At 38.5% G+C, this 576,716-nt stretch overlaps 14 protein-coding genes and 2 long non-coding RNA genes across 38 annotated transcripts; 8 read left to right on the top strand and 8 right to left on the bottom strand.

Moving 5' to 3' along the window:
* Positions 1 to 4,549: 4,549 nt before the first annotated feature.
* Positions 4,550 to 5,251, bottom strand: LOC131687216 (uncharacterized). The gene has a single exon (XM_058971271.1). It carries the CDS (start codon positions 5,249 to 5,251, stop codon positions 4,550 to 4,552), a length of 702 nt encoding a protein of 233 aa, XP_058827254.1.
* A 22,153-nt stretch (positions 5,252 to 27,404) lies between these two features.
* On the top strand, positions 27,405 to 29,375 carry LOC131692691 (zinc finger protein ZFP2-like). Its single transcript, XM_058979874.1, has 5 exons — positions 27,405 to 27,699; positions 27,781 to 28,435; positions 28,491 to 28,717; positions 28,769 to 28,985; positions 29,045 to 29,375. The coding sequence occupies exons 1-5, from the start codon at positions 27,678 to 27,680 to the stop codon at positions 29,262 to 29,264; spliced, it is 1,341 nt and encodes a 446-aa protein (XP_058835857.1). The 5' UTR covers positions 27,405 to 27,677; the 3' UTR covers positions 29,265 to 29,375.
* Positions 29,376 to 34,631: 5,256 nt separating this feature from the next.
* On the top strand, positions 34,632 to 37,927 carry LOC131692792 (uncharacterized). Its single transcript, XR_009306060.1, has 3 exons — positions 34,632 to 35,123; positions 35,179 to 35,578; positions 35,634 to 37,927. It is a non-coding gene; the product is annotated as an uncharacterized LOC131692792 (long non-coding RNA).
* An 18,189-nt stretch (positions 37,928 to 56,116) lies between these two features.
* Positions 56,117 to 59,569, top strand: LOC131693835 (zinc finger protein 578-like). The gene is made up of 6 exons (XM_058982032.1): positions 56,117 to 56,154; positions 56,233 to 56,469; positions 57,302 to 57,980; positions 58,560 to 58,813; positions 58,866 to 59,082; positions 59,136 to 59,569. Exons 2-6 carry the CDS (start codon positions 56,319 to 56,321, stop codon positions 59,338 to 59,340), a joined length of 1,506 nt encoding a protein of 501 aa, XP_058838015.1. The 5' UTR covers positions 56,117 to 56,154; positions 56,233 to 56,318; the 3' UTR covers positions 59,341 to 59,569.
* A 10,971-nt stretch (positions 59,570 to 70,540) lies between these two features.
* On the bottom strand, positions 70,541 to 74,283 carry LOC131693836 (zinc finger protein 699-like). Of its 4 annotated transcripts, none has more exons than XM_058982035.1 (6): positions 74,130 to 74,283; positions 72,977 to 73,079; positions 72,225 to 72,861; positions 71,927 to 72,153; positions 71,433 to 71,649; positions 70,541 to 71,371 (listed from the first exon to the last, which is right to left on the bottom strand). In XM_058982035.1, the coding sequence occupies exons 2-6, from the start codon at positions 73,068 to 73,070 to the stop codon at positions 71,155 to 71,157; spliced, it is 1,392 nt and encodes a 463-aa protein (XP_058838018.1). In that variant the 5' UTR covers positions 73,071 to 73,079; positions 74,130 to 74,283; the 3' UTR covers positions 70,541 to 71,154. The 4 variants fall into 4 exon arrangements, with proteins under 4 accessions (XP_058838018.1, XP_058838016.1, XP_058838017.1 ...); XM_058982033.1 differs by having other exon boundaries at positions 70,543 to 71,371; positions 71,927 to 72,159; XM_058982034.1 differs by having other exon boundaries at positions 70,543 to 71,371; positions 71,927 to 72,159; positions 74,087 to 74,261.
* Positions 74,284 to 79,401: 5,118 nt separating this feature from the next.
* On the top strand, positions 79,402 to 83,141 carry LOC131693831 (calpain-D). 4 transcript variants are annotated; one of them, XM_058982027.1, is made up of 2 exons: positions 79,402 to 79,621; positions 80,249 to 83,141. In XM_058982027.1, the coding sequence occupies exon 2, from the start codon at positions 80,294 to 80,296 to the stop codon at positions 83,075 to 83,077; it is 2,784 nt and encodes a 927-aa protein (XP_058838010.1). In that variant the 5' UTR covers positions 79,402 to 79,621; positions 80,249 to 80,293; the 3' UTR covers positions 83,078 to 83,141. The 4 variants fall into 4 exon arrangements, with proteins under 4 accessions (XP_058838010.1, XP_058838009.1, XP_058838008.1 ...); XM_058982026.1 differs by having other exon boundaries at positions 79,402 to 79,688; XM_058982025.1 differs by having other exon boundaries at positions 79,402 to 80,191.
* An 8,994-nt stretch (positions 83,142 to 92,135) lies between these two features.
* On the top strand, positions 92,136 to 105,808 carry LOC131693833 (dynein regulatory complex protein 11). The gene is made up of 4 exons (XM_058982029.1): positions 92,136 to 93,669; positions 93,729 to 94,821; positions 105,499 to 105,583; positions 105,642 to 105,808. The coding sequence occupies exons 1-4, from the start codon at positions 92,136 to 92,138 to the stop codon at positions 105,771 to 105,773; spliced, it is 2,844 nt and encodes a 947-aa protein (XP_058838012.1). The 3' UTR covers positions 105,774 to 105,808.
* Positions 105,800 to 108,925, bottom strand: LOC131693834 (N-acetyltransferase eco). Its single transcript, XM_058982030.1, has 5 exons — positions 108,664 to 108,925; positions 107,424 to 108,608; positions 106,994 to 107,368; positions 106,300 to 106,939; positions 105,800 to 106,229 (listed from the first exon to the last, which is right to left on the bottom strand). Exons 1-5 carry the CDS (start codon positions 108,923 to 108,925, stop codon positions 106,028 to 106,030), a joined length of 2,664 nt encoding a protein of 887 aa, XP_058838013.1. The 3' UTR covers positions 105,800 to 106,027.
* Positions 108,926 to 109,251: 326 nt separating this feature from the next.
* On the bottom strand, positions 109,252 to 109,742 carry LOC131693838 (BLOC-1-related complex subunit 7). Its single transcript, XM_058982039.1, has 2 exons — positions 109,635 to 109,742; positions 109,252 to 109,570 (listed from the first exon to the last, which is right to left on the bottom strand). The coding sequence occupies exon 2, from the start codon at positions 109,567 to 109,569 to the stop codon at positions 109,252 to 109,254; it is 318 nt and encodes a 105-aa protein (XP_058838022.1). The 5' UTR covers position 109,570; positions 109,635 to 109,742.
* Positions 109,444 to 113,446, top strand: LOC131693837 (tryptophan--tRNA ligase, mitochondrial). Of its 2 annotated transcripts, none has more exons than XM_058982037.1 (4): positions 109,444 to 109,583; positions 112,071 to 112,243; positions 112,308 to 112,857; positions 112,913 to 113,446. In XM_058982037.1, the coding sequence occupies exons 2-4, from the start codon at positions 112,172 to 112,174 to the stop codon at positions 113,440 to 113,442; spliced, it is 1,152 nt and encodes a 383-aa protein (XP_058838020.1). In that variant the 5' UTR covers positions 109,444 to 109,583; positions 112,071 to 112,171; the 3' UTR covers positions 113,443 to 113,446. The 2 variants fall into 2 exon arrangements, with proteins under 2 accessions (XP_058838020.1, XP_058838021.1); XM_058982038.1 differs by lacking the exon at positions 109,444 to 109,583 and adding an exon at positions 109,607 to 109,800.
* A 9,787-nt stretch (positions 113,447 to 123,233) lies between these two features.
* On the top strand, positions 123,234 to 393,955 carry LOC131692579 (rab11 family-interacting protein 4B). Of its 16 annotated transcripts, none has more exons than XM_058979710.1 (13): positions 123,234 to 123,526; positions 125,472 to 126,046; positions 209,381 to 209,503; positions 228,771 to 228,906; positions 229,123 to 229,221; positions 229,560 to 229,607; positions 261,294 to 261,332; positions 262,289 to 262,403; positions 373,422 to 373,556; positions 383,344 to 383,630; positions 383,695 to 383,989; positions 384,280 to 384,318; positions 392,521 to 393,955. In XM_058979710.1, exons 3-13 carry the CDS (start codon positions 209,395 to 209,397, stop codon positions 392,638 to 392,640), a joined length of 1,422 nt encoding a protein of 473 aa, XP_058835693.1. In that variant the 5' UTR covers positions 123,234 to 123,526; positions 125,472 to 126,046; positions 209,381 to 209,394; the 3' UTR covers positions 392,641 to 393,955. The 16 variants fall into 16 exon arrangements, with proteins under 16 accessions (XP_058835693.1, XP_058835692.1, XP_058835691.1 ...); XM_058979709.1 differs by having other exon boundaries at positions 125,271 to 126,046; XM_058979708.1 differs by lacking the exon at positions 123,234 to 123,526 and having other exon boundaries at positions 125,217 to 126,046.
* LOC131692581 (uncharacterized) lies at positions 295,582 to 296,910 on the bottom strand. The gene is made up of 3 exons (XR_009306021.1): positions 296,780 to 296,910; positions 296,304 to 296,714; positions 295,582 to 296,213 (listed from the first exon to the last, which is right to left on the bottom strand). It is a non-coding gene; the product is annotated as an uncharacterized LOC131692581 (long non-coding RNA).
* A 1,818-nt stretch (positions 393,956 to 395,773) lies between the features above and the next one.
* LOC131690617 (fas-binding factor 1) lies at positions 395,774 to 404,853 on the bottom strand. The gene is made up of 2 exons (XM_058976534.1): positions 402,825 to 404,853; positions 395,774 to 396,814 (listed from the first exon to the last, which is right to left on the bottom strand). The coding sequence occupies exons 1-2, from the start codon at positions 404,832 to 404,834 to the stop codon at positions 395,828 to 395,830; spliced, it is 2,997 nt and encodes a 998-aa protein (XP_058832517.1). The 5' UTR covers positions 404,835 to 404,853; the 3' UTR covers positions 395,774 to 395,827.
* A 2,366-nt stretch (positions 404,854 to 407,219) lies between these two features.
* On the top strand, positions 407,220 to 408,216 carry LOC131692382 (cytochrome c oxidase assembly protein COX11, mitochondrial). Its single transcript, XM_058979390.1, has 3 exons — positions 407,220 to 407,747; positions 407,805 to 407,972; positions 408,033 to 408,216. The coding sequence occupies exons 1-3, from the start codon at positions 407,364 to 407,366 to the stop codon at positions 408,189 to 408,191; spliced, it is 711 nt and encodes a 236-aa protein (XP_058835373.1). The 5' UTR covers positions 407,220 to 407,363; the 3' UTR covers positions 408,192 to 408,216.
* A 3,161-nt stretch (positions 408,217 to 411,377) lies between these two features.
* Positions 411,378 to 415,443, bottom strand: LOC131687215 (uncharacterized). The gene is made up of 3 exons (XM_058971270.1): positions 413,357 to 415,443; positions 412,287 to 413,232; positions 411,378 to 411,788 (listed from the first exon to the last, which is right to left on the bottom strand). Exons 1-3 carry the CDS (start codon positions 415,441 to 415,443, stop codon positions 411,378 to 411,380), a joined length of 3,444 nt encoding a protein of 1,147 aa, XP_058827253.1.
* Positions 415,444 to 456,077: 40,634 nt separating this feature from the next.
* Positions 456,078 to 556,147, bottom strand: LOC131693209 (frizzled-2). The gene is made up of 3 exons (XM_058980857.1): positions 554,992 to 556,147; positions 535,922 to 536,025; positions 456,078 to 462,219 (listed from the first exon to the last, which is right to left on the bottom strand). The coding sequence occupies exon 3, from the start codon at positions 461,730 to 461,732 to the stop codon at positions 459,786 to 459,788; it is 1,947 nt and encodes a 648-aa protein (XP_058836840.1). The 5' UTR covers positions 461,733 to 462,219; positions 535,922 to 536,025; positions 554,992 to 556,147; the 3' UTR covers positions 456,078 to 459,785.
* Between the last annotated feature and the right edge of the window lie 20,569 nt (positions 556,148 to 576,716).

Here is a 576,716-nt window from a genome sequence, read left to right as displayed (position 1 = left end):
ACTGCTAGTAGATACAGAACACTAGATTAGGATTGTCGCTGGCATCAGTGGTACGAACATCATTGTTTTGATTCCGGGATATACCTGTCAAATGGGCCAAATAAAAAAACAAAAAAATAATCCTCTATCGTCGTTTAATAGCGACTAATCATTTTTGTTTCTTTTAGCCAGCAAAACAATGGCCATTCTTGGCTAATGTGTTTTCACTAATTAGAATGCACAAATTGTCTAAACTTCTGCTGAATTTTGATAAATTTTCATTTCCTTGTGCGGTATATACAAACTCTTTCATTTCATAACAATAACAGTCGAAAATTTACACCGAGAAAATTCGTTATATTGATTTCACATATATTTTTTTCAATTTGTAGTAGCAGATAAAAATTACCTGTTACGCATAGATATCATGTGAAAATTAGTGAAATTTAATAGTATGCCACATAGAAATTTGTTACATAGCAGATATCACATCATTTTTCTGTTTGCCTCTCGTTTATTCTGTTGCAAATTTTATGCATTAGACGTTTTCGGTCTTGAATGCATAAAAATCACAGCAGAAAAAACGAGACTGAAATGAAAAATAGGCAAACTCAATTTGAAGTTCAACTAAACGGTTTGTGGTTAAAAGCGGCTATATTTTCTGTGTGTACCAAAAGCGCGGACCAAAGACTTTTACTAGAGAGACTTTCGATACTTTGACAGATATATACTACCCGTGATCGCATAGTTGTCCCGTTTTCTATGGGATTTCCTATCTTTATGGGACTGTTATGCGATCATGGGCAGTATGCCGGAAGCAAAACAAACATGTTCCGAGGCGAAAACAATGGGAACACCAGCGACAATCCTAATCTAGTGTTCTGTATCTACTTTACTGCTTTCGAAAGAATCCAAACTAAGATTAAATAAAAGATTGTAAATAAAGCCATGCCATACAACCTAAGTAACACTATGACGGCAAACAATCTGCTACAAATAATCTCATTTTGATTGTTATTTAAATAATATCGAAGCTTGCTTATATTGTTTCACTATTTATAATTTTCCATCAGATCTTGGACGATTAGCATTTCCACTGTAGAACAAATTGTCGTTTAATTCTTAGTGATCGAACAGAAATGCACAGGGTTTGAAAGAAGTTGTGAAAGTTGAGACTGGACAAATGACTTGGAAAAATGGCACAAAAAGTTGAATGCGGAAGAATCGCCTAAATCATGTCGGAACTTAAGGGGGTTGTGTTAAGTAAGGGAGCCCGGGGCTAGTTGGCGGTTGGGGTAAGTTGGCGGAAGCCCCTTTTCTCCGTTTCTATTTGACATAAAGCGTTGTCTCTCGTTGTGTGAAACACATCATCCGATGTGTTTTTGTTGCAAAACATTTTGTTTTGTAGAAATTGTGGGCGATATTGTGTTTTCGAGCATACCAGGTAAATTTTCTAAATTTTAAATACTTTGCGGTATTTAGGGTGATTTTCAATCTATTTCCCGAATGGTTATATTTTTCGATAGCGCGTGAAAAGAGCTTTCAGTATCCGTCTAGATATTACATCTATCCACAAACAAAAGTTATTTTTTAAATAGTTTTTAATAAAAAATGCGGTTGGGGTAAGTTGGCGGTGTTGCATGCAGGGCAAGTTGGCGGTACTATTTACAGTGCAAAAAAGTCATCAAAAAATTTTATTTTTGGAATTCACTCCAAAGTAAGAAAATCTTTGTATTGTGTATCTCGCCAATGTAGGAGACATTTATTCCAGCCAATTGCACGGAAAATTTCGAAAATTTGCCTTTGAATAGGGAGTAAGCGTCAAAGTCAAAATGCCGGGGTATTGAAACTGAAATATAATAGCAAATATCGGTTAATATACAGTTTTCTCGAAAAGATATTCAGCACCTTCCAAAAGGACCGTTGAGGTAATTGAATCTCCATTTGATTGCTTAGTTTTTGGCATATTCCCACATACCGCGTTTTCCGCGTCACATATTTTTGTCTCTAAAAAAGGAGAAAATGCATCAAACACTTTTAAAAAAATCAAAGATGTTGGCAAAAGTCTGCTCTTTCATGCCGCGTGTTCTATTTTGCAAGATCTGGTGAACTTTCACGATGAGACCAAATGACTTGAATTTTTTTTTTCAAATTTTTCTAACAAACTCTAGATTTCGAAATGTTCACCAGAAAATACTTTCATTTTGTAGCGTATGACAATGGAAAGACAAAATCGATAAAAGGTGACATGAGCGTTGAGACAGATATGATTGAAACGGCAGTATATTTTGTGTAATTCTTAGCTTTAACCTTATTACACTTTGTAGAATTATTTCCGTGTATTTCGAAAGATGACAATTTTTGCGATTTTAGCTATCGTGTTGAACGAAGAGGTTCAGAAGCAAACGTTAAAGCGGCAAGGAAGAGCAAGTAACCAAGGAGAAAATGTAGACATAATCTAACGAAAAAACTTGAAAGTAAACAAATGTAGATTTTTTATTGCGGCAATTTCTAAAAAATCATCCGACGGCTCTGTCCAATATTCGAGTTGTGTAAATATCACGCTAATCCGCACAAAAATTATCGGACTAGGTCAAACCTGATACAACCTGATTTCCATTACGACTTCAGTCACGATTAGCTCGCAAAATGACACCGATTGTGAATGTTTCGAACGCACTGATTTATTCGGTCACATGACTTAAAGATGGCTCTCCACAAGGCTCTCCATCAGATCTTAGGCTCCTGCGATTGTTTACACCTAACCCGACACCTATAACCTGTGTTCATGAATCGACACTTTCAATATTGATTTTAATATTGATTGACAACAGAGTCGTAGTCGCAGTAAGAGGGTCAAAGATTAGCTCAGCCTAAAATACATCAAATTAGGAACGAGAGATCAACCGACGCTCTCTAGGTTGCGATTAATGCGTTACGTCACTTACTACGACTAGTAGACTCATGCCATTTTTAGACCAAACTGCCACCTTGAGCCTTGCTTTCCATCAGGAAAAGAAGAATGTAGGAATAACGTTTTGGGTAGCTATCCTACTGTTCAACCCCATTTGGAAGAGATACACCTTCACTTTGTTAGAAATGAGCCCATGGAAACACTAACCACAGCATTGACTTGACAACCGTACGACTCTGTAATCAATCATTTCTGTGTGGAGTCAAATAGTGTGCATTCAGAAGAAACGTAGAGTCCAAAATTAGGAGATTTATCATTCGCCTAGAAGAACATGGGCAAACCTACTATAAGAGAATTGACTGATTTGTCTTACACCCGCACGCTATGGCGCATTTAGTCCGCGGCTCTGGTAAATGAACTGGAAGAGAGCAAATGGCAAAATACTTATCTAATCGATTATTACCCTTGAGAGAAATATTTAATTAGCGGTTTTGAGTGATTCGGAAATTGCTCAGAAGGAAGTTATATGAAAATTTTGCTGGAGTCATCAAGCTCTATATCGACATAATTGCGTGCTTTTTAAGTAAACTTTCACTTTGTCAACGGAAAAGGTTTTCAGCGTTAAGGCCAAAACAGCCTTCAACACGGAAATGGAAGCTAGACCATATGCATAATGACATATTGTACCTAAAAGTATCAAGGTATTCTCGTCATGCTGTGTCATGCCTTTTACAAACATTTTGGTCAAATGCTATGAAGGCGTAACTCGTGAAATGAAAGCCTCTCTTCGTTTACTTTCGATTATTACGACTTTGTCATTAAACTTTCAAAGAATTTTCCAGTACATATCGAAAGAGTATGATATCGACTAGCATACTATGCAAAGACTTAAACGCAAATGTGATTAGTGGAAGAGAAAGTAAACTAAGAGAGGATCTCATTTATACATAGGAATTTTTTTTTAGATTTATGGTGTTTGTCTTGATTGTTTTAAGTATGCAACAAAGATATGTTACAGAGACGCTGTATCCTAACAAAAAAATGTTACGGCAATATCTTTGTCATTTACTTGGTCCGAATTTTGGACTCACTTAGTATTTGAGTCAAACGCTACGAAGCTGTAACTCGTGACAGAGAGATTAAGAGGTTCAAACGGATTGCCTTCGGATTTTTTAAAAAAGTTTAAAAATTCATATTAACTTTTCAATAGGGCTAATAAGATTTGTAAACAAACTTTTGTTTTACTAATTTCTCTTAATTTGGTATAATTTCAACGCAAAAAACATTTGAAATTTATTCTACAAGGGCTAGAGATGTGGATTAATGGGGATTTTTCATGAAATTCAACTCGGCAGCGGAATAATGAGCGAAATGACGGGAATGTCACAGTTCACAGCGGAAATACAGCGTAATAAATCAGATGCTCGAAGTAAATAAAAACACACGCGAGAACTTTTACGGTTACTTTTATTTAGTCTGAGAAAAAAACAAAAAAAAAATGAACTGCACTCTTGCATGGTCGCGCTCGAGAATGAGAATTCGCCTGATAGGCGTTTGCTTTATGCACTGAACGAGGGATTGACTTAGTGGATAAGGGTCACATATGGGTGCGGTTAACAAAGTGTACATAGATAGTAGTATGTTGATATAAGGTGGTCACTGTTTTTCTCCACACTCCTCCTCAGTGATCGCCTGATTCACTGACAACCCTATCATTTCACAAAACTTCCTATGTTTCAAAGGTCCGAGGGGTTTTGTCATTCCATCGGCAACCATTAGATCTGTTGGACAGTACAACACAACTATTTCCTTCTTATCGCACAAATCTTTAACGAAATTCTCCCTTGTATCGATGTGCTTCGATCGTCGACTCAAACGCTCTGACTTTACAAACGCAAGACATCCCTGATTGTCCTCGTTCATGACGGTTGGATCCTTCTGTTCTTCACCAAAATCACGAAAAAGCTTCCTCAACCAAACGATCTCTTGGCAAGCTTCGCTGAGCGCTACGTACTCTGCCTCCATTGACGAGAGCGTGACGGACGTCTGGCGGCGACTAGCCCAGGAAATCACTCCACCTCCGAACAAAAACACAAACCCGGATGTTGATTTTCGGCTAACGACATCTCCTGCCCAGTCAGAGTCTGAGTAACCAATTAGCGTCTTATCCGGTTCTCCTCCTAGTTGCAGACTGTAGTCAGCTGTTGCCTTCAGGTAGCGTAGAACTCGTTTCGCAGCGGTCCAATCTGCTTCACCCGGAGCGCTGAATTTGCGTCCGAGAATTGCAGTACATGCAGCTATATCAGGTCTAGCGGTAACGGCAAGATATAATAGCCCTCCAACAAGGCTCCGATACATTGTAGGGTCTTCGAAGGGGGCACTTGAATCTGTTATACTCAGGTATCCTGGGTCCATGGGTGACTTCGCCGTCTTAGCTTGTTCCATCCCATTCTTCGCGATTAACTTTTCGATGTAACTCTTCAATAACTGTGTAGGTCCCATTTTTTCGCTGCACGTCCATTCCGAGGAAGTGCCGCACTTCTCCAAGGCAAGTGAGTTCAAACTCCTCCTGCAGAGAATCGAAAACCCTTTTCACTTCCCGTTCATCAGTTGACCCAATCAACATGTCGTCCACGTACACAAGCAGAAACACTTCAGTGGTCCCAACTAGTTTACTGTACAGGCACGGGTCGGCTTTCGATGACTTGAATCCCAACTGGATAAGGACTTCATCAAGCTTTTTGTACCAGCAGCGAGCAGACTGTCGCAAACCATAAATACTGCGCTTGAGCAGGCAAACATACTCCTCCTTACCGGCTACTGCAAACCCAGGAGGCTGACGCATTAAAATTTCTTCGTCCAGCATCCCGTAAAGATACGCGGTTTTGACATCCAGATGTCGAACGACCATATTCCGCTTTGAAGCTATGGCTAAAAACGATCTGAACGTAGCCTGGCGAGTTACAGGTGCAAACACTTCGTAATCGACTCCAAACTTCTCAGTATATCCCTGAGCGACAATCCTAGCCTTGAACTTCACTTCATCTTTCTCGTTGCGTTTGACTTTATAAACCCATTTCGAGCCAACTACCTTACGTCCTTTGGGTCGTTGTACAAGTTCCCAGGTTCCATTTCGCTGATGAGACGCCAATTCCTCCTGCATTGCGTTTTTCCATTCCGGTTCCTTGACAGCTTCACGAAAGTCCGATGGTTCTTCCACCGCACATGCAGCAATTCCTACGGCGTAATCCAGAACGTAGTTATCAAAATGCTTCGGCACTACACCACGAGTCAAGCGATCCGATCTTCGACTGTTAAATGGAACGTGGTCATCTCGTCCCGATGCTTCGAGGTATTCATCACTTTCTGAATCGATGTTGGTTTGGTCTGTGTCGCTATCAGGCTCTTCCTTGAAAGGTATCAATTCGATATCATCCTCAGCGTTTCCCCTTGGAACACTGGAATCCGACCCCGTTGCTGGAAACTCCACCGAATTCGTTCCGTTGTCCAGCTCAATGAATCTGGCATCACGACTCACAGTGATCTGATTTGTCACACGATCTACAAAGCGGTACCCCTTATGCTCCATCGAATACCCTACGAAAGTGAGCTTTCGAGCTTTGCCATCTAGCTTTCCTCGTTTCGATTCAGGAATGTGCACATACGCTTCACTCCCAAAGACCTTCAAGTGACCTAACTCCGGCTTACGACCCCACCATAGTTCATACGGCGTTTTCTGAACCGATCTTGACGGTAAACGGTTTTGTAAATAGGTCGCAGTAAGAGTGGCTTCCCCCCAAAAACGATTCTCGATGCCTTTATCGATTAACATACAGGTTGCCATCTCTGTGAGTGACCCGTTTTTACGCTCGGCCACTCCGTTCTGTTGTGGCGAGTAAGGAGTGGTAAACTGTGGTTTAATGCGCTCTGTTCGGTAAAACTTCCGCAATTCTTTATTGTCGAATTCCCCTCCACCGTCCGAGCGGATTATTTTCGGCTTCTTACCATGGTGATTCTCCACCCACCGAACATACTCTTTAATGTTCTCCGTTGCTTCCCATTTATGCTGCAATAGGTACGTTACCGTAAAACGACTATAGTCATCGATTATGTTCATAACATATCGGTTACCGCTCGGCGTGGCGGTTTTCATCGGGCCACACAGATCTGTGTGCACTAGAGTGACAGAAAAAAAATGACCCCCATCGGCCCACCCCTGAGTCGATTCCTAGTCTCACCAGGAGTGTCTGCTCCAAATTTGAGCCAAATCGAACAAGTCTAGCTACCGGACCAACGTGCTTGAAATTTGTATGGGATTTTTCGACAATTTACATGGAGAAAACCCACTTTCGCACATTTTCCCCGCTAGGTGGCACTGTATACATCAGATTATCACCAAAAGTGAAACTAAAGAAGATAGTTCTATTATCTACAACTTTGTTGAAGACTGCAAAGCGATCCGACTCGAACAAGAAAAGTTATTAAACTTTTGACGAAGTGATGTCTGAGTCAGTTTTGCATGGGGCCTAGCAGTGCATGGTTGTGTATCAGTACTAGGTTCTAACAAACTATACATTTTTGTGGAATAATGGTTAGATTTAGCTGAACAGTATGTTCGGAAGAATTGCAGTACATAATACGAATTATGTTTTGGTTAGAAAATTTTAGTTCCACCTGTGACCGCATAGATGGCGCCAACACTAACTTTTCAACGGAGAGAGATAGAAACTAGGTATCTTCTACAAAGTTGTAGAACAAGCCTTTTGCAGTAATTCTTCCAAACATTTCGATATTGTATCTCTCTTCTTTGAAAAGTTAGTGTTGGCGCCATCTATGCGGTCACAGGTGGAACTAAAATTTTCTAACCAAAACATAATTCGTATTATGTACTGCAATTCTTCCGAACATACTATTCAGCTAAATCTAACCATTATTCCACAAAAATGTATAGTTTGTTAGAACCTAGTACTGATACACAACCATGCACTGCTAGGCCCCATGCAAAACTGACTCAGACATCACTTCGTTAAAAGTTAAATAACTTTTCTTGTTCGAGTCGGATCGCTTTGCAGTCTTCAACAAAGTTGTAGATAATAGAATTATCTTCTTAAGTTTCACTTTTGGTGATAATCTGATGTATACAGTGCCACCAAGCGGGGAAAATGTGCGAAAGTGGGTTTTCTCCATGTAAATTGTCGAAAAATCCCATACAAACTTCAAGCACGTTGGTCCGGTAGCTAGACTTGTTCGATTTGGCTCAAATTTGGAGCAGACACTCCTGGTGGGACTAGGAATTGACTCAGGGGTGGGCCGAGTGAGTTTTCAAAAATTCTTTATTTTTCTGGGCACTCTAGTGTGCACGATATCGAGAATTCCAGTCGATTTCCGCTCGGTAATTGCAGGAAATGGAGGGCGAGCTAATTTCCCTTCAATGCAACATTCACAGATTAATTTTAAACCGCAATCGCTTACCTTCATACCAGTTGCAAGATTTTCCTTGACAATGCGTTCAGCTGCAGCCCAATCACGGTGGCCGACGCGCCGATGCCACTGATGCTGACAGTTCTCCTTGTGCTGTCCGACTGTTACTTTCAACGAAGTTTCCGCGAGCAGCAAACTATATAGGCCGCCGTAACGACATCCAGTCGCCACAACGACACCCTTCGGATCGACAATCCGGCATTCTTGCTCACTGAAACACACATCAAACTTTTTCTGTGCCAGCTTGCTAACAGAAATTAAGCTAGTCGACAGACCAGGAACAAACTTCACTTCACTAATTGTTATCTTCATCACTTCTTCGTTAGCGATCCCGTAAAGCACTCCACTGCCTTCACCCTTAATCTGCGTTTTGTTGCCATCCGCCAAAGTGATCCATCCACCTGAGAACTCCTTTAGCTCCGTAAAAACGCTCTATCGTTCGTCATGTGGGCGCTGGCTCCACTGTCAATAATCCAGCGCGCTTTTTCGTTACCGGCAGTGAACGCAACCCCTTTGTTGTCACCGTGGGCTGCCTTCGCTTTGGCGGTTTCCTCCTTTTTCGGTTTGGGTGCAGTATCCGATTCCTTTTTCAATGCTAACAACTTTCGACAGTTGCGTTTGATGTGACCGGACTTTTTACAAAAGTGACACACACGCCTTTCACATTGGTTGCCTTCTGCGGTACGCATTGCTTTCTCCACTTTTGGAGATCCACCTCCCCTTTCCAGCTGCCGCTGGTAGTCGTCCATCAGCCTGGACTTCACAAAATCCAACGAAATATCATCATCAGACCGAGTGTCTAGCGCCGTAACGAGACCATCGAAAGAAGGAGGCAGGCTTCGCAAAAGCATACAAACTTTTGTGTCCTTGTCCAGCTCTGTGCCGGCAGCATCCAGACGATCAAAAAGTTCATCCACTTCTAGCAAATGCTGCTCTAAATCACCACGAACTGGCAGATTAATCGCACACAATTTTTTCAACAACGCTACGCGAATCGATCTTGTTGTCTTCTGGTGGTACGCTTTCAGTGCATTAAACACGTCACGGGCATGCACACTTTTCTTCACCAGTGGCAACTGGTTATCTTCCAGTAAAAGCACTAAAGTTGCTTTCGCTTTACGGTCGGCATTTTTCCACCTGTCGTTTTTCACATCCGGAATCTCTTCGGCAATAACATGCCACAAATCTTCCCGGGAAAGCAGATTCTCAACGCGCACTTGCCATGTCTGCCAATTTGTACCGTTCAGTTTCGGAATCACAAACTTCGGGTCGTTCATTTTCACCAGCAAACAATTCACTTTTTACGAGTCAAAAAGGAGCGTTTCTTTATACTCGCGCACACGGGCTTTTGCAACTGTTCTTATTCTTCACAACGCGGCGTCACTCCCGGACAGGCAAATCGAACAATGCAAAAATCTTTCCGAGCAATGTCTTTACTTTTTCATCGATTCTGCTGGGCCCATAACCTGACGGGAATGTCACAGTTCACAGCGGAAATCCAGCGTAATAAATCAGATGCTCGAAGTAAATAAAAACACACGCGAGAACTTTTACGGTTACTTTTATTTAGTCTGAGAAAAAAACAAAAAAAAACGAACTGCACTCTTGCATGGTCGCGCTCGAGAATGAGAATTCGCCTGATAGGCGTTTGCTTTATGCACTGAACGAGGGATTGACTTAGTGGATAAGGGTCACATATGGGTGCGGTTAACAAAGTGTACATAGATAGTAGTATGTTGATATAAGGTGGTCACTGTTTTTCTCCACACGAAACAAGTTTGTTTACAAAAATCTTATTAGCCCTTTTGAAGAATTAAAATTGAAATCATGTTTGACAAAAAAGCTCAAATTTCGGATTTCCTCAAAAAAAAAAAATTCCGTCATGCTTTTTTCCTATCTTTTGATAGTATGCTCAAACTCTACCAAGTTTCACAATTTTTCGAGCACTTTGAAACAAATTATTAATTTTCATATAAAACTGCATTTGGCATACGTTTTATAAGAAAATTTCGCTCAAATTTTTCCCAAAGTCAATTTTTGACCAGTGATGGATACAATTCCAACGTCGCAAAAATAACTGCCACCCTAATAAACACACAAGCACATTGTCCCGATAAAAGGACCTCTGAAAAAGTTTTCAAAATTTAAGCAAATCCCATACATTTTTAGAGTAAATGTTAAACGCCGAAAGTGCCATCAAATCGTCACAAAATTGTTTACTAAAATAAACTGAAGTAATAAATAAAATTCGTAAATAGAATTTTATTTACTACTTCGCTACGTTGCTGGAAAAGCAATTCTTACTCTTTTGTGAAAATTTCAAAATGATCAAAACAGACCGAGTTATATATACGGCTTAGATCTGTCATTTTTATCATGCTTTTCAACAATTCAAATAGTGCACAGAGCTACCGATTACACTGCACGCAATAACCCCCCTTGCAAAGGGTCAAGTGAGAAACGTTTAGGATCTTCTCCTGCTTAGCCAAACAAAATCGTAGATGCTAACTCGATATTCACTGACACTGGCGGGCACATTTTACCTAGGTCACGAATGAGGAAGTATTTGAGCATTGCATCTGAACATGAACATCGAATAGCGCCACAGACGAGTTGTCGATGATGAATATGACGCCGATGAACGACAAATGATGTGTACATAGTATATAATTGAGGGTCATCTAATAATTCGATTACTCAGTGCGAAAGTGCGACCTTGTTACAACCGGTAGGGTAACAGAGGTATACAACCGGTAGGGTAACAGAGGTATTTTGGCCACCTCACATATTTTGGCCCACCCAATCACTTTTTTATGTTTATTAAACGAATTCACATAAAATTTTGAAAATCTAGTCGCAGTTTTCTTGAAAAACTCTTATTACAGTTATTTTATACCAACATTATTGTTGCAGATACATATTACCATTATAAATCGCAAAATTGTGGAAACTCATCAACCTCTATACAGGAATGATGGAAAAACTGGAGGAAGTAGCAATGTTGCGAACTACTTTCAAAACATATTGTTATTAAAATACGTCATTTTTTGTTGAACAAATTATGTTACTGTAATCATAACTAATTGACGAAAGTAAAATTGCGTAAATTATACGAAAAATTACATCGCAGATCATACAATAAGCTATGACCACAATATATTGTACGATTTAGGGATAAAACACATTTCTGCCATATCTTCTGCAATTTACCTTTTCATCCGTTTCTTGACGTTATTGCTACTCAATGAAGAATGTAGGCGGCAAAGCTTGTTGTTTCGCATATTTTTCCTTCTTGTTTATTTGACAGGGCTCGATGTGTTAGCATAAATGAGTCGTGGGACTTTTTCGATTTTTATACCATGTAAAAATTAAAATTAACTTTCTAAATGCCTGCCTATCGGGTCTTGTTGCCACAGCTCGACGCTGCGTGTTGAGATTCTCTTCCTTGGCTGTGAAACATTCTGTGTTGTCGCCCGGACTATGGAGATCATTCGTTCCGTCTTGTCACGCGTTTTTGCTCACGTCCATGTCGTCGTCAGTACTGCATTCATGATGCTAACAGTCGCATGTTTTTATTTGCTTCTTGAACATATAACTCGCTTTTGTAAATCCGTTTCCATCGGCATTTGATTCTTTATTGATGGTGTTTTTTTTTAATTCGTTTATTTGGCACGGGTCAAGGCGTTAGCTTCACGGAGCCGTGGGTCTTTTATATATTTACATGATGTAAACAATAAAAATAACAAACAATTAATGCTAAGATCGATGCCGTACGCGCGACTTGCCATTGCGCGCGGAGATCCGTTTTCGTGTCGGGGAAATCCTTGCATTCACGTCAACTATATCAAGGGGGTCAATTGTATCTTTGTCGTCTTCGTACTTGTCCGGGTCATCATCGGGGTTACTGCCTTGATGTTCGCGATCAGGTGTTGTTCCTAACTTCTTTCCCTTTCGGGTCACGACCGTGAACCCTCCGCCATTGCTAGTAGCTTCCTCGTTGCTGGAATTAACTGTTGAGTTTGTGGTACTTGAAGCGGCTTTCGCAGTTGTCATTATTGCTTGAACAGCAGCCACAAATTTGGCAACCGTTTGTGGCTCATGGAATGATATTGGAGACTGAGTGTTGGTATTTCTTTCTGTAGATGAGCTTTTCTTAGCGGTTTCTGAGTAGGGTTGTCCGTAATGTGCCGTTTGTCCACAGAATTGGCACGTGTTAGTTTGTCCTTGATATGTACATAGAGTTTGCTGTATAATGGTATCACCCCTTCTGTTGTGTACTGCAGGGTAAGGTAAGAGGGAATGGGTTGGTCTACCCGCATTCTCACCACAAAAACACCATTTGAAATACCTGGAAAGTAGTTCCTCCACATATCCTCCGTGATTGATTCCACTTCTCCGAAATAAGACATGAATCTTTCAATGGCCACTTTGCAAGTACGTGGTGCCAAATCATGTAATTTAACTTCCACGTTTCCGTTATCCATATACACAGGGATCTTGATTTTTGCGGTGTCACAATCCAGAACGTGTTTCAAGTTGTTTTGCGAAATGATTTTTTTTTTGCCTGGGCGAATTTGTTGAACGTTATCAGCACCGCGTGTCTGACGTGCTCCAACTGAATGAAACTGACGTCTGAAAACCGAAGCTGCATTTTCTCCTTCAGCAAATGTTCCACATCACCAATACTCGGTCTTATGCGGAAAGACCGGAAGTCAATGGCCACCGTGTTGGCCCGAAGAATCACATTTTGTTGTCGAGACTCAGTCATCTTGATTGAATAATAGTAACGGTTCCCTTTGTCCTTCAGACAAAGCACACAAGAAAAAAGCATCTGCTTGCGCTGGCTTGGGTAGCAGCAGAGAGCACACTGGTATTGTGACTGATGCCTTTGGTGGTTGAGAATAGACTGAAGCTTATTGATGGTGTTGGTTGTTAGTTTGGAGGCATTTGGTGTTATCATTGTTTCTTCACTCTTGGTAATGGCTGTTTGTTTAGTGGTACTGGGCCCGATCGTTGTTGATCTCGTGTTTCCTGCTGCTCGCGGCATTATTCAGATCATTTGAATAAATACTGTTTTTGCATATAATAGACTTCCATATTCGAGAAAATATGTATAAAATACTTCCGTAAACAATTGAATGAAATTCCGTTGAAACACTTTCGCTGCCGTACCAGTATATTCCACACTAGCGGTATAAGCTGTCAATAAAGTCAAAAGGCAGTACTTTTGAATAATCCATTCGATCTTACTCAAATCAATAGCTCGAGATGGATGTTCACCCTGACATTTTCTATAGTAGACCAGTAGTTGAAACTGACGTAAGATTTAGAAATCAACTAAATTTGTGCAAATAGCCTTCTGCGAGAAAAATAACGATATGTACATATTAGACACGAGTATTTTTATTCAGTTGACGTCATCTTGCAATGGTCCATAGAAATAAAGACGTTGAATCTCTAGTATGACGACTTGTCATTTCAATTGTTTGTTTACCATTTACCTAACAGTGTCATTCCAATCGAGAACGAGACGTGCCAATGGCCCCATGGTATGTTATGCGATTGGAATGACTTGACAGATACATGGTAAATGATTGAGATGGCGAGTCATTATTCAGAGATTCAGTCACATTAATAGGAATAACATGGATGAATCAAAAGAGAAAGCTGGAATAAAAATAGAATTTTATAATTCTCTATTCTTTATTTCTGTGACGGTAGTTTACTACACCAATATTAAATTACTGCGAGTATACACGAAGTGGGCGACAATATGTTTGCAAAATTGTTCCCATGGCCAAAATATATTTCCGCCACGGGCCAAAATGAAATTTGGGTGGCGGAAATAGAAAAAAAAGTATTTTATGAAAAATACAACTTTTATTGATTTCTTAGTAAATTATACGTTTTTAAGGGATCTATATTGATGGTCAGATGTAAGCCGATGTTGTGTATGAGTATATTTACCAACCTTTGCAGTCTTTATGTCTTATTCGCAAAATTTTAAAAACTATGTCCTAAAGTGGGCCAAAATACCTTTTTTACCCTAAATGCTATATAATTTTGCCTCCACACCAAATAATGAATACCAGTCGTGGCTGCCAAGGTAGGATAAGTAGGTTGGTAGTATTTGTAAGTAGCAGGAATAATGAGGACAACGAAGTTTTCCATGAACAGGAAAGAAGAAGCTTTATCCAATGCATTCAGTAAATTCAAACTTAAATGAAAAACTCCACACGAAAATGTTTCATTTCCCTAGTACTATTGCCACATGCTTTCCATGTCAAAAACATTTATTTTCATTTGTGATGACCGAAATATAAAAAAAATTGCTTAACCCATTCATGACCATGTTGTTTGGGGACAACAACGTTTTTAAACAGCTATAACTTTTGATTGAGAAAAGATTTGCTCACAAAAACAAGTAATCCTTATTAATGTGATTATTGCCTTTAATTTCAGTATTAACAGTTACAAGGATCAGCTCTGAAGTTATTGCAATTAGTCTGATTGGATTCCGATGGAGCAGTGCTGCCAAGGACAGTTTACGTTGACGACGGAAAATGATTGTTTCGTGTATCTTCGTTATGATGCAATGTTATTGAAAACTGATAAAACTTATCAATTTAGACTGTCGTTGGCTACGTTTTTCACGTAATTGGACTATTGTAATTATTCTTGGTTGAATTGTATTGAGAATTAGAAAGTAAAAATTAAGCAGCTTCTAGCACTGCCATGGAAGCACCTATCTCTATGAAAATAGGCTGTTCGTGTTTCTTGACCCCACCGTTTTCAATGAAAAATAGTTTTGAAACCCTACATGCACTAGAAAAAAGTTGGGCATGAAAGGGTTAAAAATTATATAAATAAAATCTGTGTGAAAATTTTGATATGTAGGTTTAATAATTAAAATGTATAAAAAGTATATGATATTTTAAAAAAGAGTCTAACAACTTAATATTACATAGCAGACGTGGATCTGCTTGGGAATCTGTGATGTAACAAGAAAATCGGCGAATATGTCAACCATGTTCCATAGTTGTATAGACTACTCCCAAGTAAGCTTAATATAGGGGTAGGCAATATCGCCATGTGGGGCGAGTTGAGCACCCCTCGTTTCTAAAAATCTGTGAAAAATTTTAGATTCTTCATTTGTTTACATGGTCTGCATATCATCATTAGATGATATATGTATTACTTAAATTGTCAAATAAAACTAATCTTAAAGAGTCTCCTCATCAGTGGCTTATAGAAAAGGTGTTGTTTAGGATTTTTTAATATGAAACCAACCAGAGAAACAAAATGTTTTGCGTATTCTTAAACATATTTTTTTGAATGTCAAAATAAATAAAATATGAGAAAGACAAAAGGTGGATTTACAATCTCACGCAGTAGCTCGCGGCGGATAATTCAAACTCCGTGCAAGATTCAGCCCGCAATTTTAACCTGAAATAAAAATTTAAATACTTCCTTATTCGAAACTTTTTGTAAAAGTTTAACAATATGCACAACCTTATTATGAAAAGCTTAAGTAATGAAATGTATTTAGCGTTGATAGAAAAAAGTAATAAAATTATTCAATTTCTCAAACAGAAACATTTATGACCCCCATAACATGCACAGGAAAAACGTTCTCCCTGTGTTCTCCGGAGTACTTGCAGTTTCATCAGGTACTGGAACAAAGTGTTTGGTACCCCAAATACAACAGCAGTAGATCGTGACAATAGATGACATAACTATCAGAAAGCTTTTGCGTTAATAGATAAACTACATGTTCATTGCACTACTCAAACTTCCTCCGATCAGCGTAAGCGTGTTCGTAACCTAGTAACCAAGCACGCGAAGGTTGTCGCCAAACCAAAATAAAAGCGCGCATGCTACACTGGTATCTTGAGGTTTTGTTCTGTAGTGGCATAGTAATTAACGTTATGTTGTTGGTCATAATTAAAGTATTAAAAGGGGGAGAATCAAATTTTCCATTTGGTTGAGTTTGTAGGTACATAAGTAGTGTCGTAATGATACAATCTTCGTAGATACATGTATCATGACAATACCCAAGTTTTATTTAATAAAACTCTCAGCAAAAAACCATATTATAGAAACAAGGTCATTCATTTTTTTGTTTCGATTATAGAGGTTTTAACCTTAAGGTCATTCGCCTCTTATAATTCATTCAATTGCTTTATTTATAAACGAGAAACCCACATAAACCCAAAAACCTGCTTTAATCCACCTAACGGTGTAATTTTACCGTTACCATTTATTAACGTCAGGATTCCAAAATTTGCTATAACCCTTATAAATATTATAAATTAAATTTTTATTATATTGGTGACATAATTCGATCGTAGCACTAACCGCTAAATGTGAATCAAAGATTTGTCTAATTGTTTCCCCACACTTTGTCATACTGTTATTCGACAATAAACACATCATGTTGGAAATTGCTTCCATTATTTGGCTTATTATTTTCAGTCTGTTAACCATTTGGGGATATGGTATTGGTTATGTTACAATGCAAAAATGACGATTTTCCCGAACATTTATTTTTATGATTTACTGTGCCATAATGTATCTTAGCACCTCTATTTCTTCCACCTATTTTAACACATCAGTTAAATCTCTATTCAACGCATCAGCTCAAATGGCAGGATGAATAAGGGCACGTTGTATTCGACTTTTCACTGCTCTCAAACGCCAGTATTTAACCTTTTCCTGGCTCGATTTTTCATAGTATTTCTTCGTAGGAACGAAACTAAGTTTTTGGTACCCACGAAATAGTGTGACATCCACACTAATAAGATGGATGAAGGCTCGTCTATCTTATATTACCACAAATATCCCCTTCTGCCATATTTCGTATAGTTCAGAACTAGTCGCGAGCGCATAAAGAACGATATCGTAGAAGACGATATGCATATCATTGCAAGCCGGGATGATTCCCATCTGCATCAGTCTGGCTGAGGACGTGGAATGCTACCAGCGGATGAATACACGAAATGCAAGGAAATGCTCAGACCGGACTCATTGGTTAAGTGGCAGCAAGAGTGAGCAGAGGAACTCTCCGTCTGAGGAGACTAGATCCACCGTCGAGTACGGGTTAAGTAGTACGCAACGCAGCACCAGGTTCCATCGAAATTGCCGGACTGTCCTCGATACCCTGCCAGGTAGCTCTAGAATAGACTAAATCCACCTCCGGGGACTAGTTAGAGTAGATAACGTCGAGCAGCCAGAAGCAGGTCGTTAGGGCGTCAGTCAACCGGATGGTACGCTCCACAAAGAATCGCTAGACAGACCTCGGCACCTACTGGCTGGACTAAGTCCACCGCCGGGAACTATATCGTGTAGATCGGGACGAAGCGGAGAGCTAAATGGCTCACGAAAACAAGCATCGCTATCAGGATAAATCCACCGCCGAGGAATTCACCATAGGATAGATTCTAATTGCCTAGGAGTCGATTGGCTCACGAAACAGACATTGGTACCGAGAGAAATTTCGTCGCCGGAAAACTCTCCGTCGTAGTATGGTAGTTGCACCGCCGAATAATATCCGAGTAGATCTCGATAAAGCTGAGAGTTAAAACAGGTATCGGTGTCGGGAGAAATTCCTCCGTCAGGGACTCTCAGTCGGAGTAGGGTGAGCTCATCGCCGGGAACTATACGAGTAGATAGTGAGAAAGATGGGAGATGAATGACTCACGGAAACAAGAGCTAAATGTCTCAATATATCAGCAGCTAAACGGCTCGCCAAGACGAGAGCTAAATGGCAACGTAATAGGTAGACAAAAAGCAAGAGAAAAGTCTAGAGTTGATTGGCTCGAAGGTCGAGCAATTTCATGGATCCGAGATGGCTGCGGAAGACTCGTGAGCAAAAGAAAGAGGCGCAAAGAAAGCACAGTGAGCTTTCCACGAAGTAATACATTGACATAGTTCCGTGGAGAAGAAGAGGGTAAGTTTGCGATTGAATATCTTGAAACTTATGAATGGTAGAAACAATTCAGAGAAGACAATTGAAGCTTCTATCTATTCAGTACTAAGCTCTCAACTATTACGAAGATCGGTTACCTATATTGAAAGTTTTTGCCAAAAATATAAACTAAATATGTATGACGTGCCATAGTCGTGCATTTTTATTCATATCTTTGGCTTAATTTGGTCTATAAACAATCGGTACGATGCATTTTGAAGTAAATTAGTCAAGGAAACTAGAAAAGGGTAATTTTGATTACAGTGTTGCCCAATATACTATATATCCAGTTTAAAACTGTATTTTATCTTGAAAATTATTATGCCATTGTGTTTCTCAAACATTTTTACACAACAAAACATCTTAAACATCAATATTTCTTTAGCCAATCCCAAGACACCGTGATTTGAAGCAAAAACTCGCAATTTCTTAGCACGTTTCCCGCTATATATTAGTATCCAAGCAGAATTTCAAAATTATGAAAACGCCACTTTTTTTAGACTAGAATTGTGGCATATCTAACTCAATTTACCCCAAAACGACATTTGTCATAAGACGACTGGGTGCTATCAGCCTTCTGCCGATAGTAGCAGAATGGGAGGGTGCGAGCAGACTAGTCGAGAAAACATTACCGTAAAAATGAATAGTTGATCGAAAATCAGCCTCAATAAGACTTTAATCTGACTACTATCGATGATCACGAGTCAATACGTACTGAAAATTTGCCGCGGCTGTTTTTATGAATCTAATTTCAAGTTCCGTTAGTGCTAACAAGCCCGTGAGTAAGGTTAACAATCCTTTAAACTGCGCTCACACTACAGAGTTAAAACATGTTATAATAATTAGTAACGAGAAAAATGTCATCAAGATAGCGTTAAAACACGTTATAACTCGTAGTGTGAAAGTAGTATTATATTTCCCTTCAATGTTAGTTTTTTTTATTTAGATTATAGAGGTTTTAACCTTATGAAAAATTTCTAACTCTATGTGCGGGGTCGGGACTCGAACCCAGGTGCGCTGCTTACAAGGCAATCGATTTACCAATACGCTACGCCCACCCCCGCCTCAATGTTCGTTATTTTCCCTTGTATACGTGTATTTCACCAAAAATCCGATACGGAAAATAAGAAAACTTTCCTTGATTTATAACATCTCGCACTAACACAATTGGGTCATTAAGCAATATTCTGTTTTTTTATTTTTCCCGATGTAGTTGACGCTAAAGATACGTAATCTAAGTTTTTTTTACTTTTGTGTACACGAAATAAATAAAAATTAAATCTGTGAAATTGAATCATCACGACCACACTTTCCATTGAACTATGTACTTTAATCCCTATACTTTTTCTGGGATAACGATAACGATAGTTTTAAACGAGGAGGTTCTCACATTTTTTTATAAAATCAATTAAAAATCATTCTGAAGTTTTAAAGGTTAAACAAATATATTGTTATATTTAGAAAGATGAGCTGTATCGGTTTATAAAATAAAAGGAAAATTGTATTCTTCATTTAACGAACCAATTATATTTCATTATAACGTGTTATCACTCGGTAATTATCAAGATGGCTAACTATATCGTAGAGAGGAAATAGCGAAATTTTACTAAATACTACTGCAATGAATAGTACACAGAAAATATATGCACTATGACAGAACAGAATCAGCAACACATTGCTTCCAGCACTATCTGTGAGCGGATTCAACGTAGAATCGCCAATATCTTTGCTATCTTGCAATTAGGCAATCTATGCGACGTTTCTGATCAGCTAATTATTTCTTGTTTACTTATTCTGACGTTACTCCGAGGGGTGCGACGTCCGACAATATCTTTGATTCGATCCAACATCAAACGCATTGGACTAACGAAAGTTGTTTGTCGGACGAGTTTTTCTGTTCGCAGGAGTAGACTTGCTGACAGAACCCACCGCTGAATTGTCAAACAAACTTCAAATGGATTACCTATAGTATTACCGAAATTTAATGATATAGCGCATCAACTTTGACTGCCTTCAACTATATTTACCATGCAATCGGACTATAGTAAATGTTTTAGGTGATCTGTATTGAGCATCGAAGGATAAAAATCGAGCGGCTTCAGCAATGTTAACCGCGAGGGAAACAGATTGTTCGTGTTTATCGGCCTTAGCAGACATAAGGCAAAAAGTTTGGGAATCCTATCCAGCTTTTTACGTGCCATAATGGCGGTCTAAATTGTTCAGTTCGTAATACGTTTAATTGCCCTTTTTTGACAATAATGGTTTCCCGGTCAAAAAAATGCGGACGAATATGGTCAGGCGATTTAAACAGTTTGACGTTTGGCTCAACTCGCTTGTGCTAAGTGATCCTAGGAACAAATGCAATTTGCGAATGCGATTTAAAGGCGATTTCAATACTTAGACAAATTTCCTGGCGGCTGAAATGGACTTGGTTGTTTTTCGCGTTTTTCTAACATGGCGGTTCATGTTTGGCTTAAGCTTAAAATTGTTTTTTGAACAATTAGGCAATCCATGAGACGTTTCTGATCAGCTGATTATTTCTTTTTTACTTCTTCTGACGTTACTCCGAGGGGTGCGACGTCTGACAATATCGTTGATTCGATCCAACATCAAACGAATCGGATTAACGAAAGATGTTTGTTGGACGAGTTTTTCTGTTCGCTGGAGTAGACTTGTTGACAAAACCCACCGCTGGATTGTCAAACAAACGTCTAATGGATTGCCTAATTGGCGTGTTCTCACTTGTACTTTGTTTGTCTAGCGCACTTCATTTAGCCAACGAATGTGGTAATTATGGAATCGTGTGTAAGTATAGTTGGACAAGATCTCAGAGCTAAAAACTTAATGAACGTCAGATTGTGATAAGTTTTGGTTTGCAATACCAATTTCACCATTAATTCTTTTCTCTAGTTTGGTGGTGATTACCTAGGACACTGGTAAGTAAATGTAAGTAGATAATGAAAATAAGTAGTATTAGTAATTTTCATATTACTAGCGCGTTCCGTGGGCGATTTAAGGGCGGGTTGGGCGGCAAAAAAATGACGGCGGCAAATCGCCCAAATGTTGCATTTGAAATAGCCCTCTAATTGCCGCCAATTTGCGGGCAAATTGTAGGGCAATTAGTGCATCCGAGTTGGCAAATAGCCCCCCGTTAGCCAGCAACTTGCCGTTTTTGACTGGGTTACGCCAGCTTGACAACAACGCCCAGTTGAAGATGTCGGGCGGTCATTGAATAAACATCCAACGCATTGGACTAACGTAGGATGACTTAATGTCACTGGGCAGTTGACGTAAACGATTATTGTCAAAAAGAGTCATTAAACGTATTACGAACTGAACAATTTAGACCGCCATTATGGCACGTAAAAAGCTGGCTACCACCCATGATCGTGTATTTGTCCTATTTTCTATGAGATTTATCTTTATGGGACTGACTTGCGATCATAGGCAGTATATGCGCTAGAAAAATATTGAGCAGGACAGGGTTCAACATGCATCGGATCGTTGCACGAGCTTCGAGGCTTTGTTAAAACAAATCTATTTATTTTTATTAAAGTCCATTTGCCCATACGAAATCCCACGGTAAAAATATATCACAATATATAGCAACAATAAAGTTTTACCGATCTTAGAATTTACACTGTTGTCGTGTGACCCAAATGGAACCCAAAAAGATAATTGGAGAGAGGTTTCATTATTTCATATAATTGTGTACCACTCTAGTATACATTTATTTATTTTTTTTTATTATGTCCATCGGACTTTAGAGTCTACATGGACAGTCAAGATTGGAAAAAGCCCATCTGAATTGTACACCTTTCATGCCATTCTCAGACGGGCGTAAAAACCACCACCTTTTAAAAACACAAACACAGACAATAATAATATCTACAATTCATCTTGAGTCCTAGTATACACAAATCTTCACATTAAAAAATAATATCAAAACACCGCAGATCGTCTAATTTTGTCGGCAAAGCGAAAATCGACTTTTACAAAATAATTCATCCAAGAGTCGCCCATGAGCACTGCAGTGCCTACTAAAAATAAACCGATGTGTAAGTTTTATAGAAAATTTATCAAGGAAACAAAGTCTCGAAGAACAATTTGAGGATTGTGGAAAAAGAAAAAATCGACTGATGCTGATGAAGATTGATAAAAATTTCAATTTTTATAGCATCACTGCTGCTGACTATCGAATTATATACAGAATTTTTAACTTTCCCCAATTGTGTAAAAAAGAAGCCTCAATTTATCCCTCAAAACTCTTGGGAAGTGACCAAATAGTTCAGATCCTTGATTTAGACACAATTAGAGAAAGTCAAAAAAATTATATATAATTGAACAGCCAAATGCAGTGGTGCTAGAAAAAATAAACATTTTATTAATAGGGATCTTTAGGGGTGTGCGGGTTAAGGCATTTTCTGATGCAGATTGGTACCGTGAGTTAATATCTCAATCCTTTTTTCTATTTTTAAGCCCGAAACTATCGAAAAAACATTTTTTTTAGTTTGTTTCCTTTTAGGACAATAACACATCCAAACCCATGCGACTTGCACGAATCCATAGGTTGCCTCATCAGATCTACCATAGTTTGCAGATGAAATTTGGGATGGCAAGCTGCTAGCGGATTGCAAAAGTACCGGCTCATGGTGTGTGGGGTGCTGTCCCGGTTAACAATGAGGCGAACGAGATATTTGCAGATACGTCATTTAGTAGGACAACTGTCAGTTTATTGGCTGCATTAAATTTGGTTTTTTAAATTTAAAAATCAGAAGAAAAAGAATAATTAAGGTTTAAAAATGATATGAATGTAGTCGTAAGGACACCCGCTATCAATTCATATGAAAAACTGACAAAATTTTTCCAAATTAAAGATCCCAACCGTCATAGCATCAATCGATTTCGTAGTCTTCGAAACTTTGTTTCTTTGTTAAATTTTCTATGAAAACAACTCTACGATTTATTTTTAGGAGGACATCGGCGACTCTTGGAGACATAATTTTGTGAGTCACTTTTCCCATGCGAAATCCCATGTAAAATTTTAACAGGGGGCGCTAAAATATAGTTTCACTGATCGAGCTGAGAATTGACACAGTTGCTCTAGGACCCAAACGGTACCCAAAAAGTTACACTGAGCAGAAATCTAATTTTCGTCCCACCCTTCTATACATAGATTGAGAATCGCAGACTCTATAAATAGTTCGCACGTTTCCGTTCCATCAATGGCCTTGCTTATTCATTATATTTCATGTGAATAATTTTCGAACGAGCAAAATCTTAGCCTATGATTGGCGAATAACTTTCAGTTTGACAGTGGAATAAGACTAGTTTTCTGGTTTGGCTTTGAAGTAGAACATTTTATGCCAATCAAAGAAAGAATCTGAAGAAAAAAAGTGAAATGTCCCCATATACTCTCGACATTATTAGCGTGATCGCGTTGAGACCTATACTAATTTGAAATCGACGTTTGAACGCTGTTCTTACGTTTAGACGAATCGCTCAGACATCATGTATCATTTGCATGTCGGCAAGTGCATTCCTAGCCGGCTTTACATATTTCTCCGTCGCTACTCAACTTACTAAACTGAACACCGTTGCTACCGGTTGAACAGTAATAAAGAAAAGGCTTCTTATTGAGGTTTCAAGATAAATTATTAAATTTATGTACGTTATCTGATCGTGAGGAAAATTAAGCGGGAAATCACGGTATCAGTTAAAATCGGCTTTGTCCCCGAGTGTTTTGCACCTCAACCTAAGTATTTCACTTGCAACAAGTTCATTGTAATATTCATTTCTTAATGGATTAAATTTTGCATTACCGGATCGACATAAAATATGTCTCATAATAGTTTATGCATACTACAGTATTGTATCAAACATATGGCGATGAGCCCATTTGAACCCTTTTGGGGGAGTAGTGTATGCCATCGTTGTTCAACATATTGCCGCAAATGGAAGAGTGAAAATTGGAGTTTCCGTTTCGCTCATACACAAGCATAGTTCACTATTCCTAGCACGGTGCTACAGTCATAAGTTGTAGTTCTCAACAAATGTAACATGGGGCTGTGACATAGCCGCATCCGGGTTTGACCCGAAGACTCCGGTTTTCGGAAGCGATCTCCGGGCCTCCGGGTTTTACATCAATTTCTCCGGGTTTGGTGAGAAGAAGCGCAATTTCAATTTTTGTGGAATTATTTTATTCTTTACAAAATATTTTAAAAGTCTAAGTTAACTATTACTCTGGTTCAGATTTATTTTGTCTGACTAACTCTTCGTTTCGAGGTGGCGAGGATGAGTTCACCAAATATTGCTGATTTCTTTCACAAAGCAATGAATGAAAAATAAATCAAATTTACTCCAAATTAAGGAAAGTAATATTTCGCTATATGCTACAATTGAGATATTGCATCCCACTAAGTCGCTCCAAATGGCGTAAAAAAGTTATTTTGCTGCAATTTTACCAAATCACTTCACCGTTAGTGGTGCTGCACCAAGGTATGGCAGATTTGTTCCAATCCAACTGGCTAGAGCAACATCGAGTTCTTCCGGTGTTGTTGCTACTCCTGCAGCGACCCTTAACTGTTGGCTTGAAAGGTGAGTTTTACCCCTTTGTTGCGACCTCCGGTGATGAATAACCGACACCACAAAGTGCTTCCCATACGATACCGCTGCCTACCTCTTTTGCTCGCCTTTTCCTGTTAGTTGTGGAGAAGAGCAATGCTCATTCCACTTATCCTCCACAGCAAGAGTAGCTGGTGCTTTTATATTCTATACACTTAGTCGGGAAAGTGAAATACTACACCTGATTAAACCGAAAAAATCGTTCTCAAACGTGAACAATTTACAGCTTTACTCTAACGTAGTAATAAAAAGCAATTATACACGCAGCGAAATTTCAATCGGTTAAACCAACAAAATGGATTTTTGATTTGAAGTTTTTAAATTTACATTATTTTATTGTTGAACTAAAAATATTATTTTTATTTCAATCAAATTTGATTTTATGTTGGTCTTGCATAGTACCAAATCAGCGTGTATTGTGCATTTTTGTGTGTATGCATGCATAGAGCATGGTACATTTTTTCCTGATACATGTAAGTAAGAAAAGCAAATCAAGAGCATCACAATTCTTTTACTAAATGTAAAATTTCTATTTCCACAGACTTACAACGGTCACAACATACAGGCCAGTTGGGGTGCTAGTGCTACAATTGTACTGACGTAAAGGATGATCTCTGCGTAAGTGTAAATATTAAAATAATTTATATTGACAGTAACATTATCTTTTTAACTTACAGAACAACCCTGAAATGTTGAAAGTTGTATGGCAACTGATTCTGTAAGTTTTAGAACGGTTTTATTATAAATAAAAATTAAGCCCTTGCAAAAATTGTTTTATTTTTACTGGAAGAAAACCTAGAAAGAAACAAACATTTCAATAGTAATTGTTTACTATAATAATCGTTGTTTCAACAACAGAATATTGTTGAACTAATCGTGTTCACATCATTCGATCAATAACACAGTGCCGATCGTTTCAACAATTTTATTGTTGATTCAACCGATAATGCGATTAAAATCTAGAAACGTCAAAACCAGAATTTGTTGTAGAAATAGCAATATTATGGATTGAATCAACAAAAGAATATTATTAGCCCTGTGACAATAATAATTATTATTGAATTTGAACCAGAATATTGTTATATCTACAATACATTTTTCTGCGTTTACTGCTCTAAAATGCCGAGCAATCGCTTTAATCCAAATTTCTGTCTAGTTCCACCCACCCCCCCTTCGCCGGTCTGTGAAAATCTCTGGATCAAAGCCTCTCCAGCGGTGGCAACCCTAGATAAAAGCATGATTTTTTCTGAGCTTTTTTATGATTACGATATGATAGTTGAACGAATTGTAATGTATCAAGTCAAAAAGCAGCTTAATCTATGCTCTATTCATCATGTACAAGCACCAGTTCGAATTGCAGACACTTTATATAACAGACTAGCGGAGAGAAAAACAGTAAAACTAGCAACCATGAATGTAAACTGGCATCATAGCTCCCATCAAAGAGAATAGGAAAAGAGACGAATAGTGTGAAGCCAAAAATACCTTATTGAGCAGACCAATCGTGCAATGTAAATAAACATTACTCATGTCTGAGTTGGAGGAGATAAGTATTGTAAATCTATCAAAAAAAATTGAATTTTCGTCAGAATTTAGTGCAATCGTGATTGTAAGGTGCATTCTAGAGTCTATGTATGAGTAAAAACAAGTTTTAGAATTATTTCATCTCTTTGTTTCGAAATGCGCATCGTTTGATAAACAAATCCAACGATCGACAAAAGGTTTGTTTTCAAAATATAATAGGAGTCATTTAAAGTGCTGCCTTTGGAAACGGTTGCCAAATTCTAGTGTTGAAATCATCGTAAAGGGAGTGTTGCCGTTTTGACTGATTTGCACTCTGCGTCTCTTTCACTATTCTCTTTGGCTCCCATAAGCTTTGCATGGTCTTCCTCTTGTACTTCCCCTCTCAAAACCATCATGCTCGTTTGGTTGCACTCAGCGATGCCAGATTTACAGACATGTCTGTATTTTACAGACTTTTGATAGTCTCCTGCAGACGTAGCCAGCAATCTACAGACTTTTAAAAGAGTAAAAGTGTTTAGCAAAATTGCACTATAACAACTGTATTCGAATACAAGTGATTCCTTCACAATAGTATTCGAATTTCAATCTAATTTTGAAGTAATATTCTAGTGTAAATGGAATTTACAAACCATCTACAGATTTTTACAGACATTTTTATTATTCTTCTACAGACATTTCACAAAAACATGCGGCATCCCTGGATCAATTTTTGACAGTCCGTTTGGCTGCAATTTTTGACACTTCGCTAGTCTGTGTATAAAGTGTCTGTAGTTCGAATATATTCAAGCAAGCTGATACTGATGATGATGGTGTATTGAAGCCACCACCAGTGCAAGGGCTACGCCAATGGCTGGAGTTGCTTTTAACAGTAAGGACAAAACTATGCTAGCGAACGACATTCAATTTATCGCTGTTTGAAGACCCATAAGCAGAAGTTTGTCCGGAATCTTCTCTCAAAGTGAATTTTGACAGCATGCTTATTGGCCCTTCCCAAAAAAACACGCGAGAAATGTCTGCAAAATGAAGATCTCTTCACATCTGGCATCGCTGATTTTGACAGCAGGGTTAGAACCTGACCTGATTCCGTTTTGCTTCAAACAAAAACGACATTAGTAAACCGGAGTAAACAGTGTACACTTACTAGCTTGTTTACAAATCGTGCAATTTCTTCATAAATTTTGTGAAGCTATGGCTTTCACAAGAAAAAAAGGTAAGTTTATTAATAATTGAAACGTTCTGATAGTCAAATTAAGCACTTTCCTGAATTTACCAATTGTCTGCGGTTTTGTAGTAGAAGGAGACATAGCTCTGGAATATCCTGTACAATCGGTCACGGATTTTCTACCTGCAGAGGAGCACATATTCAGCAGCACTTCAGACAAATCTGCACTTTTCTCGTCAGAACACGGTCAGAATCTAGAAACGTTCGATTCGTTCTGTACTCTCTGTCAGCGCGAGTGCACTTCAGATGTTAGCGTGCGATTCTCGACCAATAAGAAAGATGATTGTTGCGATGCATTCGAGTATCGGCTGAAGTTGGAAAGTGTTCTCAATCTCCAGTTAGATTTAAAACATTTTGTCGTCTGTCTAACCTGCTGGAAGCTGGTAGAAATGTTTATCGAATATAAACAATGTTGTCTAAAAGCCGAACGATGGGCCCAGAAATTTGCTTGTGGATTAGAACAGTGCGGACAGGAAAATGATACCTGGTTATGCAACGAAACCGTGGAGATGATTGATCGAACTCACCAGATAATTAGAGATCACATTGATCGATTGAATGCAGGGGAGATAACTACTGAAATTGAACCTACTTTTGTTGCTCTAGAGAATGTCAGTGTTAAGATGGATTTGGATGGAGGGGAAGAATCCACTTCAGTTACAACTGAAGATATACAGAGCGCAAAACGTGCAAAGAAAAAAATAAAGGCCACAGGCCCTCGACGGTAACTATACTAGTCTAACAAACTATGTCTATTGATTTTATTCATATATTTGCAGTACTAATGAACTTGATGTGTTGATAGTAGAAAAAACTTGCATAGAAGTCAAAGCGTGTGATAAATGCGATAGGAAATTCGATAGTGATATCGGACAAAAACAGCATTCTCTCCGCTGTAAGGGATCGACAGGAGACCATGACGAAAAACCCTACGTGGTCTGTTCTATTTGTTCAGCGTCGTTCAGCGAGACTACAATGCTAAACCATCATATGAACAAGCACAAAGGTTTGAACGAGTAGATTAATAAAAAGTTGTGAATAACATTTTATTTTATAGGTATCAAACCGTACAAATGCCGACAAAGATGCGACAGTTACTTTTACAGTACATCTGGGCGTAAGCATCATGAGACAAAATGTGGTTCGGAAACACACATCTGCCCCCACTGCGGGGCTCTATTGAAAACCGCTGAAACATACAGCAATCATATAATAAACGTCCACGGAGAGGCAAACGTTAGCTGCGAAACGTGTGGAAAGATGTTCAATTCAAAGTTAGTTTTGTTCAGTTTTTTCATATACAGATATTGTTAAATATTGCTATATGTTTCAGGAAAAAGCTTGGACGCCATATGCTGGTGCACACGAATGTGCGAAATTATCCTTGCAAAGTGTGCGGGAAAGCATTCAAATCATCCTACGCAGCAAATGTTCACCGAAGAATACACACTCAGGAAAAACCGTTCGTGTGCGAAATTTGTGGCCAAAGTTTTACGTACAAATGTTCGCTCAAGACCCATGTAACCCGCGATCATGGGTGGCAGACAGGATAAAGCCTTGCCGAAAAAATTTAGCTTCAGACGTATTGTTTTTAACAACGGATCCGCTATTTATTTAACTCAGCTTAAAAAGTAAACTTTCTTTTAATATACGTCTTCGTTTAACATAGCGTTTCTATTTTGTTATCTGTCATTTGACTTGAGACTGCGTCTTTACAATTCTGACTAGATGACGTTTGGAATTTTTATAAAATGAAAGTATGACACCCTATCATATTATTTGCATTTGTCAAGTTTCACACCTAACTCGAAATAACTTGAATAAGAAAATGGTGCAAAATCCGAAAACGAAAAAAAACGATGTTCCACACGGTGTATTAGATCTTCAGAGGAACCAATCAGCAGTACTGTAACAATATTTTACATAGGCTGATTGATTTTCATAAAGATCTAACACACGGTGTTGAAAAAACTGCTTTTTTTCGTTTTCGATTTTCGTACAATTCTCCGTTCCTACTTAATATATCCTGCCCGTAGACTTAATAATTTGTCAGAGACATAATTGAAGTGAAGAAAAATACACTAGGCTGTTAATATAAATGCTTACATTTTTATTACCTTCTGAAAGGTTTTATTGAAACCAGTTATTTCGGTATTTCGAGTGGAAATAAATTTTTAATTGAACTTTTCGAAAGTTATAAGTTTTTCTGTAATCGAATTTTGAAAAATCAGTACAAGAAATAATAGCATAAAACATGCTGAAATCATTTTTTCATATTATCAAGCTATGTTCACACGTCACGAAATCAGATATATGACTGCCAACTTTGTTTACTAGTACTATCTAATATCGTTTTGACAGAAACTAATGTTGTTTTCGGTTGAGAACCTAAACACTAACCGAAGACTACATATTAAGAAGACTGATATCTTTTTCCTTCCCCCATACAAACAAGAAGCGACAGAGGTTACAGCGCCTCTATTGGAGGAAGGTAGGAAGCTTTATGTAAAAGTGTATATGTGTGTGTATTAGACTGCCCAGAAAAATGATGAATTTTTGAAAACCCAATCGGCCCAACCCTGAGTCGATTCCTAGTCCCACCAGGAGTACTTGCACCAAATTTGAAGCAAATCGGACAAGTCTTACTACCGGACCAACGTGGCTGAAGCTTGTATGGAATTTTTCAACAATTTACATGGAGAAAACTCCCTAGTTCGTATTTTTGCCACTAGGTGGCACTGTATGCATCGTATTATCACTGTAAGTGAAAATAAGAAAGATAATTTAATTGTCTACAACTTTGTCGAAGACTGCTAGTAAATCCGGCTTTGTTAAAAGAAGTTATTAAACTTTTAACGAAGTGATGTCTGAGTCAGTTTTACATGGGGCCTAGCAGTGAATGGTTGTATATCAGTACTCGAGTCCCGCGGACTATACATTTTTGTGAAATAATGGTTAGATTTAGCTAAATAAAATGTTTACAATAATTGTATTAAATAATACGAGCTATGTTTTGGTTAGAAAATTTTAGTTCTGCCTGTGACCGCATAGAGGGCGCCACCACTAACTTTTCATAGAAGAGAGATAGAGTATCAAGATGTTCGGATGAAATACTGAAAAATACCTGCTCTATAACTTTGTAGAAAACACCAAATTTCTATCTCTCTCCGTTGAATAGTTAGTGTTGGCGCCCTCTATGCGGTAACAGGAGGAACTAAATTTTTTTAACCAAAGCATGACTCGTATTATTTACTATAATTCTTGTAAACATACCATTGAGCTAAACCTAACGATTATTTCACAAAAATGTATAGTTCGTGTAACTCGAGTACTGATACACAACCATGCACTGTTAGGCCCCATGCAAAACTGACTCAGACATCACTTCGTTAAAAGTTTAATAACTTCTTTTAACAAAGCCAGATTGACTAGCAGCCTTCGACAAAGTTGTAGACAATTAAATTATCTTTCTTATTTTCACTTGCTGTGATAATACGATGCATACAGTGCCACCTAGCGGCGACAATGCGAGCTGGTGGGTTTTCTCCACGTAAATTGTTGAAAATTCCCATAGTTTGTATTCAGCCACGTTGGTCCGGTAGTTAGACTTGTCCGATTTGCTTCAAATTTGGTGCAAGTACTACCGGTGGGACTAGGAATCGACTCAGAGGTGGGCCGATATGGGTCATTTTTTTCCTGTCACTCTAGTGTGTATCACTATGGGAAGTACCACCTTTACCCGCAAGTGGCGTTGCTGTTACTGTCTCCAGATTCTGGACAGAGTTGCCAGTCTTCTTGATATGCAGTCTTCGCACTAACCCAGGTTAGTTGCTTCAAACAACCGTTTTCAATGGAACTGAGTTGGGTTCTCGCAAAACAGCGGTAGTGTGAGCGAACCCGAAATATAGTTCAGGTTGGAACCCAACTCTGTTTTAAGTTCAGTAGCGCATAGCCTCTAGGTTCAAAACTGGCTTCAAACAAACGGTTTGACAGCAGTTAGGTCCGAAACTGAGTTATGCCGCTTACAGAGTGGCGGCGAGAAGCTGAGCCGGGGCTGAAACTAATATTAATGTGGTTTTCGTTTGAGGCGAAACTGAGTCAGTTCCCAACCCCAACTGCTGTCAAAATGTATGAACTGACAGCGGTTGGGGTTAGAACCTGACTCAGTTTCAGGTTCAAGCGAAATTGCCATAAGATACGAGAAACCTGCTTGCTGCAAAACAAAGATATGATGTCAGAGCTGAGCAAATCGGCGCCGACTGCCTGTGTTTACTCTGACATGCTCCATTTGATATGTTGCAAGCAGGTTTCTCGCACCTCGCACTCTAATGTCAGTACCAGCCCCAGCTCAGCTTCTCGCGGCCACTCTGTAAGAGGCCTAACTCAGTTTCGGACCTAACTGCTGTCAGACCGTTTGTTTGAAGCCAGTTTTGAACCTAGGTTATGCGCCACTGAACTGAAAACAGAGTTGGGTTCCAACCTGAAATATATTTCGGGTTCGCTCACACCACCGCTGTTTTGCGAGAACTAAACTCAGTTCTATATAATATCACTGAGAACTGACATACAAGTTTTCAACTTGTGTAAGAAATAAAACTGTCGCTTTGAAATGACAACAGCAAGTAGCAACTTGCCACTTGGCGGCGCTTCGATCGGCCAGCAATCGCTATACGGGACTTGTGTGCAAACTTGGATACAATGGTGACTCATGCATGCGAGCCTGTATGCGATGGTGATTTTCAACGTATTTTCATTTAAATGTTTACACAGGTTTTTCGGGAAAGTTTGTTCCAGCTTATATGTCTGTTCTCTGTGATAATATATCAAATAATTGAAGAAGTTTGCTGTAAATAGGGATGTCCGATTTTTCCAATTAATCGATTAGTAGCTAATCGATTATTTTTTACATTTCTATTAATCGTAATCGATTAAAACCAAGAAATAATCGATTAATCGAAGTAATCGATTAGTTTAAAAGTTTTTCTGAGAGCAGTAACAGAAAATACAAAACGTCCATCTCAATCTGATTATGATGATCGTTCACTTCGGTATACAGTAGAATTTCGGCGAATGGCTAATACTGGCTTCACAATCTTCTACACAGGGCCGTCTTTAGACTACTCGGGGCACCTTGGCACTATTGAGCTAAGGGCCCCTTTAATTGAATTGGTATAAACAGCTGTCGAGAATGAGCATGATCCAAAACTGATTCCCAGCATCAAAGAATCACTTCTACCTCATGCCATGCTGAGACACTCTTTCATATTTGAGCCAAATCAGTCAACCGTGTCGAACATATTCAACAAAATATAAAGTGGGATTCAAAGTTTATGGAGAACAAAGACTATTCCAGATTTTCACAACCTGATGTCCAAATATTGTCGAAAAAGAAAGATAATCTGAGTGCATCTTAAAAAGTTATTTGTTTTCCTGACCGATCTGACCTGTAGTAGCAAACGGCCTAACACACTATTTGCGGCGGTGGGAGTTCGAACTCAGGTGAGCTGCGTACAGTGTAGCTGACCTACCAACTACGCTATAGTCTTCCCAGATGGTGTAATCTGACCACCCAACCAGTATTCCACTTTGCTTACAGATGGCCGAATTTAATATAATAATAACAGAATCCCTATTGAACAAACTGTTGTGTCGAAGACAGCCATAACACGATCTTTATATACGTGGTGTACCAAACGTTGCACTGTTATTAAAAATAAATTAAAACATGAATGGAAATGTTGGATTGACGTTTGAATTGGTTCAATAGTGATGAAATGCTTCGTTTCCTGCCGCTCTGATGCTTTTTAAAAATTTTGATCACACGGGATACGGTGCAATGCGTGATTTCGAGCTGCTACTGATCTGAGTGAAGCAATTTTTTAAAATATAGTCTTTAGAATTATTTTATATTCATGCTAAATGTGGGCCCCCAAAATCTCGGGGCCCCTGGCCTTGGCCCAGTCTTCCCATGCATAAAGACGGAATTGCTTCTACCAAGTTTAATTTAAAGGATCCTTTATCAGAATTCATAGAACTTCTCATGGATCTAGTATCTGTTGGAGAGACGCATATAGTGTACCTAAACCTCTCCTTCTCTTCAGACAGTTTGTGGCCGGTACTGTTTTAAGCCTTTTCTTGCTTGAACTCAAGACAATCTAAAAATATTTATAGAGCGAATCCGGCACGAATGACAACGTTCAATTCGTAATCCCGCGGTTGATCTAATCTTTCCAACTGATCTGTTCAAATTATTCAAAGATATGATCGTGAATGTAAGACTTCCAAAAACGTAAGTTAATGGTGTTTCAACACCCCCTAGAAGTGAATTTCAAAGTTACAATTGGCAGCACAATATATTGTTGCTCTTTGACCCATGAATTTCAATGCTAATTAGTATTTTTGGTTAAGTTGTAGTTTGAAGCCGCTTGTCGCCAAAATGGAATAAATAAATTAAAATTAAAATTTTACGCGCATTAAAAAAATTAATCGACCAATAATCGACGCTATCTAATCGATTATCCGATAATCGTTAAATTCGTTAATCGATTAAAAATTAATCGATTAGTTTCCATAATAATCGATTAGTTCGATTAATCGAGAACTAATCGGACATCCCTAGCTGTAAACGTTACTATACACAGCAAAAAGAATTGTAATAATGGCCGATGCGATGTCTATTGATGCATGTGGAACTTAGACGTAATGATAAATAATGCACAATATTGTTATGTTTTATATGTAATTGTACATTAATCACCTGATATCACATAAAAAAACGTAGTGAGATTTTTACACCATTTTTACTGGATATTGCATTCGAATTGATACGATATTGCTATGAAAATGACGTACGAAAAGCTGCCTTCGAAATCGTGTAATATTAATCTACTGAAAGATTGTTCCGTTTTTCAGTGCGAATTTGCTCATTAATATATTTGTATTATCACACGAGTTGGTGTAATATTATATACAAAAATACGCACATCACTCTTTCCAACAATTTTATTGTTATATCACACGCCTTGACGCTATATTATTATCTCTGCACGATATTACACTTTTACCAAGACTTTTACACAATGATGATGGTCTTCGGTTTTGCGTGTCTCTGTCGCTGTTCTTTATTGCGATATTTCACCATGTTGTCATATTTATTTTCGCAAGAGGTCAGCTCAGATTTCTTGTCCGTCTTTTACTACAATTTCGCGAAAATGTTTACATAAAATTTGCTAATTTCTCAGCTAATAAATATTTTACTTAATAGTGTGTGAGTTACAGTACTGAAGTATAATCGGACATAAACAGTAGCACAAAGTATTCTCCATCAGTAAGCAGACCTAGTTTTCAAGCAAGTTTCAATTTTTGTCAACTGATCCCAGATACTGATCCAATCGTCAGGAATAAATTTTCCAGTGAGTATTTTGTGTATTAATAGTTTGTTCATTCACTGCTAGTAACCTCTTACAGCTATTCGTCCCCCCACTATGAAGCAGGTATTTATGGCCCCGTGTACGCTATTCGCTAACAAAATGCACATGCAATCAATATCGATACCTGGTTCGTATCGGATGCCTTGTTGATCAACCCCCGGTCGTACTATCTGGATATCTTTAACTGGAAAATACTCCGGATATCTTTGGCACAGACACCGATGGTGCCGTGGTTTAGAAAGTATAATAAAATCGATGTGCAGGATGCAAAACATGAAAAAGCATGCGAAGCAACTGATCCGCAATACTCTGATTCTTGCTTCGTATCTTAGTGAGTTGAAGTCTAAAGGGAGCATCAACAATGTGGACGATATTCAGTTCCTGTACACTATGTACTATGTAGTTGACGTTGTGAATGAACGGAGAAAACTTGCTGGGTATGATATGCTTATGTGAAGGATGAGTTTAAACTAACTGTATTGCTATTTACAGCCGTATAGCAGTTTGACCGGACATCTGCACGATGGTTGATCTGTCGCCGAATATTGAACTAAGTACATTCAGTCATTCGAAGGGTGAGCAGTTTACAGTTAGATTGCTTACAAGCGAGTATTAGTTTATTGATTTACCTCAATCAGAGCGTTCTGCTTTAAGCGAATAGCCTTAACAGTATTGTGAGGAACCTCTCCCAACATAAGCATTGATTTCAGCACCACAAATACGCTTTTCATGGCCAACGATTCATCAGGGGTACGTGAAGATGAAAATGGTGGTGATTAGGTATTCTCCAGCTGGCCGTAAATGTGCGCCTACTCTCTGCGAAAATTATTTCTAGCCATACACGTGCATGCTGGAGAATTTCTGTACAGGGGGTCCTTTTTTGAGCATGGACCAATTGTAGTGCCATCTCGTTATTCAGATCTGTTTTTCAATAGAATCTTCTATTGCACTAATTCTTTCTTGAATGTATTTTTTTATTATTAGTTTTTTAATTAATCGACCATTAATTATTTTCTAAAATGTATTCCTAGTTACCAGATTTTATGAATAATCTCTTAGGCCGATTTCAACAGCTTCAACAGGGTGTTGCACTAGTGGCAGATCACTTGTGATGCATTTTTAAAAATCAGCTAAATTAAGGTTCAAGTAACCTTTTTGAGCATGTGTTAGATTTGAACGCTGGGTAGTATGGGTAGGAAAAAATGTGTTCAGCTTTGCCACCGGATTATCCGTTTAAACCTTTTCAAAACTCTAAACTCTAAAAGAAGAATATCAGCTGATTTATTAGGTCACAACGATTCAAATCATACAAAATAGCTGCTGGAAAAACTATCGGTTACGCTAAATGGTGCTTTTGAAAAAGTGGCTGTGATTTTTTGTCGCTACCACTCCTGAACATGCCCTAAAGTAATTGCCAAAGGGGCCGTTCATAAATTATGTCGCGTATTTACAGTTAAGGAAGAGCGTGACGTAACATGAATTATCGAGATATAAAATAAAAATTTTGACGGACATGTGATTGGGGTTCGGAAGTCGAATGTCGGAGTTCACTTGGGGGGTGTTCTGGAGAAGCCTTTGTTATCCAGGCATGGTTCTGTGGTTATTCCGTGTAGTGCGTAAGTTTTGCTGAATTGACAGTGGACCACATAATTGATGTCCAAGTGCCCGACCTGATTATATTGGGATATGCTAGTATGGCCGTAGTGCCCTAGCGGATATATGCTCAAATGACTACATACAAATATTTTAAACTTATTTGTTCGAAGGATGTCTGTTCTCTGTGACTTAGCTATATTTTAAAATTTTAATATCGAACAAAATGATCATTAATACATACTAGAATAGGATAATTAGTAGAAAAGTTGCGGGGAAATTAATATTCGTGGATATTATGGTTAACAGCACTCTTTTATTTACTTAATAGTCGATTGATCCGTTTCAGACCTAGGGGACCCACTTAAGAGGAGATCAGGAAGAATACAAGAACGGAATTAATACGAAGTTTTAATTGCATCACTGACGACTTAGCACGCGTTGTTAGAAGCAGGATACATTGGACTAGACAAAATAGAGGACTTGAAGATACCCACTTCGCGACAAACAGGCGCAAAATGTAGTCCTCCTCCCGAGGACCGGTGTTTCCTTGGCAGACAGTTGCTAATTCGTCCGATTTTGCAAATTTTGTCTCGCGGGACGGACCGAGATCCGCTAAGCTATGAGCTACAGTCCTATCAGCCCGCTAACAAAAAGTAGTGTCTCAGGACAATTTAGTCAGGAAATCAAGAGTTGTCCAATTAGATCGATTAGCTTGGGATACTTTCACTATGCGGCACAAGCCCAGCCGGAAATGATCCAGAAAGCTGGCTGGATCTAGTTAGTAAACCGGCTCCAGTGACACAACCGACTCTAGCTAGAATTGGTTGTGTCACTGGAGCCGGAATGCGAACTGCAACCAGTCAGTATTCTGGCTCATTTTCTGGCTGAATTTAACTGGGAACTTTCAAAGAACTTGAGGATGTAAAGTACTACACGCTGATGAAAGGTCTATTTAGGATTTACTTGCTAGGCGGCGCTAGTGAGTATACAATTTTTCAGCAAAAAGTGATGATTTTTGCAGTTCTTCTAGTGTGAAAAATCTCAGGAATCAAACGAATTTATTGCGATCTTATTTAGAATAAGTTAAGGTTCTATAGCATTTTGTCATTCATATAAAATTTGATGATTTTGCCATGCATATATTTTTCAATCATTTTTTATAAAATGTACCTTATTGAACGTGGAACATCCTCAGGAACAAGTTGGAAGTAGATTTGTTATTCGTGAAATTCAGAAACATAATTTTTTGACATTTAGGGCTGATTTCTTCACTCTCGCTTAGTGCTTAAGCCAGGTTTAAACGTACTGGTGAACCTGGTTTAAAAGTTAAGCGAGAGTGAAGAAATCGGCCATTAGTGTCAGAACTCCTTATTTTTTTAACAAATTGCATATCAATTCCATTTAATAATAAATTATTTAATTTCCTGTTTCTTGCGTAAAAACGCTTAGGCATCATTTGATAGAAGTTTAATATCAGGAAAAATTAGGGATGTTCGAGAATTAGGGAAAAATTTGGTTTTCAGACTAAATGTAAAAAAAACTAATGTTTGTCAATTTTACCGATAATCTACCTCCATTTTGTTTCTAAAGATCTCAAACTTTCAGCAAGGTACATTTGATAAAAATGTTTGAATAATAATACAGTAGCATTGATATGAACATATAGACGAATTAAATGACACGCCAAATAAATTACGAGCTATTTAAAAAAATAATTGAAATCTGTCGAAAGCTTTTTCGGCATTTAGTCACCGTAAATTTTTTTGGAAAACATGATTTCGAGATAATCGTGTTTAATGTTTCATGTCACGTACCACGCCTCCGTAAGGGAGCAAGATGAAAAACGTTTTTACTTCGCTTCTACTGCTTGCTTCTCTATACAAATTTGGTATATCATTCTCAAGAACCAATACTTTAAGATAAAAGTAAAAAAAAATCAATTTTTGATCGACCTCAACATATATCTGATCACTTAACTAAGTTTTATATTTGCTTGTTTCTATTCACTTTAGAAATAATAACTCTTCAATGTAGGTTACAACCACAAAGAACAATTGATCGAACAAAAATATTTAAAAAACGTGTGTAAACATTTGAATTAATATACGATAAACGCTAGCGCCGCCACACCAACCTATCCCAACTATCCGTCAAATCCATTCCGGAACCGGTTCGAAATCCTGAATGGATTCAGTATGGAATCTTGCTCAAAGAAAACAACCGATTCCGTCTCAATCGGTTGATACATTTGAGCTGGAATTCATGCTGGAAGTCCGAACCGGTTCCGGACTAGTTTAACTGGGTAGAGGAATAACCGCTGTCAATCCTGTCGGACTCAGCCACAAAAAAAACATGACGACAGTAGCACACCTGGTTTGGATATCCCAACTACCTTCGAAACCGTTAGAGATTTTACACAAGTTGAATGCAGGAGATGGACGTCTGTTCTCTGTGTTACAACCATGCCAGCTCACCTCCTAGTGGTTGTAGGTCAGCTGAGCTGAAGTGTAAAAAGCTTTTAAAAAATTTCAATTCACTGCTTCCTATCATATCAAACTTGCACACTCAGAATAGAACAGAAGATGCATATGATAATTTTAGTACATGGGGCGAGCAAAGCTTGATGGGTAAGTCGATTGCCTTGTACGCTGCTCTCCTGGGCTCGATTCTCAACCCCGCGCATAGGGTTAGGAATTTTTCTAACTCAACAAAGAGGCAAATGACTGAATGTTTCAAATAAATAATTGAAACAAAAAATTAGAATTACATTCGAAATATTTTAATTTGGTATAATCTTTAGATGGTATAATAGACCGTTGTTATAATATATAAAGCTGTTTGACTAACTGATCAGGTTTTTATATCACATCCCTTTCGCACTGCATCAGATCTATTTCGCTTTAAGGCAAAATAAACGTTGGGCAAAAAACCGCTCCCAGAAACGCTTGAATCAGCGTTCTGTAAATTTTGCAAGCCTTTGTTTTGATGAAAATTTGACAGCTTCCCGCTTAAAATGTAGAAATACAATGATTTTATTTTTGAATTCATAAGCTCCAACTTTCACAAAATGTTTCTATGCATCATTATTTCCATGTTGTACATTTCATGACTATTAAGTATTTCCCAGATTTTGCGATTACTTAGACACTGGTTTTCCCGAAAGTATGACATGGAACCCTTCAAACTTTGGTCACGGAATTTTAATAGTTTTTCACTTAGTTCTTTGGAAAATATTCAACGGAATGCAACTTTTTAACAAAATAATTAACTTGTAATTTGAATGTTCAAAAGATGGTTTTTTGTAATATTGAATTGAAGCTTATAATGTCCATACATACATATCAACACGTCTTTGCTATTACATCATTGTGCATACATCGTTTCAGTGTTGCGATCAGTCGTGTAATATTACAATAATGAATCGAGCGCTTATTCGTGTAATATCACTGCTCTCAATCTAAAGAGTGATGTGCAGCGATTATGATGTGATATCACAAGATATTTTTTGCTGCACAGCAAAAAATATCTTGTGATATCACATCATAATCGCTGCACATCACTCTTTAGATTGAGAGCAGTGATATTACACGAATAAGCGCTCGATTCATTATTGTAATATTACACGACTGATCGCAACACTGAAACGATGTATGCACCCCAGTTAAGCTCAGCCGGAAATGAACCGGAATTCTGGCTGGTTCCAGTTCGTATTCCGGCTCCAGTGACACAACCGATTCTAGTTAGAATCGGTTGTTGCACTGGAGCCGGAATACGAACTGGAACCAGCCAGAATTCCATTTCATTTCTGGCTGAACTTTACTGGGACAATGATGTAATAGCAAAGACGTGTTGATATATGATGTGCTGAACTCGACGTCATGACGAACGATGTAATAGCGAACGACGTAAGACAAACAACGTGAGGCGAGCGACGTATCAGTGAACGATGTAATGGCGAACGATGTAGTGATCAATAACGTAAAATGGTGCAAAATAAATGTCGTGCAGATTTTGCTCCCCAAAACGCTTGATTCAAGCTTCTGCAATTTTGTCAAATCTCATTTTTGTTGGAAGTAAATTAACAACTTCAACCTTCGATGTATGGACATTATAAGCTTCAATTCAATATTACAAAAAACCATCTTTTGAACATTCAAATTACAAGTTAATTATTTTGTTAAAAAGTTGCATTCCGTTGAATATTTTCCAAAGAACTAAGTGAAAAACTATTAAAATTCCGTGACCAAAGTTTGAAGGGTTCCATGTCATACTTTCGGGAAAACCAGTGTCTAAGTAATCGCAAAATCTGGGAAATACTTAATAGTCATGAAATGTACAACATGGAAATAATGATGCATAGAAACATTTTGTGAAAGTTGGAGCTTATGAATTCAAAAATAAAATCATTGTATTTCTACATTTTAAGCGGGAAGCTGTCAAATTTTCATCAAAACAAAGGCTTGCAAAATTTACAGAACGCTGATTCAAGCGTTTCTGGGAGCGGTTTTTTGCCCAACGTTTATTTTGCCTTAAAGCGAAATAGATCTGATGCAGTGCGAAAGGGATGTGATATAAAAACCTGATCAGTTAGTCAAACAGCTTTATATATTATAACAACGGTCTATTATACCATCTAAAGATTATACCAAATTAAAATATTTCGAATGTAATTCTAATTTTTTGTTTCAATTATTTATTTGAAACATTCAGTCATTTGCCTCTTTATTGAGTTAGAAAAATTCCTAACCCTATGCGCGGGGTTGAGAATCGAGCCCAGGAGAGCAGCGTACAAGGCAATCGACTTACCAATCAAGCTTTGCTCGCCCCATGTACTAAAATTATCATATGCATCTTCTGTTCTATTCTGAGTGTGCAAGTTTGATATGATAGGAAGCAGTGAATTGAAATTTTTTAAAAGCTTTTTACACTTCAGCTCAGCTGACCTACAACCACTAGGAGGTGAGCTGGCATGGTTGTAACACAGAGAACAGACGTCCATCTCCTGCATTCAACTTGTGTAAAATCTCTAACGGTTTCGAAGGTAGTTGGGATATCCAAACCAGGTGTGCTACTGTCGTCATGTTTTTTTTGTGGCTGAGTCCGACAGGATTGACAGCGGTTATTCCTCTACCCAGTTAAACTAGTCCGGAACCGGTTCGGACTTCCAGCATGAATTCCAGCTCAAATGTATCAACCGATTGAGACGGAATCGGTTGTTTTCTTTGAGCAAGATTCCATACTGAATCCATTCAGGATTTCGAACCGGTTCCAGAATGGATTTGACGGATAGTTGGGATAGGTTGATGTGGCGGCGCTAGCGTTTATCGTATATTAATTCAAATGTTTACACACGTTTTTTAAATATTTTTGTTCGATCAATTGTTCTTTGTGGTTGTAACCTACATTGAAGAGTTATTATTTCTAAAGTGAATAGAAACAAGCAAATATAAAACTTAGTTAAGTGATCAGATATATGTTGAGGTCGATCAAAAATTGATTTTTTTTTTTACTTTTATCTTAAAGTATTGGTTCTTGAGAATGATATACCAAATTTGTATAGAGAAGCAAGCAGTAGAAGCGAAGTAAAAACGTTTTTCATCTTGCTCCCTTACGGAGGCGTGGTACGTGACATGAAACATTAAACACGATTATCTCGAAATCATGTTTTCCAAAAACATTTACGGTGACTAAATGCCGAAAAAGCTTTCGACAGATTTCAATTATTTTTTTAAATAGCTCGTAATTTATTTGGCGTGTCATTTAATTCGTCTATATGTTCATATCAATGCTACTGTATTATTATTCAAACATTTTTATCAAATGTACCTTGCTGAAAGTTTGAGATCTTTAGAAACAAAATGGAGGTAGATTATCGGTAAAATTGACAAACATTAGTTTTTTTTACATTTAGTCTGAAACCCAAATTTTTCCCTAATTCTCGAACATCCCTAATTTTTCCTGATATTAAACTTCTATCAAATGATGCCTAAGCGTTTTTACGCAAGAAACAGGAAATTAAATAATTTATTATTAAATGGAATTGATATGCAATTTGTTAAAAAAATAAGGAGTTCTGACACTAATGGCCGATTTCTTCACTCTCGCTTAACTTTTAAACCAGGTTCACCAGTACGTTTAAACCTGGCTTAAGCACTAAGCGAGAGTGAAGAAATCAGCCCTAAATGTCAAAAAATTATGTTTCTGAATTTCACGAATAACAAATCTACTTCCAACTTGTTCCTGAGGATGTTCCACGTTCAATAAGGTACATTTTATAAAAAATGATTGAAAAATATATGCATGGCAAAATCATCAAATTTTATATGAATGACAAAATGCTATAGAACCTTAACTTATTCTAAATAAGATCGCAATAAATTCGTTTGATTCCTGAGATTTTTCACACTAGAAGAACTGCAAAAATCATCACTTTTTGCTGAAAAATTGTATACTCACTAGCGCCGCCTAGCAAGTAAATCCTAAATAGACCTTTCATCAGCGTGTAGTACTTTACATCCTCAAGTTCTTTGAAAGTTCCCAGTTAAATTCAGCCGGAAAATGAGCCAGAATACTGACTGGTTGCAGTTCGCATTCCGGCTCCAGTGACACAACCAATTCTAGCTAGAGTCGGTTGTGTCACTGGAGCCGGTTTACTAACTAGATCCAGCCAGCTTTCTGGATCATTTCCGGCTGGGCTTGTGCCGCATAGTGAAAGTATCCCAAGCTAATCGATCTAATTGGACAACTCTTGATTTCCTGACTAAATTGTCCTGAGACACTACTTTTTGTTAGCGGGCTGATAGGACTGTAGCTCATAGCTTAGCGGATCTCGGTCCGTCCCGCGAGACAAAATTTGCAAAATCGGACGAATTAGCAACTGTCTGCCAAGGAAACACCGGTCCTCGGGAGGAGGACTACATTTTGCGCCTGTTTGTCGCGAAGTGGGTATCTTCAAGTCCTCTATTTTGTCTAGTCCAATGTATCCTGCTTCTAACAACGCGTGCTAAGTCGTCAGTGATGCAATTAAAACTTCGTATTAATTCCGTTCTTGTATTCTTCCTGATCTCCTCTTAAGTGGGTCCCCTAGGTCTGAAACGGATCAATCGACTATTAAGTAAATAAAAGAGTGCTGTTAACCATAATATCCACGAATATTAATTTCCCCGCAACTTTTCTACTAATTATCCTATTCTAGTATGTATTAATGATCATTTTGTTCGATATTAAAATTTTAAAATATAGCTAAGTCACAGAGAACAGACATCCTTCGAACAAATAAGTTTAAAATATTTGTATGTAGTCATTTGAGCATATATCCGCTAGGGCACTACGGCCATACTAGCATATCCCAATATAATCAGGTCGGGCACTTGGACATCAATTATGTGGTCCACTGTCAATTCAGCAAAACTTACGCACTACACGGAATAACCACAGAACCATGCCTGGATAACAAAGGCTTCTCCAGAACACCCCCCAAGTGAACTCCGACATTCGACTTCCGAACCCCAATCACATGTCCGTCAAAATTTTTATTTTATATCTCGATAATTCATGTTAAGTCACGCTCTTCCTTAACTGTAAATACGCGACATAATTTATGAACGGCCCCTTTGGCAATTACTTTAGGGCATGTTCAGGAGTGGTAGCGACAAAAAATCACAGCCACTTTTTCAAAAGCACCATTTAGCGTAACCGATAGTTTTTCCAGCAGCTATTTTGTATGATTTGAATCGTTGTGACCTAATAAATCAGCTGATATTCTTCTTTTAGAGTTTAGAGTTTTGAAAAGGTTTAAACGGATAATCCGGTGGCAAAGCTGAACACATTTTTTCCTACCCATACTACCCAGCGTTCAAATCTAACACATGCTCAAAAAGGTTACTTGAACCTTAATTTAGCTGATTTTTAAAAATGCATCACAAGTGATCTGCCACTAGTGCAACACCCTGTTGAAGCTGTTGAAATCGGCCTAAGAGATTATTCATAAAATCTGGTAACTAGGAATACATTTTAGAAAATAATTAATGGTCGATTAATTAAAAAACTAATAATAAAAAATACATTCAAGAAAGAATTAGTGCAATAGAAGATTCTATTGAAAAACAGATCTTAATAACGAGATGGCACTACAATTTTTCCATGCTCAAAAAAGGACCCCCTGTACAGAAATTCTCCAGCATGCACGTGTATGGCTAGAAATAATTTTCGCAGAGAGTAGGCGCACATTTACGGCCAGCTGGAGAATACCTAATCACCACCATTTTCATCTTCACGTACCCCTGATGAATCGTTGGCCATGAAAAGCGTATTTGTGGTGCTGAAATCAATGCTTATGTTGGGAGAGGTTCCTCACAATACTGTTAAGGCTATTCGCTTAAAGCAGAACGCTCTGATTGAGGTAAATCAATAAACTAATACTCGCTTGTAAGCAATCTAACTGTAAACTGCTCACCCTTCGAATGACTGAATGTACTTAGTTCAATATTCGGCGACAGATCAACCATCGTGCAGATGTCCGGTCAAACTGCTATACGGCTGTAAATAGCAATACAGTTAGTTTAAACTCATCCTTCACATAAGCATATCATACCCAGCAAGTTTTCTCCGTTCATTCACAACGTCAACTACATAGTACATAGTGTACAGGAACTGAATATCGTCCACATTGTTGATGCTCCCTTTAGACTTCAACTCACTAAGATACGAAGCAAGAATCAGAGTATTGCGGATCAGTTGCTTCGCATGCTTTTTCATCTTTTTTTTTTTTTATCTTAAATACGTTTATTTAGGCCCAAATGCTTTAGCTTAACGAGGCCGATAATTCATTTTTTTTTTTTTAATTACATGTCACATGTTAGTGGGGGAAAGGAAAGCCGTATTTAGGGGCGGCTTGCTCCCCTCTTATGTAAGTAAAGGAAAAAGGTAGGAAGTGGGATACATATTGTGTAATTGACATCGTCGTTTGCTGATTGATCATTGTGGCGGATATGCACACTTTGTTGTAGTGTTGTAGTTTCCAGCCTGTAATCGCAGGGGCGAGGGGAGGGTCGATATTTTGGATAATTATTGGCACTCTGATACTGTCATGATGTTCTCTATATCATCTGCATGTGAGGTATGTCATGATGTTCTGGGTAGACGGTTATCAAGAAGGGTATGCACCGAAGACTCGTGAAGCAATGCCATATTGTAGATACAGGGATAGGTTGGTGAGATTCTACTGTGAATGAGAGAGGGGAAAATGTATTAAACTTGGACATGAATGGTTTTCAAAAAGATATAGATAAGAAAAATATAGGGGTGGTCACGGCTTGCCAGGACGTCCCGGACTGGCACATAGGGTGATCTACCTCGGGCCCGAAGGGAATCTATTAGTTGGGACCTGGCAACACAGTACTCTGCGCACAGCCAAACAACATGCTCGATGTCGTGGTAGCCGTTCTCACAAACACAATGATTACATTCAGCAAGCCCTATACGACGGAGATGCGCGTCAAACGAGTAATGGTTGGACATGATCCTTGACATCGTACGAATAAAGTCCCGGTTCACATCCAACCCCTTAAACCAAGCATTCGTTGATACCTTCGGGATAATGGAATGTAGCCACCGTCCCAGATGCCCATTGCTCCATGAGGTTTGCCAACTATCGAGCGTCCTCTGACGAGAGATACTGAAAAATTCGTTGAAGCAAATTGGTCTTTCGTAAGTGTCGCCTTCTAATGCGCCCACCTTGGCTAAAGAGTCCGCCTTCTCATTGCCCGCAATAGAACAATGTGACGGGACCCAAACCAAGGTAATCTGGTAAGATTTTTCAGATAAAGCACTCAGATATTCCCGTATTTTCCCCAGGAAATACGGTGAGTGCTTTCCAGGCTTCGCCGCACGGATGGCCTCAATGGAGCTGAGACTATCCGAAACGATGAAGTAATGGTCTGAGGGCAGGGTGTCAATGATCCCGAGAGTATACTGAATGGCAGCTAATTCTGCGACGTAAATTGAAGCAGGATCATTGAGTTTGAATGAGGCAGCAAGATTTTCGTTGAAGATACCGAAGCCTGTGGACCCGTTGAGAATTGATCCGTCAGTGTAGAACATTTTGGCGCAGTCGACTTGATGGTATTTGTTATAGAAAATATTTGGGACCACTTGTGGGCGAATATGATCCGGAATTCCACAAATCTCTTCCTTCATGGATGTATCGAAAAATACAGTGTGATCAGAAGTATCTAAGAGATGAGCACGGTTGACGTTATACGTAGATGAATTGATGTTCTGTGCCATGTAATCGAAGTACAAGGACATGAATCGGGTCTGAGAATTAAGCTCGACAAGCCTTTCGCAATTTGCAATCACCAATGGGTTCAGAATATCGCATCGAATGAGTAATCGATATGAGAGGTCCCAAAATCGATTTTTCAGAGGAAGAACGCCCGCCAGCACTTCGAGACTCATCGTATGGGTCGAGTGCATGCAACCCAAGGCAATACGCAAGCAACGATACTGGATTCGCTCCAGTTTGATGAAATGTATGTTCGCAGCGGAGCGAAAGCAGAAACATCCGTACTCCAACACTGATAATATCGTTGTTTGGTACAGCCTGATTAGGTCTCCTGGATGGGCACCCCACCATGTTCCAGTTATTGTACGGAAAAAGTTGATCCTTTGTTGGCACTTCTGTTTCAGATACCTAATGTGACATCCCCAGGTACCTTTAGAGTCGAACCATACCCCGAGATATTTGAATGTTGAAGCCTGAGCAATAGTTTGATCCATTAATTGAAGCTGTAGTTGCGCTGGTTCACGCTTTCTAGAAAATACGACTAGCTCAGTTTTCTCCGTGGAGAACTCGATACCCAGCTGGAGAGCCCAAGCAGACAAATTGTCCAAGGTATCTTGCAGTGGTCCTTGCAAGTCGACGGCTTTAGGACCTGTAATAGAGACCACACCGTCATCTGCAAGCTGCCTTAGCGTGCAGGAATTGACAAGACATTCGTCAATGTCATTCACGTAAAAATTGTAGAGGAGAGGGCTTAGACATGAGCCCTGGGGAAGGCCCATGTAGCTAAATCGTGATGTCGATAAATCGCCATGCGAGAAATGCATTTGTTTTTCAGACAACAGGTTTAGCAAAAAGTTATTTAAAATTGGCGAAAGACCATGCTGGTGCAACTTCTCATAAAGAATGTTGATCGAAACTGAATCGAAAGCCCCCTTAATATCCAAGAATACTGATGCCATCTGCTCTTTGTTAGCATATGCCATTTGAATTTCTGTTGAGAGCAACGCAAGGCAATCGTTCGTCCCTTTGCCTTTGCGGAAGCCAAATTGTGTATCTGACAGTAAGCCATTTGTTTCGACCCAATTGTCGAGCCGAAACAGGATCATTTTCTCGAACAACTTCCGGATACAGGACAGCATTGCAATCGGACGATACGAATTGTGGTCAGAGGCTGGTTTTCCTGGTTTTTGGATGGCGATGACCCTCACCTGTTTCCAGTCATGTGGGACAATGTTACCCTCAAGAAACCTATTAAATAAATTCAACAAGCGTCTTTTGGCAGAGTCTGGCAGATTCTTCAATAAGTTGAATTTGATTCTATCTGGCCCCGGGGCTTTATTGTTACATGATAAGAGAGCAAGTGAGAACTCCACCATCGTAAACGGTGTTTCGTTCTCGGTATTGTAAGGCGACGCGGCGCGGTAGATTTTCTGTGCCGGGGCGGAATCCGGACAAACTTTCTTGGCGAAATCGAATATCCAACGGTTTGAATATTCCACGCTCTCGTTAGTACTGTTTCGGTTTCGCATACGTCGGGCCGTGCCCCAAAGAGTGCTCATCGATGTTTCTCTTGTTAACCCGTCGACAAACCGGCGCCAGTAACTGCGTTTCTTAGCTTTCATTAAATTTTTCATTCGCTTTTCTAATATCGCGTACACTCGATAACTAGCAACTAACCCGTCGTTCCGGAAGGTTTTATACGCGGCAGCTTTCTCCGCGTACACGTTTGAGCACTCTTTGTCCCACCACGGGTTGGGAGAACGTTTTTGGGTGTTCACGTCGGGTACTCGTTTCGTCTGAGTTTGAATCGCGCTATCGAGAATCGAGTTGGACAAAAACTTATATTCTTCCTCCGGGGGAAGTACCTGTGTTGAATCGATAGTTTTGGATATCGCAGCAGCGTAGCTCTTCCAATCAATGTTTCGTGTGAGGTCATAGGGAACATTGATTGGTGCCGATGGTCTTGAACCAGTGGTGATTGTAATTACAATTGGTAAGTGGTCACTACCGTGGGGATCAGATATTACCTTCCACTTGCAATCTAACCGTAGTGATGTCGAGCATAAAGATATGTCCAGTGCACTTGCTTGCGCAGGTGGTCTAGGGATCCGTGTCATTTCCCCTGTGTTCAGAATTGTCATATTGAAGTTGTCACAAAGGTCTTGAATTGTCGAAGATCGATTATCGTCGTATAGACAGCCCCACCCCGTACCGTGAGAGTTAAAGTCTCCAAGAAGCAGGAGGGGCGAGGGAAGGTGTTCAATCACGTTGGAGAATCTTCGATATCCCATCATGGCCCTAGGAGGAATGTAAATAGAAGCAATGCAAAGATCTTTGCCTTTGATTGTTGTTTGACAAGCGACAACTTCAATGCCTGGCGTCGAAGGGAGGTTGATTCGATTGAAGGAGTAGCACTTTTTGATCCCTAAAAGTACCCCCCCATATGAGTCTTCTCGATCCAAGCGGATAATGTTAAAATCGTGGAAGTTGAGGTTTATATTAGAAGTTAGCCATGTTTCACATAGGGAAAATGCATCACAATGATTGTAATTTAGCAAGTGTTTTAATGAATCGATTTTGGGGATAATACTTCTGCAGTTCCACTGTAAAACAGTGATCAGATCCCTGATTCCGTCTAATAAGTTAGCCATCGAAGGATACGATCGCTGTAAGGAGGGGCCATTGCCCAAATAACCACATGCATTATATTGAAGCATTATTTTAACATCGATAATGTTCATTTGCTCTAAAACTACTTTCTTACAGCAGTGCTACCATAACACAACATCCCAAATGTTTCAAGACATTGCCTCTTATGAGCAATGTAACAGGCATTATACACACCTTTAGAGCAACGGTTTAGTGTTTGATCGCATTGCATTTACAAATGCTTTGACACTCTACTGTGCTACACTTGAAAAGCATATAATGCACGAACTAAAAGTTATGAAACATTAAAATAATTTGACGTTTATGAAGAAAATGTTCTAATCAAAAAAAATATCAACCTGAAACAACATGGAGAGTAGTGTGGCAAACGGACAATTTTCTACGAATGGGGCAAACGATCGGAGCACTGTACCGCCTATAGCTTTTGACCAATCCTATTTCCGTTTAGGAATACATGAAATTAAACAACACGAGTGTGCATTCCTATAATTTCCAACTCAGATGAAGCATATCATAGAGAAACCACTAAATGCTCATTATTTCATCTGCACAATTTGTTGTAAAATACGATTAGCAGACGATGCGCTCTCGTTAAAAGATGTCAATACTAACCATGTTTCGGTATCTACTAAAAACTGATCTCTGCTTCGTTTGTTGATTTTTATATTTCGCGATCCGAGAGCCACACGATAAATACTAACCTACTCACCTCTCCTTCTATACCGACGTGTCATTGCATTAACAAAGGCTATATAATGTAAAACGTTATTCATATATTGCAAATATCATTCCGTCGGGAACTATCCTCCACAGATAAGAGTGCTAACGGCCTACCTCGTATGAAGCTGATGTCAGATGATCATGGTTCGGATCCAATAAAAATAATTTAAAAATCTGAAGGAATTGAAATTTTGTGGTGATGTTAATGTTGTATCTGACAAATAAGAATTTGAAAATGAGAAAACGTTCATTTTTCCATTTTTTAACCATTTTAATTTTGACATTATATCAGCTTTATGTTGTGTTATATAACATCGAGCTGTCAAAACGAAACAAACATTATTGCAGCATCTAGTAATGCTTTTAGCAGACTAAAGCTTTATAAGAGCGTTACTAATGTAAAATAAATGCTTTCTTTGACAGCTCTTATATCAGTCGCTTAATCGCCCTTTTCCACTTTATAAAAGCATTAGTGTTGCATTTACAGCAATGAAGCATTTTATCGCATTCTACGAACGACTCATTTAAGACTGTTAACTTTACATCATTTGAAGCGTCGTGGTTACTTGGGTGTTCAGTCAATTGTTTTAAAAATGTTCTTACTGTTGGTAGAATAGCAACCAGCAAGCTTTTCATAGGATCGGTAATGTTGAAAGCTGTGAATATCCAGTCCACAATGTCAGAAAATTTAAGGAATCCCGTTTTAGGGTGAGTTTCTGACTGTAAAATTGAAGCACTTGGGATTTTTGGTGCCCCGGGGAGTGCTGGGAACTCCTGGTTGTATCTCAATTTCCCAAAACCAGGAGGTATTATCTTCGGATTTGTACCAGCACTTCCAGTTGATGAATTATTTTTATTTTGTACCCTTGTTTGGGACAACCTAGGACCCTTACGAGGAAGTTCAGGTGAGTTTTGATTAGGTCTTTTCCTAGAGTTTCCAAGCGGAGCCAAAGAATGCCCCTCGCAAGGGTCGTTAGAGGCGTTATCGTCAGTTGGCAAGAGAGCGAATGGGTTTTCGGAGATAAGTGGAACAGCTCTTTTAAGCATTTCTGCGTAAGAGCGTCTGGAGCGATCTTTGGCGGATCGCTTCAGTTTATCCGCGCGAAGTTTGTACGTTGGGCATGTCAAAAGTGCATGCGGATTCTCCCCACAGTAAACACACTTCTCAGCGGGCCTACTGCAAGTATCATCCGCATGGCGTTCCCCACATTTACCGCACCGTTGCTTGTTGCTACAGTAGGTGGCCGTGTGACCTAGCTGCTTGCAATTGGAACAATTCATGACCCGCGGTACAAACAGGCGTACAGGTAGACGAGCTCCTCCCACTTCAACGTAGCTCGGAAGTGCAGATCCGGCGAAGGTTACGCGAAACGAGTCTGATGGATAGTAATTACCATCTTCGATGGACTTTGAGTGCAATTGCTTGCACTCCAAAATCTTAACTGATTGAAGGTTAGGGTCCTTAAAGCGGCCAGCCCCATCATTCATCAGATCATCGACAGTTAGACCCGCATCACTTACCACACCGTCGATCTCCACATCACGAGAAGGGATGTAGACGCGATACTCCAGCGTAAAGAGGCTATTGCTAACGATATCATTGGCCTGTTTCAAGTCAGTAACGACTACGCGCAGTTTATCTGACTGAACCTTTTTAATCTCGGTTACGGCCGAGTAACGTTTTGTCAGCTCCCGTGCAACAGTTATGCTGTTTAACGGTTTATTTTTGGGCCGAAAGTATACCACCCAAGGACCAGCGGATCCATCCTGGTAAACCTTGACTCGGGGGGGCTGTGAGACATTGGGGGGAAGTGGATCGATCATAACATTATCTGTCTCAGTATCAGATATATGTTCTTCTTCCCCATAATATTCGTCTTCGGAGGGTGATCCTTCTGTTTGTTCCATTTTGTTGCGGGAGCAACACGCTCGACCGCACTGTTTAACTTAAATCAAAATAAAAAATCAAAAGCAATAAAAAGAAAAAAAATCGATAAGAAAAGTAAAAAACAAAACACTTCACCAGTTGGTTCCTGACGAGCTGGTAGGTGAATTGATCCTTCGTTTGTTTTATCCGTCACCCGCGTGACCTTCACACAATAGAGCTGATATAGCTCGTCTAAACAAAGCCGTCTTTCAGGCAAGAAAACTGTTTAGTAACTTCACTGCACCGATATCGTAGGTAATAACTATCACTCGCGGGACTGTTTATTACTAATGCTTTACTGCAGCCTCTGCCACAGCAAGCACCTTCGTACCACCGAAAAAACTAAACCACACCGGAGAGAACAAAAAGCACTTGTTTCCCGGTACAAAGTTGGGTTACGAATGAAAAAAGAATTAGTTGTAAGCCTGTTCTTATTTGAAGAATTTTTTAACTTTTGATGCTTTTTCATGTTTTGCATCCTGCACATCGATTTTATTATACTTTCTAAACCACGGCACCATCGGTGTCTGTGCCAAAGATATCCGGAGTATTTTCCAGTTAAAGATATCCAGATAGTACGACCGGGGGTTGATCAACAAGGCATCCGATACGAACCAGGTATCGATATTGATTGCATGTGCATTTTGTTAGCGAATAGCGTACACGGGGCCATAAATACCTGCTTCATAGTGGGGGGACGAATAGCTGTAAGAGGTTACTAGCAGTGAATGAACAAACTATTAATACACAAAATACTCACTGGAAAATTTATTCCTGACGATTGGATCAGTATCTGGGATCAGTTGACAAAAATTGAAACTTGCTTGAAAACTAGGTCTGCTTACTGATGGAGAATACTTTGTGCTACTGTTTATGTCCGATTATACTTCAGTACTGTAACTCACACACTATTAAGTAAAATATTTATTAGCTGAGAAATTAGCAAATTTTATGTAAACATTTTCGCGAAATTGTAGTAAAAGACGGACAAGAAATCTGAGCTGACCTCTTGCGAAAATAAATATGACAACATGGTGAAATATCGCAATAAAGAACAGCGACAGAGACACGCAAAACCGAAGACCATCATCATTGTGTAAAAGTCTTGGTAAAAGTGTAATATCGTGCAGAGATAATAATATAGCGTCAAGGCGTGTGATATAACAATAAAATTGTTGGAAAGAGTGATGTGCGTATTTTTGTATATAATATTACACCAACTCGTGTGATAATACAAATATATTAATGAGCAAATTCTCACTGAAAAACGGAACAATCTTTCAGTAGATTAATATTACACGATTTCGAAGGCAGCTTTTCGTACGTCATTTTCATAGCAATATCGTATCAATTCGAATGCAATATCCAGTAAAAATGGTGTAAAAATCTCACTACGTTTTTTTATGTGATATCAGGTGATTAATGTACAATTGCATATAAAACATAACAATATTGTGCATTATTTATCATTACGTCTAAGTTCCACATGCATCAATAGACATCGCATCGGCCATTATTACAATTCTTTTTGCTGTGTGTGTATAATACTATTAGGACCAAACACTCTTTTGCAACTTTCTCAATGTTTAACGCAGAGAAAATGATCATATTAGAAATGATAATAATAGGACTTTGCTTCAAAGTATAAAAAATTATTGAATCGAAAAAATATATCTTTGCTTCGAATAACAAGGAGTACTAGTTTTAAAATATTGGCTTTAGAAACAAAAATAAAGCTATTGAATTTGAAAATATAATTGTTGAATATAATTTTGTTCTTTATGCATGTTTCAATTTACACCATCTTGATGCATTGTGGCAACTGAAACAATCAGCAATTAATTTTAGCGGTAAAGAGGAAATCTATTATATCAAATGTATCCATTGCATAAATAGAAAGAGAAATTTCTGGTAAGTAAACTGCACAACGGAAAATGATAAAATTAGTAATTCCTTATCTTTTATTCAGAACCTCCTGGTGTTTGCTAAATCAATGTCGCCAACTATACGTGTTGCGATCTCTCTGCACTTCATCTAATTTGCTATCTAGTTTTAAGTAATGAAGAGCGAAATTAGGAACTGGCGCGATGACAGAAAACAACACAACAATCATGTTATAATTGATAACATTTTCAGCATTTTTTTCAATGCGAAATAAAAGAATTTGTGGCAAATAGATTACTGTATTATTTTAAAAAAGTAGCTTATTTGAAGTAATAAAAAAATCTTTGTTTCAAAAAAACATATGATTGATTCAAATAAAAAATTTATTGAATCTACACAAAGTCGTTGCAGAGCTTGATTGTAGAAACAAAAAACATTTTCTTTGAAGCTAACAACAAATATTTTGGATTCAAAGAAAATTGCTATTAGGCCCTGAGTCAAAAATATATTTTGTTGAATTCAAAGTGGTTTATTTTTGAATTTAATAAATTTTTTTTCTGCGTGTTACGTTTTGCAGATAGGCCATTTTCAAACGCTTGGCTACACTCAACCAAAATATCACTTATAAATCACATGCAAAAACATATAAATATTTTCCATAATACTTTTCATATGAATGTCATATTTTTCACACATAATTTCTTTTCTCTTCCGTCTAATTGAAACTAGGGTTGATTACAGATACATGTTACGTGAAGTTCAGTTACTTTCTATCGGGATGTCACATACTTTCAATTTGAAATACATATACTTTTTATCTGATATTCAGGTGATTGTTAGCTGAATTTACAATAGTATTTAAATGCTTTGTAGCTGAATTGAATAAATGTAGGGATAATGTGTTGCACATTTAATTGGACTTAAATTAAGAACATCTTCTACTTGGACTAATTAGAAATGGCTTTCTACATGTAGTATTTAGTTTATTATTATATGCCCAGTATATTCTTAAATATCTATATCTTCATGTTCTTTGTACGCAACTTCTATCCAGGATTGGACAACCGCGTTTAAAATATTGTCGTAAATGATTTCCAATAATTAAAAAAAAATCAATAGCTTTGCAATAAAATAAACGTTTCTAAATCTATTTCCTATATACTTTTGCACCAGAAAACATGATATTATTTCCAGTTCCAGAAACCATTTCAGTTGTTCTACGATTATAGTGAATAACTCAAATAATCCAGTTCTGCATTCTGAAAAGAAACTCTAATTAGTTGTATTATTTTTATAAATATTAATATGATTTTACGCCAAAAAACCTCCAATAAATTGTACGGGAATCTCTAGTATGAGAGCAATGTTTTCATCGCCGGATTGTTCCATGACGCGAAATTGAATGTGTTTAGTTTTTTTCATATCGTACATTCACGTAACACTTATGTGTTTCACACATAACACTAAGTATTTGATATTCACTTAGAACATATGTGCGACGCGCTTGAAAGTTATATATTTTGTATTTGAATAGTGTTACATGCTGCATATGATTCTAATGTGCATAATCATTTTTAATATTTAGGTGATTTTTCACATGAAACCTATGTGATTTTTTGGCTCAGTGATAGAATTATGGAAAATCGTATACGCATACCCAGTAAAGTTCAGCCGGAAATGAACTGAAATTCTGGCTGGTTCCAGTTCGTATTCCGGCTCCAGTGCAACAACCGATTCTAACTAGAATCGGTTGTGTCACTGGAGCCGGAATACGAACTGAAACCAGCCAGATTTCCGGTTCATTTCCGGCTGAGCTTAACTGGGTATATGCGTATACGATTTTCCATAATTACATATTATAATATCTTAGAAAATTTTCATCAGTGTGTAAATAGCAAATTCGACGCTGACAGATAAATCGTAAACAGAAGGTTAATGTCGAGATGGACCGAACACGGTCTTAGACGTCAAATGACAGCACAAACAAAAAAAAACAAAAAAAACAGAAGGTTAATATTTAGATTGGTGTCTTTGTTAGGGAATTCAGCGTCGTAAAAATTCTGGACAGTCCGGCAGAAAAATACGTAAATACGCGATGGCCAGATCAAGACATCTTCAGGCCAAATACGAAGCTTCATATCGGCAGCGACAGCGGGAGAAAAAATTACTCCAGAAAGCTGCCATGACCGGTAGTGTATATTCGCAACATTCTAGACAACGAAAAAAGCTACCACAAAAGACTCAAGGTAAGTCGTTGGATTCCAATTTATATTCGCAATATTCTGGTTGCAGTTGAAAATCGAAATAGAGTACATGCGCCTTCTGCATGACAAGAAAATTATTTACTGAAGTCACGATGTTGCGTTAGAAATATTTCAAAGAGGGATTCGTCCCAATATTGATTAAATTGATTTCTTTAATCGCATATTTCGCGAACCGTTAAGTCGCGCGAATGGTGGAAATGTTAGTTACAGAAGTTTTGTAGAATGTATGCAACTTCGTAGATGTCAGAGCGTTTCGTTTATGTCAAATAGTCATATATTATGATTGATCGAAGCTACTATCTCCTGGACAAAATTTCTTAGAAGATTAAAAATCATTACAGATGTCATTGCGTTAAGTATTACAGTGATTCGTTGGTTGGGCCACAGCCTTGTCCAACTAACGAATTTGATTCGCTAGTTAGACCGACTGACATCAAAAACTCTCCAACAGAGATGTTGGCAGTGTAAATGCATCTGTACACATTTCTAAATATTGTCAGATTGATTGTCAAAGTAAATTTGGCGTAGTTTTTGCATGGCAGGTAACACCGCAAATCTTGTTTTTTCCAGAGACGTTCAATAAAAAGCTTCGTCCCCAAATCGCTTGTCTACATTTTTGCATAAAAAATTATAAATTGTAATGAAATGATACATTATAATGCGCAAAAGTTTTGGTCAATTCGCTTCACCCAAAGTTCTAAAAAAAATCACAAGAAAGTGTTTTGTTTTACATTGAAATCCTAATTTCTCTTCATCTTGATGGTTATTGTAACAATTGATAGAAAATGATTGTTATTTTTTTCTTTACTTTTAGCACTTAATGAATCAGTAACGAATTACTGCTTTAACGATATCAATAAGAGCCCTTCAAAATTATCTCTGCACAGAGATCCTCTATTGGAAGTCTTCACAATACGAGATGCTCCATTTGCCGAAGTTCTTACAGAAGATCGTATGGTTGAAACCGCTCCCATAAAAATCGAACTTGCTGATCCCACTGAAATGAAATCCTGTGCTCTCTGTTTGCGAGCCTGTGGAACACAGCTAATGATCGATTTCTCTTCCGAACAAGGAAAAGGCGATTTTCAGTCATTTGATTATCAGCAAAAACTTGATGTGACTCTTGGTCATGATCTAAATCTTGAGCGGTGTTCAATCTGTCGAACATGTTGGCGGCTAATTGAAACATTTGCCGACTTCAAGGACTGTTGTTTGAAAGCGCAACTTCGAGCCGGTCAATCTTTGCAAGGAATGATTGACGAAGAATCCGATCCTTGGTTGAGTAGTGTTACGCTAGAAGCAGTTGACCAAATTCACAATATGGTTCAAACACATACGCTACGTATGAATTCAGAAGAAATTGTAACGAAAGTTGATCCTCGTACTCCATGTCATGCTTCCGGTTCGAATAGTAAATTAGACGAGGTTGCAAGTGCAGCCGAGCCGATCTCGTTTGAAGTATCAATGGTGGACTCGACAGATACGAAAGAGAAGTAGGTTCAACAGGGATGGGGCTCGTGGATACGAAAAAACTTAATGTCAAATGCAATCAGCGAAAACTGTTATGCGAGAGAAAAGATAACGCTCCTAACGTAAACCCTAATCAAAGCAACTCTTGCTTGAAAGGACAAGTGAGTTCTACAAGATGACGACACGAATGAACTCACGATGAATGAAGTTCATGTTTGACAATTCTCGGTGGTTTGTTTACTTTGTCAGTTGCGTGAGTGCGAGTGCAACGGGTGCTCATCTGTTACATTCGAGCTCACGCAACTCGTATGTAAACAAGCCACCGAGAATTGTCAAACGGCTCATTTTGCGGGGTTATGTCGGTTGGTGTAAAACCTAAGTGACCAAATGATTAAAACCCCAATAAACAACAATAACAATCTTCCTTGACCTATTATATTATATGATATACAATGTAAACTAACAGATTTTCGTACTCAATGAAATTATAAATTGCACAACTAACAGAATAAAAGAAAAAGAAAGCATCTATCCACGAGTCCGGTCCCAGGGTTTATACATAATATTCAAGCAACGTGTTTATCTTTTATTTACCATTCTAGTATCGTAGTTTTTGAACCTGAGAATGTCCAACAGGACGAACCCATGCGCGTGACCAAGGTTGACAAAATTAAAATTCAAATTTGTGAGAAATGTCAAAGGCGATTTGATACGAAAGCAGGACTGGCCGTGCATGTGTTGCGATGTACAGCTACTGAAGAGCAAGGGGCTGCGAAATCAACACATACATGCAATTTATGCTCTGTCACGTTCACCGCCCGGTCGGCATTAGTTGGTCACCTTAACAAGCACAAAGGTAGTTGTAAATGTGAATTAATTTAATCCTCACTAACCTACTACTGTTACAGGTATAAAACCATACAAATGTCGTAAAAATTGTGAAACATATTTCTACGGAACTCAAAACAGACGACAACACGAACACATCTGTAGTGTACAACAAGTGGTTTGTTACATATGTGGTTTACTACTCAATTCAAAGAGATACCTTAGATGTCACATGAACTCCATACATGGGGATATAAAATATGCTTGTGGAATTTGTGGACGGACGTTCCCAACCAGGTTTATTTTTTGTTTCCATCATATCATTCAATACATACGTACTATATTTGCAGGACACGTCTTGAGATACACGAACTGACGCATTCGAATGAACGCAAACATGGATGTGATGTGTGCAGCAAAACTTACAAATCAGCCGTTGCCCTTAAAGTTCATAAACGTATACATACCCAAGAAAAGCCATTCAAGTGCCCCAAATGTGGGGAGGCTTTCATGTACACCCATGTCCTGAAGAAACACGTTAAGCGCGTTCATTGAATCGGTTGCTAGCAATTATCTGGTACATCCATATTTGAGTTACTTTGGTAGCATCTCAGCATCAAAACCATTCCCCAGAAAATAAAATGCCAAAGCTCAGAAGAGTTTTCTCCAGGTATGTATGTATGATAATGTGTAACTATCACCTATTGTAGCAAAAGAACGTTTTACTGCTATGACTTGCAATTACATTACGATTTGTTTAATCTTTTCAAATGGAACACAATCATCTTTATGTTGTATGAAAGGCCACAGAGGGTGTCTGCAAGGCATTTCGTTTACTCAGAGGTAATCTCTTCACTCATACGGTGTACGAGCGTGTTTCAGAAACTCTCCAGTGACTAGATCTCCTGCGTCAATCGTAGACAAAGCTGGCGTATTGTAGAGAGTCCTCTCAATACTATAGCGAATGACCCACAGAGGTTAAAGCCACAAATCAACAACAACAACCTCTCAATATGTGAAGAGCCCTTCATGAAATCTTAACAGCAGAAAGTTGGCATTACCACTCTTCCTGTCCTGATCGTTTCGTTTGGGTGCTCTGAGGGTCCCTCTCAGTTCCCCTACATTATTAGGCTGTTAATGGTAAATTCAGTGCTCTGCAATCTCCCGACGGTCTTTGAACTGTGACGGTAAGTATGAAACGACTGTATCCACAAAAATGCTCGCCATTTCATTTGCATTTTCATTACCTATCTGCTTTTCGATTGATGCGCACCGGTGTACACTGAAGTCTTTTTTTATGCGGTTTTTTTTATGCGGATTTTTTTATGCGACTTTTTTTATGCGGATTTTCAAAGTTATGCGGTTTTTTTTATGCGGATTTTCAAAGTTATGCGGTTTTTTTATGCGGATTTTCAAAGTTATGCGGTTTTTTTAATGCGGATTTTCAAAGTTATGCGGTTTTTTATGCGAATTTTCAAAGTTATGCGATTCTTTTTGTGCAGCTTCCTTTTAATTTCTAGGGCATCACCTGAAGCGACTTTTATCGAAAGATAGATGCTCATGAATGCACATGCTTAAACAAAAGACATAAAATGTTCATATTTTTATTTTAGGTTATAAATAACTAGTCTTTGGGTAAGGATATGAGAAGCATTCTTGATGCAGTGAAAACTTTTTAACCGAGGCCCGCAGAGCCGAATCTCATATACCATTCGACTCAGTTCGACGAGATCAGAAAAAAAAGTCTCTGAGCGTGTATTTTTTTTACTTGGTGATAAAGCTTTTACGCCGACCCGGCACACGTTCAGTAGTTAGACCATACTACCGATTTCGTCCATCATGTGCCAGAGTGAGGGACTCTGAACAGAGAAGATAACTCTCTATTCCTCTAAACTCCACCAAGAAGTCCGACATTTGCCTGATCCCCCGGATTCCATTTGAAATGACTACTTTGGGGGGAGGCGTGTTAATGCACTTCACTTGATTCCAGGTCTAGCTGGTCGTGCTAGATTTCGCTTGTCTCGTAACCGCCATATCAGTCCTGCACGGCATGATATTCTACATGCCTTCCTCTCTACGTTGACCAGTTGGATGCCGTGGTCGATCTGGCGATTCCGGTTGGAGGGTGGCTTCCGGTTTACTGGTGCCCCAACGACCAGGGTTTGTCGCGTTCGGTGCTACTCGGCGTAGCTCCCGACGGTGGAGCTAGCCGACCTCGACGGAGAGTTACCCGACGAGAGAATGTCTCCTGCAACCGTTGACGGACACGTTATTCTTCCTTAGATGCAGTCCGGCAGAATGCCGAGGTTAGTCCAGCGATTCCCGGTGGAGGATTGCGTCCGGTTCACTGGCGCCCCGATGATTCAAGCCGGCGATTCGCTACGGACTACTCGGAATAGTCCCCGACGGTGGATCTTTCCTACTCCGACGAAAAGTTCCCCGGCAGTGGAAGATCTTCCGAAACCGATACTACCCGGGCAGATGCAGAGGTCGGTCCTGCGATTCGGGGTGGAGTGACTTCCAGTTGTCAGGCGCCCCGACGAGCATCTGCCGGCGCTACTTCCCGATCTATTCGAATCAGTCCCCGGCGGGGGCCTAGTCTACTCCGACGGAGAAATTTCCCGACGTTGAAATTTCTCTCGAAATCGTTATCTCGATGCTGGTCGGTTAGGTGCCGAGGTCAGTATTGCGATTCCAAGGAGTCACGGTTCCGACAGCATAAGTCATTAAGTGACTTTACGCTTGTCTGGACATGCCGCAGACTCAGGTGATTCGCATTTAATGCCAAAAGATCCTGACTCCTGCGTTGCAGAAGAAAAAGAGCTAAGTAGCCGGGAAACTCTAAGCTTGCTCATATGACCCTACTCCACGCTTTTTTCTAAACTTTCTTACTTCAAATCCTTGCTTTTCCTTGAGTACTATGGCTCTTAATATTGAAAAATATTTCACACCTTATGTGTTTTTTTATGCGGATTTTCAAAATTATGCAGTTTTTTTATGCGGATTTTCAAAGTTATGCGGTTTTATTTTATGCGGTTTTTTCAAAGTTACGCGGTTTTTTTTATGCGGATTTTCAAAGTTATGCGGTTTTTTTTATGCGGATTTTTTTATGCGGTACGTATCCCCCGCATAAAAAAAAACTTCAGTGTAGTGGAGTGCACTGGTTTTGCACTTTCGAGCAGAAGTGTGCAAAACCAGTGCACTCCACTACACCGGTGCGCATCAATCGAAAATCCCAATAGTGTTTCAGTTACCCATCTTATGGAGTTTTCGATTGATGTGCACGGATGTACTGGTTTTGCACTTTCTTGCGGAAGTGCAGAAAACTGGATATGTTCCATTGCCACTTCACTTCTGCTAGAAAGTGCAAAACTAGTGCACTCCACTACACCGGTGCACTGCCATTGAAAACGGTATTGCAGAAGCAGTAAGAGAGAGAGAGAGAGAGAGAGAGAGAGAGAGAGAGAGAGAGAGAGCGCATTGAAATGACAGATACACCATCCGCCAAAAGTTTGGAATCGCTTCAATAAGTATTGCAACACCCATACTGAATATTGCAACACCTCAAAAAGTTTAGCATCACTTTAAAAGTGTAAACTCAGGATGTTATATCCCGAGATCCTGCAACTCTCTTCAGCAAAGTTGTTCTAATGACCAAGTGGGTTCGACAAGTGAACATTTTGAGTCAGAATTTTGTCACTACGTGGCGCTAGTGTCCATGTGAAGTTAAGTATTTTAACTTGATTCATCTCGTTTCCCGAACGCCCCACATTGTTCGTTTCTTCAATAAAGTTGTTGAAATAGAATGTCCGTGTAGATGATAATACTTTTAGTTCGGTATGCTGTTACTACGTGGCGCTAGTGTACATGTGTAATAAGACATTTCTATCGAGTAATTCTGACTACCTATAGGTTAGTTTCTTAGAAAGTTAGTTTCTTCAGATAAATCCAGTGTTTTTCTCCTATCAGGGGTTATGGAAATGATCACGAGCAGCAGGTTATGCTGGTCGAGATCATCTGTCTAGCTCAATCATACTATTTGGATATCAGCTAGATTCTTTAAGATGCATTGGATCGTAAAATTATAAAAAGGCGACACCCCAATCATAACCAATAATTAAAAGAATGCCCCAACGATATAAATGAAGAAACTCTTAAAAAGCTTGGATCAATACTGATGCAGTATATTTTGAGGAAGTCAACAAAAAAATACTTAGAAAACAAGATTTTATCACTTTCCAATCAACTTGAGAAATAAAAATAATATCAGATCTTTCCACTATATTTAAGATATTCCTATTTACCGGATATTAATTGCAGGTCCTAGTGAGTGCAGAATTCCAGATTTGGTTCATTTGATTCTCAGGGAAATAAACCTTTGACGTTTGATACATTTCAAAAAAAAATCCAAGCACGGCGTTGTAATAGCGTCAGTCTTAATACTAGTTTATAAAGACGTAAATCTGAATTTAAAGAATCATATTATATTTAACATTATTGTAGCTTTCCGCAGTGACCGATAACAGAATAACAGAAAGTTGCGAGGAGAATGAGCGCGTTGGGCCAGTTTGGTCGAGGCACATTTCGATTGTGAGCCAGTGAATGCCTGACGCACATGAGTGGCTGAGCTGATGGTGGTCACTGTCAATGATCAAGCGAAGACTATGAAATGGAAACGTGTACGGTATAAAAAAGAGAAAGACTGCTGCTCTAATCAATGACTGTTCGAACTCACTAAACAAAACATACTAAAAGTTTTAAATACTATCCAAGTTAGCGAACACATAACAAAAGTTGACTATTCATACGTCTCCCAACCTTTGAACGGAACGGATCGTTATATTTCACAGTGGTGTTCGGTGTGTAAATTTTAGTGAGTGAAGGTCATCCTTTGTTCGTTCGTTAGCTGCCATTCTGCTGGTGCCGGCAGTAAATCCAGTACATTGTTTTCGCTGGAGCGGAACAATCGACGTTGTTTGCAGATAAGTTTTGCTTTATTTTTTTTCCTCGTTTGCTTTCTTTCCTTTTCCCTACTTTTACTCTACCTTGTAATCAAATAATAAGACACATTCCCGTTTATATAACGTTCTGCCCTCGTGCTTAAATGGCCGAGGGCGAAATACCATCTGATGTAATCATGGAAGTCCCTGATCCCCCTAATACTCGCATTGCTCCCCGTATAAAGCAGTACCCAGAAGGTTCCTCTGGGCCATGGGTGGTATATTTTCGGACCGGAGAGAAATCGGTTAATATATTAAAACTTTCTCGAGATCTGACTGCTAATTACCCGGCCGTAACTCAGATAACACGTGTTCGGGCAAACAAGATACGTGTTCTAGTGAATGATCTCGGCCAGGCAAACGCGATTGCTTGCTGTGAGGGCTTTACGCGGGAATTTAAAGCGTACGTGCCTTGTGTGGCCTGTGAAATCGATGGGGTAGTGTCCGAACCGGGCCTGAAATGCGAAGAACTGTTGGAGCACGAGGTTGCTGGTTTAAGGACCCCTCTCTTGAACAGATTAAGATCTTAGAATGCAAACAATTGTATACCGCAAACACCGAGGGAGGTAAGACTACCTACTCTCTATCAGGCTCGCTTCGGGTGACATTCGCCGGGTCCTCTCTTCCTAACTACATCCTCCTTGACAAGGTTCGCCTACCAGTTCGTCTGTTTGTACCGCGGGTCATGAGCTGCAGCAATTGCAAGCAGTTGGGCCACACAGCCACATATTGTGGAAATAAGAAACGATGCGGCAAATGCGAAGGAGAGCATGAGGATGACTCTTGCGACAAAGAAACTGAAAAGTGTATTTGCTGCGGGGGCCCTTCACATGCTCTTAAATCATGTCCTGCGTACAAGCAGCGCGGGGATAAAATTAAGCGCTCCCTTCAGGAACGCTAAAGGCGTTCTTATGCAGAAATGCTAAAGAATGCTTCGCCATCTGTCCTGTCCGAAAATCCCTATGCCCCTCCTACATTGCCTCGTAAGGGTGCCAAGGTGTCGTCCACTCAGAGTGCGCCAACTACAATCAATAAATCCAACGGAAGTGATGCACAAAAGCCGAAGCAATTTGCTCCAGGACTTGGAAATATTAATTCTAACAAGGAGTACCCACCACTTCCAGGGACATCAAAAACCCCAAATGTCCCCTTTTTTCAAACAGATACTAATTCCAGTAGCGGACTAATGAAATTTTCTGACATAGTGGACTTAATTTTCACAGCTTTCAATGTTACTGATCCTATTAAAAGCCTTCTGATACGTTTTTTCCCTATAGTGCAAACATTTTTGAAGCAGTTGACTACTAAATGGCCCCTCCTAGCAGCGATCGTATCCTTCGATGGCTAAGTCATCGAACGAGGTCACTGATTCGATCACTGTCCTACAGTGGAATTGCAGAAGTATCCTCCCGAAAATCAATTCCTTCAAATTCTTACTAAACAGTTTAAAATGTGATGCTTTCGCATTATGTGAAACCTGGTTAACTTCCGATATAAATCTCAACTTCCACGACTTTAATATAATCCGTCTGGATCGAGAAAACCCTTATGGAGGAGTACTTTTGGGGATCAAAAAGTGCTATTCTTTCAACCGAATTAACCTCCCTTCGACACCAGGCATTGAAATTGTCGCTTGTCAAGTTCTAATCAAAGTCAAAGACCTCTGCATTGCTTCCATCTACATTCCTCCTAGAGCCTCGGTAGGGGACCGAACGCTTTGTAATATCACGGAATCCTTACCGGCACCGCGGCTAGTTCTGGGAGACTTTAACTCGCACGGTACGGTATGGGGCTGTATTCATGATGATAATAGATCAACATTAATCCAAGATCTTTGCGATAATTTCAACATGACCATCTTGAAAACGGGAGAAATGACGCGGATTCCTACACCACCAGCACGCGCAAGCGCGTTGGATTTGTCGCTTTGCTCGACATCGCTACAGTTAGATTGCATGTGGAAGGTGATCCCTGATCCCCACGGTAGCGATCATTTGCCTATCGTGATTTCAATTGCTAACGCTTCAAGACCATCGGAAACAATCAATGTATCGTATGACCTCACACGGAACATTGATTGGAAGAGTTACGCGACCGCGATATCCGTTAAAATCGAATCCACTCAAGAACTTCCTCCGGAGGAAGAGTACAGGTTTTTGGCTGGCTTGATTCTCGACAGTGCGAATCAAGCTCAGACTAAACCAGTACCCAGCGCGAATACCCATGGACGGTCTCCCACCCTGTGGTGGGATAAAGAGTGCTCAGAGCTGTACGCGGAAAAGTCCACTGCATATAAGGCCTTCCGGGAAGACGGGTTACCCGCTAGCTATCAACAGTACGCGTCGTTAGAAAGGCGAATGAAGAGTCTAATGAAAGCCAAAAAACGCAGTTATTGGCGCCGGTTCGTCGACGGGTTAACGAGAGAAACAGCGATGAGCACTCTTTGGGGTACGGCTCGACGTATGCGTAACCGTAATAGTACCAACGAGAACGTGGAATATTCAAACCGTTGGATATTCGCTTTCGCCAAGAAGATCTGTCCGGACTCTGTCCCGGTACAGAAAACGTGCCTCGCCGCGTCTCCTCACGATACCGCGAACGAAACACCGTTTTCGATGGTGGAGTTCTCACTTGCTCTCTTATCGTGCAACAATAACGCCCCAGGGTTAGACAGAATCAAATTCAACTTGCTGAAGAATCTGCCTGACACTGCAAAAAGGCGCTTGTTGAATTTATTTAACAAGTTTCTTGAGGGTAACATTGTCCCTTATGAATGGAGGCAAGTGAAGGTCATCGCCATCCAAAAACCAGGAAAACCAGCCTCCGACCACAACTCGTATCGGCCGATTGCAATGCTGTCCTGTATTCGGAAGTTGTTCGAGAAAATGATCTTGTTTCGCCTCGACAATTGGGTTGAAGCAAATGGCTTACTGTCAGATACACAATTTGGCTTCCGCAAAGGCAAAGGGACGAACGATTGCCTTCCGTTGCTTTCTACAGAAATCCAAATGGCCTATGCTAACAAAGAGCAGATGGCATCAGTCTTCTTGGATATTAAGGGGGCTTTTGACTCAGTTTCTATCAACATTCTGTCAGAGAAGCTGCACCAGCATGGTCTTTCACCAATTTTAAATAACTTTTTGCTAAACCTGTTGTCTGAAAAGCACATGCACTTTTCGCATGGCGATTTAACAACATCGCGATTTAGCTACATGGGTCTTCCCCAGGGCTCATGTCTAAGTCCCCTGCTCTACAATTTTTACGTGAATGACATTGACGATTGTCTTGCCAATTCATGCACGCTAAGGCAACTTGCAGACGACGGGGTGGTCTCTGTTACAGGGCCCAAAGCTGCCGACTTGCAAGGACCATTACAAAATACCTTGGACAATTTGTCTGCTTGGGCTCTTCAGCTGGGTATTGAGTTCTCCACGGAGAAAACTGAGTTGGTTGTTTTTTCTAGGAAGCGTGAGCCGGCGCAACTCCAGCTTTTATTAATGGGTGCAACGATCAACCAGGTCTGGTTCGACTCTAAAGGTACCTGGGGATGTCACATTAGGTATCTGAAACAGAAATGCCAACAAAGGATCAATTTTCTCCGAACAATAACTGGAACATGGTGGGGTGCTCACCCAGGAGACCTGATCAGGTTGTACCAAACAACGATATTGTCGGTGATGGAGTACGGGTGTTTCTGTTTCCGCTCCGCTGCGAACATACACTTCATCAAACTGGAGAGAATCCAGTATCGTTGCCTTGGGTTACATGCACTCGACCCATACGATGAGTCTCGAAGTGCTGGCGGGCGTTCTTCCGCTAAAAAATCAATTTTGGGAACTCTCATATCGATTGCTCATCCGATGCGACATTCTGAACCCGTTGGTGATTCAAAATTTCGAGAGGCTCGTCGAGCTTAATTCTCAAACCCGTTTTATGTCCTTGTACTTCGACTACATGGCACAGAGCATCAATCCTTCTTCGTACAATCCCAACCGTGTCCGTTTCCTAGATACTTCTGATTCTACTGTATTCTTCGACACATCCATGAAAGAAGAGATTCGTGGAATCCCGGACCATATACGCCCGCAGGTGATCCCCATTATATTTTATAATAAATTCCGAGAAGTCGACTGCGACAAAATGCTTTACACTGACGGATCAAATCTCGATGGGTCCACTGGCTTCGGTATCTTCAACAATACTATCACCGCTTCATTCAAGCTCAATGATCCCGCTTCAGTTTACGTCGCAGAGTTAGCTGCAATTCGGTACACCCTTGGGATCATCGACACTCTGCCCACAGATCACTACTTCATCGTTTCGGACAGCCTCAGCTCTATCGAGGCTCTTCGTGCGGTGAAGCCAAAAAAGCAACTCCCGTATTTTCTGGGGATGATACAGGAGTCCTTGTGTACGTTATCTGAAAAATCTTATCAGATTACCTTTGTTTGGGTCCCCTCACATTGTTCTATCCCGGGCAATGAAAAGGCCGACTCATTAGCAAAGGTGGGCGCATTAAATGGTGACATATACGAAAGACCAATCTGCTTCAACGAATTTTTTAGTATTTGTCGTCAGAGGACGCTCAACAGTTGGCAAACCTCGTGGAGCAATGGGGAACTTGGACGATGGCTACATTCGATTATCCCAAAGGTATCAACGAAGCCTTGGTTCGGGGGGGATGGATGTGGGTCGGGATTTTATTCGCGTAATGTCCCGACTTATGTCCAATCACTACACCATCGATGCGCATTTGCGGCGTATTGGGCTTGCGGAGAGTAGTCTGTGCGCTTGTGACGAGGGCTATCACGACATCGAACACGTTGTCTGGGTATGCGCCGGGTATTGTGACGCCAGGTCTCAGTTAAAGGAATCCCTTCGGGCCCGAGGTAGACCACCCAATGTACCAGTCCGAGATATGCTGGCAACTCGTGATTTCCCCTATATGTCCCTTATTTATACCTTCATAAAAACGATAAATATCCCAATTTAGTCCCTCTCTTTTATTTCTCGTTTTTAGAGTTTCCTCCTGCCTTGTGGAACCGATCAGCTCCAGAGTGCCACTATGTAACCGCCTTCGCCCTTACCACTACGCCTGCATAGAAGGAAACTGAAGCGAGAGCGACTCGAGGTCCGATGACTTTTGAAGGATTCCCCGCGGGTCCGAAGAATACCATCCGCCAATCCGGTACTCGACGACTTACTAGACTGAGGCGCAAATTTGTTTCGCTGATCCCCCTTCCCCCCGTTCGAGCGAAAGTTGCAAGTTTTGCTCTTCTTTCCCTGTCTCTCCCCTGTCCTTGATACAACTGCTGCTACACTGATGCGGAAATAAGCCACCCTCTGAATATCTTGACCAAGCATAAGTTTTAGTTAAAAAATTCAAATTAGTATTCTGTATTTCTAGTTTTAAGATAGCTATAATTTTTACTCATTTTTGAAACTCTTGTCCTCCATCTTGTAAATAGAATTGAATCCCTAGTTTTAAGATTTCTGTAAAGTTTCTCATAAATATTTGTTCCCCCTTTTGTGTACTAAACTATATTGTTAGTTTCAAGATAACCGTAAAATATTTCGTAAAATACTATTACTCCCAATTACTATCAAAGTGAATCCCTTGTTTTGAATTTTTTCATAAAAAAATCTTTTGGCCCTCTCTTGTATATTGAATCTTATTTCTAGTCTTAAGATAGCTGTAAACTTTTTTTTTCCTTTGTAAAAAAAATATTTCAACATTGTAACCTCCTAGTTTTAAGATATCCAAAATGTAAAAACATAAGCATTTGGCACCGCCAAGCTAACGCATTTGTGCCTATCAAATAAACGAAATGAATAAAAAAAAATTGACTATGTTCCCGTTTCATGTCCGGTGAACCATGTTGAGTGGCCAATACATGTCATTTCACTGATATATCTTTCTTTGTATCATTTTAGTATTTTTCTTTTATCCTCGGAAAAACGAAAACTAAGTAAAGCTAAGAAATATTTAAGCATGTATACAAATAAAGATAAAAGAATATATAAGTACACGAAATCCGGAGACTCCCTAACGCGCTGAAACATACAGAAAGTAACACAAGAAGGAACTTACTAACAGAACGAAAAAAGGAATAACCAAGGAATGAAAAAATACAATATGAAACATGAAACCTACAACTTCTCAGAAGAAGTAATCTAAAAAGGAGATTGCATAATTTACAATGTCATAGATACTCGCAAAGAAATAAGGAATTGATTAATAGGCGGTAAATACCAGCGTCAAGGTAAATTATAAAAAAGGAAAGGTAAGATTGCATAATAACCAATAATATTAACATTGATACCGAATGGTTTTTTCACATTGAAAAACATGTTTAAATGGCGCCCATGCGCTAATTCGTCCTAGTTTAAATTCGGGTTGAGGGGGCATGCATTTTTGGCCTAGGCAGGAATGCCGATCAGACCGGATCTAAACCAAAAATGTACTATAAGGAAAACCATTGGTGTATACCGTAAATAAAATGATGGTCACAATTGAAATTCCTCCCAATCATGATTGCAATGAGATTCACGGTAGAAACGTCTTACTGGGTCCAAATGAGAACCGTAACTCAATAAGCATCGCTTACTGTTTTGATTGCAACCATTTGTCTAGTAGATTCGCATCAGTACCGTGATGAAACTTAGCACTGGGGAAATGCTATATGATACGGTTTGAAAATTATTAATTAATACCTCGGCATCCTTGGACAGTGCCCTGAAGTGTTGATATAGTTGCAATTGAAGTCGTTATCATAGTGTCATGGAATTTTTGTACCTGGTGATTTTAATTTCCAATTCGGGTATGTTGTGTATAGGATTAACATCATGCATCAAGTACTGAAAATACAACTTCACATCTACTAAAGTTCCTTTGCGGTGTGACGATAACTCAGGCGAATTGCTTATTAAAAGGTAAGTAAGAGTTCATACTAGATCCATATTAGTACCTCTGCAACATAATAACCACCATTGCCGATCGCACTCATATCCATCGTTCACGGGGAAAGATCAAGAACAGGGTAGACGGTGTTATATCAATAAAAATATTTCTTATTCTTCATATCGAATTGGTAATGATCATCGAAGGGCATTACAAAGTATTAATAACCGAATGCATGGCCTTATTGCATTGTTCGCTTGCAATCATATGTTGTTCATTTTAGCACAAGGTGCTATATCTCAAGTTATTAAAGATTATTGAATATTATTCATGATTTTCAAAAAAACATTTTTCATAACTTCCGAACCAGATATGATATGGATAACTACTTAGACAAGAATACATAAAACCTTTGAGTCTATCGAAGAAATTCTGGAAAATTATTGGGTTGCCTCTAAGTAATTTTGTTTACTTTGATATTCCATGGGCTCGCTGAATGTGCGTCTTTAGAGAACAATTGTAGGTAAACTTTTGATCACAAATGGTGCACGCGAAAGGTTTTTCTTGCGTGTGAATCCTAAGATGCACCCACCGTGCGTAGGAAGTTTTGAATGCCTTCGTGCATACCTCGCATTGATAGTTTCGCTCATCAGAATGTACTAGCATGTGTTTGTTGCGAGATTTCCTAGAATAAAGAAGATAATTGTATTGTCTTTCAAAACACTTTTTCTATGCATCAAACGAACATTGATTTAAACATACGTCCACATGTTTTACAGCCAAATTTTGCCTCACCATGCACAGATAATATATGTTGTTGGAAGGTCCCTTTGGAGCTTAGCTGGATACCGCAAATGGAGCAAATCAATTTATCGATGCCGCAATATTTTTCATGCGATTTTCTTGCTTGGAAACTGTAGAAGGAAATGCCGCATTTTTGTTGACAGCTATAGGGTTTAATGCCTGTGATAAATTTAAATAAAATATACTATAGTATAATATTCTCGACTAATTAATGAGAAAGGGCGGATAACCAACTGTTTACTTTGATTGAGCTAAATTCTGAACGTCTCGTTACTCGCAGAGTAGAGAGCAAATCAGTAGACGAAAGAGGAACATATTTTTGCTGTTGTCTACAAATATGTCCAACAAGTAACGGCTCGTCTGATATTTCCGTTCAAAGCCTTTCACACCCCAACCACCACTCAGTCGAGAATTATTTCATTATTCGTGTTACTACCGTTGTGTTTGTTAATGTGATCTTCCAAGGAGCGGCGATCGGTAAATGTTGCAGAACAAATGGAACAGCTGTGGATCGCCTTGTTGGGTTTTTGTGCGTTACAATATTTATCGTGGATTTTGTATCCACTTTTTGTGTCGAACCGTCTCTTACATTTTTCGCAAGTTATAACATTTATTTCAATTTTATCTACCAGTGCTGGTTCGTGATCTTCAGGATAAAATTCACTGTTGCTAATAGAAATAAAATGATTATTCTATACTGTTAAAATTTTAATGTACCCTCCGATATAGTATACCTCTCACTTTTCAAGACAACCATTTCAGTTTCGATATTTTCATCGCTCTCCACAAATTCCGTATTGTTCACTACGTCATTTTCACCCCCAACTGCACTGTATTCCACCTCTATCTTAATAAGTGATTCAGGTGTTACAACCGCAACTTGATTACCTTCTTCGATTTCAATGAGTTCTTTTTGTTTTTGAATGGCGCGATGAATATGACCGATTTTATCTGTAGTATACCTGGACAACCAAGAATCTGTGTCCCTCTGAAACCGTAGTCCATCAAAGGTCAACTTTGCACAGCTTTCAGCTCGAGAACAACATTGTCTAAAATCAAAAAACATGTCTACTAACATCCAGCAGGTTCGACAAATGGAATAAATTGTGGCTAGTTCCTGTTCCAACGAGAGGACGTTGGTCAATTTTTCATAGCGTTGAAGCTCATCCAAACTGTTTAGATGTTGTGACTCGTTTGAGAACATGATGTCGTCTTTTGGAACAGCACGCAAACATAGAGTGCAACTCATCTTGAAATCGGAGCTGTGATCCACGTGCTTCGTTGGAGATATGGAGTTCTTGGTTTCAACGCGTTCGTAAGCTACGTTAGTGTTCTCGCATTTCGCCACAATTCGAGTGAAACCGTTTTTGACTATAATTTAAAAAAGAAACTAAAATGTGAGAAAATTCTCGATAAACGGAGACTGACGTTCTTGAAGTTTTCCAATCAACGCCTTCAATCTCCGAAAGTCTGTGTTTGTATTTACCAAGATTTTCTCCATTCATCGACATTTCCTTTTTTGTAGCCCTGAGTTTCTGGTTTAATTTTCCAGCAATCTGACGCCTTGTTCTAGGGGACATGAGAGCTGCCTGTGTAACAGAAAAAATATAAGATTCGTTTAAGTGAAGGGGTTTTATAATTTTGAGTATTCGCCACAAGACGTTTGACAACTCAACGGAGGGTTTTGTCAACATTTTTGCTTGCTCTAAATTTTTATAAACAAACTAAAAATCTTATTGTATACTACTGTGTAATGTTGGGTTACACGGCGTAATCAGTCTGATGCCAGTGTTGATCGGATAACCGAGATAAAGTGAGAAGAGCGGCGCTAAACCGCCCAAGCTAAGTCGGATGAGGTGGCTTAGTGGTGGCCGCTGCCGAAAGCGAGAGCCGACCGCCAACAAACCTCTCGTTTGTCCACTTTACTCAAATATATTGCTTGCGCTAGTTTGAGCCGGTGTGCTCGAAAAAAAAGTGACTAGGTTAATTCCAGTATACGTGTCTTGCTCCAGTTACTTCGGAACAGGCAGGAGCAAAACAAATCAGATTGTATTTTTCGTTTTCAATTTTTGCACCATTCTCTGCTCAACCTGAATACTGGCTAGTCATTCCGCTTACACAACCATCCGCGTTGGCTGTAATAAAAGCGGTTTATCCCAGGTCCGCCAGTGCAAAATTTTAAATTTCTCCCGCGGGATTATATGGTCGGTGTTAAGTCAGATCGTACTAAGTCGCAAAACCCTAAAAAATGAAATAAGCATAGTGCTGAATAAAGGTTTCTTAAGCTACATTCGACTCTTACCAAACTTTTGAAGTATGCTCCAATAAGCAAAAATTATAGCAAAAAGGCTATCGTACGATTAATAATAAACAATAAACGATTCTGCGGTTAAAATTTTAAACTCGTTTTTATTGAAATCAATACAATGTCACTTAGGGCCGATTTCTTCACCCTTGTTTAGAGCTTAAGCCAGGTTTAAACGTACTGCGGTGAACCTGGTTTAAAAGTCAGGCGAGTGTGAAGAAATCGGCCCTTCTGACTTAATAATACCGACCATATGTAGTACAAAATTGTCACCAAACTAGACAATATTACCAATAAGAATATGAAAACACCAAGATAAATAATAGATTTTAACCTTTTCCTGTTCTCAATGAATCACTTAATCACACTTTGCAGACTATGTTGAGAAACTGATGAGGATATTTTCATATATTTCACAAGTAGCTATAAAAAGTAAATTGATTCAAGCAAGGACTTTTTTTGATTGTTTACATGCACGCAGAGTTGCCTGCAACACGATTTTTTTGAAAACCTTTTGTACACACTCAATGAACCCTAACCAGCTCTGAACTCTCGGCGAGGTTACTCAAAATTGAGTAGGGCCACAGATAACAGACGTTTAAGCTCGATTTGAATCATGTGTAAATACCCGCTACTGAAATTCCGAATAAATTAGACGACTGAAACACGTTTGGCAAACGTTTGCAGATGGCGCAGTGATCGATACAATGCAGTTAGAGTGCAGCTGTCAAACACGTGTAGCAAACAGTTGCGCAGATGGCAATAGTGAAACACGGATTTCCATCGTTTATCAATTTGAAAGTTTACACAGGTTTTTGAAGAAATTTTGTTCTAGCCCAAACGTCTGTTATCTGTGGTAGGGCTTACGCGATGCATATTACAACAGGTATAATAAAAAAATTGGTAAGCATTGGAAAATTGAAAGGCATTGGTACGAAAATTATGCTTTAAAAATATTATTTTTAAAGCATAATTTTCGTACCAATGCCTTTCAATTTTCCAATGCTTACCAATTTTCAAATCAATTTCTGTGCTGTTTTCTTCGTAACTCGACATTTCCTACCTGTAGTATTGTCCATTGTCCGTATTTTTCCAAAGGAGACGCGACGATTATTTTTCGTCGCAGCAAGATTCGTAGCGTTATTGGGCTCACGATTCGTCGCAATGTGTTTCTTATGGGATGAATAACACTTCAATAAAAGGTGGTGCAATTTTGTGTAAAAACCTTATTGTAAATAAAAACCTGAAACTTTAGAAGCACAGTTTTCAATCAGTTTTAGTGATAAATGCAGCTAAAGTAAATAATTAGCACACATTAAACTTGGGTAATACATATTTTTCGACGTTCTTGAGCATTTATTTTCAAATGCGCCAATTCAATTCGCCGCATCAAAATGATTGAATGGCTCGTTTCTAATGAAACGTACAATAATGCCCACTAAACTAAAAGGCGGCTAGGTGGGTTAAACTAGATGCTGGCGATCGGCAGGCAATTGAAACTTTGTTCTAGCCTATCCGCCGTAACTTGCCGTTTACTGTAAAAGTAGTGTGGGTGCTTGTTTGTGGAAGCATCTTTACCTAGGGCTAAGAGAAGAGAAAACAATCGCGTAGCCAATTTGATCCTGTCCTAACCTCCAATATTGAACCAGCTTCTGATTGGTCGTTTTTCCAGCCAAGAGCGATCATAATATTTTAAAACGGGATGAAAAACAGTGCTGTTGAATTTATTTTGGCTACTTTTCATACACATGAACATTTCATGCAAATTGAATAAATATCCTGAATGACGATATAACTACTTGTATTGTTAAGAGTGACACGAATAAACATATAATTCAATTTTTAAATGCAGCTAGTATTGTGAATTCTTGACAGCGGGTCGATATTTGAGGTACGATTATTTTCAGCAATTGTGAAAAACATGCAAATGGAATCTGGCAACGATGGATGTTTGTTGTCTTTGGAATTACGACAGGGCCTGGTAGATAACATTAAGAAGAGCAAAAAGCCTGTTGTTTAAAATGATGTGAGTTTACTCGTAAGGTCATCTGCTATCAATACATATGAAAAACTGACACAATTCTTCCAAAATAAAGATACCTATTTAGGTACACGCAACCATAAAATAACCTACAGAATAAGTTCTTTTAACGTAAATTTAGGTACTTTTGAGCTGTGCGTCGCTTTCGCACTTATTAGTGTTATCAAAAACAAAACGAGAGATTCGACTCAGTCGAGGTCTTCCGTGCAGCAAGGTACTTTTGAGTTGTTTGGGGTATACTCAAAATTAGGTAAATTAAACTTAAATTTAAGTAAATTAAACTCAAAGTTGAGTTATGATTTTTGCCGTAGGTTAATGGAAACTACCTTTAACATGGTTTACCTAATTTTACCTTCCTGCACGATACCACGAGATTGAGTCAAAACTACTCAATTTTAGGTAGTTTTTCAGTGGCGTGTAGTTGTGAGTTTTGCGTCGCTTACGCACTTATTATGGCGTTTTCGTTTTTTCTTGGTGCTACACCGGTGTAGTGCAAAGAAAGAGATAGACTGATTACAACCAAGTTTGAATGAGTGTAGCACCGACTACACCGGTGGAGTGCACTGTCAATAACGAATATGCCATTAGTGTTGTCAAAAACAAAGAGAGAGATTCGACTCAGTCCGGGTCTTCCATGGAATAAGGTACTTTTCAGTTGTTTGAAGTTTACTCAAAATTAGGTAGATTCAACTTAAATTTAAGTATATTTCCCACTAAACGAAATGGCGGACAGGCAGGTTAAGCTAGATGCTGGCCACAGTCTATAGAGAACAGTTGCGCAAAGAGTGAAGTCAAAAAAAGCCTACCTATCGAGCACAATTGGAATACATCTCTGATACCTCTGCAGCAAAGTTGGATTCTAATTTTGCTCGATAGGTAGACTTTTTTCGGCTTCACTTTCTGCACACTCTTTGCGTACCTTTATACTAGGGCCTTTAATGCTGGCGATCGGTGGGCTATTGAAACGTTGTTCTAGGCTATCCGCCGTAACTTGCCGTTTACTGTAAAAGTAGTGTGGATTAACTCAAGGTTGAGTATAAAAAACCTTTCAATGAGTTGTGATTTTTGCCGTGTTTAAAGGGAACCCTAATAAACATCTTATTATTCAAGAGCCTAACGACCTGCTCAGAGTATCATCCAAACAATATGTGGAATCGTTGGACTATATGGATTAAAGTTCGTGTATAATATTTTTTATTAGGGAAACTACCTTCAACAACGTTTACTTAATTTTACCTTATTCCACGATACCCCGAGATTGAGTCAAAAGAGCTCAACTTTTGGTAGTTTTTCGGAACCGGGAAGACCTCTATTTCACATTTTCTTATTCGTTTAAAAAACTACAAGGGGCAGCCCTATGGGGTTGCACGAACTGTAGACGTAGGACTATACTACTTAATGTAAAATATTTATTTTCTTAGTACTTAGTGTGTGGGAAAAACACCCGGACCGGTGAAGAAAAATCAAATTTTAGACAATATAATCACATCTCATGTATAGACCAAGCTTTCTAGTTGCTCTCAAACAGATCCTAAAAGTTCAAACACCCTTGGATAACCCCAAGTTTGTAGATGTGTTTCGATGCCACAGGATTGTAAATGGTTAATATTACGTCATGAAAATTCAATTCTTCCGTGACATTTTTTTTGCCTGCAAAATTCCCTGTGTGTATGCAAAGCTCATGATTTGTTGGGATATTAGAATTGATCGGAAAAATGCTTTCCAACGCTGCGCATTGCATACATACAGGACATTTTGCAAGTCACCAGAAGCTGTTCATTTTACCACCGCCACATGTTCAATTTACCCACTCGCTATAAACATGCCTCATTTTTGGACAGGGTTAGAAATCAAGAATCATGTTTGAAAAAAATGTGTTTATGACGAAGTATTTCTACCAGATATGCACAAAATATGTCTAACAAGAAACATATAAGGTGATTGTAATATCTCATTCACTTATTAGTTAGAAAATAATGACTTTGCTTAACGTGTTCATTTTACCGCCAGTTCCCCTACCTACCCCACATTCGCACCAAACATTGAACCCAAGCGCACAATGCAAAATCAGTCAACGCTGATGATGATGGGTAGAGCGAAAGAGACAACTAGTACCACCACGACACTATTAGCGCCACGTATATGGCACCCCTATCCCCTTTGTAATGAACTGACATAAGTCAACATCTCAGCGGGCACACAAATTATGGGCCCCACTGACAGTTTAAATTGTTCTGCTTGTTTTGCTCGAAGCTTGATTTTCACTAGTCAGATACCGTACGGCATGACCTAATTTTTAGACATTTGTTAAAAAGCGAAAATATTGGAAAGCTAATTGAAGAAATTTGTTGTTTTGGACATAGGTGAACAACAGAACCTTTACACCATGCTTCATCAGTAAATTAACCGAACTCTCGACTATCACAAAATTGTGTCGATTGAAATTGATTCTGTTTATTGTGGATCGACCCTAACGCGACGTTTTAGATGTTGGCTTTCAAATCATGGCGGCGTAGCAGATTTTTGATTAGCACATTTCACCAAAATTCAACGCGGCCATTCCCGATTGAAAGGAACGGCCGCGCTTAGCCCATCTGTCATAATATCGTGATTTTGCATAGTGAAGGGCTGAATGATAACACATTTTGTTCCAAAAACAGCCTTGCGTTATGCAACACTTTGTGCAGGTTGATTATACCAGTTGCAAGTGGGGCCAAATTCACCAAGTTCCGCAAAATTCCTTTTAAATTACAGAATTGATAAAATTGCTGGGATGAGCTAAACTAATTAATCAAATCCTGTTTCTAAAACTGTCCTTGCGTTTAAACCAAAAAGCTTATTACTACCACTACATTACTTAATTTCAAGCACAAATAGCAAATACATGTGCTAGTTAAACCAAAAATTTATTGGCAACATTACAGCGGCATTTAGGAAGCAGTTGGAGCGGTTGCCTGTTGGACGACACAGTGTAGCGTCCCTCCACAGCCAGTGTAACGGACTTCTAACTCAGCTACACTGGCTGTAAAAAACACAGCGCAGTGATCTGCTTCGTTAGCCGTTCAACAGGGAACTGAGCGTGTCTGGCCAAGTCCGTTCTTTAAATAGTCGATGATGACGTCATTCATAGAAGCGTAGCGCGCTAGGTATACCAATCCGTCGTACAGGGCTTGGGAAGCGCTATCTTCTGTGTGTTAATGCTCGATATTTTGACAAGGTTGTATATTATTTAATTTTTTAATGCTATGATATCAAAAATCATTGGGTTTATCTGTTGGAATCAACTCTTAGAAGTATTTCGGGGCGATTTGTGCAAAAAACTTGAAAATTTATCGTGAGATGGCTGAATTATATGCGTTTAAAATTGGACCACTTTTCGTTACATACCATTTTTGTAGAATTTGCAGAGTGCACCCCCATATCGAAAACAAAGACGTAGTCCTACGTCAAAAGTGATAACCGCACGCACATATTGAATAAATGTGGACGATGTGGACACCTGCGCACCATCTTGGATGTAAATAATTTTTAACTCCCATCACAACTCGCCACCCCTGACCAAGCTTTGAGCAGCAGACATCACGCAGTCAGAACAGCCAGCAAGAGAAAAGGACGAAAATATGACAGATAGAAGCAAGGATAGATTTGTTTAGATGAAAAATAGTTGATTGAGTTTGCAATTTTTTCTCAAATTGCCATTTGATTTGATTTCTGAATTAGGACGGTGAAGTATATTCTTATTAGCTAGTTGTACGGTGCAGTGTAAAATATAGGAATAGCTAACAGTATGGTTCAGTGAACAGCATAGTTGTAGAACAAGTTTGATTCAGTTTATTGAGGAATCTGATTAAGGTACCGTACGAGGCCGTTTTCTGGAAACAACGGAACTATATAGGACTATTTTCAATAATATTTTTCCGGACACACTAACAGTAACCTTCCATAGTAAATATATCGATAGATAGAGTTTTGTTTAAAAACACATGCGGACTAACTGGTCTCAGCCGTGTGTGTCTAAATTTTATTTATCAGAAATCTTGTTTAGCTTTCTCAGCTTGAAAGGTGTAATCACCTAAACACGATTTGCTATAAGCAAGGGCATGTATCATAATTGAACGGTTTGTCGAGTTCGTGCGTGTGCATATTATCAATAGGTTCCCAATGTATTTATTTTCGAAGATGACAACTGATTTTCAAAATCATATTCTAATGAACAGTCCTAAACTTGCGCAAACTTGAGCACAATATTCTTCATGGTGTGTCAATTTCTACGATTTTTTGTTTCAAGCGCAAATTTGCTTTTCTGCTTAGTATCTTCTTATATTTTCATTACTTCCGGGAAATGGTCTTATACGGTAGCTTTATCAAATTCCTCAATGAACTCAAATGATGATATTCTCCACCTTCTTTAGTGTCGTGTAAATGCAAACGCCGATATTAATCAAATATGTTGGAAAATGGGAACAATAGCTTCAGTGTTACAGTGGACGTGTTCCAGATGCAATTTAATTAATCCAATCGAAAGTACACTTTGTTTCAATTGCAAAAAACTACGATATCTTCACAGTGCTAACGAAAAGAAGTCAAATTGTGAAGATTTAGAAAACAAAACAAGCGCCGTGTTCAGATCGCTACCTCTAACCAAACGAATGTGGACCTGTACAAAGTGTACATACGCGTACAACTCGATGTTTTCCGAGCTATGCAACATTTGCCAGTCACCGAAAGGTAATCCAATCATGGTCACAAAGTGTGAAAAAACTAGCTTTGATGACTGCAATGAGAACAAGTTACTTATTCCCGAAAATGATGAATTCAATCACTCGTTGCTCGAATCTATCTCCTCCCATGCGAGCGTCCCTTCTGGAGAACTGAACTTAGATGAACAATATGGAGATACCACATCAAGAAACCACGAAAATGATGAACAGTGGACATGTAGGAAATGTACTTTGGTGAATACATCAACAACAGTGGCATGTGCTGCTTGTGGCGGATCGAAACTGCGTAGCGTTGCTGAAAAGGAAAAAGCAACACTTAGGAAGGGTCAATTTTGGATATGTAGAGAATGCACTTTGAGGAATTTATTGTCTGACAATTCATGCGCTGCCTGTAAATCATCGAATAAGGACAAAAGTATAGGTCTAAGTTCTTCACCCACGACAAAAAGAGGTACAGATTTGGGAGCTATACCGAAAAGACACAGTACTGGAAGTTTAACAAATAAAATTAGTCAGCAAGTGAAAACGGATCTCACAAGCACACAAACTGAAAAGATTTGGTATTGTCCCACTTGTACATTCGAAAATTTATCTGCTAGTGTAGTATGCGACATGTGCTCCAGTCAACGATTAATAAACAAAGGCACAACTACTCCTAACAATTTTAAAAATAATAGATGCGAGAGCAAGCTAATGGAAAATCTAAAACAAATTGAAGATTCTGATTCGTTGACCACATGGGTTAATATCATACAATACTGTAAAGAAAATGGTGAATTATTCGTAGATGATTCATTCCCACCTGCTACCAAGAGCCTATATTATAATCTGTCATCAAATACGGAGACGAATCCAGTTGTGCAGTGGCGTCGACCTCACGAAATAAGTTGTGAGCGAGGTAATGCTCTACCTTGGACAGTTTTTAGAACACCACTTCCGTCGGACATTTGTCAAGGAGTATTAGGAAACTGCTGGCTACTAAGTGCATTGGCTGTTCTTGCAGAAAGAGAGGACCTTGTACGAGAGGTGGTCGTAACTAAAAACATATGCCCGCAAGGTGCTTACCAAGTTCGGCTTTGTAAGGACGGAAAATGGACCACTGTTTTAGTCGATGATCTATTACCATGTGATAAAAAAGACCAGTTAGTGTATTCACAAGCAAAAAGAAAGCAATTGTGGGTACCTATTATAGAAAAGGCAGTAGCAAAACTTCACGGTTGCTACGAAGCATTAGTGTCGGGAAGAGCAATAGAGGGTTTGGCCACCCTCACAGGAGCGCCATGTGAAAGTATTCCCCTTCAACCAAGTTCAATGCCATTGCCAAGTGAAGATGACGTCGACAGAGATCTTATATGGGCACAATTACTTAGCTCTAGACTGGTGAAGTTCTTAATGGGTGCTAGTTGTGGTGGGGGGAATATGAAAGTGGACGATGAGGAATACCAAAGAAAAGGCCTTCGCCCTAGACATGCTTATTCTGTTTTAGATGTGAGAGACATCCAAGGACATCGTTTGCTCAAGCTGCGTAATCCATGGGGACATTACTCTTGGAAAGGAAATTGGTCTGACAATTCACTTTTATGGACTGATGATTTGAGGGACATCTTAATGCCACACGGTGGTTCCGAAGGAGTTTTTTGGATATCGTTTGAAGATGTTCTCAAATATTTTGACTGCATTGATATCTGCAAAATTCGAACTGGTTGGAACGAAGTTAGATTGCTGGGTAGCTCGCAACCACTATGTGCTCTATCGTGTGTAATTTTAACAGTAATTGAACCAACTGAAGCAGAATTCACTTTGTTTCAAGAAGGTCAACGAAATTCCGAAAAATCGCAGCGGTCCCAGTTAGATCTCTGCGTAGTCGTGTTCAAGACGCAAAATTCAGCGGAGCCGGAAGTAGGCAGACTAGTCGAACATAGCAAACGTCAAGTGCGAGGATTCGTTGGATGTCATAAAATGCTAGAAAAAGACGTATACTTGTTAGTATGCTTAGCATTTAATCATTGGCACACGGGTATCGACGATCCTTCAATGTATCCAACATGTGTTTTAGCAATTCACAGTTCTAAAAAAATGATTGTTCAACAGCTCATTCCACCTGCGTACCTTCTAGCCGATGCTATAATCAGCCTTACATTAACGAAAGGCCAAAGGCATGAAGGGCGGGAAGGCATGACCGCATATTATCTAACAAAAGGATGGGCAGGTTTGGTTGTGATGGTAGAAAATAGACACGAGAATAAATGGATTCATGTTAAGTGTGATTGCAAAGAAAGCTACAATGTAGTTTCTACAAGAGGCGAATTAAAAACAATAGACTCAGTGCCACCGCTACAGCGACAGGTAATAATTGTATTGACTCAACTAGAAGGCAGTGGAGGATTCAGCATTGCTCATAGACTCACGCACAGACTAGCTAATTCAAGTGGATTGCATGACTGGGGTCCACCGTCGGCTACAAATTGTCCACCTATTGATAGTGTATATGATCTTCATTCACCACGTCTGATCAAGTAAATTACATAATATGTAGTCAATCAGTATTTAATTGCATATTAATAAATTTATGATATTGTGTATAAAACCCAAAAAAGTACGTTTATTTTTGAGAAGTCCATCGAAAGTATAGCATGTGCGGGCAAGTTGAAGGACGGAACGACCCGCAGATTTACAAAACCGGAGTTAAAATACGGACAGCAATGGCTTTCGATCGGTAGAAGAAAAACAACGCGACCGTGTCCTAGCAAATCGTATTTATTTTGTGTTCGTTTATTGCAGGATTGTATACCATTCCCTAGAAAGCCAATCCCCAGAATTCCACCCCCTCAGAATGTACCATTCCCTAGAATGCCATTATCCAGAATGTCCCATTCAGCAACACAGCTTCTTCACGCAAAGTCTATCACACAACTGACGAGCCTTTGTTCTCCCGTTAAATTTCATCTCTCTTATATTTTATTTTTAAAATTAGTCTCTCAATCCCTACATATCCTTCTTTCAAACATGAGCAGTTCTTTGAATTTGTATGCCAAATAGCTCTTGCACGAAACTTGATATTTTCGTCTATCCTGCTCATTCCAGCATACACGCAGAAAAATTAAGCATATTTAAAATAAAAATATGTGTATTGTTACAATTATTGGCCTGAAAATATTTCTAGAGAAAATTTTCAATAGGACGTAAGTAACAATGAGAGATTCTCTTTGGGGTCTTTCTGTTCTGTTCATTACTCGGCCATTTCAACATTTACTACTAAACTCTTTGCATAATATTCTAGTAAAAACCATCGCCTTTCGATATGTACTGGAAAATTAGTGCAAAGTGTTGTAATGACGTCGTAATAAACGAAAGAGAAAGTAAACAAAGAGAGGCTCTCAATGTTACTTACGTCCTATTGAAAATTTTCTCTAGATTTCTTTTTTGCAATAACAATAAATTGTTGCTTTAAATAAAAATATTTTTAATTTCGGTAATTTTGTTTTAATTTTAATAAAAAATTTATAAAAAAATGGAACAATAACATTTTGTTTTTGGAACAATAAATAAATTTTATTGAGTTCGATAAATAAATTTATTGTCTCCCGACTAATAATTTTATTTACTGAATTTAATCCATATTTTTATTGAACCTACAAATCTTTTTTTTTTTCTGTTGTTAGGTGGTGATTCATTCTTTCGAGCTTTCCTTCAATCTATACTGTATTAAAATCGAAATGAATGCACATTTTGATAAATGGTTTGGAGGGTTTTTAGAACATTTATCCTTCTTTTGCATTGGAAATGTTTCGTACGCAAATATGCGATTCACTCGATTGCTCGGTTTACTCAAACATGCTGCACTAAATACATTCGGAAGTATTTGCATACCTTCACAGCTTTAATGTGGTATTCTGACGCGTTTGGCGGAGTCTCAGTTTTGCCCCCCTTTGGAGTTTATTTTAGCTTTCTTTTTCAGTTCGACGTTCAAATAATAATTTGTGTACATGGAACTGGCCCACCTACTCCCTACTGAATTCATGTTTGACTGTCGTTCATGTCATGTAAATTCCAGCTACAAATTTTTTACTGTATATTTAGGAAATCAGTTGACGCTAGGTGTTTGTAGGCGACGGAGAGAGCATCCATTCAGAAGACTGTATATTAGAGTGCTAATGGTATGTATGGAAAATGGGTAATCATCGAATTTAATAACCGGAAGCACCTCAACAAAAAAAAAGTTTAGCTCTATTGAACATGATTAAGAGGTTGCGCAAAACGGCCATAGTGCAAATAAATTTTACCCCTGAAAAAACACAAAAGGACCCTTAAAATATTCTAAAATTGAATTCGATTTTTTATGCTAAATGGCTTAGGATGTAATGAAACGTCGAGATCTATGGCCACCCTGAATTTTGTTTTAAGATAGCCTTTGTGAAACTTGGAAAATTCTAGATTTTAGTTGATACTGGGGTTTGAAAAGGCTGATTTTAATTTATTTTCTATGCCAAAAGTCATAGAACTGCATGAAACAACAGATCTTGCCTTTTCTCGTTAAAAATTGATATGACAAAAATTTTAAAACTGAGATTTTCAAATAAAAATCAAAAAACTTGTTTCTTTTCGAATTGACACCAGATATCGACATCTCATTGATTTCTAAAACATTTTGCATGCAAAAAAAATAAAAACTCCATTTTCAAACTAAAGTCCCATCTCAATTCAAAAATATTCCTTGTACATCAAAGACATTTTTTCAACCCTACACCAGATGTCGACGCTTTTTTTATTGCGCTCAAATTGGGCATGGGGACTTTTTCGAGGTGTCTCCGATTTGAAATTTCAGGAATACGATAAATGAAGCGTTAGTAGCAATTGAGGTTTTATGTTAGTTTTATAGTCACTCATAAAACTTGGGCTGCACTTGTAGCATGCTATAAAATTTCAATTGTTACTTGGGAGGGCACAGTGCAAGAACGGCCTAAGTCAAAAAATGTCAAAAGTGGGTTAATCACAAATGATATTTTTATTCAAATAAATACCTTCAAATTAATTTTTTTTTTCGAAGTCGGTGTTATTGCCTTCATTACATAATAACATACAATAATTTGCTTGATATTTTGTGATTAATTCACTTTTGATATTTTTTGACTTGGGCCGTTCTTGCACTGAACTCTTAGAATATTGGCACCCTACCGTATATTAAGTGTACTCTTCAATTGACCCAAATGATCCTAAAATGGATGCCGAACAAGATTCGTTGCCAAAGATCCGAGCTTCCATGTAAAATCAAACATATTGAACTGGGTTCGACCGTATTCGATCTTCTTTCGGATCAAAGATAGTCCGCGCATTATTCTCATATTCCGCAAGACGCCGAAAAATTCAGCTGTGCCAGATACCGTAAAAGTTTCAAAAGTTTTTCGAATAACTATCTTCCATTCAAGTAGATATAAGTGAATCCATTTTTAAAACAAGTACTGATACCCATAGATTGTAAATGTTCAAATTATTGGGTGTTTTGTTTTACTTTAAATATAATATTACTTTGTTGTGAATTTTCATTCGTTGTTTTCAGGGTAGCTTTGAACAGAACAATATGTGTATCAAAATGAGAGATAGCGCTCGAAATGTGTAAATTGCATATCTGCAGGCATGTTCATGGTCCGATATTGTGTCGTCTCGTAAGAAAACAAATTTGCCTAGAAGGACATAGCCGAATTTTATCGAACTTTTTCGAGAAAATAGTCAAAATTAAATAGTTCACATAAAATCTTGGATTTTTAGACTGAATTATTGGACAAAAGTATTTACGGATTCTAAGTAAGCGATCAATTCAGTTGAAATTGATTGATTTCATTAATATACAAGGAATTGTATGAACAGATGGAAAAGACACAGAAGAGTTGTAACGTTTTCAATTTGCATTTACGTTCATAAAAGGTACATTACGTGACAAAATATTCATTGCCGAGAGATGCTGAACATGTTTACAATATGGCTTGTATTTTGTTTCGATGATTTTGTTAGAGGGTATCATTTTATCATACATTACTGAAAAAAGTGTCATTTGATCTAATTAACCCGGGTGATCAAAGATACACCGTTTTACGGTATCTCGAAAGTTCGCCTAGATAAGCTCAGGATTGTGATATTTTCTCCAAAGCAAACAAATGATGTTACTGGTGACAAAAACTTTCATGAAGTACTAACGCGTTTACATGCCCGCTCACAAAGTTGAGATCGATGGTGTAGTTATCGATTCTAACTTGGCATGCGTGTATCTACGGATGGACGGGATTGTCTGTTTCCATGATCATGGTAGCCTTTTGCCGGGACTGCTTTGCGACGTCTATTACGAGACCCATCCCGGCATCGAGAAGACTTAATTTTGTGTGTACCTGGGAATGATACTCCTAACCTGACTAATTTCGTGGCTTTTTTTGTTGGAGACGAACCACTGCAACCAGTATTTAGATCTACTATGGTATGCCCCTTCCTTAATCTATGACATCACTATTGATGAGTGATTGTCGTTTTTGAGATACACACTCTTCTCAGTTAGGCACTCCACTTCGTATGAAGTTTATTACCTGCTTGGGATTTGCAGTCCAAATATTAAAAGGCTCCAATGTTCCTTTACCGAGGACTCTTAGTCAGCGTTGTATCAATGCGCTGCACTCGCAGAGCAGATGCTCTGATGTTTCACTTTCAGATCTACAGACGCGGCAAGTATCGTTTGTAAGCTTACCAATTTTCTTAAGATGATATTTACTCGGACAGTGTCCGGTAAGTAGTCCTGTCATGATGCATAGCTCTTTTTTATTTACTGTAAGCAACTCCAGGATTATTTTTCTCGTCGGGTGAGATAAATTTCTTTGATTGTCGTAGTTCAGGTGTGGTACTCCAATAATTATTGTTCTTTATAGCTGTGATTTCCCTTTTTCTGTTCCAATTTGAGACAACTCGATGATGCTCCACTCAATGGTTCTGGGCCGAGAAAATTAGTGGAAAACCCTCTTCTTGCAAGCTCATCGGCTTTTTCATGGCTTAACCTCACTTATTTTAAAAAGCAGATCAAAATTTTAGCGTCCCCTAAGGTTGGCGCTAAAATTTTGATCTGGTGGCGGGGTACTTAGAGGACAGACTAATACTACGTTCACACTACGAGTTAAAACGTGTTTTAACACTATCTTGATGACATTTTTCTTGTTGCTAATTATTATACCCAGTGTGCAGTGTGAACATAGTATAATACTATGGTGGTGTGAGGGCATCGTGAATATATTGATATCATAGAATTAAAATGGAATTGACGTATTGAAACAGTTTTATCAATATTTTTATTGAGCTTGAGCATGTGCGACCACTCCTGGCTGCTACTACGTTATCGATCTGGACTAGCTAAAGTTGCTCAGGGAATCGCTAGATGATTATGCTTGGGAGTAGCGAAACATCTTACAATGTGCAACTTCTGGTAGGTGCTTATTAATCAATACCGGCGCCGACCAGGCCCATACGTAGATCGTGGAAGAAAAGGGAAAGAATGTTAATCGGATACTTTGCTAGAAGTCGTATATAGTATTGCGCACTCCACAGGTATCACAGGAGGAGGATATTTGTTACTGAGTATAGAATTTGTATTCTGCTTCCGACGCCAGAGAGTTGACTCCACTATCTGGACATAGATATCGATCCATCAACCCATGGACCGGGGACCAATGGCTTTACTTCCCTTCCGAAGGAAGACGTGACCACAGATTTTTTCACCTCAGAAAAATCTCAACGACCTCTGTTGGGTCCCCAACTGGAATGAGTGTCGGTCACACTTACCACTTAACTATACCGGCGCCGTCTGTCTTAACTATATTTTTATTGAAAATATTTTCTCGTGTAGGATTCGCATGATTGTTAACTAATTTGTAAATGAGTGGTTGGAACCGTGTATAAAAAATGGAGCCAGTATTTAGCGGATCGATATTTTTAAGGAATTTATCATAGTGTTACGTCTGTTAGGCAGTACTTATACTACACGACTGTTATGTCAAATGGCCAACTACCATATAATGTCTTATGTCAGGCGACGTTAAGCCAAAAGACTTTATACCGAACAGGATAGTTCTGCTCAAAAGAACAATTATTTTAGTGTGTTGTATTGCTCTGTTGGTACTGATTGTTTGTAAGATGAATACAAACGACCTTGGTGGAACGCAGCTACGAAATTTTCGAAATCGTCTCAAGAAGGCTCGAAAACGATATTTTAGAACAAGAGGAGAAACCGACAAAACGTCCGTGCGGGAATTAGAACGCCAATTCGAACTCATGAATGCATCATACTTTCGCTCATATGTTTCCCAAATTGAATGCAGCATGAAGGACAGCCCAAAGCAGTTTTGATCTTACCTGCGGAATAAAACGTCCTCCGGTGGAATCCCGGAAAGCGTCAACTATCGAGACAGGATATCAACGTCACCAGCGGAGTCAGCAAATTTATTCTCGTCATTCTTTCAAAACGTGCTAAGTAATAACTAACCATCTTTGTCTGTATCGTAATTAAGTAGTTTGCCAATGTCGACTCTGAATTTTACTGCAACGTCATTCACCGAACATCAGGTACATATTAATCATCAGGGAATTGATAGTTCTAAAAGGTCCGGGGTCGGATGAGCTCCAACCATCGTTCATCAAGAATCGCTCTTCATCTTTGGCGCTACCAGCATCTCTATTATTCTGGTTGCAGTTGACAACTGGAAAATCCAACCAGCGACAATCGTATTTTCTCTGGTTCTAAACAATGGAATCACGTTGGAAGTAGTGCGCTGTTTTCGTACAATGATGCGCTATCCAGCGCACTACTTCCGACATAATGGATTAGCACTAAACAGAAGAAAAACCGATTGTCGCTGGATGGATTTTCCAGTTTTCAACTGCAACCAGACTATTCAATCGCTCTCTTTCCGAGATTGTTTTCCCTACGAAGTGGAGGGAATCTTTGATAACTCGAATTTCAATCTTGAGCTGCCTCCCTAAAATCTTCGAGAGTATGTTGTTAGATGTTATCTACCCCGCATTAAAACACATCATCACTTCGGACCAGTATGGCTTTTTAAGAGAGCGCTCGACAACTACTAATCTGATGAGCTATGTGTAGTCGTTGATTGATAAATTGGGATCGATGTGGTGTACATCGACTTCTCGAAAGCTTTCGATCGTGTTCCTCATCAGCTTGCTGTGAAAAAGCTAAGGCGGACTGGACTGCCGGACTGGCTGAATAATTGGATCTCCTCGTAGCTTGCGAACCGTAGCACCTCGGTGCGATATGGAATTACACGGACGCTTTCCACATTACATCGGGCGTTCCTCAAGGGAGTCATCTCGGACCTCTTCTATTTGTGCTCTTTATGAACGACCTTGATACACGAAGATGGATTCTAAGAATCGCCTTCTCTCTCGGTGTTGACATGCAGTCTTCGGACATCTGGCAAGACTTGCTGAAATCGACTGAAATCAATTCGTTTTTTGCATGTGTGTATGCTGTCTTCCATCCATCGGTAATGAAAATGATATCCTCTGCAAGTAGCACGTAACGAACAAAACTGATACATCCACCAGCCATGTACAGTTCACAAATATTTCCGTCTCGGTATTGTACAGCTCTCTGTTCGCTCCAAACAGCCAAATACGAATGATAATAGAAACAAATCTGTAGCGGATCTAAGTTTAATTTTTTTCATCATTTAAGTGTTCGGTTGGTGCACCATATTGATGGCTCTGATCGAGTTGCGCTGAAAATTTTCATCATTTCCGAGTAGTTTTCGAAAGATTTTTCAAAACACTAATTTTTCGTTATTAATGCATGTTACATACTCAAAAGTCTAATACAACATTGCTAAATATATTTTCGACAAAATGGCCCGAATATCAAATCATTCTGTTATAATGGAAGTTATGACCGTTTAAAATTCGACGTGCCTTCCACAGCCCATATATTGTAACGGGGACCCCTATATTGCAAGCTAAAATGTATTCTACATGAAAAAATAGCCACGTCAATAGAAAGATGCGTCATTATAATAAAAAATAATAAAATTCAGTCGTGATGCGCTGGTTGGGCCATAGCCTTGTCCAATTAACGAATTTGATTCGCTAGTTGGACCGACTAACAAATGTCAAAAACTCTCCAAAGGAGATGTTGGCAGTGTAACTGCACCTCTTCACATCTCTAAATATTGTCAGATTTATTGTCAAAGTAAATTTTACATGAGATTTTGGCAATCAGATGCTTTCTGGTTGGGCAATGGTCCAACTAGCGGAGATCCAACTAAAAAGCGGTCCTATTAAAAAGTGTCCAACCAGCGAATCACGACTGTATTTCACTATGCTATATTAAGAACAATTTGGGTAAAAACTATTTTTCTCCATTGAGTTCTTGTTGGCCGGTCTCACGAATACTAATGCAGGTTCTTGTTTGAAAACAATCCCATTTGCTTTTGCCGTCTTTTTTTATTATTCCAGCTAGTGATGTAGTATTTGTGTCATGTCACGTGTACGTACGTTTTCGAGTCATCGTGCACACGAAGACTAACTAAACAACTACCTAATAAAATATGCTTTACAGGTCGCATCGCTTGCTTGGAGCGAATCCTAGACCTGATACCCTTCCAAACTACCAACTCAACGACACCTATGGAAGAGTCTGATGAATCGTCGTCCTTCCGTGAAGTCGGTGGAGCATCAACACTTCCTGTATACCTTATCCTTTATCCTTCCCCGTGAACGATGAAGATGGGGGCGGCTGGCAATGATGGCTATCATGCTATTGAGGTTTTAATGTGGGTCGGATTGGTATGAATTCCTACATACCATTTCCCAAGCAACTCTTATTATATAATCAGCAGTCAAACATGATGAAGTCAGTGTGCAATCCGCCAAAATCATCGTCACAACGGAACCCAACGCAACGCATGCCACGAGTACGTACATGAGCCGTAGAAATGTCTATTAAGGAGATGCTTGTTTAAAACCATCTTTGCGCGTAAAGAGCACAAAACCTACAACTAAATTATTATGGAATTTGCATTTAGACTTCGTCTCATCAGAATCTGATGTCCTGTAATGTGAAATAATTAACCTCTCCCTGTCTGAAAAACAAATTAAATTTCAACCTAACCGTAATAATGTATAGTATATATAAGTATTGTATTTGGTATTGTATCACTAAGAACTGACATACAAGTAAAGTTTTCAACTTGTGTAAGAAATAAAAGTGTCGCTTTGAAATGACAACAGCAAGTAGCAACTTGCCACTTGGCGGCGCTTCGATCGGCCAGCAATCGCTATTCGGGACTTGTGTGCAAACTTGGATACAATGGTGACTCATGCATGCGAACCTGTATGCGATGGTGATTATCAACGTATTTTCATTTAAATGTTTACACAGGATTTTCGGAAAAGTTTGTTCCAGCTTATATGTCTGTTCTCTGCTTCTCTGTGATTGTATTACCGTTCAATATAGTCTACATATGCTTGACGAAAATAAAATAAGATCAAAGTTAGCTATGTGCAGCAAATTGCCATTATCAATGGTGACAGTTGCACTATGGGCGAAGAAACGATCGCCAAGTTTTGGCTTGCTACCAAAGCAGAACTACAGGATGTTCTACTCCATGAACGGCTTATCCAACACTTCAAACCAACGCAAAACACACAACTCGTGCACGAAACTTTATCCGAGTTATACTGCCGCTATGTTCATCTATGTCGGATGTTGGACCGGTGCTACGATCAAACGCTGCAAGTTCAAAAACGGGAGGTTATCAAAATTCTCACTGAATCTTCCAATCGACGTCTTTTGGAGTTACAGCAAAAGATCAAACAGATGGAATTGAGTGAGTTTACCTACATAGATGGAGCCCTTCGAGAGTTGCACTTGATTCCAGAAGATGTACAAATCTTGCGTCCTTGTTACTTTCCGCTGGACCGAACAGCGGAGTTACAAACATTAATATCGAATCGAAATCTGGAACCAGTAACTAGTAGTTCTAGTGGTGATGAATGGTCGAGTTCGGAAAGTGAAGTAGAAGAACCGCAACCAGACCCAAGACGTCCATTCATACGGAGAGATCGTGCCAAGGAAAAGCGAATTGCAGCCTTGAATTTAATTCTTGCTCACGAAAAAGCACGTCGAGCTAGAATACTGCTATTGAATTTCAGAATTCATCCAAAACTATTTTATCCGAAACCAAGAGAGGATTCAATTCTAGATTTTCACTACGAATTCTACCATCATCCGGACCAGATCATGCTGATTCCTGTTAAAAGAACCGTGTTCACTTGGGATTATCGACTGAAGAAGAAAAATGTTGTGGATTTTCCATATTACGGACCACCAGGTTGGATCGAAGAGATTACAGAGGAAGTTAAACCAAAGATAGAACTGCAGAAAAACGTAGAAGAAATAAAAATCGAAGAGATAATAGAGGAAGACAACACTGAGGAATTAGTGGAGAATATGCTACACACACGAGCCGCTAGAAAAATCCAACGATATTGGACGCGTTACAAGGAAAGAAAACAACTATTAAGAGAACGTTACCGAAAGTCGCTCTTTCTAGGAATGATTGACGAAATGGAACGCGGCCCGGATCTCGACTCAAGAATCGAGCAAGCAAAAATGGACCGACGAAAGCGTAAGCTAGAGTTTGATGAATCTTTTATTCGAGCGATCGAAGACGAGAAAACTAGGATTTTGCAACAGCGTGGACCATGGATTATGGAGGACATATCCGATCACATTCGAGCATGGTTCAAAGACTTTTACGATTTCGCGCATGCTTTCGATCGGTATCCAGAGGCATGGGAAGGTGGAACACTTCTAGTTGTAAGAGGCGAAACGTTAACACCTGATGAGTATATGGAGGCTGAACGAAAAAAAGCTATAGAAAAAAAGAAGTCTAAAGACCAAAAAATCAAGGAGGCCGAAGCTAGAAAAAAGGCAAAAGAACGAGAAAAGGCAAAACTAAAGGAGGCAAAAGAACGATTGAAGGAGAAAAAACGCGAAGAGAAAAGAAAAGAAAAAGAACAGGGAAAGACTTACGATTTTAGTAAACCGGATTTTGCTACTAATGCTTTGCGTAAGTATTAGGTAACGTTTTTATTGGAATATGTTCTAACACCACGCTTCCATATTCAGTAACAATGGATGAAACGATAGTTCGCTATGAAAAAGACTGGTACTTTGTGGATGAATTGGAGAACAAAGACGAATTACCAATCATGGAGTGGATTACCCTTGATAAGTTTGCAGAAGTTCATCAGGAGTTACGCCCATTGGTTGACGAAGTGCTTCGTGGTGAACGAGAACTGCTTCAGAAAGCACTTTGCAAGGATACAAAGAAAAAATACAAAGCACCTAAACCTAAAAAACAGAAGAAGAAGAGAGGTAAAGGGAAAGGAAAAGGCAAAAAGAAGAAGCAACTTCTCGATCTGACGGCTGACAGGACGATCGATTCACTGTACGAAGAGCTGGTAGATATGAACATCGTTCGAACGTACAAAAAAAGAAAAATTGATGATTATATAGGAGACTACAATTACGCAGCTTTCGAAAGACGAAATTTTTTAGAAGAAGATCCTCCTGCAGCTATGGACGAAGTTCGGGATATAATCCGATCATGGTTGTTTGGGTTGGGACCCCTCATGCTACCGAGGCCGAAGTCATTTTGTTTAATTGGACCGCCCGGCTATGGGAAGACAATGCTTGTAGAAGCTATTTCCAGTGAAATAGATGCGGTTCTCTTTGATTTGAGTGCTTCTAATATCGCATCGGTAGATAAGGCACAGTTACCAATGGTCATACAAATGGTATTGAAATTGGCACGCATTTTACAACCAACCGTTATCCACATCGATCAAGCACACAAATTATTTTACAAAAAGATCCCTCCAGATGAAAGCTCTATGGAACCAACGAAGCTTGGAAAGCTCTTATTCAAAAAACTAGTAAAACAGATAAAAAACGATGAGAAGATTTTACTAGTTGGAACATCTAGTCAACCGTGGACAGCCAAAGTTGGAAAGTTCAAAAAGTGTTTCGAAAAATTTCTCATAATCCCCAAAACGGATTATGGTACAACGCAACAACTTTGGAAGTACGCTTTGAGCAAGAAGCCCGGCGTTAGCAAAGATTTTGATTTATCTCCATTGTCTTTGGTTACGAAAGGCTATTCTCCAAAGCAAATATTTGATTGTGTTAACCAATCTCTGGGGATCAGAAGACGGATGAGGTGAGTTTTTGCGCTAGGTCACATACTAATTTTTTTTAAAGTCCTTAATTCAATCCACTTTCGGGTGTCACGTGATGTTTAATAACGCTTTTAGAGGTATGCGGCACCGAGCTGAGTAGTCGCACCTCGATTGTGTCATCGTTTGCATATACGGGGTTGCGGAATCCATGCGGGGTTGCGGAATCCAACAATGTCTCATCGTCCACTTCAACGATCATTTTAAATATATTTGTAGTTGAGACTGTGGCCATATTTGCAATTATGAAGCTACTGACATGAACAAGCATATGGGGGATAGACCACTAGTGAAAAATTGTTCCCAAGCCTAAGGGGTAAACCACCAACAACTGGGTGTTTGGGACCGTGAATAAAAGGTGGAGCTAGTTTTCTTTGAAAATGCCGGATCAATATTTGAGGGAATTCTATCATAGTGTTAGGTCTGTTAATCTGTGGTTTAATGTCGTTCTACGGACGAATGATTCTACTTGGGCATTAATTGTGGTGAACATAACAAACAAATTATGTCTAACAAGATGGGATTGTGGGTGTAAATTTCGGGCATCTTAAGTTTCATTTAGACTTTTCTTTTTTTATACTTCCCGTATAACTGGTTTTACAGGTTATTTCGAAAAATCAATAGAAACAAAGTTTGTCCGTCATTTTCTACTTCCGATCGTTTTTCGTTTCCATTCACACAGTATGCAGTTTTCCACACATTATATAGGAGCCAGAGCTGCAAATCTGCTGCAGGTTTATTTGAACTTGAAGGTGGAACAAAATGAATGGAAAATGATTGAGCGGCTGGGCGGCTGTTTGAACAAATGATACAACTAACAACTGCGGATTAAACATAATTGGATATGATTTGATATTTAATATCAAATCATGCCCGACTATGTTCAATCCGCAGTAGCTAGTTGCATCATTTGTTAAAACAGCCCAGCCGCTCAATCATTTTCTATTCATTTTCAATTTCACTAAGATTGTCAACCAAAACTACCCTGAATATACTTTACATTATTCATGTACGCTTCAAAATGCTAAACATATCAACATTTAATCCTCCGCAGACTAGGAGGGGTCGGATACGACCCCATGTTCCATGTTGTAGGCTAGCTTTAGGTAACTCCGAAGGAGGTAAATTTTAAGTATTGAACGTAAATTGATAAAGAAGTGTTTTCTTTCTAATTTACTAAACATTTGTTCAACATTAATAATGGGGTTATTGTGCATTCGATCAGACCAGATGGCGACTTAGTCGATGAATCAAAAAGCATAAATTTGAAATGGAGGCGTTCGGTTTTGGCGACCCAAATTAGATGATATCGCAATTTCGATGGAAGATCCAATTTTTTAGTAGTATTTGGCATTGCAAAACCAAACCTAGATGGGTTTCGCGAGAAATAAATTTTTGATCATAATATTGACATATGAAGTTTTTAACCCGTTTAACCCGTGCGGCGACCTAATCGATCGATTTTAACGAACTAACTAGCAATGGAATTGTCGTAAGACACAGATTGTTCGCGATTTTGTCCGATCTGAAAAGTTACAATTTTGTATATTTTTGAAACATTTATGTCTAGTCTAGTCTAGTCTACACATACACAGCCAATACATGTAGGGATCCTGGAAAATTGCGGACGTTCGTCCACAATTTTTCTTGTCATTATTAATGTTTGTGGCACATATTGAATATGACACAAGCATTAAAGCGGCCAGGCCAACTGTGCAGCGTACAAAATAAAGATGATTCAAAATTATACGGCAATCAAATTATTCGTTCAATGAATAATTTAATCAACGTATTATTTTGAACCTTGAATAAGGAAGAAACGTGGACAACCGTACACAACCGTTTCAATTTGATGGGGGTTTGAAAAATCGTTGGGAGTGACTATGCTAAGAGGGTTAATGTCACTCCTTTGGTCCTAGGCTCCTGGGATGGGACAGAAGCATTAAGCCCTGCCCTGGCTAATGAGCCAGGGTTATAGCGCCCTTACTCGCTCTCTGAAACAATAGAGAAAATTGGCGAATCTGGTTAATTAGTAGTAATATAAACAAAAAACGCATAAAAATACAAACCAACAGACAACTCACGTTTGACAAAAATCCATATAGGACTTCTACGTCCTAATAGACAATACAGGATCATGAAAACAGAAACCTTCCGGAACGTTCCGGAACGCATTTCCTCCACATTTTGTGAAAAAAAATAAAATTTTCGTAACGCCGGAATGTACTAAAAGTCGCATCCACACGTTTATAACACTTGTTCGCCAAAATTTAGAATTTATCGTTTGTTATCTCAGTTTGCAGAAAGCAAGTAGGAAACATAAAATACATCTTATTTCAAAGGAGATGAAAATATCGACCAGTACCCACTACAAATAATACAGAAGAAATATTATTTATGGAATGGATCATTCACAAATAAACTAGAAAAAATAGATGTAGCATTTCTGGAAATAAATATAATCCATAGACTACATGTATATTTTCACTAATTAAAGGAACAAGTATTTATTTAAAAAAATGAATGTACAAGTTTTCTATATAGTTAAAATTTCAGGTAATTCATAAAATGGTGAACCAAATCAATCATACATGAATATATACATGTTATGTGTTGAATATAATATATACTGTATCCAGCAACTATAACTAGCAACTATAGTCCAGGTCAAAAGTTTGAATATATTTCAGGAATAATTTCTCCCTACGGAACCATCTGTAATATGAATTCTAATCAATTGTGTTGATTCTGCATGGAGCGATTTGTCCTTTTTCTACTTTTTCGTGTTGTAATGTTCAGAATACAGAACATTCAAGAAAATGGAAAATAAGATACTATGACCTCATGATGGTGTGCACATCACGGAACATCATGCCAACGATATCCAATTTATTTTTTTGAGATTTCTATGAGGCAGCTGACATTAGCATATGATTGCAGTAAACTTATTACTGTTACTTGGCACTCGCTCCGTACATGGCTGGGAGAAAATAAGTAAAGAAAAAATAAAACGGTCTCACCAGCAATACTGAGTGTCCAGAGTAGCCGCAAGTATTGCAACTTGCCAACAGCTGTACACTAGTGTAGCTCTTGCAGTTTTGTTAGCGGATCCGTTTTCAAACATACTTCCTCGTCGATCAGACTTTTTAGTTCCTAAAACCTTGCTCAAAATAGCTTCAACTGCTGTTCCGTGTGCGCTTCCAGATGACTTGAATTTTCAAGAGCATCTTCCGGTACGATTCTGGTACAAGGGAGAGATCTTCACCCAGGAGCAGTTTCCACAATTTGTTCTTAATAACCACAAAACATCAGTTACAAAACACAACACTGCACTATAAAAACCTTTTCGAGTATTAAATCGCGAAAAAAGATCTATTCACCGTTTCTAACACAATTGTGTCGGAAAAATATGGAAACAGCGAACCTGTGCAGCATAAATAATGTAAATAACCACAAACTGTTAAAACAATTATTAACAAATTATCACTAGTTTCAAAATGAAACGAGGATGTAAATAAATAATACCATCAATTTTATTTTTGAAAAAAAATCCTTTTTTAATTGCTTCTAACGGATTTTTAAATTCTGTGACTTTTCCGCGATTGGAGAAACTAGATATAGATATTTTCATCCATCATGGAAAATCATAATTCGTCTCCCATTTGAAATACTTTGTTTGAGCATGAACATGGGCATGGTGACCGTACAATACGCAGTTGCTACTCCATGATTGGCCAGACCAAGCGAAATTGCACAGAAAATCAACGAATGGAGCTTGAGAGTAGCTATCCATTCTCAATGCGCACGTTTCGAGAGATCTTTACTTTGAAATGCCAATAACAGCGTCGGTTTGTATATTTTTTAAAACATTTATTTATAAAAAAAGAAATAACCAAGTGTTCTGCGCCTCCTTATTGTTCTAAAAAATACCTCTTAGTACCAAACAACATGACGTCAAGAAAAAATGGACCGCCATTTTTTTATACATAGGTCTATTTAGGTCCAAATGCGGTAGCTTGACGATGCCGATTTTTCATTTTTTTCATCTTGTAATCGCAGGGGCGATAGGAAGTTTGCTATTTCGGATAATAAGTGGCACTCTGATGCCGTTATGATGTTCCTATACCATCTGCTTGGGAGGTATGCCATGATGTTCTGGTTGGACGATTATCAAGGAAGTATATGCATCGTAGACTCGTGAAGCTGTGCCATATTTTAGATACAGGGAAGATAGAGGTGGTTCTACTGTGAATTAAAGAAGGGAAAGTGTACCAAACTTGGGCATTAATAGTTTTCAAAAGCATGTAGATAAGAAAAATGTAGGGGTGGTCACGGTTTGCCAGGACGTCCCGGACTGGCACATAGGGTGATCCACCTCGGGCCCGAAGGAAATCTATTAGTTGAGACCTAGCCACACAGTACTCTGCGCACAGCCAAACAACATGCTCGATATCGTGATAGCCACTCTCACAAATGCAATGACTACTCTCAGCAAATCTTATATGACGGAGATGCGCATAAAATGTGTAATTGTTGGGCATGAGCCTTGACATCGTACGAATAAATTCCCTAAATTTACATCCAGACCATTAAACCAAGCATTCGTCGATACCTTCGGGATAATGGGATGTATCCACTGTCACAGGTTCCCATTGCTCCAACTACCGAGCGTCCTCTGACGAAAGAGACTGAACAGTTCATTGAAGCAAATTGGTCTTTCGTAAGTGAACAGTTGGCGTCCAAAAGGGGCTAACCCACATTTTGCATTTTTTACAGGAAATGGAGAAAACATTTCCGCATTTTCAAATTCCCTCTCGCAGGTTGATGGGATTGACGGTATTGTAAACATCATCAACCCACAACAGATTCAGTAGAGCTCAGAGCGAGGAGCAAGCATTAGCAGGTTTGAGTGCGTCGTATTGAAAATACCATCGGATTTTAAATATAAAGTAAATAATGAAAGTATTTTAAAATACTTCTGTTGTACTTAAGGGGTTCTTCTACTCTCATTGTTTCAAAAAATCGATTTTTTTCTTTGTTTGGTTTCAACCTAGATGCATTTGAGAATACGCCACAGAAAGGGTTTGGTTAAAATCAAATTCCTTGGCATGTTTCTAGGAACCGAAAGGTACCCATCTTCGGCCGTTTCTGAGATACTAAGCGCGGCGTTTGTCTATGAATAAATCATTGTTGAAAGAATTCACCGGTTCATTTTTGACGGTTTATGTATATATGAGCGTCTGTGAATGGTTTCTTGTCTTTTGAGGACGAGATAATTGTACGGAAGAAAGAATGCGTCGGACATGTTGAGAAGTGTATGAGAACTAGATTACGAAAACTGAAGAAAGAATACAAAGCTACCGGTGGGAAAGGAAAGGGAAAGTTGACAGACTTGGTCTCACTTGAGTACTATGGCTCTAATTTTCATAAATTTCTCTACCCAGTAATCTCTAGCTAATTGAATGTCGTTAAAATGTAAAAAAGAAAATGTGACTAACATAGTCGAAATAAAAAAAGGAAAAAAGGAATTAGTGTAGAATTCGCTCACTATAATGGGAAGAATTTTTTTTATTCAGTTTTTCGTAGTTCATCGGTTGGCTACACATATTTAGCAGTCTTTGAGTTATCGTGTCCGACAATTTGAGAAATGCGGTTTCGAGAAAACGCGATTAATGTTGCCAATAGATGTAAATCTGCATGTGTTACAGTAAATACGCGTGAGTAACGCATGGTTGTTTTAAACAAAAGGTCAGCTTGGCAACAGAGATTGCGGAATACTATTCCAGAGGTTCAATACTAACAATTAAGCGAATAAAAAAGAAGTCATTTTTTACCCACTACACCAGACGCCTCCCTTAATTTTGAAAGATGGTACCTTTTCCCGAGCACGTCTATGGTGGTCAATATGCTCAACACGACTTCGATGGGGCGTAACCTAGAACTACAAATGTAAAATGTTTGGCTCTCATTTTAGCAAAAAAATGCTTTTTGTATTCATCGCGGTATCAGTTTGAATAGGAGTTTTCTATGTGACCCCACTCCACAACCCGTAACTCCGCAACCGGAAGTCGGATCGAAATAGTTTTTAATAACAGTTTTTGGGAACGCAACACCGTTCATTTGAGACTGACTGGTCAAATCGGTCCAGTCATCAAAGAGAAGTCGATGTAACTGTCATTCTGAATTTGGATACTTCCGTCGGGGCTTCTGGAACATCGATGGTGGCCAATTAGGCCAAAAAGACTTTGAATGACTATTAGTGACCTACAACTACAAATCCAAGCAATTGTGGTCACATTTTCGAAAAAAAAATCTTTTGCATTCATCACAGTATAGGTTGAAATCGGGATTTGCTGTGTGGTCGTATTCATCACCCATGTACTTCCGGAACGGATCAATTAGAAATTAAATAGCAGCTGATGGGAACGTTGGACCTTTCATTTGAGACCAAGTTTGTAAAATCGGTAAATAATTCGCTGAGAAATAGGTATGACATTAACTAAAGGAGTTAGCAAGTTTCCAGGGGGCATCAAGAACCGTCATAGGTGGCCAATGTGGTCAAGGTGACTTTGATGGGTCATTAATGATTTAGACACGCAAATCCAAGTAATGTGCACATTTTAATATGTATTACATCATTTGGACCTCATGGTGATACCAGTTTATATGGGAATTAGTTGTGTAATCGTACTCTTCAACCTGTAACTCTGGAACTAGAAGTCCGATTAATAATTAAATGAAATTAAATTCAATAGCGACCTATGGGAAGGTTGTACCTTTCATCTGAGACTAAGTTTGTGCAAATCGGTTCAGCCATCGCTGAGAAAAATCGGTGAGATTGATTGACACATACATACATACAGACTTTTTCCGATCTCGATGAACTGAGTCGAATGGTATATGAGATTCGGCCCTGCGGGCCTCGGTTATAAACTCGAAATTCCGACCGATTGCGTAACCTTTCTATATGAGAAAGGCAAAAATTATGTATCAGATTCACGGACTGCGCGCGATCATTCTAGAACACACGCGAATATGCGAAAGACAAATTTGCCTCAAATTAGAAAAAAAAATGCATTTAATTTCCATTTTTGCATCAACTTTGCACTCCCTCGCACAAAAGTTTGTTTAACAATCGTCCTACGCTGATCCACTTTGTTCGACGTTGTGTTGAATATAGGGCTAGTTTTTTGTAGGGTTTTGACGTATTACACGCATCGCAAAATACATTGCACGCAACGCAAAATACATTTTGAATTTCTATTTTGATGGAAAGAAATGCATTTAATTTCGCTGATTTTTCAAAATGCATCACAAGTGATCTGCCCCTAGGGGTATACTCAAAATTGGATAAATTCTTCTTAAATTTTAGTATACTGAACTCAAGGTTGAGTATAAAAAACGCACCAATGAGTTGTGATTTTTGCCGTGGTTAAATGGAAAATAGCTTCAACATGGTTTACCTAATTTTGCCTTACTCCACGACACCCCGAGATTGAGTCAAAAGAACTCAATTTTAGGTAGTTTTTCGTTTGTGCGCACAGTTTAATGCACTAACATTAATTTACAACGTGACTTCCAGAATGAACGAGAATTCGGCACGCATTCCAAATATATACGCGTTTTATCTATTGAACCTATTGTCGCGCGAAAACTGAACAGTCCCTCAGATCGCAGGACACCTTCGGCTATTTAGTGCCGCCACTTCAGTTCTAAGAGTCAGACTGCTTTGAAATTTCGAAGAAACATTTTTGAGGAAAGGTTCATTGAGAAAAGACAAAAAAAATTCGACTCATTTGAGTGGATATAACACCTTAAATGTATCAATTTTCACTTTTGAATGTTATAGGGTTATGAGCCCATTTGCACCATGTTTCTATTATCACCGTATCCATTTGAAGCCGTTGGTTAGAGCAGTGTCTGTCATCTTTGTTCAACGCATTGCGTCAAATGGTAGCGCAACAATAGGGGCACTCGATTCGAGTCTTCGTTGCGCTGAAGCACGAGCATTTTACTGTTTTCAGCGCATTTGTGTTATTATATTGGTTCTTAACAACGAAACAAAGCTGTTGATATCAATTTTTACACATTCCATTGGTTGTAGGGGGAGAAATTAAAGAATTAGTGAGGCACCTTGCTTAGTATGGTGAAAATAGGCACTTCACCCTACTTACTTTAATTCCTAAGGGAATGCCAAGGGAAAACCTAAAACTCACGGAGTTTCTTTGTGGAGCGCGCAATGAATAAACGAACTGTACGGTTTGGGAATTCAATCTCAAATGGCGGTCCAGCCGTTTATCTATTTGGCGGTAAGCTCGGAGCGTTACTTACTGTTACGCTTTCCTATTCCAGCATAGGAAAATGGCTTATGCTACAAACACGAGAAGAAATCGTTAGATGTTTCCCAGGCCGGTTGAATTAGACCAAGCGCCATCCTATCAAGCAGCAGCTGCATATAAGCATCAGCAACTGTGAGGTGATTTGGTGAAATTGAAGAAATTTGACTTTTTAAACCATTTTGAGCGGCTTTATGGGATACAAAATAATAAATTTTAGCAAGTGCGGAATTTTTTTCTACAATGATGGACAAAATGATTTGTTTCTCATACGAGTTCTTGACATCTTGGCCACCCTGAAACAAATGGTTAGTCGAGCAAATAACTCTTAACCCAAGAGGTGATAATAGCACTACTTACTTTTCAAACATTTTGAAAAAAAAATGGTTACTAAAACAGTTTAAATTATGGGGGGAAGGGGAGAAGTTGCTTCTCTAATCTTCCGGTCATCACATCGCATGCTTTGGTATTCTTAGTATGTATAACAAATATGAAGATGTGACACAAGGCGCCAAGAGCGCGCTAAAATCCTGTCAATCCTATTTTTCATTGGATTGTCTGCTCTAAATATATCACCAGGGGACCATTCATAAATGATGTTGGATATTGACAATAGGGGAAGAGCGTCACGTAACGAGATAAAAACTAAAAATGAATTTTAGACGTATCAGCGGATCAGGGATAAAAAAACGTACAACATTGTTTATGAATGCCCAAACAAAGAATATTCCATAACGAATATCACGTAACATCGGTGACAGAGCATTGGGATCAAGGCCAAGTCCCCCCTGGGTCGTGCAAAACAGAGAAGCAACATCAATTTAGGCACAGATAGCAGACGTCCATTTATTTTCATTTTGTTTTGTTTTGTCTTTTCATTTGTTTGTTTGAGTATGAGGCTAGTTCAGGAAAGGAGTGCAGGACTGGCACCTAAGAGATAGGTAGTTAATTATTCAGGACTTGTTCTTATGATTACTAAACTCGACCAAGCACACCGGCTCTCAGAAATGATAAGCAACCCTTACGGATCGGTGTGGTCTATTCGAGTCGAACCAGGCGGACATTCGGTTCGAGCAAACTTTATGGTTAATAGTGGATAAATATTTCTTACGCCTTTATTGGCAGAGATTCTTTTTGCGAAATCCTAAAATACCTTCACTGGTATAGCTACTCAGGATAATAATAATAGAAAAATTAAGGGTTTGCCTGGTCCATAATGTAATGAATATGTATATTGACTAGAACAGGGATAATCGAATTATGTTATAAGATAGAGAAGAAACAGCACAGTTGAAGGAAAAGTATTCGCGAGTAAGGACTAATACTGCTAAACGGTAAACATACCCGTTTCAATTGATAGTCGATTGATCTGCTTCGGACCTAGGAGACAAAAAGGAGATTAGGAAGAGACAGAAGCGGATTCAATGCGAAATTTGCCAATATGACGTTGACCCCAAGGCGATGGTAGGATGATTTTCCATAGGATGACAGACTAGATGACACGACGTTACACGCTCTGAACTTGCGCCAAATAATTTGTATCTATGTATGAAATTCGCGGACATCACGGCTGATTGCGATCTCTAATTTACCTAACAGTCGATTGATCCGCTTCTGACCTAGGGGACCCATGAGGAGATTAGGAAGAAAATAGAAGCGGAATCAATGCGAAGTTTTAATTGTATCACTGACGACTTAGCACGCGTTGTTAGGAGCAGGATACATTGGACCAGACAAAATAGAAAACTTGACGTTACACACTTCGAGACAAACAGGCGCAAAATTTAGTCCTCCTCCCGAGGACCGGTGTTTATTTGGCGGACAGTCGCTAATCCTTCCGATTTTGCAAATTTTGTCACGCGGGACGGACCGAGATCCCTCAAGCTATAAGCTGCAGTCCCATCAGCCCGTTAAAAAAACAGTTTAAATTATCTGTTGTTTCACCGGGCCGGAGAAATTAGTGTGAAACACGGAGGATCGGAGATCGCCCTAAAACCAGAGTCTCCGGGTCAAACCCGAAGGTGTGGTAACCCTAGTCGAAGGAAATTATCATTTTAGCACTATAGAATCAAAAACCTTTTCAGAGCTATTATGCAAAATCTGTAGAAAATGTTTGAATATTTGTCGTTGTCGCAAACTGTATTAAAGTCCGATGTTTGTGGACTTGCATAAATACCGGTATAGCCAATATAATGTAATCATTCGTATAAGATAGCTGGCTGCATTCGTTCATCAAATCAATCTAATGCATCGTGATGCAGAATAAGACTGCATTTCAGTTTTTTGTGCAAAACAGTTGACTAAACGTTATTATACATTTTTCAGACTCGAAAGAGAACCGTTGACAGCGAGTGAACTACTAGATTATTTTCTTCAGAAGCAACCTGCCGAGTACCCTATTACAGACAAGGTAAACTAAACGCACCCCTGTTTGTACGATCAACCTTATACGCAAATAAAATTTTCAGGAATATGGCAAATACCTCAATTTCCAGCGGAAAGTGGATAAAATGGCCAAGAAGCGTGCCAAAATGGTTAAAATTCGCGAGGAAGAACGTGCTAAGCAGAAGGCAATGGCTGAAAAGAAGAAGAAAAAGTAAATCAATCATGTGAAACTACCTAAACATATGGGAAATATATAACCACAACGGCTTACTTTATTTAAACATTCATTCATCAATCGAATGGCCTTTAGCGTTAAAATGGCATAAAATGTGTTCTGCGATTTTTTGTTTTTGGGAGAATTAAGAAATTGTCGTGATCAAATTAAGTAAAGCTGATAGTTTTCAGTAAGAAAACGGTACTAACAGAGTAAAACATATAACCTATACATAAGTGGGTAAAATAATGCAAATTACATGTAGATTAAAAAATCCTTTCGTCCTGTTACACTTTCCGCTAAGCGTTTGCCAGCCTCGGTCGGAGCACTAAAAGCAATTTCGTCGTAGCTTAAGGGATAACCGAAGATAAAGTGAGACTTCATAACCGTGAGCAGCGTTCGAGCAATTTTGTAACCTCGAAAGTTTGGTGATACCCATATCCGTGAGATTCCACATCTACAAGCGTTCAAACGGACGAATTTGTTAGATTATTGGTTTTACATGATTATTGCAGAGAAAATCTTACTTTGCCGGGTAGGTTTCCATCGTGCAGCAATCAATAGATCCCTCAATACCTTCGATCGTGAGCAACCGATTTGCTTGTTGAAGCGGTTGAGCTACACAAACTCCCAGCACCAACGAGCGGGCCACGGCAAGATATACTACCGAACCCATCAGCAGTTGACACGGTTCGATGTAGCCTAGCTCGCGATCCACAACGGAAAGAACATCATTCACTTTCTGCAACTTTTGTTTGCCTTCGGCTATCGTAACGGCTAAGATTCTGCCCGAAACATCCCACTCCGGAACGCGAGCGATCACAGGTTCATTGCTCCAACCCGCAAACCTAAGCTTGTGCAATGAATTATGATAGTTTTCGTGAATAAGTTCTTCCTCCGGTTCGTGGACGCTATAAACCAAACCGCACTCGCGACAATGCTGCGCTCCATATTCTTTCTGACCGGCATCAATCTGATACTGATTGGAACCGATCGGTCGCCAATGATGTAGCTTGTTATAATGCCTTCGACGCGAATCAAACAAACTATAATTAGGCTCCCGAGAAGAATCAATATCTGCCACTTGACGCTGGTGATTTTTGTTGAAAATGGGAAATAATTTTTCCTCCTGACCTCGCTCTGATTGTGGACACTCATGCAGTCGGACTGAAATTAAAGTAACAATTAAATATGCTGCTGAGCCAGTTTAACATTTATTACCGTTGGTAGATTGTATGGCCCCTTCGGAGACCAGCGATTGTGTCCGAGTCATGGGAGACTCGTTATAGGGAATCTGATTACAGCTTGCCCCTTCGGCCGAGGTGCTTTCTTGCGAGGGCGTAATGAGTGGAGAAAGTCTATCAACGAGAATAATATTAGACTGCATCGGGATAGGTTCGTCGTTGCTGATATCGATGTGCAGAGAGTCGGTGATATTTTGTTCCGTTTCATTTCCTGAGGGTTTACTAGGCTCCAGCTGGTCCATTTCAGGTGATCGTTGTTGGTCGCAAATAGTGTGACTATACTCCATCTGCGATTGGTTGAGCTTGTTGATGATGTCGTCTACCTCAAGCTGTTCGGATTCGAAATTAAATTCTAAAAGAGCATCGTAGCAAGATTAGACCAAAAAACGGAATCGAAGCACACTTACCTTCGTCAAACATCGACTGGTACTTCCGCTTCTTCTCCTTACTCCGATTGAGTGTAATTTTTCCTCCCTTCCGCACCGTCGCCGAAACATTGTTGATAATTTTGTACTCTCGCTTGATTCGTCGATTGGAGTTAGCTTTGAAAAATTTACGATTACCGCCCTCCGATTTGGCATCGTCACTATCGTACTGCTTCACCTCGTCTTCGTCGCTTCGATCGGATTCCACTTCATTGCTGTACGGAGACAAACCAGCCAGATCGGTCATCGATTTGGACAATGATAATGGACGAGCCCGCTTGATGGGGTTTTTACTGCTGTGTAATAGTTGTTTAATGCAAGTCAATTGCTGCAGCAGTTTCGGCTCCTGGGGCGTTGAAGAGGCAGATTTGCTTTTTTCTGCCTTTTCCAGCGATATATTCAAGAAAGAGGAAGTAGATTCCAAAACCTGACTTGTGGAAAGCTTTTTCATAACATTGTTTTTCTTTGCCGTTGGTTTTTTGATTTTATGAAAAACTCCTCGATTGAAGTTTCCCAATCGTATAGAACTATCGCGGATTTTTGTGCTTGGACGCTTTCGTTGATTTGATAATGATCGTTTTGTAGATGTTTTAACGGGGAAAATTGATGACATTTGTTTAGTTCTGAGAACTGGTTTGTGGACGGCTTCCTGGCTAGTGGCGGAAGAGTAGAATGATTTTGTGGAAATAGGACGTAAGTCGCTGAATGAGAGGGAAGTTCGTGCTTTGCTTTCGTTGGTTAGATCGCTAAGAGTACGTGGTTCGTTTTCAACGCTTGGCGTCAATGGATTCTCGTTAAAGCTTAACTTTCGGAAGGTTAACTTCGGTTCCTTTTTTTGACCATTCGCTTCAGATAGACCAGGTGTTTTTAATACATGGGACCGCTTTTCAACAATGTTCAGATCGGAGCTCATCAACAAGGATAAGCTGTTGGAGTTTGTTTCGTCTAATAGCGCACTTTGAGCAGGCGTTCGCACACGAGGCGTTTCGCTTGGAAACGACAGTCGTGTCTCTTCGTCTAACATGTGGTTTTCTTTATCGTACGAAGCAGGCAGTATCTCATAAAGCTCTGAATGGCTGAAACGACGTTCAAAGTCCGGCGAAAGTGATCGATCACTTTCCGGAGAAGCATTTCCAAGGATGTTACGGAAGGAAGTGATGCTTAGTGCTAGAATTCAAGTAAGAGACGTTATATATACATACACAGTAGGTGCAGTAACTACCTTTCACTGGAGGCCTTTTCGGACTATTGCTGAATTTAAGAGGACTCATGGGTCCTAAATCCGACTCTTCTTCCATTGATTCAGGTGTCTGCCGCGATATTTGGTCTACGTTGTTGAAAAGAGCTTTCTTCCGACCAGACATCTTTGGTGTTGGCACATGATGAGGCCGTGTGATTCTATTGCTTTCATCTCGTGGTGTAACAGCACTAGTTCCTTCAAAAAGATTTTCTTCATACCGATCAAAAGCTACTTGCTTTCTCATCTTCTGTCAAACACTTTTCACTCAGAACTAAGTGTTCACAGTAAAACACAATTATATTAACCAGCGCCAAACATCAGTTTATTTTATCAGATTTTTAAAAATGTTATTAATCATGCAAAGGATCACCACTAAATGAAAAGTAAACAGAGTAGGTTGTTTTGGCGGAATTTTTGACAGCTGATTTTGCTACGCGCTGACAGCTGATTACAACAAAATTGGTATCCGAGCTTGTCGCAAGACGGCGCACAGTGCTGCTTTGTTTGTAATCTGCTAAGCAATCAGTAGTAATTTTGGGGCTGCTCACCGGTCGAGGACATTCTTCCGTATCATCTTTCCATAGCGTTCACCTGTTCCTCCACATATTCTAACTTTTCCGCTGCCTGTTGGATCGCATCATACTGGTAATTCATATGCTGGAAAATTATATCCATCTTCTTCAAATTCTGGATGCTGTTGTCCACAGAGCTTTCGTGATAAGCAAAATTTTTTGCTGCTTGCATGAGGATTTCATTGGATTTGGAACCGCGAACAATCTGTCGAGCGACGGAGGAGGCGTTGTTTACATTCACGGCTACTCGCTCTGCTAGCCTCCGCTTGGAATCGTTGAACAAATTTTTGGCACTGCTGCTTGAAGCGGATGCCATTCTTTACATGGAAGGTAAAGATAGATGTTTCTGAAAAAATGATCGTATTAATAGCAGGTACATACCTATATCGCACTCCGAAATTAGTTCCAGTGGGTAATCCACAGAATGTTGTTGAGCGCTAATCAATATTTTCATCAAACTGAATAAATAACACAAACAAGGGGTCTCTGCATTATGCGTAATTACAGTCTTTTTTGACAGATGTAGACTTTTCTATGGCTCAAGACGGTACAGGCGGAAACATTTTTTAAAATTAAATCAGGTGTTAAGATTTATTTCAAGCTTTTTAAACAATGAAAGACAAAAACAAACATCGTTCAAAAATACGCTTTTCGCATTGGTTTTTGTCTACGATTGCTCAAATCTATTAGTACCAACTCAAGGGGAGTTAAAATCAAAATATTTTCTCCGACATACAAAACTAGTATTTCGAGTATTATAAATAACTTACAACTTTGAAAAAGGCTTATTATATCATCAGATGGACTTATACGAACACCCTGTAATATAACTTTTAGGCCCGCCACTGAAATTCCCAATAAATCAGACGTCTGAAACACGTTTGGCAAACGTTTGTAGACGGCGCAGTGATCGATACAATGCAGTTAGAGTGGAGCTGTCAAACACGTGTAGCAAACAGTTGCGCAGATAGCAATAGTGAAACACGGATTTCCAACGTTTATCAATTTGAAAGTTTACACAGGTTTTTGAAGAAACTTTGTTCTAGCCTAAACATCTGTTATCTGTGGTAATATAATACAAGAGTAAATTTTAAATGGCTTTCAAACTGTTGTTTTGCGGAGAATTTTCTTTCAAAGTTAACCACTCGAGTATATTTAACTCTTAAATGCAGGAAACTCATTTTTCTTTGGTACTCATTTTAACTTTTAGGTATGGATACGATTTTTACCTCTTGTTGACGCTTTATGTCACTGAATTCGGTGAGGATCATTCCCCAGAAAGCCATTCCCCAGGATTTCACTCTCTAGAATATCATCCCTCAGAATATACTATTCCCCAGAAAGTCACTTCCCAGAATGTACCATTCCCCAGAATTCCATACCTCAGAATGCACCATCTCCAAGAAAGTCATTCCCCAGAAAAGTTAACCTTTTTTTAATTGATTTGATCTTTTCAAACGTAAGGCATTCTTCGATTCGGTCACATTTGAAATGATTTGCATTGTGTTGAAACCGGAAGTTAGAATGACATTATTTATTCCGAATTAAAATAAAGAATGCCTGACTTTCCCCAAAAACCATTCCACAGAAACTAAAATATCGAAGTGTTTTCCCCAGAAAGAACTATTCTCCAGAAAACCATATCCAGAATGAGCGTTGGCTCATAAGTTCATTCCATAGTTATAACCATTTCCCACACATTTTTTTTTGAAGTGGGAAATTTTTTTGATGAAAATCAAAACATTTTTTCAGTATGTTGGCCTTGGCCATATTGCTCCCCTCGAAGAGTGCACTGGTAGCAGCATTAGACAATAGCAATATTTTTACTTTTCTTTTAATAATATAAACATACATATACGACAAATCGCAAAATTCAGCACAAGTGTGTTTTTCAGTGCCATTTGGCAACAATCATAGAAAGCGGTAGCCCCCTTCTTAGGATCCAAAAGAATGAAACAGTGTTATGTAAGTAAGGTTATGGGACGAAACTAAAACTTTGTACATTACCTAAGTCAAGGAACTTATGCATGATGTTAAGCTGGTAAGGATAAGCCGTCGAAAGCGGAGGCTCCTTGCAAAAATATCGTTGTACCAGTTCGGCCGGTTCCAACCACTCATTTACAAATTATTGTAGTTACAGTTGAAAATCGAAATAGGAAACTTGCACCTTTCGATTTTTCTCCTATTTTCAGCATGCGGAACTAAAGCGCAACTGGTGTATATGATGCGCAAGTTGATTCTCTAACATGTAGTAATGGTTTTCTAGGGATTGGTACATTCTGGGAAACGTCTTTCTGGGGAATGGTACATTCTGGGGAAGGGAATTCTGGGGAATGGCTTTCTGGGAAATGGCTTTCGGGGGAATGGTATACAACCTTCGGCGAGTTGCCAAATGGCAAAAGTATACCTTTAAGGGTTAAATTGATAAACAAGAAATAATTTGACATTATGCTGTCGATGTTTGGAATTATATATAGACTGAAATATTAATCCAAACATGCACGCAAATTTCACATATCGTGAATAATTTTCAATTTTGCTAAATAACCTTTTTCGATTGATGGCACGACACCATCCAAGTTTTAAAAAAATCCATATTTTTCTTTTGTAATTAATATGACCTGAGAGTATTATATTATTTCTCCAATTGAAATGCCCACTCGTTTCTTATTTTATTTACGATTGTAGTTCTCTTTGTCGCGAAATTAACACATTTTTTGTCAATTTTGAGCAATGATCACTATTGTCCGTATATTATTGAAAACCTTTTAATATTTTTCTTATCACGATATGCCCGTGCGCCAAACATATGAACAGTATGAACGTAGCTTAATAATCTGTTGACAACAACGCCACCACCACAACAAACGGAGGTTTCAGAAAACTATCACCGTGCCATTACCTTCACTTTTCCAAAGATGTACATTGCTATTCGAAAAATTGCACAATGTATTCCAACAGTAACTCGTGGCTATGCTTCGGATTTAAAGGTAAATTCCAGTATATTCTTGTCTGACTAACAAAATTACTACTAAGTTGATCGTCATGGTTTAGACAATCGTTAAGTGGCCCCGCAAAGTGTTTTCCGGAGTGCAGCCAACCGGTACTCTCCATATCGGCAACTATCTCGGTGCCATTAAACGATGGGTGGATCTACAGAATGCCGGTGAAGATGTCACCTACTGCATAGTGGATCTTCATTCGATTACTCTGCCTCAGGATCCGGAAGTGCTTCGCCATAATAGCCTTCAGATGGCGGCCACTCTTCTAGCATGCGGGATAGATCCTGTCAAAGCCACTCTCTTTCTGCAATCTGGTGTTCCTCAGCATACAGAGCTGTCGTGGATTCTTGGATGTATGACCACGATGGCTAGATTGACACATTTACCGCAGTACAAGGAAAAGTCGGCTAAGCTGAAAGAAATTCCGTTAGGATTGTATGTTTATCCCGTACTGCAGGCAGCTGATATAATGCTCTACAAAGCCACACATGTTCCGGTTGGGGAGGATCAGGTTCAACATTTACAAATGGCCCAGTCGCTAGCAAGGGCCTTCAACAATCGATTTGGCACGACATTTCCATCGTGCGAGGCAATCCTTTCCGGTGATAGATTCTATTTTCAGAACTGCACAGAAAATAATAAAAAATCTCATTTTAGATGATGAAAGTAGCCGTCTAAAATCGTTAAGAGATCCAAGCAAAAAGATGTCCAAATCCGATTCGGATCCAAAAAGCTGTATTATGCTAACAGACGAACCTAAAACTATAGTGGAAAAAATAAAGAAATCTGTTACTGATTTTACTTCGGAGGTAACATACGACCCGGAAGCTCGCCCGGGAGTTTCTAATTTAGTCATAATCCACTCACTAGTTTGCGGTAAATCTCCAAAAGAAATATGTGAGGAGGCAAAAGGTTTGAATACCGGTCAATACAAGCTACTAGTGGCTGATGCACTCGTGGCTAAGCTTACCCCGATTCGGGACAATATCGAGAGATATATGGCCGATCCTGATTACTTGGCCGCAGTTATTGAGGACGGCTGCGACAGGGCACGGTCTGTAGCCGAAAGAACATTGCTGGAAGTGAAAGATAAAGTTGGAATGAATGCATTCAATGTTGCACGAAGGCAGACGTTGAAAGAAGGACGAAGAGATGAAAAGCTGTTAAATTCTGGGATTAAACGGTAATAGAATGAACATCGTGTATGCTTTTAGCATATTAATTGTTGAGAAAACTCCATGTTCCTCTTAACATATCATAACATCATAAAATCAATCGGTGGCGCAAAGCGATCAATAAATATGAAAATGTCCTTTCGAAAATATTTTGGCTCCAAATAAACAGTGTTTTGGTGTCATCTAGGGAATTTATATTATTTGTGCATAATAGTTTATAGACTAGGAATACATTTTGGAATAATTTTTAATCAGATTTCGAGTAGAATGAACTAGGGATATACATTAAGTTTACTTTTTGTAATATATGCGTTATTATACTTAGGAAAGATATTTAACGGGTTCATAATTCAGAGAAGCAACAGTATCAGGACAGGAAAGAGAGGGCGCAAAGGGCAAACAAACGATATTTTACTAAAAGCCTGTGACTGGCAAGATATGAATTGGGCTGCCGGATTGTCCTCGTTGGACCAGCAGGGGATCCCTCAAAAGGGGTCAGACCTTTAGATTGGTTTCAGCTTTAATTTTCTAACTTTGCAGCTTCAGATGTCTAGTGTCAGTTAATGCAGAAAGACGATCATGTAGTAGGGCTCTGCGGTGGGTCGGCCTCACAACAAGTTGGTGAGATGATGATTTTAGGTTTTGTAGATGTTGCAGGATGATTGGCTTATAAATATAACGGGGATGTATTATGATGTCACCCAACCATTTTTTTAAATAATAGAGTTCGTGAGAATCGACTACTGATTTACAAGCATGCTCTGTTACAATCGTTGCCGAATTTTGAAACGTTTGGTCCAGTAGATTTTAAGTTATTATGTTATTCAAATGTATTATTGTATGACAGTTGAGTGAATAGACTTGACACTCCCAGTATCGTTATTTATTGTTTAGAAACATTTTTTCAGCGCGAAAACATTTTTATTTCTGAACAATTACACGACTACTACGGCATCAGTTTCAAAATGAATATATTCAGTCTACCTTCTCATTTCGATGAAAGCAATGGCTAAAAATCGTTCCGCTGTAGATACCAGTAAAGTAGTCAATTTTACTCATTTTACTGCGTGAAATAGTCATGGGCGTCACCTCACAGCAAAAAGAAGCACCATTGCAGGTGAATTGTGTTATTGTTTTTTTAATGTCATGAAGGACCAGCTATTTGGCAAGTGTTACAATTGATAAAAGTGCAGAAGGATCTCAATCTAGCAGAAGTAAACTCTCTATAAACATTAACCAAGCAGTCGTTCGTTTCGCTGAATAACGTGCAGCACACGGACGAACGCCACAACGGTAAAATCAACACCCCCACAAGAACACAACAACTCTATAGGGCCCCTTACACGTACAATAAAAGTGTCATTACTAAGTAATGACATTACTAAAATTGTATGAAAAATCCATCATTACTCACCTTACACGATCATTAAAAGTGACATTACTGCTCAGTAATGACATTACTAGCGCCTCGTGTAAGGGGCCCTTATAGAGGTACGCTGTCATTATACGCCAAAGATACTTCGCGGGTGTTTCTAACGGTGTTCCTGTGATGAGTATGACCCAACCAATACCTTCATACTTAACTACTTTATGCAGATCTAACGACAATGGGACGTGTAATTAGACAACGCTGGTCACACAACCAGTGCAGATTCCTACGTGTCAATTCTGCCAAGGAAAATAGTCACACTGAAGTGACTTGTAAGAACGAGAAACAAACAAGAACATCCAACAATGAACATCTAGAAAACAGTCCTGTGGTTAGAATGCAGGTGGACCAACCCATTCCCTACTACCTTACAGTGCAGTACAAAACTCAAGGTGGTAGTACCACTACATAGAAAACATTTTGTACAAATCAAGGACAAACTAATATATGCCGGTTCTGACAGATGGCACATTGCGGACCACTCTGTCCAGAATCCGCAGCGGAAAACTCATCTACGGAAGCAAATGTGAACACACAGTCTCCAATCCTGAACCGGAAACGGTTGCTAAATTTGTGGCTGCTGTCCAAGCAATAACGACAACAGCAAAAGCCACCCGGACGGAGAGTTAACTACGGGTCACCGTCGCACAGAGGCTTAACTAACTTCAAATGCTGGCCAAAATAGAAGAAATATTGTTTTTGTTTATTTATCCATATTTTCGGCTTAAATTGTTCTTCGAAACATACTCTAACGTTTTGCTTAAAAAGAAAGGAAAGGTTTTTTCGTTTGTATGCAATTATTTGAAATCAGTGATTTTTTACACATTTAATTACCCAAAGTCAATATATAAATCAGAATCGTGCTTTTCATAGCAAACTCCAGAAACTACAATCAATTGGAGGCAATTTTAGTTTTTGTTTGTCATTTTTGGGTAGGTTTTATAAAAGCGCTCACTTTTTTCAATTTTCGACATATTCGTTAGTAAAAAAGTACCTTGTCGGGCAATGTCGGGTAAATCTGTTAAAAGGAGAAGATTATTTGGAGTGTCCTCTCACTGTTCCATGAAGAAAACATTCCCAATTAATCCCATTCGGTTTTTACAGCTGTTTGAAAATGTCGTGTTTAATGCTCAAATTTTAAGGGAATACGCATTCCATTTGGCCTGGGTTCAATTCCAGCCAAGGTCATTGAAATTTTTCTGAGGTAATAAAATCTGTGATGACGTCTTCCTTTGGAAGGGAAGTAAAGCGGTTGGTCCCCGGTCTATGAGTTGATGGATCGATATCTAGTCCAGAAGTGAAGTCACCTCTCTGGAGTCGGTAAAGAAGAAGTAGTATCCAGCTTCTATACTTACTAACAAATATCCTCCTCCCGTGATACTTGTGTAGTGCGCAGTAGTATATACGGCCTCTAACAAAAGCAAGTATCGGACTAACCATTCCTTCACTTTCCTCCCGCGATCTACGTTCGGGCCTGGCCAGCGCCGGTATTGACCAATAAACAATTTAGGATTATCAGGAGTTGCACATTGAAAGATGTTTCGCTACTTCCAAGCATAATTATCTACTTATTCCCTGTGTAACTTCAGCTAGTCCAGATCGATAACGGAGTAGCGGCCAGGGGTGGTCGCACAAGCTCAAGCTTATATGACAAGAATGATTGATTGAGTCCCCCATATTATTTTTTTTGTTAGATTGCATCCAATAACCAAATTAAGCAATTATGACCACGATAGCCATATAAAAGTGTGTGAAGTATAACTTCCACTAACCTTGCTATATGAAACGTAACGTACAGAAGTTGCCTTGGAAACATAAGCGAAGCATCAAACAAATTGTGCAATCTTCTTATTCCAGTTCCTTGTCTCCGGATTGCAAGTGTTAACGTAAATAATCGAGATTGAATAAGATAATCACTTGGATAGATGTCTATTACCGAATTTACAAAAACTTGAAATTCTTTTTCAACTATAAGAAAATCAGAAAAGCAAAACAAAGATATGAACTTGAAACAAAATGTTTTAATTGATGAAAACAGTTGAAACTGACTAGAAGTCAATGCGAGGTTTCCTCAAACTGATAGATTACTCTAAAAACACGTTTACATTGAAAAATAATAACGCTCGTGGAATTCGTTTATTTTCGGCTTTGCATCACACTGCAAGGAGGTTTAATATTTTCATATTTGGGTCAAGTATTGTCGAAAACCATGAAAAACCATTTTGCATCACTTGTTATCGTATAAAAAAACTTAAAAACATGTGAAATAATTTTAGCCATGGATTTGATATAGTTACGCCACTGTGCGTCGTGCGTACGAGGTCGAGCAGACTCTCACTTTCAATTGTTTTTTTAATTTTTTTTATATATTGTAAATATATTAAATACTCACAGCTCCTAACGCCTTGACACGTGTGAAATGAGCGAATTAAATTTTAAAAATCCGTTTTTATCGACCTAGTGGTGAAATTGTGCCTTTCTCATGCCTCCAAACTATGATTCCATGGTTGGTTATATCCAATAAAATTGGAAATGTCTACTACATTCTTAGTACACCTGGCACCTATATACAATGGCTCACCAGCCACTTGATAAGCTACGTTTCGAAACACTTGAAACAAAAAATATTATACCTAATTAGCAATTAGCATTCGTTCAATGTTGTTTTCCTGCTAACATATTAACGGGGGTGGGTGTATGAGTAGGATGAAAAATACTATAACCTTTAATTAAGACTAAGATTAAGGCTACTATGACTATTACCCTTTAAGGCTAAGGGCCGATTTCTTTACCCTCGCTTAGCGCTTAAGTTGAGCGAGGGTGAAGAAATCGGTCCTAAGACTACTATAGTGCCGTGATCCGCAAAACAGTCCCATTTGATATGGGTTTCCTATACAGATGGGACAGTTATGTGTATCACGGCAGTATACCCTTCATTTAAAACTAAGATTGTGAGAGTTGAATCAGCAATATATGAGAAATAGGTGTGAATCTAATCTTGGAACTAGGCCATTTCTTCGAATCGTCCGAAATCCTCCTACACGATTATCAATATGATCCAAAAGACTTTGATTTGCAATTAGTGATCTGGACCAACAATTTCAAGCAATTTAAAACTGATCTCAGTTAGTTTTGCATCATTAAGATATAATGGTTACACCGATTTATATGGGAATTTCGCATGTGACCGCATACTGCAACCCGTATCACAGAAACCAGAACTCTTTCATTTGAGAACATCGAGTCAGATATTTTCAAGAAGCAGAGGTGGATCAATTCAGAAACCTTGCCAATTTCCCAAAGCTTCCACCCGATTTAACCTCAATTTCGCACTAACACAACTGCACATGGACTAGTCAATTGTCCGGATCAACATGTGCTATTTATAGAACTACCCCATAGAAAATTTGACAGTTGATAAATTTGACTAAGTTGGGTTTCGTCGGTGAATAATTGTTGTAACTATATTAATAGCCAGACTTAATCTGTGTGAATCTGGTTGTTCGATAATGGATGTCTGTTCTCTGTGCTTGTAGAAACTCCTTGAAAATCCCTTATGCTCCGTAAATAAAATGTTAAGTTGATCAATAAACATTGAAGGTTGAACAGAAAAAGCCATGAATATCCGATATATTTGAAAACGAAAAAATTAGTTGTTTTCCACTCGTTTGCTAAAACTTATTGAAAATAATTAGTAGTACTACAGGAACATTTTGAATACGCCGATTGATTTTCATACTAATTTAGCCAATGGTGTCCAATTAACCCTCCCCTAGGTTGATGGTCGATAGTGGTGCATCGAGGAACCCGAACTTTGCTACTCAAACTAACGCCCATCTATTACATAAATGTAAAAACAGAAGCCTATTAGTGCTAGAGTCGTAATCATTGTTGTTTTTAGTACAATGTACTACCGAACGAGCCAGCCCCATTTTTTATGAAGCAGCCTCTGCACGACCGGAATGATATTCGCTGCACTCTTTATTATGATTGCTGGTCAGCTGTACACAGATTTTTCTAAACAAAGAGCGCAGCAAATATCAATCCGGTAGAACTAGGGCTCGGACAGCACCGCTGTGTAACACAACGTATATTGTTTTATACGGGAGTTTATGCAGACAGTCGCAAACTGTTATATAATAATAAAGGCGACTTCCCATTGAGTAGAATATCTTTGGAATTGGTACTTTTAACACAGACTAACAGACATAATACTATGAGGGAATTCCCACAAAAAACATCGATCTGAGATTTCCCAGAACACTAGCTCCACCTTTCATTCACAGTCCCAAACACTCATTTGCTGATGGGTTACCCCTCAGGTTTGGGAACAATTTTTCACTAGTGGTCTATCCCCCATGTGCTTGTTCATATGTCAGTGGCGCCATAATTTGAAATGTGGCCACAGTCCCAACTACAAATATATTTAAAATGATCGTTAAAGCGGGCGAAGCATTGTTTTCGAGTGTTATGTCTGTTAGTCTGTGCTTTTAATACGGGTTTAACTCGGATTTAACGAGTTGTCTCAGTTATTTTGCATGAGTATCTCTTGAGAAAAATTCTCTATGTCCCCATTATATTTTTGAGAAGGCTTTATGAGTTGATGCCGGAAATTGCTAATTGCAATACTTATGCATTGATTTTTTATTAATAATATCTCAACCCAGAGTCAACTTGACAGATAGTGCTTGTATCATATATGTACCGCCGATTTGATGTTGGCGCTAGTATGCCTTCTCTGTACGAGTACCACGAACAACGAAACGAAAAGGTTTTAAGAGAAAAGCGTGTAATATAAGTAGATGTGGCTTGATTTTGAAAGTCATCTTGTACTTCCGAAAAAAATTATTTCATTTTGGATTCTTTAAATTCAAAACGGAATCCACGTTTCTGTTTAGGTATGGCGGAATGAAAATTGCCTCTAATTTGAACAGCGAAATAAATTTGATGATAGAAATGCTTAAATTGTTTATTTTTTACAGATATGGAAAATATTAAATAGGATGCACCTTTTCCAAAATTTGCTTCATTCGAGCCGCCATGACATCACCAAATCACCACAAAATTTTCTTATGAGTGCAATATATGTGAGCTGTCAAGTTGTCCCCGGTAATATCTATCTGGAACGGTTTTTTTACCTAATAAGTCAAAAAGTTTGCAATTCGATTTTTTTCGATTTCTTGCTATATTGTTAAAGAGATCATAGTTCCGTAGAAAAATATATCGCTTTATTCAGAATTTTCAATTGTGAAATGAAAGGTTTTTCTTCTATTTTTTAAACGTTATAGTAAATAAATTTATCTAACAGAACCTCAACATGATAATGCATTTGCTTTTATTAATTGTTTCCAACTACAAAAATCTAGCTATTCAGCAGATTTAGCATTTCCGATTAAGTGCAACAACTAAACGTCAAACTTCTGACGGCCATGAAAATGCGCTTTTCGTACACTCAGGCAAAAAATACAGCGAATTTCATAGGAATATCGCATAATTTTTAGCCACAAGTAGCACGTATGTAAATCATAAGATTATCTTATGAAACGGCATTTATTTGGTCAAATCGGTTCGCTATGATTTCATGTTCCATAAGGCATAAGATGAATCTTATGAATTTTGCTATGCGTTTTGTCTTATGTGGTTTTCGTTTGAGGCGAAACTGAGTCAGTTCCTAACCCCAACTGCTGTCAAAATGTATGAACTGACAGCGGTTGGGGTTAGAACCTGACTCAGTTTCAGGTTCATTCGAAATCGCCATTAGTGTACTATTGCTATGACTGAGAAACGATTCATTTCTGATTCGGCCAGCGGTCCTCCCCGGTCGAACCATTCAGAATTTGATTCGGAATCCTGAATGGAGTCAGTATGGATTCCAAATCAAATGCAACAACCTCTGAGTCGGAATCGGTTGTTGCATTTGATTTGGAATCCATAATGACTCCATTCAGAAATCCGAACCGGTTCCGGAATGAGTTTAACTGGGTCATTGTACTGTGTCTATCTGAATCTGTCCAGCACATGAAAGCTTTGGGAAAAAATACTACTCGGTTGTCGCTATATTGTAGCTCAAAACGACGTTAAATATCCCATTTCAAAACCCACTGGTCAAACTCATTCCAAAAACAAAGATAATTAAAAGGGCTTTACAAAATGATGTCCTGCATCGTCCTGGCGAGCTCGTTTTGCTACTACGAAGGGTAAGGGTGAGGATTATGAGTTTACGCTCTGTAGCGGTATAATGAATTTGTTTATAAACATCTATTTAGCCTTTTTAAAGAATTAATTTCAAATGTAACAATTTGTATCACTTTTCGGACGCGACGCTACTATCTCAAATCATTCCCAAAAGTGAGGTCAAGTCCTCGCCTATGTCGTATGTAACAGAAGCAGTATTCAAACTATTTATATTTCCATGTAATTCACCGGCTTATAATTACGAAAAAGTTTCCGAGCCGAACAAGAAGATTATTGAAAAATCTAATTCCTACAGCTCTATATAAACGATATATACAGCGTCTCATGCTTATTATTGGAATTACATATACGGAATCTACTGAACGAGTCAACGAATGCATTCGATGAGTGAGCGAATTTTGATTCATTCAGAATTGGATTCCTGCATGTTCGCTAACGTTCGGTTAATTTCTAGTATATTTTTAACCACATACTCACATAGTGCCTTCGCTGGTCGTTCGGATTACACAAACCTGGCGATTAAGAGAGGATTCACCGCATTCTCTCGTGTTTTGTTGCTTCATGCTCACTACGCTGATTGTATGCGGTTGAACAAAGGACGAATGGCCATCAGATGCAATCAAACGAATGAGTGAATTTTCCCATGCCTGACAAGAACACACACAAAAATGCGAATGGATACATGGTTATAAAATCAGATTCATACATGCGAAGTCACATACACGCGACATGCAAACGCCCACGAGATCGAACACGTTAATGCCCGAGCCCTTCGCGATGATACATGGAGACGAACATACAATCGCGATCGTCCGCGCACAACTATGCTCAAGATTTCGTAAACACAAAAACTCCGTGATAATTTAGTGAACGCTATAGCATTTATAATCTGATTAAGGACATGCTGAAAAGAGTCACAAGGTGGTAGCTAAAATGGCTGCCGTCGTTTCTGCTTCTTCTTTTTATTTTAACGTAAAAATCAAAACATTGCATTGGCGCGCAAGACAAAATCTTTTGTAACTTGAATGTCTTATCTCAGATTGCTTAGAACTTGTATCACTGTACGTAGGCATGTTAGCACAAGCAGATGAATAGATTCTCTTCACGGAATTTTGATTCGTTTAGCAAATTTGTACCCTTTTATTTTTCAAAACAAATGAAACACGCGGTGCAAAAATCAGTCAGCTGATTGCTGAACGATACGCTTGTGTGCGTACCATCTCCTATCGGTATAGAACGTACTAGCCGCACACAGATGCTGGACGTAACCCGAACATAACCGAACCTTTGTTCTGATTTTGGCATCGCTTCACCTTAACGCAGTCTCAAGCGCGCACAAATAAACGCTCATTCCCAAGCGATCCTGAAGTCCCTATACTCGCACATCGGAACCGTACACTTCATATCACAATCAGAAGCAGTGGTTTAGTGGGTGACATTCCCCGTCTCGTCTGCTATTATAGTAAGTGATTCGAGTGACAGTTCCTGTAGCAATGTGCAATGAAACGGTTTTCTCCGTTTTCATACATGTCCGATTTTATTGCTTTCTCCGTTGCCCTCATACACGTAATGTAGGTTCCTTAATATTCATTACACCTAAGAAGCTGTTTGATTTGGTACTAATTAGTCGTCTTTGGCCCATTTCCTTGTATGGAAACCGTTTTACAGGTTCAATAAATAGCCGCTTTGATTAAACATATTGTTCATATTCATCATTTAGGATTTATACAAATTTGAAGGTCATATTTATTGATATCGCTTGCAGCAGGTTCGATAATATTTCTACAATTTCCAAATAAAAATAAAAACTTAAACACCGTCTGTGCATTGCATGATGTTTTTCTTGGACGAAAATTTGCTACGCAACACACAATACAACGCATTCAACAGGTTCGACTGGTGGATCTCCTTGATGTGCGCATGAGCTTTTATGCGTTCCATCAGAGCGAAAAAAGCGCATGCTGTTTTATGCTTATGCGCTCTCAATCTCACAACGCAAGTGCATACTGCAGTGAGCAGGGCAAAACAAGTGCAACGGTGAGAGGCAATGAGCGTGCGATCACTTGTATGCTCATATAGAGCGAAAGCTCTGGTTTGGCCGTTGCCCGTTGCAATTCAACGTCAGTCGGTCCGATGGTGATCGTCATCGTTTCCCTCGCTCAGTATTAATTCGTACTTCGGTAAGCGTACTACTTATCGCGTGTTTGATTTCGTGTCGAGTTCGCTCTATTGTAGTAGCATCGCGGTATTTTTATCTTTTCTGTTTCGTATTTTTCCGTCGTTTATTGGATACCTAGCGACTTGATCGTATTGTGTAGTATACGACATCCAAGTGACATTTTGTTGTTTGACTATAAAATTGCCGGGCACCGTTCTGTCCTCGAGCTATACTTTTGCACTCAGTGGTGGTGTGGTGCATATTGCTCAAGAAACGAGCGGCGTTTATTGTGTTGGAACGGTACGTTTCAAAGTGTAAGTGTATGCATTCAGGAAAAACCGCCCACTATTGGGGATACACAAATGAAAACAACAGCAGTGTGATAGCATTCTTGGTTAACAAAAGCACGCAAAGTGACTTGTTTCTTTTTGTTTAATTATGTACACTCTGTACGTTCAAAGGAAGAGAAAAACAGTGTTGATGTTAAAGATAAAGACGTGGAAATGAGTGAATAACGGAGCGGTACGATCATTCTCCGTCTGCTGTGGAGAACTGCACAACTGCTCCTATGCTCACCTACCGCTAATCTTCGTAAATGAAACCCTATATACGCGCAAAGTGCCAACGGTGGTGTGAATTGGGAAACACGAAACCTACTTTTGCACGTACGGAACCGGAGCCTGATGCTGCTTCCGGAATGATTCTGTGTGCGGTTTTGGAAGAGATGATTGTTTTTATAGATAAAAGATAAATGGTTTTCTACATTGCGGTTGTTATCCCGATCCGCAAAAGCCACATAAAGATGTACAATAGAAACTAACATTTGAGGAAAAAATTAATAGTGTCGACAAAGCTAGAGATTTTATTCAAATCGTCATATCTAACAATGAGAGACTCTCTTTGTTTACTTTCTCTTTCGATTTTGCGGCGTCGCTATACCACTTTTCACTAATTTTTTAGTACAGAGTGAAAAACGGCAGTTTTGACTAATATATTATTTAAAGAGTTCATGGGTGAATGCTAAAGCGACCGAATTATTAATATAAGATAAAGTAGTCAGTGTGAGTCTCTCACTGTTAAATATGACTGCCCTTAAGGTCTAATAAAATAATCTTGCTCAAAGTTGATACATGTTCTATTAAATACAGGTCACATATTTTTAATGCAAGTAACGCTATTTTTACACGAATCGTCCAACAGGCTGTCACTGATCCGCGAAGATCCGTCACACAGTCGACTGTGTGGCGCTTACATTACAGGTGTGCCGACAGAGTTGTGTGCATTCCGTTGTCTCGGAGGTCGCGTATGTACCTGTGAAGCTCGCTTTAGTAGAGGTTCTAATTGTTTATACGCCAACACGACACTTTGTATGTGTGGATTGAACGCATTTGGATATATTCTAAGATCTGTACGGATGCGAAGCTTGCGACGGCCTTTATTTATTTTCACGCGATGATGTTTTTAAAAGCAAAGCAAAGTGATGCCTTGGTACTGCATTCCAGTGCGGAACATAACCTTCTGTTCAGATGTTTGGCGTACAAAAGATGTGCAAGGCTATTGGATTTTACTGATACTAAGCATCGCTGCTGGTCCGGGCTCAAACATATGATGGTCATCTTAGGAAGCCTGCGATTTATCCCCTATACCACTTAACTTGGAATTGAAAAGTTCCATGAATAAAATTTCTTATACTAATATCAATTAGATACGCATACATATTTTTATTTTATTGAATGCTGATAAGTATCGAATGTTAGACAGATTAAATTTATCTGGTTTTAGTTAATAACTTATCCAGTTCATACAGTTTTCATTGAATCTGTGACCTTTTCTTCGTCAAATAGAACACGCAGTAAGTCTTATTTGAGGTGTTAGGTTCAATAATTCTAAGGATTTCAATATGATGATAATTTGAATATTCTACATTCAAGAACAACTTAATCGTTGGTTTCTTTTTTGGTTCTGATGTTGAGCAAGCTAATTAACTATAATATGCATCATCGAAGTGACCTTTGCAAATCCATGTCAAATTTAAATCTCTGACTCGAATGTTCATAGTTTTTGGAAGAAAATATTCTCCTACGAAGGCTGACGCAAACGCGCATGGTTACGAAGTGTATTTGTGATGTTAGAATACCGTCACGATTTGTGTAATAATTTCACGTGAAGCAGAACCAATTAGCTAATGAATGATCATTTGATGGATTCGTGTTGATGTGATGTGTTTTAATTCATTTGCCTCTATGTACTTCCTCGAAGATTCAATATAGTTCTGCTAGCAAAGGCAAAAATATCTTAGAAAAAAGTGCAGTGATTCATGAAGTTTAAAAAACCCGTTCATATCTAGCTGTAGTAAACAGCTTGCTCAAAAGGCTTCTGGAGCCAACATTGCATAAAAAGTGCTCGCGAAGAAGCATACCTGTATAGAATTGCCTGTTTACTGCGTGTGCAGTTGTGGTTTTCGTATGAAGAAGAAGTTCAACCACTCACACCAACTTGAAAGTTCGATTCCGCCGCCTAACTAGCAGCTTTGCAAAAGTTGAAGAGAAGCCCATAATTAGAGGAGTACGATCGTCGACGAGGGCTAACCAGTGAAAGATACCCAACCGTGCCCAGTAAGTACGATCACAGCCGAAACGTACAACACAAATACACGCAGCCGTTTCGGTGTGATTGACTTGGAAGCAGCAGCAAGCGAGCGGAAAAGTTGAAAATCAACTTTTGCAGACCCCAAAGACCCGAGTCAAGCAATTGAAAGCAGCAGAAACAGAGAGACTTGGCCTGGCCATTTCTTATTTGAAATTCTTCTTCATACACCGTTAGCATAGATCAAGGTGAGTGTTGTAGTTTGAGGGGAATGATTCTCCATGGTTTGATGGTATGCATGATGTACTAGATTTTGCTTCTTATGTCAGCGTTTTCGAAATGACCCTCATTCGAACCTACGGAAAGGGTACTCTTCACGTTTGGTGATAAAATGCGCTGTTTTGTATGTTAGAGTATAAGAGTATCATAATGGGCTGTGCCAAAAAATATTAGGCAACAGACGGTGGTCTGAGAATTGGAAAATTACATGACTGTGATTCCTCGATGTTCACCGATTTTTATAGAGTTAGATGTAAAGCGTATATTATTTTTTGTATTGTAAATTAATTCTTTTCCTTTACGGGGGCTCCTTTCTTTGGAGATCTTGCTATTTAAATAAGATACAACTGTTACAAATCAGAATATTCGGTTCATCGGTTGTGGAAATATCACGAGCACCACTAACGCTACTGTGAAGAAATTCTTCAGACAATAGTCGGCAAAAAATTCTTTAGTACTGTCTTGAGTAAGGTTTGGACTATATACCTGAAAAATCACGACAAATATCTCCAATTTACCGAGTTCAAAGATATGTAGCCCATTGATCTGCGAACCAGTTGAAACAGTATAATTTACAATTATTACAGAACTTCTTTTGCAGAACGTAAGTCTTTTGGAATAAATTAACAAAAGTTTTCCGAATCCCGGGAATGAAGAAACATAATTTCCCGGGATTCAGGGAAAAACATACAAACGATCCTGTGTGAGCGTTTTACCACATAATTTATACACGCGTACGATCAAGTACGATTATACAAACGTGCGTTTCCTGAACCTGAATCAATCACTTCCGGGAAAAAAGCGGAACGGCCTCTTCCTTGGGTCCTTGGAGCTTAGTTCCATGTCTACAGTTGGAGCATTCTTGAAAAATTCCGCTGATGTACACTAGATAACACTAGATTTCAGAGTGACATTTGCTGGGAACTCTAAAGATATGGGAAAAGAGTTTCGTTTAGCATCTGAGTCGTACACACAAAATTAAATATAACACTCGCTGTCCACGCGAACGTTCAAGAGCCTACTTGAATATGCAAATAGCCACTGTTATATAATTTCATTTATACACACCAAAAACTATGAATTTTATTGTTGACGTTACTTCAAACATGACACAATTCAACAAACCGTATTTTACAAAATGACGAAATATAATAGTGTTTCATTTAATTTTACATGAAAAATGTTCTTTCCATGCGCAGTGACACAAAATTACACTTATTAACATTCAGAACATTTCATGTAAATATGTGGAGAAAAATTACATGATTTACGAAATTCAACGTAATGTAAAATTAAAATGAAAGGTAAAAATAAGGTATATGTCAGGGTTTAGAGACGTAAATTTCCACTATTTTCTCTAGGTGTACACATTTCATATAAGCTAGGACATGCGACATACATTCACGCGTTCAAACACAGTAACATGCAAACGCTTGAACCTTTCGCGATCGCCCATGCACCCCTCCGCCCGCAATCATCGACGCAAACCTACGCCTGCGATTTTGCGAACATGAAAACGTCTCGGTGCTTAAGTAAATATTGTAGTACTTATAAATTTATGATTTCGGTCTTAAGCGCGAACATATAAACGCTCGTTCCCATGCGATTTTGAAATCTGAACAGTGCACTCAATATCACAAGCAAAATCACGGCTTGTCCTAAAGCAGTGTTTTAGTGGGGCCACTATAAAAAATAGCTCCTCCAAGACAAAGTTCTAGGCAATAAAATTATTTGTCTTATTTTTACTTGCAGTGATAATCTATGATCACATCTGGTATTGACTTAGGTATGGGCTCAATTAAAAAAAAAGTCTTTCTGTTCAGTCTAATGGTCATACTAACCAACATCTTGCATATAATGATTTTTTGCGAAATTTCATTCATATCAAAAAGAGTCATGTCAGCTGACCAACCGTGCGCCTGAGCGCGGTGCACGATCATGCTTCGTTGCTGAATGGTGTACATATTTTTTCATCAGAATTGATCAGATTAGTTATATCTAACTTTGGCTAATTTTTTTCGATTTGCCCGGGAATTGCTCACTCGGTTTAATTAATTTTATTTCCCACCCGAGTGCCACCAAGTGATTGGTGAAGTGCAATGGCAAAAGTGGCGCGGTAGGACATGTTCTCGTTATCAATGCAGCGGGTTGTTTTTGCAGAAACTCTTCTTGCACCTCTTGAGCACAATTCAGCGCAGTTTACTGCACAGTGGTCTGCCAACTCTACCGTAAATCCATAGTGCCTTCATCTTCAGGAATCAGTAGCGTCTGGCTCAAATGGCACGTTCCCCACATTGATCGGAGATTTGTGCCTTGCCAAGAATCGTCTTTTCATCATTTTCCTGATGAGAAGGATTAGGGAAGTGGTAAGGTTAGGGGTAAGGAAAACAACGACACAGAACAATTAAAACAGAGCATTCTGCACCCCCGGAGTGATGCTGAACGATCTGCAGGTGTTACAACAGCAGGAATAAAACTTCCAACCCCCGGAGGGATTTAGAACCTCTACCCAAACAGTGAGCGGATATATCAACACCCCCGAGGGGATATTGAGATAACAGAACGACAACACCCCCGAAGAGATATTGTCATTCAAATACGGCTAAAAAAACTATAGCCCTTTACCACACTGGGTTAGGAACAAAAGCATATCCTTAAATTTCAGCTCTCTGTACATAGGTTCATCTATGTATGGAGAACCAAAAAACCGGATGCGCAATTGCATTAATACAGGGCAATTGCATATCAAATGATATGATGTTCCGTAATCGGATTCACAAAAATCACATGAATAATACTCAGCGCGATGAATAGTAGCCATGTGATAATTGAGTTTGCAATGTCCAGTCAGTGCCCTGACCAAAATACTGCAGTTGTGCTTGGAAAAATGCAACAAATTTCTTGACATTTTCGGACTCACATCCGGCAGAAAAGCCTTTGTTTGAACGCAAGTCTGCAAGCTACGCCAATGTTTGGCATGTTCGAATGCAGCCCAAGAGCGAATCTTGTGCTTTATCTAACTTATTGACGATGGTAGAACTGGTACTGGACCAACGAAATCAGTCGCAGCGCTAGCTCTAGCCAATTAGTCCGCCCATTCATTTCCAGTAAAAACCGGAATGACCGGGTACCCATAGAAGGTAGATAGCATTTGAAATGCTAAGTTCTTTGATTTGAGTTCGACATGCGATTACTAATTTCGATCTCGAATCTGCCGAACTAAGTGCTTTCAGGGCAGCCTGACTGTCAGAGCAAAAATAGATTCTTTTACCGCAAATTCCCTGTTGAAGTGCGGATTGTACGCCACACAGAATCGCAAAGATTTCTGCTTGGAATACGGTACAGTATCTACCAAGCGAATAAGATTGGTTTAATCTCATCCCATGACAATAGACACCAGCACCGGCTCGGCTCCCCAACAAAGAACCGTCCGTATAACAAACTACGTATTATTCAAGTTGTCGCTCCATCCAGCCAGACCGCCATTCCTCACGAAGAGGAATTCTCACATTGAAAGTTTTAAAAGGAAAACTACATGTGAGTGTAAGGTCACTGGGAGCAAGTGTATATTCATCCCAAGTAACCATTTGGGGCCACAGTCTTGTGTGGCTAGTTACACCACCTTGAGGACATCCGCAGACACTCAGTTTCCTCATCTCTACTTGTCTTAACGATGAGCACAGATGTCGGTTGCTAAGCGTTGCGTGTATCCAGTTCGTGATATATGAAGGTACTCCATGATCTCGTGCTGTTTCCAAAATGGATTCGAAAGACACGTTGTCAAAAGCACCTTCAATATCGAGAAAAACTCCCAAACTTGATTGCTTTTGTGAAAAAGCTTTATCAACGTTGTAGACAACATTGGGTAACAGGGTGGTAATAGACTTCCCCCGCTGATATGCATGTTGCATTGCATGCAGCGGGTGCTCGCCCAAGCTACCATCCCGAATGTAGTGGTCGATTAAATGTTCCACTGATTTGAGAAGGAAGGAGGTCAGACTGATCGGTCTTAAGCTCTTTGCCTCTTCATAAGTGACGCGGCCACCTTTGCGAATGAATTTGACTGTTATTTCCATAACTGACATACTTCAAACCCACCGGATGCCACGCGGCCTCTAGGCTGGTTTTGTCCGGAGAAAGATAATAGAGTTATCAACCTCCTGGTGGACCACAGCCAGTTACTGGGGAGTTCGCCCGGCTCTTCCCAGGCTCCGTTCGCCATTGAGAATATTTTAAACCCCCTCAACAATTTTACCCATAGCACGGGTCGCATGACACTATGGAATTGGGGTTCCCTGTTTGGTGTTACCACCGGAACAGGTAGTCCGTACTGTAATTCTTAGCCGGTTGAAACAACCACTACCGACACTACACGGCTTATCTAGGCTGTTCGGAGAAAGAAGCTGACATTTATGGACAGCTCCCATAGATGGCCGAACAGCCACAATTTAACGGTTTAATTAATTTTATTTCCCACCCGAGTGCCACCAAGTGATTGGTGAAGTGCAATGGCAAAAGTGGCGCGGTAGGACATGTTCTCGTTATCAATGCAGCGGGTTGTTTTTGCAGAAACTCTTCTTGCACCTCTTGAGCACAATTCAGCGCAGTTTACTGCACAGTGGTCTGCCAACTCTACCGTAAATCCATAGTGCCTTCATCTTACTGCAGCGTCTGAATGTTACAGCCCACATGTTGCTCGTTCGATCCCCAAGCAACGAGTGGCACTAAACAGACTAGTGGGGTTTTTATATCCATAAACTCTCAATATTTGATGGGGTCTTTTTGGTCTCGATGTTGACGGTTCTACTTGAAATAGCTCTATAGTGGAACGAAATTTTACTTGTTGTTTCGTAAATTTTTCCATTGTACTGATTTCTAAAAAGAATACTTTTAGTAGTACAGAAAATAAATTGTTTCGAGTCAAGCATTTCTGAATCAGCTAGTGTATAAATGATTAAAAACCTGATTGCGAAGTTATAACGCTTCGAACATAGTTTCTTGGTTACATCATCCATTATTCTTCCTATGCACGAAATAGTACTAATAATCACAATACGATTTTTTCGTAAATGTGACACCAGGTATGTTCTTTCGGATAGGAGTAGAAGAATTCGTATTCACTTGCTCCAATTTTAGATATCAACTTTTGAAAAGGGCATGTGCTTAGATGAAATTTTTTTATAACTTCTAAACTAAATCAAAATATTATTCGTTGATGAAGAAACGCGAATAACCAGATTTGAAAAAAAATGTTATGAGCGTTTTGATTTGAAATGACGTTTAGAAGCATATTCAAAAAGAAAATTGTATTTTTGACTGCAAATAGTATGAATTAAAAAAATATATTAAAAGTATTTGTTAGGAAAACTTTTTTATTTTAAAAGCGCGTAGTTATACGAAATAATTGTTTTTGTTGAAGCAAAACGTCAAACATCTCGACAACTATCGCATTTTGGAAGATTTTTGTTAAATGTTAAAGTGCATATTTTTAGTACAGAAGTATTCATTCCATGTAACTCCCTCTCCTAGGTTGACGGGTTTGACGGTATCGCAAACATCTTCAAGCATCAATTGCTTTATGTTGGGTACTGCATTACGCCTCGATAGTGGTGCATCGAGGAGACCGAGAGGGCTTATGCGCCTTTTTTATGTTATATGTCTTTTCATACTCCGCACCAGCGCATACCAACGCTAAACCACTGGTCTATGGGCGGTTGCGTGGCCGACTGGCGGATCGACGTAGATTGACTTTTGCTGTGTGCCATGTTTGCAAATATTGTTCTATTGGTGGTATTCGTGGACGGGGCTCACGGAGGGAGTCATTGTGTGTCCATTTATCGGTCGACTTCGTCATCGTGCATATACCAATTAAATTAATTTAATAATTGAATTAATTTAATAAAGTAGAATAAGTAGAAACCTATTAGTTGTAGCTTTGTGATAATCGTTGTTTTTCGTACTAGTGTACAACTGTTATGTGCTAGTCGTATGTGTATCTATGTATGTATTCGTCTGAGTATTTGTGACAGTTGGGTCAGGGAATGGATGCAGAACTGACGTATATGATAGAATAGTGGCTAATTCTTCTGGTGATCAATCTGAGCATTTAGTTCTATTCATTGGGGAAAGTCGGGCTGGATAAATTAGGGTAAAATAAATTTACCGACGCACGTGAGTCATCCATTCCCGGCCAGCATAGCATGGTGAAAGTCTAACAGCATGCAATTGTCGGTAATGATAAATATACAACATTTGCTGCATTTAGACGAGTTTGATTGCATGTTACATGTGTTTTTCTATTCTACTTCATTGGTCTGTTTCTTCTGTGGCTAATAGATTGCTTTTTCATTATTTATGTATACCAAAATAGTATTGTTCAATTTATACACTTCTAGTCAAGCTCTTTGTATCTTTTTTCTTTATTCAGCATGTTATGATTCCTTTTATTAGTATATCTCTGCTATACGCTATCTATACTCATATAGGTACAAACGCTCGTAGCCTTCGCGATAACACAAAACTGGCCACAAACGCGACCATGCAATTGCAATAATCCACATATACTTACGCCCGCGATTTCGCCTTCATGAAAACACCCCGGTAATTAAGTAAACGTGGCATCTTTAAACTTCCATACGCGGTCTCAAACATTAACCCACCACTCGCGCGATCATGAAACGGTCACGTCCGAAAGTTTTACCAGCCTGGACTAATACCTTCAGTTGAACCAATCAAAAATGTGACACTCATATTCACTAAACAACACGTTCCATGGTGACATGACCTAGAACTCAAGTGATATGAGGAAACGGAGTACTATCTGTATCATACTCTAAAAATTAAGCGCGATCAAACAAAAATACACAATCCGTCATTATAAAATCGAAGTTATACACGCGAAGTCACATACACGTGACAAACACGTTAATATACAAATGCTTGAGCCCTTCGCTATCATCCCAGGCATCTACATCGGCGATCTAGTAAACATGATCGCATCCCAGTGATAAAGTGAATGTTTCAGCTCCTATAAATTTTCAAACGCTGTCTCAAGCGTGAACCTAAAAACTCCCGCACTCGCACGATCATGAATCGGTCACTTCCGGATGTTTCTATCCTTGATATCAGCAGACTATGTCCATGCCTTCAATTGGATCAATTAAAAAAAGAAAGCTCTCATATCCACTGGACACCACGTTACATGGCGACATGACCGAGGACTCTAGTGATATACTCCCTGTCAGAATGTGAATTGTACACCAAAAACTAACTATCAGAATGAAGGTCCGCGTGACCATCCAAGAACGCACGCGTATATAGAAAATGCCACACGGTTACAAAATCCAGTCTTGTACACGCGAAGTCACATGAACGCGAGCACACGTGACAGACACGTTAACGTACGAACGCTTAAGCCCTTCGCGATTAACAACGCACACCTACGTTTGCGATCGTGCAAACTTAATAACACCCTGGTAATAAGGAGAACGTTTTAGCGCTCGCGAAGTTTCAAACGCTGTCTCAAACACGAACCTACAAACGTCCGTTTTCGCGCGCTCATGAATCGGTCACGTACGGAAACCATTACTCTCTCTCCTAATAACTTAGGTCCATACATTCAGTGGGACCAAAAAAAAAATAAAGCACATATCCACTAGACAACACGTTCCATGGCGACATCAGCGGGCACTCTAGTGATATAGAAGATCTCACACTATTTTAGCATCTTAGAAGTACACCAAAAAATAAAGTATTAGACTCATGGTCCGTGCGCGATTATCCAAGAACACATGCGAATATGCGAAAGGCATACGGTTATAAAATAGAATTTATACACGCGAAGTTACATACACGTTAGCACACGAGACATACAAACGCACACGCGATCGAAGACGTTAACTACAAATGCTCGAGCTCTTCGCGATGATACACGTGATCGCGAGTCCCTACGCCCGCACATACCTAAACCGTACAATGAATATCACATTCAGAATCACGGCCCGCTACAATTGGGCTAATGCAGTGTTTTATTGGGCGACATTGCCTGTCTCGTCTGCAAATTGTAGTATGTGATTCTGACGGGGAGCCCTTCCGAGAATCTAGTTCTACAGCTCCAGTAGGACAACTCTCGAAAAAAAGAAGTATTCATTCCATGTAACTCGTTCTCAGATAGTTTTGCTGTTTAAAATAAAGTAATCGAGCAAAAAATTCTTGCTACATTTTTCTGCTCGATTTTTTCTTATTTCCAAATAAAGTATGAAACAAAAAAAAATTATGATCCATATTTTTAGCCAGATTTCTTATATGTACCTAGCTGATACAGTTTCAGGTTTTGGAGAATGCGAAGATTTCTTTAGGCGTCTTTGAATAAATATATTATCGTTTTGCATGCAAAAGTGTCCTGCATTATTTTTTTTAAAATTGTGCCATATGAATCACACCTTACCGAACAGTAGACTGTGTTACGGGAGTTCAATGATATAAGACATGTCTTTCACTATCATAATTCACGAATTATCGATTAAGCATTAAAACGGGAAGATTATCTCAAGATACGTAACCATTGCATAGTTACGAGTAGGATAGTTCAACAACCTCTGCACAGGCAAGAAAGATGTAAACTCTCAAGAAAAACCTTTTTACAGTGCGGTTTTATCCGCACTTCACTATGTATAAGCATGCACGATGAACATCTAAGACAAGCTCCAACATTAGTCTAAACAAAGTTTTTTTCAAATGCAACGTTGGATGCGGTGCGATGCTTTTTCGGCGTAAAAAAGAAGAGAGATTGCACTTGTGATAGAAATAAACAATAGGATTTTCCTTCCTCTGCGGGCGATGTTGTAATAAGTCAAGGTTTAGTAGTAATAATAACAGCCCTCAACGGCTTAGAAAATCCATATTTCATAACATTTTCCAGCTCATGAGCATCGAAAGAAACATGAAACATTTTCGGTACACCAACGGAACATGGTATGGTAATAGAGCATTCAGTTCATACTCGATACTCGTTCCGGGAAATTCGACTCTGGGCAGCACTTGCAATAATTAACATCCGACATTCAAATTGAGGGAGAAGAGGCAATCATAATTATAAATTTATTGTTTCCCGTTCTTTCGACTTTATGTATATCTTTAGTTTGGATTTGTATCCGTACGATTCATATGAGAATAGAAAGGTGTTATAGTGTGGTTTCACTCACCCACGGAACTGTAGAAAATTGCTCGGTGAAAAGCTATTCCAACTTGCGTTATGGCCTTCTCATTTCAGCACCTACATTTGTGTGGAATGTATTTTCGGCATGCTTTCGACGTGGAGTAACTACTTCTTTTATAAGCGGAGTTTTTTTGTATTCTACTCTATGTCTCCAATTAACGAATTCACTCGCCAAGGTGAACTGCATGAAAGGGGCTGCCGGTTTTCGGATGGTGAATTAGGCTGTTCTTGCAGCACCTTGTTCTGGTGTTGCATTGTTCAACATCGTTCGTTCAGCAAGACACACTCTCGAATAAATTGGTGTGAATTGTTGCAGCCAACGTGCAATAGAAAAAACCCCAATGGCATTTTGTTGCAGTGCTCTTAATTGCAGCTACGCCGGGGTAGCATGGGTGACTTAAAAGTTGTCCAGTACAAATTTCCATGAGATTTCGCATGCTATTGTCTACAGCTTGAACCTCCATCCCATGTTCGTATTAATGACAAACCAAAAAAACTAAATTCATGAATAATCCCACGCTATGTGACGCTTTATGAACATATTTTTAGGCTGATGAGATCAAGTTTTGAAATGTTAACTTACAAACTGTTGTAATTTCACCAACCTGACTGTTCGGTGTACCCACAGTGACTAAGTTCCTAATGATCAGTTGTCGCACTGATGGTAAGGAAAAAGCAAACCTATATCAAGCTTGTATGTTGGCCACTTAAATTTTTATTCGTGGATCAATGCCTTCGACTGTACAAAGACTATAATATAAAGGAGTGTGAATTATAGTTTTCGGTGAAAATTGTATCTCAGTAGAAATTGAAACAAAAACTTTCACTCTCGACTCGACGTTTGTTATCATTCGTCAGTGCCGGTTGTTGACGCGAAAATGTATACGATTGGAAAGTATCAATAACATGCCATTTCCTTCCTCCTCGGTATACTGTTCGTTCGAGGGTGGTGTTCGTTGATGTATCTCCGATGTAAATTGTAATTGAACAGAGGAACGGCGAATTCAACAACGATTGTTAGTAGTTATCATTCGCCAATTGTTCCAAGTGAGTGATGAGTAGGACCGTTTGTCTATTATTTCCATATTCTTATAGGTTATTCGGATTCACCTAGCTAGTAAGTGGAATACTAACTGAATCTATGTTGTTATTGAATTTGCATGTAAACTACACTATATGAAAGTCGGTAGAAAATTTTACTTCCTCATATTGCCTGACTAATTTACGCATAACAAGCGAACTTAATCAAGTGTTTTGTATCTGTTTTCAATACCAGCCTTCTAAGCCGGCGGATTCGCTTGGTTTGGCGAGAAAGTAAAATTTATGCACACCTTTGTACAGGGTTATAGGGCGTAAAATAGATCTACATTTGCGAAACAATGCCAATCAGATGGCTACAAGAAACTATAGCAGCGAATGGACGCCGGGTTCATGGGTTGTGTTGAGGTTTGAGATTGATTCCATTCCATAGAAGTCTAACGTATGGAGCTAGAGATTTTCTTTTTTACTACTGCCTGGCAAAACATATTGTAGGCTAAGTCATAAATCCCATTTCCGATTCACAGAAAACATTTCTGCGGCTACCAAAGATCTAGGAGTACCCGAACGCATATCAAAACGTCATTTCATCTACAACGTAGACAAATTATTGGGAAAGGCTTATTACCAACGAAAAAACAATATCTTGCTATTATATGATTTTTTTTATTGTAATCTTGAGTACTATAGCTATGTCCGGATTTCATATGATTTTCGATTTCTGAAACCCCAATTTCTATGTTCACTTCAATTCAATGTTGCTGTTTTGATTTTGGTCGGATTTTAGCACAACTAGTTTCATTTTGTAAGAAAACGAAAGAACTTGGTTTCCCCTTCCCTAGTTAGACGGATTTGACGGTATTGCAAATATTTTCAAGCATATTTGTGCATGTTTTAAGGAAACTCTCACAGACAACTGCTTTATGATGGTTATTGCATTACGCCTCGATAGTGGTGTATTGAGGAGACCGAGAGGGTTTATGGACCTTTTTGTGTTTTTTTCATACTCTGCACCAGGACAAAAACTAACGGTCATCCAACAGCCTGTGCACACTGGCATGGCCGATTGGCGGATCACCGTAGAATAACTTTTCCTGAGGGCTGTGTTTGCAAACATGGTTCAACAGCTTAATGGCAGTGTTTGTGAGCACGGCTCGCAGTGGGAGTCATTGTGTGTCGATTTATTGGTCGACTTCGTCAACGTGCGCATGCGAATTACAAAAATGTTGTTGTGTTGTAATAATTGTAGTATTTAGTACTAGTGTACAATTATTATGTGCTAATCGTATGTCTATCTGTGTATGTGTTCGTCGGAGTATTTGTGACAGATGGGCCAGGGGTTGGATGCAGAACTGGCGTATATGATAGAATAGTGGGTGTTTCTTCTTGGCATTCGTTGGTCACTTTTTATCGGTTTTTAATTTGTGCACTCGATTAGATTCATTCGGGAAAATCGGATTTGGTAAATTAAGGTAGGATTGATTTTCCGACGCACGTAAATCATGCATTCCCGGTCAGCATGGCATAGAACAATTCTAACAGAATGCTGCCTTTAACGACAGGAAATAAATAAGTTTGATTGCATGTTACACGTGTTCTCTTCTGGTTTTTTGTACTTCTAGCAGTTTGTTTTTCCACTACTAATGGGTACCAAAAATAGTTTCGATTAATTTATATGCTTCAAATGAAATTCTTTCTATGGTATTGTTTCTTTTATTACTATTTATCTCGAGTTAGTAAGGATTTATTAACACTCACTAACAAAATAAATTTCTTATTCTCAAATATACACTCACAATCTCTCCCATTCCAAACGTACAAACGTGGCCTTCATGATAACACAAACCTGGTCACAAACGCGAGCGGCTCGCGATCTCGCTAACATTAAAACAGCCTGGTAAGGGGCCGTACGCTAATTACGTAAAGTTTTACATTTCTTACAAAAGAAATGTATAGGATTCGCTCAAACTTTGAAAACTTTTTCCGAGGCCCGGAGGGCCGAGTCTCATATACCAATCGACTCAGCTCGACAAATTGAGACAATGTCTGTATGTGTGTGTGTGTATGTATGTATGTACAAAATGTCATGTAATTATCTCAGCAATGGCTGAACCGATCTTAATGAAATTAGTTTCAAATAAAAGGCCTAACGTTGCCATTTGACACTATTATTTTTGATTTTCGATATGTTGTTTACTTTCTGAGATATGGGCAATTTTGTCAAAACACGGCAGGTTTTTTGCAAAGAACTTTCTAAAAATACAATATTGTCCCACAAACTGCACATAATTAGAAAGCTTGTAAAAATACCTTTCTAACAAGCTATAGATTGTCTAAATCCGTGCACGAGCGGCGGAGATATTAGACATTTTGTCTTTTTAGTCCTCGCTTACCAATTTCCACTAATTAAAAATGAGATTGTTTCATACAGAGCATTGCTTTACTGGTGTTTTAGGGGCAAAACTAAACCGATTTGGAATATCGGGGTATGAAAACACATCTACGTGATTCGAGGAATTCGATGTTGATAACATTTTGTGAATTACCTTTATAATAAATGAACTATTTCTCAAAAATCAATATATAAGTTCACTTCAAAGACAAAATAATGTGTTGATAAAGAAACAGTGAGTTCTAGTATTTATTCCTTGGATTAGGCATTGCGTTCAATCATGAGGTAAATGTTGGATGGTATATCAATACACAGATCAACAAGTAATTCACCTAGTAGTGAGATAAAAGATTTCTAATTTAATTATACTTGTGGCGTCACCGAAAGCAACTGTATGTTTGAAGCTCAAAAATCTAGCGAAAATTTAGCTCTTTTGCAAGATTTAGGTTATACTGGTTATGGCGCAAAAATTACTACTTACATTATTTATGATAAGAATGTAAGAATCAATATATCATAATAATATACCTATAAAAATAATGTCACTGCATTAACCATCATTTGCCATTCCTCACACGCCCCCCCCCCATCTCTCTCACTCTCTCTCTCTCTCTCTCTCTCTCTCTCTCTCTCTCTCTCTCTCGCTTTCGCTCTCTGTCTCTCTTCTATCGCATCTATCTAGCTATTTCTGTATGCATTTCTAAGTTGTGTGATAAGATCTTCTGCCAATCTGAAATATTTATTAATTGTAATTGCGAATGTTTGAGAAAACAAAACTATTTTTTGTCTGCTGCTACATCAACTCAACTTTAATTCAATTGCATTCAAAGCCTGTATCTACACTATAATTAAGGAAATTCATGGCTATATCAGAAAAATATTTGACTTAACTGGGTAATATGAAAGTTTGACGATGGAAATTTTCAAAAGAGACATTCCACGTGCGATATTTAAACTATTCGTATCTATATTGAATTTTGAATAAAATATATGCTCAAAGACTGAAAGCTGAAGCCAGCAGGATTGGAATCGCCATCAACGTTTCGAAGACAAAATACATGAGAGGAAGAGGTTCTAGAGACGACAATGTGAACCTCCCACCCGAGTTCGGATTGACGGTAACGAAATCGAGATGGTCGACGAATTCATGTATTTGGGTTCACTGGCAACCGACGACAATGATAACAGCAGAGAAATTCAGAGACGGATCTTAGTGGGAAATCGTGCCTACTTTGGACTCTAGAGGACACTCCGGTCGAACAAAATTCGCCGCCGCACGAAGTTGATTATCTTCAAGACGGTGGTCCTCTACGCTCACGAGACCTGGACTATGCTCGTGGAGGACCAACGCGCCCTTGGAGTTTTCGAACGAAAGGTGTTGCGTACCATCTATGGTGGCGTGCAGATGGAAGACGAAACGTTGCGCAGGCGAATGAACCATGAGTTGTATCAGCTGCACATTCGTTGTATTGGTACGAACTTTCATGAAAAATAACGGATCAAAGACCAAAAATATCCACAAATTAGATCCAGGAAAAGAAGTCTCCCAAAGTACCCACTCTCGATGGGGGATGCAACTACAATGTTACAACTTATCGTCGTCCATATTTGGATATACTGAGTAGTTTGATTCATTTGATTCATTTGATTCATTTGATTCATTTGATTCATTTGATTCATTTGATTCATTTGATTCATTTGATTCATTTGATCCATTTGATTCATTTGATTCATTTGATTCATTTGATTCATTTGATTCATTTGATTCATTTGATTCATTTGATTCATTTGATTTATCTGATTCATTTTATTCCTATCTTTAATTTTATGCATTTCATGTTCAGTCATTCGTTTTATTTCATTCAATTTGTTAGTATGAGTCAATTTATTCTATTAATCTTATAACTATTTCTAAATATAATCTTAATTTTTATGTGCCTACTTCTCGTGAGTTCTGCAAACTAATCCAATAGTGAAATGTGTAAGAAATGTCTCATCTCACTGCTAGGTGGATTAAATCGGTTTTTTTATAACTTTTCAATCTCCCTCTCCCCTAGATAAGAATTCTTAAGATTTTGATGAACTCCCCCTCCCACTACATAAGATCTTATCACGATTTTCGTCATTAAAAGATAATAATAGTAATTCATCAAATAATAAGATAGCGAAAGCGATACTCATAGAATTATTACAAGAAAATTCAGGACAAAATTTAACTGCAATCATCTACAGTAATTTCATTTGCATCCTAATTTCGCTCAGTAGAAATTTCAGAATAACCTTTGGGAGATATTCAGAGACACAGATTTGGTTCACGTAATCTGCTTCGCTATATTCCACTTCCTTTGAATCTATTTCCTTGTGATGTAGAACTCAAAAGAATTTGTAGCCTCTTCTGGTGTCAATTTATTTATTAAGTTTCAACTATAACGCTTTTCGTACGAATAGCTCCGACATGGCAATTTTCGAATTTTCTTGAAGTAAAATACAGTTCGCACTCTGGATATATTCGGTCTACAAGATCTTTGACAGTCACATGACAGAGAATTTTCCGGAAACCTTGCAGATTTGAAGCGAAAGTTTGAATAGAAGGATGTTGGCCTAACAACACGAAGGGTATCAACACTTCTTAACTTGTAAGGCAGATTGTGACCCCCAGTTCGCGATCAGATCAATATATCACCAAAAGTAAAAAATGCTGTAATGCTCCAAAACCATCTTATCGGTGGTTGCCATGTTGCTGCTCATGTTGGCAACAATCAACAACACTCCATAATTAATTTAACAATCATATTTTGCCGCTACAAACACACTGCAATTCGAGGTCCGCACTTCCTTGACCATGATGTACAATATGTTCTCATATTGTTTGATATACAAAATGTTCATGGCACAAATTAAAAATAGTTTCTTTTTTTATGAAAAGAATATTTTTCCTAATGATTTCATTTTTCATACTTGTTTCATGATATCACGTAAGAAGGAACGAATCCTCTTTCCCCCCAGATAAGAATTTGTAAAATATTTTGAAACTGTCCTTCTCCCAATATGCCCTTACGTAATTAGTTTATGGTCCCTAATTAGTGAACGTTTTAGCGCATATAAATTTACAAATGCGGTCTCAAGCATCAACCCTCTGCTCACGCAATCATGAATCGGTCACGTCCGGCAGTCTCTTCCCTCGATCCTAGCAGCCCAAACTCATGCCTTCAGTTGTACCAATAAAAAATGACGCTAATACTCACTAGACAACACGGACATGACCGGGAACTCTAGTGAAATGGGAGAAATCATTCTCTTCTAGTATCTGAACTATACACTAAAAATTAAATATATTCACGGTCCGCGCGCGATCATTTAAGAACACGCGAACATGCAAATGGCCATACGTTTATAGAAAATAATTTATACACTTGTATGTAACACACAAGCTAGCACATGTGACAAAAACGTTAACATACAAAAGCTCGAGTCCTTCACGATCATCCGCTTACACACATGCTCGCGATCTCGCAAACAGGGTAACAACCCAGTGACTAAGTGAACGTTTTAGTACTTATAAATTCACAAACGCGGTCTCAGGAGTAAACCTCCAAATGCCGATGTTCGCACGATCATGAATCGATTACGTCCGTAAGTCCCTATCCTCGACCCTAGTAGCATAGGTCTAATGCCTTCAAAAAGACCAAACAAAAAGATGACGCTCATATCTACTAAACAATACGTTCCATAGCGACATAAACATCGAATTTATACACGCGAAGTCACATACTTGGGACAAACACGCTAACGTATTAATGCTTCGTGATCATCCACGCAACCCTCGTTCTTGCACCCTCGTTCTTGCAGACATGATAACATCATGGTGATAATATGATCGTCTCAGTGCTTATATAAAATTTAAACGCGGTATTAAGCGTGAACCTACAATCGCCCACGCTCGCGCTATCATGGATCGGTCACTTCCGGAAGTCTCTGTGCTCGATACCCGAAGTCTAGGTCCATGCGTTCAATTGGACCAATTAAAAAAAAGAAAGCTCTCATATCCACTGGACAACACGTTCCATGGGGACATGACCGGGCACTCTAGTGATATGGGGTAACATCCTCCCGTACACCGAAAACTAAATATCAGAATGACTTTCCGCGTGGCCATCCAAGAACATACGCAAATATGTAAATGGTTACAGGTTTACAAAATCGAATCAATACACACGAAGTCACATAAACGCGAGCACACGCGACAAACACGTCAACATACGAAGGCTTAAGCCCTTCGCGATCATCTACGCACACATGCTCCCACAATCGCGCAAAATTGATAACGGTAATAAGGTGAGCGTTTTAGTACTTACGAAGTTGCAAACGCTGCCTCAAACGCAAATCCTCAAACGCCTATGTTCGTGCGATTATGTATCGGTCACGTTCGGAAATATTTACCTTCCATCCTAGCAGCTTAGGTCCATAAAATCAGTTGGACTATTAAAAAATAACGTTCATATCCACTAGAAAACATATTCTATGGCGACATGACCGGGACCTCTCGTGATATGGAAGAACTCACTTTCTTCTAGCATCTGAACCGCAAACCGAAAATTAAGTATCAGATTCACGGTTCGCATGCGATCATCCAAGAACGGTCATAAAATAGAATTTATATACACGAAATTCTAAAACTCGTGAGCACACGCGATCGAACACGTTAACGTACAAACGCTCGATCCATTCGCGATGAAACACGCGATCGCGAAGTCCCTACGTCCGCACATATCTGAACCGTACAATGAATATCACATTCAGAATCACGGCCCGCTGCAAGCACTGCCGTAAGCAGTACTTTAGTGGGTGACATTTCCCATCACGTCTGCAATTGTATTGAGTGATTCTGATGGGGAGCCTTGCCGAGACCCTAGCTCTACAGCTTCAGTAGGATAACTCTCGAAAAAAAAGTTTTTTTGTTTTGTAAACATATTCAAAAACCGCGTAAACTTAAAGAAGATACAGTTGGATGAGGTGAAATGTATACAGAAACCATTCAATACTATAGCCACGAGGAAAGAAAAGTATATTTCTCTTATTTTAATTTATTTTATTAGAGAAGTTTTATTAAAAATAGGGGTTATTTATTTAATTGGTGGTATAGACTACACTTGTCATTTATTATTACCAGCATATAAAAGCATCAGCATACAAAAAATGTAAGACAGCAATAATAAAGTCAAGCCTTTAATCCTGTCCAGCAGAGCTCTGGAATATTGACATCCCCGTGTGAGTTTGTAAGAGGAAGGAAATAAAAATCACGCCCGCCGGTTGCTTGCCTCGGCATTCAATCGTTTGGTGCAGCGCTCTCATTCAGTTATTTTCGGTTCAAATTTGACTTAAGCTGCAAACTGAATTTTGTTTCTTTGCTGGTTATGGGTGGAATTATCGACCAAAAATTCATCAGCCATAGATTAAACAGTGCTTCGTCTCCGATTTATCACCATATAACGGTCTCCGATTTGTCACCATATAACGAATGAATACATTGGTTGCTGAATGAATTCAATTTTTTTCAAAACTGAAGACATTGGATTCTGTGTGAAACTTCAGTCAGCTTGGAAGTGAATTAGTGAGGCAAGCGTTGCAACTGAATGCTGGTTTCGGTAAGTTCGCACAAAAATATATAACTGAATTTGAGATTTTGCACCGCTGTGTACTAGTGAACGATAATTGGTGCTAAAACAAAACAAAAAATTAAATGGCACTGTGCAATGTCGCTGGTCAAAACCTCAATTTTTTTTGGCTTTTCATAATTATTTTTTTTATAATTGCTAATGGGTTGAATAGAGTTTTCTCAAGATGTTAAGTCTTGGAGTAGAGAATTTTTTTACAGCAGTTCAAAGGTGAAATAGATGATAAATAAACTACGTAAAACCGCTGTTATTGAAATAAATATAGCCATTTAGATAAAAATCCGATTTAGCTCAAACGGATTTCATTTGAAAAATTGTTCATTGATTTCTATGTACCGTCCGATTTGGTCAATATAGGCCTTTCTTCTCCTTCATAAATGTACACTAAATGACAAAACGTGCATTAAATTACTCGTCACAATGTTTAAAGGGGTTGTACTTATGTTTTAAGCATTCCGGAAGGATCACTTGTAGTACATGATACTTGAAAATTATTGTACTTACCAAAAATGAATGTCTTGTTTTGCCTCTTTTTGGCTCGAGGTATGAAAAATGTGAATTTTCATGATAAGTATGAAGCAGGCTTGTGGCGGTGTTTGACTACCTAGGGTCCATCATGTAAATTATGAATATCTCTCAGAATTATCAACATTTCAGAAAACAGGCATACTGTGGAAAATTCACTTCAATTCTTTCTTAAATTTGATTTTTTTCATATTCGTGAATGTTTAATTTTTGAGCCACCTTACGTGTTAAAATAGTGGGTTAAAAATATTTAATAATATTTTATAAAATATGAATTTAGCATCATAAAATTACTCAAAGGTGAAGTATTCATCAATATCTGGTATCTTTTGAGGCTTTGTTTGACCTTCGTATGAAGGGTGATCAGTGTGCAGTGGTACCAATTCCCCGATCTCAAATGACATTTTAAGCACAAGTCACTTTTAAGACAGCAACGTATTTCATCTTATAATTATGCTTTCAATTTCTGACGAAAGTTTTAAATAAATCGACTAAAATAATTAAACTCACTGGGAAAATGATGCAAGTTTATCTACTGATCACCAAAGACAAAGACCAAACACCAGGGAGCTACGATTCATCATGGTAAATCCCAGCACAATGTTCGCTCATTAACGCCAGTGTGAAATAATATTGTCACTAGTTGCTGCGCAACTCTGAGGGAACTGGCGATTCGAAGTTATTATCTTTGCCGGCTTATAAACGTATTTCGAGAATCGTGCAGTTTCCAGCAGTTTCAGTATCAGAGATGTTCGAGGAATAGTAGAAACAACAAACAGCGCATCCAAAATTCCATGGTGCCCGTTTACTGCCCTTTTGAATATAGTTTTATTAGCTTGCAACAGAGAGCTAAGCCTCATGCAAATGTAAATGCAATGAAGTTTGGAATAGATGCAATAAAAACGAGTTTATTTGGAGAGGTATGGTTTCATCATCCTCATCGTGGAGCGCAGGTTAATTTTTGTTCAAATTCCCTTACTGGTTTTCTATTCCCTTTTTGAAACAAGTTCGCATGCTGCATTAACCCAGTGCATAGTACAGATGCTAATACTTGTCATAAATCATGATTCTTGGCTACTGTGCGTCCGTAGTTTCAGATTATGAAACTCGCGTCGAAGGCTGTAAATTCTCTGGAACTGATGAGAAAGGTCTATTTTCGTGTTCTCGCCTACCCGAGCTGGTCGAAAAAATAAATCACTGCTTTGTTTCAAGCTTAAACTCTACTTAGCGTACCATTTTATATTTCTTTCGTATATGTATTCTGCCGTATGGTTTTCTTCAGATAATTTGCGTAACCGCCATTGAGACATGCACAGCAACAACACATTATATGCAGAATACGAAGTTATACTCCGATTGGGAAATGTCACTAATTTAAAAATTATTGTGTTGGAAGATCGGATATTTTCTGGTTTTAAAGCACGGCCGGTTACTCCACAGTCTGCGATTGGTTGATGTAACTCTACGTAGAGAGTAGTTTCTTTCCATTGAATTAGCATAAGAAAATCAAACGCTCATAAACAAAACGACTACCGGCCGGGCTACAGATACAGCAGCTGCCAAAAATACCGGATACGGCGAACAAACGATTTGTCGGCGAATTAATTGAAAAGAGCTGTCCGGTGCTGCGGCCTTTCGGATGGTGAACAATTTATGATTTTCTATATGGTGGCACGAGTAAACTTCACCTTCTCGGGGCCCTCTTCGAAGCCGGAGGCGAAATATATGTGTGAAAAACTTCAAGAAAACATCATAAAGGAAGTGTTTATACGTTGTACATGCACTAGCTTGGAGGTATCGAGCCACAATACACAGGCGGCGCCCGTATGTACTTACCTATCTGTAGCTATGTATGGTATGTTATTGCACTGAAAGCATGTGCTTCAAGTCTTTTACTTGGTGGCTTTATGTTTTGGTACTATTTTGTATTTTATAATAAGTTTATTACTGATTCGTTGCCGGTTTTCTCCTATTGTTAAGTAGGTAGGTGAGAAAGGTGACTTTCAATCGGTATGTTCGTTGGAAATCTTTTCGTTGCATAATCAATTCCACAAGATGAGCAAGTGTGTAAGTTGCAACACTTTTATCCCTCAGTCGATTTATAGCTGCTAGTTTTTATGGTGTAATATTAGTTTTGTTAGAAATGAATGCATTTTGCGAAATAAGATCATCACATATGATAAAACCAAATGAAAATTGATTGCTGGTCCCTCCAGGATATATTTTAGCAGGTTAAAAAAATTTAAATTACAAACTTGTCGTGTGTGTGACATAGTGAAACAAAAATTGTCCTATTGCCCAATCATCTATCCGGCACGGTAATTTTTTTTGCCTTTCACGTGCAATATGTGACTGGGCCACGGGGCTGTAAATTCGCTTTCTATCTTTCGATTTACACATCTAACGTCTTACACAGGTGAAAAGTAATTACATTGTCTGTTCAACAGATTGCGCTCTCCTCAGGTTCGAATTATTTTTCATTTGCAATCTAACGCAATAAATACGTACCGTTTCAAGATTGCCTTCTATATCGCCCCACTTGGCTGCTACTGTAGGTCTCACCACAGTTGGCTTCTACTGGGGGTAACACAATATGTATACATGGATTGCAGTGGTATTGCTCGACCGACTGATGCTGGAAGTGTAGGCATATGACCTAATTTCAAATAAAACTGGGTGCGAAAGCCTGCAGACCGTACAGTGGCTTGACTGCTTGTGGAATATTTGCATCAGAAACTGCACACTTGAACTTTGAAGTTGGGTTGGTAGTTCCTCTTTGAGAGAGAGATATCTGGTTTATTCGATTTTATTGCTACGATATAACTGTATCGTTGAATTAAACATACATCACGATATATTTTATAGAGGGAGAGAGGACTTCGTTAACATAGTTTTTTTTTATCGAGAATTGTTTGTTTGGGAAACCGAACAGTTCAAGTACACCACCATATATTTTTCTTCTATATTTTTTTTACTTCTTAATTTCATTCTAGCGCAACGTTACGAGTTATACCGATTTATCGGTATTTATACCGATTTTTAAACTCTATACCGATATACCGATGAAGTCTATTGAACTGATTTTTTAATTTTTATGTCGACAAATAACGATTTTTGAAATAATCAACCTTTTTGATATTGCAAATGAAGCATATGTCATTACAGTATATCTTTTTGAAAAGTTTATCCATCTTTCACAATGAAATCATTCGGAAATTGACTCCGAAATCTGTCACTCTTAGAATTGCGTATTAAGGGCAACAGCCAACTTCGTAACCTTTTTAGTTCAGCTATTATTAAATAACTATAATTCACAACCGACAACTTGCATGTAATCTCTGATAAACGTACTCGTATAATAATCGTACCATAAAAACCAATATTTTAATCAAAGCACCTATATACTAAAACCATCTCGGTTCATCTTGAAGAGTGTTAGACTGCCCAGAAAAATAATAAATTTTTGAAAGCTCTATCGGCCCACCCCTGAGTCGATTCCTAGTCCCACCAGGAGTGCTTGCACCAAATTTGAATCAAATCGGACAAGTCTAGCTACCGGACTAACGTGCCTGAAGTTTGTATGGGATTTTTTGACAATTTACATGCAGAAAACCCACTAGCTCGCATTTTCGTCGCTAGGTGGTACCGTATGCATAATATTATCACTGTAAGTGAAAATAAGAAAGATAATTTAATTGTATACAACTTTGTTGAAGACTGCTAGTCAATCCGGCTGTGTTAAAAGAAGTTATTGAACTTTTAACGAAGTAATGTCTGATTCAGTTTTGCATGGGGACTAACACCGCATGGTTGTGTACCAGTACTCGATTCTCATGAACTATACATTTTTGTGAAATAATCGTTAGGTTTAGCTCAATAGTATGCTTAGAAGAATTACAGTACATAATACGAGTTATGCTTCGGTTGGAAAATTTTAGTTCCACCTATGACCGCATAGAGGGCGCCAACATTAACTTTTCGTAGAAGAAAGATAGAATATCGAGATGTTCGGATGAATTATTGCAAAATGCCTGTTCTACAACTTTGTGGAAGACACCGAATTTCTATCTCTTTCCGTTGCAAATTTAGTGTTAGCGCGGTCACAGGTGGAACTAAAATTTTCTAACCAAAAATTACCTCATATTATTTACTTAATTTATTTTAATTCTTCTGAACATACTATTGAGCTAAACCTAACGATTATGTCACATAAATGTCTAGTTCGTGCGAATCGAGTACTAATACATAACCATGCGGTCTTAGGCCACATGCAAAACTGACTCAGACATCACTTCGTTAAAAGTTTAATAACTTCTTTCAACACAGCCGGATTGACTAGCAGTCTTGGACAAAGTAGTAGACAATTAAATTATCTTTCTTATTTTCACTTACAGCGATAATACGATGCATGCAGTACCACCTAGCGGCGAAAATGTGAACTAGTGGGTTTTCTCCATGTAAATTGTCGAAAAATCCCATACAAACTTCAAGCATGTTGGTCCGGTAGTTAGACTTGTCCGATTTACTTCAAATTTGGTGCAAATACTCCTGGTTGAACTAGGAATCGACTCAGGGGTGGGCCGATAGTGGTCATTTTTTTCCTGTCACCGTAAGCCCCTGTGAAAAAAATGCGCTGTGGAGGAGTGGCCATTACTCCGACAATTTTCAATATTTGTTTAATTCTAACTTGTTTTGATGTTCTTCGATAGTACACCAACAAATTATCATTCGCTTTTTCAAACAAAATTTGCATACAACTCTTAAAAAAATCACGAACTTAGCTCACTTTTCCCCACAATGCTGTGTATAAACCCTTAACCGTTCACTCGAAAAATCGTAAAACCTGCTTTTTGTAGCTTTGTAGGCACGGAATATTCTATTGATTTTGTTTCTGCAATTATCTATTTTAGATTTCAGCGTTTAAACTATTGTTTTTGAAAATTCAAATTATAATCATATGCTTTAGAAGATAGGATTGGCAGAAACCAGAATAGGTAAAGTTAATAACATAGTGGAACAATGTACAAGCGTTCAAATACAGTCCAAAATTTTCTTGAAAGAAATAATGTTTACAAAAGTCCAAAGAGCTAAACGTATGCCCGGATTATCAACATACAATGTCGTAGTGACACCCGAACTAGAAGACTCACGAAATAAAAGGAGTTTGTTTTTATAATATTTTTCAAACTAAAATAAAATACTCAAAAAATCGTTAACATTGGTTTATTTTGGTACCAAATGATTTACAATTTTATTTTAAGAAATAATTTCTGATGAATGTTCATGGGAGTAAGGAAAGAGGTTGCTTCTCTAATTTTTCGGCAATTACATCACATGATTTGGTATTCTTAGTATGTATAACAAACATAAAGATGTGACACGAGGTGCTAAAGCGTACTAAAATCCTGAAAATCCTATTTTTCATTGGATTGGCTATTCCATAACGAATATCACGTAACATCGATATTAGAGCAGTGGGATTAAGGCCAAGTTCCCTCTGGGTCGCGCAAAACTGAAAAGCAACATCAATTTAGGCACAGTGAAAGTTGAGAAAAAAATTACGGCGCATCCAAAGGTAATTGTGATGTTACCAGCAGAGGTGGTTCTGCAGTTATGCCGTTTAGTGCTTGAGTTTTACTAAATTGGCAATGGACCAGACAATTAATGTCCAAGTGATCGTCATAATTATATTGGGATATGTCAGTATGGTAACCGTAGCAAATACCAGTTCAAATGGCAAAACCAAGTACTTTAAACTTGTTTGTTCAATCCTGGATATCTATACTCTGTGACTTAGTTGTAAAATAATAAAATTTTAATTTATTTCTGATTATCAAACAAAATATTCATTAATACACACTAGAACATGACTAATAACTGACAGAATAGCTGCATGGAAATTAGCATTCATGGACATTACCATTACCAGCGCTCTCTGAGTTACTTAATACTATGACACTAGCGTTCCAAGATATATCAGCTCGTTGACAACCATTTATACCTCGGAACCAACACCGTTAGGATCGCCTCGTTCTCTACCGGTAACCATGTACTTTGTCTTGTCATAGTTTATAGTCAGTCCGTTTTTCGCACCTTGTAAAAGGCACGAACGCCTCTTCCACTGCTCTGCGATCGACTCTAATGATGTTGATGTCGTCCGTGGCCACCAAGAAACATGTGAGATCTCGTGATGATAAATTTATTAAATTTAAGCTTAAACTTACATTTTACTTCGGGGGTGTGGGTGTTTCCTGGAATGTGGGTCTTCGAGAGCGGAAAGTAACTTCAGTCGTCCAGCACGAGCGACGTCCCGCGGTAGTTCTTCGTCATCCACCGGCACTGCGATTTCACGATCGCTATCTGCTCGTCCGTGTACTCGGAGGACCAAGTCTTCCGAAAGATGATGTTCTCCATCCTGAGGGTTCGGTGAATCAAGGTATGGGAGCAGTGATATCTTCGGCCGGCGTTACACAAACTCGTTCCGTCCTTGTTGTCGAACAGTTTTTTCAACGCTTCCTTCTTCTTCGTCATTATCTTCGCCGGACGGCTACTGGCCTTCCGCTCCACGCTCAGGGATGCCAGGATCCGGTAAACTGTACTCACGGTCACGTTTTCGTCTCGAAAGTTATCTACCGTAAACTTTTTTCCACGATGCCATGCGTTTCGTAAAACCGTACAACACGCTCGCGGAGTGGTTGCTGTTTCGACGCCATCTTCGATTGAACTGACAGCACCCGAGCGAAAAGAAACATGCCACCCCATTCTAGGGAGTCCAGAGAGCAATTCTTTTGGAAAAAAAGAATTACGCTCTTTACTTTAATTACAGAAAGGTATTGAAATCATTTTCATTTTTTATTGAACACCCGTTAAAAGAGATATCAATATTTTTGTAAATGTTTATTTTACACCTAGAGACAGCAAAGACAAGATCAGTCAATCCTCTAAACACTCTTATTAACCAGTATGTAATCAAAGTTTCGTGGCTCAAAATCGGTAAAACTGAGTGAAATATACGTTGAATATTTCATTCCTGTTTTAAAATTTATCGAGACGGACAGATTCGTCCAATCCGCTGGACTGTTCTGCTTTCTTAAATGATAGGAAGATTTGCGAGGGTGTTCAATTGGGAATAGTTGAGTAAATAGTAAAAAGTGGCTAAATCACGTAATTTATTTGTAGCGTGTTGATGTGATAGCGCCAATGAAAATCGTACTGATTTAATTATCATATTCCGAAAACGAAACAGTATCCGGCCAACTCTCCTTAGCTAGTGAGAGCTGATTTTTGATCACCCCGATGCTTTTGATGTCGCTTGCCACGGAAAACTTCGATTCGCTCGAGTGAGATGATAAAAAATGAAAAGTGTGCGATATCTAATTCGTTACCCGGCCGGCTCAGCTGCTGATTGCCGGTTGCAGTTGAGGTAGTTGAAACTTATGGATTTTACAATACATATTTATTTTTTGGTCTAGTGACTGGCTGCAGACGTTTCGATGTTGTATGTACATATATGAAAATAAGCTCTAATGAGTGTGGAAAACTGCGGTGGCTTGCTTTAGTAAGTGATAAATTACCATGACCATCCACTAATTCCAAATTGGCAATCGTTTTATAATACGTTTGCAAATAATATGATCTAATGTAAGTGTGAAATTTGAGATTTTGTGTATATTGCATCAGGTTCCGGCTCACTCAATTCAGGCTTAGAGATCTAAAAACAACCATTTGCCAGTTAACATTCTCCCAGCTGAGCGAACTTATTTCTAGCAGAAACGAATCATGTTTCAAAATGACATTCCTTGCCACTTTCGTATAATGTTTACAACCGGTTTTAAATAGGTATTTCTTCTGCTGTTCCATCTTTCGTCATTTCTACATTCAAATTGCTTCACTGCTTGCATGTCTCGGCATACATTGTAAACAGTACAGTTCGGTCTATGTTTATGATGATTTGTTTTATGCCTTTATCCTATTCTTGTTGTCGCTTCGTTGTCGTTCTAGGTGACCAAAACTTAGAGAGGCAAGCATTCTTTTAAGGTACATAACAGCAAAAGATTAAATTTGGCATAATAATAAAATTTTCAAGAAGAATGCTTATGAAAACAACTTACCGTACAACAAGTTGTTCGACTGCATGATTTGCATTTCCTTTTCGCCTACGGTTTTCGTTGCTCCAAAGGGGTCATTTCAATGCAAAAACATCGAGTAGAAGTGAAAAGCATGTTTTCTGGCTTTCTGCGCTTTTGTATCTATACATATATAAAAATAAATCATCATTTCGCACTGGCGCCATGTGCGTCTACTAGCGAAATAGAACGTAGGTAATTGCACATGTATACCTATACCCTGTGGATGAATGGCCAATGACCATGGTTACTGCAGTGTTCATGGCCGTCAAATATTAATAGAAACTGGTTTGTTTCGCACAGTATATTGTGTGGGCGCCTTCAAATTGGATTTATGTCATGCTTCAATCTAGATTGTGAGCTCCAAAGTTTGACTAATTGATGATAAAGATACGTAACCATCGTCATGCAAAACCGATAGTATTGAATAAGGTCTTGTTAACATTTTTTAGTATATCAATTAAAATCGTTCTGAAGTTCCAAAGGTCAAATATATAAATTATTTTATTTAGGCGGAACAGTCCATGATTTGAAGGATCGTTGTCACGTATTGCTAGACGTCCCGGAAAGTTTTCCGTATTTTCCAATATACTGATTTTTATTCCAAATTATCATAGAACCATAAATATTGAGCACTCAAAATAGGTTTGAGTTGTGGTACCTAATCTCCTAATAACGCCGAAAACGCGGTAATTTAGAAAAGTTATTTTGATTCAAACGGTACCTTTGTCAACTACTAGTATGAGCTAGCTCATAAATCTTGCGAAGCGAGTATTATTCATGTAAAAAAGACAAATTCCACAGTACATCGGCGGCATGTGAATTTTTTTCTCTTGCTGGGCAAAATCTCTTTAACTTTTGACGAGGTAATATTCAATTGTGTAAAATATTTTTCGGTAGAAGTGCGATTTTTTTGCAGACTGATACGAATACTTATGAAGATTGTAAGCTATAATCGAAATACGTATCTGTGATATTTCGCAGTTTAAGTGTATCTGTCTAGTCAGATATTATCTAGATCGTAATTATGAAGAATGAAGGGTTGTTTTTTGATCCCTTCATGCCAATGTTGTTTATGAACAACATCTAAAGCTTTCGATTTACGTAAGATTTGTTCACAAAAACAAGTAAGACTAATAACTGTGACTATTACCTTTCATTTGAGCAACAACAGTTGTAAGTATAAGCCGTAGAACTAAGGTTTTACAAATAGTGTGATTGGATTTCTGTTGAGTGCTGCCAGGGATAGTTTAAGTTTACGGTTGAAAATGGGACTTATATCTACGTTGTCTTCAAATATTATTAAAAACTTATGAATCATATCAACTTCGATTTTTTCGACTACACTCTTAGAAAAAATCGTGTAAATTTAAATCTACTAGGATGCACATAAAGGGAGCGACTCGATTGACATAAATTTACGTCTGTCTAAAAATTTACATGAGAATGAAACCTGAAAATGATACTCTACATGAGACGATGTAAAAGTAAGAAAATGACACAAATTTATGCTTCGAGATATTGTCATTGTAGATGTAATTTTAAATGCTTTCCGTTGGATTCATTTGTACGGACTACACAACCCAGCAAATTCAAACAAGCGCAATGAACTAGAGGATTTCGGAAACATTATGACAAAACATCGACGATTAATTTTGTATTTTTAATTAATTTATTTGAGAATACTGCTGGTTATTAATAACCAATAATACTTGACTTCACTTGTATCCTGACCAGTTATCACACAAATTCGGTTGATTTGTTTGTTTTTATTATCTGTTGTTGGATTATTTCGACCCGATGAAACTACATATTGTTGATCCTCAAACTGTTAGCGGTAGCGAAAGGTTTTCCGATTCTACATAGAAGGGGCACAAAATTCCGGCAGATATGGGTCTTGTAATTATTTTAAACTCCGTTGTTTTTAAAGCACAACCGATTATTGTGCATTGATAACGTTGTTCATTTCCTTTTTCACAATGGCGGTGCCTGAGATGCTTACGAGCAACGAAGAATTTGAACGTCACTTCACATTCAAACGCGCGCTTGAATAGTTTAAAACCGCGATGAATCCGAATGCATTTTTGGTAGGCAATTGAATTTTTGCACACAAGTTTTCAGAACGGGCACTGAATACCCACATTATACCGTTTTCAAGAAATTATTTCCGGGACGAACAGCTCCAGAGAAGTTTGAAATGAGACTAAATGCTTGATACAGCCACCTAAGTCAAAGAGCATGTAAATTTACGCTTTACAAATCACAGAATTCAGTTTCGTGCAGTATGTTTTACAAGTTTACTCACCTAAATTTAGAATCACGAAGTATACTCTAGACTTTGGTGTAAAAGTGGGTCATGAAACATAATTTTCTAAGTAGTATTATGTATTTTTAAATACTGTTTCATGGGGATTCAAGATACACGAAAAGAAACATAAAATTAAGTCATATTTCCATTTCAGTCCTAAAATATTTATGTTACATAAGATTTACGTCACATGTAAAATTCCTTATTTTTAAGAGTGTACCCTTTGCAGGCAATTGGAATATTTTAAAATTTTTAGTAGAATTGTATTGAGCATTGGAATGAAAAAATTGAGCAGCTTCTAGCACTGCAAAAATAGTCGCTGTCTTGACCAAAACAAGTTTCTCGTGTTTCTTGACCCTAGCAGTATTAAGGAAAAATAGTTTTGGAAGCCAATCTGCGGCAGGAAAAAATAGCTATAACTCTTGTTTCATGCAAGATTTGGTCACAAAAGAGAAAGGCATTTATGAGACTATTGAATTTAATTTGTTATAAGTTATAAGTCTGACCATATCATTGAAGTTAGCATTATTGTATTCCTTTAGAGCAGTGCTCTCAGGGAAGGTTTTAGTTAATGGTGAAAATCTTGTATATTTTCGTCATCTTGCAGTATTATTGAAAACTTATCAATTTAAACCGCATTCGTTGATCTTTTCCATGCAATTGGCCTTTTGTAAATATTCTAGAAGAGTTTTATTGAGCTTCGGAGGTTAAAAATTGAGCGGCTTCTCGCCCTACGAGAGAAGCACCTATCTTGAGCAAAATAGGCTTTTCGTATTTCTTGTCTCCAACAGGGTCGAGAATGACCGCATCAGGATTAAGATTGACCGCGATGGGGTTAAAATTGAAGCAATGAAACTATTTTTTTTCATGTACCATTGCTATTAGCACATTTTCCAGACAACCATTTTTTCGATCGATCTGAAACGTTGTTGTTTGTAATCCATTATAATTACTAAAGTTGAAACTGAATTGGGGAACCAAGCTTCTGAAACCATTTTTTTGAGTTAATTTCAACAGTACATAAGTGACAAGTAGAGACGCTCTATTACGCAAATAAACTTTTATTTCTATTGTAGGATTTTATTTGTCAGCTGCTGTCCGGTGTCATTCATACCATTGTCCTTGAATATAGTATAAGCTGCATTGCAAACCTACTATCTAAATTCTCTAATCTATTTCAATTTTCTTTTTTCTTTTTTCAGGTGAGTTAAAATAACAACATTAATCATTTTATGTCATAGAAGAATTGCAACTGATCTGACCGGACCTATAGTGAATTTTAAAAGACTGTGGGTATTTTCGATAATGGTGTCATGCATACGTCGACACTTGTTGTGGGCAGGCGCAGTAAGTAAGATCATTGTGACTATAAAAGATAATTAATGCTAGTAATACTTGCGCACATTGGAATCTGTATACCTGGAATCGGACTGAGAATCGAATCTATTTTCGCATTATTTTTATCCTAAAAATATGTTGGAGGATAACAGACTTTATTTAGTCTACTTTTAAAGTGTCACATGAGGATTTTTTTTATTCCTCTCGGATTAATTTTGGGAATGTCATTTTTAATGCCATTTTTCGTCAGTTTCAGCTGCCATATTCTTCCGTTATCTGGACATTAAGGGTGCGTCATATTCACTTTTCCTTATCCTTCAGTTTTATTTTAACTAATCCTCCAATATACAATTGAATGAAACATAGGCAGTTGGGGGAGTCTTTCTTGATGAAATTGACTCCATTATCACTGTACCACTGCAGTATCTCTTTGCTATAGTCTGATCGAAAATTCATAGCAGTATTGTGAAAGCACATTCTCTGGGAGAGTTATTCATTCACGTTCTTGATTGTTATGAAAAACGGAGGTTTTCGATCTCAACTGAAGATTCCTTGCCAGATCAGCAAATTTCCCAGTAAAAGCAAACATGCGACATAAAATGTTTGGTGTGGTAGCTGACCCAAATCCATCTCAACGTATAGTTCTCGGTTCATTAGGAGACATCCGTCAGCATTCGGTCATAAATTTTCCGGGCTCGCGTTTAGACCGTAATGTTTTGCTTTACAGCCCTATCAGGTTGTTTATTAGCATGATATGTGGTAGCCTTTCCGGTTGCGTATCTTCCTAACTGTCTAGTGAGCAGATCCGGGTTTTTGTTGAAAAAATCCATGGTTGACTTTGGATGTGCTCATGCTCATGCTAATAATATTCTGCTGCAGATGTTAGTCCACTTTCACGATTTGGTTGAACTTTTCTGGCTACGGACTTCGGATCCTTGAAACGATTACCAGGAATCAGGAATCAGAATGTATTGGCTGGATTGACATGTTCCATATGTTATTCGAAGATATGTGCCTTACTATGTCGTCTCATCATTTTCCTGATGAGAAGGAAAAGGGGAGCCTTAAGAAAAAGGTTAGAAACTGGAAAATGACAACAAAATACAATTCCGGAATTCCTTTTTTGTGACATTTCTCCATGACATATCAAATTACATACATTCGTTGATCTGTGAATAATGTATTGTGATCTCTTTATGATCTATTCCGGTAGATCCGCAATCAGTTTTTTGTAATAATTCCTGTCCAGTGGAGGATCTTATTTTAGAATTCGGTTCTACTGTGTCAATGCAAATCGGGACAGTATAACTTTTTACTTCGATTAAAACAGTGATATAAGAGCCGGTTCTTTGGACCTCAAATTTTTAATTAATGTTCCTCTTCTAAGTGTCCACATCGGAATCTTTTTAAATATGAGGAATATTTACCAAATATTCTTATTGCCGACGAATCGTGTTCCGGTATCACCAGATGCAGTCGAAACGTTACCACCTGTGTCCGGATGACTTGATTGCGAATGGATTGATCATATATCGCCGAGTTGATGCATTTGGATGTACTCCAATATAAGGTTATTAACCAGAAAGTTTTGTTTCGGAGAACTGAACTCCGGAATATACAAAGGCGGTAATGAAGTGTAACCAGGTCTACAGATGACTTCAAATGGGATTGCATAGCTCGCTGATAACCGAGTTGAACTGATGGAAAACAGGAATAAGCACCAGGTTTTTTTTCATCATAATCGCCGGATCCAGAGGTTTGGAATCCGGATGATTTTACTTGTGCTTGGCTTCATCACGAATTAATTGATGTACCGCAAGTCATGTATAGTTACTAAAAATTGCTGGTCAGAGAAAACGGATTCAGGAATTCCAGAAACCGATCATGAAGTATTCACAATGTTCATAGATTTCTTGGTAGGTGGTAGTTTAATGTGCCGTATGACACGAAAACTAACCAAAACAGCGTTTCTTTGGTTACGCACAGCGTACTTCGTGAACTAGCACAGTGTGACGAAAAAAAGCTATTTTTTTAAAAGCAGTTTTCAGATTGGCATCCCGTAACGTTGTTGTACATGAATTCAGTGATTTACTGTTGTATAGCTCATTAAAGATTCTCTATGATGGAAAGCGAAGCAATCTCGTGCACATTTTTAATGCGCACAAGGTTTCTAAAGTAATCATGCGCAATATCGGTGCCCTCTTTGCGATGCAACTATTAAACAAACAGAATTAAAAGATACCCGGAAAAAATCCGTTCGTAAATACATGAAAACAAGATCACGATTTCGTGAACTGAAAGATTTACGAAAATTGTGACCAATTTTCTGAACTTATGAATAATAAACCTCGTATTTATGAAACTATTAGTGTTTCCAAAAAAAACTAGTTCGCGTCGATTATATAACATTACATTCGAATGTTTGACAGGGTTACTGTGGTTGTTCCCGGGACATGTTTAGTTTTTGTTGTGATCCTTGTTCACAATTTGGGAATACACAGGTGTCAGTTAAACGATGCTCATGATTCATGATTTCTCATCAAGTTACCGTGATATTTTATTCATGAGTTTGCAATCGGATTTTTCTGTCAGAGTAGCGTGATTTATGTACATGATTACAGGATCTTAGCCACGATTTTCGTGATTCTATTTCGTGGTATTTTGGTCAGGATTTCAGGATACTAGTCACGATTTCGTGTGAGTAATGTGATTTTTATCATGATTTCAGGATCTTTGCCACGATTTTTGTAATTTATTTGCATGTTATCATGATATTTTATTCTAAAACTCGTCGCCTTTAAGCGATCTATTTTTTTTGGTTATTATCGGTTTTTGTACTCAGAGTAAATGTGAACAGGAACATAATTGTGTGATTAATAAGCGGGATTTTGTCTATGAACTATAGCACGACCACGATTTGTGACTATATAATGTATTTTTGGTGCTCAGCACAGTTTTCTTTTTCTGTCGAGACATCACACTGAACCTTATCAAATAAATAACGATGTTCTAGGTCCTAATAGTTTTCTTATATCTACTGCTCGTACCTCTAGCTGATCGCTAGCAGCTGGACATATATGTCACTTCATGGAATAGTGTATGGAACAAAAATGATTCTACTAATAATGCTTTAGATTTTGTGAAATAGTTCCCGTGAAAATTGCATGACCATGTTGCTTGAAATTGAAAATGATTAAGGATATTTTCTAAATATCACAAGCACGCAAGGTAGATCCCAGGTCAAGTACTAGGAATCCTGAAGTAGTTCAGGCACCCATGAATTATAATATTTTGTGAAATATTTTACGTGCACGAATGGTCAGTCGTGACTATTGTACTAGGAATCATGAACTAGCTCATGAATACAAGAAAAATATTTTGTGATTTCGGGAACTATTTCCCGAGCACGAATGGTAAATTGTGGCTATTAAACTAGGACTCATGAACGAATACTTAAATAATGTATGATTTCGTGAAATATTTCTCGAACGAGAATGGTAAATCGAGACTATCATATTAAGAATCATGAACCAGTTAATGAATTCATGAATAATATTTAATGATTTTGTGAACTATTTCTCGAGTACGGATATTGGATCGTGACAAATATATTAAGAATCATGAATTAGTTCACGAGGATTGTATGGATTCGCTTAGTTCAGACGGCACTTTGTTCATGCTGTTATTGTCTGGTTCGCCGGCAAGGTCGACCGTAGAATTATTTTTCTTTTGCGATTGTGAACCCATATTGCACTTAAATTTTATTTAGAGAATATGATAAATGTGTGTTCCTTTCTATTGCCAGGGCGTCAGAGATTTTTAAAGAGCAGTCAGTTGACATGCTTTAATTTTTTACATTATTAACGTTGTTTGAGCATAGCATGTATGTGTCCTGTGTTATGTGTTTTATCTACTATTAGTTACCCGATCTGTGTCACACAGCATGATGACCAATTTCATCCTACGTTCAATATGCACTAGAGTAATATAAATTCCTGATTTGTCATGTGTGTTAAACACTGCTTCCTGAAATTACCCGTTAGAACAACCACAAGATCAGCTATCTCAAGTTGACTGTTGACATGTTTTGTTTGAAATGGATATTATGTGGTTTTTTTGCTGCTGACTGGTTTATTCCCGATACATATTGTGGACGAACGTCTGTCTCCTATTCGAATATAGAAGCGTGAAAAAAGGCAATAGTTCTACACAGCATGATGTTTGCTTTAAAAATCACGTATAAACAGTTTATCGTACTGCGTTATGCCTTCACTTACGGCTGGTGGCACATCAATGAAGCATAATATATGCATCACAAGCATGTAGCATTTCAATTTTCTTAGCTGTTAATACTTTTAGTGCCCCAATGAATTTCGACGCCAATAGGTCATATATGGTCTGTAACTCTCAGAATGTCTGTCTGAATGAAACCCCTTCCTATTTTTTGAACCGTCAGAAAATGGATGCAAGACCACCTAGTAATTCCAGGCCGGCTGCCATTAACAAAACGAGGTGCTCACCGCGACGCTGGATCAGGGGAAAACCCATCACAGTTTAGGTTTCCGTTGAATCTGATGCCAATGATGCACCCGTATCCATTATCGGATCGGAAATTTTAAACCCCTTTAAAGTTGGGATAATTACTAATATCCGGTGCTCAGCGCTTGAGGAACAAGCGTGCAAGGGTGCTCTGATAATAAGTGGCAAATTGCGCTTGTAGAAGATGAGTTTCACGTGGTGTAAAACATCCCATCCGATGTAGTACCATCTTCGCTTTACTCTAATTGCGATTTGTACGTTTCGACGTCGTTGCAATATGCGAACCATAAACTAGAACACAGGATGTGTATCCACTTGGGTCCTTTTCTAAGCTGTAATCCTGTTCAAGCAGAGCACGTAAATTGAACCTGACACGTCCTGGCACCGCTGTAGCCGCACAATTTTTCCACATCCCACTTGACAAAGCACTACTTCAGTAGGGCAAAGAATAGTATGAAAAATGCGCTCCGACCATCATTCAGTGATGATTCGGTTTTGTTTTCATTTTTTCACAGATGCCGGAAATAAACATACCGTGCGGCGCTTTCATCGACGGTCTTTATCCGTTTGGTTTATTGAAGACGAAAGGTGGTTTCGGAAATGTCGCTCTGATCGACTAGGGATGAGAGCGAGAAAAATGACAGATAAAACGAAACGATCAAAATGAATGGGAGTGAAAGGGTTCGGCGTTTAATCCCCCAAAACACCTGAACTGAATCTTAAGTGACGAAAATAAGCTTATAGTTTATAAAACTTTGGATAAAATAGATATTTATCTTTCTGAGGATCTGTTTAAATAGCGTGTTTTGCAGATAAAGGAGTTGGTCATTAGCTAGACACTATAGGTTTGTAGTCCGACAAGGAAGGTGTCTTGAGTGTCAGTAAGATTGTTGTATGTACTAATTCAGTGATTCTCAACCTGGACTCCCAGGGAGGCTTGAAGTAGTGATCAGGGGTCCGAGAAGAAGATTATTTATCTATTTCTCTGGGAAGGAGCTTTTTTGTAGCAGACTGAAAATAATATTTGGATAGTACACAAAATGGATGTTAAGCATTGGGGGCCCGCAGCAACCCTGGGTGATTACGAAGGAGTTCACGGGACGAAAAGGGTTGTGAACCGCAGTACTGACTAATAATAATAATTTCCATTACGCTTAATGGGGTAAGGTTAATTTGGAAAAAGCGCATTTAAAAGAATGTGACGATATAGAGAGGTTTAGTATATTCATTCAATTTCCATATAATAATGCCTTGCCCGCAAGATTATAACAGAATGCAATTTTCGTATTAAGCTGTGTTATAAACCTGAGCTAGTTAGTAATTAAAATATGTAACTGTAACTTTTACCACTTTAACAACGTATAAAGCCTACTGCGGAACTCGCTAGGTGCCACTTGATATGCCATTTTTTATGTCTCATCTCAAATCAATGACCGAAAATAAAAATCGAAAACGTAGACCGTGCTTGGTAAAATGTTAATGGTAGAATGTTAGATTATGTTGGACAATTTAAGCGAACATCTCGATTGTCTGATTTACACTACATTATTATTTTCCCAATTTTACGAAAAAGTCCGAAAATATTTTTTAACTGGTTTTTATATAGAAAAGATCTAACCGCGTTAAAACCTTCCCCTGGGGTGATTGGATTGACAGTATTGCAAAAGTTTTCAAGCATTATTACATGTATCAGTTTGAACAAACCTGGTGCATCAACTATTGACAATTACTAGTTTATACCTAAATCTCCATTAAAAGTGTCAACTAGGAAAATAACAATTCATATTCTATTGAACATAATTGAACTCTAACAGAAAGTAGCCTTAAGATGCTGGTTGCAATTCGTCTCGATAGTAGTGCATCGAGGTGGCCGGGAAGGTTTATTTAGCATTTTTATGTTGCATGCCTTTTCCTACTCTCATATGTCCAAACCAAAGTTCAGCCGTTAGTTAGTGTTTCTACTATATATGAGCTGTTCGGATTACTAGTATGTTTTTAATGTGATATATATTTCGCTTACTCACCATTCGTTTCAATTATTTGTTGCTGCTTTGCGCATGATTGTCATAATATCTAATGTCTTTCTCTAATATATTGAAGTATGCGAGTCATACGGTCCTCTATCCTTTACTGATTCATTGTCTGATAAATGTGTTGATTCTTTTTTTGTAATTTCTTTCTCGGCGACACTCAAAAGAACACAGGAATATGCAAAAGAAATACATTATAAATGCCCACGCGATTCAAAGAGAATCCGCACAATAACATACAAATGCTCGAGACATTCGCGATAATATAAACCCGATCGCCAACACGATCATTCACACATAAATGCACCCATGATCTCGCAGTTATATAAGCTTCCTGGCGATTAAGCCAACGTGGTAGCAGTTAGGAGTTTATGAACGCGGTCCCCATGTGCCAACATATAAACACCATACAACATACTCGTCCGGGCGCTTAAATTCTAAAATATGAAACTTATATACAATAGGCAACAATTTTTAGAGCGTTATAGTTGTAGATCGCAGTAAGAGCGAGGGTTCACTTTCTTCAACAAAATGGTGTAATTTTATTACTTATACATTAGCCAGGAACATTGCTTACATGGCACAGTGTTTTAAAACGTCGTTTTCGTGCTCAAAATTAATATCGTCTAAACCGTTGACTTTAGAGGTATAGTTTGTTCGAAGAAGTTGTTGTTCTTATGATTGCGCATTCACAGGAGTATACCGTTCAGTGATTAATTCACCTATAAGTGATATACGAAATTTATTTTCCGAACTAATTGAGATAGAGACTTTGTGTCTTCGACAAAGTTGTATAAAATGTTACTACAAAAGAAATTGCTGAAGACACTATATATCTAGCTTCAATAGTTTACGAGTTACGGAACATATTATATGGAAGACCCCTTCAAATTAGTTTTTTCATGATAACTTTTTTAGACATTCTTGTATCTTCTTGGAATATTCCACAAAGTTGTTTGCGGTATTGAAACACATATTTTTGCTTAACATAGTTACTTCCTATCTGTTGAATTTATAAAGATATTTCAAATTTTACGATATTTTGGGGGTAACTTCTACCTTAAATGATTCGTTTAGGAGCAAAAAGGAGCAAACAACATCATAACATACTGAAAGTACTAGCTTTTTACTTTCATATAATGGCTCGATTGTTAGTCGACGCGATTCTCCCCGAGTGTTATGTTCAATACAATATGCCATCGCAGTGGTATAAAATGAAATATTCAAGCGCACTGCGACAAACACCTTCATGTTTTATGTTAAATTGCATAGAACACGGTCGTCTATAACATGCAATGTATATGGTTTGTCTTTCAAAAATCAAATTGCAGTCTTGGATGTGTTTAATAATGTCGATATTTGCATTATAAATTAGATAAATAAATTTATTTTTAATAATCGTTTTCTACGTCATCTTCAAAGTTTCTTCTTCAGATAAAAGGGCTTTGGCGTCTTCTACAAATCGTTTTATACTTTATAGCCATCCCCGAGCCTCAATCACGACAGAATCCACATTGTGAACAGGTGACGTTAATCAAGCTCCATTATAATTGTCACGAAAGACATTAATAAACCTTCTGGTAGGATTTTCATAATTTTTCCAAGCTTACCAGTATCCACTGATTGCTTAAATTTCACGTGACACACTTCTCGAACGCACGATATGCTACGTTTCATACTTTGATCATGATTGTGGTCAAAGTTCTCTTTTCCTTTTCTGGACATTAATGAATATGTTTCATGTAATTTACCATGAAAAGATGAAGCTGCTTATTGCAGTGCGCTTGAATATTTAATTTTAAACCACTGTGATGGGATATTGTATTGAACATAACACTCGGGGAGAATCGCGTCGACTAACAATCGGGCTTTTTTATGAAAGTAAAAAGCTAGTACTTTCAGTATGTTATGATGTCGTTTGCTCCTTTTTGCTCCTTAACGAATGGTTTAAGATGGAAGTTACCCCAAAAATATCGTAAAATTTGGAATATCTTTTTAAATTCAACAGATAGGAAGTAACTATGTTCAGAAAAAATATGTGTTTCGATTCCGCAAACAACTTTGTGGAATATTCCAAGAAGATACAAGAATGTCTAAAAAGTTATCATGAAAAAACTAATTTTAAGGGGTCTTCCATATAATATGTTCCATAACTGATAAACTATTGAAGCTAGGTATATAGTGTCTTCAGCAATTTCTTTTGTAGTAACATTTTCTACAACTTTGTCGAAGACACAAAGTCTATCTCAATTAGTTCGGAAAATAAATTTCGTATATCACTAATAGGTGAATTAATAACAGAACGGTAACCTCCTGTGGATGCGCAATCATAAAAACAATAACTTCTCCGAACAAACTATACCTCTAAAGTCAACGGTTTAGACGCTATTAATTTTGAGCACGAAAACGACGTTTAAAAACACTGTGCATGGTAGTTCACAACTAGAAAAAGTTTTGCTTGATTAAACAAATTGTATGGGGTTTGTCATGGAGAATCTTTCATATTTCCTAGGCGATTAGCCCCAGGAATTCAGTTTCCTCAGCAAAGTTTCGTATTTCGAATAGCTACTCTAGTATTACATTTTAAATTTATAGCAAATCCACTCTAGATAATCTATCCGTCTAGTAGCTTCATATTTCTCATTTCTTTGGTTGAAGTTGTCATTTGCCGAAAATAATCAATAAAATGGGTAGAGTAGAATTCAATAGCAATTGAATCAGAATAAGATGGGAACATTTTAATTCCATTAGACGTAGATTAGATGGTGACATTTTAATCCCATTAGACTAACAATTCAATTACTTTTGTGGAATATTTAGTAGTTTAATTGATTTTTACGGGACTGGGACAACTTCTTTTTCCAAGAATAAAACAAAGCTGTTTTATTGCACGACGTTAATACTAAACGCCCCTATTTTGTTTGCAGTTTTTGTACATTGATGGTTAAACGCATATTTTAACCTCTTCATAACCATGTTGTTTATAAACAACGTTTTTAAAAAGCTATAGTTTTTGGTTTAGGCAAGATTTACTCACAAAAATAAGTAAGGGTAATAATGTGACTATTACCATTCATTTGAGCATAAATAGTTACAAGTATTAGCTCTAGAACTGAAGTTATTGCAATTAGTCTTATTGGATTACGATGGAGCAGTGTTACCTGGGACAGACGTTGGCGACGAAAAAAGAAATATTGACATATCGTCGTTGCTTTGTAATATTATTTAATATTGATATAACCAATTTAGACTGTCTTCGATTACGTTTTACATGCAATTGGACTATTGTAAGTAATCTAGAAGAATTGCATTGAGCCTTTGAAGGTACCAATTGAGCAGCTTCTAACACTGCGAGGGACGCATCTATCTTTATGAAAAAAGATTTCTCGTGCTTCTTAACCCCACCATTTTCATAGAAAAACAGTTTTGGAACCCACTAGAAAAAAGTTGGGCATGAAAGGGTTAAACAGCAAAATACAATGCAAATCAGCTAAAAAAATGATTTTTCTTTTTAATTTTTCGTGAAACATCTCTATCATAAACCTTAACCTTTTGTCTTTAGAAAACAAAATCGATGTGTCCCAATCACCCTAATCGGTTGGATCGAGTAGAAATACCACCAGATGGTATCGCCGTGCGATCCATAACGAACAGATCTCACGACAAGCCGTGAAACTCTTCGTATAATTAGAAACCAAAGATCATTTTTCATTCCGATGTAGATAGCAATCTGCTTCGTAATTCTAATGAACTAGGTATACCATCCATGTGCCCCAGCTGTCATTCTGTAACGCTATGCCAAGTTCTTTTTTTCCTCGCCGTGATAAACTAATTTATTTTTTCGTCCAGCTATTCTCGGTTGCCGTTCGACGATTCTCATCTCTAGAAAACAAGACAAAACTGCATTTCCTTTTTGCGCTCTTCGCGATGCGGAAAGACGGTGCATCTGTTCCAATATTTTCCCATTTTGCTGCATCTTCTCTACACCCCCTTATATATGCACCGAAGACTCTGGACCAGTGTCCTTTTTGTTTCCGTGATAAATTTTGAACTATGAACATGTGTGATGGAGCGTGTGCTTCTGACCCGGCTCAGCATAGCAAGCTGCGAAGGAAAAGATTACCAAAAACCGTCTGCAGGGTGCACGTTCGCTTCGTTACTACAGAGTTGAAATTGGAGATGTTCGGGCCCGGAAGTTCGGCTTGTGCATACATGGGCGCACCTTGTAAAATGTCCGGGATATTTGATTACAGAGGCGTTTACTATTACAGTATATCTGCATCAAATGCAGAGGACAATTTATTATCCCACATTAGGTAGTTATCCAGATTGCGGATTGAGTCCGTTGTTTGTGATGTAACAAATATCTTACAAACTATAAAAATCGTTTTCTATGTGAGACTGGCTCACGATTATGGGCATCATGGTATATCACGTGTTTTCCTCTGCCTCAAAGACCAGGTTGCTTTTGGCTCAAGAAATTAGGTCGCATTTACCGATGTATCGTTGGCTCTAGTAAAGGGAATACTTTTTTTTTGCTGGTAGACAACTCTGCGTGCTTCGAGCTCTTTCGTGTGGTGCATCTGTTGCATAATTATGGCACTAAGCCGTTACGGTGATGGATTACCTCAATGAAGCACCCGGTACCGCGACCGAAAACATTGCATTTCTGCATGTATATAGGTAAAAGTGGCATCTTTATTGGATGGCTGCTGAGAATTAGTGCACTTGATTGGTTTGCTATTGTTTTCTATCAGCGGAAAATTGTGGAAGCGTTACATGTTGTTTGTATGGGAGTTACAGTAATTCGAAATGATCTAGTAGGTACTCGGAGAAACTGCCAAACATTATAATAACACAAGATTGTTTTTCATTTTTGCTTAGTGGTAGAAACTTCATTTGTATACAAAACCTTAAATGTCTTGTAATACTGCAAGGGGGTTCTGGTGAGGTATTTTCAGAGAGAAAATCGTTCTTTATTATTGTTTTTTTGCGATGCTGAGAATTTTAGTCTATTCAGTCGATTTTCACCTAATGATATTTGGACAACATTTTTCGAAATACTATTGAAAATTGGGTGAGTGACAGTGAATCAAATGAAACTTCGAAAAAATGCGGTGTACATCATAACTCAAAATATACTCGACCAATCGTTTTGAAATTTTGCAACGATTCTTCCCATCATAATTTTCCAAGTAACTATGAGTATATTTAAAAAATTATAATCGGTGAGGTCAATTTTTATCAAAATTACCACTCATCATTAAATCAAACCTTCCATAGTAATCCATTTTCGATATGCAAACGAATCTGAATCGATAGAAAGCGTAGCCAAGTTCGACTGTTTGCATTCGTTCAGTTAGGTTATTACGCGTGACAAGTTTTTAATCTGAGCATTTGAGGAGGTGAAAAACGAGTTTTTCGTGCGACAATGCTCCTACCGGATTTTGAAAATATAAGCAAAAACAAGAAATTTAGGCAGTATCTTTCAATGAAATTCCTACCGGAATGTTTCGCATAAGTCACTTGAAACTATTGCGGTTCTCAGAGTTTCATCGAATTAACAATGATTTATTGCGGAAAAAATACATCGAAAAAGCTTGTAATTGTTGTATTATTTATTTAAATTTTTGTCATTCTAACATAGTTTGTAATTATCAGCACAACGGTCAAAAAGTGAACACTTTTTTTATAAAATAAGACAAAAATTCTGAACACCCGTTCTTTTGCAATATTCACTTCAATATGCTTTGATATGCATCATAAATGTTCGTATTGGATGTCAAAATTCCTCAATGATGGATTTTTAATATATCAAAAAATAGACATTTTCAGCAAAAAAAAAAAATTAAATGCAATAAACAACTTTACCGATATAATTACATTGTTAATTTGGTGGAATTGTGGAAATCGAAATATTTTCAAGTAACTTGTGGAAGTGGTTCCAGTCCGAATTTTAATGAAAGAACAAGCTTTAGGGGTTACACCGCTGTAGAGCACGAAACAACAGACATGATTCGGGAATTTTTCTTGCCGTGATAACGAGATGCATCGGGATTTTGTTAAATCGAAATTATAATACTAGTTGTGAAGTACAAAAGAAATTTTTCAAGTGAATTTGTAACAAGCTGGCGACTCCGCAGCATTTTTCTGCCTTTTTAAATGGTCCACGATCGGAGATCTAGTTCCCGTCATTTTTGATCTAGAATAAACAACTATAGTTTTTTCGATTCCTTAAAAGGATGGTCAGTAGGACATTGCATTTTTTTATTTTAAAAGGCCCCCCTTTAATATTGTGACAAATCTCAAAGTATGTTCTGATGCCACATTTCACATCATTTGAACAATTCTAGACCCCCGCTCACTTCGCTTGAAATTTTTGAAATTGGTACTATGAGAAAATAAAGAGGAAAAATATATTAGCAAATAGTTATAGCATAACTTTTGAAGTGTCACTCAGAAAATTACAACTAATACCTCATTTTCAAGGTATTAGTATTTGAATTTATGTTCCTCAAAAAATACGGGAAAGTTGGGTACTGAGTCAGTTTTTCTCCAAAATCCCCTATTTTTAGCAATTTTTCTGCTTCGTGATGCAAATCATACATATTTTGCAGTTTTTCTAATGTGAATAAAAAACTCAGAAATCGAACGGAACATTTTAGACCTTTTTCCGAATACGAGAAGTTGGGGTCATAGGGCCTTTTGTCATTCATATTATATTTTATCACTTTCTCGTGCATATATCTCAATCATTCTTCAATCAATTTTCATAAAAAGTAACTTGTTGAACGTGGAATGGATTCGTTACCGGCAAAATTCAGAAACACCAATTTTTTTGTCATTTGCTATATAAATCACATTGTTCCAATACCTCAACTTCCCCTATTTTTCCAGGAATGAAACTTTTCTCATGTGATCCCCAAGAGTGCTTCACACCAAAGTAGTAAATTAAATAGGAATTTATTGTTAAATAGAGTTATTATGTGCTATTTAGTTATAAAAATGTGAAATGTTAATTTTTCCGGCAACGAATCTATTTTTATTGTGTTTCTGAGGATTTTCCACGTTCAACAAGGTACAGTTTATAAAAATTGACTAAAGAATAATAGAGAAATATGCACTAGAAAACGATAAAATTTAATGTGAATAACAAAAAGCCGTAGAACCCCAACTTCTCGTATTCGGAGAAGGTCAAAGAGGTTCCATTCGATTTCTGAGATTTTTTGACATTAGAAAAACTGCAAAATATGTATGATTTGCATCACAGAGCAGAAAAAAATATTCAATATAGGGGATTTTGGGGACAAACTTACCCAGTACCCCACTTTCCCGTTTTTTTTGAGGAACAGAAATATATCCATTCAAATACTAAGATTATTTCCTTTAAAATAAGGTTTGAATTTTCTGAGTGCCACTTCAAAAGTTATAGCATTAATTATATTTTTCCTCCATATTTTTCCATAGTCCAATTTCAAAAATTTCAAGTGAAGTGGGAGGGGGTCTAGAGTTGTCCAAATGATGTGAAATTTTGCATCTGAGCTTACTTTGACATTTGTCACAATTTAAGAGGGGGGGGGGGGACTTCGAAAATTAAAAAAATATTTTGCGATGCCCTAATGGTTAGCGATGTACGTAGAGTATTTTCCATACTTTATTTTTCCACAAAACGGTACACTTTGTAATGAAAAAGAACGTTAAGATGTCATAAAATAGGGGACAAAATTGTTAAGTAAAAACACTAAAGATTACAAAATAAAATTGAACGTACGTCGCTGGAGAAAGAAATTTAGAGTATGCTGTAAAAATTTCAGAACAACAAAAATGATTTGGTCGCGTTACATTTCTGGCTTCTGTAGTTAGCTGGGCTATCATATGAGCAAATATGGTACAAATTTTAATAATGATCCAGTAGATTTTGAGTCATGATGTACATCACAAAACATTTTTTTTCTTGGATCATCCGGAAATTTATTGTCGAAAGATCTTTAGGACTTGGTTTACGAGAAAGGCACCGAGTTCTTCGTTCCACCAGTTAGCCGAGTACCGTCTGCTCGAGAATTTACATACACACTAGCACATGGAATGTTCAAACGCCCATGTAATTTAACACGTCAACATACAAACACTTGAGCCCTTCGCGATGATACTCAAAGGCATACATGCAATCGCGATCATCCACACACAACTACGCCCAAGATTTCACACAAACACCAATGATTATCAAGAATCAGTAGCGGCTGGCTCTAATGGCACGTTCTCCATGTTGATAGAAGATTTGCGCTTTGTCATAATTTGTCTTTTTCAACTTTATTTTCTGATGGGAAGGATTGGGGAAGTTGTAAGATTAGGGGTATGGAGAAGAACGACACAGATAACATAGACAATTTGGAAATATTCGTCACTACCAAGGGAATACAAGACATTTCTCGATGAGCGAATATATCAACACAGGGAGCCCCCCGAGAGAATATTAAGATAGCGGAATGAGGACACCCCCAAGGGGATATTGAGATAATAGAAAAGATATTGCCTTTCAAGTTCGGCTTCAACCTATTTTGGTTTATAAACTTACGCCGTGAGTTTTTGGAAGCCGAAGATTTTTTTTTTTACTTTTTTCCAAGGATCGCCCGTCGAACATGCAAAAATACTGCTGTATTTTCTCTGTGATCGACTTCGTTTTCCGAACTTTCCAGAAAACTGCCCACGAGCAAGGATTACGAAAATCTAGCCTCATAAAAACAAGGATTATGGAAATCTAGACTCGTGAAAACATCAGATCTCTTCAAACATTCCTTGAGATTCCACGGAATATAAAGGAATACTTTATTCTGGTGGCTCGACAATAAAACGGAAATACCCTATCTTCCCATTTATCTCCTTCAATTTCTGCGTCCGTCCAACTTTGTTCGTAATCAGGAGTGAACCAAACAATACCATACATTAAGCCAAACCCACTGAAACTGGGGATGAAAGAGTAGGAGGGATTAAGAAGATCATCTTTCAGCGCAATCGAAAAGTGACCGTTCTCCAATCTTTTTTGCTTGCAGAGTATTGAGATTTAAAAACTCTATACAATGAGCCGATGCATTGTTCGAGAGATCACCTATGCGATTATGCTTTTTTCGTAAATTTTGTACAAAATGTTTACTCATTTTTAAGGGATTATAAGGAGCACGCTTCTCTGCAACTGTTTATATTCACACCTGATGTTGTTGGAAGTGACCTAATTTTCGAATCACCGAAAATCCGAAAGAGAGTGAAAATATTTTGCACGCCTCAACGGTTTGATCTTAAAAAATTCACTTTCTAGGAAAGTCCACATAATTAAACCCAATTTTTTACTATGCCTTATTCAAAATTGCATTATTACAAAGTAGAATCGCAAGAGGGTATTATATGTAGAGGATTAAATGATCAAAGGCGATGTATTTATGATCAGATAACGACGGCTCGAGCTCGTAGGATACGGCCAGTTTGCCAACTCACACGTGATACCGTCAGAGCAAAGAGTTACATCTAACACCTCTTCTGTCAGCTCATGCAAATTTTGGATGACTTCCAACATTAAGTATTGGCAGATTTGTGCTTTATTCCATCAATTCGATTCCCTTTAAAATTATATCTGAGCAGTCCCAAATTATTAGGTGGGCATTTGCATCACTGCTATTGATGAATGGAAACCTATTTCAGTCACAGCATGATACAACCCTTTTGAAGTCATCAGAAGGTGAAGATTCAATATGAGGCAAATATGCCGAACAATAGTCGTATGTCATGTTTATGTTATCAACAGTCATATTAACTGTGACAGCACAAATAGTGCGAGTTGTGAGGTCGGATATAAGACATGCGTCAATAGTACTGTTCACAAGAGTACACGCCCGAGGCATTTCATATGGATTTTTTATGATGTTGCAAGCTACGAAGATGGGGTTAAGTAGCTTTACAACATTGAAGTTTCTTTTATTGAAATATGGTTCTTGAAACAAAGTTATTGAAGTTTTTCCTTCCTGCACAATACGGGATAGATTCATAGTTACTGTAAGTTCATGCTGAAGATTAATGTATACACATTTCAAAGTAATCAAGTAATCAAAAATACCAAACATGTTAGCTTAAAATCGCCTATAGCAAACCCAGAAATGAGTATTATCAGTTGAATCTCACCATTTGCGCAGAAGCAAACGTTCACTGTGTCAGAGATTTGCTTAACACAACGACAGCGAGACCACGACACTCCATGCGCATCTGGCGTATATTATTCTTGCCAGTCATTCAGTCCGCGCACGAAGAAACACTTTGGCCTGAGGATTCCTGTGCTCAGTTACCTCTTACGATATGGGGCAAGAGCCATGTGGATCAATTCTTGCCTGAGATACTTCAACCCATCGCATGCCACACAGCTATATACGTGTTATAAAATCGAATTTTTTCACGCGAAGTTGCATACGCACTGACCCATGAGATATGCAAACAGCCACGCGATTGAACGCGTCAGCATACAAACGCTTGTGTCCTTCGTGCTGATACACAAAGACGAATATGCAATCGCGATGATCTATACACAACTACGCCCAAGTTTTCTCATAAACAACAACGATGATTGAGTGAACGCACTTATAATCTGATCAACGCGGTCTCAACCGCGATAAAATAAACGCTTATTCCCACACGATCATGATGTCGCTACACCCGCACTTCTGAACCGTACACTCAATACCACAGTCAGAATCACAGCCCGATGCAATGGGCCTTAAGCGGTGTTTTAGTGGGTGACATTCCCTATTTCGTTTGCAATTGTAGTGAGTGACTCTAACAGGGAGTCCTTCCGAAAACCAAGCTCTACAGTTTCAGTTGGACCACTCTACAAAAACGAACATTAGGAAATTGTTTGAATTTTTTTAGCGTTTACAATTACTAGATGTTACTCAGAAAGGGTTAAGGATCTTGGAGTGCTGTTAGATTCGAAACTTACATTTAAGAATCACATTTCGTATGTTGTTGGTAAAGCATCGCGAAGCCTGGGCTTCATCTTCCGTACGGCTAAATCCTTCACAGACATTTATTGTCTCAAAAGCCTCTACTGCTCTTTAGTGCGCTCCACGCTGGAGTATTGTTCGGCAGTCTGGAACCCGAATTACATGAACAGCAGCGATCGAATTGAAGGCGTTCAACGAAAATTTATACGGTATGCTCTTCGACGCCTGCCTTGGCGCGATCCTTTTCGTCTACCAAGCTACGAGAGTCGGTGTCAACTCATCCAGCTCGATACCCTTCAGCGCCGTAGAGAAACTGCAAGAGCCTTATTCATCTCTGATCTTCTGTCAGGACGCATCGATTCTCCAGATTTACTAGAGCGAGTCAACATCCAAGCAAGGTCCAGAACGTTACGCGGAAACGTTCTTCTGAGAGTGCCGTTTTGACGAACTATTCAAACAGCTAATGCCGCTATCACGGGACTACAACGCCCTGCATTCGTGTGTCGCACCTGTTCGACTTTCATTTGTCTCGGATATCTTTAAGAAAGCGATTCCTGCAGTTTTTTAAATGTAATTAGTTTAAGTTTCCATCATTGGGGCCGAGTGCGGCCTGTTGATGCGTGCGATAAATAAATAAATAAATAAATGTTAGTTAATGACCCAAATGCAAATGCAAAATTATGAGTTTTTAATTTTAACCTTTGGAACTAATTCATGAATCACCCCCCTAAAAACGTTCACACTATTTCTTCGGAATTGAATGGATTCAACTTAGTTGCATGTCATTTCAACTACACATGTTTCAACTAAGTTGCATGTCATATTAGTATCCTACCACGTATTTTCCATTCGAAATACCATATCATTCTTTTCCATTTACTGTATTCATGCTGTATTTACCCATTAACATCACTCGAAAATTTCTTTTGTGCTTCACAAGTAGTATTATAATTTCGATGTAACAAAATCCCGATGCATCTCGTTATCACGCCAAGAAAAATTTCCGAATCATGTCTGTTGTTTCGTGCTCTACAATCAATTTTCATAAAAAGTAACTTGTTGAACGTGGAAAATTATTAGAAATAAAACAAAAATGGATTCGTTACCGGCAAAATTAAGAAACACCAAATTTTTTGTCAATTACTATATAAATCATATTGTCCCAATACCTCAACTTTCCCTATTTTTCCAAGAATGGAACTTTTTTCATGTGATCCCCAAGAGTGCTTCACACTAAAGTAGTAAATTAAATAGGAATTTATTGTTAAATAGAGTTATTATGTGCTATTTAATGATAAAAATGTGAAATCGAGTCTAAATGTCCGAAAATTTCATGTTTGCTAATTTTTCCGGCAACGAATCTATTTTTATTTATAGTGTTTCTGAGGATTTTCCACGTTCAACAAGGTACAGTTTATTAAAATTGAATAAAGAATAATAGAGAAATATGCATGAGAAAATGATAAAATTTAATGTGAATAACAAAAAGTCCTAGATCCCCAACTTCTCGTATTCGGAAAAGGTCAAAGAGGTTCCATTCGATTTCAGAGATTTTTTCACATTAGAAAAACTGCAAAATATGTATGATTTGCGTCACAGAGCAGAAAAATTATTGAAAATAGGGGATTTTGGGGACAAACTTACCCAGTACCCCACTTTCCCGTTTTTTGAGAAACAGAAATATATCCATTCAAATACTAAGGTTATTTCCTTTAAAATGAGGTTTGAATTGTAATTTTCTGAGTGCCACTTCAAAAGTTATAGCATTTAATATATTTTTCCTCCATATTCTCCATAGTCCAATTTCAAAACTTTCAAGTGAAGTGGGAGGGGGTCTAGAGTTGTCCAAATGATGTGAAATTTTGCATCCGAGCTTACTTTGACATTTGTCACAATTTAAGAGGGGGCCTTCGAAAATTAAAAAAAAAATTGCGATGCCCTAATGGTTAGCGACGTACGTAGAGTATTTTCCATTCTTTATTTTTGCACAAAACGGTACACTTTGTAATGAAAAAAAAAGTTAAGATGTCGTAAAATAGGGGACAAAATTGTTAAGTAAAAACACTAAAGATTACAAAATAAAATTGAACGTACGTCGCTGGAGAAAGAAATTTAGAGTATGCTGTAAACATTTCAGAACGGCAAAAATGATTTGGTCGCGTTACATTTCCGGCTTCTGTACTTAGCAGGGCAATCATATGAGCAAATATGGTACAAATTTTAATAATGATCCAGTAGATTTTGAGTCATGATGTACATCACAAAACATTTTTTTTTCTTGGATCATCCGGAAATTTATTGTCGAAAGATCTTTAGGACTTGGTTTACGAGAAAGGCACCGAGTTCTTCGTTCTACCAGTTAGCCGAGTACCGTCTGCTCGAGAAGTTACATACACACTAGCGCATGGAATGTACAAACGCCCATGTAATTTAACACGTCAACATACAAACACTTGAGCCTTTCGCGATGATACTCAAAGGCATACATGCAATCGCGATCATCCACACATAACTATGCTTCACACAAATACCAATGATTATCAAGAATCAGTAGCGGCTGGTTCTAATGGCACGTTCTCCATGTTGATAGATGATTTGTGCTTTTCCGTAATTTGTCTTTTTCTTCATTTTCTGATGGGAAGGATTGGAGAAGTTGTAAGATTAGGGATATGGACAATAACGACACAGATAACATAGACAATTTGGAAATATTCGTCACTACCAAGGGAATACAAGACATTTCTCGATGAGCGAATATATCAACACAGGGAGCCCCCCGAGAGAATATTAAGATAGCGGAATGATGACACCCCCAAGGGGATATTGAGATAATAGAAAAGATATTGCCTTTCAAGTTCGGCTTAAACCTATTTTGGGTTATAAACTTACGTCGTGAGTTTTTGGAAGCCGAAGCTTATTTTTTTTACATTTTTCCTCAGAAATTCCAAGGATCGCCCTTCGAACATGCATAAATACTACTGTATTTTCTCTGTGATCGACTTCGTTCTCCGAACTTTCCAAAAAACTGCCCACGAGCAAAGATTATGAAAATCTAGCCTCATCAAAACAAGGATTATGAAAATCTAGCCTCATGAAAACATCAGAACTCTTCAAACATTCCTAGGGATTCCACGGAATATAAAGAAATACCTTATTCTGGTGGTTCGACAATAAAACGGAAGTCCCCTATCCTCCCACTTATCTCCTCCAATTTCTGCTTCCGTCAATTACAACTTTGTTCGTAATCAGGAGAGCAGCAAATAGTACCATACCTTAAGCCAAATCCACTGAAACTGGGGATGAAAGAGTTAGGAGAGATTGAAAAGATCATCTTTCAGCGCAATCGAAAAATGACCGTTCTCCAATCTTGCTTGCTAGAGATTGAAAAACTCTATACAATGAGCCGATGCATTGTTCGAGAGATCACCTCTGCGATTATGCTTTTTTTTCATAAATTTTGTACAAAATTTTTACGAGCACGCTTCTCGCAACTGTTAATTTTCACACCTGATATTGTGGGAAGTGACCTAATTTTAATTCGAATCACCGAAAATCCGAAAGAGAGTGAAATTAATCTGCACGCCTCAACGGTTTGATCTTAAAAAATTGGGATTCACTTTCTAGCACAGGCCACACAATTAAAACTAATTTTGTGCTACGACTTATTCATAATTGCATTATTACAAAGTAGAATCGCAAGAGGGTACTATATGTAAAGGATTAAATGATCAAAGGCGATGTATTTATGATCAGATAACAACGGCTCGAGCTCGTAGGATACGGCCAGTTTGCCAACTCATACGTGATACCGTCAGCTTATGCAAGTATTGGTAGATTTGTGCTTTATTCCATCAATTCGATTCCTTTCAAATTAATATCTGAGCAGTCCCAAATTATTAGGTGGGCCTTTGCATTACTGCCGTTTATGAATGGAAACCCATTTCAGCAACAGAATGATACAACCCTTTTGAAGTCATCAGAAGATGATGATTCAATATGAGGCAAATATGCCGAACAATCGTCGTATGTCATGTTTATGTTAACAACAGTCATATTAACTGTGACAGCACAAATATTGCGGGTTGTGAGGTCGGATATAAGACATGCGTTAATAGTACTATTCACAAGAGTAACGCACGAGGCATTTCATGTGGATTTTTCATGCCATTTTTGTTGAAAGCCACGAAGATGGGGCACTGTGTCAGAGATTCGCTTAACATAGCGACAGTGAGACCACGACACTCCGTGCGCATCTGGCATATATTATTCTTGCCAGTCATTCAGTCTGCGCACGAAGAAACACCTTGGCCTGAGGATTCCTGTGCTCAGTTACCTCTTACGATATAGGGCAAGAGCCATGTGGATCAATTCTTGCCTGAGATACTTCAACCCATCGGATGCCACACAGCCATATACGTGTTATAAAATCGATTTTTTTCACGCGAAGTTGCATACGCACTGACCCATGAGATATGCAAACAGCCACGCGATTGAACGCGTCAACATACAAACGCGTGTGTCCTTCGCGCTGATACACAAAGACGAACATGCAATCGCGATGATCTATACACAACTACGCCCAAGTTTTCTCATAAACAACAACGATGATTGAGTGAACGCACTTATAATCTGATCAACGCGGTCTCAATCGCGAAGAAATAAACGCTTATTCCCACGCGATCATGATGTCGTTACACCCGCACTTCTGAACCGTACACTCAATACCACAGTCAGAATCACAGCCCGATGCAATGGGCCTTAAGCGGTGTTTTAGTGGGTGCCATCCCCTTTTTCGTTTGCAATTGTAGTGAGTGACTCTAACAGGGAGTCCTTCCGAAAACCAAGCTCTACAGTTTCAGTTGGACCACTCTAAAAAAAACGAACATTAGGAAATTGTTTGAAATTTTTTAGCGTTTACAATTACTAGATGTTACTCAGAAAGGGATTATGTTAGTTAATGAACCAAATGCAAATGCAAAATTGCGAGTTTTTAATTTTAACCTTTGAGACTAATTCATGAATCACCCCCCTAAAAACGTTCACACTATTTCTTCGGAATTGAATCGATTCAACTTGGTTGCATGTCATTTCAACTACACATATTTTTACTAAGTTGCATGTCATATTAGTATCCTACCACGTATTTTCCATTCGAAATACCATATCATTCTTTTCCATTTACTGTATTCATGCTGTATTTACCCATTAACATCTAACGTCGTCCTAGAAATCTCCGTCGACAACAATCCTGCTGACATTTGCATGTCAGTCTTTACACATAACGTCTAGCCTAAGTCTTAACCAAACTATCGTTGTGGTTCAACTATAATGGAGCACGACGGTTTCCCGCTAGTTTGTTGTGGTTCCCCCTCTACAACGAGAAGGGTCATTAGACCCAATCGTCTGGGACCGACTGCCACCCCGACCTACGCCATGTTCGCTCTATAAAAGTCCCCTTCCGCCAAGCCCACTGTCTGCAGGTGAAAATCACTTGGAGGTCGTCGGAAAAGTTGCTTCGAAATTATTCGTTATGGTCCCGCATATCGATTACCCCCATTTTTTCCACCATTCAACTCGAACCTGATGCTAGTCATGCTCCTTCGGATGGAACTATCGATTTTTTGTGCTCCCCCGTTGCAAGTTCGTTTCCGTGCCAATTATTCAAAACAAGTGCAAACAGGACGGGACGGATTGCTTCCTGGCTGGACTCGTGTGCTCTTGAGCATGCAAATAGCGCAATACTTTTCTTCGGTGAAACCTGTTTCGGTGGCACTTGAGAGAACGGCTCATTTAAAATCCAAATGGCGTTCCAAGTTTGTGTTGATTACCGGTTAGCGTGCAAACTATCAAACCATTTGAGTTTGGGAGAAAAAGCGGCGCCTAGCCGGGGAAGAGCTCGATTTGGAGAGAACGTGCCGCCGGGAGGAATTGTTTGTGGCGCTCCACAACCAATTAAAACAGTGGAATTTCCCTTCCACACCCACAATGTTCGCCTGCAGGCGAAACAATGTAGTGCAAACAATGTGATGCTAAACGCGCTGTTTTATTGTCACAATAAAACAATTGTGCTGTGGTGTCTAGTGCCATGAAAAAGTGCGTGAATTGTGGGATGATGGTTAAAATTAAACACTACATTGTTTTGTAAGGCGCATGTGGATTTGTTTCATACTAAACAACCCCACTTTTACTAAACGGTTTTAGAAATTGGTTTTAATTTTGAATGAGGGTATCATAATATTTTGTGTTTGAATTTTCGAATAATGTACAAGAATAATCTTGTACAAATCGAGCTGGTTGGTTACAATAATTCTTGTTATGAAATACGTTGGCCTAAAATTACTTATAGCGATCCCATAATGAGGCCATAACCGTGATTTGAATCCCACGATGTGTGAAGATGCAAACATCTATTGTGTCACATCTTCCCGTAACATACGAAAGGCAACGCTCATTTATACTCCGTTTACGGCTGACATATTTCGCCCTTCCAGCCACTTTGTCGTTGTACGGAGTTACACTCGATATAGGCCAGGGCCTCAGTCGTATGTTGTGTAGGTTCATGTCCAATCGTTATACAATAGTTTCGCACCTCCGCAGAGATTAATCATCATACTTTTTCGATTGTGCAAATACCTCTAAGCTTGATAACTTTTATGTTGTATTTGTAAAAAGAAAAGAAAAAAAATACAAGGTAATGGTTACAATTCATCGCTTTTTTTCTACCAATTTTACTTTGACTTGATACGTTTTGAAATTGGCGAAGCCAAACGTAAATTTGTGAATAATTCTAAATCCCTACGACGACTTATCTGGATTGCTGCGGAGAAGAATTCGTCTGGTGGTGGAATGTAGCGCAACACTGGTCCGGCAAAACTCGTCTTTCAAATTTCATATTCCTCGGCGATCTACTTCAGAATACCTGACGTATCAGAGTTTTCTTCTGTGTTAGGTAAAGCCGAGAAATGTATGTGTCCTTCTGAAACAATCCACACGATACTGCACAACACCGTCAAAGTAAATTTAAATAACAAGTGGAACTCGTTTGGTTCTACCGTTATTGTGGACCTGCCCGGCAATCAACTTCAACGTGAAATTTCGATCGCATCGCCTGTCCTTCCGAGAACATGTCAGAACATACGTACTGTGGAACTTACTTGAAGTACTTTGCATCTTCATGTATGCTTCTCATTACAGTATGCCGCTGGATACAACAGTTTCGACGAAGCCATCGATGATTATCTGTTTATTGTTTGCAGAGGTGGCTTCCAGGTGGAATGACCACTTTGAGTTGCTATTGAACGGATAAACGGTTCATACAAAATGAAAATTATGGTTAGACGAAGTGTGAAAGGTTTCGAGAGCTGAAAAACTGTAAGGCCACTGGTAAGGATGGAATTCCGGCCGAACTTCTAATGTTGGGAGTAATCGACCTTACGAAGCAATTCACTGTGTGATCGTGATAGTTTGGCTAGAAGAAAAAATAGCTTCGGATTGGTTGGATGGCGGCATATGCTCTATCTTCAAGAAGAGATACAATCTCGGGTGTAATAATTATTTTATTATACTTTTGACATTTGTGGCGCCATATCTTTTAACCATGTCGCATATGCCTGTTGTCACTGTTTACCAAAGCAAACAAAACACTTCAAGGGTTGATAAAAGTGATTAGAGGCTCGTAAAATGAGACTGCTCGACAAAACAGAAAATTTTGAGTGTTCTGTGACCACATATTGTTTTTCGGAAAGAAGTAAAGTGATGAAAAATAACATTATCCGTTTGTTTGTAGTTTGTCAAGATCGGTTTTTATAAACATTTGAAGATTTGTGTGTCTTCAAAAAAGTTGTTTCTAATATCGTTACCAACAACTTTACCCAAGATACCAAGCCTCTAAATAATGTTTTGAGTTTTTTCATTATAATTATTTCCAGAAGGATTATTCTCCAAAATTATTTTAAAGAGATATTGTTGGGTGCCATATCAGGTTGTCGATGAATTCATATATCTTGGAACACTGGTGAAATGTGATAGCGATATTAGTCGTGAGGTAAAAAGGCGTGCTGCGGCTGCGAACAGGACTTCCTATGGTTTACGTAGTCTATAGGACTGTAGCCTACAGACACTCCAAAAACTTGCTCTATATAAATCACAGATACTCCCTGTTGCTCTATATGGTCATGAGGCATGAGGGTTGAAAGAAGCAGACTGTGTTCAACACTAAGCTGCACGGCAGAAAATATAGAATGGGGTATACAAACGAATTGCGAGCTATATACCAAGCATACAACCATGCTGGCATTGGAAGGCTGATAAAACACGGTAGACCACAGTGGGCTGGACATGTGGCGCGAATGTCGAAAGAGAGACCAGTGAAAGTTATGCTCAGCAGGTACCCCGGAAGAGGACTTCGGGGCAGACTCCGTACTCAACCCTGGGGACGATGCTTGCTGCGAGCGTCCAAAGAGACCGATATCGAGTAACCTGAAAATGTAAAATAATCCAGTCATGATTCGAAGTACCTGAATCGTTCAACCACGATGATGGTGATGATGACCGTATACAAAAAAAACCGAAAGCTTCTGGTACACTGAATTCTAAATACAGGTCTTTCGTTGAGCTACAGTCATCTGTTTCGGTACAGTCCACTTTATTCACCTCCTTCCCATCCTTAGTGCGTAACCAAAAAACATTTCTATTTTTTCTTCAGTAAAAACATGTTACGTCACGTTCTAGCTTACTCCCCCTCGTCCGTTTGTCGCAAAATGTAACATATTTTCATTCCTCGTCCTCCTTCTAAATGCGTTATGTAATTTATGATGTTCCTTATTCTGTTTTCAACAGTTTTGAGTCTTCCTAAAGTTTCGCTCGACGATGGTCTAATATTTTTGGTTTTGGAATATTGAGAAAATTCTTGTACCTGGGAATCACCTGTCCGTTGTTGGCGGGATACCACTACATGTTTTTCCGTAAGGGCAGGTAGCAGAATCTGGCCAAAACAGTACCGAATAATAACATACCACAAAAACTGGTTTTCAGTTTTACGCCCTGCTCATAGGTTCGTTTACGGATGGTGAACAAAAAACCGGATACGCAATTGCATTACTACATAGCAGTTACATATCAAATAATATGAAGTTCCGCAATCGGATTCACAAAGATCACACGAATAATACTCAGCACGCTGAATAGTAGCCATGTGATAATTGAGTTTATAATATCCAATCAGTGCCCTGACTACAATACTGCAATTGTGCTTGGAAAAATGCAACAAATTCTTTGACATTTTCGGACTTATATCCTACAGAAAAGTTTTTGTTTAAACGTCAGTTTACTAACAATGGTTGGCTTGTTCGGATGCAGCCTAAGAGCGAATCTTGTGCTTCATCCTACCAATCGGCAGTGGTAAAATTAGTTCTGAACCAACAGAGTCAGTCGCAGGGCATGCTAATTCATTTATAGTAATATCGGAATGACGGGGTACATATAGAAGATAAATAGCATTTAAAATGCTAAGTTATTTGATTTGAGTTCGACATGCGATTATTAATTTCTTTTTCGAATCAGCCGAACTAAGTCTTTTGAGGGAGCTTGAATATCTGCATGTAGAGTTAATGTCTGACAAGTTTTTAGTTAAATTATTAATTTTCTGTACAGTTAGATAGAATTTAATATAAATTCCGACGTTTGCACAGAAGAGTATTCGTATCAAAAAGCTGCCCAAAAGCATTAATATAATTTGTTCTACGAAAAAGATCCGGTAATGAATGGAAACCAGTGTAATAAGATGTGCTAAGTCGTTTTCATATGAAATTATATTGTAATTATGTATCTATGTATCTTAAAGTGCGGTTCTAATTTTTGTAACAATGCCCAATGATTCGAAAGCGTCGTTCCGAGCAAATGAGACCGTTTTGCTGCGCGTGATTTGAGTTCCATCTAATTCGTTCAAATCGTTGTATCTTTTAAAATATTGGGAATAAACCGCTCAAATTTTGCACAGATATTCTCTGAAAGTAGACTAATTGTTTAAAAATATCGAAAAAGCAGTCAATTCTGAAATCGCATAAATAAATTATATGAAACCTGACAATACATCGTTTTGTAAAATGCCTATTAAACATAAAATGGTAGTGGCAGCAATTCTACTCTTGATTCACTTACTGGGACACTGATTTATCTAATGATATTGAAATTTGAGGTGAGAAATGGTGAGAACATAAATAAATATCACTTTAAAATACCAATACATTTGGGACATATTGTACAATGTATTCAGCTCGATTATAACTGCCATGTTCATTGAAATATGTGGTTAATTTTGATTTTCGAATATACATACCAATGGATTTAGCAAATACTTTAGGACTAGCGGATAGATAATATCTTGACTTTTTTGACGAGAATTCATCGCTTTTATTTTATTCTAATTCTGACGGCTCATGCTGGTTGTAAATGAAATAAATAAATAAAACAAGGCTTTCAAATTGCGCAACATCCAGGAATCCAGTTATGCTGGATTAGAAGCTATTTCACGAGTTTGAAGTTTTCGCTTTTGGCCAGCTTTGTGGGTCAAATATTCCTCTGTGGGTTGCAAGACAAGGGTGTTCAATCCAGCGTTGTCCTGCTCGATCCGGAAGGACTTGTCTCTTTAATCTAGGTAAACTATATATCAGACGAATGTCTTACCAACTAGATTTTGCCGCTCCTCAACGTGTAACTCATCTTCATATGAACCACTTTGCTAGCTATGTCGGTTAAATGCAAACTTCCTATTGAATACAGTTTCAGCACAGTTTGTGCTATTTATTAAACGTTACATTCCTATTACGCTCCGCCGGTCGGTGGGTGTTTTCATTGCAGAAGCCAACCGATCTTTTATACTCAGTTTACAACGGATTCAAATACACTCATTCGACACTATGAATCACGTCAGCGCATTTGCCCATCTCATAATGAGCAGACCATTACCATTACTAGTCAGCTCGCGGTAATGGCAGATTTCGAAAAAAAATATGCACACGTTTGTTTCAGCCCGTTTCTGTTGGTTGGTGCAGCAGTGGAGACTCCGTGCCAATCGATCGGTTGGCTTTGGACTATCCCAACTTCAAGCCGAACCGCTAGCTGTATACAATTTCTGGAGTAAAGAAGCGGTTCTTCGCTGGCACTGTGAATAGCAACATGTAGAACAACTAACGAGCATGGAAATTTATGCTACGTTATTTATTGCGCTTGTAGTTTTGCTACCCTGCCGGCCCCGCAACACCTTACTGGTCCTAGTTCGGTACCAGGGATGTTCATATCCTAGCCGAATTGGCTTAAATCCGATAGGTAAAACTTTGTTCACTCGTTGTTTACCCGTTGCGAGCTTGCTGTACAAGTTTGCCCGTAAAGTTCGACAATGCCTTGAGACTGTTATTCGCGGTATGTTGTTTCGTCTTTACCGCCGGGGCAAAAATGTTCATGCGAAGCAGCTGGTGTATTTGCAGCATTCTTGTAAGATGCAATTGTTCCGTGCGGGTTATGTTGTATATTACGCAAGTACTGAAATGCATTGCTTAAATTTATGGAGTTCCAGGAAAGTTGAGCGTGAATGTTTCTCTAGCATTTTTGTGGGCCATAATCGTCTTACAGTTTTTTTTATTTATGACGATGGCATCGATTACGATTGTTAATGCTTCCGTTGATTGACGCGAAGTTGTTGTTGATATGTTCGCTGTCGATTGGTTCTGAATTTTGAGACATTAAAATTTCCAATGAGGACAATTATCGTTTGGGGAAGCATTATTTTTATAGACAGATAAAAGGAAAAAAATGGTATTAATTTAGGTTTTAAATAGTGAAAAAATTTGGTAGGAAATGGGTCTGTAAAAGTGGAAATCGCACAATCAGTATTGAGCAAAAATGTATTGCAGCATTGACCCATTATTGGTACCGAAATATCGGTACTGATTAAAAGCAAGTACCGATATTTTCGGTACCATATACATATATTTCATGAAGAACATGAGGACCCTTAAATATAGGAACGCGTTTCCAAATATCGTCCAACAAGGTGGCGGTTAATTATGATACTTATTTTTTAGCTAGACAAATCGTTCAGCGCACGCCTTTGTGGGGGTATTAGGTCACCATCACCTCTTGTAGAAGAGATCCACTCGTGAAAACATGTTTAATATTACATCCTACTTGGCAAATAAAATATTTATAGCTCTGAGAAAATTTGCAAAATGTTAGTATTATGAGAAAACTACAACTATTTTCAAATGTACACACACTTAATATGAAAGGTAACCGTTCGAAACGTTGCACTATGGGTTTCCGATTTTGGTCACCTGCCTAAAAATCGTAAACTTCATCCTACATCCTACATCCAACTCCAATTTGATTCAGTTCTATTCAGAGTTTTTATATACAATATAATTAAGGAAACTTAGAACTATTTCTGAAAAAAATATTTGACTTAACTGGGTAATATGGATGTTTGAAGAAGAAAATTTTAAAAAGAGACATTACACCCCAAGTAACAATTTTGGTTATATTGAAGTTTTATAGCGTTTAATAAAACTAATATTTAAAACCTCCCATGCTAACTTTATGGTCTTATGTACTTCCTGGAGGCTGCTATAAACCCATGTTATGACAAATTGGCCCAGTTTTATTGTAATCAGTAGAACTTGTTATGCAAACTATCATAGGAGTAATAGTTTTATTACAGTTCTATTCTACTCTTTAGATGTGATATTAAACCAACAGGATAAAACCTTCTCCTGACCTAGCTTTGTGGAAAACCACTATATGAGCGCTATTTAACCATCATAAAACTGTAAAGTCTTCCTGAAGAAGTCCATAAAACTTCGTATGCTATCCATGTTAGAACATTCAGTTTTAAACTGAATTTTTACACTGATTAGATGTATTCAATAAAATTTTATCGTGGTTTTATCCCTTAACATCGCATGATGCCAATCATCGAACAAAATGCCATATTATAAGGTATACATTTTTTTCAGAATAGTGATTAAAAGAATTTTATTATTGTTCATAACACACCCATGCGTGTTTGAAGGCATGCCGTTAAGGATTTATGGTGAAACATCATGAAAGGTCAACGCAAAATAAATGCGCCCCATGAATTCTACTAAAAAGAGCATTCGGTAATATTTTTCTGCAAATATTGAAACAACACTTAACCAAGTTTTAGTAAAAAATGTTAAATGTTTTGTTAAAAAGTGCACATTCTTTCAAAAAAATGTCTCAAAACGTTTGATTCCACCCTTCATACGAACAAGAAGGCGTATATTTGAGAAATTTTACTTCGCAATTTGCTATTTTTGCTTCAAGGCGACATTTTTACATTTCTTATAAAAGAAATGTATAGAATTCGCTCAAACTTTCAAGATTTTATCCGAGGCCCGGAGGGCCGAGTCTTATATACCAATCGACTCAGCTCGACGATTTGGGACAATGTCTGTGTGTGTGTGTGTCTGTGTGTGTGTGTATGTAACGGACAAATTCTCATTCGTATTTCTCAGCAATGGCTGAACCGATCTTATCCAAACCAATTTTGAATGAAAGAACTAAAAAACAGTATGAACGCTATGTTTTTGATTCTGATGTTTAGTTTCCAAGATATAAATGTTTGAATGCGTAAAAAAGGCGTTTTTTGCAGTTTTTCTAAATTATCTGCCGAAATTGACAATATAGATTAACAATTTATATGTTTTTAGACAGCTTTAACGAATACCTTTCGAACAAGCTATAGATTTTTGAAATCGGACTATTATCAAAAGAGATATTTAATATTAAATGCGGACGAAAGATTTTTATCATTTCCCATTGCCAGAAATATGACCAAAAACATGTAATCTATTATTAACGCCAAAACGGCTTATTTTAGGTCAATAGTATCTTCGGAGAATTTAATGGAGGCAATATGCCCTTTCTTTTGGTATTGTGCTTTTGCTGATTAATCCCCCTATGAGTGAGATATTTTCACAAATTTTCGTGAAAGTGATTATATCGAAATGATGCCTTCAGCAAATTTGTAGCTCTTACTTTTGCGAATAACTTTACTGAAGACTTCAAATATCTATTTTGAATACTTTAAAAGTTATGGCTTATTGTTTGGGGATTACTCTTTGTCGCCTATTTATTGTTCAATATAGTAATAATCCATTGAAATAAGCCAAACATTATTTCGATAAAACGAATTTCGTGTTTCATTTTTCTATCTACAACCGCTAGAAATAATCACCGAATACTTCCAAGTTGTCTGGAAGGAACTTGATAACTTATCAGTGCAAAAATGTTCATTTGTGCTAACCTTCTGACTGCAATTTTTCTAACTTATGACCATCGGATCGATCTGAAACATATCGGAAAATGAAAAGCGAAGTAAATAACTCCAAGCAACGGCGTAGCCAAGAGAAGGTTTTGGGGTTTTACACCATACAACCCCAACCCCCCCCCCCCACCCAAAAAAAAATTGGATTGAAGTTGAAAATTTATTGATGCAGACTGATTTAATTCAATATTACAATAACAATTAGCTGATCCGTAGATTGATAACCTGTTGTTGTAAACATCATGAGGGCTTTTGATAAATTGTCGGAATGGGGTCCTGATATGTAACTGATATATTGTTCTTGATTTCACAGTTGTCTAATAATCCTGCCTGAAAACATTCTAATAGAAAATTCCAGAGTTCTGTAATCAATCATAATTATCAGATTTATTTTCAAATTGAGCTCGTTTTTGTAGAGATGTACTGTAATAAGGGTCTTTATTTAATAGGATGCGAAGTTAAAATTGATTTAATGTCTATGAAACATAGAACTGCTCACCAAAAAAATGCATAACTTTCAACATTTGCTAAAAATGTTTTTGCCTTTCTCATTCACTCTAAAATTCGTCAATCTAATCCCGAACCGGAGGGCCGAGTGTCATATGCCAATCGACTGAGATCGTCGAGATCGGAAAATGTCTGTGTGTGTATGTATGTGTGTGTATGTGTGTATGTGGAAAAAATGTGACCTCTGTTTCTCAGAGATGGCTGGACCGATTTGCACAAACTTAGTCTCAAATGAAAGGTACAACCTTCCCATGCTATTGAATTTTTTATTGATTGGACTTCCGGTTCCGGAGTTACGAGTTGAAGAGTGCAATCACACAGCAAATTCCCATATAAACTGAAATGAAAAAAATTCAAAATCAAATTTGTATTTTTGATGCCAAATGACTTTAAAATGCATGAAACATTGAGATGTTTGACAAAAATTGACTTTTTTGGACTTTGGTACATTTTTGCCTTTCTCATATAGAAAGGTTATGCAATCACTCTAAAAATCGTCAATCATACCGGCCCGGAGGGAGTATGCAGTGAGGGGTTGCTACTTTAAAATTACAACTAGTTTAAAATTTCTTAACAAGTTGAAAATTTTCGGCAGGACCTGGACCTCCCGGATCTTTCTCCATGATCCGCCGCTGGTTTCAAGCGATGTTTCAGTATCACATGGTATCTCAAGATCGTGGCTGTCGATCCATTGTATGTATGTGCAAATCGTACTGAACATGAAATATTCATTTCCACCATTGTATTGAACATAACCAGCCATGTAATCGTAGTCTGGACAAATGAGACAAGCACAATTGCACCACTAGGTGGATTAAAACAGGTTTTTATTTTGGGAATGCGTCGAGTTGAGACGAAAACGTAATATGATTAATAACGAGGATAACACTTTCCGAATGTAGAGAGAAATTTATGAAAAATGACGATTTCCATTCGACTCTAGCAGGTCCTGATCGATTTTGATGGGAATTTGATTTTTGTTGTATGACCAATTATATGTATAGGTCAAAAACAGTAATTTAAGGTCAAGATAACATCATTTTGAAACCGCCAATTTCGGAGGTTTAGTATCTTCGATGAGTTTTACAAACGTTAAACAGCGCATCATTTGATAAAATTATTTTGACGGTATATCGTCCAAGAAGTATTTATGGTGAATTTTCTCAGGTCTCAACAAATTCGCTAAAGACACGAACTCTGTTACTATTTTCTGAAAAATTAATTCTGCATAATTTTAAAACTTTAAAAATTACGGTTTCGGAATTATGCCGTTTGGACAGAATGATCGATTATCACCAAACTCCAACTAAACCGAATTTCTGGCTACGCCGCTGACTTCAAGTAAGTAGAAACAAAGTCGTTCTACACTCGTTCACAAGAAACTTCTTCGAATGCTGAATATCTATTATAATACATTGAAACCCCGATTTTATCATCCAAATATGAACATATGTTTGATGGGCTCTAGCAGACGAATAAGACTGAATTCGAGTAAATTCTTTCTTGAGCATGTTTTCCTTATCATGAAGATAGAAATATGCAAAAATAAAAAGTTCATCATAATCAGAAATAATTATCAGACTACATCAAGGGACGGGAAGAATATTTTAACAGTTTCAGTTTATTATAAAGAAAAAAATTGCCCGATTTAGTCAATGTCCCCATTTTGTCAGCCTAAAATACACCATGAGGTTGATAAAAATGGGTCTTTATTGCATTTCATTTTCGGGGATTTTTTTATTGCATCGAACTACAACAATTTTTAGGTAGCTTTCAAGGGGTTATTTTATAGATTTCTTCCAAAATTTGGCGAACCTATTCCAATTCGTATACCAATTAATTGGTATACTTAAGGGTTTATATGTTGCAGATAGAGAACATACTGAAATTTTCAGCTTTTTTCATACACAATATTACGAAAGCTTATTAAACAATTTTTCCTAATATGTTTGTGAAAATTATAAACTATTTGAAATTTTTTAATAGTTTTATTTTTTATTTAACCGTGATTTTTTAATAAATAGTGACCATCGCTTCACAACGTAGTCTATTTTTCATGGCTTGCGGTGAGCAAGATCTCTCGAATTGCTGAACTGAAAATTATGGAATAGAAATTGATTTTTAGTATTCTTTACAGATTTAACTCGCCGCGCAGATGGCTCTGAATTAGATCCGCTGGTGCCCTAAGACGATTTCGCTAGATTTTCAGAGAACTGTGCACCCAGTGCATTAACGCAAGTGACGGAAGGTTATCGAAAAGATTCGTGAAAATGAAAATTCCAGTAATGATGATGATTTTCCCAAACGATTAGTTTTCGAGAGGTTTTTATTTGTTCTTTGGCATTAGGATTAGCGATAATAATTCAAATCAAGGATACTGGGAGACTGGGAAGTCACCTTTAGAAAAAGTCGATGTCGAAGTAAAATTTGAAACTATGCACGCATGCACTTCAGAGATAGCGTGATATCAGGAGCTGCGATTTCATTTCAACGCTTTTTTGTGAAAAGGGCGATAATTACAAATGTAAACATAAGGCTTTTTTCATACATGCGAATAAGGGATTTGAAACGCAACAAATTAACCTAAAAATTTTGATTCTACGATATTGCTTTCTTAAACTACAGCAAAAAATACAACGGGCGAAACTGTATTTTTGTTTGTTTATTTAAAGTTTCGCCCTCCACGCTCCATGCAAACAAACAGGGCGATACTTTTTTTGCTAGCAGTTTAGAGGCGAAACTGTTATTTTCCTTTTTTTTGGATTATCAAGCTGATACCAGCTGTAAATAGTAACAATGATCGCTATTGAAAAAACCCGGACGAAATCGGCGGTGTAAAACGGTAGTTATTGTAAAAAAACGTGAGGGCGATACTTCAATGCTGATAGGTGGGACCGAAAAAGTAAACAATCGCCAAAGGGGCGATACTATCATTTTGTCAATTTCAATAGCAAAAACAAATTTTAATTTAATAATTTTAAATACTTTATGAAGTTTTGGGTTTCGATCACTGAATCATGCAATCTAGGATGTAAAAAACACAATAGTTCTTAAATAGGAAATAAAACCAAGTCTGGAAATATTCACTGTTGATTTTCTTTGAATGGTATCACTGCTAGTATCGCCCTTTTCAAGAAAAAGCGTTGATTTCTTAGTTCGCAGTCGCATTGGAAATTTGAGTAAAATATAAACTTCAAATCGATTCAAAAAAAAATTCGATTTTTTTGGCTCAGTAGGAAAATTCAGTTTTCCCACCACAATTTAGATATTTTATTAACAGAGCATTAACAAAAATTCGTTGGTATGTCTATTTTATGGGCCATTTTTTCGCTTTCCCATTGATTTGGTTTGAGATTTCTAGCACTGATGTTGTCCTATGCTGATTTGAGCGATTCTCTGAGTCTTGCCACAATCCCATGTAGTATGTGTTATCAAAAACATCGCGAAGCATCAAGTTATAAATGTTCTCAAAAGATATAATATCCGAAGAGTGATAAGAGTTATAAGAAATGTCTCATCACACTGTTAGGTGGATTAAAAGCGTTTTTTTAATAAAACTTGGTATACTTGAATAATTCGTTCATAAGGCAATTCCTCCTAAAACGGTCATAACTGAGCAATTCATATAGCGAGCGTGTTTATCATGGCACTTCTGCATCTATGTTGAGAGTGACAAGTTTTATGCTGGACTAAATCACAGCTTGCTGGTTTTGATTATTTTGACAGTGACTTTGTCCAAGATGGTAAATGAAAGGTGCGGGTTTTTACTATGTAACGGTGCGGTTGTCAAGTTTGAGTAGCGCAATAGATTAAAATACATACACTGAATACTCGCCATCTCTATAGTGTGTTCACCATTTACTGTCAGTGTCATTCCAATCGAGCACGAGATTTGTCAATAGTCCTCGTTCGATAAAGATTCCCAGATATTTACTTTAAATTATGTTCCGAAATCTAGGGACAGATCTTGAGATGCATTTTTAAAAATCAACGAAATTAAACATTTACTTTCCATCGAAATAGGAATTTGAAATGCATTTTATGTTGCGTGTAAGACGTCAAAGCCCTGCCACAAACTAATTCTACTCCAACAAAGTTTCGAACGAAGTAGATCAGCGTAAGACGCTTGTTGAACAAATGTTTCGGCAAAAGAGTGACAGTTGATGCAATAATGGAAATGAAATGCGTTTTTTCAAATTGGATTCAAATTTGTTATGCATTTCTAGTGTGATCTGACCCTAGACCGAAATGCATTTGTATGAGCTTATTGTTTATAGTACTAAAACGCAGATGGGCTTCCTTTTTTGTAATATAATGTGAGAAGTAGTTCTTAGAATTGTTGCAACGGCTGTTTTTGTCGGCAAAGTCAATTTTTGTAAACAGCCAAAAAAACAAATCATTGCAACCCTCTCGTGATTGACAACTGCAACAGCACGCACAAAAAAGCTCTCACCTTTATTTACCATCTTGATAATCATCCTGGAAAAACGAGAAAAACAAACCAATCCTCCTGTCAGCGGTTGTTCAGAAATTCTTATTAACCTGCAAAGACGAAATAATCCTGACTTGGTTCGTATTCTGCTTTGGGTCAAAAGAAATTGAGGAAGAATTCTATTTCCAAATGGAATTTTCGAAGTAACTTAGTTGCACTACAGTTACTATATTACATGCAAGTAAACAATATGATTCGAGCTTCTGATGACAATTTTATAACTCCTTAGTATAGCTCATGCCTTTCATAAGAGTAATTATTTTAAAGAGGTTTTAATATAGACATTCCAAAACCTGAATACGTGCAATAATCTCCGATAAAACTGTCTTATAACTTAATTTCCTGTTGTATGTTAGTTTTATTCCAGTTTTAACAAAGTATATAGAACCGTTTCACAACCAGTATATAAACTTGTAACCTAAAGCTTTATCGTGGGAGCCATAACATAGTTTTATAGTGAAATTTAGGAACAAATGAAATGACAGCTGTATAAAACCATAATAAAATCACCGGTTTCAAGGATTCCTTCATAAAACCAGGATAAAACAATGATAAATCCCCGAGGCATTTTAATTGTTACTTGGGACGTGCGTTATTGAAACTGTTCGTATTTCAATTGCATTTTGAATGGAACATATGCATAAATATGTAATGTGAAAAGTAAGAACCTTTTTTGTGATGATATAATTGAAAATAATTGTATTCGTATGCACTACTATGAAGAATAACGGATCGAAGTCCAAAAATATCCATGAATTAGATACCGGAAAAGAAGTCTCCCAATGACCCCACTTTCCATGGGGGATGCAAATACAATGTTTCTTCTAATTTATGGCTGTCTATTTTTGCTCTACGCTGAGTACACTTCAATTGATGTTTCAATGGCAGTCACAATTAGTAGAGAGGCATTAGATAAATCAGTACACGTTTCATTTGAGTTCTCCGTATTATGCAAGTAAATTAGCGAGGATTACAATCAGAGTTTATCTACTGGACAGATGGTTGATCTGACTACACTTTTGCTATACACATTACTGTGTAGAAACAAGTGAACCATTTTCACGACCAATGTGACTGGAAGCATATTTATTTGCAGAAAATTACGACTTGTAATCTCAAGCATGTCCATCCAATAAAAGCAGTGACACTTTCCATGACCACTGAATACTTATCCTGATAGTTTGAACCATTTCTCTTTTATAATATTGGTTTGTATAAAACTCATTTATCCATATATCCGGAACGAAAATTCTGTACAAAACAATTCGCAAGCAATAAGGATGTGTATTAGGAGCCTGCAGTATAATCTACTGAATGCGCTTTTGTGCTATCGACATAGCTTAGGTACATTACACTATTAACTTCAATGCAAATGAAAACTTTGAAATATCTATCTGTCTCATTTACGAATCGCATTCTACCTCTGTTGCTCTCTGTTTACTATTTCCAATTCCACGTATTCACGTATTTTGCACAAAAATCTTTTTCTCGGGAATATGCGACAAAAAAACAATTTTTAATCCCCAAACAAATTGAACGTTCCATGTTTCTGATAACTAATTAGGGCCCATCAATAAAGTAGTAACACCAGATAATCTTAAAAGACGTCGTCAAGAAAAGAAGAACGAAAAGGTGAAAACAAAAGAGATTGAAAGCCCTGTCAGATGATGGGATTTTCAGAAACAATTCATAACTTTCTGATACAATGGTTCTCAAATTCGTACCATCCAGTTTATTAATACCCTTTATTCAAAAATGGATTTTAATTTCATTTTAAATAGCAATTTTTTTTCAGTTTCTTCATTTCATGGATTTTAAGTATATGATCATTGCATTTTAGTAATTGAATTACATTATTCGGACTCATAGTATTTATTAAATATTTTGTTCAATTTTTATTACATTAAATTAGTTCAACGTGTTAATTTATTTATCTATATTGAGATCTATGATTGTTTATTATGATTTATTGAACTTTAAATCACATGCACTAAATACACTAGATACACTTTAAAGAACTGGGAGGGGCTGGGAGCACCAGGGTATCATACGAATTGAGGACTGGACGAGGGAACGTGGATAGCCAGCCCAAGTCATTTGAAGGAAACTTGTTTTCTTCAGAAGGTCTAATATGAGTTTGACGCACCCTTCTCCAAACAAACCATCAGGTGGGTAAAGCATGTATAGCGAAATTTTTTACCTTTTGGCTGGAATATTATTGTTGGAAGGGATTCTTTTTTCCCGCGAGGTACGCGTAAGTGTCTCTGATGACGGGCCCGGCCAACCCTTTTTGATTTCCCTTTAGTAACAGCGATAATGTGAAGGTCTCACGATAAACTATTTCGGGGCTACTGTAAGTCTACCCGCATTCACTGGAAAAACCTTGAGCTGATGGTGGCTTAATATCACATCACATCATATGATCATTGCATTTTAATTATTTATTTCATTCAGCATACTTTTTATTCAATTTGTTCATTTTGGCTTATTTTATCTATTTTGTTCGTTTCATTCTTTGGATTCACTCTGATTAGTTTATTTTTTCGTGTATTTTATTGATAGCATTCATTTAAGGGTTTACACTACTGTAGAATTGTAAAAAATCGTTTTTTTTATTTATTCGTCTCAAATGTGCTTTAGGATGTTCAAAATGATATCCCAACAAATGGAAGCCGAAAACAATATTAAATGCTCAAATTTTCAATTCTGTCGTAACGCCTCTTATGTAAACCTCGAGTGTACTGAAATCTTTAACCGCGTTTTTTTCTCGAACCACTTTTTTTAGCTGGCCGGAAATGTAACTTGAACAAATGATTTTTGTCCGTTTTGACATTTTTGCAATTAGTCGAAATTGATTTCTCCAGCGACGTACGGAGGGTTTGAATTTTTTATTGCTTAATATTTTTCAAATTATCAATTTTGTGTCGATTTTTATAACATTTTCGATGTTTTTTTAACTCAAAAGTGCGCCATCACGCGAAAAATAAAAATCCTACGTACGTCGCTTGCTATTGTTATAAGGAACTCGAGATGAAAAATTACGAGAAATAGTTTTCCAGCCGTGGACCTCTTCAAAAAAACGCGCATGCGGAAAAATGCTGCACAGCCGCCTTCTTGTGATGGTACTACCTGAAAAAACATATTTTTTTTGGTTCATTACTTATGTGATAAAATCCATTTAACAAGATTTCGGTTCATCTCTTTATTGCGCAAAGAAAAAATCACGAAATATGCCTATTTTTTCGAGCTCTACAGTGGTGTAACGCGTTAAGGGGTTATATGCAAAGTTGGAACTCAAAAAATCTCTGAAAGTACATACTTTTGAAAATATCTGTGCGAAATTTTGTCCAGATCGGAGCACTAGATTTTAAATTACAGCCGTTTGCAGCGCGCTGGTTCTGCCACCAATGAAGTTAACACAAATCTGTAAACGCAATTATTTCGGAATAAAGTTTTTTTTTGGAAAAGTACCGTTGCAGTGAACGTGATATCTTAAAAACTATTCATCCGATTTTCATATTTTTTTGAATTGTTTGTATTTACATTCTCGTGTACTTGAATGGTTCCTTTTTCATTAAAAAATCGATTCCTTGCAAAAAAGTTTTGTTCAAAATTTTGAGCACCACAAAACTCATTTTTTGGTCAAAATGTTCTTTTGCAAGAAAAAAATTTCTATTGTAAAACCGATTCATTCAAGTACACCACAAAACATTTTGCTTCAATAATCTTTTTAGTTTTTGGATTTTAGTTGAGCGGTTCGGCTTGGAGAGCGTGCACCGCAAACCTCTGCCAAAAACATGCTTCGAAAGATGGGCCATAACTCCGACAACCTTGAATATATTTTTTTATTTCAATTTGTTTTTTCTCTGGTGCTACCAACGACCAATCTTTTGCTTTCTCAAATAAAATTTGCAAACAATACTTTATAAAAATGGCGAACTTAGCTCACTTTTTTCCAAAATTTTGTATATAACCCCTTAATTTATTTTATTCACTGTTTTTATTCAATGCATTCTATTCATTTTTTCCATGAACTGGAATTGATCAAAATGAAATGCATCTGTGATTTTTCCGTTTGAAGTCACAGATGCATTTCATTTTGATCATTTTTTTTTGTTCTGCTTATTTTCTTCTGCTTTTTATTCATTTTGTTTATTTGATTTGTTTTTTATTCATTTCATTCATTCGAATCGTTTTATCCATTTCAATTATTTGACGAATTATATTCACTGGATTCATTAAATTCATTTTATTCATTCGATTCATTTGATTCATTTTTTAATTTTATTCATTTTATGTTCAGTCATTCCTCTTATTTATTTCATTATATTTGTTAGTTTGTGTCAATTTAATTTATTCTGTTAATTTTTAACTTTTTTAAATGTTGCCTATTTTTCCATTCAATGAGCTCATCTAATTTGATTGATGAATTTTATTGATTTGATTTATAAAAAATCATTCTACTCGCTTTATAATTTTATAATTTGAAATCCTTTTGTTTTTCATTTTTTCCTTTATTTCTTTATTTCGTTCGTTTTATTGATTTTCTATAATTTATTCAGTTTATTCGAGGTTTTATTCGTGCAGGATTAGAAACTGTTGGGTGCCTACTTTGCACGAGTTCTGCAAACTAATGAATGATCCAACAGTAATACATGTAATAAATGTTTCATCTCACTGCTATGTGGATTAAGTTGGTTTTTAAATGTCAACATGCTGGCGTTTTAAGTAGTCCAATCCTACCAATTCGATTATGGTACAAATCGTTTATTTTTGCACTGTGTATCTCGTCAGTAGATTGCTCATATATATATATTTTTAGTTGGACGGTCTGTTCTAAATCAACAATTTGTTGTTTATTTTATTCAATTTTATCTGTCGCTCACATACCTAGTTGGTACAAAATTGAAATCAGAATAAATAACTCGCAACGTGATGCAAAAAACAACAAACAAATAACTCTGCCTGATTCTAATTGGTTGAAAAATTCCAGTGCTTTGCTATTTGATTCGTTTCTGCACTCGCACGTATCTAGTTGAATTCCCCAACAGTTGTCGTTTGTAAATTCACGAATCGTTACCATGAATGTTGGTCTTTTTCCGATCATCTGTAGTGCAACTGGTTCTATTTTTCGATTTACATTTCGCTTCGCAGTAATGTTTTTGTTTTCGATCAGTACTTGACTATGACGTTTCGAGGTACACATGGTTTTTCGTAGCTTAGGTTATTGACCGGTGCGGAAATGTTTTCCCTTTTGTGTTGAAATGTCGTTACTGCGCTACAATGACTTCTGCTATTGAATTGCGCATATTGAGCAGTGTTAGGCGTTGAGAAGCGTTCAACGGTATTCTAGTTTGCTTGAGACGGTGGATTCAGCATAAAAACCAATCAATGCTTTGTCGGTTCTCGCCAGTCGAGTGGTTTCTTTCTACTAACTGTTAGATGGTAGGTATGCATCAATCACGGTACGGTAGAATTTTCTTCCGTTTGAAATCACCGATGCATTAAATTTTCCTGTACATACTGCATTTCATCATTTTGAATCTAAGGGGGCTTTCTTATCTGACTGCAATGAGTATCTTGGAATCATTTGCCTGTTGTGCATCAACACTGTTCCTAATAGTTTCAACAAGGAATAGAGTAATCTTATTTTGTCATCTGAAAATCAACATGTTAATTAATTAGTTTAGCATCGCTTTGTATTGAAAGTTATGCAATTTAAATGTGTATGTATTAAATGTATGCGACGAGGTATCCAACTTTCGATGCTGACCATTGTAAATAACGACGCGATGAGTGAGTGGCATGCTGTTCATGCTCGAGTGCTCGAACGGCCCAAAATTACCTTGCCTCTGTCTGTCTACTCGCCGCGCCGGTAAACAAGCTGCAGCAGCGGGAGTAGGTGACCGTGATTTGTTCGTGGCTGATATGGTGTGAAAAATAAGACTGTTTATACTTATCCTCGATTGACAGAAACTCTCACTGCCAGTCCGAATGATTGGTATGTTATTTTGTATGACCTAGTACGAATTCTGTTATCGCTAAAATTACGCCCCTGAAATTGGAACCGTGCTAGTTCAACAGATAGATTTACGGAAAACCACCCATTTTATCATCTCATGTTTGAAATTTAAACCTAGTAATTAAATCGTTGGCACTTTCTCCTACCACAAGCGTATGTTTGTATTCATTTAATTATATTTAATTGTGTTAATGTTATCCGCGTTTACTGAGCTAATCGGAGAACTACATCCATTAATTATTAATACCTCTTCTCGCCACAGATGCAGATTTTTTGCAGTTGGCTTATATTTTCTCCTGTGCATCAATCCATAACTCGACTGAATCGGATGAGTGGTGCAATCTGCGATATGACGAAGTTATATATATATATATATTGAATTGGCTGTGGATGTATATCAGAGATTGAAATTTATAGCGTCATTAACGTTCGCTAAATGAAGCGGTAAGCTAGAATGACTTACTTCTTGGCGTTCTTCTGGAAATGTGGAATGATGCTTCACGGTGCTAATTGATTGAGCTGTTGGAAGTAACTGGTAATTATGATCGTAGAGAAAAGCCCGCTGAAGCAGAGATTCTTCATTTAAAGTCGCTCGTCACTAGGGATAAAACCTCTTCATAAACTTCAGAAAGAAAGCATAATATTGATAACTGAGAATTAGCACTAGACTACAGCTAGCAAAATAACGAGCTCAAAAAAGATTTCTTGACAACATTACAGGACAAATGAAAAACTAAGGAATTGGACACATATTGACTAAAGGTCCATTGTAATCTTATTTTAGTGTTTGATATCGCCTTAACTGTCGCTTATCCGATAATCATGTGTTCTTCCTAAGAAGTCATTATAGCCTAGGGATAACATAAGGCTTAGTGCATTGGGTCGGAGACTCCAAAGTTGCAGATTCTACTCTTGCCTCTGGGGCGATTTTTTCGCATACTTACTTCCTTTTAACTCAATATTTCGGTTTGTTTACCGATTTTTAGTAGTATCCGATTGAATACTACCAACATTTTAAGCCGTAGTTTATTTTAACAACATGAAGCCCAAAAATGCATAGTTTCACAGACTACGACGATGAACGTCGAAGTCCAAACGTTGTCCATAGAAATTCGGAGCGGTCGATTTGAGATTGTGGCAGACCGGCAATAAAAACTGAATTTCTAGGACAAACAAGAGATAGAGGTCTATAAGTTTACAGTGATTTGGGTAGTTCGGAAAATTTAGTTGATCTTCATGATCACGAGCCGACGAAATGCTAAATTTGGACAGAATTTACTTCAATGCTCTTCATATCGTTTTGGTAATAAGGTGCCCAAACTACATTGGCGCATTCGAGTGTACAATAAAATAGGGGACAGTGGGTAGTTGTGGACCATGAGTTGAGAACACGGTCAATACTCGCTAAGCTATAAACTATAAAAATGTGGTAACTAGTGTTAAATGTTTCTACTGTCATGGCGTCACTTTCTCATTGGCAAATGTTGCATTAACTTATGTTCCAAATCGCCTTGTGCCGCAACCGCTAATTCAGGTGGTTTGGCGCGAATCATGTTGTCACCTGTTCATTGCGAATCAGATTACTTTTCTATCTCACAATTAGCTTAGAAATATCTTAAGGACAGCGTCTGGTGTAAAGTGCTCAAAACGAAAGTTATTTTGTTTTACGATTTTTAAGAGTAGACCTCCAATCATTTCCAAGTCGAGGAGCGCCGTGGCACGATAACTTTTGATACAATTGTCTGCATTTTACGGGAAATTCAATAAGTTTTGTAAAGCTTAAAGGACGAACACGAAATTATTGCGACACCGAAAATGTCATGCCAATTTTCTTATAATGTTTAAAATCAAACCAAAATTTTAGGGTAGTTTTATACATATATGTACTTCAAAAATCAAAAGAAAAGTTAATCGATGGAGCCTTGAATGTAAAATTGAACGCATTTTCGCTTGACGCCCTCCATCAAAGTCTTTACAGTGTCATCCGGTACCAGTTTCTCAGTTTTTTCCATGTTCTTAACATGTCCTTCTCGTCTTTGACTGTCTTCTTGCTCTTCCGAAGTTCCCGCTTCATCACTGCCCAGTACTACTCCACCGGGCGCAGCTCCGGACAGTTTGGCGGATTCATGTCCTTTGGAACAAAATGGACAAAATTGGCCTCATACCACTCCAGGACACTTAGAATAGTGGCATGATGCCAAATCTGGCCAAAATGGCGGAGCTTCGTCGTGCTGCTGCAAGAACGGCAAAAGGCGCTTCTCGAGGCACTCAGATTTGTAGATCTCACCATTTACTGTGCCCTTTGTCACGAAAGGCTCACTCCTCAGTCCGCAAGAGCAGATGGCCTGCCAAATGAGATATTTGGAGGCGAACTTCGACATTTTCTTCTTCTTAAATTTGTCGTCCACATAGAACTTGCTCTTGCCGGTGAAAAACTCCAACCCCGGAATTTGCTTAAAATCGTATATACGTTTCGTCGTCCATCACACAGCAGCCATATTTTGTCAGCATCTTCTCGTAGAGCTACCGTGCCCGAGTTTTAGCCGTCGATTGTTGCCGCTGATCGCGGTTTGGGAAGTTCTGTAACTTGTATGTATGTAGTCCAGCTCTCTTCTTTGCATTCTGGATGTAGCTCTGCGACATGCCGATCTTTTTAGCCAAATCACGGCTTGAGATGTTGAGATTTGCTTTAATCATCCGCTTCACCTTTCCCTCCGTCTATTTGTTCTCCGGTCCCGATTTTCTTCCGGCTCCTTTGGCGTGGTCCAACGTCAACCGCTCCTGGAACCGCTTCAACACTCTGGAGACGGTTGAATGGTGAATGTCCAACATTTTTCCCAACTGCCGGTGCGACAGGTCAGGAAATTCCAGGTGTTTGGAATGAATTTGTTCTCTCGACTCGCGTTGGTTCACCTCCATTTTCGTTGAATCGAAAATCACGACTTCGAGTTTGACAGCATGTAAACAATACACATAAATGAGAAAGTGTGCAAAATTTGGTTGATTTTTCCCCAATGGTAAAAAAGTTATGCCCTGTTGAATGTGTCGCAATAATTTCGTGTTCGTCCTTTAGACCTGTAGTCAGTCGATAGACCAAAAAAAAAATAGAAAAACGTTCGCATTTCGGAAAATGGCCTAATGAAAACCGAAAAATCTCATATTTTACTTACGAATTTTATCGCTCATTTTTCTTCAAAATTATAGGGAGAAAAAAATCTTTTTTCAGTTTTCTGTGGTTCATCGACAGACCACACATATTGGGCATCCTCAATTAAAATCAAGTTAATTCCGTCGATTAGTTTTTGATTTATCGTGATCGCCAATTTGAAAAAAACGCGGTTTCGAGAAAAAAGCTATTAAAGGGTGTCCCACATCGAATTTCGTCACCGATAAAACACTGTATAAAATGACCCACTGGGTATTTTTTCTTGAAAATTTGGGTAGAAGTAGTTTAGAGTGCACTGTTTTTAATGTATTTTTATCGCTGTCAGTTTTTTGAAAAATTTTGCCGATAGATTGAAATCTGCGTGTGTTACAGCAAATATGCGTGTAGAATGCATGCTTGTTTAAAACAAAGAAGTTCAGCGTGGCCATCGAGATTGCGGGAGACCTGTTCAGAGGTTCAATACTAACAATTAGGCGGATAGAAAAGGAGTCGATTATTTTTGCCCTCTACACCAGACCCCCCCCCTTAAATCTATCTTCTATAGCCCTAATAAAAATAAACCACAAAAATATTCCATTTCTTCTACTTTTTGCGATGGTTTACAACTAAAAATGCCGATTCCACGTTTTTCACTCAATCTGGCGTATTTCAAACAAGATTACGATTATTTTCAATTGCTTGTGCATGTGGATTATTAGGGTATCCTTCACAAATACAAGTTCGGATATTGAAAATCGATCAATGTTTATGGTAGTTATGGCCCCGAAAACAAAACTATTCAAGAATTCCGCGTCTTTGATATCCTTGATAAGATAGAATAGTTTGAAGCCATCAACAAACGAAAGTTTCACGTATGTACTTCAACAAATTGTTATTTAGAAAGAGCCCAAATATAAATGGACCAAGATGACTACCCTGAGGAAATCCAAAGCTAGCAGCGAATAGAGATGTTCATGTTAGGTTAGGTAGAAAACATATTGCAACTATTCCATGATAGATCGATATAACGCTTTTGTTCTCTTTTCTGAACACTGGGTAGATCTATGATTTTTTCTCTAAGTCTGCGAAACTTTTTTTTAATGCATAGGTATTTGCAAATATTTTCGGAGGCATTTTAGAATTATCAATCCATTAAAGTAATTAAATACAAATTTTAATAAGACGTCGTTGTACTGTTTTGTATTGCTATAATATGTTGTTGTCATTTTTCTACCTTTCCTTTCTCCTTTATTTTCAATCCTATCAGGAAAATGATGAGATGACATGACATGACATAAAGCTACGAATAATCAATTCACACAATTTGATTTTGATTCTTGAAACCCGAGCTTAAAAAATGATGGGTGGGTTTTTCCACACCCACCCACCTGGATTGGCAACTCAAATTTAATGTCTCCTCCGAATAGTGGTCTTGATATACGGTCTACTGGATAGATTTTCCGTCCTTCGCTTTCAAACACTTAGCGTCAACTTATTTCATAAATCTAGCAGACCTATTCAAATGGGATCCTCTCTTTGTTATTTTTCTCATCCGTAATAATTTGCCTCTACAGTTACTACTTAATTTTTGACATTTGCTAATCGAAATTATAGACTTTCGATATGTATTGGAAAATTCGTTGGATGTTTTATGATAGTGCAGTAAACAATCGAAACAAAGGCGCTCATTTGCACATAGGGGCATTTCAATAAGCATGAATGAAATATAGAGTTAATGAACTGCGGCTGGATTTTGAGAGAAATGAGCGAGTCAGCCACGAACGAGTTTTGGTCAGATCTTTTGGGTATGATTTTTTCGGCCGGGTACGTGTTTCCAAGTAATTCTGAAAATAATCTTCAAAGCTTTCACTGATTAATAAATGCCTTCAAAATATCTTCAAAATGTAAAATCATCACTTCAATTCAAATGTCTTTAAGATGACAACAAGTCGTCACATCTGACATGATTTCACAAATATTCAGTGTAAGATGATTTCACAAAGATTCAGTTTAAGATTTGCTGCTGAAGTCTGCATATAATCAGCGAAAGTCAAACACGAACGAGCTTCGGTCAGATGTTTTGGAAATTGTTTTCTTCGGTGTTCAACCATCGGAAATAACGGTTGGTGAAAAAACAAATGATCAAAAAGTCCTCTTATAGTTATATGACTGCTTTAATAAGGGCTAGAGTCCACAAAAGAAGAAAATTTTTCGATAAGGGGGTAGTACAACCCCCAGATGTATGGACTAGAGTGACATGAAAAAAATGACCCCTATCGGCCCACCCCTGAGTCGATTTCTTGTCCCACCAGGAGTACTTGTTCCAAATTTGAAGTAAATCGGACAAGTTTAGCTACCGGACCAACGAGCATGAAGTTTGCATGAGATTTTTCGACAATTTACATGGAGAAAAGCCACTAGCTCACATTTTTGCCGCTAGGTGGCACAGTTCGCATCGTATTATTACTGTAAGTGAAAATAAGATATATAATTTAATTGTCTACAACTTTGCCGAAGACTGCTAGTGAATCCGGCTTTGCTAAAAGAAGTTATTAAAATTTTAGCGAAGTGATGTCTGAGTCAGTTTTCCATAGGGCCTAGCAGTGCATGTTTGTGCATCAGTACTCGATTCGCATGAACTAAAACTTTTTTGTGAAATAACCGTTAGATTTAGCTCAATAGTATGTTCAGAAGAATTGTAGTAGATAATAGGAGTCATGCTTTGGTTAGAAAATTTTAGTTCCACAATGTACCGCATAGAGGGCGCCAACACTAACTTTTCAACGAAGAGAGATAGAAATTAGGTGTCTTCCACAAAGTTGTAGAACAGGCATTTTGCAATAATTCTGCCGAACATCTCAATATTCTATCTCTCTTCTTTGAAAAGTTAGTGTTCGCGCCCTCTATGCGGTCACAGTTGGAACTAAAATTTTCCAACCAAAACATAAATCGTATTATGTGGTTTAATTCTTCTAAACATACTATTGAGCTAAACCTAACGGTAATTTCACAAAAATGTATAGTTCGTGGGAATCGAGTACTGATATACAACCATGCACTACTAGGCCCCATGTAAAACTGACTCAGACATCACTTCGTTAAAATTTTAATAACTTCTTTTAACAAAGCCGGATTCACTAGCAGTCTTCGACAAATTTGTAGACAATTAAATTATCTTTCTTATTTTCACTTACAGTGATAATACGATGCATACAGTGCCACCTAGCGGCAAAAATGCGAATTAGTGGGTTTTCTCCATGTAAATTGTCGAAAAATCTCATACAAACTTCAGGCACGTTGGTCCGGTAGCTAGATTTGTCCGATTTGCTTCAAATTTGGTGCAAGAACTCCTGGTGGGACTAGGAATCGAATCAGGTGTGGGCCGATTGAGTTTTCAAAAATTCATTATTTTTCTGGGCAGTCTAGTATGGACGTACCCGGTAAGGCAACAAACTTTATACGTTCTATAATACCTTACTGGGATCGTGCCTATAGTCAGCAAGTCGGAATCACTCAAATTAATACAACACCCTGATGTGGCATACAATAAAAAGGGCCCTGTCACAATAGATCAAAACGCTGGTCGCAGTGGTATATGTACCCAGCAAAGGGAAAAAGGGCTACAGTCAGGAAAAGATTGAAGTTTCCAAGTAATCGTACTTTCTGTAAATTGATCCGCTCATAAAGTCATCCGAAAATCTCGTCCGTCCGTCGCCTTCAAATACCTAGCATTAAACGCTTTCACAAAGTCTCCTGGAAAAATTTCCGTCTGTCGCTGTCTGTTTAAAACATTTAGTTTGGTGCAGAATTTCACTTCCCCGGCCAATCGAAAGTAATACAAAAGCACCAGCAACTCTCGCTGTGGAGGACAAGCCGAACGAGATCTTCCGGTAATGCTAGCTGGAGAAGGTCACTTTCCAGGCAGAGTAACGAAACTCACTGCGATGTCTTCTGGGGGTGGAATATGTTTCTCATCACGCAGCAATACTGTGCGATAAAGATGACTTCCAGTGCATAACTGGAAAGCTTGTCGCAATACGCTACAAAGTATCATGTATGAAGAGTCGGACCGCTTTGATAATTCTTGGAACAGTTCTTTTTCCACACTAATTCTCACAGTTTTCTTAAGGCGAAGCAGTCATAACATAGGCTGTTTATGAATTTGATTTCTAATGTGTCCTCCAGTGCCAAAATTTACCATACAATCTGCATGTCACTCCTGAAACCCCTTTCTACACGCACTTCTGAGTGTCCAGAGTGGATTAGGGAATGGAAGACAAATAACTTTAGCTCCATTGTCATGAGTTATGTTTACTCATACTGCGTAGAACGGATGAATTTGTCTTCCGTTATTGCCGTATAGATTTCTCTATACAATAACATTTTGATTTTCGTCAAGGTCTTGTGACGTGACTAACAAATTTCAGCTCTGCTGTGGGGATTCGGTGCCAGTAGCAAATAATTCGGTTATTTGTCGTCACAGTTGCTGAAGAGGTTCCAATAAAGGAGTAAAGCTCCCTAAGCAACCACCAGTTCGTATAAGGAAGCTGCTTATGTTTCTCATTTTAAGTAATTTTACGATAAATTATGTAACGCAAAAATTGCCTAAAATTGACTGAATTGTAACAAATTGTCACAAATTTCTCTATCCCCCCCTCCTCTATTATGGAAAAAAACACCTTGAAATTTTGTTTTTGTTCAGTGAAAATATGTTACGTAACTATCTAGCTTACTCCCCCTCTCCCATATGTCACAACTTGTCACAACTTCTCGTACCTCAAGCCCCCCCCCTAAACGCGTTACGTAATTTATGGATGGTCCCTAAGATTTATGTTACAAGGGGTTTTCAAGTTCCAAGTTTAAGCAGCTTGAAAGAGCACTAAGATATTCTAACTTTAAAGTGTGCTTTTTAGGACAACCCACCTTCCCACCAAACAACAGTGAAGTTGTTTTAGAAAATTTTTATATCATATGGAGCGACATAGTAGGATGCAAAATTTAAATTTTATGAAATGTGGAATATTGTTTTCCCTTCGGTTTATTTGTTTTTCATTTTTCTTGCTTTGTGTACGAAATCCGAAATAATTGTGGGAGGCATCTTGACCACCTTGATACGAAGAGTCCTTCGAAAAAATGAATTTGAACGCAAGAGGTGGTAAAAGCGCTACTGCTTACACATTTGAAATATATTGTAAAGACACAGATACATTAAGGGGGGTAAGGGTTTCAGCGTGAAAAAAACACTTCCTTTGCAATTTTTTTTAGAACTTTGCGTGAAGCGAATTGATCAAAACTTTTGTACATTATAGTGTACCATGTCAATAACATGCTATAATTTTTCTATGCAGAAATTTCGACAAGTGACTCGGTGACGAAGCTTTTTGTAGAACGTCTGTGGAAAAAACATGATTTGCGGTGTTAATTGCCATTTAAAAACTACTGAACCGATTTCTTTCAAACTTTGCATATACATTCTATGTTAACAATACTACGTACTTAATGCTAATAAATGTACTAAATACTAACCCATATGTTGAGTTTTTGAGATAATTTTTCGATTAAGGGGGTGTTTACTCACAAAAAGGTGAAACTTTTCGTGAAAAATAGAAATTTTTATTTAAAATGAGTAAAAAAAAACCCCTAGTTGAAAATTAGAGGGTCTCCGGGTCAAACCCTGAGGGATAGTAACCCTATCAGTAGGGTCCATTATTCCTTCGAGAGTGAAGAATCCAAGCTGTTTATTATTTCCAACTGAACTGAAAGAACAAATAATGGGACAAATAACATGGGGAACGTGTCAATCAATTTTAGTCTTTTTTTCTGATCTTTGAAGTGAAAGTAGTAAGCTTCGAAATTGTACGTTTGAAACACGCTAGGGTGGTTCCACCATTTGTATTTAAGCCTAACAGTATTACTACGATCAAATATAGGCCAGTCAGTAGGTAGTGTCGAGAGGCAAAAGTCTTCAATTAGTGCACCATACATTTTATTCTACTTACCTGTAATGGTGCAGTTCAGTTCCCAAGGTTGCAACAATGAAACTAACCAGTGTTTAGTATTACGGAGACCTAATTTCCTTCGTTAAGCTTTTCATTTCTATTTCCAATCGTCCTTCTATTCCTCAGTAATTTGCTAGCCTTCTTTGAAACAGCACATGCAAGGTTGTTCCGGCTCCTCGGAAAACCCCGATAGTATAACCGTTTCATTCTAATGCTGCCAATGTGATTGGACGCATATTTTCGTTACAATCAATTAGTTCCTAGTGCACAAACATAACCTATGGATTCGTACATAGATCTGGAGAAGTTTTCCGGTTGTGATTTAATCGTAATGTTCACTCTTGTAGTGGAACAATTTGTATCGCTGGTAGCATTAATTGTTTGCCGGACGATCGCAAGCAAAAGTGTTTCAGTAGCCGTCCGTAGTGTCACCGGTGCGTGTAACGTAACACTTATTCATTTTATTTCTCTTTTTCAACTTTCTGAGGCTAATCGGATCACGATAATCTGAAGGTGGTTGCAACTGGAGGAAGAAAGTGAAAACATACAAAGGATTATCCAGTGCAGAAAAAAGAAAGGAGAAAGTGCAACACTTTACTTATTTTTTTTTCTTTTTCTATTTTTCAGATTCCACTACCGGGATGATGGCCCCATCCCCTTCCAAGAGTACGAAAACACAACATCCGTCGTTTATAATAACAGCGGACTCGGTTGATTCGAGTCCTGTGCCGTCCAGTCCGCCCAGCACGGGTAAGTGGTAAACATAGTACATTGACCTTCAGGGAATCAATCACGCTATGTTTGAATGATAGTTGCGACAAATTAATACACTTGTTCAAAAGGTTTTACCGATGTCGTTCCGAGATTTCGTATCGGTATATAGAAAAAACCGCACAAATACGACGGCATCCAGACGGAAAGGTATTCCATAGTTGTAATTGCATATCACGTCACGCGGTAATTGAGGTTCATCCGTTCACTCTCACTGACCGCAAAGTTTAGTTTTACACGGTTCGGAAAATTTTCCCAATCGTACCATTTTGCATGTAGGTATGTATTGCAGACTGGGCGGAAAGTGAAAATCAAAACAAAGTGGTAGTCTTTCAAGCGTAAAGCTCCATCAACATCGAATTGTTGGCTTTTGACAAAAAGTGGTACATACTTCAGCACTTTACATACATGTGTATCGTACGTTCCATTGTTCCGTTCGACAAGCTCACGTGTGCAATAACACGATAAATGCGTATACATTTTATGCCTATGAATTAGGATCTACTGAATGAAAGCGACTTCCGTTATTGAACGGTGCAATTTATTTTTTCCCAAGCATATTTCCCAATCGATATTCAACCAATTACTGCATGTTTCAGTACAGAAGAATCTATTATCACATCAATAAATTAGCAAAAACAAATCGTTTTGAACGTAGGTTGTTGTTGGACGTACATTCGTTTGCCCGGCTCTGCAGAAGGAAGCCGATGGAAAATGACATGATGATATGCAAATATCAATGAAAATAATAATAGAATTGCATTGACTTCAGTCACTGAAAATGTAGGTCATAATTCAAGGAATACCTGTCCTTTTTGTTTTCGCATCCCGTTGAGCAGAATATAACAATGTGTTATCAATTTTTTTTTATTTTAACTGGTAACGAGACCTGATTTTCCATTTATTCTCATATAGAATATATGCAATCACATTGGAAATTGTCTTCTTAACCGAGGACTGAGACTATTCGACTCAGTGTCGATACCTTGAATTGTCTGTATGTGCGTGTGTGTGTTGTTTTAAAAGAATAGAAAAAATCTTCAAAAATACCCTCAGCAGAAAAAATGTTCAAAATCTACTTAGGGAACGGATTTGGACAACCACCCGTTCCGGTAAAGCAACTATTCGTGATGCTGAGCCTGATTCCTCCCCTGCACTACCTTATGACATAGTTTCGGGGAAGGGTTTTTTTTTTATTTGCGTACTACCATTTATTCTAACTACTTAGTAGTAAGCTTCTTCGGTATGGTTAGAGCACCACTCCTCGACACACCACCAAGTTCCACACAAAGTGCACGGAAACGCTCCCGATCGCATAGCAACTAATATATTAGTCGAATTTCTGAAATCGATTGGTTAAAATTTGGTACAGCTAAACGATTGTTGATTTTTCTAAACTTTCATTTTTGTTTTTGAATGAACAAAACAGTTGCTGAAACAACTAAATCATCTAGTTGAAAATGTGATGCTGTCAGTTAGCAAAGACACACACCATCCGAATCAGCTCATCAAATAGCTGTAACAACTAATATAATTGTTGATTTCAAGATTGGTGCGAGTTGAAACTGAAAACCGAGATGGTTGTTTCAGTCAATTGTAATATTGGAATAATGCCCAACCAGTTGTAACAACTAATATAATTGTTGATTTCAAGATTGGTGCGTGTTGAAACTAAAAACCAAGATGGTTGTTTCAATCAATTGTATTATTGAAAAATATCCCAACCAGTTGTAATAGCTAACGATTTTGTTAATTTTAAGGATGATTTGTTACCCAGTAATAAAAAGCCAAATTATCTTCAAAGAAGTTTATTGCTATCATATCAATGGCTTGATTTATCCATCAAACGCGTTGTATCACTATATAGGAAATATAAATATTAACACTGTTCAGCGCCAATACGTTTACATTAATTCTATTTTATAACAAAAATATATAGCATTGACTTTCTATAGTAATGGTGATAGCCAGATCGACCGAATAATGCTTAAGATTTGTTCTAGTCGGATTACTCATTTTACATTGCCATATTGGATCTCCATTATTTTCGAACTTCTTTCTAACCATTTTCAAAAAAACATTACATATCTTGTTTGGATGGATGATTTGTAAAAAACACATGAAACATACACACCTGGTTCCAGAAGATTTGCTCACGTTCGAACATCAGTCGAATCATGCAATTTGTTGTCTACCTGATGTATTATATAAAAATACTTCCATAAATTCACATATATATCGCTAAATTATTTAGGCACTTCTAAGTATTATAACTGGTTTATTAATCTAAACTTCAAAATCAAGCTCTTTTATGTTAGCCTCAAAAATTTTACAAAATGAACATAGCGAGAAAACTGACGTATCCTTTTCAACTAAAGAAATGGTTAAATAAAATTTGCAAATTTTTGTTTCCTTTTTGCTGTCTTTATTTTCTGAAAACTGACAGCTTTCAAAAACAACTAATTTATTCAGCCAAGTGGTGGTGCGAAAATCAACAGGACAGTTAGTTGAATCAACAATTTTTAGTTGAAACAGTCAAGACAAAAATCAAGAATTGCAATATTCATTTTTTGTGATTGCGGGGTTTTCCGTGTGGTCATTTCTGTATGCCAGTATGAAAGCTAACTGTGGGTCGAAAATTAGTGCTCTTGCCCTACGACGACAATCTGGGCGGCAAACTCCAGATTGTCAAATTTACTAAGCTCTTCGTCTCCTTTGTGCCATTCACCATCATAACTCGGCTTTCTTGTGCCACTCAGCACCACCTTCTTGAGCCCTTTGGCTCCTTACCCAGTGTCGTTCAGCACCACTCCTTTAAGCTCTTTGGCTTTCATCTCGGATCATTTAGCCCTGGCGAGAGAGCAGTTCTGCCCAAACCGATCGAACCAGTCAGGTGCCGAAGTCAGTTCGGCGATTCTGGTGGAGTATGACGTCCGGTTCGCTGGCCCTCCGACGACCCGTACTGCCGCGGTAAACTCGGCTAGTACCCGACGTTTGATCCAACCTACTTCGGCCTAGAGTTTTCCGGGGGCGATTGCTCTCCCGAAATAGTTGCTCGTTGTTTATCACGCCATTTCTGCTGTAAGGCGGTCATGGTCTGCGTTAACACTCTGTTGACCGCGTTCCACGTGTTTACGTCGTTTGTCATTCTGTACACGATATTATCCGGGTTGATGTCCGACCCTCCCGTTTCAAACACCTCTCTGCAAGTCGCTTCGAACATCGGACATTCGAAGACCTCGTGCTCCGGCGTCTCCTCGATTGTTTTGCATGCGTTCGTGACTCGTATGGTCGCCATTTTCAACGTCCTGTTACGCTTTCTTTTCAGCGCCGTACCCCAGGCAGGAGCCCCGTAACACAGTATCGATGGCAATACACTAACTAGCATACATCTCGTGCTGTTTCTCGCACCGTCGACGTATGACACGTGTCGTCCGACGTCGATCTGCATTCGCTGAACCGCTTTACAGTTACTGACCAACACTCTTCCGTCTTGTGGAGAGCTATTTACAGCCTGATCCCTCGAACGAGTCTATCGTATCAGTCCGCGCTCACCCTTTGTGCATTTCGTCAGCCTGTTAATAATGATTCTTTTCAGGAGTTTTCCAAGTGTATCCAGCTGACATATAGTCCTATACGAAGCCGGATCGCCGTGTGACTTCCTTGGCTTTGGTAGCAACATTCCGCATTTCAGGGAAGTTGTCTTCATCTAAACATTTCTGCAACACCATCCTGAACATGCCCGGATATGCCAGAAACGCAGCTTTTAGCACCATTCTATTCCACCCGGATCTAGGGCTTTCTTTGATTTCAGTCGCATCGATTAATCTGTGAACACGCCTATTGTGACATGCCGATCGTCCGCGTTTGCTCCTTCGTCTTTGCCGTACCGTGTCGGTACGCGTCCCCTAGGGCTTGGCGTCTACTTCTCGGCACAGCTCCTTGTGGCAATCCGACTTGCTATGGTTGATCTCTCGTTTTAAAGCGGCCCTAGCTTCCCCAATCGTTGCCTTGCGTTCCTCTCTACTTGGCTCCGATACTGCTCTCTGAGCCGGCTTTTTGACTCTGAGGTAGGCAGCACGTAGTATACTGAGCGTCTCGTTCCACCAGTAAACTGGACGTCGTCTACTGCGTAAGTCGAAGCGATAGTGAATCACCTGGTGGCCTGTGGGTATACTTATCGCATGCATTCCAGTCCATATTCGCCGTCAGTGAAGGACTGCAGGTTAGTTTACCACCTCACTCCACGGTGTGCCTGTTTATTTTATGTTACTTATTTATGACCGATTTAACAAACATTATTTCAAATTAAAGATGCAATACCTCCATTGACTGCTACAGAATTTCATTCAGATCTCACTTTTGGTTGCAGAATTACAAGTTAATTACTGCGGTCACATAGTAATGACTCCTATAAACCGGTACTATCATAAAACCTGAGGTTAAAACTCTATTGAAAAGGACATCAAATTACTTCGATTTGGAGGTCTAGATGACTGATGACCAATCAAAGAATGAATGTTTTGATCACTGTCACTGATTCCGGAAGTCCCGGATGCCAGGCATATTCCAGATTTTTTTTAGGTTCTACTTAACTATTGCCCAATATTTTTTAATTTATTGCACGTTGTTGGAGCTTTACTATTCCTGAGACATTTTCTTGTATTGACAGCAAGGTAGGTCTTCTCAGAACAGCACTGAAAAATTGTGTTTGACAAAAACAACAACAAGGGTGTTTCAAGCATTCCTCGACATACATATCAAGAATATCAAACATATCAATATTGTGACAGTGCCATTTGTCTTAATTTTATTAGCCTACATGTGAAAATGGTGTTGCAGACGCATTTTTTCGGGAATTTGTATAACTTTTCCTGCTTAAACTTATCTTGAACTTTTTCTTTTCCGGAAGCCGTGTAAAATTCCTAACTTGAAAACCTCTTGACGTATGTTTCTTCGTCCGTTTTGACGCAAATAACTTGGTTGAGAATGTTGTGTACAACTAACGCGCTCTTGCTTTAGCCGTGGTATTTTTCTTATCATCTCGATGAGGGGTCCCTGTAATTTTGTACTTTGATTGCCCGGTTGGTTGGCTCTTTGCACTACTTTGTGTGACAAGAAAAAAATGACCCTGTGGGGCCACCCCTGAGTCGACTCCTAGGCCCAGCAGGAACTTTTGCTACAAATTTGATCCAAATCGGACAAGTAACCAGAGCAACGTTTTTTTGAAGTTTTTATGCTAGTTGACGACAATTTACATGGCGAAAATTCTCAACTACCTACAACTTCGTCGAAGACTGTAAATCAATCCAACTTTCTTAGAAGGAGTTGTTAGTTTTGTATGAGGCCCGATTCCCATGAACTTATTTTTTGTTTTGCGAAATAATGGTTCGGCTTGGCTGAATAGTTTATTTGAAAGAATTTTAGTAGTTTCTGTTGACTAAAACATTTTAGTTCTACATTTCATCACATTGAGTTGCAATGTATAAAGCACATGCACTTTTATCCTAATAGTTAATGGAAAATTATGTCTGACCGGTCGATTCCGAAATGGTCTATATTTGTACTCTTCTTGTCGAACATTCTCTTCTGTTATGCTATTTGTGTATATTTTGAGCGCCGTTCACGACGATATCCGATCGATAGCGATTGACAAACAAATCCGTGACGATAATAGACATAATTTGATTCACCTACAAAGCGCTCACTGCCGTTCGACCAAAACTTGTATGTGTGCTTTTATTTTGCTCAATTTTGCATTTTTGAATTCCGTCTGCTTTGGGGAGATTGATGCCAATGAAACTGTAATTGGATTAGAAATTGATCACGTTGGACTCGTAGCCTCAGATAGAGGAGAGACGGTAAAGTCAGCCAACGGTAGACGGGTAATGAGCGCCTAGGTCTGATTATGTGCAGTTTTATGGGTTTATTTTTGCTAGTTGGTGTGGATGTGTCTTTTATTTTGGGATGTATCAATGAATTATATTTCGCCGGTGCACAGAGGAGTAACTGGGGTTGAATCCTGGCCAAAATTATTTACAGCCGCTATTGCTGTTATTATGCCTTAATATGAACTAAAAATAGACAACAACTAGTTTTTGGAACAATTTGGTATATATCCACTTACCAGTGCAGAGGTAAATTTTTTATATCCTTTCGAATACTAGTAATCACGAGGAGATCTTTGTGAATGCATTTGTTTATCTAGTTGTATAAGCAGATGATCAGTGGCAAAAGGACCAACTCGCTTGGAATTTGTGGATCGGATAAGATAGGAAGAGTTCGAATGTTTTTCGGATAGCTGGAATCTTGTTTTGTAATATTGCTTAAGCAAGTTTGCCGGATATCGGCGTTTAATCTAATTGTTTTATCATTCAAGTTTGGAATAAAATGTTTAAAAATGTATTTTTTTAAAGTTGGTGCAATGCACAGCAACACCACTATATCCAGTAGTTTTAGGCTGAAGTTATAGAAGTGGTTGTCTTCAACTATGTTAATATTGTCTTATTTAATACAGTCATCATCACTAGGATGCGATATTGCTGGATATATGAAGAAAATGATTATAACCATCACCATTTTGCATCCATGCAAAAATTATTTAACAATTTTTTGACACACTCCTAATTTTTCCATGTTATACAGTAGGCTTCCAGGTGTGTAATAAAATATATCGAAAAAAAAAAATTGAAAAAAATATTTTGGAATTTGTTCCAGTTACTCCTCTGTGCGGTGGTGGTCATTGGCATGAACAAACCATTTTGTTTTTGCAACCTGATTTACGTTGTATATTTCACGTTTTAAAAAGAAATGAAACAGTAAAGGCGGTGAACGGAATTACGTACACCTCTGCGGAATATTATCCTTTCACGGTATAGTATACGGCATTGTTTATAATCCTATTACTTTTACGTGAACAATTTCACTGAGCTAAAAAAATTATTATCAGGTCCTTTTTTGAATCGTGAGCAGATTCTTAATTTATTGTATGTTGATCACGATCTATTTCACCTGCTCCTTAATAAGTTCATGAATTTAGAAACTAGTCTATTTTATGAAATTTAGAATATTCTTAAAAAAAACCTATTTTAATCCACCTAGCGGTGCAATTGTGCCTTTATCAATCATGAATCACGAGAATGTGTGCGTTGTTTATATTATTAAAAGCTTTTAAATGCATATATTACATTTTATTATTGTACATCACATGACAACTATATACAGGAAAATAAATCATTATTCGAGTTCTAAAATTTTGAAGAAGAAAAAACAGCCACGGTAATATTGAACTGAAAAAAGGTGCGAAATCGGCAAAGTCCCAAAAAGTCGATTTTTACAAAAAAAAATTTTTTCGAGATAACATAAAATCTCGACGTTTCATGCATTTTAAAGATGTTTGGCATCAAAAATACGAATTCGATTTCTGAAATTTCATGGGGTCCCCCGTTTGAAAAAAATTTTGAGTTCCGGCTTATATGGGAATTTCATATGTGACCGGATGGATTAGTCTATATTTCCGGACGCATCCAAGCGATCCGTACGAAATTTTATAGACATCTGTGGGGATACTATAGCTATCATTTGGGACAGTGTTTGTGAAAATCGGCCCAACCATTTCCGGGAAACTGATGTGAGTTCGTAAATTTTGAAAGATGGCCGCTTTTCCCGGACACTTCCGGAACCGTCTATGGTGGTCAATGTAGTGAACGAAAGTTTGGTTGGCCGTCGGTGACCTAGAACAGCAAATTTAAGTTGTTTGAGAGACATTTTAGCGAAATTTTTACTTTTTTTACTTTCATCGGAGTATCGGTTTGAATCACAATTTGCTATGTGATCGCACGCCACAACCTATAACTCCGGAACCGGAAGTCGGATCGGGATGAAATTAAATAGCCATTTACGGGGACGCAATACTTTTCATTTGAGGCCAAGTTTAGTCGAATCGGTCAAGCCATCTCCGAGAAACCGATGTGACTGTTATTCTGAATTTAGATACTTCCGCCGGGGCTTCCTGAACCGATGATGGTGGCCAATGTGGCCAAATAGACTTTGAATGGATGTTAGTGACCTAATACTACAAATCGAAGCAGTTGTGGTCATATTTTCGAAAAAATTTCACCTTTATGCATTCATTGCAGAATTTATTAAAATCGACATTTTCTGCGTGTTCGTACTCATCACCCTGTAATTCCGGAACCGGAAGTCGGATCCATTAGAAATTCAATAACAGCCTATGGGAACGTTGCACCTTTCATTTGAGACTACGTTTGTCAAAATCGGTTCAGCCATCTCTGAGAAAAATGAGTGACATTTTTGGTAACATACACACACACACATATACACATACACACACATACATACATACACACATACATACACACACAGACATTTGCCGAACTCGACGAACTGAATCGAATGGTATATGTCACTCGGCCCTCCGGGCCTCCGTTAAAAAGTCGGTTTTCAGAGCAATTGCAATACCTTTCTATTGAGAAAGGCAACAATTTCACCTTTTTACATTCATCGCAGAATTCGTTAGAATCGAGATTTGCTGCGTGATCGTACGTATCACCCTGTAATTCAGGAACCAGAACTCGGATCCACACAAAATTCAACAGCAGCTGATGGACCTTCCATTTAAAATCAAGTTTGTCAAAATCGGTTCAGAAAATTCCGAGAAACCGATGTGGACAAATCAACAAATTTTGTTTTGTAACCATACTCTTCAACTCGTAATCCGGGACAAGATGTCGGTTGAAAATCAAATTCAATAGCAACCTATGGGAATAGTATACATTTCATTTGAATCTTAGTTTGTAAAAATCGGTTCGGCCATCTCCAAAAAACCGATTTGGACATTTTGTTAACAAATCCGCACATACACACACATACATACATAATACATACACACATACATACATACATACATACCTACATACATACATACATACATACACACATACATACATACATACACACAGATATTTTGCGATCACGGCGAACTGAGTCGAATGTTATATGAGACTCGGCCCTCCGGGCCTCGGTTAGGAAGTCGGTTTTTGGAGCAATTGCGTAACCTTTCTATATGAGAAAGGCAAAAGAATAGTATTTAATTAGCTTAATCGGCATGAGTTCAATGTTATCTTCATGTGATTATATTTTGAAATGTTGGTGGAATGGGTTTAAAAGTGGAGGGAATGAGGAGTTAGTAGAGTGGGAGTGGAGGATGCGTCAGAAATCCTTCATCTTATTTTGGTATACGGGGTGGATGAAGGAAATGCGGGCGTGAGGGTGGTCCAAGGGGACGGTAGTGATGAAGGAGGGAGATGTAAGGGCAAGTCGGGGGGGGGGGGGGGTGGTTCGGAGGGGCTCTGCTGCAATACTCAGCTGCATATTTTGCCTTCCATTTGAGACTTGGTTTGAGAAAATCGGTTCAGTCATCACCGAAGAACCGATGTGACTTTATTTGTGGAATATGCCCGGAATTCCGGACTTTCGGAATCGTCGATAGTGGACAATATATTCAAAGAATGTTTGATTGGCAATCAGTGATCTAGATCTGCGATCAGAAGTAATTTGGTGACCATTTCAATAGTAGCCTCTGAGGTATTACGATTGTACCGATTTATATAAGAAATTCCAGTGTATCCTTACTAACACCCCTGTAACTCCGGAAGCAAGAGTCAGAACAGAATGAAATTTAGCAGTAGTCAATGGTATTACTGTATCTTTCATTTGAAATCAAGTTTGTAAAAAACGGTAGCGAATTCGTTGGGGAATGGGTGTGATATTAGCTTAGGAACTTGGCGGGTTCCCCGGGGGCGTCATGAACTGTCATAGGTGGCCAATGTGGTCAAAGCTGCTTTGATTGATCATTAGTGATTCAGACCCGCAAACTAGAGTAATGTTACATCAATTTTAATATGTTTTACATCATTTGAACATCATGGTGGTACCAGTTTATATGGGAATTTGCTGTGTGACCGCACTCTTCAACCCGTAACTCCGGAACCGGAAGTCGGATCAACTAAAAATTCAATAGCAGCTTATGGGAGCGTTATACCTTTCATATGAAACTAAGTTTGCGAAAATCGATTCAGCCATCTCTGAGAAAGTTGTGTGAGTTTAAATGACACACACACATACATACACACAGACATTTGCCGATCTCGACGAACTGAATCGAATGGTGTATGACACTCGGCCCTCCGGGCCTCCGTTAAAAAGTCGATTTTTACAGTGATTGCATAGCCTTTCTTTATATGAGAAAGGCAAAACCATTTTTGTTCCGTGACCTCTTCTATTAATCATAGTACATTCAGGTTTTTGTTCGTTTTTTTTTGGGAAAATATACTTTTGCATATAAAATATTTAAAATAATCCATAAAGAATTGTAAAACGATCCATAAAAAAGTTGTCCATGTTCCATAAAACAGAACTGAAAATCCATAAAACAGTGTGAATGATCCATAAAAAAGGGTGATTTGACCCATAGATTATGTAAAATTGAACCATAAAATGGTCGCAAAGGAGCACCAAAATAGTAATAAAAGAGCAATTAAAATCAACCAATGCCCCAAAAAAATATTGGAAATGTTCCATAAAATGATACATTTTGCGCCATAAATTAACTGACATTGATCCATAGAATATTAACAATGTACATTAAAACATGTCGATATGTTCCATAATATCGACAAAAATGTTCCACGATATTACACAATGGAGCAATAAAATGTTAGAAAAAGTTCCATAAATTTGATGAAAATGTTTGCTAAACAATTTTTCTTGGTCCATAGAAGATGTAAAAATGAACATTAGAAATGATTCATATATCGAACGGTAAATTATCGTTAATGGATATTTACAAAACGATCCATAAGATAAGAAAATGTAAAAATCCATTAATATGTGCTTATGCACTAGAAAAATTAAATTTAATGAATTCATGTGAAATTTTATGGTAAACTGAAAAAATAAGTTGTGCTTAATAATACTCATAACAGTGACAGTGTTTTAACAAGGGAGCTTATACTGGGAGCTAGTGTTATGCGGCTTGGCCGCATATCCGAGGCCAAGGATCCGAAGCGGCGCAAAGCCGCTGAGGATCCGTTGGACGAGGCATTGATTAACCCGTAGCTTGAATTGCAAGCGAACCTGTGGTCCTCTCGCTTGCCCGGTTTACTTAAACATAGGGGCTATAGCTAGTTAAAAGCCGACTGAGCGGCAGCGAAGTCGGACAGTGCACTAGAAAGCGATGTGGCGTAGCCACATTAGTCAGTGTTCGTGTATAAAGTGTCCGTTTTCGCTTCAGATAGTTGGTATTTGCGACTCATACCAACCTGTGTCAGTGGTCTAATAACTCTCAGCACGCTAACATCATAGATACCCTGCCGTTTAAAGAGTGGCCATAATGATTTCAGGTTAGCTAAGGTCAGTTACCTGACTAGTGGGATACGGGAGCTGAAATTTAACTATAATGTATGCATTGTTTGTTGTAGTTTGACATTAAAACCAAATGTAATAAACTTTATTATTAGTTCGAATAGCAATGAATTCATTAAATTTAATTTTTCTAGTGCATAAGCACATATTAATAGATTTTAACATTTTCTTTTCTTATGGATCGTTTTGTAAATATCCATGAACCATAATTTAACGTTCGATATATGAATCATTTCTAATGTTCATTTTTACATCTTCTATGGACCAAGAAAATTTATTTAGCAAACATTTTCATCAAATTTATGGAACTTTTTCTAACATTTTATTGCTCCATTTTCTAATATCGTGGAACATTTTTGTCGATATTATGGAACATATCGACGTGTTTTAATGTACATTGTTAATATTCTATGGATCAATGTCAGTTAATTTATGGCGCAAAATGTATCATTTTATGGAACATTTCCAATATTTTTATGGGTCATTGGTTGATTTTAATTGCTCTTTTATTACTATTTTAGTGCTCCTTTGCGACCATTTTATGGTTCAATTTTACATAATCTATGGATCAAATCACCCTTTTTTATGGATCATTCACACTGTTTTATGGATTTTCAGTTTTGTTTTATGGAACATGGACAACTTTTTTATGGATCGTTTTACAATTTTTTATGGATCATTTTTGTTGTTTTAGCGGCGCAAACTTAGGGCTGCCTTTTTACATTTCTTATAAAAGAAATGTATAGAATTCGCTCAAACTTTCAAGATTTTTTCCGAGGCCCGGAGGGCCGAGTCTTATATACCAATCGACTCAGCTCGACGATTTGGAACAATGTCTGTGTGTGTGTGTGTGTGTGTCTGTGTGTGTGTGTGTGTGTGTGTGTATGTAACGGACAAATTCTCATTCGTGTTTCTCAGCAATGGCTGTACCGATCTTATCCAAACCAATTTTAAATGAAAGAACTAAAAAACAGTATGAACGCTATTAATTTGTTTTTGATTATGATGTTTAGTTTCCAAGATATGAATGTTTGAATGCGCAAAAATGGCGTTTTTTGCAGTTTTTTTAAATTTTCTGCCGAAATTGACAATATAGATTAACAATTTATTTGTTTTTAGACAGCTTTAACGAATACCTTTCGTACAAGCTATAGATTGTTGAAATCGGACTATTATCAAAAGAGATATTTAATATTAAATGCGGACGAAATTTTTTTATCATTTCCTATTGCCAGGAATATGACCAAAAACATGTAATCTATTATTAACGCCAAAACGGCTCATTTTAGGTCAATAGTATCTTCGGAGAATTTAATTGAGGTAATATGCCCTTTCTTTTGGTATTGTGCTTTTGCTGATTAATCCCCCTATGAGTGAGATATTTTCACAAATTTTCTTGGAAGTGATTATATCGAAATGATGTCTTCAGCAAATTTGTAGCTCTTACTTTTGCGAATAACTTTACTAAAGACTTTAAATATCTATTTTGAATACTTTAAAAGTTATGGCTCGTTGTTTGTGGACTACTCTTTGTCGCCTATTTATTTTTCAATATAGTAATAATGCATTGAAATAAGCTAAACATTATTTCGATAAAACGAATTTTGTATTTCATTTTACTATCTACAACCGCTAGAAATAATCACCGAACACTTCCAAGTTGTCTGGAAGGAACTTGATAACTTATCAGTACAAAAATGTTCATTTGTGCGAACCTTCTGACTGCAATTTTTCTAACTTATAACCATCGGATCGATCTGAAACATATCGGAAAATGAAAAGCGAAATAAATAACTCCAAGCAACGGCGTAGCCAAGAGAAGGAATCCCCCCACCACACCCAAAAAAAAATGGATTGAAGTTGAAAATTTATTGATGCAGACTGATTTAATTCAATATTACAATAACAATTATCTGATCCGTAGATTGATAACCTGTTTTGCAAACATCATGAGGACTTTTGATAAATTGTCGGAATGGGGTCCTGATATGTAACTGATCTCTTGGTCTTGATTTCACAGCTGTCTAATAGCATAAATATCAAATTCCTGCCTGAAAACATTCCAATAGAAAATTCCAGAGTTCTGTAATCAATCATAATCCTCAGATTTATTTTCAAACTGAGCTCGCTAATTGTTGAGATGTACTGTAATAAGGGTCTTTATTTAATAGGAAACGAAGTTAAAATTGATTTAATGTCTACGAAACATAGAACTGCTCACCAAAAAAATGCATAACTTTCAACATTTGCTAAAAATGTTTTTGCCTTTCTCATTCACTCTAAAATTCGTCAATCTAATCCCGACCCGGAGGGTCGAGTGTCATTGCCAATCGACTCAGTTCGTCGAGATCGGAAAATGTCTGTGTGTGTATGTGTGTATGTGGAAAAAAATGTGACCTCTGTTTCTCAGAGATGGCTGGATTGATTTGCACAAAGTTAGTCTCAAATGAAAGGTACAATCTTCTCATCGGCTGCTATTGAATTTTTTATTGATTGGACTTCCGGTTCCGGAGTTACGAGTTGAAGAGTGCAATTACACAGCAAATTCCCATATAAAGGGAAATGAAAAATTTTCAAAATCAAATTTGTATTTTTGATGCCAAATAACATTATAATGCATGAAACATTGAGATTTGATGTAAACTCAAAAAAATAACGTGTGACAAAAATTGATTTTTTTGGACTTTGGTACTTTTTTGCTCTGTTACTATTTTCTGAAAAATTAATTCTGCATAATTTTAAAACTTCAAAAATTACGGTTTCGGAATTATGCCGTTTAGACATTAAGATCGATTTTCACCAAACCCCCACCAATTGTAAAATTGGTATTATAAAAAAAACGTAAGGGCGATACTTCAATGCTGATAGGTGGGACCGAAAAAGTAAACAATCGCCAAAGGGACTATATACTATATATACAATCATTTTGTCAATTTCAATAGCAAACACAAATTTTAATTTAATAATTTCAAATACTTCATGAAGTTTTGGGTTTCGATCACTGAATCATGCAATCTAGGATGTAAAAAACACAATATAAATAAAACCAAGTCTGGAAATATGCACTGTTGATATTCAAAGATGGGTTTTTCCAAGAAAAAGCGTTGATTTTTTAATTCTCAGTCGCGTTGGAAATTTGAGTAAAGTATAAACTTCAAATCGATTAAAAAAAAATTCGATTTTTTTGGCTCAGTACAATATACATAACCCCTTTAGAAAAATCAGTTTTCCCACCACAATGCATTGATTGAAGAATTTAGATATTTTATTAACAGAGCATTAGCAATAATTCGTTTGTATGTCTATTTTATGGGCCATTTTTTCGCCTTCCCATTGATTTGGTTTGAGATTTCTAGCACTGATGTTGTCCTATGCTGATTTGAGTGATTCTCTGAGTCCTGCCACTATCCCATGTAGTATGTGTTATCAAAAACATCGCGAAGCATCAAGTTCTAAATGTTCTCAAACGATATAATATCCGAAGAGAGTGATAAGAGTTATAAGAAATGTCTCATCACACTGTTAGGTGGATTAAAAGCGTTTTTTCAATTTTTTTTACTCGGACTTTCCAATCAGGCGATTTTTCATGCGGATTTTGATGCATGATCCTAATACTTGCATGTGGGTTATTTATCGAAATTCGGAAACTGCTTCTTGTTTCGTAGTATATTGGTTACGTTTGGCAACTCGCGCTCGTGAAAAAATTCACCAGTCAGTCATTTGACTTTTGCCATAAAATAGTTATCATGAAAGTGGATAATTATGTTTTGGTTTTGTGAGCTATTTCGTTTCATCCCATGAAATAGAATATAATTTCGCCAGAGCAACAGTTATACGAAAAAAATTGGATTGGTCTCGTTATTCATTTGATAATGTTCAGTGTGCTCTCCGAAAAGAAAACGAAAACAGCGCAGTGTGCCAAAATATATTGCAGATCGTGTTCTTGAAATATTCCACAATATCATAAGACACCTCTAGTCGATTACACTTTCATGATTCAATTCCTATTGTTACGTTATTCCATGAGAAAATCTAATAGAATACAATCTCACGATAATGCAATGGAAAATTACTAAAATCGTTACTAAACTCTTGATATCATGAACATCGTGATCAAGCATTTAAAATCAAGCTAAACTCAGTATTGGAGTAAAAATACATTGAAGTGCATTGGTTTTCCGTATAAAGAAACTGTAATTTTCAATCCTCGTGTAAAATTATAGTAAAATTTGTTGAAGAAAGCACGACAAGTCGTGTGTATTTGTGGTGGAACTTAATTTTACATTTTTATTCAAGCTCCCAATATGTGCATGAAAATAAACTTAAAATCACAAAATATTTTTTTCTGTGAACTTATTTTAAGTTTCGGTTCTTTGAATCAATATAGCTAATATAAATCAGTCATTTGACTTTTGCTCGTTAAAGTTGCAATAAATTACTGTATTCCTTTAGGCAGCCCTAAGTTTGCGCTGCTAAAACAACAAAAATGATCCATAAAAAATTGAAAAACGATCCATAAAAAAGTTGTCCATGTTCCATAAAACAAAACTGAAAATCCATAAAACAGTGTGAAAGATCCATAAAAAGGGGTGATTTGATCCATAGATTATGTAAAATTGAACCATAAAATGGTCGTAAAAGAGCACTAAAATAGTAATAAAAGAGCAATTAAAATCAACTAATGCCCCATAAAAATATTGGATATGTTCCATAAAATGATACATTTTGCGCCATAAATTTACTGACATTGATCCATAGAATATTAACAATGTACATTAAAACACGTCGATATGTTCCATAATATCGACCAAAATGTTTCACGATATTACAAAATGGAGCAATAAAATGTCAGAAACAGTTCCATAAATTTGATAAAAATGTTTGCTAAATAATTTTTCGTGCTCCATAGAAGATGTAGAAATGAACATTAGAAATGATTCATATATCGAACGTTAAATTATGGTTCATGGATATTAGGGCATTGCAAAAAAAATTATTTTTGGATTCTCGAAGGCCCCCCCTCTCATATTGTGACAAATGTCAAAGTAAGCTCAGATGCCCAATTTCACATCATTTGGACAATTTTAGACCCCCGCCCACTTCACTTGAAATTTTTTGAAATTGGTGCAATGGGAAAATATGGAGGAAAAATACATTAAATCCTATAACTTTTGAAGTAGCAATCAGAAAATTACAATTTATACCTCTTTTGGAAGGAAATAATCTTAGTATTTGAATGAAGATATTTTTGGTTTTAGGAAAATACGGGAAAGTGGGGTACTTGGTCATTTTGGCCCCAAAATCCCCTATTTTTAATAATTTTTTTGCTCCGTGATGCAAATCATACATATTTTGTAGTTTTTTCTAATGTGAAAAAATCTCAAAAATCGATCAAGGCCTTTTTAACCTTCGTCCGAATACAAGAAGTTGGGGTTATATGGCCTGTTGTCATTCATATTAAACTTCATCATTTTCTCGTGAATATATCTCTATTATTCTTCACTCAATTTTTATAAACTATACCTTGTTGAACGTGGAAAATCCTTAGGATTATAACAAAAATAGATTCGTTACCGGTAAAATTCAGGAACATCAAATTATCTGACATATAGTGTCGATTTCACATTTTTATCATAAAATCGCTCATATTAACTCCATTTAACAACAAAATTCTTATCTAATTTACTACTTTTAGTGTAAAATATGCTTAGGGATCACATGAGAAAAGTTTCATTCCTGGAAAAATAGGGGAAGTTGAGGTATTAGGACAAATAATGAAAAAAATGAGATTTGTAGAGTAAATATCAAAAAGTTTGATGTTTCTGAATTTTACCATTAACGTTTTTATTTTTGTTTTATTCCTCAGAATTTTATACGTTCAACAAGTTACATTTTATGAAAATTGATTGAAGAATAATAGAGATATATGCATGAGAAAATGATAAAATTTAATATGAATGACAAAAAGCCCTACAATCCCAACTTCTCGTATTCGGAATAAAATCAAAAGGGTTGCGATCGATTTCTGAGATTTTTTCACATTAGAAAAAACTACAAAATATGTATGATTTGCATCGCGGAGCAGAAAAATCATTAAAAATATGGGATTTTGGGTCCAAAATGGCCTAGTACCCCACTTTCCCGCATTTTTCCAGAAACAAATCTCTCCATTCAAAAACAAATACCTCCATTCAAATACTTAGATTATTTCCTTTCAAAAGAGGTATAAATTGTAATTTTCTGATTGCTACTTCAAAAGTTATAGGATTTAATGTATTTTTCCTCCATATTTTCCCATAGTACCAATTTCAAAAAAAATCAAGCGAAGTGGGCGGGGGTCTAAAATTGTCCAAATGATGTGCAATTTGGCATCTGAGCATACTTTGACATTTGTCACAATATGAGAGGGGGGGCCTTTGAGAATTCAAAAAAAAAATTTTTTTGCAATGCCCTAATGGATATTTACAAAACGATCCATAGGAAAAGAAAATGTAAAACGATCCATTAATATGTGCTTATGCACCAGAAAAATTAAATTTAATGAATTCATGCGAAATTGTTGCTATTCGAACTAATAATAAAGTTTATTACATTTGGTTGTAATGTCAAAGTACAACAAACAATGCATACATTATAGTTAAACTTCAGCTTCCGTATCCCACTAGTCAGCTAACTGACCTTAGCTAACCTGAAATCAATATGGCAACTCTTTAAACGTCAGGGTATTTATGATATTGGAGCGCTGAGAGTTATTAGACCACTGATTCAGGCTGGCATGAGTCGCAAATACTATCTGAATAACTATCTGAAGCGAAAACGGACACTTTATACACGAACACTGACTAATGTGGCTACGCCACATCGCTTTCTAGTGCACTGTCCGACTTCGCTGCCGCTCAGTCGGCTTTTAACTAGCTATAGCCCCTATGTTTAAGTAAACCGGGCAAACGAGAGGACCACAGGTTTGCTTGCAATTCCAGCTACGGGTTAATCAATGCCTCGTCCAACGGATCCTCAGCGGCTTTGCGCCGCTTCGGATCCTTGGCCTCGGATATGCGGCCAAGCCGCATCACACTAGCTCCCAGTATAAGCTCACTTGTTAAAACACTGTCACTGTTATGAGAATTGTTAAGTACAACTTATTTTTTCAGTTTACCATAAAATTTCGCATGAATTCATTAAATTTATTTTTTCTAGTTCATAAGCACAAATTAATGGATCGTTTTACATTTTCTTTTCTTATGGATCGTTTTGTAAATATCCATGAACCATAATTTAACGTTCGATATATGAATCATTTCTAATGTTCATTTGTACATCTTCTATGGACCAAGAAAAATTATTTAGCAAACATTTTCATCAAATTTATGGAACTTTTTCTGATATTTTATTGCTCCATTTTGTAATACCGTGGAACATTTTTGTCGATATTATGGAACATATCGACGTGTTTTAATGTACATTGTTAATATTCTATGGATCAATGTCAGTAAATTTATGGCGCAGAATGTATCATTTTATGGAACATTTCCAATATTTTTATGGGGCATTGGTTGATTTTAATTGCTCTTTTATTACTATTTTAGTGCTCTTTTGCGACCATTTTATGTTTCAATTTTACATAATCTATGGATCAAATCACCCCTTTTTATGGATCATTCACACTGTTTTATGGATTTTCAGTTGTGTTTTATGGAACATGGACAACTTTTTTATGGATCGTTTTACAATTCTTTATGGATTATTTTAAATATTTTATATGCAAAAGTACATTTTCCCATTCCTTTATTTGCTCTTTCAGACGCCCCCAAATCGCAATGCTCCTCGTTGTCAGACGGCGAATCTTTCGAGTGCTACGGAGAAAACGACATTTCGATCTCTGGAAATGGAGGAGTCGACCTAGAACTGGCCCCGACGCTGAACTCCACCGCTATTGGGTAGGTATTACGCAGACCCGTAAACCACACACAGCGGGCTACGGATGTGTGCACAGTTCACACATGTTTTGTATTTGTATTTTAGTTTCATTCGCGCAAAATTTACGGCAAATTTGTTTATTTTGTTAGCTAAACAATTCTGTACCCATTATTAACAATTTTTTGTTTGCTATGTTTTGCGCAAATCTATTTCCGTTCCTTTTCTGATCAACGTAGAGAAAACAACAACACCACCACCAACAACAACAACAACAACACAACTGGCATTACCAGACACACATGGAGCCGCATGAGCTTACGCGGTGCGCCTAAAAGGTATGCATTTTTCATAGCCTACACCACCCACCGGCGAAAGCTTCATCCATCCACCCGGCTGTGTATTGTTCATTCAACATAGCTCATACGTTTTTTCATTCATTCATTCACATCCACTTCACGCACACATTTCTACGACACCGTTCCAATTTTCACAGCTTTACCTGTGGTCGCATTTTTCGTGGCTCGTTTCCAATGCGAGCTGCTTGTCATATTGTACAGTTCATTCGACGAAACGGCTATGATCAGTGGAACATTTTCAAGGCACCTTTTGTTCTCATTCGACCATTCATTTCATTCATGCGACTCACGTGTTTATAATTTTTCTTCATTTTCAGCAACAATAACGATAACCTGCCAAACAGACGCTGGGGATCGATGAGACAGTAAGCGAAACTAATTTTGTTCAATGCGCTATCCTAGATTTTCTTTATAAATTTTATTATAATTTTCGGTTTGCTTTGAGTTGCAGCTTGGTTTATGTTTTTGTGTGCTTATGATAGTCTACGTAGGGCCCATGGAAAGCAATGGAGTTATTTTCGTAGCAAAACACACTATTCTTAGCGTTGTCAATGCGTAACATACTTTGTATGTCATCCACCTGGTGGCTAAACGTGGAAATATGGCGACATGTTGTGATGATTTTTTGCATAACTATTAAAGATTACTATATCAATACTCTTATCTCATAACATGTTAAGGAAGTTTAGCTTTAGCATTTCAGTGCAACGAATTTCAACAACTTCAAAGTTTAAATATTGACCCAATTAATTATGCATTTTTCCCTGCAACCAATTGTTAGCCCTTGGCATGGTAATTTATTACGTGAAAAATAGGTCTCTTTTTCAATTGTGCAGCGTTGTGAAATTTCAAGTGGTATTTCCATAATAGTAGGTACTACTGTAAAAATTCAGCAATAAAAGCAAGTTGCACCAAATGTATGCACAAACACCTGAATGGAACGTAGTATGTACCGTCAACCATCCGCCACGCTGAAGTATGAACGGTACTGCATTCTTCATGAAATTAGCATTAAAAGAAAGAAAAGAACGCGAAAGGAGCCTGAGTTGGCATTGGCAGTCCTCCATTCGGGGGAATGGCAAATACCTATGTATACAAAGCAAGTGGAAGACATGTTACATCCAACACCTCTTCTTGGCGACTCAGACTGGTTCAGCTATTTAAAAAGTACGGCCCATAGAATATTACGTTCTGGTTGCACCTAAATGTATACCCTACATAGCAATATTGTGAGAGAAGCAATTTTGTTTGGGGATGGAATCTCCAATCGCGATCTGAATGAAAAATTTAGGCATCGTGGCGTCTGCCATCAAGCGACGAAGACAACTCTATCAGGGTCAATGCAAACTTCCTAAAATTATTTCTCCATTATTTCACCATTCGTGTGTTGTCTCGTTCCAAATTTTTAATGTTAGAGTCGTAGCTTTGAAATGGCATAGAGATAAATATAGACAGGACCGGGAAAGTTTTCCGAAGACACCGAACTCCAAAACGGTTAAATGGCCTCAGATAGTACACGAACGACGATGGATATTGACGGCTGACTGGAGCCGTTCGTTGGGACAAAGGAAGGTCACGCATTAGTGGAAGCACATTCATTCGTTCACTGAATTTCTTTGACCGCCATCGCGCCAATGTCGGCCACCTAGAGGCTAGGCAATGTCTTTGACCGCTAATTTTTCTCACGCGATAAAAAAATAATGGGAAGGAAATGTGGCCTTAGCCGACTGCAGAGTCATTGGAGAAATGACCGAAAACGACCCAACCTGCCGTAGGTGTGTGTATGTATGAGGTAAAGATGGAAACTTTTTGTGACATCGAAGTCAAGGTTGGTCATTTGATTAACGGGCACTTTTTGGGTAGTATTTGTTTGTAGTAATTATATTGTAGTACTTTTAACTCTTTTATGCTCAACTTTTTCTGTTTTGATCAAGATGTACTTCTCTCGCAGTGCTGCAAACTGTTCAACTTTTACCTTTCGATGCTTTATACAGTTCTCCTAGTATATTTGCATTAGAATAATGGCATGGGAAAGATAGCCGAGGATTAAGATTGCTTTAGAAATGTTTCTGGTATTTTGAAGGAAACCAGTTTGTCTTAAAACACCGAACTTCTAGCTTCTTTCATTTGGAAGTTATAGGTTCTTTTTGATTTTCAAGACCCTTTTTTGAATAAATATTGCAATATATGAAAAAGGCCTAATTGTCATTTTTTGGTGATGTATACTAAACATATGATTTTTCACATGACAATTTAATGTTATTTACCCTAATCGAAGATAATGATATTTGCGAAAGTTATTTTTCATGTTAATATTCTCATGTATTTGAAACGAAAATAGCTTAGTGTATTGGAACTAGTTATGCACCCCAAGATAACTTTGAAGTTGCCCAAAAGATTACTTTAGTGTAGGTATATGAACAAAACCGTGTTTCTGAATCCTAAAGATTACTTTTGTGAAATGGAAAGTGTGAAAGATAGAGCTTGCATGTCTTCAGCAAATTTGTCAAAAATGTGTTACTTTACAAATTCATCGAAGTCAGTCAAACTCTATTTCGAACCTTTAAAAAGTTCAATTTTAGATCTTGGTAAGATTAGATTAGCTGATATTTGAACGAAAAAGGGGACTTGGAAGATACTTTCTTGTTTGTGGTCCACTAGGAGGTTGATAATAGTCTATTATGCTATCGTTTTTTGATTGATGTTTTTCGGTGATTATATTAAAAAACTCTTACTGTTGACGTTTCAGCTTACTTGATTATAATTTCAGCCATCTTTAGAAATTTAACCCCATTCGCCTCTTGCTATCGCTGGGAAAAACAAATTTAGTATAAATTTAGTTTAAATTTGTTTACCCCAGCGATAGCAAGAGGCGAATGGGGTTAAATTTCTGAAGATGGCTGAAATTATAATCGAGCACGGAGTGTTGTGACACGGTGCACAGTGATCACCTTCCATACAAAAGTCGGACAAAACCTCTAAAGAGGCCCGAAATCGATAAAAACTAGCGTAAAATGTTAGCACTTAGGGTGGTTCGGAATTTCAATATTTACGACTATAAAGTGCACTATATCCGAAAATTCATTTCCAAAAATTAAGGTGTGAATGTTTAGCAGAATACACATTTTTTTCCAATTGTTGATAATACTAAGAGCCAATTCCAAATTATATTACGAAAACCCTGCGTAATCAAATACTACCACGCGTCTCCTATAGACATATATTATTTTTATATTATTTTTGGAAAGTACATTAACTTTTCAAGTGGCGTGAACTACAAGTGATCTTTCTGAACTGTTTCAAAAAATTACAGCCACTTTGAACATTCTAACTTAAATTTACTGCACGATTCTAATTCAAAATCAAATTTTGAGGTTTTGTCCAGCTAAGCGACACTGTGCGGTGATCAAATGCCGATCATGTTCATTAAACCTATTTTTGGGTTTGCTATAGGCGATTATGTACCAACGTGTTTAATATTATTTAGTTGATGTACGATAAGTGCTGATGATGAAATGCGTAGTGCTCTGGTCGACAAGCACAAATTGAAGGCTTCCACAGCCTTGGTTTAAGAACCGTATTTCGGAACATAACTTCGTAGCTTTCAACAAAAATGGCATGACAAATCCACGGGTTTATCATGTAATGATCACCGGTATTTGCATTATCACACTTTTTGATTTGATGCACCCTTATGTGTTATGTTGAACTATCGGATAATCCAAATAAAACATCTATAGTGTTTTTCAAGCAACGAAGTATCACAACTGGACGTCTTTCGTTGCAGTTCTTTCATTCTGAAATTAGTGTCGCGGATTAAGTAAAGTACGTTGGGGTAATTCTTGACTCAAAACTTAATTGGTCTGATCATACCTTCGGCCAATGGAGACGCCCTTACGGCAAATCTTGGGGACTCAAACTCAAGTATATAATGTGGAACTACACAACAATTGTTAGATCAATACGGCAGCAGAAGGGAGTAGTCACGACAACCTAGTCAAAGTTCAACCATCTTCAGAGGATGGACGTGATGGCGATGACAGGTGCGTTCACGACATCAGCTTCTGGTGCTCTAAAGGTACTCTTGAACATAAAACTACTTGGGATGAGTTTCTACTACCACCCAAGGACCTTGCCTCACATGTACACACCTAGAAAAAAAATCGTGTAAATTTTCGTCTACTGAACCTGATATATACGAGCGTCAAAATGACTCAGTTTTACGTTTGATTTTTATTTTACCTGACATTGAATTTCGTTAATCATGTAATTTTACTCCGCATATGGCGCTTGTTCTGAATGGCATTAAGTATAATTTTATGTCATTGCGTATGTAAAGTATATGTTTCATGTAAAATTAAAGGGAACAGGGTAATGTTTCGTCATTTCGTGAATTATGGTTTGTTAAATTGTATCATGTTTGCAATGATAAAATTTATATTTTTGGTGTATAGTTTTCCTTTTAAAATCAATGTGAGGATTCCTTCTAGCGGGGAATGGCTATCTGGCTGTATGGAGCGACAACTTGAAGAATACGTAGTATGTTACACTGATGGTTCTTCGTTGAAGGGCCGAGCCGGTGTTGGTGTTTATTGTGATGAAATGAGATTAAATAGACCAATCTCATTCGTTTGGTAGATACTGTACCGCGTTCTAAGCAGAAATCTTCCCGATTCTGTGTGGCGTACAATTAGAGCTTCAACAGGGAATTTGCGGTAAAAGAATTTATTTTTGCTCTGTCAGGCTACGCCAGTGGCGTAGCCGGGGGGGGGGGGGGGGGTTGGTGGTTAACCCCCCCCCCCAAACCAAAATTAATTGGATTGAAAAAAAATAGATGCTGACAAATTTAATTTAATATTCCACAAAATATTTTTGGAAAAATATTCTCTGATCACTACATTGAGAACTGTGTTTAAAGCGTCATGAGAACTTTTGGAAAATTGTGGGAAGGGGATCTTGTAACTTATCTCTTAGCCAAAATCCCATAGTTGTCAATTTACTTCAATGTAAAATAAAATAACTGTCTGAATTATTATGAGCTCATTTTTGGAAAGATGCTTCAAAATATGGATTAGAGACAATTTTTCGAATGGGAATCTAAATTTGAATAGGTTGATTGCATATAAAACATAAGCTTGTTTACCGAAAACTTACATACATTTCAACATTTGCTGAAAATGTATTTTTTTAGATTGTGTAGAGTTACAGTTGTGTAGACAACAATTCAATATGGTTAACAACAAGAATAACATTTCAGAAACTAGTTGAAAGCTGATGTAATTTTGTCTCTAGCAGGTCAGGATCGGTTTTATGAGCATTGGATTTCTGTTGTATTATCAACTATATGAATAGCCTCTTAGCAGGATGCAATGAATGGCGTACTAAAATTTTGTGTGCTACGTACTAGTACTGCAAGTTGTGTTGACTAATGAAGAAAAGTAAAATTAATGCTCGATAAATTTTTAACAGTCACGATCACATTCATTCGAAACTGCCAAATTTCGATGTTAAGTAACATTGAAGAATTTCAAATCGTAAAACTGTTCATCTGCTGATAGAATAATTTTGATGGTTAATCCTCCTAGAAGTAATTATAAACAAGAATTACTCTTCAACCAAATTTGGGTCGAGACTTAATGTCTCCAGCAAAGTTTTCGAAAGTGCTATTTCAAACAACTTTGTCAAAGACATAAATATCCCACATATTCAGAGTATCGAAATATAGTAGTAGAAAACCTTTACAACAAGCTATTCTGAAATTACTGTATTTGATAAATCTCTTCAGCAGTAATTAAATAATAAATTCACATTGCGTTCAAGGTGCCTTTGAAGCTCACAAAAAATAAGGAAACTGGATTTAAAACAAATAATTCCCAGATATTAAAAGGACTCAAAGACACAAAGTGTGATTCCATTTTCAGGAGCTAGCACCAATTCGGCGCAAGCTTAGTCCGCCCACCAGGTTAGTGTCGGATTCTGATGAGATGAAGTCGAAACGCAAGTTTCAGTTCCATCCATCCATAATTTAGTTATAGGTTTTGTGTTCTCAACTCGCAATGATTGTTTCAAACCATTTTATCCGTAGCGCAGAAAAAAATAGTTTTAACCTAAATTTTTCTTCACTAAGAAGAAATAGAGCAGGCCCAGTCCATTTAAATCCCTATATGTTGAATTCATGTAGCCTTCATATTTTCAACAAAATTGTTTGAAATGACATTATCAAAAACTTTGCCGAAGGCACCATGTCTCCTAATATTTTTGAAAAATTAATTCACCATAATTACCTCTATGAGAGTTAATCACTAAAATTTCTATATCAAAGCAGGCGCTGTTTTATGTTGATAACTTCCCGAAGTTGTCAAACCTTCAAAGTCAAGGATTATTATATTAGGTGATCTTGAACGTTGAAAATTTTTTAGATAATTTATCCCACTTTAAAAGATCGCAATTTTTGACTTCATTGACATATTATACAAGAAAATAATCTATAGAGGTTTGAAAACTGTTCCATGTTGATCCTTCTTGTTTGTAGACTGGAATGACATCTGTTAGACTACTTATGTTTTTGAGTTTTCAATAATCTATCAAACTCATATTAAATTTTAAGATTTTTTCAAAAAATTTGCGATTTTCATCAAAACCCCCTCCAAACCAAATTTCTGGCTACGCCACTGGGCTACGCTAAACGCACTTAGTTTCGTAGATTCGAGATCAAAATACGTATTCGCATGTCGATCTCAAATCGACATTATTCATTTTAAATACTATCTACCTTTTATGGGTATTAAATACTATCTACCTTTTATGGGTATTACTGAGGGATCCTAAAATGTCAAATATTTGCACAATTACAATATTCTATTTAGGGCACTCTGATTGGGCATTACAAAGTCAATTATCACATGGCTACCACTCAGCGTGCTGAAGATAATTCGTGTGATCTTTGTGAATCTGGTTACGAGACTTCATATCATTTGGTATACTGCCCATAAAAGCATAAGAGTCCCATGTGGATTTTTGTAGAAATTGAGTTATCTGTTGGATTGTATTCTGTATCACCACAATGCACAAATAAGATTACCAAGTTTGTTTAGAAAATATCGAAAAAATACCAAAACATGTTTGCTCCATCCAAAAGGCTCAATGAAAATGTAATCTTGAACAGCGTTTTTCTCGGCTTGCTGTTTTTCCATATGGGACTCTTATGCTTTTATGGGTAGTGTATACGTGCTCTGCAGTGATGCAATTGCGCATCCGGATATTTGTTTCTGTATACATATACGAATCTTAAACTCATGGATATGTTATTGATCATAGACAAGTACGGACAAGAGTTTTTATTCAGTATATTTATTTGAGAAGTCACGGTACCATTACAATTTGAAGGTGTCAATTTTTGCATTTTACATTTTAACTTTCTTAAAACTAAGCTATTACAATAAGGGATCTTTAAAACTGTTTTGAGAAATTTTAATTCAAAGAGAGGTAAACAAATTCAAATTTGTTTGTAGTTTAAAGAAAAGGAACATTCAAGTTCAGTTTTTTGTATGACAAAGGCCAATTTGCTACAGAAAGACATTTTCAGGGGGAGGTTGATTTCAGCGTCGGAATAACAGTAATGTTAGGAAAGGATGACGGTGACAGCGAAGAGAAGAATTCAATCTTGCAGTTTTTGGCAAATGGTCCACGGTAATGACAGCCATGGATCACCAAGTTAGCACGCAGCGAATCGTCGGGTGGTCCTCGTCGGACCCGTAGGGAATCGTCGAGATAGGTCAGAACTGTGGGTTGTTTTCGGCTCCATTTTCATTTATGTAAGCATATTGATGAGTAAAGACGATCACGTAGCGCTCTGGTGCGAGTTGGTGCCACAAAAGCAGTACAGGGGACTTCTGAGATTGAGAAAAAGAGAAAAAGAGGGGCTAAATTCTTATATTGATTGATTTTAGAAAGAGATCGTGGCTGGCCATAACATCTCGAACTGGGACGTTGGGTAGTATTCCTCGTCCCGAAGGGTATCCATTCTCTGGTGGAACTATACTCAGCGCACGCCCAGATAATGTGTTCGATGTCGTAATAGCCGCCACCACAACCGCAGATACCACCATCCACGAACCCAATACGCCGAAGATGTGCATCAAGCGTGTAATGGTTTGCCATGAGTCGGGACATCAAACGAATAAAGTCACGACCCATATTCATCCCCTTGAACCAAGGTTTCGTCGGCACCTTCGGGACTATCGAATGTAGCCACCTTCCTAGTTTACCTTTGTTCCACCAAGTTTGCCAACTTTCGAGGGTTCTCTAATGAGTAATACTGAATAATTCGTTCAAGAAAATTGGTCTTTCATAAACCTTCTAGAGCACCCACCTTAGCTAAGGAGTCCGCATTCTCATTGCCCGGAATGGAGCAATCAGAAGGGGCCCAAACAAAGGTTGTCTGGAAAGATTTGCCAGTTAAAGCACTCCGTAGCTCTCGTATTTCCCACAAAAAATACGTTTTCATTCATGTTTCATCGAGCGAATAGCGTCAATGCAACTGAGGCTATTCGAAACGATGAAGTAATGATCTGCGGGTAATTTGCCAATGACTCCAAGGGTATACTGAATCGCAGCTAGTTCTGCAGCGTAAACTGGAGCAGGGTCACTGAGTTTGTAGAACGCGGTGAACTTTTGGTTGAAAATACCGAAACCAGTGGACCCTTCGAGGTTCGATCCGTCAGTATAAAATGTCTTAAGCGGCCCTTATACGTTCAATATTTTTGTCAATACTAGAGAGTATTGACAAAAGTATTGTACGTGTAATGGAAAAAAGTTGTATTGACGATGTGGATTTCAAACGGGACTGAAATATTGTAACAATATCGTCAATACTGGTATTGACAAAAACATTGAACGTGTAAGGGCCGCTTTACAGCTGTGGACCTTTCGGAATTTTTTGTAAAAAATATTAGGGACCACTTGCGGGCGTATGTTGTCCGGTATTCCACGAATCTCATCCATCATGGATGTGAGGAAGAAAATAGCATATTCAGAAGTATCTAAGAAATGAGGACGGTTGAGATTATAAGAAGAGGGTTTAATGTTCTGCGCCATGTAGTCAAAGTCTGAATGGACAACCACAGATTCTTCTGAAGCAAACGGAATTGACTACTTCACTGTTATCTGTTGTGAAACGTGTTAAGATTCTGTTCTAGGCGCAACGAGATGGTAGATTAAAGAAGGCCAATCTAATGACATGCTTAAGTTGTCGATACAAATTGAGAAAAGGTACCGGACACAACAGTAGTCGTTATCTAGTAATTACACAATATGTGATAGTTTTGCTGTTTTGCAATAATTTTGTGTCCACCCTGTAAATAACTAAACTTTGGTCGAAAATGAATTAGAATCACAGACTAGAAAGCAGCTATGAAAATAGCAAATTAAACGATACAGAAACTAACCAAACATTTTGTTCTGGTATAAAGATTAGTCTTGTTTATCACTAGCTCCTCGGAGGTTACTGCGAAACGAGCTCTTCCCAAAAATCAAGAGTTCAATCAGTCAGTAAAAACGTGAGTTCTCGATTAGCTCGGTGAAATTAAATCATAAATTCAATAAAATATTGACCTTTACTTAGAGTGGAAATTGTTTTTCAAAATGAGTCATGCTAAAAGAAATGATTATTTCATTCTACCGTAAAACGGGGGAACATTGATCACTTTTTCAAAAGTTTTTTGAATAACTATCTTCACTTCAAGTAGCTGTAAGATGTAACTGTTTGTATTTTAAAAACAAGTACTGGTATTCGTAGATTGAAATAGTTCAAATAGTTGGGTAATTTATTTTGTTTTACTATAAAAATAAAATTACTTTTTTGGGGGACGGGTATAGCGTAGTTGATAAATTGATTGCCTTGTACGCAGCTCCCCTGGGTTCGATTCCCAACCCCGCACATAGGGTTAGAAATTTTTCCTTAAGAGATTTTTCTAACCCGAAGAGGCGAATGACCTTAAGGTTAAAACCTCTATAATCGAAATTAAAAAAAATACTTTGTTGTAAATTTTCATTCGTTGCTTTTGGGTAACTTCGATGAACAAAATTTGTTCATTGAAATGCGAGATAACGCTTGAAACGTTGTGTAAATTACATACCTGCAGGCAATTTCATGGCCCGATATTGTGACGTCTCGAACGAGAACAAAATTGCCTAGAAGGATACAGCTGGTTTTTATCAAACTTTTTCAGGAAAATTTCGAAATGAGACAGTTAACAACAAAAATCTTAGATTTTTCAAATGAATTTTTGGACAAAAAAGATTACGGTTTCTAAAAAAAATATCAGTTTAGTTGAAGTTGACTGATTTCATTAATATACAAGGTGTTGTATATTAATGAAATGTGTTTGTGTTTGTGTTTGTGAATTTGTGCTCATAAATAGTACATGAAAGTACGAAATAATCGTTACTGATAGATGCTGAGCATGTTTAGAATATGGAATATGGTTTTTTTTGTTTCCATGATTTTGTTAGAGGGAACCCTCTTATCGTATATTACTGAAAAAAGTCTCATTTGATCAAACTTACCCCGGTGATCAAAGATACCCCGTTTTACGGTACTTATAATTCGTTTATATTCGGCATATTTCCAAAACAAAACTGGAAAGATGTACATCGATCATAAGGTTTTTTTTCCATTTTCGAAGCATTCAAAACAATATACACTCAGGTTTTTTTTACGCGGGGGATACGAGCCGCGTAAATGAAAACCGCGTAAATTTCAAAATCCGCGTAAATTTCAAAATCCGCGTAAATGAAAACCGCGTAAATTTCAAAATCCGCGTAAATGAAAACCGCGTAAATTTCAAAATCCGCGTAAATGAAGACCACTTAAATTTAAGAATCCGCGATAAAGGGAACCTCATTGATGGATACCGCGTAAATTCCAAAATCCGCGTAAATGAAAACCGCGTAAATTTCAAAAACCGCGTAAATGAAAACCGCGTAAATTTCAAAAACCGCGTAAATTTCAAAATCCGCGTAAATGAAAACCGCGTAAATTTCAAAATCCGCGTAAAAAAAAACCGCGTAAAAAAATACCGCGCAAAAAAAACCGCGTAAAAAAAAACTTGAGTGTACATATAAAAACTCGCCGTATGTATTGATTTGCTTTCAAAGCTTTCCCAAACATAAACCTATTTTATTTTCCGCACTTTTCGCTACTGGCACTGGTCCTGTCCGTTTCCATCCACAAAGTACTGCAGCAGCCGAAGACCAGCAGCGTTATTCTACATACCTGTCCGTCACGACCACGACAGGAATGACCATGGCCGGTCATGGGAATTCCATGAGGCGAGAGTCATAAAAGCAGAGAAAAATGAAGCGAGGTACTCGCGAACCTTTCGCCACTGACTGACTGGCTGGCTGGCTGGCTGACAGAGCGCACACATGTTACCGACTAACGCGGTTCGGCTTAGTGTCGGGCGTGTGAATGAATAAATGAATGCATACATACTACACGCGGACCGACCCTACGCGGGCAATCTGTTCCAATCATGCCTGTCTGTGCCTAAGGTGTAGGTGCACGTTAGTTGTCGTAGCGCCGTAGTTAGCACCAGTCGTGCTTTCGATATTTGTGACCGGGTGACACTTTATGCAAGCGGATTGACGGGAAGTTTTCAGTTTATCGCAATCTGTTCTGAAAGTTTTGGGCGTGTGCGTGTCTTGCGGTCCAGACAAATTTCGCCCGTCCTTCCTAATTGTTGTGTACAGGCTGAACTGTGGAATGATATCATAAACTCAGTTCATGTGGCTGACGGGCGTGAAAGTCGAAGGAGGCGAACGAATCTGATCTTTTAAGTGTAACGAAGAAAACGAAAGTTTTGCGCGAATGATTCACCTGGAGCCGAGATCTCTGAATGTGTACTCAGCCAAGTGAAGTGACAACTTAAGTGTAGTTGGATCCGTTTGCCGTTTTGCTGCTCATAATTTGTGAATATTGCTACGGTTGCTGATTCGCACATCGATGCTAGATTGCACCCGGTAGATTCAGTGTTCAGAGTGTTGGTGGATCAGCTGCTCGTTGATAAGAGTTTGTCCCAGGAAAAAGTTAGTGCTTGAAGATAATTTATTTGAGTTGATAATCGCATTCCGATGTGCAACCACAGTGCACGGTAGCCTAACATTTGCACTAACCCTAACTGTTTGTCCAGCTACCCGTCGCGTCCAGTGAAGCTGAAGCGATCACTAATAAAACCCTAACCTGCCGCAACCGATATAACAATGGATAATCTGTACAAGCTGATGGTGTACAATAATGCTCGAAAGTTTGTATAAGCTAGAATTTTCATGTTACTAATCTAATGCATCCAAAGGCACATTGAGTCAACATTCACCTCTGCTATAAAGTGCTTTGGCATCATTCCTTTTTTGTTGATATAAGAAGAACCCGTTTATTTCGTCCGATGTCTACCAGTGCCGTTTTGTCCCTTTGGGTATGGCAGTCGAGATTTGTTTCGTCACAACATACGGCTTACTAAAAGTAGAAACGCGAGCTTTGCAGCTAGGCTTGTACAAAAATGGTTCTTTTCGTTAATGCTTCGGTTGAGGGTGTGTTGGTGGAGCTGGTTGACCTAATACTTGGTACTTGAAATGTTACGATTTACATAGGTTTGAAAATTCTTCCGGCAACAATTGGTTTCCAAATTGTACTAAATATTTATATGACGAAATATTATTTGTTACTGTATGCTTCATGTGTAATACGTCTGACTTCCACCTGCTAATCAGCTGAAGAGCCGGATTTGAAACAAATTCAAGCTAGGTTTATCGATTTCTGTTGCACTGGGGTTTCGCAATTGACTCGACATGACATGAGTTTGGCTAGACCGAAAGCTATATGGATAGTGTACGGCAGGATAACGAAACAGTAAAACTACCGTAGTTGCCCTATAAAATGTGTGATGTATTATTTCAAGTTACTAATTCGATTATGAAGCTACTACAATATGTAGTTGTTGTTAGTTGGTTACGTGTTGGTACAGCTGTACCTTCTCGATTCGTTATGCGGTGTTTAGTGGGAAGAGCTGAGCAGCATACCCATAGCTTACATTGCACACTTGCATTCAAAGCGGCAGCTGCTGTTTGTTGTTTTGTTTACAATAACATTCGTACTGCAGAGGAAACACGTGCTTGGAAGTGGCTAATTACAATTGTTATTTTCGGATGCAGAAGAACGATTTTTACGCAAGATGCTGTAATTGCACGTGGTTCGGAAACGAATAGAATGAATTAAAGAAATGAACAAAATCGAATTGAGGAGGTCTTAGGTTGTACAGACAGCTATAGTGCATGTGGGTCAATAGTCTAATCCTATTTATTACGAATATTGGATAATCTAGACGTTTGAATCCAACCAAATGCTACTGACAGGAAAAGCTGCAAAAATCCGATTTTCGCTAAAAAAGCGGCTAAAATGTTATTGCAGTTTTTTAAATGATATTTTTTAAAAAGCTCCCTTGTTAATAGTAATGTGAAGAAGAACTGCAAAATTTCAAAACAGTTTGCACAGTAGATTTGAGTTATGATGTGTACACCGCATTTTCTCGTTGTGCCACGGTAGATTCACAACCATTTTCTTAGTTTTGTTCATTTTGCAATGAAAATTTAGGAAAATATTGTTGAAATGTTGAAAGTATAAATTAATAGCATTTTCTTTTTTACCTGCTGCTACACGGTGTAGTGCAAAAAGAGATAGACTGATTACACCCAGGTTTGAATGACTGTAGCATCGACTTCACCACTGTAGTGCACTGTCAAAAAAGAAAATTCCATAACACTCTTTGTATCGAGAAAAAAAATTAAAAAGATGATTTTTTCTTCTTAAATACATTTAAATAACATCTTGATGAAAAAGTGATCTTTGATTAGTGACAAATTTCAATTTTTTGGAAGAGTAAATGGCGCGATATGTCGTCAGCCAAATATTTAATAGGACTGTTCTGTTTGTTTTGTTTGGTTTAACCCTCAAAAAGGCAAGCTAAAAATGTGACTTCAAGAACCGTCGCTCCTAAGATCCAATGAAATCAGAAGCCTCTTTTTGTTATTTTATCAGTGAGAGAATCGAAATCCCGAAAACGCTTGATCATTTGTACTTCAAACTACAAGTTTATTGAATAGAGAACAGTAACTAACCAGGCCACTGAGACCCCTGGCCTTTTCGGGTGTTAACTGAGATTTTGTCTGTTTAAGGGGTTATATAAAAAGTTGGAACTCAGAAAATCGAAAAAAAAAAATTATCACATCTTCGGAAAGTACATACTTTTGAAAATATCTGTGCGAAATTTCATCCAGATCCATTGTATTTTCTTCAATGTTCGATATTATCATTCGTATACGTGTATTTACCAAACAAGCCGACATGGAAAATTGGGAATACTTTCCTTGATTTATAACATCTCGAGCTATCATAACTCTTTGTCTGTATAACGTGTTAGAACGCGGTAGTTTTCAGCCCATTAAATATATCGTAGAGATGGAATAGCGATTTGTCTAAATACTGTCGCAATAAATAGTGATTCGGCTCCTTATGCTGATAAGATTAGCTTTCCTAGGCAATACTCTCACGGTCGGCTATGTGGAGTTCAAATTGCTTTTGTTTAAAAAACATAGGATACTTTCGGTAGTCGGTTACCCAGATTTTAAAAAGAAACAAGATCTTTTCTTTTTCGAGTGGTCGTGTACTCGAAACCTAACTAAACTACTACCTATATGCTTTACAGGTCGTATAGCTTGCTTGGAGCGAATCCTAGATCTTATACTTTTCTAAACTACCAACTCCGCGACACGTATGGAAGAGTCTGATTAAGAAGGTGGAGTCCGTTAAGAAGGTGGAGCATCAACACTTCCCGTCTATCTTATCCTTTATCCTTCCCCGTGAACGATGGAGATGGGGGCGGCAGGCAACGATGGCTATCATGCTGTTGAGGCTTCAATATGGGTCGGATTGGTATGAATTCCTACTCACCACTTCCTAAGCAACTTATTAGATAATCAGCAGTCAAACATGATGTAGTCGCAAAATTTTGAACACCACAAAACTCAATTTTTTGTTCAACACCTTTTTGATTTTAGTTGAGCGATTCGGCTTGGAGAGCGTTCACCGCAAGGCTCTATCAAAAACGCGCTTTGGGTCCATAACTCTGACAACCTTGAATATATTTTTTAATTCAACTTGTTTGTTCGAACTTCGATAGCACTACAAACGAGCTGTTTTTCGCTATTTCAAATAAAATTTGCATAAAGCACTTTAAAAAAATCACGAACTTAGTTCACTTTTTCGCCACAATTTGTCCAATAGTGTTTTAAAAGTCGCTTCAATCAGCATTCCAATGATTTAGAAATTGAATTGAAAGAGTAGCATAGTGAAAATCGGCGTGCTGCCCGCCTGTCAAAACATTTGCATTACAGTGATATCATATTACGCTACCAATGAGGGAATATAAATTGTATACAATAAGTTTACTTTTTAATTCAGAGCGCATCATGGACTAATATTATCGAATCTTAGACAAATTTCAAGATTGTGAATTCTTATCATCAGAGTCGAATTTGAATGCACGAATCCCAAAAACGAAAACGAGCAGCTAAGATGTAGGAGTGAAAACCTAGGAGTCAAACCGCGGCAATGTCACTTTTTATAAAAACTACCAAAAACTTTGTTAAACTAAAATACCTTACTTGCAATTTTTTCGCTAATTTTCATCAAAAAGATGTAGAAATTCTCTATATTCAAAATGTGGGACTTCAAATATCCATAATGTATTTAAATATGTCATTTGTGTAATGTAACGATCATTCTGTTATCGTTATCGTAAGTTTGTTGTTAAGCAGTCCACAGATGAAACAACATGACGCACTACCCATAAAATAATCATAAAGCTCAAGTTTTTCTTTATTTGTTGTGCACATATATATTTCAACAATTCTGCTAATTCTTCTCATTCACATATGAACGGAAGAAGGACGTAACGGCACTCAACAAAACTTTGTGCTATGAAGCCACCTCATATTTCGTTATTCATTATGTTAAACATTACAGTGACGCATACCATTATTTTAGCAGAAGAAGCCATTCCTGATTAATTCACTACAAAAGCACTCGTTAAACGCTTGTGTTATAATACGTGATTCAGAAAAACGCGGGTACCGTCAAACGGGATTACTTGCAATACTTTTCAAGTTCAATGTGGTGTAACTAGAAATTCTGAAACTTTAGAATAATATTCAACATGTACAAGCGCTAATGGGAGTATGAAAATGCTGAATGGTACTTATCAAGTCAAAATATCAAAATTGCCAAAAATGGGATAACTTTTGCAGCACATTATCTTCGTTGAAGTCAAATGATATTTTCATTTACCTCTAGTACTTAAACCAAATGTACTATAGTTAGGAGGTTTAATTTAATTTACTTGATTTTTTTTTTAATTTTATTTTATTTAAGATTCTTGCCAAGGGTGAATGACCCATCGAGGTTAAAGCCCTAATAAACAATACAATACAATAAGATTCATGGACATGTTGTTTACAAACAAAAACGTTTTTGACCAGCTGTAACTTTCGAATTATTCAAGACGTGCTCACAGATGTAAGAAAGACTAATTATTACGACTCTAGCGATTTCAGAACTAATAGTTGCAAGTATTATTTGTAGAACTGAGAATATCGCATTTAACGTGTATACGTGTATACTAGAAAAATTGAGTTTTCAGTATAGGAAGATAGAAATTGAATAGTTTCTAGTATTGCTAAAGAAGCAAGTTCGATTAAAGATGACCTCTTAGTACTGCTTTGTATTTAAGGAGCATTTTTATATTGTAGTTGTAGGTTAAAGCTTTAGAATATGATTTAAAATACTATAAAGGCTATTATTTTAAAAACTCTATCAGCCAACTGGCTCAAGGCATAGTAGTAAAAAGACAAAATACTGTTGCATGTTATCCCACACGGGTAGTTAGTATTATCAAATCGTTATATTGCGTATAAATAAGACAAACATGTATCAAACAGTTACGTTTGCTATTATTTACTCGATCTGTACGTAAGAGATACTAATGATACTAATAATACTCTTACCTTTGAAATGTAGCAAAAATTGAAATTTGAAATAATGTCTGGTAGTACATGATTATCTGTTTTAATATGCTAACATTTGACAACTATAAAGTTACATTGTAAACATTATTATCAGCGTTGTTAAATTCACGCAGGAAATTTTAGTATATTCAAATCAAAAATATGTGTTATTGAATTCAATCATTTATCGTTTATCACTTTAACCTACAAAATTATTGGCTTGAAAATATTTTTTTATTAGAACAACAATAATTTTTTTCTTTCAATAAAAACATTTGTAATATCAATAATTTTCTTTCAATTGCAATAAAAAAATTAAGAAAGGGAACGATACATTGTTTTACTGAAACAATAAATAAATTTTATTGAATTTAATAAATTTATTGTCGCCCGTCCAATAATATTATTTATTGAATTTAATCCATATTTTTTGAACCGACAAATCTGTTTATGCGTGTTCACTTGAACAGAAACAAGTTGAAGTGTTGTAAGTTAAGAGAAATCAACGCAAAATTTTTCGATGACGTTACCGTTACATTCGTCGAAGAGCGTTGACGATGAACGATGAAGTTAACGCCAAAATCAAAGTCGTTAAATTCGATTCAACGATATCGCGCTGAAACGATTATGTTGAATTCATCCCTGATGCAGGGCATAAAAAAAATGCAACATCATCAGCTTTAGAGTGAGAGCGCTTAAATACGGTAATACAACTGAAACCATGCATATCAATAGTAGAACAATTGTTCAACCAGGTTTCACTGAGGGCTTACAAGCTTTGTACATTGAAACCTTTTGCTATCGGTAATAGAACATATTCAAACATAGTCTTTATTTTACGCTAGGGCTCTAAAAGGGCAGATATAAATGAACTAATAATTCGATCCACCACCACCGCAATTTCACGAGAAATAAATTTGTTTACTAGCACGGCACAAGCAAGTGATTCGGCAGCAGCTTCTCTGCTAATCCATCAACAAAGAACAAGTTGATTATGCTACCGAAAATCGATAGAGGTTTCTACTTGCTGTCCGTATTGATGTGCAATCTGCAGCCACATACTTGGGCGAATAACAAATGGTAGCACAGGCAGGGCTGTCGTGATTTATATGTATAACTTTTCGGCTGTCTTGTAAATTAGTTTTATCGAATCGGAGAGCGTTGCGGAATGATTTTAATAATAACCAATTTTTCGTTATTTTAGTCGGTAATTGTACATTCTACGGAATCAGCTTTACACTAAAGGTGCCATCAATATTTACAATTTATTCGGTACAACAGAGGTCATTAGAGTTCGAAAACTGACGCGCTTGTCTCTGATGATATTTTGAATCGGCCCCCAACATTGGAAGCTTAAATGTATTCTACATTTAAAAAATCGATTTCCTTGCTATTAAAAAAAGACATCGCAAAAATTTAGATTTTTATTCATTTCACTACCAAAAATCAAAACCTGGCTCACTTCTGTCTACATTGCTCATCGATGTTTCTCTCGTTATCCCGTCAACGAACCGGCGCTAGTAGCTACTTTTCGTGGCTTTCACCAAACTCTTATTCGTGTTTCTAACGTCGCGTACTGTCGATAGCTAGCGGGTAGCCCATCGTCCCGGAAGATATTATACACGGCGGCCTTCTCCGTTTCGATCCGCAAAAGCACTCCTCCGTAATAGTCTTCTCGATATAGGTGCATGATATTAAAATCGTGGAAGTTGAGGTCTATTGCTGTAGTAAGCTATGTCTCGCATAATGCGAATGCGTCGCATTTCAAATTATTTGTTAACATTTTTAAAGAATCGATTTCCGGAATATTGTTTCTGCAATTCCATGTAGAACAGTGATCAGATTCGTGCCCTCCTTTGTTTCTCTGGCTGAGATATAGGAACACGTGGGGTTTTTGATATTCCTGGAGGTGCTATGAACTTCTTTTCTGATCTCAGGTTTCTAAGACCGGGAGCGACTTGCTTCGATTTTGTACCAGTACTTCCTCGAGTACTCATTTTTAGGGAACCTTAAAGATAAATCTTCTGGCCTTCACCTCGACGCTTGTGGGAGGAAATGTTCCTCCTTTTTCTATTACTTCTTGGCACAGCAGAAGATGTTCCCTCCTGGGGTTCATCACAGTCGCCTTCGTCAGTAGACAAGTTAGTATAGATGTTCGTAGAGGCGGGTGGCATAGCAGTCTTTAGCATTTCTGCAGAGCGTCCCTGAAGGGAACGCTTAAATTCATTCTCGCGCAGTTTGTACGCGGGCATGTCGAGTGATCAAGTGAGTTTCCCCAGAGTAGAGACACTTTTCGACATCCCTTCCACAGGAATCATCGAAAGAAGATCACGTAAGGCCCGGTGGCCGAGGATGGATATATCTTGAGCCTGGGAGTCGATTTTGTTTCGACTTCCATCTCTCCTAGAGGCGAACCCTTGTCAGGGGAAGTCCTTTTTGCACGGGCATATTGTCCGGTGTAAGCATCACAGACAAGAAAGGGAAGTGTGTTATTTTACGATATTTAACTTGTGTATAACTTGTGTATATAACGTATATCCACTAAAACTAAAAAAAGCACTGCTTCACTGCTCACTGACCGGATAACGGTAAACTCGCAGTAATACAAAGGAATGGAAAAAATTCTGAAGCCTCAGCGAGACGGAGAATGCGCAAGATAACCTTGGCAGCGGATTAGCACTATTCGTTTTAACGTTACACTGCATGGACTGGAAAGATAGACCGATCGGTCCGAGAGTCACAAAACGAGTAACTAATTCATTATGTGTTGTGATTTGTTGTATAAGGCGATGTCGTTTCGGAGCAGTTCATATATATGAAGTTTTATTTGTTTCAATCTAAAATCAATACCTCGTCAGTTTGCAGGCTCGCTTCTATAAATGAAGGTTGTGATGTTGTCCCGCGGAATGTGCGTAAATGTTTCTGTCTGTACTTGTCAGGTGACGAACATTTGCATTGTTTCTTTTCTATATCCTAGTCCTGAATTCTTTGAACAGCGCTTCGGGATTCTTTTTTCCCGCGGGGTGCATCTAAGTGTCTCTGCTCATGGTCCTGCCCAACAATGTGAAGGTTTCACGATAAATTATTTTGGGGCCACTATAAATTAACCCGCATCTATTCGAAAACCTTAAACTGATGGTGGGCTCAAATCACACCATATCACATCACATGTATTCTTGGGGATAAAGTTTCGGCATGTTGCTTTCTGGGGAATGGTTTTCAAAGGAATAATATAGAATCATCTAAACAGTGGCCAAATTAGTTGATATCAAATACTCTTGTGAATAATTTTGCTGAAGTAACCTATGTTACTAGTGCAATTATTTTTTGACAAATTAAAAATGCGGATTTTTTTTGTGTTCTGTACTTCAGAATCGTGCCCCAAATTGATTGTTCTTTCAAATAGTCCAAACATTTGAGGAAATACCGCTGAGACACCAACCAATTCGAAAAAAGATACCAACAAACATTTTGTGAATTCTTCAGATTTGAACATCGGTCGGGATTCGACACATTGTGCAACGTGTTGAAGTTTGTGTGGATTTTTTTGACAATTGACATGCACAAAATCCACCTGCTTGAATTTGCGTGGCTAGCTGGCACTTAGTTTTTCTATGTCTATGTCTATGGCTAAGACTGCAAATGGATCCAACTTCATTAAGAGACGTTATGAAACGTTTAACGAAGCGAGACCTGAATTAGTTTTACGCGGGGTTTAATCACGCACGGTGCGGGCTCAGTAGACAATTTCCTTGAAATTATTTTATTGGCGTTAAAATGGTTGAAATTAGCTGGACAGTATGTTTGGAAGGATTTTTGTGCATGAAATCAGTCGTTTATGGGGTGGATAATTTGAGTTCCACATTTCACAGAATAAATTACGCCAACGTTTACCTTACAATTACTGGTAGAACGTTAATATGTTCAGAAGAACTACTGCAACATGTTCTACAATGTCTATTCTACAACATTGTAGAAGACATTAGCCCTCTATTTTTCTTTGTAAAAATATGAGTGTTGGCGTCCTTTATCCGGTGAAATATGGAACCAAAATGGGCATGGCGCATCCTATGCATTAAAATTCTTCCGAACTTATAATTCTTCCACAACCAATTTTTTTTTCGCCATGCAATTTTTTCGTGGGATTCAACTACTAATTTACCACATGCACTTTTAGGGCATTTGTAAAACTAACTCAGACATCACTTCTTTAGAAGTTAAAGTAACTGTATATTTACTATGTAAATTATTGAAAAATTCAATACAATGTACAATCACGTCCGGTAGCAGACACTCCTAGTGTTAGTAGGAATTGATTGAGGGATGAGCGGATTGAGTTTTTAATGATCCATCGATGGAGGTTTTTCCAGTTAGCCGGGAAGACTATTTCGAGTAGTGCTTGTTGGGGAGCTTTGATGGGCATCGTCGTAGAATGACCTGGCTGAACTAAACACCTTCAGCCCTACGTTAATTCCCAGGATGAACAAGCTCTAAGGGGTAATTAAAAACGGCACAAGGGCTAGTTTCCATTACTCTTCTAATTATTTAGTTTCTTAATCCATTCTACCTCATTCAAGTTGTGACTATCATTCAGAATCAGGGAGTTAGAATGTAAAAAGGCCTTTGTGTAAGAATAGAGATAACAAAAGCCAGACTAATTTGCATATGCGTCTGTACCATTATGCTATGCTTGCATAATAATCAGCTATCATTCCCGTTTTCTATCGCTCTGACAGTGCAAGTGTGTACGTATGTTACCAGCACATACCGACAAGCTACAAATCTGCCGGTGAGCGTCCAGGTGCGATCAAACTTGCGATAGACAACCACGCTCACCGCGCGCACTGCAACGCACCGGCATCAGCTTCAAATGCCGACTGCTGGCAGCAACGATAGCATCAAGTTTTACATTACACGGTAGCTCAGTTTTTAAACTCACAAAAACCGCGTTGCGTTGCCTACGTCGACGGAATGCCACTTGAATGTTGATGATGGCGAAGTGCCGGATTGTCAAGCTTTCACCTATTCAGATGGCGGTTTATCCGGTGGCAATTTGTTAAGGGTTTCGTTAACTAGTTTTCTCAGTGATACTATTTTTATTGTGAAATCGATTATATTCATCGAAATGAGCCTTTTGTGCAAAGTGCTGTAGTACGTTAATGACGATGAACCGGTTTTTATTCATTTACATTCACTGTGAAAATGCGTTATCGCTCTGAATTTTTCGCATCGCTGATAAAATGGTAATTGATAACATCAAGCTTACTATTTTTTGTGCACAAGAGTTTTATTGTATCTATAAAGCGTTCATACGCTGGGAGTTATGTCAACACTGATGATTACATTACAGCTACGTTTATCCGACTTCATTTGGGAGTAATTTCAAAATGTAGTTTCTGAAATTTCAAAATTTACAGAATTTTTTAAAAACTGCACCCTTTGTGAAATTTTGTCTAATGTTTTTGTGTTAGTAGAATCGGCAAATCCATCACGCAATATAGCAAGTTTTTTTCTAGAATGCTAAATGTACTCGCTATTGTAGTTCTGAAGAAAATTTAGATATTGACTATAATTTAAACTTTACATAAAGACGTTGTGTAATGCCACAGTGATGCGTGCTATCACATATCATTGTCTAAATCAAATTGGTACCATCGTACAATGACATTCACGATAACAAAGACAATTCTTGTATTTTGTAGGTATTTACATATACAAGCAAGCTGCATTTCAGTCGGCATATTTTTTATCTGTCTACTCTTATCAGAATTAGTATCACATGCACCTGATGCCGTGTTTTTGTCCGTAGCACATGTTGACAATTATAGACTCAGAAGATGTTCAGCGATAATGCTCTTTCAATGCGACCGTCGCGACACCCGGTAATTATGTGTAGTTGTTGCTTGTGTTGATTTTGATGTTGTTTTCCTTGATGTAGAATGTTGTTCCAGGAAGGTACGGGGGAAACAGAAGACTAATTGAGGTATGCAATTCAAGGATAGCGCAAAGGTTTATTTTTGAATCGATAAAGGTGAAGAATATTAGTGTTTTGTCATTGCCGACGGCCTTTGGGTGATACATTTTGTTATTCAAATAGTTAGTTTGGTGTGGAATGGGTTAGTTGTATGATATTCTGGGACACAAAAGATTTGCTGTAATGTTTTCTAGTTAGTAAGAAACGATTCAAATTGTCCCGGAAAACAGTGATAAACTGTTCAATTTGATACCTGCGAAATGGTTGACGATGGGAAATTTATCTGATAATGTGATGCATTAATTTTTATCTTATTTCTGTCCTTTATACTTTTAAATACTTCATAACTCTAAGATTATATTTATTTTGCTCTTCTCATATTGCAACCGCTCAAAACATTGGCTTCCCAGTCGAGACCCGAGAAGCCGAGTTTCATATACCATTCGAATCAGTTCGTCGAAATCGGAAAGTTTGTATGTGTATTAGAGTGGTGTATAAACATTTTTTTCGTACGATTATGCCCCAACCAAATTTTGAAAATATAAGCTGTTTCATTCATTAAAATTCGACGGCACAAGTCACTTAAAATTATTGCCATTTTCACAGTTTCATTAAATAAAAAAAAAATATATATTTCAAAAAAAGTTTTTATATAGAGTTTTATTTATTGAAACTTTTTATAGTATGTCTTATTTTGTAATAATCAGTAGGGGGTGGGCGTAGCGTAGTTGTAAATCGATTGCCTTGTACGCAGCCTACCTGGATTTGAGTCCCGACTCCGCACATAGGGTTAGAAATTTTTCATAAGAGATTTTTCTAACCCGTGTACATATTATGATCTGGTCGTTGTCGAATTTGTCACGTTTTTTAACCGATTGAAAAATAGTTCTTTGTACTGCAGTTTTCCATTGTTGTAGCAACCCAACTAAGCAGAATGCGCGGAGAAAGTAGCTTGTCGTTGGTGCTATCACCCAAATAAATTTGGTGAGATCAACACGATTTATAATAATTTTTATTATCCATTTTGTTGGATATATAAAATCATTCCAAACCTACATTACATTTACTTTCCCTACTAACAAAATCTAACATCCGTCGTAATACCTATGGAGATTGCGTGGGTTCCCCGTATCCTCTTAAGTGGGTATTCACCTAACATTCTCTTCCCTTTAGCGATCGTAAGGGCATGGTCAGGTGTGCAGTGAACTATACGGTCGTATAAAAATATTTCACTGTACTGCTATGCTGAAACAATAATTTCATATCAATATGCATCATTATTGTTCATATCGAAGGTTAAACTTCTTCAATAATGGAGCCTTAATACACCTAAAAAATAACCAGTTTTAGGCAAAAAAGGCAAAAAAGAACCGATTGTTTCCAGGTCAAAAAATTACTTACGTCAACGCTGACTTCCAACAAATACCAGGACAGAAGTTCTACGCTGAAAATGATAAGTTCAAAGTGAGTGAAGGTTTCATAAAGAGGAAAATGGTGAAATTGGGATTTTTTTTATTCATTTCGTTTATTTGATAGACACAAATGCGTTAGCTTGGCGGTGCCAAATTCTTTTGTTTTTAATTTTGGATATCTTAAAACTAGGAGGTTACAATGTTGAAATATTTTTTTTTAAAGAGAACAAAATTTACAGCTATCTTATGACTAGAAATAAGATTCTATATGCAAGAGAGGGGGTAAAAGATTTTTTTTTTTTAATTTTAAAACAAGGGGTTCAGTTTGATATACAAGAGGGGGAGTAATAGTTTTTTACGAAATATTTTACAGTTATCTTAAAACTACCAATATACTTTGGTACACAAAAGGGGGAACAATTTTTTATGGGAAATCTCACAGATATCTTTAAACTAGGAATACAATTCTATTTACAAGATGGAGGACAATAGTTTTAATAAAGAGTAAAAATTACAGCTATCTTAAAATTAGGAATACAGAATACATATTTTTACCATTTTTTGTTAACCATTTTTTATTAACGACCTATTGAGTCGATTTGTCAACAGTTGTTACGGCATTTAATTAGCAAGGGACTGAAAGGTGAATAATATTTTTCAATATTAAGAGCCATAGTACTCAAGGGAAAGCAAGGAGTTTAAGGGAGAAAGTTTAGAAAAGCGTGGAAGTTGCTAATAGTAGCATGCTAATTCGCGCTTTCCTGGTCTCCTACATCGATTGAGCCCATCTTTATAAATGTATTATTATTTTTGTCCAACCTTCAAATTTAAAGAACAATTTTTCATTTGTTTTCTACGAAAATGTTAACACGTACTTGTACCAATATTACTTGACAAAGGTCACAATCTTTGACATTTACCAGAGCAAAAGTTTAGGTATTAATGCATGGCTATTTTATTCCAGTTTAATAATAACTAATTAAATAATTTTAATATTATTAGTCATTTTACGTACAAAACCTGTTTTAATCCACCTAGTGGTGCAATTGCGCCTTTCTCATTTATCCAAACTATGATTCACTCCACAATTCTATTGAACTGGTTTTGTTCAATAGAATTGTGTAAATGTCTATTACATTCTTATTTCACTTAGCATGTATCCCACGACTACCACGAAAGTAGACGCAGACTCACTTTAAACAACAATAATAATAGAAACAAAGACAAAGGGATTCTGCCAACTTACCCCAGCCACCAACTAGCCCCATGCTCCCCTAATATTTAATTAGCTTAATGAACATGAGTTCAACGTTATCTTCATGTGATTATATAGTAGAGTGGGAGTGGATGATGCGTCAGAAATCCTTTATCTTATTTCGGTGTGGATGAAGGATGTGAGGGTGGTCCAAAGGAAGAGGAGCGATGAAGAAGCGTGGTGTTAGGGCAAGGGGTGGGGGGGGGGGGGTGGTGCTGAGTGGCAACACAATACTCAACCGCAAATGTTGCCTTTCATTTGAGACTTGGTTTGAGAACATCGGTTCAGTCATCACCGAAGAACCGATGTGATTTAAATTGTGGAATATGCCCGGAATCCGGTACTTCCGGAATCGTCGATAGTGGACAATATATCCAAAAAATGTTTGATTGGCAATCAGTGATCTGGACGTGTGAATCGAAGTAATTTGGTGGCCATTTCAATAGTTTTTAGCCTCTGTGGTGTTACGATTGTACCGATTTATATGGAAAATTCCAGTGTAACCTTACTAGCCTGTATCTCCGGAACCAAGTGTCAAAACCGAATGAAATTCAGCAGTAGTCAATTGCATTACTGTATCTTTCATTTGAAATCAAGTTTGTAAAAATCGGTAGAGAATTCGCTGGGTAATAGGTGTGATATTAGCTTAGGAACTTGGCGAGTTCCCCGGAGGCATCATGAACCAATGTGGCCAATGTGGTCAAAGCTGCTTTGATTGATCATTAGTGATCCAGATCCGCAAACTAGAGTAATGTTGAACCCATTTTAATATGTTTTACGTCATATGGACATCATGGTTGTACCAGTTTATATGGGAATTTGCTGTGTGACCGCACTCTTCAATCCGTAACTCCGGAATCGGAAGTCGGATCAACTAAAAATTCAATAGCAGCTTATCGGAGCGTTATACCTTTCATTTGAAATTAAATTTGTGAAAATCGGTTCGGCCATCTCTGAGAAAATTGTGTGAGTTTAAATGACACACACATACATACACACACAGACATTTGCCGATCTCGACGAACTGAATCGAATGGTATATGACACTCGGCCCTACGGGCCTCAGTTAAAAAGTCGATTTTTACAGTGATTGCATAGCCTTTCTTTATATGAGAAAGGCAAAAACATATATCACTATTGGATCGTTCATTAGTTTGCAGAACTCATGCAAAGTAGGCACTCAACTAAGGCTTAGATGAACAATACCGTGACAACGTATCTATCTTTACCGGTTGTCACGGTAAAGATCGACACGTCTACCTTTATCCAGGACACATGTTAGTGAACTTGGGTGATTCGTAGTTATTCTGCCTAAGCTCGACCCTCATTAACAGAAGACAAAGATTAAGCCCGTACGATATTAAGCCTGTTCTAATGACCCTGCCACTTCTAGTTTTCCGATCTGTTTACTTCACATCCTTGCTCTCACTTGAGTACTATGGCTCTAAGTTTCATAACTTTCCCTACCCAGTAATCTCTAGCTAATTAAATGTCGTTAAAATGTAAAAAAGAAAATGTAGCTAACATAGTCGAAATAAAAAAGGAAAAAGTAAAATTGAGTCAAATAAACAAAATCTACAAAAAGGATACTGAACTGATAATGATTTCATTAAACTAAATTAAGAAAAAAAAACCTGTTTTAATCAACCAAGTGGTGCAATTGTATCTTTTTCATTTGTCCAAACTACGATTCCATGGCTGGCTGGCATCATATTAAACGATGGAGAAAATATCTATTAGATATTCAGTACGTTTTACACATACATACAATGGATCGACAGCCACGAACTTGAGATCCTATGTGTCGACACTGAAACACGTGAAACCAGCGGCGGATCCAGGAGGAGGACCCCGCCAAAACATTTCAACTTGTTATGAAATTTTAAATTGGTTTCTATTTTGAAGTTGCCTCAAACACAAAATCATTTCAAACCAATTTTATACTGGTTTTATTAAATGCGATTATTGCGTATTACGTAATATGTTAATTTTAAACTCGAAATTTCAGACCCTGTAGGAAAGTTTATTGAGGGCTTTGTAGGGGAAGAGGGGTTTAGGGAAGGCTGGTTTGTGATGTGTGAGGGGAGGTGGGGGAGGGGGAGCGAGTTCTAACCACTTACCGCTAGCTACGCCCTTGTTAAAATATGGAAAACCTATATTGGTCAAAAAATTAGGTTAAAGATGTTCAGAGTGATTGCATAACCTTTCTATATGAGAAAAGCAAAAAAGTGAATTTGTTGTGTGGCTGCACCGGAACCGGAAGACGGAATTTTAATGAAGTTCAATAGCAGTCTATGGGAACGTTGTATCTTTCTTTTACGACTAAGTTTAAGAAAATCGGTTCGAGCATTTTCGAGTAACTGATATGCATTTTTGGTCACATACATAGATACATACGCACACACACAGACATGTGCCCAATTCGACGAACTGAGTCGAACGGTATATAGCACACGGACCTCCGGGCCGGGATTAGGTTGACAATGTTCAGAGTGATTGCATAACCTTTCTATATAAGAAAGGCAAGACGTATTAGACGAATTTGAGAACCAATGTTTTAAAAAATTCTTAAGAGTTTGTGATAATCTCATTATTTGAAGAATGACTATTTAATAGACAATGCACTTTCCAGTGTTCCATATTTTGTTTTTGGATTTTCGTTTTAGTTCTCCTTTTCTTGACTGCGTCGTTTAAGGTTATCTGGTGTTTTTACTTTATTGAAGGACCTTAACTACAGGTAATCTTCGATACAACGTACCCTCGATATAGCGTCATTCGATATAACGTACATTTTTCCTCGATATAACGTACCTATTTTTAAATTTATTTTTCATGTCTAAATTTCTCCTCAATTACGCATGTATGCCTTCTTTTAATAATTCAATATGTTACACACAATCTTGAAACGTACTAATATGTTACACACAATCTTGAAACGTACGGCTTCTAATGAGCATGTTAGCAATTGTTTACTTCATTGAAGTCTTCGAGAGCGATTTTTCCACTTTCGTTTGCGTATGATCGTAATTTATTAAAACCAACCAGGCATTGTAATTCTCTCTCACCTCACGCGAGAAGAAGTTTATCCGAGGTCCAACTTTTCCGAGATAAGATGAGTCGCAAAATTCTCCGTCCCCACAAATCGCGTGAGAATGATTTTCCGGATAAAATTTATTTGACTTTTTCCTTCTCACCGGAGAAGGTGATAAAATTTTAATTTCGTGGAAATCAATAAAAACTTTAAAAAATACACTTAATTACAAAGAAAAGCGGCAAAGAAATATGATAGACTTGTTTTTTTCGTGTTTTGGAATAACGACAGGAAAGCAGCGAGCGAAAAAAGGATGCCGTGATAAACTCATTCTCTCATTCTCCGGATGTTTTATTTATCCGGAGAAATAACACGTTCTATTTACCCGGAGAAGTTGTGTGAGTGCCAATAACTTTTCGTGTGAAAATGTGAGTTTTTATTGTCACAGTAGCAAACTATCCGGACGCAATTACTCATATGAGCGATAAATGCAATGCCTGAAACCAACCGTTTAGCTCAATAAATAATACAAAATCAGTAAGTTGTTGGTTTCGGGATTGCGGAATCTGATTTTCTGGGCCGAATGACAATGTTTAAGTTCCATGGTATGCTGTGCCACAAAAATAGCATGTCAAATGCAATCATATTTGATGACAATCGGATACAATCGCTTCCTGAAACTCCCGAATTCTGTTCTTCGGACTACAAATTCTTTTTATCATCCATTACATTTGGATAATCAAATTACATCAACCATATGATCTACGAATCGTGTTGAATGTAATGCGGATACATTTAACTCCGATTTCGGATATTCCTGAATTCAGTTCCCTGGATTCATGATTGTTTCGTCTGTTTTTCATTGATGTTGCTATCATGTGATGCATGAAATGCAGTCCCCTTGACGATCTACGAGGAATCCAGTGCTATTTACCAAAATTTTACTGCTGGTTTCTGAGACTCCTGAATCCGGTTATTAGAATCGAAAATTGTTTTCGAGTCCTATTATGTGTCACATCAAATAAATAAGAGTGAGAGATCATATTTGTAGTTACACGGACAACTGTGTACTAGAGTGGGACATGGTTATATGAAAAAAATTAAATTTCGCTCCGAGTAACTCTTTGGGTCCCATTTAGCTCCCAGAATAACTCCGCAAATTTTTAGCTCGATCGGTGAAACTATATTTTTGCGCCCACGGTTTAAAGTTTACATGGGGAAATCGTCTTTTACAAAATAATTCTTCCCGTTACCTTCTAAAAATAAATAGATGTCTGATTTTATAGCAAATTTGTCAAGGAAACAAAGTCTAGAAGACCGCAAAACGATCTGAGGCTTGTGGAAAAAGTTATTAAGCAACAACCGATTGATGCCCTAAAAATTGATAAAAAATAGCATCACTGCTTCTGACGGTCGAACTATATACAAAATATTTAACTTTCTCTTATATGTACAAAAGAAGCCTCAATTTATCGCTCAAAACTCTTGCGAAGTGGCCAAACAGTATAGATAAATGATTAAGACACATTAAGAGAAGATTAAAACAAAATTGCGTATAATTGGGCAACCAACAGCAGTGGTGCTAGAAAACAAGAATATTTTATCAATCGTCAGAGCATCAATCGGTTTCTGTTTAATAAGTTTTTTATCAAGCGTCAAATCGTTTCGTGGTTTTCAAGACATTGTTTCTTTGTTAAATTTCCTATAAAAGTCACATATCGATTTATTTTTAGGAAGCAATGGGCGACTCCTGGTGGAATTATTTTGTAAAAGTCAATTTTCCCATACAAAATCCCATGTAAACTTTGAACAGTGGGCGTAAAAATATAGTTTCAAGAATCGAGCTAAGAATTTGTTCTAGGACCCTAATAGTACCTAAAAAGTTTCTCGGAGCTGGAATCTAATTTTTGTCCCACCCTACTGTGCACGTTTTACGACCGGTTTGGAGTATTTAGGAAACCGGTTAGCGGGCTGAAATATATTTTCAGAAATTCTTGTATCGTGAATCTTGATCTTTATAGCCTATGCTAACGATTAAAGTCCATAAATTGCTTTTATTCGGTGAGGCGCAGACGGAGGCAATATTAAAAAAAACATTTTTCAAGCCCAGACAGAATAATTATGACGATAGACTTAATAAGATTTTTTTCAATAAATTTTAATTAATTGTGGCATCTTTTTTATGAAACCTCTATAATTTTCTTACGTGAAAAGTTGCTTCACACTACTAGGCGGGTTAGATTTTTATAATTAATTACGCGCCATCAAAATTCCACAAAATAAAGTACCTTGAACAACAATTCTTTGAGAATTGTGCATGCTTCGATATAAGACTTTTGCATAGAATAGAATTTATAGATTCAGCATTTAATGCGCAATAGAAAATAGTAAACTGAGATAACGTAGGTGACATGTGATTTCAAGCACCTTAAACAGAAAACGACAGAGAGAATGTGATTCGTGAATGAAACAGGTAGATATTTCAAAGTATTCATTTACATTAATGTAAATAGAAGGAAGTGTGAAGTGTCTGGGTTATGTTAACGACATTTTTATTGTCGATAGCACAAAATCATGCATTTATTCGAATACAATCCAGTTTCTTTTTAGTTCGGAATTCTAGTTTCGGAGATATGGATTACTGAGTTCTATACACACCAGTACCTTGAAAAAGAAATGGTTCAAGCTATGAGAATAATCCAACAAAATCGATACAGCATGAGAATAAGCATTTAAATTTTTGGAAAAGCAAGTGATCATGGAAAATACCCCTGGGCAGGCTTTTGAAGCATGACCATTCTTGAAATTATAAATCTTAATTTTTTGCCTATCAATATGTTTTTAGTCTTACTGATTATGCCAAAAATGTAGTTAACTCAACTGTCTGTACAATGCAAAAACTCCGATTGTAATCGCTAACTTACTTCTACAATATGGAACATTTAAACAAAACATGTTCTGAATTATCCACCGCCTTTCTGCTGATTGTGTTCAATACAGAATTGAATTAAATTAGAATTGATGAAGTTGTTGACATGCGTTGTAAATGTGTTGGTGTTGGTAATACTTTAAGCTATGTTGGTTACAGAAACGTACTTCCTATGCTCTAAGAGCCGATTTCTTCACCCTCGCTTAGTGCTTAAGCCTGGTTTAAACGTACTGGTGAACCAGGTTTAAAAGTTAAGCGAGGGTGAAGAAATCTACCCTAAGTCTAACATATATTCCATAATCTCAAATTAATTATTTTACTCTCTTTCATTTCAGTTCTGGAAAAAGACAGCTAGGATCCAATGCCTTAGCTAAGTAAGTATAGTACATATTGAAAACTAAACATGCGTCATTTTAGCAAATTATTTTGATTGTGCGATTCTTCCCACCAGAACGAAACCAACCTAATGTTTACATTCCATTCGAAATAATACAAACGGAAATTGTAGCACAGATATATGAAAGATAGCGGTTCGCCGAAATAGTCACATAGCTACTCGCACCTCAGCCTGTGTGCGATGCACAACGACGAAATAACTGATTTGAATGTGTAATGCTTCTTGTGGAACTAGCTGTGTGCCAGTTGGTAGAACGACCCACTCAGCCGCAGGCTAACAAAGGGGCTTCAATAGTTGTTCCAAATTGGTGGCAGGCACTCCGTCATACGACAATCATACTGACTGCGGTGTTCCCTTGAAACCGCACAGTACTTTGACGACAAGTTGTCGACCTTCGTACCGTGGGGCGCCTGAAAGGCTAAAATGCTTTGTGAAGTGGGAGGATTGAGGCTGAAAGAGAAGTTTTTTTTTACTTGGTGCGACGCTTGTTAGCTATTACGTCGACGGCTTAAATAGAAAGTCATATGCTGAACAAATATGCCAATTAGTAGATTTTTATTTGCAAGGAGCTAACAAATCTCACAAGCGTCCATTCGTTTTTCTTAAACTGGTTCATAAAATCGCTGAATCAGGAAAGCCTTACTTGCATATCTTCCATCGATCAATAATGTTGTCTTCCTGTCGTTAATTGCATAACCTGCGTTGGTCACTTTTTATACGAAGTTAACTTATCTCCTTTGAAGTCATTTTCCGACATTTTGCTATAAAATTGTAATAGCGAATCGGTTTGAGAATAGGCTATTATTACAGTAGTATATACACGAACCGTTATAGTTGATGCTTTCACCATCGAAATAGTTTGCTATAATCGACTAACTTTTGAAATCGCCTGAGGTTATACATTTGCTATAATATAATTTTTTTTTCATTCAGTCACCTCTACAGATCGTCGAGTTTTAACTCGTCCGGCCGGAGCTCAAACTGTGATACAGCGGAAGATATGTATAGCGATGTAAGTTTGGAGGACGTGCAAGACTTAAACCATAAGGTGAGTGGGTAAGTTTTGTTTTGGTTTTCGTTCTCGGTCTAATTAACCCTCCCGATTTTCGTTTTGTTTTTTTTTGCGATATTTATCGATAAGTATGCATTTCTCATCAAAAATATATTTGTAGCTATGAGCAAATGAATCACATTCAGGAGAATTGGTGGCTTTTTTACAGTGAAAATGTTTGAAATGGCTTGAACGAATTAGATCATCAGATCGTGTTTGTCGCTGTTTAACACGTGTGCTTTTGTTGGGTGCGTTTTTAATTATGAACATATGTTGCAGAGAAGCGTATTCATCGACCAAGTTCATATTTCGCATTCATCGGGTTTTATTTTTCTTTACTTGTGCATAATTGTGCCAACACATATGCTTTTGTTTTCGATACATTCTGCCATTCGAAGCTTTGCCATAAGTAGAGCGTTGTTTTGAAACCACAACGAACGGTTGGAATTGCTGGAATGCGAGACGCGCATACAAATGGTTGCAAATTGGTAATAGATCCCCACGGCACGATAAAGATATTTGATTACACAGTTAGGTTCAATCACTCGGAGCCGCTGGTTGTCATCAACACAAGCTCCGCGTTTAGAAACCAAAACTTTTGCTCGGTCTCAGCCACCGGTGTACATCCAGAAGTTCGGCTTCAGCCACCAGGGTAATATAGTACCCTTCTTTCGTTCGGCCCGTTTCCGCGAGTGTTAGATCCAGTGTGTCGTCGTCAGTGCAAAGACTACTTGATTTTTTTTAGCATAAACAAAATCGTTTCTTTTCGTCACTACCGATACCAGGAGCTCAGACGCCGAAGGAGTTGGGCGCCAACGCGCCTCCACCAAAACAACAATTTTCAAACTCTGAACAACCGTCCGTCTCCTCTACGCGCATCGGAGAGTAAAAACAACCGTCCGTCTCCACTACGCGCATCGGTGACGGGGTAGTGTAGTATTTTGCGTTGTTTTCCCAAAGTGTCCACCCTACGAGGCACAGACACCCTCCAACCCAATGGGGGATCCCCCCCTTCCCCCTGAACAGGGGAACAACGCCCCTCCTTTAAGCCGCACGTTGCCTGAGTACCTAAATTCAGGTGACATAATCAATAAACAGACTCTGCTTTTGAGAGCTATATCATCGGACGGTGAGTCCGACGCCCGACTGACTACAAACCCGTTCACGATTTTGAAATCGGTACAGGGCGTACTAGGATGCGATCCGACAAAAGTAGTTTCGGCCACGAAGGAGGGCAGAGGAGCTCGGTATGTCCTAAGAACGACCTCGAAAAAGGCATATTACGCCCTGCTGAGCATGAAAAAGTTAATCGACGGTCAAGAGGTTGAGGTGGTCTCTCACCCCACGCTCAACATCACTCATGGTGTGATCTACGACATCGACACCAAAGACATGGCCAATGACGACCTTCTAACGGAGCTAAAAGGTCAAGGAGTTGTATCGGTTCGTAGGATCACCAAGTTATACGACGGGGTTTTAAGCAGTACCCCCCTAGCGGTGATATCATTCAACGGTTCTTTTCTTCCCGAGTACATATATCTCGGCCTAGTACGCACTAGTGTCCGGCCCTACTACCCTTCCCCCATGTTATGCTACCGTTGTGGTAAATACGGGCACGGTACTAGGGTGTGCCCCAACGAGGAAACTTGTTTAAACTGCAGTCAGAAACACTCATCCGACCGAAACAACCCATGTAAGAACGTCTCGAAGTGCATAAATTGTGACGGCGAGCACACAACTAAATCAAAAACGTGCCCCAAATATATGGAGGAAGAGGCCATCGTTAAATTAAAAGTCTCCAAGAATATTTCGTTCCCTGAAGCAAAAGCGCTAATCGCCCAAACTCGCAGAGGACCCAGCTACGCCGAACAGGCTCGAAGCAGCACGGACCCGAAAGGAGACGAGAAGGACCGCACCATCGCCAAACTAAAGCAGGAAATAACAAAACTGAAGGCAGAAAACGACCGGGACGTCGAGATTCTACGTCTGAAAAACCACCTGACGGACGCTTTCCGCCAACTCAAAATTGCCAAACAACAGCTACTTGAGGTAACGAGCAAAACCAACCAACACACTGGAGCAAAGGGAGAGCAGGAAAACGCCAACAGAGCCAGTACGAGCACCGTGATTCAGCGAGACTCCAGACTACGTGAGGTAACGAACGGAACGAGCAGACCTAACCAACACACTGGAGCAAAGGGAGATCAGGAAAACGCCAACAAAGCCAGTACGAGCAGCGCGACCCAGCGAGACCCCAGACTACGTGACGAACGCAAGCAGCAAAAAAATCGCAATCGAGCAGGTGATGGGGAAAAATCTAGAAGCCCGATAAAAAGCACCACAGACCCAACTCCACCCAAAACACAAAGGATAACCCGATCGAGCTCCCGCAACAACAGCCCTTCATCAGTCGGAACTTGGAACATCTCGGACACCGAAGCACCACCAAACCCCGTGCCCCAAGTGTCCCTCGATATTTCCATATAACTGAACTAACAACAGGATGTTAATTGGGATGACAACAAATAACACAACATTCAACCGTAATATAAAACAAAGCCTACCTGTGTCGACCCCGACCGGGGAAGTTCCGGATACGTCCGACGCACCCCCGGCGGCTGTTGACACAGGACCATTGGAGCACCAACAGGGAAGTACCTTTAACATCCCCATTAGCATTCAACTTACGCATTCACCATCCATCTCAGGCCAACCAGACAGAAATCTAGAAAATCCACCAACACAGCAATCCCAAACGACGGGAACCACGACCGCCTCCAGCGCCCCGCATCTTGCCGGGCCCCAGAGTAGGCGATCTTCCCGCCTGATCTCAAAAATGACACCAGTATCAGGAAAATTAAGCGAACAACTCCTCTGCAACGAGAACCGGTTCAGGTCTCCCGATATCCCCGCACCTGGCGGACCACCGGGAAGAACACTCAGCCGGGAAACTCCTACTCACCAACAGCAACGAGTACGACGAGACCTCAGCCCGGTTCCCGGTTGCTCTTGGCATCCGGTACGTTTTAGACCATCCAGGAATCCAGTAGTCACCAATCGTGACGCCCACTTCCCCGTGCCGGCCCTGACCGGGGACGTTCCGCCTTGCAGCGATGCTCCCCCGGCGGCTGCTGGTGCGGGAGGCCCGGGCTCATCCCGGGTAAGTACCTGTAAACCCAAGCCTGATCGAAATCCATCCGCCGGCAAATTTTCGCCCCCAGGTACCACTGCCAGAAAAGGTTACAGCCCAGAAGCACTCAGCGAACAGTCTACCACCCAACAGCAGTGGCAAACTAATCCTTGCCAATACGGGAGCAACGGTACCCTGGCCGAAGACACTACTAGCTCGACTAAAAACGTAAATGGCCTAAACACGAGCGCCCGCTTCCCCGTGCCGGCCCTGTCCGGGGAAGTTCCGCCTATCCGCGACGCGCCCCCGGCGGCTGCTGGTGCGGGAGACCCGGCCTCTCCCCGGGTAAGCTCGTACGATACACTCAGTCCGGAACTGTCTGCTGTTTGTATATCCCTCGCAGGTACCTCCAACAATGCCACCGAAGGTTACGGAAACACCTCGCCGATCCACCAAGAAGCATTCGGCGGAATCGAAATAAGAAGAGAAGATGGTGAAGCGTATTTGGACCAGCCCTCGTCTAGCCCCCAGTCTACCGCCTCTAACATCAATTCAACGACACTGGCCATCCAGTGGAACACAAATGGACTGCGAGGATGCCTTGGCGACCTGCAAATGATTATTGCCAAGACTCAGCCCATCTGCCTGGCATTGCAGGAGACACACATCCGGGATCAGACGAACCCAGCATCGTGGTTCGGACACCGGTATTCGTGGGACGCCGCCAGCGGGGACAACATCTACCGGACGGTGGGGCTCGCCATTCGGGTCGATATACCGTCCCGTCCGATAACTTTGGATACCGAACTAATAGCCGCTGCCCGAAGGATCGAATATCCAGTTCAGTGCACCGTTATATCCCTATATATTCCTGGCGGAACTCGGAACGTGGGTTGCAAACTCCAGCGTCTCATCGACCAAGTAGAGACACCATTCATCATCATGGGAGATGTAAACGGGCATCATACGATGTGGGGCTCACGTCTGTGTAATAGGACAGGAAACGACATCGCCGGAGTAGTCGAAAACAACGACGCGGTCGTTCTCAACGACGGCAGTTCAACATTTATCCGCGGACAGACGGAATCCGCCATCGACGTCACTATCTGCTCGGGAGTGCTGGCAGGATGTTGCGGGTGGACTGTTCTTGCCGACCCATGCAACAGTGACCACTTCCCTATCCAAGTTACGTACGCCCAGACGCCACCTGCTACAACCCGTCGAAGGCGGTGGTTTTACGATCAGGCGGACTGGTCGCGCTATGAAGAGATCGTCGACGACCTTATGAATCGGGACGAGTCATACACTCCGGATGAACTCACCAAAATATTCAGTAAGGCCGCTGTTTCCTGTATTCCCAGGTCAAGTGGTAACCCTCCCCGACAGGCAGTGCACTGGTGGTGCCCAGAAGTCAAGAGAGCCATCAAAGCACGCCGAACTGCGCTGCGGACACTAAAGAAGACTTCTATGGACGATCCACACCGAAGCCAGCGAGCTGATGACTTCAGAAAGGCCAGAAACGAGGCCAGGAAAGCGATAGAGGAGGCAAAAAACACCAGCTGGACTAGATTTTTGGAAGGCATATCTCCTGACTCATCGACTACAGAACTCTGGCGGAGAGTTAACGCTCTAAGCGGAAAGCGGCGGCATAGTGGCTACGCCATCGCCGTTAACGGGTGCACGACGATCGATCCCACGACCATCGGTAACGAACTAGGTAAACACTTCGCCTCCCTATCCGCAGACACCGCCCTACCAGCCGCGTTCCTGCGAATCAAGCGAAGGGCTGAGAGCAGGCCCGTTCGTTTCGAACCTGATTCAGGTCAAGTATACAACCTACCTTTCACCGGAAGCGAACTATGTACGGCACTAGAATCGGTACACGGCAAGTCTGCCGGATTGGATGACGTTGGTTACCCTCTACTTCGACATTCCCCACCAGTAGCCAAGCGGGCGATTTTGGACAGTATTAACCGCATCTGGAGCGGGGAACCGATGCCCGCTTCATGGAAACAAGCCCTAGTAATCCCCATCCCAAAGCGATGTCAGGGGAGCAGAACGCCAGATGATTTCCGCCCAATCAGTTTACTCCCCTGCTTTGCCAAGACAATGGAGCGAATGGTCAACAGACGGCTGGTGGACCTACTGGAGGAGCGAAAACTTCTGGATCATCGCCAGTTCGCGTTCCGACGTGGAGCAGGAACCGGTCTCCACCTCGCCAGCTTCGGAGAGGTGGTACGCCAATCCGTAAACGACGGCCTGCACGCCGACATCGCGATACTCGACGTTGCGAAGGCATATAATACCGTGTGGCGTCATGGAGTACTGCAACAGCTGGCCAACTGGGGGATCACCGGACAAATGGGCCGCTTCCTAAGCGACTACCTATCCGACCGTACCTTCCGCGTAGGAATAGGGGGTGCCCAATCCAACGCCTTTCCGGAAGCCAACGGCGTCCCCCAGGGATCCGTTCTCGCTGTAACATTGTTCCTGGTGCCCATGAATACTTTGTTCGCCAACCTGCCGGCTGGAATATACGTTTTTGTCTACGCCGATGACATCGTGTTGGTCTCCATAGGAAGGACAATCGGGCGAACCCGTCGAAAACTTCAAGCTGCCATAAGCGCGGTGAGCCGATGGGCAGTATCAGTCGGTTTTAACATGGCACCCGCAAAAAGCGTAATTACACACTGCTGCAACAAAAACCACATTGCAACAGGGAGACCGATCCTTCTGGACGGGGCGGTCGTTCCTTACCGTAAGGAACCGAAGATCTTGGGGATAACCGTGGACCGTCGGCTCACTTTCGCGCCACACTTCCAACGTATCAAAGCCGACTGCCGGAGCCGGTTGCGACTAATTAAAACAATCTGCTCCCGGCACAAGCGCTGCAATCGATACACCGCATTGAATATTAGCCAGGCCCTAGTTCACAGCAAGATATTCTACGGGGTTGAGCTGACATGTTGCAATATGGAAGGACTTACCAACATTTTAGGCCCGCTATACCACGGAACAATTCGTGTCGCCTCTGGTCTGCTACCCAGCACGCCTGCTGAGGCGGCCTGCATGGAAGCCGGGATTCTCCCCCTTCGTTGGGCGGCTGCACTCACCATAGCTAGAAGAGCATTGGCATTTTTAGAACGAACCTCCGGAGAGGACTGCTTCCTGCTACAGACAGCTAACGAGATCCACCAGGAATACACAGACGTGGATCTGCCACCGATCGCCCGCTTACACCGAGTTCGTGACCGGACCTGGCACGTCCGCGGACCCAACCTAGACACAAGTCTGTCTGCAGAACTGAGGGCCGGCGCAGCTGGCAGTGAAGCCAGAGCCAAATACAATCGTCTAATGGCTACCAGGTATAGCAATCACGTGCGGATTTTCACCGACGGCTCCAAGATTGGCGATGAGGTCGGTATAGGAGTAAGCGGAATAGGGGAAGGACTCTCCTTTCGCCTACCAGCACAATGCTCGGTTTTCTCAGCGGAGGCGTCAGCTATCGCCCTCGCTATGGTCCAGAAACCGGAAGATACACCCGTCGTCTTGTTGTCGGATTCTCTATCAGTCATCTCCGCCCTCGAGTCGGGAAAATCCCGCCACCCCTTCATCCAGGCTATCGAGGCCGAGTACGACCCACTCACAACAATCTGCTGGGTCCCCGGTCACTGCAGCATCGACGGTAACGAAAGGGCTGACCGATTGGCGGCCAGAGGGAGACACGCCCGCCGACACCTCACCAGACTCGTCCCAGCCGCAGATATATTAGGCAAGTTGAAGCTAAAGATAGCCGAAAGTTTCGTGCGTCATTGGCGCAGCAATAGCGGACACCTCCAGCGCATCAAAGGCTCGCTCGACCGCTGGACGGATCGGATCGACAGAAGAGAACAACGAGTACTGTCGCGACTCAGAGTTGGGCATACAAAAGTCTCCCATGCCCACACCGTATCGCGTGTCCCTCCACCAACATGTGTCACATGCGGAGTCCGAACCACGGTGGAACATATCTTAGTGAACTGTCCGGAGTACAGTGACCTCCGACAGCACCATAATCTACCGAACTCCATTAGAGAGATTCTTGCCAACGACCACGCCCGAGAGGAAGTGCTACTATCTTTTCTCAAAAATGCGGGACTTTTCGACCTTCTCTGAGGAATCAACCACACCAAGCAACAAAACCTATATAACAAACTTGTAAATGTATATAATGCGATGTTAATTAACATATTTTTTCTTTCTCGCAAGGCGAATGACCTATGAGGTTAAAGCCTTTAAATAAATAAATAAATAAATAAATAAATATTTGATTAGGTGCTCCATTCATAATAGTTCAGCTGCAACACTAGGATGATTGCCGTCAACTTCGCGTACGTCACATGATTTCGAAACAGGGCATTTATCAAGTTTCACTAAGAGTTTGTAACGGCCGGTGATTATCTTTTTGTTTGAGATTTTTACATATACATTGAAAGCACAATTTCCGATGCATAACAAAAAGCGGCGTGAGGCATAAGCATCTTCAACGACCTGGTGTCATTGTTTCCGCATCAGTTAAGTTACAGGAACTGGAAATTTTTTACTTAATGTGGCCACAGAGAACAGACATTTATGTTTGAACGAATAAGTCTATCATGCTTATGTAATTACGAGAACGAATAGTGGTAAAAACACCCAGTTATCCCAGCTAGACTATGTTGGCCAGCTATTAATTCAGTCAAACGTTTTAGTGCACTTTGTAGTGATATCTATATTTCGTTTGTTCATTAATTCATGAACAAAAAATGATTCCATGAGCTGAATGATTTGCGAAGTTCCTGAAATTATGTAGGGGGTCCTATTGAGACCGTGAGGGTAATTAAGATAACCTCGATGTTTCTCAAAAAATCGTGAGACTTTCTGACTGTCGTACACATTCGTGGAAGCGCCATTCTGAAACATTAATTTTGACAGATGAACCTCATTCTGCAATTTTTCTAGAAAGAAGATATGTGTTTGATTTTTTGCCATCCTCAAAAGAAATCGTTTTGATGGCAAAACCGTGAATAAAGTGACGATAAAAATGAAAAAACCAGGTAAGTGCTTTGGAAAGCTTGAGGCTCTTATTCTATGGAATGATTTTGGTGGTGGTTTTGGTGAAAATACAGATATGAAATAAGCGTACGGGGCTATTCGGGCTCCCTATTCCATCAACCACCGTTCAGCGGCTTGCGGATGCGCACACGATTGCACAAGCAAAGAAAATACTTGATGCACCAATCGACAGCTGTGGGTACCCAGATAATTTTTTTGTAACACAATTTATTTATTTGTTGCATTTTTGGGATTTTCTCCAATAAAGATTCTATAAGCAAAAACTATTCCATTTTAACAAATTCAGAAAAAAATGATGGTCTGAATTGCCCTGCAGGGAAGTCCGAATTACCCAACCCTCTCCAACTTGACGCTTAGCCTAAGTTGTTTGAAACCACAGTGTTTGGGATGATGTCGCTACCATAGAATGCCGTCCACTAATTGTGATACTTTAAATAATTGTGAGAAAATAATTCCGTGACGTTTTTTTACATTCGGAAGAGATAATATAGATAAACATTTCAAAACAGCGTAATAATTTCATCATTACAAATAAGATATTTCGTCTCCGTGGTTCCTTCGTAAAATGCTTATAAATAGTGCCGAATGTAAAATGCCAAATGCATGATTTGATTTGAGTGCACTTCTGGTGTTTTTTATTCTCCCATCGCCGAAGAAAACTTAGTGTGAAATCTTTTGCCTTTGGCAATTCGCGAAAGTTTATTGTGAAGCACATGATAAAAGAGTCGGGTTAGTCCTTAAATATATTTAACTTTGTGACTGTCATTTTTAAATTCGCATTTAACAAGGCGCGAATAATGTCCAGTAGCATTATGTGTTGTGTTTACATTGCAATGCATATATTTCTACCATAATATTTTAAAACTAAATGAAAGTATTCACTAACTACTATGGGCGCCACTTGCTTGTCTGCCGATGATTCCAAAAAGTTGATAGGAGAACATGTGCATTATGTTTATAACAAAATAACATTAAACTCCCAAAAAGTATTTAACCCTCAAAAAGGCAAGGGGTCTCAGAGTCCCGGTGTTACAGTACTCTAGTTTCAATGAACTTGTAATTTGAAACACAAATGATCAAACGCTTTCGACTTTCTCACTGATAAAACGACAAAAAAGGCTTTTGATTTCATTGGGTCTTAGAAGCGATACTTCTTGATGCCACAGTTTAAGCTTGCCTTTTTGAGGTTTAAAAACGAATTATCAAAAGTTAAACAAATCTTAACAAAAAAAAATCATACTAATCATACTAGCAATCATGAACTAGTTCACGAACACATGATCGATATTTTTTGATTTTGTGAACTAGCTCACGGCCACACATGGTCAGGTGTGACTATTATATTAGGAATCGCAAATCAGTACATGTTTCTATGAATAAGATTTCATGATTTTGTGAACTACTTCAAGAGCACCAATGGTCAGTCGCTATGAATCATAAATCAATTCACGTACACATGAATAATATTTTTCGATTTTGTGAATTTTTGCACGTGCTGGAATGGTAAGTCGTGACTATCATGAACTCGTTATTGAATCGGGGGACCCGGGGCTATTAAGACAGTGGGGGTAATTCGGACCCCCTCGATTTCTCAGAAAATAGCAAGACTTTCTGACTGTCGTACATATTCGTGGAACCGCAATTCTGAACATTAATTTTGAGATCTGAGTTTGATTCTTTGTTCTTTGTAGAATGGAGATACAACGCGTTTCGTTTTCTGCCATTCTCAAAACAAAAATCATTTTAATGGGAAAACCGTGATTAAATCAACAAATAAAAGTGAAAAAATAAATGGTATGTGTTGTGCAAGGCTCGAAGCTCCTATTTTATGGAATGATTTTTGATTGGATGAAAACACAGACATTTTCGAGACGCTCACCCCTTTTTTCGCGAAATGCGCGTACGGGGCTATTCGGACCCCCTATTCTGTCAACCACCGTTCAGCGGCGTGCGGTTGCGCACACCATTGAACACGCCACAGCAAAGAAAATATATGGGCCGCCAATCGACAGCTGTGACTTACCAGATTAAGTTTTTGTAAAACAATTTATTTTTTTGTTTGCTTCTTAAGGAGTGTCTCTTATAGTTATTTCGTAGGTAAACAAAATGCCATTGTAAAAAAATTTAAGAAAAATGACGGTCTGAATTGCCCCGTAGGTAGGTCCGAATTACCCCTACATTGTAAAAGGATGGAAAAAACGGCGAGGTTTGTAAATCGTCGCCTAGCACTGCCATTGAGTGGTGCAAATGAACCTTTTATGGTACCAAAATGTAGCTGGGGTTTCAAACTAACAATTAAGACCTTTGACCGGTAAATTTGTTCACATCTATACATCTAAAAGGGCGATTTTCTATAAGTGGGTCCGAAAAGCCCCGGGTTCCCCTATATAAAAATTATTTCATGGTTTCGTGAACTAGCTCATGATCATGAATGGTGAGTTGTGACTAATTTGCTAGAAATCGGGAATCAGTTCACATATACATGAATATAATTATGATTTTGTGAACTATTTTTCGAGCACGGATATTAAAGCGATACTATTATATTTGGAATCATGAACTAGTTCACGATGATTGAAAGGATTCATGAATAATATTCCGAGTTTCATGAATTTGTTCACAAGAAAAATCAATCATTAATCAATTCAGTCGTAGAGACCTTTGGCTTATGAATAATGTTCCTAAACTTGTGAACTAGCTCACGCCCAAAAAATTGATTTGATAATGACATGGCGGAAGCCGTGACAGAAGTTTCCAAAACAAAAACAAATATCTCCACTAATAAAGGCCTTATATGGGCGTTACTGAAGGAAAATTGAGCATAGAGCACATGATTTTTGTTCATGCTCCTGTTTTCGTATCGTAAAAACGTGCTATGCTATATTTCACCCTAAGGAGGAAAATTTGGTAAAAACCAAAATTTCTCACTAGGGTGAAGCCGGCGCTAATCTATTCCGACAATAAGTTAGTGTCGGTTTCTGATGAGGCGTAGCCGAAACGCAACATAGTAAAAACGTGATTGTTCCAGATTTCTTGGCACTTTATTCACGATTTTCCCTCAAAATTAATCGAATCGGAAAAGATTTGTAGCCGCTATTGGTTCACTTGATTTGTGATTAGAGCAAACTGTTTTAATCGATCGGTTCGAGATTGTTTTCGACCACGAGATCTGTTGCCTGTCTAATTTAGAATGGTTTCTTTTCTTTTTCTGGAGAGTTTGAGAAAGTAATACTGATTCTGATAAAAATTTGATTTAAGAATTGCATGGCGACCCTGACGACATACGAGCGCTACTGTAAACAAATAAATACCTCTAACAAAACGTCATTCGTTTTAGAGCGCGGAATCAATTCGTTACCATTCACGTGCGTGGGAGAGCACTGCCAGCTAAAGCAAGCTTCCATTTGCACCATTCTACTGCTTTGACGATCTTATACCCCTTATTGTTGCTCTAGTTTGTATTTTTTGCGTACGATATGCCCACGCATCGATTTAGAAGAAAGAGAAAAGTTTAATAGAAGTAATATTTGCAACTGTGTTTCTTTTTCTCCGAATGCTATTATTGTATATCACCATCATACCTTGGACAATCCGTTTATGTGTACTAAGAAGCCAGTTGAATCATACGCACACAGCGGTGACTGTTCCCATAAGTAATTGGATCTCTTTCGCTGCGTTCGCGTCCTACATGTGTTCCGAAACAACAAAGTTCGTTCGTCTGAACTTGGCTTTGCCTATAGAGGAATGAGCGCCTAATTAGTATTCATTAGTTTATGACCCCGCCCGCATCAGTACACAATGTTGTTGCAGGCCGTAGAAAATGCGAACATTCATATCACTCATTTCTAAAAACCCTCGCAACGACACTACAATCTGAAAAATTCATAAAAAACAAGCAGTCTAATAAATCCATGTGAATGGTGATTAATTTAAGATACAACGCTGAAAAATCACACCCTCTGTGCTATTGTTTTGTTAAGGGTACTCCCAAACACGTTTTCTCCCTATTTTTTATGGTGATTTTCTCTCTTTACTTCTCATTCATGTAATTTGATGAATTAATTTTTGATACCATTCGCGTTCAGTCGTCGTTTGCCATTTCATTGTTTATGTTCAGTGCAGTCGCATCAAATTTTAGGTTAGATTGCGATCTATGTACAGTTGCATGCAACATAAGCAGTGCGTCATTTACCTACTCATACCTCAATCCAACTGCATTTCACTTGGCACTAACAGCAATGAAAAGTAAAAATTAACCCTTCCGCGGCCAATCTTTTTGTGGTATGTAAAGTAACACAACCATTTTTTCCTGGGTCAATGAAAATGATTGTTAAGGACATTCTGTATTGAAATATTTAATTAGCTTAAAATCAATAAATTATTTTGACAGCCATTGTCCATCGGAATTAAATGAGTCTAAACACAATAACAACAGTTGCACGAATTACAGAGATGACTGGCCCTAAAACTTTTAGTAAAAAATATGGGAATCACGGGGTTAATAGTTTCTGTAAGGTTTAATTATTAGACCCTTGGAGATGTAAGCTACTTTCAATCATTTTATGGAAGCCTTCGAAAACCGATTTGAAATCGGTACAAGGCGTTTGCCTTCTTTGCATTTCAATTTGGATTGACCCTACAGAATGATGGGTGCTCGTAAAAAAAACCATTACTCCTACGACCTCTACTGAAACTGCAGTTACGATCAACGAGGGTCGATGCAGATAATTTGATTTCAGCTCGTGGGACGACTGTGAATAACCTTGAACGTGGGTATTGAAGCTGCTGCTTAATATTTCAAGACCAGTAGAGCGGTGGACTTGTGTTGGTGTAACAGATGATCATTTGGAGTTGATGCAAATGAAGCTGATGTTTGAGTTGAACACTGACTGAGTTATTTATAGAATCTAATATACTGGGATCTTTTATTTGATCATGGTTATACTCTTAGTTGATTGCATATTTATGTTATCTTATTGTTGGTTGAGAATATTTGCTTAGAAAGCAATCCTAAATCTCAAATCTGTCAAAAATAATTGCAACTTTCAGGTTCCGAAACATTTGAATTTTATTTTACTTTTATTTTCCTCAAAAGCGTGCCATCCATCTTGATTAGAATTCATAACTGCATCATTTTATTGTGCGGTTTACTTCCCACTCAGCGATGTTTACCTTCCAAGTGATTTATATTTCTCATTTGATAAGCAACTACATTTTTCTTACTTCAGCAAGTAGTGTACTATTCTAATAAACTGACACACTTTACTTTCTTTCTTGTCGACAGCGGTGAAAAATTGCTAATCAAGGCAGCCGGAATTTAATTAAATTTCATCAATTAAAGTTATTACTGCTCATTTAACCTCAATTATCGTTTAGGCTGAGATGAGAAATAGTTTGCCGTTTTGCTACATGTTGTGGCTAATCTGTCGAATAGCACCGCAGTTGAATTTAATCAGAGCGCATAGCTGGGAATGCTTGAAATGACAGTAAAAACAAAACATTTGCTCAAAAATTTGCAGAAAACGTTCGAGATTAGCATTTTTTATTTACCGCCATTTCCCGGAACGGCTATTTTCACTTAGCGCTGATTTATACTTTGCAGCTAAATGTTAGTTTTCAACGTTTCGTCTTAGATGGCCGTTTAACTTTAAATAATGTATTCATGTCTATATATTTGTGCACAATTTTCTACTGAACCGCTGTTTTCAAATCTTGGCAATGATCCAAAAAATAAGTCTGCTATTTCACCATCAGGCCCTGACATTGCACTCTAACAGCTGCTCCATTAGACGCAGACCATTAGTAGAACCGAATGACGACACGTTTCTATAATTATAACGATCGCATGCTGTGGTTCATCGTTTTACCCGAAACTACAGGACGTGGTGTTTTCGATTAAAAGAAGTGTCAGCGATAGGAAAATAGTACACGAAACTATCGGAACTAACGACATATTTTTTTTACCATTTTATCTGTGCACCTTTTGAATAAAAACCAATTATTCAACAAAACTATTCCGTCAAATCGATGCAAGTCAATACGATCTATCATTCTTGACTTATGAGTGGTTTTTTAACATTTTATTGGGTTATATTGGGTTGATTTTATTACGGTTTTAAAGGGCTAGTTCAAGTTTTTTCATGAAGTTTTACCCATTACTATAGAATAACAAAACAAATGAATAGGCATGCATCGTTTTAATGGAACATCAGGGCAGGAAAATTTCGAAAAATGAATTGATTGCTGTTCGAAGCTTCACTAAGCACCTTCTCAAGCATACCACATGCAATCGATGAGTTTGACACAATCGCTGCGAACATTTAGGGGTAAAACTTATCTCTGCTCGGACGAAGCGAGCTTCGCATCTAGTTCGCTCTTTACAATGTTCGAAAAAGTTCACATTAACCTTAGAAGCACACATCGTCGAACACGAGGTAAGCTCTTGGCTCGTGGTTTTTGCGTTTTTGGAACATTTCCACAGAGTTTCGAAGCGATATTCGGTGAACACATATAAAGCGAATGCCTCGTTTATTTGAGAATCGCGAACATCGAAGTTTTATATCGCTTCAAGCATCAGCATCATAAGGCCACCGCGAACATGTTCGTTACGTGACTATCTGTCTTAAAATCATAAACTGTAAATCTTATTTTGAGTATAAATAAAATGGATTATTTTAAGATTATAATTTAGGATTTAGGGATTAGGTGCGTCGCATACCTTACCAATTTATGAGCCACGAGTTTGAATGAGCGTAGTGGTAGTGAAATTCAAATTCTTTTTTTCGGAATACAATTATGTTTACTAGCTACTTTGATTGCAAACTCGTCTTTTCTTCTTCAATCGGAGTATATTTTCCCTGCCAAGGAGTTTAGGTGAAGATGTATAAAGTATGTTTAAGGGGGTAAGGGTTTCAGCGTGAAAAAATGTTTTTTGGTGAAATGACTCTTTTGGATGAAATGATACATTATAATGTACAAAAGTTTTGAATAATTCGCTTCGCCCAAATTTCTAAAAAAAAATCGCAGATAGTGTTTTTTAACGCTAAAACCATTACCCCTCTCTTAATAATCTCCCTATCTAAAACAAATTCTTCCTAAAAAGAACAATTTTCGGATGGAATCTCACTGCTGACGTCCGAGTTCAGTTAGACGGCGAACTTCAGTTATTTGCATCCACTGAGGGGTAGTTAGGCGTAGTCCGTTGGCCTTTGTTTTCAACTTGTTGCGGTTTCTAACGTTCTTGCGCAACATTCCTAAATCGGCTAGTCATATTCACTCAATAATATGCGATGATTTGTGTGTTAAACGTTATTTTTAATTTTACCAAATGAATTTATTAACAAATACCTACATACTTGAATCCATTATTATTGTCATTAATTGAATTATAATTTCTTGGCATCTGTACCAAACCAAGAGGAAAGCTTCCAAATGATTTTTATAATATTGTTTTATAAGTTTATTGGTTGATTACCTAATCACAAGAGACAAAATATTTATTTTCAAACATTTTCGACGGAATCTGTTCACTTAATAAATGAAGTGTCAAACTTATTACATGTTCCACTTTTATGAAATTTATTTCCTGATTCCTGTACATGTGTTTTGTGATAAATAATGAGAAGGATATTCCAACTTGTTTGTATTGTATTTGTTAACTAATTACTGATGGAGAAACGCAAAGAACTTACAAACAATGTTCTAGTGATTTTTTTTTGTTGGAAATCCAAAAACAATTCTGAAAAGGACAAAATTTGGTTTATCTTCTCCATGATGTAATCTTCCCTTATTTGACTTTTACTAATAAAAAATAAAAGAAAGAAATCTTTAGGGCCCCCTGTATTTTTTTTTGAATCAGTTATAGCCGAAATGCTTTATGTAAGGGAAATCTCGGAAAATGAGAAGCGAAATAAATAACTCCAAGTAGAATGAAAATCGTTCTAAATTCGAACTTTTTCGAATACTGTCTTTCCATTATTATTCGCTTTTTGTCGCATTCCATATTTTGATATATTATTTTGAAGACCCATATTTAAGATCAATACAATAGTAATTCTTCAAAAGGGCTAATGAGACTTTTGTAAACAAACTTATTTCGCTCATTTTTCCGCTACAGAGTTGAATTTTATGAAAAATACACATGAATCAACATCTTTGCCCTTGGTAGAATCGATTTCAAATGTTTTCTGTGTTGAAATGATAACAAATTAAGAGAAATCAGCAAATCAAAAGTTTGTTCACAAATCTTATTAGCCCTATTCAAATGTTGATATGGAATAATAAAATCAATCAAGATCAATTTCGATTTTTTTTTAATTTTGCGGTGGTGTAATCCCTTAAGTGGTTGATCTAACGGTTTCTTTCAAAATTTATCGAACCTACTCCCATTCGTTCATTCGTTAGAGTAGTTAAAGAGAGTGTACTAAATTAATAGGAACACTTAAATTTAGAAAGTTATGACCCTCGCTCCACAATGCAGTTTGCGATAGAATTGCTCAACTGAAAATTATTAAATGAAATGAATGAAAACAAACATTAGACTATAGCATTTTGTACGCATGCACTTCAGAGGTCCAAGGGTTACAATTTCTGTTCTAGTTCTCGGATCGTCAAGACATTTTTTTCGATTTTTTGGCCCAGTTCTCAAAGGAAATCCAGTTTTTAACTTTTTGCATACATATTGCATTGAATGAAGAACTTAGATAATGTATTCATAAAGTATTAGTAATAATTCGATTGTCCGTTCATTTTAAAAGGCTATTTTCTATAACTTTACAACTGATTTAATTTCACTTTCAAAATTTCTCGAAATATCATGTTCTAAAAGTTCTCAACCGATATAATATTCGAAAACAGTTATAAAAATGTCTCATTACACTGGTAGATGGATTCAAAGCGTTTTTTTAAATAAGTGCACGAAAAAACATGCGTCCTTCTAAAACATACTTCTGAATCAAAATGGTTTTGCTGTTAGTCGAAAACAAGATTTACAAAACGACCAGAACTGCCAAATATGAATCGGGAATGGTCGAGTTTATTGACATTCCCTATTTATTTCTAGGATTCATCATACACATCATGACGTTATTTATTTAACTGATAATCGATTTTTTCCTTTGAATGGATATCGATATCTTTATCCTCAAGAAACTGACATAACAGGTAGGTGACTATAGGAACATTGCTAAGATAAGCGAGCCACTCAATACGTTGTGTACATTGTGTTTAACTTCATTTTCTAGCCCTAATTTATTTCATTTGAAAATTTATCCCCGCCCTGTCACGAAATCTTGATTTTATCCCTACTGGTAATATATCAGTAGGGTATCTTAAATAAACTTGTTACGTCACTTTTCAGTTAATCCCAGCATCCATAAGCTACACATTGTCACAATTATTTTTCACCTATTCCACCCTTAATACAAGGCCTCTGTCTAGAATATACTTTTTTTTTGCATAACTAGTAGGTAGGTATTTGAATAAAGAAAACTAATATCGTCCGGCGAACATGTTAGCGATGGCCCTCGCGATGCTAAATTGATATAATCCTTCGGTGTTCGCGATTCTGAAATACTTCGAGGTAATCTTTTTTCTGTGTTCGCGAACATCGCTTCGAAGCTCCGTGTAACTGTTTCAAAAATATCGATCACACGAACCAAGAGCTTAGCTCGTGTTCGTCGAAAACTACGCAAAAGCTTTTACATATCTTTCCGAACATCAATGAAATGAACAAGAAGCTTCATTTGTCCTCGCCGAAGAGCATGCAAAAGTATCGCCCAAATGTCCGCAATTACGATGGTAAGCGATTGTGATGCGAAGCTTGTGAATTCGAACCAGTAACGCAAAGCTTCGCGCTTTGAAAGTATTCGAACATAGGTTCGGTTCGAATATTTCCTGCCCTGTGGAACATATACAAAAATGAAAAATGACAACACAAAACAATAAAAAGCCTATATTTTTCATTCCCGATGGAAAAATGAACCCTACTGATAAAGCCTATAGTCTTTAGCACACTGGGCTAGCAACAGTAACATATCCTTGCGTTTTACCTCCCTGTACATAGTTTCGTATATTTACGGAGAACCAAAAATCCAGATACGCAATTGCAATACTTACACATTAGGGTGTCCCAAAATGACATCATGTTAAAAAAGTCATCGGGCTCACTTCTTAAATGAAAGGTTAGGGTATTGGGACCACTTTCTTCTTCGGAGTGAGTTTGCTAAAACGCTTCCTACTGGTGGCGACTTTTGATTTTTTGAAAAAATGGGCCGATTTTAGATAAAATTTCAAATTTATGCCTGTTGAAGTGGTCCTGAACTGTCTTAGATTTTTTTTCAGCATTTTTTATTTTTCTAGAGATCCAAACGGAGAAGTTTGGTTAGTTAGTTTGTACAAATTTGGAATTATAAGAGCGGCAGGGCCATTAAAACTTAGTAAAAAGTGAAATTTTTGGTGCTTTTCGGTATTTTTTCTTCAAAACTGGGTATCTACAAAATTTTAAAAGTACAGAAAACACTTTACATAGTTGAGCCGAAATCAGGGGCGTAATTTTGCTGAAGAAAGTGTATAGCTATGGCTAATGGGGTATGAGTTATTTAAGTTTTTGTTAGATAACCTTTGACATTTTTAGCAATTTATCAAAAATAATGCTGTTTCAAAATGTAAATCAGTTCAAATGTGCTTTGACCACACATTGTTTTTCGAAAAATAGAAGGAAAATCATGAAAAATGACGTTTTCTGTACGTCTTTAGTATGTCAGGACGAGGTTTAATGAGCATCTGATGATTTTTTTTGTAACCTCAATTTTAAAAATAATAACTTTGCTAATGACGCCAAGTCTCTAATTATTTTTTGAAGAGTGAATTCTTCATAATTACTTCTAGGAGGCATCTTCAACAAAACGATTGTGTCAGAAGATGCGCTGTATTCTGTTGTAAAACTGTTTCGAGGATATTTGCCCCAAATTTGACTATTTCGGAATTATGTGATCTAAACAGTAAATATCAGTTTCATCATTTTCCTTCTATTTTCCGAAAAAGAATATGCGGACTAAGCCCACTTAAGTTGTTTTATTTTGTAGAACAGTGTTATTTTTTATGAATATCATAAAATGTCAAAAGGTTATTTAACAAAAACGTAAATAACTTATACCCCATTGGCCGTAGCTATACACTTTCTTCAGCAAAATTACGCCCCTAAATTCGGCTCAACTATATAAAGTGTTTTCTGTACTTTTAAAATTTTGTAGATACCCAGTTTTGAAGAAAAAATACTGAAAGACACCAAAAATTTCACTTTTTACTAAGTTTTAATGGCTCTGCCGCTCTTATAATTCCAAATTTGTACAAACTAACTAACCAAACTTCTCCGTTTGGATCTCCAGAAAAATAAAAAATGCTGAAAAAAAAATCTAAGACAGTTCAGGACCACTTCAATAGGCATAAATTTGAAAATTTATCCAAAATGGTCCCAATACCCTAGCCTTTCATTTAAGAAGTGAGCCCGATGACTTTTTTAACATGATGTAATTTCGGGACACCCTATTACACATCAAATGTTATCAAGTTCCGTAATCGGATTTGCAAAAATTACATGCGCACGCTGAATAGTAGTCATGTGATAATAGAGTTTGTAATGTCCAGTCAGAGCCCTGACTAGAATACTGCAGTTGTGCTTGGAAAAATGCAACAAATTTTTTGACATTTTTTGAATCACATCCGACAGATTTTTTTTAATGTGGGCTTGCAAGCCTGCAAGAATGCAGCTCAAGGGCGAATCTTGTGCTTTATCCATATTATCCGATTCGGTTGTCATAATTCTACAAGCAAATGCTTAAAAATTAGAATTACTTGCAAAGAACTTAGGGGCAGTCATCTGTGATAGTCCCGTACAGCCTGGAGAACGTGTGTTAAAAAGACAATTCTGTACTTCGTCTTCGTCAGACAACTATCCGCATATCTTTTGGAGTCTAGCAATTTCGGCATTTCACCAAGAGGTTCCTCGTTTTGTATGCTGCCACTTTGAGTGACGTTTAAATGACGTTTAAATCATCAAAATATGACGAGCCGGTTTGCCAACTCATGCGCGGTATTATCGAAGCAGAGAGTTTTATCTAACAGCTATTCCCTGCCAGGCCGTGCAAATGTCGGACGATTTTCTCTATGGGACCATTCATAAATTACGTAACGCAAAAATTGCCCAAAATTGACTCCCCCTCCCCCCATGTAACAAATTGTCAAAAATTTCTTTATCCCCCCTCCCCTATTACGTAACGAATTCCTTGAAAAAAAAAAAAATTTTTCCTGGGGGAAAACATGTTACGTAACGATCTAGCTTACTCCCCCTCCCCCCTATGTCACAATATGTAACAACTTGTCGAACCCCCTCCCCTCCCTAAAAGCGTTACGTAATTTATGAATGGTCCATATCGAGTATATGCAGATTTAACAGCTTAAGTATTCTATCGATTCAGTGCCTCTCAAATTGATATCTGAGTTACCCCAAATTATGTGGTGAACATTTGCATCACTATCGATTATGGCTGATTTAAGCCTTAGTGTGATACAACCCTTTTGAAATCAGTAGAAGGTGATGATTCAATATGTGGTGTATATGTCGAACAATAAACTGTTTATATTGTCGATCATATTAACTGAGACAGCACAAATATCGCGAGCTGTACACGGTGTCTTTTTTAACAACTTTATGCAAACAAATTCAGCATCTCTGAAACTTCAGGATATGAAAGAATTTCCCCTTTCATTTGAAACCAAAATCAAAATAATCCGTCGGGGGGTCTAGAGCAACTTTTTTTGAAGTTTTTTTTTCGTGAAACATAGATTTTACAATGGAACTAGTTCATAATTCTACCCCTAGATGGTGCTTTAGACATTCGGTCAACGCTAAAAGTGAGAATCTGATAGATTTTTTAATTGTCTACAACTTTATTACCAACTAAAAACCGATTTGAAATTATTCGGAAAAGTTGTTTAATATTTTAACGAATTCTAAGTCTAAGTTAGTTTCACAGAAGACCTAGTGGTTTGTCATTTCACAAGCACTTTTTTATTCGCCAAATAGTGTTTAGTTCAACAGTGAATTCAGCGAAATTTGAGAGATTGGAAAGTCTAATCTTTTAGCTGAAAATTATAATTCCCTGATACTGATATTTTTGAGATGAAAAGTCTTAGGTACGTGTTGACAAAACTAGTATGATATTAATATTCTTGTTCATGATGGTAAGTGATTTCTCTCGCAGAAACAGCTTTTGCAATGATGTATGCCTTCTTTTTTCATTTTTTCGATTGTTCTCAGGGATGACTGATAACTATTCTTACATGAATCTCCTACTCTGTTGGCATCTTCGTATAAAATTCACTTGTCCTGAACTTCAACCTTTATATTCGAACAAACTCAATTAAAATATTTAACGCACCATTGCAATATTTCGCGGATTTCATTGCAATGCTTCGATAAAAACGCTGATCATCCGTTTTCAAAATTAACTCAATGTGACAAACAGTGAAGAAAAAGTCTTTGGATCAAGATAATTTTTTTTGGGATATATTCGAAAACTTCTATGTATATAAGATTTTTGTTGTACTCAAATCATATTTTGTTTTCAAAAGTAATACATTTCGCATAATCTAGGATCAATTTAGTAACGATATCTCGCATAATTGATAGGAAATGGCCGTAACTGCCACAATATGCTTTGCGGAGAAAATTTGAATAAATCGTTTCACGCTAACCACTAATTTGGACAGTTACTGCTGTGGTTTGCGTTAAATTAGAAACGGTGTGTCCCAACATTTCGTCTTGAACGGAATTATAATAGCTGACTTAAGCGATCATAACCTAAATTATACGACGTATGGTCCTTTCTAAAACATAAACGTAAGCAAACCCTTGTAACCAAGCAATACCTTCCGATGAATGGTAGTTCCTTCGAAACTATCGGGAAAGATTACAAACCAAAAGCACAAATAGTTTCTGACTCTGTCAGAAACCTAATGTCCTAATTTTCAGAAGGTCAATTAGAATTGTGAACGTAATGAATCTCGTCTAATATTTTCATGCGACTAAACCCAATTCTTTTTTGGTAATGTAACAAGTGCGAGAAAACATATTTCCAAACCAATAGGCCTCGTGCGAAACTATCTTAGATATAACTTTGTTAAAATCTTTAGCAACTTTTCCGGTTAATTTCAGATCAATTTTTAGTGGTCAACAAACTTATAGACAATTAAATTTTCTATCAAATTCTCACTTTTAGTGTTGTTCGAATGTATAAAGCACCATCTAGGGACAGAAATTTGAGCTAGCTCCAGTAGTAAAACCTATATTGTTACGAAAAAAACTTAAAAAAAAGTTGCTCTGGACCCCCCGACGGATTATTTTGATCTTAGTTTCAAATAAAAGGGGAAAGCCCATTCTTTCATATTCCGAAGTTTCAGAGATGCTGAATTTTTTTGCATAAAATTGTTCTAATAAATACACCGTGTGTAGGTTTGAGTATAGGACAGCTTCAATAGTACTATTCACAAGTATGAATGCACGATGAATTTCACGTGGATTTGTTATGCATTTTTGTTGAAAGCTACGAAGACCGGTTAAGTTGCTTTCCAACAGAAGTTATCTTTATTAAAATGCTGCTCTTGAACCAAAGCTGTGGAAGCTTTGTCATAGATTTATAATTGCTATACGTTTATGCTGAAGATGTGCTACTCTAACATTGGTTGATCACTGAACATTTCATCACCAGCACTTATTGTACAGCACCTAGAAGATATCAAACACGTTGGTTATAATAGCCTATAGCGAACCAACCCCGAAATGGGTATTAGGGACATGACAATAATTTGAATACCACGATTTGCGAAGAAATAATAGTTCACTGTGTAAGAGATTCGCCTGACACAGCAAGTGCAATCCTCATGAAACGACTGGCATATTTTAGTCCCGTCAACCATTAAATCATCGGCGCTGAGAAAAACCGTGCGGTGAGGACTCTTATCGACTCAGTCGCCGCTTACGACATGGGAGCAGAACGCAGTTGATCAAATCTTGGCTGAGATATTTCTACCCGTTGTATGCCACACGGCATCTACACTTGTTTTGTCCGGAGAAAGATAATAGACTGTTAGTAACCTCCTAGTGGACAGCAGTATGTAGTGTGTGTATGTGTGTATGTGCAAATAATGTTACTCATTGTTCTCAAAGATGGTTGGGCCAATTTGAACAATATTAGGTTAAAATTAATTTCATTTAAATTTTGTTTGAATCGGATTTTTGGTTCTGGAGTTACGAATTGAATATTAAAACGGTTTTAAACCTTGATATTAAAATGGTGCAAAACTTTTTTAAATGGGTGCACGATAACATGAATTTGCATTTCTAGATCTCTAATGAGCATTGGCTACCTACGATGGTTCTTATTCCCAAGAACAGCAACTGAAAAATGTTCAAAGGTGGGAGCAAAGCGAGAGCGACTCGAGGTCCGATGACTCTTGAAGGATTCCCCGCGGGTCCGAAGAATGCCATCCGCCAACCCGATACTCGAAGACCTACTAGACTGAGGCGCTAATTTGTGTCGCTGATCTTCCGTTTGCCCGAAAGTAGCAAGTTTTCCTCTTCTTTCCCTGTCATCTTACACACCTTCTCTCCCCTATCCTTGATAAAACTGCTACTATACCGATATTTGAAATAAATCCCCCTCTAAATACCTTTTTTGACATTAAAAATGTCTTACTCCACTATCTGGGGCTAGGTGTCATTTTAAAATCTAAACTATCTCCCATGTAACGAAACTATGTAAGGTTTGCACGCATATAACTCCGATATTACTAGATGGATTTTAATCATTCATACACCAACCGATTCAGAAACACCTAACTTAAATATTGGTAATAATTTAATATCTCCCCAATAAAAGTAGACTTTTGGAAATTGGTAAAATTAAAAAGTTCACGAAAAACGGGAAAATTACCATTCGTGAGGCAGATTTCTCAGACACAGCCGTCAAGAGAGGGCAGCTTAGTTGCTCAATGAAACACGAAAAGTCATAAATAGAAGCAACGCATGTCCGTTTAAATCAGTTGTTGCTCTTATCCCATATGAGCAACATCGTCTCCGGGCGATGCAATAAGCGCTATTGATTTTCGGTAACGTTGGCATTTGCACACACTCGCACCTAAGTGACTAAACCATATACGGTTAGTTTATAAATAGAGGTGACGCGTACCCGTTTAAATCAGTTTTCGTTCTTATGTCGAACGGGTAAGATCATGGCTGCAGCGTCTGGGCACTACAATAAGCGGTAGACGCTATGCATTTTCGGCAGCGGTGGCCGTGTGCGGATTTTTCGGGTACCAGCACGGTGTCACAGAATGATTTGCAAAGTGGGTGGGCGGGGTGGTTTGGATTTAATTCAATACGGTGTGTGCTGCTTAAGAGTGTTGCGTTTGAAAAATATATATTTATTTTTATGCATGCGTGTGCGTTGTAACTTGTTAATCCATGTTTACGGCGCTTTGTAGCTGCGTAGGGTAAAGAGCCTATTGGTTTTCATGTTTCATATTTCGGTTATATGTTTTTTATCAGTAAGGCATCTGACAACGTGCTTCTGTAGTTATTGTACTGTTCAGCAGCGTAGTATTTTATATAGGAGAGTACACTCAGGTTTTTTTACGCGGATTTTTAAATTTACGCGGTTTTCATTAACGCGGTTTTCATTTACACGGCCTGTATCCCCTGCGTGAAAAATCTGAGTGTAATTGCATCGGAAATAATCACATTCCCAGCAGAACTTTTTGTTTTCTAATTTCAAACACTTTTGTTTCATACTGCACACAACGGAAAATTTTAAAACAGAACTTACCGTCCCAGCAGCAGTTTAAGCGGGTGTTCTTTTCCGATTCAAATTCAAGCCATGTCTTAAGCGTTACTGGATTTAAAATTGTTTTTCCAGTTTATCCAGTCAGAATATCTGTCCTACCCTATGTATTTAAAACACAGTTCTAATTGCGTTTTAAAGTATACAACAAATAGAACGGTTGGGTATACCAATTTAAATTTTAAAATAAATCTGTTTTAAATTATGAAACAAACCGCTGTACTGAAGATATAATTATGTCAGTTCTATTACCCAATAAAACACCTATATAACATAAAACGCTGCAGAATTGGTTTAATAATACAATGTTTACACTACAGAGTAATAAAACACGTTTTAATAATTAGCAACAAGAAAAATGTCACCAAGATAGCATAAAAACCCGTTTTAACTGGTAGTGCGAACGTTGCATAACAATGTAATTTATCAAATAATTTCATTTTTACCACCACTAATCGATCAAGAAATACTTAAACTTAAGATTGTTTACTTAAGTTCATTAGTACATTATTGAAAATTTAAATGGAAAATGAAATTTCATATTTCATGGAGAATCTGTATATTTCCGTTGGCGGGCGTGGGCTTCCTCATCACAGCTCTCAATAGGGAACTTTTCTTTTGAATATATTTTCTGGACAGACCAGCCTATTTTTACTAGATGGATCAGCCAAATAATGCCAATCACCTAGTGAGATACTTGATTAATTAATAGATTACCGTTAACAGACCTTCAATAAATTATATTTTGATGGGGAGGGTATATAGCAAATTGTAACATATGAAAACAGGCGAGTGAACAAGAACGTGAGTCGATATGTGTGATAGATAAAATTCATTTGCACACTCTTGAAAAAAGCTACATTTTTAATGTCACCGTGGTCGTGTCCTGTACACAACCCTTTAATTTTTTTATTTCGTTTATTTGACACGGCTCATAACGGTAGCTTAACGGAGCCGTGGAACTTTTATTTATGTGTTTACAATATGTAAAAAATAAAAATAAAACAAATATTATTGATTGTCCGTTGGATCTCGTGCGCGCAACTTTTTATTGCGAGCGGAGACCTTCTTTCGCGGCTCGCCTACTGCGTCATGGGGACCATTTAATTCTCTCCTGTCCTCCACATCAAGGTCATCATCGTTAAAAGTGCCTTGATGCTCGCGACCAGATGTTCTTTCCTGCTTCTTGCACTTACGGGTGACCAATGTAAATCCGTCGTCATTGCTATTATATTCATCACCGATGTAGCTTACAGTGGTTTCTGGGGTGCTGGATGCTGCTTTGGCAGTTGTCAATATGGACTGAACAGCTGCCACAAATTTGGCAACCGTTTGTGGTTCAGGTATTGGTATTGAAAACTCTTTTTTGGGTTGGTTTACCGTGGATTCGTTGGCAATCGGTAGAGATGCATTCTCCTCTGTATCTTCCGCGCAAGGTTGTCCGTGGTGTGCTGGTTGATTACAATACTTGCACGTGGGAGTTTGCCCCTCATGAGTGCATAACGTAGTTTGCTTAATAGTAGCTTCGTGGGTTTTGAGTTTTATAGTCAAGTGGGAGGGGATAGGTTTTTCGATCCGCATCCTCACCACAAGAACACCGTTAGGTGTACCCGGGAAGACATTTCTCCACGTATCACGTGTAACTGATTCTACTTCGCCGTATTGCGACATGTATTTTGTGATTAGATCAGGAGGGGTACGTGGTGATAGGTCATGTAACTTTACATCTACATAGTCTTTTTCTATATACACGGGAATCTTAATTCCAACTTTATCATTTTGAGCCACGTGCTTTAAGTTGTTCTGCGAAACGAAACGTTCGGCTTGTGCTAACGTGTTGAATGATATGAGTACGACATTACGAAGATGATGATACTTTAGATACATAACCTCCTTGAGCTTAAGCTGCATCTTCGCCTTCAGCAGGTATTCCACTTCACGAAAGCTTAATTTTATTGAACAGAATTTAAAGTCAACGACCGCTGCGTTTGGGCGGAGCAGAGATTTTTCGTCAACTTTACTCATGATTGCAAGAATAAATTAAAAGTTTCATTTGTTCTCGAGACAATGCACACTAGATCGAGATGTTGCTAGTTTTTGTTCACTTGGTTCGATTGTACGTCTGACTTGGGCAGAATTAGAAAGTAGACTGACTCTAAATACCTTGACCAAGCATAAGTCCCCGTTAAAAAACAAATTTGCATTATGTATTTTAGTTCTAATATAGCTGTAATTTTTACTCTTTATTAAAACTTTTGTCCCCCATCTTGTAAATAAAACTGTATCCCTAGTTTTAAGATAGCGGTGAAATATCTCAAAAAAAATTAAAGGGTTGTGTACAGGACACGACCACGGTGACATTAAAAATGTAGCTTTTTTCAAGAGTGTGCAAATGAATTTTATCTATCACACATATCGACTCACGTTCTTGTTCACTCGCCTGTTTTCATATGTTACAATTTGCTATATACCCTCCCCATCAAAATATAATTTATTGAAGGTCTGTTAACGGTAATCTATTAATTAATCAAGTATCTCACTAGGTGATTGGCATTATTTGGCTGATCCATCTAGTAAAAATAGGCTGGTCTGTCCAGAAAATATATTCAAAAGAAAAGTTCCCTATTGAGAGCTGTGATGAGGAAGCCCACGCCCGCCAACGGAAATATACAGATTCTCCATGAAATATGAAATTTCATTTTCCATTTAAATTTTCAATAATGTACTAATGAACTTAAGTAAACAATCTTAAGTTTAAGTATTTCTTGATCGATTAGTGGTGGTAAAAATGAAATTATTTGATAAATTACATTGTTATGCAACGTTCGCACTACCAGTTAAAACGGGTTTTTATGCTATCTTGGTGACATTTTTCTTGTTGCTAATTATTAAAACGTGTTTTATTACTCTGTAGTGTAAACATTGTATTATTAAACCAATTCTGCAGCGTTTTATGTTATATAGGTGTTTTATTGGGTAATAGAACTGACATAATTATATCTTCAGTACAGCGGTTTGTTTCATAATTTAAAACAGATTTATTTTAAAATTTAAATTGGTATACCCAACCGTTCTATTTGTTGTATACTTTAAAACGCAATTAGAACTGTGTTTTAAATACATAGGGTAGGACAGATATTCTGACTGGATAAACTGGAAAAACAATTTTAAATCCAGTAACGCTTAAGACATGGCTTGAATTTGAATCGGAAAAGAACACCCGCTTAAACTGCTGCTGGGACGGTAAGTTCTGTTTTAAAATTTTCCGTTGTGTGCAGTATGAAACAAAAGTGTTTGAAATTAGAAAACAAAAAGTTCTGCTGGGAATGTGATTATTTCCGATGCAATTACACTCAGATTTTTCACGCAGGGGATACAGGCCGTGTAAATGAAAACCGCGTTAATGAAAACCGCGTAAATTTAAAAATCCGCGTAAAAAAACCTGAGTGTACTCTCCTATATAAAATACTACGCTGCTGAACAGTACAATAACTACAGAAGCACGTTGTCAGATGCCTTACTGATAAAAAACATATAACCGAAATATGAAACATGAAAACCAATAGGCTCTTTACCCTACGCAGCTACAAAGCGCCGTAAACATGGATTAACAAGTTACAACGCACACGCATGCATAAAAATAAATATATATTTTTCAAACGCAACACTCTTAAGCAGCACACACCGTATTGAATTAAATCCAAACCACCCCGCCCACCCACTTTGCAAATCATTCTGTGACACCGTGCTGGTACCCGAAAAATCCGCACACGGCCACCGCTGCCGAAAATGCATAGCGTCTACCGCTTATTGTAGTGCCCAGACGCTGCAGCCATGATCTTACCCGTTCGACATAAGAACGAAAACTGATTTAAACGGGTACGCGTCACCTCTATTTATAAACTAACCGTATATGGTTTAGTCACTTAGGTGCGAGTGTGTGCAAATGCCAACGTTACCGAAAATCAATAGCGCTTATTGCATCGCCCGGAGACGATGTTGCTCATATGGGATAAGAGCAACAACTGATTTAAACGGACATGCGTTGCTTCTATTTATGACTTTTCGTGTTTCATTGAGCAACTAAGCTGCCCTCTCTTGACGGCTGTGTCTGAGAAATCTGCCTCACGAATGGTAATTTTCCCGTTTTTCGTGAACTTTTTAATTTTACCAATTTCCAAAAGTCTACTTTTATTGGGGAGATATTAAATTATTACCAATATTTAAGTTAGGTGTTTCTGAATCGGTTGGTGTATGAATGATTAAAATCCATCTAGTAATATCGGAGTTATATGCGTGCAAACCTTACATAGTTTCGTTACATGGGAGATAGTTTAGATTTTAAAATGACACCTAGCCCCAGATAGTGGAGTAAGACATTTTTAATGTCAAAACTTTTTCCTCTTTTGTATACCAAACTATATTTTTAGTTTTAAGATAACTGTAAAATATTTCGCAAAACACTATTACTCCCCCTCTTGTATATCAAACTGAATTACTTGTTTAAAAAATTCTCATGAAAAAATCTTGTATATCGAATTGTATTTCTAGTCTTAAGATGGCTGTAGAATTATTATGTAAAAACAAAAGAATTTGGCACCGCCGAGCAAACGCATTTGTGCCTATCAAATAAACGAACTGAATAAAAAAAGGGGGAGTAAAAAAAATCAGATAACGAATGTATATTTTTGATGTAACGTCGAGATATTATCTCTTTTTGCCTTTCTCATATAGAAAGGTTATGAAATCACTCTGAAAAACGTCAACCTAATCCCGGCCCGGAGGGCAGAGTCATATCCCATTCGACTCAGTTCGTCGACATCGGAAAAAGTCTGTATGTGTGTATGTGTGTGTGTGTGTATGTATGTGCGTATGTGTCAAATAATGTCACTCAGTTTTCTCAGAGATGGGAGGACCCATTTGCCCAAACTTAGTCTCAAAAGGTGCAACCTTCCTATCGGCTGCTATTTTGGATCGATCGGAATTCTGGTTCCGGAATTACGGGTTTAAGATTGCGGCCACACAAAAATTTCTCATATAAACTATAGGAAAAATTAAAAATAGAATTTTCATTTTTGATGCTAAATGTCTTCAAGGTGCATTAAACATCGAGATTTTATGCAAACTCGAAAAAAATTTGACGACGATTCACTTTTTTGGATTTTGGCACATTTTTGCTTTTCTCATATAGAAAGGTTATGCAATCACTCTGAAAAACGTCAACCTAATCCCGGCCCAAATTTTTTTTTGACTCGCATAAGGTTTCTGGATTTTAATAGGGGCGTAGTTGATGGTTTAAGGAGAGGGGTTACACCCCCCTCTACTGTTCACTCCCCTCCCTTAAAAATCTCCTTAAATCACCCCTCAGACCACCACCACATCCATCCCTCATACCCCTCCCCTTCAACCCCATCTTTAAACCACCACTATCACAAAGCATACCAATTTAAGCTGGGGAGTCGTTCGTTCATGGAACTTTCGCCCTCCTCACATACCCACCCCCGCATGACAAAATGAGTTAGCAAGCAGATAACATTGATCTAATGCTGACTAGGCTAATGAAGTACGATATTTTTTGTTTCATGTGTTTCACCGTCGACACGTAGCTCATCAAGTTCGTGACTGCCATTGTGTATAAGTGCAAAGTGTACTAAAAATGTAATGGACATTTCCACAATTATGTTGAGCATAAAAAGCCTCCGTGCCATAGTTTAGAGAAATGAGAAAGGTGCACTTGCACCGCTAGGTGGATTAAAACAGGTTTTTTACACAAAATCTACTTTTTGAGACTTCATTTGGCAAATTGAGCTCAATGTTGTCTTCATTTTATTTTGTAATCCATGGCGGTGGGGGATTATTAATGTCAGGCGAAAGGATGCGTCGGAAACCTCCTAACTTATTTTGGTATGCAAGGTGGATGAAGGGAATGCGGATGTGAGGGTGGTCCGATGGTGAGGGGGTCAGTATAGTCTGCAAAAACCCCACCGCATATTGTACCTTCCATTTGAGACTAGGTTAGTATAAATTGGTTCAGTCATCTCCGAAGAACCGATGTGACTTTAGTTCTGGAATATGCTCGAAAACCGGGACTTTCGGAATTATCGATAGTGGTCAATATATTCATAGAATCTTTAATTAGCCATCAGTGATCTAGACCTAAAAATGCAAGTAATTTAATGTCCATTTCAATAGATTTCCAATCTTGGAAATATTACAAATGTACCGGTTTTTATCAGAAATTCCAATGTGACCGCACTAACCAACCTGTAACTCCGGAACCAAAAATCAAATCTGAATACAATCCAATAGCAGCCAGTGGAAGTATTGTATCATACATTTGAAATCAATTTTGTAAAAGTCGGTCAAGTATTCACTGAGAAAAAGATGTGACACTAATTTAGAAACTTGGCCAAAGCTCGATCTCGACCCGTGAATTCCAAAAATGTTGCATCCATTTTAATAAATATTGCATCATTTGGACATGATGGTGGTGCCAGTTCGTATATGCGAATTTGCGGTGTGACCGCACAGCAATCCATAACTCCGGAACCGGAGGTCTGATCAACTAAAAATTCAATAGCAGGGAGTGCAAATCCGTCAAACCATCTCTGAGAAATTTGTGTAAATTTCAATGATGCATACACACATACTGATATACACCCTAGAGTAGGGCAAAATGATCGTTTTTCAGCATTAAGTATTTTTTGTTCCCTTTGTGATCCGAAATAATTATGCAAAATTTGGTGTAGATTGGTTATGACCCGGCGCGCGTATTTGTATGAGGAAACATAATTTTTTGCATTTTCGATCTCGGAGAAATTTTTTTTGCTGATTTTTGTACGGAAAAAGTCAAAAGACACGAAAAAGTGAGCTTGCCCTATTCATAGGGCTCTAGAGTGCCACGAATCAAATCTTCTTACCTTTATTATGCATAGTCTGGACTTTGTCATAACTTTGTAACGAATGAGTATTTTTACATACAATCTTCAACAATATTATGTGGTTTCAATGTCTCCATATTTTTCTAAAACATCTTTTGCACGAAAAGTCACATTGAAAAAAGTTGTAATAAAACACTAAATTTAAGGGGGTTGCCATAGAAAACGCTTTATGAATCGATAACCTTTAGTCCTACAAGTTCATATTCTTCAACAAAATTTTTCATTGCGAGCATTTCTAAAACTTTGTCGAAGACACCAACTTTTTAGCTAGTCAGTATATAAAGTTATTCTTTTAGTTCGATCATAGTAAGCCATGCCTAATTTTAATTTTTATCGGATTATGGGGAATATTCATACGAACAATTCCTCCAAAAACAGCATGTGAATATATTCGATGGTTTGGTCTCTAGTGAATTAAGCTCACGTTTTTGACGTTTTTGACCATAGAGCAACGGTTGGAACATTAAATCAGAAATAAACTCAAACATGTTTTTTACCCAACATTTTCAAGCTCAGGTTCCGGCTTGTAATGCCAGCCTCTCTGCCACTTAATTATGATCGTATTCTGGACTTAGAAGTATCGACTTCATCTGGAGTAACGTTATATCCATAGTGTCCTTAATCGTTGGCTATGTGATGCATAAATAGGTCCTATTTTGACCCTATAAAAAGGGTACCACCCTAGTTCATTATTTACTCCACTTACAATCAATTACATGCGGTCAGAATGAAATAACAAGATTATAACAGAATGCAATTTTCGTAACATATCGTGTTATAAATTTGGTCTCGTTAGTAGTTAAAATAACAGAAAATTATAACAAGTAACAACGGGAGATATAGTTTTGAAATATTCTTGTTATGTGTTTCTGATCGGGATTGGTATCAACACCTTAGCCTCGACCTGAGAACCAGCCTAATAATAAAAATAGTCTGAAAATTATGAAATACTCCTACGCATAACGAAAACTCGAAAGTGACAAAATTATCACCCTAACATGGAAAAAAAGCTAAGAAAGGGTCATTACCCTACTGTACAACCCCGGTTTTCATGCTCAAGTCTCGATTATTTACAGACAAGATCAATACGAAATATGTTCGTATATTTGCAACGTGGCGTAGACAAATTCATAAACATTTCAATAACTAATGCCTGTTACACCAAACGATTTTCAATATGGTGCCACGAGAGGCTATAGATGATTTCCAGATGGATCAGTGCGAAATGTTCGGATCAAGAAAGACATAGATCTGGGTATGGTAAGACGATTCGTTGCTTTTTTATCTCTCTCACTGTGGGAGGGCACAACAGCACTCGACCTCCATGCGAATAATATTTTTTCTGACGATGTGTACATATACTGAATATTCTGCGTGGTATGATGCGGTAAAGACAGAACCTAGTAGGGTACTGTGAAGTAAAACGAACCGTCCTTGCGATAAATATCTTTCATTACAAGTCAACATCCTAGTTGTATTTTTTGCAAGTATTAAATGTGATAAGAAGATTGAAAAAAGTTTTTTTAACCGTTGTTTTTTTACATGATTTGACTATTACTGTAGGGTGCATTATTTCCCAGTCTACCCTATATGTTAGCATTTTTCAGAGCATTGGAAAGAAGCTGTATTAATTGAAGAAACGATGGACATGTTTAATGTCTTGCATTCATCATTAGCATCTGCGAATATATGATGTCATCGTTGCGGCTATGGATATGGACAGCTATGTGCTTGAAGAACACTTCTGGAATTTGTAAATCGATAAGTTGTCAGAATGCTAATGATTACCAAATGAACAAGTAAACAAATTGTCCATTTCGCTAACACTACTCACCTTGGCGAAATATCGCGGAAATATTTTTCTATTTTCTAGAAACGCCTCCATAAAGGTCGCCTGCTAACTGGAAGTGATTGTTCTTCTGTTCAAATAAGTGCACAGCTATAGCTCCGTGTCAACCGTTTTGTCTGAACCAACGCAGAATTGTTTGCCGTATGACATAATCTTCGTTTGAATACCTATCATCGACCAGGTGCTACGCGGTACTCTGTTATCTACTGTTTATTTGCATTTTCAGCGCCTCTGCTTCAACGCGAAGTCTCAATTAGTTGTGTTTTATTTGATTGGCTAAGGGAAATAATTTTTGTTTAATTTCATCGGTTTTCGACTGTCGATTGACAACATCGATGTTTTTACGGCCTACTGGATCTACGTTTTCTTGTCCCGCTCAATTTCCTCCTAGTCAATCTGGTTGGGATTAACAGATCGAAAATAATTGGTTGATAAACAAATATTTGGGTGTATTTTATTACCTAATATTTTTCTTCGATGTCTTGGGGGAATTCAAAACACTGCTAAGTAGGTTTCTGTATGTATCCACTTCAGCTGTAACTGTTCCTCACTGCAGCAGTTTCTGTTTATTTTAAAACTCTCAACTATTGCTACCAACTGGCAACAGATCGCCATCGATAAATCACCAAGAGCAATGGTGATATCACGATGCAATAGCGTTACATTAAGTTTCACAGTGCAATCGACGAGAAAAACAAGATATCCGTTGAATGTTGTTAGTTTTGTGGGTTGACCTGGTCTGGTGCAGGAGGTACGGCACTAGTTTCATACACTATGACCGAATGTTATGATGTTAGGCGAACATAATCTTAATCGATCAAGATTTTCATGTGACACGTGCTTCTCAATCGAACCATCTACAGGTTATTCCACATCAAGTTTACAACCTAAATTTTAATTTCTTTAGAATTTTGGTTTGTGCATTCTGTAATCGCTACAATTTTAATTATTTTTTTTCAAACTTGAACCAAAAAGTTATTCATTATTTGTTGTGATTTTATTTAGATGATTGTAAAAAAATCAGAATGGGTCTCGAAGTATTTTATGAGATAATTCAGTTTTGACAGGTCTATCGCATAGTGTTTTGTATACAGTTGCCTCGCTTTATTGTTATATTTGCAAAATTTCGCAAAAAATTTTAAGATCCACCCCATAATTTCTACACAATTGTATTCTAAACATTAAAAAGAAATAAGAAAGAAATTGGCTAAGCTTTCAAAAAAATCAATTTGTTTCATAAACAATTAAATGAAAACCTGTAATTTTTTCTGTTTTGATCATTCATAAACGCATGCATCGAATAGTTTCGGAGTTATCAGTAAGTGAAAATGTTCGATTTTATGTCATTCCAAATTAAAAAAAAAACATAACATGAAAAATACTATATTCAGCTAAAAAAAAAATTTCACAAGAATGCAAAAAAATTGACGAAGTTACAAATTGTGCTGCAAATCTAATCTATTATTACGACAACGACTTGAACCTTATAACATAGGTATCATCACCAAACGAGATCAGCTGATCTTTTAATGGTCCGGCATGCCCATCCACAAAGAGGTGACACAGAGAGTACCTTCTTTTAATGCACGATATAACCGGCGCTGACGAAGCTCGGAGTGATGAGAATTTTATTGGCTACTTCCGCTCCTTTTATTCGATTCCAGAGTGTTACTCAAGCGGAAAATGAATCTCTGGGTCGGCCAGTTGGTTGATTGTTTGCCGCTGTCTATTGACTGACTGTAGTGTCATTTTAATTTTATTTTCACTCTATCATTCATCCGGTCGCAATTGAACGCAGCACTTCAAAAGAGTTTATCGTTTGAACCATCCCGAGTTCCGAGTCGTTGAGTGACAGATGGAGACGGGTGCTGTTTATGCGCTGTACTTTCGATAGCTTAAAATATGCATAGCACACGCAATAATGAACGTTTGTCACACAAGCCAGAGTCTCAGATCGCTATTACAAACAGTTACCGTCAATCTGTACACACCTTCAAGAGAAAGAAAATTATACGGTTTTTCAGCAACTGTAGCTAACAAAAGCATTCAAATTTGCGTTCGCTAGTTGGCACGCGAAAATTATTATTATATTTTTTTCTACTTTCGAATTCAGGGCCCTCACATACTAAGCAAATGGGTAGATTGACTTTATAAATAAATTTATTCGTGCTTGTGGATGTGTAAGCAGACCTAGACCATGCTCACGAGTGCCTCCACGGAAGTGAATTATTTTCTTTCTACACACAATAGCGTCGAGTCGCCGTATTGAGTGGAGAAGCTATGTTTGGTTCCGCGAGAGTGAGATCTCTGTGAATCATGATTTACTCGGCCGTAGTAATACCGTGTTGGATCGATGTTGGAACATTGGTTATTGCGGGATGACACTAAGGGTGATGAGTCTAGTTTGATCTTACTAGGGAGGGTGCTGCACTATTAGTCAAATACTTGACCCACAAACGATGGAATGGGTATACATGGTATCAATCTTCTTGCTTGGCTTCTAATAAACAGTATACAGTGAAAACCTGTTTTATCAGCCCCTTGGTGTATTTAAGGCTCACAAAATGAGGACAGTGACAAAATCGGGACATGTTTTTTTCATTCTTTTTAAGAAACCTATGCCGTTGAGATATTCGTAGCCTTATAACCTTTTCTGATTATTTAGTGTGAAGTTTAAGGGGGTCTTCCAGTGCAAAATTTAAAAAAGGTTATATTTTGTTTCTTTAAGATAAGAAAAATATGCTCAAGAAAAGGATTCTACTAAAACCCATCAAACGGATTTTAATACGAAATTGACGAAATCGGGTCAAAACCTGACAAAACCAGGGGCAGAAAAAATCGGGGGCTGATAAAATTGGGTCATCGTTGTAGCCTGTTTTGGCCATATTGGGGAGTATCCCGAATTGTATCTTGAACAAATTTTAAGTGAAGCAATAATATTTATTACATTTCACGGAAAAAAGTATCATTGAACTATTTCCTAAACATTTATATAATACATATTTAGTAAAATCACTCAATTTTCGAATTCCGTGCTTCTATTCTAGCACCAACATATATCGCCTCATTGGCGTGCCTAGTTTCACAGCATCGAAAAAAAATCGTTACTGAAACGCAATGAATTACACTACGATGCCTCAAAATTGCCTGATTATATCGAACGCCCTCGTATGATTTGTAAAACTAATCATTCTACTTTTGCTATCCATCAAAATAAACATAACCATTAGAGTGTATGTATGGTGAGTGACAACAATCTCCAATGATCTGTCACTGTTATTCCAAAAGAACCATCGAACTCTCAAAATAGAAATCCGCTTAGGGGCCGTACACAAATGACGTAGCTTTTTTTCGACGATTTTCGACCCCTCCCTCCCCCCTCGTGGCATTTGGTCACAAAACTCAAACCTCCCCCTCGTAAATAACGTAGCATTTTCCTACACCCCCCCCCCCTCCTTGCGCAACGCTGCCGGGGGACGAAAAAAATTACATATGTTCCTTACAGCAGGTTTGATGGCTTTTATCAGCATTTTCATTATAACAGCAAATTGCGTACAAAATAAGCCCATTTCATCACAAATATAGTGTTTACGGTTGAAAATCCTGATTCTATGAAGCATTCGTTCATCTAAATTACTAAATTTTGTTTGGTTGAATCCGAAGAGAAAATTTAATTAAGCTACCAAACTAAGTCTACCAGTTAGTAACATAAGCTAATTAATGTAGTAAGTTAATTCCGCGTACAAAATGTTTCGTTGTTTTTTGCGAGCTTGTGAATTTAAATTTATTTCTGTTGGGAATGGAGGAACATTAAATTATTTTCTCTACTCTTAAAAAAATTTAAACTTAATGCTACGTCGCACAACTCCTGACCCTACCCTCCCCCACGTCACACTTCGTCACAAATTAGGTATACCCTCCCTACCCCCTAAAATGCTACGTCATTTATGCATGGCCCCTTAGACTGATACTGGCAGATAACACTAGTTTATAAAATAAAAATAAAAATCTGAACTTCAACATTTGAGCACCATTTCTAATATAAAATTACGTGCTAAATCCGAAAATGAAGTCCAAAAAAATTACAGTAGAACAGTTTTCAAGTTACAGTAAAAATGAATTTCAACTTTAAAATATAAAGTACGTTCAGTAAAATCCAAATATATTCGGTTATAGTGCATCGAAATGAAATTATATCATGTTAAATTAAAGGTAATTGAATGCAATTTCGGTTGTTTGAACATGTTATTTTCGTGTGACCACTGGTTCTGACGCTATTTATGAGTTTATTGAACTTTTTCTTAATTTTTTCTCTTTTTTTAAGAAAAATGAGGGTTGGTCAAGATTTTCGGCTAGATAAAGCAATCAAAACAATTATATTTTTATGAAAACTTAAAGCCTGCCAATAACCAATGGAAATAAGTTGTTAGTTTGAATCCGATGAAAATTGCGAAAGTTGTTATTTTTTTATAAAATGGGAATTTTCGAGTTTCTCTGGATCAACTTATTGAACCATCTCGACTCCAATTTATTCTAGGGCTTGTTTCGTAATATATGAGAGACTCTCTGTCAATTTGTCTGTTAATGTGAGGTAATATTCGAACTCGTTTATCCAAATGATTCAAAACTTATAACAATAATTTCAGGCTCAATGAAGTTATAAATCATCGAATAATATTTACAAATGTATTACACAAAATACGTAACACTCTGATGTTACAAAATTTGTTGTAAACTAAACCTTCCAACGTCATAAAATTCGTATTTTGAACCGCAAGCTGCTCCACTGTGTTTTGAACAATGCTAATACAAACTATACGAATCCGTAAATATATGTGGTACATACGTCAAGTATCATAAAATTATTAATTTGAAAAACTTAATTTATTTTCCTTCCTAGAACATCTAGCAATTCGTGTTTAGAAATTATGTAAGACATCGAACAAGACTTATTTTAGATTTAAAATCTCAAAATCTGAACTTCAGAATGGTTTGAAGAACGTAGAATATTTTGCAATTGCACTTAGATGTTTTACACAATGTATTGTAATATATTGAAATTTATGGACCAATAAAGTAACATCGGTACGTCGTAGAAGTCAATGTTAATCCAATATATTTTCAAATTACAATCTTCTAGATGTTTTAATAACGTAAAATAAATTGTTAGTAGAACAAAAGTTGACGAAATAGGTGAATAAGTCATCATTCGTGAAGCTAGTTCCAGCCTTTAACATTTTGCGCCATCATAAGTTATCGATGTGTGTATCGGGGCGTTGTGGGGCGTGCAGTTTACAACGTATTTTGTATATATACGATTCTGTATGACACATGTAAATATTATGCATATTTTTTATTGCCGAATTTTAATGACATTACTCCACTGAGCCTAAAATTATAGTACTGAGAAACTTTGAATCATTCGGATAAACCAGTTCAAACATTACTCCACATTAAATTCTTTCAAAATTCTTCAATTTCCTTGTTTAACAGAATTCTGACAGAGAGTTCTTCATATATTATGAAACCATCGCTAGACGAAGTTGGAATCGAGACGGTTCAATAAGTTGGCCCAGAGAAACTCAAAAATTCCCATTTTACAAAAAATTGAATAACTTTCACAATTTTCATCCGATTTAAACTTAGGAGTGTTTATTTTCATTGGTTATTAGCAGGCTTCAATTTCCCATGAAAATATATTTTTTAGAGTTGCTTTATCTTGCCCAAAATATTTACCAAACGCTCATTTTTCTTTAAAAAATTAGTAATAATTTAGAAAAAGTTCACGAAACTCCCAAATAGTGCCAGAATCAGTAGGCGCACTAAAACAAGATGTTTAAACGACCGAAAAAACATTGCGGCCAACTATGCGATTTTTTCAGTTAAATATTAAAAGTTAATTTTTCTATCAATACATCATGTTTCAATTTTGAAAATTATAATGCCATCGTGTTCCTCAGACATTTTTACTTATAATCTTAATTATAATTTAAGCGGACCTGAGATACACCGTTTTGGAGGGTAAAATCGCAATTTCCCATATAAAATAGCAAGCGCACAACACTAAAAAATCAATTTAAGTATTCTGAGTTCAAACATAATTTTTCGTGACGTAGACGAGAAATGATGAAAGTTTATGTTTTTGGTTTACTTCTAGCAGATCAGGGTCGATTTTTATGACCGTTTGAAGATTTTCTCAATTTTGACCAATAAATATGAATGTTTATGAGTTTGAATGCGACTTTTTCCCTTCAAAACGGTATGTCTCAGGATGCGCTTAAATTATATTATATTATATTATATTATATTATATTATATTATATTATATTATATTATATTATATTATATTATATTATATTATATTATATTATATTATATTATATTATATTATATTATATTATATTATATTATATTATATTATATTATATTATATTATATTATATTATATTATATTATATTATATTATATTATAGTGTTTTTCTTGTAAAAATGTTTGAGGAACACGATGGTATTAGAATTTTGAAAATTAAAATATATGTATTGAGAGCAAAATTAATTTTTAATATTTAACTGAAAAAGAAATCGTGTTTTTATGCTGTTTTCTCACTGGTCAACGGCTCAAAAATTGCGGCCGTCACCAATTTTTGTGGCCTTTCAATTAATCCTGAAGATTATTTAAGATTTGTTGATTGACCATGTGTATTGTCGAGTGCTTTGATAAGTAAGTTACTTGTACATTGATCTTTTAATAATGAGGCCTTGATAACTTAGTTGTTTGAGTCCGGAGATTCCTACAGCGAACTCGGCGAAAATTTGAGAAAAATATTTTTTGTTGAATACTTGATAATGAGCACAATTATCAAACTTTGTCGTGAATTTCGGTAGGATATATTTTTGCTTGGCAAAAATGTCGAACTTTCGGGAAGCTATAAGAAATTTTAGGTAAAAGAAGCTTGAAGTTGTAAAATATTGCGAAGATTTCAGATACAACATTGTTTTGTTTAGATTATAGAGGTTTCAAGCTTAGGGTCATTCGCCTCTTTTTCGAGTTAGGAAAATCTTTTTAGAAAAATCTCTAAATCTATATGTGGGAGTGGGAATCGATCCCAGCTGAGCTGCGCACAAGGCAATTTTTTTACCAACTACCTATGCTCACACATCTAGATAAAACAATTGAATGTGTATTCTGAATCTCGCCGTACTCACGTTTATGATTTTCAGTGCAATTTTATTTTCAATTAAAACAGGTTGTCTTTTCTGTGTTCCGAAAATATTTAGATGTGCACATAATACAAATAATTGAAACAAGATTCTTAACCCATTCATGCCCATGTTGTTTGTGACCTTTTTAAACAGCTATAACTTTTGATGAAGGCAAGATTTGCTCTGAAAAACAAGTAAGGCTAATAAATGTGACTATTGTCTTTCATTTGAGTATTAACAGTTACAAGAATCAGCTCTAGAACTGAAGCTATTGCAATTAGTATGATTGGATTCCGATGGAGCAGTGCTGCCAGAGACAGTTTACATTGACGATTATATTACTGAAAATTGATATAGTTTATCAATGTAGACTGTATTTGGCTACGTTTTCCACGCAATTGGGCTATTGCAAATATTCTAGGAGATTTGTATTGAGCATTGGAAGGCAAAAATTGAGCAGCTTCTAGCACTGCGAGGGAAGCACCTATCTTGATGAAAAACTGCTTTTCTTATTTATTAACGCCACTGTTTTCAAGGAAAAATAGTTTTGAAAAAGTATATGCACCAGAAAAAAGTTGGGCTTGAAAGGGTTAAATTATAATTTACCACAATTTTCTAAAAGACTGCGAAACTCTATCTCGAAACTTTAAAAAGTATATTGTTATATATATGCCGCCCTACCCATAATTTAAATTAATAGAACGGTCTTCTACAGTGCAGTAAATCGTGAGAACGTAATTCTTTCTTTCATATTGTTTATCGAGAAATAATTTAAGCATATTTCGAAGGGGCAACTTACGAAATACCAACTTTTTAATATAATGTGTGCAGTAAATTTTTTTCAGATTTTTTTTCAATTTCAAATCTTTTCAATCCAGTTTTGTGCGTTTTGAGGAAATGTCGTCTTAACATTTTGTTCCTTTTACTTCAAATCATGGCCGTCTATGTAGTTGAAACAGAATTGATTTTTGTTTGATTCAATCAGTCATATTTGCTAGAGCTGCTAATTAGTGACAGGTTTGTTTGAACTTGAAGAATGAACTAATCTCAAATCATTCCATAGTGCGCTCAAATCTCAGTTGTTTGATGCAGCATTCATTCATATAGCTAAGCTGCTCCATCATTTTACATTCTTTTTCAATTTTATTGACGATATGAATATATTTTCACTAGGGTACTGACTTAGTTTTCGAGCAAAACTACCCTGAAGATACCTCAAGCTTTTTATGTATGCTCAAAAACTGGCCACTATAGAGATAAGTAGATAATGGCTTTGGTTGGAGAATGAAAAAGCATTGACTGGAAAAGAAAACATTCGCTTTTATATGAAAATAAAAACTGAAAGTTGAAAGTGAATGATTGAGGTTTGAATTTGATTCTTGGTTTCGGTAGTTTTAATTAAGTTGGCATTTGAAAATGAAATTTGGCGTCAGCGATATTTGCATCATAAAAAGCTATTTTTTTGAAGATAAAGTACTCATAACTGTTCAACGGTAATAGTTGGAAATGCGGTTGTTTGAAACAGAGTATTCGCTCTAAGATAATCTACAAGCTGTCTGCAGATTACTTCAGTATAAAGTATAAAATGTAAATAAAACCTTTTTTTAAATTACCCTAAGCCTTGTTATAAATTTTATTGTGGGATGAAAGATGAAGCTACATAATATATCGTCATTATGCCAAACCATGTCACAATTACGTTTGTGCATTTGTGTCCACAAGCTGCTGGTAAATGCAAGATCCAGATTAGCCGAATTTCTCCAAATTATTCTTTTTGAACAATCAAAATTACAATAATTAATTTCAATAAGCAGATCTACCGTCATACTCTCCACCAGCAATAAAGCACGTCTCAATTTCTCCAGTAAACCCCCTATTATTTATGAATGAAAGCGACGATGTTAGCTTTCGTATGCTTCCAACACCGTACCGACTGTAACTCGCGAGAACCACATTTAGTAGACGCGAGATAGTCAGTCACTGAGCTACGCACTCTGGTCGGCCGGGAGTGGGAGCACTTTCTGGCTTGAGTCCGTGGTTTGTTCGAAACACAGCACTCAACCAGTAGTATCGTGACTCGCGTATCGTGTGCGCGCGCGTTCGATCGTAGCTTCGCTGTTGCAATCGTTCCACCATCGGTGTTTAGTCTCGCGTTTGATTGCAGAGTATTGTGTTGTTTGTTTGTTTTGTACTATTCCCTGTTCTAGTTGTGCAAGTGTGTGTTAAGAAGTTGTTGCTGCCAAACGGCGAACCTATCGGTTGCTGATTTTACATGGTATTATTTCGGTTTGGCTTGTGGTTTTTCTTTTTGTGTTATTATAATTGCCCGCCGCGCCACTTAGGGTGGAAGCCTGTGATGAAAATTTCTTCAAGGTCCAGTGCAGCACTGTAGTGTAAAATTCAGGGCAATGTGTTACGTTTAGGTGACTTTGCTTGCGCAAGCGAGTCGAAGAAAACGGGAGTGGTTTGCTTAGACGTTTTTCGTTGGTACGGATTACAACTACGAATTACGACAAAGTGATATCTCTTTTGAGACGAGTGCGAAGAGATAGGATAAATATATCGGTGAACCAAAATTTGTTGATAAATAGCGTGATAAGAGTTACTTTTTGCAACGATAGAAGCCGCGGAAGCGGAACGTGTTTACCGTATCCAAAAAATGGAATGGAATTAGCACACGATCAATGAAAATGTGTTCGTGGTGTGAGGAATGAGCAATTCAATCTGATGACCGAAAAATGAGATCCAAAAGGTTAACAGCTGAAACGAATTTGACTAGTGCGCTAAGTGTCCTTGAAAACCGGAAAAGAAGATGTGTCCGTGACCAGTGAGAAACGTGATCCGAGACAACATTCAAGTGGTTGGATGGTCTCACCAAACTAGGGATAGATGCTGTTTGTCTTTAGCTACATGGCGTAGAGTTTTTTATATGAGAATGCGGAGAATGTCAACCGAAAAGGGTTCAACGTCAAGAGGTTTGAACTTGAGTAATGGTCTATGAGCGTGGGAGCATAGTGTTGTTTCTAGCAACGGAAAAATTTTCATTTTCGATTTACATTAGTATGAACATTGATTTTCAGGGGCCTGAAAGTTAATTTATGGAACTCAGCTCGTTTCGAATTAGGGCGTTTCAAGAATAGTTTGTCGCTCGAGAGTATAACCAAAGGTGATGAAATATTATTTAATTCCAATTGAAGTTTGTCCGCAATGGTGGTCAGTCCCCAACATGAGAGCACTCACACCTTTCCGTGAATGATAACGAAAATCAATCGGAACAAGCAGCGGGTGAAAATGGGGCTAATTGCGTTTCCAGAATGAGCCCCGCGTGTTCGCGTGACTAGCTTGTTAGTCTAAAATGTCGTAAGCAGGGTTGTACAAAATCGTCGTGAGAATAGCTGTTCTTTCATATTAACATTTTTATGAGTTTGGTAATCATACTGCTTTAAACTCTATGAAGAAGATTGCTGCTAACAAAATTAATGCTCACAATCTTTTACTAGGCATGTCTTAGATATAGACAGCGCGTAAAGGTGCTTGATCGTTTTGGTTGTCTAGACTGACCACATTTAGACCGTAACGGCCGCTTGAGCAACTTCGCGGTTTGAAGCGACGTGATTGCAGTTAGTTCGTTCGACTGCATAACAGCATATAAAAAAACTTCATTTAAATTGTATTCTACGGTAGTAACGATGAACAGTTGCAATGAAGCGACGATAGTAGTACTTGAACTATTCGGCGGAAATTGTTCTTATCAGTTTGTTTGTACACGTCGCTGTATGTAGTATTGCTTGTTTGTGTATGCACGAACGTATGCTACACGAGTGGCTACACGCGAGCAGCTGATGTGCGTCGCGTCGTTCAATGTTATCACGGTTGCCTTTAGTGAGCATGATCGAAGGCAGGTCGCACCATGAGGTCACATGTCGTTGCATACGTATAAATTGTAGTACCTCTGGTCGAATCGAAAAGGAACTTTAGACCCTTTGAAGAGTACTTCACTTGATTTATACATGATTGTGTTTAACCCTTTCATGCCGCACTTTTCACTAAAACATATAGGATTCCAAAACTATTTTCCTTAAAATCGACGGAATTCAGAAACACGAATAACCTGCTTTGATTAAGATAGGTGTAGTGCTAGAATCTGCTCATTTTTTACTTCCTGATGCTCAATACAACTCTCCTAGAATCATTACGAAGGACCAAATGCACGAAAAAAGTAGTCTAAGGCAGTGTAAATTGACAGGTTTTAGCAATTTTCACCGTTCACTGAAATTGTGCCTTACAGTACTGTTCCAGCAGAATCCACTCAGTCTATGCAATAACTTCAGTTCTACAGATACTAATAATAACTGTTAGTTCTCGAATGAAAGGTAACAGTCCAAGTTATTAGCCTTACGTGTTTTTGCTTAAATCTTAAATAAATTAAGTGTTATTGCTGTTCAAGAACGTTGTTGTTTTTAAATAATATGGGCATGAAGGGGATAATTTCTGTGCTGTGATAATTGGTTATGATTCACTTTGATATATGTGAAAATACGTGTATCTAGGGTGTGTGCATAACGAACGGGTGCCCTACATAAAATTTTATCACGGAAAAAACGCTGTATAAAATTGTCTAGTGGACCGATCCTTTTCAAACTTTCAGACAATGAAATATAACCCATTAGTAAGTTGTTGGCATATTTCATTTAACTTCAATACCAAAACTGAACGCTCGCACCTTGCGCTTAAATCCACTACAGCATCTGGTTGCAGGGACGGAAACCCATTTTTTCTTCATGTCTTCCTGTACAGAAATCCATTTTTCCATCCTTCATGTCTTCCTCAGATTTGACCGCCTTGGAATACTACGCCTGCTGCATAATCGCCCAGTATTTTCGATGGACCTTACTTCCGGTGCGATGGTGCGGTTCATGTCCTTGGGTACGGAAGTGGCCCCGTTGGCTTCATATCACTCTAGGATTACATTTGAATAGCGGCACGAAGCTAAATCCGGGCCTTCCTGTTGCTTCAAAGGAGGAAGCAGACACTTCTGTAGACACTCCTTGTAGTAGATCTCCCTGTTTGCAGTCCTGGTAGTCACGAAGGGCGCACTCCTTTTGTCACATGAGCAGATCGCTTTCCAAATCATTTATTTATTGGCAAACTTTGAAACTGCTTCCTTAATTTTTCAGGAACACCAAACTTGTGTTATGCGGTGAAGAATAGATGCCCCGGAAGCTGCCGGAAGTCCGCCTTGACGTAAGTCTCATCATCCATGATGAGACAATGAGGCTTCGTCGGCATCTGGGTGTATAGTATTCGGACCCTTTTCTTTTCCACCGTATATTGCCGTTCATCACGGTATGGAGCCTTCTGCACTTTGTACGTGTGCAGTCCTCTCGGTTTTTTGAATCTCTGAACGAAAGACTTGGATAGATTCAACTTTTTGGCCACATCCCTGACCGAAGCACTGGGATTTCACTACACGCTTGTTATCCTGATCACTAATAGAAAATTTAATCATAGAACTCACCGTTGACTTCCGATGTCCTGATGAGAGATTTGGCAGATGTTTGCGCAAAATCAATTTGCGATAATGCTTTTCAGTGACGCCATTTTTTTTTTCTAATTTTCGAAAAACTGACAGCGATAAAAAAACAGAGTAAACAATACACTTTAAACTACTTCCACCCAAATTTTCCAAAGAAAATATCCAACGGGTTATTTTCTACAGCGTTTTTTTCCGTGATGCAATTTGATGTGTGATACCCTTTAGTAACTGCCCATTGAAGTTTAAGAGTCCCATATATATTTTTGTTAAAAATGAGTTATCTGTTGGTTTGTTTCACAATGCACAAATAAGACTAGTAAGCTTGTTGGGTGTTTTTACGACTGTCGTTGTTTCAGGGGAGTTTATTCGGCTGTTCAGTCATGTAAATTTTAGCGAACACTTATATTGGTATGGTATGTCCAAACGTTTCGACCGTTGGTTCCGGTCTTCTTCAGTAGAAATTCTCTATAGTGTTCTTGTTATTCGCGATCTATTGTCATTATAACAGTCTTCAAATGATTTGGCGACAAAAATTGGTTGCTCTATTTCATTTGGAAAATGATGAAAAGCTGGTCAGAATAGGTTTTTATGAGCATTTGAAGATAATCATAATAAAATTAATCTCAAAGTAGGATTGAAAAAAAAAATAAATCAACTGATTTATGAATAGAATACCCTTTGATTAATTAATTTTGAGGATTAACCCTAATAAAAGTTATTATGTTAGAGACTTAATGTCTTTAGCAAAGTTATTGAGAATACTATTACAAACAATTTTGTTGAAGACATAAAAGCTCTAATAATGCATAAGGATGCACGTAAAATTTACCATCTATTTTTTACCAAATAGTTTTTTTTAGTTCAGCTGTTAAAAATTTTCGACTTGTAGTAGGCGGGATTCTCGAGATATTTTGTCTTAAATTTGCAAAACAATACTTTTTTTCAAAAAAAATATTTTATTGTATAACTAAAGAAGACACAAAACTTTCTCCAAGACATGACATATGCGCTTTTCAGCTTTCGAACGAAGTATATTAAAGCAAAATAGAATTTTTTATTCTTTAAAAAAAATTCAAGCTTGGACTTGATTATTTTTAGCTAAACCAATTGTTTGTATTTTCTTTAGTTATTGACAGCTAAAACGAAAAACAAATTAGTAAGAAATGGGGTGGTGAATGTTGCGTGGATATAAACTTTAATCAGCAGAAATTGTTCAGCTGCATGTTTAAAATACTAGCTAGAAGACGGATTGTTGTTCGCCTATTAATTCTCCGGTTTTTTTGGTTTACTTACTGAAAATGTGCAGCTCTGATATGACACCTTACCACGCTCAAATTTACACTTGACATTTCCTCAATATTAAAGAATTCCAACCCACTGTAGTGTAAATATGATAAATCTGGCCAGCTTATTACGAGCTCGTTAAAGAAAGGCACTGTTTCATTGCTCCTACAGCATTGAGTTCATCGTCTCGTTTCACATTTGTAACGAAAATTTGGGGTTTTCATACAGAGCCTCAAATGACTCGACAGATCAGATGTTGTTTTACCCAAAACCAACCCGGTTGGAAGCACTTAAATTATTACAAGAATTATTTGTAATAAATCCAAGTACTCTGGTAATGCTCAGTAGGTCGAGATAAAAATTAGATTCCTGCTCCTAGCAACTTTTTAGGTTCCATTTAGGTCCTAGAACAACTGTGTAAATTCTTAGCTCGATCAGTGAAACTATATTTTTGCGCCCACCGTGGGATTTTTAATGTGAAAAAACTTTCACAAAATAATTCCTCCAGGGGTCGCCCATTGTTTCCTAAAAATAAATCGTTATGTGGCTTTTATGGGAAATTTAACAGAGAGCCTCGAAGACCACAAAACGATCTGACGCTTGAGAAAAAAGTTATTAAGTAGAAACCGATTGATGTTCTGACGATTGATAAAATATTCATTTTTTCTAGCACCACTTCTGTTGGTTGTCCAATTAGGTATATGCAGTTTTGTTTTGATCTTCTCTTAATGTGTCTAAATCATTTATCCGTACTGTTTGGCCACTTCACAAGATTTTTAAAGGATAAATTGAAGCTTCTTTCGTACATAAAAAGAGAAAGTTAAAAAATTTGTATATAATTTGACCGCCAGCAGCAGTGATGCTACGAAAAGTGAAATTTTCATCAATCTTCAGGGCATCAATCGGTTTTTGCTTATTAACTTTTTCCACGAGACTGAGATCGTTTTGCAGTCTTCTAGAATTTTTGCTTGATAAATTTCCTATAAAAATCAGACATCTGTATATTTTAAGGAGGTAACGGGCGACTCTTGGAAGAATTATTTTGCAAAAGATGATTTTCCCATGCGAAATCCCAAGTAAACTTTACACCGCGGCCGCGAAAATATAGTTTCACCGATCGAGCTAAAAATTTACAGAGTTCTTCTGGCAGCGAAATGCGACACAAAAAGTTACTCGGAGCAAAATTTTATTTTTTTTTCATGTAAACGTGCCCCACTCTAATGCTCAGTACCCTTGCATACAATGTAAAAACAGTTATAACTTGAAATGTAAGCCACTTTATTGCGGAAAATGCAAGAAAAAATATATTGAGGATTCGGTTCTCACGGTAAAGAGGGACAAGTCTGTCTTTGCCAGGAGGCATGTTGGTGGACTTGAGTGATTTGTAGTAATGCTGCCTAAGCTCGACCCCCACCAACAGCAGATAAAAGTTAAGCCTGGGTATAAAAATTTGAATTTGGGGTAAATAAATGAATCGGTATAGATCCAAAGTGTAAAAAAAGTCGAACAATCATCGGGTCACTGTCAGATAAATGTCAGATCAATGTTGGACCAACGTCGGATGGAAGTTAGGAACATCAGCGCTGTCACCGAGCGAATGAGATCCATTGCAAGTGACGTTCTGATTCGACACAGACTCGATTTGAACGTCGATTGCCTGAATGCTGGCACTTTCCTACTTCAACACCTGGCAGCAGGGCGTTAAACGTCGTACACATGAAATGCTATGCTCTGTGGCCTGTATCAAACAAGCCTCGAGTGTACGTTTTGCGACGTTGGTCAGAAGTGGATAAAAAGCATATCTGCCAAAAAGCAAGGTGTTGTGGCTCGAGAAAATGCAAGAACTTCTTGAAAAAAAAGGTCGATCATCCAATGCAAGAGATTTCTGTTTTATATGCACCACCAAAAACATACTTAAACTCGACCACTTCCGTTTTTTAAGGAATTGACGAATATTTGTTTTTCATGGATTTCTAAAGGTTTTAGTTTTTCATCCACTCGCCAGACCAGAGTTTTTTTTATCTTGTAATGAGAAGCGAATTTAAACTTGCCCGGGAAGCCCAGAATTCATTTATAATATAAGTGTTTCTTTATCAATGAACGTACACCGTTGACGATTAGCCTAAACATGGTTTACCTGTTCACGAGTTTGCCTGTGAAAATCTTATTCCACCAATTCGAGTTTGTCAGAAGCCGCAATTTATAATATGGAACATGTTATTAATTGAAAGGCAAAATGGGAAAGATTTACCTTAGCACACACGAGGCGTTTTTAAACCAATATACAACGCACATGTATGTATATTAGTGTAAGGTTCATTTGAAAACAAATACGCTCTCAACGTTTAATTCTTAAATACTATGGCGTAATCAATGTGTAATGTCCCGAATCAATGATATATTTTTTATAACTACGAATATATTTATATTTCGTAGTTATATAAATATTTAAAAAATATATTGAGTGTCGGTCGGATCTCGTACACGCTACTTTCTATTGCGGCGAGGAATCAATTGAATGCCAAGCTGCTGCATTTTTGTGGCCATAGGAATTGTGTCGTTATTCACGTCAATAACATCATCGTTAAAACTGTCTTGGTGCTCGCGTTTAGGTATTCTCCTTTGCCTCTTACACTAACGGGTCACCAGCGTAATCTCGCCGTCATGTGGCATTAACTTTCTCGTCGATGGTACTGGCAGTTGATTTTGCGGTGATGGATGCTGCTTTGCGACTGTCACAAATTTGGTAACCGTGTGTGGCTCAGGTGTGCTTCGGATTGTTTTGTCGCAGATGTGTGGGCAATCAGTTGTGATCCATTCTCTTCAGTATCTTCTGCGCAAGGTTTTCCTTGTTTATGCCGTCTTGTCACAGTACTTGAACGTAGTAATCTGGCCTTCATCTACCGTGGTTTGTTTAATTTTAGTTCTGTGAGTTTTGAATTGCATATTCAAGTAGGACGGAATTGGAACACAATGTTAGGTCCAAGCAGGTGCTCCGTTACAGTGAAATACAGCTACTTATTGTGATTTATATGCCCCAAACTTTACACATCTTAGATTCATAACCTGGCCTAATTTTAGCGAATTTAACATTGAATTTATTACCAATGCAACCACAAATTTTTCCTACTTTCCAGTCGTCCGCTTATGCAAGCCGTAAATTACCCCTAATTAGCAAAAAACTTGTCAAATAACTGCGGACAGATTCTGTTGATTTGGTTGAAAGGGTAGCTAATGCTCTGAGAAGATCTCTCACCCGCCTTGGAACGGTTAATTTATTGCAATGGAAATTACTACAGCAGAAAACAGCAAACTTTTATGTTCCACGCAGTCCATAGCGGCTTCATAGTTTTGCAGATGGGTTACTATAGCTGGATATGGCTCAGTTGCTGAATACATGTTCCGGATCGGGATCAGATGTAGAAAAAATTCTTTTCTTATGATAAGCCAGACCCTAAAAAAGGCGACGTTCGTATGCCCGAGTCTCTTTATATGGTAATTAGCAGTGGTAATAATGAATAATACAGTGAACTCAACATGCCCCAGGTGCAACATTGTTTTATTTAGAATTTCTTAGCATGGATTTATCTTTAGATGAAATTGACCAAACCGACGAGAAGCGAAGCTGGAAAGGAAAGAAGCAAAAAAAAACATTTCATTTTGGTCTTAGTATGGGAAAACTAGTTTAACACTGCCAGATGGCGCGAGTAGCAAAATCTGACGGTATGATGTGCGTTACCTTTGTGGGTGCTTTTCGTTTGTGCTCCGGTTAAGATTTATAGTAGTTGGTTAAACGACGCGTAAAAATTATGCAATCTTTGCTGGGAGCGTTATTTGCATATAGATGAGCGATCCCAAGCTGTATACACATAGCTCACGTGTACATGATCGACTTGGTTTACACCCAGCATAATCCGCCGATGAAAAGCGTGTATGTATGAGCTTCCCGCGACCTGGTATGCTGCGGCTGTAGGAATGTATACAAGAGATATGCATGTTCGCCTCTAGTTCCGGAAGAATAGTTTTGACTGGAACAATTGATGCAGTGATTATGTAACTGTTATTCTCTTTCTACGTCAGATGATTCGAAGAATGGATGGAAATCATATTGTACTACTTGTGTTTTTCTTTCATCCCGAAAGACGTATACTAATTGTAAGTATATTGGAAATCTGAAGGTCCAAACTAATATTTTTATATGGCCGATGTGTTGAAATTCAATCAAATTTCTATGCCCACACAAAGTTGAATGATCAAATTAATTAGTCAGCGATTCCCTGGATATAATTTAATTATTTGAATTTCTTATTCTTATGTTAATCGCTTTTTGAAACAGTTTTGAAGAATATGAATGAATACAGATACCTGAAAATCATTGTGATCGCACAAGAGCAGTTTCTATTCCTTTAGAGATTCCTCACTTGCAGGAAGTAGTTATGGCTCGAAAATAGCACACCCATAAGCGCTGATGAGAGGCCACGACTTACAGTCACGGTCACCCGAAGCACTGTTCACATCAGTATAGACAAGTCGGAACCCCAACACACTTGTTCGGATTCTTTGTTTTGGCATACATGCACCTCAGACTCATTTTGGACAGCGTACGGCTGCGCGACCAGTAGCAATTTTCGCGCTGTTTTCTTCGTTTAAAATCCCAGCTTGCGAAAAAATAGGCCATGCAACGGAAAGACCGATTACCACCTCGTCGCGTTGGTCGATCGAATGTTTTGTTGTGGTTGCTACGATGGTAGCCTACTGCTCCACTGCACATGAATCGTTTTGTTTTTCCCTTTCGTCCGATTTCCCCAAAACGATTTGTTTCCGAGCGCGAGAAGACCATGTCTCGAGGTCTCGGCAATTTTGGTGAATCTTCACCATGCGGCGATGCTGCGTCGTTTGATTGGTGGACTTTGCTTTGCACATCTCGGGCGTGTGATCGTCGTCGTGATCGTAATCGAATTTTCTTCCTCCCGCTATACTCGATAGACTTTCCGGGGCAATAGCCACCATTTCGCGGTGGCTTCGGGTCGTTTAACCGCGCGTTCGATGGTGGAATCATAGCGGATACAGAGTTTTGCTTCTCTGCACTTGCGAGGCTTGATTAACAGAGTCTATCATGCGCAGCGAGATGATCCATACTGGCACGAACAATACGGTGTACCATCGGAAACCGTGTTCGTCTCCACCCAGTAGCCCCAAGACTGGTGTTGGGAGAGACTTTTCCAGAGCTTCTGCTATTAATGGGGAGCAGAAAACAATATTACCACCAGTCGGCTCGATTGCAATCTAAATTGTAGCGCCATTTTTCTCTTGCCAAGTCGTAAAAATGAAGGGGAAAACGGTACAAGCGGAGGGAAAAGGTGCACTGATTATCCAACACCCAATTAAATTTTCCTTCTTTCATTCGGCTGTGGGATGGTGCATAGTAAAAATTGAGGTCCGAGTGTAGCTTGATAGTCCAGTCGTTTTACGATTCAACTTTCCCAGGAGAGTCGCTAATAGATTCGTTTGAACGTTTATAATAACATTTATTTTAAAAACGGTGGGTGCTGATTGAAGATGGATTGTTTATTGCATGCTCGTATAAAGTTTATAACAGTGAGGTACTGGTTGTATTCTGGAAATAGGTTTTTAGATATTGATTTGTATTCGTCTTGAAAATAGTGACTTCACATTTTATCACTATAATTTTTTTACGCATTAAACGTCTGCCTTCTGCGACTTAAATCATTTTTCCGAATATTTGTGGCAAGGATTTGTATAACGCAAAAACATGGTAATCTCTATATTGTTTCCCAAAATCGCGCATGACTTTTTTACAAAGCAGCATATTATAGCATACCGTTGGAAAATCTATTTTCCTTCTTTCCAGAACAACGACTGAAAAGTGTCAACGTAGCTAATTTTTTTTGTGCCGAAGGGCCCAAAAATCCTGTTTTGCTATAATTCAATATTTTGAAGTTATACAACATTTTCCAAACAATTTTTTTAATTGCATTTGATGCTACAACTTATACTAGGTTTCATGAAAAGTTCCAAATCAATGTAGCACCGTGTAATTTTACGATACACTTTGTTACATTTGGGATTGAGTACCACCAAACAATGGTATGGAAACGTAGAAACATCACTCTGGAACATTCTATTCCCAATAATTCTCAATAATAAAAGAAATCTTGTTACCTTGAGAGTACAGATACCTGATCTTCGCTTAGCATAGAAACGTTCTTTCTATTAAATTGCAAAACAACATTTAAAACTAATACTTATGATTTTTAACATTTCATGAAGCTTTGAAAATTAATTTGCAACATTTTAAATTTTATGAAATCACATATTAGGGTATAACAAACTAAATTAGTTACGGGATTTGCGTTTCGACTTCGTCTCATCACAATCTGACAGTGTGAAGTGACAGGACTGAGCTAGCGCCGGCTTGACGTAAGCTGCAAAAAAAAATGGAGAGTGCTGAGCAAACCCCTAGTCAACCGGAGCTCATTTTAAGCGGATGAGAACTAGTGAAATCGAAACATTTGGTTTGGCTTAGCAAGCCAATAAAAATATCTCCAAAATTACTTTGAAAGCGTTCCTATGAACTCACGGACTTTCTTTTGAACCATAATCTACCACACAATGGTCAACCACAGCGGAAACTTTTCCAACATGGATTCATCGATGCACATATGTCCTGAGCTTATTACCTAATTCTTTTCGATTTAGCAGTAGCACAGGTACTTGGGTGGAATGATATACTTTTTGATGAAACCCACCTTATTGCCTCGGTAGCACTGTAACACCTCCCAGATGTAGTGACTGAGCGTTGGACAAAACCACACTTGGCCTTTATGAACCTTAATGAAAGGCAGTATAAATTGGTTGTACAGCTCTGAATCCATCGTTTTGTTGGCGATGAAAAGCTTGGTTCCGCAACTTCAATTTCCTTGCCAGATCATCAGTATCCGGGTGAATTTGTCGGCGAAAATAAACTTAATTTTGCTGGAGACATCACACCGTGCTGTTGTGAGATAAACCTTTATTGTGGGAATCTGCTTGAAATCCATTTAGCCATAGATTCTATCGGGTATGAGAAGGCAGTATTTGTACTGCATCAAAACCCGATCGAATAACTTCTAGGTGCGTATTCTGGCCATCAAATTCTGCTTCATTGCTCTGTTCTTTTGCTTGGAAGCATAGAAAGAATGGTGACCTGCTCGTCGATGGATTCTCTGGATAGTACTACGGCTCTATATTACCGATGAAAAGTCAACCAGAGGAAATACTTGGAAGGCCAAGTCATTATCGGAACATACTATTAAAGCTACATTTGACGCTATGGAGCGAAAAAATAGATTCCAATTCATTACTGATAACACTGAGCAAGGACGCAGAACCTGAAGAAGAAACATCTTTTTGTTCTGTAATTCGAACCATCTTACTTTTAATTGTTAAAACTTTTTTCAGAGACATTCTAGTACAGCTCTTCCTTCGGCAAGGTTGTTCGCATTTCCTGGGATGCTATTACGAAATAAGTAGAGTACTTTAAAAACAACTTTGGTGTCCAGAATGAAGAAAGAGAAAAAGTAGATTTTCCCATACTAATTGCCATATAAATTTCAAATGCAATGTGGGATACAAAGCCATAACCAATCGATCTCAAATTTTTCATATTTTTTGCGACCCGAAAAGAAACCACAAAACATTATGCTTCAAAAAGGGATATATAGACTTTCCCTACTCCCTACCACTAATCAATGATCCTGTTTCATCGAATTCCAGAAGACGTTAATTCTGGGTATACATTACAAACAAACAAAAGGTCGCCAGCTCTTGTTTAAATACTAGCTTTTAGTAAATATAAATATTTATAATTTCTGAAGCGACAAAAAATTATATTTTCGTTCCGCAGTTATCGATGACCCCTTTTTAAGTTTAACAATATCAATTTTTTCATTAAATGATAAACTTTGTTGTTAAATATTTAAGAAAACAACAGAACTCTTTGTAATCCACTTTGAACTACTTTAGTAGTAAACAGTCACTTATTACTCCTGCATGAAAGATATTATGACATTACGTGTTAGGAACCGTCTCACCTTTCATTGGATTTTGGTTTTGTGTATTTTAAGCACTTTCATGGCGATTAGAGGAGAAGTTTGATAATTAAATTATAGAGTAATGAGAAGTTATAGGAATATGATGTTGAAGAACGAAATAAAGATTGTATTGAATCTCAGCTTTCAGATATTCGGATTTCATAATTTGTTATTTTGTGAATATTGACCAAAACACTATCAAAAACTTCCACACCAAAACTATCTGGGGGAGAGTTACTGAAAAAAGTTGTGACATATTTTACAAAACAAAATTTTACGGTAAAAAACTAAATCACAAAAAGATATTTTTTTCAATGTTTTGTCTATTGTCAATAAAAACCTAAAGAGAAAAAAATCATTTGAAATATAATTGCATAATGGAGAAACACAGTAAAAAAATACCGACGATAGCTTTAAACATGTTGTTAAATTTCATTCAAATCGCCTGTCGAAACTAAATTTTTATTATAAAATGTGGTTTTAAATGTCGTTTCAATTCAAAATCGTTTAACTAAGATCTTCTAAAATGTGATGGATTTTGAGACATTCTAAATCTTGTTTCCAAAAAAACTAATTAATTCGTGGAATTATGCCCTTTCTCCATCATGAACTATTGACAAGCAAACGTTTATCGTTTTTAATGCGAAAAAAAATTTAGTCTGTATTTGAATCATGGAGAAGCTATAAATAAGAAAATTTTCCTAACAACAACTTTAAACATACCCGGGGCTATTTGGACGTACCTAAGAAAATCGTCCTTTTAGGTGGATAGATATGAAATAATTTATCGGTCAAAGGTTCTAATTGTTAGTTTGAAACCTCAGCTACATTTTTGTGCCATAAATGTTCATTTGCACCACTCCATGGCAACGCTAAGCGACGATTTGCAAAACTCTAGGTTTTCCATCCTTTTACAATGTAGGGGTAATTCGGAACTTCCTATAGGGCAATTCAGACCGCCATTTTTTAACAATGGAATTAAGTTAACCTATAAAAAATTATTTGGAGCTCCGTAAGAAGTAAAAAAATGCGTTGCCAAAACTTAATCTGATTAGTTACAGATGTTGATTGGCGCATCATGTAATTTCTTTGCTGTGGTAAGTGTAATTGTGTGTGCAGCCGCAAGCCGCTAAACGATGGTGGATGGAATAGGAGGTCCGAATAGCCTCGTACGCTCATTTCGCCCAAAAGTGGTGAGTGTCTTGAAAATATCTGTGTTTTCTTAAAAACAAAAATCATTCCAAGAAATAGGAGCTTTAAGCTTTCCAAAACACCTACCTGTTATTTTTGCACTTTTCTTTCTTTAAGCAAGGTTTTACCATTTGCACGATTTTTGTTTTGATGATGGCAAAAATGAAACACGTTGTATCTCATTTCTGAAAAAAAAACAATGCATTAGATTCAGCTGTCAAAATTAATGTGTTAGTCTAGCGGTTCCACGTAAATGTACGATAGTTAGATCACTCTTACGATTTCCTGAGCAATTGATGGGGTCCGAATTACCCCTACGGTCTTAATAGCCCCGAGTCACCATTGTTATAATTCATATTATACGCAGTCAACAATACCTTTTGCTTATTGCATACTATTCTAAATACCATTTGAGATCATAATGCTCATAACAGAAAATTTTGAAAATGCAGTAGTTTTCTAGATATTTTTTTTGGATTATTAAAAACAATTATCACGACCTTTTTATAAGTTATTCGCGTTTCTCCATCAAGAATAATAGGTTTTTCAAAAGGCAACGAAAACTTAACTTTCCTTCTGACATCAAGGATATATTGGAAACTATTTGAAGTAATCCCTGGATGTTAAAAGGAAGGTTACAGAAAATCTTTTGCGCATTTGGAAAAACCTATTGTTCTGATGTAGAAACGCGAATAACTCATAAAAAGAGGATAATTTATCGAATTAATTGTTTTTGTTGAAACGAAATTCCAAATATCTCAAAAACTAATACATTTGGAAGATTTCATTTGAATACCTTTTGGTTTGAAATGATAAATTCTACATATCATTTCAAATTTTCATATTTTATAATAAAATTACAGTTTTGTCTGCCAATTTCTATGAAATTTGAAAAGGTTGTTGACGAAAGATAAAAAATTAAAAAATGGGTTCATTTTTTGTTATAAAACAAATATTTAATTTGTTTTTACCAAAAATGATAATTTTTTTCAGTGCATGCTTTTTTTGTATAGCAGGTTTTATTTCCTGTAACTCTTTTTCAGATAGTTTTGCTGTATAAAAAACGGTAATCGAGCATTTTTTGGAAAACATTTTTCATACAAAACACTTTTACAACCTTTTTAAAAAAATAATGCAAAATATTGTTATTGCCAGAGTAAATTATGGAGATTCATAAACCGAACACAACCACAAAGTTTTGACCGAATCGACGATGTTCATATTTCATGGTCAAACCATGAGCCAAGCACCCTGTATATACGTGGAATTGGGGTATCAGCTCACTCACATGGTTTGTAATTTTTGCAAGTATTTTTGTATGTAGTTGAGTTTTGTCTTAGTATTCTTATTTCGATCGTCAATTCCACCACGCTAGAGGGCATAGTAACGGATGTTCAATAAAAATGAGAATTTTTCAGTCATGTAGTTTAAAAACAAAACATTTCAACGAATTCAGTTTTTTTTAAAAAGCATAATGTTTATTCTTCAAAAAAATGTCAATGAATATTGGAGAAGGGGCCCTGGTCAGCCGTACGACGCAACTTAGTCGCGATGCTCTTACAAGAGCGCTGAACGGCACTGATGTCCATCTTCCGGATCCTGGTGGTCAAGTGTTTCGTATCCTTGGCCCGCCAATTATTGTTGTACACTAGGACACTGTTGGAGCCGAAAAAATTCTCAATGAGACGGCACTGTGGCAAGTTGGTCGGGTTCCTTTCTGTCGGCACGTACGGTATCTTTTTTGCTTGTCACTTGAATGCTACTATCATTTTCTGGAATGTGGGTCTTCGAGAGCGGAAAGTAACTTTCGTCGTCCAGCACGAACGACGTCCCACGGTAGTTCTTCGTCATCCACCGGCACTGCGATTTCACGATCACTATCTACTCGTTCGTGTACTTGGGGGGGCTGAGTTTTTCCGACAGATGATGTCCTCCATCTTGAGGATTCGGTGAATCAAGGTATAGGAGCAGTGATATTTTCGGCCGGCGTCACGCAAACTCGTTCCGTCCTTGTTGTCGAACAGCTGTTTCAACCCTTCATTCTTCTTCTTCTTTGTCATTTCTTCGCCCAACGGCCGCTACCGGCCTTCTGCTCCGCGATCAGGTATGTCAGGATCCGGTAAAATGTACTCACGGGCACATTTTCGTCTCGAAGGTGGTCTACCGTAAACTTTTTCCACGATAACCATGCGTTTCGTAAAACCGTTCAACACGCTCGAGTAGTGCTTGCTGTTTCGATGCTATCTTCGATTGAACTGACAGCCTCTGAGCGAAAAGAAATATGCCATCCATTTCTAGGGAGTCCAGAGAGCAATTCTCTTGGAGAGAAAAAATTACGCTCATTACTTTAATTACCGAAATGTATTGAAATCATTTTCATTTTTATTGAACACCCGTTATACAGTAGTTTTGGTCAATTTAAGCGTTCTCGCCATATGCAGAGCTCGAGAAGAAACGATTTTCGTATAAATATTTGAACGTTTTGTCGTTTGAATAATATGGGCCTTGATCACGTAGGGTTTTTGAGCTGTGCAAGATAAATATTCGTATCTCGACATGGTGGCGGAACGTGCGTTACTGGAAGCTTAGCTCGTTTGCACCACAGTGCTGCTTGCATATTCTAGAACTAATAATTTTGGACAATGTTACGAAAAAAATGCACTTCCCAATTCGATGGACCAAACATAAGATGTGAACATTCTTTTTTTCAACTATTGTCTGTTCTGAACATGGAAAGTTCCAGCAAGAACTAAAACTTCGCTATATGTACTGCAGTCGCTCCCATATTTTCTTGATGTACGCTATACGCCAATTAGGTGCATGTATTGAAATAAATTAACTTCAATTAAGAACCCATCCCCACGCAATTGTTCGACAACCGTTGCTGACTCTTTGGAACGCAACTGTCATGAATCGGTATGAGTGTGTGTGTATCACGGACACCCGATTATCTTCAACATTCTGATATGGTGTTGCTTAACACCGTGCTAAATGACGTCAGCTTTTGCTAATAGGTATAGAGATAGTAAAACACTTCTCTCGAGGAATCCAAATGACGATGGGCGAGGTTGCCTGTTTAGATTAATACCAATGGCACGCTCTAGGGGTGGTTCATTATGAGGGGAACGGTCAAGTGGGAATATAAATGAACGTTCTTATGTCATCGGCTGATTTTAATTAGTTTATGTTGGAAATCATTTGATGGTTGAAAAATATGAACGTCTTCTTCGAGTGATCATCCGACTCCGCATATGTAGTTCGATGGTATATGTGGGCGATTGACTTCTATGCGTTGCAGTCTGTAACTAATTTCTCTGGTGCAAAAGTCTGTTCGTGTGGGTCGATTGCGCGAGGTGCAAACTTTATTTATTGTTACTTAACGGGACGAGAAGGCGTCCGTGAATAACGAAGTTGGTACCGATTGTATGAGTGTGGGTTTGCAATTGAGCAATATTTGTTGTGTAATTGGATTCTCTTTTAAACAACTGGTTCCTTAGTTTAACAGAACCAGCAATAGAGCATTTTAAACTTGACCTTCTGTTTATGGAGGTGGATAGTAAGATTTAATGGTTCAAAAAATATATCCCGTTCCGCGAAATAACCTAATAGGTTAGGTAATGGGAATTTACCTCAATCGTTCTATTTTTGATATCGCAAAAAAGTTTCCTTCCCTCAAGTTTTATCAAAATAGTTACTGCTTAGTTAAAAAATGACCAAATAGATTCTTCGGAACTAAGGATTTTCCTACTTTCTCAACCATGATGTTTCAAAAGTCCATTTCATTCTAACAGTATCTTGAAGTCGTTTATGAAACTTGTAAATCCAATCATGAGTTTGCATAAAAACCTCTCAAAAGTTCATCATATAGCTCAGTATATCGGCTCATTAACTCTAACACCAAAACTTGCAGAAAATTACTCCATCCTGAATCACTTTCAGATCAACAGTTGTTTGTTTGTCTGTTCTTTCTCAACAATCTAAGTCATTATTCATCACACAGAAATATGTTCTAAAGTAGATACCAGGCAAACAGTTTCGATTCTGCAAGCCAAAAAGCTCGACCAACCAAAGCTACATCACAGTTACAATAAATGCCTCAGCCTAAAAAACCACTATTCCAATTAATTGCGATTCCATTGCTTCCAGCCATGGTTCATTGGCTATCGTATTGTTGGCAGCTACTACGCGGAATGGGCTTTGGCAGTACAGTGCCTATTAGCTTCTCGAAACAAGAGGCTTAAGAATGTAGGTTTCTAGGCGATGACCGACCAACCGACTAGCCAACCGATCAGCTGCGCTCGAGGAAGCCACCACCGACTGGTGTGATTTCTTACACATATTGCATTAGACGGGTTTGACCTTTGGGAAAACATGTGCTAAACGAACTGGGTCTCGTTGGTCTACTGGCATGTCGATCACACTCGGCATTGTTGTGTTTGGAGTGTTTCCCTGAACATTCTACAATTCCCAGCAGGAGTGCTCAGTCAGCATGGGACGTCAGTCGAACGTGATAAGCGCCAATTACTGAACGGCGATCGATAGGCGATTGTCTTCTTTTGTTCGCTTATGGGTAATCGTTCAGTTGTAGATTAGTTTTTAGAAAATCGATGTAATATTGGACTTTATATGCCGTAGTGATTGATACATATTAATATCTATGTTATTGCATTGTAATTTAATTGATCCCAGTGAAAAAACCTAGTCTAAGACAATCGAATGCTATTCGTGTAACGCAATCAATCCGAATAAATTTGAGCAAGTCTCTGGCGTTCGAAGGTTTATGCGGTCTTCAGAGTATTAGTTGGAAAGATTGTTTGGCAACAACATATACATGGACGGGTCAAAGTTGCTCCCCTCGGAATATCCAATATAAACCTCTGCTAACGGTGTCATCATTGATTTCGAAAAATAATTTTCGAATAACAATTCGTCTGCATTGATATTGTTATAAACTCGAATCTTTCGAACTACTAAAACAATGAATGTATCAAAACAGTCGGACTGAACAGACAATTCATAACCGTTTACCATTAGTTCGGGCACATTTACATATTCCTACCAGTCACCAGCGGTAGGCAGTAGTCAACGAACCATATAAAATTACAAAACTTGGCCGTAGGACAATGCAATGCAACAGGAAGCCATATCGTAATGTCACCCGTGGAGAATGTTTGACGCGTGATAAAGCTCCCTCGCGCTGCCCCAGTCGCGTCGTCATCGTTGTCGTCGTCGTCGTCGTGGCTTAGCAACCCCAGGTACAAAAGTGCAACGAAAATGCATAGCGTAGCCGTAACACATTCAGCAGAAGCACGAATTTCAAAGAAGCATAACTAAAGCAGGCGAAAAGCATGGGGAAGTATTAAATATAAGCTGCGATTCTGTCCTGAGGTGAGACATAATAATAGTACATAGCAGCACGGCACACTTTGGCCAACGATTATGAAATCTTGAGTGCTTGAGATCCTTTCGTTCACCGCGGCTACTTCTGTCGGTGGGTTCGTTTTTCAGCGCACAGTTCAGTCATTTGATACATATAATGTAATGGAATTAGTTATGATCACATTGATTATGCGGCTCAATTTATTTTTTATGGCTATTTGAGACGTTATATTTAGTTTAGGTTCATTGTTTTAAAAGGTTTGCTTATCGTAACCTTGCTTGCGTGTACATTCCCGGGTAGTAAGGCTAGAAGATACTGTATTATACCGCTTCTGGAAAGGCAGCAATCGTTTCCTAAAGTACTATTTTTGATAATTACAAGGTGCTATAGTGATTTTGTACTTTTCAAATGACCTAGTATAGTTTGTAGATCTCATGAAATTGAACTCAAAATAATGTATGAAAAATGTCGTATGCCCTCAAAATCTTGATTTATAGCAAAAACATTTTCTACGCTGTCATTTTTCAGCCAATTTTCAAAATTTTTAGTGTTTTGGAAATGAGATGAAATTACCTTTTTAACGGTATGCTATGTTATGATATGCTATGTTCGTTTGTTAAAAATACTATGAGGTTTTGGGACAATAAAATGAAAACATAAAATCATGAAAATTACTCAATGTTCTTTTTAGGAAGTGTATCTGGCTCAATAAAAATTTAGAGAGAACATTGAATTCCTCATCTAACAATCTATTTATCCTAAAAACATGCTCGTATTAACCCATAACCCTTTGCGACGCAGTGGGACGTATACGTCCCACCTACTTCTCCAAAGTTTTTATAGGAGTTCTAGCTAGCTTTGACATAAAAATCCGAATTCTTTCTTTTAATGAACTCTTAAGGATGTAAGGAGAACAACTAGCACAACAATCAAAACTCGAAAATATCATTTTTGCCTTTCTCATACAAAGAAAGGCTATGCAATCACTGTAAAAATCGACTTTTTAACCGAGACCCGGAGGGCCGAGTGTCATACACCATTCGATTCAGTTCGTCGAGATCGGCAAATGTCTGTGTGTGTATGTATGTGTGTGTGTATGTGTGTGTGTATGTGTGTGTGTATGTGTGTGTGTCATTTAAACTCACACAATTTTCTCAGAGATGGCTGAACCGATTTTCGCAAACTTAGTTTCATCTGAAAGGTATAACGCTCCCATAAGCTGCTATTGAATTTTTAGTTGATCCGACTTCCGGTTCCGGAGTTACGGGTTGAAGAGTGCGGTCACACAGCAAATTCCCATATAAACTGGTACCACCATGATGTTAAAATGATGTAAAACATATTAAAATTGATGTAACATTACTCTAGTTTGCGGGTCTGGATCACTAATGATCAATTAAAGCAGCTTTGACCACATTGGCCACCTATGACGGTTCATGACGCCCCCGGGGAACTCGCCAAGTTCCTAAGCTAATATCCCACCAATTCCCCAACGAATTCTCTACCGATTTTTACAAACTTGATTTCAAATGAAAGATGCAGTAATACCATTGACTGCTGCTGAATTTTATTCGGTTCTGACTCTTGCTTCCAGAGTTACAGGGGTGTTAGTAAGGATACACTGGAATTTCCCATATAAATCGGTACAATCGTAATACCTCAGAGGCTAAAAACTATTGAAATGGTCACCAAATTACTTCTAATCGCAGATATAGATCACTGATTGCCAATCAAACATTCTTTGAATATATTGTCCACTATCGACGATTCCGGAAATCCGGAATTCCGGGCATATTCCACAATTAAAGTCACATCGGTTCTTCGGTGATGACTGAACCGATTTTCTCAAACCAAGTCTCAAATGGAAGGAAAAATATTCAGTTGAGTATTGCATCGTCGCCCCTCCCCCCCGCCTTGCCCTTACACCACCCTCCTTCATCACTCCCCTCCCCGTGGACCACCCTCACGCCCGCATTTCCTTCATCCACCCCGTATACCGAAATAAGATGAAGGATTTCTGACGCATCCTCCACTCCACCAACATTTCAAAATATAATCAAATGAAGATAACATTGAACTTATGCTGATTAAGCCATTTAAATATTACTCTTTTGCCTTTCTCATATAGAAAGGTTATGCAATTGCTCCAAAAACCGACGTTCTAACCGAGGCCCGGAGGGCCGAGTCTCATATAACATTCGACTCAGTTCGCCGAGATCGCAAAATATCTGTGTGTATGTACGTGTGCATGTATGTGTGTATGTATGTATGTATGTATGTATGTATGTATGTATGTGTGTGTTTGTGCGGATTTGTTAACAAAATGTCCACATCGGTTTCTCGGATTTTTACAAACTAAGATTCAAATGAAAGGTATAATATTCCCATAGGTTGCTATTGAATTTCATTTTCAACCGACATCTTGTTCCGGATTACGAGTTGAAGAGTATGGTTACAAAACAAAATTTGTTGATTTGTCCACATCGGTTTCTCGGAGTTTTCTGAACCGATTTTGACAAACTTGATTTTAAATGAAAGGTCCATCAGCTGCTGTTGAATTTTGTGTGGATCCGAGTTCTGGTTCCTGAATTACAGGGTGATACGTACGATCACGCAGCAAATCCCGATTCTAACGTATTCTGCGATGAATGTAAAAAGGTGAATTTTTTTCCAAAATGTAAACACAACTGCTGAATTTGTAGATCTAGGTCACCAACAGTCATTCAAAGTCTGTTTGGCCACACTGACCACCATCGACGGATCCGGAAGCATCCAAATTCAGAATAACGGTTATATTGGTTTCTCGAAAATGGCTAGACCGATTTGATCAACTTAGTCTCAAATGAAATTTGTGGCGTCCCCGGAAACTGATATTAAATTCCATCTCCATCCGACTTCCAGCTCCGGAGTTACGGGTTGTGGAGTGCGATCACATAGAAAACTCCGATTCAAACCGATACCGCGATGAATGCAAAAAGGTGCTCTTATATATACTTACCAAGTGTAATAAGAATGAAAGACATTTCCATAATGTTATATTGTACGAACCAGCTATTAAATCATAGTTTGGAGAAATGAGAAAGGCACAATTGCACCTCTAGGTGGATTAAAACAGGTTTTTTACAATAAATCGACTGTGTCAGTTTTTTCGAAAAAAAATACCAAAATATTCAAAAATGGAGTTTATTTTAATGTTGATCTATAAAAGATTCTCAGAGACAGGGATAACTTCTCAACTAGCATAAAAATGGATTGTGTGGTTTTAAGATCGCTGATTATGATTTTGATAACAGAAATTGAAAATTCAAAATGGCGACTACACAATGGCATAAATTTGCGAGTTTTGCTACAATGAGCATCAAACTCGATTTACGAGAGTTTTTGGGGCCGCTGATTGCGATTTTGATGTCAGAATCAGAATCAGCTACCCCAAAAACCCCCTGTAAATCATTGTAGGCCAATGTGCGAAACACAGTCGCCATGTTGGATCCGCCATTTTGAATTTTACATTTTCGACGTTCGAATCAGAATCAGCGACCCCGAAAACCCCTTTGTAAGACGTTTTAGGCCAATATAAAAAAACGTGAAATTTATCCAAGCACAGTCGCCATATTGGATCCGCCATTTTGAATTTTACATGCTCGACGTCAGAATCAGAATCAGCGACCTCGAAAACCTATATAAAGTTAAAAATAACAGTATTAACAATGAAAAAAAAATCGCGTAGCAAAGGGTTAAGGGGTTAGCAAGGCAATGTCGCGCACTACAAAATTCTACAATGACGTCTTCCGTGATTTTTTCCGATTTTAACTTCAAAGTTCACACACATACTTTTGACTGTATACATAATTTTTTTGGATGGGGGTCGACTGTAATAACTATAAGGTTATGTGTTTCGGCTATGCTGTCTGCGATTTACAAAAACACTATTTTGTCTTTATCCGACGTTTCGGTCCCAAACGACAAAATCGTGTTTTTGTAAATCGCAGACTGCATAGCCGAAACACATAACCTTGTATACATAATCGAGCAAAAAAATCGATTTTTTGAAAATTTTATGCGGAACTATCCCCTGTATGTTTCTAATAAAAAAATAATAGTTCCGCCATTTTTCAACCGATGATGAAAATAGGTCGTTGGATGTGAAATTAAATGTTCTCTTTAAAATTATATTGAACCGAAAACGCTTTTTAATAAAAATGGTGAGGAAATTTCATATTTTTCATAAAAAAAATCGCAAAATAATGGTTGATTTCATATTGTTGTGCCAAAACCGCATAGTCTTTTTAACAAAAGAGCATAACCTGCAGAAAACCCAAAAATTTGAAAATCGGTTGAAAAACGACAGTGTAGAAATCCTGAAAAATAGTTTTTTTTGCCATAAATCAAGATTTTGAGGGTATACTAAATTACTCAAACGTGGTTTTGTGTTGTATTTGACCACACCTACAACCTTTAACATATCACTTGAAAAATACATTCAATTTTTTTATTTTGTTGCACCGTGTTATTGTAATTTATTCTGCAACAATCAATTGGTTTTCCAACGAATTTTCTGCTGTTGCCTTTTTCGTATAGACAGGTTATGCAATCACTCTGAACATCGCCAACCTAATCCCGGTCCGGAATGTGTGTGTGGCAAAAAATAGGTCACCTCTGTTTCTCTGAGATGGCCGGATCGATTTGCACAAACTTAGTCTCAAATGAAAGGTACAACCTTTCCATCTGTTTTTTATCCGACTTCCGGTTGAAGAGTACGATCTCACAACAAATTCCCATATAAACTGGCACCACCATGATGTCCAATTGATGTAATACATACACTGCTGGCCAATAAAATAGGTGTGTGGTAGATTATTTTGTTTTTCTCTCAATTACGCATACCAAGTTGCATCAGTCTCAATCACACCTACCGCACACAGAAGCCTTGGGATCTGTCAAGTTACTAGTGGGTTGTTGGCACAGATTATATTTGCAATCTTTGTCAAGATGCAAAACAAGACTACCGCAGGCTTTTTCGTGTGGTCAATATAATAGGTGTGTAAAATATATTAACGTGTTATTACTTTGCATAATTCCATTATACGTTTTATTTGGTGAAGTTTGAATTCTGCGTGTTAATAAATGTATTCAAATGTTGAATAAGTCAAAGATTTGTTATAGAATGGGTCGAGCATCTCACTGTACTCAAGTGGAACGAGTTTTGTTAAGAAATTTTGTTCAAGAAGATAAGACGTATAAATAAATCGCGAATACACTGCGGCGTTCCGAAAACTTCGTTACAAAGGCCTTAAAACCTTCGAAAAAAGGAAACACGCAAAAAACCCAAGAAAACATCTACAGCAGCTGACCATCGTATTGCAATTTTAGCGAAATCTGACCCATTCGCGTCATCCAAAACCAATTCAGCACAAATTGGAAAAGTGGTAGGTCCGAGAACAGTTCGCTGTAGGCCGTAAAATTTCAATCTTCCAGAAAGAATTACTAGGAAGGTTCCACTATTTCGAAGCCAAAGCCTTTGAAGAAAAATGCAATTTGCTTTTCAACAGCGTTAATGGGCCTGGTTCAGAAGGAATCATAAAATGGCGACATATCCTTCGGAGGGACGAATCAAAGGTAAACCTGTTTTCCTCCGATGCACAACGAAACGTTAAACGTCCAAAGTGCAAACAGTTTGATCTGCGACACACGCAAAATATGGTAAAGCACGGAGGCGAGAACAATGAGGTTTGGAGCTTGCTTCTCGTGGAATTGCGCAGGTCCTATTCTTCGCAACGCCACTATAATGGCAAGATTCGAATGCAAGGCTAAAGGATGGACATCCTGAAGGATGTCATGCAGTCCTATGCCAAAGATAACGTGCCTTTACATGACAGTTTCAGCAAGATATTGACCAAAAACACACATCGAAGTATGTAAAGGAATGATTTCGGGATAGTAAAGTGACTATAATTTCGGACCATGCCAATCTCCTGTCATCAATCCCGTAGAAAATTTACGGAATGTACTTAAAAAGAAGTTATTCGATCGAAATTTCACAAATAGGGATCGTTTCTAGGAAGTAGCTTAAAAGGAATGCTACCCTATATCAACGGAAACTTATCAGCGTTTGAATGACTCAATGCCAAGACAAATGGATAAAATTTGGTTGAATAAGGGAGTTTACACAGGTTACTAGTTGTTAAAAATGTTGAAGTCTAAAAATCATTGGATTTGAAAATTTTTATTGCAATGGATTACAATACACCTATTTCATTGACCAGGTACTTTTTTGGATTTCATGGAAAAGAAAGAGTTACGATAAAGCATAACATTTAATTTACAAATAAAAGTGTTCTTTTTCATTATCATGACTGTGCCTAACTATAAAATATTTGAATATAAAAATATTTTTAGAGAAAACTCAAAATTTCATGTATTTTTATCTCACACCTATTTTATTGACCAGCAGTGTATTAAAATGTTGTGCAACATTACTTGGATATGCGTGTCTACATCATTAATGAATCATCGAAGTCGCTTTGACTACATTGGTTACCTATGACGGTTCTTGACGCCCCCGGGGAAATTGCCAAATCCATAAGTTAAATTATAACTATTTCTTATCAAATTACTTCCGCATTTTTACATACTTGTCACAAATGAAAGGTACAACGATGGTCTTTCAATGTTGACGTTAAATATGAAGTGATGGTATCATCACAAAACTGACCGTTATTTCATTTCCATTTTCCTCGCGTAGTGTTGCAGATAACTATCTCTCAGAGAAGCCGTGCGAGAAAGAACGCATTGAAATGATAGACAGATTGAGTACCATTTATTTTGTATTGGTTGGGTAGATAAAATATTGTCAGTGTATTGTATTCAGACAGCATGCGGTGTTTTGTTGATTTTTTCTCCGTCTTTCTGTTTCTTTTATGCAAAGCTATTTCTATAAAACAGCCTGTTTGTTAATACTAGCTCCGTGTTAAGAAGACCGTCATCACCGTATTTATATTGTAAATAAAATGATGGTCAGTTACAATTCCTCTCAATAATGATTCTAATGAGTGAGAGATTCTTACTGTTGTCAATTCATTGTAATGAGAACCGTAACTCAATAAGCATCGCTTACTGTTTTGACTGCTAATCGTTTAATTCTCTTTCGTCTAGCAGGTTTGCCTTCAGTACCGTGATTGAGCTCAGCACTGGGTACAACGTTCCAATTGGCTGCTATTGAATTTCTAATTGATCTGACTTCCGGTCCCACCGATTTATCGGTGATAACTGGACCGATTTGACCAAACTTAGCCTCAAATGAACGGTGTTGCGTCCCCAAAAACTTATTAAATTTTAATTCGATTCGACTTCCGGTTGCGGAGTTACGGGTTGTGGAATGTGGTCACAGAGAAAACTCCTATTCAAACCGATACCGCAATGACTGCAAAAAGGATTTTTTTTGCTGAAATAGGAGCAAAACATCTTGCATCTGCAGTTCTAGGTTACTGAGGGCCCATCGAAATTTTGTTGGTCATATTGACCACCATAGACGGTTCTGGAAGTGCCCGGATTAATGGCGATCTTTCAAAATTAAAAAACTCACATCAGTTTCTCGGAGATGGATGGGCCGATTTTCACAAGCTTAGTCTCAAAGAAAAGGTATATTATCCCTATTGACTGCTGTGAAATTTCGTATAGATAGATCATATGGTGCCAGCAATATAGATTGAATCGTCTGGTAACCTAATAAATTCCCATATAAGTCGTAACAATAATTTTTATTTCAAAGGGAGGACCCCATTAGATTTCAGAAATTGAATTCGTATATTTGATGACAAATGTCCTTAAAATGCATGAAACATCGAGATTTTGTTATCCCAAATTTTTTTTTTCAGGAGCATAGACTTTTTGGACTTCGCTGATTTTGCACCTTTTTGCTTTTCTCATGTAGAATGGTTATGCAAGTCTCTAAACCATTCGATTTAGTTCGTCGAGATAGCAAAATATCTGCGTGTGTGTATGTATGCATGTGTGTATATGTTTGTTAAATAATGTCGCTCAATTTTCTTAGAGATGGCTTAACCGATTTGCACAAACTTATTTTCAAATGAACGGTATAATGCTCTAATAAGCACCCGTAAGAGTTACGGGTTGAAGAGTGCGGTCACACAGCAGATTCCCTTAGAAACTGGCAACACCATGGCGTCCGAATGATGTAATACATATTCAAATAAGTTCAACATTACTTGGATTTTCGGGTCTAGATCACTAACGACCAATCAAAGTAGCTTTGACCGCATTGGCCAGCAATGACGATTCTTGATACCCCGGGGAACTCGCTAAGTTCCTAAGCTATTTTCCAGCGAACTATAAACCGATTTTTGCAAATAAAAGATATATTTTTTCCATTGACTGCTATTGAATTTTACTCAATACTGACTTTTGGTTCCGAAGTTACAGTTTTTTTTTTTTTTTTTTTTTTATTCAATTCGTTTATTTGATAGGCACAAATGCGTTAGCTTGGCGGTGCCAAATTCTTTTGTTTTTACATTTTGGATATCTTAAAACTAGGAGGTTACAACGTTGAAATATTTTTTTTATACAAGAAAAAAAAAGTTTACAGCTATCTTAAGACTAGAAATAAGATTCAATATACAAGAGAGGGCCAAAAGATTTTTTTATGAAAAATTTTAAAACAAGGGATTCAGTTTGATATACAAGAGGGGGAGTAATAGTATTTTACGAAATATTTTACAGTTATCTTAAAACTAACAAAAGGTGGAACAAATATTTATGAGAAATTTCACAGATATCTTAAAACTAGGGATACAATTCTATTTACAAGATGGAGGACAAGAGTTTCAATAAAGAGTAAAAATTACAGCTATCTTAAAACTAGGAATACAGAAATCAAATTTGATTTTTTAACGAAGACTTATGCTTGGTCAAGATATTTCAGAGGGGGGCCTATTTCCACATCAGTGTAGCAGCAGGTGTATCGAGGACAGGGGAGAGAAGACGTATATGGTGACAGGGAAAGAAGAGCAAAACTTGCAACTATCGCGCAAACGGGAGATCAGCGAAACAAATTTGCGCCTCAGTCTAGTAAGTCGTCGAGTACCGGGTTGGCGGATGGTATTATTCGGACCCGCGGGGAATCCTTAAAAAGTCATCGGACATCAAGTCGCTCTCGCTTCAGTTTCCTTCTATGCAGGCGTAGTGGTAAAGGCGACGGCGGTTACATAGTGGCACTCTGCAGCTGATCGGTTCCACAAGCAAGAGGAAATTTCTAAAAACAAGAAATAAAAGAGAGGGGCTAAATTGGGATATTTATCGTTTTAATGAAATTGTAAATAAGGGACATATAGGGGAGATCGCGATTTGCTAGCATATCCCGGACTGGGACATTGGGTGGTCTACCTCGGGCCCGAAGGGAATCCTTTAACAGAGACCTGGCATCACAATACTCGGCACAAACCCAGACAACGTGGTCGATGTCGTGATAACCCTCGTCACAAGCGCACAGACTACTCTCCGCAAGCCCAATACGCCGCAAATGTGCATGCAACGTGTAGTGGTTAGACATGAGCCGGGACATTACACGAATAAAATCCCGACCCACATCCATCCCCCTGAACCAAGGCTTCGTTGATACCTTCGGGATAATGGAATGTAGCCATCGTCCAAGTTCCCCGTTGCTCCACGAGGTTTGCCAACTGTTGAGCGTCCTCTGATGACAAATACTAAAAAATTCGTTGAAGCAGATTGGTCTTTCGTATATGTCACCATTTAATGCGCCCACCTTTGCTAATGAGTCGGCCTTTTCATTGCCCGGGATAGAGCAATGAGAGGGGACCCAAACAAAGGTAATCTGGTAAGATTTTTCAGATAACGTATACAAGGACTCCCGTATCTTCCCCAGAAAATACGGGAATTGTTTTTTGGGCTTCATCGCACGAAGAGCCTCGATAGAGCTGAGGCTGTCCGAGATGATGAAGTAGTGATCTGTGGGCAGAGTGTCGATGATCCCAAGGGTGTACTGAATAGCAGCTAATTCTGCGACGTAAACTGAAGCGGGATCATTGAGCTTGAATGAAGCGGTGATAGTATTATTGAAGATACCGAAGCCAGTGGACCCATCGAGATTCGATCCGTCAGTGTAGAACATTTTGTCACAGTCGACTTCACGGAATTTATTATAAAATATATTGGGGATCACTTGTGGGAGTATATGGTCCGGTATTCCACGAATCTCTTCCTTCATGGATGTGTCGAAGAATACAGTAGAATCAGAAGTATTTAGAAAACGGGCATGGTTGGGATTATACGAAGAAGGATTGATGCTCTGTGCCATGTAGTCGAAGTACAAGGACATAAAACGGGTTTGAGAATTAAGCTCGACGAGTCTTTCGAAGTTTTCAATCACCAACGGGTTCAAGATATCGCATCGAATGAGCAATCGATATGAGAGTTCCCAAAATCGATTTTTCAACGGGAGAACGCCCGACAGCACTTCGAGACTCATCGTATGGGTCGACTGCATGCACCCTAAGGCGATACGCAAACAACGATACTGAATTCTTTCGAGTTTGATGAAATGTATGTTCGCCGCGGAGCGAAAGCAGAAGCATCCGTATTCCATTACCGACAGTATCGTTGTTTGATACAACCTAATTAGGTCTCCTGGGTGGGCACCCCACCATGTTCCAGTTATTGTCCTGAGAAAATTGATCCTTTGTTGGCTTTTTTGTTTCAGATACCTAATGTGACATCCCCAGGTACCTTTCGAGTCGAACCAGACCCCGAGATATTTAAATGTGAAGACCTGATTGATCGTTACACCCATGAGTAGAAGCTGGAGTTGCGCCGGCTCACGCTTCCTAGAAAAGACGACCAGCTCAGTTTTCTCCGTGGAGAACTCGATACCCAGCTGAAGAGCCCAAGCAGACAAATTGTCCAAAGTATCTTGTAATGGTTCTTGCAAATCGGCAGCTTTGGGCCCTGTAACAGAGACCACCCCGTCGTCTGCAAGTTGCCTTAGCGTGCATGAATTGGCAAGACAATCGTCAATGTCATTCACGTAAAAATTGTAGAGTAGGGGACTTAGACATGAGCCCTGGGGAAGACCCATGTAGCTAAATCGCGATGTTGTTAAGTCGCCATGCGAAAAATGCATATGCTTCTCAGACAACAGGTTTAGCAAAAAGTTATTTAAAATCGGCGAAAGACCATGCTGATGCAGCTTCTCTGAAAGAACATTGATAGAAACTGAGTCAAAAGCCCCCTTAATATCCAAGAAGACTGATGCCATCTGCTCTTTGTTAGCATAGGCCATTTGGATTTCTGTAGAAAGCAACGCAAGGCAATCGTTCGTCCCTTTGCCTTTGCGGAAGCCAAATTGTGTATCTGACAGTAAGCCATTTGCTTCGACCCAATTGTCGAGGCGAAACAAGATCATTTTCTCGAACAACTTCCGGATACAGGAAAGCATTGCAATCGGTCGGTACGAGTTGTGGTCGGAGGCTGGTTTTCCCGGTTTTGCGATGGCGATGACCTTCACTTGCCTCCAGTCGTGAGGAACAATGTTACCCTCAAGGAACTTGTTAAATAAATTCAGCAAACGCCTTTTAGCGGAATCAGGCAGATTCTTCAACAAGTTGAATTTGATTCTGTCTAACCCCGGGGCGTTATTGTTGCACGATAAGAGGGCAAGTGAGAACTCCACCATCGAAAACGGTGTTTCGTTCGCGGTATCGTGAGGAGACGCGGCGTGGTATGTTTTCTGTACCGGGACAGAGTCTGGACAGATCTTCTTGGCGAAGGCGAATATCCAGCGGTTTGAATATTCCACGTTCTCGTTAATACTATTTCGGTTACGCATACGTCGAGCCGTACCCCAAAGAGTGCTCATCGCTGTTTCTCTCGTTAACCCGTCGACGAACCGGCGCCAATAACTGCGTTTCTTGGCTTTCATCAAACACTTCATTCGCTTTTCTAGCGACGCGTACTGTCGATAGCTATCGGGTAACCCGTCGTCCCGAAAGGTTTTATACGCAGTGGACTTTTCCGCGTACAGTTCTGAGCACTCTTTGTCCCACCACAGGGTGGGAGATCGTCCGTGGGTGTTCGCGCCCGGTACTGGTTTAGTCTGAGCTTGATTCGCACTGTCGAGAATCAAGCCAGCCAAAAACCTGTACTCTTCCTCCGGAGGAAGTTCTTGAATGGATTCGATTTTAGCGGATATCGCGGTCGCGTAACTCTTCCAATCAATGTTCCGTGTGAGGTCATATGAGACATTGATTGTTTCTGATGGTCTTGAACCGTTGGCAATTGAAATTACGATAGGCAAATGGTCGCTACCGTGGGGATCAGGGATCACCTTCCACGTGCAATCTAACTGTAGCGAAGTCGAGCATAGAGATAAATCCAACGCGCTTGCGCGTGTTGGTGGTGTAGGAATCCGTGTCATTTCTCCCGTGTTTAAGATGGTCATGTTGAAATTGTCGCAAAGATCTTGGATTAATGTTGATCTGTTATCATCGTGAAGACCACCCCATACCGTACCGTGCGAGTTAAAGTCTCCTAGAACTAGCCGCGGTGCCGGTAGGAATTCCGTGATATTACAAAGCGTTCGGTTCCCTACCGACGCTCTAGGGGGAATGTAGATGGAAGCAATGCTAAGGTATTTGCTTTTGATCCTTATTTCACAAGCGACAACTTCAATGCCTGGTGTCGAAGGGAGGTTAATTCGGTTGAAAGAATAGCACTTTTTAATCCCCAAAAGTACTCCTCCATAGGGGTTTTCTCGATCCAGACGAATTATATTAAAGTCGTGGAAGTTGAGATTTATATCGGAAGTTAACCAAGTTTCACATAATGCGAAAACATCACATTTTAAACTATTTAGTAAAAATTTAAAGGAATCAATTTTCGGGAGGATACTTCTGCTGTTCCACTGTAGAACAGTGATCGAATCAGTGACCTCGTTCGATGACTTAGCCATCGAAGGATACGATCGCTGCAAGGAGGGGCCATTTAGTAGTCAACTGCTTCAAAAATGTTTGCACTATAGGGAGAAAACGTATCAGAAGGCTTTTAAGAGGATCGGTAACATTGAAAGCTGTGAAAATTAAGTCCACGATGTCAGAAAATTTCATTAGTCCATTACTGGACTGAGTGTCTGTTTGAAAAAGAGGGACACTTGGGGTTTCTGGTGTCCCTGGAAGTGGTGGGTACTCCTTGTTTGAATTAAAATTTCCAAATCCAGGAGCAGATTGCTTCGGCATTAGTGCAGCACTTCCGTTGGATTTATTAGATGTGGTTGGCGCACTCTCAGAGGAGGACACCTTGGGACCCTTACGGGGCAGTCTAGGGGAGGCAGGATTTCTCCGCTTCCTGGACTCCCCCGGGTTAACAAAAGATGTTCCCTCTTGTGGATTATCAGATTCTTGCTCAACAGGAGCCAAAAGAGCAAAGGAGTTTTCGGAAAGGACAGATGGCGAAGCATTCTTTAACATTTCTGCATAAGAGCGCTTCGAGCGTTCCTTGAGGGAGCGCTTAATTTTATCCCCGCGCTGTTTGTACGCAGGGCATGATTTAAGAGCATGCGGAGGGCCCCCGCAGTAAACACACTTTTCAGTGTCTTTGTCACAAGAGTCATCCTCATGCTCTCCACCGCACTTGCCACATCGTTTTTTATTGCCACAAAAGGTGGCTGTGTGGCCCAACTGTTTGCAGTTGCTGCAGTTCATTACCCGCGGTATAAACAGGCGTACAGGCAGGCGAACCCTATCCAGAAGGACATAATTTGGAAGAGACGATCCGGCGAAAGTCACCCGAAGCGAGGCTGATGGTATATAGGATTCTTTATCTCCAGCGAGCGTGTGCAATTTCTTGCAGTCTAATATTTTCACCGGCTTTAGTAGGGGGTTTTTAAAACAGCCAGCCCCATACTTCAGCACGTCCTCGCATGTCAAACTCGCCTCGGTTATGACCCCGTCGACCTCTACATCTACACACGGTACATACACCCTATAATGCTGCGTAAAGCGGGTACAGGAAGCAATCCCGTTTGCCTGTGCGAGGTCGCTAACAACAATTTTTAACTTATTCGCGCGAACCTTTGTAATCTGGGTCACGGCCGAGTAATGCTCTGTCAGATCACGTGATATTTTCAAAATATCAAATGATTTATGGGTGGTCCGGAAGTAAACCACAAATGGCCCAGTCGAGTTCTCTGGGTATGCTTTTAGGCGAGGGGGTTTGGTAGGAGGCTTATCAGGGGATGTTTCATCATCCATATTATCATCGGTGGGCTGACCGTCGAGGGACATTTTAGCGCGAGATCAGCACTTCGCGCAAAGAACGATAAAAAGAGCAGTAACGGAATGTATCAAGGGCAAAACAGAAAATAATAGTAGAAGGGAAACAGGTACTTATCTTTTCGATGCCGATGACCTTTGCTGGGACTGGCTGACAATACCAGCACGACACACTTTGTTTTCGAAACAAAGGCCTAGCAATCACAACTGGCTTTGACACTGCACTGAGCACTGGACACAATAAAAACTGAGCCGGGGAAGGCAACTGCAAAAGCACTAGCACACGTCTTATCCGAGCGCAAGTCGAACAACGAATGAGAAGTTACAGTTTGAATATTGTAATAATATACGAATTTCTCAGATAAATCAGATTCTTGGAATATATTGTCCACCATCGATAATTCAAGAATTCCGGGTTTCCTGGTATATTCCAGAACTAAAGCCACTTCGGTGATGACTGAACCAATTTGCATTAACCTAGTCTCAAGTTAAAGGTATAATATAAAGTTGGCTGTTACCCCTAGCAAACGGAAAGTCCATAATACCCCCATGCTTATGAGGCTTGACATGGGTGTTTGAAATGGGTTCAACCCATGAAAACACCATTACCATGGTCCGGTAGGTCCCATATAAAACACCTTATGGTGGTGTTTTTATGGTTTATTGAGACCATTTTATGGTGCCTTGATGGTTGGGAATTTTGGCACGAACCATGTTTAAGGTCTTTTCAAGGGGCTGTGTGGTGTTTGAACCCATGAGTATTTGCTCGGGACCCCCCCCCATCCCCTTCTTCCTCTCACACCCCTCCTCAACTCTTTCAAACCTCCTCCTCTCACACCAGCCTCACACCCGCATTCCCTTCACCCACCCATATGCTAAAATATGTTAGATTGTTCCCAACGCATCCTTCCCTCCAACTAATTATTCTCCTACCCTCCCCAACCCCTGCATTTTAAAATATGTGAACATGAGCACAATATTGAACTCACGCTGATTAAACTAAATTAAATATTATTTATTTGAATGTTTCAAGTGTGTCAGTGTCGGCATGTAGCTCATCAGGTTCGTGGCAGTCGTGCACTCATATATACTTACCAAGTGTAATAAGAATATAATAGATATTTCCACAATGTTAAATTGATCGAAACCAGCTATTAAACCATAGCTTTGATGAATGAGAAAGGTACAATTGCACCACTAGGTGAATTAAAACAGGTTTATCTTTATTTTCTATCTGCACACTACTCTTCTGTATTCAGTTACTAAACCAAGTCAGTCGCCCAGAGAAGTTAATCTATGTTCATGATTTTATTATGTTTAAAAATTGTGAAAATGAGAAACATTTATTTGGTTGTTTCTGGAATGAATAGCTGTGGATACTGGTCAATTTTTGAAGTTTAATGCTTGTACCTTTATGATCATCTTCCTCATTACGTTTCTCATTACATTCGACCCCTTACCATACTATTAAAAATCTCCTGTGAGAAAGGCATAATTACGAAACTAGGTGAAACAAGTTATAATGAGTTGTTGAGTTGGGTCTGGGAGTTTCTTGAATTATATAAAGCATGCAACCTATATAAACCCTTAAATTTAAATAAATGTTTGACTTTGCGAGCGCTTTACGCTCAAAACACTCTTTTATCCTATTTTAACGCCAATTTTGCGAAGTAGTTGAAAAGTGGCATGCTTCAATTGGCCGTTTGGTTTGAGGGGGAAATTGCGCAAGTTTTAAAAAGGAAGATTACTTGCGATAAGTTTGGTTGAATGACAGGTTAAGTTTGTGCAGTAGAAATATGTTAGCGGTGAAAGTTCAGACCATTGCAATTGCTGCAAAAACGTGTCTTTTAACACTTCAGTATACTTGTTCAGCGCATCTTCCACATATACGTAACTTATTAGACATTTCTAAAATTAAAGTTTAGATAATTTACTTTTCAAACATTTTCAGCGGATGAAGCGTAACAAAGTCTACCCATTGATACGGCTTCAACCTTCAACCAATTATCGGTAATTTCGAACGGAAATATTGCCGTAAACAAAACCAAGCTCTCCTTTCTTCTGTTGCCGATGGAAATTTTACGCACGATCAACCAATTTAATTTTCGCGCGGTTGCTTCAACAAATTGCCTTCATCCTCAGTCGCACGAAACTGTGCGATATGCTGGTACTGTTGGTAGTTTTACGTCACAAGTTCTCATGGGCATCCGAGAGTCTGGTCTGCGAATACATTCGATGGATTTATGTTTGTAATGCATTTTTTCCTAACTATTTTTGGCACAACTCCACCTATTTACCTGGCTTACATAAGGAGCTCTTATCGGTTCCCCTACTGTTTGCTGCTGGTGACCATGTATAGTCGGCAATAATCGGACGTCGCATCGGTGCAAACGATGTTGGAGTGGCAACATAACGATCGGGTTGTTGCCACCAGTGACACGGTTTTTCGTGCTTCTGTAATCGTCGTTCCCCTAGGGTTGGCCCCAGGTGGTCTATGGTGGACGTATACACGCAAGTCTCGGGGACTGACTGTCGCCGTTGAGGCGTAACGCGGAAATGATTTTTTTCTGTGCTTCCTTCGAACCATTGCTATTCGTTTGGCAATCAGAGTTGCCTACCATATAGTGGAATTGTACTAAAATTTGTTTCTGTTTGCGTACCGATGCGTAACCGTTTGGTTGTAGTGAAAATGGATCAAAATGTTGAAGCAAACTTTAGCCCGTTTAGTCCACACATTTCGTTTGCTACGCTGGGGTATAATTGTTTAAATTTGATTTAGAACCAACAATTGAATTCCTGTCGTCTTTTTAATTTATTTGTAAAAATATTTGCTAGAGTACGCCACAAGGGAAAGAGGCGTCAGGCAACATTCAATGTTGTCACGTAACTGATCGTGAAGTGTGCTACCGTTTAGGGCTGCATGAACGCATTGTGCCACCAAAAATCCTACCCTAACAGTTTAAACCCAAAGCAAAACTCGTCAGCCACGTTTTACATCTCCCACGTCAATCCAGATAGTTTATTCACTTGTCAGCCCATTCATCAGAGCAATAAAAGTACACTCGTGCTTGGCGCAAAATGGTGTCATTCGAAATCGTTTGTATAAATGCAAACACATCTACTCTGCGCTGTCCTGACGGCGCTGGTTTCACAAACCCTTGGAATAGTTTAAGTTTCAAAATCTCTAAACAATACTATGCGGAAATCGTTCGGCACACACAGAGCACGGACGATGGATGTCGCAAAATCACTTTCGTCACCGTTTGATAGAAGACACGTTCTCTGGCGAGCGAGCGGCAGATGTTGAATCTTTTTTTCACAGATGGCGTAGTTTCGTTTTCCCAAGTCCTCAACACATATGATCGATTAAGACTCGAGAAGAGCTTTTCTTGCCTCTTACTTGATGTGCAGGTTGTTTTTGGTGGGATCAGTTTACCAGAAATGGGTTGACGATAGCATCAGTTTCACTTTCATTACGTGCAAGTCTCCAGCTGACTGACTGGCACAGACAAACAATGCAGTGGAACGGTGCAATTAATTTATTAATTGTCTTTGCCAAATACCACTAGCTAAGATGTAGTGGTTAGTGCAGCGAGGAATTTATCCATTTAAAACTGGAAGGGATCCATCAGCAATCAAAAAATACTGCAAAACAATCTTCACTTTTACAATCCAGTCGGTGCTCAGTGATGAGAGGGTTTCGATATGCAAAGTAGATTATCGAAGACTATATTGTCGGTCTATTTAGTAACTTGAAGATGGCAGCACGCTGCAATTTCGAGATAGCATTATGTAATGCTTTTTTTGTACTTTTGACACACCGACGAGGAATTGCTTCAATTAATTAATCCTTCAGACGATACCGGCCGGTAGATTGCCGTATGAAAAGAGTTTCAAATGCAGTGATGTATAAGTGGCTAAAAAATATTGCCGAAGTGACGAGGTAATAACTGAAACTGGTATCACAAGCTTTGCAAGTGATTTGTAGAAGGTGATAACACTCTTCGGAAGTACAAACAAATTTTATTCTGTGGTCCGCTTCAAAATGTAAAGTTTTGTTTTGTACTAATATGTATTGAAAACAGAGATACGTGATTTTTATTTTTTTATTCGCTTGCCTCTCTCACATGCACCCATTTTCACCTAAATAAACCCCAGAGGCAAAAATGGTCCTAATGAGTCTAACTGATCAGAATCGTGAATGCTTTATTAAGACATAATAGAGCAGTTCACCTTCGGTTTCAATGAAAATGTATTTGATTTGTATTTGTATTTGATCAGTTCGCTTAGATACATGATGGTTTCACCCAGCTCCAAAAACGGGCATTTCATTCAAGTACACCACACAACACGCATCCCTTAAGTCGTGCACAACGCGTATGGCTAAATGAAGGAAAGTTGATTCTAGTTCCTTTTTCAGGCGTGATGTTAGATACTACTACTTTTATTCGTCTTACTTCATTTACCTTAATCGATTTTTATTTCAAGTTATATGAAGGTTTCAATAAAGTAGATGAGAAACTGTCAACTCTACGTGGGAACGCGAGCACAATTTAATGTTTTTTTTCATTTCATAATTTCAAAATATCAAGTAGGTAAAGTATGAATGTGAAACACATTATAGATAAGTGAGATTAATCTTTCTAATAAGCTGACTTTTTCTTGTAGTGAGAATAATTTGGTTATTAAACCAAAATTTCCAAACGAGAAAATTCTGCAAATTTCTCGTATCTGATAAAATTTAATGTGTTTTCGATGAAAGCACGTGTTTTATAATCATTGGCTCTGATGTATTGCAGAAATTGCAATATAGTGGAATAAAAAAATCGTTTTTTTTTAATGACATGGTTTCGTCTTAAAATGGATGACTTTGCAAAGTGCAAAAAATGCGAACTTTAAATCGATCTTTACGGATTTAAGCCAATTTTTGACGATTTATTGATCTAGGGACATTATTTAAACATCCACCTCTCGGCTCATAGGAGCACTCCCGCATTTAGACAAATTGCCAAAAACCTTGATTTTCTTCTGATTATATCTCCGATAATATTCAATCTAGAATCAGTCCGTCCCATATTTAAAAGAAATTCTTGAAGGCTTCTAGAAAAATACCAGCTTTTAGCAGCAGTACTGCCAACTATGCGATTGTTCCAGTTAATCATTAAACGTGGCTTTTTCTCGCAATACGTAAGTGAGGCGTGAGGAATTCTATTAGAACGCCTTATAGTCGTTGTATTTCTTTCGGGTAGGTAGCTTATCGTTTTCGTAAGTCATTTTTATATTATTACACTGTTCTTACCGATCGAACTAAATCCTTTACGAAATAAAACGATTACGGCACCTTTACATTTACTTAACACTTTATGTCTGAATTATGTTCCGCAAGAATGGAAAATTTCTATTCGAAAGATATTGCAAAAATGTGTTAAGCCCCCTGTACAATTAGGAATCCGAATATAAAATTTAATTATTCGTACCGTACCGTATGATTTGTAATTGCATTTTATCAAATTTGTCTGATAATTATAATCCCACTAGGTAGCATTAATTGAATCGAAAATATACGTATTTAATTGACACGGTGTGTTTGCTAGAACAAATTTATTCGAAAAGAATCGACATCTCTAAAACTTCAGTATGCGATAGAATGGAATTTTCCCATTAATTTGAAACCAAAAGTAAATAATCGGTCGAGGGCTCCAGAACAACTTTGTATTTTAAAGATTTTTTGTTTGAAAACTTAGCTATTACAATTAAACTGTTTCACATTTTTGCCAGTAAGTATTCAAATATCACTAAAAGTGAAAATCTGAGGACAATTTAATTTCCTACAACTATGTATGAAACTATAAATCGATCTAAAATCGCTCGAGATAGTTATTAAAATTTTATCAATGTTTTCGATTCGCACGGGGCCTACTGGTTAAGAAGTTGATTTCGAAATACATTTTCTTTTGTGAAAAATGGTTTACTGTAATTGAACGGTGTGTACAGAGCAATCTAGTGCTGACAAAGTCCCCCCTTTATGAGAAAAATGCATATTTCTAGATTCCACTCCAATGATATCTTATGACGAAAGAGAAATACCGAAGAGTAGATGAAATTTGTATGAAATTGGTACTCTTTTCAAGGATGGTGGATAATATTGGGAACAGTTTTTTTGACAAAAATATAACCTTTTCTTCTTTTTCATTTCTTCCCTCGTTCTGTAGGATGGCTAATGTAATCTTGAATCTACCTTCTTTTTCATTAACATCTTGTAAGATACCTTTGGCTTAAAGTCAAACCTATATCTTTAAACGAATTTGATTAGATATTTGGTCATTTGAGTATGCTGACTGACCGTTTCAAAATTAATATAAAATGATGGATACAAAAACAATTCCTGATATTTTAGTATTTTTTGAATGTCTATAGTACTATCTAGTGGCGAAAATGTGAGCTAGTTTTCATGTAAAACCTAACTTTTCAAACAAAAATCTTTAAAATGAAAAGTTGTTCGAACCTTCGACCGATTATTTTGCGTTCAGTTGCAAATGAAAAGGAAAAGTCCATTCTTTCATATCCTGAAGTTTCGCGGATGCTAAATTTTTTTTGAATAAAGTTGTTCGAAAAAGACACTGTGTTGACTTTTTCAGCGCCTGTTCACTTCTAAAGAAAACTATAGCATTTACTATCGTTTTATATGGAATAGATAGCAAACTAGTGTGTTATTTAGAGCTAGTGTGCTTGATAGTGGATTATTGTTTTTATTCTAGTAGGTGGTATACCTGGTAATTTGAAATAGAAGCTGCTCTATCTGTGCTATCTTATGACAAGCGCTATTTAGCACATAGCGAGAAAAACGATTTCTGAAGTTTCATATTAAATATCTTGAAATTGAAAATGGTTGAAACAATTCAGAGAAGTTAATTGATGTTTCTATCTACTCTGTATTAGTCTCTCAAATATGACGAAGATCGGTTGACTATATTAGAAGTTTTAACTAAAACTGTAAACAAAAGTCTCACTAACACGTGACGTTGGTGTGTATTGATGACAAAATTTGTATGGCGTGTAATAATTGTGCATCAAAAATGTTCGACACAAATGAAGCATCAATTAGTCCCTTTCACTGATCTTGAAACAATCGGTGAATGAATTTTTAAGGAAATTGGTCAAGGAATCTAGAAAAAATAGTATTTTTTGGTTACAGCGTTGTCTAATAAGCAATATTTCCAATTGAAAACTAAAACTGCATTTTTCTCGCAATACATATACTTTTATTTTAAAAATTATTACGTAATCATGTTTCTCAAAGATTTGTACACATCCAAAACTTCTACATACTTTCTAGCCAATCCCAAATTACAGTAATTTGACGCAAAAAACTGACAATTTCTCATAATTTTTCTCACTATACCTCAGTAACCAAGAAGAATTACAAAATTCTGAAAACGCCATTTTGTGAAGAATTTTTAAATTAGTAATGTGGTATATCTAACTCAGTTTACCCCAAAATGGCGTTTGTCATAAGATGGCACAACAGCGACTTAATACAATTATCGAAGAATATTTTTTTAGGGGACGAACCACTGCGACCAGTATTTAGACCTATTGTGATGTCGTAGCATATTTACAATAGAGCATCCTATCGAAGGCAATAATTGATAGGTTTTATCAGTTCACAGTTCATAAAATATTTCAAGGTAACCATGTGTTAAAAAATTTTGTTTCGTCTTTGCATTAAGCTATTCAAAAACGTTGTTGATTATAAATAGAATGGGCATGAAGGGATTGGATTGGATTAAACTAAATTTGTGCACGAGAGAAGAAGAAATATCTAATTTTAAAACGTGGGACTTATGAGTTATAACTTTGTCTCATCAGCAGCCGAAAGACCGTCTTTGCAATCGACTAAATCCAAAAATGTAAGGCAATATGCCAACTAGTGGTTTCTCCTAACGAAGCAAATTGGACCAAACCCAAGATGGTCGGTCAGTTACTGATGAGATGCAGTCAAAACATTAGTTCCATATTTTGACTACAAATTCATGCTAACATGCTCTACTTGATATCCCGTATCTGCTGAGTTTGAGACTTTTACTGTATATTTGAGGAATCTTGGAAAAGCGCTGCATTTTTCCGAGTATGAAGGCAATTTAGAAATAGTAGTACATTAGGTACTACTATTTCCAATTTGGAATTCCGATTCTCAAATTTTGAACTGTTTTTGTTTGTTGAAGTTTTAGTAATTGTGCGATTGCTATAAAATGTTCATACAGTTTTCTTAAGCAACATGTATCCTTATATGCCTTGGTGGTCAGAGGATTAGATGCTGGTCTCATAAGCAACTTGCCGTATGTTCGAGTACCAGCCAGATAGGATCCGTAGTGGTTAGTAAGATCATAGTTGTAGTCCTTGAATTGTCCTGTAAATCGGCTGCGAAGTCGGTCGTAAAAGCAGGACAAATTCCATTACAGAATGTAGTACCACCCCGATCACAATGAGATAACACAATTGTAGCTCATGCTGACTTTATTACGAAATATTTCCTATCAAATATTGTTATGAAATAGAAACCGTTAGGTGTTATTATTCAATATCTAAAAGCAAAGCCAAATAACACAATCGTAATAGTTTATGTTTATAAATTATCACTGAAATTATTCTGGTTGCAGTTGAAAACTGGAAAATCTAACCAGCGCCAATCATTTTTTCTCTTGTTTAGTGCTAATTCATGATGTCGGAAGTCATTGTGCGAATACAGCGCATTACTTCCGACGTGATTCCATTGTTTAAAATCAGAGAAAATACGATTGTTGCTGGTTGGATTTTCCAATTTTCAACTACAACCAGAATAAATTTTCGTCTGTTACAGCGAAACCAATGTAAGAGGGATGGTTTTTAGTGAATTTCGATTTTTTTATATTTTATGTTCATGTTAACGTTTTCATATTCATATATAATTTTTCTTCGTTCATGGTAGAATTAGTAATAACCTGTAGAATTAAGACAAAATAGGACCTAGATTCAAAGCCATAGCGTGGCCTTATGGCGCCGTTGGCGGAGTCTTGTGCTTTTTGCTGCATTTCTCTAACCAATCTATCCGGAAAGTAATGCCATCAATATGAAGCACCAAAAACACTATAGTTCTGTGAAAATTTTAATATAGGTTCGATGTAGATTTGTCTCTAATATCATTCAACGTCGGGTGTTTAACGGTAGATGGAACCTATTTTTCAGAAGACTTTGGGAAATAAGTTGGCGCTAACGCTAAATCCTTTAAGGCGATGGTCAGAGGATCGTTTCTCAAGACTAGATGTGTAGATCAGTTTATTGAGCTGACGATTTATTGGGGGTTTCTACCCGCTTTTATCATACGGTCGAAGACTTTATTTGAATGTTAGTTCCTTCACCAACCGTTCGGTATATGTATTCATGCTCGATGCTTGGAAACTTGTAAAAATACAGAAAACCCCGATTCCCAAAAAAATCGACTGACTTTCGTACGTGTTTAAGTGGGGAAGGTCTCATTTGATCAAACTTACCCCGGTGATCAAAGATACCCCGTTTTACGGTGCAGTTTAAGAATTTATTGTATATACATATTTTGGAAAAGACAAGTAGGTTTTTTATGCCTTTTTGAGAAGAGATTTAAATGAAATTTCACTCAAAGGGACTTTTCTCTACTTCTAAAAAAAAGTAATAAATAATAATAATAATAGTAAAAAAAAAAAGTTGAGTTCACCTTTAATAATATTAGAAATATAGTTTATTACTTATATCAATCTTAGTTACACGCTTCCTATTACTTTGTTCGTTCCCTCTTATCGTGAAGGCTTTGCTTTTTGCATCCTCACAAAACTAAAACTTGAACTCACTTTTCCTCTGCTGTTAGGATGCAACCTGATCTGGTGTTCACATCTTTTGCCTGACTACCACCACTAGCGTATAAAGTTTACGCACACGTGTCTTACGCGATAAATTGGACATATATAAATTCATTTTCGAAATGTTTTACGCCTCCGCGAATCTGCTTATCAATTGCTTCGTTCCAAGTATGAAGTATGCAGTGGCACAAACAAGTTTGCAGCTGACCAGAACTGGCACTATGAAATACAAAATGAGCGCCTCTTCGATTTCCTGTAGCCATGATGCGTGGACCGAGTGAATAAGAATGCAGGAAACGAGCTCCATATCTAGTGTTAGCGAGCATGCCTGACTCACAACTCATAAGTTTCGAAAGACCGTATACAAGTCTGTCTTACGCATATAGTGGATTCTTTGTTCAAGTCGCGATTGGAGTGGCTGTTTTTTATTTAAATTATGCAAGACTCTAGTAAGACGATTTCGTTGCTTGCGTGTAACATTGTTCTAATGCACACTATTTGTTTTATTTTCTTAAATCGGATTGTGAGAATTCTATTCAATATCATGTTTAGGGACAGACGTTGATGTTTGTTGATTTGTTTTTCTTCAAACTTCAAATGTGTCTAGTAATAATCAATACGAACAATAATAGCATGCGCGACGTTTTATTATCACGAACTGTCAGCTTTGCGGATGTCAAGAAAGTTATTTGAACTATGCAGGTTAATGCGTTTTGTCTCGCGACTAGCTAGGGTGATGAGCCTATTTTCACCATACTAAGCAAGCTGCCTCACTAATTCGGTAATTTCTTTCCTTACAATGAATGGAAAGCGTAAAAATTGACATCAACCGCTTTGCTTCGTTGTTAAGAACCAATATAATAACACAAATGCGTTGAAAACAGTAAAATTATCGTGTTTGAGCACAATGAAAACTCGAATCGAATGCCCCTATTGTTGCGCTACCATTTGACTCAATGCGTTGAACAAAGATGGCAGACACTGCTCTAACCAACGGCTTCAAATGGGTAGGGTGATAATAGAAACATGGTGCAAATAGGCTCATCACCCTATATATGCATTAGAAAGTGATGCATTGTTGTGTCATTGTTCGTGTGCAGTTTTTTTTCATTCCTAGGGCTCTGAATTAGTATTATATACGCCATAACTCTAATTTGAAATAACTCCAATATGGCAAATAACAATAATGATAATTGTAATTTTTTACTGTCAACGTTTGAAGCGACGTGTCACTGTTGGATTGATTGTTCGTAAATGTCGCATAGCCAATTGTAGATAATCAACATATATAGTTGTTGAATGGTGTCGTCACAACCGAGTTAGGCTATATGAGCTACCTCTTAAATTATAGCGAATAGCATGTATAGTTTCAAGATTTTAAAGTTTTTTTCCCATCGCATAGTTATTCACCGATTTGGCGAATGTTTTCTTTACTCGGAATGCAACGGCGAGATAACATTGAAGTGTCAACAAGTCGCTCAGGTCAACGTCCTTTCCGGGCACGGCTGCCGATCGAAGCAAAACCGGAATGTGTCGTAATATCTTCCGTCCTCCTTTTGAGCGAACTGCAATTCCCTTTTCGGAGGTTACGTTGGCCTTTACCGCTATACTAGCAGCAACGACGACGACGCAAGGAGCGATCCATTCCGCTCAATAACCGGTTTACAATGATCATTTTCAGCTGATCGTCGTTTTCATGTCAACAACTGCAAAAATAAAATCAAAACTGAATCGAACTAAATCAGTCGCCATGCGACGAGCCGGAAAGATGTGAAAGGCATTTGTTAACGGGTGAAACTTGCCAAACCTACTTCATGTCGTTCATAGTGAGAACGAGGGATGGGCTTTGAAATAAGCACAAAACAGTCTGCCTTACAACGATATGTAGCGTCAATGACGCTTTGGGAGGAGTTTTCCCGTAGTGCTAAACTGAGGAGGCCGACAGCATTATACTCCAAATTTTATCCATCGCTGATATTTTTTTATATTACTGTCTGTTTCTGTTCATGTTTTATTGATGGCAAGTAACATCGACTTGTTTGGTGTGGGGAGGCACAGTTCAAACAACCGATGGGTTTTGCACTCTTTTGCCAACAAGTTGAAAGCGAAACAAAAAGGTTATTTATGAGATCTACCCAAAAGTCGGTAATTAGTTTTAACTTCGCTTTTCGCGGTTTTAGTTATATTTTTTTCGTGTTATACTTTCCTACGTTTAGCCTCAGTAACCCTGAAGATGAGTGAGGTTGCCTAAGTGCACGAGGTAATTGTGCAAATTATTTGTACACGCGGGGGTTTTCTCTTTCTGTTGAACTTTGCGAATATTTCCGTTTGAACAGTAGCCCAATTACGACTAAGCAGTGTCAAATTGGAAGCATTATGTTTAGAGGTTGTTCAAATAGTTTTGTGCTCAATTCAAAAAAAAAAAAAAAACAAAATTTAATAGTGAGCTATAATTTTTCAACAAATGGTTCGATAGATCTCGTAAATTATTCCAATCTCCAGGGATTGTCTTTCTATATTGAACACGGCTCGTGCACTTCTTTCGCTTTTGTTGCGTATTTCGTAGACCGTGCGCCAATTGGTGATCGTCCGCCAGCTTCGATTTCGGCCAACGCGTTCGGTAAACACTAAAATTACTGGGAATAATTTGAATTTCAATTGAACAATTACTTCGGAGACTTCACGAACACATGTTCATAATGGTGCTTTTTCGTTCCACAGCGTAGATTGGCTTTATTGGCCGGTCCGCATCGGCAATGAAATTTCTTTTTCGTACCGGCTTCGGAGTAGATGACGGCCAATCGTTTCACATGAAATGAATATATATTGCAATTTTCCAGCGGCTGCTTCTTCGAACTCCTCCATAAAAAGAGGAAAAATAAATTCATGGAAAATTATTGCGCAGCGCCAGCTTCGCCTTCACCGGAGACCGCTACGTTCGGCTTCGATTGAAATTCAAAAGCGAAAGCTTTCCGACCACTACTCCCACGGACTGTCCTCGGCCGATTCGGGTGGACGGTGGGTGGTCCGATGCCACTGTAGCCGTCTACCATTGCAAAACAAACAAAAACATGCAATAGTCAAAAAAACGATCATCCAATTAAATTCTTCTTTTATCTTATGACTTATTGATCAGAGTGGCCATTCCCATCCATGCTGGACTTCGATTACGCCAAACTGTGGAATGTTTGTTTTCCGTGGTGCAAACGTCCGCAGTTGCGTGGGCACAATGCTTACTTTAGATTTGTTTGCATAGATGTAGAAGAAAAACCGGATCACGCTTTTTCTGTCAATGAACTTATCCGTTGATGGTAGCGGCAATGGTGATGGCAGCGGCGGCGACTGTTTCCCGCATCAGCTTCCAATAGCCGGCAGGCTGAACAACAACTGCATAATGTCCGTGCAGACTTATACCTACATACCTACTGCTGCTTTGCGATTCCGGTCGTGTTCGAGCACGGTGTTACGAAGTCGCCTACTAGCTTTGGAATATGCAGCGGTAGATAGTGTGTATCTATAGGGATGCAAATGCAGCCAGCTGTGGGTTTTTTCTTCTTTTTGCTCCATAGTCAGACAACAGCCAGTTGCCGGCTGCTAAGTACAACATTCAGGTGTTTGTTTGCCATTGTAAATGCTAAACACAGATCGTGTTCCGCGCAGAGATCCTGAGCCGCGAATAATTAAATGAAAACTATGTTACAATTATCGAATCGTTTTCCGCTCATTTCCTTCTCCGGCATGCAATCGGAGACTATGGTTGGCTGTTCCTTTTTTGGAAGGTTATCGAGCAATGAAAGGAAGAGTTTGGTTTGTGCGAAATCGAAAGTGTTTCTTTGTTCAAGAGACACGTGCGAATTGAAGTACATCTGATAAAGGTTTTTTCATAACGGAATTCATACTGTCTGAGTTACCATTCAAGTTTAGTGTTGGAAGGTAAAGGATGTTACGATCAAAAACTGGTCAAACAATGTGTGGAAATCGGTCAAACTCCATCCATCAGCCTCCTAGGTTACTTTTCTCTCAACAGAACACCAGTTTGTCTTGAATTGCATCTCGCTGACAACAGTCTTTCGCGTCTTCGTGAGGTTTCGTTGACGATTATAATTCTTTTCTTTTGGTACCACCTAGACGTTTTTCGCGGCATACCATTCCATGGCCTATTTCCGTAATGGCAGGATGCCAAATTCGACCAAACAGAACGGAACGATTGTGTCGTTTCAGGTAAGCCAACGTTTTCCAGGAACTCGTGTACATAAATTTCCTAGTTGATAATTCCGGACTTTCAAGCCACAGGAACAGATGGCCTGCCACATGGGATAATTCTTTGCGAACTTTGACAGCTTAATATGCTTGAAAACCTCCGCCACCTTTCCTCTTTCAGTCACCATATAGTATTCCTGTCCAGGAAGTTGTTTGTTGGTATCTTAATGTACAGCTTCCATCTTCTTGTATATCGACAGTAGGAGAGACCGGAGCTGGTTGACCGAGCTTTGCTTGCGGATTTTCTGTACTCATCCTGGTTGGTCTTTTTGATAAACATTTTGAGCTATCGTGAGGATACAACCCTTAAGCAAATATGTGGATTTTTTCATTAATAAGAAAAAATCAGGAAAATTGAAAGTGAAAATAGGCCAACCAACCCCATGGCTGGGGTAGGTAGGCCGAGTTTGGTAAAATAAGTGAAATACATTAAATGCATCACTTATTTTCGGCAGCTTTAGCGAACTTTTACTTTAATTTTTTTATTACTTTTTTCTCATGCATATTTTTCCTTATAATAATCAATATTAGCATAATATCCAATTTCGCTCAGAAAAAGGTTAGTATATCACGAAGAGCACATCGCTCTATGGGACCATTCATAAATTATGAAACGCACAAATTGCCCAAATTTGACTACCCCCTCCCCCCATGTAACAAATTGTCACAAATTTCTCTATCCTCCTTCCCCTATTACGTAACAAATTCTTTGAAGATTTTTTCTTCGGCAAAACCATGTTATGTAACGTTCTACCTTACTCCCCTCCCCTATGTCACAATTTGTCGTACCCCGTCCACCCCCCTAAAAGTGTTACGTAAGTTATGAATGGTCACTATGCTAAATTTCAACTCGGTCAACCAGCCCCGCACAAAATTCGGCCAACCTACCCCAATACACATTTTAGAGCAAAATCACAACTTACGAAAACAAAAGTAAGGTTACACTGGAAACCTTACTTTTGTTTTATATTATTTTGATGAATTTTGAATACCCTTTCCAGCGGTACCATATTTTTGGAAATCGGATGAAAATTGATTCGGGTTACACAGATTACTTTACAAAAACAGAAATTTACTCACCAGCTCCGCAAAAAGAACATACGTACTCCTGTACAAACAACAACACAAAACACATGAAATTACGTCGGTACAAGGGCGACCTAACACCCTACCAAAATCACTATAGATGTCGTTACTGCGTGTAATAGCCTTTTCATAAAAGAAACTCGGCCAACCAGCCGCGGGCTCCCCTATAGGGCATTGCAAAGAAATTTTTTTTTTTGAATTCTCAAAGGCCCCCCTCTCATATTGTGACAAATGTCAAAGTAAGTTCAGATGCCAAATTTCACATCATTTGGACAATTTTAGATCCCCGCCCACTTCGCTTGAAATTTTTGAAATTGGTAATATGGGAAAATATGGAGGAAAAATATATTAAATGCTATAATTTGTGAAGTAGCAATCAGAAAATTAAAATTTATGCTTCTTTTTAAAGTAAATAACCTTAGTCTTTGAAGGAAGGCATTCCTGTTTCTAGACAAATAGGGGAAAGTGGGGTACTGGGTCATTTTGGCCTCAAAATTCCCTATTTTTAATAATTTTTCTGCTCCGTGATGCAAATCATACATATTTTGGAGTTTTTCTAATGTAAAAAATATCAGAAATCGAACGGAACCTTTTTGACCTTTGTCCGAATACGGGAAGTTGGGATTACAGGGCCTTTTGTCATTAATATTAAATTTTATCATTTTTTCGTGCATATATCTATTATTCTTCAATCAATTCTCATAAAATTTACCTTGTTAAACGTGAAAAATCCTTAGGAACACAATAAAAATAGATTGGTTATCGGTAAAATTAAGAAGCATCAAATTATCTTATATATTGTCTCGATTTCACATTTTTATCATAAAATTGCACATATTAACTCGATTTAACAACAAAATTCTTATTAAATTTACTACTTTTAGTGTAAAATACGCTTGAGAATCGCATGAGAAAAGTTTCCATCCTGGAAAAATAGGGTAAGTTGAGGTATTAGGACATTTAACGAAAAAAATGTGATTTGTAGAGTTAATGTCCAAAAATTTGATGTTTCTGAATTTTACCGCTAACGAATTCATTTTTGTTGTATTCATAAGAATTTTCTGCGTTCAACCAGCTACATTCCATGAAAATCGATTGAAGAATAATAAAGATATATGCACGAGAAAATTATAAAATTTAATATTAATGACAAAAGGTCCTATAATCCCAACTTCCCGTATTCGGACAAGGGTCAAAAAGGTTCCGTTCGATTTCTGAGATTTGTTCATATTAGAGAAACTCCAAAATATGTATGATTTGCATCACAAAGCAGAAAAATTACGAAAAATAGGGAATTTTGGGGTCAAAATGGCCCAGTACCCCATTTTCCCCTATTTTTCTAGAAAGAGGAATATCTCCCTTCAAAGACTTAGGTCTATTCCTTAAAAAAAGGTATAAATTGTAATTTTCTGATAGCTACTTCAAAAATTATAGCATTTAGTATATTTTTCCTCTATATTTTCCCATAGTACCAATTTCAAAAATTTCAAGCGAAGTGGGCGGGGGTCTAAAATTGTCCAAATGATCTGAAATTTGGCATCTAAGCTTACTTTGACATTTGTCACAATATGGGAGGAGGGGCCTTTGAGAATTAAAAAAAAAGTTTTTTTTTGCAATGCCCTATTCCCCTACAGTTCGTTTTTTGCCTGAAAATATGGTGGTTCCGCTTGAAATAGATGACCACTTTTTTCGTGGTATTTGCGGCCTCCGGCTTTCGATTTCCCCCGATCCAGTTCTCCTGGCTGTCGACAAGCGTTTTCCGAACACTTTACGTTGGAGACAGTTGATTGGGTTACATTCTACATGGCGTTCGGTTCTTAGCGATGTTCGAGCAAAATGATGCTCCGTGACTCCTCTTGCTTCGATGTCTTTTTTGCAATTGAAGAGTAAATGTCAAACTCAAACAGTAGACATGATGCTACAAACATACATGTTTAAAACAAATAGTGTGGTGTTTTTAATGCACGGTGAAATTTTTTTTTGTTCGTAGCACCCTTTATGGGGGCTTGATTTATTATATCATAACAGGAGGTTTAAGATGATGAATATACTCCTGAGTAGGCTCCTTGGCTAATTAGGAAAGTCTGGTAGAAATTTTAGCTAAGTTGATTCTACATTATCCAAAATTGTCACGAAGACGGGGAGCTCGGTGCTAGTGAAGGGGGGGGGGGGTAAGTTTCGGAGTCCCATTTACTCCATTTCTATTAGACGTATGGCGTTGCATCTCATTTTAAAATGCTTGTTCCAATGTGTTTATCTTTCTATACATTTTGATTTGCAGAAGTTGTGGGCAATATTATACTATAGAGCGTTATAAATAAACTTTCTTAATTTTAAACATTTTGTGTTATTCATGGTGACTTTTAATCTATTCCACGAATGTTAACATTTTTCGATAGTGCCTGAAAAATGCTTTCTGTGTCCATATAAATATTACACCCAACCACAAACAAAAGTCGTTTTTTAATAATTTACAAAATGAAAACACATCTACGTGATTGAAGGAATTCAATTTCAAAAACATTTTGTAAATTAACTTAATAATAAACTAACTATTTCTCAAAAATTAATATGTAAGTTCATTTCAAAGACAAAACAATATGTAAGTTCACTTCAAAGTGTAAATTTGTTCAGAGCTGATGCACAGGGCCAGCACTCGAAGTTTAACCAATTGAATAGTTCGATTTGAAAAATTACTTTTGCTTTCTTTGAAGTGCAGAATGCGTGAAAATAATAAAAAAATCAGAAATAATTTACTTTAGCTCGATATGACCGCTTTTTATCTGGATTGATATTGTCAAAAACGAATCGCAAGCTGTCCGAATGTGAAATGAAGTTCGGAACGTTGGTTTTCAGCCATTACTGGTTCACTCGTGCTTTGTCAGACGGTGCCGAGTTTTGCTGTAGCGTCCATGGTTTGTGACCGACATGTTTGTCTGCCCAAAGCAGCCTCCAGAACACTAAATTACTTATGGAATTTGCGTTTCAACTTCGTCTCATCAGAATTCGACACTAACTTAGTGACAGGACTAAGCTAGCGCCGAATTGACGCTAGTTTCAAAAAACGGAAACACAAGTGTGATGTCCCGCAAAAAAAGTTCATTTTAACCAACACATGCCCATGTTTTTTGTGGACAACAACGTTTTTGAACAGCTATAACTTTTGATTGAGGCAAGATTTACTCACAAAAATAAGTAAGTCTGATAAATGTGACTATTGCCTTTCATTTGTGTATTGTCAGTTACAAGGATCAGCTCTAGAACTGAAGTTTTTGCAATTAGTCTGATTGGATTCCGATGGAGCAGTGCTGCCAGTGACAGTTTACATTGACGACGGAAAATGAATTGTTGAATATTATTGAAAACTGATAAAACTTTTCAATTTATACTGCCTTTGGCTACGTTTTCCACGCAATTGGACAATTGTTAATATTTTAGGTGAATTGTATTGAGCATCGGAAGATAAAAATTGAGCAGCTGCCAACACTGCGAGGGAAGCACCTATCTTTATGGAAAATGGCTTTTTTGTCTTGACTCCACTGTTTTCAAGGAAAAATAGTTTTGAAATCCTATATGCACTAGAAAAAAGTTGGGCATGAAAGGGTTAAGTCGATGAGAACTAATGAAATCGGAACTTTACGCGTTAATATGTCGCAGTTACTTTGACACCAGGCTTGATGAAAACGATTAGCGAGCGCCCATCTGCGGTTACAGCGGTCTGAACCATTATTTGTGGCGGGTGCTGCCTCCTGATGGCCAACCGATGAATCCCCAAGTAACATTTGTGGTTTTAGAGCATACTACAAGTGCAATCTAAGTTTTAAGAGCGTTTTGAAGAGTGCCATAAAACCTGTATTGTTACTATGGTCAAACTCTATCTCTTTGAGAGTTTACTAATTGCTCAATTTGAAAAACAATTTTATCGCAAAATACGATGTTCGGAATTTTACCGATTTCGGCCAAGCGAAGCAACTCCTTTCGAATTCCATAACAGATCACTTTTTTGCGTCCACTTTTGGCAAAATGCTTTTGTACGCTTGTAAACGCTGATGCTAGTGCAACAGCTGTGCGTACAAGCTGGAGATGATTACACTTCGAGTGTCGGACCCTGTATTTACCCGTTGGATGAGGCATTGCGTTCAATCGTGAAATCTACGCAATAGGTTGTATATTAATACACAGATCATCAAGTAATCAACCTAGTAGTAATAAAATAGATTTCCAATATAATTCATATTCATATTATACTCGTAGCATCAGCGAGTGCATCTATACTTTTGAGTCCCAAAATTCTAGCGAAAATATGACTGTTGCAAGAATTGTGTTGTACTGGTTATGGCGCAAAAATTACTAGTTGCATTATTTATAATAAGAATGTAAGGAATCAAAATATTTCCCAATTTACAAAAATACTGTCACAGCACTGACCACCATTTGCCTTTCCTCACACGTCCACTAGAGTGGCTCGCGGTTGTATGGGAAAACTTCAAAATGATTTAGACTAGAGGGCACAGCACTTTTTGAGTTCCTTTTGTGGTCCCAAATGCCTGTGCAAAATTTGGAAGCGATTGGTTGCCTCCCGGGTTTGCGCATTGCGTTCAAAGTTTGTATGGGATTTTATATGAGAAAATTAATTATTTTGCATTTACGTTATTTAAGACAGCTATTTCACTCAATATGAAAAACCAGCTTTACAAAACTATAGTTCAAACCATGGGTAACAAATTTCTCGAAGACCGTAACTAGCTACGAGTTTTCAAAAAATAGTTATAACGATTTTAAAACTTATGGTAAAATACAAATGCAGAAATTGATTACTTTTTCCAACACTGCCGGTGCACCACCGACATCGACATTAACAACTTAAATAAATGAGAATATATTCATCGCAGAGACTTGGTACCTTTAAATGAAATGTTCAGAATGAATTGCTGAATATCATAGACGTAGTCAGAAAATGAAAAGAAGAAGGGGGGGGGCATGTGTACTCCCCAGTCCCTGTTTAGATTGTTTTGTATAAGACTAACTCAATTTCATCAAAAAACGCTTGTTTAAAATAACTAGCCTGGTTTCGTTCCTAGATTCTCAAACGAAAACGTCAATAAAAACAATTCCGAAACTTCAATGAATCTAAGGATATGCATTTTTTAAAATTCTGACTCTGAACGGCTAAGAAATAGGGTTTTAAAATATGTAAAACTTATAAACCGCTGTACCATTTTAAATGAGATAACAGTAGAGCCTTTAAATAGTAGCACTCAAACACATAAGATTAATTTTTAATTTTAATAATAATTTCATTCAAAGGTACAAAGTCTCTGCGATGAATATATTCTCATTTATTCATGTTTAAAGTATCAGTGTCGTGGTGTACTGACAGTGTTGGAAGAAATAATTAATTTCTGCATTTGGATTGAAACATAAGTTTTTAAATTGTTGTTATTGAAAACTCGTAGCTAGTTACCATCTTCGACAAAGTTGTTAACAAGTTGTTCGTTTAATAAAGCTGGTTTTTCATATTGAGTGCCATAGCGACGTTTATTAACGTAAATGCAAAATAATTTATTTCCCATATAAAGTCCCATACAAATTTTAAACGACCGCTCCCAAACTTTGCACAGGCATTTAGGACCATAAAAGGAACTCAAAAAGTGCTGTGCTGAAAAATGTCATTTTCGAGCCACTCTAACGTCCACCCTCTCTCTCTCTCTCTCTCTCTCTCTCTCTCTCTCTCTCTCTCTCTCTCTCTTCCTTTCGTGTTCGTGGCAACTATCATGACTCACATCTATCCTGCTATTTCTCTATCAATTTCCAAGGGGTGCCAGAAGATCTGATTTGAAATATTTGTCAATGTCCAAACTAATTTGACGTTTGCGATGTAATTGGTAGGTTTAGGAAGGCAAAACTGATTTTGTCTGCTATTTCCCTAGAAATAGTTTTTCCATTTTAGTGTAGACCACAACCACTTGCTGAAACAAACTTAATATTCTGTTGAGTTCATTCGAATTATATACTGAGTATATTGGAAGCTATACGAGATATTTAAACTGAAATTCAATTCAGTTCAAAATTTTGACACAACACTAATGATGTCGTGAATGGCTTTGAAGTTGATAAGATTCATTTTATTTCCATCACCTTCAAGAAACGACACTACGAACGTGCGGTACTTGGCCCAGTGATCTAAAACAATGTTTCTGTAAATTTCACACAACAACTCAATCCACCGAACAACTTAGAAGATATTATCTATTTTATGACTTTTCTCTCTCGCTAGATAGTGACATTGTTACTTTTGTTTCCTACTGCAATAGTCTAGCGCTGTTAAAAATAACAGCGGAATCGGTAACCTTAATGACCATGTTTTCCAGTAGTCTTCCGAAACCGAGTTGAATAAACACCTGATCCATCGACTAGGTTTGAAGATAGACAGCTTTACGAGGACGGTATGCCGGTTGAAGAGCTGTAATATAAAAGAAGCAGCAAATTAAGGTTAATGGCCATCAGCTCCAGTGCAGATGAAAAATAATTAGATGTGAGCAATGTTAGTTCTGTGTTTTCACTACACCTGACCGATAGTTACTCATCGAAATTCAACGTGCCGGTACATGATTGATAAATTGGCTGAAAGACCAAGATCGTTTGCATCGAAAAGTAGTGAAAAAATAAATCTAGCTACTTTCTTGCAACTTCACTCCTCAACGCCTCTTGGATTCTGCTCCACTACGATTCGTGCACCGGTTATATGATGGACCTGTATCTCACGAAAAATAACTCACTTTCAACGGGGCTACCTTCGAAAAGCACTTTCAATCTCATTGCGCAGGCAGCAGAAAGCACTTCTCGCGTGGAGGGTTTCAAGACACGTTAAAGGGGAGGTATTTCTTTCACTATGAAACGTAATTGAATGTTTTATCTCGTAACAACCCAAATATATTGCTCCGCTACTGACAGATTTTGTGCAGCAGATTTCGCTTAACAAATTTGTTTCTCCAACCACCCTTAGTTGCCTCTAGCTATGTATTAGCAGAGAATTAATTTTAAACCACTTCACAAACGAAGGTTTCGTGTGGAACGAACATTTCTCTGCAAAACTCCGAATTGGTCTGTGGAATGAAAAACTTAATTGTTTTACTAAGAGTTAGAGGTCGCTACGGATGGGTATCCAGAAAAAAATTAATCGTCGCTCAAGGCATCATAATATTTTCAATTCGTACTCTATGAAATAAAGTGAACGACGAAAAAGCCACAGTAGAAGATTAACGATCTGCATGGTTTGTTTTTCGCATAAAAATGAAGGTCGATATCAATTTTGCACACGGTTCGTGATCAAGCACTCTAAGAACCATTGGCGTTCCATGGTTGAGATGTCCGATATGAATTTTAAAATAGCTTCGAAAAAAAAAGTTTTGCTAAGAATCAATTCCACAAAAACGTCCATGCTCTATAGTGGATTTCAAATTTGCTTCCTCCTTCGAGAAAATGTACTGTCGATTGTTATCAGGATACCCAATAGCACGGTATATCAAAAGGAAAAATTTCCTGGTCTAAAAACCCATCATCTTCCCATAAATCCAAGAAATCATAAATACAATAAATACACGAAGCTTTAAATAATTACGTTCAGAAGCAAACCCACTACCTCAGCTGTTCCCACGATTGCTGCTACTACCACGCAGCCTAAATTGGTGCTACACCAATCGCACAGCTAGGTAGTAAAACTCTCCCTGATGGGACCATAGAAGGAAAGTTGATGCACTTCCGAGACCCTTACTGGAATTGGCGAAATACTGCAACATCAAACGGAATGGCCGCTTCCGTACTGGGTAACTGATCTGTGAATGCTATCGTTTTTATGTTGCTATCGCGAGAAAAGATCGAACTATTCATGTTGATCACTAAGTGGGTATTTGAACGGTATTCGAGAAGGGTAGAGTGGTATCCTATTTAGCGAATAAACAGTGTGGGAAATGATAGAAGAAGTGCTTTTTAGGTTGTATTTAAATATGGGGGAAAATCAATTGTAAAAAAAACTTCATTTGTCTATTATTAGATCTAATGTCAGGTCACAATATGTCATCTTATGAAAGACCAATAAGTTTGAGGGATAAGATAAGCGAATCGATATTCGTTATGCATAAATATTCTTATAGTATGCTGTACTTCCTTCTGAGGAGGAATTGGATCAAACCATGTTGTGTATACAGGGTTACGTTTCGAATTCGTCTGATCAGTATCTTAGTAGACCGACTTGGCTGCTAGATAGGCGCTTAATTTCACAAATTAAAAACACTTTTTTGGAACCAGCGTCCATTTGGTGAACAAGCCGATCTACCGCAATACTGATGAGAGGAATTCGAAACGTATATTTCTTGACTTATTAAAGTTTATGTTCAATGTTTAATCTAATTTTCTTTTCATACGCATAATCCATTTTTCTCCTTGGGGAGAAATATTGCATTGGCTTGTTAACCGGAGACTGATTTCGATTTCGCTATATTTATCATCGGCAATTCCTCAATTTTTACGACTTACTACTATACTCTCGTCTACGCATAATTTTCCATGGAAATCTCATAATAACGGGTGTTCAATAAAAAATGAGAATGATTTCAATACCTTTCTGTAATTATTTTTTTTTCTCTCCAAGTTCTCTGGACTCCCTAGAAATGGGTGACAGGTTTCATTTCGCTCGGGTGCTGTCAGTTCAATCGAAGATGGCGGCAAAACAGCAAGCACACCGCGAGCGCGTTGTGCGGTTTTACGAAACGCATGGTCATTGTGGATAAAAGTTTACGGTAGACCACTTTCGAGACGTTAATACAGTTTACTGGATCCTGGGATCCCTGAGCGTGGAGCGGAAGGCCGGTAGTGGCCGTCCAGCGAAGATACTGACGAAGAAAAATAAGGAAGCATTGAAACAACTGTTCGACAACAAGGACGGAACGAGTTTGCGTGACGCCAGCCGAAAATATCACTACTCTCATAGCCTGATTCACCGAACCCTCAAGATGGAGGACATCATCTGTCGGATGAAAACTCGGTCTACCGACGAACAGCTAGCGATCGTGAAATCGCAGTGCCGTGGCAAAGAACTACCGTGGGACGTCGTTCGTGCTGGACGATGAAAGTTACTTTCCGCTCTCGAGAACCCACATTACAGGAAATGACAGCTACTATTCCAGCGACTAGTCGGCAACACCCCCCGAAGTAAAATATAAGTTTAAGCATAAATTTGAAAAAAAAAGTTTTGCTGTACAGCGCCATATCGGGCAAAGGGAACCAGGAGACGCTGGAGTATCTTCAGCAGAAAAAGATACCGTACGTGCCGAAAGAAAGGAACCCGACCATCTTACCCCAGTACCGTCCCTTTGAGGTTTCATTCGGTTCCCTCAGTGCCCTATTATACAAAAATAATTGGGAGGCTAAGGATACGACGCAGTTGACCATCGGAACTGTATCCAGAAGATGGACGTCAGTGCCATCCAGCGCTCTTGTGAGAGCATCGCGACTAAGTTGCGTCGTACGGTTGAACAGGGCCCCTTCGCCAATATTAATTGACGTTTTTTTGAAGAATAAACATTATGTTTTAATAAAAAATACTGAATTCGTTGAAAAAAAATATTTTTTAACGACATGACTGAAAAAAGTCTCATTTTTACATTTCTTATAAAAGAAATGTATGGATTTCGCTCAAACTTTCAAGATTTTTTCCGAGGCCCGGAGGGCCGAGTCTTATATACCAATCGACTCAGCTCGACGATTTGGGACAATGTCTGTGTGTGTGTGTGTGTGTGTGTGTGTGTGTGTGTCTGTGTGTGTGTGTATGTAACGGACAAATTCTCATTCGTGTTTCTCAGCAATGGCTGAACCGATGTAATCCAAACCAATTTTAAATGAAAGAACTAAAAAACAGTATGAACGCTATTAATTTGTTTTTGATTCTGATGTTTAGTTTCCAAGATATAAATGTTTGAATGCGTAAAAATGTCGTTTTTTGCAGTTTTTTTGAATTATCTGCCGAAATTGACAATATAGGTTAACAATTTATATGTTTTTAGACAGCTTTAACAAATACCTTTCGAACAAGCTATAGATTGTTGAAATCGGACTATTATCAAAAGAGATATTTAACATTAAATTCGGACGAAAGATTTTTATCATTTTCCATTGTCAGAAATATGACCAAAAACATGTAATCTATTATTAACGCCAAAACGGCTTATTTTAGGCCAATAGTATCTTCGGACAATATAATGGAGGCAATACGCTCTTTCTTTTGGTATTGGGATTTTGCTGATTAATCACCCTATGAGTGAGATATTTTCACAAATTTCCTTGGAAGTGATTATATCGAAATGATGCCTTCAGCAATTTTGTAGCTCTTACTTTTGCGAATAACTTTACTGAAGACTTCAAATATCTATTTTGAATACTTTAAAAGTTAGGGCTTGTTGTTTGTGGTTTACTCTTTGTCGCCTATTTATTGTTCAATATAGTAATAATCCATTGAAATAAGCCAAACATTATTTCGATAAATCGATTGTAATTTTGTATTTCATTTTTCTATCTACAACCGCTAGAAATAATCACCGAACACTTCCATGTTGTTTGGAAGGAACTTGATAACTTATCAGTGCAAAAATGTTCATTTGTGCGAACCTTCTGACTGCAATTTTTCTAACTTATGACCATCGGATCGATCTGAAACATATCGGAAAATGAAAAGCGAAATAAATAACTCCAAGCAACGGCGTAGAAAAGAGAAGGTTTTGGGGTTTAACACCATACAACCCCCCCCCCCCCCACCGCACCCAAAAAAAATATTGGATTGAAGTTGAAAATTTATGGATCCAGACTGATTTAATTCAATATTACAATAACAATTATCTGATCCGTAAATTGATAACCTGTTGTTGTAAACATCATGAGGACTTTTGATAAATTGTCGGAATGGGGTCCTGATATGTAACTGATCTATTGGACTTGATTTCACAGTTGTCTAATTGCATCAATATCAAATTCCTGCCTGAAAACATCCCAATAGAAAATTCCAGAGTTCTGTTATCAATCATAATCCTCAGATTTCTTTTCAAATTGAGCTCGCTTTTGTATAGATGTACTGTAATAAGGGTCTTTATTTAATGGGAAGCGAAGTTAAACTCTAAAAATCGTCAATCATACCGACCCGGAGGGAGTATGCAGTGAGGGGTTGCTACTTTAAAATTAAAACTAGTTTAAAATTTCTTAACAAGTTGGAAATTCGGCAAGACCCGGACCTCCCGGATCTTTCTCCGTGATCCACAGCTGGTTTCAAGGATGTTTCAGTATCAACACATAGTATCTCAAGATCGTGGCTGTCGATCCATTGTATGTATGTGCAAATCGTACTGAACATGTAATATTCATTTCCACCATTGTATTGAACATAACCAGCCTTGGAATCGTGTTATGGACAAATGAGAAAAGCACAATTGCACCACTAGGTGGATTAAAACAGGTTTATATTTTGGGAATGCGTCGAGTTGAGACGAAAACGTAATATGATTAATAACGAGTATAACACTTTCCGAATGTAGAGAGAAATTTATGAAAAATGACGATTTCCATTCGACTCTAGCAGGTCCTGATCGATTTTGATGAGCATTTGATTTTTGTTGTATGACCAATTATATGTATAGGTCAAATGTTCAAAAACAGTAAAACAGTCAAGATAGCATCATTTTGAAACCGCCGATTTCGGAGGTTTAGTATCTTCGATGAGTTTTACAAACGTTAAACAGCGCATCATTTGATAAAATTATTTTGACGGTATATCGTCCAGTATTTGTGGTGAATTTTCTCAGACTAATATTCATGACTACAATAAAGTCTCAACAAATTCGCTAAAGACACGAACCTTGTTACTATTTTCTGGAAAATAATTCTGCATAATTTTAAAACTTCAAAAATTATGGTTTCGGAATTATGCCTTTTGGACAGTAAGATCGATTTTCACCAACCCCCCCCCCCCCCCTCCGAATTTCTGGCTACGCCGCTGACTTCAAGTAAGTAGAAACAAAGTCGTTCTACAGTCGTTCACAAGAAACTTCTTCGAATGCTGAATATCTATTATAATACATTGACACCCCAATTTTATGAGCCAAATATGAACATAGGTTTGATGGGCTCTAGCAGACGAACAAGACTGAATTCGAGTAAATCCTTTCTTGAGCATGTTTTCCGTATCATGAAGATGGAAATATGCAAAAATAAAAAGTTCATCATAATCAGAAATAGTTATCAGACTACATCAAGGGACGGGAAGAATATTTTAACAGCTTCAGTTTATTATAAAGAAAAAAAATTGCCCGATTTAGTCAATGTCCCCATTTTGTCAGCCTAAAATACACCATGAGATTGATAAAAATGGGTCTTTACTGCATGTATTATTCACTGTGTCACATTAATAGGTACATTTCATTTTTGGGGATTTCTTTTATTGCATCGAACTACAACAATGTTTAGGTAGCTTTCAAGGGGTTATTTTATAGATTTCTTCCAAAATTTGGCGAACCTATTCCAATTCGTATACCAATTAATTGGTATACTTAAGGGTTTATATGTTGCAGATAGAGAAAATACTGAAATTTTCAGCTTTTTTCCTACACAATATTACGAAAGCTTATTAAACAATTTTTCCTAATAAGTTTGTGAAAATTATAAACTATTTGAAATTTTTTTAATAGTTTATTTTTTATTTAACCGTGATTTTTTAATAAATAGTGACCATCGCTTCACAACGTAGTCTATTTTTCATGGCTTGCGGTGAGCAATTGCTGAACTGAAAATTATGGAATAGAAATTAATTTTTAGTATTCTTTACAGATTTAACTCGCCGCGCAGATAGCTCTGAATTAGACCCGCTGGTGCCCTAAGACGATTTCGCTAGATTTTCAGAGCACTGTCCACCCAGTGCATTAACGCAAGTGACGGAAGGTTATCGAAAAGATTCGTGAAAATGAAAATTCCAGTAATGATGATGATTTTTCCAAACGGTTCGTTTTCGAGAGGTTTTTATTTGTTCTTTGGCATTAGGATTAGCGATAATAATTCAAATCAAGGATACTACTGGGAAGTTACCTTTAGAAAAAGTCGATGTCGAAGTAAAATTTGGAACTATGCACGCATGCACTTCAGAGATAGCGTGATATCAGGAGCTGCGATTTCATTTCAACGCTTTTTTTGTGAAAAGGGTGATACTTACAAATATAAACATAAGGCTTTTTTCATACATGTGATTGAGGGCTTTGAAACGCAACAAATTAACCTAAAAATTTGGATTCTACGATATTGATTTCTTAAACTACAGCAAAAAATACAACGGGCGAAACTGTATTTTTGTTTGATTATTTAAAGTTTCGCCCTCCACGCTCCATGTAAACAAACAGGGCGATACTTTTTTTGCTAGCAGTTTAGAGGCGAAACTGTTATTTTCGTATTTTTTAGGATTATCAAGCTGATACCAGCTGTAAATAGTAACAATGATGGCTACTGAAAAAACCCGGACGAAATCGGTGGTGTAAAACGGTAGTTATTGTAAAAAACGTAAGGGCGATACTTCAATGCTGATAGGTGGGACTGAAAAGGTAAACAATCGCCAAACGGGCGATACTATCATTTTGTCAATTTCAATAGCAAAAACATTTAATTTAATAATTTCAAATACTTGAAATTTTGAAGTTTTGGGTTTCGATCACTGAATCGTGCAATCTAGGATGTAAAAAACACAATAGTTCTTAAATAGGAAATAAAACCAAATCTGGAAATATTCACTGTTGATTTTCTTTGAATGGTATCACTGCTAGTATCGCCCTTTTCAAGAAAAAGCGTTGATTTCTTAGTTCTCAGTCGCGTTGGAAATTTGAGTAAAGTATAAACTTCAAATCGATTCAAAAAAAATTTCGATTTTTTTGGCTCAGTACAATATATAACCCCTTTAGGAAAATTCAGTTTTCCCACCACAATTTAGATATTTTATTAACAGAGCATTAACAATAATTCGATGGTATGTCTATTTTATGGGCCATTTTTTCGCTTTCCCATTGATTTGGTTTGAGATTTCTAGCACTGATGTTGTCCTATGCTGATTTGAGCGATTCTCTGAGTCCTGCCACTATCCCATGTAGTATGTGTTATCAAAAACATCGCGAAGCATCAAGTTCTAAATGTTCTCAAACGATATAATATCCGAAGAGAGTGATAAGAGTTATAAGAAATGTCTCATCACACTGTTAGGTGGATTAAAAGCGTTTTTATTTAACACCCGTTACATGGGGCTGTTATGTATATAGCGGCAGTAATAGGTACTTGTACTATTATAGGCATACTGCGAGCTTCGAGAGGTTTGTATTACTTATTCCACAGTTCAGCTTTCTGTTATTTCGAAATTTAGCTCTTCTGTTCTTTCGAAATTTAGCTCTTAGTTGAGAATTATGATTCTACCTTTCATATTTCTTGTTAAAACAATGTTCTTAAAATAATAGTACTTTAAGGAAAATTTGTGGAAAATATTCGCACAGTTTCAGTAATAGTGGCATGAACTTGTTTTAATAATTGAATGATGTCAATTTTCCAACTTGTTTGCTTTTAGTATTGATTCTGTTTTTTACGAACCACGAAGTTGTATATGAGTATGATTTAAAAAGAAATATTGGCGAATTTAAATGCATCAATCTTAGGACGGATTTTTTTTTTACGTATGTTTAATAACCCGATTTTAAGAGTTTGATTCAGCTTCCAAATAAAAAATAAGACTAAGTAAATGAATTCGAAAATTACTTTACTTTAATATATGGCACCATAGCTTGTAGTGTTGTATTCTTGCATCAGTCGAAATGCATTTGTAATGCATCCTTCAATAGTAGGGTGTCCCAAAATGACATCATGTTAAAAAGTCATCGGGCTCACTTCTTAAATGAAATGTTAGGGTATTAGGACCACTTTCTTCTTCGGAGTGCATTTGCTAAAATGCTCCCTACTGGTGGCGAATATTGATTTTTAGAAAAATGGGCCGATTTTGGGTAAAATTTCAAATTCATGCCTGTTGAAGAGCTCCTGAACTGCCTTAGATTTTTTCAGATTTCAGATCATCAAATGTTCATTAAACCCCGTCCTGACATACTAAAGACATACAGAAAACGCCATTTTCCATAATTTTCATTCTATTTTCCGAAAAACAATATACAGTCAAAGCACATTTGAACTTTTTGGAACAGCATTATTTTTGATGAATTGCCAAAAATGTCAAAGGTTTTCTAACAAAATCTTAAATAACTCATACTCCATTAGCCGTAGCTATACAGTTTCTTCAGCAAAATTACGCCCCTGTATTCAGCTCAACTATTTAAAGTGCCTTCTGATCACACGTAGAAATTTGTTCTCGATATGTGCAAAATGTTGTATGTGTTTTTGTAATTTGCCTTGTGATTTATTTTGTAGGGCCAGGTAGGAAGAAATAGGTTCTAACCTCTTTCTCTCAACATATCTGTGAAGTTGTTCCTCCGTGTGTCTTATAGAACGGATCTGGTATCTTCGTATTGTGCAATTATCAGTTTAATTTGCTTACAACAAGTACATAGTTCCACGTCGTGTAGTCTTACCTCGATTTTGCAATCGTCCATAAACACGGGGATTTTGAGTCTAACACTGTCACATTCAGTTACGTGTTTTAGGTTATTGTGCAAAACGAATCTTTTTGCCTGGGCTAACTTGTTTAACGTTATCAGTACTGCATTATTTGAAAATGTCTGCCTCAGTCTTTTAAGGGGTTCTTCTTAAATAATTGTGGCAAAAAGGACCTAATGTTTAACAATTTTTTTTAACCTAATGTTTAATAATAAAAACGATCTTTTCTCGCATCGGAGAAATATTTTCATCCACGCCAGCTGTATCTCGGGGGTAATTCATTTTTCTCCCGTCGTCGCATACGTCCGTTTCCTCATCGTTGTTACTGCCTTAATGTTCTCGATCAGGTGTTCTTCCTAACTTCTTTCTCTTTGGGGTCATGAACGTGAACCCCGTTCTCATTGGTAGTAGGTTCCTCATTGGTGGTATAAGCTGTTGAGTTTGTGGTACCTGACTCTGGTTTTGCAGTTGTCAGCTGTTGCCAAATTTGTAGTTGAACAGCAACTACAAATTTGGCAATTGATTGTAGTGCTGGTAATGGTATTGAAGCCTAGGCCTTTATTTTTGTAGTGGAGCTTGCCTCAGCGGTTTCTGGGCAGGGTTGTCCGTAATGTGCCGTTTGGTCACAGAACTGGCACGTATTATGTACATAGCAAATGTTGAGCAAACGCTAATGAATGAGGGCGATTTCAACTTGAACAAACTGAAAATTCGAAGAATCTTTTAATCGTTTCGACAAGTACATACGCAATATGAATATGTGCGTCACTTACGTAATCAGTCTTCCTGTAGGAGGGTAACATCAATTTCGGAAATTTTTCTAACCCTATCCTCAGTAAGAACAATATGTGTGAAGTCCTGTCTCTTTTCGCGTTTTTGTGAGTGTCGTCAATAATATAACTCAGTTATTAGTACTGTGTGGTTTACATGATTGACTGTTGTTACGGCATTTAATTAGCAAGGGACTGGAAGGTGAAGTATATCTTTTTTCAATATAAGAGCCATAATACTCAAGGGAGAGCAACGAGTTAAAGGGAGAATGTTTAAAAAAACGTGGAAGGGTCATTTGAGCAAGCTTAGAGTTTACCGGCGACTTAACCCCTGTTTGCTACCGTAGGGGTCATTTGGCACTAGAAATTACACACAAGATTAAAGTAACTATTTTTTGTTGTTAGCTTCGTGCTGACTCGGGCAGATAGTGGATTGAGATTATCGTGTCTGTTCTCTCCTGTGGTTGGAAATTGCCTGAATGTATATTTTGAATAGAAATCCTTGATGACTGAATTACGTAGTATTCAGCAACACTAAAATTAAGCTGATTGTATATTAACTTGTACTCTACTGCTCTTAACGTGGGGATGATTTGTATAGAAATTAGACAGATAGATAACAGCTTCGTTATGAAGATAGAAGAGACGAGTATAGTTGAGCTTACATCGAAACGTGTAACCTTTAAGAAAAATCGGAAGCAAGATGGCGATAATTTGGAAAGCTGATTATTTCATTATCATTGCAAATGTCAAAATTATGGATAATTCGTTATTGTATTAGGCTGGGATACTGGGAATGGATTTCGATGGTTATTCAATAAATAGAAAAGAATCGTTCTCCGCATTCTCAAAAAGACCTTCGGACAATCGGAAACAATATCTACTTTAAATAGTGTTAACAGATTGAGTACTCATTCTACCGTATAAAGTGCGTGCAGTGAAAAAAAAATCGTCTATCAGTTTACAGATCATGTACATGCAAACGTAAATATTTAACAGTACAATAAAGTGCCTAAGGAAACAACGCCCAAAGCAACATACCCTACAAATGATGCACGCCGTCAGCCGGCCCAATGAATTGGCACCGACTTAGTGACAAACTTTCGCCTCTCAAGATGATGGCCTCGTCGAAAAAGGTCGACTATCTATCGTCGACCCCTACGTCAACGGCCACCCCATCCTCCACCAGCCAACCGGATAGCCTCGATCTAGACTACGACATGTGGCAGGGTCAGTTCGAGTTTGTCGGACCTACGCTGGATGCCGGTGCTATCAATGGAAGTTGTACCACCCTGAACAGCGATGGGCTTGATCACCTATCGCGCACCGCTTCATCTAGTCTGGAAGATTTACGCTTAAATGGGTACATACCTCCCGATCAGCCCGTGCTGATTGACGAAGAAACCTTCCTCAGTCTTCATCCGAACGATTTTCCTTCGTCCGGACCACACTCCGAGTTCTTTCTGGACGAGTACAGTCACGGAGGCCTTGAAACGCAGCAATTGAACAACAATAGCAGCAACCTAATCACGAACAATAACATACTCAACAATAAACTGCTGAACGCCAAGACGAACAATCTGATCAGCTCGGTCATCATGGATGAGAAGAACGCCAAAAATAATCTCATCAATAACAACCTGAAGCTAATCAATGACAATCCGGAGCTCGGCAATAAGTACATTCTGAAGTCGAGCAACGGTAACAGCAAAATCAATGGCCTTATCAAAACTGACCTATGTGATAATTTGAATGAACAAGTAAGTACTATTCTGGTTGAGAGTTGAAGCTTGCTTTTGTTTTGGTTTTTCCTTGAGTTGTTTACCAATCTAATTTCGTGGTGTTTGCAAAAAATAGTGATACATTCGTGTTGTATTTGATGAGCTCACGACAATTTAAGCAGCGTCAAAAAAGGTGACAATGATTTACACAAAAACAAACTCCGCGACACGGTTTAGCAGTTCGGTGATCTCTACGCATTACAATACCGAAACCGCGTTACGCAAGTAAAATCGATCGAGTCGTTTCGGTTAATCTCACTCTCGCTCCCACGCAGTAATCCATCCTTTATGAGCGGTCTGCTCAACCAAAAAGCATGACCGAAATTATCTGACTTGTGTTTCAAATGTGACAATCGCAAGAGTGACTTAAATTACACAATATGTAGCTCGGTAACAAAAAACGGACATGAACCGATTGAAATTGATGGCTGTTCTGCTTAGTCACACAAGACATTCAAATGTTCTGTCGAAAACGGGAAGCTTCGCCACTTTGGCAAATCAGCAGTCTGGATGGGCTGTTATTTCTTCAATGTGATTCATTTGCTCCATTTGACCGCGTTTCGCTTAATTGGGATTGACTTTGGTATGCGTGGTTCGTGGGCACTGCTCACACTTCATCACAGTGAGGTGGTATGATTCAACTAATTCCCCATCATTTGTTTGTTTTTGTTTCAATTGCAGCTAGAGATACTACAACGACAAGTGACGAACCTGGCGGACACTCAGAACAATGTTGAAGATCGCACCAGCCGGACGAAGGCGGAGTATGCCGTACTGCAGGCCCGCTATCACATGCTGGAAGAACAGCTGAGAGAGGTTAGTACATGCTTAGTTTCGGTTCTACAGTGAATGTAATATCAGATATTAATCCAGCTTCAGTGTATGGGCCCTAATTGAACACGTTTGAATGTTCGTTAAAGGTGCGAAAATCAAACATCAATGCTGTGCCATGTTCAACAAACCCCTTTTTAGTAATACATTTTAAAAGTAATTATCTTGAACGCTGTCACGCACCGGACATACTTATACGGCCGATGGGCGGATTGATTTCCATTATCGCAAAATTTATGCGCTGGCAGCATATGCGCATCCGTAACATCGATTGCGTGCACTGCTGTCCATTGCGTGGTTCGGCTCAGTTCCACACTGCGCCACACACAGGAAGAAGCCATCGATCGCGCGTCTTTTCCGCTTGTTGACGCCGCTATCATCAGTGATTGCCTTTTGCCGAGACGTTCGCTTCATTTCCCGACAATTTCCTATTTTCTCTAATGAATATGCAACGCCTACGACCTCTTCTGGTAAACACTGCTGGGTCGTTCATGAGACTAAAAAGTTACAACAAATGGGCGTTGCAATTAAATATATAAGTTATCTATTTTCGATTAGTTTAAAACACACGCTGATTGCATATAACGTGGCAGCTTTAAGTAATCATTAACGCGTATGTTCATTTTATGTTCCACCGCGTAAAACAGAGCTGGCTTCTTAATCACTGCGCCAGTATTTCAGCAAACGAGCAGCGCAATTAGTAACCATTTACAAGATGCAACAGATACCTTGATGACTATCGGTTAATCCAAACTACACATTCGCGTCCTTTTTTTCTATCACACATGGTCATAAAATGTTATGGATACCGTAGAGAAGATAACTGCCAATAAGGCTGATTGAAACTTGAAAACCACATTGTGTAATAACACACACCTAAATGCTGACGACGCGTAGTGATGGTGGCAATGAAAAATGTGCGTCCTAACAGGTGATCGGGCTATCTTTCACTTTCTTCGTGTTCCGCAATCAGCGCTGGCAGGTAATTATGCCTGCTAATATATCGACTCATGGACATAGTAGCACGGTGGGTCGGAAAGAACGAGTAATTTTGACTTTGACTGAGGTTTTTATATGGTTTTTTTAATGTACCTAAACACATGCGGTTTTTAAGTTTTGTTGTGCCCTACCATTCTCCGACACATTTTGCAACTATGTGTTTAAACTCTTTGTGTACCCATAAGTTTACTTTTATCAGTAAGTCATGATTTTTGTTCGAGACTAGCTATTATCCTACAAAAAAAATGGTAACGATTAAGTACACATAAAATTTCAATTGTCGATTTCGAAATTTCTCCAGTTTCATCGATCCAAAGCGCCGAACGTTCCATATACAATAGACACATTCTTTCGTGACGTTACAACGATTTGACGAATCTCCATTCAACAAATATGTTATAACCTTATCAAATGAACGCCTACATCAAAACTTATTACAGATTCAGATAGTAGACAAAATTTCACGAAAGATTCAATCAACATTAACTGAATATACTGGAAAAGGATTGTTTTATGACCGATAATGTAACGTGACGTTACAACGTGTCACAAATTAGAACTTTCAACGCATTTCAATAAAACAATAAAAGTCATATCATCAAATTCTAGTATATTCCGTTTATGTTGATTGAATCTTTCGTGAAATTTTATCTACTTTTCGAATCTGTAATAAGTTTTGATGTAGGCTTTTTTGATAAAGCTAGTGTCCCGTAATCGGATTCGTCAATTTGTATATGACTCCCCATATTCTTTTTAACCCCACTTTGTTGTAGATCTCTAAACTCCGTACTGTATACGGACAAAATAATCTACTGGAAAGATGTTGCCGCTGATTTAACGAAACCTCTTCACTGTTTGATTTTAACATTTCCAAGTATAGATATAAGTTTTTAATAAGAAATATATAGCTTTGAAATGTGTCTGTACAGTGTATGTATACCCAAGATTAGAAATAAATAAACAATGATCGCACGAATAATACTTAACACGTTAAACAGTTGACATGTGATAAATTGCATTGTGCTTGGAAAATGGAAATTCTTTGACATTTTCAGACTTACATCCGGCAGAAAAGTTTTTGTTTTAACGCAAGTTTGCAAGTTACACAGATTCGCATGTTCAAATGCCGCCCGAGAGCAAATATCGTGTTTTGACTTATACCCAGCTAAACTTTGAAGTGTCCATTTGATCGATTCGATTGTCGTAACTGTACGAGTGAATATCCAAGAATTGCGACTACTTGAAAAGAACTCAGGGGCAGTCGTCGGTGATGTCTGGAAAGTGTGTGTCATAAAAGACAACTTAGTACTTCATCTTCGTCAAACGAAAATTCACATGACTTTGAGTCAAACAATTTCGGATTTCCACCAAGCCTCTCGTATGCTGCTACTATAACTACTATAAGGGAGTTTGTTATATCCACGACCGCATCCAAGTCCCTTAGAGTTTCAATGGTTGAAAATACCCGTAAGACCCAGTTTCGAAGCCCTCGTCGAAGACGTCCCAGTTCGTAAATTTTCAATTAAGATATGTAACCATATCTATCTAGAGACGGTTCAATGATCAAAAATGAAGTATTTGTGATTACATAACGGCGGATCGAACTCGTTCGGACGAACCAGTTTGCCAACTCATGTGTAATACAATCAGAGCAGAGTGTTACGTCTAACACATCTTCCCTGCCAGACCATGCGAATATTGAAACGATTTCCTCTATCGAGTATATGCAGATTTGTACTGCTTAAATATTCCATCAATTTAGTGCCTTTCAATTTGATATCTGAGCTGCCCCGAAATATATGGTAGGTATTTGCATCACTGCCGATGATGAGTGGCACCCTATTTATGCCGCAGTATGATAAGACCCTTTTGAAATCATCAGAAGGTTATGATTCATTATGCGGCAAATATACCGAACAATAACTATATGCTGAATTCGGATATAAGACATGCGTCAATAGTACTATTTGCATGTACACATGCATGAGGCATTTTACGTGGATTAGACATTGAAAGCTACAAAGACGGGGTTGAGTAGTTTTCCAACAAACTTCTATTCCTATTTGAAAATATGGTTCTTGAACCAAAGCTGTGGAAGCTTTCTTTTCTGCACAAGGCGGGATATATTGATAGTTGCTGTACGTTTATGCTGAAGGTTAATGTGTGCTACTCTAACCATGGTCGATCAGAGCACTACAAGTTTCATTATCAGCAATGAGTGTACAGCAACTACAAGATATTCTAAATATTCTCTAAAGTACTTCTTCACATAATTTCCCAGGTAACTACAAGTAATTTTTTAAACAAAATCGTGCATAATCGGATTTTTGACCTCAAATTACTATTACTCATAGCAATTTGAGCTCAAAGATCCAATTCTACACGATTTTGTTAAAAAAATCTATATATATATATATATATATATATATATATATATATATATATATATATATATATATATATATATATATATATATATATATATATATATATATATATATATATATATATATATATATATATATATATATATATATATATATATATATATATATATATATATATATATATATATATATATATATATATATATATATATATAAAAGTCAATGTTTGTATGTATGTGACTTATGGACTCCCAAATGGCTTGGCCGATTACCGTAAAAATTTATACATAGTAGGCATTTGTTATGCAGCAAGTTTGTGTGATATTGGTTGGAGATTATTTGCCTACCAGATGGCGCCTCGGAACAAATTATGTTTTCTTCCTATTTCGTTGAAAGTCGTAGCAACGCGAGATGCTAATACCCTAGCAATCATTAAAAATGAATTAAAACCAAATCGCCTCTCTACCTGTGGAATTCAATGGACAATTACAGTGTAAATAGATCCACAAAAAAATATTAATTTTTGATGTACCTTCGGAGATTCTCTGTCATTGGTTCAATTTTCATTATATTGCTCACGTCTTCATTCGAAAGGGAAGTAAAGCCCTTGGTCCCGGTCCATGTGTTGATAACAGTGATGTACCACTGGTAAAAGTTCCATCTTCCCGGGTTTTTGTGTTTGGATTTTAATCGGTTTTTTCCCAAATCCCAAACCCGACCGAAACTGGGGTTTTACCGATTTTATGAGATTCATTTAACGTTTTTAAAAATCTAGCATTCATATTCGAACGAGCGGAAATAAAAATTGCTTGGATGCTTTGGAAAACCTATTTAAAGTATCTTAGAATATAAAAATCAAGCGAACAGGGGTTCTCACCCGAAAAAGTAGGCAAGGGTGAACCTCCAGTATTATTCTCTCACAGGCAAATCTCTATAACGTTACCATCAAGATTAAACGTCGAATAAAGAAAAGTCGTTTTCAAGAATCGGATATATTAACTGAAGGTTTTTTAATCAACTCTTATATCAAAGAGCTCCAGTCCGATTTTTACGCTTGAAGTTTATATCCTATATTTACATTTTAATCTATTTAAAACGGGCTTTATGAAGCATGTTCTGTTGTTGCGATCTTTATTTTCGGTGTCTCATTTAGTCCGTAGCGAAATATTCTAGTTCGTTTTATATAATATAGATAAATTTTACATAAGAAACAATAGTCATAGTTTCTCCGATTAGTGAAAATTAAAATAATGGTACCCAAGCCGCTTTTTCGTACTGGTTTCTCGTTTGAGAGGCTGTTCCATTTTTAACGAAATTAGGTAGGTATTCACTCAAAATACTTACCTTCACAGTAAGAAACGCAATCGACTTAGCTTGGAAAGCGTAAATAAAGGTGGGATCTGCGATTAGACAATGATTTAATTGACCAAAACTTATTAGAATTTTCAGTTTTAAGTAAAACTTAATGGCAATAATGCTCATAAATAAAAACAATGTTTGGAAAACAATACATAAATGTACAGCTATTAAAATATCAAAAAAAAAATTGCAAAAACCCAATCGTCCCATGAAATAAAAAACCGTTTTAACTGGGAAAAACCTTGGGTTTTTCCCTTATATTATAAAAACCCGATTTGGTATATCACTGGTTGAAAAGCCGATATCTAGGGTCCAGAATCCACACCGATGCCAACAAATATGAGTGTCATTTTTGGTGAATTATTCTCACTTTTCCCTTAACACTAAAATTATATACTGTAGGCCAATGATTATCTCTATTTATTTAAAACGGCCTATTTTTTGTGAATCACGTTTGTGGCTTAACTGATAAGTTCTCATTAAGTGATATACCAAAATGGATTCCGTTGTCTTGTATTGCCATATGTTTCAACAGCATCAAAATTTTAAGCTTTTGTAATGTAATGCCCCACTGTGTATCGTTTCCAATCCCTCTTAAGAGAGGACCTGCAGTAAATTTTCCATTCATTGCTAGTGATGAGGGATTAGTAAGCGATTGTTTGTTTTATGGTGCAGACCTCGCTGCGTGCGGTACGCTTGATGTGTCAGTTTCTAACGTAGTCGTCAACGTCGACGTCGGACAGTCGTTAACTTATCGGGTTAGCTAAGTATTTTAATTGAAAACATTATTCAATTTATATAACGCTATGGAACAAGTATCGATGAACCTCTGACAAACGTTTGGTAGTATGTCATGCCACAATCCAGTTGGAGGCTTGCTGTGGAACCATAGTCATTCATTGGAAATCGAAAATTATGTTATTATCTGCAGGGAATCCACGATATACAGTATATGTTCCACAGAAGAATTTTCATTATATTTATTTTATCTTAGTTAAAAAAATTAAAAATAGTTCATATAGTCAATAGATATAGGGAGAACTGGGCCAATTCGGACCTAGTAAGGGTTTATGAGCTATCGAACTGGAACATGTCAACCGATTCACAAATAAATATTTTTTTCTGAATCATCTGATCAATTGAGCACATTTTTTCTAAGGTGACTTATTCCTATCTTTTACCGCATTGTGTATAAACGGTTCTGCGCAAAAGTGCATGAAAGGTCCGAATTGCCCCAACCCTGCTCCAATTCGGACCACCTATTTCTTATCGATTTTTTGCAATGGAAATAAATTCCTATTTTAGCTTAAGTTATTCCTATTTGATTTTCACTAAATTTCGAATCGTGAAATAAAAAGTTCTCTTTGATATATAAAACTTTGTAGTAAATATACACTAAAAAGTAAGATCTGGTCCAAATTACCTAAAAATAGGGTATGAGCTATAACGCCGAAATCGGTCAACCGATTTGCGAAAACTTATGTTTTCTTGAAAGCTCAACCGACTACGCACACTTTTCTCTCAAACAGTTTTTCGCGATCGCGTATCGCATTTCATATATGGCAAAAGGTCCGAATTGGACCAACCCATATTTTATTATTCACACACCGATTAAACGAAAACAGCTGATAGTCTCACCTAAAACAAGATATTAAATAAAAGATATTATCCGGGAGATCCAAAATCACGATGATGCACTTGATTTAATTAACTGTTGTTGCCAAAAAATCTTGTCCGGTCCGAATTGAGCCACTTCCCCCTATTATTTAGACAGGGAAATATGCTACTTAAGCAAATAAAGTCTTATATGTAAAGTATGCATAGAAAACTGCCAGATAAATATATTGGAATTTTTTTTTGACATTATGATGACTTTTGGGAAAATTGCGTGAACATGTTACACTTGAAACTGATGTGGGGATCCCATAATTCTTGCTATTTATTTAATAAAAATAGAACTGGCATGAATACACTAACAAAGAAGTTAGTTTTGAAGGAATCTAAATAATAATAATATTCAAGTTACAAAGTTAAATAAAGACGCTTCGAAACGCTGCGCAGAAAAGACTCTTATATTTTTGATACTGCTACTTTGAAAAACGACACAAAACTACTTGAAATTTGGTTGAAATATGTGCCAGGAAATACACCATGACTAGTGTTCCCAGCGAACAACACTTTGCAGCGATATGCGCTATTGCGCACTTCCCACCAACCTGAACTCCACACTTTCAAAGTGCGAGTGATCAAACTGCTACTAAAAACTGCTAGCTGTCAAAACGAATCTATTTCAAGTGATAGAGATGGTACTTACATAGACAGAGCAGTCAAACTAACCAGTCTATGAGAATAATTTAATAGAAGAATAGTAAGTGTTCAGTGCGATTAGAATGTGCCACAAGCTAAAGAGACTAGAATAGCAAAGAGACGCCATGTTTCGTTTGGAATTCCAATTTTACTATAAATGTCATTCCAAACGAACAAAGGAGTTTTTTTTTATTTCGATTATAGAGGTTTTCGCCTCTTTGAGTTAGAAAAATCTCTTATGAAAAATTTCTAACCCTATATGCGGGGTCGGGATTCGTACCCAGGTGCGCTGCGTACAAGGCAATTGATTTACCAACTACGCTACGCTCACCCCCGAAGAAGAGAGTTGTCAATCGTAAAAGTTTAGCATTATGTGGCATTGTTTTTAAGGAAGTATTGTTATCCAATCCATTGAAATTACCAAATATTTTAAAGATAAAAGTTTTATCCTCGAACCAAATTAATTACAATACCATCGTGTTTAGAAACACGAGGACGAAATTCAGCATGAGGGTTACGAAAACCAAATTAGGCAAACATTTAAAATGAAAGTCCGTTATGAGTCTGATTGAGCCAAACAAAGCAGAACTTTTTCGCTTCCAGCAAACTGACAAGACAGGAGCATATGTACAAGACTTCAACCTTTTTGTTTTGGATCCGTTTGCAATCAAAAAATCGCAATTGTTCTTGCCTTATGTGTTTTTGCTGCTGCAAAGTTCCATTCCTGCGGATATAACTAAGCTGGTCGAGAAACTTAGTAGACCAGAAGTTGCAGCAGATTTTTATCATGGCTAGAAAAAACAAACGGAATAACTAAATAGACTAGAATAACAAAAGGATGCCATCTTAATTCAGTGAAAACAATTCGACTAGCTAACTCTCTTATTCGTTTGGAATGTTTGGAATGACATTGGTAGTAAAAAGTTGGAATTCCAAACGAAACATGGCGTCTCTTTGTTATTCTAGTCTCTTTAGGAATAACAACAAACAAATTTTGTGAGGCTTGAACATTTGCAGTGTTGCTTGTAACCCGTAGCTTGGTTGCTAGTTGAATTTTTTCTCTGAATTAAGATGGCGTTTTTTTGTTATTCTAGTATCTTCAACCGCTTCATATCTTATTTCACCGCTACAAGTATATTCGTTACACTGAAACATACCTCCATTCCAATTGAAGAATCAATTTGTGATCAATTCACAATCAAAGCACTCGTTAAACGATTGGCTAGGCCTAGTGTTCTATAATAAGTGATTCAGAAATACGACGGTATCAATTGTCGCAAGGTTTTTTCAGATGTACTAGTGTTCTGTATCTACTGTGTGATGTTTATGTTTATCCTGATGGGGAGCTAAAGTAGAACAAATCCTGCGAATGCGTCAGTGCTCGGTATCATAAGACATTTTTCGGTGCAGCTGACCGTAAACCGAACGAAAGTGTAAAATCATATTCTTTTTGATGCTGCCATTGAATGCATGGAATTCATCTTAATTTTCAATCAAATTTTTGATTAAAGCTTTGTACGTTTACATTCGTATTGATTTACATGTCGTTTAAATTTCATTATTTGGTGTGTAGCCTCATCACTCTATGTAGTCGTGATAGGAGAAATGAGTATAAGAATTGTGTGAAACATACCGGAACACTTGAATTGCCCCATCTAACTATTCCCTTCTATTATTCTTTATTTCAAACCATTCTAAATTACGTTTGTTTGCCATTGTAAAGGTGACGATCTACCCGAGCAAACGTAGAGTCCATAATACCCCCATACTCATGGGGTTGGGCATGGGTGTTTGGAATGGGTTCAACCAAAAGGGTGACGTGACGTCATATTTTCGTAGCCAACATAAGAACTTTGCTTGTAACAAAATGAACGAAATTAATTTTGAATATGAACGAGGAGTACTTTAGTTTACATCAAATCAGTTAAAGTGTTCATTGTTTTCTTTTGTTTACTGCTACTATTGTTTGTTGATGAGGTTTTAAGCGATTTTGACGTTGTCAAACTGACCCCTATCGATCGGTGGAAAAGCGATGTTGCCTATTGTTAAACTCTGTATGTAGAGATAGGGATGCCAGTTACCTGGGTTCAACCCACGAAAACACCATCGTCATGGTCCGGTAGATTCCATAGAAAAACCATGCGTTGGTATATTTATGGGTTATTGAAACCATTTTATGGTGTTTTAATGGTTGTGAAAATTGGCACGGACCATACGCATGGTCTTTTCAAGGGGCTGTGTGGTGTTTGAACCCATGAGTATTTGCTCGGGTACGCTGCCATTAACGTGGTCAGCTGATCGTAAACTTCGTTGGTGGAACTAAATAGATCCGAAATAGACTATGTTCCCATTCATGCAGCTCCTGTGCTGTTTTCTTCTTCCTATCCTCTTGTAGACAAACAAGTAAAAGACGGAACGTCCAGAACCTGCCTGGTTTGCGTATAAGAGAACACACATCTAATATACCATGCCTGAAAATTCGTTGCTTTCTATTTGGAATAGGATACTAAAGAAGACAAACTTTATTTATTCTTGTTGCGAATATCTTTCTGGTTGGGAACTTATTGCTGCCTCGCATTCTTTATGCGCATCTAAGCGAAACATTTGCCCAGGTCAAAGAACCGGAAACAAATCATTTCGCCGTTAATTTAGACATTTTAATGGTGACTCCACCATAGTGTAACTGTTCGGCGTTGGTAACAATCCTTTCAACATTTCAGACCGAACTGCGAGCAGAAGAGCGCCTCGCGGAGGAACAAAAACGACACCGGGAACTGTTGGCCCGTGTCGAGCGGGAAGCGAAGCTGCAGAACGAAAATTGCCAGATCCGGATACGAACGATCGAGCTGGAAGCCAACCAGCTGCGGGAGGAAATTTCACGGTTGAGGTTACAATGCGACAAACAAGCCGCAGATCTACACGCCACCGAAGACAAACTGGAAAAGACGCGGGATAGTCTGATGGTGTCCCAACAGGATCTCGCCGAAGCAAAAGCCAATGAGAAGAAGTATGTTCTTATTTTTCGACAGTACAAGACAAGAACTAATTAATTTTTTTTTTATTAATTTTAGACACAAAGCTGACAAGCAGGCTGCCGAAGACCTGATGGTCGAACTGGGCAAAGAGTGCGAGCGGCTGCGTTCAGAACGTGGTCCCGCATTGCCAACCACCTCACCCGAATCTCTTCGGCTAGAGGAACTGCACCAGGAAATGGATGAACTGCGGCAGAAGAATAAACAACTGGAAGAGGTAAACGAAGAACTACAGGCAGTGGTTTTGACGAAAGGCGTTGAAGAGGGACGAAACCTGCTGAATGGAACATCTAACAGTCTCGCACAGGAACTGGAAGCTATGAGCCAAAATCAGGTACGCATTATACGTTATACGATTAGAGTTCTCTAATAGTACAACAACACCCACAACCAGCTTGTAGAACTTGGTCGCTTTCGAGCCACTCCACTCACAGTTCGTCACTCGCTTCTCGTCGTTAGTGGTTGGTCCTATTAGCATTACTGTGTGTCTCAATCGATCACAAACTTTCGTCGCCAACTCACTTTACTTGGTTATAGTTTATGTCTGGTTTTTGTTCCTGTCCCTGTCAAATGTTAGAAAAAAACATATTTTTCGACCTCTTTTTGTTTTTGTCTTCTTCGCAGGATACCGTCGATTCGACCACATTAGCGTCATTAACACAGGTTAGTTTCCGGCGTACAGGCAGATATGCCGTAAAATGCATATAGTTTGATAGCTTTTTGCTTTACTTCCTCTGAACTATGGTGCTGGAATAATTAACGAAGTGATCAATTTCAATACTAACCTAAGCAGCTAACCAGGAATATGTTTTTTTCGCGTTTGTCCTTGTCTTTTGTGATTGTCAAGCTAACACGTCTGCAAGAACTGATGGTCTACAGCACAGAGGTTTTTTCAGAAGATTTGCAAGGCAAATGCACCCATTTTTTACTCTATTGCTTTGTTTCTTGCACCAGTGAGCAAAATGCTGTACTGTTATAAACCTACCATTTGGTGGGAAAAACTTACGTTCATATGATATATTGTCTGATTCATTTAAAACGATTTTATGTTATAATTATTGTCCTTTCAACTATATTCAGTTACTAGTAGGATTCCAACACAACAAAAGTAGTACTTAGTGAAATAATGCTTTCAAAGGTTATACGACAAGATTGGGAATAGAGAAGATACAAGCAAAATTATAATTGGGGATGAAAAACAAGAGCTGTGTTTCCACCCGCGTTAGTCGACATACGACTCCTCTAGAGCTCTAAACAGTGGCCGAATATTTATAAGTGATGCACTGTGTGATCGTAATAGTCTAGATAGAATAATGATTAGCAGCAAGTTCTCGATTGAACGAGATGTGTTATCTTGTAATAACAAAACCCATCAGACAACCTTCGTATTATCAAGTGCAGATTGAATCCATAAAGCTTATGGTATGATAATAAAGGATGTCCCACATCAAATTGCATCACGAAAAAGCGCTGTAGAAAATTACCTAGTGGGCCGATCCGTTTCAAACTTTCAGGCAATTAAATATAATCAATTAGTAAGTTTTTGGTATATTTATTTTATTCAACTTCAATAGCATAACCGTACGCTCGCACCTTACGCTTAACTCCACTCATTAGTATAGCATCTGGCTGTACGAAAACCCATTTTTTTCGTGTCTTCCCCAGATTTGATCTCCTTGGGATGCTTCCGTAGTGTCTGCTTCATAATTTCCCAATATTTTTCGATGGGTCTTAGTTCCGGGTTTACAAGTGACCCCGTTGGTTTCGTACCACTCTAGGACAACATTGGAATAGTTGCACGAAGCTAGATCCGGCCAGAAGATCGTAGGGCCCTCGTCTTGCTTCATCCGAGGAAGCAGACGCTTCTGTAGACACTCCTTGAGGCAGATCTCACCGTTTACAGTCCCGGTAGTTACGAACAGCGCACTTCGTTTGCCACATGAGCAGATCGCTTGCCAAATCATCTATTACACGGTGCTGCAAAATAAAAAAAACTGAATGTACTTTTAAAGTGGTCTGTTAAAGGTTGTAGATCTCGTCAAATACAACATGAAACCACGTTTGATCAACTTAACATACCCTCAAAATTTTGATTTATAGCAAAAAAAAACATTTTTAGGGCTTTCAGTATGAAAAAGTTTTCTACTCGGTCATTTTTAATAGATTTTAAATTCTCAATTACGTATATATTTAAAAGTATGTGTGTGAACTTTAAGCTTGAAATTGAAAAAAAATAACGGAAGATATAATTATAGCATCTTATAGTGCGAGACAATACCTCACTAACCCCTTAAGAGTTCATGCGAGAAAGTTTCTAATTTGGGAAAAAATAATAACTGCCATTTTTCAACCGATTTTGATGATAAATAGGTAGTTGGATGCGAAATTGAATGCTCTCTCTAAAATTTTATTAAAACGAAGACGCTTATCTAGAAGAATGTTGAGTAATTTTCATAATCGCAAAATTATGGTTTTTTTCAATTGTTGACCCAAAGCTGCAAAGAAGCTTTGACAAAAGAACATAACATAGCATACCGTTGGAAAGGTCATTTCTTCTTCTTTCCAGGACACTAAAAAAATCAAAATCGGTTGAAAAATGAATGCGTAGAAATTTTTTCAAAGCCGAAAGTCCCGAAAAATAGTTTTTTTGCAATAAATCAAGATTTTAAGGGTATACAAAATTTTTCAAACATGGTCTTGTGTTGCATTTGGCGAGATCTGCAACCTATACTAGGTCACTTGAAAAGTACAAAATCACTGTAGCACCGTGTTAATTAGCAAACTTTGAAAGTGTCTGCTTTCTTCTTTCCTCCGGAACATCAAACTTGTGCTGGGCGGTGAGGAACAATAGCCTCGGAATCCGTCTTGACGTAAATCTCATCATCCATGATGAGGAAATGAGTCTTCGTCAGAATCTGGGTTTCCGGGCCCATGACTTTCCCCAACGTATTTTGCCGTCACGATTTGGAGCCTTCTGCACTTTGTACGTATGCAGTCCCTCCCGGTCCTTAGCTCTCTGAACGAATGAATTGAACAAATTCAACTTTTGGCCACATTCCTGACCAAAGCATTCCGCTCATTACACTCTTGTGATCCTGATCACTAATAGAACAACCATTCTAATCAAATTGTTCCTTCCGTTCGATGTTCAGAGTTTGGTAGTAACGTTTAATCATACGACTCACCGTTGACAGCACGATTCCGAGTTGTTTTCCGATGTCCCGATGAGAGTGTTGAGGATTTTCCAGGTGCTTGCGCAAAATCAATTCGCGACGTTGCTTTTCGGTAGACGCATTTTTTCCAATTTTCGAAAAAATGACAGCGATAAAAATGCAGTATAAACAATACTCTCTAAACTACTTTTACTCAAATTTTCAAGAGAAAATACTCAGTGGGTAATTTTCTACAGCGTGATGCAATTTGAAGTGTGATACCCTTTATAGGCGCTGGCCAGACCCGAACGTAGATCGCAACATGGAAGGGAAGACATGGTAATCCAACTCCAGGAGACTCATTAGTTGCCTAGAATACGTTTTACAAATATCGTAATGGAGAATAGTGACAACATATCTAGAAATATATTCAATTCAAATATTATTTTTACAGAAGGCAAATTGTAAAAGTAAAAGCTCTAAGAAATTCCGAAAAGAAAAAAATAATGGTGCAGAACACTACCACGTTGACATTAAGAATTTAGTTTCTTTTAAGAGCGCGCAATATAATTCGCTAACGAATTTTAATATATGAAAACTATCGATTCATTTCAGGGCTAGATACTATATAATTTCCTCTACCTAGAAATATGTTACGCCACGTTATAGGTTCCTCTTTTGCTTCCATATGTTACAATTGGCTTTATAATAATATTCTAGAACTATGCATAACACCATGTTTTTTGCTATACTTTTCGACTAACCGGTCTTCAATTAATCAATTATCTCTTGCTCTTGGCATTAATCGTTTTCAATTATCAACTTTGTGAAAAATATGCTCAGATACTCAAACTGTTCAGTATCACTTAAGACATGACGTTGCATGAATTTTATACTTAAAACAACACCCACTCAAGCTGCAGCTGGGGAATTATGAATCTGAAACTGAACCACTCCAGAACGTGTCGTTAGGTGGTTATTTGACTCGAAGTCGTTTTCCTCAATCTATCGAACCTGAGTGTATGTGCTTAGTACGTATTTAGAACGAAACTACAAAGGGAACGGTAGCGTACACCAGTTTAATGTTCGAACCAAAACTTTTCGTAATAATAAATCATAACCCTCTGCTGGGGATGTGATTTTTCCCGTTTCAATTCCACTTTAAAACTACTATATAAAACACCAAGCTGTTGAATGTATCCTAAGGAATTTTCTCAATACAAAAACCTGTGCAAACCTGTGATAACAAAAAAAATCAGTAATACAGATTAGCTTTAGCTTCGCAACTTTTGGAAACAGACTGAAACTGCTCTAACACAACTCAATCTCCTCGCTCATTACAATCTCCAACTAACATCTGTCTTTCAGAAAGTGCAAATCCAGTTCAGTCCGTCCGCTCTTTCGGAATGTGAAAACTATGTAGTGACAATGGGCTCATTACCCAAAGTACCTACAAACCCAAGACACAATAATTTCATCCGTATCAACCTAGCAAACACAAGCAAAAAAAATTAATTAATTTATCCCAACGTAACTCACATACGTCGCACCCGGCAGTGTTGAACTTAATCCGAATCCATTCCCATTGCAAAGCATCGTGTGTACACGACTCGAACCTATCGCAACTCGAATCTATACGCGTCGAGTGAAGAGCGCACAGAAGGAAACGGACACACGATTTAACTGTGTGCGAGTTAATTCCACCACTGCCGAAAATCCATGGTGGCATTAACTCGCATACAACCAATGCAAAATATGCACCAGTTTCCTTGTTATGTGCAAAGTTTATCGGGTGGTCTTCACACTGCTAGATTTGAAAATTTGTATGTATACGAACAATTGTACCATTCCGAAGATATAGTCATAATGTTGCTCGTTTCGCAAGCGAGCGACGAATGATTGAACAGACAAGCAGCACCTCTATTTATAAAATGCTGGAATTTGATTCAGTCACTTAGGTGTGAAAATGCTAATGTTGCCGAAAATCCATAGCATCTGCCGCTTATTGTTCCGTCCGGACATGATAGCCATCATATTTTTTGCTTGGAATAAGAGCAACAACTATTTATAACTTTTCGATTTGCATTGAGCCACTTAGGTGCTTTCTATTGGTAACTCTGTCTAAAAAATGTGCCCCACGAATGGCAAGTTTCCCTTTTTTGTGAACTTTTCAATTTTACCGAATTTCAATAGACTACTTTTATGGCACAGAAATTATTATCAATATTTATGTTAGGCGTTTCTAAATCGGCTAGTGTGTAGATGATTGAAATCCATCTAGTAATAGCGTAGTTAAAAAGGTATAAATCTTACATAGTTTCGTTGCATAGGTGATGTTTTAGGTTTTTAAAATGACAACTAGGTCCTAGCCCCAGATCGTGGAATAAGAAATTCTTAATGTCAAAAAATTAAGCGTGGAAAGCAAACTGGGGTTACAACTTAAAAAAATATCGATTGTTTTCGTGGCGTGGAACCATACTTTTTATGACCGACATACTAATAATTTCATGTGCGCGTATGTTATTATTATCCCAAATACTAGAAAGAGGAGCAAACAGGATTATCGCAAACACATAAGAAGAATGATCACAATGAATTTACTAATTTAGTACAAAGAAATAGAAAGCCCAAAAGATGCAGGAAATTAACGCTCGGAATACCAAGGGGGTCAAAAAAATGGGAACGCTTAACTTGACCGGTCATATCTCAGCTGTTACCTAATCGATTTTAAATCTGTCTTAACTACAGGAAAGGTATATCTTTTGTAAACATCGAACTGAAAATAATAGAATAATAGGGTTGTCTACCGTAAGTTATAGTGAAAAGAGTAAAACAAAGTCAGAGGAGAAAAAATGTGAACGCTACTTTGACTGGCTATATCTTAACTGTTTGTTCATCGATTTCAATTTTTTCTTCACCAGTGAATAGGTATATCTTTTACAAAAAAGGGTGATAAAAAATAATGGAAAACAAATTTGTATATCCGAAGTAATTGTAAAAACAGTGATTGAAAGTCAGTACAGACAAAATGAGCTTTTCAGTTCAAATAGGGGAGCCCGGGGCTAGTTGGCGGTTGGGGTAAGTTTGCGGAAGCCCTTTTTCTCCGTTTCTATTAGACATAAAGCGTTGCCTCTCGTTGTGTACCTCAAGTAATGTGAAACACATTATCCCATGTGTTTTTGTTGCAAAACATTTTGTTTTATTAAAATTGTGCGCGATATTGTGTTTTCGAGCATACCAAGTAAATTTTCTAAATTTTAAATACTTTGCGGTACTTAGGGTGATTTTCAATCTATTTACCGAATGATTATATTTTTCGATAGCGCGTGAAAAGAGCTTTCAGTATCCGTATAGATATTACATCTATCCACAAACAAAAGTTATTTTTAAAATAGTTTTTAATAAAATATGCGGTTGAGGTAAGTTGGCGGTGTTGCACGCGGGGCAAGTTGGCGGTACTATTTACAGTGTAAAAAAGACATGAAAAAATTTTATTTCTGGAATTCATTCCAAAGTAAGGAAATTCTTTTTCTTGTGTATCTCGCCAATGTAGGAGACATTTATTCCAGTCAATTGCACGAAAAATTTCAAAAATTTGCTTTTGAATAGGGAGTAAGCGCCAAAGTCAAAATGCTGGGGTATTGAAACTGAAATATAATAGCAAATGTCGGTTAATATACAGTTTTCTCGAAAAGACATTCAGCAGTAATTCAGTTTCAGTAATTGAATCTGCATTTGATTGCTTAGTTTTTGGCATATCCCACCATACCGCCAACTTACCCCGGGGCCGGGGTAAGTCGGCGGGTTTTCCGCGTCACATATTTTTGTCTCTAACAAAGGAGAAATTGCATCAAATGCTTTTAAAAAAATCAGAGATGTTGCCAACAGTCTGCTCTTTCAAGCCGCATGTTCTATTTTGCAAGATCTACCTACATCAAACCGGTAAAAATTGAAAACTGAAAACACCGCCAACTAGCCCCGGTCTCCCCTAATCGTATCTCGGTCGTATCTCGGTCGTTTTGTTTTGTCAACCAATTTCAGTTTTCCTTACACCTATGATATTGTTAGAGCTTCTAGATTTGTAATGTATACAATAGATAGTAGATTTTCAAAAGTTACTATACTTTTTTGAAGTTTTAGGCGGTATGGTTTTCACAATGCACGCGGCTCAAGGTTGGTTACAATCAGACCGCGAGAGACTCGAAATAAAATCTAAACACTGACGTTAAAAATCCATCGTGGTCTGGATGAATTATAGCAAAATTTAATAAATCGACGGTAACTTGAACGGAAGACACTAAGGTTGAACAACACAAGTATGACAAATCTAGAAAATAAACCGAAAACTATGAGCGAAGGTCATTACGACAGTCCAAAAGAATTCTGTGATCTTCGAGCGCGTTTTGGTCAAAAGGTTCATTGCGGTGCACAGCTCAGTTCAGTAACTATACGCTGAAACAAAACCTGGTTGTCAAAAACCGTGCAAGGAAGCTGCACGAGAATATTCTGGTCAAGTTTAACGGCAGTGTTTGATGATGATACTTACATAAAAACGGAGATTTTGAGATCTTGAAATTTAAAAATGTTGTAAAGTTATTGTAGAAGACAGTTGATTCTTCTATGTTTTCTGTAGTGATCTCTCGATTAATGCGAAAATCGCTTGACTGTGTTAAGTTTTTACTTAAAATGTATACAAAAGTAACACGTGTTATAAGTGCGTATTGATGATAAAATGTGTATGACGTGTCACAAATGTGCTCAGTAGAAGCCATATAAAAATGAATCATAATTAATTTCTACAATTATGTGTTACAAACAACTATAACCAGTTCTTTTGCTTTTCCATATGGTAACAGCATTATCACATTACAAATTGCATTTGTCATAAGATAGCATGACAGTGACGAGATAAATTCACTCTCAAGTTAATGATTTGGCAACGAATCTGCAGTTGTGGACGAAACCATAGTTTTATTACTAGTGTCTATAAATGGACAACGTTAGAAGAAGAATTGTCACTAAAAGAGGAATTTTTCATACATCCAATCATACATAGATGCCGTAAAATTCTACCTCGATTTAATCAGTTGCTATTACAGCCGAAATTTCATAGTATAGATTAAGCAGAATAACTTCGATTTTATTGAAAAAATAACTAGCAAAGCAATCGGATTTGGAAATTTTAGAACCTTTTCAGCATAAGTGTGCAGAATGTTTTTACATCTTTCGCGTCGTTGTTGTTGATTGTGAATCTTGCCGAGATTACAAATGCTGAATAAACAATCCATTCCGACCGGAACAATAATATCTCAACTACAATAATTAAATGGAAGCGACCAAATTCTGAATAGAACAGATTTTAATAGCTGAATTTGGATCCAAGGCAGAAATGGATGGGATGTGGAACGAGGTCATCGCCGAGTTCATATAACTAAATATTAGTTTCATAATTCGCTTTTGTGAATAAAATATCTAAGTCTGTACGCTAGTATCGATGCTCATCTTTTGGTACAAAATATTCTATTAATTATTGGCTTCCTATTATTTGCCTTTCATTCACATGTATTAGTCAAATGATATTTCTTTCTAACAAATCACTGCTTTCATCGTTGCGATGTACATAAATGCACTTTAAAACCAAACTTATTATAAACAAACCCAATCGCTGCCGCCTAAACTAATTAACGACATTTTTGACTTGTTCCACTTCCAGCTCCAGATCGCATACCAAGACAAGGAGGAAGAAAACCGTCGACTGAAGCACTACATCGAGACAATGCTGCTTCAGGTGGTCGAGCACTATCCCCAACTTTTGGAGGTCAAGGCGGCATGAAGGAAGCGGCGATAAAAAACGGTTCGGAGACCTGCGGAAACGACGTTTCAACGCCGATGCGGAGCGTGATATCGAGTTAATGTCGAACAAATGCAACAAATCAAGCAGTTTTTAATGAAACACATCCCATCCATATACTGTAACTTCCTGGGAGTCCTTTGACCGTGGGCCGTGTTTTAATTATTAGAAAAAAAGGATTGATGTTTTCTGCGCTGGTAATTATCACTTCGAACTCTATTGTCAGCGTAGAATTTATGAACAGTGTCAAACTGATTTGCGAGAAACACGTTTGCGTATTTAAATTATCGATAGGTTTGTTAATTGGCGAGTTTAGGAGACATCTTACGAGCAATATATTTTATATGTATTTAGATCTTAGGAACTAAACACACTTTAGCGAGTAGATTCTATTCGTGTTTAGGTTGAAGGAAATATCTTTTTATATTTGTATTTTTATATGAATTAATATTTTCTTTTACCCCTTTCAAAACAAGTGTTTTATCAATTTACAGTAGCTAGACTGTATGTGTTCGGTGTATAAAAGAAGAGAATAGTTTGCCACCCGACAACTTTACAATCAGTTGATAAAACTAAAACGCTCTGTCTTGAGCAAATTGTTTTCCAAATGCTATTCTATTTACCCACATGCGATGCTCAAATCAAATTAATTGCGTAGCAGTTTATGCAGTGATAAGAACCAGAAGCCTTTACCGCAATTTCTCCATAATTCCAGTTTTGAAGCATACCCAATGACTGTAAAGAATCGTGACACTGGTGCTTAAAGTGAACCTTATAATGTAACAAACTTCCGGTCGCCAAGTTGAGTTTATGTTTTGCATATCCTACTTCAGAAGATGTGCTAATTTTCTCAAGACGATGTTTTGTAAATAGTTCTTCACCATGAAGCAATAATTTCCCTGTTTAGTTAGGCCAAATTCTATAACCTATTATCAATAAAGTATCAAAACAAGCTGTGTGAAGTATTGTTCTCCTTCCTTTAGGTTGGAAGTAACATAAGCCTTAGTTGATGATTTGCTATTCACAATCGAATGCGTGAAATTAAATAAATTACAGAATTGTATACTGTTTTATACACTGACAAATAACAAACTTGGAAACAATTAGGAAAAAGCAACAAACGAAACTGAAGCATTAATATATTATTTGTCCGCACTAGTGCTGACTGTGTAAGATGAAATAATGAGGTCGCTAAAGTAATTGAAACAATTTTAAATTGGATGCCAAAATAGCGTTCTACTACTAAACACTATTGTATTAGTTAAGATAAAAGAAGAAATAAATATCGACTAAAACAGCTACCGGGTACAAGTATTTGCGTCGAAATTTCTATACGATTCTATGCGTTTCTTCTCTTTAGACAAACTAAGATTATCTTTTTTCATATAGGGAAGCGAGCAAATTTTGGATTTATTAGGGAGTGTGCTGTACTATCCTATTAATTACGGAGCATATAGTCAATGAAATGCGTATAAATTGGCATCAGCATCCTTGCTTCGTTCCTAAGAACCAATATTATAACAAAAATGTCAAATATTATTGTTACAGTTGAAAACTGGAAAATCCAACCAGCGACGACCGTTTTTTCTCTTGCCTGAGCAAGAGATCTAATCTACGACATAAGGGACCATTCATAAATTACGTAACGCTTTTAGGGGGGGGGGGTTCGAGAAGTTGTTACATATTGTGACATAGGGGGGAGGGGGAGTAAGCTAGATCGTTACGTAACATGTTTTCATCGAAGAAAAAAAAAATTTCAAGGAATTTGTTACGTAATAGGGGAGGGGGGGATAACTAAATTTGTGACAATTTGTTACATGGGGGGAGGGGGGAGTCAATTTTGGGCAATTTTTGCGTTACGTAATTTATGAATGGTCCCTAAGAAGTAGTACACATTATAGCGCATCGTTACCTATACGAAAAATCCGCACTACCGGCGTGATTCCAGTGTTTAGAATAAGAGAAAATACGATTGTCGCTGGTTGGATTCTCCAGTTTTCAATTGCAACCAGAATATTTTTGTTTACCTGTGTAAACATTTGAATACGCATACATTGCAAAAACCATCGATTACAAGTGGGCGTAAGGGAAAAACTGGGACAGAACATTCCAAAAAGGTTATATGTGTGCGTGCGGCTGTCACTTTTTTCGAGCGAACAAGAAGATAAGGAGAAAATAAAAGCACGTGGCGCTTTACTTCCCTCTGATTGGTTAGTGATACAAATATTTACCTTTTGCGGTCCTGGTTGCTATACTTATTTTCACCACGTGCTAACAAGCTTCCTTCCGATTGTTCGATTTTGTTAATGTTATGTTCCGCGGTCCCGGACGCCATGTTTCACAAACCTACACACACAAACATGACGACTGTGAAAACGTATACCATAACGCATCTCGATCTTTTTCTCTCCCGATTTTGTTGCTAGGCAAAACTCCGCTTCAAAAATAATTTCAAGCAAAATTTCGATTTCTACAGTTAAGGTACAGATCTATATATAAAAAAAATTAAAAATTTCAAGAAAATAAAAATTGTCCAGAAAGGTCCGGTTTGCGACGGTGCTTTTTTCACTTCGCATGTCGCTTCCCATTGAAAAACCATTGACTTATTTGACGTCTAGAACACCAACATAGTTGCAATGTATATAGACAACATACATATAACACTATGTTTTCAATTCGCCATCTGATAACCTCATTTGGCAAAAAATCCACCCGATTTAACCTCAATCTTGCACTAACACAACTGCACATGGATTAGTCAATTATACCTACCATATTTGCACACAAGATGAGTATGCTGATTACTGGAAGTCTGCTACCCGATCGTAGCGCCGCTAGCGGCAAGTTACTTGCTGATGCGAATTCAAAACAAGTTATATTAAAAGAGATTATAACTACTAGAGGGAGGAAAGCGCTACTGTCTCAATGTATTCACGGACTGAAACATGGGGTCTCGCTCTAACATATTGTATCCCATTAGTTTGAAACGTGTGTACCCGGGACAATATGTGTCAAACTAATGGGCCTAGCATATGTAAGAGCGAGATGATAAATTATCAGCTTTAACAGTTATAATCTCTTTTGTTATATTTCTTTCATTTATTTCGCCCTTGGACATCCGTTATCAGTGATTGCAGTTTTTTTTTGAAAATGCATTTTTTATAAATATTCACTTATCATTCTCGGCATCAAAATAGTTCTGCGATTTCAACACATCAAATCTGAGTAGCAGTAAATCATCATCCGCGGTACCGCCTTCATTTTCGGCGATGTTTGGCACAAGATTCGATGTTCCCTGTTCCGGATCGATTCGGTTTCTCTCAAAGAAATTGTGCAATTGCCTCTCCAAATCACCATCGAAAAACTGATCCAGCTTTCCTAGCTCTCGGTGTTGCAACTCGAGAAAACTAGCTTCAAGCTTGCGATCATCGTCCACCGATTCAGAATTATGAGCCGCTGTCAGGTAGTCTCCAATCTCCTGTGATCTTTCGCCGATCTTACACAAGTTGCACCTATTGGTTTGAAGTCTCTTCCTCATCGATTGTAACTCCAGCCGTTCTTTACTCAATTCGATCTTATCCTTTGCTAGCCGATCCTCTCGCTCGGAAACCTCTCGAAATTGACGCTGCACCAGCTGCATTTTCAGTTGCATGTTTTGCTCCGCTCGTTTGATGCTTTTGAAGGCACTTTCGGCAGCCATTACCCTTGTCCTAGCGTTGCTGATGGCGTTTTCTAGCTCGCTACTTTTCGCTCGTAGTTGGCTCTCCTGGCCGATCATCTCGCGCCGTTTGGTTTCGTATTGTCGTTGCAGCTGAAGAAGTCTTTCGCGCTCCTGGTCACATTGGTGGGCAGCATCTTCGGCCACCTTTATCGCCGCATCGATCTCCGCTCGGGATAGATCTGTTCTGTCTTGTTTCTGAATTTTGTCCAATGTTTCCAGTTTGGCTTTTTCTTCCAGCAGTAGTTGTTTCTCGTCTCGGATGTTTTGCATTAATTTGGAGTGCTCTTCCAGTTGCAGCTGTTTCAGCTCTTCGATTTGTTTCTCCTGCCTGAGTATCCGTTCTCGTGCATGCTCTTTTTCTTTTTCGAATGCTTGCTTCTCGGCTTCGAGCTTGACTAGTTTTTGCTGGTAATTCCAGGTTTCTTCCGAAGATATCTAAGGATAAAAATGAAAATAAACTATAGATTTAGATTTAAAGTAGAGTTGGCTATCAAAAAGACTTTTAAAAGTCCATATCACAAAGACTGTAACTAGCGACCGCACACATAACTGAAGAAACAGTAAGGCGGAGTAATCATTACAATTACCCTACGTGAGTGTCGTTGCTTCAAATTTGCGCTCCTGTCATAACATAGTACACATAAACTGCAAATCGTTCCTAAGTGCCGTGTCTATAAACACACCAGTGTAGACTATAAAATTACCTTTCTTGTTTTCACTTGTAGTGATAATATGATGCATATAACACAACCTAGCGGTGAAAATGCTGGCGTCTGGTTTTTTCATGTTAATTATACAAAAATTCCATAGTCTTTAAACAAATTGGTCCGGTAGCCAGATTTGTCTGAATTGGTACAAGTTTGAAGCAGACTAGGCTGAATTAGTTTTCAAAAATTCGTTTTTTACTAGGCAACCTAATAAAGTTCTATGCAAATCATATTACACATACACTACTTGGAGATATGTTTTCCTGCAGCTATCATATGTAAAATTGTCAGTCATTTGAAATAGATCGTCTAAAGTATCCTAGCAAACAATTTAGCTGGATAATGGTTTAAACAGTTATTGTTCAGCTTAATCCCTCATATCAAAGGCTTCAGTGGCACAGTACGAAAATTGCAGAAAAAATGTTCTAAAACAACCTGACAAGGAAAAAATGTACAAAACCTACAACTCAGGAAACGGGTTTAAGTAGCCATCCGACCCGCTAATAAAACTACTCTTGCACGCAACCTGATTCCTCCCCGCCATTACATTACGGCATTACTTCGAGAAGAGGTTTTTTATGTGCACAGCACACACGCCTATCCAATTACTTAGTAGTTAATTCTTTCAGTAGGTTACAGCATCCATCCTTGGCATACTTCCAGTTTTCGACCACCCACACAACGTGGTAATTTCTGCATAGTATTAGGAAAGTTAGCTGTAGGTCGAGCTACGAGGGAAATCTGGGTGGCAAACTTCAGTCTTATTTACTGAGCCCTTCGGTCCGCTTGTGCCATTTAGTACCACTTTCTTGTTGAGCTACCGACTTGTTCGCGAACTACTCGATCTAGTCCCCGACGATGGATCTAGCCTACTCCGACGAAGAGCTCCACGGCGAGAGAAGTTCGAAAGCGAGCCAACCAGCCAGGTGCCGAGGTCAATTCGGCAATTCCGGTGGAGTAGGACGTCCGGTTTGCTGGAGCCCCGGCGCGACTGGTGGTGTCTCGTCGCGGTCTACTCAATCTAGTTCCCGGTGGTGAATCTGACTGTACGCTGACGGAGAGTTCCCTGGCGAATGAAGTTCTCTCGATACCGATTCTTCGTTGGTTTCAGTACCAATACTTGAGCCCTTTGGCTCCGTGTCCGGTGCCATTTTGCACCGCAACTTGTTTAACCCTTTAGTTCCCTTCTTGTGGCATTTAGCACTACTATTCTTGTTTTGATGAGCCGACTTGTTCGCGAACTTCTCGGTTTAGTTCCCGCCGATAGACCTGCTGGACTCCGACGGAGAGTTCTCTGTAAGAGAAGTTCTCCCGATGGAGCGTGGCGTTCGTTTCGCTGGCGTTTCGGCGACCCATGCTCGGTGCTCTATTGCAGTTTACTCGACCAGTCTTCGGCGGTGGATCTAGCTTATTCCTGCGAAGAGTTTCCTGGCGGTGATTGCTCTCCCGAAACCATTGCTCGATGTTCATCACACCGTTTCTGCTGTAAGACGGATCTAAATCATAACTCTATTGACTGCGATTCACGTCTTTACATCGCTTGTCATTCTTTAAGCTACATTATCTGGGTTGATGCCGTTTTAAGAAGCTCCCTGCACGTTGCTTCAAACCTCGGACATTCAAAGACCACATGCTTCGGTGTCTCGACGCTCTCACACTCCGGGCACAACGGTGACGTTGCGTACCCGAACCGATGAAGATACTTTCTGAAACAGTAGTGGCCCGACAGGAGCTGTTTCAGGTGGAAGGTCATATCTCCGTGCTTTTTATTGACCCACGTCGACATGTTTGAGATGAGCTGGTAGGTCTACTTTACTTTCTCCGTATTGTCCCATTCCTGCTGCCGCGTCACCATCGAATCGATTCTCATCATCTTCTTCACGTTTCTTGCATTTTATTGATTTCATCATCATCTTCTTCCTCACGTTTCTTGCGTTTCATTGATTGTAGCACTTTATATCCTGCGCCCGGGTCATGCAGATGGGGATCATCTCGGCGATAACGCATACTGCCTTCGAAGATATTATTCTGTACGCAATCGTACGACCGCCAACCGGAGCGTTCTATTCAGCCTTTCGAGGTTCCGCTTTGTTTTCAGCGCTGCACCCCAGGTTGAAACCCCGTATCACAGTATCGATGACGAAACACTAAAAAATAGATCGCCTTTGTAATCGCAGGTGTAATCAGTGTGGTTGTTAATCTTCAACCAGTCGTCGATCATTACTCCCAATTGCTTCAGTGCACGCTTCGATGCAATCACGTGCCCTTCGACGGTGATCTGTATCCACTGAGCCGGTTTGCAGTTGTTGACCAACAACACATCCGTCTTGTGGTGAGCTATTTGCAGCTTGACCCCGTTCATCCAGCTCTCGATCGCGTCTTTTGTCTCCGTCATCGACACCTCCACTTCTCCAAGTGTCTCACTCATCACCGTTAGTGACACGTCGTCCGCGAAACGCACGATTTTGACTTTCCCGGCTGCCGCAGTGCTAAGACTCCATCGTACATCCCGTTCCAAAGAGTTGGACCGAGAATGGACCAACTCGCCGCTGCAACTCGCATTGATTTCTGCCCTTCATTCGTCTCGTACAGCTGTACTCTACTGTGAAAGTAGCTCTCCAGAATCTGGCTCATTCTTCTGTGCAGCGCTGCGGCATTGGCCTGTACAAGGCTAGGTGGCCAAGTGACTTCCCTGACTTTAGCAGTAACACAAGCTTCTGTACCTTCCACATTTCGGGGAAATTGCCAAAATCTAAACACTTCTGAAGTAGCATCCTGAACATGTCCGGATATGCCAGGATCACAGCTTTCAGCGCTACGTTTGGTATTCTATCCGGATCGGGAGCTTTCTTTGATTTAAGTCGCATCGACGCTTCTTTGAGCTCGTCGTTAGTCGCTTGTCACTCGGCTGTTTGCTCCTTCTTCTTCGCAGTACGGTATGGTGACCAGGTAATTGGTACAACAATTATCTTTAGCTTACCCGGTCATATTTCAGCTGGTGTCGACGGTCACTCATCTTTGTCATGACGGCGCAGTACGCGTTCCCCAGGGATTGGCGTCTACTTCTCAGCATAGCAACTTATGGCAAACTGGCTTGCTAAGCTTACTAAAGCGTTCCTAGCTTCTCGAAACGTCGATTGCGCTCCTCTTTCACTCTCCGATCTTGCTCTCTGATCCCGCCTTCTGGCTCTATTAAAAAGTGTGAATAGCGTACTGAGCTACTCATTTAACCAGTAAGCTGCACGCCGTCTACTTCATGGCTCTAGTTTTCGTGTCATTGTAACGTCACAAGCCGACACAATCCTTCTTGTTAGATCAGCCGCATCAACGCACATGATTCCGCTGTTCGCCGAAGTGATTCAACAAAGAGGTTTTCGTTAAAGACTCATTTTTTTAGGCTTCCATTGACCGATGAGGTTGCGAATCGCCTGGTGGTCGCTATGGGGATTTTTCTCGTACACTCTCCAGCACATGTTTGCCGTCAGTCAAGGACTACATAATGTGGCGGAATTTCTCTCGGTACCGATGTCCGTTTCGTGAACCAATAAGCACCCAGTTTTGTCACGATACTAGGAACCATTTAGCTCCCAGCTTTGCCGCAGTCTACTCGTTGTAATCCTAAACGGTAGATCTATCCTCCACAACGAGTCGACCGGTAGGTGTCGATGTCTGTTGCCAATTTTCACTACAAGGAAACATTCTCACAAGATAACTTTTGCAAATGAAACTTTGAGAATTTTATTTAAAATATTGGCAATATTTTGGTTGCACATATTAAATTTTTACAAATTTCTTCAAAATATTACCCCCCGTTACTAAGCTACTGCAAGGCTTGTTCAGCTTTCGTTGTTTGTTGGGATTTAGAATAGTGCTCCAATGCTCTGCGCTTCTGTGAAACTTAACGCTGAGACGTACAATGATGGTTACTACATCAGTTTTTTCACGAAAATGATCCGATCGAAAAGTTATTTTCGATTGGTTTTCCTGATTGGTTCCACATATCACATCGTTATGACAGCTGGATGAAAACAAATAAATTGTTGATCACTCTAATACAATTACTGATTAGAAAGTATTCTATGTGACACGGGAGAGCTTTTTGTTTACATTTTAGGTCAAAATTATCAACAGTCAACTGAGAATTTGCCAATCGGACTCACGAACACTAATGCAGTTTCTTGGTTGAAAACAGGGATGTCAGGTGATATTTTGAAAAATCTGTGCGCGGCCTATGTCTATCTGTGTTACTGAAAACGTATAAAATTTGGCTTGAAAACAAGATGTGGTGACCTTTTCTTTGGGCTTTGCGCGAGACAAAAATTAAGCGCAAGGTCAACAATTGAGAAATCTGTGCATTGTAGAAGAAAGCTGTGGAAATCTGTGCAGTTATTGCAATCTGTGCAGCATATTGAAAATCTGTGAAACACAGATAAATCTGGGCACCTGGCATCCCTGGTTGAAAACAATCCCATTAAATTTTGCTATCTTCGTTTAGTATTTTAAACCTCGTTTTGATGTAGTATTTGTGCTATGCATAAGATGATAGAAAAGTATATTTTCATATAAATTAAGAGATTACCACAGAAAAGATAGGAGCATAGATTTTCTTTTCCGAAATTTATCTAATCTGTATAATTTTCAAGATTCAAAATTGTTTTTCTCGAAGAGTACTACATAACGCATGTCATACGATATCACAATATCGTCGACATATATTGTCGATCTTTAACTGTGAAAGGACAATTTCTTAAGTCGTTTTTGCTTGAGGCAGAAACTAACTCAGTTTCGGACCTAAGGGACCATTCATAAATTACGTTACGTGATTAGGGGAGGGAGGGGGTACGACAAGTTGTGACATGTTGTTACATATGGAGGAGGGGGACTAAGCTAGATCGTTAGGTAACATGCTTTCGCCGAACAAAAAAAATGTTTTTCGAAGAATTTGTTACGTAATAGAGGAGGGGGGATAAAGAAATTTGTGACACTGTTTTGCGAGAACCCAACTCAGTTCCATTAAAAACGTTTGTTTGAAGCAACGAAACTGGATTAGTGTCTAGGTTCTCAATCGAAAACGGCATTAACCCTTTCATGCCCAACTTTTTTCTAGTGCATGTAGGGTTGCAAAACTATTTTTCCTTGTAAACGGTTGGGTCAAGAAACACGAAAAGCCTATTTTCATAAAGATATGTGTTCCTATGACAGTGCTAGAAGCTGGTCAATTTTTACCTTCTATTGCTCAATACAATTCTCCGAGAATAATTACAATAGTCCAATTACGTGGAAAACGTAGCCAACGACAGTCTAAATTGATAAGTTTTATCAGTTTTCAATAATATTGTACCATAACGAAGATATATGAAAAAAATTATTTTCCGTCGTCAACGTAAACTGTTCCTGGCAGCACTGCTCCATCGGAATCCAATCAGACTGATTGCAATAACTTCAGTTCTAAAGCTGATCCTTGTAACTGTTAATACTCAAATAATCACATCAATGAGCCTTACTTGTTTTTGTGAGTAAATCTGACCTCAATCAAAAGTTATAGCTGTTTAAAAACGTTGTTGTCCACAAACAACATGGGCATGAATGGGTTAACCATCCAATTTTGAATATGCAATACTCTTATACAACACGAAAATGAAAACGAAACTTTTGGGAAGGTATTGCGATTTTTGAGTGCAAAACTATTGAAAAACAAGTGGAACTATCTAATGTGTTTATACTGGGGCACCTATTACCTTCGACAAATCAGTCAGCTTTCCCTCCAGCATCTCCACCAAATTTAACAGCCGCATCTTTTCCGTTTCGGCCGATTCTTTCGTTCTTTCCAATAGCCGCTGTTGATCGTCCAGACGTTTCTCTCGTTCCTTGAGTTGAATTTCCTTTTCTTTCTGCGTAAACTCCAGCTGATCCTGTAGGGTATCTCGTAGCTGTTGAAGATCACCAGAAGCATTCTCCAAATAGTTTGCAGCATTTTTCAGCGTAGCTAGATAGGATTGATTGTCCTGCAAAACTGAAAACTCGAGCATCTTCGACTCTCGAATATTGTTGATCATTTCTCGGTGTTCAGATTTTATGCTCTCCAAACTTTCTTCATAGTGCAATTTTAGCTTTTCAATCGTACTTCGATGGCTGGATTCCATTTCATGAACCTGTTTGGTATGTTCGGCTATCAGTTGCTGTTTCTCCTCTTCCAGGCCTTGCAATTTGTGCCTGTAGAAATCTTCCAAATTCTTATTTTCCATTTTCAGTCGGGCCTCCATGATTTTCAAACTCTCATCGAGAAATCCCATTTGCTTTTTGTAGCTCTGCTCTAAAATCGCCACTTCCTGTTCGTGATTGGCAGTGATATTTGAAACTAAATCTTCTAGCCGAAGTTTTTCCATTTGCAAACGTTTGAGGTCCGACTGCAGCTCAACCCTACTCAGAACAATTTCCTCCTCATCTTGTGTGTGTTTGTGCTGTTCATCTCGTCGAATCAATCCAACTTGCTCCGAATGATGTGCGGGTATTGACGGAGGTTGAGTCATTAGTATCTGAATGTTCGTGTTAATGCGCTCCTGTTGCTTTGATATTACTTCTTCTAGATGATTGTGCCGCATGATTTGTTTCTGCAAAAGTTCATTGAATTGGGCTTCCTGACGATCTAGTATTGCTTGTTGTTTCTGCTGCATGCCAAAAAGTGCTTCTTCTTGGTTTTTCATTTGGTTTGCAACCGTTAGTTTAAACTCTTGCTGCTGCATAGTATTCAAAGCATTCTGAGTTTCGTTGTTTAGAAAATCCATTGTTTGAGCGGCAGTGACAATATCTGGTTTGAACATGTCAGGTAAAACGGCAGGAACAACGTTCTGAGACACTGTTGTTGATGGCATTAGTGGAACAATTGCTTTGGGAGGTTGTTCAATCTTCGGACTCGCCGGTTTGGCCACTTCTGTTTGCTTCAAAGCTTCAGACCCCACTTCTGGATTGGGAGCCGGTTCGGGATCGTTCGAGTTACTATCGTCGTTTAATCCCAACCAATCAGCTCCTTTCTTACCCAACTTAGAATCCTTCTTCGAACCGATTGGGCTCGAAAATAAACCAAGTGGATCGTTCAATGTACTAGAAGATTTTCTACGACCACTGCGACGTTGATTACTACCACTTGGCGCGTAACTGCCCATTATTGTACTTTCAGTGGGTAAATTTTCAGAAGTCTCTGTAGACTGTCTAGAAACACTTTTACTTCCCACTGGTTCATCCTTCGCAATGCCAAGCGACGGTTTAGTCTTACTTTGCTTGGCAATAATTTCTTTGCTTGTAGTTATAACGGGTCCGCCGAGAAGGTCATCCAAAATATTCGATTTGGTCTTTGGTTTCTTTGGATCAAACCCCAAATCCGAAAGAACATCGTTATCATCAAAGGTGATCTCTTTTTTCTGACTCGGCTCAACTTTCTTTATGGGAGTGCTAGTTTTTCGAGTCTGAAAGCTGCCTAAACTTGGTGGTTGTCCAGAGGAAATCGCTGGCTTTGCGTAATCTAGCGACGCAGGAGAATCTTTATCGACAGTGATAGTTGCCGCGGCTGGTGTAACCTGTTTCGGTGGCACCGGATTTGTTGTGTTAGACTTGATGCCAAATAAATCCTCCATTTTCGTTTGCTTGTTTTCTGCTTTTGCCGTTTTCTTCGCCGGTTCATTCCCGAACAAACTATCGTTGCTACCATCGCTAAGAAGCCCATCCAACGGATCATCAAGATCGAAATTCATTTCTAGGTCACACTGTTTGCCTTCGCCGTCAAAAAACTTGACTAAAAAATGCAGTAAGTATTTTCAAATATAAGAAACAAATTTATCACTCACAAAATAGTTGTTTCGGGTGTATCAAAGCACGCGTAGTCATAGTGACGTGATGCACGCGTGCTCATACTCAAACACGTGCCGCGAAGCGTTATAGCAAGTAGTATGGAGTTACGCACCTAGCGGTTCATAGCGTAATGACGTTCTCGTTTCGCCGGAAAAGCCATAAAATAATACGTTACACATATTATAGCATGTGAAGAAAATTGGCTGCAAAGCTGGGTTAATTACTGCGACATCTACATAGCAATGGCGTAAACAGAATATAGAGTGTATTTGAAGACTTTTTTGTCAATAGGTCCAATCTGCAAATGAGAGCCCTCTTTTTTCGCTTTCTCTTTCGCTTATTACTGCAAAACCATGAAGATTTTTAAACATTTATCAGTATGTGTCGATAGACCAAGGTTTTTACTAGCTTATTACGCAAATAGTTGTAGGGAATTCAGAAAGGTGACCGAGTAATTCGCAAAAGAGAAAGTAAATAAAGAGAGGCTCTCTTTTGTAGATTGGACCTATTGAAAAAAAACTTCATTTTCCGTATCTGCTCGAAGTATTGAAAAACACCGGGGACTAACCAGGTAGTGGATTGTATTGGTTTTGCACTTTCTAGCAGAAGTGGGAATGAAAGATGTCTAGTGGCCTGATCTTCTGCTAGAAAATGCTACACCAGTGCAATCCACCGCCCGGGGGGTTTTCAATGAAAAAACCCATAAGTGATTTTAATAAAATTTTTAATTTCTTCAAAAACGCATTGTTACTCGTTTGGTAAGAAAATCTATTTGTAATGATGGTAATAGTTTTTTTTTCGTGTGCATATTGTCCTGAAAGGTTAGTGTTTCTAATCGTTCGATTTTATAGCAATTAGTCAATCACATTCAGAGCTGCCATTTATACAGATTTATCTATAGTATACAAATTTTTGAGCGCAGGTACCCAGTGAGCAAATTTTCTGGCAGAGACCGCTCTGCTAGATTAATGTAAGTCTTGGTTTGGCAGCCCTGTCAGATTTCTGCGCGTATCTTGTCGGGTTAGTTGAGCTAGGGCGAATTCGGTTTCGCTCGCGTTTTCTGGCAAATTTTGAAAGGAACCGAGCAAAACTCTGGCATAACTCGGACATAAACTGTGCAAAAATCCTGGCAATTCCTACCTGGTAGAATTTAGCACGAATCGAGCAAAACATCTGACAAAGATGTGGCAGGAAGCGTGCAGAGATCTTGGCCAAACATTTCTGGCTCGGTTCTGAATAAAAGTGAGCAGCATCGGTTGGTTTAACCGCTTCTGTCAGAAACGGTTGTTGCATTTGAGCAAATTCGTTGCCAGCATCAATTTCGCTTTACTCAACTTTTGCTAACTTTCTGCTTGCCACGCTGACCGGGTAAGACCTGGTACAGAATACAGTCTTAATACAGATTTTCAATACACGATACAGATTTACACAGGTTTTTGAAATTTCAATTGACAACGTTATTGGCGGACCCTTCATGGAGCCGTTTTCATTAAGAATAGCCATTTTTTCAACAATTTATTGTCAAATTAACCATAGCATAAATACACAGATTACTTCAAAGTACACATTTTAAACCCTTTTTTAGTGTTTGAATTTATAGTAGACAATACTTAAAACTTTTGAATGCGCATCAATTTATCAAAATTCGTTTTTTTTGCAATGAGTACAGATAAATACAGAATTTTTACAACGAGGATACAGATTTTCAACAAAATCATCTGGCAGCTCTGATCACATCAGCTGCTACAATTCAGAGAAAAGTAGACGCAACCATAAAATAACCTACAGAATAAGTTCTTTTAACTTAAATTTTGGTACTTTTAAGCTGTGCGTCGCTTTCGCACTTATTAGTGTTGTCGAAAACAAAACAAGAGATTCGACTCAGTCGAGGTCTTCCGTGCAGTAAGGTACTTTTGAGTTGTTTGGGGTATACTCAAAATTAGGTTGAGTTATTATTTTTGCCATAGTTAAATGGAAACTACCTTCAACACGGTTTACCTAATTTTACCTTCTTACACGATACCACGAGATTGAGTCAAAAGTACTCAATTTAGGTAGTTTTTCGGTGGCGTGTAGATATTAACCCAACAGACTCTTTTTTAAATTAAGTATTTGTTAATTTTTTCGTGGAGCTTCTAAAGCAGCTCCAAAACATGTCTCTTTGTGACATTATTTCCGTAATTTCATGTGTAAATGCGACAAAAACCTATCATTTCCTCGTTATAGCGACACATAATTCTATGATTCAGAAAAGACCGATTATGGTACACTATGCCATAATGTATATTATGACAAATCAGCTGATGGATGACAACAAATACTAAAGTCAAAAGTTATGTGACTGTTAAAATTATACTAAATTTTCCTCAATATGCGCTGAAATTTATAGTTCTACCTGTTTCGCGAGGAGTGAATTAGAATACTAATACAAAATGTTACTGCAAACTGTTTGCCGGTTTCGATCGTATCGGTGTATCCAAAGCCTATTGAGGCCTCCAAAAGTCTCATCGGTTTTCTCCCGCTTCATTGGCAATCAAAATCGGTCAGAGGCGATAAGAAGGCACAAAATTCGTACCACGATATACTACGTAGCCGCTGCAGGTGTTATGACCGTTGGCATGAGCTATGCCGCTGTTCCGCTGTACAGGATGTTCTGCCAAGCCTACAGTTATGGTGGAACAACGGGTCAAGGACACGCCGGTGAGAAAGTGGAAAACATGAAACGAGTACAGGATCGGGTGATAAAGGTGACATTTAATGCTGACATTGGTGCCTCGATGCGGTGGAACTTTAGACCTCAGCAACCGGAGATAAAGGTATCATGTGGAGTGACTTATGCACCCTAATGAACGAAGAGACGAATTATTTTTTAGGTGGTCCCTGGGGAAACAGCGCTCGCTTTCTACACAGCCAAAAATCCTACGGATCATCCGGTGATAGGAATAAGTACCTACAATGTAATTCCTTTCGAAGCGGGAGCTTATTTCAACAAAATCCAATGCTTTTGCTTCGAAGAGCAGCAGCTGAATCCACATGAAGAGGTATGAGAAAGTTTGTTCAAACTAATTCGCAATCGTTGAATTTGGAATCTGTTTTTTCAGGTGGATATGCCTGTGTTTTTCTATATTGATCCAGAAATCATGGATGATCCAAAGATGGAGCTCGTTGACGCAATAACGTTATCATATACATTCTTTGAGGCAAAAGAAGGTCTTAGTTTTCAAATGCCTTCATATGCTACGAAACATGGGACAAAATAAAGGCTTATAGACATGTTTTAGTTGACATTATGTACTTTACAATAAGACCAAATGCGCGCGTTACTCATACTCATTTATATTCTGAATGACCCCAAGACCGATCCAAGTTACATATGCTACGAACTAGCATAGGGTCACAGCGTTTGAGAAATAAACGGTAACATCAGTCGCTCCAAACAGTTTTTAGGTGTATCAGTATCTATCCGGTTAGCAAACTTCATCAATTGCTTAATGGGTGTTCCGTGCGATGATAATTTCAAAATTGAATGCTGTTTTAGAAGTAGTACAGTAGAAAATTTCTGCATTGTACCGAAAAGCGGCAGTAACCAAACTGACCAGTGAAGACAAAATCTATCACACTGAATGTTAATTAGTAGATGTAGTGTATTAGTATATTTAGTACTGTAAATCTGTAAAGAAATTGGTCATCTAATTTCTAAAACAAATAATCAAATGAGTTAGCTTTTCTATCCACTTGGCGATTACTCTTACGTTAACTGTACTTTTCGAAGAATAATGATAATCGACCACCGACTAGGCAGATAATATATCCGGAGCCGTAGCGTGAAACTGGCGCCCTTGCCGAAGTATCATTCTTTTTAGTTCCACTTTCGAACAATTATTTCGTATGTACATGGAAATGGCTCCGCTATCCTAAGGCGGTGTCCACAAAGGCATGGGCAGTATTGTACGTGAATATACGGCGGGGAACATGAATTCCCACGAAGAAAGACTAGATGTAAAGGTTCAAAGCATTTCACATAGACATGTGAATACAACATACGTTGTATAACATTCCACTGACATAAACTCGATGAGCAGGTGTTTCAGTTCTATAACACCAAGTTCTTTCGAAAATCGAGAGGGTAAAAGTAATCTTACAATGTAATCGGATGATTCCTCATTTATAGGTAGGCAAAACATGGCTTACTTCAGGGATAGATCTCAACTTTCACGATTTCAATGTTATTCGCTTGGCTCGAGAAAACTCCTCCGGAGTACTTTTGGGGATCAAAAAGTGGTATTCTTTCAATTGAATCGACCTCCCCTCGACACAAGGATTTGAAGTTATCGCTTGTCAATCTAGAAATGCAAAGTTAGCATCAGTTAGAATGTGATATTGCGGAACTCGTCCCCGCAACTCCCACCGTACGGTATGGGGATGCCTTCATGATGATTATCGATCTACCTCACTCCACGAGCTTTGCGTAGGGTTACCAAATGGACTGAGAGGCAATTAAGGACATCCCTGACAAATGTTATGCCAATTATGTTACTTGAGCCAGAATGCAGAAAAAACAGTCGGAATTCTAATTTTCCAGCTGTTGAACTGGGATGTTGAATCTCAATCGAGACAAATTAGAATGATGTAGTGCCAATACCAAACGAAGATACCACTTTGGCCAAACCTTATATTGAGCTATCCAACAAATTATGGTTACTTCTGAGTAAAACAAATTTTGGTCGCCGTGAGTCACAGAGAGTATGCATTCACAAAAAAATCGCTGGAAGGAATTGAAATTGATTCTCTTGGAAAAAAGTTTATCTGAATTGGTCCAATTTTTGATGACGGATTCGAGTATTTCAAGTGGTATCTGGCTAATTACTCGAGTAATGTTGGTTTCCAATGCTTGAGGATGTCACCGCCGCTGTTTTCTTCACTGCGTGCTGGATGTGGTCGATTTGTACGCTAATCATCCAATAACAAGAACTACAACCAACCCTCCCGCAACTTGACGTTTAGCCTAAGTTGCATGAAACCACCTTGTTTCGAATGATGTCGCCACCATACAACGCCGTCCACAAATTGCGATACTGTAAATTTCTATGCGAGAAAATAATTCCGTGACGTCTTTTACGAACTTGTTTTCTTTATTTCCATTCGGAAGCGGTAATCAAGATGATCATTTCAAAACAGCGTAATAATTTAATATAAACAAGTTAATTCGTCATTTTGGAGTTTCATAAAAGGATTACAAATTGTGCCAAATGTAAAATGTAAAATGCATGATTTGATTTGAGTGCGCTTCTAGTGTGAACTTTTTCTTCTTCCGTCGCCCTTGAAATATCTTTCGCATATGACAATTCTCGAAAGTCTGTCGTTAATCTTAAATAACGAAACTAAATGATTATCATTTTTCACCTCGTATTTAACAAAGGTGGGATTGACTTCGATTGTTTATTTCTGACAGCATTTACGACATTTACGGTGCAAAGGTTTCCACAAAATTCAGAAGTGATGACAGCTCATTTTCTATCGGAGAGGGAGAAAAACAGTCCAGTATCATTGTGTGTGTTGTTTACATTGCAATGCAAATATTACTACCTAATATCTTAAAACTAAAAGAAAGATGCTCACTAACTAGCATAGGCGCCGCTTGTTTGTATGCTGATGTTTCCAAAAATTCATGAATCATTTAAAAATAATGCATCGGAATAAAGATGCATTATTTTTATAATAAAACAACACCAAACCCAAAAAGTCTTCAAAAACGAATTATCGAAAGTAAAAATATCTGAACAAGAAAATTTTCACTGCGAACAAGTTTACGCTTTTTTTAGAAATTGCCTTTGAATAAAGATTGATCCGCCATTTTAGACCCACAGACCCAAAAAAAGTGGTTTCAACGATTTGTATAGGAGCTGTCAAGTTGTTCCCCCTCTGACTACAACGCTTATTTTTTGGTTGTATGGCGAATAGTTGAGTCAGTTGGCCGAAGATGTCGACCATATTATGATTGGAGTTCACTAAACACATTTCCCACAGATCGCTGATTTTCGAAATATAGTTGAATAAATGGAAGATGGTGAGCCAGTGTAAGTCTTTCCATTATGAAATGGCAAACAATACTAAACTACAATAGCATGACAGTTTGCAGTTAGTACCCGTTAACTACCAGAAAATGCCCTGTTAAAAAACTTCATGTTGAACCACCCTGTATATGCTGAGGACTTTGTTTTCGGCCGAAGTAAGAAAATGCGCCACGGCAGTATAATCGTATTTTATTCTTCTGTTGTATCTACTGGCTACACTTCGAATGACAAAGGTTGATACATCGTGGGAAGTTCGGAGTCAAGGGGCACACAAATATATGATTACTTGCTAATGTCACATTCGCGAGGGGACACCAAATGTTATTTTTTTCTTATGCTTACAGCTCGGCCATCCTACACAAACTAAACCAACTAATCATCTTCTTCATCTTCTAAATATTCTATATCTTCGTATTCAGTGTCTGATTCCATGTTCTCCGAATGGTTTTCAGCTTTTTGATAGAGTCGCATATTTAAAGGATCAAAAATTCCCTCAAAACGAATGCTTGAGACTTGATAATTATCCAGATCAGCTACCACATAACGATTATTATCGAGTACCTTTTTAACCACATAAGGACCCCGAAACTTTGGCTTGAGCTTGCTCCTTTCTCCCACTACATTCGTCCTCCGTAACATAACTAAATCTCCTTGCTGGTACTGTGTATTTCTCTTGCAGTGACTGTCATAAACACGTTTGTTGTACTGATGTTCTTTTTGCATACTTTGACTAGCTTCTTCTCGAAGACTGCTCAAATCTCTATTGCTGATGTTGTTCTGATCCTGTAAGTATTGGGTTAAGTCAAAATCAATTCGTTTTTTCTGATCAACACCGAACAAGAGTGTAGAAACCGTCTTCCCTGTAGAACGATTAACGGTATTATTTAATAAAAATTCCACATCGATGAGCACTGTATCCCAACTTTTTCCTGATTCTTCGACCATTTTACCAAGTAAAGGAACCAACGATTTATTATAACGCTCAACTTGTCCGTTTGATTTGGGACAAGCTGTTGCCACTTTTACGTGTTTAATTCCATGGTCTTCTACGAACCTTTCGAATGCGATGGAGGTAAATGCCGTTCCTCTGTCCGAGACGAGTACCCTCGGAGTTGAATAGGCATGGAAGTACCCTTTCAACGATTTCATCACTTCTTTTGTATTAGTTGTTTTAGTAGGGAAGAGTTTTATGAATTTAGTACACGCATCCACTATCGCTAATATATATTCATTTTTCCCCTTACTACGCTCCAACGGTCCAAGATGATCAACATGCACTACCTCAAAGGGTACTTTGGGCTTCTCTACATCATGAAGATTTCCATCGAATCGTTTGTTTCTGGGATTATAGGCAATACAAGTGACACAAGACTTTGCATGTTGTTGTACTCGCTCGCGCATTTTAGGAAACCAGTATGTTCTTTTGATCAACTCACATACTTTGTCTACGCCGAAATGCCCCATCTGGTTATGGAATTTATTTATGACCGATGGTATCATTTTCTCCGGAACGTAAACCAATGACTTGTTTCCCGAAACCTTGTACAATATAGCATTCCTAATTTCATAGTCTTTTAATGGTTGATCATATAAAGAATCCTTAATCTTCGTAACTTCGGAATCATGAAGTTGCGCAACATACAATGCATCTTCAAAAATATTCGAGGAGCACTCTTCTTCCATCAGTACATGAACATGCGAACGAGATAGAGCATCTGCATGCTGCATTCGCGCTCCTGGGCGATGAACAATTGTGAAATTGTACTGTTCCAGGTACAAAGCCCAGCGTGAAATCTTTGGATTTATATCCTTTTTCTCCAAGGTTTGTTTTAGAGAGTTACAGTCAGTTACCACACTGAACTCCAAACCAAACAAGTAGGTCCGGAATCTTTGTAGGCAGTAAACAATCGCAAGAGTTTCCAACTCAAAACTGTGCAACTTCGATTCAGCAACGGTTGTTTTACGGCTATGATACATAACGGGATGCATTAAACCGTCATCGCTCTGTCGCTGCAACAAAACACCGCCGAATCCTAAAGACGACGCATCAGTGTGCAGCTCGGTTTCCGCATTCGGTGAATATATTCGTAAAACCGGCTTAGAAATCAACGCATTTTTAAGACTCTCAACGGCTTGTATATGATTAGTGGACATTTCAAATTCCCTATCTTCTTTCAATAGTTCATATAGTTGCGCAGCCTGTACGTTGAAACCCTGAATAAACTTTCTGAAATAGTTTACTAGTCCAAGAAATCGTTGGAGACTTTTCCGATTCATAGGAATAGGGAAATTTTTTTATTGATTCTACATGTCGGTCACTGGGCGTTATTTGATTGCGTTGCACATCATACCCTAGGTATTCAATCTGGGTTTTCAATAACTGGCACTTGGCGAACTGAAGGTCCAAATGATTATCTGCGAGAGTTTCAAGCACCTCTTTTAACGTTTCAAAGTGTTCACTTATCGTTTCAGAAGCGATGAGCATATCGTCAATGAACACTATTACTCGACCGTCCTTTATGAACCGCTCCAAAACCTTTGTTATGAAATTTACAAATATTGCAGGCGAATTAGCATATCCAAAGGGTAAACGATTGAATTCATACTGTCCACTGTCAGTAACAAACGACGTATACTTTTTCGACTCTTCAGTCAAACCGACGTGGTAAAAACCATTTTTAAGATTAAGTGAAGTGAAGTATCGCTTACCCTGAAGTTTAGCTACTTGATCTTCGATAACAGGCATAGGGAAGTGATTTCTCTCCACGATTTTATTCAGCGGCTTATAGTTCACGCACATTCGAAAAGTATTATTTCTTTTCCGTGTTAAAACCACCCGTGATGTGTAAGGAGAATCGCTTTCGCGGATGATACCTTGTTGAAGCAAATCGGAAACAATCTTATCAAGTTCCGTTCTCTCAAATACACTAAGACGTTGTGGAGAAGACGAAAAGACCTTATTCTCTTTCAACCGAATTTCTGCATCAAACCGGACCAAAGGCCTATATGGTCTCGGCCGTTTTAAATAACTTTGTTGTACTAGGTTCTCCAATTGAGTACGGTATGACAACGTTTCTGCATCGTCACCCACGTTCAAGTCTACCCCCAATACGGAACTATCGTCCAACATACACTGTTCGTCAATATCACCCAACATGAACCACTCATCATTTTTGGTTTCACTTGTACCGGCAGGTGTTAAATATAACCGTTGTATACAATTGTCAATCAAAAAACTTCTGCCCAAAATTATATCTATTTGCATGGTGTCATCAGACACAACCAAAAAATGCACTCGATAAATCTTCCCCATCACAAACAGTGCAGTTTCAAACTGGCCCAGGATTCGCACTTTCGTGCCATTTATACCGACGACATCTTCCCTAGCTACATTCAGCAGCAGGTCGTTAGGCAATAGTTTGATCTTAATTAGATTGGTATAGCTACCTGTATCGAACAAAGCCATAGCTCGAATACGCTCTCCGGCAGCTTCGACTTCAATTTGCTGTTGAGATGCCTGATTCACCGTTATTTGGTTATCTGGATCAAGCCCCTCAAAGACGGCATTCGTAGTGGTTCGTTTTACTCCGTCGGGTCGGTTGAATGTCGTTTGCTGTGTCGGTCGGGATGCCCCGTAACGGACATCACACATAGCAGATGTATGGCCAACACGAAGACACTTGTTGCATCGTTCTCTGCGTTGCGGTTTGGGACAGTTCAACGATCGATGTCCTTGTTCCCGACAATTGTAACAAATGACGTCTGTTCCTGGTGACAGTGTATTCTTTGTTTGTTTTGAAACAACTGGCGGTATCATTTCTATGTTCGATGCAACCCATTTTATGTGCCGCAACAATTCCAGCGTATCCGTACATTGTTTCGAAAGCAAGCTGCCGTAGACTTTATCATGACGTAATCCTTTGATAATGTATTTCAACGTTGCTGACATGCTGAAATCGCCCTTCTGTGCGATTGCATCCACACGGTACACGTACGATTCGTATGATTCACCCTTTTCGATTTTCACTGCTTCCAGCTCGCGATGAACATCTGCCTCGTCATACGTTTCGGGAAATGCAACAACAATTTGATTCTTAAACTGTCGCCAATTGAAAATCCACTCCTCCTGCCGTCGATACCAATTCGCTGCTGCACCTGCCAGCCGAGTTGAAGCGTACAGCAAACACATTTGTTCCGACCATCCGTAAATCGCTCGAAAATGGTCGATTCTTCGCAACCACTTGCAGACACCGTCCCCCTCCGAATATTCCGGGATCAGTCGTCCTATGTCATACGGATGCAAAGCCAAACTCTGACTCTTGAAAACCGTTTTTTTCTCGTCGCTCTCTTCGTTGTCCGCTTTCTGTTCATTGCTTTCCGCATCTAAAAATGGCGGCTCCTGCATTCCGCGCTCGTCTTCCGTTTGTTTCGCAGCCATTTGTCTCGTCAATGGCATCGTCGCGAATTCGTCGAAATATTAGCCAAACAAGTTTTCCGTTGTTCCGATCGCTTCCTCGAGGGCACTGGTATCCCACTTCTGAAGCTGAGGACTTTGTTTTCGGCCGAAGTAAGAAAATGCGCCACGGCAGTATAATCGTATTTTATTCTTCTGTTGTATCTACTGGCTACACTTCGAATGACAAAGGTTGATACATCGTGGGAAGTTCGGAGTCAAGGGGCACACAAATATATGATTACTTGCTAATGTCACATTCGCGAGGGGACACCAAATGTTATTTTTTTCTTATGCTTACAATGCCAAGGTTTGAGACTAAAATTAAGGACATTTGAAGTAAAATAAGGACGCTTCCCAAAAACCTCGAAAATAAGGACATGTCCTTTCAAATAAGGAAGGTTGGTAACCCTAGCTTTGCGACAACTTAATTATGACTATTTTGAACACGGGTGAAATGCTATGGATTCCGGCTCCACCAGCGCGCCCGAGCGCCTGATCCCCACGACAGCGACCATCTGCCAATTGTAGTTACTATTGCTGACGGTTCAGGGCCAACGAAAACAATCAATGTTTCGTATGACCACACAAGAAATTTTGATTGGAAGAGTAACGCGAGCTTCCTCCGAATGAAGAGTACTACTTCCTCACCGCGATTCAAGCTGACTAAACGCGTACCAAACACTAACTCTCGTGGACGGCCTCCCAACCCATGGTGGGACAAAGAGTGCTCAGACGTGTACGCGGAGAAGTCCGTCGTGTATAAGGCCTATCGGGACGACGGGTTGCCCGCTATAGTTATCGACAGTACGCGACGTTAGACACGCGAATGAAGAGTTTGATGAAAGCTAAGAAACGGAGTTACTGGCGCCGGCTCGTTGACGGACTAACGAGAGAAACATCGATGAGCAATACTCAATGGCTGGTGTATGCAAAACAGGAACAGTATTAACTGGAGGCTTGTCCGGATTCCGCCCCGGAACAGAAGATCTACCGCGAAAAAATGATCCTATTCCGCCTCGACATTTGAATCGAAGAAAATGGCTTACTGTCAGATACACAATTTTGCTTTCGAAATGGCAAAGGAACGAAGGATTGTCTTGGGGTGTTCTCAACAAAAATTGGAATGGCTTACGCTAATGGGGTTTTTGATTCAATTTCTATCAACATTCTTTCTGAGGAGCTGCACCAGTATGGTCTTTCACCGAATTCAAACAACTTATTGCTAAACTTGTCAGAAAAACACATGCATTTTTCTCATGGTGATTTATCGATATCACGAATTTAGCTACATGGGGCTTCCCCAGGGTTCATGTCTTAGCCACCTTCTATACAACTTTTAAGTGAACGACATTGACGGATGTCTTGAATTCCTGCACGCTAAGGCAGCTTGCAGATGACGCTGTGCTCTCTATGACAGATTCCAAAGCTGTCGATTTGCAAGGACCATTGCAAGATACCTTGGACAAATTGTCTGATTGGGCCCTCCAGCTGGGTATCGAGTTCTCCACGGAGAAAACTGAGCTAGTCGTATTTTCAAGGAAGCGTTAACCAGTGCAACTATAGCTTCAATGAATGGATCAAACTATTGCCCAAATTTCAACTTTCAAATATCTGTGGGTCTGGTTCGACTCTAAAGGAACCTGGGGATGTCACATTAGGTATCTGAAACAGAAGCGCCAACAAAGGATCAACTTTCTCCGTACAATAACTAGAACATGGTGTGGTGCTCACCCAGATGCCCTGATCAGGCTATATCAAACAACGATATTGTCGGTGATGGAGTACGGGAGTTTCTGTTTCCGCTCCTCTGCGAACATACATTTCATCAAACTGGAGCGAAACCAATATTGTTGTTTGCATATTGCATTGGATTGTATCAAAGGCGTTGTTTACTTATTTAAAGGCTCGCACAGAATGAAGCCGATTCTACCTATCGAACATGTCACCTACCTATCCTGCAAAGTAAACAAACATACTTCTTTAGCTATGCCCCCATGCATTCTCGTAAGGGGAGTATTGTTATTGGCAGGAAAAATATTGCAATAATACGAGTGAAACACTATTTGTTTATATATATTTACTTTTCTTATTTCTTATATTGCTAACAAAAATCAACTAGTTAACAATAACGTGATGAATACATATTTTAATTGATTCTTCGAACCTCTACAGTGCCATTGAACGACTATCAGGTTTATTTTCCATTGATAGATTCGCAAACGTTATTGTTCTGTGACAGTTACACGTTCATCCGAGATAAATCCGCTTCAAATGACCTGAGTCCTTCGTTGGCTCGAATTCCTTGAATAAATTTAAACACTTTAGTAATTGATTAATTAACACTCAATAAATCAGTTAAAATAATGTTTGAAATGATTTTCGCTGGGATGTTTCGTTTGCCACGATAAAGTGCTTAATTTTTCATTCAGTATGAATTTATTTTGTAATTTGATCGAAGTCACTCCAAGTTACAGTAAATATTCCGGTTGCCAGAAAAAAATAAATAGTCTGTATTCTGCGCAGTGTTGCGCATTCCTCTGTACAGGACTCTATATTGTATACAGATTCTAGGTTGTATGTATTCGACTCACACGATGAGTCTAGAAGTACTGGAAAATCGATTTTGGGAACTGTCATATCGCTTCGATATCTCGAACCCGTTAGTAATTGCAAATTTCGAGAGACTTATCCAGCTCAATTCTCAAACCAGATTCATGTCCTTGTACTTCGATTACATGGCACAAAATATCAATCCTTCTTCATATTATCGCAACCGTTTCAATCTCCCTCTTGCATTTGATTCAACTGTGTTCTTTCATAGTAAAGTAGTCGACTGCAACAAGATGGTTTACACCGACGGGTCAAGTCTCAACGGCTCCACTGCCTTCGGTATACTCAATCAACACCTCACTGCCTCTTTCAAACTAAATGACCATACTTCGGTTTACGTCACAGAACTCGCTACTATTCAGTATACCTTTGAAATTATTGATACTTTGCCGATTATTACCTTATTGTTTCGGACAGTCTCAGCTCAATAGAAGCTTAGCTAAAACTGGCGCTTTAGAAGGTGACATCTACGAAAGACCAATCTGTTTTAATGAATTTTTCAATATCTCTCGTCAGAGGACGCTAAAAAGTTAGCAGACATATTGGAGCAATGGAGAGCTAGGACGGTGGCTACATTCTATTATCCCGTCGGTATCAACGAAGACTTGGTTGAGAGAAATGGATATGGGTCGGGATTTCATTCGTGTGATGTCTCGACTCATGTCCAATCACTACACGTTAGACATTCATCTCCGACGTATTGGGCTCGCGGATAGCGGTATCTGCACTTGTGGCAACGGTTATCACGATATTGAATATATTGTCTGGGCATTGCCGATTACTGTTCTGCCAGATCTTAACTATTGCATTCCCCATTGGGTTTCCCGATGCCGGAAACTGAATGTTAATATCTTTCTCCCCCCTGTGAGCTTTGTTTATCCTCTCTTCCCTGTCTCTGATACCCAGATATAGGTATTCCTCCCGCCTCACCTGCATATCTTCCCAAAAATTTATTTGCTGCCTGTCTTTTCTAGTTTTAATTGTTCAATATAAATCTAGTTAAGGAATGTCCAACCGTATTACAATGCATAATATTAACCCTAATTAAGTTCCCCTCCTAATCATACTAAACTTGAATCACTATCTCTAGTTTTTCCTAGTTTTAATATCGTTGTAAAATATTCCGCTTAGTTAATAATTAATTACTCCAATAATCTCCCTGCTAAAAATCCTAAAGTACATTACTATATAAAAACACACTAAATGGGGACAGGCATATCGAAGTTGGTAAAACGATTGCTTTGTACGCAGCTGGGTTCGCTTCCCAATCCCGCACATAGGGTTAGATTTTTCCAAAAGAGATCTAACCCGAAAAGAGGCGAATGACCTTAAGGTTATTTATAATCAAAATAAAAAAACACTCGCACACAGTAAATGACCTTGTAACCTTTGTGCGTTTTTTAATCTACTAGCAAATTTACAATTTGCATTGCCAAACACCACAAGCTATTGACGGATTCGACTATAGGGCAATTTCAGCATCTTTTATAGCAATCACAACTCCTAACAACATCACAACACAAACATAAATTTCGATCTCTCTATTATGCAACGGTCAGCACGGTTGACATCTCCATCGTACCAGTAAAATTGGCGCGAAGCGAACCCATAAAATTAAATGCTGCAGAAGAACCGTTAAAAGCTAATTTGAACCTATTACTCGCCCTCATTTTGCCCGAAACCGTTGGAAGTACGCTACATATACTACAACAGAAGAAGTTACAGATTACTATAAGTTGTGGAAAGTGTGAATAATATCCCAGTGAAAGAGGGATCAGTATTAAGTTTAAATTTGTGCAGTAAGGCAAAGTGAGAGAAGGGAAAGAATCCCGACCGACGCTAGTCGAACTAAACGTCAGGGATCAGAGCGCGCAAATAGGTCGTTTGATTAGCGGGTGTATTTAGCACCAAGAGAAGACGCATTACAACGAATCATATAAAAGGCGGGGTGCGATGATGCTGTAAATCGAACGCCATTGTAGTCCATCCGGTTTTCCTTGGTTCAACACAAACAAAGAACCAGTCCGTAGTGACAAGGCGGAAGAGACTGAGAGCGATGTGAATGTTGCAACAACATCCACGAAATAAACCAAGTCCGTTGCTGTATCCTTTGGCACCAACCAACGCAGAGGAAGGTTGATTGTGCTCGACCACCGAGGGATACTCCCAGGACACACTTACACTTACACACTTAACACTAGGATAACTAACTAACAAAACACCGTACTTTGACGAATTTTATTATGCGCAAATTATGTCTAACTTATGTGTATTTCATCCTACAACCAGGTTCCAAAAAATAAAGCAGCATTGACTAACCAAACCGATCTTGTGAATGAATCTGTCGAAACACCGTGTGAGTTGCTGAAATCGAACCAGAATTGTGGAAGGGTAGGTTACAATCCACCACCCCATCGGTAAGTGAGCATTGTCAACCTCATAAATTTTCATGTTCTCAACAAGAAGCTCATGTTCGGATTCGCTTAATCATATAATTGGTAACTATCTCTGGGATAAAACCAGCGTTCCACTGGCTAGCCCTTTTTAAAGTTACAACCTTATATTATCCCCTCTTGTATATGTGTAAGTTAGCTGTAAAATTTCTTTAGTTTCATTATAAAAAATAATAATTAAATTAATCGCAAACGTGCCGTATCAAATTAACGAATTGAATAAAAAATCAATGAATTGTTCAAAAAATGTGTAGAAATAGCTTTGATTCATTCCTAAGTAGTAGTAGGGGATGGGTTCGGTTGTCGGCGCACTTTTATTTTTGGCTCACAACATTACTCCAATTACACATTATATGGGAATAATTTATTTATTTATTTATTAACAGATTAAGGCCGAAGTGGCCTGTGCCGTATACAAAAGATTCCTCCATTCCACTCGGTCCATGGCCGCGCGTCACCAGCCACGCAGTCTGCGAAGGGTCCGCAAATCGTCTTCCACCTGGTCGATCCATCGTGCTCACTGCGCGCCACGTCTTCTTGTACCGGTCGGATTGCAATTGAGAACCGTTTTCACCGGGCTATTGTCCAACATTCTGGCTACGTGCCCGGCCCACCGTAGTCGTCCGATTTTCGCGGTATGACAGATGGGCGGCTCCCCCAACAGCTGATGCAGCTCATGGTTCATTCGCCGTCTCCATGTGCCGTCTTCCATCTGCACTCCACCGTAGATGGTACGCAGCACTTTCCGTTCGAAGACACCAAGTGCGCGTTGGTCCTCCACGAGCATGGTCCAGGTCTCGTGCCCGTTGATCAGCGTATTGTAGATGGTCAACTTCGTACGACGGCGAACTCTGTTCGACCGAATTGTCTTGCGGAGGCCAAAGTAAGCACGATTTTCTGCCACGATGCGTCTACGAATCTCTCTGCTGATATCATTGTCGGCGGTCACCAGTGAGCCCAAGTACACGAACTCTTCAACCACCTCGATTTCGTCGCCACCGATGCGAACTCGAAGCGGGCGGTTCTCATTCTCTTCTCGTGAACCTCTTCCTATCATGTAGAGGTGTGCGCCGATGCATTTTTAATCGGCGGCGGCGTAAGCAACATTTTTGGCCGGCGGCGGCGGCGTTGGCGGCGTCACGCCGTTGGACCCTACCGGCGGCGGCGCGCCGGCGTGTGTCGGCGTGACGAATATTGACGCCAATGTAATTAAAAAAAAATTCTTGACTGTACAATTCCTTTCCCAAATTTTCGGTTTCTATTATAACAGACCTTACAGCACATACAAACAAACGTTACAGCTTAAAGAAAATCTAAAAAAATCATCACCCACGATGTACTAGCGACATCTGTTGAACACATTGCACAAAATGTAATTCTCGCAACCATATCAATTTTTTTCAACTGAAGCTCCAATAGTACCCACCCTGCTTGCCAAATGCAAGATAATAAATGAAAGGTGGAACTATTTTTACAGTTGTAAAATTTGAAGAACGAAATAGAAAAATTGTCGATGTCGCATACTACGACTTCGCATGAAATAATGATTGCAATGGACAAATTTGAAGAGTGCAGAGTAACGACTGTATTTCAATGACCCATAATAATTATTTATTGTTCTATATTTGGGAAATTAAGCAACGTTAAAACAATTTTTGTTTTGTTTGAGGAAATTAATTGTTGTTGTCGTTTCATTGTTTTTTGTTTCTATTTAGTCATCTTTACCGTAAGCCCGGGACAATTGACAGCTCCCATATATTGAATTCATAAGCAAATTTTGGGGGTGATTTGGTGATGTCTTGGCGGCTCGAATGGAGCAAAATTTGAAAAAGGCGCATCCCATTTATTGTTTTCCATATCTGTGGAAAATAATCAATTTAAGCATTTCTATCATATTTTTTGCTGCTAGAATTCTGATAAAACACAAATTCTATTCAAAACGAATTGTTAAGCTTGGTTGTGATGTACTTTCATTGGCCAAAATGTTTTTCATTTACAATTCTCGAAATAAAAAGCACCAATGATTTAACGATTTCAAACTTCACACAACAAGAAAACCAAAACATGTTTAGGAAGGAAGAGAGCCGGTTGTTAAAAACAGACTTCCAGCTAAATATTAATAAGATTTATGTAACTTTGCTGACGGTTTTCAGTTAGGGATAAATTTATTCTCTAATAATAGTTTTCTTTATTCACATTTTGGAATAAGCTTTTTCTAAATGTTGTTCTAGACGCATTGACGGCGTTCATATCGTAACGAAACACGCTTTTCTCCAGCAGTTCCGGAGACCAACAAATTCTAATCCATTGCATACATTCGATACACCGAATCAATTAAATTACTAACATCCTGTTATGTGCTTAGTCACCGATTGGCATCGTGTTGTAACTTAAGAAATGGTTGTGAACAACTCCCACCTTGGGCACTTCGACAAGAATTAATTTCACATTTCCGGCCCATATTGTTTGTTTTGGTTTGCATTAGATTAAAAAGACCGTAACGTTTTCGGGTGGGTGCGGAAACTAAGTAACGCATTTAGCTCTGTGTCAAAATCTCTTCACTAACGCCACCGATTTGTAATTGAAATCGACCGTTTTTTCTACGAGTGATGAAAATTCATCTCGTGTTACGTCTTATTTGTCTGTGATACCGAGCTGGTGCAACTGACACTGAAAATCTTTCTTGAGTGGGGCTAGATCATACGATGCATAATTTATGAGACTAGAAATCTTACCCTCTGCATCGCCAAATCTGTGCACCAGCATCGCGAAAAGTCAAGATCACTTTGCTCAACTATTCTTCGAGAAAAAAAATTTTAAAATAGGGAACGATTCAATCAATTATAAATAAACCACGTATTGAAAATAATTTTTGTGTTTCACAAAACTAGTTCACGCAAAAAAAAGATGACATTATACTCAAATGTTTAGTAGGTGGTTGTGTCTGAATATGTTTAATATTTTTATGATTCTAATTCATAACTCGATGAAACATTGATTTGTATTAACTTTATTGACTAAAACAGTCCAGAATTGAACGACGTGCAAGGATTTTCGTAAATTCTCGTCGTGTTATCGTGATATTTTAGTCTTGAGCTTACCGTTGGAGTCACGTGTCTTATAGTTTTCTAAATTATTTCACGGAATTGTGGTTAGGTAATGTATTTTGCTCTTCGCATTTTTATTTAATTCCGAACCTTTCTCTAAATTTTATTAAAGAAATAACAGAGTTACAGGTCCTAGTAATGTCTTTGTATCTAATGCTCGTGCCTATGAGACTGGTTGCTAGCAGTTGTACACAATAGCTCACATAGAAATTTCAAAACCAAAAAGCAGAGCGAATAATCCATGAATAATAGTCTGAGTTCCTTGTAATTTTTTACGTAAGTATAATAAGATTATGTGGAAAATAAATTACTTCATGAATTACATCATGAACAGTTTCACGAGCTCGACTGGTGAATCGTGTGTAGCATATTAGGAATTAAGAATCAGTTAAGAAATCATTGAATAATACACTGCGTTCCAGTGAAATTGATTAGGTGCAAAGATTAGGATCAGGCACATAATCGTAAATTTCAGGCACATATATCTTGAAAGTGGAAGTTTTTTTAATTTGTGGACCATTTCACGCACACGAATGGTGAATTGAAACTTATATGTTCACGATCATAACCAGTTGACGAAGCAAGAATGGATCTTTGAATTATATAACGAGTATCGTGTAATGGTTTTCGAGAAAATATCAAGATTATTTTAATTTTGTAATCCAATTGACGACCACTAATACCAAATAATGATCAAGATGTGATAAATCATGAATCAGTTAACGTCGTATATTCGGTCCATAGACAATGTTCTTAGATTTGTGGATAAAATTATGAGCCAATAATTTTAGAGCTCGCGAATTGTCGGCGCGGGAAAAATGCATCGGCGGCGCGCCGCCGATCTACCGTTCGGCGTCGGCGTACGTTAAAAATTACCGGCGGCGGCGGCGTGGCGTGGCGGCGCACAGGTCTACTATCATGTACTTTGTCTTCGACGTGTTGATGGCAAGTCCGACGCGCTTGGCTTCTCTTTTCAGTCTGATGTAGGCTTCCTCCATCTTCTCAAAGTTTCGTGCAATAATATCAACGTCATCGGCGAAGCCAAGTAGCTGAACGGACTTTGTGAAAATCGTACCACTCGTGTCGATCCCTGCTCTTCTTATTACACCTTCCAGCGCGATGTTGAATAGCAGACACGAGAGACCATCACCTTGCCGTAACCCTCTGCGTGATTCGAAGGGACTCGAGAGCGTCCCTGAGACACGTACTACGCACATCACCCGATCCATCGTCGCCTTCACTAATCGCGTCAGTTTGTCCGGGAATCCGTACTCGTGCATAAACTGCCATAGCTGATCTCGATCGATAGTGTCGTATGCGGCTTTGAAGTCGATGAACAAATGATGTGTGGGCACATTGTACTCGCGGCATTTCTGCAGTACTTGACAGTACAGTACCAGAGCGAACACCTGGTCCGTGGTAGATCGTTCGCTCATGAAACCCGCCTGGTACTGCCCCACGAACTCTCTTGCAATTGGTGATAGTCGACGGCATAGTATTTGGGAGTTCAGCAGGGTGATTGCTCGGTAATTACAGCAGTCCAGCTTGTCGCCCTTTTTGTAGATAGGACACACGACACCTTCCATCCACTCCTCCGGTAAAATCTCCTCCTCCCAAATCTTGGTAATCACCCAGTGCAGCGCTTTAGCCAGTGGCTCGCCACCGTGTTTTAATAGCTCGCTTGGTATTTGGTCAACCCCAGCGGCTTTATTGTTTTTGAGCCGGCTGATCTCCTCCTGGATTTCTTGGAGATCCGGAGCCGGTAGTGTAATGTCTTCCGCGCGTGCTCCCAGGTGCGTTACCGTGCTATCCTCGTCGTCTGCTGCATCGCCGTTCAGGTGTTCTTCGTAGTGCTGCCGCCACACAAAAAAAAATATTTTGTAATTTTAAATTTATTTTCATGCACATATTTGGAGCATGAATATGAATGTAAAATTAAGTTCCAGCACAAATTCAAACAACTTGTTGTGCTTTTTTCAGCGATATTTATTGTAATTTTACACGTTGATTGGAAATTACAGTTTCATTAAACGGCAAACCAATGCTCTTGAATGTGTTTTCAATTGCATATTGCTGTAAAATAAATAACATGTAATATTACACGAACGAAAGTGTAAAATCACATGCTTTGTGATGCTCTCATTGAGTCCATCGAATTCAACTTAATCACCAATCAAATTTTTGATTCAAGCTTTGTATGTTTACATTCGTATTGATTTACATGTCGTTTAATTTTCATTATTTTTTGGTGTGCACCTCTGGATCACCTCACACTGGTCCGTGAGAAGATTCCCGTTTGTATCACTGCACATGTCGGCCTGTGGTACGTGGCCCCTGCGCGAGCGGTTCAACTTCTCGTAGAATTTCCGTGTGTCTTTAGCGCGGTACAGCTGCTCCATCGCTTCGCGATCTCGGTCTTCCTGCTGGCGCTTTTTGGTCCGGAAAACCGAGTTCTGCCTGTTCCGTGCCTGTTTATATCGCGCCTCGTTCGCCCTCGTGCGGTGTTGCAGCATTCTCGCCCATGCTGCATTCTTCTCTTCGACTAACTGCTCGCATTCGCCGTCGTACCAGTCGTTTCTTCGGTCCGGGCCCACCGTACCTAGTGCAGTGGCTGCGGTGCTACCTATGGCGGATCGGATATCTCTCCAGCCATCTTCAAGGGCAACTGCGCCTAGCTGCTCTTCCGTTGGTAGTGCCACTTCCAGCTGCTGCGTGTATTCTTGAGCCACTCTGCCATCTTGTAGCCGCTCGATGTTTAGCCGCGGCGTTCGGCTTCGACGAGAGCTATGCACTGTCGAAAGTTTTGAGCGTAAGCATACTGCAACCAGGTGGTGGTCCGAATCTATATTCGCACTGCGATAAGTGCGGACGTTTGTGATGTCCGAGAAGAATCTACCGTCGATTAGAACGTGGTCGATTTGCTTTTTTGTTACTTGGTCCGGTGATCTCCAGGTGACTTTGTGGATATCTTTGCGAGGGAAGAAGGTGCTTCGGATTACCATTCCACGGGAGGCTGCGAAGTTCACACATCGTTGGCCGTTGTCATTTGATACGGGATGCAGGCTGTTAGGCCCGATCACCGGTCTATACATTGCCTCCCTTCCTACCTGTGCGTTCATGTCGCCGATGACAATTTTCACGTCTCGCAGAGGGCAACCGTCGTATGTCTGCTCCAGCTGCATGTAGAACGCTTCTTTCTCGCCGTCGGGTCTCCCTTCGTGTGGGCAGTGCACGTTGATGATGCTGTAGTTGAAGAAAAGGCCTTTGATCCTCAACCTGCGTTGATCGGCTGCCACCCGATCACACGTTGGCGCATCTTGCCCAGCACTATGAAGCCGGTTCCCAGCTCGTTGGTTGTACCACAGCTCTGGTAGAAGGTAGCCGCTCGATGCCCGCTTTTCCACACCTTCTGTCCCGTCCAGCAAAGTTCCTGCAGCGCCACGATATCGAAGTTGCGGGGGTGTAGCTCATCGTAGATTATCCTGTCACATCCTGCGAAGCCGAGCGATCTGCAGTTCCATGTTCCGAGTTTCCAATCGTGATCCTTTATTCGTCGCCTGGGTCGTTGCCGATTGTTCTGAGTCGTATTTTCTTCTGTATTGTTCGTTATGTGGGTTTTTTTAAGGGGCGGCTTATAGGGCCTACGCCAACCACCTGTCTCGCCGGTGGGCCGTCGTGCTAGGACTGCTTAAGGTCCCACCTGGACACCAGGACAGGTTTACACCTGCCAAAGAAGGGTAAGTATATGGGAATAAGCATACCATAAAAAGCTGGAGGCCTTAGCTAATAACTGATGAAAGCATTTAATTTATTCTGTCAACTTGAAAAAATTTATTAGGAATTTCGTAAAATGATAATTTTTACCATTTTGAAAATTTACTAAAAGATGCAAAAATATGAATAAAAATCGTCAAGATTCAAAGGGAAAAGTAAATTTATTCATTTCAACAACCATCAAAGGCATTTTGAACATCATTCTTCATCAGAACCACAGTTTGTGTATGTGAAAAACTGGTGCGAATATTACGCACTGCTAATGACTGACGGATCGCATTCACTGCAATTAAGTGAGTTTCAGGCAGCCCATTTTTTGACCAATGCCTCAGACAAGTCAGATAGTAGCCAAAGGAGGAGGGTGCTACAGGGTAACACCGATACACTCCCCCCAAATTTTTGGTCGTGACAATCTTGTATACACAGTGCAACCCAGCGGTGAAAACACGACCAGGTGGGTTTTCTTTATGTAAATGTAGAACGCTAAACCGGAAGTCGCCTTCCTGGGTTTCAGAATAGTGCCAAAGATCGATCTCTGGTATCTATTCATAAAACCCGTTCCGCAAATACTCATATTGATTAGGTTATCGAGAACTCAGCATTTGACACAAAAAATGGGATGCCGACAACCGCCATGTTTGGGTGCCGACAATCGTTTTTGAAAACTGAACAAAAAAAAATTGTGGCGAATTTATCGGTGCCATTCAATCACAAAATAGAATAAATTAACATCGTAAATATTTAACGCACATACTTTTTCGATCGATTTACTTCTTTCTATAACACTAACCAAATCATCGAAATAAACTTTTAAGCAGAGTTTCACTTGTTCAAAAAATATATTGGTTGTAGAACAGAACATTCGAGTCTAGTTGCTTCAGCAATCGGCACAAAAACATCGCGCTAATATAACACATAAATGATAATTATCAGAATGTCCATGCCTTTCTGTCAAAAGTAACGTTGGGATGCCGACAACCGACCACTTTCCCCTATAATGAAGAACTAGCAGGAACCAAAGAGAATAGGGAAAGAGACGAATAGTGTGAAGCCAAAAATACCTTATTGAGCAGACCCAAAGAGAATAGTGAAAGAGACGAAGAGTGAAAATCAGTCAAAACGGCAACACTCCCTTTATGATGATTTCAACACTAGAATTTTGGCAACCGCTTCTACAGGCAGCACTTTAAATGACTCCTATTATATTTTGAAAACAAACCGTATGTCGATCGATGGATTTGTTTATCAAACGATGTGCATTTCGAAACAAAGAGATGAAATAATTCTAAAGCTTATTTTTACTCATACATATACTCTAGAATGCACCTTACAATCACGATTGAGCTAAATTCTGACGAAAATTCAAATTTCTTTTTTGATAGAAGTACAATACTTATCTACTCCAACTCAGGCATGAGTAATGTTTATTTACATTGCACGATTGGTCTGCTCAATAAGGTATTTTTGGCTTCATACTATTCGTCTCTTTCCCTATTCTCTTTGAGCAGACCAATCGTGCAATGTAAATAAACATTACTCATGCCTGAGTTGGAGGAGATAAGTATTGTAAATCTATCAAAAAAGAAATTTGAATTTTCGTCAGAATTTAGTGCAATCGTGATTGTAAGGTGCATTCTAGAGTCTATGTATGAGTAAAAACAAGCTTTAGAATTATTTCATCTCTTTGTTTCAAAATGCACATCGTTTGATAAACAAATCCAACGATCGACAAAAGGTTTGTTTTCAAAATATAATAGGAGTCATTTAAAGTGCTGCCTTTGGAAACGGTTGCCAAAGTCTAGTGTTGAAATCATCGTAAAGGGAGTGTTGCCGTTTTGACTGATTTTCACTCTGCGTCTCTTTCACTATTCTCTTTGGCAGGAACAACGTTTTTGTTTGCGTGAAGTTAAAATTTGAACCGGCCGCCCTTTGTCACCCAAACCTCATGGAGTAATACGCTACGCGTACTAATGTGTTCACATAGGACGAATGAATAGCTAATTAGAGAGCAGTTACGCTGCATAAACAAAATGTTCGCTATAATCCAGTACGCTTTTGAATTTTCCGCAGCTGTTAGCCGAAAAAATTATGGTACTTTTACTTCTGGATGTCCTAACCACCTCGTTGAATTTGAACATTATGAATCTACTAGGATAATATATTCTACAATCTTTTTCGTCGATGTCATGTTCCTTGGCGATTCAATTTTCCTGATACGACTGGAATAATATCATGAAAGAAGCACGCAATTCATCCATCATCATGTAATTAGCCGTTTTTAGCATCAAAGCCAACGAAAACGTTCAGGCCAGGATGTCAGGTTAAGTGGCACTTAGCCGTAAACTCTGTGCTTGCACCCCAAAATAAAGGTGTTTGAGAGGCACACGGATTAGAAAGGAGAAAGCACATTCTGCAATTGCACTGCCTTGTGAAGGTACGAGCATTATATACGTTGAAACTAGGGTGACCGTTTCGAATTTCGAACGATGGATTTCAAATATTGAAAAACGCAACTAGTACATAAAGGTAGCACAATTCCAACAATGTACATCTGCTATTTAACTACGGTCTTTGGAAATCGAAATTAAGAAAACATCCACCCTACTGTGGCTGGACCAAGTACCCCTTAATCGCTCACGGTCTCGCGCTCATTTTGTGTTGTTCTCTCTGGATCACATTAGGCAGTAAGCATGCTCTAGTGCGCGAAAATGTGAACGTGTGCCGAGCCCAAGGGTAATATTCAAGCCCCACTTGACTGTACCACAGCAGAACGTATTCTTGTAGTACGCTGGGAGACGGCAGTTTCAACATGAATGCTGGATTTTCAACCAAATGAATTTTACCCTCTCTGACTAGAACGAAAGCTACACGAAAGCAAGCTTTCCCCATTTTCCCATATAATTTCGAAGGAGTGCCATCGAATGAAAGCATCTTACGCGCTTCGCGGGTCACGCTTTCATCAGAGCTAGAAACGTTAATGAGAAAATTAAATTCTGTATGCTTCGACGGTGCGATTGTTCTGCTAGCGATCTGGTACCGCGAAGGTGCAGCCTGTGCGACAGGTGCAGGAGAGTGTATGCTTTTTGTGGACGTAAGTTTTTTTTATTAGTTGCTTTTAAAAATGATGAGTTTTGTGCTTTGCACCGAAGATTAGCTCGCGACAGAATAGAAACATAAAAGAACAGTAATGGAAAATGTACCCTGCTAATTTCCTCCTTGTTAACGATAACTAAAATATTTGGAATTGTTTTTTTATATTAATTAAACGCCTTGAAATGCCATCCATTAACTGGCCTGCCTTCACTGTTTTGTACACTGCGTGTATGAAGCCTCTCGTTATGTGATCTTTTCGGCCCTCCGTTGGGCGGAACATGCACTTCGATTGCTCCATTCAATCTCTTGAAATGCGTCCTTCTCCCAGAATTTTCTGCACAGATCAGATCGATCCGGGCCTTTGAAATTTCTCGCCTAATGTCCACAGTCCATACATTTGAAGCATCTCTCCATTTCGTCGCTGTTGTGCTATCTTATGACAGACACCATTTTTAGGTGAACTGAGTTAGATATGCCATGTTACTGAATTTTAAAATATCTACAATGTGGCGTTTTTAGAATTTTTAAATTCTGCTGGGTTACTGAGATACAGCGAAACACGATTATGACAAGCGCAAATTTCTCGAGTGATTGAATTGTGATATCTTGTGACAACAAAAAAATGGACAATAATCCTAGTTTGTTGGCTTGCTATAAGCCAAAGAGCTTATAGCAAGCCAACAAATGTGTCTTATAACATGCGTAATTCCTGTGCGGATCAACCGTAATCATTTTCTAGGTTCTTGTCTTAGGAAGAAAACTTTTCCTAGTTTTTTTTCTGCGTCTTCAAACGGTGGGAGAACAAAATTCTCACAAGTTGCCTAGCTCATGCCTCCACGCGAGTCTAAGTATATTGATGACATTTGAGCGACCGAAAATAAAAGTCGCAAGGATAGTACATGCTTCGCAAAACCCGTTTCAAAGATATTAGAATATAAAAATCGGAAATAAACTTCAATCATTAAAATCGGACAGAAATTCTTCAGTATAAAAATCGTTTAATAAGTTCTCACCCGTAAAACTCGGCAAGGATGGACCTCCAGTATAAAAACCGGTTAAAAATAAATAATTCGCTCGTAGGAGCATCCGTACATCTTGATGTTCAAGATTAAAAGTCGGCTAACAAAAACTACTTTGTAAGAATCGGATATATTATTTTCCGGTTTTTTCACTGAAGGTTTTTTTATCCGACTCTTACAAACGAAAGTCCCAGTCCGATTTTTATGCTTGAAGTTTATATCCGGGCTTTATATTCTAATATATTTGAAACGGGTTTTACGAAGCATGTTCTATCCTTGCGACTTTTATTTTCGGTCGCTCATTTGGTCCTTAGACCGGCGACGACTGGGTGCTATCAGTCTTCTGTCGATAGTAGCAGAATGAGAGGGTGCTAACAGATCTAGTCGAGAAAATAAGTACTGAAAATTCGCCGCGTCTTTTTATGACCCTAATTTCAAGCTCCGTTATTGCTAACAAGCCCGTGCATCAGGTTAACAATCCTTTATATTTCTCTTCAGTGTTCGTTATTATCACTCGTATACTTGTATTCCACAAACAATCCGATATGAAAAATAAGAAATACTTCCTTAATTCTCGCGCTATCTTTGCCTGTATAATGTGTTATCACTCGGTAGTTTTCAACCCAATAAATACATCGTAGATAAGAAATGGCGAGTTCTGTCTAAATACTGTTACAATAAATAGTATTATATTCACTGTATGTACTATATTGATTTTATTGACTTATTACTTATTAAGGTAGTTTATTTTTGACATGCATTATATTGCATGTGCATTGTTATATGACATTCATGTTTAGTTGTTATAAGTAGTATATAGATAGTTGCAATAATTTGCAATAATTAAAATAGTCAATGTTTGTATGTATATGATTTATGAACTCCCAAACGGCTTAACCGACTGTCGCAAAAATTGGTACGTAGTAGGCATTGGTTATGGAGCGTGTTTGTGTGTTATTGGTTGGGGACTATCTACCCGCCAGATAGCGCTTCGGTACATTGTGTTTTCCTCCTATTTCGTTGAAAATCGCAGCAACGCGCGGTGGGTATCAGCTAGTTCTTTATATGTGTTTTTACAAGATATTTATTTATTTCATTATTTGGGCAGGGAGGGTACATCAGGGCATCATACGAACTGTGTCATGGATTAGGGTACGTGGATCGTCTGTCTCTAGTCAGAAAATAGTAATATCTGCACTAACTTTCTAATTTTTTGTAATTATGTAGTTATTGTTGATATTCCTATCTGTCATGGCATGGTAAGTTTGGCGCGCTCTTCTCACACAAACCATCAGGTAGTACCTTAACAAGTATGCCGCTATTCAAACGTCTGGATTTTCTTGTTGGAAGGAGATTCTTTGTCCCTGTGGAGTGCGCATAAGAACTTCTGCTTATGGATCCAACCCTTTTTGGCCCTTCACTGCCATTATACTCTTAATTATCCCATAGGATTCCCTATATACATGGGACAAGCATGCGTAGAACGGCAGTTCATACAGCAATAAATTGAAAGTCGTTTACTAGCAACAGTTGGCTTTGCTGTTAAAAGCAACTGCAGCCACTGGCGTAGCCCTTGCACTAAAGGTGGGTTCACTACATCATCATCATCAGTACGGGTGTTTAGCTAATAAGTCTAACTACTGTTTCCCCAGAGTGTTTAGGTTCAATTCCTGTCGTGGTTAATGGGATGCTCCAAGCTGAAACATTCTAGCCTTCCTTCGCAAGGGAAGTGGCTCACAGTTTGACTTTGCGTTCGTTCTTTGACTAAACTGACTGTAAAGATTTCTCATTAAAATCATATTAGTGACAAAGAAAATGGGGTCGTTTCTTTTTTGCAGCTTGGTTGTGCTCCAGTTTACTTTAAAACGCTTGGGATTTTACGACTTCAAGGTGGCTCGATTTTTCGCGATAGGGCGAAGTTCTAGAATATTTGAAGGTTGGCCACTTTTTCGTCAAAAAAGACATTATTGGTTCGGGCCTACCTCGCGATACCGCGACAAAACAGTATTTAGAGGAGATTGCTTTGATATGGGTTTGCCCGTTGACGGTTCCAAGCGTGATAAAGACCTAAATAATTTTTTCACGTCCGCAAAATGCTTACCAGACGCAGAGTTAATGGGGGTGCCGTGATCTGTTTGTCGCTACAAAATAAATTGAAACTTTAATGTTTGAGCGACGTTTGAATTGGTTCGAAGCCGTCGTGGCCTTCCAATACCGTGTTTCCTGCTGCTAGTAACATTTTTTTTATTTTGATTATAGAGGTTTTAACCTTAGTTTCATTCGCCTCTTTTCGGGTTGGAGAAATCTCTTTTGGAAAAATCTCTAACCCTATGTGTGGGGTTGGGAATCGAACCCAGGTGAGCTGTGTATAAGGCAATCGATTTACTAACTACGCTATGCCCGTCCCCTGCTAGTAACATTCCGCTTGGTTGTCTGGTGCTTTTTGAACGGGATACGAATCAATTTGATCAATATAAACTTTAAACTATAAACGACTTTTATTTAAAATTTCTGCCATTTTAGCAACGTACTGAAGAATACAAATGTAAATAATTGAGTAGGCGTTAGTATGGATTTACATCCGTCCTCATTGTGAGGCCACCAAAATCCCGGAGCCAAATGTAAATAATTGAGTAGGCGTCATTATGGATTTATATCCGCCCTCATCGTGGGGCCCTCAAAATCCCGGGGCCCGTGGCTCAGTGAACCCTTGCGGAAAGGCGGTACTGAGCGTGCTCTGCCCACTTTCGATGAAATTCAAGGCGGGTTTGATTCCCGTCACTAATTGTTTTATACTTGTGTGGGCGTTGTTCTTCTCCTTGATGAACTCGTACAGCTTTTCAGTTCTCTTTTTGAGAAGCGTCATATTGGAGCTCCAAACCTGCAATTCTTCTTGAACATCTGGTTCGTTCTGACATCTGACACTCCTTGAGGATCCCGCCGCTCTTCTTGACGCTGTGTTGCAGTACAGATACAGATTTAACTACTCCAAAAATCCGACGGGTAAGATTCTATTGTCTTTTCGGCTACAGACCACGCAATTGCGCAATGCGGTATTACATTCATATTGCCGCAAAGGTAGTTTCGTTATTCATGTATGTGTATCACACAACCAAACACTTTTTCAGTATGTGTCAACCCCGGCTCTGTTCGTATGTAGGATAATTCGGTCGACTTCTATGATAGTATCAGAATCGAGCCAAACCAGCCGGAATTCTGTATTTCTGTCCGAATTCAGGCTGGAATCTGTCCCAATATTGGCAGAAACCAGCCGGAATTACGGATTTTGTTACTGGGTAGATTGGATAGTAAAATAAACATTTTAGGCAGTTTCCGGACTCTGGATCTAGCCCCCTTTTCTCCTGAACCAGGGCCAGACTTGGTGCTTAGATTCAGACAGAGACAAGTGTCTGGATCCGGACCCTCGGTTCGGATACGTGAATCCAAACCGTACACAGAAAATCAAAGTTACCTATTTTTTGGGTTAAATTTGCTCACTGCGAAGTTTATACATGGGCAACCCAAAATTAGGTAGAAATTTGAACATGGCGATTACCCATAATTTGAGTTGGTCGCTGTGAACTTCGTGTTGGGTAGGAATTGAATAATGACGTCTACTCAAATTCAAGTTCATCGCTTCGTACTTATATTTTGGGTAGCCCATTTCAAACAAAGTAGTAGGCAAGGGGTGAGTCGCTTAGCACAAATCGAATTGTGCTCACAAACAAACAGCGTGGTAGCTTGTGCCGCAATGTGCCACGATGTGCCACGGTGTGCCATGGTGTTCAGTAAAACAAAAGCAATGGTTGCTATGAGCATTCAACTACAGTTTGTTGACAGTTTTTGAGTTGTCAAAAGTGTGCCTCATTGTGCCACACATTGTGGCAACGAGTGAAATGATCGTGTATTACTGTGAATCGTTATCATATATCGTGTTATCGTAGGTTATACAATGTGTATGGCACATTGTTCTAAGCGACTCACCCCTTGGTAGTAGGTCATGTTTTTGACAGCCATTGTTATTGTTGTGAATAAAATTGCATGAAGTGGCTCTGGAAAAGAATAGTAATTATAATGCATAATGCAATAATTTCAATTAAAATTAATGGTTAATTCATTTCAGCCTAGAAACTTAGGATAAAGCAATTAGCGCTGGATCCAAAACATGAGTCGGTGAGTACTGAAACGTTGTTTATTTTTTGATTGTGGGTTCATGTTGAGTTGCTCATATCATTTAAATAGCGGCTACCGCATCATTCCGAAACCCGATCGGACCTCGAAAGACACACTGAACTCATGATGGGACGTTGATGGTTCATATTTTTTGGAAATGTCTGAAATGCATATCGCTAGAGTTAAAATAGAATATAACTACTAGAGGGCAATGGCAGCGACTAGCGGTGATTAAATATTTTCTCGCTCTTACATATGATGGGCCCATTAGATTGACATTTGTTGCCCCTGACACACGCAGGTTAAAGTAATGAGTAACAATAGCAGCTACAAAGTGATACAGTTTGGCAATTATATACCAAATGTTCTAGGCTGCAACAATTCTACTCTATTGTTTCGAGTCTATTGATCAAAAGCAGGCAAAAACCTCAAGCGGTGTGAATTTAGTAAACGGTGTAATTCTAAAAGATGCGACGAAATGTTGAATGATAAAAGGTCGAATATAGCAAATGATTGAAAATAACAAAGGTTCCAATGTTACTAAAGGTTTAATGAAACAAAAGTTTTAAATTTAAACAAAAAGAATAATGTATTCTCACCGTTATGACGCGTCACCTCACCTAGCTTGGTGAGGTGAGAGCGAAAAAGCGATCAGCGCAGTCACTTAGCTGACTATAATCACCCAAGGTGACAGAAGTCACCTGGCAGAGCGATTCCAATAATCATTTTGAGTGACGACGGTCACCGTAAGATGGAAAAAAGTGACTAAATTCTCACCTAAAAAATGTAGGTGATTAGAACCAAAAAGTGTTGCGTTTACTTTCAGATTTTTTTTTGAATTTTCGGGTAACATTTGCTTTTGGATAATGGCAATTGGGAAATTTCTGAATGACGTCAATTGATGATTGGCGTTTTTTTGAAATTCAAGATGGCGACTTCTAGTTACAACAAAACACATAAAACCACCGTTAATATAAGTGTCATTTGAAAGGTAGTGTTTAGTAGAAGGCAAAAAATGATGATTGGAGTCATTTAAAAATCCAAGATGGTGGATTCCGATTATCACAAAACACTGAAAACCACCCTCAGCATGGGTGTCATTTGAAAGGTAGTAATTAGTAGATGGCAAAAATTGATAATTGGCGCCATTTTGAGTTCCATGATGGCGGCTTCCGGTTACTACAAAACATTGAAAACCATTATCAATATGGGTGTCAATTAAAAGGTAGTGTTTAGTAGAAGGCAAAAATTAATGATTGGCGCCATTCCGAAATCCAAGATGGCGGCTTCCGAATTAGTAGAAGGCGAAAATTGACGATTGGAGCCATTTGAAATCCAAGATGGCGGCTTCCGGTTACCACAAAACATCAAAAACCATTATCAATATGGTTGTCATTTGAAAGGTATTGATTAGTAGAAGCCAAAAATCGACGATTGGCGCCATTCTGAAATCTAAGACGATTGACTTGGTTTGTTTGATAGAGCCCATCAAACGAATTTTCATGCGAGAGGTGACAGAATTATTTTTCCTTGAAAACAGTAAGGTTAAGAAACACGAAATCTTTTTTCATAAAGATAGGAGCTTCCCTCGCAGCGCTAGAAGCTGCTCAATTTCTACCTTCTAATGGTCAATTTCTCTAGAATATTCGATTTGAAACAGATTTTGCTTAGTGACCGCACCCCACAACCCATAACTCTGGAATCGGAAATCGGATCGAGATGAAATTTAATAGCCATTTGCGGGGATAAAACACCTTTCATTTGAGACCAAGTTTGGTCGATTCTACGGGAAACCAAGGAGACTGTAATTCTGAATTTGGATACTTCCGCCGGGGCTTCCGGAACCGACGATGGTGGCCAATGTGACCAAAGAGATGGCTTTAGTGGCCTAGTACTACAAATCTAAGTAGATGTGGCAACATTTTGAAAAAGTTTTCACCATTATACATTCATTACAGAATTTTGAAAATCGACATTGTCTGCGTAATCGTACTCTTCACTCTGCAATTCCGGAACCGGAAGTCGGATCCATTATAAATTCAACAGCAGCCTATAGGAATGTTGTACCTTTCATTTGAGACTAAGTTTATGAAAATCGGTTCAGCCATCTCTGAGAAAAGTGAGTGAGATTGTGGTCACGGAAAACAGCGACCAGCTGCTGCATTTGCTCCACCACCCGTTTTTTTCTGAGAGATCAGAGATGTGTATTTTCGCTCTGCAGTTTGTTGCTTTTAGCTAAATAGTTGAAGAAATTTTTCTCCTCAAAATATTTGATAAGTAAATAAGAACAGTTTTGCATGTAATATAAGTTGTTATCGTGGGCGTGGAAACGACATTTATTCACTATTACTTGTGGATACACTGGAAGATAAACTAATGGCGTTTTCGTTTTTGACTCTGCACTACACCAGTGTAGTCTGTGCTACACTCATTCAAACCTGAGGGGAATCAGTCTCTTTTTTTGCACTACACCGGTGTAGCACCAAGAAAAAAACGAAAGCGCCATAAGACTAATTTAATTTCTACCACTTTTTATAGATTATTTCTGCTGCCTCTGCACTCCTTGCTGTCGTTCGATTTCGATCACGTGGCTTCGACGTGCTGCCTCGTGGATCGTCAATTCGTTGGTAGCGAGCCGCGTGGCTTGTTTCGATATTCCACCTGTTGCTATGGGCCTTGGTTGCGTTTAGATGACCTCGCATCTGCGTGGTGACTTCAGGTATGGTTAAGATGATCGGTCGTGGTATAACGTATATATAATAACATTTTTTGCAGGAAACTATTCAGTCATGTCAAACTGAGGCTTCCAATAGTCAACATCGGTGAAACAACGTCATATCGGTTATTGAATTCAGATACATCGAGCAATACGGAACATTTCTACTAATTACTACCTTTCAAATGACCCTCATATTGATAGTGGCTTTCAGTGTTTTATGGTAACCAAAAGCCGCCATCTTGGATTTCAAAATGGCACTAATCGATTTTTACCTTCTACTAATTACTACCTTTCAAATGACACCCATATTGATGGAGATTTTTAATGTTTTGTTGTAACCGGAAACCGCCATCTTGGATTTCAAAATGGCGCCAATCATCAATTTTTGCCTTCTACTAATTACTACCTTTCAAACGACACCCATATTGATGGTGGTTTTCAGTGTTTTATGGTAACAGGAAGCCGCCATCTTGGATTTCAAAATGGCACCAATCATCAATTTTCGCCTTCAACTAATCAATACCTTTCAAATGACACCCATATTTATGGTAGTTTCAAGTGTTTTGTGGTAACCGGAAACCGACATCTTGAATTTCAAAATGGCGCCAATCATCAATTTTCAGCTTCTACGAATGGATACTTTTCAAATGATACCCATATTGATGGTTGTTCTTAGTGCGAATGCCAAGCATCCATATAATATATATTGGAAGCCTTAATTTTGGGTTATCCGAACGTTACAGAAATTTTGGGTTATCCGCTCGTTATAAATTTTGGGTTATGCGCTCAGTACTCAAACTTTGGGTTATCCGCTCTTTACTCAAATTTTGGGTTATCCGCTCAGTATTAAAATTTTCGGTTATCCGCTCAGTACTCAAATTTTGGGTTATCCGCTCAGTACTCAAATGTTGAGTTATCCGCTCGTTACTCAAATTTTGGGTTATTTCATCGTTACTTAAACTTTGGGTTACCCGCTCCGTACCCAACGCTTGGGTTATCTGTAACCCAAACTTTGGGTAGTCCTCACACTACCCAAAATTTAAGTTCAAAGCTTGTTACCCAAAAGTGAGGAGATGCACTTTAGTCCATTTTGGGTAGGATTCTACCCAAAATTAGGTAACGGCTGGTAAGCGTGTAGGTCTTGCATCCCGTACATGACGGGGAGGACTGTGTGTCTTTTGTACGGTAGATACCTTGTTGTTGACGTTCGCGATAGAAAAGAAATTTCAATTTAACACCGACCGAAATCGAAATTCGCTTTTATCCACATTGTGTTCGCTTCGCTTGATGCGCAATACAAACGAAGTGCTTCACACTTCCAGACAATCCGACGCTTCAATATTTATTGTATATGAATTGATGAAACATGAGTGCGAAGCAGAAAAAATTTGAATGTGTTGGTATTGACGTTTGATGAATTTTTTGTTGGGACCGTTTTAGTATTAAACATCTTGCTATTAGAGCATTTTTTCTTATTACCGTAAATATATTACGGCCGAGTTTTGGGTGTACATAAGTACAGATTGTTTAAATTTTTTTGGTGCAGATTCTGTATGGTACAGATTACAGAATTTTGTGAAAAAGTACATAATGGTAGGTACAGAATTCTGGAGCTAAAATTGACGAACGAAATTATTATTTGATATTTTTAAGTTATGTTGAGAAAGTATGTACAGAATATATAAATGAGCTCATTTGGTATAAACTAAAAATCACAAGACAAAAATATTCCGAAATCCTCAATTGTTCTCAAAGAGACTTCGATATGTAATTAGTGATCTGGACCAACAAATTCGAGCAATTTAGTACTCATTTTAATTTTCACATCATTTAGATATACTGTTTATACCGGTTTATATGGGACTTACGCATGTGACCGCATACTTCAACCCGTAACACAGGAACCAGAGCTTCGATTTCAATGAATTTCAATAACAGTCAATAGGGATACTGTAGCTTACATTTGATACTCAATTTGAGAAAATCGAGTTAGACATTTCTGAGAAGGAGATGTGAACTCAATTCATGGACTTGGCCATTTTCCCGAAACTTCCGGTTCCGCCGAAGGTGCCCGAAGTGCTCGATTTGGGTTTGATTCTGCATCAGTGAACTGAAGCTATACATCCAAGCAATTTAGACTACATTTTATGAAGTTTTGCATCTTCTAGATAACACGTTGATTACGATTTATATTGGAATTTCATGCGTTACCATACTCTACAACCCGTAACTCCGAAACCGAAAGTCGGAATTATAATTCAATAGTAGCCTATGGGAACGTTGTACCTTTCATTTCAAACGAAGTTTGACAAAATCGGCTCAGCCATCTCCAAGTAACCGATGTGCTTTTGTTGGTCACATACATACATACATACATACATACATACATACATACATACATACATACATACATACATACATACATACATACATACATACATACATACATACAGGATGTGCGTAGCGTAAGACGCACCAACACGGGAGAGATGCTCCTGGTGTTGAAGCGAGGCGCACAATCAAGTGCAATATACAAGGCCTTGGCCCAAGAGGTCCTTGGTGAGGGCGCCCAAATCAGGTCGCTAGGTGCGGAAACAACTCTCCAGTGCAAACACTTGGACGAGTTCGCGACCGCAGAAGACGTCGCCGCAGCCGTCAAGGAGCAATGCGGCGTCACAATCGAGCGGGCCTCTGTGCGATTGAGGGACGGACCCTCTGGCACCCAAGTAGCCTACCTCAGGCTACTGAATGCGGATGCCAAAAAGGTAACCGAGAAAGGGAAGCTGAAGATCGGCTGGTCGGTATGCCCTATTAGTATACCCCAGCCGCCTTCAGTGGACAGGTGCTATCGGTGCCTAGAATCCGGCCATAAAGCTTACGAATGCAAAGGCCTAGACAGGAGTAAGCTATGTCGTCGATGCGGCGAGGAGGGGCATAAAGAGCGGGGGTGCACTAAGGCATATAAGTGCCTTATCTGCACCTCTAAGAAGCAAGCCCATAAACATGCTATGGGCGGACCTTCGTGTCCCTTCGGCGAGTTAAATAAGAAGAAGCCGTGAGAGTCACACAGCTAAATCTTAACCATTGTGCAGCAGCCCAACAGCTGCTGTGGCAGTCGGTCTCGGAGTCGAGGACAGATGTCGCCCTATTATCAGACCCGTACAGCATCCCTGCCGGCAACGGCAATTGGGTGTCGGACGGGTCTGGAATGGTGGCAATCTGTACAACGGGAAGGTTCCCGGTTCAAGAGGTAATACACCCCTCCGCCGAGGGTGTGGCGATTGCCAAGATCAATGGTGTGTTCTATTGCAGCTGCTACGCCCCACCAAGGTGGCCAATAGAACAGTTCTACCAGATGATCGACAGGCTCTCGTCGGACCTCGTGGGCCGGAAACCGGTAGTAATAGCGGGAGACTTCAACGCTTGGGCAGTGGAGTGGGGCAGCCGCTGTACAAATAGCAGGGGTCAAGCGCTAATGGAAGCGTTTGCGAAACTCGATACTGTGCTAGCTAATGATGGCTCCGCTAGTACATTCCGTAGAAACGGAGTGGAGGCGTGGATTGATTTGACCTTTGCCAGCCCGAGTCTGGCTCCAGGCATGGAATGGAGGGTAGACGAAGGCTACACCCATAGCGATCATTTAGCAATCCGCTTTAAGATCAACTATGGTGTGCAGCATCCGAGGGCGGGAGATCCCTGTCAGGTACGCGGGTGGAAGTCCAATCACTTCGACAGCGAAGCTTTCACCGCGGCCCTGGGACTGGAGGCCAACACCGACAGTCTAAGCGGGGATGCGCTGGTAGCTGTTCTATCACGCGCGTGCGACGCCACTATGCCGAGAAAAACACTGCCAAGAAACGGTAGATGCCCGGTATACTGGTGGAGTGCCGAGATTGCAGCTCTACGGTCAGCCTGTCTCAGAGCTAGACGTAGGATGCAAAGAGCTCGCACCGAGGATGCAAGAGAGAACCGCCGTGAAGTGTTTCGAGCTGCGAAATTAGCCCTTAACAAGGCTATTAAAAGCAGCAAGAGAGCGTGTTTCGACAACCTGTGTGAGAGTGCCAACGCGAATCCGTGGGGTGACGCCTACCGGATTGTGATGGCCAAGACCAAAGGGGGCTCCTCACCCCCAGAACGGTCTCCGGACCGGTTGGCAACGATTATCGAAGTACTCTTCCCGTCTCGAGCCACAAGCCCCTGGCCACCTGCACTACGAGACAGTGCGGGCACGGTCGAAATGGTGGCTCCAGTGACGAACGAAGAACTACTCGCAGTGGCTAAATCCCTAGCAATGAACAAAGCTCCAGGGCCGGATGGAGTCCCGAACAACGCTCTCAAGGCAGCGATCATAGCGAACCCGAACATGTTCAGGCTAGCTATGCAGAGATGCCTTGACGAGTGCCGTTTCCCCGATAGATGGAAAAGGCAGAAACTGGTGCTGTTGCCGAAGCCCGGGAAGCCGCCAGGCGACCCATCGGCGTACAGACCAATCTGTCTGATAGACACGACTGGCAAACTGCTTGAGAGGATCATCCTCAACAGGCTCACCCCGTACGCGGAAGGTACGGACGGTCTGTCAAGCAACCAGTTTGGCTTTCGGAAGGGTAAGTCCACAGTGGACGCTCTCAACTCAGTGATAAATACTGCCGAGATAGCGATCCAACGAAAAAGGCGAGGTATTCGATACTGTGCGTTAGTGACACTTGACGTGAAGAATGCATTCAACAGCGCAAGCTGGGATGCCATCGCGCTCTCGTTACACCGGCTTAGCCTACCGGTGGGTCTGTACCGGATCCTGGAAAGTTACTTCCAAAACCGCGTACTGCTATACGAGACCGATGCCGGTCAGAAAAGGGTTCCGATTACCGCCGGAGTCCCGCAGGGCTCGATCCTAGGCCCGGTGCTATGGAACCTCATGTATGACGGGGTTCTGAGACTGAAGTTCCCTCCTGGGGTCAAGATCGTCGGCTTTGCCGACGACGTAACCTTGGAGGTCTACGGGGAGTCAATTCCTGAGGTAGAACTAACCGCAGAACACGCGATTAGCACGGTGGAGGAATGGATGAGCGCGAGAGGCCTGGAGCTCGCTCATCATAAGACGGAGGTAGTTATCGTCAACAACCGCAAGTCGGCACAACATGCAGTTATCAATGTGGGAGAAGTCGCGATCACTTCACAGCGAAGTCTGAAGTCTCTCGGAGTCATTATAGACGACAAGCTGACCTTCGGCAGCCATGTCGACTATACGTGCAAGAGAGCGTCGACTGCTGTTGCGGCACTATCGAGAATGATGTCCAACAGCTCAAAGGTGTGCGCCAGTAGACGTAGGTTACTGGCAGGCGTTGCCGTATCTATCCTCAGGTACGGCGGCCCGTCATGGTCAAGAGCACTGAGGGTAACCAGTTACCTACAGAAACTGGAGAGCACCTACCGCGTGATGTGCCTCAGAGTGATATCTGCCTACCGCACGGTATCACACGATGCATCCTGCGTGATAGCGAGCATGATGCCAGTCGGGCTGGTCATTCGGGAAGATGAGGAGTGCTTTGAGCTACGTGGAAATAGGGGAGCCCGCGAGCGCACCAGGGTGACCTCGGTCGCCAGATGGCAGCGTGAGTGGGACAACTCCTCGAAAGGTAGGTGGACCCACCGGCTGATACCTAGCATATCGAGCTGGGTGGGAAGACCCCATGGGGAAGTTCACTTCCACCTGACACAATTCCTGTCAGGCCATGGCTGTTTCCGTCAGTACCTCCACAGGTTCGGGCACGCGGAGGTCCCAGTCTGCCCGGACTGCCCAGGTGTAGATGAAACTGCCGAACACATACTGTTCGTATGTCATCGGTTCGACGTCGAAAGAAGAGCAATGCTTGACGTCTGTGGCTGGGACACAACCCCGGATACCCTTATCCAGCGGATGTGTCAAACGGTGGAGAAGTGGAACGCAGTCTCGGCTGCTACCATCCAGATTGCCAGTAGGCTACAGGTAATCTGGCGAACCGAGCAACAGACGGCGGGCACGGCTAACTAGTGATTGGTTAGCTGGGGCGAAAAAGGCCAAGCGCAAAATAAGAGAGTGAATGGTCTGTTCATGCCGAGGTAGGTTGGCGCAGCGAATGGCAACCGCGTAAGGGGTAAACCCAGCCACCCCGAAGCAAGACAGAAGAGTGAGTGTATAGGCGTATAAGTGGACTGCCTCATGCCAAGACGGGAGGGTCGTAGCGTAGTATGTTGGAACTAAGCTATCGATGCCTCATGGCGTGGCAGAGGAGTGAAAGGGTGAGCATCCAAGTCAGTCTCACACTGCATGTTAAGGGTGAGCATAAAAGTCAGCCTCACAGGTTGGTAGCAAGCAAGGAATGAAAAAGGTGAGCACAAAAGTCAGCCTCGCATGGTATGTCAGAAGTGGGGCCTAAGAAAAATGTCCCACATGGGATGCCAGAGGGAGTGACAAAGGTACAATAGAGTGGCACGATTGAGAGTGAATCAGGTGATAGGGTGAGCACCCAAGTCAGCCTCACATGTATGGGTAGGGCGAGCACAAAAGTAAGCCTAGCAAGGAATGAGTAAGGTGAGCACACAAGTCAGCCTCGCATGGAACGTAAAAGGTGAGCACAAAAGTCAGCCTCATGTGGGAGTGTTTGAGAGCGAATCAAAGTGTGATTGAGAGAGCACCCAAGTAAGCCTCATACAGGATGTATGATCGCGCGAGTGAGAGTGAATGAGTACACTTAGTACAGCCATCCCCCCAGAAGTAATACCGAGAGGTAGTTCCTGGGAGGAATGATGGCGGAGCCCAATGGAGTTTAGTCGGTATTAATGGCTGGTCACCATTCGAGTCCGACACGCCCCCAGTGCACCCCGTGTGGTAGATTGGACCCTACCGTTAGCACGTGTACTGGGCTAGGACATAAAGGTCTTCTCCATTGTAAAAAAAAAAAAAAAAAAATACATACATACATACATACACACATAGTTGTAGCCTTTCTATAGGAGAAAGGCGAAAAGTTATTTCATTGTTTGGAACTCTCTTATGTTCTGTAAGACATAAGTAATTAAGCATTAGAAAGGCGCATAAAAACTTGACAAAAGTGCAATCGTGATGCGAATTCAAACGATACTTGAAATTAATTCAAATAAATCTCACTAGAGGTCGAATTTAAAACACTTCCGCTGCTTTTCTTTCGACACACAATTCCCAGAAACGCGACCCGAGAAATATAAACAGAAAACGCTCCTGCTAATCGCCGTTACAAGGAGAAAATTTCTTTATTTCTCTGTCACCGCTTGATATGCATACTGGGAAAACGAATGACACAACTCACCGAAAATACAAACGGCGATGATGTGATGCGATGGGTGGCGTCTAGAATTACCCGCTTTTCTTCTGCTGTGTTTTGGCAGCATTTTCCTCGTTTGAAAATGTGTACAAGGGGATGCAGCCAGAAGGCCAGCTGATGATGATCAAAGTTAATGATCGCATATTTTACCCCACCAACAAATTATTTGCTTGACTGGTTAACAGTTACTCATCCGACACAGTGAGTGAGGTTCGCATTGTTCGGCGTGGATCGCTTCAATGTGATTAAATATGTGTCGCCTATTTTTTTTATTCTCGATGTCAGCACTCTACGCCACGATATTAGACGAAACCATTTTTAAACTATTGCAACAGCGTTGAAGAAAAGTTTGCCTGAGAAGGTAGCTTCAAGCGATAGATTAAAGAAGATCGCAATAAAAATAAATCAAAAAAACTGCAGAACTTATACGAAGTAGGCTATTATGGACACGGCATAGCAGATTGATTATGAGTTAGAACATTCGTTATATATTGGATACTTAATTTTTACTGCGTTTTCTGAAAACAACTTTTTTGAAATGGATGTAAAGCTAACTCAAACCCTTATCAATTGATTGTAGTCAATTTTTGCCTTTCTCAATAGAAAGGTATTGCAATTGCTCTAAGAACCTATATTTTAAGCTACCAAAGGTTTACGAGAAAATGGTACTATACAGTTTCGTTTGACCGATGATCTCCGACTACCAGCCTAATGACATTTGTTGCTCAATTAAGAAAAAGTTAAAACAACGCTTTCAGGTGGATGCAGTATATATTGATTTTTCCAAGGCTTTTGATATAGTTCCGCATGGCTATAGCAAAAATGCGTCGCATGGATTTTGATGGAATGGATAATCTTTTATCTGACTGGTCGATCAGCTTTTGTAAAAGTTTACGACTTTCACCCCAGCCTGTTCGGGGTTCCATCTGATGTCCCACAAGGAAGCCATTTTGGCTCGTTGATATTCATATTATTCGCTAGAAATATTTGTAACAGAGTAAAAATTTCAGAAGTGGCCTGCCATTTTTCCCAAAGCGATGAATTTTGCAATACATGTGTTAATTTTGTTATTTAGGTACACGTGAAATTGAATTGAATTTTGAAAATTTATACATCTTTTTATCGTAATAATTTTTACAGCCAAAGTTTAATTCAAATTTCACCAAACTTCGCTGGTGGTTTATCAAATTTTAAGTCTAGAGAATGCCGGCAAAATGTTTAACAAATGTTAACTATTTCTACTATTTTTCGGTTTCTTCGCGCGATATTCATACCGTTAAAGTTGTAAAATATTGCATGTATTACTAGCTTTAATTCCAAGAAAAAGGATTTTTGAGCGAACATTGGGTTTTAAAATATTTTAATTTTTGTGGCTTGCCACAAGTAACGCGCGTGCGAAGCAGTCGCTGGTCGCCACGGCACGCTTAGACCAAGGATCCAACGACGCCAGTTGAAAGGTGCGCTGACAAACTAAAGACTATCGCGGATGGTCTCGTACCGAAGCACGACCCAATCGAGTCACCAACGACCGGTTCCTTACAGTGGAGAAAGGAGGTAAAGAGAAGAAAGCTCGTGGTCCAGGCAGTATCCCCAACGTGGCACTGAAGAGCGCCATCCTGGCCTTTCCGGACATGTTCAGGAAGTATAGAATCTACTTTATATAACTCCAATACCTTGACAAGGGGCGAGTGCGGTATTCGAGTCGTATGCCTTCTTGTAATCGATGTAGGTCATACTAAGGTTACAAACTACTTGTCCAACAATGACTGCATCTATGATGGCCGTCAGGTGTGTTTTTCTTACATCCCTTCTGCTCTTCTGTCAGGATGCTATTCTGCTCACATGTGGTGCTCATGATCTTGTGCAGAATTTTTGGACAGGTAATTGGTCTGTACTTTGATGGGTTGAACGTGTTGCTGTCCTTGGCGAGGAGAATTGCGGTACCATGAGTGATGAAATGTAATGCTCTGTTAAAACATACAGCCATCGTGGGATGTACAACGGTCAGCTTCTTGTACCAAAAGTTTTGGGCACCGTCTGGTTCAGGTGCCGTCCAATTCCTAAAGCAGCGTATAGCTTCGCGTACATCATTGGTTACGAGGGAGAGAGTTAACATCTCGTTGATTTCTTCGCCTGTCCATTCCTCTTCGCACCTTAGACACGGTTGCTATTCGTGATGTTGTACGCGGGGCCTCCCAAATAATGGCTTAAAAGCTAGTGATATCACCAATATCCGGTAAACCTTCGCTGAAGTCGGGCTTCTTGTGGTCGTAGAAGTGTAACACCGTAGCCATTTTGATAAGGTACTCTATTGCTGTACTAGTGAGTCGAGCTTTTCCATCAGTTGGTGAGCGCCCAGCATGCGAAGCTCAGTACAATGATCGCAGCTACATAATGTCATAATTTTGCCGTCTCTGTACGCGGTCAGCCTTCCAATGGCGACACGTTTGTTCGAGATCCGATTCTCCAATCTCCGCTACGAAGGAGATACTCGTCTTTCCCGGTAATGTTGGGGCGGGTCACCTCTAGGTGTAAGTCGGTATCCTAAACATCTAACGGTAACTACTGCAGTACAGAATACTTCCAGGTTCGGCACAAACTTCAGATGCATTAGAAGAGCGATAACATTCATGACCTGAAGTTCACAATTCAAAGAATACTGCGGCTTCGGGATCCTGGGGCGCGGCATGGGGTTCATGTCGCGATACTGCGCAACCGCTTCGTCCGTATTAAAGATCGGGTAGTAGCTGACGATCAAGGGTTGGGTCTTCTGGCCAGGCTTGCGAAATGTACCGGAGAACGACACGAATGAGCAGACAATCATACAACGCAACTGGCGGCAGCTGCCGACTGCCCAGTACTGCAACAGCAGCGACTGGAAATGTCATGGATCTCATAACATTTCCATTCGGGAATGTTATGTTCGTTCTGTTCTGTAAGCTGTCTTTTTCTCCCGAGTCCGAGATAGACCCGTTGTGGTAAACAGCTACTCTTTTCCCATGCTGTCACCAATGAGCCCGACAGTTTAGTTTACGCTATGCTTTGGGATTAGTTTTGCCTATCGGCGCTCACCAAATAATAACACACACATGCTACATCATCGCTTCGCTGTGCTGCGGAAATTTTCGTTTCTTTTATTTTCGCTTTCTGTCTCTGGAGCTCATGTAAGCAAAACAGTACTTTAGTAACCTGTTCACTTGGCTTATCAGTGTTACTTTGGATGTTGCTAAGACCAGATTACCGAATGTTTATGGGTGTTCAATCATGTGATTACTGATATATTAAAAGGGGGAGGGAGAGAAAATTTGATTTTAAAACTTTACGATTTATTTGCAAGTGCACCTACCAAGAACCGCTTTATTGTATCTAATAGTGAGATGGGATCTTTCAATTATCTTCGAATGGATTAAAATGCCGAAAGTAACGTTAAATTTCACCACGAATTTTTCCGAAAATGTTCAATCAGTAAAATTTTCAAAATAACTTTTAAACATCAGCAAGGACTGTTACATCACACGGTAGTTAGTTTCGACTTGTAACTTGCACGACATTATATAAATAAACTAACCCAGTGGTGAAAGAGTTCGGAACTATGTTACATATCTTTTTTATATTGATTGAATTGAAAAAAAAATCAATTTGAAAGTACACCGAGAATATTTTTTAAAAATTTCATGGAGGTCCGACAAAAGATTTTCGCATTTCGCTTACCATGAGCAGCGATTACTTGAAACATTAAACTGGATTTTCTCGAAATGTTTTTTCTCCTAAATATTTTTTACATGATTACGATTGCCATAAAATTAGGTAACCGATCTTCATTTTTCCACAATTGTTCGTAATTAGTTATTCTCGTACTTTAGCGTATCTTTACACAGGTTTTTGAAGAAATTTTATTCTAGCCTAAGCGTCTGTTATCTGTGGCTCTACCAATTACCAATAAGTTTTATAAACCTTCCTTTGTTTTTTTACTACGAAAAATGTACTATCAAAAAACTATACCTTAGATATAATAAAATCATTGCTTTATCAATCTTTATCACCTTTGGAATTCAAATTTTTCTCACTTTTTCATCGTAAAAAAGGTTACATCCTTATTGGATTACTAAAAACATCTTGCGTTTAAAATGAACACTCCGTGATCTCTCATGATTTTATCATGTTTTGAATAATAAAAAAATAATATTCTAGTACTGAAATGAATTTCAGTCTTCTCCAGATATCGATATGCATGAAATTGGGAGATTTTATCTATTAGAAACACGTTTTTCACTGCTGGTCTCAACGCAATAATATTTTTGTATCTCTAAAGATGGGATCAACGTCTTTTGTCAATGATTTTTTATCTTTGTGGTAATGGTACCCAAATTTCCAAGAGAAGATACCAGTATTCAAATATCTGCAATTTCTCAGATAGTCAAGCAGCACTAAATGCCCTAAGGGCTCCTACATGTCGCTCAAAACTAATATGGGAGTCCATCCTTGCACTCCGACAACTGGCGGAGAAAAATCATGTCAATCTATACTGGATTCCAGGAAATTGAGGGTCTTCCACTAATTTTATCGGACCAGAACAATTCTGTGGATTCTCATCGAGTGCCCTCAAAATGGAGCTGAAGAAGTGGAAGATCACAGCTATAAACAACAATTGGGGTACCGTAACTGGACTGCTACAATTAAAGAAATTGATTTCACCTAACGATAAAAAAGCCTGGAGTTAATTATGATTAAGGGGTAAGGGTTTCAGCGTGAAAAAACACTTTTTGCGATTTTTTTAGAACTTTGCGTGAAGCGAATTGATCAAAACTTTTGTACATTATTATGTATCATTTCAATAGCAATAACAAGCGCCATAAAAAATCATACATAGGCATTTGTTGTGGAGTGTGTTTGTGTGCTATTGAATGGGGATTGTCTGCGCGCCAGATGACGCTTCGGAACAAATTGTGTTTTCCTCCTATTTCGTTGAAAGTTGCAGCAACGCGCGATGGGTATTAGCTAGTTTTAAATAAAAATTTCTATTTTTGACGAAAAATTCCGCCTTTTTATGATTAAACACCCCCTTAATCAAAAAATAGCTTAAAAACTCAACGTAGGGTTTAGGTATTTTTTACCTAGAATGTGTTTGAAAGAAATCGCTTAAGTAGTTTTTGAATGGAAAGTAAAAACGCAAATCATGTTTTTTCCAGAGACGTTCTACAAAAAGCTTCATCACCGCGTCGTTTGTCGATATTACAAAAGTTTTGATCAATTCGCTTCACGAAAAGTGCTAAAAAACTTTTGCAAAAAGTATTTTTTCTTCATGCTGAACCCCTTACCCCAACATACAATGGCAATGTTTGTGGAAATTGAATAGAAATAACATAGCACGTAACATAATGCTAGCCAATCTAGTCAACTTACACGAAACAATTTTCGTATCAATTAACGATCAGGAATTCATATAGATTGGTATTCATCCCTTTACTTATTTCATAAGAAAGATATAAGTAACAAAAGTGGCTTGTTAATTATCGAATAGATGTGTTTAAGCGAAATGGTAACTTGAACGCGCACCCCATTTGAGATAATAAGTGAAACAAAGATGATAAGCAACGGTTTCAAATGGGTAAAGTTTAGATGAGAATATACTGAGAATGGGTTCACCACTCCATGTGTATAACTGATTTAACTCTCATCTCAATATAAGAAACAGAGCAATCATACGATAGAAAAATAAATAGAAACCCTTAACTGTAATTTATACAAAATAGTGCGAAAAGATTACAGCAACATTGCTCAGCTGTGAACAAAGTAGATGAAAATTTAAATCATTCCTCAAATTCACACGACTTGGAGACGATTCATAAATTACAAAAGGCAAAAATTGCCCAAAATGGACGCCCCCTCTCTCCCCCCGGAAGCATGTTCCAGTTCTGGGATACTATTTGTGAATTTCAATGGAATGCTGGCAATATGGGTATCAAAATTCATGGAATTGCTTCTGTATGCTGTATCCCGTGGATTTGGAACCATTTGGTGATTTGACCGTGGAACGGACATTCCGGAGCAGGTTCCCGTGGAGCAGTGTGTGGCGATTCTGAGGTCAAATTGCTATATGGTCCTCTAACAATAAATAACAGACTTCCGAGACAATTTGAAGAGTTTTGATACTCCTATTGCTAGGACATTATCAAAATTTACAAATCATACTCTAGCACTAGAACATTACTCCGGAAAATCCGGATTACCAAGAACCAGGTTCATTCATCCGGTTAAATTTTACTGAATAAAAAAGTGGACGAGTTCCTCAATCCAAAACATGTAAAAGTGTCCAAATCGGTTAAAGAAAGCCATAGTTATGAGCATTTCAATTTGTGGGTACCCGGGTACCCTCGTCGGCCTGTTGAAGGAGTTTTTTGTTGGACACATATCGGTTAAGAAAATAATCTTAGATTATTTTCAATCTTCTTAAACAATCAAATTGTGCATCGCCAACAAAAAATAAATAATAGCTGACCATTCTCCCACTCTATTTTGGCACACTTCCTCTTTCTATATTGCCCAATACATTCCCTCCCAGCTGTCGGGAGAAAAATGTTATGACATCACGGTTATGGATAGCAAAACAGTTCAGATATGCTGCTGTCACAACATATCGAACTCGTAACATTCCCGAAGCACCTAACTTTACCCTCTGAGCACATTACTGTACATCGCCACTCAGAAACAACCAAACCTTCGGCTTCTGTACATGAGTGCTACGAAATGACTGTACCCTAATTCGTTTGCGTGTGTCATACCTCTCACGGTAACACACAGCACTCATTCAGACACTGAACGGCTATAGCAGCGCTCGGCAGCTGGGCTCGCCGCTGGCTGTGACTGTGTTGTCTTAGGTGCCAGCCAAAATAAATGTTAGCAGTTCGCAAGCCTGCTTCTGGCAATGATTCTCATTTTTCCGAGTGAGACGGTGGAGGAAGAAAGTTTAGAACAGCGTAGAATAAAGTCCTAGCAGCAAGCTTAGAGTTTCCCGACGACTCAACCCTTTTACTTCTACCGCAGGAGTCAGAACCGTGACGCTCTTCCTTAAGTACTATGGCTCTTAACATTAAAAATACTTTACGTCTTCCAGTCCCTTGCGAATTGGATGTCGTTACAACATAAAATGTTTAAATATACGTTAAATTTAATAAAAAAATGCGCCGAATTCAGTGGCGGAGCCAAGGGGGGGTTTTGGGAGTTAAAACCCCCTCCAAACCAAAATATTGGAATCGAAGAAAAAAAAAGTTTGATGCTGACTAGTTTATTTAAATATTCAAATAATAATTTTGGAAATTTATTATCTGTTCATTACATTGAGAACCTAATGTTTTAAACGTTAAGGGGACTTTTTGTAAATTGTGAGAATGGGATCTTGTAACTAATATTTTAGTGAGGACCCTATAGTTGATAAATCATGTAAATATGAAGCAAAATAGTTCAACGAAAATGCCTACATAGGAACTGATGAAAAATGGCGTTTTACGCTTGTCTCTAACAGGTCAGAATTGGTTTTTATGTACATTTGATTTTTTTGGCTTACCACTTATAAAGTGCCACTAGCTAAGTTTGGTAATAAAAAAAATTGAAGATTTGGCACGTTTTTTGGTATTTATGATGTATATTTAGGTAGCGAATTGAATGGCACCAAGATTCCATAATTTGGAAACCATCAGCTTTTGGAGGTTTAGTATTTAGTAGCATAATTTTGTTGATTAATTTTTCCAGTAGGATGCATTACTAATTCCAATCAAATTTAGTTCGATACTTAGTGTCCTCAGCAAAGTTTTCAAGTATGTTATTGCAAATAGCTTGGTTGAAGATATGAATGCAGCCCGTATGTGTGTATTATATAGGCCATATTGCACTACGAATTCCCTTACTAACGGTTATAGGCGGCAACAAAGAATTTGGGAGAACACCTTGTAGATGACGTTTACTATCCTAGTATGCAAAAGTGACTTCAACGCCACTTTGGTCAAATTTAACTTTTTCGTATTTTTAAGTTCACTACGAAAATTCGCATCCTTCAGTGCGACTTCAAATAAAAAAAACCTGTTGAAACGCGAAAAACAAAGTGGCGAAAGCATGCTTTTACCCGCACCATGCAAGATTTGAAAATTGATTTCCTGAAAAATATACTCGATGGCATTTACGTCACCTTTGCATACAAGGGCAGTTCAGTAATGTGATTAATCGGTAATTAGTTGCAAAAATCCCGCTTAACACAATTTTTATAGATGGGACATACTACTCCCTACATCCTATACTTCGGTAAAATCTCCTCCTTTCAGATCTTCAAAAGCACCCAGTGGAGTGCTCTAGCCAATTCCTTACTCTGTGTTTGAGTTTGAGCTCACATGACAGTTGATCATTGCCAGCGGTTCAACCGTCCTATTTTTTCATGAATCTTAGGTAGATCCGGAATCTGTCGTCGACTGCGCTTGTCTCCAAGCTGATTTTTGCAATACTCTTGTCTCTACTACTTCGCTATTTAGCTGTTCGTCATAATATACTTATCAATCGTGAGAATTTCTGCACATTATTTATTAGGTGTACAGACTATCCTGTGCAATAACCGGTTTATACAATGCCCCCGGCCTATCAGGATGTTTATGTCACCGATGACGAGTTTAACATTCCGCCATAGGCAGCTATCATAGACATGCTCCAGCTGAGCATAAAATGCATCTTTCTCTGTTTTTGAGGCCAGTGCACATTGATAATGCTCTAGTCGAAGAAATGGCCTTTGATTAGGGTTCGCAGTACCAACCCTTTTTGGCGAGAACCGGTACTACGGGACTGAAGCCCTCAGTACCGGTACTCGAACATTTTTTTAAAAAATCCGAAAAAAGCTTCAAACTGAAATTGAATGCTCAAACTGATGATCTTATTCTCAGATGATTGATTTGTGCTGATCAAAAAACATGTTTATTGTTTTTAACTGCTTCGGAATGGCAAGACTCATTTCACAGATGTTTTTCGTATAGGGCACCTTCTTTTATTTCGAAATCTAGGCCACTTTGAAATCAATAGCTGCTAAGTGGTGCGACTTTCGTCGACTTGAACAGATGGTAAATATATGAAACCCTATTAACAACAGTAAATCAAAGCGAGAATGGCAGTAAATCCGAGCAGGTTAATCGCATTTCCTCTCTTGCTTTTCTGAAAATTGGTTTCGACCTTTATGTCGTTTGCCTGCTCCTCAAACTCCATAGTTTACGGGAAAAACTATGGAGTTTTGCTGAATTTTCCGATCACCAATAATTACAAACCGCCTCATTTGAAGCAGTTCACCAAGTCTAAAACTGTTAGCTACTAAATAGCTGTTCGTTCTTTTATAGGTAAAGGTTTAAAAGCAAACCAAATACAGACATGACTTAGACCATAGTCTTATTACGCGCCACCCAGTGAATAATGGAAACCAATCAGGATGTCGCTAATAAAACTTTAACTTCTAGAATTATTATGATGATGGCCCCACCTCATCCCCACACAAAGGTGTTATAGTAACGTATTACCGGTACTGGCTTTTATTCAGTACCGGTATTACGGTACCAAAAATGGGTCGGTATTCCCGAGATTTTCGGTACCGGTATTACCGGTACCACAACCCTACCTTTGACCACACTACATACATCCTTTCGCTGATCGCCTGCCACTTGATCACGCGTTGGTGCATTTTGCCCAGCTCTTGTGCCGTCGCTCGATTCCCGCATTTCCACACCTTCTACCACGTCTAGCAAAGCTCCTCCAATGCTACGGTTTCGTAGTTGCGAGTTTTCTGCTCATCCTTTTTTCCTTGATAGTAAAGTGGTGTTTTTGGGCCACTCGTTGAACTTAACCTAACCTGTCTCGTAGTCCATCACCCAACATAACTGACACCTGCGAGAGGTATTTAGTTCTGCCTACGGTTATAGCGCCCATGCCCGCTCACACCATCCCATTTCGCTATTATTGCAGAACACGGTAGTACCCAGTCGATCGCGGCCTACAGATTAAATGTCATCAATAGACCCGCCAACATTTTTGAAAAATCTATGATTTTCGTCAAAACCCTCTCCAAACCAAATTTCTGGCTGCGCCACTGGCCGAATTGCTACGGATCTGCAAGCTAAGAAGGGTGACTGTAGCTGACGTTTCGAACTGGCGGTTGTAGGTATCAATTCGATCAATGATGGAGTGTTCTCTATACCAATTCTGTGAGTCTCCAATCCATTTGCTGAAATTCTAAATAATGCCTACTACGATCGAGCGAAAATGAACACCAGAATGAGCGGATGTCATCATTTGTTAAAATATGCACGTTTTCAGTTGGTTTTACATATTATTTTAATAATTTATTAAACAATTAAAAATATGCTTCACTTTATATATAAGATTTTCTTGTTTTGCCTTTTACTTGTTCTGCTTATTGTATAATTTTTGCTTCCATTGTTTTTTCATTACTTGTGTTTCGTTATTATTTGTTTATACACTACGGCTTGCCTTACTATTTGCATCATTACAGTAATTATGCTCAAATACGACAATAGTAATTGTAATTATAATTCAAAATATTCGTATACAGTCTATGTATCTGTTAAAACCAGATTTCATTCACACCGTTTATTTTATTCTGTTTCTCTTAGCATTTTTCTTCTTTCGAAAAAACAAAATAAATATAGAGTAAAAAGATACACTGAACGGATAGAGCTGCCAGGGCTGAAGAGTTAAAGTTGGGTTTAGTGGCAAAATAGATGCTGTATCGAACAAAGAGATGATGATTATTTACTCTTCTGGACTTGAGACCCAAATGGAATGTTCTCAGCCATGCGTAGCATTCGAGAACAGTTCATCATCTCATTTGTGTTAAATGAAACACAGGATCTTGACAGCATTTGTCCAAGTTCATGCTACGTTGCTTTTCTGTCTAAAGTTTCGTTTTTCAACGTCTCTAGTTTTGATTCCTGTACTTTTTTCAATTAGTGAATAATTATTTTGTACCAATTTTGAGAAATTTACCCAGAAAACAGCTTTGGAGAAACAATTCAGAGAATGAAGGAAATCAGAAGTAAATTTATGCCGGCAATTTATCAATTATGAATTCGAGGAGTCGTTATGGTGATTTGGGAGGTTTTTTACCATCCGTTTGCTCATCGCTGTTTGTTTTCGGGAGTAATTTTGCTCTTCCGGAAGCCATCAGTACAGACACAGACACATAGAAGAGGAAGGGGTAGGATGGTTGTACTGGTAGTACGCCACGAAACAATGCAACGGCTTGAGAAATTAAAATCACGTTCTCTAATTGAATAATCACTGTTTTGAATTTCGTATAATGATGCGGTAAACTTTGCTTAGGTATTTGCGCCCACGTTTTTCTTCATTTGGTATGAATTTGCGCGCTGAGGGTTGCTTCGTGTTATGCTTTTATAATAGTTCCTGCAGTTTTCTTGTTGGTTGTCACTTGGGCGAACCCTTTCAAAACGTTTTGAGAATACGGAAGTTTATTTAATCTTCGGATAGCTAGTCTGTTTTTGTTTGTTGTAAAGCAACTGAAACAATTATGAAAAAAGTTACTTTGTTATTCAAATTAATTCAACTAATCTTTTTTCAATAGTAGCATGAACCGTAAACAGCTGACCAGGCCCTGTAGAAATCGAATGTTGATAATAAGTTTTTAGATAGAAATGCATATTAACTGACACTGCGCTCAATCATTCTCATCTGCGAACCCGATTTATAATTGCTGTGATACATCGATGTAGATCTACTCAAATCAATATTCAATAAATTACAAATAATGTACATTTTAATTTTGCGATGTGAATTTGAATGTTTTATTTTTTTTATTGAAAGCCAGTTACCAAATAATTTTTTCAGACGGTGGTTTAGCGAAAGATTATCTCGACCCTCGTTACTTTAAGCTAGAATTATGATATGTACACACAGCTAAAGTAGTGTTGCTAGTATTAGTAATCATAAAACTATGAACAAAACTGTATAAATTGCCCCTTGCTGCGAGCATGTTTTATTATACATGAAATAAACAATACTTAAACAATTATAAGTGAAAAACTTCTATAACTGAAGTTATGGCAATCGAAGCAGGCTTCTCTACAACCAAGTACGAGTGATGAGTGTGAACAAAAGTCACATTTCGATGTTTAAAATACGAACGCAAGAACTCATGACATGCTACAATGACGGACTGATCGGGAAACTCTTTTCTAAACTAACATGCACTAGATGCTTAAAAAGTAGGATCGTGTTTCAAATTAAAATTGGCCAACAAAATGGAAAAAAAAACTCAACATATAATGGAAAGCGGAACATAGTGCTAGTTTGAAGAAAACATTCACCACTCAGTCTGTCATTCCCTAGTTAAAATCAAGCAAAACGAACAGAAATCAAAATATCACCTAGCTGCGAACCAATCTAGACAGCAAGTAAACTACAGTTGCATAGCAAATTAAACCAAAATCAAAATTTATTTCATTTTTTATTCTCTTTGCCTGTTTCGCTCAATAGCTTCTTCCCTATGTACCATAAACGAGTAAATTAATTCTAATTACGTATGAATGTTTCATGAAATGCACCTTTTAAGAGTGTTTTAATTACTTCTTTTTCGCAGTTGTGATTTTCTCATTCTCGCGGCTTTGTTGCTTTCGTTTATTTTTATGAAAGAATGTTCGTTCCCGTCTTTCTGCCGACTAACTGTGTCAGTTTGGCTCGAAACGGCTCGTGGTAATGACAATTTTGCTCCGAACCAGCTAATCAGAGTTAATTTAGATTTATATGTGCGTCCAGTCTGATTTATTCACGCGCGAGTTTGGCTTTCCAGCAGCGCCGGCAGCGGTTGCAAAAATCTAGAATTTATAAATTTGCTGCCTGGCACTGTCGACCTGATCTATGGATCACTAATGGTTGTTGGTGGACCGGAAATTAATGATTTTGGCAGTGAAATTTTGGATTCATTCTGTGAGTTTGTTTGTTATATATTTTTCGCTTGACGGAAGTGTTGTTTAACCTAGTTGCTGGGGGTAGTATTGTCATTTCTCTCTAGCGCATCTGGTATTGTATTTCGAATGCTGCTTTTTTGGCGCTACATTATGGTAAAATTGGCATTCGAGTTAAGGAGGAACAGTTCAGAGATACAAACTGGTCTACGCTACAATTGGAAACACCACGAGAATTTTGGCTTCCGTTCTACTTAGAACACATGATTAGTTCACAGTTAGAAAGTTTTTTTTTCGATAAGTAGACTATTTTTTGCTTCTACCGCATTCCAATTATATTATGACATCGGTAAATTAACAATTTTGTTTTGCTTGATGTTAAAAAGTTTGTAGAAAAAGCATTTTCCTTGGTTCTCTTGGGTATAAAAATCTGTCGATGGATCAGTTTCCTAAACACATTTGTGTTTATTTTGGACTAGAAAGAGAGCTGCTTCATCGTACTTAAGTTAGAGATGTAGAGGATGATAGTAGTAGTTAGTAGTAGCAGTTGGTATGATGTTTGATTGAGAGAGAAATGGCGACAGGGAGGGAGCAGTGCGATTTTTGACCAGCACGACATCATTTGACCTAACCTATACATAGAAATGTGTACACTTTGTAAGTTGCTCTTTTTTTCTTGTCCTTAATGCATACAATAAGAAACAACGACATCTACATCACACAACTTTCGGGTTTTGCCTGTCTTACACTTGGTACAAATTAAACACAAACCTATGTGTGCCTACTACGATAACTTTGCTCTACACTTGTTTACTTTTATAACTCCACACACGCACATATACATCAGTGTGTGAAGTCCCTCCCCGTTTATGCGCGTCCGGGTCACAGCTGATCGCTCGAATTGCTGGGTATCCATCGTGCCGTATCTGGTCGCACTGTCAACTATATCGGACCATAGTCGCTCAGGGCTTGTCCTGGTTGTGGTCCTGGCAGCGTTACGACGACAGAGACGGCTCGGGGATCGACCACCGAGCCGGATCCGGCAGTGAGCGTGGAAGCGCCGCCAATATCTCCAGGTCATACGTGGCTCAATGGGGTTTGTTTGAGTACATGGTGGTGCAGATGATGATGACTAGTGGATCCCACGCTACCGATGGTTTGCGTGTATGGAGTGGCGAGAAGTGATGCGGCGGCTGACCCGGGTACACCGATGCCGGAGGTGGCGTATGGCTGCGGAAGTGGAGGTCGTGGTTTAATCAGCACCTGTCCGGCACCGGTTGTATCTGGTGAACCGAACAATCTTCGCCACAACCGTCCCCACGATTCGACTGTTTTGCCTGACCATATCCACACTCCGGAAGTGATACCCACTGCTAGGGCCATAAAGTACTTCAACATCAGAACCGAATAGAGCGGCTTCTGTCGGATTCCTGTTGCTGCCTTACACGGGCACGTCAAACCGGTCATCCAGTCCTCGAAGAAGTTTGCTTCGTAAAGATGGCATCCGATTACAATCGTAGCGGGAACCGTGTACAGTACGCTGAAGATTCCTATCCGAATCATAAGCTTTTCAAGCTTATCGGCCTTTGATCCAGCTCCAATTCCACCCTGTTGCTTGATAACAGATCGGATTCGGAAAAGAGATACAAATCCAGCCATTAAAAATGTCGTTCCCACAACTAGATAGACGAACAGCGGCGCCAGAACAAAGTTCTTCAGATTTTCAACGGAAGAATTCCCAACGTAGCAGATTCCCGCAATCGGATCTCCATCGACGGCTGGCCTGAGCAGCACTGATACACTCTGAACAGTTGGGATCAACCAAGCCGCCAGGTGGAAGTACTGCGAGTGCTTTGAGATAGCTTCGTTGCCCCACTTGAGTCCGGCTGCCAGGAACCAGGTGAATGATAAAATCACCCACCAGATCGATGATGCCATGCCAAAAAAGTAGATCATGATGAAGACCATGGTGCAGGAACTCTGACCCATTATTGGGTACTTGATGCCTTTCCCGTCGCATGCTATCTCGTCGTGTCCCAGAAATAGTCGCGTTAGGTAACCGCAGGACACGATAAAGTAGCACGCCGACAGGAACACAATCGGTCTCTCAGGATACTTGAACCTTTCGGTGTCGATGAGGAACGTTGTGAGTGTCATTAGTGTGCTTATGCCGCAGAGGCCGGACCAGAGCGCGATCCACACCCCGGCGAAATCCTTTTCCTCCTGACTGAAGAACGCCCCCCGACACGGGATCGCGCAATTTATGACGTCGCCGACCCTTTCGACACTTTGGTTGTGCAGTAGGCTTTCCTTCCCCAGGGTCACCAGTGGCTCCCGACACCGGCACATGCACTCTTTTGTTCTTTCCCCTGGGGGATTTTGGCAGTTTTTTGAATTCTTGCCTTTGCATTTGTTGTTTTGGCCGGAAGCACCCGCGTGGGATTTTCGGGTTGGTTTCGCATGCGAACCACTTCCACCGCCACTTGCTCCTCCACCACCGGAAGACGAATGACTGCCATCGTCTTCGCTTGGTTGCTCCATACAGAGATTGTCGCTGTCACCGGAAACGGGCAAGTTCTCGCATGCCATTCGTTCTGGCCAGCTGAAGCTGTACTGTTGCATAATTGGTGCACATCCCGCCCTTGCCCGCTCGCAGACACTTCGACATACTGGCAGCGGTTTGTGATAATCTTCTATGCAGATTGGTGTGTACATCGAACACAGGAAAAATTTCAAGTCAGGTGAGCATTTTATCTCAACCAGCGGCCAGAACTGATGTACCTCCAGTCCAGCTTCTTCCTGCGTTTCATGGTTCATCTCATTCGGGAATGACGTTAGATTGTAACCGATACCTCGGCACATCGGAATTGTGATCTCTTCGCAGCGCGAGTGTGGGTCTTTGGGTATCGCTGGCAGATGAGGTGCCGGACTGACACCTGTGCCACCATAATAACTGGAATCGGCACGGGTACTGCATAGAAGCAGTAGACAAACTGTCAGCGCACTGATTGCGGTTCGTGTCATTTTTGCGGCGGGTGGCAAATTAATGTACGATTGTGATTTCGAATCTAATTTTCTGGTCCGAAAATGAGGCGAAATGTTTCCTTTCTTTCTTGTTGGCGGATACGATTACTACGGTTATGTTGCTATCCGGAGACTGCGCTTGTTGTCCCCAGTCCAGCCCGGGTGCAAATTTTCAATTAGATTATCTTCATCGTTGCTTCCTGCTACAGCTGCAAACACACATATCGCACCTCTCCTGGCACCACCGGTTAGTTGCTGCTGGAGATGTTGCTGAAGTGGCACATGTGCCACAATCTAACCGAAGTACGGAGTATGTCCTTTAACGAGATACTGATGGTTTGTTCGGTCGGTCGGCCGGTGGATGGTGGCAGCAAGAAAATTAAATTCAGCAAACTTGTTCACCAAATCAGTGTGTACTGCCAGCAGCGAGAGATGGCTTTTGATGCGCGAGAAAAAGTAGCACCGACTAAAGTTGGAATCGCTCGGTCTGCAATAAAACGAGGAGAAGAGAGAAGGAAATGAATATAAATTAGATTATAATTAATATCATATGGGGAAAGAATTTAAATTTAAAACGAAATTATATTAGACATAAATGAACGAAGTCAAGTGTAGCAAGGAGCTTGTTGGCAGCATGTAACAGACATAATGTAAAAAGTAGTGCATGTTTCTCTCCCAAACGCTCTACAGAGACATGACATGTTCCAGTATGTCCCCAAAAGGGGGGTGTTTTTGTCGCTTTTGTGTTCGGGAAACTTCGCCTCGGCATATGCGTTTATGTGCGGTGTGTTTGGTCGAGCGTACGTTGGATCGCACTAGAAAATGCATCGCACATCGCACCGCATCACCGAACTGCTTGCCTGCTTCTGGCTTTGCACCCTGCTGACGGTAGGTTTGTAAGTACGAATGACGTTTGTACGTTTCCATCAAGCAGATTGGACGGCCTGATTCTGGTTCGATGCTACCAACAGACGGAGCAAGTTTTTGATACTACAAATGGCAGTAACTTCTTTGTGGAAACCAAGGATGGATGGGTTTTTGGAGCACTTTTACTAAATTGTGTCCATTAAAATTCACAGGACAGGGGCGAGTCAGTCGGTGCAGTATAGAAGTACGGTACTGTACAACTCTTCGATCGACGGTTTTAATTGAATGGACTGTCCACTGTTAATTGAATATTAGACATGAAAGAGGTTTTCTAGTATTATTTGGGGTGTACGTTGAGTGTTTGATTTTGTAGTTAGATAATAAACTCCAATATATGGATAGGACAGATTTTACTTGATTGTTCGTCTTTTTATGGCAGTATTCTATTCGATCTGCGATAGGTGGAGAGTCACTTAAAAATATTGATTAATAGAAATTAAAAATAAGTATTAGTAACATTGTTGAATATATTGTTTTATGATATGTCCAATTGTTTATTGATTATATTTATTGTAATTCAGCAGTTTGTCCATTACGGCAGAGCATAGAATTCATGTTTATAAAAGGATGTGAATTTTTAATATATTTGTTAGACTGAAAGTTACACGAAAATTTCTACCCGTAGCAGAGATACAAGTATCACCACAAACAAATAACTTTTGGTAGTCCACCGTGACAGTTGGAAGATCATGTTGAATGTAAAAATATTATATAGGATTGAAGTGACGCCTGACACTCCTGTTCTAACGGGTAGCATATCAGATCTACAATTCTGATATTTCGATTGATTGACACCGGTGTAGTGAACTGCACTGCTTTTGCACATTCTAGAAGAAGTGTCAATGGAACATACCCAGTTTTCTGCACTTCTGCTGGAAAGTGCAAAAACGGTGCATTTTCAGTGCACTCCACTACACCGGTGTCAATCAATCGAAAACCCCAATAGATTACCTGAAGAGTACGAATGGTTAGGTAATATTGAAGTATGGTCAAAGTTGAAAATAGAGGTGGGGTATTTTTTTTTACAATGGAGAATACATTTACGTACTAACCCAGTACACGTGCTATTAGTAGATGGCAAGCTACAACACGGGGTCTACTGGGGGTGTGTCGGGCTCTCATGGTGACGCTGTCGTTGATACCGACTAAACTCCATTGGGCTCCGCCATTGTTCCCCCCAGGAACTACCTCTCGGTATTACTTCTGGGGGGATGGCTGTACTTGATGTACTCACTCACTCTCGCTCACGCGTTCATACGTCCTGTATGAGGCTTACTTGGGTGCTCTCTCTGTCACACCTTGATTCACTCTCTAACACTCCACAAAAGGCTTACTTTTGTGCTCACCTTTTTTGTTTCTTACGAGGCTGACTTGTGTGTTCGCTTTTTTCATTCCTTGTTAGGCTTATTTTGTGCTAGCCTCTAACATACCATGTGAGGCTGACTTGGATGCTCACCTGGTTCACTCTCAATCGTCCCATTCTATTACACCCCTGTCGCTCCCCCTGGCATCCCATGTGGGACATTTTTCTTAGGCCCCACTTCTGGCATACCTTGTGAGGCTGACTTTTGTGCTCACCTCTAACATACCATGTGAGGCTGACTTTTGTGCTCACCCTTAGCATACCGTGTGGGACTGACTTGGATGCTCACCCTTTCGCTCCTCGCCACGCCACGAGGCATCGATAGCTAAGTCCCAACATACTACGCTACGACCCTCCCATCTTGACATGAGGCAGTCCACATATACACCTATACACTCGCTCTTCTGTCTTGCTTCGGGGTGGCTGGGTTTACCCTCTACGCGGTTGCCAGTCGCTGCGCCAAACCTGCCTCAGCATGAACAGACCATTCACTCACTTTTCTGCGCTCGGCCTTTTTCGCTCCAACTAACCAATCACTAGTTAGTAGTGCCCGTCGTCTGTTGCTCGGTACGCCAAATTCGTCTGTAGCCTACAGACAATCTGGGTGGTTGCAGTCGAGACTGCGTTCCACTTCTCCACCGATTCACACATCCGCTGAATAAGGGTATCAGGGGTTGTGTCCCAGCCGCAGACGTCAAGCATTGCTCTTCTTTCGACGTCGAAACGAGGACAAACGAACAGTATGTGTTCGGCAGTTTCGTGTACACCTGGGCAGTCAGGGCAGGCGGGGACCTCCGCGTGCCCGAACCTGGTACTGTCGGAAGCAGCCATGGCCTGACAGGAATTGTGTCAGATGGAAGTGAACTTCCCCATGTGGTCTGCTCACCCAGCTCGATATGTTAGGTATCAGGTGGTGGGTCCACCTGCCTTTCGAGGAGTTATTCCACTCACGCTGCCATCTGGCGACCGAGGTCACCCTGGTGCGCTCGCGGGCTCCTCTATTTCTATGTAGCTTGAAGTACCCGTCATCTTCCCGGATGACCAGCCCGACTGGCATCATGCTCGCTATCACGCTGGATGCATCGTGTGATACCGTGCGGTAGGCAGATATCACTCTGAGGCACATCACGCGGTAGGTGCTCTCTGAGGTTACCCTCAGTGCTCTTGACCATGACGGGCCACCGTACCTGAGGATAGATACGGCACGTATAGTCGACGTGGCTGCCGAAGGTCAGCTTGTCGTCTATAATGACTCCGAGAGACCACAGACTCCGCTGTGAGGTGATCACGACTTCTTCCATATGGATAACTGCATGTTGTGCCGACTTGCGGTTGTTGACGATAACTACCTCCGTCTTATGCTGAGCGAGCTCCAGGCCTCTCGCGCATATACATTCCTCCACCGTGTTGATCGCGTGTTCTACAGTTAGTTCTACCTCAGGGATTGACTCCCCATAGACCTCCAAGGTTACGTCGTCGGCAAAGCCGACGATATTGACCCCAGGATAGAACTTCAGTCTCAGAACCCCGTCATACATGAGGTTCCATAGCATCGGGCCTAGGATCGATCCCTGCGGGACTCCGGCGGTAATCGGAACCCTTTTCTGATCTGCATCGGTCTCGTATAGCAGTACGCGGTTCTGGTAGTAGCTTTCCAGGATCCGGTACAGACTCACCGGTAGGCTAAGCCGGTGTAACGAGAGCGCGATGGCATCCCAGCTTACGCTGTTGAATGCGTTCTTCACGTCAAGTGTCACTAACGCACAGTATCGAATGCCTCGCCTTTTTCGTTGGATCGCTATCTCGGCAGTCTTTATCACTGAGTTGATAGCGTCCACCGTGGACTGACCCTTCCGAAAGCCAAACTGGTTGCTTGACAGGCCGTCCGTACCTTCTGCGTACGGGGTTAGCCTGTTGAGGATGATGCTCTCAAGCATTTTGCCAGTCGTGTCGATCAGACAGATTGGTCTGTACGCCGATGGGTCGCCTGGCGACTTCCCGGGCTTCGGCAACAACACCAAATTCTGCCTTTTCCATCTATCGGGGAAGCGGCACTCATCAAGGCATCTCTGCATAGCTAGCCTGAACATGTTCGGGTTCGCTATGATCGCTGCGTTGAGAGCGCTGTTTGGAACTCCATCCGGCCCTGGAGCTTTGTTCATTGATAGGGAATTAGCCACTGCGAGTAGTTCTTCATTCGTCACCGGAGCCACCATTTCGACCGTGCCCGCACTGTCTCGTAGTGCAGGTGGCCAGGAGCTTGTGGCTCGAGACGGGAAGTCCTTCGATAATCGTCGCCAACCGGTCCGGAGACCGTTCTGGGGGTGAAGAGCCCCCTTTGGTCTTGGCCATCACGATTCTGTAGACGTCACCCCACGGATTCGCGTTGGCACTCTCACACAGGTTGTCGAAACGCGCTCTCTTGCTGCTTTTAATGGCCTTGTTAAGGGCCAATTTTGTAGCTCGAAACACTTCACGGCGGTTCTCTCTTGCATCCTCGGTGCGGGTTCTTTGCATTGTACGTCTAGCTCTGAGGCAGGCTGATCGTAGAGCTACAATCTCGGCACTCCACCAGTATACCGGGCATCTGCTGTTTCTTGGCAGGGTTTTCCTCGGCAAAGTGGCGTCCACGCGCGTAAAAGAACAGCTACCAGCATGCCCGCTTGGACTGTCGGTGTTGGCCTCCAGTCCCAGGGCCGCGGTGAAAGCTTCGCTGTCGAAGTGATTAACTTTGACTTCCACCCGCGTACCTGACAGGGATCTCCCGCCCTCGGATGCTGCACACCATAGTTGATCCTAAAGAGGATTGCTAAATGATCGCTATGGGTGTATCCCTCGTCTACCCTCCATTCCATGCCTGGAATCAAACTCGGGCTGGCAAATGTTACGTCAATCCATGCCTCCACCCCGTTTCTACGAAATGTGCTAGCGGAGCCATTATTGGCTAACACAGCGTCGAGTTTCGCAAGCGCCTCCATTAGCGCTTGGCCCCTGCTATTTGTACAGCGGCTGCCCACTCTACTGCATAAGCGTTAAAGTCTCCCGCTATAACTATCGGTTACTACCACTAGGTCTGACGAGAGCCTGTCGATCATCTGGTTGAACTGTTCTATGGGCCACCTTGGTGGAGCGTAGCAGCTACAATAGAACACACCATTGGTGGGGTATTTTTTTTACAATGGAGAATACATTTACGTACTAGCCCAGTACACGTGCTATTAGTAAATGCCAAGCTACCACACGGGGTGTATCTTTTGAAAAGGGTCAAACTTTTTTTTTACCAATTTTTTTCAAATGGCTATAGTCTAAAAATGACAAATCCTGCAAAAAAATGTAGGAGTGATATTCACAAAATTAGTCAAATTTTTGAATAAAAATATTGAAAAAATTCTTCATTGACTCATACTCTGAAAAAAATCGATTTGAAAAAATTAAAGCCGATTTTAAAAAAATATTTTTGATTTGGATGAAATTTCGTTCAAAGATACCTACGTCAAAAATTCAAATGGGACACTTTCAAGGAAAAAAAGTTATTGGATAAAACTTTTCCTTGTCCAAACTGAATGTTTTTTGGTGTATTTTTATCAAAAACTAAGCCAATGGAAGTCATAATCATTTCAGAATCCAATAAAACTCAGTTTGTGAGAAGATATTGTCTAATTTAGCAACTAAGTATAGCTTTCCAGTCTTCTAGTTTTTCCAGTCTTCATTCAAGTTTGTTATGAATATATACCAAATTCGTTACTGATACTTTTTGCATGTATCAGGCGACTAGCAGTTGGGATATTGGATTCTAAGATGATTATGACTTTCATTGGTTTAGTTTTCGATAAAAATACACTGAAAAAAAAATCAGTTTGGACAAGGAAAAGTTCAAATAACTTTTTTTCATTGAAAGTGCCCAACTTGAATTTTTAACGCTGGGTAGGGAACATAATTACCTATCTTGGAACAAAATTTTATCCAAATCAAAGATGTTTTTTTTTGTAAATCGATTTAAATTTTTGAAAATGCTTTTTTTAGTATAGGAGTCGATGAAGAATTTTTTCGATTCAATAATTTGACTAATTTTGTGAAAATCACTCCTATAACATTTTTTTTGTAGGATTTTTAATTGTTAGACTATATCCATTTGAAAAGTTTGATTCTTTTCAAAAGACAAACTAGATCATTTTTGGAAAAACAAAGTATGCAAAGTGGCTTTTTGAGACAACGTTCTTATGTACAGAAAGTTTAACTAAAATGTGAGAGGTGCTGCCAACATTTGTTCGAAATGGCGCGAAATTTGTCTTTGGTAGAGCACTACGGAAAATTATATACAGAAGCCGCCATGAAAACTGCATCTTTTGTAGTTAAATAAAGCACACAGCCTGCCAGCTAAATCTACATCAGCAGCGACAAATGCTGTTGGCAGCTGACATGGAATGCGTGAGGAACTGAGTTATTGTGAGTATTAACTTGAGAGCTGGTTTATGATATAACCCGATGAAAAGACCAGCAAAAACAGCTTCCACAAAGCAAGCGCGCCTATTAATTATTATTATTTTTTTTATTTTCATTACAGAGGATTTAACCTTAGGGTCATTGACCTCCTTTTCGGGTTATAGAAATCTCATTAGAAAAATCTAATTCTATGTGCGGGGTTGGGATTCGAACCCAGGTGAGCTGCGTACAAGGCAATCGATTTACCAACTACGCTATGTCCGTCCCCCATTATTATTATTTACTATAAATGAGGTCGTTACTAGATTACGCACAGTAATAGAATAAGACTGTGCTTATCAGAACCAGTAAAATTTCCCAAAAAAGCGTTATCGTTACTCAAGCTAGCCTAAACAGCTATTTTCAAAATAGAAACTGTTTCAATATTAAGAATAAGGCAGAATCGCAATAATGTCTCGTAAAAAGCTGGATGCCATCGTCTCTGCTAAAACCCCAGTAAAGGGTTGCTATAGTTTACCGGGATTTATTTTGTTTTAATAAAATATTTAAGAAGATAATAAAGACTTGCTGTATTGAAGTATTCTACTTCACGGCAGTTATGTCTCTGGTAATACCCTCCAACTTTTCTGCCAAGCCACTAATATTTTCAGAGTCTCGCCCAATTGAAGCATTGGACTATTATGAAACTATTCCAAAATTATTGAAAGAAAGTTTGGATGAGTATGATGAAAAATGTGAAAATCGGTTGTGCAAAATTTACTGGGTGGAATGAAAGGAAAGATACCGTGATTTGGAAATGGGAAAGGAATTGATTAAAATAAATTAAAAAAATAAATAAAAATCATTGGACTATCATGAAACTATTTTAAAATTATCGAAAGACGGTTTGATTGAGTACGATAAAAATGTGAAACTCGGTTGTACCATGGTGGTGGATGAAAGGAGTGGAGATACATTTTAGTAAAAGCTACTTTTTCTCCATTAATCTGACGCTAGCTCAGTCTTGTCACTAAGTTTGTGTCAGATTTTGATGAGACGAAGTGAAAACGCAAATTCTATAACTAATTTAGCTTTAGGTTTTGAGCTTTTCCCGCGCAAATATGGTTTTAAACAATTTCCTCCTTAACGGAGAAAATGTATTTTCTACCAAAATTGTTTTCCACTAAGGAGAAATATAGCATAGTGCATATTGCATTGGTTTGCTAAGCCAATCCAGGTCTTTATTTCAATAATTCCTATCAGCTTAATCAGAACTCCTGTTCTTATGGGACATCACACAGGACTATGATTTTGCTCGGAAACACAAATAGTGTTTTCGTTTTTGGAACAGGCGTCAATTCGGTGCTGGCTTAGTCCTGTCATTAAGTTAGTGTCGGATTCTGATGAGACGAAGTTGAAACACAAATTCCATGACTAATTAATAAATTATTCCAATCATAGCTAGCTACTAGTTCCTGAAAGTTTCAAGAGTCCGACAAAGGTGAAATATTAGTGAACAATTACGTATGTGCTATTTTTTTTATAAAGACAACCTTCTTATTCATTAATTATTTCAGCTGGAAAAAATATTCAAATAATTTAATCCAGCAACGAAACTTATACTAATAAGTTTCGTTGCTGGATTATATTCGTCAATATCTACGAAATTACCGCTGTGGCATCCTTGTGCTCCTTTTTTAATATCACAATTTTCACATTCACCTGATTCACATGTGAAACGCTTATACAATAGAAACCAACCATAGATGCAGCCATTACGGTACCTACCCTTCAACAATGATCGGATTTCATCGCCAAGCGAGCAATGAGTCGATACATTGTTTGCCAAGAGAAGTGCGCTTAAGCTGTTTCTAATCATTGGAAGAGCCTCTACTAGTCTACTACTTCCTTCCGTTGAACAATCAGTCGGCGGATGCTCCGGACGTTCGGACGTCTGGTGAGGCGGCATTCGTATGTACATACATACACGGATAAAAAGGATCAATGAACCAGAGGGGCCGGATTGTTTGCTGTTGGTTGCGCGCTAGAGCTATTGAGAAGGGAATCTCATGGCTCGCAAATATCCGCACTGGCCAGCTATTCCGACTAATGGTCGAACGGATCCATCGGCGTTCGGTCGATCTGAATGAAAGGATGTAGCAAATGATGTGTGTAATTTGTGGCTGAGTTATAACAACAGCAGTACATTCGGACTGGCGTAGGTCCTAGCCAGCCTTGGGAAGGCGTACGGTTAATGGGCTCTCATTAGAAGAGTGACTGGTTTCGTAACTAGGAGGCCGTTTTAAGACGTTGCGTGTAGCCAATTTAGACTGATAAAGAAATCTGATAATTGTTTTTTTTATTTCTTATCCGACGTTTCGATATGCTCGAAACTTTTATCAGGGAATTTAAAGTTTAGTTTAATAATAAAGAGTTCAGTTTTTAATAACAGGTACCTTTGATCTTCAAAAAAACAGGAAATATGAAAATTTAAATATCAATTAAAATCCTTTGTTCTAACTTGTAATGATAAATCTTAGCATGTTATAGCAATAATCTCACAGTCACATCACCTGTAATTTGATCAAACGAGAATGTTCGCGGCTCACCATGACATTTCTCAACAAGTTGAAAACTTCTTCGGCATTGCTCTTATGATCGCCGGAAATGCGGGTTTAACGACAAACTAGATGGCGAAATGTTTTACACTTCCCGGGAATTAGGCGCACATGCATTAAAAACATGCACTACTGGTTGGTTCCGTCTTGCTCCTACTGGCTGTCGCTTCCCCTAATCCCCAGCTGTATATACTATAGCTATTCGTGAGGTAAGAAGACGACTGGCGTGAAAATCTGTATGTATAGTAATTACTTAACCATTTGTTGCTCTGGCGCGGCAAGGTGCATTTTGCCAGGTCCGACCGGGAGGGTATAGCATTATTGTAATTTCTACCGTGCGTGCCGGCACTATGATGGTGCTCGCACAGCTAGCTAGCTAACTTTTGACTCACTCTGCCATTCCTGGTAATATAGTCGAACAACGGCAGAACCAAGTTGTACCCTTTCCCTGGAAGGGAACGGGGAAGACTTAGAAAATCTAGTGCATGCATGCCATGTGCGTTTTTCTTATCCACACACTGCCAGAGCACCGTGTTTATGTTGGCGGCGCTGGCAGTGGCAGGGCCCGAGTCGGGTTAATTATACAGTAGTGGACGGAAGAGTGCGACCACTTGGACAGTTTTGCTTTGGTAAATAATATTCAATATGGGTGAAGATCGGAAATGACAAATCTATCGTGGTTTTAATAGACTCTCTTAGCAGTAGATCAACAGATGTAAAAATTGCAAAACCGGCAACTAGAGAATCTGTTAAACTGGCATCACTCTTGAATGTGCATGGTCGTGAGTGGCTTTACTGCTTTCGCTCATTCGTTTTAATCGACAAATCAAATTTTCAAACTGTTGAATTAGTAAATTAATAGAAAAAATATTCGTTTAATACTGAGCAAAGTGGTAATAAAATACTTTTCGTAATACGTTGGATCGTTTCTTACTATGAAAGCCTGTAGTATTTTGTATACGAATTGATCGCTATCCAAACACAGATTAGTCTGCTGCGTTTGATGAATTAATAAAATAAAAGATAATAAAACTTCGTCGTTAAATCAGCAAAACTAGGAACCGGTGAATATCTTCTGCGTTGGAGTCTGTGCTATCTAATCGATCGCCAAATAAGCGTGAACGTAGACATGGACTACTTTTTCCGTCTAGGACTAGTCCTGTTCATTCTTTAGTAAAGTGAGTTACACGTTTCAATAAAAGGCGTTATATGAAGATAGCGTACCATATTGTATTGATCAAACAATAACACTCGACTTAAATTGCTAGAATTAGCCAGACTGCTACCGTGCACATCATAAATCGAACCTGCACGCACGGCCACGACTGTACTGTTCTGGGTGCTATGTAAGGCGGGGTGCTTGAAACTACGGATGGGACGCGTTGAGCCTACTCAAGATACCGGCTGACAAGTGATTGAGGGAAAGGAAATTTTCGAAATGGAAACGTATTACTTCATTCTAAGGTACTCGCCTTCCGGAGCACGCTGCGTTTGTAAAAAAATGCAGTTAAGTGAAATTTCAGATAAAAATAGTTCACAGATAATAAAACTTTATTCATTCGTCGTAACCTAACTTTTATTCTCACATAAAAACTGGCCGACGTTGAATGATAGACGACCCCAGCGGAACTATTTATGTTTGGTTAGATAGTGTAACTGTGAAGCATCGAACTGGGATCAAACTGGTTTTTATTGTTACCAAAATTGCCTATCGAATCGACATTTAATTATTTGATGTGCCATCGGTTAAACTATTATTCGCAGTTTACGATCGCCTATCAAATGCGAATTAAGCAATTCGTTCATAATTTCATTACCCTGTCCAATTTATGCGATCCACAACGGAGTCGTTATGAGTTTATAGACTGTAACGAAAAATCCCTTCCCCCGACGACGCCGGTTCCTGTCTGGTCGGGTCAGAATTTTTGCCGAGCACACAAAACCGGGAACCATCCCAAGCTAGTTAATAAGGAAGTAAGATATCGTTGAATGGGAAATTAATTACTCAATAAAAAGCGAAACTTTACAGTACCACACACCAGCAGCCCAGCGAAGGCGTGGTGCGGAGTTCGTAAACAGCAGCCATGCGGACAAACCGTGAAGTTAGTAGCGGGTGTGAAGTTGATTGACCGCTCGGTTGAGTGTGAAAATCGATGTTACACCACACACCATGTCTCACCAAAAGGCCCCGGTGGGATTTAACCGGGACAAGTCGAAATCTGCGGGATAAGTCGAGAGTAGTGAAACGAGAAATAAAAAAGAACGAACCAAACCATCAACAGTACTACGAGCAGCACCAACGTCTCACCGGTTAGGTGGAGTGTGAAATTATTTAGACTACCAGTCATTCAGACCAGTCAATCCGAATGTATAGTGAGTAGATGATGGCCAAGATCCAATATTAAATTTGAACATTTTCATTCGCAGCTTGTGCACTAAGTAAAGAAACATGCCAGAAACGATCCTAAATCGGGAAAATTCCGTTTCAGAAATGGATTGCAATAGAAAGCTACGTCCTCGACTGCCAAGGTTTTCATTTTCGCCAACATTAGCCCCGCTTCGACCCACTGTTCGGATTGTCAAAATCTTAAACTGGACCTCGGCCGGGCGACTTGAAGCTGGTTTCAGAAGTGCCAATAAAGATATTGAATTACCGTACTTCTTACTGGCAGATCGTGTGGCCGTGGCTGTGGTTTCGTTGGTTTACTTTTGAGAGGCCACTTTCCCGGTCAACCGCACGGCAGATAAACTCCGACGGCCAGCAGGGCGCAATCCACTCGGCGCGTTAACGGTGTCGGTCGGACGAAGCAAAACGCAAGTGTCGATGATGGTGCTACAACACATCATCCGAGACGGCAGCAAAAAAAATTATACCAAACGGTTTCATTATGACGAAATTTAATCCGGGGTTTGCGGGTGGGGGGATGGTACCTGACTAACCAGCCAACAGGGCGAGCTGAGAGCAAGGTGGGAATCGGTTGGAATGCCTTGCATGCTTTTCCAATATTGGAGTGGAGGATTGTTGGCTAATTTTAACACCTTCGAACGGAATTTTGAACGTCAGCCCGTGGGGTGTTTGTTTTCCTAACAGCTGAAGCCGCAGAAGTGTGGAAAAAAGAGTACGCTGAAAAAGGAGTGCACTTGGCTGGAAGTTGTATGCACTTGTGCGTGAAGCGTAGACGGCGGTTGGGTTAATCAAAAATGTTCTGCGAGATAAAGTAGCGCGTTCGGATCCACAAAAGTGAAATGGATGTGATGTAATGATTCATCACGTAATTTGACCACTATACACCAATATGTGCTATTGGGGATTGGTTTTCAGTAACTTATAGCAGTGATTTAAATGGACTTTTGATTTAAATATCCTTAATCGTGGCTGACATCATCATCCGAGTGTTCCGAATCATGACCGAATGAATTTCAGGTTTCCATGTTACTCGTTCTTGGGCCGCTATTTTCTAGTCTTCTTGAACACACACCGGACGCGCATCGTCCTCGATTACAAACGATGTGCAAACTTAAGTTTAAACACCATGTACGTACACCGTGTGCGTACACAAGAACGGCACACACAAAACAGAATGAGTCAACACTAGTGATGATGAGCGATAGAAAGAGAAAACTAGTGTCAAGAACCTGTGTGTACGAACACCGCGCACGTATGGGGTTCGGTTGTGCAGACGAACATGTGTACGTGTTTTGGTACGCATTAGCGCGTTCGAGTTTGCACACGAAATGTGGGTTTAAGATGAGCACAGAACTAGAGCGAACATGGTGTTCGATGTGCATTTGGGAAGTCTGGCAGCATGTGTATGTGCATGGGTCAGCTTGTGGTCCATGATATTCTTCGTTTTTCGAAGTAGTAGAATTGCACCGAGCGATGAACACTACAGAACATCCCGTATTCTCTACAGGCAACCGAGTGCTTTGTCTTGTAAGAGTTTATGGTTAGTTCGATTCTCGCAAACTCTCTTTTAGAGGATACGAGTGCCTCGTCCACTGCTCTGCGATCAACGCTAACTATGTCGATGTCTCTGCGAAATCTCTTGACGATGCTTCCGTTCCTTCAGATCTTCAATTCGCACCATTGAGCGCTACGTTGAACAATAGATTATAAACTGCATCGCCCTGCTTCAATAAAAACGCATCAATCCAAATAAACGCAGCGGATGTCTGTCTGGTTATTTTAACGCTTGATTTTGACCTATCCAGCGTCATACGAATCATCTTAACAAAATTTACCGTAAATCCATAGTATGCCACAGTTTGTTCTGTTTCAATGAATCGTACGCCGCCTTGAAATGTACAAACAGGTGGTTAGTCCATCGACAGACATGACAGCCTACAGAATTTTAAGTCAACTCACTATTAATCTCTTGTCAAATATCAAAATAGAGTAACGTCAGTCTGTCGCTGGTTAGTCAGTAAGTTGATTTTCGGAATTTATCTAGGATTTGTCGCTGGGTAAACATGCAATCTTCATGAAACCCGCTTTGGTATTTGCCCGCAAAGTATTTAGCTATCGGACATATCCTGCTAAACATAAAGCGGGAGAGTGTTCCATATGCGGCGTTGAGGATCGTTATGCTTCGTACAGCCGGTCACTCCAAAATTTTAGAAGTTCTGTCAGGATTCTGTCGTTCCCAACGGCCTTACCGTTTGCAGTGCTCGAATAGACTTTCTCAGTTCGTCTAGCGTGGATGGAGAACGTCATTCCCAATTCTCAATCTGTCTGTTGGGGCTTTTTCTATTCGTTTGTCCGTTTAATAGCAACTCAAAGTAATTTTTCCACCTGACAGCCACTCCTGTATGATTTGTTGGCAGGTTTCCGTCTCAATAGTTTATAGATCATCAATATAGTTCAATCGTCATTTCTTAGTGTGTGCTATGCACCGGAGACGTTTTTTTGCAGTTCGTAGTTCCATTCGCATAGAAAAAGTCAGCGTATTTGATTTGTGATTGTTACAAAGTTACGAAGTCCTTTAGCATATTCCGCATACCGAACGATCATGATACTCACTCTACATTCTACTACTGCCGGAGTTTTCGGGCATGGCAAAAACAGTTACTTCAATCTAGTGTCTATGATCTGTAGATATGCATATACATATCGAAATGAGTAGAGTCTCAGAAGCAACAAGTAGAGCTGCAGCCAAATGCGGTAACTATTGTTTATGAAATGGGATATTTACTGGAGGTGAACATGAAGTTTAAGCATAAGGATGCCTTTATCCGGTTCCATCATATCAGGAATTCAGCAATTTAGACATCAACAGTTAAGTGTGACGACTTTAGTATCAAAACGCTTATGTATATGGATGATGATAAAAGTTTTTTCAATGCTCCAATTGAAAAAAAATGTAAATTGAATAATAATGCAAACAATAAGCAAATAGCAACCTCTTTGAATGAAAAAAGCAAAATTAACCACGTGGAAATCCTTTATACCAACTTTATTACATCATTCAACCGTATTGACAATCCATTATTGCTATTCACAGTGTGACAGTGTGGCATACAAAAAACTCGAACAAAAAGTTTGCTTTCAAAATATACTATCCAATTCGTGTAAGCTCTGGTGCATTCTAGGGTTCCCATTTAGTGCATCTTTTTTCATTTCGTACGTGAACGTCCTGGTCTGGTGGTTCAGAGGGTAAGATGCTGGTCTCATAACCCGCTCGTCGTATGTTCGAGCCTCCCAGCCAGGAAGTATTCTGGGTGGTTAGTAGGATCGTAGCCCTGCAATCGTCCTGTACATAAGGAATCGGTTGCAAAGCCTGTCAAAACAGAATGTGTCAAGTTACGTAACGAGATGATATACCAAAGCTTTGCTTTGTTTTTTAACGCGAGTGACATTTCTTACATATTCAAACATCTCAAAATTGTTATAGCAGACACCATGAAACTTGCCATGAAAATAAATGAAAATAACGCTGAAATATTTCACAACGAAATAAATCATTTTCACACATCGTCACATCTCAGATAAGATTTTTATTAGTGTCGTAAATGTGACGTCATGCGTTTTTTAGCGAAAAATAATAGTGATAACTCGAAAACTATTCAATATATTGTCAAAAATATTAAATAATAAAAGTTGCGTTTTCGCGGGAGATAACTGAAGAAATTCTTGTAACGTATTTTAAAATTATGCATTTTGCATTTGTTAGCAAAAAAATTGAAACTTTTTAAGTTTTTTTCCGAGAGTGGTCCTACTGAAGTTGTAGAGCTAGGTTCTCGAAAGAGCTGCCCATCAGAATCACTCGCTACAATTGCAGACGAGACGGGAAACGTCACCCACTAAAACACTGCTTAAGCCAAAATACAGCGGGCCGTGATTCTGATTGTGATATTGAGTGTACGGTTCAGATGTGCGCGCATTGGGACATTACGATGGTGTGGGAATAAGTGTTTATTTGTTCACACTTGAGACCGCATTAATCAGATTATAAGTGCTGTAGCGTTCGCTTAATCATCGTGTGTTTGTGTTTGCGATGTTTTGGGCGTAGTTGTGCGTGGCTGATAGCGATTGCATGTTCGTTTGTGTGTTGTCGCAAGTTAAAGTGTTCGATCGGGTGTTTGTATATCGCGTGGATGTTTGTATGTCGCGTACGCTAGCGTGTATATAAATTCGCTCAATTTTACAACCGTGTGTCGATTCGCATATTCCCGTGTGTTCTTGAATTATCGCGCGGGCCGTGAATCTAATACTTAATTTTCAGTTTACGTTCACTTAGTCAGCGCGTAGCTTGCGTGGATGATCGCGAAAGGCTCGAGCGTTTGTATGTTAATGTGTTTGTCACGTGTGCTAGCGTGTATGTAACTTCACTTGCATAAATTCGATTTTATAACCAAGTGGCCATTCGCATATTCTCGTGTGTTCTTGAATGATCGCGCGGACCGTGAATCTGATGCTTAATTTTCAGTGTACGGTTCAGGTAATAGAAGAGAGTTCGCCATATCAATAGAGTCCCTGGTCATTTCGTCATGAAATTTGTTGTCTAGTGGAAATCAGTGACATTTTTTTGATTGGTCCAACTGAAGACATGAGTCTAGGCTGCTAGGACCAATGGTAGGGATACGTGATCGCGCGAACGGTGGATTGATACTTGAGAGCGCGTTTATAAATTTATAGGTACTAACACGTTCACTTAATTACCAGAATGTCTCAATATGGGCGAGATCACGGGCGTAAGTATGTGTGGATGATTGGAATTGCATGTTCGCGTTTGTGACTTGGTTTGTATCATCGCGAAGGCCACGAGCGTTTGTACGTTTGGAATTAGAGAGATTGTGAGTGTATATGAGAGAATAGACAACTGATTCTGTTAGTTAGTGTTAGTATGAATCTCATTTAAGATATAGCAGAGAAAAGGAAAAGTAACGCACGGAATAAAAATATAAAAGATGCAAAGAGATTAAGTAGAAGCGTATAAATTGGCCGATATTATTTATTTTTGATATACAATTTAGTTTTAATAATTCTAGCATAGACGAGTTAAATAAATGAGTAAATATATTAAAAAAATTCCGGTGAGCTCATGCGTATTAATTAATAGTTAAAATTTCTTTTCCATACATTAACAGTTTCCGAGTTATTAGTGATTGTAAAATATTTTATAAATTCAAAAGTTAAAAAATACTTCGAATTTCAAAGAAGTTATACTTCGAAAAAAATCATATTTAGCTAAAACAAAAAATACATATCAATTAATTTTCGTTGCAGAATGCAAGAAACAAAAATTGAAAGGAAATCAAAAAAATTATTGTAGATCTGAAGAGGAACTACCCATACGTTACCTTTTTCTTTTCTAAGATGTAGCGAAAAGTGATTATGACAAGCGTCCAACTCTCGATTGAGTGCTATTTTGTGATTGAAACATTCAGACAACCTTCGTATTGTCAATTATGGATTGAATCTATAAAGATTTTAACATGTCAAAAGAAGTCTCTTACGGCATGAATTGAAGTGAATAATTCCTATTCAGATCTACCACAGTTATCAGGTAGGTCCATATCTTGGAAGCAAAAGTAGCATCATTTTTCGCCGGATTTTTAGCACTAGAGGCACAACATTGAAATATAGCCCGAATATTAAAGAATCCAAGTTGCTTCCTCGAGGTATTCTTGACGTAGAATGATGCTTGGCTATCTCCAATGGCAACCATTATTTTTCGGTACGTGAGACATTGTCAAAACCATAACGCAGTGTGAATGTTTTTCTATCGTGAGTTAAACAACATTTGTGTCTTAGTCTATTTATGCTCCGTTTGGGTTGAATTTCACATAAACGTTTAGTTTTTCTGTCGATGAACGTAGCCTAGACCGTGTTTCGCTAAAAAAACTAGTTCACTGTGTATGAAAGAGGCTATGATAAAAACGCTCATGCCAAGTGTATAACCCAAGTAATCAATAAGCATTAAAACGTAGCCTTATACCCGCTTTAAATCTGCATCCAGAGCAGTCTTTCAGAGCCGGTCAGCCCTATATACTGATTTAATGCCGATATAATGCTAGAAAAAGTGAAATGTTCTATTACAGTGCAGATATTGAAAGCTCATTTTCTGCAATGTTATTATCTAGCACCAATATAGAACTGTCAAATTTGATAGTCCATCATTAGCACTACTGATGCTACTAGAACTTTTCAATTGGCTGTCATTTTCAGACATGTTTTTGCAACATTTTCTAATGTTTCCTCTTCGGTATGATGAACAACAAGGATGAAAATTAAAATACGATTTAGACAGACTGTCGTCAAATGATATGTGAGAATTACAAGGATCTGGTTCTTACATGTTGTACGAAAATTATCTTTAGTCAGTTTCGAAAAGAGGAGCTTTGCCTCGTCATTCACGACAAGCGCGGTGTTTTTGCTGCCTAGGCTACACATATTGCATATGTCCGAATACAATGAAATATGCCAAATATTATTCTCAAGCGGTGATGCATATTGAATAAACTCACACCATTGCATTAGCATTGCATTTATAGCATGTACGCGTTGAATCAGCTTTATATGCGTATGCCCTATGGCGATATTGCTACATTTCGTCTGCGCCTTTATGCTTTTACGATGCTGATGTAGAGCTTGATTGCATTATAAATGTATCATGGCTGAATGCTTGCGGGTGATTGGGAGAATGAAATCAGGCTAACATTATCGCAATCACAAAAAATGACATATAATTACGTAAGGGGATTTACCTTCGATCAAATTATTCACTCCGTTTAATTGCATTATAATAATGGTCATACTGTGCTTTTGTTGTTTTTTGTTGCGTAGTATAAAGCTCAATACTAACCTGAAAAAGAAGAAAAAAGAATACGTAAGCATTTAGCATATAGATAAACTATAAATTAATATATTTAAGAAATAAACAAAACACCATAAAGCTAGAACTACTGCTTTTGTTTTCATTCCTTATCCCGTACCACGTAGTTAAAAACCAAAAACTAAATGCCTACTGCAGTATAAACCAGCAGTAACGATGCAGTAACTAAAGATTTTACTAGGATTTAGCTTCCTCCGTAGGTCTTAATTCGGACTCATCTCTAACGCCCCAGTCAGGATCGATCCCGGTTAATTGTTTTTTAATTGCCAAATAAAACAATTCACGTTTCCCTATTATTTTCCATCGCACTAGCTAGCGGGGAGCCAACACGTGTTCTGCATATGACCACGCGCTTGTCTGCTGAAATGTATGCTGATGATGATTTGGGAGGCGATATCCGGTGTGATGTGTGGTGGTGATACGCTACAGTAGCCTCCTGCGAGCGGATCACCCCTGGAATGTTCCCTTTCGTTTATGGCCTACCAAGCCATACCTACTGCTATGTAAATATAGATCGAGTACAGCGACCATGTGCTTGCTGTTGTAGCGCCCGGACCAAAGTAGACTAGTGGGAAATAATAAAAATCCCGGTAAGGTGCACGCACGTGGAAGTGAGAGTCTAAATGTTACATACGGTTATGATGGTAATTATGTTTTCCCGGTTTTTTTCGAGGGGGTGCGTTAAGCATACGGTGGAATTTGGACAGGGCTTCGTTATCCTGGTCTTTCCCGTCGTAAAACTGGGTCAATTGTGCAATTTAGTGATACGGGTGGCCGATGCAAAGAGAGGGATTATTGTATAAAAATATTAGAGCAGTATTTATTTTACTGTTGCTGGCAATTAATTTGGCTCGTCACTTTTTTTTCAACGTCACATGTTCAACCATTTTACTACAATTTAAACTTGTCAGATGACAGGTATGTTGTTATGTTAATCATCACAACCGTTCCTGTCGAAATAGCTGTCAATTACCTACACCAAAGAGACTCGTTAATTCTGTCAAAAGCTGCATAATTGCATGACACATTGGTCCCATATCTCAAAAAAGTAGCTCCGGTTCCCCAATAAACCTGTCACAAACTATCAGTACCAAAAACAGAATAGCCGACAAAAACCAAATACTCTCTTCTGTCGCTCACCGCGGAACTGCAGACTGCTCGAGCGCCCTCTCCGACCGGGTTATTTACGACTTCAGTAAGTACCGTTTGACGCTAATGATCCCACGGAAAAAAATTTTCTCCTCCATAGAGTGCGTAATTTTTATGTCCCCCTAAAATATTAATAGCGTTATTATTACTGACAAGTCACACCTCAAACATCTTGCAGTTAATATGAAGGAAGGCGTTCGGTTAGAAACTGCTACCACCGACAAAAAAATTGGTACCGTCGTTATACATGCACATAGTCATGCTCTCGCCGAAAACTGAATGGGCGACGACCACTGGATGAAGATGCATGAAAGACAGCAGCATCGGTGAGTGTCATAAAGATTTATTTCCACTGTCTTTGAGACTTGCAAACTCACGCGAGCGAGGAAAATTCTGAGGGTGTCCCCCACATCACTTCCCCCGCATTCGTTTGGCAAATAGACACACAGACTCATTTGTTTGAACTGTACACACTGTACAATACAATGTTGTACTGGAACGATGATATTCGACACCGAAATGTGGGCTTTTTATGGAACGACGCGCCGGCTGGATTGTGTCCCACCATTAGCCCCGCTGCTAAGAAGGCAAAAGTGATGACTAAAATGCATTTTCAATTAATTTTCCGCGCGTCCTTTTCCTCCCCCGTTAGTGTTTTGTTTGGGCAACACCAACATCTCGTCCCTTTGCCTTCGGTATAATGTGCACTCATCGGTTGAGCGATGGGAATTGAGGAGGAGCGGGGCTTCTATGTGTCATGTGACGCGTCAACTTGACGACGGTTGAAAAGTGTGACAAATATGAATTTTTTGCCTCCGCGTCGATTGCCAAATTGAAGCTGCCCGACCGAAGAGGGAGAACACTTCCCGGCAGCTCGTAATTTAATCCCAAAAGTCAATTTTTGCCGAGGACCTCGACCGAACGACCGAGTGGCGAGGCAGAGGGGGGTTCTGGATCGATACCTATACACGTACGGTACTAACTGTGAGGGAAGACATTTTCCAGAGTTTGGACGAAGAAGCGCCACGCTGCGCGACCCCGCAGTGTTTCGGAAATGGATCGAAATTTTCTTATTTCCGGCAAGTTACTTTCTAGACAGCTTCAACGAAGCTGCTGGCTGCTGTAGTTTTGTTATGATTGTTTTATGAAAATTAAGATTTTAATAGTGTTTATCCAGCAGTTCTACAAACATTTTTCACTTTTATTTATCTTCCATTGCGCTGATGCTGCTGCTGTCAGTCGCTGGGAGATAAACGTCGAAAGACATTCCGGTCCGTTTGCGTGTCAGCGGTTTCTGGCGAGCGGTGGAAAAAGCGTCATCATGATGCACGACCGTCGACTTTGACCGGATGGAGTTTCTTAAGATTTGCCCTGTAAGCGAGTGATGCGTAATCCGCAGGGTAAGCGAATGCCATGGGTATTGACATGGGGTGGAGAGCGAAGGGGGGGGGGGTATGATATTGCGATATTGGGAAAGCGACGAAGTTCTGGTAGATGACAACGGTACAGTGTGTATGTATTGCCAGTCGATACTGTACGTGCCGTCGGATGTAAATATCAATTTATAGAAAGATAAATGTTTGTTTTGATACTGAATTGAAATTGAGAGGAATATCGCACTCGGAAAAAAGGCACATATTTGCATTAACAGATGGGTTGACAGACCATGAGCAGACTTTTTAGCTTGCCTGCCAACTACCTTATCATACTATATATATACATATACAACGCAACAAGCCGTTTTAGAGTATATGTATTATAAACAAACTCATTGAAAATTGTCAACAGATTTTGCGTACCTCATTTTTTGATGCACTGGTGATCTATATATTCTGTGGCTGAAATTAAGAATTCGTCAGCCAACGAACGTTATTGAAAACGCTTACTGTATAACATAATTAAATCATTTAGTTCAATTGCCACTTTAAGTTGGATCTCCAAACTTTGATATAAAAGTATATTGACCAACGAATTCAAACCAATCAAATATAGTAAGTTGGCTTCCGAAGCTTCCATATATTTAACAGGCTCATGATAAAACAGCAAAATAATTAAGGGTCTATGTTGCTACCCTGCGATGCGTCTGACAAATCGTAGAACAAAGTTTGGCGTTAGTGATAGAATTTAATTTGTTGATGCGTATTTTCAAGCAGATCGAATTTTGTCGTTTATTTTCTTTTAAAAATAATTGCATTGCTAGCTCGAGGGGCTTTCCCAACAATATCACAAAGTTGGTGAGGCTTGTTGGTATATAAGTATTAGTGTCTGCCGATAGATAGCAGTGACTTCATTATGACTTGGAGGTTGATGGAGCGAAAAGTAATTCCAATACCGCAGTGGTCGCATTGTTTTATTCGATACTGCTCGCCATTGTAAAACAAATTTAAATCGATTCTAAAGTTTTTCTTAAAACCAATATCGTTGTTGAACAATTTTAATAATTCCTTCTGTTTTGATACATTCTCTTAGCCGTGTATTTCTATCTAGTTCAGCCAAGACATGGTACCACAATTCCTTTGCGAAACTTTCGCCTTCTATTACAATCGACTTCGCAGTCAATTTTTAGCGCAAATGCCAATTTTGGAACTAGTGATACGATCCTACTGGCACTGAGATTCCTAGTAAGTTGAGAAATTTGCATTTTATCTTCATCTCGTCAGTATCTGGAACCGATTTTGCGTCAGATACTGATGAGACGAAGTCGGTGAAAATTATTCGACCTGCCCAAAATGGTTTTTATCTCATTTTCTCCTTAGAGAAATATAAATTCTTGATCAGTTAAGCATACATCCAATATTATAAAAGAAAAGTGTTTTAACATATCACGAGCACGACATTCTATAACCGACATACTGAAATAAATGTTTGCGGACGAGACGTTTCATTTAATTTGTAATAATCTGCAATAGGAGCTATGTTAATTTTACACCCAACCGCCAAAAAACGTGTCAGCTCATCTCACGGTCGTGTTTTTCTGCGCGTGGTTTGCTTGTTTGTGCAATTTTCACTCCCTTATGTGCCATCCAGGTGGACTGTTCTAATTTCGATGATGCAAACGATGTTAATTAATTTTTGATTCTTCGCACCCTCCAAAATCTCCAAATTCTCAACTAACTTTTATCTGTGTATCTATCTTATCGTCTTGAGTCCAATTGCTGCATGATTTTAAAAAATATCTATGCGAAGAATGTTAATAATTACAGAAATGGTTTTAGGTTTATATATTGGAAACAGTTTTCTTAACCCTCAAAAAGGTAAGGAGCCTCAGAGACCCGGCTAGTTACAGTTCCCTAGTTTCAATGAACTTGTAATTTGAAATTCTAATAATCGAGCGTTTTCGGGCTTTCGATTATCTCACTGGTCAAACGACAAAAATAGGCTTTTGGTTGCAATGGTTCTTTGGAGCAATGCTTCTAGAAGTTACAATTTAAGCTTGCCTTTTTGGAGGGTTAAACACTAGACTGCCCAGAAAAATAATGAATTTTTGAAAACTCAATCGGCCCACCCCTGAGTCGATTCCTAGTCCCACCAGGAGGTCTTGCACAAAATTTGAAGCAAATCGGACAAGTCTAGCTACAGGACCAACGCGCCTGAACTTTGCATGAGATTTTTCGACAATTTACATGGAGAAAACCCACTAACTCGCATTTTTGCCGCTAGGTGACACTGTATACATCGTATTATCACTATAAGTGAAAATAAGGTAGATAATTTAATTGTCTACAACTTTGTCGAAGACTGCTAGTCAATCCGGCTTTGTTAAAAGAAGTTATTAAAATTTTAACGAAGTGATGTCTGAGTCAGTTTTCCATAGGGCCTAGCAGTGCATGGTTGTGTGTCAGTACTCGATTCCCACGAACTATACATTTTTGTGAAATAATCATTAGATTTAGCTCAATAGGATGTTCAGAAGAGTTATACCACATAATACGAGTTATGTTTTGGTTGGAAAGTTTTAGTTCAAACTGTGACCGCATAGAGGGCGCCAACTCTAACTTTTCATAGAAGAGAGATAGAATATCGAGATGTTTGGGAGAATTATTGCAAAATGCGTGTTCTACAACTTTGTGGAAAATACCTAATTTCTATCTCTCTCCGTTGAAAAGTTAGTGTTGGCGCCCTCTATGCGGTACAATGTGGCACTAAAATGTTCTAACCAAAACATGACTCCTATTGTTTACTACAATTCTTCTGAACATACCATTGAGCTAAATCTAACGGTTCTTTCACAAAAATAATTAGTTCGTGCGAATTGAGTACTGATGCACAACCATACACTTTAATAACTTCTTTTAACCATGCCGGATATACTAGCAGTCTTCGACAAAGTTGTAGACAATTAAATTATCTTTCTTATTTTCATTTACAGTGATAATACGATACGAACAGTGCCACCTAGCGGGGAAAATGTGAACTAGTGGCTTTTCTCGACGTAAATTGTCGAAAAATCTCATACAAACTTCAAGCACGTTGGTCCGGTAGCTAGACTTGTCCGATTTGCTTCAAATTTGGAACAAGTACTCCTGGTGGGACTAGAAATCGACTCAGGGGTGGGCCGATAGGGGTCATTTTTTTTCCTGTCACTCTATTAAACACTATATCAGTCTAAAAAAAATTAGAATTTGGAATTTGGAAAACGACCAGATGGATTTTAAGTGTATTTTCGGCTTTTACGGTCTAGAAATGAGAACGGCTGTTGTATACAGCTCTACGTTTCGGCCACTGGTTATGGCCTTTTTCAGTTAAATTGTGTTATCGTTCTTCTTTAACACCCTTGAAAAAGGCCATAACCAGTGGCCGAAACGTAAAAGCCGAGAATCAACTTATAAATTTTAAAGGTTGACAATTTTATGGTCCGCGGACAGTTTCTTGCTGTTTCGAAGCACACCCAAGCGTTTTGGCAACTTTAAGTGCACAGTGTACGAACTTGTAGCAGCTTAAAAGTTTAAGGGAAGTTTTGCAAGGAACGATGAGTAAATAGAAATCCACAAATGCATACAAGTTTCTTGGTAACATGAAAGTTCAGAAAAGATCCGTGTATGTTTTGTTAGCTACTTTGTCATTATTGAGATTATGGTCGAACAATCCGGGTGTTCCGAACGATGACCAAATGTATTGCAGACTTCCAGGCTGCTCGAGGCTTTTCCAAGATATAGGCGCTCGTCGACAACCTTGTACCGCACTCCATCTATTTCCACCTCGAAACTAATACCGTTATTTCTCTACCAACTACTATGCACTTTGTTTTAACAGAGTTCATATTCAGTCCGGTTCTCGTCGCCTCCCCTTTAAAAGACACAAATGCCTCTTCCACTGCTCTGCGATCAACTCCAATGATGTAGAAATCGACCGTAAGGTCAAGAAGCATATGAGATCTAGTTATGATGGTTCGGATCCTTTGCTGGTCAGATCTTCGTATCGCGCCTTCCAGCGCTGATGTTCTCAATCGTCTTTACGACACACACTTACTAGAGTGTATCGATCCGGAGCTGAACAATTTTCGATAAGCTAATTCTGGAGATTCGGACGAACAATGGTTGCTACTGAATCAGTCAGTTTGGGACGTTTGATATTCTCAAACATGCTTTACCAGTTTTGCTACCGGGTATATCCCGAAAGCATTGCGAGAAATAACTGTTAGTTTTATTTGAAAAGTTTGGCGCTCATTCTATGAAGAAACTAAGAGCTTTATGGCTAGCTTAACCTCTTTTCTTTCAAAAAGCTTTGGAACGGATAATCGATCATCACATCAGGAACGTGAGATGAGTTGAGTATCTGCTGCACGAAATGCAACATGCATATCAGCGTGGAAAATTCACGATCACGATGTTGATTACAAAATTGACAAGTCCTTCTCGCTAAAGCAATGTAGCTTGGGTATATTCCTAGATATTGAGGGTGTATTGGACAATGTGTGTTTTTAGTGTATTCTGGAAGCGACACGCGGACTCCATGACCTGCAGGTATATCGAGCTGGATTAACGCAATGCTTAGTAACCGCATTCTTTATTCGTCACACTGAGACAGGCAGAGTTAAAAAAGTTGAGTATTTGCGGTTGTTCTCAGCGGGGCATTCTATCACCTTTGCTATGAAACCTGATTGCCGACGGATTGTGGAGGAACTTCATGAATTTCCGATCTACGGATTTGCTAACCGATTTGCTTGGTAACTGAGTTTCTGTGTGCGGAGAAAGTTAAGAACGTTGGAGTTATATTGGATTCCAAATTGAACTAGTCCGCTCAATTGAGTCCAGAGCCAAAAGACGTGCAGGGCCTTCGGGTAGTGCAGACGAATTTACTAGAATACTTGGAGTCTTTAATGCAAATAAATCCATTGAATTTATACGACAATTGTGTCGCCGATCCAGCGAAACCTCAGCCATCTGCAAAGAATTTCACGAAAACTCAGGAAAAGTGATTGCAGCCATCTGCAAAGAATTGCACAAAAACTCAGTGCTAGTGATTGCATGCCGAATTCAAATCGAAGAACCTATTGACACAATCTAAAAAAAATCGTTGAACAAAAGTTTTTTTTTTGGAAAAACCGTGCGTAGTGATTTCGAAAACTTCTCACACTTTTTAAAGCACACTGATCAGGCCTTGAAATCGGTTACTGTAAACTCATTTATCACATGGTTACTATTCAGCGCGTCTACGGAATCTAGTATCATCTGATATGCAATCACCCAACAGTAACACAATTGCGATTTCGTGTTTTCGGCCATCTTACCATGGACATTTGGCGAACTGAAACTTAGTAACATGCTAAAAAAAATTAATCCACTGCGGTAAAGAGCTTTAGGCTTTCTCGCAGGCGATTTGAACTATTTGTGAATTTAACTTACTTGCTACCTATTCTTTGTGCTGTCAAACCTTTCCAATTGTACTTCCTCCCCTGTTCTCCTTTCCTTCCGACCAGGGAAATAATGAGAAGACACGCAAGGCACAAATCCCCGACTACATAAGAAACGACCAGTCGTTCGAACGTACTCGTAAGTTGCGTGTCATTCTTTGGATTTAGTGTCTATCTAGCGGCCCAGTCAGCTGTTAGGTACTGACGAGGAGAATCCGTAACACAAAACATCAGACTTAATTTTAAGTTGGATTGTGCACCAATTGCATAAGTTGTGGGGTTTACCCCATATTTAGTTCCTTTAGGGAGTGTAAGTATATTGCCACATTGGCGTGATAGTCACAAAAGTTTCGGTTCAATTTTATCCTCATCAGTAAAAAACAGAACTTCTGTACCACCGGGACATCAGTCCCGAGCAGTCGTTCGAACGTACACGTAAGTTGTGTGTCATTGTTTGGATTTAGTGTCTACCTAGCGGCCAAGTTAGCTGTTAGGTACTGACGAGGAGAATCCGAAACACAAAACATCAGACTTAATAAATTATCATGTTGATGTATAATTAAAAGAAACTCATTTTGCGTCGGCAAAGGAGTCGGGTGATAAGAGCGTGAATATTTGCACTTTTTTAACTAGTAGAAATATGCTGTAAGCTGACCAAACTCAATAAAAAATTTATCCCGCTGTACAAACTTTGAAGAAGTTTTTGCTCAAATAAAAGAAGCGAACGCTTAGCATGGGGAAACTCATTTGTATTTAGGTATGAAAAATGCATGTATAGTGTGACTAATGGTTACATACATGCATGTTGCAAATTTTTCACTTGAAGAACAGCTCATGAAATGAAGAATGATCATTTCAATTATAATACAGCATACGAATATACAACTATGGTTGCTTCTACAAATGATTTCTTCCCTTTTTATTCAGCTCAATGATTGTTTTCTTTCTGCTATCAAAGATAAAATAACGCAAACTGTCAGATGCGAGAGAAAGACTTTCGCATTAACTGTGACGAGTTGCCGAAACTAAGCCTATCCAAAACACTGCAAGTTTTCATAAGTTCTCCAATTTAATTATTGTCCATAGCCGAACATGGAAAAAGGAAAAAATCTGCGTCTCTGAGATCACGCCACGGTCATGTCAGGCCCATTCAGATCTATTCAGGGGATCGTCAGAGTTGAACTCTTCTTAAGCCAAGCGAGCATAATGATTTATCATGAAGAATGGTGAAGCTCTCTGTAGTGTATCTGAAAAAGCGCGCCTAAAGCGTCTTCCAAAGGAACGCTCCAGATTATCCAGGCGATGATTGTGCGCGGGGAAGGATACTGTGGACTTTCCCCACGAAAGGTACACTTTACAGCATTGCTAATGCAAGAAGCATCCTAATGATTGTCTGCGCACTTGATACACCGGGCCTTATTACCAAGTAAATAGGTAAAGTGGTCCTACTACAGGTCACCCGATACGAGTTAGTAGAAACATACTATTATGCTCTGTCCTGTGCGGTTGCCATTCCAAATCATTGCTCACTGGAGCAAGGGATGTACTGTGCTTCGGTAAGGCCACAGATGAAAAAGTCCAATCGGTAATCACACCGTCGATCTCAACGTTGTGGGCGGGCATGTGCGCGCATTGAATTAAAATTGATTGAAATTTCTCCGCCCGATGTGCTTATTTTTTATTCAATTCGTTTATTTGATAAGGCACTTTTGCGTTAGCTTAAATGTCATTTTTTCTTTGTTTTACATTTTCATTTTCTTAACACTAGGGGGTTACATATTTAAATAGTATTTTGTTTTTATATAATGAAACTAAATAAATTTTACAGCTAACTTATCGATATACAAGAGCGGATAATGTAATATTCGTAAGATTAGGGGGAGGGTCATTTTGTGTGTTTTTGTATAGTAATGCACTTTAGGATTTTTAGAGCGAGATTATTGGAGCAATCAATTATTAACTAAGCGGAACACTTTACAAGCATAATAAAATTAGAAATAACTAGAGAGAGTAGTTCAATTTTATTAAGATTAGGGGGAATCATTTAAGGCTATTTTTAAGTAGTGGTTCTGTTGGGCATTTCTTGACGAGATTATATATTGATCAACTAAAACTAGAAGACAGGGGCCACATAAATTTTGGGAAGATATTCAAGGGGGAGGAGGGGGTGTCCTACATCTGTGTATCAGAGACAGGGGTGAGAGGGTTGACAAGGCTGACAGAGGGAAGGGTGGGTAGATAGTAACTTTCAATTTCCGGCATCGGGAAGCGCCCGATGTGTTAATTCTGCTCAATTTTCATTCGGAGTTTTTCGCTTCCATGGACGTTGTATGAGGAAAAGATAATCCAATATGCAAGGGGGTCATTCTAAATTGTTTTTTACCGAAATTGCCTTGTCATGGCAGTGAAAGTTCTTATGTGATTATATGAGCGACCGAAAATAAAAGTCGCAAGGATAGAAAATGATTCGCTAAACCCGTTTCAAACAAATTAAAATATAAAAATCGGAAATAAACTTCAAGCATAAAAATCGGACAGAAATTCTTCAGCATAAGAATCACTTAAAAAGTTTTCACCCATAAAACTCGGCAAGGATGAACTTCCAGTATAAAAATCGTTTTAAAATAAATAAATCGCTTGTAGGAGCATCCGTATATCTTTATGTTCAAGATTAAAAGTCGGCTAACAAAAACTACTTTGTAAGAATCGGATATACTTTTTTCCGGTTTTTTACCGAAGGTTTTTTTATCCGACTCTTACAAAGAAATGTTCCAGTCCGATTTTTATGCTTGAAGTTTATATCCGGTTTTTATATTCTAATATATTTGAAACGGGTTTTACGAAGCATGTTCAGTCCTTGCGACTTTTAACAGCAACCTTAACGAAACTCTAATTGGTTCTCCTAATCCCCGAATAAAGTTTGTCCTATCGAAACGAAAGTCTTTGAACGTCTTCTCAAGTGTTCCTAACGGTGTCTGTGTGGTGAAAATACGTGTCACGAAACATATATCTTCCTATCCGGCTTTTAATCAAAGCCAATGATGTTTTATAGACTCACAACGCGCTGGTTACACATCTGGGTCCGAACACTACGTCTCAATTCTGTAGTCAGACACCACAACGCGGAAAACTTTGCGCTGCAGTCAAGAAAAATTCATCTACTACAACAAACACCGGCACACATGTAACTTATGCTAAACCACAAACGGTTACTAAACCTTTGATGAGGACATGGACGCGAAAGAAGGCTTACCGATTGACTCCCAAGTTGTAGGGGATAATGCAGCTAATGTTTCATTATCAAGAAAAAAAAATTAAACGCGCAGCAACTATCTGCGTCAACAGAATTCATCGGACAAGAAATAATTGTAGTTATTTTATTTTCAATTTAACAAAATGTGAAAATTTAATAGACCCACGGCTCAGTCACGCCGTGTCAAATGAATTGGTATATAAAACATGCTTTCAACAATTTCATTTTAATTGTACAGGACCGTAGCGTGTTATTGACCGCGTTGACCTTCGCCAAGGACGCCTGCCTTAGGAGGCAAGAAATCTTTATCTGCTTTATACACTTAGTCAGGATAAGTATGTCATTTCTTTATATATACACAATAAATTAATGTTTGAACGTCTAACTGAAAAAGAAAGTCACCAAAAAGGCGCAATACTGAGATCCCGCCAAGGACGCCAGAAGACCACGCTACGGCTCTGCCGACAACTTCTACAAAATAAAATGTTATGCAATGTAAACACATTAGCAAATGTACTTCACAAATGGCAATTGGAAACGGAGAAACTTCCACTTTGCCCAACCGCCAGCTAGCCCCGGGCTCCCATATATTCGATGGTTTGGTCTCTAATGTATTAAGTTCACTTAAAACAACTTTCTCGGGATCGCACCGTTATTACATCATTAGACACTAAATCCAATTTTGCTAATGGCAAACGATATAGAGCATTAAAGCAAGTGCGCTCTCCCAACATTGCTCCAGCTGTAGGTATATTATTGAACCACGCGTAGTTCTCGTTAGTCCAGTTATGATCGAACTGCCGTTCCTCAAATAATGCCCTCACAACTCTTTTCGAGCAATTTGCTGAATTTACCGCAGTGGATGTTTGCCAAATTTTACAGTCTCGCTAATGAATCGTTCAAGCCTCGTCGGAAATCACACCCACGAGCAGCACGGCGGGTGCTAACGAGCGTGCTAAACATGTAAATTTTTAATCTCCCGCAACATTTCAACAACGACTGGTATACGGGTTTTTGATTCCGCGTAAGTCGCGTCGTGCGGTTGTTTGACAAACCAGCGCACGAGATAGACTGGATAAGCCGGAACGCAGTCGCGAATGTAATTGGTGGGGAAGAAGACCTGTCTATGCGTGCTTATTAAATAAATGGGAAATATTCATTTCATTAGATATTTTTAATTTCGAATAATTCTCTATTTTTACGTATGCATCTGTAGTGGGTTTACTGAAAGGAAAATTCCAATTATTTTAAAACCTTGACTATTTTTTATGATTTTTCAACTGACGAAAACAAATTAAATTCATCTTAAAAACTGACAAAGGTAAGTCCGCTATATTTTTATCATTAAACTACCATATCTTCGCCCACACAAAATGATATGGTATTTTTGCAATCCGCTCTGGTTACAATCTTAAGTGACATTATCCAACCTTATATCCGTATTAATTTGGAGGGTTTTGGATATGATTGAAAGAAAAATGGAAAAAAATCGTTTCACTTGTTCTGCCCGTAAAAGGACAGTTTTCTGTAGCGGATTATTATTGTAAGTTAATACCTACAATAATAATCCGCCCCAGAAAATTCAATAACCGATTTACCCCTGAAGCTCTCTTTTGAAATATCCAGCAGTCTCACCACTTGCCTCGTTCTACGTTGCTCCCTGAAGGGTGCTCCACGCCCTGTTGATGTATTAAATCTCAATAAATATTTTGACAGCCACGACAAGATCCCACAAAAGTTTTTAATACTTGTCTGTTCCAGCATTTAGGCGGTACCATGATGAACAATAATTGATATTTCATCGAGGCAATTCGAATCAATTTAAATGGACCTTTAACGTAGCAGCACAGCTGTGGGAAGACCTTTTAACGAAGCCGTGAAAGCGTCTACTTCCGAGAAGTTAAGCGCCATTTTTATCCAGGAAAATATCTATTCTATCGCCAGCGGATGCGAAAATAGAATTTGATGTATTCCAAATGTGCTATTTTGCAGCCGATAAACGAGCTCGTATTCTGCTCGTTTTGCATGCTCCGTCGTGGTGGTAGCAAAGAATATTGAATAAATTTCCATCCAGATTGCGTATGACTTCCCTCAACTCGCTGGTAGGCTCTGGGTCGTTTGTGCCTGTTAGCGCAAATAAGTACACGAACTGGGAAGCCACAGCATCGACCATGTGCACGGACGAATCCTCGTTTGTGGTACAAAATGTTTCCTTTGCAGTGCGTGAAGGAAGATTCGCCATGCACATTTCATCATATTGTCAGTTGTGTCGTGTAGTAGCCTAATCAAAAGTCAGCTACTTAGCATATAAGCAGCCTGTCTCATCCTATTTTCCGGCCTCTGATAGAGCCACAAAAACCTATTCCGAATATGCTAAAACGACAGATTGGTGAGCTGTGATTGGAAGCAGACGTTGCGGAAAGAGAATATTTTATGCATATGTAATATGCTTGGAAGTGTCGAAACAGACAACAGTATGTATACACGTACACAAACAGATGCCAACTATCTAGGACGGTTCAAATATTGACACAGCTAAGCCTAGACGTTTTACCAAAGTACAAACTGCGGCATGGTTGCAGTTCAAATTTATCACTTGTTTACCGTCACAAAGAGAAAATGTTGTCATACCCCAAAACAGATTCTTCAAACATTTGGGGAAAATGACGCATTTTCACAGCTTCTGCTGGTGGGCTGTCAGCAGATATGCAACGTTCACCGCTGCTCTCTGCGTGGCCACGGCAACTGCCAGCGTTGATTGATACGTCCAAAAGTAATACCTTTTGACCAAAAAATCTCAAGCAAATTATTCTTTCGTCGCGGCGCATCGAGCGTACGTACACCCCCGCCAGAGAGATAGAGCGGATGTGTGTCTACAAACATAATGGTTCCAGCGATTAATAATATTTTTGCCTTTCAACGCTACCCGCCTGGCCTGCTGCTGGCTGCTGGGCCAGATTTCATTCTAGCACAGAGTTTTCCTCTGGGTTAACTCTGGGTTGGAAAACAACATAAACCGGCAGAAGTGTCGACACCTTTTCCGATAGCACTACACCACCGCCTGCGGCACTTTGCTGCGGTCTGTGGATTTAAGTGTGGGTGTGAGGTACAATATCCTGCCCGCAAACTCCATGTGTCATCGATTAATGCTGGAGCGGCTTGATTAGACACGATGAGACGAATTCCTAGAAGGTGAAGGGCGAACACGGTTTCAAAGTGAAGTGCAGTGTTCTTTGGTAAAGTGCGTCGAGATCAGGTGAATTCGAACAGTCGTTGTTAACCAGTGACCTACTGTATGCAGTTTTTTTCAATTATGAAGGCAGTGTTCAATTTTAATGCAGAAAATATTTAAGCTTTCAATATAGGGGTCCCGTTTCAAAATATCGGCTGTGGCTGCCGCGTCAGTTTTTGAACGTTAATAACTTCAATTTTATTTAACAGAAAGTTTTGATGGATCGAAAACATATTCAGCAATGTTGTATTAAAATTTGGGGTATTGGGGCAACTGTGTTTTGAAAAATATTTCAAAAACTATGCGGGTATGATGAAAATTTTCAGCTCATCTCGGTCAGAGCCGTCAATATGGTGCACCAACCGAACACTTAAATGATGAAAATTTTTAAATACGGGTGCCCTACAGATTTGTTTCTATTATCATTCGTATTTGGCTGCTTGGAGCGGACGAAAGGCTGTACAATATCGAGAAGGAAATATTTGTGCGCAGTACACGCTACTAGCAGAGGCCGCCATTTTCATTTCCGATAGGTGGTAGGTAGCATATACACACGAAAAACAGTTTTTAAATCATCTGACCGCAACTCGTTCGTGAAAGGTTTCTGCTAATTTCATGCACAGAACCGCAAATCTTGAACAGAAAGTTTTGTGATTTCAGTCGGTTTCAGGAAATCCACCAATATTCTCAGATGGCCAAAGACTGTATACCGGAGTAGAAGGTAATTATTAGAATTCATCTCCATTGATTAATTTGTGCAGCTCCGCGTTACTAACCAGATCCAATTGGAACAAAAGTCTCTCACCATATAATATTTTCTATGACAACCAAATCGACCCTTACCAGCGTTATCAATGAACTCAAAAGAATTAAATTTGAAAATCCTTTTTTTCGTCATCGATTATTTTTAATTCCAATGGGTTTAAAGATGCATACATATGGGAAAAAAACGATTTTAAAACACCCGACCGAAGCTTTGATAGATTAGTTCCCGCCAATTGCATGCACCGGGCCGCAAATCTTGAATAGAAAGAATTCTGAATTGTTAACCTTTTTGAATGGCCAAAGAGTACATTTCAACATCGGTAGAGAAGGTGATTATTAGAATTCAGCCGACTACAAGGACTGACTGTAATAATTAGTTTATACATCTCCCTGCTAGTAACGAGGGCCAATTCCCACCCAGAGAACATTTTCTTTGGAAAACTTATCAGCGATATCAAACCGTCAACTAAGAATTCAATTTGAACATCTTTTCCTTCACCAACAATTGACTGGAGCTATTTGCTGATTGGTTTCCGCTAATTATATCCACCGATGCGTTTTTCAATGTATATCTTTGGCCAATCAACCGAATCAACACCACTTTTTTGATCAGAGTACTTTAATTTGAACTATCATAAAATTTTCTAAAACACGTTGGGCAGCGTAGAACTGATTATTGGTTCATTGTTTATTGTTTGTTTAAAAATATCCTTTCTAATTTCAAAATGTTATAGGTAATGTTTATGAACTTATCTAGAGAACCCTTCCGAGCGAAAGTATTTCGTGGATAATTCCCTGGCAACAGCTGTTTCTGTAAGGGCGATTTACCTATTTCGTACTTAACAGGTAGGGTACAACACCTTTTCAAAAGAATTCGTACACAATTTTTGATGGTTCCTAAATATCTTTGGTTCGTTACTAAGACGCTTTCTCGGTAGCAAGTAACCAGCAATTGTACATACATACATCTGACTAAGTGCAGCAAAAATCTGAACCAACACAAAAACTTGAACAGTTTTTGTGTAAAGCTCCTCCTCTTAGACGATGGAAGTACTGATTTCATTCAATGGCTGGCTGCCAGTTTTTACTAAAAATTGATGACATAATTTGTATGGTGTGTCATAATCGTTCATGGAAATTTTTCTTTACAAATAAAACATTAATTATCATATCTTTGGTTTAATTTGGTCCATAAATAATCAGTGAGGTGCAGTTTGAAGGAAATGAGTCAGGGAATCTAGAAAATAGTAATTTTTGGTTACAGTGTTGCCAAATAAGCTATATTTCCTGTTTAAAACTTAAACTGCATTTTTCTCATATCGTGTATTTTTATTTTGAATTATGCCATTGTGTTTCTGAGATAGTTTTAGGCAGAAAAACATCTAATACACCAAGAAACTTGAGACAATCTCCAGACACAATCTTTGAAGCAAAAAACTCACAATTTCTCAGCATGTTTCTCGCTATATCTCAGTAACCAAGAATATCAAAATTCTGAGTACGCCACTTTGTACAGATGTTCTAGACTAGTAATGTGGCATATCAAATTCAGTTTACCCCAAAATGGCGCTTGTCATAAGATAGCACAACAGCATCGATTTGACTTTGGACGTAAACTAAACCAAGTACAAAACCGTGCGTCGTATGCAAGTGCGACATCATTCGTGTGTTACATTCGTACTGGCTGCACCACACACAGGCTCGCTATGTCCGGATGCAGTAAAGAAGTAAATGTCAACGAAAAACCAAAATTCCGTTCGTTTTGTACCGGTCTCCAGTTTCCTGTCGGCCGAATCCACCGTCTGCTGAGAAAGGGCTGCTACACTTGAGCATCCGTTTAAAGAGCAGCTGTAATGGACTATCTTGCCGCCGAAATACTAGAGCGGGCAGAAAACGCAGCCCGTGGAAATAAAAAGAGACCAGAATTATCCCCCGTGAATTGCAGATGGCCATTCGAAATGACGAAGAGCTGATCAAATTGCTTTCCGGCGTGACATTTACCCAGGATGGTGTGTTGTCTAACATATATATCCTTCTGCTGCCCAAGAAGACCGAAAAGAATTAAGTTTTTCTTTGTTCGAAAGTTTTGAAACGATGCCGAAAAACCGAAAAAACTGCCCTTTTCAGGGAAACGCTAGGATTCGCATGAAGAGTTTTGATTTGATATTCCATTTTTTCATTTTTTTTTAAATTAAACTACAACACACAAACATACATAAGAAACTTTTGGGGACAACGTGCAGACATTTACATTTTCAACATCTTAACATATGTACTAACAAACCAGTGCCGCCGCCGCGCAGTATCAAGATTGAAAATAATTCAAGTCGGTAGAAGAGAAGGGCGAGTGGAATACTTTTTGTAATGCAGTGAAAAATGGAAATTTCAGTTAAATATTGTAACTACAATATAATTGTTTGGTCGTGAAAAGGATGCAATGGGCAGATCCGGCCAGTTTGATGTCCTTCGGCATGATGGTTTCGACTATTTCGTATTCTAGAACAATCCGACCAGGTTCGCCTTGCTGGCTTCTTAGGGGCCATTCGGCTGAGCTCTGGAAGCGTAATTTGATTTTGAAGTACCTACTGCGAACTAGACGCAGGCAGGGCAGCTTGCGGATTAGTAGCTTGGTTGCCTTCTGATGGTCGTGCGATGTGTAGATGATTAACCTCCCGTTACACACCCCTGTTAAAATCCAGAATACTATTTAGGTAAAAAACGGCTTGGATAAGGTTGGCCATTTTCAGAGCTATAGTAAAATCTTTCTATAACAGAGGCAAAAAGGAAGTATTATGATGGTAAAGGTATATGGTAAATTCCTATGTGACCGTATTAACCAACCTGTAACTCCGGAACCGAAAGTCAGATCGATATGAAATTTAATAGCAGCCAATTGAAGCATTGATCAACCATTTCAAATTTGGAAGATGGTGGAAATTGATCAAGAATAGGTGTGAAATGTACTCTTAATATTGGCAAGTTCTCCGGGGCATCAAGATCGTCCTAGCTGGCCAATGTGATGAAAGCGACTACGGGCCTGCATGTCGAAGTAATTGAACACCCATTTCAATAAGTTTTGCGTCATCCAGATATCATGGTGGTACCGGTTTACATGAGGATTTATTAGGAAGCCCCACTTCTTAACTAGTAACTCCGGAACCAGATGTCGGATTAGAATTAGCCAATTTATTTATTTATTTATTTATTTATTTAATATAATTATATCCATCGGACTTTGCAGTCTAAATGGACAGATAGAGTTATAAATAGTTATAAATAACAATACATCTGATAAACTAAAGTAAAACAATATCACATCAAATAAAAACATCAAAGCACAGTAGAGCGGCTAATCTTATTGATGAAGCGACTGGACAACTCATTAAACTCAAAAAACTCTTCCACTGCGGTGAATGTCCGAGTGCATGCGGTAATCGGTTCGTTGGATCCAAACAAGGTACGATGAAATCTTTGCTGAAGCAGTGTTGTATTACGTAGTGTTCTATTAGGAATCCGAAAGTTTACTTCCGAACGAAGTTCTGGAGCATCCATCTCACCGTTAATCAGTTTTGCGATTACCAGCGCTTGCTGTATTTTTCGCCGGCGTTGCAACGTATCGATTCCCAGAAGTTGACACCTATCCGGATATGCTGGCAAATTAGCTGGATCATTCCACGGTAGATTTCTTAAAGCCATGCGCACAAATCGTTTCTGCACACGTTCGATTCTAATGCACCACGTTACTTGATGCGGACATCAGATCACTGATGCGTTTTCGAGAATAGGGCGGACGAGTGAACAGTACAGTGCCTTCAGACAATGTGGGTCGTTGAAGTCCTTAGCAATCTTGGAAATAAATCCCAACTGACGTGTTGCTTTTGAAATAATCTGCGAGCGTTGCAAATCGAATGTCAGTTTCGCGTCCAATTGCACTCCTAAATCACACACCTGCTCAACTCTTGTCAGAATTGTACCGTCAATCCTATAATCGAACTGTACCGGGCATAAAATACGATGGAATGTAATCACTTGACATTTCGCCACGTTAATGACAAGCTTATTTCTGCCACACCAATCTACGAAAAGTTGTAGTAAACCTTGTAGGCGCCAACAGTCTTCTACAGAACGAACAACAAGGTACAACTTCAAGTCGTCAGCATAAACTAGTTTGCAGCCGGCTCCCAGCAGCAATGCGATGTCGTTGAAATATAGTACGAACAGCAGAGGTCCCAAGTTACTCCCTTGTGGAACACCAGACTTGTTGGAAAATTGTGACGATGTGCAGTTATCTAATTTTACTCGCAGAAATCTTCCGGAAAGACACCAATTGTGAAGAAATGCCGAGACGAGACAGCTTGCATAAAAGTATTCTATGATCAATTTTGTCGAATGCTGCTTTCAAATCAGTGTAAATGACATCCAAATGCCTTTCATTTGAGACTAAGTTTGAGGAAATCGGTTCGGTCATCTCGGAGCTACTGAAGCGCGATTGTTGGTCACATATATACACACACACATACGCACACACACATTTGCCGAACTCGACGAAGTGAGTCGTATGGTGTAAGTTGACTCGATTTTCAGAGTGATTACACAACCATTATTACACGAGAAAGGCAAAAAGGTTTATATGGGAAATTCATGTGTGATCGGATTCGTTTACTCATAATTCCGAAACCAATGTTTTGTTCATATGAAATTTGGTAGTAATCAATGGGAATACTATACCCTTTATTTAAGACTATGATTTGAGAATCGTGCCAGCAATATATGAGAAACAGGTGTGAATCTAATTCCGGGACTTGCTCATTTCTTCGGATCTTCCGAAATCCTCGACCGTTTTCAATGTGGAACTTTTCCGAAGCTTCCGGTTCTGCTGAACTTCGGCGGCCGAAGCTGTTCAAAGCGATCAATGTGGGTTTGATTGGGCATCACTGTGCTGAAATTGTAAATCCTTGCAACTTAGAACATATTCTATGAAGTTTTGCACCTTTTAGATAACATGCTGATACCGATTTACATGGGAATTTGAAGGGTAAACACCCTCATCAAACCATAACTCCGGAACCGGAAGTCGGAATTAGATAAAATTCAATTGCAACCGTTGTACCATTCATTTGATAAAATAGTTTCAACCATCTCCGAGTAACCGATGTGCAATAGTTGGTCACATGCATACACACACATGCGCACATACATAGGCATTTGCCGAACTGGACGAACTGAAGCGAATGGTATAAGAGACTCAGCCCTCTGGACCCCGGTTAAAAGGTCGATTTTCAGAGTGATTGCATAGTCTTTCTATAGGAGAAATGTCTGTGACATTATAGAGGTAATGTCTGTGATATAACTGGAGTGTCGTGTCGTGACTACACTTAGGACATTTGAACAACTGATATGGGTTATTTTACTTGATAAAGAAAAATGTCAGTGTAGAACGTAGAAGATATTTCGTACTTTTCATATCTTAGAGTAATACTTCATTTGATTGATAAAGTGGTTTATCGCATCGCATCCAGGACAACAACTAGGCCCGAAATTAGTAAGATGTCAAAAGCATCCAATGAGATTCGAAGTCAGTTCATCTCCTCACCAACACCGATGACAACAACGCAAACAAAAAACGGCCCCTTTAGGGCCACCATCATTTTTATAAAGAATAATTTGAAATATTTCGCATCCAAATCACTTTTTATCGGAAAATTCCGATGAGCTTCAACAGGAGCCCGTCTTGGGTATTCTCCATTTCTCCGGTTATGTCGAAGACGTTACCTATCCAACTTTTTTTAGATTATTTTATTCTCTTTGAAAAAAATTGTGAAATTGTGGGATGAAAACGCAAACATTCTGAATTGGTAGAAATCATCAGAAAAAATGTTAATAATATGAATGCAAATTAATCCAGTTTAGAATCCTCCTTCCAGCTACTGTTTTAATTCACTATAAAACTATGAAATGTCTATGAAGCAAACTTTTTCAGCCTCAAAATAAAACCGAGTAAATTGAATCTATTAATAGACTAGAGAAGCATGAGCTTATAGTTTTTGATTTCCATAGCTCTATAGAGAACAGTAACAAGGTCAGTGTATATTTCCATCGCTTATTTGAATCTGTCTAGCCGGCTGTTGATTTATATTTTCCATCCTATAGGAACCCACTTCGCATAAGTAATTCATGTCTCTCTCTCTCCCTCTCTTTCTCGCTTTTCCAATGCTCCGACGAGCTTTATCTTCATCCTCTTGAGAACCGAAACACCGGTTCTAGCAGCAGTTCATAATCCAACCACAAAGTCCCGCTCTCTGGCAGATCCAATGCTACTGCTGAATCCGCGTTCTGTTTAGCCAACTCTAATTTCTTTAACACTTTAGCCATCTTTACTTTGAAATTTGATCTTTTTTTCCAAACACGGAGAGACACCGAAACAACGGCCATCCTTGCGCAGAGTAGCACCATGGATCAAGAGGTGAAAAAAAACCAACACTCCTGGATATTATAAACTCTTTGCCAACGCGACAGAGCACAAAACCCTGAAGTGCAGTTCTTGCGGAAAACCACTTGATCCTTCGGTTGCATCGCTTTCGGGGTACATTTCTGTGGTCTTGCTCGCCGGTTGGTGTGGTGTATAGTACGGAACAGATGATGATGGTAAAAAATAAATGTGTATACCAAACAAGCTCTAGCTGCACTCTTCGTGCCTGGTTCTAGTCAACAGTGGTCGGAGATGGAAAAAAAATCTCATTTTGCTATTTAATCTCATCTCGCCTCCGTTGTTGTTTCGTTGTTCGTACACTGCAATGTGCCGAAAGCGGTACGGCAGAATGCGTCCGGTGCAGTTGCAGCAGGTATCCGACTGACTCAGCATACCAACCAGTCGTTTACATTCGACATAGCGCGCGGATGGCACTTGGTTGACGCCTAAACGACACCTCAATCCTTCCGGCGTCGTCCTCAGAAAGGCGCGACATTTGAGAACTTGCGCAACCCATGATGCCGGTGTACCTACACACAAACTCAGGCAGGCCGGGAAAGGCACACAACACACACATCACATTTCACGGAGATTATGGTGGCTTTCGGTGTGCACTTTTCTCACTTCTTTTCGATTACGGCTTGTTATATCATTCGGGTTGCCCTTTCTGTTTGCGTTGTCTGATACATTATTGTAGGGGAGTTTTGGATGGAGGACGTCCTGTTGGAAACTTTTTTTTGCGGCTTGCTTGGTTTTTTGTTTATAGTGGAGACGCGTTGGGACGGTGCCTCTAATTGTTGGCACCAGCCACCATGCGTCTACATCTCATCATCAAACTTCCGATTTTACCGCATAGAAATTTTGGTATTGTTTTTATCGTATCAAACTCTGGTTCCAGCTAAACGCTAACAACTGATGGCCAAATAAAAATTTTCGATGAACATAGCCACAGTTAAGTAAAATAACACAACCATATTAGTATATAATAGTCAGTATGATTTTTGCACAATGTTTCTTTTGCACAGCAGAGTGAACTTTTTTGAATAACAATAAGTTTATTTCGCAGAGTAGCAGAACATTCCGCCCTGTAAGGCGAATGGTTCCCCCCGGGAACGCAGCTTGTCTTCCCTCTTCACACGCTGGAGAACAACAACCACAAGGAGAAGTGTCGAAAGACAAAAGCATTGCATATTGGAAGCTTTTTCTGCATATGACCATTGTCGGCACGTTCTTTTGGTGTTCTTTATAATCTTTGCCCCTTGGATCTGTTTTTATTCGATGGTGGTTTAGTTGTGTTCCACCCGCCACCTGCGGCCGATGTATGTCCTCGTGATGTACGGCGATGTGGTGGCTTATGATTATCGTAAAGATTTCACATACAGCAAGGATTCAAGTTGCGATGACTGTCAACACTAGTCACGATTTATCGGGAAGGTGGAGTGAGAAGGCGTGTTCATCACTACTGTGTGCAAACGAGTTAACGAGGTCATGAAATTGATTACGCTACCACGCTACCGGTGCCGGTTCTGTTGAGAAGAACGAGTCCTGCGGGTGTGTGTTTGTCTGCACGCAGCGCAGTCCTACAGCATTATCAAAGGAACGAAGCACGAGCAGTTCGAACGGCAGAGAAGGCCATAGATTGTGTGCTACCTTCCCGTTTCTTTGTCGGCATCCTTTCCCCAGTAACAAAGAGATCAGAAGGCGAAGCAAATCTCAGTAAGACAACAACAGGCAGAAAAGCAATGACACAAGGATAATGTGGAGGCGAAAGAGCAATGAGGTTCTTTTGTTTGGAAAACGTGAACTTTGCCCGACATCGAGGTTTACTTGCATCATCAGGGCCGCGCCAGGGATCCGAAGTGGTAGCCGAAGGCGTCGTACCAAGATTTACACATCACATCCACCAAGCGAGCAGTTGACCGTACAAGGCAAACTGTTTTGGCGGTGCAAGTTCGGGGGTGAAATTTATGATATTCAATCAGCGAAAGAAGCGCACAACCAAAAGCCTACACAGTCAGCGTTGTATATACATACATACATATTGCGACCACCTCCGGGGTCACGCCAGAGAGGAACGAGAGTAAACAACTCTTTATTTGAACAAATATCATTCGGGGCACCATCGGACTCCGCAGAAGGTAATTTATTCTAACATGCTTCATTTCTGTCCTCATTTATTTCTTCTTTTCACCCGCCCTCCGGCACTAGGAAGATTGCGCACCCGACCAGCCACTAGCGTCGGGGGGACATACAGCGGCACAGGGTGTTGTTGTTGGCATATGTACTTCGTACCCAGTTCCGAGAAGCGCTGGACTAACTACCCGACGACGGACTACTCTTCTCGCACCCGAAACCAGTGTAAGTAAATAAGCAAATAAATAAATTTTAATTATTTATGACAAGTCAAACAAACACACACGCACACGATCGGTGGCGATGCAGTATCCACCGCAATGCCACAACCCATCTCGTTTCGGTGTACCCTCCCCCCTCTTGCTGTCTCATTTGTCACCTACAACACTTGAGAGCGAGGTCCACTGGAAAATCTTCCACCTCGATCTTGTTTATTTTGCATTTTTAATGTTCGTATACTCCGCTTGGCTGCGGCGCAGGAATTCGACGTCCCACGAGGCATCGGTAAGAAGCTAAAGAAGCAGTACAATTTTTGCGTTAAACTTCGCACAACCAGTCACTGCAGGAATATGTCAACTCAGACAGGCTGCTGCTGCTGCTGCTGGGACAGCACTAGTACTGGAGCCTGGGCCGATATGATGCACGACGGGTCCATGCGACGGGTGGATACAAGCGGAACAAGCTTTGCGATAATCACCGCACTAATGCGATGCGAAGGGGGTACCAAATTTATGACTATCTCCGGAATGACGATGCACATCCTGGGCTGAACGAAACCTTCGCGCTCTACGTGAACGCGCCGGGTGGTGGCGGGAAAGTTGGATTGTTATTTTATTGGCGGTATTAATTGCAGCAATTCAGTGGCGTGTTAATTTCGTTCAGTTACTGCTCGTAGGAGAAATTATTTTAAAGATTTGTCATGCATTTTATTCGACGGAAAAGTATTGAATTTGTCCAAATTAAATATTTCGAAATACAACAAATCTCAATTTGATTCGCAAATAGTCTGATAGAGAATTTGAATTCCAGTTTTGAACTATTAGAAAATGTATAAGCCGAACAGGGGAATTTGTTTTCAAAATATTTCGAAAACGGCTGCATCTAGGAAGTTAAGCAATTACGAGCATTCCTGATTGGAAATAACTTATTTTTTAAAAAGTTTAGTTTTCTATCTACAACTTCTTCTCAGATATAACTTCAATGCTAGCAATGGATTCCGAATTCCGACCTTTCTTTTTAAAAAAAAATGATCTATTAAACATACATACATCCTTTTCAAACGTTAGCGTGTAGTTAAGAGTGCCTCGAGACCGATGAAAAATACATCTTATTCCAACACAAAGACAATTGTCAAAATTCATCTAAATTGAAAAGAATCATGCCTAATTTTGGCTGCTTCTATCACATTTGCGTTGGAATTGCTCCCATATGTTGGAGTGCTATATTTTTTCTGACATATTTTCGTTGAATGTTTAATAGCACCTTTTGGCATAGATGTAGATTTGCAGTATTCGACAAAGGTGCTTCAAAAAGGCTAACAACATTTGTAAATAAACTCTTGATTGACTTATTTCTTTTTATTAGCTATTATATCGACGCAACATGTGTGGACTTTTGCTACCATAAATGATTAAGATGGTTTAGTGCACTAGTCAAGAAATTCTACTCACTAACACACTTCTACTAAGATGCTCATTGCTCATACAGATTTTTTTTTAAAAAAATCGTGGTTCTTTAAAAACAATAGTAGCACATTTACTCTTTTTCAAGAGTCGATTCTTTTGATCGAATCATGATTCACTCGCCCATCTCTAGTTTGAACTCATAAGAATTTGGTCGGGATTCTCGTTACAAACATACAAATCCAATAACAAGACCTGTCCGATTGCGAAGCGACTCAGGAGTGGACCGATAGAGTTTTTCTAAATTCAATTTTTTAGCAGTGTAAGCAAAAACAATCCTTGTACCCATTAAAATCATCGAGAAAAAATAGTTTGGCAAGCGATTAGCACTTGCGGTTTAAAAAAACAACTGAAACTGATTGTCTAGTTATTTTGTGAGCATTTGTTTGGGAATGGGCTTGCTGAGCCATTCCACGGAGGTACGCTAGTCGTTACTGGTCAATCATTTCTAATTTGTCTGATTCAGCATTCGAAGAAAATATTCATTTATTTTTCGTTTTGAGAAAAAAAAAAGTCAAATTATTTTTTGCGAGAATATAACTTCCCAAGTAACAATTGAAGTTTTATACCACGCTTCAAGCGCAATCTAAGTTTCATGAGTGTCTATACAACATTAATTAGGGGAAAATGGTGCACAACAGTTATCTTGTGGTGAAATAGCTCGAAAAAATTATCTTTTTATAATTCATTACTTATGTTATAAATCCTTTGGAGCAAACAACAGGTTCGTGCAATGCAAAATGCAAGAAGTCTACTACCACCCTGTTACACGATGTTGTCTATAACATTGAAAAAGTTTTTTCGTAAAAGCAATCGAGCTCAGGAGTTTTTCTTGACACTGTAGGTGCTTTTTGACAACATGTTTATCAAATCCATTTTAGAATCAGTACGAGGTCATAAAGTACCTTTACATTTCATCAACTGAATACACACAATGCTTGACAGCCGACATCTGTGCCCATAGTTTAGATAAGTAGAGATTACGAAACTGTGTGTCTGTGGATATCCTCCAGGTGGTGTGCCGTCACCACTTTAATGGAAACTTGTCGCCTATAACTTGTTGAGGAAAATTAATAAGCTCTGATTTCTAATATATGGTCTCGCCGATGACTATCATATACCGACTACCGGTATTCGCATCAAGAGGTTAAATCCCTGTAGAGAACGAAAAAAAATATATTTTCGGAATCTTTTTTGACGCAATGAAAAGATGAATCCAGATCATGTAAAACGGGATTTATAATACTAATTGTGAAGCACAATTTTTTTTCAAGTAGCTTTATCACAAGGTGATGAGTATTTTGGAAAGGGTTTACCGGACCGGAAATCTAATTTCCCTAATTTGTGACTTAAACCTAAAAACTAAAACTTTTTTTTGTTTCTCTAGAACGAACTCTCTAGTGATTGACGTACATAGGATTTCTTTTCGATATTCTGAATTATTGCGAAATGACACAAATTTAAAAAAAGGCTAATAATGTCATTGACATTAAATCGCATGTTAACCCGTTTCTAGCGGTTTAAAAACACTTTTTCATTTAAACTGTTGGTGTCAGGAAACACGAAAAACCTGTTTTGAATAAACTTGAAGCTTTCGCGCAGTACTAGAATCTACACAATCCGATGCCCAGTACAATTATCCTAAAATATTTACAACAGTCCAATTGCATGGAAAAGCAGGTCGAAGTGAGTCTAAATCAACAGGTTTTTTTCAGTTTTCAAAAATACTTTAAGACGACAAAGATATGTTAAAATTTATCTTTTCACCGTTCATGAAACTGTCCCTGGCAGCACTGGTCCAGCGGAATCCAATTACACAAATTGCAATAACTTCAGTTCTATGGATAATGCTTATAACGGTTAGTGCTCAAATAAAAGGTACTAGTCCCAACTATTTGTCTTACTTGTCTTTGTGAAGAAACCTGCCTGAATCGGAAGTCACAGTTGTTCAAAAATGTTGTTTATAAACAACAAGGACATGAAGTGGTTAAGAAATACTATGAAATAAAAATTCAGTACATACGTCGTTGGAGAATACAATTGAATATACTGAAAAAATTTCAAAGCGATCAAAAATGGATTTGTTCGAGTTACATTACCAGCTCAACAGAATTGATTCCGAGAAAACCATGGCTAAAGTTTTCAGTACGCGCGTGGTATACTTGAGAGATATTGCTGTAGAATTGAGAAGCTGGATATTTATATATTATTGTTGCCTTCTAAATTTTGTGTACAATTTTCAAGACCCAAAGTACAGGTCGTTAAAAAATCGGTTTTTTTTAAAAACAGTGGTGTAACCCCTCAACACACTTTTTGATTTGATGCAGCAACACGTAGGGGGTAGTTAATAAATAGTTTATATGAAAATTAGTATGGAAAATCGGTTAGCATTGATAATAAATTCTCTGAAAATCACCTCATCAGTCAATTAATGAGAACACTATACATTTCTAAAGGTATTCTTCTAGTGAACATATTCGAGTAAGCTTGTAAAAATTCGCTGAGAAAAGTTATTAACTAAAGAAGCAGCACGACTTCAAAACAAGTGGATTTTATTATTAATCATGGCAGCCCTGTTTGAATAGCTGCATCTGTAATAAAATAATGTTTTGAAAATATACTTGGTACCGCCCGTACCGCCGTTAGAAAACGTCAGTCTTCGTAATGTTTGATGTACTTCCAACGATATTGGTAGAAATATAAAAACAAATCGAGCTGGATCGGAAATTCAGGAAGAAATTAAGGTGAGTTACCTGATTAACAGTAAATAACCCCTGGATTATGAGGATAAGTTGAAAAATGAGATCACAGATTACAGACGTTTATTTATTCATTTAATTTTTTTCTTTGCAATTTTTACCACTCATAAACCAAATTTTCGGATTGTTGTTGTTACAAATTTGCATCACCAACTTATAGGGTCTAGAGTATTTTTTTCAAAATCGAGCTAATTTTATTATCTAAAAGGAAATCGCCGTATTTTTTCAAAAAACTCTTCACCAATCTGACACTTTTCACTGTATCTCAATAAAAAGTAATAAGAAGAGTTGCCAGACTCCTAGCAAGTAGATTTCATAAGATTGGAACACATTTTACTTCATATTTCTGCGTTATGAACGAAACGAAAAGGTTGCCACTGCCTTATAAAGGGTTAAATGTAAGTGTATTTTGGAAAGAGTTTCTTGTAGTTTCTTGAATCATAGCGCCTAGGATATTTGAAGTTGTGGTGTTTATTCACTTTGTAGCTTATTCTGGTCTACAAAAGCACACACAATCTATACAACTTTAATCGTATTATTATGTTTAAATGGTATAGAGCTAGTAAGCTAGCATTCAGATTAATGATGTAGAAAAAGGGGATGTACCAGTACGGGTCGGTTCATTAGTGAAAAATAGGATAACATCCACTCGTTCGTGCCTGACTTCGGCCGTTCTAAATTTTATTTTATTCGCCATCTTTTGTATCCTTGTAGAATTCATGGAAAAGTACATACAGTTTACGCAAGGTATTTGCAATAATGTAAGAGTACCTTACCGCTGTACTTAACCTACATACAACAAGATGGAACGATTGGTGGATTTTTTTTAATTGACAGCGGAGCGCACGTTTTGTAAGCTATTTTGTGATTGCACATTCCTGCAATTTGTTTCTATACCATATATTGAAAGTAAATAAAAATGCGTCATTACCCAAACACAAATTTTCCTGAAGTGATCCATTGGACAAATTATTGTACTTACAGCTACATTGCCTGAAACCATATACTGACCTGGAAAAAAGAAGAAAAAAAAAGATGTTAGTCCAACTTTCAAAAGCGAACATAAATCAAACATGTGAAAATCTAACTAAATTCTGTGTACAAAATCCTCAAAATGAGCAACAAACACGCAAATTGTTTCATTCTCGAATTCGAATCAACGATCGATCGGTGCGACAGAGGTATTCGCGAAATGCCAATTTTCCACCAAATCTTTTCGCCTCGAAGTGATGATGCACATGAAATCGCCGACGGTGGCGACGACGACGAACGATGGGAGCCGCAACAGGAAGCTGGCTGACAGCAAAAAAGTAAACAAGGTAAAAAAAATAAAATAAAAATATATGACGATGATTATTGTTGCAGAAACACTCCTGTCTCCCGGGGCACACAGTTTTGCCGCGAGAAATAAGGAACATATAGAAGAAATAAACAGTCCTGCATCAATCGAACGTCGTGGGTGCCGGGGTCGAGGGACGGCAAGCCGAGGTGGCAGCAGAAGAAAGACAAAACATGCAGACATACAAAACCAGCCACAGTTGAAGGAGACTCGTAAGGAAGCAGGCAGAATCAATTGAATTTCTCGTTTCATCTGGTTGGTGTCGGTGCTGGGAAGAAGGTTGATAGAGAACCCAACCGGGACTCGCCTGCTGTTTCCACTGAACTCGGTACGAGCGTGAGGCTGTGCTATATGCAGGCCTTATCTTCTGCGTTGGATCTTCCCTTGTACTCGGGAGAAACCCCGCTTGGTTCATGAACATATTTTTCGGTGTCTTTTCCATAATTTTCTTACTCCCTCGACATGCCGATGAAGAAGGTGCTGATGCTGGTTTGGCTTTCGTGAGCGGGTTGTAATAAGGCGAGACATGTTTGCTGTCGAGTCGTTTGCCGGGTCTTATCGATCTTATACGCCCTTCTTGTGCCCAACCAGCATCGAACTATGGTGTGGGATTGACTTTCGCGCGCGGGAAACTGACCCTCAAGTACCGGCACTCACTTAGCACCACGCTGTGTCCATGTTCGGCTGAGCCAGCAAAACAAACAATATGTCACTTTTGCTGTGCCCACTCTGCGACACCGTGTTCTGGTCGCACAACTTCCTTCCCATTTAGTGGGAGTCTAAAGTGGTAGTATCGGTTGAGTGTTGCCTTTTGGGCTAGCCAAAGGACCTCCCAGTTGGTCGTGATAGTACAGCACGTCACGTACGAACGAAACCTGCAAACGCAGTTACTGTTCGATCATGACCCGGGTGTGTGATTGCAAACCGCTGATAACAGCTTTCACGAATTCCTAGCAAACAACCAACAGCTAGCAGCGTGTCGTTCGTGTTGACCCTGGGAGTCATGATTCTTCCCCCCATCCGTATCATGTTTACTTGTACGGTTTGCTGTAAAATATCGACATGTCACCAGCTGGCGACACTCGTCGAACGTTAATTAACCACGTTTCTGACCGTGCTTGTGATTTTCGCCGTGTTCTTCTGTTTTTTTCGGAGGCAACCAGCTCGTCTGTTATCAGTGCACAGGCATCACCGAACCGGCAGCTCAAACTTTAAAATTTGGCACCCCTTGGACTTTGGGGGATGCTAATGAGACGAAACTTTAAGGAAATTGTGCGGAGTACGATATTCGACTTGATTGAGCCTGACGATTACCGCCCCAATATGCCCGCAGAGGACAGACGAATTCCGATCTGAACAACCATTAATTAAACCGCCTGTCATCAAAGGTTTAGCTATAGTGCGCTGGCAGTCAACCCCGGTTACGCCTACGATTTCAATGTGTCGACCTCGTTAGCTTGTAAACAAGTTTCGCTAATCTTTCAAAACATTGCTCTGGACTGTGTAGTATGCAGCGGGCCCGTTTGCGGGGGACGAGATCGAGATCGATGTGTAGACACCAAGTGAGAGATTAGTTTCGGAGTTTTGGTTGACATTGGGAGTACGATTGGTTGTCCCAACCGATAATGGGCGAAAGATTTTTTTTCCCATTCTCCGTTTCGTGTAAGGGGCAGCAGATGATAATTGTTTGTCTGTTGAAGTTTGTCGAAGAAATGAACTTCGAGACTTGTCGCTAGCACAATCGAAGGTGTGGGAGTTGTGCTTAGTTTTGTTTTATTGGAACAGATTTAACCATGATTGGAGCAGCGTGGGTGTTTTCAGAAAACGTTATTTATCTTCAAGTTCGACAGTTTGCGTCAGCAATTAATCAATTATTTATACCATGTAGACAGTTTTGGTTCATTACGGTTTACCCCACACTCTTGCTGCGCATCACCCGTAACATGAATAACGGCAAAGCTGAACATTTTCGGTGCTCGAAGCGCTCCAGTCGAAACCATCGACGTAGAAGGCAAACTTTCTTTGTCGTAAGCATAATTTTCCGTTTTACCATATCCATCAACATCATCTTTCAGGGTTGGAGACTGAGCACCGGCCGTACACAGTCATAAGTTTGCACCGAAAATGTGCCGCCAAACCCGCGCTCCCAGGCTTCGTCCAACCGCGTACATGTAATCAAATTTTTTATGAATATTTAATCAAAACAAATGAATGTATCTCTGCCTGGTGGCGTGCGCGAGAGTAGCCTCCATCGTCCCGTGTCAGTTGCGACGTGTCCCAACAGCGTCATTCAGCCGTTCAGATGAGAAATGGAAAACCATCCAGGCAAGAGCAGTCCAAACTCGACGAGCTGTTTCGGAGAAGAAACAGCAGGAGGTCGCCGCCGAACGTTTTGGCTTTCCGTGTTACCGAACAGTACTCTGTTCAATGCTGGCAGGGCCGAGATCCGTCCGATGTCTGTGTCTCTCAAAAACACGACATGCTTGTTGTACACTTTTTCTTCTCGGTTCGGTTTCTTTCTGTGGGCCTCGGTTATTCCGCGTCTCGTTATACAGACCGGGACCGGGTACGTGGTGATATCGAGCTGCAGGAGTGGAAGAGTCGGAAGAGGAGAGCGTTTAAGGATATCTGATTTCATCATAGTCTTGTCTTGTTTTATTTACTTTTCGGGTGTACCTCACGCTTTCCGAGTAGTGGGAGGTTGCAAATCGTTGATTGGCTGCGGGTGCAGCAGAACATGCGATCTCCGATGACGTGGGAATGTTTTAGATAGTGGTTCATGCAGTCAAATCTTGATATGGGGTTGACATGTTGGAAAAAAACGTGACCGTATATTCGATGTTCTGGGGAGAATCATTTGATTGCAGATATCACTGCATTTTTATGTTTACAAAAAAATTTCATGCCAAAGTTTTTTCTAAAGCGTTCAAGGAACCAAAAAGATTCTTATTAACAAAAATGGTAGTTTGATCAAAATAAGTGCTTCTCTTGCAGTGTGGCAAATAGTTCGATTTTTGCCTTCAGATATTCATTATAGCTCTTCAAGCCTATTTATGGAGGTTGCCTTCTTATGCATTACGAAACCTACATCAAAATAGATTTTAAGCACGTCCCCGAACAAGAGCTTTATCTGGTCACGGTACAGGATGATGCCTCCAGCCAATTCAAATCGTTATTCTCTGATAAATTAGGCCAGAAACCCATGATTTAGAAAGGAATTTGCAGCTGAGGATTAAAAATCAAACTGTTTATCGCTAATTAAACGATGTAATGAAGAAATGTGAAGGCTCACAAAAGTTCAGGAGAACTTCCATGGACTTTTGTGAGCCTTAGTCAGATTTGACAAGCTAACATAGCTGGGAGGTGTTGCAGTAAGTTGTTTTTCGTTAATAAGAAACCAACCCACCTACAATTCAGCCGAAAAGTATAGGGAAATGATCAAGTAGAACATAAAGAAAATTGGAAAAATGGCTCTAGACTCGATGTTAAAAAAGGCCGTTGTGGTTAACCAGGCCAATGGGCAATGGGTGAATGACCATTAAGGATAAAGCTACAAATAAACGAATACAAATGCCAGTGTGCGACAGCTGATGGATGGTATTAATCTATTAATATATTAATATTAATTAGTATTTTTGTGGAAGGACAATAAATACGTGTTAGTCCTTCACTCCTTTCATGAACCTACAACAACTTTCAGGACCATCAGGTCTCCCATCTTACTCGAATCAAACAAAGCATTTGTACGCAAGTAGCACATCAACCAGACAGCTATAAAGACATCCGCGTTAATGTGAAGGGACTGCGCCAACTGAAAGCCACATGTACAGCATGTTATTTTTGAAGTTTCCATTTAAATATTTACCATTGACTGAAAACATGAAAATAATATCCATCATTCTACTCAAATCAAACCATATATTTTCCTCCAGACGTCAGTCCCTAGTTCATAATATTAAAATTAAACAAATAAAGCAGAAATTAGGTTTCGTTCAGTTGCTTATTAGTTTTGCTTCAGCAGGGGAAACTTTACCCTATACCCACTACATTATCAGTGATGCATTGTAGAGCCCACCCCTGAGTCGTTTTTTTAGTTCCACTAGAGTTGTCTGGTCCAGTTTTGAGTTGTTACTGGACCAACGTCCTTGAAGTAAGTATGGAATTTTAACCAATCCATATGAAGAAAACTATTTGTTCACATTTTCACCACTAGGTAATACTACGATTTAACGGTAGTGAGTAGAAAAAATATAATTAATCGTTCGAAAACTCCGAATGTCCCGATACTATTAATTTTCGTGATCTTTTTTGATTTCAGTTGATTTGCGCAGAAAAAATCCGTTTACAAAACCATGAACAAAAAATCACGATTTCGTGAATGATTCATGAAAATTGTGTCCATTATGAATCTGTCCATCTGAAATTATGGATAATAAACCTAGTATTCATGGCTCTATTTGTGTTTTCAAAAAACTTGTGCAACCCTAAAAATGTTTGGTTGGGTTATTGTGGTTGTTTCCTGGACATTTTTAGCTTTGCTACGGTTCTTGTTCATAATGTGGGAATACATTGGTTTCTATCAAGTATATCAACTAAAAGAACGACCAACATTTGAACGATGGTCATGCTTTCAGGAGCTTTGTCGTGATTTTCGTAATTTCTTATCACGTTACCGTGATATTTTATTCATGAGTTGGCTATCGAAGTTTGCTGGCGACTATGACGTGAGCCGGAATGCACAATTTCCATTCCACGCTCTGGCGATGACGAGGACACCGAAGAAGTCATTTGTAAGTACAAAACCAGACGCAGCTGCTAAAAACATGTATTTTTAAAAATTTCCTACCGCGGTTTCATGATTTTTCACATCATTTGCTGCTTCCTCATTTTCTTACCTGAATAACGTCAATGGATTGCATTTATTATTTGTGTTATTAATTTTAAAAAAAATTCTGTAGTATTCATACTCTTCAAAGCTAAACACCTGATTTTCTGCATATTGTTTTATTTAACTTCGAATTTAGGTTACCATTGGATTGGATTGAGCTTGAGAAATATTTAGCCATGCATAAAATCATTATTGCCAAAACATTATCAGATGTATAACCATTCGAATGAGTGCTTGTTTGTCAAAATCAGTGCAAAAATACCATCGCACGAGCTCGCCAAAAAACTGATCCGTTTGACCTTGTAGGGGAGAGAGGGTAACAATGAAACACATTTTTTCTACAATTTAATTTTGATGATAATACTTGTTATTTGTGTAACCAAAAGTGATACATAGTGCCACTCTGTTGTTAACTAATACATATATTTTTTCCAGCTGGTAAAATTCACGGGAAATAACATTTTTTGGATAATAAACAGTCGGTGGTAAAATGTATCAGTGTGCCCCATGGGTAGGAACTATGAAACACGATGTCGTCTATAGTGAAATATTCTACTTATAAATTTTATTCTTTTGTTTTGACGAAAAATAATCCTAACGCTTTGAATTAAAGTTATATTGAGGCGAAAATCGTTTGTTTACGAAAGAATCCACTATAACATCGCGTAACATTGAACCACCATATATGCATATCAGCTGCAATCCTGAAATAAGAGACAATTTCTACAAAACTTGCCCAAATTTACTAATTTTGCACTATATGAGTAGTATTTACTGTTGAAAATCGGAACCCATTCACATTTTGAGACAGACCACAAAAACAAAAAATAATCACTGTTCCCCATACGCCTTCGTTCCACAGTTACCCAATGGGTCTATTCATGAAAATTGTGAAATTACACAGAACCATGAGAAGTTACCAAAAAACTTTGTTCGCGGCATATGTTGAGCATAAAATTTGCTATAAATAACAATAGACTAAACATTTATTCAATGAATGGTAACTCATAAAGATGGAATAATGTTTTTCATTGCAAATTTACTCTGGCTATCACAAAACAAACAAATATCCATTAAAAGAGTTACAGTTATTAGATCTCTTCCAAAATATAGCAACACGTGTAAAGAATTAGAAATCGTGAAATATGAGAGAATGAGACGATTCTGATCATGCATTATAATTTTATTGCGAATGTTTCATAGTTCCTGCTGATCCACTGTTACCCTCTCTCCCCTACTTGGCCCAATCTACTCTACTATCGGATTTTTTGCTAAGAGTAACTTGACAATCTGAACTGGATCATAAAAATGTGACTGATTCGCGGTTTCTTGCTTTGTGAACAATAACACGAACACGGTGCTTATTTCACGGAAAACCCAAATTTTGTGAAATAGGGTAATGGGCATATTTTCGCTATTTTTTTATTTTATCATCGTAACCATTTGAAGCCGTTGGTTATCGCAACATCTACCATCTTTGTTTAACGCATTGAGTCAAGGTAGGGCAACAATAGGGGCGCTCGATTAGTTTTCGTTGCGCTCAAACACGAGTATTTCGCAGTTTTAAGAGAATTTGTGTTACTATCTTGGTTCTTAACAACGAAGCAAAGCTGTTGATGCCAATTTGAGCGCCGAGTAATTAATGAAGTAGTGCGGCACTCTCACTAAAGCGGGAAAATAGGAACTTTACCCTAGTTCACGTAAAAATTTCGTTCCATGGAATTGAAAATGATTAGGGATACCTTCTAAATGACACAAGAACTCAAGATAGATCATAAAACATGTACTAGGAATCATGAACCTGTTCACGAATACACGAACAATATTTTATGAATTTGTGAACTATTACACGGGAATTAATGGTCAAGTGTGACTATTGTACTAGGAATCATGAACCAGTTCACGTTTCCAAAAATAAGATTTCATGCTTTTGTGACCAATTTCACGAGCCCAAATGGACTGGCGTGACTAATTCGTTAGGAATCATGAATCAGTTCACGTATGCATGAACAATATTGTCGGGTTTTGTGAAGTATTCCATGAACACAAATGATCAGTGATGACTATTATACTAGGAACCATGAGCTTGCTCACAAATACATCGATATTATTTTATGATTTTGTGAGCTATTTCAAGAGAACGTATAGTGTGACTAATATATTAGGAATCATGAACTAGTTCACGAATATGTACATGAATCATATTTTATTATTTTGTGAATTTTTTTATGAGTATGGATATTGAATCGTAAATACTTTATTAGGAATGAAAAGCTCGTTCGAGATGATTGAAAGTATTCATGAATAATATTCCGAGTTTCGTGAAATTGTTTTGATTTTAGGAACTAATTCTCAACTACGAAAACCAGATCGTTACATTATAGATTATTACAAGATGTAATAAATGTCGTATAGTCGGACTTTGAATAATGTTCCTAAATCTATGAATAAAATCACAAGCCAACCTTTGATTTTTGAATAATGTTCATAAAGTTGTGAACTAAAGGGTGCACGGAATCAAATCGCATCACTTTCAAATTGCTGTAACTTGTTTTCCATTGGGCATTATCTATTGAAATTTTGAGTGAAATTAATGCAACGTATATTGTTTACGTTGTGTAAGTTTCGCTAGCCATTTCGCAACCGTTACAAAAATAGAAGTTTCAGCTGCATAAACAAATTTTGCGCAACTTTCTAGATAATCCGGATCTCTCTCATCGTGGCAGTAGCAAGAAGCTGGGAAAGGTCTAAATAGTCTACAGTAATTTGTGTTTCGAAATGATACACCGAACGTTTGACAATCGATAGAAAACAAAAAGTTGGTAAAATGGATTTCCGTATAATGTGAAGGATCAGAAGGAACCCTTATAAGTCAGTGACAGAAGTGGTGAAAAACTGCATTTGCTAACTTTTGCGCAAGATGCAAAAAATGATATCTAGAAGGCGTCGAAACGGTACAATACAATATGAAGAGATGACTTTTTGGTCGCGGTTTTCATACGACAATATCTATATTTCGTCTAATACCAACGTTTCGTCTACGCCTTCATCTTCAGGGCAAAACTACAATATTTGGCAATCATTACAAAAAACATCCAATATTCACATTTTACACAAATTACTTACAACGGTAACAGTATTATCTTAGTCAAGTTATTTTGGACATTTAAACAGGAAACACAGAATGCAAATCTACACTGCAAGATCAGAAATTTGATTTGATTTGAATTTCAATTTTAAACGGTAATTTTCTACGATTTGCTGAAAACTTACACAGCAGAACCCCGCGCACATCCCAAGCAGACTGAGTAATGAAATGTTTCAAAAGGCCAAAATGTGTGTGTTGTATAATACAGTGGGGAAATGACGTGCGTGGAAGTTCTACACTCAGCTATTGACGAAACTGCAATATCTCGTCATAGGTGACGAAATTAATGTGAAATAAGATTTCCTTCAGCTTCCTGGGCTCATTTTGCCGAAAAATATATGGTTTGGCAGGGAATTTGGTCGTGTGGATAGCAGAACACGGTTTAAGGCTAATGAGGTCAATTTTGTGCCGAAGGACCTTAATGCCTCGGACGCACCGGAAATTGAGGAATACCGAACAACCATGAAGCAGACACTACAGAAGCATCTTTAGGAAGTGAAATCGGAAGTTGAAATGAGGAGTAAAATGAATTTCCACACGAAAGTAAGTTTGTCCAAATGTTGCTCAAGATCTTATGAACAGTGGTATGAGAGAAAGGTACGTGCATTTGAATATGGCTATGTAATTAAATAAATCAAACATGAAAAATGCTGAATAATTTTTTTTTTATTTCCATAGAGTTTGAAAACGATCGGCGGAATGAATGAACTGTTGCGAACCTTTTCTTGTGACGTAATTTGGTTCCGTACATCCTTTACTTTACGTACAGAAAATGGATTTGGTAATGCCATGGCGGAAGCCGTGACTGAAGTTCATAAAACAAAAACAAATGTATCCACTAATAAAAGTTATATTTATGCGTTACTGAAGGGAAATTCTAGAAAAAAATTTCAATAGGACGTAAGTAACATTGAGAGTCTCTCTTTGTTTACTTTCTCTTTCGTTTATTACGACGTCATTACAACACTTTGCACTAATTTTCCAGTACATATCGAAAGCCGACGGTTTTTACTAGAATTGCTGAAATGGCCGAGTAATGAACAGAAGAGAAAGACCCCAAAGAGAATCTCTCATTGTTACTTACTAGAATTGTTATAAAACATGATTATAAAACATGTGATTTTTGTTCATGGACCTGTTTTCGTAACGTCAAAACGTGATTGTTCCAGAAATCATAGCACTTAATTCATGATTTAGGGAATAATTTTTTTCCGTGCGTTGAACTTCCATCGTGGTCGGGTCCCTATCTCCCAATCCATACCAAAAGGGCCATAACTTCGTCAATTTAATCAATCGTTAATCTTTTAAGAAATTGACGCTTGTTCGTTTTATTGGACGATGTACTATAAAAAATAATAGTTTTGGTGCAAAGAAACCATTGCTCATACCTTTTAAATAATCCAAATTTTCTTCATTTTTTCTTCCCGAAAAGTATGTAACCCCTTAACTAGTGGTGGTGAACTATTTTCTTCAGCGTCCCTTATCATTTATCTTTATAAAGTGATTCATTAGCAGTGTTATATGTGAAAATGAACCACCTTGGTTATCCCTCCGGAAGTCGCGCAAATGGCCCACTGAACGAGCAGCCGACTTCCGGAAGGTTATGTAACTATTTTTTTCCTATCTTGTTTTAGTGCAAATAATTAATCAGTCTTCATTTCGTTATATTCTTAATTGCACATATTATTATTTACATATAGTTCGTATGTATGTAATGTTCACTGATTTGATAGCATTGTAAGGGAATACGTATCCGCCGGTTGATGTCAATCGAGCTGATATTTCTTTAGACTGAGCAAACTAATTTCTTTGTTTGTTTAGAGTTTATTTGATCAACTGGGAAACTAGTCCACTGGGTATTTAATGCGCGTGGGGAATACGCACGTTCTTGTCTGAGCTAATGATGACTTTTGAATTATGTATGAGGGTTGAGAATTAACAATTCACAAGAAGAATTCAAAACTAGTTACCAATTTTCGGCTGTCATACCAGCACGAAGGACAAATGTTTTATTGTCATATCCATTGGGGCACTTTTAGTCCATTAAATTATCAATAAATTATATTAATTGTTCATATTGTATTGAATACTTGCATATGTACTGAAGTACATGTACTATACTACTGTCAAGTGCACCATATTTCTTCATGAGTGTAAAGATATTATACCTTGATTATTGACGTAAAAGGTGACAAGTTAGTTTCTTAGTGTTTCCAATCTTGTTCTAGTAATTAGCGTAAAAACGCGCATATGTCATCGGTTGTATATCCGTCACACAAAATTAGTCGTTTCAGCTACTTGGGTAGGGCTTATTTTATGCTGTTTAAATGTGCCTTAGATAGCATAACAACGCGCGCGAATAATTATAACACAAAATTCAATCTCCGCAGAGAAAGAAGCCAATACATAATTGTCATTAATAATAATACTTAAAATGTATACACAATAAATAATGCGTGTATTACGAAACCTTTAATTACATAGATACATCGACAGATGTCTCGAGACACTAAAAGTAATCGCTTTTCATTATAGGGTAGAAGTATCATTCTTCGCCCCCTCCCTTATTTTCGCCCCCCTTGCAAAACAATTACAAATAATTCTATCTGCTTTACGATCTGGACCTCCGCTTGCGACTATTATTGAAAAACAAACCAAGTCGAATAAAATGTGAAAACTGCCCTATTTTAAACAAAAATATTTCATAACGTATTTTTAATCGTAAATAAAGTAGTACCTGTAGAGCACTTATTTTCCTGAAAACTAAAAATGGTGACAATTTTTTATCGCGGGGAAAGTTATATAAATGTTGTGAGTAAGCGTTAGAATATTCAATAGTAATGTTTTTCAGCATTGCAGGAATACATGTCAACGCACATCCGCGATTATTACCTTTATTCAATTAAGTTTGAACAATTTTAAAACGTGGCGAAAATTAACGCAAGATGAAACTCAATTCTAATCTTCGCCCCTGGCGAAATCCCATATAGCGTTCTTTTCTTCGTATGGGTTTTTATCTTCGCCCCGTTCCACAGTGGTCCCAAAGTAGACTATTGATTTTAGCTAAGTGATGTCTTTAAGGAAATTTCTTGAAATAAAACGCTCTTTCTTTCAATCACATCGGATCGTTGACTAATAGTGAGTTACGAAATTTATTTTCTTCAACAATTCAGATAGAAAAATACTCACTTCATTTAAGTTGTACAAAAACTTACCAAGAAGCTTTCTTTCGGAAACTCTTGGTTTTCGAGATACAGGGCGTTGTTTGTGAAAGGCCCCTCAAAAACAGTTTTTTTATCATAACTTCGATTATGGAGCTTCAAGCGATTTCTGATGTTCTAGAAAGTAATATAGACGGCTAAAATAGACAATTTTCTAAAATACCATAACCTGTTTTCGCTTCGCTTTTCGCTATTTACAGAGCTATTCACTATTTCTAAGGTCAACATCTCTAAACCAAGTAAAAACGGATAAACTACTTGGTAACTAAACGAAAGTACCTTTTTTATATACTGGAAAAATAAGAGCGCCCCAAGACTGCTCTCTACCTATTCAGTTGCAGTGAAGATAATCAGATTCTGCAATCTATCTTTGAATCCAGCGCAGTTATTTTCGATTTCTAAAATATGTTATTAACAATTCAATTAAATTATATCAATAATAATTAGAAAACCTTTTACAAACGTAATGTTTGGTGTTTTACGAATTCTAAACAGCACCGAGCATGTTTCTAGGCTCTCTCTGTAAGGAAGACAAAACCTATCAAAATACAACCTCTCCATACATTTTTTTAATAGTTTAAAGAGAAAAAAGCCAAAAATTAATTCGTTTGGAAAACCTTATTGAAAACATATACAACGGAGTTTCTGTCTGTGATTAAGGGGTTTTATATATTAAGGTGCAGGACGAAAGGGAAAAAAATTGAAATTTTATGAAGGTATATAGCCATATTTATATCAAATACTTATTATACGTTTAGCGTAGTACAATGTCTAATTTGCAAAACCCACTTGTGAACATGATTAAATATTAATAGGGTGGATGCTCCTATAGTTGAGGTGTACCAATAGTTTCAGTAGTGGGTTATACGCCTAGCTAAGGTACCAACCATCAACAAATATTTTTTTATCGATTCATCGCACTAAAATTATGCAACAATAAAACTGTTATCCTTGAAATTTGCTCAAAAAACTGTTGAAAAAAATTATGTTTTTTTGAATTTTAAATAGGTGCTACCCTGCACCTATAGTTGATATAGTGTACCTATAGTTGCAAGTCCCATAAGAAATCAATGGGATTTGCAACAATAGGACCAGAAATTAGCGATTGCACCACTATTAGTACATCTTTATATTTTTCCTATGAAGTAGGGATTGAAAGCTTTCGTTTAATGCATTAACATTGCCCATAGGTCTATTCATCGATTTTTAGCAGAAGTTTTCCTTACATCCACCCTAATTGTCGAAGTTATAACCATTTCCACAAAAGCGCGTTTTTCTCTAAGAGATTTATCGTGACTACGATTGCTGTATAACAGCTCAATTGAAAACATAAAAACAAAAATAATCATGGTGTCCTTGAACTATACATTGTATTTTTTTTATTTTTGCGAACGGGTACGATTTTTCCAAAATATCCACTATTTTTCTATTATCACTGAGAATTTTTTTTAAGAAATTCATAACATTGATATGAAAACTTTGACAAAAAAATGGAATCATTCAAGGACACGACAGTTAAATTATAAACAATTAAAAAAAGAAATTTGACATCGGTTGAAAACATTTTCAGCAGTCGTAGTCACAGCAAAGACGTTTTTGGAAAAAACATGATTTCGAGATAATCACGTGCAAAGTTTCTAGTATATACCCGGGACCTCATTAGGGAATAGTGAATACGCTATAATGTTGGTTCTACTGCTTGGATATTTATAATAATTTGGGCAAACATTCTTAAGAACTTTATACTGCCGCTCTACGTATAATTGTCTCATGTGTATTGGGAATTCCATTGCACATGGAGTATTTTGGCGTATAATGATAAGAAAGATAAAAGAATAGTTATTGTTTCGATTTTTGGATGTACACATATATCCTTTTAATTTAAGTCAGCATCTGTAGTCATTTTGGGCATATTCGAAATATTTGAACGAAATTGAAATTGTTGCTCCAAGTCAACTACCAAAAAATATATCTGTTTCATTCATGATTTACATAAAGAATATCAGTTGATAATTCCAAAATGATTTTTAAAACATATGCTTGACATATTAATTTATGTATCCATTGCATCTGCTGCAAAACCGGAAGCAAATAAATTTTTAATCCTGTGCAAATACGAAAATGTAGTGAGAAGCCTTGGGGTGTCTTGATTTTTCTAGCATTTAGAGTATTTTTCTAGTAGTGCCATTTAGTTAACGAATGGTTTGTTCGTTTTTGAACGTTGCTATTCTCGTTCGTTGGCGCGTACATCGCCTTCCTTGTTCGCGCGAAATATCGAGAACACTCTTATGGCATATTCGTTTTTGACAGTGCACTACACCGGTGTAGTCGGTGCTACACTCATTCAAACTTGGGTGTAATCAGTCTAACTCATTCTTTGCACTACACCATTGTAGCACCAAGAAAAAACGAAAACGCCATTAGTAGTCCTTGCTCTTCGTGCATCCACACTCGCGTGTGCTCTTGAACGCATTTCTCGCTTGCGAGATAACAAAGCACACGAGACTTTGCAAGAAAAGCTTCCTGGATATGCCCTACATACTAGATGAAAGCTTGGGTTTCTCGCGAGCATTCCCGCTCGAGATTTTACTCAACCCGGGCGCGAACGATAAAGAGCGCTAGGCATGCTATTCGTACACGCTCGCGAACGAACGGACTTGGAGTGCTTCTCGCTCGTTTCGCAACACAACATAACAAGACTATAAATACAAGAGCTTGTAAGTTAACGTATTATTTGTTTAATAGTTAGTTTTTGAAAATATAATCAGGATTTGTCTAATCTTTTCTCGATTACCAATTCTGTGAAATTGTAGCATGATAAAAGTCGTGAAATTGTGCGTGGGCGCACGGGGGCGAAAGAATAGAGCAAGAGGGTGGCGAAGATTAAATTTAGGGGGACGAAAATTGAAACACGTCTTGATTTAGAATTATGTTATTTTTTCGTTAATTTATTGTTTTAAATCACTTTTATTCAGTATTATTGGATATTATATGATACGTGATGAGAATGATAAAATAAAATTAGTTAGAGCAATTCAAAATCGTTGAAATTCAAAGTTTTTCCGCAAACAAATGCTTTAGGGGGGCGAATTATAGTACATTTACCCTATTGTCTTATTTTCGGAATGCCGTGTTTCGCTGGAATGAAGGAGCAAGGAATAATAAAATCGTTCATCTGCTGTTTGATTCAATTAAACGTATGCAACACTCCCGACTGTCGGCTCTCCGGAGCTGAAGTTGCTATTTTTTACAAACCGAGCATTTCAAAATGTATTCAATAAACTATAAATCTATCATAAATTCTCGGCAGCCGGCTGCCCAGAGCGAAAAATACATGACAACACTACTGAGAGTAGCTTAGATAGTATCACTCATCAAGGTGAATTCAGATTTGTGTAACTATTTACCCCATCGTACTAAAAAAACTCCTTCTCGTGGCAAACGTGGAGATGAAGAGGTATACAGAGTCTCCACAACAACGTTTGTTACGCTAACATTCCTTCCCTTCCCCGATGAATGTAAGAACGTGGCTGGCACCGTTATTGGCATTTGGCAAGTATAGAACTCTCGAAATGTGCACATTGAGGATGACTAGCTACTCCCAGGCCCCATTCGTTGATTCTCTGTGAAATTTTGCTTGTTCTGGTCAATCACAGAGTAGCAACTACGAATTGTACGGGCATCATGCCCATGCTCATGCTCATGCTAAAAAAGTATGTAACCTCTTAACTTTTCTTCCAATAGTAAAGTACCTGGACCCAGCGGCGATTATCCCAGATGAGCCCCCCTTCCCATATGGCCTGTATGAGCAGAAACCTTTTCCTTAGTCTAAAAGCAAAGTAAAGCCTGACTACTACATTTCGTCGTGGAACTTGGCCTTCTATATCGACAGACTTTGCAGTCGATTCTTAGTGTACAGGACTATTGGAGAGCTAGTGCTACGATCGTACTTATTACTAAGAATCCTTCTTGGCCGGGGCTCCTTAGTGTATTGAAAGAATAATTTCAGTTAAGGATAATACTGACCGAGAAATTATTCTAGTAAAATACACAATATGTCGTGAAAACATTATGATCAAACAAAACGATAAAATTTTTGATCAAATTGACAACCCTCAATCCAAGACCCAATCAAGCACCAAAAAGCACATCTCCTACAACTCGGGATCTCATTTAGAGACCTTGTAAGGCAAACGAGCGACCCACAGATGGAACGGCCACTAAAACAGTACGAGGAGCAGGGCATGGAGGCGGAAGAAGAAGCCCGCCAGAGAACATCGATCGCACCAGCAAAACTCGGCTCAATTGGTATGCATGCACCTTCACGTATGGGTCGTTCGATTCTTGCACCGAAGCCTACAGGGGTCGAAAATTGAAACATGTTTATGATATTCCGTTTTTTTTTCTTTCTCTTGTTTTCTTTGATTTTACGATTTTCTACCTATTCCGAGAGTACCCAAATGGGCTTACTGGTTACTTACGACCGTTGCGATCGGTTCGGAAAAGCTCTGTCGTTTTGAGAAATGTTCTTCAAAATTGCTATCACCGTTGCTGGCATCAGTGACGCGGCGATCACGCAGTGATTTTTGTTTTCTCGTTTTCATTTAATGTTTCTCTCTAATTTTCGATGACCCAATGCAAGCGTTCAAGGGTGTGACACCGAGTGAAGGATTGAGTTTCAAAAATTCCACGAACGTACGCAGTTAGCTGCCATTTGTCACCGAAGCGCTTGTCTGATTGGCGCTTGATTAAATGTCAGAAGGAGGAGAAGAGCAGCAAATTAAATTTTTATTGGCTTAGTCGCCTAGTCTCGAGAGAGAGACATCGAACGTTTTTGATGGGATTGAATATTGTTTGTTGAATCTCGTTTCGAACTTTAATCGGAAGATGATCATAAACGTAATAAGCTCAGACCAGATATAGTAGTACGGTAGTAGGAAAGCGAAAAAAACTGCGAGTTTGCAAGGTGTTGAAAGAGCAATCGGCATGCACTGTTACTAAACGTAGGAATAGTTTGTAGTACCAGCATTCACTACAACCAGCTATAATTTTTTACTGTGCACTCTATCGAAAGACCGGATCAGCGGTTACAGGTGCGTTCTCTGGTTCACAGAATCCAGCAACGGTGGTGGTGGTGAAGGTGCAGACGCGTTGCGAACGCAGTGTGAAAAGGAATCTTGCGAATATCCGCGCGCGCTTTGCCACACTCTCCGGCGATGCTGAACCAGGAGGTCCGCCCGTGTGTACGCGAGCGGACCCCGTCTGTCAAGTTAGCGAAACGAGGTGGTGATGAGTGGCGTGTAATTATTATTTTCATTTGCTCTTTTTGTTTGCAAATAAAGCAAATAACCCGAAAGATAAAGGCGCAAATGATGTATTTATGTATATTGTTGTTCGAAATTATCCATGCGCGTGAGAGGTGCGGGTTTTTTTTTCGCTGCTACTTCCTCTGAGCTTCGAATCGTTATGGAGTTGTGTGTTGTAATTTGTGCGAAGTTGTTTTTCTTTTTCTCCGCTGAGTTGTGCAGTTTATTATTGCTCATTTTGAATCATTGCTGCCGGGTAGCGATTAACCAGTGTATTGTTTGTGACCAGATGGAAGTGAGATGAGCGATTGAGTTTGCGATTCTGGGAAACAGGGTTCGGAACTGACAGCTATATATGGAATAAAAAACCATTGCTGATATTTAGAAATAAAGTTCAGGGATTGAGCTACAAATTTTACATTCAATAGTTCCCGTTCGCTCATTTCCAGTGTTGAATTTCGGATATCGAAAAAGAATCCAAAATTTTAATTAAATCAAATTAATAATCTCCAACGAGAAATGTTAACCTAATTAAATTGAAAAGACTAAAGCGCGCAACGTTCCCCGGTCGTGGTTCTTTCCTTGGTAACCATCTCATTAGCTGAACAAGATCGCCTATCAATGAGCACTTCAACCGTCAAGAAAAAAAAACCACTCGCGATTCAGTCTACCCACGGTCCCGAAGAAGTCGAAAAAAGAAGGCTCAAACGACTTGACTTCCTCTAGCCCGACCCGTTTCCGTTGACCAAATGACCACCTCTGCCGCAGCATCGCCCCATTGTTATCGCTGCTCGGTTGCTGCCTCGCGCTGTTCTCCGGTAAGGTTCACGTTTCACGGAATTCAAGGAACCCATCCCTAACGCGCCTCTGCCCCGGGGCCCTACCGCAATGTCAGTGAGAACCGCTCGAAGATCGCCGGGTGCTGATATCATAAATTTTCCTCCAATTCTTCATTCCTTTGTTTGTTTTTCATCCTCCACCACCACTCAAGCTCACACTTCCCTGATTTTCACCGTGTCGAAGCACATCTGCTGTCCCAACAAGAAAACGATGAGCCAAGATGGTTAGCAATTTTGTGCCGGCCGCGAACTGCTCCGCCTGAACCGACCGCTGCTGCCGGTCGCATCGAAGCTCATTTGCGAAGAACGAGATGAGACTGGTCCACGATGAACTAAGCGACGAAAGATATCTGCTATGCCCACTCACGCGTTGCACTTTCGAGGTCCTTCCGACCGATGCACTGTTCCCACCCTTACCTCCTTCCTCGCCCACATGATCCCTCCAAACATTTCACAAACAAAAGTAATTAATTTTCAAAACAGTGCACGAACTTGACTCCGAGCCAGTGGAGTCCTTCTTCAATCTCCAACCGTGTCGTGCCGTAGAAGTTTAATTACCAATTCTAACTTTCTGCCAACGTAAACCCAGAAAAAACCGTCTTCGCCCTGGTATCGGGAAGCGAAAATCAATATTTTGAGAATAAAAAAAAAACAAACAATGTGATAGCACCGAGCTCGACAAATAATTACACTCTGCTTCCGAATAATTGCCTAAATGATTGGTTTCCCGTCTGCCTGAATGCCGGGTCTTCACGCTGACTAATGAAGCTGAAAACTACCGTCCCGCTGTTGGTTGCCGCCTTCTCGTGCAGCTAGCCCACCGAGCGATGGAATCAGGTTTGACGAACCCCAGGCAGCGAACGTTTGGAAGTTAATCACACACGCCCCAGAGAAAAACAAAAGAACATAGCATAACAGTCCTCGCGCAGCTCCCCTCCATCGGCGTTCGAATCCCTCGCCCCTCAACCATTGAATCGAAGGCACCCAAATGGAAGAACTCTGATCAAATATGCTCACCCAAACGTACAAACACACATCACAGATAGCTATCTGAACCAGGCTGCTGCAGCGCGGCTGGGAGGTAATTTCGCTAAATATGCAAATTAGCCTCCAGACCTCAGTTAGCATACACGCTGCTCTGGCTGCTCATGGTTCCTGGGGATAGGTGAACGAATGAACGAACGAACGAACGAACGAACGCGCGGGGAGCTCGGATGATTTTGGCACCGGCGGCAGCAGCCAGCCGTCTTCCGAGAAGCTGGCTTTTTTGGGAAGAAAAGCAAACTTTTGAGTCAATTTAATTTAATATCTTTCGCTTGCTCGAACAACTGGCAGGAAAGTAGTTAGCTAAAATGTTTCTATTGGCAACGGGGAAACGAGCCAGCATGCACTACAGGCTGCAGGCATCGATGGCGGCGAATGGTTCCGTTGATGAGCTTAGAAAGTCCGATGAAATAATTTCGTGGTGATTGCAGAGAGCTGGAAGCTTGCTGGTGTGTACTTATTCGAGGAAATCTGGACCAAACTGGAACAAAGCGTGTGTAAGTCGGTTGGTGCCTGTGATTCGGAAGTTGGAAAATTTGAGCAAATGAAAGAATTATAGTTATATAACTATGAACTTCCGTACGGATTAAATATTAAAATTCTTGTTTTCGGTACTTTACTTGTTTTAGATGTCAGAAACACACTGTTCGAAACAGCCACAAATGAACGATTCTGTCGGGTATTGTCGGGAGACATAACCGAAGTGAAGTAGAATACAGTTTAGACTGTTAATATGAATGCTGCAATTTTTAATATTTTCAGAAAGGGGTATTCATACTATTTATTTCGGTATTTCTAGTGGAAATAATAAGCTATCGGTACACGTACATCGAAATCCAAAATATTCAAACGTTTGAATATATGGATTGTCATTTGGTAACCCTGAAAAGGGCATTCAATGATAGTGAAACAATTCGTTTGAAAAGATGACAGTTCATCATAAGTGTACCGTTATTTCGGTTTTTCTATTAGAAATACCGCAATAACTGGTTTTAATTAAACCTTTGAGAAGATAGTAAAAATAACAGAATTCGAAATTAACAGCCTAAAGTGTATTCTACTTCACTTCGGTTATGTCTCTGATATTACCTCCCCATCTTTTTGCCTTTCTCAATAGAAAGGTATTGCAATTACTCTGAAAACCGACTTTTTAACGGAGGCCCGGAGGGCCGAGTGACATATACCATTCGATTCAGTTCGTCGAGTTCGGCAAATGTCTGTGTGTGTATGTATGTGTGTGTGTATGTATGTGTGTGTGTATGTGCGTCTGTGTGTGTGTGTACGCGAACACAATCTCACTCACTTTTCTCAGAGATGGATGAACCGATTTTTACAAACTTAGTCCCAAATGAAAGGTGCAACGTTCCCATAGGCTGCTATTGAATTTCTAATGGATCCGACTTCCGGTTCCGGAATTACAGGGTGATGAGTACGATCACGCAGAAAATGTCGATTTTAAGAAATTCTGCAATGAATGTATAATGGTGAAAATTTTTCCAAAATGTGACCACAACTGCTTCGATTTGTAGTACTAGGTCATTAACAGCCATTCAAAGTCTCTTTGGTCACATTGGCCACCATCATCGGTTCCGGAAGCCCCGACGGAAGTATCCAAATTCAGACTAACAGTCACATCGGTTTCTCGGAGGTGTCTAGACCGAATCAACCAAACTTAGTCTCATATGAAAGATGTTGCGTACCCGTAAATGGCTATTGAATTTTATCCCCAACCGACTTCCGGTTCCGGAGTTACGGGTTGTGGCGTGCGATCACATAGCAAATTGTGATTCAAACCGATACCCCGATGGAAGCAAAAAAGGTAAAAATTTCGCTAAAATGTCTCTCATATAACGTAACTCTAGGTCACCGACGGCCAAGCAAACTTTCGTTGACTACATTGACCACCATAGACGGTTCCGGAAGTGCCCGGGAAAAGCGGCCATCTTTCAAAATTTACGAACTCACATCAGTTTCCCTGAAATTGTTGGGCCGATGTTCACAAACTTAGTCCCAAATGATAGCTATAGTCTATAAAATTTCGTACGGATCGCTTATATGGGTCCGAAAATATAGACTAAATCGTCCGGTCACATATGAAATTCCCATATAAGCCGGAACTCAAATTTTTTTTCCAAAGGGGGGACCCCATGAAATTTCAGAAATCGAATTCGTATTTTTGATGCCAAACATCTTTAAAATGCATGAAACGTCGAGATTTTATGTTATCTCGAAATTTTTTTTTTATAAAAATCGACTTTTTGAGACTGCCGATTTCGCACCTTTTTTCAGTTCAATATTACCGTGGCTGTTTTTTCTTTTTCAAAATTTTAGAGCTCGAATAATGATTTATTTTCCTGTATATAGTTGTCATGTGATATATAATAATAAAATGTAATATATGCATTTAAAAGTTTTTAATGAATATAAACAACGGACACATTCTCGTGATTCATGATTGAGAAAGGCACAATTGCACCGTTAGGTGGATTAAAATAGGTTTTTTCTGCACTGTTTCATCTACCTACAAAGAAAGACTTAATTCGGCGCCTTCTTTCTTGAAAGCAGAATAACCTGGATATTAGGCAACACACAACCCTGGAAAATAGTCACTCCAGAGAGAAATTTTTTCAGCTCTTTATCATTTCGAATGGCCAGCTGCAGATGGCGGGGAAAGATCCTGGTCTTCTTGTTATCACGGGCAGCGTTTAGTTTCCAGCTCCAATACTTTGGCGACAAGATATTCCATCACTGCTGCCAGCTAAACGGAGGCTTCGGCACCGACATGTTTGGCGCGGTGACCCTTTCTCAGCAAACGATGGATTCGGCCGACAAGGCGTGTTGGTGTAGCTAGCGCAAGTGTAACACACGAATGATGTCGCACTCGCATACGACTCCCGGTTTTGTACTTGGTTCAGTTTATGTTCAAATCCCCAAAGGGGCCAGCCATCGAACAAAAACAGTTTACTTCCATCGTCACGTTCAAAACTCTGGTAAAATTCCGGCCGAAAATTTTGAAACGGGGCCCCTACATTGAAACATTAGAAGTATTCTACTTCAAAAAACCCTGTACATATTGACAATGGTAAAAACTTCAATAGAAGTGCGCGGGGGTCAAAAAATGTACTTCATTTTGCTGTATTCGCTGTCCAACGTATTGGTCTTTAAACATAGAATGAATTTATCTAACTGAGCGAGTAGCACAAACATGAACGTACACACCTCACAACTGCAAAATATGGAATGAATAATTCTCAAAGACGCATTTTCCTATGTGCGCAGCTACCATTCATGATCATCAAATAGGATGGAATCTAGAGTTTTGATGCGTTGCGTTGCGTTGTGACGATGATTTTGGCGGATTGCACACTGACTTCATCATGTTTGATTATCTAATAAGAGTTTCTTAGGAAATGGTAAGTCGGAATTCATACCAATCCGACCCACATTAAAACCTCAACAGCATGATAGCCATCATTGCCGGCCGCCCCCATCTTCATAAGGCAGACAGGAAGTGTTGATGCTCCACCTACTTAACAGAAGGACGACGATTCATCAGACTCTTCCATAGGTGTCGCGGAGTTGGTAGTTTGGAAGGGTATCAGGTCTAGGATTCGCTCCAAGCAAGCGATGCGACCTATAAAGTATATTTTATTAGGTAGTTGTTTAGTTAGTCTTCGAGTGCACGATGACTCGAAAAAGAAAAGATCTTGTCTGGGCAGCCGGCTACCGAGAGTATCCTATATTCCCTAAACAAAAGCAATTTGAACTCCACACAGCCGACCGCGGGAGTATTGCCTAGGTAAGTTAATCTTATCTGCGTAATAGGCCGGATCACTATTTATTGAAACAGTATTTAGACGGAATTTGTTACTTCTTCTCTACGATATATTTAATGGCTTGAAAACTACCGAGTGATAACACATAATACAGGCAAAGATAGCGCGAGATGTTATAAATCATGGAAAGTATTTCTTATTTTCCATATCGGATTGTTTTTGGAATACAAGTATACGAGCGATAATAACAAACACTGAAGGGAAATATAAAGGATTGGTAACTTGATGCACGGGCTTGTTAGCAATAACGGGGCTTGAAATTAGGTTCATAAAAACAGACGCGGCGAATTTTCAATACGTATTGATCAGTGATCATCGATACTAGTCAGATTAGTCGTATTGGGGCTAATTTCCGATCAACTATTCATTTTTACGGCACCCTCTCATTCTGCTACTATCGGCAGAAGGCTGATAGCACCCAGTCGTTGCCGGTCTAAGGACCAAATGTCATCAATAGACTTAATCTCGCGTGGAGGCATGAGATAGGAAACTTGTGACAATTTTGTTATCCCACCATTTGACGACCAGGATTGAATCTAGAGTTCTGATGTGTTAAAAAGTGTTTATCTTCAAATACTTTGGAATCCATCTAGAGGACATATATGAAAAATATTAAAACTGCAAAAGATTCAGTAAAAATTTGGTTTTTCTTGAATTGCTACTTATTGATATGTTTAAATTAAATCTCACGACCAAATTTCGCACTGTACAAGACATTTCTATTATTTTTAATAGTGGCTAAGTTTGATAAAGCCTGAAATTCTACTCTATAATGGTTCGTAGTAGAAAGAGTAGTCTTTTAGATAATTAAAGACTTTGTAATACTCAAATACAACCAGAGGATCACCATTTCCGGTGATGTATACTAACAAGTATGATATTTCGTACGACAAAAACAGTATTTAATGTTAAGTGCCGTAATTGAAGGTAATGATTTTTGAGAGTTGTATTTTTTATGTAAAAGTTCTCAACTTTGAAACGAAAATAGTTTATTAGCTGGCGTAACAAATTATGCATTCTATAAAATACGTTAGAAACTGTTCAAAGCTTACTTTAGTGATAGTAAAAACTACAGAAGTTTGAACGAATAAAACCGTTTTTAGGGCATCCTATAGCTTACTTTTGCATTTCTTGTGGATTGGGGAGTATGAATAAAAGTTGCATGTCTTTACCAAATTTGTCTAACATGTGTTGTTCTACAACTTTACTGAAGACAGCCATGCTCAATATCTAACCGTTAAAATAGAACTTGCTTAAGTTAAAACCACCCCAACTGCGATTTAAACGGAAAGAAGGGCATTGCAAGGTACAAAAACTTTTCTAAACATATTATAACTAAAGCTAAGTTATTTCGTTTTAGTAAAAAATTAAAATACGTGCTAAATTCACATTCTGAACCACTGTACAACGCAATAAACTGCACGCTCGCCGTTTAAAAAGAAGTCATCTAATAAAGTCACAGAAAACTACTGTATAAAAAGACATTTTTTCGTTATTTATGCACTGATAAAATAAATTGGTAATAGAACGAAAATTATTATACATTGCACGCATCCACTCGTCGTTTTCTGCTACGAAGCATTTTCGTGCATTGTAAATAGTTGGTTCGTTCATTTCACGATCAAAAAACAAAGTTTTCGTGATTTTTAAATATTTAGTATTTAGTACATTCACGAAAATTTTCGTTTCAGTCACACAAAATAATTTCGATTTCTACGATGAATTTCGTGCAATGTACACTAAATATTTATAATTTACGAAAATTTTCGTTTGAATCACGAAAAATCGTTTCGTTTTCTACTATGAATTTCGTCCAGTGTAAACTAAATATTTAAAATCACAAAAAAAATTCGTTCAGCAAGTCGCCATGTTTTTAGTTCACGAAATTAAAGGATCTAATCTATTTTTAGATCAGATTTAAGAATAAATTCGTCTAGCGATATGATTTTTTTGCGCGTGATTATTTTGTGGATTCTTCGGACAAAATCGTTCGCTAGAAGCTCGTAAATATTATAAAGACTTTTGTGTATCTTATCGAAAAATCCGTTTGATTAATGAAACAGATTCGTAATAAGTCTATGAAAATCGTTTCGTATTTTTTACGAAAAATTCGTAACGAAAATAAAAAAAAAGTTTCAGTACAACTATGAATGATTCATCATATGTACGTAAAATTCGTATATTTTACGAAAGTTTTCTGTACGAAACCCATTCGCAGCAGATATATTCTCTCAGTGCAGTAATAGAATATTCTAAAGAATTGGATACAAAATGGGTCTGTATATATTCGTTCAAATAGCGTAAAAATCCTTCAGTACACCGGCGTTCAAAAGCTCGGCAGCAATTTTGGCTGAAAGTTTTACGGAGCCCCTATTTTGGAACGTTGGAAATGTTCTAATTAAAAAAAATGTCAAAGTGAATAAAAAATGCATCCTGTTTGGCAAGACATTTATAGCTGACAATTGGAAAGTTATTGTTTCCGAAAACCAACTCATTCTTACGCTACATGGCTCCATAAGGAGAAAAGTTGGTTTAAAACCACTGTCCGCTTGTAGGGCACAACACCTAACTATAAGGAAAGAATTTTGCGTTTTGACTTTGTCCCTTCAGAACCATAGCACTAGGCTGATGCTAGTCAAAAAAGAGAAGCTTGGGTAGAGCATGTTGCTCTATGGAAAGCAACATAATAGTAATTGCATACTTCGACTTGACTTTTTGGATGTGACAAAGCAGTTGAAAAATAACCTGTGACACCCAAATTAGGCCATTAATCCGTGCTACTTCAGACCCAATTACCTGATTTGAATGTAGCCGTCAAACAAGTTGAAAGCAAAATGTTGAAAGTCGTCGTACGTAATAGTTTGGGCTGCGATGAAAAGTAGTTTTAGCACAACCCGATCAGAATGAAATAACAAGATTATAACAGAACACAATTTTTGTAACATATTGTGATATAAATTAGGTCTCGTTAGATGTTAAAATAACAGAAATTTATAACAAGTAAAAATGCGAGATATAGTTTTGAAATATTTCTGTTATGTGTTTCTGATTGGGAAGATAATGCATTAAAATGGTTAAGTTTACTTCGGAATTGGAAACATTTGATGAATATATTTTCGATTCAATTAAATCTAGTGATCGACTGATGTCGTATTTTTCCTTCCTCAAACTAGTTGAAGTTCTTCGTTTGAAACAGCCAGATAACATGAATGTGCCTTTTTACACTTTCAATTTCAACATGACAAAAATTAAAAGCGTTTTGTAATCAAAATTTGGTCAAACAAGAATGTTTAAGTCGACTAAATTTTATTACGACACTGTTTAGTTATATGGATTGGATAATTTATAATCTGAAGTGTTGTCTTGATAAATTTCCATCTTCAGTAAAATAATTATTTTATGCCTTCAATACTTCATCTAAATCAAACATACACCCTATCCTTCAAGTAGTACATGCAGCTTTTTATTTCAACGCGAACCGTGGGTTCCCTGAACCAATCCAGACAGATAGCTGTTATATTAGCATGAGATGGATTGCATTTAACAAGGTTCACATTAAACGTAAACCATATCGCATTAATCCAAGTCAGGCTCGGTAATTATCTCACCTTTGATAAGAGATCCAAAAGATGGGGCCGGAAGAAAGTCGAAGAAAGTCAGCAGACACTGTTGATGATTGTGTTCAACTAGCTCATTGTTCGACGTTCAGCGTCTGCAAAAAAAAATAAACAAGAAAAATTATGTTAATGGGGAGGTATTTACGTGTGTAGCTTTATAACATGCGAAAAAAAACCTGCTCCCGGGGTGTTTTGACATATGTCAGATCGCTTGAAAACACAAGTTTCGTATATTCTGTTACATCCAAACAAAGGATTCCATAGAACCACTCCGAGCCAGCGCCAACGTGGTGGAACGAATTGAGACTATCAACCGGTCGCGCACTTGGAATCAACCGCCCGGACAAGGCCAACATTCTTATGGTTTTAATCAGCCGTGTAGCCAACAACCCGTTGTTTGCAAATTTTTCAATGATCGCCTCGCTGTTTATTTTACAAATACATCTCCGAACAGTAAATTATGAAAAAATACTCCGCATCGCGGTCACTGAATCCACCGCAATCGCCCGCCAGGAGGGCCGCATCGCTGCTGGCTGACATACACTCTGCCCACCCGCGTTGTCTGCAACCCAGCCCGACGACCCCCATGGGAAGAAAAGAAAATTTTCCCTCGGCCAGCGGAGAAGATTTACGAGCTGCTTTCGAAAGAAGAGCGTTACGCGTCTATTTATACACTCTTGATTCACGTCGTATATTTGCCGTCGTTGGCTCGAATTAAAAAGAGCTGCCCCGGCGATTGGGCGGGGGTGTGCGAAAAAATTAAATACGAAAACAATGTGTTATTTTTCATTTCCCAGACCGCGGTCGTCAGTTCAGCACCCGCGCCCGCTCCATTTCCGAAGAGTACTCCCCGAGCAATCAAAACGGACAAGGATCGTTTTCTCGCTTGAGTTGAGATGCAATTTTTCTTGACTGTCGGATAGGATAGAACGGCTGCTCTGGGCTGTGTGACAGTAGGTCAGCAAGTGGGCGCCATTCAACGGGATCGAGTTTTTTTTTTGAGACTGTAACCCAGACGAGACGAGCTGCAGGATTATCTTAATCCGTTCGTAGCCAGACGTGGTAGGCCTGTACTTGTTGTGGCCACCGGGAGCTCACTCTGGAGAAACAGTCTTCGGATCCAGTTCGTTGAAAACCAGCATAATTATTTATGGGAAGGTGGCGGGGGGTGTCGTAGAAGAGATGGACACACGATCACCGGAGAAATCGCGGATAACATATGTTTGAACGTTTGCTGTGTTTGTTTCAGAGCGATAGGAAACTCATTTGCATAATTAATTATTCATAACAACGAGAGCTGCTCCGTTAGTTGCTGGGTAGGGGTATTATTTATGGTTAGCTGACTGAGCTTTGGCAATATTTCTTGTGTTCTTGTGATATGCAACTTGTGCCTGTTCGATATGCAACTTGACATTACATTTCTCCTGTCTCTTGGGAAATCTAAAGGTTGTAAAAGTAAGGTGTCAATGTGAGAAAAACTGAATTTCAGTGTCGACTGATATGTGGGATTTGTGATTTTAATCAAAATGCAATATTTAGAAATAAATATTCTTAACCATCGGTGTGTTAATGTGTGGCATAATCGTAGTGTACTAGCGGGACTGCAGAAAAGCATTCACAATATGACATACTATATACCAATAAGTAAATAATTTTCTGAATTTAAAAACCCGGTTGACACTAGAAATTAGTCGATTCTTAAACGTGTTCTCGTTTTGTCACTCTTTTCAAGTGAAATCTATTAATAATGGTTCAAGCCAACGATAGTAGAGCGGGTCATAGTAAGTGAGCAAATGTTTTGCAAGTCAAACTGCACCAAAATTTATGAACAGGACATTTTGCATAGTGCTCTCAAGCCAAAAAACAAGAGTTGGTTTTAGCTTTCTCATCAGCAAGCCAGAGCTTCTGTCCTTGCTTCCCGAGACATCACTTGAGATCAGTCTTCACACAAGTTGTGTGAATTGTTTGGATTTTGTGTCTAGCTGGTGCCAGATTGGTGTCAGTTAGTGACAGCCCGGGGACAACTTGACAGCTCCCATATGTTGAACTCATAAGCAAATTTTGTGGTGATTTGGTGATGTCATGGCGGCTCAAATGGAACAAAATTGTAAAAAGGCGCATCCTATCTATTATTTTCTATAACTGTAAAAAATGAACAATTTAAGCATATCACCAAATTTATTTCGCTGTTCAAATTAGAAACTGTCCATTCCTTAACAGAAACATAGATTCCATTTTGGATCTAAAAAATCCAACAAAAATAAATCGATTTTCAGAAATACAAGAAGATGGCTTTCAAAATCGAGCCACTTCCACTTATATTGAAATTTCCGAAAATCTTCGGGATCGAACCAACATGAAATCCTCCGGTAGAAGCCGTTCCATTAGTTTCTCGTCGGGCTGAAGCTGAGTAAAATGCGAAATGAATTCTGAAGGGATCCGTACCAAAACCATCGCAAAATCTTCCAGACAGAATTATTTGAAAAGTCGAACAAAACTCTGGCAAGAGTCGAACATAATTGTACATTCCTGTAGAAAATCCTACATATATTTATATTCTCAAACAAAATTCCAGAATTCATCCTGACGTTCTTAATTAATTTGAAATAAGATGTCATAGGTTCACGAATTGTTAGACTTGGTGATTTGCTTTCATTGGCCAAAATGTTTTTCACTCATATTTCTCGGGCAAAAAGCACCAATGATTTACCGATTCCACACTTCACACAATAATAAAACAAAAAAAACCTTTCCGACAGTTTCCAGTTAGGGATAAATTTATTCTCTAATAATTGTTTTCTTTACTTATTCTTTATCCACATTTTGGAATACGCTTTTTCTAAATGATGTTCTTGCTGCATTGACGGCGTTCATAACACACGTAACGAAACACGTTTTTCTCTTGAAACTATTTCGTTTCGTTGTTCGTGGTACTCATACGGAGAAGGCATCGAATCAGTGGTACATATATGAAACAAGCACTATCTGTCAAGTTGTCCCCGGGCTGGTTAGTGACGAAATGATTTCGAAGCAAAAAGTGGTATTGAAGTGGTGCTATTCATGCACAAATAAAATACTTATTTTCTATTAATTTCTAATAATTCAAACAACTCTTTGCGGTAGCCTAATTAAGCCTGTATTTTATGTAGAATGCTTATATTCCATTTATCGTCAAATAGCGAAATGCGTAATATGTAAAAAAATCAGTATATACAGATTCTCACTACACGTTGTGTTCCTTCCTAATTGATTTGCTGTCTTGCCTTGGAGTATTTGATCTGTCTTGTCTATCTTTAACGCTAGCTCTATGTCGTCTTCGCTGCTGTTAACCAAGCACATTGTAGGATGTTGTTGTATGCTTTTTATATTTGCGGATTTTTTGGCATTCTTTGACGTTTACTTCTTCGTTGGTGATGCTGGCTGTTGGTTTGGAGGTACTAGGTACAATCGTTGTTAAATTTACACTGGTTGGGTGATTGTTGGTGATTTAGCCGATGCTGGTTTTGATTGTATTTGTTGATTCTTTGAAGCGCCTGTTTTCCGTGGAATGGCGTCTATTATCAGTACTGACACGTGATAATATCGCCTTGAAAAACCTCTACCGCTTTCAATCGGAAATATCTCAGAATCTGTTTAATTTTTAATAAAATATTAATAGATAAAAAAAAATATTAAAAGAAAATGTTACGTATTTACTGTAATTTAAAAATAAGAACTAGGGTTTGCGATTTTTATTCCTCTCGTATGGAAGTTAGAATTTTTGGCTTCATACGTGTCATCAACTTTTGCGCAAACTGCCGCGCAACTTCACTGGCTGCTTTCTTGAGTATCGCGCTCCCCTCACCTACGGCGTAGCTTTGTTGAAAGTTTAATAACTCCTCCTAACGAAGCTGGATTGACTTGCAGTCTGTGGTAAAGTTGTTGGCAATAAAATTGAAAATCCGATGTATTCAGCGTCACCTAGTAGCAAAAATGCTTGCTAGTGGGTTTTCTCCATGTAAGTTGTCGAAAAATCCCATTCAAACTTCTAGCACGTTGGTCTGATAGATATACGTTTTAGGTTTAGCTCCAATTTAGAGCAGATATTTTTGACTAGGAATCGATGTGGTGGGCCGATCGAGTTTTCAAAACTTGTTGTAATGAAAATCGGTATCTTGCACAGCTGCAGATTCCCTGCTAGATTATCAGCTTACCGGCTACCTTGCCAGCAGAAAAAAACTTTATATTATTTAAAATCCTCTCCGCAATCTGCCGCTGAAGCTATTTGAAGTCAGCTTTGTCATAAGTTTTATCGTCTATAAGGTCTGCATTTTGGCCGTGATGTTTTGCTTTGCGGTTCCGTTCATTTGCTTAATTGTTCGATACTCGAAGAAATCTTCCCTAATATATTTCGAGCTATGCTATATTTTTTTGAGATATTCGAATTTTGTTCAAAATGACTAAAGGTATAATAAAAATCGAGTAAAATTTCAGTGAAATTAGATATTAACACGTCGCACAAAATAATTAAAGTTTTATAAGGAAAATACGTGAGATCTTTCGTATATTACAAAAAATCACAGTTTTCTTCCAGATGGTCGATTTTTTTTTAATCTTAACATTAACAGAGTGAATATAACGTTAATATAACAATATAACAGAGTTATATTGTTAATATAACAGACCTGGTTTCTCAAGACATTTGCAAAAAAATGTGTAAAAATATGTACCATAAATAAAACGAGTGTTAGCGGGCATCCGGTAGGTCATGTACACACAAATTGCTATTGCGCGTGGAGCCCTTCTTTCGTGACGGAGACACATTTACTTCCTTGCCTACTGTTTCTTGGAGGTCACAAACACATCTCGTTTTTTTTAACGTGGTCACAAGCGTGATTCTGCCGTCTTTGGAATTAGGTGGATTTCCGATGGTATTTTTTATACAGTTCGTTTATTTGATAAAATGTGTTTGTGTTAGCTTGACGGTGCTATTTTTCTGTTTTCGGTGATGGTGTTAGCTATTGATTTGGAGGTACTGGATATTGCTTTTGTGGTTCTCTATATTTCTTGTATCACCCCCACAAATTTGATAACCACTTGTGGTTCAAATCATAGTATTGCTACCTGTGTGTTGTATTGGATTGTCGTAAATATTTTTTTTACCGATTGCTGTGCATGGTTTTCAATAATGTGCCGTCTGTTCACATCCTCACAAAAAAAAATCCCATTAGACATGCCTGGGAAATAAATTCTCCGTCGCGGATTTCACTTCTTCGCATTGCATAGCATGCATTATTCTATAACTTCGTTGGGTACGCGGGGCAAAATTGTGTAATCGTACCTTTATTTTTCCGCAGTCCATAAAAACGGAAAAAATATTTCTAACGTCGTGACTATCAACCACGTGTTTGAGATTAGTCTGTAGAATGAATCTTTTTGCCTGGCTCTTTTTAGAGGACCTTATCCGTTCTATGCTATGGATATGATGGATTTGGGTAACCGAGCTAATTCTCATGGGTCAAAAAACCATAAAATCCTATAAAATTACCATGCAGATGCTCCGCGCCAAATGTTACAAACATCATAACACCATGAAATGGTCTCAAAAAATCCATTAATGCACCAAAATGTTATTTTTAAATGGAATTTTCCGGACCATTGTGATGGTGTTTCCATGGGTTGAACACATCCCAAACACCATAAAAGCACCATGCAGTGGGGGTGAATTTGGACCATGATCATGGGGGCGTTATGGGCTTTTCGTTTCCTCGGGTATAGGCAACTGCCGTAAGCCAAAGCTCCATTTTCATCGTCGGTAATTGTTGCACATCTCAAATATTCGGCCTACTACGAAGGGACCTATAGTAAATGGGCACCGTATTTGGCTGGAGCTGAACTTTTTGCTCAAGAATAAAAGTAACGATTTGCAAATTAACCCTAGACTGAATAATTGTTTTTGCTGTCTACTTCGTCTTGATTCGGGCAGAAGTAAAGAACGCAATAAGAGAACTATAGCAGAATTTGCAATTTTCGTTGTAAGCTGTGATATCAATTTTGTCTCGTTAGTTTTTGATCGAGCTGGTTTCGGTAATTGGAAACAGACTCTTCTACCAACTATTGTTCCTATTTCATGATAAAAGTCTAGGCAATTATCAACGTTATTAAACACCATGCGCTAAGACAATTTTTAGATTTTCACTGAATCGAAATATTTTAACTAGGAGACATTTAAAAATTTGTGCATTTTTCTAATATTTTGATAGTTGAGTTGGATATATAATGTATGTCAAGGAACTTACGTTTCCACTTCGTCTCATCAGTATAAGGCAGACCGATTTGGCAGCTAGAGAGACGCTAAATAAAAAAATAGAAATACTACTTGCTTTCACTCATTTTTGACTTATTAAAGTTAGGTACTGTGGTCTTTATGCACACAATGGTTTAAACCAATTTTTTTCTTAAGGAGAAATATGCCATTGTGCTACGCATTGACTTTCTATCCGAAAGTGCGATTTGACTGCTATCTTTTTACCAGCTATTCGAACTTCAGTGCCAGAGGCATTCGCTTACAACGATTTAAGGTTGGCGCGCACGTCCGAGAACAAACAAATCAACTCCACAGATTAATATCGGCGCTATTATTTTAAGAACGGTAGTTACCCAAAAGAACTAAATATTTTTAGGTCGTTACCATGGAGCAATTTTTCAGACATGAGATCATCAATAAATAATCCAAAAATCAATTGCCCTAAGTGATTTCCTTGAGTGACTAAAACCCTAATTCTGAATTGAAAAAAACGAGTGTGGGGTATCAATCATATTTAAAACAATCGTTCAGGATGGTATAGGATTTCAACTAACTGGATTTAGAAATTGCTAATCTCTGGCTTTTATGCATTAATGTCACTACATTTATTGTCAACCTCCTTAGAAAAATTGACAAAAATTGTGTCAGCCTAATTTGACTTCTCAACAGGTTGACCTTCGCTGAAACATTTTGGAACTATGAGAACTTTTAAACTTTATTCTGACAAAGGTAAAACAAACATCTTCTTGGACTCATGCTAATTGTTGTCTGACCTCCTATTTCATGATCTTCGGGAAAGTTAGATTCCAACTTGAAAACTAGATCACTTTATAGGGTAAGTTTAAATGTTTTTTTATTTCACGGCCAACTGCATTTCGCGATACGATAAATATGCCTAAATCAGCGCTGAATAAGAATTTGGAATCGGTATTGCACTGTATAGACCATCTACCAGTCTCTAAGAGAAATTTACTTTAAATTATATCGATCAAGATGGTCTTCAGTAATTGCGATAAGTTTTCATTGCGACGTAGCTGTATGACTGCTGTGGACGTGGTGTGTTCATTGAAAGGTAGAATGTGCATCAGCAAATAATATAACACAGGGTTCATACAATTCAGTTCCAACATGTGCGAAATGTTGAACTGATAGGATTTGATAGTTACGGTGCAACAGAAACCTTTATTCTATGCAACGACATGAAACGCTTTGTTGAGTGTGAGAATGTTAAAATCAAGATTAGGCTGATCTGTCTTAGGGGTCACCCAATACCAAAAACTATTTATTGAGGCATATGTATTCTCTGAGTCAAGATCGATAAATAGAGGAATTTTTCCCAGGAATTTTAACCGCTTTTAGAGTGGTTATAATGAGATTCAAACATCCCATTCCTTCCTACGTGACTTTGAGAGCTAGATCTGCCTATTCTCAGACCACGCAGTGTACTAATGACAATCAGCCTCCCACGTGTTATTACTTTTAAAAGATCAGCTTGCTACGGAAAACCTTACGCGGGAGTAGGGGAATTATGGTTAAAACCAACACTTTTTCTGCGTTACCACAAAACCATTAAAATTATAATTTATGCGCAGAATTCTTCTTCAGAAAACTTTTAACAAGGCTTCATTTTGTCAGCACTTCAAAAAAATAATTTCATTAAAAATTATTCATTGTAAAACTTGGAAAACAAAGTTTCTTCTAGGCACTGCGGTTAAAACCGATACTCCATAGTGGTATGATCGACATCCCCTTTAATTTATTTTCTCTCCATTTTATTAAATTCTTTATCATTATTAAAAATGTAATATATGCGTGATTAATAAAGTGTGAATATGATTGATGCAAATATATGCTTTTTGTAGCTTCATCATGTAGTGAGGGGAAGAGCGTTCGAATGCGTAGTATTATAAACAAGAGTATTTTATGCTATAGGATTATTTTTTGGAATAGATATTTCCAAGTAATCCTTTCGCACATCATTGCAACCTTTGGTGTCATTTTATTTAGTAAGAGAAAATTTGCAAGTGTTCTACATTCTGCTAATAGAATTCTATTCTAGGGTCCATGAGTGACACACACTGCTTAGTAAAATTACCTGGTTCAGACTTTGATTTTTCGGGACTCTGATTATCAACAATCTACCGGGATATAGAAAAGGTCATTGTCTTACTCAAATGTAGTTCATCTATGACAAACCAAGAGAACACTGGAAATTCAGTTTGATGAGCTTTTGCAGAAATAGCAAAAACTTCGATAGCATCTGATAAGGAAAAAATCAAATTTAGTCAAGTCAAAGTAATCAGCAATATTCAAGCCATCAGCAGTGATTACAGTATGGAGGAAAGCGACAACCAAGGAAGCGGACCGAATGACCGTCAGGCGTTTTAAGCTGATGTAGAAAATGCTGCACATCCGTGGAAAAGAATCTCGATACGGGCCAGTAAATTGCGTGTGAAGAAGTCCATGGACACACATTGAATACGTTTAAATAATAAATTTTTTTGTAAATAGATAAATGACGCATGGCTCCGTTAAGCTCACTTCTGTTCGAAAATATTGTGAAATCCATTTACCAGATATTTTCTTTTCTTTGATTCTTTGCAAGGAGGATTCCTGCACAAAAATGTTTTAGCTCTTGTGGGATTCGAGATTCTTAATTTCAAATACTCGCGTCGAGCGAAATATCTGGTTCGGGTTAACAAAAATTTACAACAAACGTCAATGAGAAATGTCGAACTCTTGTTGTTCAGATTGCAAGGATGGCGACCGGTATCAAACAGCTCTGTTTGATATTTTTCTACAACGCTCATAATTTTAACAGTTTAACGCAGCTTTCATATGATTTCTGGAGATCCTTCATTGTAATGCATGGTCAGTTAAAAATTACTCTAGTTTTCTGGCACGAATTCACACTTTCCACAACAAATCCAACAAGTAGAGTAGAACAATCAAACATATACGCATACTTGAAACCTTATATGGAATCAGCATACCTTATCATCAAGACAGCAAACAAATCGCATTTTTTATTTATTATTTTGCATTGCATGCACTAAATTTGGGCTCAGCAAACTAAAATGAAACTACAGTATGCTTCAGAAGATAAAAAAAAACGTAGCAAATATATCACGCAAAGCCATCATCTTCCGCCTCGCTCGGTATGGAACAGCTCATAAACAGCAACAACAGTAACAATGTTGTGTGTTCTGTAATGTGCTTTTGCTTCCCACTCGCCATATCGCGCCACTGCTGATGCTCTAGCTCGTGCAAGTGTTTCCTCCATATTAGCAGCCCCGAAGCAATATCAACCGGATTGAGGTACTCATGTACAAACAAATAGATGGTGTGTGCTGGGAAATCCTACCAAGCAGCACACGGGAAGCCACCGACAACTAGCACGTCATAACATCATCATGGTGATCATCGTCGGTTTTTTCTTCTTTTCCTGCTTCTTCCCCTGCGTATGAACATTATCGTGTGTAGTCTCGTCAATGGCGAATACAAACATCAGAGCAACATGAATATTCAAAGCAGAACGAACAAACGCACGGACACTCCAGTGCAAAGTCTATCCAAGGAGGAAGCACTGCCGTAGCCGACGGCGGCGGCGGCGATGGTGGCTCAATACCAACCGCACGCGACGCACGAGGGGATGCAGTGTCTAAATTCAGGCTGCCAAGACTTGTCTGTCTGCTTTACCTTCGAATCCGGAGTTTTGCATGCAGCTAGCAGACATGGCTAGGCGAACGGGAACAGACACCGCGTAAAATGGTACAAACATGATACATATCTACTCATACGGCGAGCGAAAAATAGATCAAACCGCACATAGTTTATAAATTTACCCTTTTCGTGTCCCCCGTCCTCACCGTGGAGCTGCACCGAGTTGGCCCTGTCTGGTGTCTCGAGATCTAAAACTCTTCCTGTTTGTGAGGTTCGAAAAAAACCCACAAGTACCACCCTCGGCCTGTTTGCTTTAAATGTTCGATTTGCATGATTCCATCAGCTATAAAATATAAAATATGAAGCATATCTGCGTCGAGCGTCGTTGTCTCTTCCGTAGGTCTGCCCTGCACGCCAGCCCGTTGTTCGTTGTTTCGCTAGACAGCGAAGAAAATCCATTTTTAATTCCGAATTCATGATATTTTAATTTAATTTCAATCATGCGCTTGTTTTCTGTTTTGATTACAAATGGTGTCTATCCGTGTTTATGAATACACAAAAAGCTTTAGCTGATGGGAGAACGCTCACGCTAGGCAAAACGGCACTGATTCCTTCCACCATCCGTCGCCAACGGGCGGATAGGACGGACAGACAAGCGAAGCGGGTGGGTTCGCGCAGAATCGAGGACTGGAGCACGGAATCGTCGTAGCCCCACCGACTGTCAGCCTTCGGCAAAACAAAAACCTACCATCCGTAAGCGGCTTGATCGGCCGAACTGGCTGTGGAGCAAAATGAAATTAACAGAAAATTTTGATGCGATAGACTTCGGCCGATTGGGTCTGAGTGAGTCGGTTGGTGGAGTGCGAGTGCGAGAGAGGAAAAGAGTCAAACAAACATAGAAAAAACAACACCCATCAGCCTCAGTTGAACTCAATAACGAAGAAAACATTGCATTGGCGTGGAGCATGGGTTCGCTTTTTTCGAGGACCCCGATCCATTTACCCGTTGCTTGATGGGATGATGGGTGGTAATTTGCCTCCCTGTTCCCCCGTGGGGGAGATGGGACAGGCTAATATGCATACAGCTGAATATACACAGGCACCCACACTAGTTGGTGGGCGGTGGCGATGGAGGTGGTGGTGATGGTGTTTGTGCAAACAATGCGGCGGGGCTGGATAGCGACGGGTACGCTTTTTCGATTGGGGTCGAGTGGCTTTTTACTGTGGCTGAAGGAGAGTAGTCTTAACAAATGACAAATTTGTTCAAACTTGGGAATTTCGTTGCGGTGGTAGATACGGTGGTGTCTAGAATTTAACAGGAACATTGCTGATAGGATTCGGAATGAAAGGTCATGTGATGGTGGTGTTCAGGTTTGTGACAGTTCAACTGTGTACCATGCGCTAGTTGATTTTCTAATTTGATGGGGTATACGAAGTAATGCTCGAACACAACCTTTCCATTAGAGCACTCAGTTCTTACAATTGTTTTTGAAACCCTCAAGTCATTCACTATCCTTACGCTGTTGTAATTATTATTCTGGTAATCACCCGTGATTCCAAATGTCAATAAGATCGTAACACTAACCCATCAATTGTCCTGAAAGCTAAGGAGTCTGTTGAAATCAGATGTTAAATTTTCGCAGAAGGTTGGACTTTGCTTTTGATCACACGGCTAGAGAAAATAGGAAATGATGAATAAAAATGCGTTATTACTACCGAAAATTTCAACCTGAATATGATTGAGGCGTTAGTTGTGAAACGTACGAATAGCTTTCAAAATTATTTTTAAAAATAACAAGCATCTTTACTTTTATCTTTACATTTAATATAATCAACACTTCCTTTAGTCGATTCTATAAAGTTTAAATTTCAATTTCTCGGCAGCCGATATCGTTTATGGAGGAATTACCCACTACCTTCGTTTTGCCGTGATACATGTGGCAATGCAGCGGATTTCTGGGTATCTAGCAATAAAATTTATCGGACTAACATTCCTTCCATCTCTGAAAGATATGCATTCGGACGTGGTCAACATCGATATTGTAATCATACAGATTACACAATGTGGATTAGCATGCTATTCCAAAGCATATCGTTTATAATCACATTTTGCAATCTTAATCGATTCCGGTCGGTAACAGAAGACGGATGATCCTTCAGCTGAGTTTAGAATCTGATTTCAAGATACTCTGCTGATTTGAACTTTTTTTTACTTTTGACGAATTTAAAAAAAAGTTTGTGCTGGAGAGTATATTCATCCCAATTTCAAGAATATGCACAATTTTATTCAAAGAAGGTAAAATAACTGACAGGTATGTCATAATAATAATCTTCACAAACTGCATACAGTATTCGAGATTAGTTTCATGGAACATGGCCAACAAATCATTTCCTGCCACATGGAATCTGTGTTAGTAGTGTGCATTTCGTTTGATTATAATACCCACTGATAATGACCCTGTTAAAAATCTCTCTAGCAGTTTGAAAAGCCATTAATATCCGTTACCTTGATCTCGATTGAGTAAGGATGAAAGGAATGTTTGAAAATTTCCAAGCTTTCAGCTACGTCTAATTTCCAGGGATTGGAAATTAGTCGTTGAATTTTTATATCATCGGTAGTTAGGTCGTGTTTTTTTAAAAAGGCGTGTTCCTACTACTTTAGATTTGAAGTGAAATAGTACATCTTTATCCGATTCCATAGAAGCTTTAGTAATTTCTGCGATGTGTTCCTTAAACCGGATTTCTAATGTTCTCTTGGTTTGCCCAATATAAACATTATCAAAATGAGAACATGATATTTTGTATATCCCATTTTTGCTTAGAGTGTCTATTGAATCTTTTGTGGACCCTACCATTGATTTTAGTTGGTAGTGTCTACTACTGAAAACAAGATCCATGCCATACTTTTTTAATTTTGTTTTGAGTGGATATGCCATATTTCTGCTGAGATCTACAGCTATCCTTTTCAAACCTTCACTTGTTGGAGTTGTGAGAACTTGTTTGTTGAACATCTTGTTTTTTTGTGAATTATTGATTGGATGGTTTGCTCTGGATACCCATTGAGTCTACCTATTTCGAAAATAAATTCTGTTTCTTAAATTTTTGCTTCTTCCCCCATAGGTAAACTAATCATTCTATGAACCATATGATGAAAAGCGGCCATTTTATAATGGTAAGAATGGCTTGGAATGTTTGGTATAATTCTTTCGGTATTCGTGGGTTTCCTATATATTTCGAATGTCAAGGATCCTCCCCCTCTCTTTTTAGCAGGACATCCCGAAAGGCCAATTTGTTATCTTTCTCTTCTTTATGTGTTAACTTAATATTTTTATGGATATTGTTAATGACTTCCAACATGTAGAGGAAAATATTGATGTTTGATGATGCAGAAGATATCATCAACGTATCTCCAGCAGCGTTCTGGTAACATACCTTATTCTTTCAGACATTCCTCAATATTTGCCAAGTTCACAATGAAAAGGAGAGAGCGGGTTACCCATTGGAGCACCCTTAGTTTGTTAATAGAAGACAGCCCGGAATGTGAAATAATTTGTAAGTTTCATATACGCTCTTACTTTGCTTTTCCACAGATTTTTGCCGTTTTGTTGAAATAACCAATCCTCAAGAAGGTTAATTGAATCTTTTACAGGGACACTTGGGAATAAGGCGGTTACATCGAAGACTGATATTGAACACTGAAGAAGACTGTAAGTAATAGTTGAAATACTAGTATCTGATTTATAGTGAAAAGCAACAGTTTTTCATTCTTATTTTTATAGTGGAATTAAACGGAAAACATCTGTCTTGACAGGATTAATTGTGACATTCCACTAAGTCGCTCAAAAAGTTCTGAATTTTGTAAGAAATTTTACGAAATATCTAATTTGTGATTGCTGATTGTGATTGCTTGCTGCCGGGAAAGTAAGGTACAAAAAAAGAAATTTCCACATGTCATGAAAAAAAAAAATTAAATGCGTTTTTCTAAACAACAATTTTCGAAGTCCGTGAACACGATCTTGTAAAATCTATCCGACCGATTTTTTTCAAATTTGAAACATACTTTCTTGGTATAGAATGCATTTTACATTGCTTCATTTTAATATTAAGGTAGTTTGTCACCTAAGAAATAGTGAAAGATTGCGGCGGTGGTCAGCTATTTTCGTCCGCGTCCCTTATCACCTAATTTTATAAAGTGATTCATCACCACTACTATCATTGAAAATGAACCACCTTGGTTATGCAACTATTTTTTTCGATCTTTTTCAATGCAAATAATTAAACAGTCTTCATTTTGTTATAATCTGAATTGCACATATTTTGTCGCATGTGATTTTAAATGTTATTTGATTTGATGGCATTTTAAGGGATCACGTTTCCGCCGGTTTATGTCAATCGAGCTGACATTACTTGAGACTAAGCAAACAATTTTCTTTGTTTGTTTAGTGTTTATTTGATCAATTAGGAAACGAATCCGCTGGGTCTTTAATGCGTGTGGGGAACACGCATGGTCTTGTCTGAGTGAATGATAACTTTTTAATTATGTATGGGGATTGAGAATTGACAATTCGCAAGAACAATTCAAACCCAATTACCAATTTGCCGCAATCAAAAAAGGAATAAATATTTTCTTGTCATATTCAATGGTATACTTTTAGTTCATTAAATGGTCAGTCAATTATACTGAGCTAAGAATAAGTACGTACTATTTGGAGACGGAGTATGTTTGATTCGTGCATGGTATTAATATCGTTTGGAGCGCAGCATCGATATTTTTTTCTGTTTCGCTCCTTCGTTGTAATATTGCAACGTTTAGCGTCTTCATTGTAATATCGAATGAGGTGGAAAATTTCAAATTACGGGATCTCAATATGCTTGTGATAAAACCTATAATGAACCATTTATAAATTCTGCCACGCTATCAGAGGGAAGCGCTATGATAGATAGTGACATAAATGGGATGGGGAGCACGTCATGTGCTTTGATGAAATCGGCTGTGTTACGCACGATTGTACGATGTATATAGGAAATTCCATAGAACATGAACGCTTTTGCGTGCAGTGGCAGTATTGTGCTCCTACAAAAAAGGAAAAAAAACTGAAATCATTTGGTTCGTATTAGACCAAAGGGATACAGAGTGTGGTGATATGAGAGAACGTTAGTTAGAATTGTAAAATCTTTGCGTGACATACTTTATGAATAGTATACCACTTTTAAACTCGTTGTTTATGGTCCATTTTATATTGTCGACATCAATCCCGGCAGCAGGCTGTCTGGATTTCAAGTTGTTTTCGATTAAACAAACTCTCGATAACCCCCCCCCCTCCCTCTCGCACCCACCCACTACCCAATCCGTGGTACTTACGGGAGTGTCACTGAGTCGGAGCCTTCCGTTAAGTAAGTACCGTATCAACACTTCCTTTCTCGTATCCCAAGTTATGATAAAGAGGGTCGTGGTCCGCAATGGTGGTTCTTAGGCGAAATTCTCGCTTGGACTGGACCAATTGTTATTCCCAAACAATGTCCCTCAAGTAGTCTGGCTGGAAATGAGAGTCATCAGTCTGCAGTCTATGAAGTATACCGTGCTTATGCAACGCAATGCAACACGTAGAAAATGGAGAAAAATTGGGTTTGTTGGTTAAATAGGCCACGAACTGTTGAAAAACGAAAATGATAACTAAACAACAATTTAGAAGGGGGAGTAAAGATTAATTCATACTTTTAAAAAATTTAACATTTTTGATTTCAGATAATTCTACGCTGAGTTATCGTGTACCACAACGTATTTTTTAGAAGACATTTTGGGAAATGTTCTGTCACCGGCTTTTTTCAATATTTATATTCCAGTATTTATAGTTAGTAACTAGTACATACTGGGTGTCTAGTTGGACAATTTATCTAGACTAGCACCCTAATTAGCACTAGTTAGACACAAAAAACCAAACAGATCACACGACACATGTGAACGCCTAAAACAACTGACTTGTCCCAAGCGATGTCCTGGGAAGCAAATACAGAAGCTCTAGTTCATAATTTAAAGCAAATTGAATAAATTTGCTTTAGCTGAATCTCTGTACAAAATCAGCGAAAAAAATGATTTTTGTTTCCAATTAATCCTCCTCTCTCGTTAAGGTTTTATCCAAATAAAATAATTAAATATGTAAAGTATTTCACAATACTGTTTTAAATAAGGAAGGAACAATTTTTGTCAGCGTCGTAATATTGTCAGTACAAAATAGACAATGTAGCTGACAAAAATTAGGTAATCATTGTAATAAAATTTTCGGGTTGCCAACTCGAACAGGTTAGAATGTCACTCCACAAGACCGAACTGCAACGGATGCATATTCCGTATTCGACATCAATGAAAAAAATAATGGAAGATTGCGCAAAATTAAAAAAAAAAAATTTCTTATTTCCCAGTTTTTTCCAGGCCCTTTAAAAAAAATTGTAGGATACTCAAGCACAAATAAATTAATCATATTGTTTTATTTGATTTATTTGGGAGCAGGGAAAAGCCCGCTGGAGCTGAAATACTTTTAATCTCGCTCTCCAGCAGGCATAAAACCTCCTCATCTTTTGTACCAACAGATTACAAACATCCAAATAAATCTATATCAAATAAATTAATCATATCACATTGGCTATCGGTGACAAATCCTGGATTAATACGTACTCTTGGTGCTTATGGAAATGTTGTAGAGTCGGGGGCCTTCAATTAAGTAAGTACCGTTTTGAAAGGGGGAGTCTGGTGTAGTGGGCAAAAAAATTGACTTCCCTTTTATCCGCTTGATTGCAAGTATTGAACCTCTAGAATAGTCTCCCGCAATCTCGGTTCCACGCTGAGCTTCTTTTGTTTTAAACAGCCATGCATTCCTCGAGCGTACTTGCTATAACACACACAGATTTCAATCTATCGGCAACAATTTTCGAAAAACTGACGCCGATAAAAATACAGTGAAAACAATTCACTCTTAACTACTTCTATCCAAATTCTCTAGAGAAAATACCCAATGGGTCATTTTCTACAGCGTTTTTCCGTGATGCAATTTGATTTGGGACACCCTTTAACCCTCAAGACAAATTACTAAATGTTGTGGGAAGACAATTTTATCAAGAGTTATCGTGTTCGCCGTAGCTGGTATATGCGAAAATCTGAATAAAAAAAAGTTTGCTATGCTGAGAATTAATTTATTCTGAACGTCAAAGTTGGCCAAAAAATAAGCTGCCGCGAAGTAAGAGATCCTCTACAATGTTATATACTATTATGCAGTCGTGAAGACTGACATTTTCAGAAGCAGCTTATTTTGCACAGAATTTGGTTTTTCAGTTGACAGTTATAGTAATATGCTTTCTACTTTTCAATAGAGAAACCAATTTCGATTACTGTTACTCTCTCTCTAGGGCTTAATTACCGTTACTCTCTACAAGAAAATCTATTAAGGAAAGCGTGTAATATTTTCTCATTGCATAGGTAAACAAAATAACTAACATCAGTTCGAATTTTTTCCCGTAATAATGCAAATTCTTTAAAATTCTGAGTCGTTCCGGTCGAATTAAATTCCCTGTTTTTTTATTTTCCCAATTTTTTCCAGGACTCGACATCCTGTCTATCAAAAGATCAAAAAGTCAAACTATGAAAAAAACGTTTTTTGTTATTTTTGGAATGTATATACACCCAACGAAAGCATCACTTTGATCCAATTTCAATTCCAAGTAAAATACATTCAAAATTAGAGTACACCACAAAAATTTACGCACAACGCGGGAACACTCCGTTGTGTAGGAGCCAATTTACTCAGATTCCTGATTTGACGTCACCCATTCAACGGTTAAAATGTTAAATGCAGTTGCCAAAAAATTTCCACCCCAAAAGATTAGAGAATTGGATTAATGAAATATCATCTAGCCAAGGTGCGAAGGTGTGCAATAAGTCAAACATGGCACTACGAGGGATTTTGTGCGTCTGTAACATGTGGTTAATTAAAATGAATGTATCGCCTCTACCGATAAGCCTTGAAGCGGATCTGATAAGGAAAATGTTTTAGCATATCTACGCTGACCAATATACGCTGTTTTTACCGTTTGGCGTACGCCAAAAATCGTCAGAGTTGGTCAGCTTACTAGTGAAATTCATGCAAATAAAAAAAATTAGGATTCTATTTTGGATCCTTTGGATTTGTCGAAACCGGATCCAATCGAACTGCCTATTTTGATGAAATTTGCCGTGTTACTTTCTCGATCCCGGAACATAAGTTGGCAAAACTTTGTTTTTCTTTCCTCTGTTCTCTTCATATGAGTCTTTCTAGGTATATTTAATATTTTGACCAGCTTTGATCCTTGTAATGTAGACTACATGGCTTTACGCTATTTTTGTCCCCATCGTTCATTTGGGATTGGCTCTCTCATACCCTCTTTTGATTAGAGAATAAAACGCAAACGTCGAGGCGACTAATTTTGTAAACTGATACCGTGAATTACCTCCAAAATATAACAAAAAATCACCACACAAAAAAGCCATTGTTCGTAATTAGCCGTAAGTTAATCAGCTCTCGGTTGCACGAACCAAAAAAAAAATTATTGCTAAACTTTTGGACCCAATCGTTTAGACATTTCATTCAAGACCAAAATCGATGCCGTTTCGATATCATATCCATAATCTTATCGGTGACACGTAACAAAACAAGCAAACAACGTCCATCGATCAGCAGCTCTGCGTCCGAATTTGTTCCCATTGTTCAAAAATCTAAACTGCCTACAGATAATGGCTCTTGCGTTTGCCTTGCGGAGCACGCTGTCAAGTAGGCGTGTACTGAGCTACCTACTCGTATCCGCCAATAGATCATAAAAACTAAACCCTTTTGAGCCGTTATCACGCTTGTCCGGTTGAAATATAAAACTCAGTAGCCGTCCCCGTCAAACCACTGCCGGCCGCGGTGCCACTCAAGAGACTCCCCATAGGTACAGCCCGATGAATGTACATTTTATAGCACACCTATCGTGGGTTCGCGGGAGCATTTCGTGCTGAGTTCGCTGGATCCCCCCGATACCCAAACAGCTACCCATCAATAAATCGATTTAATCCAATTCGCCATAAACCTCAATCCGATGATTACCTCAAATAGTACACTGTCCGCTCCGATTCGTCTTTCCCGGATGGTTTTTCCTCACCGCTTCGGACGCTGCTGCTGCTGCTGTTCTACTCCTAACCACCTTTCTTCCTCGTGCACGCGTACAACGAAGCAAATTTGAAGAGCAGAACTTGTCACCCCGTTTTCTGCACGGACGTTCGAAAACGCTCTTCTGTATGTAAAGTCAGCGGCGTGTGTGTATGCACAAACTGTTGTTTTTCTATGCCCTGTTCAAGAGGAGGGTTGGTTTAGCTATCACGGCTGATAGGCTGTCACCGGTCGCCGCTTGCTCTCGATATTGACGTAATGAAACTCACAGCGAACACTCGGAATCTCGATTGCACTCGACCGCTCTAGCCGTAGTTGTCGCCGTAACCGTAATCCGCCCGCAGCTCCGGCTGGCATCACATGTGTTTTGCATATTACCGACACTGGGAGCAAACAGACATACACAGAATTGATACTTGCACTAAACCAAACAACCGAAACCGAAACAAGACGAATGACAAGAAATAAAATCGAAATATTCGGGACAAGGTTGTAATCTTTTTCTCTTCTTGCTTCTCCTTGTCACACTGTTCCGCTGCGCGCTTTTCAACCCACGAAAACGGCGATGGGCTTGCGTACTTCGGGTGGCAAACCGATCACTACATGCACGCACTTTGACAATAAATACACGGGTACGAATAGAGGTAAAGTTTTCTCAAAACTTTGTTGACATTACACTGATGCTGAGTTTTCCCGTCTAACACGACTCACACTTTGTCCAACTTAGGGCAGAGATCTGCTCCGGCTGGTGCACAGGCTAGAATGAATGTTGCTTATTCCAATTTGAAATCAATCACAAACACGATTCCATTATCTTTGTAGAGCTCCAATCGTTGGATTTTTCTCCAACACACTCTGGCTCACTGACACCTTCTTTCCAATCGACACTTATCTCGTCATCGTTTCTAGAACTACGTAAACTGCGCACTGGATTGATTTGTTTTTTTTTATAGTGGAAATCACATTTAAATCCGCCACATCAATTAGACAAGTATCACTGCTAGAAACGACAGGCACTTTTCCGAGCAGATGTCGAGATAGCGTCCACCCTATACAACGATTTAAACTCAACTAAACTCCACGGCCGTAAACATCGAACTGGTCGTTCCGCAGCCCATTGAATGAATGGCCGTACATTTCCGCTCTCTCGTTCTCTCAGTGCTCGACAGTTCTCCTATGCTCTCGCTAGTCGCGTCCATTGTTTTGAGACATCATGCTGCGTGGAGTAGCGGCCAGCATGAGAGAAGCATAAATTACTCTACCCAAGGTGGGATGGTGTACGAGGAAAACGCAAAGAAAATAAACCATTGAGGCGCATAAACTAAAATATGGCAACATTTCGTATCGCTGCGCACTGGTAGTGGTGTCGTCGTCCTCCCTCTCTCCCACAACGAACCGCATGCATGCATGGATAGAGTAGATGCGGCTCACCAGAAAGGGTGCTATCGCTGAGAGAGTAAACGATGGACTTTTGCACGTTCACACGAATACTACTGAGCGAACTGTTCAATGATCGAAGCAAAGCCCGTTTAGGTAGGCACCTATTATATATACCAATGTAAACTGGAGTACGCAACACAGCAGCATGTGCATCTTTTTCTTCGCCTATGCAGCCGGTGGAAATGCACTCGTGAAGAAGCGTGGGAGGAGGACGAGACGGGATGGGACAAGGCATGCAGTTTGGGACACCACAGGTAGAAAAGAGCGTCTGCTTTATGTGTACAGTGACGGGTTTTACGGTTGCTGCGTTCGGGGGCGTAGGTATTGAGTTTGGTTTGACATTTTGGTAATTTTTATGCAATTTTCTGGCTGATTATGATCGAAATCGCCGGAAATTGGAAACTTTATATTTACAATGATAAAGACGATGAGTGGAAATTAACCTAGACAAGAACAACAGTTCATATTATGGGAACGTAGGAGTATTTTTTAAAGATATTTATTAGCAGCTGTGCCCACGAAAATGGCAAAGAAAAATAGATTGAGGTTTTTGAGTATTATAATACACATTTTAGCAGTACCGTCTTTACGCATGGGCGAACTGGGCCAGGCCCAGGGACCCCGGGATTTTGGGGGCTCCCATTTGGGATGAATATAAAATCTTTCTGTAGACTATATTTCAAACCATAGTCACACTGAATTATTCAACACTTTGAAGCATTTGGATAACAATAGATCGGTAGTGACTTGGAATCGCACATTGCACCGTATCTCATGTGAACAAGATGCATAAAGAGCATCGTAGCGGCAATAAACGGCGAACTGCGTGACTATTGAACCAATTCAAATGTCAATCCAACATATCAATTCAAGTTTCAATTTATTTTATCAGCAATGGAACGTTTGGTAAACCATGTATACAAAGTTTAGAAGGCATCGGACCTTAGCTAAACAACAAGAAAATTTTGTTTGGCAAGCGATCTTCGTTATATTTAGGCCTGTCAACAGACAAATCCACATGGAAACGTCAAAAAATTATTTCTTGAGGTCTTACGAAGACTCGACACTTGTTGGCTAGATTTAGCATGTTTCACTCTGCCCTGTCAGTCTTGGATTGGCACAGAACCAATAATGTTGTTTTGCATTACATTCCCTATAAGAAGAAAACTTAAGCGGTCATTACGACAAACGTTCGTAAAATCCCGAAAAGAAATTTAAAAAATGCCATTGTGAAAGTGGTTACACGTATCAACCCTAGCTTTGAGTAAATGAGTAAGGGTATTTGAAGAGCTTCGGACATTTGGTAGCGTAAATATTTTCATCCATATTCTTGTATTGCGGTGTGTTCTCAAAGTATGCATCACACAATCAGAGCATTCTTGTGCTGCTAAAATAAAATAATTTTAATTTTAATATCCAGTTTTTCCACGCTGAATTCAGAACCTCAGTTTATGGACAAAATACGAAAGCTAACGCATATTATGCGTCGCGGCAATGTGCATTTGGCATCTTTTATATTCCAACTGTTTTACATTATTAACATTGAAATCAATTGTACCGATCATATTGATAGACTCGAGTTATGTATATTTTTCGTTTTGAAAGAATGAACATGTTAATGGCTGTCTTCGAAACTCCAATTTGCTGAATAGGGATACTGTTATTAGTATTTAAAATGCACCAGATCACTTTCTACGCTTCCCTGAACCTGTCACAATAAACGAATGTACAAAACATCTGTCGGAATATATAGGATGTTCGGTTCATGGTTAAGAATTTCTCGAGGAGTGATTGACTGTCATATTTGGAGAACAAATTGTTCTTTTTGTGTTAAAAACTTATTTTGCTTAAAATAACTTTAACTAAAAAAATACTTCGTATTCTAAATCTTTTAAATATATTGGGAGGATGAGAAAATTTCCCGTTAAGTAGTGCCCTCACATTTTTCAGCTTATGAGTGACGTCTCCAAAAAAATTTTTTATTATGCTTTATTTCACCCTAAGGAGGAAAATTGGGTAAACACCACCAAATTTCGCTCACCAGGCCGAAATTTTTTTTTTGGTAAAACCAGTCTGATGAGGCGAAGCCAAAACGCTTCACCTCATCAGAAACCGACACTAACTTTTTGTCGGAATAGATTAGCGCCGGCTTGACGCAAATCCCTAAAAACTAAAACACACTTTGTGTTTCAATCGAACGACTGATCAAACGTGATGTCCAGTCTGAGCAGATGTTCTGTTTATGCCGATGAGACACAGTGAAGCCGAAACATGTCTTGGCTTAGCAGGCCTATGCGAAAGCATTATGCTATATTTCACCCAAAGGAGTTTTTTTTTATATTGTAACGACATTTGATTAGAAAGAGACTGGAAGGTGAAATATTTTTCAAATATTAAGAGCCATAGTACTAAAGGGAGAGCAAGAATTTGAATTAAGAAAGATTAGAAAAGCGTGGAGTAGGGTCAATGAGCAAGCTTAGAGTTTCCCGGATACTTAACTCCTAGTCATCTGCAACGCAGGAGTCGGGATCTTTTGGCATTAAATGCGAATCACCTGAATTTGCGGCATTGCCGGACAAGCGTAAAGTCACTTAATGACTGATGCTGTTGGTTCCGGTGTAGAGTGATTGTATGCTATATGAGAAAGACAAAAATGTGCAAAAATTCAAAAAAGTCAATCTTTGTCAAATTTTTTACGAGATTGCATCAAATATCGATGATTTTAATTCTGCATCCATTTAAAAGTTTCGCCCCATTTTGATATCATGGTGGTACTAGTTTAAATGGGAAATTTCTGTGAGGTCGCACTCTTAAACCCGTTACCCGGGGGTGGAATTCAGATCGACACAAAATTCAATAACAGCCGATGGGAAGGTTGTACCTTTCATTTGAGACTAATTCTAGGAAAAACGGTCAAGCCATCTCATATACGCACATAAATACGCATACACACACATACTCACACACATACACACAGACTTTTTCCAATCTCGACGAACTGAGTCGAATGGGGTATGACACTCGGTCCTCCGGGACGGGATTACGTTGACGAATTTCAGAGTAATTGCATTACCTTTCTATATGCGAAAGGCAAAAAGTATGGCACTTATTGTACTTTTTTTCATTCGAAGGCCTGGAAAATTGCACAGTGAAAAATATATTAATACATTTCTGTTAAGTGAATTAGATTAGTTTAAAGTTAGCGTCATTATTTGCATTTTCGTTAGTTTTCTTAAAATAGTGAAAAATAAACATCACACATTTTACCATGGAAATAATGCATCTCAGTAATGTTCTACAAATCTTTCTTTGACTCCATTCAATTATCTCTTTTTGTTTCTACAGAAAATCATTTTTATCACATCGTGTCATATGCAAAAACAGCGATTTCGAACCCATTGTGGTGAGGTCATGCTGTGTTAATTACTAAATAATGAAAAAGTGTAACGATAAAATTTTAAATTTAAAATAATTATGATAATTACAAAACTCCTCGAAAAACGCCAATTGTGAGCTATTCTACTAGTAAAAAGTAATTTAGTACCCTTAACTAAGAGATATTTGTACATATATCGATAGAAAATTTTCTCAGCTTTCCAATGAAACCTTGGAAATAACGATATAAAGCATATTTTTTAGTTTAGCGTTTTTTAAGCACTTGCATGTCGATTACAGGAAAAGTTTAGTATTTTTTTAAATTTCGATTATAGAGGTTTTAATTTCTCTTATGAAAAATTTCTAACCCTATGTGCGGGGTCGGGACTCGAACCTAGGTGCGCTGCGTACAAGGCAATCGATTTACCAATACGCTACACCCACCCCCAGTTTAGTAATGAAATTACAAAGGAATGAGAAGAGATCGGAATATGATGTTGAAGAACAATTTATGAATCGCCCGAAAACCCAACTTTTGGATAATGAATATTGCTATAATCTTAATTCATTATTTTGAGAAAATTAACAAAAATTTCATCAAGAGCACCAACTTTTAACTACTTTAGAACTAAAAGGTAATTAAAACTAAATAACTAAATAGGAAATTTTCTCACCTTTCGAATGAAACTAAAAAATTTAAACTGCAAAGTATACTTTTTGAGTTTGAGGTATTTTAAGGCAAATAAGTTTTTTACACAAAAAGTTCAATAACTCTGTAACGGTTAAGATTTTATGGTATGTGTAGAACGGTGCGGAAATCTGAAATCGTCTTTGTTCTCCAAATATTTTTAATCTCGCTTTATTTTTTTCAAATAATATCAACACGGTTGACTGATTTAGCTCAAATTTGGGAAAGAGTTTCAGGGTGGCCTGGAGTACAAATGGTTTCGTAATGCTGGGAAACCTTTTTGATTATGCAGCTGTTTATACCTGTTCAATTGGGTCATTATGCTATATATAGTTTTCCGTTCCATTCGATAAATTTTAGGTCCAATATACATAATATAACATTATTTAAAAAAAAAATTCGTTGTAATACGTAAAAACGATTTTTTTGTTTTTTAAAATAAATCTTATGTAAACTTGGCAACTATAAATAGGAAAACTGTGGTTGTTTACATTTGGCCTATCAGGACAACACCCAAAATGAAAAAAAAACTATATGCAATGGATGGTGTTTATGTCAAATAAAAATAACCCTGCGGGAAAACCGAGAAAACATTCCTTAATTTTTTCTGACAGGGCTTCATTTGTCGTGAAATTCGATATGTCAAATCTTTCCTATAGTGTTAAATCCAGACTGTCAACATATTTCTTTATTTTAAATTTTAATATTATTTTCACGTTTCCTGAGCTGGAAAAAAAACATTTTTGCAATCACGAAAATCAGCTTTATCGATGTGAGTAATAAAAAACGATTTTTTTCTCATTTAATGACCCAATTGAAGGGCCCCTTGGCTCAATAGTGCCCAGGGGCCCCACATTGTGTTAAGACGGCCCTGAATTTTAGTCTTAAACGTCTGTGGTTCCATGGCTGGCTATGTTCATTGACATTGACAAAATACATGAGAGGAACAGGTTCTAGAGACGACAATGTGAACCTCTCCCATCCGGAGTTCGGAAATTCAGAGACGGATCTTGGCGGGAAATTGTGCCTACTTTGAACTCCGGAGGACGCTCCGGTCGAACAAAATTCGCCGCCGCACGAAGTTCATTATCTACAAGACGCTGATTAGACCGGTGATCCTCTACGGCTACGGGACCTGTACTATGCTTGTGGAGGACCAACGCGCCCTTGGAGTTTTCGAACGATAGGTGTTGCGTGCCATCTATGGTGGCGTGCAGACGGAAGATGGAACGTGGCGCAGGAGAATGAACCATGAGTTGCATCAGCTGCTGGAAGAACCATCCATCGCGCATACCGCAAAGATAGGACGTTTGCGGTGGGCTGGACACATCGTAAGAATGTCGGACGACGACCCGGTGAAGATGGTTCTTGAGGGCGACTCTACAGGAACACGAAGACGGGGCGCACAGCGAGCATGGTGGATCGACCAGACAGAGGACGACCTGCGGACCCTTTGAAGACTGCGAGGCTGGCGACAAGCAGCAATGGATGGAGTGGAGTGGAGACGGTTTCTGCATACAGCAAGAAACATCAAGGCTCTAGCCTGAACGGTAAGGTAAGTATGTTCATTGTATTTCTAGTACACTTTGTACCTATATACAATAACTGGTCACGAACTTGATGAGCAGCATATAGACGTTGAAACATTCGAAACAAAACAATATCAAACTTATTTGGCTTAATCGACATTGGTTTAATTTTGTCTTCCTGGGTGTGCGTGGGTGGTGAAAAACCGATAACTGAACCACCCCATCCTCCACAATATTTTGGTTCGGCTGTTTGGTAAAGGCGATGGAAACGAGTGAGGTGGGTCTGTGGGTGGTGCGGTTGGGTGATAGCCTAAGGGGATGTGAAGGAGATGGGTCTGGGGGTGGGGGTTTCATGAGTAAGCTAGTTAAACAAGGGTGGTGTGATATGTGAGAGAGGCCGCCCTAGCTTAGCCCCTGTTAAAATACAGGTAACCTATTTAACTTGAAAAGCCGAGATTTTGTTAACGATTTTCAGAGTGATGGAATAGCATTTCGGTTTGAGAAAGACAAAAATAAGAAAAATATGCCAAATGAATGCCAAGTCAAAAAAAAATCTAATTTTTGAATCTTATTTTTTCATCTGTTGATAAAACGAGGAAGTTGATAAAAATGCGTTTAACCGACGTGTCCGACATTTGTATAATCCAACTTCGAAGCATAAGATCGATCTGAGATTTTGCAGATAGACTCATTATGAATGACAAAGTATTCTGTTAGCGAAATTTAATAGTTAATCTCCTTAAAAGCGCGACGCAGAAAGTATTTTTAGATTAATTAGACACAGAGCGTCTAATGCCATTCTGCGTCCATGATCCAACAATGGTTCACTGCCATTCTGCGCCCATGATCAAACAATGACAACTAAGAAAACGCGATTGAAGATGGAAATTTAATTGACGATCTGGAGAGAAATGGTTCATCAAATAAAGCTTTAGTCTAAAATGACGTTCATATCAAACGTTTCTGTGTAATTAGTCCAGTTTTTCATTAGCAAAATTCAATTTACGGAAGATTCTAAATGCTCAGCGGGAACATCTGCTAGAAATCGAAAAATTCTGAGCATGTTGGTCCAGCCACGATCAACGCAAATGATGTTGTCCTTTCATTTTGTTTAGCAAAGAGCTTTCTATTTAAGCGGGCGTTTGGGTATTTTGGAACGGGCTTGACGTGTAAATGATAGAAATAGACAATTGGAATCTTTTTGAAATCTGAGATGGCGACTTCCTGATGAGCGAAATTCACGATAACCCTAACAATATAGAAATTTAAATCGGAATTCGCCATCTTGGGTTTCAAAATAGCTCTAGATATCGATTTTCGTCATGTACTAGTCAAACCCGTGCCGAAAATACCCATATTGCTAAGGGTTTAGAGAATTTATCTAAACCGGAAGTCGCCATCTTGGATTTCAAAATTGCTTCAAACGCCGGTTTCCGTCATTTACTCGGTAACCCCATTTCGTAAATACCCCACTTTTATTAGTAACAGTAAGCTAAGAATATGTAAAATTGTATACAACTTCTTACTCAAACTTTTTTTACGAACTAGGTTCGATAAATTTCTCGCTGTAAACAACTTAACAAGTATCACGAAATTCGTTATTCAATCCGTTGGATTGTATTGTTAGAAGGAGACTCTTTGATTTCCGCGGATACTGAGTAGGTGGAATTGTCTACGGGTCCGTCACCTCTCCCCTTTAGCCCTTCATACAGTGGTATGCTAAATGTAGTGTAGAATGGTAACGAAATTTGAGCGTTAAGTGGAGTCGCATGCAGAGCAAGACTCAAACTAGGATGGTGGCTACTTACATACACATACATACTAAGGAGAAAATTGTTTTAAACCATATTTGCGCGTCTGCATTAACTAATTTAGTTATAGGTTTTGTGCCATTTACGCGCAAATGTAGTTTGAAACAATTTTCTCATTAGTGGAGAATAAGAGCTTTAGTCCCAAAATATTGCTTTCTGAATCCTACGTATCATCGAGTCTTACCTTCACTCCCTTTAGAAAACAAAAATAAATCTTGGTTTAGGTTCTTCATCATTCGTGTACGCTGAGAAGTTCAGAAAAGTTTTGGTTTTTAGTAACTTTCTGATAGTCACAGGTGAAGTTTTTAAATTAGCACCTCCTTGAGTATCTCGGACCTCCTTGAAACGATTAGAAATATTTACTTGTCTTACATCGAAACTCATAAAACAATTCGAAACAATGAATAGCTATCCACTGCTTGAAACGAACAATTTGAAATCAATCCGTACCTCACTGTGCCTTCCTATAGGTGAATCAATCACCTGGACTGTTCATTTGTTTCCCTCAGCTTTTGACCCGTCTGGTTAGGTTTGATATACGAGCCACCGCCGGCGTAGGATGTGGAAGGCCTGGCTGGTCGCTGGTCCATGGTGACGCTGACGGTGACGACGAGAAGCAGCGTAGAGAAAAACGGACACTCGTGCTTGGAAACGTTAGATAAGAGTCTTTGAACACTTTGTCTATGCTCTGTGTATCATACATACACATACAGCGAATATCAGGAAGAACGACGGAAGCACAACAGCGCTCGTGAGAAGAAAACTCATCTGCTTAAGAAATATCTTATTTGCTACCAACAAAGCAGAAGTACAGTACAAAAATATATCATACTTTGTTTTGGTGTGCAAAGTTATTTTTGTCTCTTTGCATCTCGGAAAGTTTATCGTACCTCCAGGTAGAACGGCAACGATTTCGATTCTATGTGTTTTGGGAATGTGCTTTACTGTGAGGAAGAGCAAAGGATTTCTATAGGTAAGAGGATCATTGGACAGTCCACTTTCTGGCGCTGTTGGTTCAAGATAGTTTCAAATATGTTTGATATTTTCGAGGCACGGATGCATTGTCCTTGGAAATTTATGATTTTCTAAGAATTCTTCCAATCGAAAGGCTCAACTCCGATAAGGGGAAGTAAACTACAGCGAAAGCCTCTTCTTCACACTTTCCATTTACTTTTCGATTTGTTTGTTTTATGACAGCAATAAAACAATGCTCTTCCATCCACTATTGCACGATGGGTGACTTTTGCAAGGATAGTGGGAGGGTTTCTTCACAGTTTGCCTTTTATAGCCGCTTTAAATTTAAAGACGTCTGTGTGTTTTATGCACTAATGTTTATCCTTGTAGTCATTTGAAGGAATATTATAAACGATTTCATGTTGTATAAAAAACGAATCGTAAACATTTAAAACGTGTCAAGGTATTTCAGGCAAATCAACCTTCATCGCAACAATTTTTATGGTTGAGTGCGCTCGAATTCAATAGTGAATGTTGAAGAGTCTTCATTTTATTGTGGGTGGTTGGTTTTACTCAGCAGCATAAAGCAAAAAAAATGGATTTCTGCATTCAATCTCGACTCTCCTCGAGTCTTCTTTATTCAGACAAAATTGAATATTGCAACCGTATCTTCTAGTTTGCTCACCGATCCAAGCCGAGACACAGAACGAAGAAATCTAAAAAAACACACAACTTGACTTGATTAACATCCCGTCAGCTTTTGGAAAAATAATGACAATCACGATAAGACATAATATATGTTTTTGGTGATCGATTCACCGGAGCCCCGTCGAGTGGGAAGGAATGAGACGGGGCCGAAACCGTTTAAAACACACAAATTTGAACAGACAAACTAAACGAGAGACGGAAAGAAGAACTCGAAACCGCGAAGAAGAAAATCATGTTCGAAATTAAACAAACAAAAATCCCAAATTTCATCTCGTCATGCTGCTCTCCGTTTCTCTGTCGGTCTTCGAAGGCATCGGGCCACGACCACGCAGCAGCTTCCACCGCGAAGCACTCCAACTCAACCGGGCAGACGGGCAGGATTGCTTGTTAACGCGAGGGGTGTGTGAGTGTGCGTACGCGGCAGTGTGTACTACCTACCTATCTAACATATGAGAATGTTTGTTTTTCGGACCTCAGTTCGCACTTGATCAGCCGTCCGGTGTCAGAGTGATTGGCGTTGTTGGTGTCGTTGGGTTTACAAACAGCCACAGGAAGGAGAACCTCGAACGTACTTAATCAAATTGATGTAGAGCGCGTGAGGCGACATATAGCTGAAGAGGATTATTAGGGATGATCACTGCCTTATGGAATGCAGTATGATCACTATTGGAAAAAGTGTTTGGAAACATTGGATGCGCCTATTTTGTCCAAGTGGTTTGGGTGTACAAACCTATTGTCACAGTTGAAATTGATTAAGTAACTAAGTCGTATGTGAAGCTATTTTTGTGGTTTTATCGAGGAAATTAGTTTACCAAGATCGATTTTTAACTTCAAGTGCCTTTACAATTGTAAATTTGTTTCTCAAAGATTTTCATTTCAGGGACATTCAAATAAACAAATATAAGGCAAAGATAATTCATTAATGTAACAATAAAAAGTTTTCGAGTTTTGAATGACTAGATGAAACTTGGGCAAATTGGTTCATTGTTGACTGCAGGCCTGTTAACACGGAAGATTTTGAATTACTTTCAGAATCCACTAAACTCCCTGCTCAAGGAAAAATTGGATATTGGGAAGCATGTAGACCGAAATCTGAGATTTTTAGACTTAAGTAGACTTTTACCAAACCGCCTCCCCTCTCGAAAAATCTACCCAGACTTTTCGATTTTCTTTTATTTGTGGAAAATGTGAAAATAGCAAGAAGTACATTATTATGTTCAAATAAAAATTAAACGTGAGGCGTTCAGATTTATTTCAAGCTTCTTAAATATTAAAGACAAAAACAATCATCGACTAATAATACTTTTCATATTGGTTTTTTATCTACGACTGCTCAAATCAATTATTTTCATTTCAAGGAAATTTAAAATCAAAATAGTTCTTTCGGAAATACTAAACTCGTATTTCTAATTTTAGAAATTACTTACAACTTTGCGAAAGGTTTCCGTTATAATTTTACTATACTATTAGTTGGACACCGTGTAGTATGTAATATATTACAAGTGTAACTTTAAAAGTGCTTTCAAATATTTGGTTAGGGACCATCCATAAATTACGTAGCATTATATGGGGGGGGGAGTTTTGTATTTTGTGTTGATGTGTGACGACAGGGGGGTAGGGGGTCATGCCATGCTACGTAGCTTTTTTAAAGGGGTATAGGGGTTGACCTGATGTCACGACAATCTTACCCGTTTTATCTAACTAACATCGCTTTTGATTTTTTTTAAATTTTTACGGGGACAACGAGGGGGGTGAGGGTTACCGTCAAGCTACGTAATTATCAGGGGGGGGGGGGGTATATAGAATTTTGCGACGAAATACTACGATGGGGGAGGGGAGTGTTAAAAATCACTCAAAAAATGCTACGTCATTTATGGATCATCCCTTAGTGGAAAACTCTTTTTCAAAATGAGTCATTCAAAAATATTTCAAAAGATATATTGCTATAACTAATTCAAGTTTAGCCGAAATTCCACTTACACCAACAGTGCAGAATAGCTAGGCTAGCAAGCACTTTTTTAACATTAGTGGAACATTAAAATTGATAAACTTTGGGAAACAATTTGTAATTATACTGTCGATGTTTAGTATTATCTAGAGTCTAGACTGAAATATTAAACCAAACATGTACGCAAATTTCACCTTTCGTGAACAAATTTCAATAATATAAGATAATTAAATAATTAAAAAATAATCTTATTCGATTAAGGGAACGAAATTATCCAAATCTTTCCAAAAATATCTATTTTTATGTAATTAATAGTCATATTACCTGAGAGTATTATTGTAAAGTATCATAGCTTAACTCCGAATATTTATATCGTAGAACCGGTTTGCACGGAGTTGCGCTGGATTAAGACGTAAAATTTAAGGAGTGCAGTGTTTAAAAATTTTGAAATCAGCGTACAGTGGCTCAATCTCATATTCGTACACCTCTAGTGTATATTTTTAATATTGTTTTATAAATGTTTGCGATATGGTATTGATTTGTAAATTTGGTAGTAGAATCATCATCTGTCATTTTCTTATCATTAAGTGTGCAAGTTTCTGTAAACTACACATAAAAATCATTACTTGGTGTGAAAATGACACAAATTCATATTCGTACACTTTTGAAAAGTCAATTAATTTGTAATTTAAGACCTGTTATTTTTTATTTTTTTGTTTTACTCAGAAAAATGGAATTTATGACTACAGAAAAGTGTACAATGGCACAGTTTTCTCTATACTAGTTTAAGAAATTTCTTCAAATTATCAAAATGGTTAAAAAAAAGTAAACTAACTGCCATTATGGGACGCAAACTAATTATTACTCACCAAAATGCAGTTAAATCACTTCATGAAATCTTTGAAATTGTTCAAAGGTTGCGTCCAATTATTTAAAATATCTTTTAAAACTTTGATGTGGCGACGTAGAGCAGCTATTGCGAAAAACTTGAACTGTAAACAATTTACGAACTTTAAACAATAGACGATTTTTAATTAGAAAAATTTGGGAAAATCGAGTAATTAATGTTATATACATGGTAAATGAATTGAATCATAGCATTAAAGTATAAGTCTGCTCTGGCACGGCTCGTAATGTATGGAGAACGGACAATTACAATGCCTGTGTTTTGAGCAAGAACCTGTTCATCAATGAGAAGAACAATGAATTGATTTTTTATTTACTAAACAACATTGAAACATTTTATCGGAATACTAGAAAGATTATAATCTTTGTCTACGAGTCCAAATTCAACATCTCTGACTCAAATGGCTGTTGTTTTGAGTGGAGTAAATCGAACTTAGACCTGTACGTAAAAGCCTTATAACAGCAGCGAAGCGCAGAAACAATGGAGTTATTGTATGGGGTATTATATGTCCACTAGAAGTACAAGAAATTTGGTATTCATTGATCGAATGGTGGATCAGAATGTGTATTTTAATATGAATTTCTGAAAATAATTTTTTTTACTAAGAAATGGTGGATATTGGAAATTCGATCAGGAGAAGAACCTAAAGTATAAGGCGTGCAAAAAACGTTTAGAGTAAATTTATAATTGTTTGAATGTTACAGATTCTCCACTGCGCACCCCGTTTATTAACTGATTAGAAAAATAAATAGGAGTATTTGGATAACAAGTGCGAAACTATCCGGATTATAATGAGAATGGTCTTAGAAACTACTATTTAGAAGAATGGGAAAAAATTAAGTTGAATAAGCACAAAAACTAGTGGTCAGCATTCCAATACAATTGAAAACTGTAATTACAAACAAAAGATACCACATTGAACATTTATTATAGAAATTTCAATTGATTTTTGAAAAAATATATGTACTGTACGAATATGAGATTGCGTGCATATTTGACTATCTTTGGAATTATGATTATTTTTGAAGAAATGAGCATTTGTAGTACAAAGATAATGATTGTATCTTCCCTATGCTGTCTAGTAAACTATTTCTACATAAATAAAATGTCTCATAAACTTATTTTTTACTTGTAAAATGCATATAAGCATTCCGCATAGCGGTGTACGAAAATGAGATTGTGTCACTACTGCTAGAACCAAAATTAATAAATAAAAAAACCCATTTAATGTTCAACATTTTCTTGTTATCATTATAAAACCACCTTGCTTAACTTTGACCATTTTTGAACTTTTAATGGGTCATGCATTTATTGGTCCATGCATGTCTGCTACGCGACAAAAAATCCGTTCATAAATTTATGAAAACAAGATCGCAATATCGTGAACTGAAGGATTTATGAAAAAAAGTAACCAAGTTCCTGAAATTATGAATAATACTCCTCGTAGTCTTGAAACTATTTGTGTTTCCAAAAAACTAGTTCGCGTCGTATTTATACATGGCGTTACATTTGGTCAACGAATGCATGTCTGCTACGCGACAAAAAATCCGTTCATAAATTTATGAAAACAAGATCGCAATATCGTGAACTGAAGGATTTATGAAAAAAAGTAACCAAGTTCCTGAAATTATGAATAATACTCCTCGTAGTCTTGAAACTATTTGTGTTTCCAAAAAACTAGTTCGCGTCGTATTTATACATGGCGTTACATTTGGTCAACGAACGAATGAATAACGATGTTCTAGGTTCTAATTGTTCTTTTATATATACTGTTTGTACCTCTTGCTGGTCACTTGCAGCTGGACATATATGGCATTTCGTGGAATAGTGTATGCAATAAAAATGAATCTACGAATGATACTCCAAATTTTGTGAAAAGGTGATGGTGAAAAGTTCATGATCATGTTGCATTGAATTGAAAATGATTAGGGATATCTTCTAAGTACCACAAGCACGCAAGATAGATCGTAAATCAAGTACTGGGAATCATGAAGTGGTTTACGAATCCATGAATAATATTTCATGATCTTGTGAACTAATTCACGTGCACGAATGGTCAGCCGTGACTATTGTTCTGGGAATCATGAACCAACTCACGAATACATGAATAATATTTGAACTATTTCGCGATCACGAATGGCAAGTCGCAGCTATTAAACTAGGAATCATGAACCTGTTCACGAATACTTGAACAATATGTTATGATTTTGTGAAATATTTCACGTATTCGAGAAATTAATCGTGAATCATGAACCATGAATCAGTTCACAAACACATGAAAAATATTCTATGATTTTGTGAAATATTTCTCGACCACAAATGGTAAGTCGTGACTATTATACATGCTAGGAATCATGAACAAGTACACGAATACATGAATAATATTTGATAATTTTATGAACTATTTGTCGAGCACAGATATTGAATCCTGACTAATATATTGGGCATTATGAATTAGTCAATGAGGATTGTATGGATTCATGAATAAAATTCCGAGTTTCGTTAAATAGTTCATGAGAAAGTATCCAGACTATTTCGATTTTGTGAACTAATGGTCGTAAATCTATGAATAACATAAGCCAACCTTTGGCTTTATGAATAATGTTCATAAAGTTGTGAACTAGTTCACGTACAGAAACTCGATTTGGTAATGGTATGGCGGAAACCATGACTAAAGTTCACTAAACAAAAACAAATATTTTCACTAATAAAAGCGTTACGCGGGCGTTACTGAAGGGAAATTGAACACAATTATAAAACACATGATTATTATTCTTGATCCTGATTTCATAACGTAAAAATGGGATTGTTTCAGAATTCATGGCACTTTCGTCACTAGTGATGCCTTAGATGATAATTCACAACTTCAGGATTCTTACAGTCAAAAGCTTCAGCGGATAGGAATTTTGGGAGATCGTCCTTATAACTGTCAATTGAGCGACCGAAAATAAAAGTCGCAAGGACAGAACATGCTTATTAGAATATTAAAATCGAAAATAAACGTCAAGCGCAAAAATCGGACAGAAATCCTTCAGCATAAGGATCCGTTAAAAATCTCACTTGTAAGATTCGGCAACCATCAGTATAAAATCCGGTTAGAAATAAATAAATCGTACGTAAGAGCCTCCGTACCATTATTGGGGGTTACTTTACGCAACGGGGGCTACTTTACGCCAAAATTAATTAATGGTACTTTAGCTTCTAGTTCAAATTTAACGTTATATTTTGACAAAAGCAAAACATAGTATTATTCGCTGGTTCAACACAATTATAAAAATTGGATATAGGTTTAAAAAAATGCTTGCAAGTAATCGTAGTAGGCGACGAAACTGAATCACAAAATATGCGCAAAAACATTGTAACTTAAATTTTCTTGAGAAAGTGTAATATACTAATCAAATTATTAGAAAAGAGGATGTAGATTACATGAAATTGACCTGGTAATGTTATACTATTATTTGTGTTCGTATTTCTTGTCCGTAGTTTTTAATATTTGGTAATTGGAAACCATATGTCCATTTTATTTAAAATTGGGACTACTTTACGCCAGCTTGAAAAACAACAGTAATCTATAATTTGCAAGTTGAGTAGTGTAGTTCCAATAGCGTAAACATATAAAAACGCTGTCGTTTCTAGAAGTATTTAAACTATGTGTATTGAAGCAATTTGTTGTGGAATGACAGAAAAAGCAGCGGGAAATGGTTCTGCAGTGAGGCGAATGAGCTTATGGTTAAAAACTTACTAAACAAAAAGGTCTTCAGTATATTGGAAATTGATATTATATGATATTAAAGATGGATGAACCGACCTGACCATTAAATGTAACAGTAGCATTCGCGTTTCTGATCGAAAAGCCTTTGTACTCCGCAGCACAATTAAAACTACGTTTAGAAAATATTAAAACAAGGTTGTCTAATTCATAAGGCTCAATAAAAAAGTATATCATGTAGAGCATTTTTCTCGGCATGTTGTTTTTCATTGTAGGATTTATTGACTCTCCAAAACAAGGTTAATGGATGCGTGGTACGCAGTTCTTGAACATACCCTTTTACTTTTACGAGCATGACATTCATTTGCATTCACACATAAAAAGGGCATAATCCATAACAATAAATCAAGAGGTTAACATGATATCGAAATTTTTTTTGGCGTGGTGTAGCCCCCTTGTGGGGCGACTTAACGTCAATTTTTATTTTTTTATATCTCATATTCAATCTTGATTTCTCAAAAGTTTTTTTCACTGACTTTTGAGGTACTTCTGCCATATGTAAAAACATCAAACAAAAACTACTTTGTAAGAATGGGAAATATTTTTTCCGGTTTTGATTCAGAATTTTTTTTTATCAGACTCTTACAAAAGAGAGTCCCTGTTACTCCTACATTGTAAAAGGACGAAAAAACGTAGAGTGTTGCAAATCGTCGCTTACCGCATGGACCCTAGATATATGCCCATCAACGCATGGACCGGACTAGGGCTTTTAGTACCGACCATTTTTGGTGAGAGCAGGTTCCCCGGTACTGTATACCCCAGCACCGATAGTGCTGATAAAATACCGGTGATGGAATGTTTTTGTCAAAAAAAAAACTAAAAGACACAAGAGCGACATAAAATTTTTATTGGTATGCTTCTATATGCTTCAGTTTACCTTCTAATCTCGCTCAGAACAGCGACAAAAAAGACTCTGTTAAAGCTATCTATAAACCAGGCAAGTTTCTACTGCTTTGTTGTTTATCCACTGCACAAATAGTACAGTATTGTTTATACGGCTGAGTAGTGCAACCAGAAAACTACAGAAGTTAAACGTATCTCTACTATGGGAATTACTATTGCAGTCAGTCGCAATTATGTAAATTCGTATTAGACAAAATGTGCGCTTGGTGGAACAGTTCCTAAAGGTGATAACAGCATTAATCGCAAATGATATATAACCAAACAACGCTGATCACAAACTCAGTTCAGATTCCTACGTGCCTTATTCGGATCGAGGTTAGGTACAAAGTTGGCGTTCGTTCTTTTATAAATTAATATTTAACAGCAAAAATGTATATAGGCGTGACTTGGGCACGAAACTTATTATTTCAACATTTAGCGGCATATTGAGAAACATTAGTCATTATTCATGGTGCTAGGGATACGGTAATACTAGTATCAAAACTCTAGGATCAACGACTTTACTTCTCTTCCGATGGAAGACTTGACAGCAGATTTTTCATCTCATAAAATCTCAACGACCTTGGTTAGGATTGAATCCAGACCCACTGGAGTGAGTGGTGGTCACGCTTACCACTCAACCACCCGCACAGTCAGTTAGTTTGCTTAGTTATTGAAATTTGCGTAATTTATTTATTTCCTAAACCTAGAATCTTCGGTTCGTCAAAAAAGAAATCCAAAGTAATTTCTGGAGATATTATTTTTATTCTATGGGGTCTTAAAATTAATTTAATGTCAGGTCATTCTATGTCCTATTTGCAACCTAATTTCTGAACCACTCCGAAAAACAATGTTTTCGCGCTCTTTAACGCAAAATCATCAACATGATTTTTCTACAATATATTTTTTATTATTATTTTTAAGTTATGATTTTTGTGCTTTTGAACTGGACTATTTTTCAATCACTATTTGATGCATTGAATTTTTGTACGAATGATAAATGTTGTAACCGGATTTTTTCATCTTTTATCTATTATGTATCCTATAATAAACGTATTGAAGTCCTGCTAGAAAATATAACAAAATGTTAGGGGTGGAGATAGCGTAGTTGGTAAATCGATTGCCTTGTACGCAGATCACCTGGGTTCAAATCCCAACCCCGCACATAGGGTTAGAGATTTTTCTAAAGAGATTTCTCTAACTCGACAAAGAGACGAATGACCCTAAGGTTAAAACCTCTATAATCAAAATAAAAAAAAACAAAATGTTGCCTATTTATTGTAGTCTGGGTGAATATTACTTGACCTTTATCAATAGAATATTTCTGTCCCGCTAGCTGTTCAAAATCTAATTTAACATACTTTTGATCCTCTTTTTAAATGTATCCGTTGAAACTCCTGAATGTTTCAATAAAAAGTTTCACAAATTAACAATAAACAAAAAAATAAATTACAAACAATAGACTAGTACTATAAACTGAACTTGTGGGGTGAAAATGTCAATAGAAAAATTATTATTGTAAATTAGTTTTTTTTTTTGCTGAATTTGCGCAATCATATCACATTATTTACAAAATATATTTTTCCAATCATCTTTGCTAGCGGTCGATGGATTTTTATTACTTGTGACTTATTTTTTCCGATGTAGACTTTAGGTTTCAAAATAGAGTTTTTGTTTTTGCCTTTCTCAATAGAAAGGTATTGCAATTGCTCTGAAAACCGACTTTTTAATGGAGGCCCGGAGGGCCGAACGACATATACCATTCGATTCAGTTCGTCGAGCTTTTTTAATAATTAAATTCGTTTTATGATATCCATTTCACTTTCACTTTCTGACTTGAATTTTCAAGATTTTTTTTTATTTATAATTGGTAGTACTGGTTGAATCTCAAATTAATTTATAAGAAAAATGTAGAAAACTCTCGATTGCTCGATTGGGCAAATCGGACAACAAAAGCTGACAAACTTTTGAACAACTCCGAGATTTAACCCTCCGGAAGTCGCGAAAATGTCCCTCTGAACGAGCAGCCGCTGCTGCTCTAAGACGATTTCGTTGGATTTTCAGAGCATCGTGCACTCAGTGCACTAGCGCGTCTTCCGGAAGGTTAAGCAAAAATTAAAAAAAAAATATTCTGCAGCAAAACAATGCTTTTCGGTGTTCTGTCGTTTTCTATCAGCCTTCCGACGTCATCATGCTTGTATAATTCGTACAGTTCGTAGTTCGTGTTTCAGTGTCATTTTCCATTTTCTATTCTTTAACTGCGGCTGATAATTGTAACTCCCGATTCAATTTTTCGCTTCGCTCAAACGTGTGTATTACTGTTTTCAGGCCACTTTTGCATTCTTTGAAAAGAATTCTCGACAAACATATGATTACGGCTTAAAAGCCAACTGCCAAAATTCTCTTTGAAAGGAAATTCCGGACAAACCGTTACTTGTCAATCACAGATGAAATAGATAAAAAAGTTTTCTCTTTCATTGACTCTTATGAACTGTGTTTAGCCAGCAACGGTTTGTCCGGAATTTCCTTTCAAAGAGAATTTTGGCAGGAGGCTTTTAAGCCGTAATCATATGTTTGTCGAGAATTTAAGAAATTATTACCCCTTTAAACGCAATCTTTCGATTGTAGACCGTGTAATTAACGAAATAATGCAGTATCCTCCTCAGCAGGCATTAATTAAGTAGTGCTTAATTTGACCATAACAGATCCATACATTAGAGTACTGTGTACTACTACGGCATGGTATGGCACATTCTCAAGGTCAGGAAATTTGACTTTTCTGTCTACAAGATCGACACCTATGCTGCCTGAATTTGACTTTACCGCTTTGAAGGACGTCCCTAGAATAACACAAAGTAAAACTGAACACTCGCAAACCAAACATTATCGGTTACCTGCTGTAATCAACAGTGCTAGTGTAGGTATGAGAGGTAAAGGAAGGAAACGCCATGCACCAACAAAACGAAAAAGAAAAGGAAATAGAACGAAAGATTTGCTGCAGGAAAGAGACAAACTGGGAATTGAAGAGGTAAACTAATCTCCATAAATAAAACATCGTAACAAGATGAATTTTTAATATAGTTTTCGAATGGAATCGAAGGCAAGAATTGGCGGGTATGGCGGAGAAGGAAAACTAGAAACACACAGATACGGACAGTGTGAAACACACAAGATCGTTAAGATTTTGGAGTCAAGGTGTGCGCTGGGACCTGATGTGAGTTTTGGGGCTTGCGCTTGGAATTGACTTTCGAGTTCGGAGATATGCTCGGAGCCACAACTGCCGTGAACACAAAAGCCAAAGGGATAAGCGCAGGAGGTCAGGTTGCATAGTAGAAACAGCATGATGTTGTTTTTTTGGTATTTGGCCCTGCTTGTTTCCATTTTTCATGATTCTGATCGTTAAACTAGGTTGTGGAATTGTGAGGTAATTGAAACATAGATAGCTACGCAAGTTATATGTTGGGCGCGAAGATTTCGGCTTGATTTTATGTGGAAAATCATACACGCGTCGTTAAGTCGTGAGTCGTGGTCAATGGTGGCCTGGGGGGAAAGCACGAAACTGTGTGTAGTTTTGGCATGCGGATGACCTCGACTGGTGGTCCTCCATCATACGTGGGATTTGTGATTGGGTACCGTACCGAAAAGGTGTGT

Source organism: Topomyia yanbarensis, chromosome 3 (assembly GCF_030247195.1).
Source record: "Topomyia yanbarensis strain Yona2022 chromosome 3, ASM3024719v1, whole genome shotgun sequence".
Lineage (NCBI taxonomy): Eukaryota > Metazoa > Arthropoda > Insecta > Diptera > Culicidae > Topomyia > Topomyia yanbarensis.
This window is presented reverse-complemented; position numbering and strand designations above follow the sequence as displayed.

Excerpts from the sequence above, each read along its gene's own strand:
- LOC131693833 (XM_058982029.1), top strand. The coding sequence starts at position 92,136 with ATGGGCGAAGAAACGATCGCCAAGTTTTGGCTTGCTACCAAAGCAGAA. Across the intron at positions 93,670-93,728 it reads TTTTGCTACTAATGCTTTGC|TAACAATGGATGAAACGATA; the intron begins GTAAGTATTAGG and ends TTCCATATTCAG. Across the intron at positions 105,584-105,641 it reads AGTACCCTATTACAGACAAG|GAATATGGCAAATACCTCAA; the intron begins GTAAACTAAACG and ends TAAAATTTTCAG.
- LOC131693831 (XM_058982025.1), top strand. The coding sequence starts at position 80,090 with ATGGTGTGTCAATTTCTACGATTTTTTGTTTCAAGCGCAAATTTGCTT. Across the intron at positions 80,192-80,248 it reads CCGGGAAATGGTCTTATACG|TGTCGTGTAAATGCAAACGC; the intron begins GTAGCTTTATCA and ends CACCTTCTTTAG.
- LOC131693836 (XM_058982033.1), bottom strand. The coding sequence starts at position 73,070 with ATGTCCCCTAGAACAAGGCGTCAGATTGCTGGAAAATTAAACCAGAAA. Across the intron at positions 72,160-72,224 it reads GTTGTCTTGAAAAGTGAGAG|CAACAGTGAATTTTATCCTG; the intron begins GTATACTATATC and ends TATTTCTATTAG. Across the intron at positions 71,650-71,926 it reads TCACATTAACAAACACAACG|GCATTAAACCCTATAGCTGT; the intron begins GTAGTAACACGA and ends AATTTATCACAG.
- LOC131687215 (XM_058971270.1), bottom strand. The coding sequence starts at position 415,443 with ATGGCTGCGAAACAAACGGAAGACGAGCGCGGAATGCAGGAGCCGCCA. Across the intron at positions 413,233-413,356 it reads ACCCAGATTGAATACCTAGG|AAAGTTTATTCAGGGTTTCA; the intron begins GTATGATGTGCA and ends AAACTATTTCAG. Across the intron at positions 411,789-412,286 it reads AGCCCAAAGTACCCTTTGAG|GATCAGAACAACATCAGCAA; the intron begins GTAGTGCATGTT and ends CAATACTTACAG.
- LOC131692579 (XM_058979699.1), top strand. The coding sequence starts at position 209,034 with ATGGATTCGTACATAGATCTGGAGAAGTTTTCCGGTTGTGATTTAATC. Across the intron at positions 209,504-228,770 it reads GTCCAGTCCGCCCAGCACGG|ACGCCCCCAAATCGCAATGC; the intron begins GTAAGTGGTAAA and ends TTGCTCTTTCAG. Across the intron at positions 383,631-383,694 it reads GCAAAAGCCAATGAGAAGAA|ACACAAAGCTGACAAGCAGG; the intron begins GTATGTTCTTAT and ends TATTAATTTTAG.
- LOC131693838 (XM_058982039.1), bottom strand. The coding sequence starts at position 109,569 with ATGGCATCCGCTTCAAGCAGCAGTGCCAAAAATTTGTTCAACGATTCC.
- LOC131687216 (XM_058971271.1), bottom strand. The coding sequence starts at position 5,251 with ATGTATCGGAGCCTTGTTGGAGGGCTATTATATCTTGCCGTTACCGCT.
- LOC131692382 (XM_058979390.1), top strand. The coding sequence starts at position 407,364 with ATGTTACTGCAAACTGTTTGCCGGTTTCGATCGTATCGGTGTATCCAA. Across the intron at positions 407,748-407,804 it reads CTCAGCAACCGGAGATAAAG|GTGGTCCCTGGGGAAACAGC; the intron begins GTATCATGTGGA and ends ATTATTTTTTAG. Across the intron at positions 407,973-408,032 it reads AGCTGAATCCACATGAAGAG|GTGGATATGCCTGTGTTTTT; the intron begins GTATGAGAAAGT and ends CTGTTTTTTCAG.
- LOC131693209 (XM_058980857.1), bottom strand. The coding sequence starts at position 461,732 with ATGACACGAACCGCAATCAGTGCGCTGACAGTTTGTCTACTGCTTCTA.
- LOC131693834 (XM_058982030.1), bottom strand. The coding sequence starts at position 108,925 with ATGAGAAAGCAAGTAGCTTTTGATCGGTATGAAGAAAATCTTTTTGAA. Across the intron at positions 108,609-108,663 it reads GAAAAGGCCTCCAGTGAAAG|CACTAAGCATCACTTCCTTC; the intron begins GTAGTTACTGCA and ends CTTGAATTCTAG. Across the intron at positions 107,369-107,423 it reads CCAGTCGATGTTTGACGAAG|AATTTAATTTCGAATCCGAA; the intron begins GTAAGTGTGCTT and ends ATGCTCTTTTAG.
- LOC131693837 (XM_058982037.1), top strand. The coding sequence starts at position 112,172 with ATGTACATTGCTATTCGAAAAATTGCACAATGTATTCCAACAGTAACT. Across the intron at positions 112,244-112,307 it reads GCTATGCTTCGGATTTAAAG|ACAATCGTTAAGTGGCCCCG; the intron begins GTAAATTCCAGT and ends GTCATGGTTTAG. Across the intron at positions 112,858-112,912 it reads GTGCGAGGCAATCCTTTCCG|ATGATGAAAGTAGCCGTCTA; the intron begins GTGATAGATTCT and ends ATCTCATTTTAG.
- LOC131692691 (XM_058979874.1), top strand. The coding sequence starts at position 27,678 with ATGGCTTTCACAAGAAAAAAAG. Across the intron at positions 28,436-28,490 it reads AAGGCCACAGGCCCTCGACG|TACTAATGAACTTGATGTGT; the intron begins GTAACTATACTA and ends ATATATTTGCAG. Across the intron at positions 28,986-29,044 it reads GGAAAGATGTTCAATTCAAA|GAAAAAGCTTGGACGCCATA; the intron begins GTTAGTTTTGTT and ends TATATGTTTCAG.
- LOC131690617 (XM_058976534.1), bottom strand. The coding sequence starts at position 404,834 with ATGAATTTCGATCTTGATGATCCGTTGGATGGGCTTCTTAGCGATGGT. Across the intron at positions 396,815-402,824 it reads AGCTGACTGATTTGTCGAAG|ATATCTTCGGAAGAAACCTG; the intron begins GTAATAGGTGCC and ends TTTTATCCTTAG.
- LOC131693835 (XM_058982032.1), top strand. The coding sequence starts at position 56,319 with ATGGCCAGATCAAGACATCTTCAGGCCAAATACGAAGCTTCATATCGG. Across the intron at positions 56,470-57,301 it reads GCTACCACAAAAGACTCAAG|CACTTAATGAATCAGTAACG; the intron begins GTAAGTCGTTGG and ends CTTTACTTTTAG. Across the intron at positions 59,083-59,135 it reads GGACGGACGTTCCCAACCAG|GACACGTCTTGAGATACACG; the intron begins GTTTATTTTTTG and ends CTATATTTGCAG.